At 37.4% G+C, this 576,716-nt stretch overlaps 4 protein-coding genes and 1 non-coding gene across 10 annotated transcripts in view; 4 read left to right on the top strand and 1 right to left on the bottom strand.

Moving 5' to 3' along the window:
* The window catches only part of ACSL6 (acyl-CoA synthetase long chain family member 6), a 62,411-nt gene extending 25,896 nt beyond the window's left edge, over positions 1-36,515 (top strand). Inside the window, exons 9-21 of the mRNA XM_061188139.1 lie at positions 758-809; positions 12,668-12,741; positions 14,451-14,528; positions 15,857-15,991; positions 16,392-16,526; positions 17,600-17,695; positions 18,864-18,936; positions 20,792-20,880; positions 21,610-21,726; positions 24,690-24,833; positions 25,858-25,959; positions 26,890-26,961; positions 36,070-36,515. Of these exons, the coding sequence (XP_061044122.1) occupies positions 758-809; positions 12,668-12,741; positions 14,451-14,528; positions 15,857-15,991; positions 16,392-16,526; positions 17,600-17,695; positions 18,864-18,936; positions 20,792-20,880; positions 21,610-21,726; positions 24,690-24,833; positions 25,858-25,959; positions 26,890-26,961; positions 36,070-36,207 (1,305 nt within the window). The 3' untranslated portion in view covers positions 36,208-36,515. The remainder of the gene's footprint in view (positions 1-757; positions 810-12,667; positions 12,742-14,450; positions 14,529-15,856; positions 15,992-16,391; positions 16,527-17,599; positions 17,696-18,863; positions 18,937-20,791; positions 20,881-21,609; positions 21,727-24,689; positions 24,834-25,857; positions 25,960-26,889; positions 26,962-36,069) is intronic.
* Positions 36,516-43,633: 7,118 nt separating this feature from the next.
* MEIKIN (meiotic kinetochore factor) lies at positions 43,634-177,121 on the top strand. The gene is made up of 13 exons (XM_061188965.1): positions 43,634-43,745; positions 43,893-43,986; positions 44,400-44,487; positions 46,172-46,232; positions 53,718-53,855; positions 61,046-61,165; positions 77,050-77,089; positions 84,832-84,896; positions 93,483-93,553; positions 107,630-107,710; positions 118,296-118,415; positions 167,497-167,620; positions 177,090-177,121. The coding sequence occupies exons 1-13, from the start codon at positions 43,634-43,636 to the stop codon at positions 177,119-177,121; spliced, it is 1,146 nt and encodes a 381-aa protein (XP_061044948.1).
* A 10,060-nt stretch (positions 177,122-187,181) lies between these two features.
* FNIP1 (folliculin interacting protein 1) lies at positions 187,182-309,043 on the top strand. 3 transcript variants are annotated; one of them, XM_061189564.1, is made up of 18 exons: positions 187,182-187,344; positions 234,648-234,774; positions 244,432-244,566; positions 247,958-248,058; positions 248,322-248,396; positions 249,510-249,601; positions 255,354-255,437; positions 256,660-256,731; positions 259,499-259,634; positions 262,273-262,474; positions 266,174-266,259; positions 283,526-283,672; positions 284,574-284,743; positions 287,571-288,987; positions 289,798-289,966; positions 294,771-294,968; positions 305,662-305,777; positions 308,521-309,043. In XM_061189564.1, exons 1-18 carry the CDS (start codon positions 187,253-187,255, stop codon positions 308,597-308,599), a joined length of 3,498 nt encoding a protein of 1,165 aa, XP_061045547.1. In that variant the 5' UTR covers positions 187,182-187,252; the 3' UTR covers positions 308,600-309,043. The 3 variants fall into 3 exon arrangements, with proteins under 3 accessions (XP_061045547.1, XP_061045548.1, XP_061045549.1); XM_061189565.1 differs by lacking the exon at positions 255,354-255,437; XM_061189566.1 differs by lacking the exon at positions 294,771-294,968.
* Positions 277,458-277,564, bottom strand: LOC133091560 (U6 spliceosomal RNA). The gene has a single exon (XR_009700904.1). It is a non-coding gene; the product is annotated as a U6 spliceosomal RNA (small nuclear RNA).
* Positions 309,044-317,521: 8,478 nt separating the features above from the next.
* RAPGEF6 (Rap guanine nucleotide exchange factor 6) lies at positions 317,522-549,321 on the top strand. Of its 4 annotated transcripts, XM_061189560.1 has the most exons (29): positions 317,522-317,774; positions 342,925-342,995; positions 343,975-344,031; positions 349,274-349,357; positions 384,042-384,111; positions 408,630-408,773; positions 447,991-448,122; positions 458,127-458,304; positions 460,357-460,493; positions 463,098-463,256; positions 463,838-463,990; positions 474,983-475,147; positions 478,086-478,193; positions 479,822-480,025; positions 483,022-483,130; positions 491,051-491,291; positions 498,812-498,969; positions 506,273-506,513; positions 508,498-508,881; positions 516,413-516,624; positions 522,071-522,194; positions 524,571-524,594; positions 527,904-528,124; positions 532,961-533,152; positions 535,693-535,827; positions 540,949-541,177; positions 542,756-543,258; positions 545,348-545,662; positions 546,294-549,321. In XM_061189560.1, exons 1-29 carry the CDS (start codon positions 317,706-317,708, stop codon positions 546,317-546,319), a joined length of 4,845 nt encoding a protein of 1,614 aa, XP_061045543.1. In that variant the 5' UTR covers positions 317,522-317,705; the 3' UTR covers positions 546,320-549,321. The 4 variants fall into 4 exon arrangements, with proteins under 4 accessions (XP_061045543.1, XP_061045544.1, XP_061045545.1 ...); XM_061189561.1 differs by lacking the exon at positions 524,571-524,594; XM_061189562.1 differs by lacking the exon at positions 545,348-545,662.
* The last annotated feature ends 27,395 nt before the right edge of the window (positions 549,322-576,716 follow it).

Below are 576,716 nucleotides of genomic sequence, written 5' to 3'. Positions count from 1 at the left end.
CAGGGCCCTTCGCCGTGAGTAGCCCCTGGTGTGTCCCCACCTCCACACACAGCCTTAGAGAGCTGCTCTCTGGCCCCGCAGCATGCCGCCTCTTGTGCCTCTGACAGTGCCCAGGCTGGTTCCTCTCCCAGAATGCCCACCGTCACTTCATCTGGAGAGCTCTTGCTTGTCCTTCAGTCTCAACTCATGTCACCTCCTCCGGGAAGCCATCCTCTACATGCAAGTGGTCATGGTGGGCTCCTCCTGGTGACCCCAGGACTATGTGCACAGTGCCAGGGCAAGGGCCTGATGCAGAGCAATCTTAGTGACAGAGTGGGCAGCTCAGTTCTTGGGTTACATTTTCTGTTCCCAAGCCTAAACCCAGACACGGGAGAAAGTGGGAAGGAAGGAGGAAGTGGGTCACATTCCCTAGAACGGTGAGATCTTTGATAGAGGCCTAGGTATGGCCACTGCAACCCAATCCCATTAGAATTCAGCTCAGACTCAAGTAGGCGAGGCAGCAGGAGCAGGTGTGAGGTTGGTGGGACAGATCGACGTCCATGTCCGGTTAGGTTTCCTTGGTTTTTCTTCCTCTTTCCTGGGGACTTGCCTGCTCACCTTTCCAATGACAGCATGCAGGGCCATGCACACGTGCCGACACATGCCGGCACCCTCACACAGTGCACACACGGGGGTGTGCACAGAGGGGCTGGCTGGGGAGGGGCCCAGGCTGGGCACACTGGGTCTCTTTAACACACTCCTCTTCTCACCTCTGCAGCCCCCGAAACCCAGTGACCTCTCCATTGTGTGTTTCACAAGCGGCACGACAGGTAAGCAGAGGCTCCTAGCCCACCAGCCAGGGCCGCCTGCACCCTTCCCTGGCAGCTTTGGCAGGGTGACTGAGACACCTCCGGCGCCCTCTGTGGGATGGGCTGAGCCTTGTCCTGTGCCTGGCTCCAGACGCTGGGTCCTTCCTGCTGCTCCCAGTGGCCAACGCGAGGCAGCATGGGGCGGCTGGACGTGAATGGACAGTGTGGACTGGGGGTGTCTGGGAGAGTGGGTGCTACAGACTTCCTGGAGCTGGGGCCAGAGGTGGGCTGGGCAGCTGGGTCACGTCATTACTCTGAGGAGGGGCTCTCGCTCCTCTGCTTTCCTGCCCCTGCCTGGACTTTGTGTCAGGGACTGGGGAGGGAGTGTGGAATTTGGTGTCTGAGAGCCTGGTTTTGAGTCCCACCTCCACCACTTGCTGGGGGGCCATGAGCCGGTCCCTTAACCTCCCTGCCACCACTGTCCCCAGTTTCTTTCTTTCTTTCTTTCTTTTTTTAATATTTATTTATTTGACTGTGCCGGATCTTAGTTGCAGCACAGGGGATCTTTAGTTGCAGCATGAGGGATCTAGTTCCCTGACCAGGGATAGAGCCTGGGCCCCCTGCATTGGGAGCACGGAGTCTTAACTGCTGGACCACCAGGGAAGTCCCTGTCCCCAATTTCTTACCTGGGTGGTTAAAGGTGCCAAGTTGGAGGTGGGAAAGTGTGTGAAAGGGCAGTGCAGATGATCTGGGGCAAGATCATCTGCACAGATGATCTATGCCGTGGGCAAGGCTGTCAGGGAGAGGAAATGACGCGGTCCATGCCCAGTGCTGACAGAGGAACACGTGCATCAGTGTCAGTGCGAACAGCCAAGGAAGGCTTCCTGGGGGAGGCAGAACGCACCTGAGGACCATGGTTACAGGCACAGTACTTTGCAGCCTGCAGTGGCCCGTTCACCCTATCACTGTGTCACTGGGGCCTCAGCACGACCTGTGAGGCAGGCGGGGTGGGGACTGTCCAAGGGGGCACCAGCAGCAATTGGAGGCAGAGGGCTTGTGCCCTGTTCTCCCATTTCACAGCCCAGTGCTCTCCCCACTGCTGCCTCTCCATCTCATCTTATGACTCGGGAAGTCACTTGCCCTTGGCCTGAAGGGGCAAGAAGGTTCCAGCCTCTTTTCCAGACCTAGGGCTGGACTACCTTGATGATAGATCTTGATGGGCAGTGACCTGGGGCTCCCCACGCCTTCCACAGATGGAGCCTCCAAAGCAGTTGGCAGATCCTTGACCAGCCCCGCAGGCAGGATAATCCTTGTGGGTAGATCACGATAAACATGACGTTATTGAATCAAAGTGGGTTTTTGCCATTAACTCAAGTGGGTCTGAGAATTATTTCCACCTGACTGCTAAACCCTGTCAGAAGAGAAATAACACAGCCTTTGCTCTCCAGGAGCTGACATCCAGAGCCAGCCCAGAATTCAAAAATGCCCTTCAGGTTTATGTTGCTTTTTGTCAGGAGTTTCACAATGTGAAATTTTGGTGACATGTCCCTCCACCCTGGGTTTGGGGGCAGGTCACTACTGTGGCCTTTCGCTTTGGACCCTTGCTGTTCAAGAGTGCCCCCTGGCTTTTAACTGAGTCAGTTAGTCACAGCTGCTGCCCCTGTATCTGGAAAAGAACTTGATGATGCAGAAATGTGTTGTTGCCTAGCTGCAGAGGGCAGGCCTCATGTCCAGTGCTTTTTCAGACCATGGAGTCACAATTGGAAGCTGAGCCATCCTGCCCAGGCTCTATATGGTGGAAGCAGAATGTAGGGAGGCTAGAAAACAGGTTGTGATTTGGTGCCCAAACCTCCCACTCCAGAGGTGTGGCTGGTGCCAGGGCAGAGCTGGTGGAGTGAGCAGGCCTCTTCCCTGATGTTACCCTGCCTGGCTACACATGTAGATTTCCTTGGCATTAGCCTAAGCCTGTGCTGTGCCTCTGGTAGCCATCCTCTTGTCCAGCACATCACAGCTGCGGATACAGCTTCCCTTCCATGATAAGTGTCCTGGCCTCAGCTTCGTCAAGAGCCACATCGTTCTTTCAATGAGGAAAGATGGAAAATATGATCTGAATCTGACATTTGAATCATGATTCTGGTGGAATCATTCTGGGAAGATTTTTCTCTTGATGTGTGATGGAAACATCTGTGGAAATTCCCAGAATAAGTCAGTGCTTTGGAGCCACTAGTCAGGCCAAGAAGGCCCTGGAGGAGGTGAGAGCTTGGGGTTTGTCTGTACTCAGGGATGGCTAATGGGTGGATGCGTGGTTGGTTGTTCGTTTCAGAATAACCATCAGCTGGACTGAAATTGAACTGCCCTCTGCAAATAAAAGATAATTTGTGGGTATAACGTAGCCCAGTTTGGGGACTTGGGCCCCATGAATGATAGTTCAGATGTATCTTTATGCATTCATGTGCTACGCTCCCTTCCCAGGGAAGAAAATACAGTGGTCTTTTATTTTATTATTTATTTATTTATTTACTTAATATATTTTTGGCTGCATTGGGTCTTAGTTGAGGCGTGCGGGATCTTTCGTTTTGGTGCGCAGTCTCCTCTTTAGTTGTGGCGTGCAGGTTTTCTCTTCTCTAGTTGTGGCGCGCAGGCTCCAGGGCACGTGGGCTCTGGAGTTTGCGGCACGCGGGCTCTAGTTGAGGCGCGCGAGCGAGCTCAGTAGTTGTGGCACGTGGGCTTAGTTGCCCCACGGCATGTGGGATTGAACCCACGTCCCCTGCATTGTAAGGCAGATTCTTTACCACTGGACCACCAGGGAAGTCCCTACAGTGGTCTTTTAAAACATATCCTTCTTAGTCTATGGGTTTTTAGCATTCTTTTTCTAATTTATGTAGATTCATTCATTCAGCTCATTTATTGAGCATCCACTATGCGTCAGACCTAGTGTTGGAGACTGAGGACACAGGGATGGACAAGGCACGGCCCTGCCCTCATGAGCACACAGCTCATGTCATGAGGCAGTTCACTGCCTCGAGGGTCTGCATCCCAGGGTGCATGGGGTGCTAGGCCACCAAGAGGTCAGGACAGCGGGACAGAAAGGATTCCAAATCTAAGCAGAGTCTTGAAGGATTGGCAGCTGGAGGAGAAGAGGAGGAAGGGCATTCTCAGCAGAGGGAACAGCACGTGCAGAGGGCCAGCAGCAAGAAAGAAAATGTTTCTTTGAGGGAGTCGACTGAGGAAAAGAGACCTCTGGTTGCAGGGCCTGGGAATCCTGACAGGAGAGGAATGATGGGGGTAGGAGTTCCAAATAAAGGCTGAGCAGGAGCAGCCAGAGAGGCTAGAGGAGAATAGAACCTGTCAGCATTGTCGATGGCTAAGCTGTACCCATAGGATGCTGCCACAAAAACACCTGCTGGTGCTCCTGGGACAGGGGAGGTTGGAAGCAGAAACTGATTATGGTGGACTGAGGAGTGGATGGGAGGTAAGGATGTCAACTCAGCAAGTGTGGACAATTCTTTCAAGAAGCTTGGCTCTGTCACCAAAAGGCATGCTCCATAATGTTCCCAGCAACGCGATTTGAAAAGTCAAAGTCTGGAAGCAACTCAAATGCCCCTTCAGCAATAGAATGGTATATCTACAAATAGAAAATTATATACCTTAATGCTGAGCGAAAGAAAAAAGGCACAAAATATTGTATGATTTCTTTTATATAAAATTACAAAACACGATAAAGGATTCTCTGGTTTTAGAAGTCAGGACCATGGTTGCCTTCCAGGATATTGGTGTCCTGGAATGCTGATGATGTTCTGTTTCTTGATCTGGGTACTAGTTGCCCAGGTAAGTTCACTTTGAAAAAAACTCTGCTGAGCTGTATACTTTTTTGGGCACTTTTCCATATGTATGTTATACTGTAAGAGAGAGTTTATTAAAAAAAAAATGATTAGCTGTGAAGGGATGACAGAGAGCAAGACTGGCAGCCGGTGGAGGCCGTGGGGTTGAGGGAGGGTGGGGATTTTGTTGTTTTCCTGGAAATACCTGAAAGTGTTTCTCAGAGTTTGAGAGAGAGCCACTGATGGAGAAAGGGAGGTGAAGCTCAATGGAGCAAAGCCCGCAAAGCTTTGGTTTGGGTTGGGGGAGAGAGGAGCCTTCCAAGTACCATGAAGAGATGCCTACCTGGGAGAAGAAGGGAGGAAGAAAGGATTCTGGGAGGCCAGGAGGATGGGGGACCTCCTCTGTGGAGATGGAGTCAGGGTCCTGGCCTGAGGGTGAGAGGCCTCATGAATGGACCAGAGTCTCAGGGGGCGCCGTGTGACAGTTTCTGTGAGGAGCGCCTCTCCTGGGCTGGAGACTGTGAGCCTCAGGGGTCACATTGTGAGGGGAGTGGAAAAGATGGGCAGCTGGATTGGCTTGGTGGGGTTATTAGAGTGGGGTGTTCCAGAGGAAGCCTGGGGGCTGAAGCACTCGGCAGGAGAGCGGCTGGGGTGAGGGACACGGGAGTCCAGCTTGGGAGGGAGGGATGAGAGGGAGGGGAGGTGAGGGAGGGTCAGGTGTCTGGAGTCATATGAAAGGGTCTCAGCATGAGGGAGCTGGCCGGGTCAGTTCTTAGTGGTGGCAGTGGGGCTGGGAGGCAGAGGAGGAGGTGGAGGCCACTGGAACCAGAGCATCTCTTCTGTTCCAGTTGAGGATGCCCAGGGAAGCCCAGTCATTTAGCTGAGTATGTAAATGCCCATCAGCCCTACAGCTGTGGCTGCTCAGGTGGGCTTTCTGGGAAAATGCTTACCGTGACCTATGCATTTTACACCATTCCGTTCAAGACTTGTGTGATCACATACATAAAACAACATCGTGACACTCCTGCTATGCAACTTTAGGAGAATTTCTTAACGTCTCTCAAGCCTCAGTTTCCTTGGATATTAAATGAATACATCTAATACCTATAGCATAGGGTTGTTCCAAGAAATAACTGAGCTGCCATGTATGAAATGCCTAGCACAGTGCCCACATTGGTGTTCAGTAATTGGCTGCTGTGATAGCTATTATTTGTATTCTTGCTAGTCCTCAAGTTTGATGTTTAAAAAAATGGTGGATATGGCATCGATGAAAGTAACACTCAATCCTAAAAAAGATTTGGGAACCCCTAGCAGGGACATGAACACTCTATCTGCATTATACAACTTCCAAAGCTTTTCTGTCACTCGTGTCTTTTATAACCCACCTTTGTGTGAAAGCGGAAACAAGCAGCCAGGGAGCCCTCAGCCAGAGGACCCAACACTGCTCCCAGCGCCCCTCCCACCCCCTCCTACAGGAGAGACCTTGAGCTCACTTCACCCCACATCTGCTCCTACTTGGAACCAACATCCATCCAGGGCAGATCTTCACCCAGTGAAATGCCCTCCTGCATATCAGCCATGGGTGCCCCACCCAGGAACACTGGCTGAAGCCAAAATGCTGTTTGCAGAATCTGAAACTAGGGGAGTTTTTTTCTTTCGGTAGCTGAAGAGAAAGTGAAGTGCAAGGATGGCGAGTTTATGAGTGGAAGTTGGGAAATGGACCATAGGTCTCATTCTGCTGAGACATCAGGGCCTGGCTAGCAGCACCTCTCACTGACGTTGCACCAGAATAGGAGAGAACCAGAGGACACGTCAGTTCTGCAACTTTGATGGCACGTAGGTCTAGCTAGGAATGCTTAGTCTGTTCTTCCACATGAGCAGCTTGGAAAAATTACCATATCATGTTTAAAACAAATGCTACCAGAGGTATGTTCTTGTCCTGAATCAGAGAAGTAGGTAGAGCCTTTCTGAAGGCTCATCTCTCACCTCCCAACTCAGACCTTGAAGTCTTCTCCCAGGATTTGTTGTCAACGTGCACCTCTCCTTTATCCTTTGGGACCACATCTAGAGATGACTTGAGGAAATGATTTGAACATTTCTGGGAATATTTAAAAATTCTGTAACTCACTAGAAGTTTATAGAATTTCATTTATATCCACAAGAAAACATTTGTTTCTAAAAGGTGTAAGCTTTTCTCATCATGTTGGAGAGGAAAAGCGCTTGTCTAACTAAGCAGAATTGAATAACTACTACCATTGTGTGTGTTCTGGCCTGAAATGAGTGGAGGCTTTAGAAATTTTTCATCAATGAAGACAAGTTTCTCTAGAAATTCTCAAACCATCCCCCCTGAGATTATATTAGGTGTAAGTCGGCCAACCTAGCAGATCTAAAGCTGTATAGCACAAGACCATATTTTGTGACAGTTCTGATTTCATACTTAGTATTTTGGGGGTGTTCCTTAGAAAATTCCAGAATTTGGGAATCCATGGGTGAAAATTTCTGGGTGATACTCTCAGAATAGTTTGTGGACCCAGGGACTCTGTGGGATTTGTACATAGGAGACAATTCAGGGATATTTCCTAGCATGGGCCTGGGTTTTAGGAAAGATGCTGGGATGAAAGAAGGACAAGCAGTGAAATAAAGTGCATGGATCTTCTTTTCAAAAGGAGGATATTTTAATAGCTACCTATTAGAAAATATAATTTTTAAAATCCTGTAACTTTCTGTGTCCCCAGAATCGCCTCTGCGATTTGCAATATGGGTGTAGGTGCCTGAGCACATGTTAAAGCCCTGCCTACCACACACCTCAGTCAGACAGAGATGGTGCCATTACTGATGCTCATTTCTGACAAATAGGTCACCAGTAGGTTGAGCATAAAGGCCTCACGGGGTATAATTATGAGAGCAACTTTATTTTTGTCTCCATCTTTTAAACTTATTCTTTTAAACTTGCTTGGTGGGGATAGCTCTTTGTCTGCCCCTGGATAAAACTTAGGCATCTCATGCCTTATCTGGTCCCTCTCAGGTGAGTCCCATGGGGAATGTAAGTCACAAACACAATCTTAATTCAGAATTCCAACTGTTGGTCCAAAATATGAGTCTGTCCACTTCACTGCGACTTCCCTCCTCAGCCAGGGCTGGCTGCAGGCTTGGTGGGGAAGGCATGAGATCATGCCTTCCTCTCTTCCCGTCTGGTGTTCCTCCTCCTCCTCCTCCAGCTTGCTAATGAAGGTTTCTGCCCTCTCCCACCAGATGGAAGTAGAGAGGGAGAATGATTTTGGGCAAGTTTACAATTCAATCTCCGTTTCATGGACACTTTGAGGAGTTCTTCTCCTGAGGCAGGCAGTGCCCTTCCTTTGGTTGTCTGCTCCCCACTTCACATCAGCTTCTGTCTCTGATATACACTGTATCGCTCCCCCCTGATTTTGGGGGGAAACCAGCCTGCAGATAAGATTCCTTTTTTTTTTTTTAAATGTCTTTATTGGAGTATAACTGCTTTACAATGGTGTGTTAGTTTCTGCTTTATAACAAAGTGTATCAGCTATACATATACATATATCCCCATATCTCTTTCCTCGTGCATCTCCCTCCCTCCCACCCTCCCTATCCCACCCCTCTAGGTGGTCACAAAGCACCTAGCTGATCTCCCTGTGCTATGTGGCTGCTTCCCACTAGCTATCGGTTTTACATTTGGTAGTGTATATATGTCCATGCCACTCTCTCACTTTGTCCCAGCTTACCCTTCTCCCTCCCCGTGTCTTTATTCCTGTGCTGCCACTAGGTTCTTCATGACTTTTTTTTTTTTTTTTAGATTCCATATATATGTGTTAGCATACGGTATTTGTTTTTCTCTTTTGAACTTACTTCACTCTGTATGACAGACTCTAGGTCCATCCACCTCACTCCAAATAACTCAATTTCATTTCTTTTTATGGCTGAGTAATATTCCATTGTATATATGTGCCACATCTTCTTTATCCATTCATCTGTTGATGGACACTTAGGTTGCTTCCATGTCCTGGTTATTGTAAATAGTGCTTCAATGAACATTGTGGTACATGACTCTTTTTGAATTATGATTTTCTCAGGGTATATGCCCAGTAGTGGGATCGCTGGGTCATATGGTAGTGCTATTTTTAGTTTTTTAAGGAACCTCCGTACTGTTCTCCATAGTGGCTGTATCAATTTACATTCCTACCAACAGTGCAGGAGGGTTCCCTTTTCTCCACACCCTCTCTAGCATTTATTGTTTGTAGATTTTTTGATGATGGCCATTCGGACCGGTGTGAGGTGATAGCTCATTGTAGTTTTGATTTGCATTTCTCTAATGATTAATGATGTTGAGCATTCTTTCATATGTTTGTTGGCATTCTGTATATCTTCTTTGGAAAAATGTCTGTTTAGGTCTTCTGCCCATTTTTGGATTGGGTTGTTTGTTTTTTTGATATTGAGCTGCGTGAGCTGCTTGTGAATTTTGGAGATTAATCTTTTGTCCATTGCTTCATTTGCAAATATTTTCTCCCATTCTGAGGGTTGTCTTTTTGTCTTGTTTATGGTGTCCTTGCTGTGAAAAAGCTTTTAAGTTTCATTAGGTCCCATTTGTTTATTTTTGTTTTTATTTGCATTTCTCTAGGAGGTGGGTCAAAAAGGATCTTGCTGTGATTTATGTCATAGAGTGTTCTGCCTATGTTTTCCTCTAAGAGTTTTATAGTGTCCGGTCTTACATTTGGGTCTCGAATCCATTTTGAGTTTATTTTTGTGTATGGTGTTAGGGAGTGTTCTAATTTCATTCTTTTACATGTAGCTGTCCAGTTTTCCCAGCACCACTTATTGAAGAGGCTGTCTTTTGTCCATTGTATACTCATGCCTCCTTTATCAAAGATAAGGTGATCGTATGTGTGTGGGTTTATCTCTGGGCTTTCTATCCTGTTCCATTGATCTATATTTCTGTTTTTGTGCCAGTACCATACTGTCTTGATTACTGTAGCTTTGTAGTATAGTCTGAAGTCTGGAAGCCTGATTCCTCCAGCTCTGTTTTTCTTTCTCAAGATTGCTTTGGCTATTCAGGGGCTTTTGTGTTTCCATACAAATTGTGAAATTTTTTGTTCTAGTTCTGTGAAAAATGCCATTGGTAGTTTGATAGGGATTGCACTGAATCTGTAGATTGCTTTGGGTAGTAGAGTCATTTTCACAGTGTTGATTCTTCCAATCCAAGAACATGGTATATCTCTCCATCTATTTGTATCATCTTTAATTTCTTTCCTCAGTGTCTTATAGTTTTCTGCATACAGGTCTTTTTTCTCCTTAGGTAGGTTTATTCCTAGGTATTTTATTCTTTTTGCTGCAATGGTAAATGGGAGTGTTCCGTAATTTCACTTTCAGATTTTTCGTTGTTAGTGTATAGAAATGCAAGAGATTTCTGTACATTAATTTTGTATCCTGCTACTTTACGAAATTCATTGATTAGCTCTAGTAGTTCTCTGGTATCATCTTTAGGATTCTCTATGTATAGTATCATGTCATCTGCAAACAGTGACAGCTTTACTTCTTCTTTTCCAATTTGGATTCCTTTTATTTCTTTTTCTTCTCTGATTGCTGTGGCTAAAACTTCCAAAACAATGTTGAATAATAGTGGTGAGAGTGGGCAGCCTTGTCTTGTTCCTGATCTTAGTGGAAATGGTTTCAGTTTTTAACCACTGTGGATGATGTCGACCGTGGGTTTGTCATATATGGCCTTTATTATGTTGAGGTAGGTTCCCTCTATGCCTACTTTCTATAGGGTTTTTATCATAAATGGGTGTTGAATTTTGTCGAAAGATTTTTCTGCATCTATTGAGAGGATCATATGGTTTTTATTCTTCAGTTTGTTAATATGGTGTATCACATTGATTGATTTGCATATATTGAAGAATCCTTGCATTCCTGGGATAAACCCCACTTGATCATGGTGTATGATCCTTTTAATGTGCTGTTGGATTCTGTTTGCTAGTATTTTGTTGAGGATTTTTGCATCTGTGTTCATCAGTGATACTGGCCTGTAGTTTTCTTTCTTTGTGACATCTTTGTCTGGTTTTGGTATCAGGGTGATGGTGGCCTCGTAGAATGAGTTTGGGAGTGTTCCTCCCTCTGCTATATTTTGGAAGAGTTTGAGAAGGATAGGTGTTAGCTCTTCTCTAAATGTTTGATAGAATTCGCCTATGAGGCCATCTGGTCCTGGGCTTTTGTTTGTTGGAAGATTTTTAATCACAGTTTCAATTTCCGTGCTTGTGATTGGTCTGTTCATATTTTCTGTTTCTTCCTGGTTCAGTCTTGGAAGGTTGTGCTTTTCTAAGAATTTGTCCCTTTCTTCCAGGTTGTCCATTTTATTGGCATATAGTTGCTTGTAGTAATCTCTCATGATCCTTTGTATTTCTGCAGTGTCAGTTGTTACTTCTCCTTTTTCATTTCTAATTCTATTGATTTGAGTCTTCTCCCTTTTTTTCTTGATGAGTCTGGCTAATGGTTTATCAATTTTGTTTATCTTCTTAAAGAACCAGCTTTTAGTTTTATTGATCTTTGCTATTGTTTCCTTCAAGATTCCTTTTTAACACACCATTCCCACCACCACCTAATGTTCCTTCTGCAGACTCCATATCCAGTTTCTGGGATTTTTTTATTATTTTTTATTATTATTATTTTTTTTGCAGCCACGGCCTTCTTCACCTTTCTTCTTGGGACCCCCCCCCAACCCCCCCCAGCCCAAGCTGTAGGGAACATGATTGGGGTTTTGAAGCAATCTCATTAGCGGCTGAGTTAGCTTGGGTTTCAGATTGGAGATGGGAGAGAGGACCCCTCATTTCTCCCCTTTTGATGGGCTATAGCACTCAGCATAGCTCTCTCTCCGAAGAAATCCTTCTCACAAATTCTTTCTCATTCATTCATGTTCTTATGGAGGTGAAATTCACATGGCATAAAATTAAACATTTTAAAGTGAAAAATTCAGTGGCATTTACTATAATACTCTCTTAACCTCAACTCAGCCCTTTTATTAACCTCTTTCTGGGTGAGGGTTGCAAAGTTAACATTTTGGTTTATTTGATATTTCTTGGGTAAATTCTGCACATGGTCTGGCCCCTTACTTTTGGAGTTTCACAGCTGTTGTATCTTCTGCCTCAGTGGAAACTTCTAATTTAATGTCTTTTGTACATGGCTGTGTCCTTAGACATTATAGAGCCCTATGAGGTGGGTGTCATTGTCCCTATTTTATAGGTTAGGAAACTGAGAGAGGAAAAACGACTTGCCAGTGTTACACTGGCAATGAGAGGCAAGGCCAGGATTTGAACCTGCTCAGATCTGTCCAGCAGCAGCAGCAGTGTTGTATCCACGTTGACATGAAATGATGGCCAACAGCCTCCCTCCACAGCCTGCTGTGCCTTCTGTCCCCACCTGGTCTCTGTCCTCTGAGCCATCCTAGCAGCCCCGGGCTTCCTCATGAGCAACAGTGAAAGGTCGTGTCAAGACAAAGCAAGAATATCCATGTCCCATCTCTGCCAGTGAGCAGGCAGGAGGGCTGCCCCAGCAGTCTGGACCTCCAGCCTGGCCTGAGCTGGGGCCTTTCCAGGTGCTGGATGCAGCAAGGAAGTCCTCTGCCAGCACAGTTGACTGCTGGATTCTGGACACTAGAACTGCTCAGGCCCAGAGAGTGGCATAGGTTACTGGGTATATGTATAAGGAGACTGGAGGCCAAGAGCCTGTGCTCCTTGAGGAAGGCAGAAGGGAAGGTGCAGGCCAACCCATCAGGCCTGAGGCACTCCTTGAGGCACTTGAGGTGACTCCAAGCTGTGTCACCTGCCTTCTGGTCTCAAGCACCTGGGAGCCTCAAGATGGGCTTCAAGTGTCTACAGAATGAAGGTCCCTGACACAGCATTCATCTGCCTGGGACTCTGAAGGCGGCTGTGGACGAAGGCCAGAGGTTTGCGTGGACAGCTCTGGGTGTCTGGGACTGGTGACTCCAGTGCTGTTCTCAAGGAGTGGCCCTTGAGCTTCCCACTAATTCTCCTTCTTGCTCTCTCCTTTCAGGGAACCCAAAAGGTGCGATGCTCACCCATGGGAACGTGGTGGCTGATTTCTCAGGCTTTCTGAAAGTGACAGAGGTGAATAAAGTAGACTCACCAATGCAGGTGTCTCTCAAGGACACCCTCAAGCCTCAGAGGTTTTTTGGGTTTTCTTTTTTTTCCCTGATACAATCTGGGCTGCCTTTCACAGGCAGGAGTTTCTGTTCTCATTAGAGCAACCTCACTTTCACAGACACTTCTAACCCCAAACACTGAAATGATCCATACCTGGTAAATATTCAGTTGATTTCTGAGAGTGCTCAGATCCCAGAAAGAAAAATGTGGAAACCTATTTTTCATTTTTAACTTCAAAAATTAAGATACCTGTGGTTTTATGTATACCTTTATTTAAAAGTAATCCTTAATAACTTGTTTTTCCAAGTAGGTCAGGGTTTAATTCAGTCATTTTGTGTTTAAGGACTACTAGAGTCTGAGAAACAATGGCAACTGCTAATTTTTAAGGCTGTACTTAAAAATGGTAAATCTAAAATCAAAAAAGCTTGATAACTTGGCCTGACAAAAGCACGTTAGCACTTTTTAACCGGCTAAGAAAGAAGGACCTTTTTCCACAAGTGGTGAGTATCTGAATGTCCTACACTTTCCTTAAGGAGAAAGGAATGTACCTTTTCCTATAAATTAAGCTTTGTCTCTACTGTGGAGAAAATCGCTATCCACATTTATGCCAGATGGTATTATGGAGCATATGCCCATTTGTTATATATTTTGGTGGAAAACTGTGAGACACTGTTGGTAGCTGAGCCCAGACCAGGAGCCATGAGCAAGGTTCCCTGGGCTTGTCCAAACTCGTCCAAAAGCCAGCCCAGGAGACTGAAGACCTCTGTAAAAGGGCGGAGAGCAGGGAAGTCAGCCAAGGAGAGCTCATCCCTGAATGGGGCCCCCTGGCCAGGGCAGCCCCTGTCCCTGAGGTCAGACCCATCCTGGAGAGTGGGGTCCCTCTTGGCCATCTGCTTTAAGGCCATGTTCCCAGGCTGTAGCTTATGAGGCCTGGTTCCTCCCACCACGCCTCTGTCCGGGGCACGTACCCCAGCCCCAGTAGGCATAGACCTAGGGTTCTCTTGGCCCCTTTCTCTCGAAGGAGGACCAGAAAGTGCCAACAGGCTGAGACCCTCTGAATCGCTGTCCGGGTGGCCCAGGAAAGCTGGTGAAGTGGGGCCTGAGGCAGATCCTGCAGCTGTGGGGAGGGAGAGGCATGCCGGTCTGGCGCGAAGACTGAACGAGGTGCAGGCCCTCCCAGCGGAGACTTCCCTGCGGAGCTCGACTCTGCTGGTTTATGTGTGCTTCAGTTGGCTCTTTGCTTCTGCAGATAACCTAGACCCACTGGCGCTTCTGCCTAACACTCCGCTTCCTACACTGCCCTGTCTCTCTGTCTCTCTCTCTTTTCTTTCTGCGCCTCCCATCTTCCTCTCTCTCCTCTCTCTCTCACTTTTCTCTCGCTGTCATCTCACCTCTCTCTCTGTCTCCCCTTCCCCACTGCCCTTCCCCTCTTCATGTTTGCCCCTCCAGGTCATTTTCTCTTTATTGTTTTATGACTCTCTTGTCGTCTTCCTGTCAGTGTTTCTTTCCTTTCTGTCTCCCATGCCCGGCACCTGCAGAAAGTGATCTTTCCGAGACAGGACGATGTGCTCATCTCCTTCCTGCCTCTGGCTCACATGTTTGAGAGAGTCATCCAGGTAAGACGCCCGCCTGACTGACCGGGCCTTGCCTGGGCTCCTTCTGTTTTCTTACAGAGTCAGTGGGCTCCCACTTGTGCGGATGTGCACATTTCCTATTTGCCTTTAGCACACATGTTTGAGCGAATGGTGCAGGTAAGGCCCTGGCTTCAGGGAGGCACAGTCTGAGCCCAGAACCCAGAACCCTAGCAGGGTGTCACGCTTGTCACTGGCAGCATGAAGTAGAAGTAAACTGGCCTGTCCTCAGAAGGTGCCACAGGGGTCAGAGGGGTCAGAGGACCTTGGACCCCCTGATCTGTCCCTCCTGTGAGCACTGCTCCAGGGAGGACCCAGGCCTGCTTGTCTTACCTGTGGACACACCTTGGCTGAGAAAGGCCCCAGCTGCTCAGAGAGCATTGCAGCTCTGCAGAAGTGCTTTACCATTCAAGCTCTGTACAGTATGGCTCCATTTATGGCCCAAACACCTATATTCTGTAACTTTCATCACTCACTAAACTCCTAAAAAAGAAAACAAGACAGTAAAGTTGAAAGGGGAGTCAAACTATCATGGCCCCTCAGGCTGTGGATGGGACTGGTGTTATGGTTGGACCTAGGACAGGCCTTGTGGGGACACAGAGAGAATGGAGGAGTCCTCATGAGGTTGTGGGGACAAAGAATTATCCGTGTGTGTCACTTAAGGGACCAGCCTGTGCATAAACTATCTCCTAAGCCTCTCCCGTTTTGCCTTGGGGGAGGTCTGGTATACTAGGGCGTGCTTTCAAGCTTTCTAGACCTGGATTCGAATGCCAGCAATTACTGTGAACTAGTTTTGGGACTCTAGGCAAATCCCTTTCTTTACCTCTGTGACCTTTGCATTCCTCATCTGTAAAACAGAGATTAGAAATTCTGTTTCCCGTATAGAATTGCTCTGAGCATGACAGAAAGGAGCCCCTGGCATAATCTTAGTCCCATTAGCAACCAGCCAGGCTCTGCCTTGGCCTCCCACCGCCAACATTAGCAGCACCTCCAGTACTTGTGGGCACTGCATACCCTTCCAGAGTTGCCGAGGTATCCCTGGGGAAGACCACAGGTGCTCTGAGGCCTGGAGCGGACACACCGATAGGGTGTTGTACAGCTCAGAGACTGAGTCCCCAGGGAGGCCCCTGTCCAGGCTTTGGGAGTAAGCATGAAGGGGCAGGCACCAGTGAGACTGGCTGCTCTGGCATCTCCCAAAGGCTCAGGATTCCACCCTGTTTCCTGCTTCTTCTCTCCATGTCTGAGTGGGACTTGGTGGGGAGGGTGTGTGTGTGTGGGGGGGGGGGTGTCACCTCTGATGGCTTTCTTCAGTGTCCCAAGGCAGCAGCCAGAGCTGGGTGAGGGCGTCACAGGCACCCTCGATGTGGGGCAGAGCTTTGGACAGCTCTGGATTACAGCCAGGAGTGACCGCCCTGAGGGACTCCTCCCTTCCTGTCCACTTCTTCCAGTCTGTCGTCTACTGCCACGGAGGGCGCGTCGGCTTCTTCCAGGGAGACATCCGCCTCCTCTCAGATGACATGAAGGCTCTGTGTCCCACCATCTTCCCTGTGGTCCCACGACTACTGAACCGCATGTACGACAAGGTGAGCCCCGCGGGGAGTCTCTGGCCAGGCTGAGCAGCTGCATATCTGCTTGTTTGGACAGAGGTTGGAGCCCCAGGCAGGCTTTCTACACCTCCAGCCCCAGGTCCTGGAAGTTGCCTCTTCTCTTGTATTCCCTGACTCTCACCCCTCCTTCTCCTGTTTTCTTCCTATTCTCCAAAACCCTGGTTGGGAGATTTTGGGGGGAGGGCTTCTTTCCCAGCAACGTGCCTGGGCCTTGGTAGCGTTAACCTTTAGCTGGATGTCACACATTCAGTGACCTTCTGCAGGGGCAGAAATAGAGTGTGGCTTCTCTGCTGGCCAATCTAGGCCTTCTTCCTGGGGGTGTGTCTAGAGGTGGGACCTGCAGTCTTTACAGCTGTTTCCAACTTCTGTTCCTCAGATCTTCAGCCAGGCAGACACATCATTAAAGCGCTGGCTCCTGGAATTTGCAGCAAAGCGTAAACAGGCTGAGGTCCGGAGTGGAATCATCAGGAATGATAGTATCTGGGATGAACTCTTCTTTCATAAGATTCAGGTAAGAAAATGAACAAGTGATGATAGAGTGGCACCCAAGTGTCCAATGGGTGACCTTACAGAAGAATTAGAGAAGTTCATCCCAGTGGTGTGTAATCTTATAAAATAGTAACTTTTTGCTAATGAAATCAAAGCTTAAGCTACCACTGAAATTTTAAAGGACCCAGTTTCGTTCATTGCAGATGTGTTATATTTGCCAAAGGCAACCAGCAAGAAGGACTCCTGGAAAGTAAGTTCCTTGACCTCTGTAGGCAGTAGGGCAGCTTTGCCCTTGGGTAGTCAGGTTCACCAAGGAGCTCTTGGGGCTCGAAGATTCTCTTGCCCCTCCCTGTAGCCTTGGCCACAGTGGCTTCCCAGTAGCACAAGCTTCTAGCCAGATGACCAAGAATCTTCCTTTCCCTCCGTGTTTCCCATCTCTTCAGCCTCTCCTAAACCAAGCTGTTTATGAATTACTCATTCCTGTCTCCTCACTAAAGTTTTAAAGCTCTGCATTACTCAAAGAATTTGTAGTTAATTTGTACCAGTACTCATTTTTCCTTACTACTCTATTTTTAGCTATGAAAATTAATATTTAAAATCTCTTGGCTCAACTTGCAGAAACAAAGTGTTTAAAAAATTCTTTGACCTCTGCAGTGCATAGTAAATAGCTCATGGCATTGATTTAGAAGTGAAAAAAGGCCATGCCATTAAGGTGGAAGTGGGAAGAAATTGTCCTCAGTAATTGTTTTGGATGCTTGCAAATGATGGGAGAGTGAGGGAACAGCTGTGTATTTTCAGAAAGGGAGAACCAAAATTACAGAATGCCACACAGATTAATGGCCCTTATCTCAAAACACATAAAAGAGTTGGCCATATTGTGGGTTGGATTGCAAAGCTGATTGGGCTGATTCATTTGGAAGGAGAAGGGGGCTTCCTCAGCTCATGTGTTGTACAGCCTCAGGCTGCCTCTCTGATCCCAACCCTAGGGTCCAGGTAGGGGACAGCTGTTGAACGTTGATGTTAGGTGAGGCCCAGGTGAGCTACACTCCACTTGCCACAGCACAGACTCTGGCAGGTTCTTCTCTCTTCCCACAGGCCGGTCTTGGTGGGTGTGTGCGGATGATTGTTACTGGAGCGGCCCCCGCATCACCAACGGTTCTGGGATTCCTCCGGGCGGCTCTGGGGTGCCAGGTATTTCCTTTATGTGGCCTTCCCTGGGGGCAGTGGGGTGAGTGTTAGGACAGGGCAGGAAACCCATTATACCCTGTACTGTACAGAGAAATATTCTGGGGGCAAGATGTTTGTGGGATAAAATCTCCCTTCTCTGAAGATGTAAAAAGCCCAGGGTCACTGAAAGCCAAGATAGCCTTGTGACATTGTGGAAAGCCCAGGTGTGTATCCACTCTGGGAGAAAACTGTATATGGATCATCAGTGTGCTGCAGAACCTGTCTCACACCTGTACCAGCATCTCTGCACTCTCCAGCCTGCAGACTATTTCCCAGCCCAGAGAAGGAGCACAAGGGAGGGGGATAAAAGTTCATTTGTGTGTTTTTATTTGATTCAGTAGGTTTTGTCATTGCTAAAATAATTTATTCCTTTATTTATCCATTCAATTAATGTTTTTCAGGTTCCTACTTATGCAGACTATAGTAACATAGTTGTGACTGGTGGGTTTTAAGTAAAGTAGGCACATCTATTTCATAAATGTGCATGCTTAAAATTTTATGCTTTAGAAGCCATGGGCTTCTTGGGAATTCCCTGGCGGTCCAGTGGTTAGGACTTAGTGCTTTCACTGCCATGGGCTCAATCCCTGGTTGGGGAACTAAGATCCTGCAAGCCGCCAAAAAAAAAAAAAACAAGGAAGGAAAAAAGAAGCCATGGGCTTCTTCTTACATTGACCTCCTGTTCTACACCAACATGAGCTGACCGCTCCTAAAGGCAGCTCTCCCACATGGTCTATTCATGCGAGCACATGGGGCTCTGAAGGGGAATATCTTACAGAGACAAAACCTTTATTGGATTTTAAAATGTTTGTCTTTAATACATATTATTCAAATTAGAAATAGAGTCAGTGGTTGAAAATAGGTTAGAAGTCTTTATCCTAAACCACATAACCTTATCTATTAAGTGTCTGTGGTTAAAAATAACATTTCTTCCAAGCAGAGTAGCTACACCTGTGTAGCTGTTGTCTGTGTTCAGTTTCTCCTGAAGGTACCTACTTCCAGAGCACCTCCCCTCCCACTGTCCCCAGCATGGAGCAGCCAGATGCTCCGTGAGAGGTTAGCTGGCTGAAAAGGGCAGCCAGCTATCTGCAGGCAGGTGTGCGCCTACAGTATGGTTTCTGTGTTTTGCTTGAAGGTTTATGAAGGTTATGGCCAAACTGAGTGCACAGCTGGATGTACCTTCACTACACCCGGGGACTGGACATCAGGTAGGATTGGCTGGAGATGTGGGAATGAGTTAGAACAGCAGGCTCTAAAACTTCCTCATGGAAAGTATATTTACATGGGCACTTAGGAAACAGCAGAAGAAACAGAAGAAAAACAATGATGGTGGTTTTGTCTGTGTTGTGGCATTATGGATCTGTTTTTTTTTTTGTTACATATTTTTGTATTTCCTACTATTTTTTGTATTTTCCTATTTCTTTTATAAATAAATAGAAGTCATGTTAAAAAAAAGTAATAGATCACAAAATACAGCTCCAGGTAGAAAAATGCCTATGATATCAATATATTGGATTTTATAGTTTCTAAATATCACAGAGTCTTGCTTACAATCATTTCAGAATGAAGGAAGCAGGCTGTGAATTGGATATGATTTAGGAAGGAGAGGCAAGTTTATAGCAGCCAGTGCGCTGTTCCTTGAAGAGCCATTTCAGAGGCTCTTTGGAACTTTGGTCTCCTGTGATAGCAACATCTAAAAGGCAGTGGCAGCCTCAGAAAGGAGCAGCTACTATCCACACCCTCATTCTGAAGGGACCTATCTTTCAGGGCAAGGAGGAAGCGGTAGGTAGCCCATGTATTGGCTGTCACTAAATTTAGACCAAATACAATCATCTGGAAAACTCTCAGCAAAAGAATTCTTCAGGATACCAACTTCCTCTGTGAGCCTGGAGCCACCCTTCACGCTTAAGTTTGCTCAACTACAAACTAGAAAACTTGCGATGATGTGCACAGAAAAGAAATATGCTTAGTAGTGCAATACTATTTTCAGAGCACCTTGAGGTAGTCAGCAGAAACATGATAGGTGGATTCTAAATTGAAATCACATTTGGCGAAGTCAGGTACAGAAGTTTTATCTCCTTAAACTCTAGCTGAATAAAGCCTAGCTTGTATGTGAAGTTTTTGATCTCCCTACCACTGGCAACTTTACTACACGGACCATTTTCTGAGGTCCTGGCTCATTAACTTTTTTCTTGTTACCGCGATCATATTTACTGATCATTTACATGTATACCCTTCCTTTGGACACTTTCTTCCCTCTTATGATGTCCTACATTTTCCTATGTGAGGCTTTTGAGGTTTTACCTTTTTTATGCATCCTTACCATAAAAACTTGCAAAGGTTATTGAGTATGAGAGGATCGGTATCTTTGTACAATATTGTAAAAGATTTGGCGGTCTCTCATTTAAAAGAGAAATGAAAGTGTCACAGCCTGCTTTTTGTTTACATGGCTCACTTTATTTCAGGACCTTGGCCAGCACCTGCTTAAAAATCCTGCGCCTTGGCCAGTGAATTGTGTAACAACCACAATTACTAGAAAATGACTTAGATGTAGTTTTGTGGTTGGAGTATATAAGACCAAGAAAATTTGAAGTCTTATTTGGGGGGGCGGGGTGGCGAGTTGCCTCATCCTTGTTTTCCATTTCAGCAGTCTGGTGACTGGAAGAAAAAGCAATAATGACTGTATTTTATGATCCCCAAACCAAAACATATGATCTAATGATGGGGAAAGTGTTTTAATATAAAAAATCCTGACTATGTGGTTGGTGTGGGTATGAGCCTCCCCAGAGACCCTGTAGAGGTTGACTCTGGGCCATGTAAGCCTGACCGGCTGTTTAAGAATCAGATGTAAAACAAAGGCCCAGCTGAGGTTGGCCTCTCCTTTCTCCAGAACTTTGTTTTATCATCAATGCTTGCTTGTGACAAACGCCCATGTAAAGGTGTATTGCTTTCCATCCACGATTCCCCACTTTGACCACTTGAGGGGTTTCACATGGCGTGGAGCATCTTCAGTGCTGAAATTGATCTGAACACTGACAAATGCACATTGTTCTGGTGTTCTAGGACACGTAGGAGCACCTCTGCCCTGCAATCATATCAAGCTCGTCGATGTCAAGGAACTGAACTATTGGACCAGCAAAGGAGAAGGAGAGGTAAACTTGAGCGTTTAGCCATTCATGTTTGTGGATGCTCTACATGTAGCGAGTAAAAGAAAAAAAAAATGGAAATGGAATTGTTCTCCTTTCACCCTATGTGTAAAGTCACTTTATATTATTGATTAATTTGACTCAACTGAATTGAGCATTTTCTCTCCTGTTTATGAAGTAACCAACCCTCAAGGCTGGGACTGGGCTGGTCCAAAACAAGATTTGGAATTCGCAGACTGTTTTAAAAATCCGTTTTTTTCTTAACTGGCACAGCTTGTTGCTGTGTATCTGTGCAGGCAGAAACACGACCATTTGCAAATAGGCCAGACGGGGTAGATGGAGCTGGCCTGTGCTTGTTCATTCCATGGGAGTAGATAGGAAAGCTGAGTGTCTGGTCATGAAGCAGGGGGCTCAAGCACCTCTGGTAGAATCAGCCAGCTTTCAGTATCTGATGAGACCCCATCCAGTGTCACAAAGCAGCGCATACCGAAGGCCGCAGTGTTCCTGAGGAAGAAGGGACGGCAGAGAGGTAGTTGGAGAGGGCACTGCTTGAGAGAAGGCAGGAGACAGTTGAGAACGCTGGCGGCTATTCCTGTCCTCTGTTTCCATCACTGTAGTTTCCACAGTGGATTTCCTGAGGGATAGTGTACATTTTTCTACACATGCCTCGTGACAGCCTCATATCAGGATTCCTTATGCTGTGGGCTGAGAGAAACTGGGTGTTTGTCCCTACAGATATGTGTGAGAGGACCAAATGTGTTCAAAGGTTACTTGAAAGATCCGGAGAGGACAAAGGAGGCCCTGGACGACGATGGCTGGCTTCACACTGGAGACATTGGGAAGTGGCTGCCAGTATGTATGTTTGGAACCGTAGGCCTCCACACATGTTGGTGGTGGGGGTGTGTATAATCTGATTCACTCTGAGGCAGGAGTCTTTATATCCACCCTGACAAGTAATCATTCCAGAATACCTCTGGGAAATGGGAGGTTCTTCCTTACCTCGCCTCCAGAGCCTCCTCCTGCATCCTCCTGATGAAGGTGACAGGGATCTTTTGGGAGCGTAGAACTGGAGTTTGAGGCCTACCCCCTACCCTTAAGAGGTTTCCAGGAAGAGATCTGACAGTGTTCTGGAATCCGATGGGTGAAGTACAAGGAGCACAGGGCTCGTAACTCTGGGAGATCTGAGAAAGGCAGGGCCTGGGAGCCCATGGACACTGGCCGCCAGCTGAGAGGTGGCACTGAGCAGTGTGAAGAGCTTGGAGCTGGGCAGGAGGATGCTGGCGTTCCTTTGTCTCTGCTAGAAGCTGCTCTTGGGACCTTGAGCAAAGCTTCATCCCTCTCTGGGGCTCCGTATTGACTCAGTTATAGAATAAGAAAGTAAGGCTACATGGCATTCTTTAGCGGTGGCCCCCAACTTTTAGCCAAAATCAGTAATGGTGCCTCATTCTGTCATTTGTAAAATAGAGGTAATAACATTGCTTACCTCTATGGTCGTTGTTGTAAGGAACAAATGAGATTATACCTGTAAAGCCCTTAGCACAATACCTGGCACACAGGAGATGCTTAGATGGAAACTATGACCAGAAAAAAACTATGTCACTGAAACCAAGAGCCTCCACCTGTAGCAGCCCACCCCAGGAAACCTTTCCTGTGTCTCTGGGAAATTGCTATGATTTTGGGTGGAGTTCTGAGATGTTGAATTTATCAGACAGGTGAATGATGTTGAGCCCTCCAGGGGTCCTCTGGGCCGGTGAGCTGACTTGCCCCTGCTTGGAACTGTGCGTTTCACTTTGAGAAACCCTCACTCTTGCAGCAGACATGGATGTATCCCTGGGCCAGGGACTATGCTCAGGGGAGAGACACATCTTTAGACAGTTCCCAGCCCAGTGTGATGGGCATGAGATGAGGGCCATGCTCACCTAGGGGAGAAGGACAAGCACCTACTGGCTCTGAGTCTCAGGATTTAAGTCGTGTTCCAAGAGGAGAGGGGAGAGTGGGAAGGACAGTCAGGGCAGGAGTAATAGCATGTGCTAAGTAGAGAGACCCTAGAGGTGTGAGGCAAGGAATTCTAACTGAGGACCCGCAGGTGTGGAGGAGGGAGGCTGGAGAAGCAGCAGGGCCCTGGACACTGGCAGAGGGTAGATTGTCCCATCAGCTAACGAAGCCTAGGCTTCAGCCTTCACTTGCATAGGCCCCTTTCAAGGCTCTGCACTTCATTTTATATTATTTTTCTTAAAGGTGGGGGTCTCAAAACTGGGAAAAACTTGAAGTCCCACAAAACTCTGGATCTGCCACTGATGCTCTGTAACTTGGATGAAACCACCCACCTTGCAGGGTGTTGTGAGAAGCAAGTAAATTGATTCATGTGAAGCACCTAGTGCTGTGCCTGAACTCAGAGCCCAAGGCAGTAGGCAGGCAGTCTGTGGGAGTCAGTTTTTTAAATTATTACTATTTTGAAATAGTATTAGATAGATCAAGGAAAAGGTCTAAGTTTCTGATCCAGAAAGACCTGATTTAAGTCCTGGTTCTCCCACCTCCTAGCTGTGTGGCCTTGGAGGAGTTAACTGACCTCTCTAATACTCACCTTCACCATTTATGAAATGGAGGTGATGACACCCAGCTCATGGGGTGCCACGAGGACCAAAGAAGCCAGTGTAGGGAAAGACCCTGATGTCCAGCCTGGATTTTGAGCAAAACAAGGCCTGCTTGTTTTTCTCTTCTGGCGGGACTACCCTAGTTCTGATGATTGAACAGATAGAGCAGGGCCAGAGTGTGTGCACACGTTCAGTAAGGAAGTGGTTTTGATGGAGGAGGAGGTGGCTGTGAGAAGGATTTATGAGTGAGGACAGATGAGCCTGACTGCTGCAAGTCCCAGGAGAGGCCAATGGCAAGGCCATCTCCAGGTTTGGGGCTTGGGGAATGGGACAGGCTTGAGGAGGAGAAGGATGAGCTTCCTTTAGGGCATGTTGCATCGTGCAGGGAAAAAGGCCTGGTTTTTGTAGCGTTTGGAGGATAGTGAGGTTTTGCGTCTGGGGCTCAGTGAAGAGCTCTGGCTGGAAGCTCAGACATATGCAGGAGTGGCCACTTAGGAGATAAATGGTGGTCACCTCAAGGAGCATCATCAGTGAAGGTGAGGAAGTTGCAACATTCAAGGAGAGAGCCAAAGGAGAGAGACCCGCCTATTCACCTTGGAAATTCAAAAAGATTGAAGGGAGTCAGGGAGGTGAGTGGGGGTCCTCGAGGCCAGGGGCACAAGCACTCACTGCCCAAGGGGTGCCCTGCCTGCTGCAGAGGTCCTGGAGGGAGAGGGCTCCTAATGCCACCTGGGGTCCTCTGCCAGAGCTGTGCTATGTGCTGAAGGATGGAGAGGCTGCTCTTTGGGAGTGGTGGCCTAAGCATGGTTCAAGGGGGAGAATCTGAAGATGCTGCTGAGAAAAGGGACAGCTGGAGCGAGGGCCTGGGTGAGAGGAGCACTGATGGGAAGGTGGGTGGCCTTCTGAGGAGGAGGGCACCTGTTGCTGGACACCAGGGTGGCAGGGGTGGGAGGGGGAGTAGGGCACATGGTGAGGGGACAGGACAGTGGGCACTCAGGGGGCCCAGCAGAGTTTGAGAGCCATCCACCCTTGTGCACGGCGTCCCTCTCCAGCCGCGTAGTGCCTCCATGAGAGCAGAGATGTCAGGTGCACGAGCAGATCCGGTGGGGCTTGCAGGGTGAGACCGGGGTTTGGGGAGGTGAGGGGCTATGGCACTAATGAGTGAGGGGCTCAGGCTTGGGAATGCCGCCATTTTACGAAGCCGCTTGTCCAATTCCACAGGCTGGAACTCTTAAAATTATTGATCGGAAGAAGCACATATTTAAACTTGCTCAGGGAGAATATATTGCACCCGAGATGATTGAGAACATCTACATCCGGAGCGAGCCTATTGCACAAGTGTATGTCCATGGGGACAGCTTAAAGGTGAGTCCCCTAGGCCTCAGCCCTCCCACACGTACTTTGGGCCTGATGAGTGCTTTGGGAATGATTTCCTAAGTAACTGGTATTTGATTAAAGTGATGAACATTAATTTCCAATCAGATACTGGTATTCTCCGGCGTATAGGATCATGAGAGAAAATGCCTTTCTAAGGGAGAAATCTTAATTGCTTATAGTCTGGTAAATTGCAGTTAGGTAAATAGGTTGCTTAAAGCAGTAGTAATAACATTCCCACTACTTTTAACTTATGCTCCGTCTACTTCCAAGAGGAATTTTGAGGTAATATGCTGAAGCAAGATTCAGGGTTTCTGCTGTTTTGATTTTGAAATACACATAAGAACCTTACAGATAAATAGGTATTGCAAATAATGATACTGATGATATATCTTAATATATTAAGCTAATGTGCTAATATAGTACAGGATTAAATTATTTGAAGAGGATTTATATTTATTCTGCTTTCTGGTATCATTTAGATCTGAAGTCAGAAAGATCACTGTGAATATATTCTGTGCTATCATTGGATTTATGTAATTAAAGACTATTAAATTATTTTTTAAGAAAGTGCTTTAAAAATTAAAGTGGTGTTCTTAAAGAATGAGGACCATACTAATGAATCAATTTCAAAATGGTCTGGAAATCCTTAGAAATGTATGTGTTTTGGATTATAGAGTTGGTTGATTAGTATCCTAAAGATGTACTCATTTAAGATTGGCATGAGAATCAAAGGTACATACAGGACTAACCTTACTGATTCCTAATCTTCTTAAGCTTATTTTTTATTAATTAATTTTTTACGAAGTTAGGGAAATATATCAGAAATATTCAAGAATATTTCTGTCAAGAATGTGTGATATGTTGGTGGAAATGTTTCATAACATAAACGTATACATATTTTTAGAAAAGAGTGGAGTCTGAGAACACCAAGAGATTAGTTTTAACGCTGGACCACAAATAACCACTTTAAAAGCTTTTGTCATAACTGTGTTTTCCTTTGGTGGGATCACAGGCCTTTTTGGTGGGCATTGTCGTGCCCGACCCGGAAGTCATGCCCTCTTGGGCCCAGAAGAGAGGAATAGAAGGGACGTATGCAGAGCTCTGCACAAATAAGGTCTGTACCTTGGGGCTGTTCCCCAAAAGACTGCTGGACCTTCTGTGATACTGCATAATGAGAGGACATACAAAAACAGTAGCCCAAGTGAAATTTGAACCTATAGGGAAATTTCTAACTTTATTTTATAAATGGTAGGAATCCTAAACCAGAGGTTTGTCTTTTGTCATTGTTGTAGAAGGAGCTCATATCTCTTCTTAGAACACTTGATAAACTATTGAATTTTCCAGCCAGGAGACATCAGAGAAAGCTTGTCCAGCCCTGTTGTTTTGCAGCTTGCAGGAGAGTCCAGAGAGGGAGGCGGCTTGCCCAAAGCCACACAGCTGGTTAACAGCAGTGTCAGATGTGAGAATAGGCCTTCTGACTCACTGGCCCTGCTCTCTCCTAATGTGAGGTAGCTTTTATATCTACTGGGTTTAGAGAGACAGTCATGGAATTGAAAAAGGAGCACAGTTCTCCCTGCTTAGAACATTTGCCGCTCACACCTTCCAGAAACCTTCTCCTGGCACATGTACAATCCTATGGAAGACGATCTCTGTGCCCTGACTCAGCATCGGCCCCTCAGTCACATGATCTGTTTCTTAGCAGCAACCATGAACCCTAGAGCTCCCACCAGGCCCTGGGCTCTTCTGGGGGTGACAGGGCCCCTGAGATCACTAGGCTGACCAGAGGTCTGCTTTAAAAAACAAAATTGAGTGGTCCCTTAGCCTGTTGTTGGACACTCCTTAGGCCATGCGGGCACTTACTTGCCAGATGATGGGTGGTGATTGGCTTGCTGCCAGGGAGCGTCAGCCCCAGTTGGGGGTTTGAAGGGTGGGGGGAGTGTTGGTATGATTGCCAGTTGTACTTTGCTCACAACTCATTGATTCTTCTATCTCCATTTTGAAATGTGTTTTTGCCTTGTAATTTTACCTATATGGTTCAATTCAGGAGCTGAAGAAAGCCATTTTGGAAGATATGGTGAGGTTAGGAAAAGAAAGTGGACTCCATTCTTTTGAACAGGTAACTGTTACCTTCTCCATACTTGTTACTGCCCTTTATGCAGGGATGAGAATTAAAGTAACCAACAGTGACCCTGACCTAGATTCCCTATCCTCCACGCTGTGGCCTGCAGGCAGGCTGTGTACCAGCGGACCCCTGAAGGCCTGTTCTAAGCTGACTTTGCAGCAGCCTGCATCCTGACTAAAATCGGTCGTAGGCTGAGTGAGACTGTGCTCATTGTCCTCAGAATCACAGATGTTCATAAAGCTGAAATATTACCCTAGCCGTAACTGGTAGAGCATGTCTACATGGTGTGTCTCCAAGCTGCGTGCAGTATTCAAGACCAGAGTCCTGTCTTATTTTTATTTTTATGGGGACTGTCTTCTTGGCTGCAGCAAGCAAGCTTACTTGCTAGGACATCAGAAAGATTGCACTCCTGGGGCCAGTGATCTGTCAGCCCAGCATGCCCTGCACAAAGAGGAGGAAACAAAGAGTGTGTTGGGAGTGGACACAGCAGACCTCTAAGACTTTCCGTCTTTGCAAGGTTGGGGTTCTTTTTTGTAACTGAGTTTATAAGCATACTTGGTCCTACTTACACATGCCATTTATAATCCTCTTTAGTCACAAATTCAGAAAGAAAAATTCTTCAAACAGAAAAATATTAATATGCTGATTTTTAAAAATTTCCTAGTATATATTTAATATAATTGTTTTCCATAAAATGGTTCTCCAACAGTGTCCCCAAATATAGTATTAAGGATCTGCAAGGTTTATGAGAATTTTAAATTTTATATGTTCTTTTTTTTTTTTTAATATAAATTTATTTATTTATTTATTTTTGGCTGTGTTGGGTCTTCATTGCTGCGCATGGGGTTTCTCTAGTTGTGGCGAGTGGGAGCTACTCTTTGTTGTGGTATGCGGGCTTCTCACTGCAGTGGCTTCTCTTGTTGCGGAGCACGGGCTCTAGGGCACTTGGGCTTCAGTAGTTGTGGCACACGGGCTCAGTAGTTGTGGCTTGCGGGCTTAGTTGCTCCGCGGCATGTGGGATCTTCCCAGACCAGGGCTTGAACCCGTGTCTCCTGCATTGGCAGGCAGATTCTCAACTACTGCGCCACTAGGGAAGCCCCTTTATATATGTTCATTTTGATGTTAACCTAAAAACATTTTTTAACCGGTTTTAAGTATAAACTCTTACAGCAGTTGTTTGACAATTAGAAAACATTTCCACAGATTAAGACTTTTAATTTATTAAGTTTCAAACTGAGGAAATCTAAATATAGTTTCAGGGTTTGAGGGAATTGTTTTTCTTTTGAAATGGATCTTTACGTTAATCTAGCTTGAGAGAAACTGCTTTACCCTCATCTGTCAGTGTGTTTTAGGGCAAATAAGGCCTGGATGAATAAATCCTTATTTTAAAAAATTATAAAATCTGAGGCATTCAGGCAAGTCATATTTATCTTTCTGAATGCAAGGTCAGTTCTGGCATGATAATTAAATTTCTAAATTTGCAAAAGCTGACTTCATTGCTCTTCCATTACGGGGAGCTGTGTGACTGTAGATGTGATCCTGTAGAGCAGGCGCCACAAATGAGTGGTTGGAGACCTGGTTGATCTGGGCTCCCTATTACCTGAATGGATGGCTGTAAGGGCGCTGGGGACGCCCTGGGGATCCTGCGGATACCCTTGTGATTCCCAAGGCTTGCATGCCCCCTGCTGGATGTGGGCTGCGTGACCTGCCTCCGAGCAGGTGGAGAATTGTAACAGATTCCTCTCCTTGGAAAAGACTACCACTCTTAAGCTCATGTTTAAAAGAAACCTTTGGTTAAGGTTCCAGTGTTAACCATTGCTCAAGTTAGAGCTTTTACTGAGAGGAGACGTATTCTTGACTTTCCATACGCCTTAAGCAAAGTTTCTGCTCTAATAATCGGCCCTCGCCATGGTAACCTCAAATACAGAGAAGTCACGTGGCATCCCAAAGGGCTGAGTTTTATTGCCAAGGCTGTTACCTCTTCATTTTCTCTGTTCTCATTCTCCTCTTTGTTGGTGTGTGCTCCTAGTTGTGTTCTAAAGCTCAACATAAATTACTTGAGTTAATCCATAATCTATTGTCAGCTAGTCCTTTTCCCTTTTCCTCAAAAAGGAATGATCAATTAAGGCTTAATGCTAATTTTTTACCCCCCCGCCCCCCCCAAATAGATATCCAAGCCCAAGGCTTAAATCATTCAACAGAAGCTTTAGGAGTTCAGACTTCCTGGGCAGCGTTGATCTGAATGAAACTTTGAATTCGATGAAAAATTAATGTAATTTAATTTCCAGAAACAGACAATTCCTAGAACTAGGCCAACCATTATCAATTTATGGAGATTTAATGAGTAGAAAAGAAGCATTTAAAATAACTGTTATCAATAATTAAAATATGTAGGTTCTTGGGAAGTATCTGAGCATACTTAACTGTGATTTAACCATTGTTTTGACATTTCTATGCCTTATTAGTTTGCATAGGCATATAAAATACAAACTGAACTTTGAAACCTGATAGTTTTCAAATTCTGACTGCAAAGCCCTTGCTAAATATATTTTACTGTATTTCTTGTCATTGAAATGAATACTTACCTAATCAATTTACCTTTAAATCAGAGATGAATTGAGCATTTCCCTAATTAATTTAAAATTTTAAAACTTCTCTTGTCCTAAATTATTCACTCTGTGTTTATTATCTGCAAGCAATATTGTGTGTTAAAGTGTTTCACAGAGTAATACCATTGAAAGATTTTAAATACTCTGGTTTTTTTTCAGAATGATGAAAATTTCTGTGCTTTAATGAGTTGGCATACATTGACACTTTTGAGGCATTATATTCTAATATAATATTTAAATGTTATAGTATCTTTAAATTAAAAAAAAACAAACAACTATAGAATCACTTTTCTGTGACAAGAGTGTAGTTTCAGAAAGGGAGGTAACATTAAGCATCTCCTTCCTGCTTTCCTCAACAAAAACTTTGCTTATTGCAAACTGGAAAACAAGTTTTATGTTGTGTTAGGCATAAAGGGAGACTAAAGACTCTCGTTCCTTTTTTCCCCCATAATTCAACAGTTTGGTTTTATTAGAAAATATGTAATTATTTATAAAAAATGAAAATTGGTTTTACCATTGGTTTACTTCTGAAAAAAAAACTAACTATAGGTTTGGGACCCACAGTTAAGGTCAGTTAAAGAGCTGTTTTGACTCATTTTTTTCCCACTTACTGATTAGACTTTTAGTCACTGGAGCAATTTGTATAGGTATTTTCATGGAAGAATTTAAATAGACCCAGGGCTGTAGGTCAGACTGGAGCAGGGACTGGCAGTAGTGCCGCTCTGATCTGCTCACTAAGTGGCTGAAAGGTGAGCTGAGTGCCATATTGCTTGGCTTCCCGCAAGGCTGTATTTAATTGTGTTTCCTCTCCTCAAGCAGAGACTATGTTGTAGAGAGCCACATTGAACTGCAGATGCCCCAGTCAGCACTTTAGGCTTGCTACAGGTTGCTGGTTTGACAGATACTCAGAATCTACCAGCTGATGCAGTTCTTTCTTCCTAAGATCATAGTGTTTTCTTTTACATTCTACTTACCATCTAAATAGTGTATGTAGCTCTCCCTATGAGAGTCATCTTCCCTGTACTGTATTGTTTGAAGCTTCTGCTTGTCACTGCTGGATTTTCAAAGGTGTTCTCCCAAGTCCCTGTACTGAACATAGACTCTTGTCTCAATTACACATGTTCTCCACATGCTGTTAGGAATGCAGATGAGCTGAAACCCAGGCTGCCAGGACACTTGTAGAAATTGTATCTTGGCATTAGCATCTCCTATAAAATTATATGATTAATTTCATTTACAGAAGAAGGTGGATAGATTGTTTACACTTGCCAGAAGTCTTTATGTGATACTGTTTTCTATCAGAAAGGAACTTTAAAAAAAAAAAAATTAAGGATATTAGCACTGCCAGTTTTTCAGTTTTTCATTTCATGGAGGTAAACATGAGTTACTAAGTTAAATCACTGTATCTAGGATTAAGTTTGATTTGGATTTTGTTCATATTTTCTTCAAGCTAGCTAGTTTTGTTATCAAATGGTGATTTCTGAACTTGAGTAGCAGAACTTAGATGTCATCTTATATGCACCTTATGAGCATGTACAAAACATAAGAGCAGTGCTGCTCTGGTAGGTTTGGGGCTTGAGCCAGAGCCTGTCTTCCACCTCCCACCCCTCAACCCAGCCCCCTCACTCATCCCTCCCCCACCCCGCCTCCAATGCACTTCTGCCTCTCCCCCACCTCATCCCACCTGTGTCTGTCTACACTCCACCTTCACACCCATCTCCACCTCCACACCCACCCCCAGCAGAGGCCACTGCAGAACCCCTAGCTCTCAGTGCACTGTGGTCTGAAAACGTCTCCCTTGGGACCTGTTTCCAGTGAATTTTGGATCCCCTAGGATGATTTATGTTTGATCAAAACAAATTAGGAAAAAAGTATATTCCAGAGGGTACAAAAACTGGCAGCCCTATTCCTTACCAAATCCTTGCTTCTTTGAGCATCAAAGACACTGAGATAATTTTCTTTTTTTTTTTTTTATTATTTTGCCATGAAAAAAATTCAGAAAAATTTTATTTTATATTGGAGTTGAGAGAATTTTCAAACAAAACACTTTTTACAAGAACCTTAACAAATTTTGAAACATTCGATAATGCCTCTTTTTAGCCAAAAGCCTCAGATTTCCAGTTATTTATACTGGATATCCAAGTAGAAATCCTTTCAGTATGTAAGGTAAAGTTGAGGCGGCTACCTATTATGCTAGCTTTAATTTTAGCCTAAAGTCCAGTCCTCCCCTTCCCACCACACACGAATCCCTTAAAATGCTATTCTTTTTATAGCAAAAGTGAATCCTTCATTTGAACAAATTTCTAAGAGACAAAGATGAATCTCATTTATTAATGCTGTGCTCATTTGAAAATTATCACATTTAAAAATTATAAGCATGGGTTTAAAAAATGCCAGAATTTGTTAGAATTTTTCTTAAAAACTTTTTAAGAAGTAGAAAGTGTAGCTGTTTTAGGGGTCTTCTTTGTATATTGAGTCTTTGATCTGAAAAATCAGTGAATGCAATGGAGAATTTTCTGAGGAAAGACTTCTTTGTTATATCACAATACCCACCTGCCAGGACACTAGACTGTTAGCATCAGAGATTTGGAAAACAATCACTGACATGTTGAATTTTTTGCAACTATTTGCATACATTGATTTTTTCCAATTTTTAAATTTTTGGTGGTTAAATACACATAACATAAAATTTACCATCTTAACCATTTTTTACGTGTGCAGTTCAGTGGCATTAATACATTCATAATGTTGTACAACCATCACCACCATCCATCTCTGTAACTCTTTTCATTTTGTAGAATGAAACTCTGTACCCCTTGAACAATAACTCCCAATTCCCTCCCTCCCCTCAGCCTCCAGAAACCACCATTTTACTTTCCGTCTCTATGACTTTGACTACTCTAAGTACTTGCGTTTTTGTGACTGGCTTATTTCACTTAGCCTAACGCCCTCAAAGTTCATCCATGTTGTAGCATGTGTCAGAATTTCCTTACTTTATATAAATAATATTCCATTGTATGTCTATGCCACATTTTGCCTATCCATTCATCTGCTGATGGACATTTGGGTTGCTTCCCTGTTTTAGCTATTGTGAATAATGCTGCTATGAACATGGATGTACAAATATCTCTTTGAGATCCTGCTTTCAATTCTTTTGGGTATATATTCCAGTTTCTCTATATCCTCACCAACACTTGTTATTTTCTGTTTCTTGGATATAGCCAGCCTAATGGGTGTGAGGTGGTACATAGACTGATTTTTGAAATAAGTCATTTCCTGATTGTATCCATTGATTTTAATTAACAATTCTCATATGACAGTAGCATATGACACAGTAACCTTTCACTCTTGTTCTCCTGGCTTCTGTAACCCACACCCCAGTTCCTTTCTACTCCTCAAGAAACTCCTTCTCTGTCTCAAGCCCAGGCTGAAGCTGTGTCCTACATACTAATACTAATATATCCAATGTCCAAAAACCACTTGGATGCCTCAGAAGCATTTCAAACTTGACATGAATACTTGATCTTCCTGCCTCCAAGGAACCTTTCTGCTCCTCCTATAGTTTTTCTGCTCAAGCAGAAATCTGGAGCCAGTCTTAAAATCTCTTTCTCTGCCAATTACCCAAACCAATTGTAAGTCCTGTCCTTTCTACTCCCCAAATCTATTTCCATCTCCACAGCCAACTTTATAGCCTAAATCACCATCAATCTTGCCTTTTGGCTGGTCTTCCAGCTTCCACTTTTACCTCATTTCAATCCTCTCTTAACAGGGTAATCTTTCCAAAGATGCATTCTAGTACTGTCTCTCACTGATTAAAAATTGTTTAAAGAATTATGTCCAAAATCCCTACCTTGGCATATTGATCCTTTGTAATTTGGCCCCAGCCTATCTCCCCAGCCCCATCTCTTTCTTCGTCTTTATTTGTATCACCTGCTGCAGCCTATACTTGTGATGTCCCAAGTGTGTTTTGGCACATGTTGCCTCTGGCTAGAGCCATATAACAGCCTCTCCCTTCCCCTTGCTATCTTCATCTGGCCAAAGCCTACTTATCCTCCAGAGTTCAACTCAAGCATCCCTTTTCAATGAATCCTGCTCCAGAGACTGGGTTAGGTGCTATATCAGAAAGGCATTCAGCTCTAAAAGAAAACCCTCAGGGTCTTAAACACATAGGGTGTGTTTTTGTGGTGTTCTCACATAAGAAGTCCAAAGATAAGCAGTCCAAGGCAGGTACAGGTCCTCAAAGACCTAGGCTCTGCCTGTCTTTCCACTCTCCCTTCTTAGTATGTTGGCTTATCACTTTATGTGGCTGCTACAGCTTTAGACATTGTCCATATTCAAGGAACGAAAAAAAGAGGGTAGAAATAGGTATGTCTGAACCTTTTATTAGGAAAGCAAAAACTTTCCCTTCTCACTAGCCACAGATGGATCTTATGACTACCACTTAGCCGCAAGGGAGCCTGGGAAATCAGGACATAGGATTGTCATAGTTCACATAGACCATTTTGGCCCCAAACAAAACCTGGGTTTTATTAGCATGGAAGATAGGGAGTGATATTGGGAAAGCAACTGACAACTGCTCGTCCCTATAGTAGTATTATCATACTGCAGCATCCCTCATTAGATTGTAAGCTCCATGTGTGCAGAGATTGTGTCTTGTTCTTTGTATCCCTGGTGCCTTACACTATACCTGACACATGGCAGTTGCTCAATAAATGCCAATTAAGCAAAACAACAAGTGAAAATATATATGTATTTAGCACATATATTTTGAGTTAATTTTTTTTTTTTGAATTTATTTATTTATTTATTTATTTTTGGCTGTGTTGGGTCTTCGTTTCTGTGCGAGGGCTTTCTCTAGTTGCGGCAAGCGGGGGCCACTCTTCATCGCGGTGCGCAGGCCTCTCACTATCGCGGCCTCTCTTGTTGCGGAGCATAGGCTCCAGACGCGCAGGCTCAGTAGTTGTGGCTCACGGGGCCCAGTTGCTCCGCGGCATGTGGGATCTTCCCAGACCAGGGCTCGAACCCGTGTCCCCTGCATTGGCAGGCGGATTCTCAACCACTGCACCACCAGGGAAGCCCTTGAGTTAATTTTTTAAAGTCTATATATAGCAATTCATTTGCTATTTAATAATATGGATCTGTTGTCTCAACAAAATAATCGAATGTAGACCCAGTTGTCAGTCAGGATACAATTTCTTAGAGACACTGTCACTCCAGGATTCAGCTCAAGCCCAGATCATAAAATTCTGGTTGAACTGACAGTCACCCTTTTCAGCTGGAATCCCACGTGGGAGGAGACTGCCCAGGCCCTCCCAGGTTAGTTCATCTATCTCTCTGGTCCCCCATTCAGCCTTGCAAAGAGACTTTGCATGAGGAGGCCTGGAATCTGCCTCATGGAAATAGGCAACACGAACACTAAGTCTGATCCCTCCATTCCTCCTTCCAATAATGTGATCACATTTTCTGGCAGAACTTTTTTTTTAACGCAGACTCGTCATGCCCCCTCCTAGACTTTATATTTCTCCTGTGAATGGCACCACTGTCCATGCAGCCCTCCAAGCCAGAAACCTGGAAGTCCTCAAGGCTGCCTCCTTCTTTATTACATCCTGCCCATTTATCTCTGAATCGCTCTTAGAACTGCTTACTTGTCTCTGTCTCTGCCACTTCTGTAGGTGCAGGCCCTTATCTTCTTCTCTCCTGTGAATTGGTCAGGTCCTTCTGATTGGTTTCCCTGCTTCTAGTCTTAACATTCTTAAAAGCCATCTTCACATTTCTCTTGGAGAGATCTTTATAAATTGTATATTCAGCCATGTCATTGCCCTGTATAAAAATCTCCTACTGTCTTCCTCTATAAACTGCCCCATCTACCACTTCAGCTTCATCTCTCACCCGCTTTGCCTCCTACTTTATGTAACTACAACAGAAATCACTTGGATTTCCTTTTTCATACTCTGCCATTTCTCACTCCCGTAGCTTTGTTCATAGGGTTGCCTCTGCCTGGAATGCCCTTCTCCACCCACCTCTCCTCCTTTGCTGGTTAACTCTTACTCGTTTTTTAACACTCACCTGATTTGAGAAGGCTTCCCTGACTGCTCCTCTCTCTTCCCTACCATAACTGAGTTAGGTGCCCTTCATCCTGTGTATACCGCATTGTCTAATAATTGCCCGGTGTGTCTGCTCTACTGGATGCCAGTGTGCACTCCCTGAGGGCAGGGGCACTCATGATCCCTCTTTGTGTCCTCAGTGCCTGGCACAGAGTAAGGAACTATCTCATTTCTGTTGACTGGCTAAATGGAGGAGTAAGAAGGAAAAAAGGTGGCTTTCAGACATATCAAATAGGCTGAAATGTTATTAGGATAACTCTGACTTTTAAATAGGCATAGTGTTTTTATATCAATATTTCTATTCCCATATGCCTGTCTACTTTTATCATGTATGCTATGAATGCTGTGTTATATTCCTGATAAAGATGTATTCTGCATTTGGTTTTTAGGTTAAAGCCATTCACATCCACTCTGATATGTTCTCAGTTCAAAATGGCTTGCTGACACCAACACTAAAGGCTAAGAGACCTGAGCTGAGAGAGTACTTCAGAAAACAAATAGAAGAGCTTTACTCAATCTCCATGTGAAGTTCAAGGGAAGTTCTTCTCAGTATAATGGACAATGTAGCAATATTATAGTTATTTTTTGAAAGTAACGTGTCAGAATGATGCAGCTGAAAATGAAAAGCACGTGACCTTATGACTGAGCCCCTTCCTGTCCCAAGAGGTCTTTAACAATATTTTCTCTCTCATCACCGAGTACACTTTATTTTTATTACAATGATATTGTAGTAAGCTGCTAAAAATACCACAAATGGCATTGTAAAAATGAAGACTTTTCTCAAGAACTGTGTACCACTAAAAGTAATATATTCTCAGTGTTCACAGAACTTCTATTAAACATAAAGGAAAAACATAACTGATATATTGTACTTAATTATTTGTGCAATAGTAACCAGGTACAGCAAATATCTAGGCAATGTGGACTACCTCATTCAATAACTGATGGTCAAAATCACAATTAAATCAGACTTAAAAAATTAAAACTAATACAGAATCATTCTGAAACAAAACATGATAGCTCACATTCTACATAACTTCAGATTCTTTAAACATAACAATCCTCATTGACGTGAAAAAATTCTCTCCAATTTTTACTTTTATTTATGAAGAATGCAAATTCAAGTATTCTTAAAACAAATGTATTTACATAACATTTTACAAAGATCTTTCAATACATTTTCGTATTTATTAAGCTCATTCAAATATTAAGGAGCTACCTAGAAAAAATGTAATGTACAACTACTTCAAGGATAGTATGTGTATATTCATGGATGTCTTACCACATGAATTATAAAAGATGTCTGTTTGACTCTGCAATGAATGGACCTTTAGGGAAGACTTGGGAGAAGAAACCCAGAATTATTTCTCAGGGTGGGCAGCAATTAATGTACTGATGTTCCTTGCTGGGTTCTTCCAGTCTTCCCATTCTCAATGTGTCCATGCCAGGCCTGGGAAACCCATATGGCAATAATTCTGAACAGCTTCACTTTCTTCCAGTAAGAGATTATCAAGGCAGAATGTAGGGAGGGGAGGATGTTATTTCCAAATGAAATAATTTTTCAACGACATAAGTTTGAAGAACCTCTTCAAAATACCCCTAGAAAACTATTTACGTCCATCATAGATAAATATCTCCTTGGGAAATAATTTCATGCATAGAATCTCTAAACCCTTCTAAGCTTACCCATGAAAACCTCCTTTCTTGGCATTATGTGTTTAAATACTTCTTGCACCTGGGTGCCAACAATGTCATATAATTAAAGCCCAGCATGGACAGCAATTAAGTTCCAAGCTACAGACTGCATCTACAGAAGAAACTGTCCCTAGGAAAGTGTTTTCTTCTGTAGAGACAGGACTCTGAAAGCAGAGATGGGGGCAGTATTCACAGTCCAGAAGCTCCTTTCCCCTGGAGCAAATCCAAACTGTCAATAAATGCTGTCGGTTAGAAACTGCATAATCACACAGGCTTACTAGATGAATCTGCACCAGTGGTTATACACTTATATTTCAGTCTTCACAAAAGTGGACGACCACAGCTTCATTTGATGTATTTATCCAATCTTTTACATATTCCTTTGCTGGATTCTCTCTGCAGTCCCACTACTTGCACTTATAGATTTGACTTTTAGTAGATGACCTAGTTCTGTGCACATTAATTTTTAAAGGCATTTCTAAATAAACAAATACTAAAAGTGTCCAAGGCCACATCTATTATACATAGCATTAATTTTTTTATATTTAATATATATTTGACTAATTAAAAGAGAAAATCATTACCTGAATTGGATATTCGTACTATTTTAAAGGCAAGTAGCTTCACATCTTGAGGAAAATGAACCTCTTTCCCATTGTCCTTCCGCTCAACTAAATTTCATATTTGTCTTTGCTTCCAAAGGATTTTAGACAATGAAATTATAAGCAAATAATTAAAAATTTTTGATTACATTTATACCTAATAATAGTTAGAGATAATTGATTATGGATAACTTAAGATTTCTTCTCTTTCTCACTTTAAAGATCTTATGTTTCTATTTGCCTTCCTGATCCGTGTGAAAATCATCACACTTGGGCATATAAATAGGTTCTGGCAGATGTGCTGAGAAAAGTAAACAGTGGGCCCTAAATATATTGCATGTACATTTATTTTTTCCTGTGTTTAACTCTACTGAATTTTTTAATAAAGGAGAAATGAAACAATATGTGTTAACGGAAAAAAATCCTTCTTGCTTCAGATTTTCCAACTTTATTTTGAGGGGGAAAAGTTTGTATTTCTCTTAAACCAATGTAGAAAAAGGCTATGTGCTTAAGACATTTACATTCATAGTGGACATCAGATCCGATTTAAGTCTAGAGGTATAACGGAGATCAATTACTTAACATAAACATGTCCTTAAATGTTTGGCCTTTTATCTCTTTCTCATTTAAATGTGTTAGTAATTCTTACATTTTACAAACTAATCTTGTTGTCTATAAAGATATAAAATAGAATATACACCAATTTTTTTTTCCTTTTGCCATAAAAGACATCTTTGTATTGTGATTCTCCTCCAGGTGAGAGAGGCAACTGACCAGGTATGTGCAGGCCTAGCTTCACATATTAGGAACTCACGAACTCAGGAGTCTAAGGAATAAACATACCTAGTCTCCCTCACATGAGCAAGTCAACCTTTCATTCTAAATTTAGGTAAAACTGTGCAGCATGAGAAAAAATAGGATTTTTCATTGCAATTTTTATAGTCAGGTAATGTTTTAGCAACTTGAAGTCAGCACTTAATTTGATTGTATTACCCATCAAAGAACCTCTGATCTTTTATTTTTCTGTGGTAAAGGGAATGAATTATTCTTTAGTTTCCAAATGTATAAAGCACAAATGTGATATAGTTACTTAGAATACAAAATACTATGAAATGAATGTAAAGAATGGAAAAATGTATTTTTGCATGAAAACAGACCACTTACAAACCTGCTTCATATCTCAGGAAAAAAAGAATGAAAAATCATATATAAAATTGATAAACTATATGAGCTAAGTTGCTGTATTTTCTTGCCTATTTCTATTTTAAGGAAGCATATACATGATCCTGGTAGTCTGAATTTTCTCTCAAGTATGCTACACAGTCCTTTCTGTGAATCTACAGTTAACTGCAGTAAGAATGGAATTAGCATTCAAGTGAGGACAAAGCCCTAATGAGAAACTCTTCAGTTAGAACACATGAATGGTTATAACCCAGAGGCAATAGATATATACTACCTGGAACACAAGCATTTCTAAACTTGGTCCCAAACAAAAGGTTTTCATGAGGTGACAGTGGCTTTTAAACATTCATTTGACTGATAATTTTTATTTTCCTTGTTAAGTCATTGCAAAAATTGCATGGAGGGCAATGGATATTTTTTCAAGAACTGCTTATTCTACTTTCAATTTTTAAAAATTGAGATTAAAAAATTACCTTTTAAATATGCATAAAAGTATTTTAACTGTAATTATATTTTTAGTTGCTTTGTTATAGTAGCATGCATATCAAATATAAAATGCATTTATGAAAACATTTGTAAAAAATAAAGATTTTTTGTTTCTCAAAGTTGCTTATAATTACTATTTTATAATATTTATTTAGCATAATCCCCTGATGTTAGTATATTTGGTGATCATAGATCATAGTGCTTATGGTAAACACTGTATCAAGCTATATCACTAGTCAGCATACTCTACGTCCTCTATAAGGGTCCCCAAACTCTAAAGACTTATGGCCCCCCCAGAGAAGCTATCCTTTTCCTTGCACATATGCTATTACCAAATGTGTCCTGGATTTGCTTCATTTTTATATTTTTAAAAGAACAAAAAATTGTATTCAAATTTTCCATCATGATGGTCCTTAAACAGTATTTCCATAATGTCTTTTACCCATACACAGCGGTACACTTTCTTAAAATTGTACATTCTGCCATGTCTAAATTATGCAGATTCTGCCATATATTTGCTACCATCTACTCCTCTCTATTTTCACAGCTTTTAGTGTAGTTGGGGCCACTCTCATCTCTTGTCTGGAATATTACACTGCTTTTAAAATTAGTCTTCCTGTTTCCACCCCAGCTTCCTCAAATTTCACCATCCACATTTCAGTCAGGGGGATCTTTCTAAATTGAAAATCTGGTCGTGCCACTCTCCTGCTTAATACTCCACAGTTTCCAGGATAAAGTTCAGACTCCCTGGTTCAGCACACAAGGCCCAGCATCTCTTCTCCGGCCCTTCCTCCATAGAGTCTTGGCTCTAATCATACCAACTACTTTTTGCAGTGCCCTAAAAGCATCATGCTTTTAGGTCCCCTTTTCATAGAATACCCTTTCCTTTAATCCCCCTAATTCCTATCATTCATATCTTAAAACTCAGTTCAACTATGCTTTTCTCTAAGAAGCTTCCCACATGGTTGCATGGTTGATTGTCCCTTTGCCCCACTCTCACTAAGACTGTGAGTTGCCTGGGGTTGCAGAAGGTCTGGCCCATAGTGGATGCTCAAGAAATGTCTATTGAATGAAAATCCCCTTGGCCCTTTTACATATGTTGCATAGCATTAAGACTGCAATACCTAAAGATACTTTTCATCTATCACTGTGATTTTTTTTCCAATCCTGTCAACTAAGCAAAAATAAGCCGATTTTCAGTTAGACCCTAAAGCCTATGGATGGTACCACAAATGAAGCCTCTTGGGGCTGGGGGGTGGGGGAGTCACTCGATAAGAAAACGGTATTCAGAAAGATTTCCTCTGGGCTCCAGGGAATCCTAAACCCATGAACTGGCTGTTTTCCCAAAAGCTTTCTTCAGAAATCTCTTAAAAATTTGGATTTTCTTTTCCCATGGAAGTTAGCATCTCCATGACTGTTCCAATCTAGTCAAAACCATCACACGACTGAACTGAAACATTGAAAGCAGAATTCTGAGTGTAGATATGGAAGCAATACAACACGGAAATGGAAGATGTTCAATTTAACACTCATGGCTGAATGCTTGCACTGGCATTTGTGTATTTGAGGACGGAGTGGAGGGAGACAGATGATTGAGTTGAGATATCTCTGCCCTACCTCACCCTTTTGTAGGGGACATATTTCATTCCCCTTTTATAGGCTGGGTATGTGAAACTTTAAATTGCAAGTCTGTATGTAGTCCCTTCCCCTCCCCTTGCTACTTAGGGCCTCGAGCTCTTTTCCTTGTTCCCCCCATCCCTTTCCCAGCCATGTGTTAGGAGGAATGGGAGCATGGCAAGCACACTAGCCAAATGTCAGGAGATCCATGCCACCTAGGTCAACCACCTGTCATAATGAGCCTCCTACGTTGTGGTTTGCTCAGCTTCGAATTGAGGGGACAGCAAGATCATCTCTAAGGACCCTTTTGGCTCAAGAAATCACACCAAAGGTTATTTCCAGTTTTGAAACCCTAGGCATTAACTCCCATAGACCTTTACTTGATGGCACTTCAGTGAATGTAATTCAGTATAGTGACAGTTCTAGAGAATAGGGCCACCAAAGGGCAGATCAACTTTTGCTTTAAGCTGTTTTCCTTTTTCAATGTTTCTTCCATTTCTAGGTCTAGGGCATCCCAGGATCTATACCTCCCAAAGGTCATTTAAGAACTCCAAGTTTTTTTTTCACAACATTCTCCAAAGGGCGAGAAGGGAGCCTGGAGACCTGGCTTGTAAACTAGAGACTGCCTGTCAGCATATTATGGATGTGACTAAAGAGACGATGTTGAAATATGATAATTGCTTTATACTGCAACAAAATTGTGAGATCCTTGATTGAAGAACCATTTCTAATTCACTTCTGTATCCCCAGGACCTACCACAATGCCTAACACAGAGTAAGGTGCTAAGTAAGTAGTGATTCAGTGACTCAAAGCACTATATCTAATCAGGTAAGAATGCCTACCCTCTGTTCTTTACAAAGTTAAGTTTAATGATTAATTAGTGATTAAGTTTTAATTATTAATAAGTGACTTTCTATGAGCAGATTTTGAATAAAAAATTCAGTGATTTTATTATGAAAATATTGTGGCTGTATGTGTGCTATATTTACACACAATATTGGAGCATCACAGAAAAAGTCTTTGTTTTTCTAATTTCATCTGTACAAACAGCATTTTTTTTTTATGTTATTTTATTTATTTATTTTTGGCTGCGTTGGGTCTTCGTGGCTGCGCGCGGGCTTTCTCTAGTTGCGGAGAGTGGGGGGCTACTCTTCGTTGCGGTGCGCGGGCTTCTCACTGCGGTGGCTTCTCTTGTTGTGGAGCACGGGCTCTAGGCGAGTGGGCTTCAGAAGCTGTGGCACACAGGCTTAGTTGCTCCGCAGCATGTGGGATCTTCCCGGACCAGAGTTCAAACCCGTGTCCCCTGCATTGGTAGGCGGATTCTTAACCACTGCGCCACCAGGGAAGTCCCCAAACAGCATTTTTTAATGTTGTGAAATGACATTTTTTAAAATAAGAAGATGGTTATGATATGCACAATATGTTTATCAGATGCAGCCAGATGGTTCAACCTGGGTGTATGGAGAGAATGAATGGTCATTCCTATGTTACTCCCTTTGGGCAGAGCATAAGGGCTGAGCCTCAGGGCACTAGGAGGGCATCCCTTGTGGAACTCACTACCTTAACCACAAGGCTGCCCAGAGATGTCCAGGAGGTAGCTTCTAGGCAGGGGCTAAGGGATTCTGCTTGTCCCTGAGAAGAAACCTCCTGGAACCTAAGCTCTTCTAATGCTTGGTTAGACTCTCAAGTACCATGCCCCCCACCCCCCGCCCTGAGTAAATTGGCGGCCCCACGGACTGAAGTTGATTGCTCAGGAGGACACTCCCCGTCACCATAACGTGCTTTCATTCCTCTCTGACCTTCCTGCACTGAGTCAGGCTGACCCCCAGCTAGACTCCATGTGCTTAGAGACTTCAAACTCCATTACCATGGCCTTCCTGGTAACGTTGCTAAGGAGAGCGGCCCACAGGCATCAGTACCAGGTGTTGGGCCCATCAGACTAATGAGAAAATGAAAAGCAAAAGAACCACCTCCTGGACGAGGAAAAGTCTTTTTCCATGAATTTTCCCTTCAGCAAGAGGCGAGGGCCTGCACCTAGAGTACAAGGTCCAGGCCCCCGGTCCACCACCAAGTTCCCTGGCGCTGCGCCTCCAGGAGGGCGGGGCGCCGCCACTTCACTGTGTCTTCCCAGAAGCCACCGCGCGACTCCTCGGAGATAAAAAGGCGGGAGTGAGGCGGCGTTTCCAGACCAGCGTGGGGGTCGGCGCTGTGGGCGTGTTGTTTTCTTCTCACCGCTTTCATTCCTCTCGGGCTGCCCCGCAGGCCAGGCCTGGACGCTGGTTCCCTCCGGCGTAGCTCGGCTCCTCAGGAAGAAGACGAGACAGGCCGTCGAGGGCCAAGAGCCCTCCGAGGCCTGGCGGTGGGGTGGCAATGTGGTCACTACGGGTCTATACCCGCAAAAAGCGGGCTGGCCATAGGCTCAACCTAACCCCAACGCCAGATCTAGGTGCACCGGCTAAGACGGAGGACCCGTCAGGGCCCGGCCGGAAGCTCTCTGCCCACTGTAAGCGCCGCGGGGCTGGCCTACGGAGTGGGACGCGGGGTGGGCTGGGCCTCAGCCCCAGGGAGCTCCGAGGCCCGCGGGCAGGCCTCCAAGGCTTTTGCCCTGAAGCGTGTCACCCTCTCTTAGGCCTGAAAAGAAGTGGCAAAACGCGTGGTTTGCAGAGAATCAGGGAGAAATCAGAGCGGAGTCGGCTGGGAGGTAGCAGCTGTGGGCCACGGAGGTGCGTATCCACAAGTAACAGCCCCATGCCTCTGGCCACCTCAAAATTTCAATCCTGATTTTCTCCTAATAGCCTCTCATTCTAAGAGTCAGTGAAGAAAATAGTGTGTTCTGATTTCACTGTTCTCCGAACACAGAGCCAGAAATTTGACTTAGGAAAGAGATACAGTGGGGAAAAAAAAAAAAAAAAAAAAGGAAGTTTTACCAAGTTGCCTAAAAGCAAGTGAGAGAAAACCTCCGGGAAAGCATTCGTGGCATCAATTGGTTATTGATACAATTCACCTACTGTGTTCCTTACTTCTTGTTAATTATGTCCCCACAGAGCTTTTCAGATTATAACAGTGTGAATAGTGATCAGGGACGTGGAGAGCCAAGTCCAGACGGTGCAAACTAATTGTGTTGTTTGTTTGTTAGCACTCAGTTAAGAGGTACAGGAGAGAAAAGCCTGCATGAAAATAGCACTAGTGAAGAAGCCCAGGATGAGAAGATTGCTCCATTGAGTGTATGTATGTTTCTCCTATGGTCCTTGGATAAGCTTAGGGTAGAGACCAGTGGTACCTGATGTACCTCCGGATGAAAGTATAATATGGTCTTTGTTCTATAGAGACTACATAGCTTTTTAGTGTTTTTATAAACGTTGATGCTGTATCTTCAGACAGGGCCTTGAATTAATGATTCTGGTAGACTCATAGCCATGCATTTTTGTTTTTTCTTTCCTTTGACAAAAATTTAAGAAATATTCATTACTGGCTAATTTTCTGTGTGACAGATATAAAGTGTTTCTTAGTAATTCTCTAATGTTTGGTAGCACTTAAACATTTCAAAGCCATTTTCATGTTTTCTCATTTGACTTTGCATTAACAGTTAGAAACAGAGGATTCATTATCATTAGAATATTATATAACTTCCTGATCTACTGTATTTAATGTGGATTCTGTACAGTATTTTAAAGATGTGTAGCAGTAGTTTGGAGAAACTCAGATTTTCAAAATTGCTTGTGACTCATCTGACATTAGCATTAAATTGGATAGTCATAATCCACCGTTTTGGCTTGCATATTTCTCTTTGACATGTTTTTTGGGGGAGGGCAGTTTTAACAAAAGGCATTTTTTTTAAAAGGCTTTTCCCCAGATTTAAACAGTGTTAAGTGTCCCTAATAGATTATTCAGACTATGCAAAAAAACGTTTAAGCAGTTTCTTTTAAGTTTTGTATTTTTCCTTCCATTCCTTTTTTTCTGTGCCTTTAAAAAATTTTTTTACAAATTATCTTATTGTGTAAATTCCTCTAACATTAAGTAATCTTCAAAAATGTGGTTTTTAGTGTCTGCATAGTGCTTTGTCTTATACATAAGTATACTATAATTTGTATAACTATTTTTCTGTGGTTGGGGGATTGAGATTGTTTCTAAGGTTTTGCTGTTTTAGATATCAGTAGATATCCTACCACAGAAATTTTTTGTGTGTACCTCAGATTGTTATCCTAAGACAAATACGTTGCAGTGGGTCAAGGGTTGGATTATATTTAAAGTTTTGATTCATGTTGGCCAGTTGGCACCATCTTATCTGAAACTTAAAATATCTATCTATCTACCTATCGATAGATATTTGATAGATGAAAAGTAGCATGTTGTTTTACTTTCCATTTCTTTGAATGCTAGTAAAGTTGATTTATTTCTCATTTTATTGGCCATTTGTGTGATTTTTTGGTGAAATACTTATTCATTATATATTGAAGATTGTTGTACTTTTACACACACGTTACAAATATTGCCACATTTGTTTGCCTTTAATTTTATTTTTGGTATTTTAGACTTATTTATCAATCATTTTCTTTTGATTTATTTTGCTTTCATATTTAGAGGGAAAAAATTCTTTCCTACTTAGGGTATCAGAAAAATATTCATCTTCATTTTCTAGTTGCTGGTTTATTCCACAATAGTTAGTTGACTAGTATATTGTTGACTCCCTAGATATGTCCATAATATTATATTTTAAGATTTAATATTAAATACCAAACTACATCTGTATCAATAAGCTGAAAGAATGTATTACATATGAAACTGATACACAAAGTTGATATTAGTTTTGCATTTTCGAAATAACCAAATCAATGTGTTATAATATTATAATATAAAAATATTCCATCTCATAATTTGTATTATATCTTTAATTCTTATTTCATATAGGAGTCAGTGACAGATGACCTCCAGGTTGATAGTAGTTTATCAAATAGTGAACGAGTATCAGGTAAGACTGGCAACGTGAACTTCTTCAACTTGCTTTCTTACAAGCATAAGCATCCATTTGTATCTCTGCCTTATCTTCCCATCTCAGTGGAAGAGATGTCTTTCTCCTCGTCCAAGTTGAATCCTTCGGCCTGTGCTGTAGACTTCATCCTCAAAGCCTTCAAGCACACACCAGTAAATTATAATTGAGATAAGTGCTACAAAAGTGAGGTTAACTTGAGTTAACTGAATTTAGTTGAAGAGATTAGGGAAGACTTCCATGAGGGAATGGCAATTTAATTGCGATTTGAAGAAAAGAGCTTAACTATAAAGAGAGGTGAATAAAGAGAAATCCAGGCAGAGGGAACAGCATGTGTAAAGACCCTAACGTGGGACTGAGCATTTTGTGTTCAGTGAGCTGAAAGAAGGCCAGTGTGGCTAAAGTAGAGAGGAGGAAGTGTGATAATAAGACAAGGTTGGACAGACTGAGGCTTTGCATAGCCTTATAGGCCATGCCAAAGATACTGATGTTTACCTTTGGAGCATCAGAAGCCGCTGAAGTTTTTTCAATAGGGAATGATATGATCATATTAGCTACAGTATGGAAAAAAGTAGGAGTAGATGTAAATAGACCAGTTGGGAGGCTATTGCAGTAGTTAAGGGGAGGAATGATGGCTCTTTGTACTATGGGATGACATTGGAAATGGAAGGAAGTGGGCATATCTTATGGCTGTTGTAGGAAATGAAATTGACAGAATTTGGCAAATGAAGAGTGAAGAAGATGGAGGTATCAAAGATGACACGTGTTTCTGGCTTGCATAACTGAGTATAAGGTGGTAGCAGTCACTGAAAAAACCTTGTTTGAGGGAAAGATCATAAATTCTCTTTTTAATATATTAAGTTATGGGTGTGTTTAAGATAGACATCTTAGAAGTAGTAATGTCAAATAGGCAGTTGAATATGGAGGGCTACTCATAGGAGTTTGGTGTAATTGAAGTTATTTTTGAAAACAAGAAAGGATGCCATTACCACACCAGAAATACTGAGGAATTCTTAAAAACAGATGAGATCCAGCTGATGAATATATGAAGAGCAGAGAAAAACCACTGCAGAGGTAAGAATAGCTCTGGAGATACACTTAACTCAAAACACTTGGTCAATAAATGCAAAACACTGTAATAGATGGGACCCTGAAGGAGTTGTCAAGGTGGTGGATTAAGCACTACATTCTGGCACTGTATGACCTGTCTCCCTTCTCATCCCCTTCTTACATTGGAAACACTGGCAGCTCCCAGTGCCTGCTGCCAGGTCAAAACCCTAGGAATTTCTGCCAAGCAAAGTGAACTAAGTCTTCACTTTGGCTCCTTAGGGTCAATGTTGGAGCTGGAGTGAGAAGCAGAAGGGAGTCTGAAGTAACCCCAGATTGCCACACAGAGAGCAGAGGGGCAAAAAAGTTAAAAATATAGATTATGCTTATGGTTGTTAAGCCCAGGAAAAAGAAACATTGTGGCTCTCTGAAGTGGGAATTCTGATATAAGAGACTTCCAATGTGGATACTAGCCAAATAGGGCAGTGTCCCCATGTAACCTACAATACCTGGAAAATACAGGAGGACATCCCCACCTAGACCGTAAGTTCCAAGAATGTCTCATCACTCTTCTAAAATCTCCAGAGGTAGGTTGTTGTTTCAGAATTTATACTCTGTGCCATACAAACAGATTCTCAAATAGAGATATGAACAGACAATCAGAAACAGTCAATTCTTTGAAGAAAATCAGTGCCATGGAAGAGAGGCCACAAATGCAACAAACAAAAGAATTAACACCTGAGGGAAATGGTAGAAAACTTTAAATATCTCTTTAGAGACAAGAGGCCATTGAATCCATAATATAACAGGCTGCTATAAAAAAAATTATAGTCCCTGGAAACTAAAAATATCATCAAATTTTAGAACAATAAATTAACCTAATATTGAGATGTAGTCAGCTGAAAATTAAATTAGCTAGCTAGAAAATAGAATAGAGGAATTTTCTTAAAATATAGCGCAAAAGAACATGGGAGGTGCTCAACAAATGCTTTTCCCTCCTTCTTCTCCCCTCTTTGCCTGGTTAACTTCTGCTAGTTCTTCAAAAATAGATTCGGGTGCTATCTGTACTGGGAAGCCTCTCCTGACTGCTGTTCTCTCTTTCTAGATGAGTTGTTCTATCGTGGTAATTCTATGGCACTGCCATAGGACTCAGAACAGCAGTATAATTGTTTTTGTTCCTCTAGGCCCTAAAGCTATTGAAAATAAGCACTACCTTTTATCTTCCTATTCCATTCTTGGGACATAAAATAGTTTGAAATGCTTGTTGAATGAGTTTTCTACTCTATTTAGAGGAAATAAACAATTTTACCATAATCAGTATTTTTTAAAATTGTAGTTTAAATATATGATAAATGTCCTTGGTTACTAGCTTTATCAAATTGATGTGTGAAAGGTCTGAGGAAACAGAAAATAGACTGTCTCTAATTAACAAACTGGTTGTATTCTGAGTTCATTTGTTGATTGATATTTGAGACCTAGAATACTTTATACTATAATAAAATATAAATGGTTAGGTTTTGAGCAGCCCACAGAATTCTATTTAACATATAATTAATTGTTTTAATTCTGTCTTGGAATCTAGTAATTTTGCAATATGATTAAAATTAACTCAGGATTTCATATTTAATATGGAGGATTGAACATATACGTTTACTTCTCCCTTCTGAAACCTCACTAAAATACCAATAAAGGCATTAAAAAAGGCATGAATCCACAACATAGAGAAAAAGAGACCTCAGCTGACAAGAGATAACCAGCAAAAGTTTGGAATCTGGAAGGTAGATGAATAAATTATAATAGGCCTAACAGACAGAAAAAAAAAAAAAAAGGCTGAAACCTAGATACCTAGAACAAACCAAGAAGCAAACTGAGGCAGGCTGAAGTTTCAGAAATTAGAGGCATCACATACTCCTGAAGGAATAGGTAGAGTTAATGTTGAAAATAGGATTTTTGGAAATCTTTAAAAGTAGCAATTAGATGCTGTGATCCCTTCCCCAACACTATGTAGCCAGGCAGCTACTCTTTTTCCCACCATGGCAGTCCAGAGACATTGAAGCAAAGGGTCTGGACACAGGGATGCTCAGTACTGCTGAGGGCAGAGGTGCTGTATTGAAAACTAGCAGTGGGAGGTGGTGGGAGGAGGAGGGAAGGGAATTAACTAAAGTCTGTTTACTTACCCCAGACTCCTTACCCCACTCAGGAAAATACACCCCAGTTAAGGGACTGGAGGATTCCTCTTTTGGAGAAGACCTGTTTTCTGGCAGTAATGACCTGGTCCCTGTCCAAATACCCTTCAGTAAAGCCCACTACTTTCCTAAACCCCACTTATGAATCCAGAGTTTCCAACTGCTATTTAGTTGCCTCATTCTTTTTTTTTTTTTTTTTTTTAGTATTTATTTATTTATTTATTTTTGGCTGCATTGGGTCTTCGTGGCTGTGCATGGGCTTTCTCTAGTTGGCGGCGAGCGGGGGCTACTCTTCGTTGCGGTGCGTGAGCTTCTCATTGCGGTAGCTTCTCGTTGCGGAACACTGGCTCTAGGCGTGCGGGCTTCAGTAGTTGTGGCTCGCAGGCTCTAGAGCGCAGGCTCAGTAGTTGTGGCGCACGGGCTTAATTACTACGCGGCATGTGGGACCTTCCCGGACCAGGGCTCAAACCCATGTCCCCTGCATTGGCAGGCAGATTCTTAACCACTGTGCCACCAGGGGAGTCCTAGTGCCTCATTCTTAAACATTCAAGAATTACCAGGCATTTAAAGAAAATATTTAAAATAAAAGTTAGATACCAAATAAAAAGAAACTTGAAGGACACAGACAATGCAAAGAATAAAACTTCTAAGCCATATTTTCATTATTATCCTCAGGATGATGAAAAAGTGTGTCCATGAAACAAGTGCAGGCTACTATAAAAAGGAGCATTCAGAGAACAAAAAGAATTCTTAAAAAATAGTAACATGGAATTAGGAAAACATTCTATGAAGGCTTGGGTGATGAATTTAAGGAAATATTCTAAAAGTTGAACAGACATTAAAGAGAAGATAAAAGATAGAAATAGTGGTGACCCAACTCTATGAGTATACTAAAAAAACACCGAATTGTATACCTTAAAAGATTGGGATTTATGGAATATGAATTGTATTTCAATAAAGCTGCTATTTTAAAAAGAAAAATAATTATAAGCTAAGTCTAGGCATTCTAACATCTGAAAAATAGTAGTTCCAGATATTATAAAGTAAACAGGGAATTATTAAACACATAAAACTAGAAATTTTTCTAGAATTAAAAATGGTTATGAGTGTACATATTGAAAGAGCGCACCAACTGCCCATCACAATGAATGAAAAAGACCCACACCAAGGCACAACGTTATGTAATTTAAAAATCCTCAGGATAAAGAGAGAAATCCTTCAGTTTTCCAGAGACAGGGTAGATTCCCACCCAAAATTTGTTTCCAATTTCAAGGTTAATGATGCCACTCATATACCAGGAGGGTATGGAAAGGTTTATTACTGATATAATGAAGCCTTCTAGAGAGGAGGGTGTCTCCTGAGCAGGACTGAAAATGACTTGAGAGAGCAGGGAAAGGAGACTGTGTTGGGGTTTTTTGGTGGTTAGAGGGTGGGGCTGGGGTGAGGTTTTAACTTGCTGGCATTGCCAGAAGGTGGAGCACCAGGGCTTATCAGCTTGTACAGATATGAGGCAGAAGGGGAACATGGAGCAGTGAGGTTTAAATCTGTCAAACACATTTTTGCAATCAGTTTTTTAAATATACTGGTCTAGAATTCTGTACTCAGCTAAACAATCACTCAAGTGTGAAGATAGTATAAAGAAATTTTTTAGACAGGTCTTCCATGCATCTTTTCTCAGGAAATGAAGAAGATACTCCAGCAAAACCAGAAAGTAAATCAATAAAGAAGAAATCATGAGATCCAGAAGTCAGAGGCTCTAATACATAAAATATGTGAAAGAATTTCTTAGGATCATGGTAAAGGGAAATCCTGGGAAGACATGTGTGCAGCATGTCTAGAGGATAACCAGTCCAAATTTGAGCAAGTGTATTGAGATCTCCAGTAGCAATATTTTTTTAAAAAAAGAGAAAAAAAAAGGAGGAAAGAAAGAGGAGGAGAGAGAGAGAGGCAGGGAAGGAGGAAGGAAGGAAAGCAAAGAAAAGAAAAAGAAAAGAACTGATAGATAACCTGGCATTTAAAAAAAATTGTTGAGAGGAAATTTACACTTTTGCAAAAAGTTGGGATGAAATGGGTACTTAGAAAACTAATTAAAAATTAGGTTATCAATAACTCAAAGGAAAAACAAAAACTTGTAGCAAAAAGGTGATATAAATAATATAGCTCATAGTACATGGCTCATCTCTAAATATATTTAAGCAGTCATAATGATAGAATCATTGAATACATTTAATTTAAAAATATAAAGGAAGATATTAAAAGAAACAATAGAGTTAATAGGGTTGAAAGCGGTTGTTTCATTATGATGGGGGTTATGAAACAAGAGGTTTTTGATAAAAGCCTTTAGAACTATTTGACTTTTTTAAATGTATGGTATAATTTGATATAAATGTAATTTTAAATGCATTTACATTTCTAACTTGTGACACCAGAAACAACCTTCTACTGTTATAATCAGGAACATTTGTTTATTCTTTTCTCTACCAAACTACCTAGATGGTGAGTACAGGGCTTTCCTAATTTCCAAGCCTGGCTTGAGTTCTGGGGTTTGGTGGAATGGTTAGCTCTCCTGAGAGTGGTATTCATGGAATTTTGAGAGGTGGAAGGCACGAGAGATGTAGCAACATGTCGGTGAGAAGGATGAAGACAGTGAGAAAAGTAAAAAGTAGCAAGGACAGGGAAGGACACTCTAGGGCAGCTGAAACAGGGGAAGCAAAAGATACTTAGAGGCATAACTTACCTCTGACGTCTGAAGAGGTGAAGAAGGATGGTAGCTTGAGTCAGTCAATTTAAGTGTTGCACTGGTGGCTGGAGGAGGTGGCCAGGTAGGAAACAATTGTCAACTTTAAGGAGGGGGTTGGAGTGGAAGAGAAGGGTGTGGTGAGGTCAAAATGGGAAGGATAAAGAGTTAGTTGTCTCAGGTAGGTAATGGATGAGCAGAGATAGGTATAGATAGGGCAGGGTAGAAGATAATGGGTTTTCAGAGTAATGCTCTCCTTTCATGCCTTACCCCACACCCCGCAAGTTTCTATTAGCGTTGACCTCTGTTTTATCATGTGGGAAGTGTTTGATAAATGCTGGCTGACTATAGCAGAGTATATTTTCCCTTTCCTTACTAAATCTTCTGGTTCTTCAAATAAATACTAAGTTCTATCCCTGTCATTTATTAGAAAGGTTTTCATTCTAGTCTACTCTCACAGGGATGACTTTAAGACCTCCGATTCTGGGAGATTTTCTGTTCAGATATTTACCCCAATTTCCTACTGAGATATTTGTTTTCTTATTACTGAGTTTTCGGAGTCCTTTATATTTTGGATTCCAGTCCATTTACAAATGTTTTCTCTTAATCTATGGCTTGTCTTCTCACCTTAACCATCTCTTTCAAATAAAAGGTTTAAAATTTGATGAAGTCCAGTTGTTTTATGAATCATCCTTTTAGTGTTATATCAAAGAAATCTTTGCCTAACTCATTGTCATGAAGATTTTCTCCTCTGCTTTTTCTAGAAGTTTTGTAGTTTTAGGATTTGCATTTAGAATCATGATGCATTTAGAGTTAATTTTTTATATGATGGAAGGTATGAATGCAAGTTGTTTTGTTTTGCTTTTGCATATGGATATCCAGTTCCAACATAATTTGTTTAAAAGAATATCCTTTCTCCACTGACTTGCCTTTGCATCTTGGTCAAAAATCAGTTCCTCTTATATGTGTGAGTCTATTTCTGGGCTCTCTGTTCAGTTCCTTTGGTCTATGTTCCTTTGAGTCTATGTTTATGCTCATTGTTTTTTATATGGAATAAGTAGAATCACCGTTTCTTCTTCTCAGCTAGTTAGCTTACAGTTATTGGGTTACTTATATATAAAACTTGCATTTAAAAAATTAGGTATACATTTTATTTATTTATATTTATTTTTTACTGAAGTATAGTTGATAAAACTTGCATTTTTGAGCCAAGAATTATAACTGAACCAAAGTAGGGAAGGAATAAGTTATAAAACTTTGAAAAACAATGGAAAAGGTTTATAGTACATTTTCTCCATATCAAAAACAGAATTATTTTCTCAGATTGAAGTACAATTTAAGATTGTGTACAATAATATGCCTTTTCAGTTGTATGTGTAATTTTACATTATTAGTATACAACTGCATGTACATTTCTACAACTTTGAATTCTTAGGATTTTGAATCTGTTTACTATTGAAACATTTTACCCTTTTTGTTTGTTTGTTTATTCTACAGGACTAAGTTTACAGCATGATATTTCTAGCTCTCTTCTAAGTTACTCAATCACAGACTCTTATACAGAATACAAGAGTTTTGAAGAGAGTTTAAGTAGCTTCCCATCGCCTGAACTCTTCAGAGGATCAGATTATTTAGGTGAGAAAATAATTTCAACCTTAATTTGCTCTACTATAGAAATTGCTCCTTTGTCCACAAATCCTGCAATGAATAACGTTCCTTTTGAGGAGGTATACTTATCTTCCACCAAAACCTTCTTCTGCCTACTATCCGTTGTGTTCCATGCTCAGTCACATAGGACTATAGATCAAAAGCCCTCAGATCAGGGAAAGATGAAGAGATTAGCATTTACATGTAATACATATCCAGTTAGTAAGCAGTTTTGCACATAACATATGTATACTTGTTCTCTTGAACTATGGGCTATCTTTTATTTCCTGTACTTCTCTTACTTTTCGATAACTAAAAGGTTGACTAGACCATCTCCCTGTCTGAATTTTTTCTACAAATTAACAGTTACATTTACTATATGTATAATTAAGAGCCTTTGGTTAATGATGCAGATTGAACACATGCCTTCCTCCACAACTTTGTGCAATGGCTTTTTAAAAAAGGCATAAGCACATAAGAGTAAAGAGAATGGGAAAGAATAAAGCATAAAGTTTGGAGAGCTAGAGACCAAATGGTCTGATAAAGCAGAATTGAAAAAACTGAGTCCTAAATCAACAATGGGAACACCCCAGAAACAAGTTAGTTTGTACAATACCATAGTATCCCAGAAAAGTTTTCAATGTGGCTTGTAAAATACTTGTAAAAAGCTGTGTCCGAAACACAGAAGATGTGGTGACTTCTCCTTTCCTACTCAAATGGAGTCTGGAGATTTATTCTTTGGAGTGTTTTGAAACAGAGGGACTCTGGACTGGAGGATACTAGGCACTGTTAATAGCAGGGATACCATGGTATTTTGAAATGTTAGTCCCAATTACTCATTCCCCTGTAGTAGTAGTATATAGCCATACCCTTGTCATAGCCTCATAGTGGGTGAAGTGTACTTTCTCACTCTTTTGCTTTGGAGTTGACCATATGACTTACTTTGGGCAATAGGATATCAGTGAGTGAAACATAAACAAACTTTTGATATGTGCATACGTGATTGGGCTTGTCCTCTTATCCTTTTGCCATCGTGAGACGAATACAGATCTTCTTCCACTTACGATGGAAGAAACTGTAAGTTGAACCATTGTAAGTCAGGGACCATATGTATATCCTAATTAGCTTTTACCTCTCCTGTGGGACTCCAGAATAAGAGATACAGAGCAGGATAGCCCCAGGCAGACTGCAGACTTCAGAGAGCTGCCCCAGCTGATCACCAGACCCATATAATCTAAAGCAGAGCTGCTTGAGCCAAACAGTAGACATGAATATAAGAAATAAATGCTTTCATTTTATGCTACTGGCATTTCAGTGTTATTTATTATACAGAAAAAGCCAACTGCTTCAGATACTGTAGTGACTGCAGAAAGGGGGAATTAAATGCAAGTGTACATTCCAAATTGTGGGACTTGCTCACCCAGTGCCTATTCTCATCCTAACCCAACAGCTCATTACTCTGTTCAGCTTCCAGAATGCTAGCACCCAGAATTGAAACTTTCAGGCAAGAGAATGGAAGGTTTTTTCCTGAGAAATCTGAGCAACCCTAAAGAAAGTATCTAAAGATACTGGCCTCAGTAGTCCTTCAATGAAACTGACAAGAACCCTACAGTGAAGCTGTGTATGTGACAAGCCCCAACTAAGCCACAGAGATCCCACTTAGCCATTTAGGGCCCCCTCTTAAATATGAGCAGAGAGCCAAGGACAACTAGACTTCTGAGAAAACCCTCTAACATAAAACAGAGAGATCAGAACAAAGCAAAATATGGTAGTGAGTCAGTAAGGTGTTGGAATAGGAAACCCTAGACCTGCCTTCCCCCAGGGACACACCAATTCAACAATACATGGACTAATTCCCTTTGTGAGAAATCTAAAAACTAGTTGAGGGGCTCCTGCACCCCAGGCAAGCTTGAGACCAGTCACATCAAAGGCAGTAGGAAGGACTTCCCTGGTGGCACGGTAGTTAAGAATCCACTTGCCAATGCAGGGGACACGGGTTTGATCCCTGGTCTGGGAAGATCCCACATGCCATGGAACAACTAAGCCCGTGTGCCACAAGTACTGAGCCTATGCTCTAGAGCCTGCAAGCCACAACTACTGAAGCCCGCACACCTAGAACCTATGCTCAGCAACAAGAGAAGCCACCACAATGAGAAGCCCGTGCACCACAACGAAGAAGAGTAGCCCCCACTCGATGCAACTGGAGAAACCTGCGCGCTGCAACAAAGACCCAACGCAGCCCTCCCCAACCCAGAGAAGCCAGTAGGAAAATTCAAGACACCCTTTCACCATAATTCACACCCCCAGCACAGGTTGGCAGGAAACCTTCAGCTCCCAGCTTCTCCCTAGGGAGGGAGGGAAGGGACTGAAGCATGTGTCAAAAGTTCTCAATTTTCTGGGAATGGTCAAAGAATTGCCTACTATCTTATCTGCCTCAGAGGGCTGATGGGACCTGACATACTCTAGAAGTCTGATGGGTGCTGAAGCAAAGATAGTATTTTGTCCCAGCATAAAAACATTCACTAGATCCCAGCTTCTCTCTAGGGTGGGAAAGAGTTGGACTGTGTCCAACATTTCCGGGGGCTGCTCAAAGTAATAGTTTTTGTCTCATCTGTCTTGGAGCACTGATGGGACTTGGTGTATTCTAGATTCCTCATGGGCACTAAGAACAAAGACTATGGTTTGAACTGGAAAGAAGGTTTGAGAGGATCCCAGAATCTCTGGTTGGGAAGATTGGTGAAGGTCTTCTGTACGAGGCCTATCTGTGAAGACTGGGAGAGGTGGCTGTTTTTTCTAATGTGCAGATACCAACACAAATCATTAAAGAAAAAGAAACAGGGAAACATGGTCCAAAAAATGGGAATAAGATAAAGCTCTAGAAACTGACCCTAATTAAATGGAAATATATGAACTACCTGACAGAGAATTCAAAATAATTGTCATAAAGATGTTCAACAAATGTTCATAAAGAGCTCAGGAGAACAATGCACGGAAAAAGTGAGAATTTTAAGAAAGAGATAGGAAAAAAAGTTAACCAAAAAGAAATCTTAGAGCTGAGAAAAACAGTAAATGAATTAAAAAAACCCAGTAAAAGAGATTGGACTAGATCAAGCGGAAGAAAGAATCGGCAAACTCAGAGATAAGTCGTTTGAAATTATCCAGTCAGAGGAGCAAAAAGGAAAAAATATAAAAGAATGAAGAAAATTTGAGATTTCTGTTAAGAAAACAGATCAGTATATGGATTGTGGGAGTCCCATAGGGAAAAGGGAGGTAGGAAGGGAGGGAAAGAGAAAGGGCCAGAAGGCTTTTTCACAGAAATGGTGGCTGTAAACTTCCTAAGTCTGGGGAAGGAAATGTACATCCAGACCTAGGAACCCCAACAAACCTCAAATAAGATGAACCAAAGAAATTCACATGGGTGCACATAATCAAATTGTCAAAAGTCAAAGACAAAAAGAGAATTTTGAAAGCAGCAACTAAAAAAGCGACTTGATATGTACAAGGGGACCCCATTAGACTATCAGTGGATTTCTCAGGAGAAACCTTGCAGGCAAGAAGGGAGTGGAATTTTATAGACAAAGTGCTGAAAGAAAAAAACTGTCAACCAACAATACTCTAACCAGCAAAGCTGTCCTTAAGAAATGAAGAGAAGATAAAGAATTTTCCAGACAAACAAAAGCTGAAGGAGTTAATCATCACTAGACCTGCCTTACAAGAAATGCTAGAGGGAGTTTTTCAAGTTGAAACAAAGGACTCTAAAACAGCAACATAAAAGCATATGAAAGTATAAAACTCACTGGTAAGTATATAGACAAATATACTAATACTATAACAGTGACATATAAATCACTTTTAATTCTAGTATAAAAGTTAAATGACAAAAGTATTAAATATAACTATAAAAATATGTTAATGGATATACCATATAAAAGGATGTAAATTGTAACATCAGTATTGCAAAGTGTGTTTGAGGGGTGAAGTAAAAGTGTAGAGTTTTTGTTAAATTGTTATCAGCTTAAAGTAGACCGTTTAAACTATGTTTTGTGTAAGCCCCATGGTAACTACACACACAAAAAATGCCTATAGAGGAGACACAAAAGAAAAATAGAAAGGAGTCAAAGCATATCAACATAAAAGAATCAGTGAAAGACAAAGGAACATGGCAAGAGAGGAAAGAGAGGCAAAAGAACTACAAAACAAAACAATTAACAAAATTGTAATAGTCCTTCTCTATCAGTAATTACTGTAACTATAAATGGATTAAACCCAATCAAAAGACAAAGAGTGGCTGAATAGATTGAAAAAAAATCCAACCATATGCTGTCTACAAAAGACTCATTTTAGATTTAAGGACACACATGGACTGAAAGTAAATGGGTGGGGAAAGATACTCCATGCAAATGGTGACCAGAAGAGAGCAGGTGGGGCTATACTTATATCAGATAAAAATAAACTTTAAGTCAATAACTATTATAAGAGACAAAGAAGGACATTATATAATTATATAAGGGTCAATTCATCAGGAACATGTAACAATTATGAATAAATATTCACCCAACATCAGAGCCCATAACATATGAGGCAAACACTGACGGAAATGAAGGTAGGAATAGGCATCAATACAATCATAGTAGGAGACTTCAGTACCCCCACTTGTAATAATGGATAGAACATTTGGACAGAAAATCAACACTTAACTGATTTCAAAGTATCAATATATTGCAAAGCTACAATAAATATAACATTATAGTACTGGCAATACAGACATATAGATCAGTAGGACGGAATAGAGGGCCCAGAACTAAATCCATAAATATATGGTCACCTGATCTTTGACAAGAGTGCCAAGGATACACAATGTGGGAGAAATAGTCTCTTCAACAAATGATGTTGGCAAAACTGGGTATCCACATACAAAAGAATGAAATTGGACCCTTACCTTATATCATACAGAAAAGTCAACTCAAAATGTAGTAAGGACTTAAATGTGAGAACAGCAACTGTAAAACTCCTAGAAGAAAACATAGGGGAAAATCTTCATGACAATTGGTCTTGGCAGTTATTTATGTGACACCAAAAGCACAGGCAACAAAAGCAAAATTAGACAAGTGGGCCTTGATAAAACTAAAAAGCTTCTGCACAGAAGAAGAAACAATCAACAGGGTGAAAAGGCAACCTATAAAAAGGGAGAAAATATTTGCAAACCACATATCTGATAAGGGATTAATATCCAAAATATATTGGAAACTCCCACAATTCAAAAGGAAAAAAAATCCAAATAACCTGATGAAAAAATGACAAAGAACTTGAATAGACATTTCCCCCAAAGAAGACATTCGCATTGCCAACAGGTATATGGAAAGATCACTAACCATTAGGGAAATGCAAATCAAGACCATAGTGAGATATCACCTCACAACTCTTAGTATGGTTATTATTAAAAAAAAAAAAAAGTGTTGGCAAGGATATGGAGAAATTGGACGCCCTTGTTTGTACACTGTTAATGGGAATGTAAAATAGTGAAGCTGCAATGGAACACCGTATGGCAGTTACTCAAAAAATTAGAAGTAGAACTACCATATATGATCCAGCAATCCCACTTCTGGGTATTTATTCAAACTAATTGCAGTCAGGATCTAGAAGATATATTTGCACTCCCGTGTTCATTGCAGCCTTTTTCACAATAACCCAATGTGGAAACAACCTAAGTGACCATTGAGGGATGAATGGAGAAAGAAAATAAAGGTATATGCATACAATGGAATATTATTCAGCCTTAAAAAAGAAGGAATATCGGGATATATGTATATGTATAGCTGATTCACTTTGTTATAAAGCAGAAACTAACACACCATTGTAAAGCAATTATACTCCAATAAAGATGTTAAAAAAAGAAAAAAGGATATCCTGCTATGTGCAACACTATAGAAGAACTTTGAGGACACTATGGTAAGTGAAATAAGCCAGTCACAGGAAGAAAAATACTATATGATTCCACCTGTATGAGATATCTAAAGAAGTCAAATTCATAGAAGTAGAGAGTAGAATGTTGGTTGCCAGGGCCCTGGAAGAAAGGAATGTGGGGAGTTGCTATTCAACAGGTATAGTTTCAGTTATGCAAGATGAATAAGTTCTAGAAATCTGCACAGCACTGTGCCTACAGTTAACAATACTCTATTGCACTCTTACAAATTTGAGGGTATGTCTCATGTTAAGTGTTCCCACCATAATAAAATTAAAAATAAGAGAAGAAACCAAGCAGAAATAGGAATACACGGAAGATACTGGGGAAAAAAAACTTCACTGAGATAAAAATGTGTATATTGCATCCATTGAATAGGAATAGGACGCTGTGAAAAAAAAAAGAGGGGGTGAATATTCAGAGAACAAATTAAATGCAGTAGCAGAATGGAAAACTCAATAGAAGGATTAGAAGATAAGTTGAGATTTCCCAGAAAAAAAAAAAAGGAGGAAAACACAAAAAATGGAGAAAAAAGGTAAGTTAGAGAAGCAATATATGAAATCTAATATCATATAATAAGAGTTCCAGAAAAAGATAATGAAATAAACAGAAGGAAGAAAATTATCAAAGATACAATTCCAGAACACTTTCTAGAGCTAAAGAATATGATTTCTGGGTTAAAAGGGCCATACTGTGCCTAGCACAATAGATGAAAAACACCAGGACAAAACATTATGAAATTTCAGAACATCTGAGGATGGAATAAACAGAATGGATTTATACAATTTGGTAGAGTTTAGGATTAAATAGATGAAAAATATGGAGAAAACTAAACAAACAAGACTTTTATTGACTCCAGGAAAAACAAAAGGTGGTCATGGTATACCACAAGAGTAAAAACTAGGATTTTTATGGCAATTTATCATCATAATGTCTACATTGAATATTGGCCTAACTAAATATGTGATATAATAATATGAGGACCATGGGAAAAGTGGGGAAAAGGAAATAAGAGTATTAGGGCACTGCGATAGCCCAAAGATTACTTAATATCCTGATGCCGTCAAGGCTTGTCTTTTTTTCTCTGTCTCACCCAAACTTTCTTCAATTACCATAGCTTGGTATGGGCTGGGGTCCTAAGTTGAGGAGAAAAAGGTAATCTGCCACTTGTGTGCTGTTGTTCAAAATTTTGTGCCATTTCTCCCTGCTTTTTTAGATTGGGAGTGTCCCATGTTGGAAGAAAACATGCTATGTAAGAATTCCACTCTTTTGGACACCAGTAAAGCAGTACCGATAGAGAAGGCACTACAGTTTTCAAACCTCTCTGCAATTTTAGGTAAGTTTCACATTCTTTTTCCTCATGTCACAAGGGGAAACCCTTGTCTCTATTGGAAAAGCAAAGTATTTTTTCTTTTGAATGATTTCTAAGCTAAATTCATTGATTAGGATTACCTTTGGCTACACATCATATCTGACTAATAGTAAGTAGCTTAAGTACATATGGGTTTACTTTTTAAAAACATTTATTTTGAATTTTAGACTTGCAGAAAAGTTGCAAAAGTAATACTAAGGGTTCCCATATACCTTCCATCCAGCTTTCTGAAATATTATCTTATACAACCGTAATACAATGGTGATAATCAGGAAATTAACGTTGGTATTAAACTGTTAACTAAACTACAGACCTTATTCACGTTTCACCAGTTTTTCCACTAACGTCTTTTCTTCTGTTTCAGGATCCTATCTAGGATACTACATTGCATTAGATTGTTATTTCTCCCTTAGTCTACTGAGGTCTGTGACAGATCCTCAGTGTTTGTCTTTCATAAGCTTGATACTTTTGAAGATTACTGATCAGTTATTTTGTAGAATGTCCCTCAGCTTGAATTTGTCTAGTGTTTTCTCATGATTGGAAAGAGATTATGCAATTTTTGATAAGAACACCACAGAAATGATGTTGTATTAAGGAATTCTTAATGTCAGTACATATATCTTATTACTGGTGATGTTAAACTTCACTTGATTAAGGTGGTATCTGCTGGTTTTCTCCACTGTAAAGTTACTAGTTTCCCTCTGTAGTTAATAAATACCTAGAAAAAGATAGTTTGAGACTCCATAAGTCCTGTTTCTCCTCAAACTTTCATTCACTGGTATTACCATTCATCAGAAGAACTTGATTGCCACAGTTCTTACTGTGGTGTTCATCTCATGGTGATTTTCTACTTCACTCTTTCCTGTTACATTTATTAATTGGAATTCTGTTGTAAAATAACTGCCTATTTTCTGCCATTTATTTATTCAATTATTTCTATCAGAATGGACTCATGCATATTTATTTTATTTTATGGGTTAAAATCCATTCCTCCCTCCCTCCCTCCCTTCTTTCTTCCTTCCTTTATTCTACTATACACACAAAGAAGCTTGAGAATTGTTAACCCAGATCCCTGTGAGAAATACATTTACTAAGTAGATTACTACAGCATTTATGTACAGTTCTGTTTGTCTTCAGCATTACAGCATCCAATCAACATACTCTTTTCCAAAGTTAGGTAGGTTAGTTCTTTTCCTCTCCCCTTTCAGTGAAATTGTTATTCACTTGTTATATAGTTAGATTCCTTTGGTAGTATTGGATTCAGTTTTTGATCCCCCTTTTCCTGTTTGATTTTGTTTATTTATTCAAGGAGGGGGGCTGTGTGAAGGTATGTGAAACATTACTATGGTTCTAAGAGTGATTGCTATACAAAAAAATATTCTCAGAAAAGTATTGCTTTCTCTTTCTTCTACTGCTACTGTGATCCCTTTCCCCTCTTCTTTCTACCCGGTTTCCACCCACCCCTTATAGGTAAGCAGTCTCTTTAGTTTATGCTTTATCTTTCTTGTGTTTCTTTTACACAAATGAACAAAGCCCTATGTATTTTCTTTCTTTTTTAAATTGAGGTGTAGTTGATTTACAGTATTGTGTTAGTTTCAGGTATACAGCAAGGTGATTCAGTTATATATATATATGTATTTTTCAGATTTTTTCCATTTTATATTACTGCAAGATATTGAATATAATTAATTTCCTGTGCTATACAGTAAATCCTTGTTATCGATACTTATCTATTTTATGTATAGTAGTTTGTATCTGTTAATCCCATACTCCTAATTTGTCCCTCCCCCCTTCCCTTTACCCTTTTGTAAACATGTTTGTTTTCTATGTCTGTGAGTCTGTTTCTGTTTTGTATATAGATTCATTTGTATTATTTTTTAGATACCACATGTAAGTGATATCATATATTTGTCTTTCTCTGTCTGATTTACTTCACTAAATATAATATTCTCTAGGTCCATCCATGTTGCTGCACATGGCAATATTCCATTCTTTTTATGGCTAATATTCTATTATATATATATGTGATATACATATCACATCTTCTTAAGCTAGTCCTGTATTGATGGGCACTTGGGTTGTTTCCATGTCTTGACTGTTGTAAATAGTTGCACTGTGAACATTGGGGTGCATGTATCTTTTTGAATTAGAGTTTTCATCTTTTCTGGATATATACCCAGGAGTGGGATTGCAGGATCATATGGTAGCTCAATTCTAAGTTTTTTGAGGAACCTCCATACTGTTTTCCCTAGTGGCTGTGCCAGTTTACATTCCCACCAGCAGTGTAGGAGGGTTCATTTTCTCCACAGCCTCTCCAGCATTTTTATTTTTTTTTTGGTATACTTTTTCATGACAGCCATTCTGACAGGTGTGAGGTAATACCTCATTTGGTTTTGATTTGCATTTCTCTAATAATTAGCAGTGTTGAGCATCTTTTCATTTGCCTGTTAGCCATCTGTATGTCTTCTTTGCAGAAATGTCTATTTAGGTCTTCTGCCCATTTTTTGATTGAGTTGTTTGCTTTTCAATATTGAGTTGCATGACCTGTTTGTCTATATTGGATATTAACCCCTTGTCAGTTGCATCATTTGCTAGTATTTTCTTCCATTCTGTAGGTTGTCTTTTCGTTTTGTTGATGGTTTCCTTTGCTGTGCAAAAGCTTTTAAGTTTAATTAGGTCCGATTTGTTTATTTTTGCTTTGATTTCTTTTGCTTTGGGAGACTGATCTTCGAAGATACTGCTATGATTTATGTCCAAGAATGTTTTTCCTGTGTTCTCTTCTAGGAGCTTTATGGTGTCATGTCTTATTTAGGTCTTAAACCATTTTGAGTTTATTTTTGTATATGGTGTGAGGGAGTGTTCTAATTTCACTGATTTACATGTAGCTATCCAGCTTTCCCAGCACCATTTGCTGAAGAGACTGCCTTTTCTCCATTGTATATATTCTTGCCTGCTTTATTGTAGATTAATTGACCATAGGTGCGTGGGTTTAGTTCTGGGCTCTCTGTTCTCTTCCATTGATCTATATGTCTGTCTTTGTGTCAATACCATGCTGTTTGGATTACTGTAGTATTGTCTGAAGTCTGGAAGGGTTATGCCTCCTGCTTTGTTCTTTTTTCTGAGGACTGCTTTGGCAGTCTGGGTCTTCTGTGGTTCCATATGAATTTTCAAATTATTCGTTCTTGTTCTGTGAAATATGTCAGATATTTCGATAGGGATTGCATTAAATCTATGGATTTCTTTGGGTCGTATGGCTATTTTAACAATATTAATTCTTCCAATCCAAAAGCATGGAATATCTTTCTATTTCTTTGAATCACCTTCAGTTTCCTTAATCAGTGTTTTATAGTTTTCAGCAAATAGGTCTTTCACCTCCTTGCTTAAGTTTATTCTTAGGTATTTTATTTTTGATGTGATTTTAAACAGGATTTTTTTTTACTTTCTCTTTCAGATATTTCATTGTTAGTGTAAAGAAATGCAACAGATTTGTGTATATTAATCTTGTATCCTGCTACCTTGCTGAATTCATTTATTAGTTCTGGTAGTTTTTGTGTGGAGACTTTAGGGTTCTTATATAGAGTATCATGTCATCTGCAAATAATGACAATTTTACCTCTTCCCTTCCATTTGGATATCTTTTTGAAGAATTCTTTTTTTATTGAAGTACAGCTGATTTACAGTGTTGTGCCAATCTCTGCTGTACAACCAAGTGACTCAGTTACACACATATATATTGATACATTCTTTTCCATTATGATTTATCCCAGGAGATTGGATATAGTTCCCTGTGCTACACAGTAGGACCTCGTTGTTTATCGATTCTAAGTGTAAGAGTTTGCATCTACCAACCCCAGATTCCCAGTCTATCTCTCTCCCTCTCCCCCTCCCCCTTGGCAACCACAAGTCTGAGTCTTTCTCTGTTTTGTAGATAGGTTCATTTGTGCCATATTTTAGATTCCACATATAAGTGCTATCATATGGTATTTGTCTTTCTCTTTCTGACTTACTTCACTTAGTATGATAATCTCTAGGTCCATCCACGTTGCTGCAAATGGCATTATTTTGTTCTTTTTTTTTTTTAATTTTAATTATTTATTTATTTATTTTTGTCTGTGTTGGGTCTTCGTTTCTGTGCGAGGGCTTTCTCTAGTTGCAGCGAGCGGGGGCCACTCTTCATCGCGGTGCGCGGGCCTCTCACTATCGCGGCCTCTCTTGTTGCAGAGCACAGGCTCCAGACGCGCAGGCTCAGTAGTTGTGGTGCACGGGCTTAGTTGCTCCGCGGCATGTGGGATCTTCCCAGACCACGGCTCAAACCCGTGTCCCCTGCATTGACAGGCAGATTCTCAACCACTGCGCCACCAGGGAAGCCCCTATTTTGTTCTTTTTTATGGCTGAGTAGTAGTCCATTGTATATATGTACCACATTTTCTTTATGCATTCATCTGTCTATGGACATTTAGGTTGTTTCCATGTTTTGGCTATTGGGAATAGTGCTGCTCTGAACATAGGGGTACATGTCTTTTTGAATTATGGTTTTGTCCAAGTATATGCCCAGGAGTGGGATTGGTAGATCATATGGTAATTCTGTTTTTAGTTTTCTGAGGAGCATCCATACTGTTTTCCATAATGGCTGCACCAACTTACGTTCCCACCAACAGTGTAGGAGGGTTCCCTTTTCCATTTGGATACCTTTTATTTCTTTTTCTTGTCTGATGGATGTGACTCAGACTTCCAGTGCTATGTTGAGTAGAAGTGCCAAGAGTAGGCATCCTTGTCTTATTCCTGAATTTAGTGGGAAGGCTTTCAGCTCTGCACCGTTGAGTATTATGTTGTCTGTGGGCTTGTCACAACTGGCTTTTATTATGTTGAGAAATGTTCCCTGTATACCCACTTTGGTGAAGGTTTTTATCATGAGTGGATGTTGAATTTTATCAAATGCTTTTTCTGCGTCTATTGAGATGATCACGTGGTTTTTGTCTTTCCTTTTGTTAACGTGATGTTACATTGATTGATATGCATATGTCAAACCATCCTTGCGACCCTGGATTGAATCCAGCTTAATCATAGTGTATGATCCTTTTTTTGTACTGTTGGTTTTGGCTTGCTCATATTTTATTGAGGATTTCTGCATCTATATTCATCAACGATATTGGCCCGTGATTTTCTTTTTTTGTAATATCTTTGTCTGGTTTTTTTTTTTTATCAGGGTGATGGTGGTCTCATAGAATGAATTTGGGAGTATTCCCTCCTCTTCAATTTTTTGGAATAGTTTGAGAAGGACTGGTATTAGTTATTTGTATGTTTGGTAGAACTCCCCAGGGAAGCCATCCAGTCCTGAACTTTAGTTTGCAAGGAATTTTTTAAATTACAGATTCTAGTTCATTTCTAGTGATTGATCTGTTCAAATGATCTGTTTCTCCTTAACTCAGTTTTAGCAGGCTGTTTGTTTCTAGAAACTTGTCCATTTCTTCTTGGTTGTGCAGTATGTTGGCTTATATCTGTTCATAGTATGCTTTTTTTAAAAAATTTCTGTGGCATCAGTTGTTATTTCTCCTCTTTCATTTCTTTTCTTGTTTATTTGGGTCCTCTCTTTTCTTCTTGGTAAGACTGGCTAGAGGTTTGTGGATTTTGTTTATGTTTTCAAAAAATAAGCTTTTGGTTTTATTGATCTTTTCTATTTTTTTTGATGTCTTATTTATTTCCTCTCTGATCCTTATAATTTCCTTTCTTCTCCTGACTTCGGGTTTTATTTGTTCTTCCTTTTCTTAATCTTTTAACTAGTAGGTTAGGTTGTTTGAGATTTTTCCTGTTTCTTGAGGAAAGCCTGTATTGCTGTGAACATCCTTAGAATTGCTTTTGCTGTGTCCCATAGATTTTGTATGGTTGTGTTTTCATTTTCTTTGTTTCAAGGTATTTTCTGATTTCTTCTTTGATTTCAACATTGACCCATTGTTTTTTTTAGTAGCATGTTGTTTAGTCTCCATGTATTTTTGTTCTTTTCCTGTTTTTCCTTCTGTGGTTGATTTCTAGTTTCATACCATTGTGGTCAGAAAAGATGCTTGAAATAATTTCTGTCCTCTTAAATTTGTTGCGGCTTGTTTTGTGACCTATTATGTGGTCTATTCTGGAGACCATTCCATGCACACTTGAGAAGAATGTATATTTTGGGTTTTTTTGGATGTGGTGTCCTATAGATATCAATTAAGTTCAATTGGTCTATTGTGTCATTTAGGACCTCTGTTGACTTTTTGATATTCTGTCTGGGTGATCTCTCCATTGATGTCACTGGGGTGTTAAAGTCTCCTACTATTACTGTATTATTATACATTTCTCCCTTTATGTCAGTTAGTATTTGCTTTATATATTTAGGTTCCCCTATATTGGATACATATATGTAAATGAGTATAATATCTTCTTCTTGTATTGATCCCTTTATCATTGTATAATGCCCTTCTTTGTCTTTCCTTATGTCTTTTGTTTTAAAGTCTTTTTTGTCTGAGTATTGCTACCCCCACTTTCTAGTCATTTGTGTTTGCATGAAATATCTTTTTCCATCTCCTCACTTTCAGTCTGTGTGTTTCTTTTGCCCCGAACTGAGACTCTTTTAGGCAGCATATTGTAGGTTCTTGTTTTTTATCCAATCTGCCACTCTGTGTCTTTTGATAGGAGCATTCAGTACATTGACCTTTTTTTTTTTTAGTTTTTTTTTGTTGTTGTTTTTTTATACAGCAGGTTCTTATTAGTCATCAATTTTATACACATCAGTGTATACATGTCAATTCCAATCTCCCAGTTCAGCACACCACAATCCCCACAACCCCCGTGGTTCTCCCCACTTGGTGTCCATACGTTTGTTCTCTACATCTGTGTCTCAACTTCTGCCATGCAAACCGGCTCGTCTGTACCATTTTTATAGGTTCCACATACATGTGTTAATATACAATATTTGTTTTTCTCTTTCTGACTTACTTCACTCTGTATGACAGTCTCTAGATCCATCCACGTCTCAACAAATGACTCAGTTTCGTTCCTTTTTATGGCTAAATAATATTCCATTGTATATATGTACCACATCTTCTTGATCCTTTCATCTGTCGATGGGCATTTAGGTTACTTCCATGACCTGGCTATTGTAAATAGTGCTGCAGTGAACATTGGGGTGCATGTGTCTTTGAATTATGGTTTTCTCTGGGTATATGCCCAGTAGTGGGATTGCTGGGTCATATGGTAGTGCTATTTTTAGTTTTTTAAGGAACCTCCATACTGTTCTCCATAGTGACTGTATCAATTTACATTCCCACCAACAGTGCAAGAGTGTTCCCTTTTCTCCACACCCTCTCCAGCATTTGTTGTTTGTAGATTTTCTGATGATGCCCGTTCTAACTGGTGTGAGGTGATACCTCATTGTAGTTTTGATTTGCATTTCTCTAATAATTAGTGATGTTGAGCAGCTTTTCATGTGCTTCTTGGCCATCTGTATGTCTTCTTTGGAGAAATGTCTATTTAGATCTTCTGCCCATTTTTGGATTGGGTTGTTTGTTTTTTTAATATTGAGCTGCATGAGCTGTTTATATATTTTGGAGATTAATCCTTTGTCCGTTGATTCGTTTGCAAATATTTTCTCCCATTCTGAGGGTTGTCTTTTCGTCTTGTTCATGGTTTCCTTTGCTGTGCAAAAGCTTTGAAGTTTCATTAGGTCCCATTTGTTTTTATTTCCATTACTCTAGGAGGTGGATCAAAAAAGATCTTGCTGTGATTTATGTCAAAGAGTGTTCTTCCTATGTTTTCCTCTAAGAGTTTTATAGTGTCTGGTCTTACATTTAGGTCTCGAATCCATTTTGAGTTTATTTTTGTGTATGGTGTTAGGGAGTGTTCTAATTTCATTCTCTTACATGTAGCTGTCCACTTTTTCCAGCACCACTTATTGAAGAGACTGTCTTTTCTCCATTGTATATCCTTGCCTCCTTTGTCATAGATTAGTTGACCATAGGTGCATGGGTTTATCTCTGGGCTTTCTATCTTGTTCCATTAATCTATATTTCTGTTTTTGTGCCAGTACCATATTGTCTTGATTACTGTAGCTTTGTAGTATAGTCTGAAGTCAGGGAGTCTGATTCCTCCAGCTCCGTTTTTTCCCTCAACACTGCTTTGGCTATTCGGGGTCTTTTTTGTCTCCATACAAATTTTAAGATTATTTGTTCTAGTTCCATAAGAAATGCCATTGGTAATTTGATAGGGGTTGCATTGAATCTGTAGATTGCTTTGGGTAGTATAGTCATTTTCACAATATTGATTCTTCCAATCCAAGAACATGGTATATCTCTCCATCTGTTGGTATCATCTTTAATTTCTTTCATCAGTGTCCTAAAGTTTTCTGCATACAGGTCTTTTGTCTCCCTAGGTAGGTTTATTCCTAGTTATTTTATTCTTTTTGTTGCAGTGGTAAATGGGAGTGTTTCCTTAATTTCCCTTTCAGATTTTTCATCATTAGTGTATAGGAATGCAAGAGATTTCTGTGCATTAATTTTGTATCCTGCAACCTTACCAAATTCACTGATTAGCTCTAGTAGTTTTCTGGTGGTATTTTTAGGATTCTCTATGTATAGTATCATGTCATCTGCAAACAGTGACAGTTTTACTTCTTCTTTTCTGATTTGTATTCCTTTTATTTCTTTTTCTTCTCTGATTGCCGTGGCTAGGACTTCCAAAACAATGTTGAATAATAGTGGTGAGAGTGGACATCCTTGTCTTGTTCCTGATCTCAGAGGAGATGCTTTCAGTTTTTCACCATTGAGAATGATGTTTGCTGTGGGTTTGTCGTATATGGCCTTTATTATGTTGAGGTAGGTTCCCTCTATGCCCACATTCTGGAGAGTTTTTATCATAAATGGGTGTTGAATTTTGTCAAAAGCTTTTTCTGCATCTATTGAGATGATCATATGGTTTTTCTTCTTCAATTTGTTAATATGGTGTATCACATTGATTGATTTGCATATATTGAAGAATCCTTGCATCCCTGGGATAAATCCCACTTGATCATGGTGTATGATCCTTTTAATGTGCTGTTGGATTCTGTTTGCTAGTATTTTGTTGAGGATTTTTGCAACTATATTCATCAGTGAGATTGGTCTGTAATTTTCTTTTTTTGTAGTATCTTTGTCTGGCTTTGGTATCAGGGTGATGGTGGCCTCATAGAATGAGTTTGGGAGTGTTCCTTCCTCTGCAATTTTTTGGAAGAGTTTGAGAAAGATGGGTGTTAGCTCTTCTCTAAATGTTTGATAGAATTCACCTGTGAAGACATCTGGTCCTGGACTTTTGTTTGTTGGAAGATTTTTAATCACAGTTTCAATTTCATTACTTGTGATTGGTCTGTTCATATTTTCTATTTCTTCCTGGTTCAGTCTTGGAAGGTTATACCTTTCTAAGAATTTGTCCATTTCTTCGAGGTTGTCCATTTTATTGGCATAGAGTTGCTTATAGTAGTCTCTTAGGATGCTTTGTATTTCTGTGGTGTCTGTTGTAACTTCTCCTTTTTCATTTCTAATTTTATTGATTTGAGTCCTCTCCTTCTTTTTCTTGATGAGTCTGGCTAATGGTTTATCAATATTGTTTATCTTCTCAAAGAACTCCCTTTTAGTTTTATTGATCTTTGCTATTGTTTTCTTTGTTTCTATTTCATTTATTTCTGCTCTGATCTTTATGATTTCTTTCCTTCTGCTAACTTTGGGTTTTGTTTTTTCTTCTTTCTCTAGTTCCTTTAGGTGTAACGTTAGATTATTTGAGATTTTTCTTGTTTCTTGATGTAGGCTGGTATAGATATAAACTTCCCTCTTAGAACTGCTTTTGCTGCATCCCATAGGTTTTGGATCGTCGTGTTTTCATTGTCATCTGTCTCTAGGTATTTTTTGATATCCTCTTTGATTTCTTCAGTGATCTCTTGGTTATTTAGTAACGTATTGTTTAGCCTCCATATGTTTGTGTTTTTTATGTTTTTTTCCCTGTAATTCATTTCTAATCTCATAGCGTTGTGGTCAGAAAAGATGCTTGATATGATTTCAATTTTCTTAAATTTACTGAGGCTTGATTTGTGACCTAAGATGTCATCTATCCTGGAGAATGTTCCGTGCGCACTTGAGAAGAAAGTGTAATCTGCTGTTTTTGGATGGAATGTCCTATAAATATCAATTAAATCTATCTGGTCTATTGTGTCATTTAAAGCTTGTGTTTCCTTATTACTTTTCTGTTTGGATGATCTGTCGATTGGTGTAAGTGAGGTGTTAAAGTCCCCCACTATTATTGTGTTACTGTCGATTTCCTCTTTTATAGCTGTTAGCAGTTGCCTTATGTATTGAAGTGCTCCTATGTTGGGTGCATATATATTTTTAATTGTTATATCTTCTTCTTGGATTGATCCCTTGATCATTATGTAGTGTCCTTCCTTGTCTCTTGTAACATTCTTTATTTTAAAGTCTATTTTATCTGATATGAGTATTGCTACTCCAGCTTTCTTTTGATTTCCATTTGCATGGAATATCTTTTTCCATCCCCGCACTTTCAGTCTGTATGTGTCCCTAGGTCTGAAGTGGGTCTGTTGTAGACAGCATATATATGGGTCTTGTTTTTGTATCCATTCAGCGAGCCTGTGTCTTTTGGTTGGAGCATTTAATCCATTCACGTTTAAGGTAATTATCGATATGTATGTTCCTATGACCATTTCCTAATTGTTTTGGGTTTGTTTTTGTAGGTCCTTTTCTTCTCTTGTGCTTCCCACTCAGAGAAGTTCCTTTAGCAGTTGTTGTAGAGCTGGTTTGGTGGTGCTGAATTCTCTTAGCTTTTGCTTGTCTGTGAAGCTTTTGATTTCTCCATCGAATCTGAATGAGATCCTTGTTGGGTAGAGTAATCTTGGTTGTAGGTTCTTCCCTTTCACCACTTTAAGTATATCATGCCATTCTCTTCTGGCTTGTAGAGTTTCTGCTGAGAAATCATCTGTTAACCCTATGGGAGTTCCCTTGTATGTTATTTGTCGTTTTTCCCTTGCTGCTTTTAATAATTTTTCTTTGTCTTTAATTTTTCCCGATTTCATTACTATGTGTCTCGGCCTGTTTCTCCTTGGGTTTATCCTGTATGGGACTCTCTGCACTTTCTGGACTTGGGTGGCTCTTTCCTTTCCCATGTTAGGGAAGTTTTCAACTATAATCTCTTCAAATATTTTCTCTGGTCCTTTCTCTCTCTCTTCTCCTTCTGGGACCCCTATAATGCGAATGTTGGTGCATTTAATGTTGTCCCAGACGTCTCTTAGGCTGTCTTCATTTCTCTTCATTCTTTTTTCTTTATTCTGTTCTGCAGCAGTGAATTCCACCATTCTGTCTTCCAGGTCACTTTTCCGTTCTTCTGCCTCAGTTATTCTACTATTGATTCCTTCTAGTGTAGTTTTCATTTCAGTTATTGTATGGTTCATCTCTATTTGTTTGTTCTTTAATTCTTCTAGGTCTTTGTTAAACATTTCTTGCATCTTCTCGATCTTTGCCTCCATTCTTTTTCCGAGGTCCTGGATCATCTTCACTATCATTATTCTGAATTCTTTTTCTGGAAGGTTGCCTATCTCCACTTTATTTAGTTGTTTTTCTGGGGTTTTATCTTGTTCCTTCATCTGGTACATAGCCCTCTGCCTTTTCATCTTGTCTATCTTTCTGTGAATGTGGTTTTTGTTCCACAGGCTGCAGGATTGTAGTTCTTCTTGCTTCTGCTCTCTGCCCTCTGGTGGTTGAGGCTATCTAAGAGGCTTGATGGGAGGGACTGGTGGTGGGTAGAGCTGACTGTTGTTCTGGTGGGCAGAGCTCAGTAAATCTGTAATCCACTTGACTGTTGATGAGTCGGGCTGGGTTCCCTCCCTGTTGGTTGTTTGGCCTGAGGCAACCCAACACTGGAGCCTACCTGGGCTCTTTGGTGGGGCTAATGTCAGACTCTGGGAGGGCTCACACCAAGGAGTACTTCCCAGAACTTCTGCTGCCAGTGTCCTTGTCCCCACAGTGAGCCACAGCCACCACCCTCTCTGCAGGAGACCCTCGAACACTAGCAGGTAGGTCTGGTTCAGTCTCCCCTGGGGTCACTGCTCCTTCCCCTGGGTCCCAGTGCACACACTACATTGTGTGTGCCCTCCAAGAGTGGAGTCTCTGTTTCCCCCAATCCTGTCGAAGTCCTGCAATCAAATCCCACTAGGCTTCAAAGTCTGATTCTCTAGGAATTCCTCATCCCGTTGCCCGACCCCCAGGTTGGGAAGCCCGATGTGGGGCTCAGAACCTTCACTCCAGTGGGTGGACTTCTGTGGTATAAGTGTTCTCCAGTCTGTGAATCACCCACCCAGCAGTTATGGGATTTGATTTTACTGTGATTGCGCCCCTCCTACCATCTCATTGTGGCTTCTCCTTTGTCTTTGGATGTGGGGTATCTTTTTTGGTGAGTTCCAGTGTCTTCCTGTCAATGCTTGTCCAGCAGCTAGTTGTGATTCTGGTGTTCTTGTAGGAGGGAGTGAAAGCACGTCCTTCTACTCCACCATCTTGGTTCCTCCCTTCCAAAAAAAATCTCATTGACCTTTAAAGTAAGTATTGATAGGTATGTACTTACTGCCATTTTAAGTTTTGTTTTCCAGTTGTGTTTGTAGTTCTTCTATGTTTATTTCTTCTTCTTTTTGTTTTTCCTTTTGTGGTTTGATGGTTTTCTTTTGCAGTATGCTTGAGTTCCTTTCTTTTTGGTTTTTGTGTATCTTTTGTGTGTTTTAGATTTGTGGTTACCCTGGATTACAAGTATGTTGACCGATAATGATATGTACTTGCTTTAGACTGATAGTCGTAGAAGTTCAAGCACATACTAAAAGCTCTACATTTTATACTACCCTCCCCCACATTTTGTGATTTTGATGTCCTATTTTACATCTTCATGCTTATCCTTTTGCTGTTAATTGTAGTTATAATCATTTTTACAATTTTTTTGATTGTTTACTCTATGTACTGGCTTATTTAAGTGATCATCAATCCTTTTATATATTTGCCTTTCCTATTGTGATTTTTCCCATTCCTATAGACCTTGCTTCTTCTCTATTTATTTTTATTTTATTTTTTAAGATAAATTTATTTATTTATTTATTTATTTTTGGCTGTGTTGGGTCTTCGTTGCTGTGTGCGGGCTTTCTCTAGTTGCGGCAAGTGGGGGCTATTCTTCATTATGGTGCACGGGCTTCTCATTGCAGTGGCTTCTCTTGTTCTGGAGTGTGGGCTCTAGGCACGCAGGCTTCAGGAGTTGTGGCTCGTGGGCTCTAGAGCGCAGGCTCAGTAGTTGTGGTGCATGGGCTTAGTTGCTCAGCGACATGTGGGATCTTCCCAGACCAGGGATCTAACCAGTGTCCCCTGCATTGGCAGACAGATTCTTAACCACTGCACCAACAGGGAAGTCCCACTTCTTCTCTATTTAGAAAAGACCTTTCAATATTTCTTTTAGGGTAAGTGTAGTACTGTTGAATACTTTTAGGTATTGCTTGTCTGAGAAATTCTTTATCTTTCCTTCTATTCTAAATGGTAATCTTGCTGATAGGGTATCCTAGGTTGCTGGTTTTTCTCTTTTGGGACTTTGAATATATCATGCCACTCCATTATGGCCTGCAAAGTTTCTGCAGATAAATCAGCTGATAGCTTTATGGGGGTTCCCTTGTAACTGACTCTGTTTTTCTCTTGCTGCCTTTAGAATCCTCTCTTTAACTTTTGCCATTTTAATTATGATATATCTTGGTGTAGCTCTGTCTGGGTTCATCTTGTTTGGCACCCTCTGTGCTTCCTGTACCTGGATATCTGTTTCCTTCTTTAGGTTTGGGAAGTTTTCAGCCATAATTTCTTCAAATACATTTTCCATCCATCTCTCTTTTTCTCCCTCTATAACCCATATTATGTGCAGGTTGGCATGTTTTATAATATCCCATACATCTCATATGTTGCTTTCATTTTTTTTTATTCATTTGTCTTTCTATCTGCTGTTCTGATTGGGTGATTTCTATTATTCTATCTTCCAGATCACTTATTTGTTCTACTGTGTCATTTAGCTTGCTATTCATTGCTTCTAGATTGGTTTTTATCTTGGTAATTGAATTGTCCATTTTTGATTGGTTCATTTTTATAATTTCTAGTTCCTTGTTACAGTGATCTGCATTTCTATCAATAATCTTTCTTAATTATGTTAGCCTTTTTATTACCACCTTTTTGAGTTCAAGGTCTAGTAGACTGGTGAGCTCTGTTTCATTGTTTTTTTCTTACAGAGGATCTTTGTTCTTTTAATTCGGAGTAGTTCCTCTGACTTTTCATTTACTTAACTTTGTCTCTGTTAATTTAAGAGAAACAGTTATCTACTATGGTCTTGAAAGGGTGGTTTTATGTGGGAGCATCCTGGTGCAGGCTGTGTGTGTCCAGTGTTTTGGTGCAAAGGCTGGTTTTGGTATAGACACCAGCCATGTCTTTCCTCAGGTTTTGCTGGCTGTTATCCCCTTGATAGGGGGTGTGGTTCATGCTAGAGTATCTAGAGCCTATGCAGAATGTGAGGCAGGGCTTCCTCTCTGCTCAGTGGCTGTCACCACTTTGTCAGAGGCAGGTCTGCTCCCCAGTTGTTGGATTAGAAGCTCTGAGGGTTGGGTCTGATCAGGCTCTGTTGCCCTTGAGTCTGTCCCCTGCCCCAAAGCCAGTGAGGCTTGTTCAGTCACAGAGGACCTGTGTGCCACCTGAGTAGGCATCTGTGATTCTGCTCAGAAGCTGCTTAGGTTCGCGTCCCTTTCTCTGTTGTATTTGTCCCAGATATGGTGCAAGGCTGTGGTGTGACATAGGCTGGGGCTGGCGGTCAGGGCATTGTGGATATAGGAACTGAGGTGGCTGTGCTTCCTCCTGAGATCTGGGCTGCCTCTGTGTCAGACCTCTCCCAAGACCTGCCTGCTCCAGATCTACCACTAAGGTGTGGTGTGGAATAGGTGGAGCCGGGGCACTCTCACTGGGAGCCAAACCACCACCTATTCCTGAGCGTGCTGACAATGGCCTCCATGGCTCCACCCAGATCACACTCCAGGCCCTCTGGGTGGTCTCTGCGTAGCTAGATGGAGCCCTCTCCCAGAGCCTATGTGCTCAAAGTTCAGGGCTTAACCACTGCACACTCTTTTGATGCCACCCTATGCGCACGCTGACAGTACCCACCACAGCTCCACCCGGATCACACCCCAGGCACCCTGGTCTGTCTCTGGGTAGCTAGATCAAGTCTTTGCCCAGAACCTATGCCAGGCTGCAGTGTGGAGTGAGTGGGGCTGGGGTACTTGCCCCTTTGGGTTGGGAAGTGCCATGAGGTTCTCTTTGCCCTGATTGTTAGCAAGCCAGAATGTGTGTACTCCTTAAGGTAGAGTCTAGGCTTTTCCAGCCCTTCTGTCTGTCTCAGCAGATTTCCCAGCAGGCCAGGGTGCTTGTCTCCTGTGCACAGGACCCAAGGACTGTGATGCCCAGGTTGGGCTTGACTTGCTTGCTCCCCAGGGTGAGGGTCCACCCATGTGGACCTTTTCTTCCTTACAGATCTCTCCCAGGGGCACAGGTCCTGACCCAATGCCTTTTTTTCCCATCTCACCTGGTTATGTGGAGATCTGTCTCACAGCTTTGGTTGTATAGGAGTTTTTCTGCCAGTTTCCAGTTAGTTTTCCATGAGAATTATTCTACATGTATATGTATTTTTGATGTGTTTGCTGTGGGAGGTGAGTTCCACATTCTCCTATTCTGCCATCTTGGTTACCCTCCCCTGAATTATATTTCTAATAGATTGTTTTTTTCCTTTCTTAGGTACCTCTTCAGAAGACTATCAGAAATGCCATAGAAAAGTGTAAGAACTAACATTTTAAAAGTTGTTGTGCTTTTAAAACTTTGTGTACTAATAGTTATATAGCAAGTATGATTGGTAACCCACAAATTCAGGTGTTTGTTTATTCAGTATTTGTTGAGGACTCACTGTATACCAGAACTGTTCTGATTGCTGGAGGTATATTTGCTATCTATCCATCTGTCTGTCTGTCTATCTATCTAATTGCTGTAGTGAACAAAATTGATTATAAACAAAATCTCTGCCTTCTTTGAGTCCACATTCTAGTTGGAGGAGATGGACAATAAATAAATAAGCAAGTAAATTTATACCATGCTATATGGTAATGAATGCTATGGAGAAAAATAAAAAAAAATAGGGGACTAGGGAGTATTGGGATAGAGATTTGCTCTTTTAAGTAGTGTGGTCTGAGACTCACCATTGAAAAGGCAGCATTTGAGCAGAGACCTAAAGAAGGAGACAGAGCAAGCTGTGTAACTCATTGGAGAAAAGAGCATTCCAGGTGGAGGGAATAGCTGGAGCCATGCCCTGAGGCAAGAAGGCCTGGGCTCCTGGTGTGAAGTGAGGGAGGAGGAGTGAGGTAAGAGAGAAAGTGAGAGAAGAAGCAAGAGGCCAGATCATATAAGGCATTTTAGTCAAATATAAGTGAATTGGAAGGCCTTTGAAGGGTTTAGAAGGATGATATGATACGACTTATGTTTTAAAAGAATCATGCTAGCTGCTGTGTTGAGAATAGACTATGATGAGGCAAGGAATTAGGGAAATTATAGTTAGGAAGCTACTGCCCTAATCTGGGCAAGAAATATTGGGAGTATGGACCAGAGTGGCAAGAGGGGAGATAGTGAGAGGTACGATTTTGGATATATTTTGAAAGCAGAACTAAGAGGATCCACTGAAGGACTGAGTGGTGAAGTATGAAAGCAGTCAAGGCTAACACCATGGTTTTGGCTTGAGCAACTGGAAGGATGGAGTTGCCATTTATTAAGATGGGGAAGACTGAGGAGAAACATATTACCAGGGGCAGATGAGTTAGGCTTAGGGCATGTAGACTGAAGGGTAAGGTATGTGAGAGAGATGTTCAAGGAGGTGGTCACATTCTGGATCATGAATACCTTAAGAGCTGGTATTTTTATTTTTTCCTGAATATGATGAGAGCCTATGAAAGATTTTCAGTAGGACTGTAAAATATAATGATTTTTAAAAAATTTTGTTTATTTATTTTTGGCTGCGTTGGGTCTTCATTGCGGCGCGCGGGCTTTCTCTAGTTGCGGCGAGTGGGGGCTACTCCTCCTTGCGGTGCACAGGCTTCTCATTGCAATGGCTTCTCTTGTTGCAGAGCACGGGCTCTAGGTGCGTGGGCTTCAGTAGTTGTGGCACCTGGGCTCAGTAGTTGTGGCTCATGGGCTCTAGAGCGCAGGCTCAGTAGTTATGGCACACGGGCTTAGTTGCTCTGTGGCATGTGGGATCTTCCCAGACCAGGGCTCGAACCCGTGTCCCCTGCATTGGCAGGCAGATTCCCAACCGGTGAGCCACCAGGAAAGCCCCATATAATGATTTTTTTAACACCTAATCTTCAAAGGTTGAAAGAACTTACACAAAATTCATACAAGTTTAAAAACAAAGTCAGGAGACACCATCAAGAAAGTGGAAAGACAGTATACACAATGGGAGAAAATATTTGCAAATCATATATCTAATAAGGGAATTGTATGCAGAGTATGTAAAGAACTCTTACAACTCAACAATAAAAGGACAAATAACCTGATTTAAAAATGGACAAAGCATCTGAACAGGTATTTCTCCATAGAAGATAAACAAATGGCCAATAAGCACATGAAAAGATACTAAATATCATTATCCATTCAGGAAATGCAAATCAACTTCATTGAGATACCACTTCACATGCCCTGGGATGGTTATAATCAAAGAGACAGATAACAAGTATTGTTTTGGATGTGGAGAAGTTGGAACTCTCATACATGGCTGATGAGAATTTTAAATAGTGAAGGTGCTTTGGAAAATAGTTTGGCAGTTCCTCCAAATGTTACATGTGACCCAGCAATTCAGTCCTAGTTTTGCATACCTAAGAGAAATGAAAACTATGTGTACACAAAAACTTGTACATGAATGTTCACAGCAAGTTTATTCATAACAGCCAAAAAGCCAAAAGAAACAATCCAAATATCCATCTACTGATGAATAGATAAATAAAATATGGTATACCCGTAATGGGATGTTATTCAACAACAAAAAGAAGTGAAATTCTGATATGCACTACAACATGGGTGAACCCTGTAAATATTATGCTAACTGAAAGAAGCCAGTCATATAAGACCACATATTTTATGGTTTCATTCATATAAGATAGCAAGAATAGACAAATCTATAGAGACAGAAAGCAGATTAATGATTGCCTAAGACTGGGAGGTTTGGGAAGAAATGAGAATTGACTGCTAGTGGGTACAGGGTTTCTTTTTGGGGTGATGAAAATGTTCTAAAATTGACTGTGATGGTGGTTGCACAACTCTCTGAATATACTAAAAACCATTGAATTACACACTCTAAATTGGTAAATTATATGGTATGTGAATTATATCAATAAATCTGTTAAAAAAGACAAAGTTAGGACCAAGGAAACCAAGGAGATATAATTTTTAATAGGCGATATAGATATAACCAGATTTTTTTTTTTTACCAGAATTAAATGGTAGACAGTACAATGTGGTCTTCTTTGATGAGGATCTATAGTATTGGTACTTTGTGTTGCTGAGTGTGTGGGGGCAAGGACTGATAAACTGCTGAGCGAAAATTTCTGTGGAATTTTTAATTACCCAACCAAAATTCTTGCCAATCATCCTACCTCTTCACAAACATATGCATCATATTTCTGTCTTGTGCAATCACTCTTGCAGCAAAGAAGAAGATGGATTAGGAGTGATTAGATTGAAGGGATGACTATCGTGGCATTCCAAGTGAGGCATGATTAGGACCTGAACTTTAGTGGCAAGGATTGCTTAGAAGGAAAACTTGAGAACAATTCAAGAGTGATAATCAACTGTTGTTAATGATTGGTTGGTTAAGAGAGGAAGATGGAGTCTGTGATGACCCTCAGCCCTCTGACTTAGGAAATAGGATGAATGAAGACTCATTCACTACGTGAAGGAACACAAATAGAAAAGAGTGAGTTGGAGTGACAGGTCTGGAAAACACTGAAATACCTACAGCACTTTGAAGTGGAGATATCTAGCAGGCATTTGTATATCCCAGCCTGGAAAGCAAGGGAAAGGTTCTGGGCTGAAAGCATAGTTGTTCCCTTGGGAAAGTGTGTAGAGTGAGAAAAGAATAGTTTTAGTGTGATGGGCTCCTTATAGTTATGCTTGCATCTAAATGATGAGAAATTTCTGAAGAAAAGAAAATCAATGACTATTATTCTTGGGTGAATTATTCTTCCTTGGTGAGCAACAGCGAAAATTCTAAGGCTAAATTATTAAGAAAATATAGCTTTATTGATTTATTTTTTTAAATAACTGATCTAAACTTCTCACGGGCTTTGATCACCTTTCTCCCCTGTTTAGCAGGGAAATGATGAGTTAAAGTTATTAATGCCATCCAGTTACTTCCAGGTAAAAGTCTCTTTTGGGTAGAAGCTGAGTCTTTCAGATTTTCTCCCACTCCGTATTCCTGAGGATGATCATACCTCTTGATTTGCCTGGGACAGTCCCAGTATGTGCCTGCTGTTCTCACATAATCTTTTATAGAGCTCCCTTTTACTCTCAGAAAGGTCCCAGTTTGGACAAATCGTCACCCTAAATATAGGTGTATAGGCCAGAGGTGGGGGAGGGGTGAAGCTGGGTCTTGAGGGTGTCTGGGATCCACAAGTTGTCTCTGAATTTTTACTAATTTGTGCTGCAGGTTTCAAGACTAGTTCATACCTGGGCTGGACTCTACTGATAAAGTCATTGATGAACGTACAGCCGTATTTTGGGCCTGAAGTCCTCCATTGCTGATTTTTCCTCACCTTAGCTTTTATTGCCGCCCCAAGCCCCTTAAGTCTCATTGAAGTCCTCCATCCAGACTTTGACTTAGTTGCCTTTCTACAACCTTCGTGGTAAACTCACCTAGACACGACAGCCCTATGCCAGGTATTTTGGTTCTAAATTTGACCACCTTCTCTGCATTGCCTTTGGGATGTGGAACCTTGAGAACTAGTTTACAGTATACAGGAACTAAGGGACTCTTTAGGAGGGCTGAGGCCTCCTCTCTGCCTGAGTATCCCAAGCTCTTATTTTTATGTTGAGTTTCCACCTTGTGTGGATGTTTTCTCCTAGAGTTCTAAACAGGGAGTTTGGCACATGCCCTCTACTTTGGGCTTTCTCTTCACCTCTTCTAATGTCATCATCACACCTATTACCCCCACCTCCAGATTTTGGGCTTGAAGGAGAGAAGTCAGTCCCCATTGTTTAACTGCTTGTTTCCTAAGCCTCTGTCCCCTTTATCTTTCCAATAAACCTTTCAGCTGGAAGGTGTAGAGGGGGGAATCTATCTTAGGTCACATGAGTTCTTATAGTAAAACTCTGTAGTTCATGTAAAACTCTGTGGTTCTGTCCACAAGCCTTAATCTATATATGTTAATAGGACCTTGAAGAATGTAGCAGGATGTTAAATGTGCTTTCATGTAGTCTTAGAGTTTGGACAGTGACCTTAATAGATGAGAACAAAATAAAAATGACAATTACCCCATCCCCTATTCTGTGTAGAACCATCTATGTAGAATTTGTAATAAGTGAGATCAAAACCTAATTCTTTCAACATTAGACCATCACCAATCTCTAAGCTATTTAAGAAAAGACGAAGAATGCACTGAGAGGATGAAATGATCAAGAATGTTTATTTCTTTGATAAGAGTTATTGGTGTCATATGCAAGGAAAGGGGGAAACTTCTCCCTCACCTCAACACAAGAGAGAAGCTCCCAGAGATCCATTTGGAAAGTTCAACATATGTTCCCTGGAATTTGGTTTCTGACTCACACCTGGTAAAGCTAAAAGCAAGAAGGTCTGTTAGATGCTTTGGAATGGCTGATAAAGAGGACACTAGAAATACTTTCAGAGTTTGGCACAGCAAAGATTTGTGCATATTGCCCAGACGTCAGACATTGATCCCACAGAAGGGATCATCTTGAAAGGGATCATGCCCAATACGACTTCCTGGAAAGGACAAAATAAACTTGACTGAAAGAGACTGGAAATTCTACCATCAAATGCAAAAGCTGAGGACATCATAAAGAGCAAGTGAGAGAGCCCCAGAGATAGGGAAATCTTATCACCGAACCCTTCAAAATACTTCAGGTTTGGGCTTCCCTGGTGGCGCAGTGGTTAAGAATCTGCCTGCCAATGCAGGGGACACAGGTTTGAGCCCTGGTCCAGGAAGATCCCCCATGCCGCGGAGCAACTAGGCCCGTGCGCCACAATTACTGAGCCCATGCTCTAGAGCCTGCAAGCCACAACTACTGAAGCCTGCACGCCTAGAGCCTGTGCTCCGCAACAAGAGAAGCCACCGCAGTGAGAGGCCCACGCACCACAACGAAGAGTAGCCCCCACTCGCTGCAACTAGAGAAAGCCCGCGCACAGCAACAAAGACCCAACGCAGCCAAAAATAAAATAAATAAATTTATTTAAAAAAAACTACTTCAGGTTTGAAAGAGTCAGCATTTGGTTATCTGTCATGCCCAAAGGGCACCAAGGACATATTATAATAGTATCAGTTAAGATCAGGAAAGACCTTTCCTACAGTTCCTTCCTGCTACTCCAATGTCAAAGGATCCTAAAGAGTAGTTAACGAATGGGGAAGGAAAAAGAGCAAGAAATAGAGAAAAAAAACAGCGATGGTTGCTTTCCTCACTGCAGGTTATGAGTCTAAATCAGACCTAAGTTGGGAAAAGGAAGAGGTTTAAGTTGGATAATAAGAGTTTAGTGTTGTGATATTATGCTGGGCTTTTTATTACCTAAAAATGACTATTTATTGGCCAGAGAATACCACAAAAGCAACAGAATAAACCTGAAAGGGGCAAGAAAGCACTATTTTGACAAGATGAATTTATTTTTTTGTATCTGATTCTTTTTTTCCAATATTTTTTATTGAAGTATAGTTGATTTACAATGTTGTGTTAATTTCTGCTGTGCAGCAAAGTGATTCTGTTATACATATATATACATTCTTTTTAAAATATTCTCTTCCATTATGGTTTATCATAGGATACTGAATATAGTTCTCTGTGCTATACAGTAGGACCTTGTTGTTTATACATTCTATATATAAAAGCTTACATCTGCTAACCCCAACCTCCCACTCCATCCCTCCCCCAATCCTCTCCCCCTTGGCAACCACCAGTCTGTTCTCTATGTCTGTCATTCTGTTTCTGTTTCATAGATAGGTTCATTTGTGTCATATTTTAGATTCCATGTATAAGTGATATAATATGGTATTTGTCTTTCTCTTTCTGACTTACTTCACTTAGTATGATAATCTCTAGTTGCATCCATGTTGCTGCAAATAGCATTATTTTGTTCTTTTTTATGACTGAGTAGTATTCCATTGTATATATGTACCACATCTTATTTATCTGTTCATCTACTGATGGACATTTAGATTGTTTCCATGTCTTGGCTATTGTGAATAGTGCTGCTATGAACATGGGGGTGCATGTGTCTTTCTGAATTATAGTTTTTAACAGGTTGAATTTAAAGGGGAAATATGAAGGAATAAAATACTTTTTTGCTTACTGAGTTCAACTTTTCACTAAAGCAGTAATAGGAATTTAAAAATCATCTCCTCACATTTAGTTTTCAACTCCACTCTCTTGCTGGGGACTCAGAAATTCCACTTTGGTGGTCAGAGGCTGAGCTTTGATTCTTTTGTATTCCTCTTGTAATAGCTAATCCTCTTTTACAAATTTGGATAGGATTGGGGGCAGTCTCATTTGTGAAAGTATAAAATAGAAAAGAATATTAATTTTTTTTAAGTATTATCTCTAATGTTACTTGAGATCCTTACCACAAGAATCCTGGAAAACAAGGGACTTCCCAGGTGGTCCAGTGGGTAAGACTCCACGCTCCCAGTACAGGGGGCCCAGGTTCGATACCTGGTTGGGGAACTAGATGCCACATGTATGCCACAACTAGGAGTCATGCTGCAACTAAGAGTCCGCATGCCTCAACTAAGAAGTCCACATGCTGCAACGAAAAAAAAAGATCCTGCATGCCGCAAAGAAGATCCTGCATGCCGCAACTAAAACCCAGCACAGCCAAAATAAATAAATAAATTTAAAAATATTTTCTTTAAAAAAGTAATGAGATATCATTTCTTAAAAAAAAAAAAAGAATCCTGGAAAACAAGATTGCTATTCCTTTTCCATAAATGAGATAATCAAGACTCAAGACAGGTAAAGTAACTTTCCCAAGGCCACTGAAGTGTAAGTAGCAGAACTGAGCTTTAAATCAAGGTCTGTCTGATTCTAAATACTATGCTTTGTCCTCTACACATATTGTCTCACACTGATGAATGTATAAGTATATTGCCCTTTATTATGAAACTATTTGTTCATATAGATATGTTAGCATTTTTTCTAACTAGCTTTATTTTTTCTATAGGATAATTGATTGCATAGAAATGTCTTTAAGTATTATTTGAGTATTCTCAAAAGTTACTGAAAGAGTAAAAGAATCCCATTAATTTGTTCTTATTCTAGTATGATGATGTTAGCAGACCAAAGTATTTCTCCAAAACCAAAGAGTACTTCAAATTCAGAATCAGGTAATTAGTAATGAAACTAATCATTTTTATAATCCTCTATTTATTTATTTTTAACATCTTTATTGGAGTATAATTGCTTTACAGTGTTGTGTTAGTTTCTGCTGTATAACAAAATGAATCAGCTATATGCATACATGTATTGCCACATCCCCTCCCTCTTGTGTCTCCCTCCCACCCTCCTTATCTGACCCCTCTAGGTGGTGGCAAAGCACCGAGCTGATCTCCCTGTGCCATGCAGCTGCTTCCCAGTAGCTATCTGTTTTACATTTGGTAGTGTATATATGTCAATGCTACTGTCTCACTTCGTCCCTGCTTACCCTTCCCCCTCCCCATTCCTCAAGTCCATTCTCTACATCTGTGTCTTTATGCCTGTCCTGCCCCTAGGTTCATCAGAACCATTTTTTTTTAGAATCCATATATATGTGTTAGCATAGGGTATTTGTTTTTCTCTTTCTGACTTATTTCACTCTGTATGACAGACTCTAGGTCCATCCACCTCACTACAAATAACTCAATTTCATTTCTTTTTATGGCTGAGTAATATTCCATTGTATATATGTGCCACATCTTCTTTATCCATTCATCTGTCGTTGGACACTTAGGTTGCTTCTATATCCTGGCTATTGTAAATACAGCTGCAATGAGCATTGTGGTACGTGACTCTTTCTGAATTATGGTTTTCTCAGGGTATATGCCCAGTAGTGGGATTGGTGGGTCATATGGTAGTTCTATTTTTAGTTTTTTAAGGAACCTCCATACTGTTCTCCATAGTGGCTGTATCAATTTACATTCCCACCAACAGTGCAAGGGGGTTCCCTTTTCTCCACACTCTCTGCAGCATTTATTGTTTGTAGATTTTTTGTTGATGGCCATTCTGACTGGTGTGAGGTGATACCTCATTGTAGTTTTGATTTGCATTTCTCTAATGATTAGTGATGTTGAGCATCTTTTCATATGTTTGTTGGCAATCTGTATATCTGCTTTGGAGAAATGTCTGTTTAGGTCTTCTGCCCATTTTTGGATTGGGTTCTTTGTTTTTTTGATATTGAGCTGCATGAGATGTTGTATATTTTGAGATTAATCCTTTGTCAGTTGCTTCATTTGCAAATATTTTCTCCCATCTGAGGGTTGTCTTTGAGTCATGTTTATGGTTTCCTTTACTGTGCAAACACTTTTAAGTTTCATTAGGTCCCATTTGTTTATTTTTGTTTTTATTTCCATTTCTCTAGGAGGTGGGTCAAAAAGGATCTTGCTGTGATTTATGTCATAGAGTGTTCTGCCTATGTTTTCCTCTAAGAGTTTTATAGTGTCCGGTCTTACATTTGGGTCTCGAATCCATTTTGAGTTTATTTTTGTGTATGGTGTTAGGGAGTGTTCTAATTTCATTCTTTTACATGTAGCTGTCCAGTTTTCCCAGCACCACTTATTGAAGAGGCTGTCTTTTGTCCATTGTATACTCATGCCTCCTTTATCAAAGATAAGGTGATCGTATGTGCGTGGGTTTATCTCTGGGCTTTCTATCTTGTTCCATTGATCTATATTTCTGTTTTTGTGCCTGTACCATATGGTCTTGATTACTGTAGCTTTGTAGTATAGTCTGAAGTCTGGGAGCCTGATTCCTCCAGCTCTGTTTTTCTTTCTCAAGATTGTTTTGGCTATTCGGGGTCTTTTGTGTTTCCATACAAATTGTGCAATTTTTTGTTCTAGTTCTGTGAAAAATGCCAGTGGTAGTTTGATAGGGATTGCACTGAATCTGTAGATTGCTTTGGGTAGTATAGTCATTTTCACAGTGTTGATTCTTCCAATCCAAGAACATGGTATATCTCTCCATCTGTTTGTATCATCTTTAATTTCTTTCCTCAGTGTCTTATAGTTTTCTGCATACAGGTCTTTTTTCTCCTTAGGTAGGTTTATTCCTAGGTATTTTATTCATTTTGTTGCAATGGTAAATGATCTTTGCTATTGTTTCCTTCATTTCTTTTTCATTTATTTCTGATCTGATCTTTATGATTTCTTTCCTTCTGCTAACTTTGGGGTTTTTTTGTTCTTCTTTCTCTAACTGCTTTAGGTGTTAGGTTAGGTTGTTTGAGATTTTTCTTGTTTTTTGAGGTAGGATTTTATTACTATAAACTTCCCTCTTAGAATTGCTTTTGCTGTATCCCATAGGTTTTGGGTCATCGTGTTTTCATTGTCATTTGTTTCTAGGTATTTTTTGATTTCCCCTTTGATTTCTTCAGTGATCTCTTGGTTATTTAGTAGTGTATTGTTTAGCCTCCATGTGTTTGTATTTTTTACAGGTTTTTTCCTGTAATAGATATGTAGTCTCATAGCATTGTGGTCGGAAAAGATACTTGATACGATTTCAATTTTCTTCAATTTACCAAGGCTTGATTTGTGACCCAAGATATGATCTATCCTGGAGAATATTCCATGAGCACTTGAGAAGAAAGTGTATTCTGTTGTTTTTGGATGGAATGTCCTATAAATATCAATTACGTCCATCTTGTTTAATGTATCATTTAAAGCTTGTGTTTCCTTATTTATTTTCATTTTGGATGATCTGTCCATTGGTGAAAGTGGGGTGTTAAAGTCCCCTACTATGATTGTGTTACTGTCAATTTCCCCTTTTATGGCTGTTAGCATTTGCCTTATGTATTGAGGTGCTCCTATGTTGGGTGCATAAATATTTACAATTGTTATATCTTCTTCTTGGATTGATCCGTTGATCATTATGTAGTGTCCTCCTTTGTCTCTTGTAATAGTCTTTATTTTAAGGTCTATTCTGTCTGATACGAGAATTGCTACTCCAGCTTTCTTGTAATTTCCATTTGCATGGAACATCTTTTTCCATCCCCTCACTTTCAGTCTGTATGTGTCCCTAGGTCTGAAGTGAGGGTCTTGTAGACAGCATATATACTGGTCTTGTTTCTGTATCCATTCAGCCAGTCTATGTCTTTTGTTTGGAGCATTTAATCCATTTGCATTTAAGGTGATTATCGAAATGTATGTTCCTATTACCATTTTGTTAATTGTTTTGGGTTTGTTTTTGTAGGTCTTTTCCTTCTCTTGTGTTTCCCGCCTAGAGAAGTTCCTTTAGCATTTGTTGTAAAGCTGGTTTGGTGGTGCTGAATTCTCTTAACTTTCGCTTATCTGTAAAGGTTTTAATTTCTCCATCAAATCTGAATGAGATCCTTGCTGGGTAGAGTAATCTTGGTTGTAGGTTTTTCCCTTTCATCACTTTAAATATGTCCTGCCACTCCCTTATGGCTTGCAGAGTTTCTGCTGAAAAATCAGCTGTTAACCTTATGGGGATTCCCTTGTATGTTATTTGTTCCTTTTCCCTTGCTGCTTTTAATATTTTTACTTTCTACTTAATTTTTGATAGTTTGATTAATATGTGTCTTGGCATGTTTCTCCTTGGATTTATCCTGTATGGGACTCTCTGCGCTTCCTGGAATTGATTAACTATTTCCTTTCTCATGTTAGGGAAGTTTTCGACTATAATCTCTTCAAATATTTTCTCAGGCCCCTTTTTTTCTCTTCTTCTTTGGGACCCCTATAATTCGAATGTTGGTGTGTTTAGTGTTGTCCCAGAGGTCTCTGAGTCTGTCCTCAATTGTTTTCATTCTTCTTTCTTTATTCTGCTCCCTGGCAGTTATTTCCACCATATTATCTTCCAGCTCACTTATCTGTTCTTCTCCCTCAGTTATTCTGTTATTGATTCCTTCTAGAGTATTTTTAATTTCTGTAATTGTGTTCTTTATCACTGTTTGTTTGCTCTTTAGTTCTTCTAGATCCTTGTTAAATGTTTCTTGTATTTTCTCCATTCTGTGTCCGAGATTTTGGATCATCTTTACTATCATTACTCTGAATTCTTTTTCAGGTAGGTTGCCTATTTCGCCTTCATTTATTTGGTCTTGTAGGTTTTTACCTTGCTCCTTTGTCTGTAACATTTTTTTGTTGCTTCATTTTTTTTTTTTTTTTTTTGATGTGTGGTGCTGTATTCCTGTCTTACTGGTTGTTTGGCCTGAGACGTCCAGAACTGGAGTTTGCAGGCAATTGGATAGAGCTGGGTCTTGGTGCTGAGATGAGGATCTCCGGGAGGCCTCACTCTGATTAATATTCCCTGGGATTTGAGGTTTCTCTGTTAGTCCAGTGGTTTCGACTTGGAACTCCCACCACAGGAGCTCGGGCCTGACCTCCAGCTTGGGAACCAAGATCCCACAAGCTTCGTGGCATGGTAAAAAAAAAATAATAAGAAGAAAAAGACAAAAAAAGGAGCAGTACAATATCAAAGAATAAAAAAACAAAGTAAAATTAGAAAGATGAAAAATATATTAGGAAAAATAAAACTATAATTGAAACATCTGCAACAAGGTAAAATAAAACCACAACAGAAAAAAGAAAAAAAAAAGGGGTGGGGTGGGGGAACAAGCCAGAAGGAGAGATCATGAGTCGCTGGGGGTTCCTCCGTCCCCTTAGGTGTCCATGGTCCCCCACTGGTGCCTGCTAGGTACCCTAGTTGTGAGGAGCTGCGAATTTTGTTTCCTCCTAGTACACCATCTTGACCCTGACTCCCTCTGTTTATTTTTGTCAGAGTGCTGCAGTATATGTTAAGAAAACTGGTAGCCCAGGAAATTGAGTGCTTTTTAGTGTGGTTGTATTTAAGAAATGAAGATATGTGAGGTTAGGTCTTAACTATTCCCACAACACCCATCATTAATTCATTTAATAAACATTTACTGAGTATGTATTCTGTACTAGGCATTACTATATATACCGATAGGGAGTGATGTATTTTCCCTGACCTTGTAAATTTCAGTCGTAAGAGAGGAAGATAATCAGTAAACAGATGCATTGGAGTTATGTGTGATGGTTGAAAAATAAAAGAATCAACAAAGTGCCTTGCATTTTGGGCCCTCTATTATTTAGTTTACTATTAGAATAAACTTAGCAAGACCTTTACAACCTTATTAACATCTATTGTATTTCAGATTTCTATTTTCTTTATTTCCTGCAACAAGTTTTATAGCATCTGTTTGGGGATTAATTTAAAGAATTGCTTGCTTTGCTCCTCATGGGTATAAATGTTTGTATGAACTGAAAAAAAAGAGTTTTTTGGTGTTGTCTTCACTTTAAGCGGTTGTCTTAATGAGCATTTAGAAAATGCCAGGTATTATGTTAGGAAGTGTGGGTATAAAAATGCTTAAGATGGTTTCTGTTGTAAGGGAAATGAATCTAGTGATAAAAACTAAACTTGTAAAAGGACACATCCTTGGAAAGAGTAGCACCTACTACCTTGGAGGGGGAGCATTAGAAGGAAGATTTGCTTTATAGATCACAATTAAGGAACTTGTGAACAAGGGAAGAAAGATATGAAAGGGAAAGTTGGTAAGGGTATCAAAAACAATCATGATTTTATCTAGTTCTTGCCAGATTTTGGCTGTGGAAAATATTATTTATAAAGCCTGATAGTAAGGCAGAATATTGATTCTGTAATTATGTATGCTTGTGTATTCTTACTTTTATGTGGTTGATTGAGTTAAAATTTCAAATTAAATAAATTACATCTTGCTCTAGAGTTATTTTTTACACATTCCTTAATTCAGCAAATCCAAGTTTGTTCCAGTTGTTTGTCAGGCTCTTTACTAACTGTTAGGAAACCAAGAAATGGCTATATTCCTGCCCTCAAGGGTTCATAGTCTAGTAATAGAAACAAACAAACAAGAAATTACTTCTCAGACATCTCCTGCTCAGTCTTCTTTGCAATCTTATCTACTGCTATTAGCTATTAAATGTGGGAGTTCTTAAAGGCTGATTCCTAGATTTTAATCTCTGTTCAGTCTACCCCCTGATATGTATAAGTGTCCTATAAAAGGCAGGGCTTCCAGATTTTCCATTCTAGACTCTCCTCTGAGGTAAAACTCTTATATGTAGCTGCCTTCTGGACATCTCCGCTTGGATGTTTCAGAGACACCTTATCTCATCATTTGTTAATTCCACTCATTCAACGAATATTTATTAAGCACCTACAGTGTAACACAAACTGTTTTAGTTGCTGGGGAACATGACAAATTTCTTGCCCTAACAGAGTTTATGTTATAGTGGAGAACGAAAGAAAATAAACAGATAAAAACAGATAAACAAATACATATATCACAATGCCAAAAATAAGAGTAATGAGGGAAAGTAAAGAAGGGTAAAAACAGAGTGTGTGACTAGGAATGCTGTTTTAGACAGGCTAATCAGGATAGGCCTCTCTGAGGAGTTCACATCTGGACAGAGCTTGAATGAAGTGAGAGAGTGGGCCATGTGAAAATCTGATGGCAGAGCATGCCAGGCATAAGGGAATCACAAGTGAAAAGGCCACGAGATGGGAATGTTTAGCATGTTGGAAGAAGAGAAAAGAGGTTAGTGTGACTGGAGCAAGATGAGGAAATAAAAATGAATGGTTGAAATTGTAGTCGGTGAGCAAGTGGTATAATGTAGTCTCATATGCCATCTCAAAGAGTAGGGATTTTTTTCTAAATGTGTTGATAAGTGCATCTTAGAGCAGAGGAATGAGATGATCAGGTACATATTTTAGAATTATCACTCTGGCTACTATGTGGAGAATAGACTAAGGGGTAAGAGTGGAAGCAAGGAAACCTTGTCAAATAAACTATTGCAATGGTCAGATAATGGTGTTTGAGACTAAAGTGATAACAGTGGTCTGATTTGGAATATATTTTAAAGGCGGATGGGCCAGGATTTTCTGATTAGGCTGGTTGTTGGGTAAGAGAGAAAAGTCAAGAATGACTCTTAAATTATTGGTTTGAGCAACTAGATGAATGGTGGTATCATTTCTTGAGATAGGAACATTGTAGGGCAGAGCAAGTTAGGAAAATAATTAAGAGTTTTGGTTTGCACATACTAAATTTGATCTGTCAGCTCATGTACATAATGTTACATGAAAGAATGCAAACACAAACAGGTATATACTCATTTATTTTATATATATATGTGCAGTTCAAGAACAGATAAGACTTATTCTGGCTGACAGAAGTCAGAATAGTGGTAATCTTTAAAAAGGGGGTGCTGACTGGGAAAAAACATATAGGAAATTTCTGGGGTGTTGGAAATATTTTATGTCTTGATCTGGGTGATAATTATATGGACGAATACATGTAAATATAAGATTTATTCCCATTACTGTACATATGGAGTACCTTAAGAAAATATTAAAACAGTAAGAGGCTTTTTAACCTTCAGCTGGAGATGTCGTGAAAGCAGTTTGTGACACAAGAGTCCGGAGTTCAGGGCAGAGACTGGGGCTGCAGATAAATATTTAGAGTCAAGTATAGATGTTTTGAAGCCGTTAGAGTATGAGTCACTTAGGAAGAGAAAAGAAATAGAAAAGAGACGTATAAAAAGAATGTAAATGGAACACTTCAACATTTAGAAACAGCTATAACAAAAGTTTCCAAGAGATCAAATAACAGAAGGGTTGATGACTGAGAATTGTTACAACCAAGACCTAACCTAGTCTTCCTCCTTCAGTGTCCTCCATCTCAACAAATGTAGCTTAATAAACCAAAGCATGGGATCATCCTCAACACCTTCCTGTTTGTCATTTCTCTCTCTAATCTATTACCAAATCTTAGTACTAATTTTATCTTTTAAAGAACTCTCAAACCTACAGCTTCTCTCTACATTGGGAGATGAAGATGAGAGGAATGATTAGCCTCAAAGTTTGCCAGATTTAGCAAATAAAGATACACAATGCCCAGTGAAATTAGAATTCAGAAAAGCAGCAAATAATTTTTTAATATAATTATGTCATAAACATTGCCTAGGCTGTACTATTACACAGAAAATACTAAATAAACTAAATAAAATAAACTAAAAAGAATTTGTAATTCATCTGAAATTCACATTTAAGTGGGCATCCTATGTTTAATCTCTGCAATGAGGCTGGAAATATGTAAGCGATACAGGGATTATAAAAATAGGATTTTGTATGCCAATTTAAGGAGCTTAAGTTTTAACTTGAGGGCAGTGGAAAGCCTTTAAAGAGTGTTAAGCAGATGATATTAGATTTGTATTTTAGGTATACAGTGTGGATAGTGGACTGCAGAGGGAGGTGATTTGAAAGGCTATTGGGATCTATGTAGCAGGAAAGGGTTTGGGGTACAGATAAAGTTTTTGGTAAGATGAAAGAGGTCTGAGTATGTTTTAAATGCTGGTAGAAAAGTTGGAGTAGAAAGGGATAGACTGAAAATACAGGATAGTAGAAATGGAAGGATAATTAATGAAGAATTCTAATCACATGCAACTTTCTCTACTAATTGAAAGGTAAATATTTTATATACAGTTTATTTACTCCTGTGAAACCTGGAGCTCTTGAGATAAAGGTATTTTTAAGAATTCTTTCTCCTATCTGTAGCAAGTCAGGTTGTTCAACATACATTAAGTTTTTCTTCTAAAACTATTACAAAATCATAGTCATTAAAATCCATTCTTTCCTCAAATTTGAGTTCTCTTTTCTGTACTTAGAGTTAATGACAGGTTAAATAATTAAAATACTAAAGTATATTTTTATTATAGATAATGCATCTTGTGGAGTTTTACTTGCTGAGAAAAATTACCCTTCAACCCCTCAAAAAACAAAGAAAAAAGCAAGTATTGAAGCAGAATAACCTTATAAACCATAAATTTCATTAATATGGGACATACTATTTTCTTTTAAACACTTTTATAGGAATTATTTTTCAGCTATTTAAGCCAATAATGGAAAACATTTTTGGAGCTTAGCAATTAGATTGCATTATTGTTGCATGAATATATACTCTATATAAAGTTAATGAAAGAGGACTAAAACTTAAAAATTTTCCAATTTCCTTAAATTGGATGTCTATTAATAATTAATTTAAAGTGAAAATATCACATTTGCTTTGTAGCCAGAACAGTGTTCTATGCTAAGGAACTGTAAATCAGTACATTAGACCTGGAATCTAGAGGTCTTTGGGGAGGAATTCAGACTTGATTTTGTATATAACAGGAGCTACTATCTGAGTGGCTACTCAGTGTAAAGTATTATTCTAAGCACTTTTCATTAATTATATATATGTTTTTTATAGCATTCCTCTCAGGTAAGTTTTTCATTTGTTTTATTTTTTAGCTATTTTATAGCTGAGAAAAATGAGGTTTATATATTAACCAATATGCTTGAGGAGCTTGTGACAAGTCTTTCTCAATCTAAAACCTGTACTTTTTCCACTATACCGTATGGTCACTATATACTTTGGGGAGCAAATTGAAAGAGGGCAAGAGTGTCAGCAAGAAGATTCATTAATAGAAAGTTGCACAGATTTTTTTGGGAGACTGTGGTGGCTTTAACTAGGATGTTTTGTAGGAGAGATGGAAAAATATGCGTGGATTGAAGATAATTTTGCCTATAGAGTTTATGGATTGGACATAGACGATGAAAGAGTGAGAGGTGTCAATAAAAGCTTGTAGGTTTGTGTCTTAAGCAGCTTTGATGGATAAAGGTGCTATATAATGTGATAGGAAAGGCAGGAGATCTGAAGGCACATAAAGATGAAAATGTTGGAAGGGCCATTGGCTGTAAGTTTCCAGGTCAGGAAAACAGAACAGGAGTATACAATATTATAGATATTTTAAAATTCATGGTAATGGGTGAAATCACCTGGGAAAGAGTATCTAGAGAGTAAGGAAGAAAAGGGGGTCCAGGATCAATTCTTGAAAAACTCTACAGTCACATGGAAAAGGAAAAGTGGGCAGAGAGAACAGGGAAAATAAACAGCATATGGTATCATAGAAGGTAAAGGAGGAGAGCTTTTGCTCCTAAGAGGGAGAGTGGCCAACTATGCTGAGTGCTGCTTGGAGGTCTAGTGTTATAAAGAATTTTGAAAAATTGGAGGACTTCCAGTTTCTGGTCCAACATGAAAGGAGCTTAGAAGTCACTACTCTGTCCTAACAACAAGTAGAAACCTGAACAAACTTAAAAATAAGCAACTCTTTATAGATCTGTCAAAGAAGTAAGGTCACATGGTAAACTGCTACACCAAAATATGGAAAGACAGACAGGTGGATACAGAGAATAATGACTTACCAGAGCAGAAACACATGAACAGAAACCTCCCTGTGAACCAGTGCTGGGGTGGGAAACCCAAAAGTGTGATTGATGAATTGCTGAAGGCTCAGTGTGGACAACTCTGAAAGTTAAAAACTCAAGAGGGACCCAGTCATCAGAGGAACCTCCACACTTTTGTGAGTTTTACCTGCAGAAACTCTACCAGATCCTCACCGTGAATATCAGAGAAGAATACCCTCATGCTTCTGGTAGTGGAAAGGGAAAAGGAACCATTTTGAAATACATCAAAATATTCTGTTCTTCTTAACAAAGCCTGCCCTCAACAGAAAGTGTTTTACAATAGCCTAACTTGCTGGGGTTTTATCAGAGCCTAACCTACCTGGGGAGGGGAAGTACCTGATTCCAGCCAGCTCTCCCCTTCCAAGTGGAGGAAGGAAATTATTCAATTCCAGCTCCCTCTAGCCTTCCACATGGGCGAATGGAAGTACCCGATTACTACAAGATGGTCCTTTCTAGCCATTCTGTCTCAACTCAAGGGGGGAAAAAACTGAGAAGAACCGGTGATGTTTGCAGTCCAGGGGCACAGGCTCAATAAAAGACTGAGACCTAATCATAGAACTGTAGAATGCTTCCCCATCCCTACAATTTATCAGTGCATTACTAAAGACATATTCACCACAGTTGCTATTACCCAGTACATCATGTCCACATTTTAGCAAAAAATTACAAGCCATACTAAAGGGCAAAAATTACTGTTTAAAGAGGCTGAATAAGCATCAGAGCTAGAGTCAGATGTGGTGGTAGTGTTAGAATGATCAGACCAGAAATGTAAAATAAATATGATTAATATGCTAAGGCAGTTATAGGAAAAAGTAGACAACATGCAATATAAGCAGAGAGATGGAAATTCTAAGAAATAATCAAAGAAGTGCTAGAGATCAAAAACACTATAGCAGGAATGAAGAATGCCTTTGATGGACTCAGTAGTAGAATAGACACAGCTGAGGAAAGAATATCTGAGTTTGAGGACATGACAATAGAAACTTCCCAAACTGAAAAGAAAAGAGAAAAAAGGACTAAAAAAAAAAAAAAAAGAACTGTGGGACAACTACAAAAGGTGTGACATATACATAGTTAGAATTCCAGATGGAAAGAAACAGAGAAGGGAACAGAAGCAACATTTGAAACAATAATGACTAAAAATTTTCCCAAATTAAAATGTCAGACATTAAACCACAGATCCAGGAAATTAAGAGAATACAAAGCAGGATAAATGCCCCCAAAACTACATATAGAAATATCATATTTGAACATCAGAAAATCAAACAAAGAAAATATCTTGAAAGAAGCCAGAAGGAAAAACACCTTACCTATAGAAGAGCAAAGATAAGATTTACAGACCTCTCCTCAGAAACCATTCAAGCAAGAAGAGAGTGAAGTGAAATATTTAAAGTATTGAGAGAAGACAACCACCAACTAGAATTCAGTACCCTGTGAAGTTATCCTTCAAAAGTGGAGGAGAAATACATACTTTCTCAGACAAACAAAAATTGAGGGAATTTGTTGCCAGTAGGCCTGCCTTGTAAGAACTATTTAAAGTTCTTCAGGGAGAAGGAAAATAACATGTCAGTATAGGTTTATCTAGCTTAACAAATGTACCACTGTGGTGTAGTGTGTCAATAGTAGGGGAGGTTGTGCATGATTGGGCACAAAGGGGTATATGGGAACTCTGTACATTCAGCTGAGTTTTGCTGTGAACCTCAAACTGCTGTAAAATATGAAGTTTGTTAATTTTTTAAAAGTCAATTGCATTTAGGATCAAGAAGGAAATTGATGACTTTGGCAAGAATAATTTTAGTGGACTAGTAAGGAAACTAGATTGGAATAGGTTAAAGAGTTATAGAAATTGAGGAAGTATAAAATATATGAAGAAGCAAATTGGGACATAAACAATATAAAATGTGTGTGTGGAAGGGAAAGTAAATGTGTAAAACTTTTTAATGCAATTGAAGTTAATTTGTTTTCAGCTTAAAGTAGACTATTATAAGATGTATTATGAATGCCTTAGGTAATCAAAAAGCAAAAATCTGTGAGAGATACACAGTGATAAAGAGAAAAGAATCAAAGCATACCACTAGAAAAAAAACATCAATTCACAAAGAAAGACAGCAATAGAGGAAGAAAGGAACAAAGGAACTGTAAGATAATCAGAAAGCAATTAACAAAATGGTGATAGTCCTTACTATCAATAAGTCTGCACCTCTCAGTAATTATTCTAAATGTAAATGTTTTAAATTCTTCATTTAAAAGATATAGAGCAGCTAAATGAAAAAAAAAATAACAATATGCTGTCTACTAGAGACCCACTTAAGCTTTAAGGACACTAAGGCTGAAAGTGAAGGGATGGACAAAGTTATTCCATACCAATAGAAACCCAAATAGAACAAAGGTAGCTATACTTATATGAGACAAAATAGATTTTTAAGTCAAAAGCTGTAATAAGAGACAAAGAATGCCATTATATAATGATAAAGGGGTCAGTTCATCAAGAGGATATAACAATTGTAAGTATATACTCACTGAATTTTGAAGCACCGAAGTATATTAAACAATTATTAACAGATCTAAAAGCAGAAATAGGCAGCAGTGCAATAAGAGTAAGGGACTTCAATACCTGACTTTCAAAAATGGATAAATTATCCAGACTGAAAATCAATGAGGAAATAATGGACTTGAACTACACTTCAGACTAAATGCACCTAACAGACATATATAGAACATTCCACCCAACAACGGTAGAATCCACATTCTTCTCAAGTGCACAGGAAACATGCTCCAGAATAGATCATATGTTAGGTCACAAAACAAGTCTTTAACAAACTTAATAAGATTGAAATTATATCAAGTATATTTTCTGGCTGCAATGGTATAAAACTAAAACTCAACAATAAGAGCAAAGCTGGAAAACTCAAATATTTGGAAATTAAACAACATACTTTTGAAAAACCGATGAGTCAAAGAATAAATCAAAAGAGCTATTAAAAATATCTTGAGACAAATGAAAATGGAAACACAACATACCAAAACTTATGGGATACATCAAAAGCATCCTTACAAGAGAAGTTTATAGTGATAAACACCTACATTAAGAAAAATTAAGACCTCAAGTAACAGCCTAATCTTATACTTAAGGGAACTAGAAAAAGAAGAACAAACTAAGTCCAAAGTTAGCAGCAGGAAGAAAATTAAAATATTAGAGCAGAAATAAATGAAATAGAAACTAGAGAGACAATAAAAATGATTAACTAAACTAAGAGTTGGTTTCATTAAAAGATAAACCATTGAGAAACTTCTATCTAGACTAAGAAAAAAAGAGAGGTGACTCAAATTAATAAATTATAAATGAAAGAGGAGACATTACAACTGATACCACAGAAATGCAGAGGGTCATAACAGACTTCTATGAATAATTATATATCAACAAATTTGATAACTTAGAAGATATGGATAAATTCCTAGAAATGTACAACTTACCAAGACCGAATCACAAAGTAAGAGGGAATCTGAACAGACCAATAATAGCCAAGGAGATTAAATCAGTAATTAAAAATTTCCCAGCAAATAAAAGGAACCAGCTAGCTTCACTGGTGCATTCTACCAAACGTTTAAAGAAGAATTAATATGAGTCTTTCTCAAACTCTTCCAAAAAGTTGAAGAGGAGCACTTCCAAACTCATTTCTGAGGCCAGCATTACCATGGTTACTAAATTCAGATCAGGGCATTGAAAGAAAATTACAGGCCAATATCTCCACTGAACATAGATGTAAAAATCCTCACCAAAATGCCATCAAACCAAATTTAAGGACACATTAAAAGGACCATATACCATTATCAAGTGAGATTTATCCCTGGGACTCAAGGATGGTTCAACATAGGGAAATCAATTCATGTGATACACCACATTAACAGAATGAAGGGTAAAAACCATATGATCATTTCAATAGATGTTGAAAAAGAATTTGACAAAATTCAACATCCTTTCATGATGAAAACTCTCATTAAATTAGGTATAGAAGGAATGTACCTCATCATAATAAAGGCCATATATGACAAACACATAGCTAACATCATAGTCAGTGGTGAAAAGTTCAAAGCCCTTCCTTTAAGATCAAGAATAAGAAAAGGATGCCCACTCTTGCCACTTCTATTCAACATAATATTGGAAGTCCTAGCCAGAGCAATTAGGCAAGAAAAAGAAATAAAAGGCATCCAATTAAGAAAGGAAGAAGTGAAATTGTCTCTGTTTACAGATGACTTGATCCAAATTGAAAACCATAAAGACTCCACCAAAAACCTTTAGAACTAATAAACAAATTCAATAAAATTGTAGGATACAAAATCAACATACAAAAATCTGTTTCATTTCTATACACTAACAAAAAACTATCTGAAAGAGAAATTAGAAGGCAATCCTGTGAGATAATAGAAAAAATATATATACTGGTCTCTGCCCCCAGTTTCTGGCACAGAACTCCTAAACCCTTGTAATTTCCTAAGTGTAAGAATGCTAGGAGCATCTCTTTGTTTTAATATTTGGTCTTTGACCTCATTCCTGACACAGGACTCCTACAACCTTGTAAATTCCTAAGTGATAAGAGTACTAGTGGATATTTTGTTTTAATGAAGCAACTCTGGATGGGCTTCTGGATGGCTCCGGTATAGGGACTGGTCACCAGAAAGACGAAGCCATGATTAGAAGCTTGGAATTTTCAGCCCACAGCCTCCCCTTCTCCAGAGAGGGGTGAGGGGCTGGAAATGAAGTTAATAATTGATCATGGCTATGTGAGGAAACTTCATAAAAGTCCCAATAGTAGAGGGTACGGAGAGCTTCCAGGTGGAGCACAGAAGCTCCTGTACTTGGAACTCTCCCAGACCTCACCTTATGTGTTTTTTTATCTGGCTGTTCATATATATCCTTTAATAAATTGGTAAATGTAAGTAAGTGTTTCCCTCAGTTCTGCGAGCTGCCCTAGCAAATTAATCAAACCTGAGGTGGGGGTGATGGGAACCTCTGATTTGTATCCAAATCAGACAGAAGTTGTGGGTAACCTACTACTCACGATTGTCATCTGAAGTAGGATGGGAGCAGTCTTGTGAGACTGAGCCCTTAACCTGTGGGATCTGACACTATCCCCAAGAAGATAGTGTTAGAATTGAGTTGAACTGTAGGCTGCCTAGCTAGCGTTGTAGAGAATTGCTTGGTGTGGGGAAACCCCCACACACATTTGGTGACCAGACTGTGCGGGTTTTGTGTGAGTAGTAAAGTAGACTCACAGGAGAAAGACTCATAAGAGGTAAAACAGGTTTTTCCTTTTAAAATCCCATTTACAGTAGCATCAAAAACAACAAAATACTTAGAGATAAATTTAACCAAGAAAGTAAAAGACCTGTACACTGAAAACTGTAAGACATTGATGAAAGTAATTGAAAAAGATAGAAATAAATGGAAAGATATCCCGTATTCTTGGATTGGAAGAATTTGTGTTGTGAAAATGTCCATACTATCCAAAGTGATCAACAGATTCAGTGCAATCCCTATCAAAATTCCAATGGCATTTTTCACAGAAATAGAAAAACTATTCTAAAATTTGTATCGAACCATAATAGAACCGAAATAGCTAAAGCAATCTTGAGAAAGAAAAAAGCTGGAGACATCACATTTCTTGTTTTCAATTTATATTACAAAACTATAGAAATGAAAACAGTATGGTACTGGCATAAAAAGAGGCACATAGACCAGTAGAGAGCACACACACAAACCTACACACATATAGCCAATTGATTTTTGACAAGGGTGCCAAGAACATAAAATGGGGAAAGGATAGTCTCTTCAATAAATGGTAATAGGGAAACTGGATATCCACATGCAAAGGAATGAAACTGGAACCCCATCTTACATTAGTCACAAAAATTAACTCGAAATGGATTCAAGACTTACATATAAGACCTGAAACCCTAAAACTCCAAGAAGAAAACGTAGGGAAAAAGCTTGACATGGGTCTTGGCAATGATTTCTTTGATAAGACACCAAAGGAACACACAACAAAAGCTAAAATAAACAAGTGGGACTACATCAAACTAAAGAAGTTCTGCATAGAAAGGGAACAGTCAGTAAATTTAAAAGGTAACCTACAGAACGAGTGAAAATATTTGCAAATCACATATCTTCTAAGGGGTTAATATCCAAAATATATAAAGAACCTATATAACTCAAGAGCAAAAAGCAAATAATTCAATTTTTAAATGGACAAAGTACCTGAATACACATTTTCCCAAAGAGCATATACAGGTGGTCGATAGGTACATGAAAATGTGCTCAGTATCACTAATCATAAGGGAAATGCAAATCAAAACCACAATGAGATATCACCTTGAACATGTTAGGATGGCTGTTATCAAAAAGCCAAAGCTAACAAATGTTGACAATGATGTGGAGAAAAGGGAACACTTATACACTGTTGGCGGGAATGTAAATTGGTACAACCATTATGGACAACCATATAACAGTTCCTCAAAAAATTAAAAATAGAACTACCATGTAATCCAGCAATCTCACTCCCAGGTATGTATCCAAAGGAAGTGAAATAAGTATCTCGAGGAGTTATCTGCACTCCCATGTTCATTGCAGCATTATTCACAATAACGAAGATATGGAAACAACCTAAATGTCCTTCACTGGATGAATGGATAAAGAAAATGTGATATAGATGTAGAAAATGGCATATTATTCAGCCATAAAAAGAAGGAAATCTTGCCATTTGCGACAATCTGTATGAACCTGTAGGGCATTATGCTAAGTGAAATAAACCAGAGAAAGATAAATACTGTATGGTATTGCTTATATGTGGGGAAAAAAAGCCAATTTCATTACAGAGAATAGAACAGTGGTTGCCAGGGTCTGGGGGATGAGGAAATGGTGAGATGTAGGTTAAACAGTACAGACTTTCAGTTATAAGAAAAATAAGTTCTGAGGGTCTGACATTAGCATGGTGACAATAGTTAATAATATGGTATTGTATATTTTAAAAGTTGCTGAAAATATATTTTAAGCTTTCTCACAATGCACACTCCACAAATGTTAACTATGTGAGGTGATGGATATGTTAATTATCTTGATCTTGGTAGTCATTCCACAATGTATATGTATATCAAATTATCACTTGTATGCTTTAAATATATATATTATTATATTTGTCAATTATTCCTCAATAAAGGTGGGAAAAAAAGAAAAAAATAAAGTAAGAAAGTAATGATTATCTATAGAGATTAACTCTGATGGGAAATAGGGGAAATGAACAGTAACTAGAGGGAGAGGCAGGGTCAGAGGAAATTTATTCTGTTTTGTTTTAAAGATGGGATATGTGGGGTCATTTCTGAGGCCTAATGGGAATAATAGAAGGAAAGAAGAGGGAATAGCTGAATGTAACTCAGTAGGCAACTGGAGCTCCCTGTGACCTAGAGATCTAGTTGAAGTTGACCTGAATTTCACTTTTTTAACCTAAAACAATGAAGAATCTTCCACATACTTCTATGTTTTCTTTTCCATGCTTCTTTGCTTCCTCCTGGTTACATTTCCCTTTCCTGTTTCCATGCATGCTGTCTCAGTTTCATACTCCATCATCTCTCTCTCTCTCTCTCTCTCTCTCACACACACACACACACACACATCTTTCTATACAAATCAAGCATCTTATAATTTGTGTGTCACATGTTACATTAAATGCCATTTCTTATGCTCTTGCATGTTCTGCCCCTTCTCAAAAGCTGTGTTCCTAAGTTTCTCTTCCTGACTATAGCTTTACCATTTCTGGGATGCTGGTCTATGAGAACTTCCTTATATTATTTTGAAGAAGATATACAGATGGCCAATAAGTACATGAAAAGATGCTCAATATCCTTAGTCATTAGGGAAATGCAAATCAAAACCACAATGAGGTATGACTTCATATCCACTAGGATGACTATAATCAAAAAGACAGATAAGGGAATTCCATGGTGGTCCAGTGGTCAGGACTCGGCACTTTCACTGCTGTGGCCCGGGTTCATTCCCTGGTCGGGGAGCTATAATTCTGCAAGCTGCACAGTACGGCCAAAAAAAAAAACAAGACAATAATAAATGTTGGTGATGATGTGGGAAAATGAGAACCTTCAAACATTGTGGTGTGAATGTAAAATAGTACAGCTGATTTGTAAAATAATTTGGCAGTTCTTCAAAATTTTAAATGTGGAGTTACCATAGGACTCAGCAATTCTACTGTTAGGTTTATACCCAGGAGAAATAAAAGCATACATCCTTACGAAAACTTATACATGAATGTTCTTGACAGCATTTATTCACAACAGGCAAAAAGTGGAAACAACACCAGTGTCCATCCTGGTGAATGGGTAAAGAAAATGTTGTATATCCATACAATAGAATATTATTTGGCAATAAGAACCAATGAAGCACTGATACATGCTACAACTTGGATGAACCTTGAAAAAACTATGCACTGTGAAATAAGCCAGTCACAAAAGGCTGCATATTATATGACTCCATTTATAAGAAGTGTCCAGGATAGGCAAATATATAAAGACAGCCATAGATTAGTAGTTACTTAGGGCTGATGGGGATGGAATGGAGATTGACTGCTAATGGTTATGGGGTTTCTTTTAGTGGGGACAAAAATGTTCTAAAATAGGCTGTGGTGATGATTGTACAACCCTGTGAATGTATTAAAAACCATTGAATTTTACTCTTTAAATGGGTGAATTTTATGGTGAGTTATATCTCAATAAAGCTATTTAAAAAAAAAAAAAACAGCTTCCCTATACTATTATATGGAGGAGAGAAGTCCTTGAAAAGATGAGGAAGGATGAGATACAGAATACCAGTGGAGGAACTGGCATTTAAAAGAGGAGGGAGATTTCTCTTGTGGTATACTTGTAGATATAGTGGTAGCAGGGCGGGTATTGTACTTAGAAGGACCCCATGCTTCATTTAATGCTCTGTTTTCACCATCTTGACATTTTAAATAGCTTTTAAACATTGGGGCCCCACAATTTTATTTTGCACTGGGCCCCCAAAATTATGAGTCTCGAGTGAGTAGTTGGATGCTGTTTGATGTCTTTTATTGTTGCAGGGAAGGGTGAGCCAAAGATGTCAGTTGCAGATGGTAGAAGGAAGGAGGCTAGAGGTTTAAGGAAAATTGGGTGATTTTGAAATAGTCATGAGAAACTAGAGAAGTGTAGAAGAGGTGCCAATCTGTGGCTACTCCTTTTGAGTTTGTGGTGCTGTTGGTATGCCACATTGTATAATTTTCTCCAACACTTAATTGCACTGGCGGTACAGTGGATATTGATGTTAGGGTTCATCAGGCTGGGGATTTGTCAGGCATCTGTGATAGGAGGAGAAAGCGATAAGAAAGTAGTTATAATGATGGTTGGTGGTAGATAAGGAAGGAATAAGACAGGAGAAAGATCATGGATGAGATAACATTGTAGGATCAGTAAATTGGAGATTTCAATGACAGGGAAGTTTATTTCCTGAAGATAATTGTGCAGGGGTTGGACAAATATAGGAAGCTATTTGAATTGATTGATTCTCTAGTTTCTATTGATGGCAAGGGCTAAGTTTGATCATAGAGTGAATGAAATGCCATGAGGGGAAAAGGTTATTGGAAATGCAGAGATCAAGCAACTTAGAGACCAGTTGGTTGGCTGGGTCATCCCCTTGGATGATGAAATTGCTGAGAATGATGACAGGAGTGAGAGAAAAGGCTGTATGCAAGGTGTGAAATCTTCAGTGAAAGAAAGGAGTTAATAGATGACAGTAAGTACCTCATTCTTTGCTCCATACCTTTGTTCTTTCTTTGCTTGGACTATATTAATACATTATACCTCTTCTACTTCCCTCCCCTCCCCTTTCTTTATCATCCTCTTTATCCCCTTACCCTCAACTCAAAATCTTGTCATTCTCAAATTGCATTCTCCTCAGTTATGTTGAATATATTTAAACTTTGAATATTATTATACTTTATTTATTTATTTTAATTAATTTATTTATTTATTTTTGGCCGTGTTGGGTCTTCGTTGCTGCGCACGGGCTTTCTTTAGTTGCAGTGAGCAGGGGCTACTCTTCGTTGCAGTGCGCAGGCTTCTCATTGCGGTGGCTTGTCTTTGTTGCGTAGCACGGGCTCTAGGCACGTGGGCTTCAGTAGTTGTGGCACACGGACTCAGTAGTTGTGGCTCGCGGGCTCTAGAGCACAGGCTCAGTAGTTGTAGCGCACGGGCTTAGCTGCTCCACGGCATGTGGGATCTTCCTGGACCAGGGCTCGAACCCATGTCCCCTGCATTGGCAGGTGGATTCTTAACCACCAGGGAAGTCACTGAATATTATTATAAACACATCTTGAAAGCATAAGACAAGTCACATAACTTAGGAGAAGCAGTCACTGAACAGTTTTCAGTGCAGGGACTAGTTGGTAAAGCAATACACTTTCTTGTAGTTGCAGCTTCCTGATGTCTTAGAAAGGACTTTTTGTTTCTTAAATGAAGATTATTGCATAATAAAGATTTTTATATAAATATATTTAATATTTTCTCTAAAATTTAGTTTTAAATAGTGACAAATAAATAGATCTTATTATCATTATTCTTTTCACAGAATACTGTTTGGGAGATGTTACCTTAAATGTGGTAGGACAATTTTTTGAGCTGAGTATATTTCAGACTATTTTGTCTTTCAACAGATTTTTTTTACTTAAATATATTAAAATCCATACTTTTTTTAAAAATTAATTTTGTAAGTGAAATAGGGAGCATTTTCTTTCCTTTTTTTAAAAAATTTTATTTATTTATTTTATTTATGGCTGTGTTGGGTCTTCGTTTCTGTGCGAGGGCTTTCTCTAGTTGTGGCAAGCGGGGGCCACTCTTCATCGCGGTGTGCGGGCCTCTCACTATCGCGGCCTCTCTTGTTGGGGAGCACAGGCTCCAGACGCGCAGGCTCAGTAATTGTGGCTCACGGGCCCAGTTGCTCCGCGGCATGTGGGATCTTCCCAGACCAGGGCTCGAACCCGTGTCCCCTGCATTGGCAGGCAGACTCTCAACCACTGCGCCACCAGGGAAGCCCCTAAAATCCTTACTTTTTTTAAAAAAAAACTTTTATCTTTAAGTTTAAAACTTTCTTTCAAGTTGAGGGGATTATAGATAGAAATATATATCCCATTTTAATTATAACAATTATAACACACATATATATAAAACAATAAAAATAGGACATTTGAGAGATGATACAAATGTTTTTATAGCAATGTGAAATGTGTTTTATGATTCTGAATTTGTTTCAGCTTGAAAAAGATCCTGAACCTAGAGATACAAATTTTCAAACAACATTAAGCTCTCATCACCTAAATATCAAGGTTCCATCATCTCACCAGAGGTCTGTTGTAGAGAGCAGTGCAGGTAGATCAGTTGCTAAAGTTCTGCTGCCTCAGCCCCTCAAGCCTGCGTTGGTAAGCACTGGCCTTTTATTAACTAATTCTTGAAAAGACTATAAAAAGAAAATGTACTTATTAGGAAAATTTAGGTATTCATTAATGTCTTAGCAAATCTAGGAAAAAATGCAGAGAATCTATATACTTACAGCTATATACAGGCAGATGTTTTTTAAATGGATTGACTGTTGACAATTGTGTCACTTGAGACCACTGGGAAGAGATTATTCCGGCAGAATTAAGAGTTCAAGTGGCATATTGGAGGGGGTAATACCTGAGAAAGGAAAGCAGGGAGGAAGGAAGATTGGGCTGGAATAGCCTCAGTCTTCAATGCAGATCTGACAAAGGCTCTCCCAGTGGAGAGGTCTGGAGCAAAGATTGTCCATTACAGGAATATTATGTTGGGCTGCTATGCTTAGATACTGGCTGAGGCTCGCCCAAGAAGATGATGGCCTCAACCTAAAAGCTGGAGCAGATTCTAAAGGTGTTGCAGCTGGGCACTATCAGCTAACTGCACTCCCTGCAGTGGAACAGCATGTATTATTTGTAACCTTTGCATGGCAATTCCTAGGGTAGAATAATCCCTATTGTTCAGATGAACAAATTAAAAGATTATATAGGTAATAAATTAGAGAACTAACATATTTAGTGTACTAGGTAAATATACCTATAATTTTTTTTGATAAAATCTTCCTAATAAATATTCCAGATTATGTCTTGAACAACTAGTTTAAGAGATTTTAAGCCAGAAAGAAAGAGTTCAAGAAAGAAAAGACGAAAGAAAGAAAAAAGAAACCTAACACAACTTCCCTGTGATGTTCAGGTTTTATGAGTTTGGGTTCCAGGCTTGGCAGCATATAATGACTCCTATTCAAAGAGATATATCATTTTTACCACATAGAGTTCTCTTGAAAGTTGTTTGACCTAGCTCAAGCCAAAAAATTCTTTAGTTTCCTGTCTAGTGTTTTAAAATTTAATTAGCATATTAAAATTTTATTACTATGACATATGATCTAGTATACTATTAAAATTTTGTTTGTACTGTATTAAGGTATTTTATTTCTTTCTGCTATTCAATTCCCTATTTCACAAAATACTGATAGAACACACCTTCCAGTACTTCTGATAAGAAAAGCAGAGGCCTGTTAACAAGTACTCCGTCTTCACAAACAGCTGGTTTAATGGTGAGTGTTATTAGCATTTCGCACTTGTAGTATCTATTTTCTGGCTCCCTGTTCTTCCCATTATTCTACTTCTCTTAGACCAGGGGAATATCGCACAAAGACAATAATGTCTGTAATTTCTGTTGCATAAACATACTTTTACTGGAAGTACTCTATATACTGCTATACATGAAAGAAAGATTTCTTTCTTCTTTAAAAAATTTTTTTTATTGTGGCAAAATATATATAACATAAAATTTACCATTTTAACCATTTTTAAATGTACAGTTCAAGTACATTCACATTATTGTGCAACCATCACCACCAACCATACTGAGAAATTTTTCATCTTGCAAAACTGAAATTTCATACCCATTAAACAATAACTCCCCATTCCTTCCTCCCCCAGTCCCTTGTTACCACCATTCTACTTTCTGTCTCTATGAATCTGACTGTTCTAGGTACTTCATATAAATGGAATCATACAGTATTTGTCTTTTTTGTGACTGACTTATTTCACTTAGCATGATGTCTTCAAGGATTATCCATGTTGTAGCATGTGTCAGAATTTACTTCCTTTCTAAAGGCTAAATAATATTACATTGTATGAATATACCACATTTTGTTTATCCATTCTTCTGTCTATGGGCATTTAGTTGCTTCCATCTTTTGGCTATTGTGAATAATGCTGCTATGAACATGGGTGTAAAAATATCTCTTTGTGACCCTGCTTTCAATTCTTTTGGGTATATTACTTGAAGTGGAATTGCTAGATTCTATAGTAATTCTCTTTTTACCTTTTTGAGGAGCCACCATACTGTTTTCCATGTCGGTTTCACTATTTTACATTCCCACCACAATTTACAAAGGTTACAATTTCTCTACATCCTTGCTAACACTTGTTATTTTCTGTGTTTTTTAAAAAATAATAGATGTGAGATGGTATCTCCTTGTGTTTTTTTTTTTAACATCTTTATTGGAGTATAATTGCTTTACAATGGTGTGCTAGCCTCTGCTCTACAACAAAGTGAATCAGCCATACATATACACACATCTCCATATCTCTTCCCTCTTGCATCTCCCTCCCTCCCACCCTCCCAATCCCACCCCTCTAGGTGGTCACAAAGCACCGAGCTGATCTCCCTGTGCTATGCAGCTGCTTCCCACTAGCTATCGGTTTTACATTTGGTAGTGTATATATGTCCATGCCACTCTCTCACTTTGGGCCAGCTTACGCTTCCCCCTCCCCGTATCCTCAAGTCCATTCTCTAGTAGGTCTGCATCTTTATTCCCGTCTTGCCCCTAGGTTCTTCATGACAAGTTTTTTTTTTTTTTTTAGATTCCATATATATGTGTTAGCATACGGTATTTGTTTTTCTCTTTCTGACTTACTTCACTCTGTATGGCAGACTCTAGGTCCATCCACCTCACTACAAATAACTCAATTTCGTTTCTTTTTATGGCTGAGTAATATTCCATTGTATATATGTGCCACATCTTCTTTATCCATTCATCTGTTGATGGACACTTAGGTTGCTTCCATGTCCTGGCTATTGTAAATAGAGCTGCAATGAACATTGTGGTACATGACTCTTTTTGAATTATGGTTTTCTCAGGGTATATGCCCAGTAGTGGGATTGCTGGGTCGTATGGTAGTTCTATTTTTAGTTTTTTAAGGAACCTCCATACTGTTCTCCATAGTGGCTGTATCAATTTACATTCCCACCAACAGTGCAAGAGTGTTCCCTTTTCTCCACACCCTCTCCAGCATTTATTGTTTCTAGATTTTTTGATGATGGCCATTCTGACTGGTGTGAGATGATATCTCATTGTAGTTTTGATTTGCATTTCTCTAATGATTAATGATGTTGAGCATCCTTTCATGTGTCTGTTGGCAATCTGTATATCTTCTTTGGAGAAATGTCTATTTAGGTCTTGTGCCCATTTTTGGATTGGGTTGTTTGTTTTTTTGTTATTGAGCTGCATGAGCTGCTTGTAAATCTTGGAGATTAATCCTTTGTCAGTTGCTTCATTTGCAAATATTTTCTCCCATTCTGAGGGTTGTCTTTTGGTCTTGTTTATGGTTTCCTTTGCTGTGCAAATGCTTTTAAGTTTCATTAGGTCCCATTTGTTTATTTATGTTTTTATTTCCATTTCTCTAGGAGGTGGGTCAAAAAGAATCTTGCTGTGATTTATGTCATAGAGTGTTCTGCCTATGTTTTCCTCTAAGAGTTTGATAGTGTCTGGCCTTACACTTAGGTCTTTAATCCATTTTGAGTTTATTTTTGTGTGTGGTGTTAGGGAGTGTTCTAGTTTCATTCTTTTACATGTAGCTGTCCAGTTTTCCCAGCACCACTTATTGAAGAGGCTATCTTTTCCCCACTGTATATTCTTGCCTCCTTTATCAAAGATAAGATGACCATATGTGCGTGGGTTTATCTCTGGGCTTTCCATCCTGTTCCATTGATCTATATTTCTGTTTTTGTGCCAGTACCATACTGTCTTGATTACTGTAGCTTTGTAGTATAGTCTGAAGTCAGGGAGCCTGATTCCTCCAGCTCCTGTTTTTCTTTCTCAAGATTGCTTTGGCTATTCGGAGTCTTTTGTGTTTCCATACAAATTGTGCAATTTTTTGTTCTAGTTCTGTGAAAAATGCCAGTGGTAGTTTGATAGGGATTGCACTGAATCTGTAGATTGCTTTGGGTAGTATAGTCATTTTCACAATGTTGATTCTTCCAATCCAAGAACATGGTATATCTCTCTGTCTGTTTGTATCATCTTTAATTTCCTTCATCAGTGTCTTATAATTTTCTGCATGCAGGTCTTTTTTCTCCTTAGGTAGGTTTATTCCTAGATATTTTATTTTTTTTGTTGCAATGGTAAATGGGAGTGTTTTCTTAATTTCACTTTCAGATTTTTCATCATGGGTGTATAGGAATGCAAGAGATTTCTGTGCATTAATTTTGTATCCTGCTACTTTACGAAATTCATTGATTAGCTCTAGTAGTTTTCTGGTAACATCTTTAGGATTCTCTATGTATAGAATCATGTCATCTGCAAACAGTGACAGCTTTACTTCTTCTTTTCCAATTTGGATTCCTTTTATTTCTTTTTCTTCTCTGATTGCTATGGCTAAAACTTCCAAAACTATGTTGAATGATAGTGGTGAGAGTGGGCAACCCTGTCTTGTTCCTGATCTTAGTGGAAATGGTTTCAGTTTTTCACCATTGAGGACGATGTTGGCTGTGGGTTTGTCATATATGGCCTTTATTATGTTGAGGTAAGTTCCCTCTATGCCTACTTTCTGCAGGGCTTTTATCATAAATGGGTTTTGAAGTTTGTCGAAAGCTTTCTCTGCATCTATTGAGATGATCATATGGTTTTTCTCCTTCAGTTTGTTAATATGTTGTATCACATTGATTGATTTGCATATATTGAAGAATCCTTGCATTCCTGGGATAAACCCACTTGATCATGGTGTATGATCCTTTTAATGTGCTGTTGGATTCTGTTTGCTAGTGTTTTTTTGTTTTTGTTTTTTAAAGTTTAATTTTTATTTATTTATTTATTTATTTATGGCTGTGTTGGGTCTTTGTTTCTGTGCGAGGGCTTTCTCTAGTTGTGGCAAGTGGGGGCCACTCTTCATCGCGGTGCACGGGCCTCTCATTTTCACGGCCTCTCTTGTTGCGGAGCACAGGCTCCAGACGCACAGGCTCAGTAATTGTGGCTCATGGGCCTAGTTGCTCTGCGGCATGTGGGATCTTCCCAGACCAGGACTCGAACCCGTGTCCCCTGCATTGGCAGGCAGATTCTCAACCACTGTGCCACCAGGGAAGCCCTGTTTGCTAGTATTTTGTTGAGGATTTTTGCATCTATGTTCATCAGTGATATTGGCCTGTAGTTTTCTTTCTTTGTGACATCTTTGTCTGGTTTTGGTATCAGGGTGATGGTGGCCTCATAGAATGAGTTGGGGAGTGTTCCTTCCTCTGCTATATTTTGGAAGAGTTTCAGAAGGACAGATGTTAGCTCTTCTCTAAATGTTTGATAGAATTCGCCTGTGAAGCCATCTGGTCCTGAGCTCTTTTTTGTTGGAAGATTTTTAATCACAGTTTCACTTTAAGTGCTTGTGATTGGTCTGTTCATATTTCCTGTTTCTTCCTGGTTCACTTTTGGAAGGTTGTGCATTTCTAAGAATTTGTCCATTTCTTCCAGGTTTTCCGTTTTATTGGCATATAGTTGCTTGTAGTAATCTCTCATGATCCTTTGTATTTCTGCAGTGTCAGTTGTTACTTCTCCTTTTTCATTTCTAATTCTGTTGATTTGAGTCTTCTCCCTTTTTTTCTTGATGAGTCTGGCTAATGGTTTATCAATTTTGTTTATCTTCTCAAAGAACAAGCTTTTAGTTTTATTGATCTTTGCTATTGATTCCTTCATTTCTTTTTCATTTATTTCTGATCTGATATTTATGATTTCTTTACTTCTGCTAACTTTGGGGTTTTTTTTGTTCTTCTTTCTCTTTTTGCTTTAGGTGTAAGGTTAGGTTGTTTATTTGAGATGTTTCTTGTTTCTTAAGGTAGGATTGTATTGCTATAAACTTCCCTCTTAGAACTGCTTTTGCGGCATCGCATATGTTTTGGGTCATCGTGTTTTCATTGTCATTTGTTTCTAGGTATTTTTTGATTTCCTCTTTGATTTCCTCAGTGATCTCTTGGTTATTAAGTAGTGTATTGTTTAGCTTCCATGTGTTTGTATTTTTTACAGATTTTTTCCTGTAATTGATATCTAGTCTCATAGCGTTGTGGTCGGAAAAGATACTTGATACGATTTCAATTTTCTTAAATTTACCAAGGCTTGATTTGTGACCCAAGGTATGATCTCTGCTGGAGAAGGTTCCATGAGCACTTGAGAAGAAAGTGTCTTCTGTTGTTTTTGGATGGAATGTCCTATAAATATGAATTAAGTCCATCTTGTTTAATGTATCATTTAAAGCTTGTGTTTCCTTATTTGTTTTCGTTTTGGATGATCTGTCCATTGGTGAAAGTGGGGTGTTAAAGTCCCCTACTATGATTGTGTTACTGTCGATTTCCCCTTTTATGGCTGTTAATATTTGCCTTATGTATTGAGGTGCTCCTATGTTGGGTGCATAAATATTTAAAATTGTTATATCTTCTTCTTGGATTGATCCCTTGATCGTTATGTAGTGTCCTTCTTTGTCTCTTGTAATAATCTTGATTTTAAAGTCTATTTTGTCTGATATGAGAATTGCTACTCCAGCTTTCTTTTGATTTCCATTTGCATGAAATATCTTTTTCCCTCCCCTCACTTTCACTCTGTATGTGTCCCTAGGTCTGAAGTGGGTCTGTTGTAGACAGCATATATACGGGTCTTGTTTCTGTATCCATTCAGCCAGTCTATGTCTTTTGGTTGGAGCCTTTAATCCATTTACATTTAAGGTAGTTATCGATATGTATATTCCTATTACCATTTTCTAAATTGTTTTGGGTTTGTTATTGTAGGTGTTTTTCTTCCCTTGTGTTTCCTGCCTAGAGAAGTTCCTTTAGCATTTGTTGTAAAGCTGGTTTGGTGGTGCTGAATTCTCTTAGCTTTTGCTTGTCTGTAAAGGTTTTGGTTTCTCCATCAAATCTAAATGAGATCCTTGCTGGGTAGAGTAATCTATTTTGTAGGTTTTTCCCTTTCATCACTTTAAATATGTCCTGCCACTCCCTTCTGGCTTGCAGAGTTTCTGCTGAAAGATCAGCTGTTAACCTTATGGGGATTCCCTTGTGCATTATTTTTTGTTTTTCCCTTGCTGCTTTTAATATTTTTTCTTTGTATTTAATTTTTGATAGTTTGATTAATATGTGTCTTGGCGTGTTTTTCCTTGGATTTATCCTGTATGGGACTCTCTGTGCTTCCTGGACTTGATTAACTATTTCCTTTCCCATATTAGGGAAGTTTTCAACTATAATCTCTTCACATATTTTCTCAGTCCCTTTCTTTTTCTCTTCGTCTTCTGGGACCCCTATAATTCGAATGCTGGTGTGTTTAATGTTGTCCCAGAGGTCTCTGAGACTGTCCTCAATTCTTTTCATTCTCTTTTCTTTATTCTGCTCTGCAGTAGTTATTTCCACTATTTTATTTTCCAGGTCACTTATCCGTTCTTCTCCCTCAGTTATTCTGCTATTGATCCCTTCTAGAGAATTTTTAATTTCATTTATTGTGCTGTTCATCACTGTTTGTTTGCTCTTTAGTTCTTCTAGGTCCTTGTTAAACATTTCTTGTATTTTCTCCATTCTATTTCCAAGATTTTGGATCATCTTTACTTTCATTATTCTGAATTCTTTTTCAGGTAGACTGCCTATTTCCTCTTCATTTGTTAGGTCTGGTGGGTTTTTACCTTGCTCCTTCATCTGCTGTGTGTTTCTCTCTCTTCTCATTTTGCTTAACTTACTGTGTTTGGGGTCTCGTTTTCGCAGGCTGCAGGCTCGTAGTTCCCGTTGTTTTTGGTGTCTGCCCCCAGTGGCCAAGGTTGGTTCAGTGGGTTGTGTAAGCTTCCTGGTTGAGGGGACTAGTGCCTGTGTTCTGGTGGATGAGGCTGGATCTTGTCTTTCTGGTGGGCAGGTACACGTCTGGTGGTGTGTTTTGGGGTGTCTGTGGCCTTATTATGATTTTAGGCAGCCTCTCTGCTAATGGATGGGGTTGTGTTCCTGTCTTGCTAGTTGTTTGGCATAGGGTGTCCAGCACTGTAGCTTGCTGGTCGTTGAGTGGAGCTGGGTCTTGCCGTTGAGATGGAGATCTCTGGGAGATTTTCACCGTTTGATATTACGTGGAGCTGGGAGGTCTCTTGTGGACCAGTGTCCTGAACTTGGCTCTCCCACCTCAGAGGCACAGCCCTGACGCCTGGCTGGAGCACCAAGAGCCTGTCATACACACGGCTCAGACCAGGTACGTGGGGAGTTTCTTGCCTTTTGGGAGGTCTGAGTTCTTCTGCCAGAGTTCAGTAGGTGTTCTGTAGGAGTTGTTCCACATGTAGATGTATTTCTGATGTATTTGTGGGGAGGAAGGTGATCTCCACGTCTTACTCCTCTGCCTTCTTGAAGCTCCTCTCTCTCCTTGTGGTTTTGATTTGTATTTCCCTAATGGCTTGTGATGTTGAGCATCTTTTCATATGCTTATTGGCCATTTTTATATCTTCTTTTGAGAAATGTCTTTTCAAGTTCTTTGCCCATTTAAAAAATCAGGTTGTTTATTTTTTTGTTGTTCAATTGTAGGAGTTCTTTATATATTCTAGATATTAACCCCTTATCAGATACATGATTTGCAAATATTTTCTCCCATTTTGTGGGTTACCTTTTCATTCTGTTGATAGTGTCCTTTGATGCAGAAAAATTTTTAATTTTTATGTAGTCCAGTTTATCTTTTGTTGTTGTTTTTGTTGCCTTTGCTTTTGTGTCATATCCAAGAATTCATTATTAAATGCAGTGTCATGAATGTTTCTCCCTGTGTTTTCTTCTAAGAATCTATAATTTAGCTCTTACCCAGCCAGGGTTCTTCTTAGGTTCAATTAAACAGCAGGTATACAGCTTGCAAGCAGAGCAGGATCAGATGTTCCTCTTTAGCAGGAGCAGTCCTCACAGAAGTCCATGTAGTAGCTTACGTAGCAGTCTGGGGACAGCTCAGATACAAGGAGATGAGATCCAGTATCTTTTGTAATAACACATAGGCGTAGCTTCCAGGGTCCCCACAAGGGATATGCCTAATTACAAGAGTCAGGGAAGACCAAAATATGGTGCCTTTTCTAGTATTTATTTACTTATAGTGCATGTATAGTTCCTCCCAGTCCAGATGCAATTTCTCAATCAGATACCATTTTTACCCTAAGCAATGTTACCTAGTAATACAGTTGACATTCTTACCTTTATTCTAGTGGAACAGAGCTGGAGAGTTAAACAAAGATCACTTTTTCAAGATGGGGAAAAGGTGTCTGTGAACACTCTGCTCATAATCTTTCCAGTGTTCTAAAGATTAATACTTTTTCCAGAAAATGACTTCCATTTTTTATTCATTTTTGTTTTATATTTTGGGTTAAAATGTATATATGAGAAATAAGTGTTTAAAAATGAGTTTTTCCCCCTACAAAACTAATCTATTGGCTATTTTGTAAATACCGACATCTTTTTAAAATTAAGCTATAATTCACATTTTATAAAATTCACCTTGCTAAAGTGTGAATTCAGTGACTTTTAGTATACTCAGAAGGTTTTGCAGCCATTACCCCCTAATTTAGGAACATTTTTAGGAACATTTTTTTATCACCCCCTTAGCAGTCACTTACCATTCCCCCCATCTCACCCTTCAGCTCCTGGAAATTACTAATCTACTTTCTGTGTCTTCAGGTTTGCTTATTAATAAGTGGCCATTTCATATAAATTGTATCATACAGTACGTGGCCTTTTGTGTCTAGCTGCTTTCACTTATATTTTCAAGATTCATCCATGTTACAGCATTTATCAGTACCTTGTTCCTTATTTATGGCTGAATAATATCCCATTATAAGGATATACCACATTTTATTTTCTAATTCATCAGTTTATGGGCATTTGGATGAATAATAGTGCTATGAGTGTTCGTGTACAAGTCTTTGTATGGATATATGTTTTCCTATAAGTGGAAGAAGAATTAATCGGTTACATGGTACCTGTATGTTTAATACTTTTTTTGTGGTGGACTTTTAAAAACAGCTTTATTGAGGTACAGTTCACCTATTTAGAGTATAAATTTCAGCATTTTTTAGTATATTCACAAATATGTGCCATTATCACCCCAGTCAATTTTAGAACATTTTTATCACCTCAAAAACAAACCCTGTACCCTTTAACCATTACTATTATCCCCTTAATCCTCCATCCCACTATCTGGCCCCAAGAAACCACTAATCCACTTTCCATCTCAGTAGATTTCCTGGACATTTTATATGAATAAAATCATATAATATGTAGTCTTTTGTGACTAACTTCTTTTACTTAGCATAATGTTTTCAGGGTATCAGTACTTCTTTCCTTTTCATGGCCAAACAATATTCTATTGTGTTCATGGCCATTTGGGTTATTTCTGCCTTTGGACTATTATGAATAAAGCTGCCATAAACATTCAGGTACAAGCTTTTGTGTGGATATATGTTTTCATTTCTCTTGAGTATATACCTAGAAGTAAAATTGAAGGGTTATATGGTAACTCTATGGTTGATCATTAGAGGAATTGATAGACTGTTTTCCAAAGTGGTTGAATAGTTTTACATTCCCAGCAGCAGTGTATGAGTGTTCTGATTTGTCTATATTCTTACCAACACTTACTATCATCCATCTTTTGGGGTGTGAAGTTGTATCTCATTGTGATTTTGTAATGGAGCTTATTGGCCCTTTGTATATCTTCTTTGGAGAAATGTCTACTCAGATCCTTTGCTCATTTAAAAGTTAGGTTATTTGTCTTTTTATTGTTGAGTTGTAAGTGTTCTTTATATGTTCTAGATACTAGACCCTTACCAGATAAATGATTTTCAAATATTTTCTCCCATTCTGTAGGTAAATACCAGTGTCTTTTAATAAATAAAAATACTTTTGAGAACACTTAATGGCTTAACACTTTAAGGTCTACATTTTGTTACCAAATGAGTCTGAGACTAATTGCCCTTTGGTTCTTCTACACCAAATGAGGCATATAGATTCCCCTCAATTCCAAGCTGTCATTCCTTGGCTGACTACACTGAAAGGAGGCCAGTTGACTCAAGGACTTCTGGAGATTTTCATTTTCTAGGGCCTCACTTTAATGTGACCTTCCTAACACTGTTTCAAGATACACATTGATAGGCCTGAAGTTGTTCTGTCCTCCTACAAGGAAGAGGAGCTAGGCAAGGGCAGACGCCCCCCACTCCCTACCCAGCACAGTTGATAATTCATTTTGGGCACACATACATGTGGTGTAGCCTAGGTTCAGGCCAGATCTAGTCTGATCTGGATAGTCAACACGGCAAAGCTTCTTGGAATCCCAAACTAAAGAGTATGGATCATGACTTTGGTTTTAAATATTTTGAATTTGATGTAGAAATATGTGGTGATTTAAGTAACCTGATAATGATATGGTTATGGTGCTCAGGAAAGAGATAGAGATTTAAAAATCTCTAGTGTACAATTGGTAGGCAAAAAGAAGGCAAGGGTAGAACACTGGGGAAGGCTGACAGTTAAGGGAAGAGCAGGAGAAATTATTCCATGAGGTGTAGTTGCTGGGTAGGTGAATTTCATTTAGTAGGCACTTAATATATATAAATTAAATTGTACTTTAGCAAATGAAAATTCCTATTTAAAAAATAATTTTAAAGCTAAAGAGCCTTGTATTCTTCTTTATAGATTCACTTGTTCCCAGTTAAATGTGCATCTTTTGAAGAAGTATTTGTAAATATCAGCAATTATATTAATTCAGATAAAATTATTCATATGTCAAGTTCACAAGAAAATCATTCTATTGAGAGAGTAGTTCTGCTTTCCTTTAATTAAAAATATTGTTTTTGCAACATTGAGCTTCTACAAAAGAGTAATATATTCTTTTATAGATTGATTTGTCCTCAGTGCAAAAAACATCTTTTGAAGAACTGTTTCCAAATGTCAGCAATTATGTTAATTCAAATGAAATTGTTCCTGTGTCAACTTTGCAAGAAAATTCTTCAAATGAGGTAGTATTTTCACATTTTCCTTCATTTACTAAAAGAAATAATTACTGTTATATTGGATACTTTGTATATGAGATACTTTAAGAGATCTGTAACTCAGTTGAGGCTAACATCATCTACATGTGGAGTCAGCTATCAGATATAATTCCAAATAAAGGATATTAGGCTGCCACAGCCAAAACACTTTGCATCATCAGAACCTAGGGATATTAAACAACTAGAGGAAATAGTATTATCCTACTTGAATCCAAAACTCAGTTTTTGTGTGTGCATATAAATTGTAGACATCAACCTAGTTGTGTTAGAATGAATATATGGAAGTACTATGATCCACTAATAAAACTCATAACTCTAAGGGCCATGGGGGGTGGGGTGGGAGTAAAGAAAGAGGATGATCAGAAAAAGAGAGAAGAACAGAAGAGAGAGAGGGAGAGAGAAAGAGACAGAAAGAAGGGGAGAGAGGGCAGACAAGAGAGAGATAAAGAATAAGACAAGAAAGAGGCAGAGAGAAAAAGAAATTAAAAGGCAGAACTTAGGGATGGGTAGTGGTTCATTGCAGCTAGACCTTTTCACTGTGACCCTGGAGTGAAGGTGGGGATGCAGGTGGTGAGGAGAAAGCTGGAGATGAGATTGTAGAGATCAACAGGGGCCAGTATCAAAGAGCATCTTACAATCCATGTTAAGGAATTTGGATTTTTTCTCGAGGGGGGGCTGGTAAGGAATTGTAAACAGGAGATATCAAATGTTCTTGTATAAAGTTTATTTTGGCTCCAGGAGTGGAGAACAGGTTGTAAAAGGCTGAGACTAGAGGCAACTTGAGGGATAATCTCCAGAGAAAGAGAGTAAGAGAAAGAAAGAATATAGGGTAAGAGGCTTAAGGATAGTAAAAATAGTTTGAAATAGGAGTTTGGGGGAATGAAAGAATTAGGGAAACCAAGATTATAGCCCATTGTTGAGATCCCAGTTGAAACTGAGAACTATTGCTTTTTAAAAAAACATTATTGAGGTATAATATAATTGACATGCAATAAACTGCACATATTTAATGTGTGCAATTTAAAAGTTTTCACGTATGTAAGCACCTTTGAAACAACCACCACAATCAAGATAGGGAATATATCCATCACCAAAATTTCCTCCTACCATTTTATAATTTCTTTCTTTCTGCCCCACCCTCTGCTCCCTAAGCAACTACTGATCTAGTACTGTCATTATAGATTGGATTTTGGAGTCACGAGAGGGGGGGGGAGGGGAAGAGGGGGAGGGGGGAGAGGGGGAGAGGGGGAGAGAGGGAGAGAGGGAGAGAGAGTTTTTTGATCTGGCTTCTTTTACTCAGCATAATTATTTTGAGATTCAGCCATGTTGTTGAGTGTATCAATAGTTTGTTCCTTTTTATTGCTAAGTAGTATTCCATTGCATGGTATACCATAATTTATTTAACCATTCACCTATTTATGGACATTCAGATTGTTTAACTGCTGGGAACATTTGTGTACAAGTATTTGTATTGACAAAGAATCTCTCCTTTATCAAACTTGAGTTAAGCTACTCTGAGCCCTCTTCTCAACTTGGCCTTGACCTTGGGCTTCCGTGTCCATCCTTGAATACAGTTTTAGCAAGAATTCTGCTATGTCAGTTTAGAGAGAGTCCCCCACCCCGATACCTGATCACCCTGGCTGCCTTTAGCAGCCTGGCCTATTAAGTCTAATTCGGTTCTTGGACCCAATTTCAACGAGTGTGTGATGGGGAAGGTTTTCCCACACCTCCAACAAGCGATGCTCCAGGCACCAGCTGGGTATCATAGATTTCAACCCAATTCTGACACTGTCTACCCAGAGATAGCATCAGATTCCGCAGGTAAAGGACTCCGTCCCACAGGAACACCTTCCACTTCAGACACCAATTGCAAGCCCAGGTTATTACCTGTGTTTCTGACAGACTGGCTACAAATTGGAGGTTCCTGTGACCCCGTTCTTGGACTTCAGACTCCAGTCACAAGTCCAGGTTGTTCCATTTACTTCTGACTTACTGGCTATAAATCAGAGGTTCTCACATCCCTCTCCTTGGGTTTGATTAATTTTCTAGAGCATCTCACAGAACTCAGAAAAACATTTTACTTACTAAATTACTGGTTTATTATAAAAGGATATAATTCAGGAACAGCCAGATAGAACACATGCATAGGGCAAGGTATGAGGAAAGGGTGCAGAGCTTCCATGCTTTTTCTTGGAGTGCCATTCTCCCCGAATCTCACCAACCCAGAAGCTGTTTGAACCCTGTACTTTTGGAGTTTTATGGAGGCTTCATTACACAGGCATGGTTGATTAAATCAATGGTCATTGGTGATTCATTCAACCTCTAGCTCCTCTCTCTTCCCTTATGAGGAGAGGTTATGGTGTGGGCCTGAAATTTCCAACCCTGTAATCACATAGCTGGTTTCCCTGGCAACGAGCCCCATCCTTTTTTTTCTTTTTAAATTAATTAACTTATTTATTTATTTTTTGGCTGCGTTGGGTCTTTGTTGCTGCACGCGGGCTTTCTCTAGTTGTGGTGAGCGGGGGCTACTCTGTGGCGGTGCACGGTCTTCTCATTGCGGTGGCTTCTCTTGCTGCGGAGCATGGGCTCTAGGCACGTGGGCTTCAGTAGTTGTGGCACGCGGGCTCAGTATTTGTGGCTCATGGGCTCTAGAGTGCAGGCTCAGTAGTTGTGGCGTACGGGCTTAGTTGCTCTGCAGCATGTGGGATCTTCCCGGACCAGGGCTCAAACCCGTGTCCCCTGCATTGGCAGGCGGATTCTTAACCACTGCACCACCAGGGAAGTCCCTCATCCTTAAGTGCAGTTCAAAAGTCACTTTATTAATGTAACAAAAGATACCTCATTGCTCTCATCACTTAGAAAATTCCAAGGGTTTTAGGAGCTCTATGCCAGAAATGGGGGCAAAGATCAAATATATATTTCCTATCATAAATCATAGTATCACAGATCAGTTTAGCAAGAATCCCCGTACCCTTGATATCTCCTCATAGCAGTTTTCCATCCTCTGATGCCTTCACTCCCTTCATTGGCTATAAATCCCCAGCTGTCTTTGCTGTATTTGGAGTTGGACCCAATCTCTCTCTGCTGTTTCAGTACCCCTATTACAATAGTTTTGAATAAATTCTTCTTTATTGTTTTAACAAGTATCAGAATATACTTTCGTTTACAGTATGGATGTATATTTTCTTTCCTCTTGGGTAGATATCTAAGAGTGGAAATTGCCAAGCTGTTTTCCAAAGTGGTTATACCATATCTTATATTTCCACTAGCAGTGTTTGAAACATGTAGTTGCTTGTGAAACGGTGTCATTTGAAGAACATAAATTTTTAACTTCAACGAAGTCCAACTTGTCAGTTTTTTAATAGGGTGTGCCTTTGTTGTCATATCTAAGAAATTTTTGCCTAACCCAAGGTCACAAAGATATTCTATGTTTTCTTTTTTTTAAAATAAATTTATTTATTTATTTATTTATTTTTGGCTATGTTGGGTCTTCATTGCTACACGCAGGCTTTCTCTAGTTGCGGCGAGTGGGAGCTACTCTTCGTTGCAGTGCACGGGCTTCTCACTGTGGTGGCTTCTCTTGTTGTGGAGTACGGGCTCTAGGCGCACGGGCTTCAGTAGTTGTGGCTTGCGGGCTCTAGAGCGCAGGCTCAGTAGTTGTGGTGCACAGGCCCAGGTGCTCTGCAGCATGTGGGATCTTCCCAGACCAGGGATCGAACCCATGTCCCCTGCATTGGCAGGCAGATTCTTAACCACTGCGCCACCAGGGAAGTCTGATCTATGTTTTCTTCTAGAAGTTTTATAGTTTAAAGTTTTACACTTATGCCTATGAATTAATTTTATTATATGATGTAAGGTATGGATTCAAGTTCATTTTTTTGCATATTGACATTCAGTTATTCTAGCACCATTTGTGGAAATGCTATCCTTTCTTCACTGTATTGCCTTTGCATCTTTGCTGAAAAACAGTTATCCCTATACATGTATGGGTTTGTGTCTGGATTCTCTATATTGTTCCATTCATCTACTTGTCTACCTTTATGCCAATACTATGCAGTATTGAATAATGTGGCACTATAGTAATTCTGGAAATCAGATAGTGTTACCCCTCTAACTTTGTTATTCTTTTTCAGTTGTTTTGGCTATTCTAGGTCCTTTGCATTTCTATATGCATTTTAGGATCAGCTTGTCAATTTCTACAAAAAAAAAAACCAAAACAAAACCCTGACAGGGTTTTGATTAAGATTGCATTGAATCTGTAGATTAATTTGAGGGTAATTGACATCATAACAAGATTGAGTTTCCCATCTTAAGAAAAAGGTGTATCTGTCCATTTTTTAGGTGTTCTTCAATATCTCTCCGAAATATTTTGTAATTTTTATTGTACAGGTCATTATTCCCACCTGATGTTATTATTTCTCACCTGATTTCAGTATTTCATATTTTTGATGCTATTAATTTCAATTTCTCCCTATTCATTGCTAGCATATAGAAATACACATTTTTTTTGTATTTGATTATTATATTAGTCTTCTTGGGCTGCCATAACAAAATACCATAGACTGGGGGGTATTAAACAACAGAAGTTTATTTTTTCCCAGTTCTGGAGGCCAGGAAGTCCAAGACCAAAGTGCTGGCCTATTCAGTTCCTGATAGGGCTCTTTTCCTCGCTTGTAGATGGCCACCATCTTGCTATGACTTCACATGGTCTTTTCTCTCTTTGCACAAAGAAAGAGAGGGCTCTGGTGTTTCTTCCTTTTCTTATGAGGGCACCAGACCTCTCAGATTTGGGCCTCACCCTTATGAACTCATATCACCCTCTCATAGACCCTATCTCCAAATACAGTCTCGTTGAGGGTTATGACTTCAACATATGAATTTTGTAGGGACACAAACACTCAGTTCATAACAAAGGCACTGTAACTTGCTGGTCTTAATTATTAGCTCTAGTAGTTTCTTCCCCTAAAGGTTCCATTAGACCATGAGCGATTATGTCATCTGTGAATAAAAAACAGTTTTACTTCTTCCTTTCCAATATGGATGCCTTTTTTTCCTTGCATAATTACATTGGCTCCATCCTCCTGTACAATGTTGAGAGAGAGCAGTAGGGAGAGCAGACATCCTTGCAGTAGTTCACTATTAAGTATGATATTATCTGTAGGTTTTTCTTAGGTTGAGGAAGTTTCCTTCTATTGCTAATATGCATGAAAGGGTTTATCAGGAATAGATGTTGGATTTTTGCCAAAGGTACTTCTTGTGTCTTTTAAGGTGATCATAGGGTTTTTCTTTTTCAGCTTGTTAATATGGTGAATTGATGATGATTGTGAATTGAATATAATATAATTGAATATAATATATTGATTGATGTTATGTTAAATCAACTCTGCATCCTAGGATAAACCCTACTTGGTTGTGGTGTATTTTTCTTTTTATATATTTTTGGATTTGATTTGCTTAAATTTTTGCATCATTGTTCATGAGGGTCTGTACTTTTATTTTCTTTTGATGTGTATGTCTGGTTTTGGTATCAGAGTAATGATAACCTCATAGAACAAGTCGGGAAGTATTCCTTCCTCTTCGATTTTCTGGAAAAGAGAGTATTATTTTTGCCTTAAATGTTGGGTGGAATTCACTATTGAAGCCATCTAGGCCTGGAATTTTCTTTGTTGGAAGGAAATAAACTATAGTTACAACCTCTTTAGGGCTATTCAACTTATCTCTTTCTTCTTGAGTGAACTTTGGTAGTTTGTGTATTTCAAGGAATTTGTCCATTTTCTGTAAACTTATTCATTTATTATCAAATATTTATAATATTTTCTTATTATTCTTTAATATATTGGCATCTGTAGTAATGTAATCTTTCTCATTCCTGATATTGATAATTTGTGTCTTCTCTCTTTTTTTTTCCCCCTGAACAATCTGGTTTCTGCTCTAATATTTTCTTTAGTCTGCTTACTTTGGGTTTAATTAGCTCTTCTTTTTTTACTTTCTTAAGATGGAAGCTGAGGTCATTGATATGAGACCTTTCTTCTTTTCTAATATAGGTTTTAATGCTACAGGTTTCCTTCAACTACTGCTTTAGCAGCAACCCACAAGTTTTGACATGCTGCGTTTTCATTTTCATGCACTTCTAATACTTTCCACTTTCCCTATTTATTTATTCTTTGATCCATGGGCTGTTTAGAAGTGTGCTATTACCCAAATATCTGAAAAATTTCCAGAGATATTTCTGTTACAGATTTCTAATTTCATTCCATTGTGGTCTGAGACCATACTTTATATGCCTAGAATCCTTTTAAATTTGTTGAGACATGTTTTATAACCAATATGGTTTATTTTGGTGAATGTTCTGTGTGTACTTTAGCATAATGTGTATTCTGCTTTTGTTGGGTAAAGTGGTCTATAAATGTCAATCAGGTCAGATTGATTGGTAATGATGTTCAAGTTGACTATATCCTTGCTAATTTTTTGCCTACTTGGTCTATTGATTATTAAGAGGTATTGAAATCTCGTACTATAATGGTAGATTTCTCTATTTCTCCTTTTAGTCCTATTCTTTTTTGTTTCACATATTTTGAAGCTCTGTTACTAGGTGTATAAACATTTACAGTGTTTAGGATTGTTATGTCTTCTTGATTAATTCACCCCTTTATCATGAAAGACCTTATTTATCCCTGGTAATATTCTTTGCATAGAAATCTCCCTTGTCTGATATTAATATAGCTACTCCAGCTTTCTTTTGACTGTTGTTAGCATGGTGTATATATTTGCATCTTTTTACTTTAAAAAAATTTGTAGAGAAGTCTTAGTTTTATAGCAAAATTGAGAGGAAGGTTCAGTGATCTCTCACATACTCACTACTCCCACACATGCATAGCCATAACCATTATCAACATCATTCACCAGAATGGTACATTTTTTTACCAAGAATAAGCCTACTTTGACATATCATAATCACTCAAATCCATAGTTTAAATTAGACTTCAATCTTGGTGTTGTACATTCTGTGGGTTTGGACAAAAGTATAATGATATTACAGGCATACCTCAGAGATATTGCAGGTTCAGTTCCAGACCACAGCAATAAAGTGAATATCACAATAAAGTGAGTTACACAAGTATTTTGGTTTCAAAAAACTTGCATATAAAATTATATGCATATAAAATTATATTTATACTATACTGTAGTTGTTTAAGTGTGTAGCAGCATTAAATCAAAAAAAATCTTAATTAAAAAATACTTTATTGCTAAAAAATGCCAAAACAATTATAATAGTAACATCAAAGTTCACTGATCGCTAATGACCATAACAAATATAATAATGAAAACATTTGAAATATGTGTGAATTACCCAAATGTGACACAGAAACATGAAGTGAGCAAATGCTGTTGGAAAAATGGCACCAGTAGACTTGCTGAACACAGGGTTGCCACAAAACTTCAATTTGTAAAAAAATACAGTATGTGCAAAGTGCAATAAAGCAGAGAGCAATAAAACAAGGTATGCCTAGACTTATAATATTGTATAGAGTATTTTCACTGCCCTAAATATCCTCTATGCTCTACCTATCCATCTCCCCTCACCTACCCCGGACAATCATTGATCTTTTAATTTAATTATCTCCATAGTTTTGCCTTTTCCAAAATGTCATATAGTTGGAAACATACAGTATGTAGCTTTTTCAGTTTGGCTCCTTTCACTTAGTAATGTGCATTTTAGGTTCCTCCATGTCTTTTCAAGACTTAATAGCTCATTTCTTTTTAACACTGAATGATATTCCATTGTCTGGATGTTTATTTATCCACTCACCTACAGAAAGACATCTTGTTGCTTCCAGGTTTTAGCAATTATGAATAAAAGCTGCTGTAAGTATCCATGTGCAGATTTGTGTGTAGACATAAGTTTTCAACTGATTTGGATAAATACCACGGAGTGAAATTGCTAGATCAAATGGTAAGAGTATGTTTAGTTTTGTAAGAAACCACCAAACTATCCTACAAAACGGCTATACCATTTTGCAGGCCCACCAGCAAAGAATGAGAGTTCATCTTGCTCCACATCTTCACCAACATTTACTGTTTTCAGTGTTTTGGGGTTTGGCCATTCTAGTAGGTGTGCAGTGGCATCTCATTGTTGTTTTAATTTGCATATCCCTGATGTGAAAATATGATATGGAGCATCCTTTCCTATGCTTACTTGCCAGCTGTGTATCTTCTTTGGTGAGGTGTCTGTTAAGCTGTTTGGCCCATTTTTTAATTGTGGTGTTTGTTTTCTTATTGTTGAGTTAACAGCTCTTTGTATATTTGGGGGATTTTTGTTTTGTTTTGTTTTTTATTTATTTATTTTATTTATTTATTTATTTATTTGGCTGTGTCTGGTCTTAGTTGAGGCATGTGAGCTCTTCGTTGTGGCGTGTGGGCTTCTCTCTAGTTGTGGTGCGTAGGCTCTAGAGCACACAGGCTCAGTAGTTGCAGCACACGGGCTCTCTAGTTGTGGTGCACGGGCTCCAGAGCGCGCAGGCTCAGTAGTTGCAGCGCATGGGCTCTAGAGCATGCAGGCTTAGTTGCCCCGCGGCATGTGGGATCTTAGTTCTCCAACCAGGGATCATTAGTCCCCTGCATTGGAAGGTGGATTCTTAACCACTGGACCATCAGGGAAGTCCCTCTTTGTATATTTTGAATAACAGTCCTTTATCAGATGTACCTTTTACAAATATTTTCTCCCAATTTGTGGCTTTTCTTCTAATTCTCTTGATACTCCCTTTTGCAAAGCAGAAGTTTTAAATTTTAAGTAAATCTGGCTTATCAATTATTTCTTTCATGGATCATGTCTTTGATGTCATATCTAAAAAAGCATCACCATACCCAAGTTCATCTAGGTTTTCTCCTATGTTAACTTTTAGGAGTTTCATAGTTTTGCATTTTACGTTTAGACCTGTGATCCATTTTGAGTTAATTTTGGTGAAGGTTGTAAGGTCTGTGTATAAATTCATTTTTTTTGTATGTGGATGTCCATTGTTCCAGCACCATTTGTTGAATAGAGTATTTTGCTTCATTGTATTTCCTTTGCTCCTTTGTCAAAGATCAGTTGAGTATATATGAGGGTCTATTTCTGGGTTCTCTCTTCTGTTCCGTTGATCTATTTGTCCACTTTTTTGCCAATATCACACTCTCTTGATTACTTTAACTTTATAATAAGTCTTAAAGTTGGATAGTGTCTGTCCTCTGACTTTGTTCTTCTCCTTCAATATTGTGTTCTCTAATCTGGGTCTTTTGCCTTTCCATATAAACTTTAGAATCAGTTTTTCAATATCCACAAAATTACTTGGTGAGATTTTTATTGGGATTGCACTGAATCTGTAGATTAATTTGGGATGAACTGCCATTTTGACAATATTGAGTTGTCTTATCTATGACCATGAAATATATCTCCATTTATTTCATCCTTTTTTGATGTCTTTAATCAGAGTTTTATAGTTTTTCTCATATAGATCTTGTGCATATTTTGTTAGATTTATACCTAAATAATTCATTTTGGGGGGTGCTAATATAAATGGTAATGTGTTTTTAATTTCAAATTCCAATTGTCCATTGTTGGTATATAGGAAAGCAATTGACTTTTGTATATTAACCTTGTATCCTGCAACCTTGCTATAATTGCTTACTAGCTCCAGGAGTTTTTTTGTTGTTGTTGTTGTTGACTCTTTTGGATTTTCTGCATAGACAATCATGTCATCTGCAAATAACAACAGCTTTATGCCTTCTTTACACTCTGAATATCTTTATTTCCTTTCTTGCCTTCTTGAATTAGCAAAGACTTCCAGTACAATGTTGAAAAACAGTGGTGAGAGGGGACATCCTTGTCTTATACCTGATCTTAGTGGGAAAGTTTCAAGTTTTTCACCATTAAATATGATGTTAGCTGTAGGTGTTTTTTAATAGATGTTCTTTAGCAAGTTGAAGAAGTTCCCCTCTATTCCTAGTTTACTGAGAGTTTTTAATCATAAATGAGTATTGTATTTTGTCAATGCTTTTTCTGCATCTATTGATATGATCATGTGGTTTTTATTCCTTAGCCTGTTAATGTGATAGATTGCATTAATTGATTTTTAAATGATGAGCCAACCTTGCATACCTGGGTTAAATCCCACTTGATCTTGGTGTATAATTCTTTTTCATACATTGTTGCATTTGATTTGTTAATATTTTGCTGAGGATTTTACATCTATGTTCATGAGAGATATTGGTCTATAGTTTTCTTACTTGTAATGTCTTTTTTTAGTGTTAGTATTAGGATTATGCTGGCCTTGGAGAATAAGTTAGGAAGTGTCCCCTCTGCTTCTGTCCTCTGATAAAGATTGTAGAGAATTGGTGTAATTCATTCCTTAAATGTTTGGTGGAATTCACCATTGAACTCATCTGGGCCTGGTGCTTTCTGTTTTGGAAGGTTATTCATTATTGATTCAATATCTTTAATAGATATAGGGCTATCCACGTTGTCTTTTTTTTGAGTGCAGTCTGGAAGATTGTGCCTTTCAAGGAACTGGTCCATTTCATGTAAGTTATCAAAGGTGTAGGCATAAAGTTGTTCATAGTATTCTTTTATCATCCTTTAAAATTTTGTGGGCTCTATTGTAGTATTGTCTTCTCTTTCATTTCTGATAGTAATAATTTGGGTCATTTCTCCTTTTTTTCCTAGTTAGCCTGTATAGAGGCTTGTCAATTTTATTGACCTCTTCAAAGAACCAGCTTTTGTTTTTGTTTGTTTTCTCTATTGGTTTTCTCTTTTGAATTTCATTGGTTTTTGCTCTAATTCTTATTATTTCTTTTCTTCTGCTTACTTTGGATTTAATTTGCTCTTTTTTTTTTCTGTTTTCCTAGGTGCAAACATAGATTCTTTATTTTAGGTCTTTCTTCTTTTCTGATATGAATATTCAATGCTATCAATTTCCCTCTAAGCACTGCTTTTGCTGTATCCCACAAAGTTTCATAGGTTGTGTTTTCATTTTCATTTAGTTCAAAATGGTTTAAAATATATCTTGAGATTTCTTCTTTGACCCATGTTATTGTTATTGTTATTTATCTCTAAGTATTAATCTCTAAGTATTTGGGGGTTTTCCAGCTGTCTTTCTGTTACTGATTTCTAGTTTCATTCCATTGTGGCCTGTTAGCACATACTGTATGATTTCTATTATTTTAGACTTGTTAGGATATCTTTTGTTGCCTAGAATGTGATTTTTCTTGGTGAACATTCCATGTGAGCTTGATAAAAATGTGTAATCTGCTGTTGTTGGATGAAATAGTCTGTAGATGCCCAATGTATCCAGTTGATTGATGGTGCTGTTGAGTTCGACTATGTCTCCACTTGTTTTCTGCCTGCTGGATCTATTTCAGAGACAGAGGGTTTTAAAGTCTCCAGGTACTATAGTGGATTTATCCATTTCTCCTTTCTGTTCTATCCATTTTTGCCTCATATAGATGCTCTGTTGTTAGGTACATACACATTAAGAATTTTTATGTCTTCATGAAGAATTGACTTACTTATCATTATGTAATGCCCTGCTCTACCCCTTATAACTTTCCTTACTTTGGAGTCTGCTCTATCTAATATTAATATAGCTACTCCCACTTTCTTTTGATTAGTGTTAGCATGTTATATCTTTCTCCATTTACTTTTTCTTTTAAATTTTTGCTGGAATATAGTTGATTTACAAGTTGTTATTCAATAGTTTCAGGTGTACAACAAAGTGAATCTGTTATACGTATACATATATCCACTCGTTTTTAGATTTTTTTCCTATATAGGCCATTACAGAATACTGAGTAGAGTTCCCTGGGCTATACAGTAGGTCCTTAATAGTTATCTATTTTATATATATTACTGTGTATATGTCAATCCCAATCTTCCAATTTATCCCTCCCCCGCATACCCTCTGGTAACCGTAAGTTTTTATTTTCTACATCTGTAACTATATTTCTGTTTTGTAGATAAGTTCATTTGTACCCTTTTTTTTAAGATTCCACATATAAGTAATATCATATGATATTTGTCTTTCTCTGACTTACTTCACTCAGTATGACAATCTCTAGGTTCATCTTGTTGCTGCAAATGGCATTACAGTATTTCATTCTTTTATGGCTAAGTAATATTCCATTGTATATATGTACCACAACTTCTTTATCCAATTCCGCTGCTGATGGACGTTTAGGTTGCTTCCATGTCCTGGCTATTGTAAGTAATGCTGCAATGAACACTGGGGTGCATGTATCTTTTCAAATGATGGTTTTCTCTGGATATATGTCCAGGAGTGGGATTGCTGAATCATATATTAGCACTATTTTCAGTTTTTTAAGGAACCTCCATACTGTTCTCCATAGTGGCTGTACCAGTTTACATTCCCACCAACAGTGTAGGAGGGTCCCCTTTTCTCCACAGCCTCTCCAGCATTTATGGTTTGTAGATTTTTTGATGATGGCCATTCTGACTGGTGTGAGGTGATACTTCATTGTAGTTTTGATTTGCATTTCTCTAATAATTAGTGATGAGCATCTTTTCATGTGATTTTTAACCGTCTGTATGTCTTCTTTGGAGAAATGTCTATTTAGATCTTCCACCCAGTTTTTGATTGGATTGTTTGATTTTTTTTGATACTGAGCTGCATGAGCTGTTTGTATATTTTGGAGATTAATCCCTTGTCGGTCGCTTCGTTTGCAAATATTTTCTTCCATTCTCAGGGTTGTCTTTTCGTTTTGTTGACGGTTTTTTTTTTGCTGTGCAAAAGCTTTTAAGTTTAATAAGATCCCATTTGTTTATTTTTGTTTTTATTTTCATTACTCTAGGAGGTGGATTGAAAAAGATCTTGCTGCAATTTATGTCAGAGAGTGTTCTGCCTAAGTTTTCCTCTAAGAGTTTTATAGTATTCAGCCTTAACATTTAGGTCTTTAATCCATTTTGAGTTTATTTTTGTGTATGGTGTTAGGGAGTGTTCTAATTTCATTCTTTTACATGTAGCTGTCCAGTTTTCCTAGCACCACTTATTGAAGAGACTGTCTCTTCTCCATTGTATATTCTTGCCTCCTTTGTCATAGATTAGGTAGCCATAGGTGCATGGGTTTATCTCTGGACTTTCTATCCTATTCTGTTGATATATATTTCTGTTTTTGTGCCAGTTCCATACTGTTTGGTTACTGTAGCTTTGTATTATGGTATAGTCTTAATTCAGGGACTTCCTCCAGCTCTGTTTTTCTTTCTCAGTATTGCTTTGGCTATTCGTGCCCTTTTGTGTTTCCATACAGATCATAAAAATTTTTTTCTAATTCTGTGAAAAATGCCATTAGTAATTTCATAGGGATTGCACTGAAATGTAGATTGCTTTGGATAGTATAGTCATTTTCACAATATTGATTCTTCCAATCCAAGAACATGTTACATCTCTTCATCTGTTTGTGTCATCTTTGATTTCTTTCATCAGTATCTTATAGTTTTTTGAGTACAGGTCTTTTGCCTCCTTAGGTAGGTTTATTCCTAGGTATTTTATTCTTTTTGATGCAATGGTAAATGGGATTGTTTCCTTGATTTCTCTTTCTGATCTTTCATTGTAGGTGTATAGGAATGCAAGAGATTTCTGTGTATTAATTTTGTATCCTGCAACTTTACCAAATTCATTGATGAGCTCTAGTAGTTTTATGGTAGCATCTTTAAGGTTTTCTATGTGTAGTATCATGTCATCTGCAAACAGTGACAGTTTTACTTCTTCTTTTCTGATTTGTATTCCTTTTATTTCTTTTTCTTCTCTGATTGCCGTGGCTAGGACTTCCAAAACTATGTTGAATAATAGTGGTGAGAGTGGACATCCTTGTCTTGTTCCTGATCTTAGAGGAAATTCTTTCAGCTTTTCACCACTGAGAATGATGTTTGCTGTGGGTTTGTCGTATATGGCCTTTATTATGTTGAAGTATCTATGCCCACTTTCTGGAGAATTTTTATCATAAATGGGTGTTGAATTTCGTCAAAAGCTTTTTCCACATCTATTGAAATGATCATATCATTTTTATTCTTCAGTTTGTTGATGTGGTGCATCACACTGATTGATTTGCAGATATTGAAAAATCCTTGCATCCCTGGGATAAATCCCACTTGATCATGGTGTATGATCCTTTTAATGTGTTGTTGGAATCTGTTTGCTAGTATTTTGTTGAGGATTTTTGCATCTATGTTCATCAGTGATATTGGCCTGTAATTTTCTTTTTTGTGATACCTTTGTCTGGTTTTGGTACCAGGGTGGTGGTGACCTCGTAGAATGAGCTTGGGAGTGTTCCTTCCTCTACAACTTTTTGGAAGAGTTTCAGAAGGGTAGGTGTTAACTCTTCTCTAAATGTTTGATAGAATTCACCTGTGAAGCCATCTGGTCCTGGACTTTTGTTTGTTGGAAGTTTTTTAGTCACAGTTTCAAATTCAGTACTTGTGATTGGTCTGTTCATATTTTCTATTTCTTCCTGGTTTAGTCTTGGAAGGTTGTATCTCTCTAAGAATTTGTCCATTTCTTCAAGGTTGTCCATTTTATTGGTGTATAGTTGCTTGTAGTAGTCTTTTATGATCCTTTGTATTTCTGTGGTGTCTGTTGTAACTTCTCCTTTTTCATTTCTAATTTTATTGATTTCCTCTCCCTTTTTTTCCTTGATGAGTCTAGCTAAAGGTTTATCAATTTTGTTTATCTTCTCAAAGAAGCAGCTTTTAGTTTCAGTGATCTTTGTTATTATTTTCTTTGCCTGTATTTTATTTATTTCTGCTCTGATCTTTATGATTTCTTTCCTTCTGCTAATCCGGGTTTTGTTTGCTCTTGTTTCTTTAGTTACTTTAGGTGTAAGGATAGGTTGCTTATTTGAGATTTTTCTTGTTTTTTGAGGTAAGATGTATTACTATAAAGTTCCCTCTTAGAACTGCTTTTGCTGCATCCCATAGGTTTTGGATTGTCATGTGCTCATTGTCATTTGTCTCTAGGTAGTTTTTGATTTCCTCTTTGATTTCTTCAGTGATCCATTGATTATTTAGTAACATACTTTTTAGCCTCCACATGTTTGTGTTTTTTACAGTTTTTTTCCTGTAATTGATTTCTAATCTCACAGCGTTGTGAGATGTGTTGATATGACTTCAGTTTTCGTAAATTTACCGAGGCTTGATTTGTGGCCCAAGGTTAGATCTATCCTGGAGAATGTTCTGTGTGCAATTGAGAAGAATGTATATTCTGCTGCTTTCGGATGGAATGTCCTATAAATATCAATTAGGTCTGTCTGGTCTAATCTGTCATTTAAGGCTTGTGTTTCCTTACTAATTTTCTGTCTGAATGATCTGTCCATTGGTGTAAGTGGGGTGTTAAATTCCCCCACTATTATTGTGTTACTATCGATTTCCCCTTTTATGGCTGTTAGCATGTCCCTTATATATTGAGCATGTCCCTTATATATTGAGGTGCTCCTATGTTGGGTACATATATATTTACAATTATTATATCTTCTTCTCAGATTGGTCCCTTGATCATTGTGTCGTGTCCTTCCTTGTCTCTTGTAATAGTCTTTAAAGTGTATTTTGTCTGATATGAGTATTGCTACTCCAGCTTTCTTTTGATTTCCACTTACATGGAATATCTTTTTCCACCCCCTCACTTTCAGTCTGTATGTGGGTCTCTTGTAAACAGTGGGTCTTATTTTTGTATCCATTTAGCCAGTTGTCTTTTGGTTGGAACATTTAATCCATTTACATTTAAGGTAACTATCCATATGTATGTTCCTATTGCCATTTTCTTAATTGTTTTGGGTTTGTTTCTGTAGGTCTTTTTTCTTCCGTTCCTCTTTTGTTGTCTTCTCTTGTGTTTCCTGCCTAGAGAAGGTCCTTTAGCATTTGTTGTACTGCTGGTTTGGTGATGCTGAATTCTCTTAACTTTTGCTTGTCTGTAAAGCTCTTAATTTCTCTGTTGAATCTGAATGAGAGTCTTGCTGGGTAGAGTATTCTTGTTGTAGGTTTTTCCCTTTTATCACTTTAAATATATCATGCCACTCCCTTTTGGCCTGCTGAGTTTCTGCTGGAAAATCAGCTGATAACCTTATGGGGATTCCCTAGTATGTTATTTGTTGCTTTTTTCTTGCTGCTTTTAATATTTTTTCCTTGTATTTAATTTTTGTTTAAGTTAGATTAATAAGCGTTTCTGTGTGTTTCTCCGTGGGTTTCTCCTGTATGGGACTCTCTGTGCTTCCTGGCCTTGGGTTACTATTTCCTTTCCCATGTTAGGGAAGTTTTCAATTATAATCTCTTCAAATATTTTCTCAGTCCCTTCTCTTTCTCTTCTTCTTCTGGGACCCCTATCATTTGAATGTTGATGCATTTAATGTTGTCCCAGAGGTCTCTGAGACTGTCCTCATTTCTTTTCATTCTTTTTTTCTTTATTCTGTTCTGCGGTAGTGATTTCACCATTCTATCTTCCAGCTCACTTATCTGTTCTTCTGCCTCAGTTATTCTGCTATTGCTATTGATTCCTTCTAGTGTATTTTTCATTTCAGTTATGATATTGTTCATCACTGTTTCTTTGTTCTTTAGTTCTTCTAGGTCCTTGTTAAACATTTCTTGTATCTTCTTGATCTGTGCCTCCTTTCCTTTTCCAAGATCTTGGATCATCTTTACTATTGTTACTGTGAATTCTTTTTGAGGTAGATTGCCTATCTCCTCTTCATTTAGTTCATCTTACAGGTTTTTACCTTGTTCCTTCATCTGCAGCATATTTCTCTGTCTCACTTTGTTTAACTTTCCGTGTCTGTGGTCTGCTTTTCGCAGGCTGCAGGGTAATAGTTCCTCTTGCTTCCGTTGCCTGCCCCCTGCTGGGTGAGGTTAGTCCAGGGGCTTTTGTAGGCTTCCTGGTGGGAGGGACTGGTGCCTGCCTTCTGGTGGGTGGAGCTGGCTCTTGTCCCTCTGGTGGGCAGGGCCATGTCAAAGGGTGTGTATTGGGGTGTCTGTGAGCTTAGTATGACTTTAGGCAGCCTGTCTGCTGATGGGATGGGTGGGGCTGTATTCCTCTCTTGCTGGTTGTTTGCCTGAGGCGTTCCAGCATTGGAGCTCACAGGCTGTTAGGCGGGGCTGAGTCTTGGTGCCGAGATGGGGACCTTCAGGAGCGCTCACACCAATTAATATTCCCTGGGGCTGGGAATTCCCTGGCAGTCTACAGCCAGGACTTGGTGCTCCCATCGCAGGGGCTCAGGTTCGACCCCCAGCCGGGAACCAAGACCCCAAGCTGTGCGGCATGGCCAAAAAAAAAAAAGAGAGACCACAAAACAAGACAGACAAACAAAACCCAAAACAAACCATAAAAACAAAACAAACAAAAAAACCCGAAGAAAACAAAAAACAAGAAAACAACCAACCAAACAAAAACCCAAAAACACAACTAAAAAAAACCAAAAATCAAAAAACAAAGAAAACAACAAACAAAAACAACCAAAAAAACAGAACCCCCCCCCAAAATCGAAACAAAAACATACAAGAAATAAAAAGAATAAAATAATAGAAAAATAAAAAATGCTTTTAAAAAATTTAAGAACAATAAAAATAAAAAATAAAACAACAACAAAATTTCCCTGGGGTCTCTGCTACCAGTGTTCTTGCCCCCATGGTGAGCTACAGCCAACTCCCGCCTCCCCAGGAGACCCTCCAAGACCTTGAGGAAGGTCTATGGACCTGCTGTGGGCACTGTGGGGGCAGCTCAAACTCTGACCTGCCCCAACTCCCATGTGTACTTGCCCGCGAAGTCCACAGCTGCTGAAGCTAGACCCGTCTCAGTTGTGGGAGCACTCATTGTTCATTCAGATGTTCTACAGGTACTGGGTTTACCAGCTGATTGCAGGGGTTTAATCCACAGCTTGTGCAGCTGCAAGGAGAGATTTCAGTTATTCATTAGTCACACAGTCCCTGGGGCTCAGCTTTGGTTTTGGCCCCACCTCTGCTTATGGGCCACCCTCAGGCATCTGCTCCCTGCCCAGGCAAGAGGGGGCGAAGGCAGCAACTGAGGGCGCTCTGGCCTATTTCAGTGGGAGGGGGTGGGGCAGCAACTGACTGGGGCATGCTCGCTCACTTAGGTGGGAGGGGCAGGAGGCGGTGGCCAACTGGGTCACCAGCAAGTGCGCTTGCTCCAGCGGGATCCGCTCCTAGTGCCTGTGGAGGCAGGGGCTGGTGTGTGAGGAGAGGCTGTGATGGCGGCTCCGCCCTTCACACATCACTGAAAATAGCACCTCGTTTCTATGGCAGTCCGAGCTTCTTCCAGGAGCATTCTTGGTTGCAGAGCTCCTCACTGCCATCCCCTCAGGCTGTCTCCATGCAGTCAACAGCAGTCCTCTCCCCAGGTCCACTCTCCAAACCCCACATTCCAGCACCCAACCCCTGTCAGCACTGGTGGACACCCATCTTAGGCTGGGGCATGCAGAGCTGTGGCACAGACCATTTGTGTAAGTCTTGCTCTGTTCTGCCTGCCACAGACAAGTTGCTGCACTTTCCTCCAGTAGCCCCTGAAGCTCCCCTTCTATCTCAGCTGATCTCCCTGCTGGTGAGGGGGCTTCTCCAGGTGTGGGAACTTCTCCTCTCCTTCAGCTCCCCCGCAGTGGTGTGGGTTCCATCCTGTTTCCTCTTTTCTTTTTCTTCCTTTACTCTCTTTTGTCCTACCTGGTTATTTGGGGATCTTTTCTTGTCCTTTTAGGTGTCCGAGGTCCTTTACTAGTGTTCAGCAGGTTCTCTATGCTAATTGTTCCATTTGTAGATGTATTCTTGATGTATTTGTGGGGAGAGGTGAGCTCCAGGTCCTTCTATTCTGCCATATTTACCTCATCACATCTCTCCGTTTACTTTTAATCTATGTGTGTCTTTATATTTAAAGTGTTTGTCTTGTAGCCAACATATAGTTGTGTTGTGGTTTTTGATGCATTCTGACCATCTCTGTCTTTAAATTGGTGCATTTAGGCCGTTGACATTCAAAGTGATTAGTGATATAATTGGATAAATATCTAGCATATTTGCTACTGTTTTTCTGTTTGTTGCCCTGTTCTTTGTTCCTATTTTTGTCTTCCTCATTTTTTCTGCCTTTTGCAGTTTTAATTGAGCATATTGCATGATTCTGTTTTCTCTTCTTTCTTAGCACATTAGTTATACTTCTTTTTTACTTTTTTTAGTGGTTACCCTGGTGTTTTCAGTATACATTTACAGCTGATCCAAGTTCACTTTTAAATAACACTATCCACTTCACAGGTAGTACAAGTACCTTATAATAACAAAATAATCCTAATTCATTTTCCCCATCCCTTATATCATTGTTGTCATTCATTTCATTATACATAAGCATTTGTACATTTACACCTAAGATATTTACATAAGTGTTCATAATTGAATATATTATTGCTATTATTATTTTGAACAAACTGTTATCTGTTAGATCAATTAATAATTGTTTTTTAATTAATTGTTTATTTTAATTGACAATTGATTTTTCAATTAAAAAGATAAAAGTTTTAATTTATCTTCACTTATTTATTCTCCATTGCTCTTTCTTTCTTTATGTAGATCCAAGTTTCTGATCTATATCATTTTCCTTCTTCCTGAGGAAATTGTATTAATATTTCTTTCAAAGCAGGCCTACTGGCAACAAATTCCCTCAATTTTTGTTTGTCTGAGAAAGTCTGTATTTCTCCTTCACTTTTGAAGGATAATTTCACAGAGTACTGAATTCTAGGTTTGTTTGTTTTTCTGTCAACACTTTAAATATTTCACTTCATTCTTCTCTTTCCTGAATGATTTCTGAGGAGAGGTCTGTAAATCTTATCTTAGCTCTTCTATAGGTAAGGTGTTTTCCCCTCTGGTTTCTTTCAAGATATTTTCTTTCTGTTTGATTTTCTCATGTTCACATCTGATATGCTTATATATAGTTTTTTGAGCATTTATCCTGCTTTGTATTCTCTTAGATTCCTGGATCTGTGATTTGATGTCTGACATTAATTTAGGAAAATTCTTAGTTATCATTGCTTCAAATGTTGTTTCTGTTCCTTCTCCTTCTGGAATTCCAATTATGTATATGTCACTCCTTTTGTAGTTGTCCCACAATTCTTAGCATTCTATTATGGTTTTTTCAGTCTTTTTTCTCTTAGCTTTTCAGTTTGGGAAGTTTCTATTGTACTATCTTCAGACTCAAATATTCTTTCCTCAGCTGTGTCTAGTCTAATAATGAGTCCATCAAAGGCATTCTTCGTTAGAAAATGCAGGCAGTCCAGTGGTTAAGACTTTGCCTTCCAGTGCAGGGGTTGCGGGTTCAATCCCTGGTCAGGGAGCTAAGAGCCCACATGCCTCGGGGCCAAAAAAACAAAACATAAAAAACCCCCCAAAAAACAGAAGCAGTATTGTAACAAATTCAATAAAGACTTTGAAAATATCCACGTCAAAAAAAATCTTAAAAAAAAAAAAGAAAATGCAGACAAGGTATCTTCCTTTCTGTCTGGTGGGGAAGAGAGACACAAGAGGAAAATTACAACTCTGACAAGTACTACAAAGGGAGCGGTACATGGTACTATGAGAACCTACGAGAGGGGCACTTGGCCTGGTTGAGAAGGTAATGGAAAGCTTTTCTAAGGAACTAAAAGTTGATGTTAGGTCTTAATGATAAATAAAAGTAGTCTAGGCAAGGAAGGTTAGGAAGGGTGTTTCAAGACCACTTGGTGTAAAGCCCTAAATCCTTATATCAAGACTATAAGGGCCTGAGGGAATGCTGTCATGACTGGAGTGGTGAAAACAAGTGGGAGGATGATACAAGATAAGGCTGAATGGTGAGAAGAAGCTGGTCAATTTAGAGTTTTGAACACCATTTTATTGATTTTGATCTTTATGATTTTGTTATAATTAAAATTTAGTAACTCAAAATTTCTTTTAAATTTGTCATTTAGAGTCAAATTTGATCTGCTAATAAATTGTCGGTATAGTTCAATAAAAATATATATCTCAAAATTCAAAAATTCAGTAACTTTGCTGTGTTTTTATTGTATTTGTGTTTTTTATAAATTTATTTATTCATTTATTATTTATTTTTGGCCGCATTGGGTCTTCTCACAGTGCTGCACGTGGCTTTCTCTAGTTGCGGCGAGCGGGGGCTACTCTTTGTTGCAGTCCGCAGGCTTCTCACTGCGGTGGCTTCTCTTGTTGTGGAGCTCAGGCTCTAGGCACGCGGGCTTCAGTAGTTGTGGCACGTGGGCTCAGTAGTGGTGGCGCATGAGCTTAGCTGCTCTGTGGCATGTGGGATCTTCCTGGACCAGGGCTCGAACCCATGTCCCCTGCATCGGCAAGCGGATTCTTAACCACTGCGCCACCAGGGAAGCCCTTTATTGTATTTGTTTTTAGGATTACCTTTTATTTATAACAAGTATTAATAATTGTCCATTCATGAAAATAATGCACATTTTCCTCTTGTTTGTTTGTTTATATTTATTTTAGTTTTATTGTGATAAGAACGCTTACATGAGATCTACCCTTTTAACAGATTTTTATAGATTATTGTCTATAGGCACAATATTATACAGCAGGTCTCTAGAACTTATTCATTTTGCATCACTGAAATTTTATATCCATTGATTAGCAACTCCTTCCCCCCCCACCCTGCCCCAGTTTCTGGCAAGCACAATTCTGTTCTTTGCTATTTTTTTTAAAAGGGCAACAAATGTTAACGAAGTTGCGGAGATATTGGAACCCTTGTACACTGTTGGTGGAAATGCAGAAATGGTGCAGTTGCTATGGAAAGCAGCGTGGAGGTTTCTTTAAAAATTAAAAATAGAACTACTGTATGATCCAGCAATCCCACTTATGGGTATTTATCCAAAGAATTGAAATCAGTATATCAAAGAACTGTTAGCACTCCAGGTTCATTGCAGCACTATTCACAATAGCCAAAATGTGGAAACAGCCTAAATCTCCCATTGACAGATGGATAGATTTTTTTTTTAAATGTGGTGTACAGTGGAACATTATTCAGCATTTAAAAAAGAAGGAAATCCTGAGATACAGGATAACATGAATAAACCTAGAGAACATTATGCTAAGAGAAATAAGCCATTCACAGAAGGACAAATACTTCTTATTTTTTAAATTTATTATTATTTATTTTCTTTAATTGTTTTTTTTGGCTGTGTCGGGTCTTAGTTGTGGCATGCAGGATCTTTCGTTGTGGGGCTCAGTCTCTTCATTGTGGCACGCAGGCTTCTCTCTGGTTGTGGCGTGCAGGTTTTCTCTCTCTAGTTGTGGTGCATGGGCTCCAGGGCACGTGAGCTCTGTAGTTGTGGTGCACGGGCTCCAGAGTGTGTGGACTCTGTAGTTTGTGGCATGCGGGCTCTCTCGTTGAGGTGTGTGAGCTCAGTAGCTGTGGTGCATGGGCTTAGTTGCCCTGCAGCATGTGGGATCTTAGTTCCCTGACCAGGGATTGAACCTGCCTTCCCCTGCATTGGAAGGCAGATTCTTTAACACTGGACCACCAGGGAAGTCACAAGGACAAATACTTCTTGATTCCACTTATATGAGGTATATAAAATAGTTTCCTTTTAAAATTAAATTAAAAGTTAGTTAATTTAAAGAAAATATTAATAGTAAAATTGCTGTGTAGATATGACAAAAGAAATAAGATCGTATGGAATAAACTTTGAGATCAGTGCTTTAGAGAGTAATTTGGAGGAAGTGGGGAGCTAGGAGACAAAACCTGCAGAAGTGCTGTTCATGATGAAATTCAACTGGTCTAGATGTTTTCATATAAATTTTAAAATTATCTTGGTGTGTATCCCATAGCCTACTGCTGCTCAATTTGTTCATGCCATTAATTCTAGGTTTAGAGTTTTCCTGGGGTGCTTTTGGGAAGAACAACACAAACTTACCTCTGATTTTTCTTTTTTGGTCTTGTTGAGATATAATTGACATAAAATATTGTGTAATTTAAGGGTACAATGTGATAATTTCATACATGTATATGCTGCTATTATGTGTGTGTGTGTATACATACCCCACAATAAGGTTAATTAACATATCCTTCCCCTCACACAGTTACCATTTAGTTTTTTGTTGTTGTTATGGTGAGAACATTAAAACTATGTTCTCATACCAACGTTCAAGTATACTATAGTTGTCATGCTGTACCTTACTTAGATCCCTGGGATTTATTCATCTTATAACTAAAAGTTTGGATCCCTTGACCATCATCTCCCCATTTCCTCCACCCCTCAGCTCCTGGCAACCATCATTCTACTCTGTTTCTGAGTTTGATGTTTTTAGATTCCACATATAGGTGAGTTCATACAGTTTTTGTCTTTCGCTGTCTTACTTCACTTAGCATTATGCTCTTGAGGCTTATGTATATTGTTACAAATGGCAGAATTTCCTTCTTTTTATGGCTGAATAGTATTCCATTGTGTGTGTGTGTGTGTGTGTGTGTGTGTATATATATATATATATATATATATATATATATATATATATATGTAGTTTCATTCTTTTTAATATATAATCAATAAACTATCTTGATCCAGAAGCTTCACCTTTAAACTTTTCAGAAGTCTACTTTAACATGTTATTCATTCTCAGGGTAAAACACTATCATTTGAGTCGCTGCATTTAAAATGATGATTTTAGTATACCTTTCCCTCCTAACTAAAATATTTGCATTCAGTTTTGTAGCTAAATTTACAGTTATTAACAGGTATCATGTTTCAGTATTTGGCACCCCTTGTCTTATATCAGGAGCCTCCCTTTTTTGAGTTCTTAAGTTTCATTTATTTCTTAGGTGAGGTGTGTCTAAAGACAAGACTTTCGTGAAGAATACAGTGACACATTTTTAGAGCTTTTATTATTTGAAAATCTCTTTATCCATATGAAGGAAGGATGAGTTAGGTATAAAAATCCTTTGCTATGCAAAAGCTTTTAAATTTAATTAGGTCCTGTTTGTTTATTTTTGCTTCTATTTCCTTTATTTTAGGAGACCGAGTCAAAAAAAAATTTCTAAGATTTATGTCAAAGAGTGTTCCACCTATGTTTTCTTCTAGGATTTTTATGGTTTCCAGTCTTACATTTAGGTCTTTAATCCATTTTGAGTTTATTTTGTGTATGGTGTTAGAGAATGTTCTAACCTTATTCTTTTACATGTAGCTGTCCAGTTTTCCCAGTTTACTATTTTTTGTTGAAGAGACTTTTTTCTTTATTGTATATTCTTGTGTCCTTTGTTGTAGATTAATTGACCATAAGTGCATGGGTTTATTTCTGGGCTCTCTATTCAGTTCCATTGATCTGTGTGTCTGTTTTTGTGCCAGTACTATGCTGTTTTGATTACTGTAGCTTTGTAGTACAGTCTGAAGTCAGGGGGGGTGGCTTCTCCAGCTCTGTTCTTCTCTCAAGATTATTTTGGCAGTTTGGGGTCTTTTATGTTTACATACAAAATTTTAAAATTATTTCTTCTAGTTCTGTGAAAAATGCCATTGGTACTTTGATAGGGATTGCATTGAATCTGTAGATTGCCCTGGGCAGCGTTGTCATTTTAACAATACTAATTCTTCTAGTTCACAAACATGGTATCTCTCTCCATCTGTTTCTGTTGTCTTCAGTTTCTTTCATCATATCTTATAGTTTTTTGGGTATAGGTTTTTTACCTCCTTAGGTAGGTTTATTCCTAGGTATTTTACTCTTTTTGATGCAATGGTAAATGTCCTCTTTCTGATAGTTTGTTGTTAGTATGTAGAAATGCAACAGATTTCTGTATTTTAATATTGTATCCTGCACCTTTACCAAATTCATTGATGAGCTCTAGTAGTTTTTTGGTGGCATCTTTAGGATTTTCTATGTATAGTATCATGTCATTTGCAAACAGTGGCAGTTTTATTTCTTCCTTTCCAATTTGGATCCCTTCTATTTCTTCTTCTTGTCTGAGTGCTGTGGCTAGGACTTCCAATACTATGTTAAATAAAATTGGCGAGAGTGGGCATCTTTGTCTTGTTCCTGATCTTAGAGGAAATGCTTTCAGGTTTTCACTGTTGAGTATGATGTTAGCTGTGTGTTTGTCATATATCTTAAGTTGAGGTGTGTTCTGTCTATGCTTACTTTCTGGAGAGTTTTTATCATAAATTGTCTTTGAATTTTGTCAAAATCTTTTTCTGCATCTATTGAGATGGTCGTATGTTTTTTATTCTTTAGGTTGTTAATGTGGTGTATCACATTGATTGATTTGTGGGTATTGAAAAATTCTTGCATTCCCTGGGATAAATTCCGCTTGATCATGGTGTATGGTCCTTTTATTGTATTGTTGGTATTCAATTTGCTAATATTTTGTTGAAGATATTTGCATCTATGCTCATCAGTGATATTGGCTTGTAATTGTTTGTGTGTGTGTGTGTGGTATCTTTGTCTCGTTTTAGTATCAGGGTGATGCTGGCCTTGAATGAGTTTGTCAGCATTCCTTCCTCTGCAATTTTTTGTAGTAGTTTGTGAAGGATAGGTGTTAATTCTTCTGTACATGTTTGGTAGAACTCACCTGTGAAGCCATCTGGTCTTGGACTTTTGTTTGTTGGGAGTTTTAAAAGTACTGATTCAACTTCATTACTGGCAATTGGTGTGTTCATATTTTCCATTTCTTCCTGGCTCAGTCTTGGGAGATTGTACATTTCTAAGAATTTGTCCATTTCTTCTATATTGTCCATTTTATTGGCATATAATTGTACTTAATTGTCTCTTAGGATCCTTTGTATTTCTGTGGTATCAGTTATAACTTCTCTTTCATTTCTGATTTTATTGATTTGGGCCCTCTCATTTTTTCTTGATGAGTCTGGCTAAAGGTTTATCAATTTTGTGTATATTTTCAAAGAACTAGCCATTAGTTTCATTGATCTTTTTTATTGTTTTCTTTTTCTCTATTTCATTTATTTCTGCTCTGATCTTTATGATTTATTTCCTTCTACTAACTTTGGGTTTTGTCTGTTCTTCTTTTTCTAGTTCCTTTAGGTTTAAGTTTAGGTTATTTATTTGAGATTTTTCTTGTTTCCTGAGATAAGCTTGTATTGCTATAAATTTCCCTCTTAGAACTGCTTTTGCTGCATCCCACAGATTTTGAATCATTGTGTTTTTTTTTTTTATTTGTTTCCAGGTATTGTTTTAATTTACTCTTTGATTTCTTCAGTGGTCCATTGGTTGTTTTATAGCATATTGTTATCCTCAATGTGTTTGTGTTTTTTGCAGTTTTCTTTTCTTGCAGTTGATTTCTAGTCTCATACCATTGTGCTCAGAAAAGATAATTTATATTGTTTCAATTTTCTTAAATTTCCAGAGGCTTGTTTTGTGGCCTAGCATGTGGTCTATCCTGAAGAGTGTTGCATGTGCTCTTCAAAAGACTGTATTGTGCTGCTTTTGGATGAAGTGTTCTATATATATATATATATATACATATATATATATATATATATATATATATATATATATATACACACACACACACACACACAAAGTCCCTCTGGTATAACTTGTCATTTAAGGCTGGTGTTTCTTCCTCATTGCCTGGATTGAAGAGGAGAGGTTTATTTCTCTGTGTATATGTATTTACCTCCTAGGTAAGGACTCTAGTTAGCTTTGCTTGGATCACATGCCTGCTTCATGGACCAATTGTCATTGCCAGGGAAATGTCAAATTATAATTGGCCAACCCTAGGTCACTTGCCCACATTTTTAGTCAGAAAGCAAGGTTATAACCCCAAAGAAGATGAGAAGCTTGCTGAGCAGACAAAACAATAGCTATCAGAGCCCACTATAATTATTTTTTGTTTCTTTAGTGTTGAGAAGACCAGCCTAGTTTATTTTCCTTTACAGACAACTTGTTTATTTTTCTACCTGGTAACTTGTTAGCAGAAAACATCTTTCTTTTCTTCTTTTTTTTCTTTTCATAGGTTTGTTTATTTATTTATTTATTTTTGGCTGTGTTGAGTCCTTGTTGCTGCGCATGGGCTTTCTCTAGTTGTGGCGAGCAGGGGCCACTCTTTATTGTGGTGCGCAGTCTTCTCACTGCGGTGGCTTCTTTTGTTGCAGAGCATGGGCTCTAGGCGCATGGGCTTCAGTAGTTGTGGCATGCAGGCTTCAGTAGTTGTGGTTCGCGGGCTCTAGAGCGCAGGCTCAGTAGTTGTGGCACACGGGCTTAGTTTCTCTGTGGCATGTGGGATCTTCCCGGCTCCAGGCTCGAACCCATGTCCCCTGCATTGGCAGGTGGATTCTTAACCACTGTGCCACCAGGCAAGCCCAGAAAACATCTTTCTTTGGAAGATATACTTTAATGTCATTCTTTTTGATTGGAGGAGGGAACAATTCTGTATGGTATATTTGAGAGTTGCTAAGAGAGTAGATTGTAAAAGATCTCATCCCAAGGGAAAAACAGCTCTTTTGCAAATACATGAGGTGATGGATAATAACTAAACTTACTGTGATAATCAATTCACAATATATACATATGTCAAGTCATTATGCTGTACACCTTAAACTCATACAGTGTTATATGGCAACTATATCTCATTAAAAGTGGAAGGAAAAAAGGGGGAGAGGGACTTTAGGAATATGTTGAACCCTTTCATTCCTCTCATATAATTTCTTTTTTAGCTCAAACATTTTCTAGTGTATCTCTGATTATGGCTTAATTTCATTTATTCTCTGTTCTAATACAAATAATCTTTATTTTAACTTTTTTGTTGTTTTCTGTATTGATCTATCTTTTCTCTTATTGTTTGCCTCTTTTGGTCCTTTTCCTCTATATTTTGATAGCACTTTCCAAGTTTTTCCTTCAAAATACTGGAAATCAGGGACTTCCCTGGTGGTCCAGTGGGTAAGACTCCGCGCTCCCAATGCAGGGGGCCCAGGTTTGATCCCTGGTCAAGGAACTAGATCCCGCATGCATGCCACAACTCAGAGTCTGCATGCCGCAACTAAGAGTCCACGTGCCGCAACTAAGAAGTCCACATGCCACAACTAAGAAGAAGTCTGCATGCTACAACTAAAACATCCAGCATGCTGCAACAAAGATCCCACGTGATGCAACTAAGACCTGGTGTAGCCAAAATAAATAAACAGATATTAAAAAAAAATACTGGAAATCAAAGCAACCTTAAATATCAGTTACATATATAGAAGATTTTCATTCTGGAAATGCACTGAGTCTTTGAGTTGGGAAAAGGTTTATCTTCAAAATACTTAATGGTTCAAGCAGCGGTACAGAGCACCAGTTTATCAAAATGGATGTTGGCCCAGTCAATCAACCTCGGACTATAAACAACTAATACAGATAGGAACCTCAGGTGAATGTCAGCCCTGGAGTCAGATGGTGGATGACAGAGGAAAGATTTTCCTTTTTTTCCCCCCAGGTACTCTGAAAATGGACGTTTTATGAGACTGAGACTTAATAAGTTTTTCTCCAATTCAGTTTCGTAAATCTTAAAATCAATGGAGGTTCTACCCTATTTATGGTATTTGGTAAACTATGACCACTTTTCCTTGTTTTTTCTGGAGTAAATACTTATCTTGTTTACTTGTTGTATTAGTTCCCTAGAGCTCCAGTAAAAAAGTACCATAAGCTAGGTGGCTTCTTGAAAGAACAGAAATTTATTCTTTCACAGTTCTGGAAGCTAGTCTCAAATCAAGGTGTTGGCAGGGCCATATTCCCTTTGAAGCCTCTAGGGGAGGATCCTTCCTTCCCTCTTCTGGCTTCTCTTAGCCCCAGGTATTTATTGGTTTGTGGCAGCATATCTCCAATCTCTGCCTCTATCTTTATATGGCTGTCTATGTGTTTCTGTGTCTTCTTGTGGCATTCTCCATGTGTGTTTTGTGTCCAAATTTTCCTCTTCTTTGAAGGATAGCAGTCATACTGGATTAAGGCCCACTTCTAATGACCTCATCTTGATTAAATCTGCAAAGACCCTATTTTCAAATTAGGTCACCTTCACAAGTATTGAGGGTTAGGACTTCAACATGTCTTTGTTTGGGAGGCCACAATTCAACCCATAACTTGTTTTCTTGTTTTTCTGTCTAATCAATCTTAAACTCTTTGCCAGTTATCCATGTGGCCCCTCAAGATTTTCAGTTTCATCAAGTTTTCTATGAATTTCAACTATGCCATGTTGCCATTATGCCTGGGGCATAGTTATCTTCCTAGGATCTCTCTATACAATGATCCTAAGAATTTACTTTGCCTCTCTCCTGTTTCTTCTATCCTGTGGCTTTCTCTTTCTGCCTTATTTTGGTGGAAGTGATCATCCATTAGCCTCCTGAGAAAGTGAACATGGTATAGAAATTGTTAGAGATTGAAAATCTTGTTATTCCATCCTCACATATGATTGGTAGTTTAAGCTGGTTGGGGAATTCTAGGTTGGAAATAATTTTCTTTTCTAGCATAATTCTATTATAGTTCTGGTTTCCAGTATTATTTTGAGAATAATTCTTGTTCCTAGCCTTTTATTAATGAACAGTTTTTCCTCTGTGGAGGTTAGAAGGATCTTCTCCTTATCCTCAGTGTCTTGAAATTTCATGATCATGTTCCTTAGTATAGGTTTTTGTCCATGTATTATGCTAGAACATGGTGGATTCTTTTAAACTGGAAGCATAAACACTTTGGTTTGGGGACTTTTTTTCATATTATCTCATTGATAATCTTCCCTCTGTTCTTTCTCTTTTTTCTGGAACATCTATTATTTGCATACTGGACTTCCTGTACCAGCCCTCTCAATTTCTTATCTTTAAAATAATCTCTTTATCCTTTTGTTCTACTTTCTGGGAGATTCCCTCAGTTTTATCTTACACATCTTATATTGAAGATTTTGCATTAATGCTATAATATTTGTAATGCACAAGAGCTCCTTTTTGTTCTCTGGATGTCACTTTATAATATCATACTTGTTTCATGGTGGCCATATCTTGTAATGTTAATTAGCAAATGTTGATGTTTTCTTTTACTACTGTAGTCTCTGTTTCCTCCAAGATGTATCCTTCCTTCTTTAATTTTCTTCTTTTGCCCTCTTTTCCCCTCTTCTTTCCTCCCCTCCCCTCTGTTCTTCTCTTCTCCCTCCCTCCCTCCTTCTCTCCCTCCTTTCCTCCCTCCCCTTCTTCCTTCCATCCTTCTTTCTCTCTCTCTCTCTTTCTATCTTTCTTTCTCTCTTTCTCTCTCTACTCATATTTAAGATTGTGGATCTAAAAAGCTGATTGGACACCCTAGTTCCTGGGTGGAGCTTGTCAACTGTGAAATTCATTGTAGGGTGATTTTGCTGAGCCTTTTACTTGTATCAGCAACATTAGCTCTTTCCTTTTGGACTGCAGAGAGCAAAGTCTTTCAATCTCTTGCCTGGAGGATAAAAGCCTCTTAGGGTTGGGAGTCTCAGCACCACTTTTGTGATGAATTGGGAGATTGGGATTGACACATATACACTAATATGTATAAAATGGATAACTAATAAGAACCTGCTGTCTAAAAAAATAAATAAAATAAAATTCAAAGAAAAAGACAGAAAAATAGAAGCAATCTGAAAGATTAGATTAAGCTGGTAATCTACTTTCCTTCTTGTCCCAAATTTCTTTTTTTTTAAATAAATAAATAAATACATTTATTTATTTTATATATATTTTTATTTTTGGCTGAGTTGGGTCTTTGTTGCTGTGTGTGGGTTTTTCTCTAGTTGTGGCAAGCAGGGGCTACTCTTTGTTGCAGTGCGTGGGCTTCTCATTGCGGTGGCTTCTCTTGTGGAGCATGGGCTCTAGGTGCGTGGGCTTCAGTAGTTGTGGCACACGGGCTCAGTAGTTGTGGCTCACGGGCTCTAGAGCACATGCTCAGTAGTTGTGGCTCATGGGCTCTAGAGCGCAGGCTCAGTAGTTGTGGCACACGGGGTTAGTTGCTCCGCGGCATGTGGGATCTTCCTGGACCAGGGCTCGAACCCACGCCCCATGCATTGGCAGGTGGATTTTTAACCACTGCACCACCAGGGAAGCCCAGCGCCTCTTATTTTTAGTACAGTACCTCCCACTTCAACTTCTGGAAATTCCTTAGAGAGGAAACCATCTGTTATACCTTTTTCATAGACAAATCCTACAGTCTTTTGATTGAGTTGGAGAAGAGCAGTTACAAGAAGTAGGAGAGTAGGTCTGGGAATTCGACTGCCTTCTCTTTATATAAATATAGCATTCATAAAAGAGTACGTGTATGAAAAAATAGATGAACACCCTTGTGCTCTCCTACCATGCGGACAATTAAATAGAACATTACAAATATCGCCCCCCCCCAAAACCCGAGGAGTCTCACTATGATTCCATTAACCCTCTCCCATAAGTAATGACTGTCCTGAGATTTGTGCCATTCATTCCTCTACTTTTATTTTTATTACTAACATCTTTACTAAATCTTTCATTCCATGAGCGTTATATATTTCCTGATTTATTTAAGTGTTCCTCAGTATTTTTCAATAAAGTTTTATTATTTTAACCAGAATGACCTTGTATTTTTTTTGTTAAACATATTCCTATGTACATTATAGTATTTGATGTTGTGGTAAATTATGTCTTTTTATAATTTCATTTTTAACTTTTTGTTTATAGAGTATAGAAATACAAATGACTTGTATATACTTAGCAGAACCAGAACCCTGTTAAATCTTATTAATGCTAATATATGTATATGGATTCTTTTGGATTTCTATGTAGACAATCATATCATCTGTGAATAATAACAGTTTTGTTTTTTCCTTGAGAATTGTCCCTTATTGTCCTGGATAAGACCTCCAGTATAACATATTTCTTATTTGAGATCTTAAGGGAAATTGTTTAAAAGGTTTCACTGTTGCAGCGGAGTCAAGATGGCATACTAGGAGGACGCGGAATTCGTGTCTCCTCACAACTAGGGTACCTACCAGGCACCCGTGGGGGACCACAGACACCTAAAGGGACAGGAGGAAACCCCAGTGACCGGGTAGGATGTGGGGCGTGGGGGGAGTGAAGGGGGAGGAGAAGTGGAGGTGGGGCAGGACTGGCACCCCTCAGGGGCGGCTGGGGGAGGGGAAGGGATCCCATGCCCGAAGGGGGAAATTTGGGAACCACTGGGAGGGCAGAGGATCAAAAGGGAGCGTGGCCAGGGTTCCACGTGGACCCCTAAGAACCTGCTGAAATCCCGGGCCTGATCCTCTGCCCACCTAGGCCCCCTCCAGCTGCGGGGGTCCTGAGGGAGTGGGAGGGAGGGAAGGCGGAGCAAAAGTAAAGGGCAGACCTCCAGGATGGCACCCCTGAGGGGTGGCTGGGGGAGGGAAGGAGTCCCTACACCCAGCAGTACCCACCCACTGTTGGGGTCCAGCAGCAATGGGGGAGACCCTGGGGAGACAGTGGGAGAGGGGTGCGAAGGAACGGAAGGGAACAGGGCCAGTGCTTTCCCTGTCTGAGAAGCCTGTTGGACTCCCAGGCCTAATCCTCTGCCCTCAGAGCCTCCCTCCTGCTGAGCAGAGACCAAGCCCCGCCCCTACACCCCCACCCAGAGCCCTACCTCCAAACTCTGGAACCCCACACTCCAGAAGCCGTCCTTTGGACTTGCTGCCTCTCCCCTTCCGCACAGCTCCTAAGCAGAGGACCGCCCCACACTTGAACGTCACCTGCCTAGGCCCCACCCCAGGCTCAAACGTCACCACCCTACCCACCTAGGTCCTTCCCCACACTAAACCCCGCCCCTGCCTAAGTTCCACCCCCTGTCTAAACTCTGCCCCCATAGCCAAGGCTCTTTTTTTCTTTTTCCTTTTCTTTTTTTCCTCTTTTAGTTTGGGGTGCTGTTTTACCTTGTTTTATTGTTTGGGGTGCTGTTTTACCTTGTTCTATTTTGGTGTTTTCTCGTTTTTTTTTTTTTAATAAATTTATTTATTTATTTATGGCTGCATTGGGTCTTCGTTGCTGTGAGTGGGCTTTCTCTAGTTGCGGCGAGTGGGGGCTACTCTTTGTTGTGGTGTGTGAGCTTCTCATTGCAGTGACTTCTCTTGTTGTGGAGCGTGGGCTCTAGGTACGTGGGCCTCAGTAGTTGCGGTGCACAGGCTCAGTAGTTGTGGCACATGGGCTTAGTTGCTCCGCGGCATGTGGAATCTTCCCAGACCAGGGATCGAACCCATGTCTCCTGCATTGGCAGGTGGATTCTTAACCACTGCACCACCATGGAAGCCCTATTTTACCTTGTTGATTCATTGTTGTTGATTCTTTATATTTTTATTTTTCCTAATAAATCTTTTATTTTTCTAATTTTATTTTATCTTTATACTTTGTTAGTGATCTCTCCTTTTGGCTTGTTGCCCCCCTCCCCTTTTTTTCTTTTTCTTGCTGTGGTTTTATTTTACCTTGTTGCAGTTGTTTCAATTACAGTTTTATTTTTCCTAATATATTCTTTATCGTTCTAATTTTATTTTGTTTTTTATTCTTTGATATTTTACTGCTCCATTTTTTCTTTCTTTCTTCCTTTTTTTTTTTTCTTTTTTTTTTAGTGTGCCACGAACCTTGCGGGATCTTGGTTCCCAGGGCGGAGGTTGGGCCCGAGCTCCTGTGGTGGGAGCTCTGAGTCCAAACTGCTGGACTAACAGGGAACCTCAGACTCCAGGGAGTATCAATCGGAGTGAGGCCTCCTGGAGGTCCTCATCTCAGCACCAAGACCCAGCTCTGTCTAACTGCCTGCAAACTCCAGTGCTGGATGTCACAGGCCAAACAACCAGTAAGACAGGCATACAGCACCACCCATTAAAAAAAAAAAATTGAAACGACAAAAAAATATGTTACAGTCGAAGGAGCAAGGTAAAAACCTACAAGACCAAATAAATGAAGGCGAAATAGGCAAACTACCTGAAAAAGAATTCAGAGTAATGATAGTAAAGATGATCCAAAATCTCGGAAACAGAATGGAGAAAATACAAGAAACATTTAACAAGGATCTAGAAGAACTAAAGAGCAAAAAAACAGTGATGAACAACAAAATTACTGAAATTAAAAATACTCTAGAAGGAATCAATAACAGAATAACTGAGGCAGAAGAACTGATAAGTGAGCTGGAAGATAAAATGGCGGAAATAACTGCCAGGGAGCAAAATAAAGAAAAAAGAATGAAAAGAATTGAGGACAGTCTCAGAGACCTCTGGGACAACATTAAGTGCACCAGCATTCGAATTATAGGGGCCCCAGAAGAGGAAGAGAAAAAGAAAGGGTCTGAGAAAATATTTGAAGAGATTATAGTAGAAAACGTCCCTAACATGGGAAAAGAAATAGTCAATCAAGTCCAGGAAGCACAGAGAGTACCATACAGGAGAAACCCAAAGAGAAACACGCCGAGACACATATTAATCAAACTATCAAAAATTAAATACAAAGAAAAAATATGAAAAGCAACAAGGGAAAAGGAACAAATAACATACAAAGGAATCCCCATAAGGTTAACAGCTGATTTTTCAGCAGAAACTCTGCAAGCCAGAAGGGAGTGGCAGGACATATTTAAAGTGATGAAAGGGAAAAACCTACAACCAAGATTACTCTACCCAGCAAGGATCTCATTCAGATTCGAGGGAGAAATTAAAACCTTTACAGATAAGCGAAAGATAAGAGAATTCAGCACCACCAAACCAGCTTTACAACAAATGCTAAAGGAACTTGTCTAGGCAGGAGACACAAGAGAAGGAAAAGACCTACAATAACAAACCAAAAACAATTAAGAAAATGGTAATAGGAACATATGTATCGATAATTACCTTACATGTAAATGGATTAAATGCTCCAACCAAAAGACATAGACTGGCTGAATGGATTCAAAAACAAGACCCGTATATATGCTGTCTATAAGAGACCCACTTCAGACCAAGGGACACATACAGACTGAAAGTGAGGGGATGGAAATAGATATTCCATACAAATGGAAATCAAAAGAAAGCTGGAGTAGCAATACTCAGACAGAATACACTTGAAAATAAAGACTATTACAAGAGACAAAGAATGACTACATAGTCATTCTGTAGTATGTAGTCATACTACATAGTGATCAAGGGATCAATCCCAGAAGAAGATATGACAATTGTAAATATTTATGCACCCAACATAGGAGCACCTCAATACATAAGGCAGATGCTAACAGCCATAAAAGGGGAAATCGACAGTAACACAATCATAGTAGGGGACTTTAACACGCCACTCTCACCAATGGACAGATCATCCAAAATGAAAATAAATAAGGAAACACAAGCTTTAAATGATACATTAAACAAGATGGACGTAATTGATATTTATAGGACATTCCATCCAAACACAACAGAATACACTTTCTTCTCAAGTGCTCATGGAACATTCTTCAGGATAGATCATATCTTGGGTCACAAATCAAGCCTTGGTAAATTGAAGAAAATTGAAATCGTATCAAGTATCTTTTCTGACCACAATGCTATGAGACTACATATCTATTACAGGAAAAAATCTGTAAAAAATACAAACACACAGAAGCTAAACAATACATTACTAAGTAACCAAGAGATCACTGAAGAAATCAAAGGGGAAATCAAAAAATACCTAGAAACAAATGACAATGAAAACACGATGACCCAAAACCTATGGGATGCAGCAGAAGCAATTCTAAGAGGAAAGTTTATAGCAATACAGTCCTATCTCAAGAAACAAGAAAAATCTCAAACAACCTAACCTTACACCTAAAGCAGTTAGAGAAAGAAGAACAAAAAAACCCCAAAGTTAGCAGAAGGAAAGAAATCATAAAGATCAGATCAGAAATAAATGAAAAAGAAATGAAGGTAACAGTAGCAAAGATCAATAAAACTAAAAGCTTGTTCTTTGAGAAGATAAACAAAATTGATTAACCATTAGCCAGACTCACCAAGAAAAAAAGGGGGAAGACTCAAATCAACAGAATTAGAAATGAAAAAGGAGAAGTAACAACTGACACTGCAGAAATACAAAGGATCATGAGAGAATACTACCAGCAACTATATGCCAATAAAATGGACAACCTGGAAGAAATGGACAAATTCTTAGAAAAGCACAACCTTCCAAGACTGAACCAGGAGGAAATAGAAAATATAAGCAGATCAATCACAAGCACTGAAATTGAAACTGTGATTAAAAATATTCCAACAAACAAAAGCCTAGGACCAGATGGCTTCACAGGCAAATTCTATCAAAGATTTAGAGAACACCTAACACCTATCCTTCTTAAACTCTTCCAAAATATATCCCAAACTCATTCTACGAGACCACCATCACCCTGACACCAAAACCAGACAAAGATGTCACAGAGATAGAAAACTACAGGCCAGTATCACTGATGAACATAGATGCAAAAATCCTCAACAAAATACTAGCAAACAATCCAACAGCACATTAAAAGGATCATACACCATGATCAAGTGGGATTTATCCCAGGAATGCAAAGATTCTTCAATATACGCAAATCAATTATTGTGATACACCATATTAACAAACAGAAGGATAAAAACCATATGATCATCGCAATAGATGCAGAAAAAGCTTTTGACAAAATTCAACGTCAATTTATGATAAAAACTCTCCAGAAAGTAGGCATAAAGGGAACCTACCTCAACGTAATAAAGGCCGTATATGACAACCGCACAGTCGACATTGTTCTCTGTGGTGAAAAACTGAAACCATTTCCTCGAAGATCAGGAACAAGACAAGGTTGCCCACTCTCACCACTATTATTCAACAGAGTTTTGGAAGTTTTACCCACAGCAGTCAGAGAAGAAAAAGAAATAAAAGGAATCCGAATTGGAAAAGAAGAAGTAAAACTGTCACTGTTTGCAATGACATGATACTATACATAGAAAATCCTAAAGATGCTACCAGAAAACTACTAGAGCTAATCAATCAATTTGGTAAAGTTGCAGGATACAAAATTAATACACAGAAATCTCTTGCATTCCTATACACTAATGATGAAATATCTGAAAGAGAAATTAAGGAAACACTCCCATTTACCATTGCAACAAAAAGAATAAAATACCTGGGAATAAACCTACCTAAGGAAAAAAAGACCTGTATGCAAAAAACTATAAGATACTGAGGAAAGAAATTAAAGATGATACAAACAGATGGAGTGATATACTATGTTCTCGGATTGGAAGAATCAACACTGTGAAAATGACTATACTACCCAAAGCATACAGATTCAGTGCAATCCCCGTCAAACTACCAATGGCATTTTTCACAGAACTAGAGCAAAAAATTTCACAATTTGTATGGAAACACAAAAGACCCCGAATAGCCAAAACAATCTTGAGAAAGAAAAACAGAGCTGGAGGAATCAGGCTCCCAGACTTCAGACTATACTACAAAGCTACAGTAATCAAGACAGTATGGTACTGGCACAAAAACAGAAATATAGAGCAATGGAACAGGATAGAAAGTCCAGAGATAAACCCACGCACGTATGATCACCTTATCTTTGATAAAGGAGGCAAGAGTATACAGTGGAGAAAGACAGCCTCTGCAATAAGTGGTGCTGGGAAAACTGGACAGCTACATGTAAAAGAATGAAATTAGAACACTTCCTAACACCATACACAAAAATAAACTCAAAATGGATTAAATACCTAAATGTAAGGCCAGACACTATCAAACTCTTAGAGGAAAACATAGGCAGAACACTCTATGACATAAAGCACAGCAAGATCCTTTTGACCCACCTCCTGGAGAAATGGAAATAAAAAGAAAAATAAACAAATGGGACCTAATGAAACTTAAATGCTTTTGCACAGTAAAGGAAACCATTAACAAGATGAAAAGGGAACCCTCAGAATGGGAGAAAATATTTGCAAACGAAGCAACTGACAAAGGATTAATTTCCAAAATATACAAGTAGCTCATGCAGCTCAATATCAAAAAAACAAACAACCCAATCCAAAAATGGGCCGAAGACCTAAATAGTCATTTCTCCAAAGCAGATATACAGATTTCCAACAAAGGTATGAAAAGATGCTCAACATCACTAATCATTAGAAAAATGCAAATCAAAACTATAATGAGGTATCACCTCACACCAGTCAGAATGGCCATCATCAAAATATCTACAAACAATAAATGCTGGAGAGGTTGTGGAGAAGAGGGAACCCTCCTGCAATGTTGGTGGGAATGTAAATTGATACAGCCACTATGGAGGTTCCTTAAAAAACTAAAAATAGAACTACCATATGACCCACCAATCCCACTACTGGGTATATACCCTGAGGAAACCATAATTCAGAAAGAGTCATGTACCACAATGTTCATTGCAGCACTATTTACAATAGCCAGGACATGGAAGCAACCTAAGTGTCCAACGACAGATGAATGAATAAAGAAGATGTGGCACATATATACAATGGAATATTACTCAGCCATAAAAAGAAATGAAATTGAGTTATTTGTAGTGAGGTAGATGGACCTAGGTTCTGTCATACAGAGTGAAGTTAGTCAGAAATAGAAAAACAAATACCATATGCTAAAACATATATATGGAATCTTAAAAAAAAATGGTTCTGATGGACCTAGGGGCAGGACAGGGATAAAGACACAGACATAGAGAATTGACTTGAGGACACAGGAGGGGATAAGTTAAGCTGGGATGAAGTGAGAGAGTAGCACTGACATATATACACTACCAAATGTAAAATAGCTAGTGGGAAGCAGCTGCATGGCACAGGGAGATCAGCTCGGTGCTTTGCCACCACCTAGAGGGGTCAGATAAGGAGGGTGGGAGGGAGACACAAGAGGGAGGGGATATGGTGATATATGTATGCATATAGCTGAACCAGTTTGTTATACAGCAGTAACTAACACAACACTGTAAAGCAATTATACTCCAATAAAGATGTAAAAAAAAAAGTTTCACTGTTAAGCTTAAAGCTTGTGCAACTTATTTTATAGATAACTTGTACTAAGCCGGATAACCTGTGGTAAGAAACAAGTAAAAACATTTTAGCAGCTGAAAGAATAAAGATTCATTTCTTGATCATGCTATACGTCCATTGGGTTGGCTTAGGGCCTTGCTCATAGAGCAGCCTGCATCTTGAATATTGCTAGAAATTATGCCAGTAAAAAAAAAAGAAAACTCTGGAATGTCTTCTTACATTGGCAATTAAATATTCTGGCCTGGAAATGACATTCATTACTTCTGCTCAAAACTCATTGGCCAGAAATACTCACGTGTCCTTACTGAATCAGAAGGGGAATAGGAGGTGCATCTTCTCCACGAAAAATAAAAAGTCTTTGAGAAACAATACTCAGGACTACCAACATCCTTTACTAGGTTGAGAACCTCCCCTTATTTCTAGTTTGCTATGATGTGAATATGATTTTTATTAAAATTTTTTTCTGCATCTATTGGGTACATACTTCTGTGTTGAGAGCGATTTTTCTCTCTGCTCTTTGATGCTATCATTCCACTGTCTTCTCTCTTACATACTGCTGTTGGGACTCTTCTATTAGCCTAATTGTCATTTCCTTATATATTATATGTATGCAGGAAAGGGTTAGATCATCAGGCCTGCACTTTCCCAAGGTCCTCAGGCCTATCCTGTGGTGAGGCTCCTGGGAGATGACCTCTGAGCCCTTGGAGTATCCTGATAACTGTTTTTGTATGTTCTGAGCCAGGCCAGATAGTTTATGCTAACAAGTTATTTATGGTAATCACCTGTTTTTGTTGCCTGAGGCTTTGGGCCACCTTGTATCAGTTTGACCTCTGGGGGACTGGGGTCTGAGTAGCTGAGGTCAGTCATGCAGGCACTGCATGCTTATGTGACTGACTCCAAATAGAAACCCTGATGCCAAGGCTCACTGAGCTTCCCTGGTTGGCAGTACTTTGCACATGGGAGAAATAAGTGTTCTCCATGTGACTTCAACTAGGAGTGGACAACTGGAGGCTTATCCTCCTGAATTCAGTTCTGTATGCCTTTTCTTCTGGACTCCACCCTATGTGCCTTCTCCTTTTGCTGATTTTATCTTATTTTAATTTTTAAAAGTAATTAATTGTTTGTATTGAAGTAGAGTTGATTTAAAATATTATACTATTTTCAGTTGTATAGATAGTGATTCAGTATTTTTGCAGACTGTACCCCATTATAAGTTATTGTAAAATAATGGCTATAATCCCTGTGCTCTACAATATATCCTTGTTGCTAATCTATTTTATACATAGTAGTTTTTATCTGTTACTCCAGTCCCCCTAATTTGTCCCTCTCCCCTGCCATCTCCACTTTGATAACCACAAGTTTGTTTTCTATATCTGTGAGTCTATTTCTGTTTTGTATATATATTTAATTGCATTATTATTTTTTTAGATTCCACATGTAAGAGATGTCATAAAGTATTTGTCTTTGTCTGACTTATTTCATGAAGTATAATATTCTCTAGGTCCATCCATATTGCTGCAAATGACAGAATTTCATTCTTTTTTATGGCTAATGGTTCATTTTATATATATATGTATATATATATATATTGCATCTTCTTTATCCATTTATCTGTCGATGGACACTTGGGGTGCTTACATGTCTTAGGTATTGTAAATAGTGCTGCTGTGAACATTGTGGTGCATGTATCTTTTCAAATTAGTGTTTTCATTTTTTCTGCACATATACCCAGGAATGGAATTGCTGGATCAAATGGTAGTTAATTTTTTTTTTTTTTGAGGAACCTCCATACTGTTTTCCATAATGGCCGCACCAATTTACATTCCCACCAACAGTGCACAAGGGTTCCCTTTTCTCCACATCCTCTCCAACATTTGTTTTTTGTAGACTTTCTGATGATAGCCATTCTGACAGATGTGAGGTGATATCTCGTTGTTGTTTCAATTTACATTTCTTTAATAATTAGCGAGGATGAGCATCTTTTCATATGCCTGTTAGCCATCTGTATGTCTTCTTTGGAAAAATGTCTATTTAGGTCTTCTAGCCATTTTTTGATTGGGTTGTTTGTTTTTATTGATATTGAGTTTTATGAGCTGTTTATATATTTTGGATATTAACCCCTTGTTGGTCATATCATTTGCAAATATTTTCTCCCATTCTGTAGGTTGTATTTTCATTTTGTTTATGGTTTCCTTTACTATGCAAAAGCTTTTAAGTTTACTTAGGCCCCATTAGTTTATTTTTGCTTCTATTTCTTTGCCTTAGGAGACAGATTCAAAAAATATTGCCACTATTTATGTAAAAGAGTGTTCTACCTTTGTTTTCTTCTAGGAGTTTTATGGTTTCTGGTCTTGTATTTAGGTCTTTAATCCATTTTGTAATTTTGTATTTTTGTAAACAGTGTTAGAAAATGTTCTAATTTCATTCTTTTACTTGTAGCTGTTCATTTTCCCCCAGAACCACTTGTTGAAGAGATTGTCTTTTCTCCACTGTATATTCTTGTGTCCTTTGTCATAGATTAATTGACCATAGTTGTGCAGGTTTATTTCTGGGCTTTTTATTCTGTTCCATTGATCTATGTGTCTGTTTTTGTGCCACTACTCTGCTGTTTTGATTACTGTAACTTTGTAGTATAGTCTGAAGTCTGGAAGGGTTATACCTCCAGCTTTGTTCTTTTTTCTCAAGATTATTTTGGCAACTCAGGGTCTTTTTGTTGTTCCATATGACTTTTAGGACTATTTGTTCTAGTTATGTGAAAAATGTCATGTTTATTTTGATAGGAATTGCATTAAATCTGTAGATTGATTTGGGTAGTATGGCCATTTTAAAAATATTAATTCTTCCAATCCAAGAGCACAGGATATCTTTTCATTTCTTTGTATCATCTTCAGTTTCTTTCATCAGTGTTTTATAGTTTTTATAGAGTATAGGTCTTTCATCTCCTTGGTTAATTTTGTTCCTAGTAATTTTATTCTCTTCTATGTGTGTTTAAACAGGATTGTTTTTGTTTTTTTTACTTTCTTTCCATTATTTCATTATTAGTGTATAGAAATGCAACAGATTTCTGTATATTAATCTCATGTCATGCAACTTTACTAAATTCATTTATTATTGCTAATAATTTTGGTGTGGAGACCTCAGGATTTTCTATACAAAGTATCGTATTACCTCTTCGCTTCCAATTTGGATACATTTTCTTTGTTTTTCTTACCTTATTGCTGTGGCTAGGCCTTCCATTACTATGTTAAATAGAATTGGTGGGAGTGGGCATCTTCATGTTATTTCTGATTTTAGAGGAAAGACTTTCAGCTTTTCACCATTGAGTATGATATTAGCTGTGGGCTTGTTGTAAATGGCTTTTATTAAGTTGAGATATGTTCCCTCTGTACCCACTTTGATGAAAGTTTTTATCACGAATGGATGTTGAATTTTGTCAAATGCTTTTCTGCGTCTATGAGATGATCGTGTGATTTTTATCTTTCCTTTTGTTATTGTGGTGTATCACACTGATTGATTTACGAATGTTGAACTGTCCTTGTGACCCTAGAATAAATCCAACTTGATCATGTATATGATCCTTTTTATATATTGCTGGATTTGGTTTGCTGATATTTTGTTGAGGATTTTTGCATCTATATTCATCAAAGATATTGGCCTATAATTTTCTTTTTTTTGTAGTGTCTTTGTCTGCTTTTGGTATCAGGGCAATGGTGGCCTTATAGAATGAATTGAGAGTGTTCTTTCCTCTTCAATTTTTGGAATAGTTTGAGAAGGATAGGTATTAATTCTTTTTTATATGTTTGGTAGAATTCCCTTGTGAAGCTCTCTGGTCCTGGACTTTTGTTTGCTGGGAGTTTTTTTTAAATTACAGATTCTATTTCACTTCTAGTGATTGGTCTGTTTAAATTATTTGTAGCTTTTTGGTTCAGTCTTGGCAGGTTGTATGCTTCTATAAATTTGTCAGTTTCTTCCAGGTTGTCCAATTTGTGGGCATGCTAACTGTTCATAGTATTATCTTATGATTTTGGGGGGATATTTCTTTGTTGTCAGTTGTTATTTCTCCTCTTTCATTAATTATTATTATTATTATTATTATTATTTTCATTCATTAATTATTTTGAGTCCTCTCTTTTTTCTTCTTGATGAACCTGGCTAAAAGTCTATCAATTTTTAAATCTTTTTAAAAAAAACAGTTCTTGGTTTTATTGATCTTTTCTATTGTTTTTTATCTCTATTTTACTTATTTCCTCTCTAATCTTTATCCTTCCTTCTGCTGACTTTGGACTTTGTTTGTTCTTCTTTGTCTAATTCTTTAGAGTGGAATGTTAGGTTGTTTATTTGAGATTTTTCTTGTTTCTTGAAGAAGGCTGTATTGCTATAAACTTCCCTCTTAGAAATGTTTTTGCTGCATCTCATAGATTTTGGGAACTTTTTTTTCCATTTCTTTTGTCTTGAGGTATTTTTTGGTTTACTCTTCAATTTCATCATAGACTCATTGGTTTTTTAGTATCATGTTGTTTAGTCTCCACACGTTTGTTCTTTTCCCATTTTTCCTTCTGTAGTTGATTTCTATTTACATACCATTGTGGTTGGAAAAAAATGCATGATATAATTCCTATCCCCTTAAATTTGTTGAGGCTTGTTTTGTGGCCCAGTATGTGATTTATCCTGGAGCACTTTCTATGTGCACTTGAAAAGAATGTGTATTCTGCTGTTTTTGGATTTAATGTCCTATAGATACGTATTAAGTACAACCAGTCCATTGGGTTCTTTAAGATGACTGTTTCTTTATTGATTTTCTGTCTGGATGATCTGTCTGTTGATGCCAGTGGGGTGTTAATGTACCCTACTATTATTGTATTATTGCTAATTTCTCTCTTTATGTCTGTTAGTATTTGCTCTGTATATGTAGTTGCTCCTGTATGGGTGCATATATGTTAATGAGTATAATATTCTCTTCTTGTATTGATTCCTTTATCATTGTGAATGATAATCTTCATCTTTGTTATAGCCTTTGTTTTAAAATCTATTTTGTTTGATATGAGTATTGCTACCCCCACATTCTTGTTGTTTTTGTTTACATGAAATATATTTTCTATCCCCTCACTTTCAGTTTGTGTGTGTCTTTAGCCCTGAAGTGAGCCTCATAGGCAGCATATTGAAGAGTCTTTTTTAATCCAGTCATCCACGCTATGTCTTTTGGTTGGAGCCTTTAGTCCATTGACACATAAAGTAATTATTGTAGATATGTACTTATGCCATTTTATTACTTTTTTCCAGTTGGTTTTTGTAGTTGTTCTCTGTTGATGTCTTCCTCTTTTTGTTTCTACCATTGTGGTTTGATGATTTTCTTTAGTAGTGTACTTGGGTACATTTCTTTTTGATTTTTCTTTATCTACTGTAGGTTTCTGATTTGTGGTTACCATAGAAATAATATTGACCCATGATTATATCTACTTGTTTTAAACTTGTATTCATTTAAGTTCAAACACATTCTAAAAGATCTCCATTTTTTACTCCCCTACCCAACATTTTGTGTTTTTGATGTCATATTTTACATCTTCATGCTTATCCTTTTGCTGGTAATTGTAGTTGTAGTTGCTCTTACAATATTTTGTCTTTTAATCTGCACAGTGGTTTACTTAAGTAATCTTCAATCCTTACTATATACCTGCCTTTCCTAGTGGAATTTTCTCTTTCCTCTAGATTCTTACTTCTTTTCCATTTAGAGACCTTTCAACATTTCTTTTAGGGTAGGTTTAATATTGATGAATTCTTATAGTTTTTCCTTGTTTGAGAAGCTCTTTATCTCTCCTTCTATTCTAAATGATAATCTTACTGCATAGAGTACCCTTGGTTGTAGGTTTTTCCCTTTTAGGACTTTGAAAATATAATGCTGCTCCCTTCTGGCCTGCAAAGTTTCTGCAGAAAAATCAGGGGATACTGAAAAGGGGATTCCCTTGTATATGACTCTTTGTTTTTCTCTTGCTGCCTTTGGAATTCTCTCTTTATCTTTAACTTTTGCCATTTTAAGTATGACGTGTCCTGCTATGGGTCTGTTTGGGTTCATCTTGTTTGGAACCCTCTGTGCTTCCTGTACCTGGATATATGTTTCCTTCTCTAGATTTGTGAAGTTTTCAGCCTTAATTTCTTCAAATACATTTTCAGTCCCCTTTTCTCTCACTTCTCCTTCTGGAAACCCTATAATGTGAATGTTGTCACACTTAATATTATCCTAAAGATTTCATAGATTGCTTTTTTTTTTTCATTTGTGTTTCTTTCTGCTGTTCTGATTGGATGATTTACATTATTTTATCTTCCAGGTCACTTATGCATTCTTCTGTATCACTTAGTCTGCTATTCATTCCTTCTAGTGTGTTTTTTTATTTCAACTATTGAATTTTTCATTTCTGATGAGGTCTTTTTTATATTTTCTCTTTCGTTGTTAAAATGATCAGTGTTTAGATCAATTATTTTTCCTAGTTCAGTTAACATTTTTATTACCAATGATTTGAATTCTTTATCTGGTAAATTGCTTATTTTTGTTTGTTTGTTTGTTTGTTTTTCAGGGTTTTTTCCCTTGCTCTTTCAATTGAGGGCAGTTTCTCTGCCTTTTTGTTTTACTTAACTTTCTCTGCCTCTTTGAATTTAAATCAAACAGTAGCCTGTTACGGTCTTGAAGGGGTGTTCTTACATGGGAGTTTCCCTTTGTAGACTGTATGTGCTCAATGCCTTTGGTGGGAGGGATGGATTTGATGTGGACACCAGTCACGCCTTTCTCCAGTGTTGCTGGCAGCTATCACCTTGGAGGAGGTGGGGCTGGAGATGGAGGGGCTAGAACTTGCACAGGCTGTGAGGCAGGATTTCCTCTCTGCTGCATGGCTGTCACAACCCAGTCACAGCGGGTTCTGATCCCAAGCTGCTGGAGTAGAAGCCCTGAGGGTTGGGCTCATTCTGGCTCTGTTTTTAATTGTTTTTCCTTCTCCCTGCACCAGGACCTTTGCCCCAAAGGAGGGCTTGTGTGCCTACAGAAGTCCAATGCTCTGCCTGTGTTCGTCACATTTTTTCCCAGGTCGTGGCTGCTCCAGATATAGACCTGTGGTGTGGCATGGAGTGAGCCACACTCAGCTTGGGCTGGGGTATACAGCGAGGTGGTCACGGGGAAACCCAGTGGCTGTGCTGTTGTCAGAAGTCTGGGCTGCTTCTGGGGCGCTGCTTGAGTAAACGCCAGCAGTCACCACGGCTGCTCTACCTTGGCTCTGCCCCAGAACCGGGTCACCTCTGCATCCCAAGGTCGAGTCTTTTCCCCTGAGGTGCTGCCCTAGATTCAGTGCCACGCTGTGGCATGGAGTGAGCTGTGCCGGGGCGTTCACTTCACTCATGTTGGGGAGTGCTGTGAGGTGGTTGCTGGAAACCCAGCAGCTGCTGGGGCAGACCTCTGTCTTCCCTGCCTGGGGGCAAGGCAGTACCTGTGCACTCCTCATGAGTGAAGTCCAGGTTTCTTCAACCTTTCTGTCTCTCCCAGTGGTTCTCCAACCAGCCAAAGGGCTGAATGAGTAGATTCTCCCAAGAAAACTCTGGTACTGTTCAGTATTAGAAGGATGGAAAATGAATGCTGGGCAGGAAAATTGCAGATGTCCACTTCAGAGGATGATATGAATTTTACATTTGAAGAGATTTCTATATAATCTTTATTTAAAATAGGAGCCCTTCATAAATATGTATCTCTACTTCTGAGTTCTAAGAGACAAGATATGTCATGTTTGAAAGATACGGTATTTCTTTATTCTAGAGATGGTCTGCTTGACGGGATATTGTCTAAATTAACTGACAATCCCTATCAAATTACCAGTAGCGTTTTTCACAGCCCCTTTGGTACTTACTTTCTTGTTGTTATAATGAAATTATATGAGGATGTGAAATGTATTTTGTCCATCATTTCTGCTTAAAACTATTCTGAGCTGAATCTTGAAGAACAACTCTGACACTGACCTTGACCCTGATCATTTATTTTGTTGCTCTTATTTGATGAGAATCCTATGGACCTAAATTGGGGATCTCATCCTCCTAAGATTTGTATCTGTTTCTACTACAAGTGTAGCTAGGGTTGAGTATCAATCTGGGACCATTTTGGCCCCCTTTAACAATTCTGGTTTTGTGTCACAATCTCAGGTTCAGCATTCCTTTCTTCCTGTTGGCCCATTTACGGTGTCCTGTTCTGAGCCAGTCACTGTGTCTAGTGGCATGGAATACATTGATTGGCTAGGCTGGGTCTTGTGACCTTGTTGGTGCTCAGAAGTGTTATCAGTGGTGCTGGGAAAACTGCACAGCTACATGTAAAAGAATGAAATTAGAACATTCTCTAACACCATGCACAAAAATAGACTCAAAATGGATTAAAGACCTAAATGTAAGACCAGATAGTATAAAATTCCTAGAGTAAAACATAAGCAGGATACTTTTTGACATAGTCGCAGTAATATCTTTTTGGATCCGTCTCCTAGAGTAATGGAAATAAGAACAAAAATAAACAAATGGTATCTAATTAAACTTAAAAGCTTTTGCACAGCAAAGGAAACCATAAACAAAACGAAGAGACACCCTACAGAATGGGAGAAAGTATTTGCAAACAATGCAACCGACAAGGGATTAATCTCCAAAATATACAAACAGCTCATGCAGCTTAGTATCAAAAAACCAAACAACCCAATCAAAAAATGGGCAGAATACCTAAATAAACATTTCTCCAAAGAAGACATACAGATGGCCAAAAACCACATGAAAAGATGCTCAACATTGCTAATTAGAGAAATGCAAATCTAAACTACAATGGAACCCTCCTACACTGTTGCTGGGAATGTAAATTGGTACAGCCACTATGGAGAACATTATGGAGTTTCCTTTAAAAACTAAAAATAGAGCTACCATATGATGCTACAATTCCACTCCTGGGCATATATCTAGAGAAAACTATAATTCGAAAAGGTACATGCACCCCAGTGCTCATTGCAGCACTATTTACAGTAGCCAAGACATGGAAGCAACTTAAATGTCCATCGACAGATGAATAAAGAAGATGTGGTATATTTATACAATGGAATATTACTCAGCCGTAAAAAAAGAATGAAATAATGCCATTTGCAGCAATATGGATGGACCTAGAGATTATCATACTAAGTGAAGTAAGCCAGACAAAGACAAATATATGATGTCGCTTATATGTGGAATCTAAAAAAACCAATATAAATGAACTTATTTACAAAACAGAAAGAGACTCACAGACGTAGAAAACAAACATATGGTTACCAAAGGGTAAAGGGGGGTGGGGGGAGGGATAAATTAGGAGGTTGGGATTAATATATGCACACTACTATATATAAAATAGATAACCAGCAAGGACCTACTGAATAGTACAGGGAACTATACTCAGTGTTTTATAATAACCTATAAGGGAAAAGAATCTGAAAAGATATATATAACTGAATCATCACTGCACTGTATACCTGAAACTAACACGATATTGTAAATCAGCTATACTTCAATGTAAAAAAAAGTTATAAAGGTAACCACTAGAAAGACTAAACGTTAGTGCTATGGGGGAAGGGATGTAAAGTGGTATAAAAAGGTGATTTAATCCATCAATTATAGAAGAAATAAATATTCCTCATAAAATTTCAAAAAAAATTAACTGAGTTGGGAAATCAAGGAAATCTAGTTTGACTTAAATTTATATATATGTTTTAACTCAGTAAATCCTCTAAACTTTCTCTCCCACTTTGGAGTGCTTGAATCTCAACTCATTACTTTCTCTCTGTTTTTAAATAAGTTATCCAACCTCTCTGAACATAAGTTTCCTTGTTTTACAAATGGGAGTAATATAATCTGCTTTGCTGGTTCTTGTGAATATTAAATAAGCAAATGTTTTAAAACCAATTACCTAGTGTCTGGAGTGAAATAAGCATTTTATAGATGCTTTCTATTGTTAATATCTATGAAATATATGGATATTGAGACTATTTGCCTTTGAAATAAAATAAAACAATCTATAGATATAGTACCTGGAAAAATTATACAATATCTGTTTTCTTTTGCAGTTTCCTTCAAATACATCAGAAATATGTTGTATTATTAAAGCATCACCAGGAACTAGACAAGTGGAAAGTAAAGCTGTTATTGTAAGGAAGAAGAAATATTCTCCTCCTAAAGATACTCCTCAAGGTACTGTAGTATGAATGCAGAACCTACTTTTTGGAAGACACCAAACATTTTTTAATTGTAAATTCCTTATGTATACAGGAAGTTCAATTATAGATTGTATTCTGAGAGTTCTGGCATAAAGTGGAAATGGTAAAATTATTAAAAACTTGGTCAGGTTTCAGAACCTGAGCAAAATAGTTTTTTGTAAGTCAGATACTTCATCTCTTGAAAAATTAGGTTATGCCATTGGTTTAAAGTGTGTTTATCTAGGATACTTCGTCTTACAACTATCTGAAATTTAGTGTTGTTGGGTTTCGTATTTAGTAGATATTTCATTTTTAAAGATATGGAGGTATTTTTGCATTCACTTAACATTGGTTGAGCACTTCCTCTGTGAAAGGCACCTTATTATAACTTCTTTATTTCTCACTATTACTTTATGATGACAGGATGTATACTCTGTCCTCATTTAATATATTAAGAATCTGAGGCTTAAAGTATTATAGTATGAAATTTGTCTAAGATCACACTGCTTCCAAGTGGTGGAGAGGAATTCAATCTTTAAAGGCTTCTAAATGCCAAGTTTAGGTTTTTCTGTACTTCTCTCACTGCATATCAGGCAGAATGTCTAATTACTCAATGGAGCTTGGGCACCTTTGAAAGGTAAGCAGGCAGTGAAGCAATTGAAACTTAATAGGTTATGTATAACTTGATCCTTGTCCCCATTTCCTCCACAGAATGTGCCCTGAGCACTCCTGAAGTCCACAGAGATCTTCTTATTTTTCTCTAAGTTCCTTGACTACTTAATTCAATGACACTCATTTGACACTTAATAATGTACTACTACCTGACATAATTTACAATGCTGACTTTTCATATTCTTTAGGTTATGAATTTTTAAAGGACAGAAACCACATACTAGACTTCTTTCTATGTCTATCTCTGATAGCTTTTTTAGCATAGTGGTAGGGAATAGTAGATGCCGTATCAGTCAGGATTCTACCGAAGAAACAGAACTAGTAGGACATATATAGCCACAATATATGTATATGTATACAAAGAGATTTATTTCGGAGAATTGACTTATGCAATTGGAGGGTCTGGCTGAAAACTCTAGGGCAGGCTGGAAACTCTTGGGCAGGAGCTAATGATACAATCAGTCCTCAGGAGGAATTTTTCTTCTTCAGAGAAACCTCAGTTTTGCTCTTAAGGTCTTTCAGTTGATTGGATGAGGCCTACCTACATTATCAAGGATAATTTCCTTTACTTAAAGTTAGTTATTACATATGTTAGCCGAACCTACAAAATACCTTCACAGCAACACCAAGATTAGTATTTAATTTAATTGGGTAATGTTGCCTAGCCAAGTTGACGCATACAACTAACCATCACAGTCCACTCCATGTCAATATGCATTCATACACATTTCCTTAAACCATATTTAATCTCCAAATAAAGACAATAACAAAGTCATACTTCTGCCTAACATAATACAACTGCTGTACACAAAACTGAAAATGTGCTAACTCCTTCCCCAGAAGAGGATGGGTGATGTTTGTTCTTCTCCTTGATATCATATAACTTATATACTATGATATAAAGTTAACTGATATTAATACAACTTATGTTATATGATATGGGCATGAGAGAGGGAAGAAAACAAAGATATTTGCTTGACTAGTCATGTGATCATAACGGGTATTTATAACTACCTTCCTCCACTACCCATTCCATATTCCCTCTCCCCTCAGTAAGCACCTCAGCTGGTTGTGGTTCTTTAACTGGTCAGGTGACACAACCCTCATTTCTGAAGGGCCCGTGCTGTTAGTAGTCCTGCTTAGATTGGGTTATTGTAGTTTTCCTTTGACCTTAATCACGGGGCATGTTAGTACTAAGAGATGCTCTAAATGATCTCCTGTGTTCCAGACATACTCTTCCTTACCTCCATCATGGAGTAGTAGTCCAGTTTCCCCTTGGTAGTCAGGATCAATCACCCCAGCCAGCACAGTAAGTTCCTTCTTTGCCTGTTGACTCAGAGGCATGAGAAGCTCAAAGTGGCCAGGTGGCTGTCTTAATTTCTAGTTCAGTGGAGTCATTGTTGTGACTCCTGCATTACTCCCTTTGGAACTAAGACCTCTAGACCTGCAGAGCATAAAGTCATGGCAAAAGGAGGCAAAAATTTTGCTAGTGGGTCACCAGGGGTAGTATTGAATAGTCTCACTTCCATTTCTACCACTTGACTCCTGGGCCTGTGAATCCTGGCTATGGGAGAAACGGTACCATGTATTGGATGCTGATTCAGAGCATACACAACCTTCTGCAGAACCTTGCCTCAGCCCTGCAAGGTATTGCCACCTAGTTGGTGCTGTAACTGAGTATTCCAAAGGCCTTTCCACCATTCTGTCAAGCCAGCTGTTTCAGAATGGTGGGGAACATGGTAAGACCAGTGAATTCCATGAGCTTGGGTCTATTGCCAAACTACTTTTGCTGTGAAGTGAGTTCCGTAATCAGAAACAATGTTGTGGGATACCATGATGGTGGATAGGGCATTCCATAAATCTTTGGTTGGTGATTTTTAGCAGAAGCATTATGTGCAGGGAAGGCAAATCCATATCCAGAGTAATTGTCTATTCCAGTAAGAATAAAATGCTGCCCTGATCATGATGGAAGCGGACCAATGTAATCAACCTCTTGCCACCAGGTAGCTGGCTGACCACTCCAGGGAATGGTGCCATATCAGAGACCAACTAGATGTTGGTCTCTGCTGCTGACATATTGGGTACTCAGCAGTGGCTGTAGCCAGGTTGACTTTGGTGAGTGGAAGTCTGTTTTGCTGAGACCATGCATAACCTCCATCCCTGCCACTATGGCCACTTTGTTCATTGGCTTATTGGGTGATGACAGGGGTGGCTGGGGAAAGAAGCTAACTGGTATCCACATAACAGGTCATCTTATCCACTTGATTATGAAAATTTTCCTCTGCTTAGATAACCCTTTGGTGAGCGTTCATGTGGGACACATATATCATCATGTTTTTTGCGCATTCAGAGAGTTCTATCCACATGCCTCTTCCCATATTTTCTTGTTACCAGTTTTCAAATCATGTGCCTTCTGAGTCCCTGACCATCTAGCCAGACTATTGGTCACAGCCCATGAATCAGTATATAATCACACATCTGGCCATTTCTCCTTCCACCAAAGTGAACAACCAAATGTACTGCTTGAAGTTCTGCCCACTTGAAGTATATCCCTTCACCAGTTTCCTTCAGGGATGTCCCAGAAAGAAGCTGTAGGTGCTATAGCTGTCCACTTTCAGGTGGTGTCTGCATATCTTGCAGAACCATCTGTAAACAAAGCCTTAGCTTTCTTTTCCTCAGTCACCTGACCGTAGAGAACTCCCCATGATGCCATTAAAGTAGGCAGGGAGAGAGAAGATAATGTACCAGGAGTAGGGGCCACGGGCATTTGGGCCACTTCCTCATATAACTTACTTGTGCCTTCAGGGCCTGCTTGAGCTCAGTCTCATATATACTGTTTCCATTTGCTAACAGAGTGCTGCTCTTCACAGCCAACTTTATGGCTTGGTGCATCAGACAACACACAATTCATGATGGGTATCTCAGCTCTCATTGTAACTTCGTGGCCCATGGTTAAATATTCAATCTCTACTAAGACCTAGTAGCAGAGCAAAAGCTATTTCTTAAAAAGAGAGTAATTACTCTCTTGGCAGCGCTTTGCTCCAAAATCCTCAGGGCCTATACTGTGATTATTCACCTACAAGCTCCAAACAGCATCTCTTTCTGCCACTGACATTTCAAGCACCATTGGATCTGCTGGATTATATGGTACAAGTGGCACGGTAGCCTGGACCTTTTGCAGAGCCTTCTCTTTGTTCTGAGACTCCCTCAAAACCAGCAACTTTTTAGGTCACTTCGTAAGTGGGCTGGAGTAGTACACACAAATGAGGAAATATGTTGACTCCAAAATCTAAAATGGCCCACTAGATGTTGTCTCCTTTTTGGTTGTAGGAGGGGCCAGATGCAACAACTTATCCTTTACCTTATAAGGCATATCTCTCATACCACTGGAACCCTAGAAGTTTCACTGAGATGGAAAGAGTCCCAGCAATTCCATTTCCCTGGACCCTAAAGACCCAGCAATTCCACTTCCAGTCTGTTTTGCTGAGACCATGCATAACCTCCATCCCTGCCATCATGGCCACTTTGTTCATTGGCTTATTGGGTGATGACAGGGGTGGCTGACATATATATGACACTGTATATATATATATATATATATATATATATATATATATATATATATACAGTATATCCACTATATTGGGTACATTTGTTGAACATAAGATATATACTAGCATGTTCATAGCAGCACTGTTGGTAATAGCTTCAAACTGGAAACTATCCAAATATGCCCATCAACAGTAGTAGAATGGACAAATAAACTGTGGTATATTCATTCATTAGGGTGCTATATAGCAGTGAGAATCAACAGTATATAGTTACTTGCAACAATATTGATGAGTCCCACATAAGAAGCCAAACACAATAGAGTACATTTAATATTACTTATATTTAGTACAAAACTAGGCAAACTAAACTATGATGGAAATCACCACAGTGGATGTCCTTGTTGGGGAGCGGGTATTAACTGGAAAGCGTTATAAGAGGGAATTCTAGGGTACTGGTAGTGTTCGGTTTCATTATCTGGATGCTGGTTACATGGGTGTGTTAAGTTTCTGAAGACCCAACAAGCTGTATAGTACACATATGTGTACTTTTCTGTGTGTATGTTATACTTCAGTAAAATGATAAAAATAAAAATAAACTTCTCTTAATTTGACCTTTTTGGCCTATCATATTAATTTATGACAGCAGGTAATGTCACAATTCTGGGTTTAATTATTCAACAAATCAAAACTAAGTTGTATCTAGGAAGTTCTTTTGAGTGTTCAGACCAAAATTATTATTATTATTATTATATTATTTTCTTATACAAAAAGATAAAACTTGAAACAGTTCTAGATTTTTCCTCCTATTCTGTTGGGGTGTGGCTGCTTCTTCACACAGGGGAAAATACTACATTCACATCAGTTTATTTGAGGACCCAGTGCAGAGTTCAAGCAGCAAAACCCCAACTTAGCAGATCTAATTTCAAACTTGACACTCATTTCTAAAATTACCACAGTAAAAAGGAACAAAGATCCACGGCAAATGAATGAACTGTGATACAATGTTCTCTCCAAAATGTCTTCATTTTGCAGCTGTAATTACATGGATGTCTGCTTTAGGCCATTTTAGATGTGTGCGGGTATATAATATATATATGTGTGTGTGTATTTCATATATATACACATATATATATGTGGATGTGTGTGTGTGTGTGTGTGTATGTATATATATATATATATATATATATATATATATATATATATATATATATATGTCAGCACACTTTTCAAATCCAGACAGGGTAACAGCAACAGCTTAACTCTGTGTGTGTGTGTATATATATATATATTTTTTTTAAACATGATACTTTAGTATAACTTTTGTTAATTCAGTAGTACAATCTATTTCTGTTCTACAGAATTTTTATTTTATAGCTACAAGGGTGAAAAGTGACCTATTACATTTACATCTCACATATCCTGGCATACAAACAGTACTTACTGAATTTGAGCCAAAAACTAGAAGTCTTTAGTTTTAGCACTTGAAGAGCTTCTTCACTTCTACAGTCTTAAATCATATCCTAGTCACATTTCCAGAGTTTTCAAATGATTCATCATTGTAAACCGCGAGAAACAGGTGAATCCAAACTTTTAATTACAGTTTTATATACAAGTTAGATAACGCAGCTCAAAAAGACTTTGCTATCCACCCTAAACCCAACACACACATTCTCCACTAAGTTATTAGACAAGTCTTAGGGTTTTCCTTCTTCCCTTACAAATAATACACACATTTAGAAGGAGCTGGTAAAACTGATACATAAGATGGCAAATGAGAGGTGACATCTGTTGGTTCCAAAATTGGTCCTGCAAATGTTGTACTCTGCTGTGTTCTTTAACTGTGTGTCTGTTACATGCAGAAGCTCTTCACAAGAACTGACATCAAACTCAATGTAAGTTAAATTTACAGTACTGTATGAAGTTCTTCAGATTCAAGGATAAATGTGAAAAAAATATTAACACGTGAAAAATTCAGCCTTTCATGCTACCGTTAAGACCATGTCAAATTCATAAGCAGATTCTTTGGTACAGTTGAAAAACGGCATTGTGTGGATTTGTGGCGTGGAACTGAAATATAGAAGTATGTTTCTCATCTGCGGTAATCCTCACCCCCAATTCTCAAGTACCACCCAATTTTCTTTGCATTTTTACACAATTCTGGGAAAAAAAAAAAAGGGAGGAAAAAGACGCTGGCATTGTAACAATTCCTCCCCTCACAGGAGGTCTTCACGCTCTCAGATGAGGTCTCCTGAGACTCTCTGTATGGTCACTGGCTCTCAGATGGCCTTTGACAATGACTTGGACACTTTCCAAATCAAATCCCAGATGTTGCCTAACTTTTCCTACTCTCATCTCTGTCATTGCTGGTAAAATTACGATGAGCGCGTTTTTCCCTTATGGAGAAATCAGATCAAAATTTTTAGTTTAATTCACAGAGAGCCCCCTGATGCCTGTTGAACTAGTTGTGCCACCTCCTGTCTTCTTCCTAGGCTCTCACCTCATATAGCAGCCTCCTTATTTAAGTAATTCCCTTTCAACCTCTGGGCACTTGTCTCTGTCTTTCCTTCAGTAAAAATAGCAAAGCCCCAAGCTAACTGCGAGCATGTTATTTTAAACATGTAGCAGGCTATTTTTAGTCCTGGCATTTAACAGTTTAGCTAGTTTGGCAGTAATCTAATCAGGACTACAGAGTGAAGCTCACTTTTGATGGTCTAGGACCCCTGTTCAGTATGCTGCTTGTTTATTAAAAACTGGCACTATGCTGATTAAAGAAAAAAATTGGTGAAAGTAAACCACTAGAGGAGTCCAAAAGAGATGTGGTAGAGGAGGTGATGTGGGTAAGTAGAGATCTGAGAATGGTGACAGACAGACAGATAGAAGAGGCCTTAGAAAACATCCAGTCCAAGGTTTCTCATTGTGTGGTTCTCTGACCACCTGTACCAGAATCACTGCAGACCTGGTAAATTACAATCTCTAGAGATATGGCACAAGAATCTACAATTTGATGAGCTTTCAGAGTGATCCCAGTAAGCACTAAAATTTGAGAACCATATAATAATCTAGTTTATTTTGCTCATTTTGCATATAACAAAAATGACCTGGCCATATTGATAAGTGACTTGCCCAAGTTCACATAGCTAATTACTGGTAGAATCAGAACTAGAACTTAGTTTTCCTGGTTCTAAGTTTGACTGGGTAGCTGTCAAATAGGGAATGTGGGGTAGAGTAGATAGGGCTCTGAGTTTCTCAGCTCATCCAGACAGAGCAGTTTTGATTCTCTTTGCTTTACACATTGGACTTCTATATTCTCTTTAAACAGAGACTTAATTTTTTTTTTTTGTGCCAAGAAGAGGGTTGGACAATCATTGCTTCTGTACCTCTTACAGTTACAGCAATGGATGTCTAATTTATTGGTACTTTAATTCAGCCAACAAGCATGCATTAGGCACTGCATTATTAGCTAGGGATAGGAGTAAAGCCTTTGCTCTCTGGGGCTCACAGATTAGTGATGAGGTAGACCTCACAGTCTTCTCTATAAGGTGATAAGTTAGAAGTGGAGCAAAGCACTCTAGATGCCCAGGAGAGGATGCTTTTAACTTTGAAGTGTCAGAGAAGACTTCCAAGCTAACAGTACATTTTGGAAAATCAGACAAAACCTGTAGCTATCCTTATAGTAAGATTTTTATTTTCATCTCCAGAAGAGATGATAAGTGGTGTGTTATAAATTCATATCTTAAGCTAGTAGAATAACAGCCTTTACCTGGGTACATATATATCTTTAGTGAGAGTTTGAGTTTTTAGATAATAATAGCAGGCAGAAGTATCACACAGAAATATGATAAAGTGTTGTGCTCATACCACATGGGGAATTTATAAATAATGCAAATTCCAGGGTCATTGCTTCAGCAGTCTGATTCAGGATTTCTGGGGATTGAGAACCAGTGTAACCTAAAAATGTTTATTGGTATAATTGCCAGGGTTTAGTGACTGCTTAGGTACTGGTACAGCGTAGTGAGAGAGAAGGACAGTTAGAGGATGACTCCTAGGTCTCTAGTATTGTAAAGTTTTAGAAATGATGTGCTCTAGGTGATGTCAGGGGAAAATATAGGGCATGGCCCTGGATGTATATATGAAGGCAGAGGAGGGATAGGGGAGACTACATAGTTGGGTGGGTTGACTGCCACTTGGAAAGTTACTCAAAAATTGGTATGGAGAAGATGACTGTGGCCCAGTTTCCAAAGTCTTTAATAAATGAGCAGATAGTATCTGAGGTCAGTGAAGACAACAATAAGGAGGAGTAGAGGGTAGAATAGCCAATACTTCCCAAACTTTAATTTACTTGTGAACTGATTGAGGATCTTGTTAAAAATGGAGATTTTGATTCAACAGGTCTGGAATGGAGCCCAAGATTCTACATTTCTAATCAATTCCTAGGTGACATTGAAGTTACTGGTCCATGGACCACACTTTGAATACCAAAGATATAGGTCTCTGGTGTTCCAACAGCTGCACATCAGACTTTCCTGGATATTTGAGTCCCTTGTCCAGAGGTTCTGTTCTAATTGGTATGGAGTATAGCCTGGATATCAGGATTTTTAAAAGCTCGGATAACTCTATGGTGCAGCAGAGTTTGAGAACCTATTGATATAGGCTGATTAGGCTAGCGGGTGAGGTATATCGTAGTATGAAAGTGGCAATGGGAATAGGTAAAGCTGACTCCACTCTGGATCTTGTGGTACAAGATATTGGGGGAGGGGGGAAGGCCCCAGAATCCTGTATTGGAAAGAACCTGGGTTCACCTACAACAAAGGGTAGGAGAATGAAAAGGAGAGATGGGTAGGAAAATGTGAGGAGGTTCTGACTAGGTGGTGGCTGAGGAGGACTGGGATGAGAAGCACAACTGGATCCATTCCACCAGGTTACAAGGCTGGAGTTAGTGACCTGTGATGGCCACTAACAGCTGTCTTTGCTGGGCTTTCCATTGGAATGTTATTGAGCAGGTCTCTTTGTGTCTCCAAAGAGAAGAGAAGCGTCTTCAGCATGTCCAGGAAGGAGTGAGGCAGCTACTCCATTTTTTTTTTTTTTTTAATGACCTCTGGATTTGTTTCCTAAGGCTCGATGGAGTGAAACTAGAGTTGCTTGGACATCAAGCGTTCTCTCCCCCAGGGACTAGTTATTAATAACTATTGAACACCTGCTTGTGATGCATATGAAATAATCTATTGTTATTTTTTTCTCCAGATATTATAATAAAAACAAGCGGCAGGATGTAGCAGCTGTGGCTGAATTTTCACTACTTTGAAGACTTGAATGTGAAGTCAAAGTCTGTGAAGCAGAATGTCTGCCTAAAATTACATGAAATTCAAAAATCAAAATTCTCTGATTATTTGTGATATATCCTGATGTTGAAATTCTGTTGAGTCTTATAAACTACTTTTAATGAGCTGAGAAAGAATCTTCTGCCTGCTTCTTAAATATATGTATTTGTATTATAAAATAACAAATAGCTTATATTAGAAGACTGTACACTAAATAGATGACTTCAGCTATTTATAAAGACCCAACACCAGGATACTAGGTAACTTCATTTGATGGTTTTTTCCCAAGTTTATCCTGTGTATGGATTAAAGGTAGTAAAATTGTTGTTGCTTATATTACGAGCTATTTTTAACAGAACTTAATTGAAACCACATGAGTGAGAGACCTAATTCCAGGTCTGACTGAAAGAAACTCTATACTTAAGGTTTGCTGAAGCAGGGAATGTATAATACGTACAATCAATCACACACTAAGTATTTAATATATTACCTCATCCCCAAACAACCTTCTTTAGCTAATACTACCTATCTGTAGGATTTTTTTTGGGCGGGGGGTAATACAGCTTATTGTGGCATCTTGGAAATGCCCTTCCTAAAAAGGAACAATCCTGTTGTCAGTGAACACAGTGTATAACGTTGAGATTTTAACTCTGTTGGTTTTACTAATGTTATTAGACATAAAAGTAAATGAAGCAAATTTTCAAAGCTCCTTTAATATGAAAGAAAATTGTAAAATTGAAGAATTAACTGAGGTTACATAACCCATATAGTACTCATTTCTAAATAGGAGTCCCATGAAAATATTCTTGTAAACGATTTGACAAGGTCTTAAGCCACTAACAAAACTATTTGTGATTTCAGTTCCACATTTTAATCTGGAGGTGAAATATGGGAAAGTTGTTAGGAAATGAAGAGATCATTAATGATGGATGTTAGAACCAAATTTAGACCTGAATTCTAAATCAGTACTCAGCTAAGTCAGCAACTCCTGTGGTAGTTTTAAAGCAGAAGTGTGATAAGCAGTGGGGGAAGAAGAAATGGAATAGAAGGCCTATTACCTGCCTTCAAGGAGTTTATAATCCAAGGGGGAGGAGTGAGAATGAGAACGAAGTATTTGATAGTTTCTAAACAGGTGGTAGGTTCTTGTGAGAAAAAATGATACCTGATTCTTAGACTGGGCCTAGTGGGGCTGGAGGAAATAACATTTGATAGTTCCATATTGCTGATAAGAAAAATATAGCTATCTTAGAAAGATAAATACTTGGCCAGGCTGATGTGATTTAGAAAGCGAGAGAGCCAGGATGTGAAAGTAGGACTATGTGAGTCCCATATTTTTATCAGCTGGAGCACAGGGAAAGGTGGGAGGGAGGAAGGAGTTGCAATTGGAGTTCAAGGCTTAGTGGTAGAGGACATAACTTCGATTATGATTAAGAGGAAGGAAAGTAGAATAAGCCTGCTTGCTGTCTGGTGGACGTTAGAAGTTCCAAGAGGATTCCTGTTGGCAAATCCTAGAAGAAGGTTATACTCTTAACTTTACATTGGTGGGTAGGCCTCAGACGTCTTTCAGTGAACCTGCCTGGAAGACCATCAGAAAGGACCATCTCTTTCTGGGGAGAGGGTCTCCATAGTTTTCATCATATTTTCAAAGTGGTCTGTGATTTTTAAAAAGTTAATGGGACTGGATCCCTTTACTTTAGCATATAACTAATTACATTTCATTTTTAAGCACTTAAAATTATATTTTCAAATTACACTTCGTGAAAAAAAATCTCAGGTCATAAGTGTGAAAATCCAGTTAAAAATTCATGAAAGGCCAGGCATGATGCCGTTTCCATTTAAAAAATTTTAACTGGAGTTTTTTTTTGCTTTTCCCAGGTGTAATTCATCATGGTTTGTTCAGTTATGAATAGCCTCTTTATCTCATATTGTGTATACAGCATATGTGTTTATATGAAGGGTGTGGTGCCCAGACTTTCCAGATAGATGTTATCTTCAACCTCTCCTGCTCTACTGTTGCTTTCTAACCTGCATTTTAAAATGTTGAATCATCTTATATCTTAAATACTCCCTTGATTCCATATGTTCTTCTACCTACCCAATAATTCTTTACCTGTTTACATCCACGCTTCCTAAAAAGAGTGCTTTCTGCTTTCTCACTGATTCCCTCACTACTCAGCCCTTTCTCCTCTTCCTTCCCCTGCCCCAACACACATAAAGTCTGGTTTCAGCTCTGATCCTTCACTGACACTGGTCCCCTCAAGGCTACAAGCAACTATTTTGATGCTAATCTAAGGAGTATTTTTCAGTTCTTGTCTTACCCAACCTTTCCCAGCTAATGATGTTGTCGACTATTACTCTCCTCTTGAAAGCATCCAGTAAGGAATGACCTCTCTGAAACATTATTCTCCAGTCTTTCATCTCATCTATAGCTCTTTCTCTTCCATTTCTCCTGAAGGCTCATTTTCCTCTGTCTAGTCTTTAAATTTTGTTGTTTCTTTGGGTTCTATTCTAGGGCTTCTTCTTATATTACACAGTCTCCCTGGGTGATGTCATCTACCACTGCCATCAGTTATCATCTCTGTTCAGTTGACCCCAAATCTTTGTCAGTAACTGCCATAGATATTGGTAGTGGAGATGTGTGGTGACTGGCCCTGTATCTGTCCCCTAAAAGGTTTGCTGTCTTTCCTTGTATTCCCACAGCATCCTGTACTTGCCCACGTCATAGCATTTATCACAATGTACTGTAATTGCCTTTCAAATTCTACTTTTTCTCCCTTAGATTGTAAGCTTCTTGAGTGCAGGAACTACATCTTGTTCATCACTGTATTTCTGTTCCCCTCTACCTCCATTGTAATTGGATTTTGAGTTTCCAGGTTACATGGTTTAGGTGGGATTGATCCCACCCTTAGTTCCAGGGGTGGGCCTTTAATGGTTTAAGTCAATTAACATGGCCCTCCTAACTCAGGCACAGTGATTGGTTCAGGAATGGGTGCAAGGCCTAAAATAATCTATTGGATTAAATCTCAGAGCTTTTTCTGGGAATGCTGGGATACAGACATTTTACTTTTCCTCTTGGATTTTTATCTGAAAGGATTTTACCTGAAAGGAGAGCTTCTGGCAGCCATCTTGTGTCCACAAATGGAGGCCCTGCCTGGGAATGGAGTTCATACAGAGAAATTAGAGCTGGGATAGAGAAACTGGGTTCTTGATGTCATTGTTGCAGTCTCTGGATGCAGCTGTACCTGAACTGCGCTCTACTTGAGCTCCACTTATGCGAGCCAATCAATTTTTTGTTTTTTTTGCTTAGGCTAGTTTAATTTGGGTTTTCTATCATGTGCAACACAGAACATCCTGATTGATGGACTCACACAAGACCTTTCTAGAGTTCTAAGTCTGTGTAGCCAAATGCTTACTTGTCATCACTGCAGGGATTCTCATGGTATCTCATATTCAACATATCCCAAACTCAACTTACCTCCCCCTTGAAGCAGTTCTTTCTCCTATCATCTGTTTCAGTGTTATATATCTTCATCTAGCCAAGTTACCTGAGCCAGAAATTTGCCGTCACCCATGACTCCTCTCTTTCTCTTACTTTCCCACAGGCAGTCAGTCATGAAGTCCTGTTGATTTTGAATCCTAAAAGCCCTCAGTATTTTCCATACCCCTCCATTCCCATGGCTATTCTCTGAGTTCATGTCAGTACTTTCTTGCCTGGCTTAGAATGAAAGCCTCTTCACTAGTTTCTCAATCATTATTCTTGTACCTTATAGTCAGCTTTCCACAATGTATCCAGAGAGCTTTCTAAAATGCTCATCTGATCATGTTTTCTGCTTAAAATCCCTCAATAGCTCCCCATATCCTCTGGATAAAGTCTTATCTTTTAAGTGATTTTTACAGTTTTCTCTTTTTTTTTTAAAGATTTATTTTATTATTTATTTATTTATTTAATTTATTTTTGGCTGCATTGGGTCTTAGTTGCAGCATGTGGGCTCTTCGTTGTGGTGCACAGGCTTCTCTCCAGTTGTGGCGTGGGGGTTTTCTCTCTGTAGTTGTGGCGTGCGGGCTCCAGAGCACGTGGGCTCTGTAGTTTGAGGCACGCAAGCTCTCTAGTTGAGGCGCGCGAGCTCAGTAGTTGTGGTGTGCAGGCTTGGTTGCCCCACAGCATGTGGAATCTTAGTTCCCTGACCAGGGATCAAACCCGCGTCCCCTGCATTGTAAGGCGGATTCTTTACCACTGGACCACCAGGGAAGTCCCTTACATAGTTTTCTTAATCCAGTTCAATTTTACCATTAGATTATATTGTAGGTCACTGAATTTTTATATTCTCTTTTGCCTCCATCAGGCAGATGGAATGTGCTGCTCCATCTGCCTGAAACACACTTTCCATGCCCACATCCTCTTTTCTTTAGCATATCCCATTTTAATTCCTATTTATTTCACCCTTCAGAAAACTCCCCGTAATTCCCCCAAAAGGTTAGTTGCTTTTCCTTGTTTTCCCCTAGCATCCTGTACTTGCCACATCATAGCATTTATCATAATGTAACACCATGTAATTGCCTGTCAAATTCTGTTTTTTCTCTCTAGGCTGTAAGGTCCTTGAGTGCAGGAACTACATCTTGTCCATCATTGTATTTCCAGGTTCTAGCACAGTTCCCAGACACATAGTAAACATATTAAGTGTTTGAAAAATATTTGTTGAAAGAATGTTTGTCATAGAAGTGTGCCATTATTCTTGCATACTTCTAATAGAATTCAAGATGAGGATTTCAAGCCAATTTTATATTGAAGATAAAAGTTTGATTCTTTAAAAGCACTTATCACAATCTGTAATAACTTGTTTACTTGTTGGTTTCTTAAGGGCGAAGGCTGTACCTGTCTTGTACATTATTGCATTCTGGAACATAGCAGGTATTTGATTTCAGCATCTCTATTAGATTATTTCTCTTAGCATATGAAATTCTCTAATATCTTCCATCTCAAAAAAAAAAAGGGGGGGGGAGGACAATTTTCCCTCCTCCCGTCTCCTCTCAATCCTCATTTTTCTGCTCCTTATCTCAGCAAAACAGAGTAGTTGTCTATACTTGCTTTACCACTCCCTCCCTACTCTTTCTTTTTTAGTCCACTCCATTCAGGCTTTTGCTCACCCTTCCATTGAAACTGTTCTTGTCAAGATGTCCATGTTGACAAATCTAATGGACACTTAGATTTTCAGTAACATTCAACACAGTTGACCCCTTCCTCCTTTTTGGGTTATTTTCTTCTCTTGTCTTGCTACTACTGCTCATGCTCATCCTTCTTTCCTGGATCCTTCTCTTCAAGACTTGTAAGTGTTGCCTTCTTTGAATATTAGTGCTGGACTCTCTTCTGTATTATACACATTCTTTCATTTAAAAAATTTTTTTAAAAAATTAATTATTTTTGGCTGCGTTGGGTCTTCGTTGCTGTGCGCGGGCTTTCTCTAGTTGCGGCGAGTGGGGGTACTCTTCGTTGCGGTGCGTGGGCTTCTCATTGCAGTGGCTTCTCTTGCTGCAGAGCATGGGCTCTAGGCACACGGGCTTCAGTAGTTGTGGCACATGGGCTCAGTAGTTGTGGCTTGCAGGCTCAGTAGTTGTGGCGCACGGGCTTAGTTGCTCCGCGGCATGTGGGATCTTCCCGGACCAGGGCTCAAACCCGTGTCCCCTGCAGTGGCAGGTGGATTCTTAACCACTACGCCACCAGGGAAGTCCCATACACATTCTTTCTAGGTAAACTCACTCATTCTATTATTTTATTTTATTTTATTTTATTTATTTATTTTTTTAAAATTTTTTATTTATTTTTTATTTTTTTTATTTTTTTAATGCTATCCTTGTCTGCTTACATTCTTTTTATGTATGTATGTATGTATGGCTGTGTTGGGTCTTCGTTTCTGTGCGAGGGCTTTCTTTAGTTGTGGCAAGCGGGGGCCACTCTTCATCGCGGTGAGCGGGCCTCTAACTATCGTGGCCTCTCGTTGCCGAGCACAGGCTCCAGACGCGCAGGCTCAGTAATTGTGGCTCACGGGCCGAGTTGCTCCGCGGCATGTGGGATCTTCCCAGACCAGGGCTCGAACCCGCGTGCCCTGCATTGGCAGGCAGATTCTCAACCACTGCGCCACCAGGGAAGCCCATTCTATTATTTTAAATTCTGTGTGTTAGCTGATGCCTACTGAATTTCTCTTCAATCCTGGCTTCTCCTCATATATTCTACTCAGAATCTCCACGTGGATATCTAATAGCCAATTCAAACTTAATATATCCAAACTTAATATGCTTGATTTTCCTCTTCAAACCTGTACTTTCCCTGGTCTTTCCATCAGGAAATGACTTCCATTTGGTTGCTCAAGGCAAAAATGTAGGAGTCAATCCTTAGTTTTCCCTTCTTTCACTCCTACTACAAATCGTGTTAGTTCTATCTTCAAAATAGTTAGCCAACATCAGCTCTTGCCTAAAATACATGGTAGACTCCTATATGGTTTCTCTCCTTCCATTCTTATTCTTTTATAATCCCTTCTCCACAGAGCAACCAATCTTCTAAAATCATAAATTCTATCATGTCCCTCTCCTGTTTTAAACTCCTACAATAGTTCCCATCACAATGTAACCTCCTTCCCATGATTTACAAGGTTCTACATAATCTGGCTCCTTGTACCTTTCTAGCCACATCTCAAACATCTTCCCCCTCCCACAGTGTGTTCAGCTGTTTTGGCCTCCTTTTTCTTCTTCAAACAGGAGAAACCCATTCCTGCCTCAGTCTTTGTACTTTTTCTTCTCTCTACTAGAATGTTCTTTACCATCATCTTCCCGTCACGGGTTCCTTTTCATTCTTTAGACCTCAGTTCAAATCCCGCATCTTTGGAGAGGACTTTCCTGACCACTCTATCTAAATTTGGCTCCACCAGTTGTACTATTAACTCTTTCTTTCCTAGCTTTTAGGACTACTTGCAAACATCTTGTTTACTTTGCCTCTTCCCACTAAGAACTAAGTTTCTGAGAGTAGGAATAGACTACCAGAACAGAGTCTGAGACCTTTGAGGGACTCAAGAAATATTTGTTGAATAAATGATTGTTTGTTTTCTGTTGCCTCAAACCACTGCCATTCCCTTATTATATAGCAGTAAATCATCGGTTGGCTTAAGAGTTTTTAAAACTGAGGTACCGTCATGAGTCCATCTAAGTGCCATTTAGGAAGTTTTACTTTATCATCTTGATTCTGACTATCTTGTTCTGAGATGTTATCAATGAAAATTTAATTTGTTTCAGGAAAATTTAGCACAATTGAGGTTGTGCTTATTAGCATGGTGGTTAAGGGAGCAAGATTCCAGTTTTATTGCCACCTTTTGCTATATTTGATAACTGGAAAATGGCTGTAGTGAGAAGTGCCCCTGTCTTCTATGTTATTGGAATCAGTTGGACAGAGCCCCAAAGGCTGTTGGGGTTTGTGGGGAGGCTTAATCTTCTACTCCTGAGTGAAAGTGTAGGCCTTATGTCTAATTTTCTAACCCAACAGTTCCACATTCATATAACATTAATGAATAATTATTTTCTTTCTCACATTTCCTCCTTGCTCCTAAACTTAAAGAGGCTACTTTAAGACACCTCAGCTTCTTTGTGGGAAGAGGTAGTGTTAAGTAAAAGGGGAAAAAAAGATAATATACACTGTATTGAACTTGAAAATATTTTCATTTTAATCTGCATAATTAGGTATAGTTATATGTCCTCTTTTATGACAAACTTGTATCATTTCAGTGCTGAGTCTATAATTTGAGTATTACACAACAACATAAAGGAAATGTGATGAATGATAGCAAGTAAATTTTGTTTTTTTGTGTACCTTTCAAGTATAAGATAAAATGAGACCACAGAAATGAAACCTTTACATGATTAGAGAAGACTAATACAAAGTATCTCTTATGCAAGTCCTAATGTTCTTTCCCTTACTATTAATATCTATAATTATCCATGAAGTAACTTTTTGCCAAGATGAAAGCACACAAGATTACTGTATTTAGAAACTTCATTCTGAGGGGACCTGGAACTACTCTTCTCTGTGCCAGCCATGGAGCGGCCATGATTCCTCCTTGTGTCTTTGGTCCAATATAGACAGGCTTGAGCCCGTTTCCACTTGCACTCATTTAGTGGTACTTGCTAGTGTCAAAACAAAACTTCCCCAAATGGTCGCTTCATTAATTGACTTATAGGATGTGCGTTTTCTCACTTTAAGAAATTTCAGACTTCATTTTTTGTTTACAAAATTCCATTCTGCATTCATATTTTGTGAGAAAAATATACATAGCTATTTTGCCTCATTAGAAATCTTTCAGCGTTTGGCGCCAGAGAATTATCTTAAGTTTATAGGCGATACAGTCTTGCTATTTTGACCTTGTATTGCTCAGTAATTCTGGAGCTTGGGCAATGTACGGAGCAACTCTGAATGACTCTTTAACCTGAGCACCTCAAATGTCACCTCCTCAGAGAGACCTCCCCCACTCATTTCATTGTTTCTCATTCACAACACTGGTAGTTTCAAACTACCTTTTTTTTACTTATTTACTGTTTCCTCATATAGAAAGTTAGCCCTTTTTTGTTTTGGATCCCCAGTGCCTAGACCAGGGACACTTAAACATTGTGGAAGGAATAAATTCTTAATCACCTATAAATAGTGCTTTAAAAATTCTTGTAACATTGAAACTCAACAACACGTTGTTACATGACCACTGAAATTCTCCGAGATATATACTCTGCCTATTACTTTTCTTTTTTCTATATAAGACCACTTATTTTATAGCATAAACTCTAGATGCAAATCAGTGGGAGCTGGTAGCCACTTAGAGACAATTTGATTTGTATGCCTTATTAAGTGAAATTCTCAAAAAAGTATTTTAATCTAACCTTCCAAACCACATACCAGTAATTTCCAGACATTCATATCTGTCAGAGAATTGCGTCCCATGGTACAAAATTCCTCCTGCTGGAGGGGCAGTAGGTGAATGAGTAGGGGAACTGAAGATCTGTAAGACCAATTTGATCCAAACCCTGATAAATTTTGGTTCCCTGGGTTTAAGTAGACTGTACGGTCATTTATGAGCAATGTTTTTCTTTGGAAAGGGTTTTCCGCCTATTAAACTCATTTGTTCACAATTCCACAGTTCCTCTCTCTCTCCATACCTAGACACTGAGTGTAAATCCTGAGCCTCCTATGGCTAGCTCTTCCAAGGGGCTAATTCCCGGTGTGTCAGGGTTCGAGGCGCAAGTGGGAAACACCGAGGGCCGCTGCCCGCAGTGCCTGGCCGAGGCCGTCTCTGCCGGGAGGCATGGCTGCGGGGAGTGTCTTGGCAGGTCCTCCACCAGACCCGTGAGCCAGCCCCGCTCAGTCAAGCTCTGAGCCCAAACCTCTCGCGGCCCAGCGTGGGCGGGCCTGTGGTCCGGGGCTTAAAGTCCAGCCCGTGCCGCGGCCCCACGGGTACGCTCGCGCACCTGGTCTGCTCCGGGGACCGCCGGACTCCGCCAAGCGCGGACGGAGGCGCGAAGCCACAGAGACTGAGGGGGGGACGGCGGAGGAGGGGCGATTGCTAGTGGGGCCCTGAACTTCTCTCTTTGTCGTGGGTGCGGGAAGCGGAAGGCTTCTACACTCCAAAGTCCCTGGCGTCGTCTCCGCGGCATCCTGCTGTAGCCTCAGGTAGCAACTAACAGCGTCACGGAGAAGGACCGGGACCGGAGCACGTTGCTCCTTCAGGTCCCCAGCCACCCCAGTTTCCCGCCCCTCCCCTCCGCTCATGCCCCGCCCCGTGAGCTGCCACGTGAGGACATCCTCTGGCCAGCCTATGGGCGCCAGCTCCGCCCCACGGCCCCGCCTTGCACCCTGCTCCGCGCGCCGCCACGTGATGCGGCTCACCGCCAGCCAATGGACGCCGGCCTTGCCTCGCGCCCCGCCCCGCGCGCCGTGGCCGTTTGAAGTGACTAATTTCTGTCATATGACTGAGGCGCCTATGGGGGTGGCGGGGCAGCTCTAGGCGCGGGGGCCTGGCGAGTACCTTGTGGAGCGACCCCGGCCTGGCCGTGGCCATCATGGCCCCTACGCTGTTCCAGAAGCTCTTCAGCAAGAGGAGCGGTCTGGGCGCGCCCGGTCGGGACGCGAGGGACCCGGATTGCGCGTTCAGGTAGGTCGCTGCAGGGCTAGGGGCGAGCGGCGAGGGGCGCGGAGCCGATGGCCTAGTGGGCTTCGGCTTCCAGAGGCGCTGGGGCTTTCGGTGCTTACGCTTGAGCGGCAGCGTCGCCCCGGGACCGGGATCAGGGCCGCGGTCGGGAGGGGCCGGGCAGCTGCAGACCTGCGCTGGAGGGTTCGAGCGAGGTCCTCTCTCGCCCACCCCTCTCTCCCACGGTTGCCCCTTCCCCCTAGTCCGGGTCTGTTTGTTTACGTCCTGCTCGGCAGCCACGCGCTGCTCTGCCCCTCCGGACCCAGCATCGCGGCCTGAGCTTAGGGTCCACACGCCTTCCTGGCGACGCGTAGAGTTGGGCGCGGGCTGGATTGGACCTCTACCGCCGTCCTCCGGGCCGAAAAGTTCTCCCCTCCTCCCCGCGGCCAGTCGTCCTCTGGGTGCTCCATTCCAACTTGGTTGCTGTTGTGGAGAGAGCCGCACGTTTTGGCCAACCTTCGGAGTAGAGAACGCTGGAGGAGCGTGTAGGCAAGCTGCTGTTCTTTCAGGTTTCTTGTAAACCTAAATTGGAGGTGTGCAGATACCGGACCCAGTGGCCTTAATGTTGGCGAAGGAGAAATGTGAAACCTAAGAGGTTGTGGTTATTACTGACCAGAATAAAGCTGCGCTGAATCAAATGAAGCATGGCCGTAGAATTGACCATCCCCTTGGAACTGTTACTAAAAACGCGTTTTTAAAAATTGAGAACGATAGCAACATATTTTGTGGTATTACAGGCTTTGTTAGTTTTTGGTTACAGTACCTGTTGCTGATAGAAAAACTTAAAAATTGTAAGACAATAGAATATAAACCTGAATTCTAGGTAAAATTTAGTTTCGAAGCTGCATTTGAAGAAGGGATTATGTCTTTCAAACAGCCTTCATACTTGTTGCCGTGTGGAAACTTGTAAATGTAACTAGGCTAAATGTCAAATATCACTCAAACCTGGTAGGATAGCGTAGAGCCCAGTTGTACAGTAGTAGTAGGAAGAGATGAGTATCTGTTAAATTTTGCAATAGCCAGAGTCTGAAATGAGTGTACCACACTGGTTGAAAAGGTTTTGATAATCTTAAAATTATTCACTCTGTCTCGCTAATGCAGGTCCCATTAGTAAACATTCAGTAACTTGTGGAATTGAAGTACTAAATGGAAAGAAATTTGACTTTTAGAGGAAGAAAAATCTCAGTGGTGAACATCTTGGAACAGTACTTAGTAAAAGTTATCTAGCTTTTGGTCTTTTCTACTGGGAAATAAATGTCTTGCCATGCTTATCTAATGACTTTAAAGATTTCTTTAGTGTTTTTCTTTTGAAAAATGAAAGTGCAGTGTAGATAGTACTACATTGAGCCATCCAGTAAATCAAGGGTTAGTAGAAAGCAAGTTCAGGAGGGAAATTAAAAAGGTGACATTTGAATAGGTTTTCTATTTCTGGGTAAAGATTTACTTTGGGGTACCCAAGTTTCCAAGCATCTCAAGTTATTCTTGTGAAAAAAAGTTTATTTTTTTAAAATGTAAACTCTACTATATGTTTATGTAATACTACTTTAGAGTTGCCAAAGCACTTTCTCATCAGTTATCTCATGTGATGTTTCACAACAACCGTGTGAGATAGGGCAAGTAGCAGTATAGATAACTACATGATTCTTTTTATGTGTAAGAATTATGTGTAAGCACAATAACTGCAGTACAAGATGGAAAAATGCGTAGAAGTGTACATGTGAGGAAATGAAAACTGGGTAGTGTCACACACTTAGTAACTTGCAAATTTAATCAACCCAATCTTTTTTTTTTAACACCTTCATTGAGCTATAATTTACAAACAATAAAATTGAGCCATTTGAAGTCTATAGTTATATGAATTTTGTTACATGTATACAGTTGTGTACCCACCACCCCAATGAAGTTTTAAAACACTCCATCATCCAAAAAATTCCCTCATGCCCCTTTGCTATCATTTCTTAATGCCTTCTCACCCAGGGCAATCACTGATTTGCTTTTGTCTAATGACAGAAGCATTGACTTTTCTAGAATTTCATATAAATGTAATCATACTGTTTCTAGTCTTTTGTGTCTGGCTGTTTTAACTCAGAGTGATGATTTTGAGATTCATCCATGTTGTTGCATTTATCTGTAGTTCGTTCCATTTTTTTGCTGAATAGTGTTCCATTGTATGGGTATACCACAGTTTATCCATTCACTGGTTGGCAGACTTTTGGGTTGTTTTCAGATTTGGGCTGTAATAACAATGCTGCTGTGAACATTTGTGAACAAATCTTTATGCGGAAATACATTTTCATTTCTCTTGGAGTGGGATTGCTGGGTCATATGCTAAGTGTATGCTTAACTTTTTAAAAAAATTGCCAAACTTTTCTAAAGTAGTTGTACCATTTGTATTCCCACTAGTAGTGTATGAAGTTACAGTTGCTCCAGATTCTCTCCAAATCCAGATATTGTTAGTCTGATTTTTTAAATTAAAAAATTTTTTTGTATTGTAAAAAACACCTAACATAAAATATACTATGTTAACCATATTGGAGTCTCTTTAAAAATTTATTTTTATTTTTATTTATTTATTTAAAAAATTTTTTATTGAAGTATAGTTGATTTACAATGTTGTGTTAGTTTCAGGTGTACAACAAAGTGAATCTGTTATACATATATTAATACATATATCCACTCTTTTTTAGATTCATTTCCCATACTAATGGGTATAGTGGTATCTTGTGTAGTTTTAATTTGCATTTCCCAAATAATAAACGGTGTTTAGCATCTTTTTATGTAACTCATGTTTTTGAGTAGACTAAAATTTAGTTTTTATTCCAGTATACCATGGTTTCCTTCCTAGAATACTTTTTTGGTTTTGTTTTGTTTTAGTCAGTGTAAGTTGTTAAATAAGGCTTGGACACAGCCATTGGCAACTAACTATAGCTCAGCCTGTAAGAGTCAGTTCCTAGAGTAAACAATATACGAGGCCCAATAGTCATAAGCCATAATAGGGCTCTTGGGTAGGAAAGACCTGAAATAGAGAAGCCTTAGGAGCTTTTCAATATTGTTTTTCATGGTTACTCCACTGAAAAAGATGGTCAGGGATTACCCTCTTCCATTCAGTCTGAAGTCCCTTACCTTATAGGTTTCTGTTGCTTCGTCCTATCTAAGCTTCTTGAGCTGGAGGTAAGTGTGTAGGGTATCACAGGGAGAATATTATTTTAATCATATATAGAACTAAAACAGTAATTTGTTTTAATCTTTTAAAGAATTTGGGAAAGACAGGGAAGATACTGCTTTATGTTTTCTCCATCAGGCCACTTTTCCAGGGGAAGTAAGAATTAAGTGTAAGTCTAATAACTGCAGTACATATACAATGATTGCTTTAAAAATAAAATTTTCTTCATCTAAAAATGATGTTAATAATGGCAACTGTGCAGGGTTGTCATGAGGTATATTAGTGAAGGTAACACTAAACTGCGTTGTGTTAATAAATAAAGTCTCAAAAAAAAAGTTCTTGAAAGAAGCCTAATTTGACGAAGAAGATTGTTTTAGAGTTATATATCTGTAGGACATAATTCATGTTTTGTTCAAAAAACAATTTCTGTCTTTTTATTTTATTCCTAATACATGAACGTTTGCTTTTTGTCTGTATCAGTTAACAACCTCTTAACTAGTCTTTCTGTCATCACTCTTGCCTTTCTCCAAACTATTCTCAACAGTTCATCCTTTAAAAAAATGCTAATTCTGATCATGATCAGCAGGCAAAATGGTATAGAATTTAAAATCTCCACAACACAGAGTTATTTTAAGGATTCAAAGAGATAAGTCATGTTGAGCAGTTAATGCAGTGCTTTATAGTGCATGGCTTTCACAACCAGAAGTTGTTGTTACTGTGATGATCTCATGCTTATGTATAAAACCATTCAGTTTAGGACCAAACTCCTTAACATAGCCTGTGGTGGTGTAGCTTCTGTGAAGTCTCTAGTCTTGACCTTTTAATTTTTTTTAATAAGGTCATTTTTTTAACGTAGCCATTAATCTATTATTATCTCTTATATTATCTACTAATATTATATATCTAGGGACTTCCCTGGTGGCGCAGTGGTTAAAAATCCGCCTGCCAATGCAGGGGACACGGGTTCGATCCCTGGTCCGGGAAGATCCCACGTGCCGCGGAGCAACTAAGCCCGTGTGCCACAACTACTGAGCCTGCGCTCTAGAACCCGCGAGTCACAACTACTGAGCCCGCGTACCACAACTACTGAAACCCACGTGCCTGGAGCCTGTGCTCTGCAACAAGAGAAGCCACTGCAATGAGAAGCCAGCGCACCACAACAAAGAGTAGCCCCCGCCTGCTGCAACTAGAGAAAGCCTGTGCGCAGCAACGAAGACCCAATGCAGCCAAAAAAAAAAAATATATATATATATATATATTATTAGTTTATATATCTATTATCTACTAGTCTATATTCAAATTTTCTCAGTTGTCTCAGGATGTCTTTTTACAGTAGGTTTGTTTGAATCAGTCTGCATATTGAATTTGCCGTTATGTGTCTTAAGTAATTTTTATTCTACAACGGCCTCTCCTGCTCCCTTTTAAAAATAGCATTTGTTGTTTTTAAACTGGGTCATTTTTCCTATGAAATTTCCCACATTGTCTATTTGCCTGTTTGCTCTCTAATGGTTTCCTTTAATTCACTGGTTCCCAGCAATCTCTGTTTTAACAAGACCCTCCAGGTGATTCTGAATGCTCAAGTTTGAGAACCACTGCTATAACTTATTCTCTCTTTCCTGAAAACTGGTGGTTAGATACTTTACTAGATTCAGGTTCAGTTTTTTTTTTAATTAAAATATTCCACAGATTTTGCAGTATACTTCGTATCCATACGTAATGTCTGGTTGTCCCATTTTTTAGTGCTGCTAAGATTGATTAGTGGTTTCAGGTGGTATCAGCTTTATTCTTCCATTATAAAGTTCACCCTTCACTAATGGTTTTAGCGTCTTTTGTTGATTATTGCCTGAATCCATTATCTTTTTAGGGGATGCAAATGGTAATATTCTGATTGTTTAATTCTTTCTGCATTTATTTTCTGGAAGAACTTTCTCTTACTACTTATTTGGTTATTTGCTACAGGAAAGTCAGCATCCAAGTTTATCACTTTTCAGAATAATTTATGATGAGTTCAATGAAGGTTTTCATTTTAATTATCATTTTTTAGTATTACCATCACCTCTTGGATTTTAATGTGTTTTAATCCATTACAGTCAAATTGTCCCATATTTAGCCAGTGGAAGACTTTTCAAGTTGACTTCTGTGCCCTTTGACATGATCTGATCTCATTAATCTTTGATAACTTGTTGCTTTCTTCTGGCCTTGTCTTAATCTAATCCCCTTCCTTTTCTATGATTTTATCACCTTGGATTTGTTTTAGGTTTTGGGATGTGCCATGCTGTGCTGTTCTTTGTTTTTGGCATAGTTTTATATACCTTTTTGTTCAGCTTTTTGTAGTGATCGTCTGGGCTTATCCTAATTATTCTTTCTCCAGGAAGCCATTTCTGATATCTCCCTGAGTTTGGTTTCACTGTAATTTTCTTCCATAGGTTTCTGTATTTCCTTCTGTGACATCTATCACAGCTGTCATTACTTGTCCACACCTCTATTCTTTGCTTGCTTGAGAGCCCTCTTCAACTTCAAGGTGTATTTTGGAGTTAGAACCTTGTAAGCCACATGATGGGTTGTTTGTGGGGAACAAATGCCTAGGTTTCTGTCTGGAGCAGCTAGGTAGACGCTGTTTTTGAAGGAGAGACTATGATACTGTGGAGGCCTATCTTGAACACCTCATCAAAAGTAGCAGCTCTCTCCCCTATTCTCTGTCAGAGCACACTGTTTATATCCTTCATAGGTCTTTTTGCAACTTATCATCTCTCTCCCTCAAGTTCACATTTTGAGTCAGTGTATACAGCACAGTGCCTGAGCCTGTGCTCAGTAAATATTTGTAGAATGAATATATTAAATAATTTTAAGGGCAGAAAGAGTCAGAGGTTCTGTTTTGGACATCTGGTCTAGTGTTAATTGCTAATGAGATATTTATTTGTCAGTTTAATAAAGTAAATCTGGAGTTCACAGTAGAGCTTGGGCCTGGAGATAATGAACTTGGGCTTATGGTCAATGGTCAATATTAAAACTAAGGGAATGGGTGAGATAATCTAGGAAAAGGATGTATATAGGTAGAGAATTGGAAAGAACAGGTTTTGTCCTGAGGAAATCTAAAATGTACAGATGTGGGGGAGGAAAGTCTACAAAGAAAGAATGGCCAGAGAGTTAGGGGGAAGGCCAGTGGTGTGTGGCGTTAGGAAAGCTCAGAAAGGGAAGTGTTTAAAAAATGATGGAGTGATAAATTGTTTTGTATGCTGGTTGCTGATAGGTCTTACGAGATCAAAAACAGAAAAGTATAGTTGGAGTTGTCAAGTTGGAGATAACTGGTGATCTTAATGGTTTTGTTTTTTTTTTTTTGGGGGGGGGAAAGAGTGAGATGTGTATTCAATGAAAAGGGAGGAAATGGCTTCACTGCTAAAGCTTTCTATTTCTGTAGGGGAAGCAATCTGTAGTGCTGCGTTATCTTTTCACTTTCAGTATTCTGATTTTATGTCACATTTTGAGCTTCTGAAGTTCTTAAAGGCTAGCTTCTCAATATTATCAATGTTTGTAAGAATCATACTTAAGAAGTTTTTTGTAATGTGATTTTTAAACATTTGTTCATTCACAAGTTTTTTTTAATTAAGAAAAAACACCCCTTCATAAATTGTACCTTTTAATCTTATATTAGAGATAGAAGTTATAATATTCTTTACAGAGAATCCTGTGAGAGCGTATCTTTCTTATTAAAGTGAGAAGCTGAGAATTTTAAGTTAATTTCATGTTAATGAAATCAATATTTGGTTCTAAGAGTCTAATTTTGCAATAAGAAATGCAAATATTTTGGTTTTTTTTAAAACATCTTTATTGGAGTATAATTGCTTTGCAATGGTGTGTTAGTTTCTGCTTTATAACAAAGTGAATCAGCTATACATATACGTGTATCCCCATATCTCCTCCCTCTTGCGTCTCCCTCCCACCCTCCCTCTCCCACCCCTCTAGGTGGTCACAAAGCACCGAGCTGATCTCCCTGTGCTATGTGGCTGCTTCCCACTAGCTAGCTGTTTTACATTTGGTAGTGTATATATGTCCATGCCACTCTCTCACTTCGTCCCAGCTTTTTATTGTTAATTTGATTTGCTTTTCCATTTCTAAGTAGTGGTATTAGATTTGTTTTTTGGAACCATGTTTATTGAAAGAAAATAGCTTACTAAAAAATGCAGCTTTAATATTCAACTTATAAAACTTGGACCTCATTTCTTACTAATATAATAACTATTGTCTTAAATCTTGATGAGTTTAAGTTATCTTTTAGGAGAGACTTGTTTAAAAAAAAAACTCCCCCATGTAAAACATAACAGTATCTTCTTTATTTTTTTTATTATATTTTTTAATTTTAATTTTTTATTTTAATTTTTATTTTTTTCACATTTTTATTGGAGTATAATTGCTTTACAATGGTGTGTTAGTTTCTGCTTTATAACAGAGTGAATCAGTTATACATATACATATATCCCCATATCTCTTCCCTCTTGCATCTCCCTCCCTCCCACCCTCCCTATCCCACCCTTTTAGCTGGTCACAAAGCACCGAGCTGATCTCCCTGTGCTATGCTATGTGACTGCTTTCCACTAGCTAGCCATTTTACATTTGGTAGTGTATATATGTCCATATATACACTACCACTCTTTCACTTTGTCCCAGCTTATCCTTCCCCCTCCCTGTGTAGAATCTTCTTTATTAAAAGGAGTCCTAAACTAGTCTTACACAATCTTATTTCTGTTCCTGGCACTACCATTCTCTTAGTCTACCAAGTTGAAAGTTAGAGAATCATCTTTTACTCTTTCCTCTAATTGCCTCATTTGGTCATTTGTTAAGTCCTATTGATTCAAATTCTGCAACATCTTAGTTCTTTTTCATTTTCCACTGCCATCATCTCATTTAGACCTTTAATGCTTTTCATAAAAATTTGCCATAACTTTCCCACTTCGTGTGTGTTCCCCTCTATACTATCCTGCTAAATTGACTTTCTTAAACCATAATTCTGATCAATTCACTCAGAAATCTCCTTTGACTCCCTGTTGCTTAATAGAGGATTGCTCTGTGCCAAGCACTGCTCTAAGTGCTCTACACATATTAATTCATTTAATTCTCACAATAGATTTATTATAAAGTAGGTCTGATTATCCCTATTTTATAGATGAGAGAATAGAGGCACAGAGAAGTTAAGGACCTTGTCCCAGGTCACACATTTAGTAAGTGATATGATTAAGATATAAATTCAGACATTTGAGTTCCAGAGCCTTTTTTTAAACGAAGTCCAAACTCCTCAGCTTGTCATGTCAGCCTCCTCTAGAGTTGTAGCTTACTGTAATGGACCTGGGTTCAGATCCCTGCCCCAGTGGTTCCTGTATATATAACCTTGGGAAGCAGTATCATGTCGTCATTAAAGCTGCTGTGGTGTATGCATGTCACAGTGGGGGAGTGGATGCTGAAGAGATTGTCCATTGTACCTACCATCTTAGAGTTGTTTTGAGGATTAAATGGCATGGTAGTCTCTCAAATGTTAAAATTCCTTCCCACACTCCCTCATCCCTCAGTTTATTCTTTCCAGTCTTCCTTCTAATTTTTCCTCTAGCTGTGGGCTCTGAATCAGACTACTTGGTGTTTCTTGAGAATATTCTGGTTCATGTTTGCGCACTGCTTGAAATTACATGGCTACAACACATCTTTCTTAAGGCTACAATAGAAACCATGTTTTCCCATCAAGGCAGTTATTTTCTTGGGTTGTAATTGCTTCTTTATGGACCTATATACTTCACTAGACTGTAGGTTCCATAGGGCACAACCACGGTCTAACTTGTTTAGTGCTGTATTCCTGGTGTTTGACTCACAGAAGGCATTCAGTAAATAGTTGAATGAGTGAATGAATAAAAATAGTCACTGATTGAAAAAATTTTAATTCCTTTAACCCAGGATGTTTCTGTTTTGGGTTATTTGTCTAAAGTAGTTATTCCTCTGTACTTTGAGCACATTTTTCTTTGACATTAATGTTTACCAATTTAAAGGAAAATTTCATTGTTATTTTGATCTTTTTAAGATAGCGAGAATGGTCTGATTTTCCAGAAATAGGTTAGATTCTCTATTTATATCTCTTGTAACACCTCGTACTTCCCCTTCCTACCATTTTTCACGTTCAGAATATGTGTGTGTGTATGTGTGTGTACACAGAGTCTTCTCTGACGTACTCAGTATATGCTGAATGGATAAAAGAATGAGTAAATGAACTCATTCTTTTATCCATTGAGTAATGTATTCTTTTTGGTAGTGGGAGTTTATTTCAAGAACACAAGAGGTTTTGAGGTACCATGGAATTTCTTTTCCATTTGAGCATACTAGGTCCTTAGACCTTCTGATTGTTAAGCAGACCTTATGGGGAAATGGAGCAACAATTTAACCTGGCTCTTTGGGGACACAGCCAGAGCTCTAGGGATCTGCTTCCTTGTACTCACATTGCCCAGTATATAGTATCCCTTGACACAACGGCATTTTATCCCAAGTCACCCCAGAGAGATTACTCTGTAGTGTAATCCTAATAGAGTGGCAGAGTTGGTTTCAAGGGCATGTGGGTTTCAGTTTATACTGTTATGATCCCATTTGTAGGATGCAGCTGTCAGGCTCTTTGCAGCTTTTTGGCCTGCTTTCCCACCCTGTTGTGGTCTTTTATATAATTTTTAAAGTTTTCCATTTATATCAAGAAACTACAGATTGTGACGTTAATGAGAAGGTGAATGAAATCGAGTAGTGATATGATTCCCACAAATAGGGATTTTGTATTAAGTTTTATATTAATTTCTATTAATTCCTAATTACTTTAGAATATAAAACATATATACTATACATTTATAGAATGCAGAAATGTAATAAATATTATTTGTGAATAATCAAAGAAATACCTGAACATAGTTTAAACATTAGACGATAAAACCCCACGTTAGTGCACCTGCTATGACATAAGTGGCTCCTGGACCCTTGGAACTTCTGACTGGCTAGCTAGACAAGCTTTTTACTTGTGAATCTGACTCTAAATTTATGTGTTGAATTTTTTGCCCCCAGCCCAACAACATTATGGCAGGAATTTACTTAGAGTAAGTTCCTCCAACCCAGTCCTGAACCTAGATGCAACTGCTTTTTTAATTGTTTGGTGTTTAAGTATTTGCTTTTATATTTATAAATAATATGAATAGACTGTTTTATAAAAAATGTATTCATCTTAGACATCAATTTCTTGTATTGGCAAAGATTTAGGTCGTAAACATGCACACATATACACACACTCATGCATACCCTTCCCTTTCTTCTTCATTCTTCCAATATTACAATTTTTGGTTAGTTTAGATAATCAAGGTTAACTATATTATTGTATTATAAATGTTTACTGCTGAGCTAAATATATTTTATGTTTTATTGTTCTTTTTTTTACTTATCTCTTGGAGTTAATTGCCTTTTTTTCTTTTTCTTATTTTGGTTTGCCCTGTTTTCTTTGAAATCTTTAGCTAAGTATTACAGCTCCATAAAATACCTCTCAAAACAACTTGTCTCTCTTAGTTAAACCTAGTCGATAATTGATTTTTTTTTTTTTAATATTTATTTATTTGACTGTGCCAGGTCTTAGTTGTGGTCTGTGGGGTCTTTGGGGATCTTCAGTTGTGGCATGCAGGATCCTAAGTTGTGGCATGTGGACTCTTAGTTGCGGCATGTGGGATCTAGTTCCCTGACCGGGGCGAACCTGGGCCCCCTGCATTGGGAGTGTGGAGTCTTAACCACTGGACCACAAGGGAAGTCCCTAGATAATTGATAATTAATATTTTTTCCTCCTGGATATGTCCATCTTGGAACCATCTGCCCTTCTCTGGCTCTAGTTTGGACTGCTTGCCCTGTAGGTCTGCTCCACAGCAACGTGATGAGCCTTCCTTTGCCTTCCTCCTGGAAATTCCTTTGATCTTTAAAAGTTAGAATCTCCTGTAGACTGGCTTCCATGACTTCTTCGTTTTTGGATTGTTCCCTTGTTTTGGTGCTGCCTATCCCTCTTGGAGCTTCCTGAGAATGATTGCTTGAGATAAATTTTTTGAGACTTAGCACGTGTGAAAAAGTGTTCATTCTATTTTTATGTTTGGTTGGCAATCTAGTAGATACAGAGTTCTATGTTGAGAATCATTTTAACTCAGAAATTTGAAGGTATTGCTCCCTTGTCTTCTGTCTTCCAATATTGCTACTGAAAAGGCTGGAGCTGTAACTCTCAGCCCCCAGGAAGCTTTTGGAATTTTCTGTTTTCTCTTTGTTCTGAAACTTCACAGTGATGTACCTGTACCTTTGTTTTTTAAAAAAATTCATTGGTTTATACTTGATGGGACTTTCAATCTGGAGACGCCCTGAGGCTGGTGCAACTCTGACAAGTTTCCCAAGAAAATAAATATTTGTTATGTATAAGGGGTGGGTTAAGAGAGAGGATGAAGGCCATTTTGACATCCTGTGGAGGATATGCTTTTTGTTCCTTTGTCTCTCCTTTACCTTCCAAAGGGCCTTACATTTCCAAGGCCTTTGCTTCTCAGGGGCTCTGAGGAGATGAATCCTTTGGTTGCTCCTAGACATATATTGACATTTAGGTTGTAGCTGCTTATGTTTTTGAAAAGTTAGTTGCCACTTTTCATCTTTCAAATGTTTATTGAGGTCTCTTTATGCTTGAAATTTTTCCTCTCATATTCTCTTTGTCTTAAATATATATGTATATATGTATATATTTGAGTGCGTGTGTGTATATATATGTATACACACACACACACATTTCACTTACGGTCATTTGAATGGGATTTGAATGTATCAGTGCACCAGTGCTTAACCTGGATTTCCTAAAAAAGTTTTAAACTTATGAAATATTTCAAACCAAAAAGTAAAGAGAATGTTATAACACTACCCATCTTTAACAGTTATCAACATTTTGTTTCTTTTTGTTTGTTTCATTCTCTCTTCCCCCAACTTATTTTAAATATTAATACTATTATTTGTTGTTGTTAGAATATTTTAAAGTAAACTCCAAAAATCCTGTCATTTCACTCATGAATACTTGAGTATGAATCTCTAAACGATTACTATTATCCCTGAAAATGAACAGTGATTCCTTAATTTTTAATACTCAGTCCGTGTTCAGTTTCCCCTGATTGTCTCAGAAATGTCTTTTTAGAGTTTGAAGTTGGATTCTAATTTGTCTGTAGAATATTGCATATTTGGATTTGGATCTAATTTCATCTTCACTGTGTCCTTTACCTTGTTCCTCTCTCCACCTTATTTTCTTTAAATTGGGAGTTAGATCTCAGACTTGATTGGATTTAGGTGCAAGGTTTTGTTTTGTTTCTGTTTCCTGTTTGTTTTGTATTGTTTCCTGAGACTACTTCGTAGGTACGCTGTGTACTTCTTACTGCATTTTATCAGGAAGCACATAACCTCTGGTTGTCCCACTTTAAGTGGTGCTAAGGTTGATCAGCAGGTTCAGGTGGTGTGAGCCTGATTCCTCCATTTTAAAGTTGCCCATCAACTGTTCACCTAATGGATTTAGCTTCTATTTATGCTGATTATTAGATTATTTCAGTGATTCTCAAAGTTTAGTATGCATCAGAATCTCTTGGAGAGCCAGTGAAATTTTTGTAAACAATAGATGGCCCTTGGAAATTTGAGGACTGATGTTGATGTTTGAGTGCCGAAGTGGTTCTTTGTACCACAACTGTAGCTGTGATCTTCAGTTTTAGAAGCTTCTAATAAAGCTAGTTAATATAGGCTGTATCACTCATTTCTTGTGCTTGTATCTAGCAAACGTGTCTGCTATTTTTTAAAAAATATATAACAGCTTCATTAGATATAATTTACACTTTATATAAATTATAAATTTATAATTCACCCGCTTAAAGTGTGTAATTCAGTTGTTTTTAGTTTATTCACAAAGTTATGCCACCATCACCACAATCAGTATTAGAATTTTTTTTTTTTTTTGGCCGTGCTGCATGGCTTGTGGGGTCTTAGTTCCCCGACCAGTGACCAAACTTAAAGTGTGTAATTCAGTTGTTTTTAGTTTATTCACAAAGTTATGCCACCATCACAATCAATATTAGGATTTTTTTTTTTTTTGACTATGCTGCATGGCTTGTGAGATCTTAGTTCCCTGACCAGTGATCAAACCCGGGCCTCCTGTAGTGGAAGAGCGGAGTCCCAACCACTGGACTGCCAGGGACTTCCCAATATTAGAACATTATCACTGGAAAAGAAACCCTGTACCCATTAGCAGTAATTCTCAATTACCCTACCCACTACAACCCACATTCCCCCAGCCTTAGACAACCACTAATCTGCTTTCTGTCTCTGTAGATTTGCCTGTTCTGGACATTTCATATAAATGAAAGTGTACAATATATGGTCTTTTGTGACTGGGTTCTTTTACTTAGCATGTGTTTTTAAAGTTCATTCATGTTATAGCATGTATCAGTACTTCAGTTCTTTATATTGATGAATAATATCTCATTGTATGGGTATATCATATTTGTCCGTTCATCAGTTAATAGACATTTGGGTTGTTTCCACTTTTTGGCTGGCTATTATGAATAATTCTGCTGTGAACTTTTGTGTACAAGTTTTCATGTGAACGTGTTTTCATTTCTCTTGGGCATGTATTAGGAATGGAATTGTTGGGTCATACAGTAACTCCATGTGTAAAATTTTGAAGAACTGCCATTCTGTTTTCCAAAGAATCCACTTACATAGCTTTGTGCTGCTGAGACAAAATATCAACCTAGAATTGATATCTAGTGAGACTTGTTTGAGAGTCTAACATATATATATATATATGTGACAAACAAAAGGTGAGGGAATACCACTAATAGAAAAATGTTTGCAATGCAAGAGTAAATGGCTAGGATGAACAACAAGGTTGTACTGTATAGCACAAGGAACTATATCCAGTCTACTGGGATAAACCATAATGGAAAAGAACATTAAAAAAAGAATGTATATATGTGTAAAGCTGAGTCACTTTGCTGTACAGCAGAGATTGGCACAACATTGTAAATCAACTGTACTTCAATTAAAAAAATAAATGGTAAGGAAAAAGAAACGGACAGTATAAAATGAGACACGTGGGTAAATCTACACAGATATTGGTAGTATAAAAACAACAGACATGTCAAACAGAGCTTAAATATTGGAAAATAGTACTATGCGAGAGGGTAGTTGAGATGGAGAAAATGAAGTAGAATTAAAACATTCTGTGATTCTAGGGGGCTTCCCTGGTGGCACAGTGGTTAGGAATCCACCTGCCAATGCAGGGAACATGGGTTTGAGCCCTGGTCCGGGAAGATCCCACATGCCACTGAGCACCTGGGCCTGTGCGCCATAACTGCTGAGCCTGCACTTTGGAGCCTGTGAGCCGCAACTGCTGAGCCTGTGTGCCACAGCTGCTGAAGCCCGCGTGCCTGGAGCCCGTGCTCTGCAGCAGGACAAGCCACCGCAATGAGAGGCCCGTGCACCGTGGCGAAGAGTAGCCCCCGCTCGCCTCAACTGAAGAGGGCCCGCGCGCAGCAACAAAGACCCAACGCAGCCAAAAATAAATTAATTAATTAAAAAAAATAAAACATTCTATGGTTCTTTTATCTTTTGAGGATGAAGATATTAAAGTATAAAGTATGCATGTTAAAATTTCAAGGTTACATGGTAAATTGAAGTATGTAACTTCCAAATTAATAGAAGAAATGGAACGTAGAAAAAAAATGTATGAAAGGATAGGAAAAGAAACAAGTCACAGAACAAGTGCAAAAAAAGAGAATAACGTACTAGTGGAAATAAATTCCAGCATGTTATAAGGATCGTATTAAGTGAAGGCAGACTAAATAATGCAGTTAAGACAAAGATTTGATAGGCTGGAAAAAAATTAAATTCAGCTGTATGCTACTGTTTAAGATATATACCCAAGTACACCAATACAGAAAGATTGAAATCAAAAAGATGGAAAAAGATGCCTAGAAAACCAGAAGAAAGCTGGCGTAGCTCCAGTCATACCAGATAAAATAGAGTTTAAGACACAGAAATTATTAGTGATAAATACAATAATAAAAGGTTAATTTACCAAGAAGTTTTGATATGCTTTGAAAATATGTAAAGCAGAAATTGTCAAGGAGAAATGCATACACTTACTATAGTAGGTGAGTTTTAACATACCTGTCCTAATTATTGAAGGCCAAGTAGAAAAAAAATTATTAAGAATAAAAAATTTTAAAAACACAGTCAACACTTACTTGATTTAATGGACATATAGAAATCTGCAATTGGAAGTTGGAGGTAACACATTCTTTTCTAACATTTATAGAACAGTTATGGAAACAACTTATGAATCAAAGGAGAAGAAATCCTAAATGGAATTTTAAAATAATTAGAAGTGAATTGTAATAAATGCCATATTACAAAACTTGGGAAGTAGCTAAAACCTCACTGACAGTAAATTTATAATTTTTACATAAGAGGGAAGGTTCAAAGTTTAATGAGTTGAATGTTCAACTGCCCCTTCTAGGGCTAGCTAATTCCTAGAGATAGCAAAGGACTCCTCCAGAAGTGTGCCTTTCATGTGCAAACCAACCAATCCTCCTTTGGTTGTACCCTCCAACTACCTCCTGTGTTGAGCTCTTACCCTCCTGGGCCACTACTTCCCTGCTCTAGTCACCCCAGGGCCAGGTACCAGCCAACTAGGGGCAGTTTCTGTACCATGGAGACCACTGAAATTATTCAAACTAGCCAATCCTAAACCTGCTTAGCTTGTTTACTTTGCCATTCCTTCCTGTGAAAACCACAATAAAGGTTCTTGCCCCATTTTCCTCCCATTCCTTCTGCCTCCTGATGTACCCTGGTGCTTCCCCATTTGGCCTGTTGTTGTCTGGCATTCTTCCTAATTCCAGGGAATTGTGAGTATAAATTTCTTCCTTCATGGCAGTTATTTCCATGTCTGTGTCTTACCATACCTGATTAAAACAAATCCTGGGTTCATTTTAAAATCAGTATAGTTTTATGAGTTTGGACAAATGTATACAGCTGTGTAACAGCCACTACAGTCAAGATGTAGAACTTTGTATAACCCTCAAAAGTTCCCTTGTACCCCTTTGTAGTCAGTAACCAATCCCTGCTCACCCTGCCCCCAGACAATTTCTGATCTGCTTTCTGTCACTACAGATTAATTTTGCATATCCTAAAATTTCATGTAAATGAAATCCTACACTATGTAGTCTTTTGTATCTGGTTTCTTTCACTAAGCAGAATGTTTTTGAGATTCATCCATGTTTCTGCTTATTTCAGTAGCTCATTGCTTTTTATTCCATTATAGTACTCCAGTATCCCATTATATCAATATACTAAAATTTGTTTATCCATGTACCAGTTGATGAATATTTGGATTACTTCTGGCTTGTGGGGTCTATTATGTATAAAGCTGCTATGAACATTCATGTATAAGTCTTTGTATGAACATGTTTTTGTTTCTCTTGGGTAGATACCTAGGAGTGGAATTGCTGGTTTGTAAGCAAGTGTATATTTAACCTAATAAGAAATCACCAAACTGTTTTCCAGAGTGCTTGCACCAGTTTACTTTCTCACTAAAAATGTGTATGATAATTCCAGTTATCATCAGCACTTGTGGGTGTGTAGTGGCATCTCACTGTAGTTTAATTTGCCTTTCCTTTATGCCTGGTGATGTTGAGCATATTTTTTGGTGTTTATTGGCTGTTCATATGTATTCTTTTGTAAAATGTCCAATTATTTTGTCCATTTAAAAATTGAAGTACTTCTTATTATGGGTTGTAAGACTTCTTTATGTATTCTGGATAAAAATTCTTTGTTAGCTTATTTTCTCCAATCTCTGGTTTGCATCTGTTTTTTAGTGGTATCTTTCAAAGATCAGAAGCCTTAAATTTGGTGAAGTTTCTAGTTTATTATATTTTAAAGATTTTATATATATGTTTTTGTGTGTGTGTTCTAAAGAATTTTTGCCCTACTCTAAGGTCAAGAAGATTTTCTCCTGTTTTCTTTTATAAATTTTATAGTTTTTGAGGTTTTATGTTTAGGTCTATGACTTAGAGTTAATTTTTACATATGGGGTGAGCTCAATATTTTCCATACGAGTATCTAGCTTATCCAGCACCATCTGTGGAGATGCTTTCTTTTGATTTTTGCTTAATTACCATGTGTTAACATGTCTTTCTCTTGTATTGATACATTCTGGTTCAGAAGAAATTTCCCAATAAACAATAATAAATGCTATCTATCATATACTTGAAATAGTGTAGTATAAGATTATGCATGTTTTTGAAATGTAGAAAGATAAATAAATTATTACAATAAAGAGATTTTATTGTAATAATCAGCCAAAGCACAATGCCCTTTTACATAATGTGCTTCGTAAATAAGAATGTTTACTTTGGGCCTTAGTCTTAGCTGTACATAAAAACTGAAAATATTTTTATTCAGCTATTCTAAGCAGTCTAGGGAGTGAAAAGTAGTAGAAGACTGCTTTTAGTAGAATTTCCAACTCCAAGAAATGTTGAATCCAGTGGCAGAGATTCTGTGTATATCTAAAAAGAGAACACATATTTGGTAACATGTCAGAAAAGGAATGACCTTTATTTTCTAATTTGCTGATGTGTACCTTAGAATCACCTGTGGATTGCTTTAAAAAGCCTTCAGGTTGCCCTACTTGGAATTAATTCTCAATCTTCTAGGATGTTGGGCAGGTGATTGTTTTGGTTTGTTTTGAAGCTCTCCAACATGATTTTGATGTACAGCCCAAGTTATCAATCCCTGATTATGCTCCATTTTCTCATTTGACCTCTCAGTCATCCTGTGAGACAAGTAGTGTTAGCTCAGTTTCGCACATGAGGAAGATGAAGCTTAATGTGGTTATATACCTTCCTCCACAAGGGATATAAACAAGAAAATTAACAGAAGACACTTAAAAAATGATCTTTAAACATTTTGAGTGATGCTTAACCTCAGTAATTAAAAAATACAAATCAAGATGTCATGTCTATAATTCACTAAGCTGTCAGTCTAACAAAGGTTAAAAAGAATGATACATTGTTATGGTAAAAGAGTGGTGAAGCAAGCCCTATTTTATGGTTGTGGAGTATATATGGGTACAACTATTTTGGAGAGCATCAGTTGTGTAAAAGTGATCATGTAAGCATATTCTGATGTTTATTAAAGCATTATTTGAAGTTGTTTCCAGTTTAAGTTGTTACTGTGACCATAATTAGGAGATTGATTAAATAAGTTATGGTATATACATTGGAACACTGGGTAGCTATGTAATAGAATATGATAATTCTGTATTCCCTGGCTGTTTGTACATACTTATAGGAAAAAGTCTAGATGGAAACAGAAAAGTGTTGAGAGTGGTTAGGTCTGAGAAGGATTGGTAGGATGGGTTTTTCATATTTTATACCTGTTTGTTGTTTGTATTCACCTGGCAATAAGGTCTGTTGCTTCTGTAATTTTAAAAAGATATAAATGTGAAAAATGTAACTTGGTCAAGATCAACACAACTGGCAAGTGGCATAGCTGGGACTTGGAGTTCTCAGACTCCAAAGGAGAAATTTTTCAGAGAAATATTAACCCATGTGATAATGAATTTTAACTGATTTGTAGTAGCAAAGCATTAAAATTTTTTTTGTTTTTAAAATTTACATACAATATAGTTCCCTTTTTGTAGTATAAAGTCCTATGAATTCTTTTTAAAACAAACTTTTTATGGAAGAATAGCATACTTAAGAAAAGTGTCCACATTTTAACCATTCAGCTCAATGAATTTACACATGTTGCCAGGTAACTGGTACCCAGTTCAAGAAACAGAACATTGCTTGTGTTTCTGAAGTCCTCCTCATGACCCTTTCAATCCCCACTCTCCTGACTTCAAACACCAGGGATTAATTTAACCTGATGTTGAGCTTTATATAAATGGAACCATACATATGCTCCTTTCTTTGTCTGGCTTCTTTTTTGCTCAACATTATGTTTGTGTTTATCCATATAGTGTATGTAGTCTAGTTTGTTTTCATTGCTGTAGGCCAGGATTTCTCAGATGTGGCCCTGTTAACATTCTTTGTTATGGGGGAGGCTCTTCTGTGCATCAAAGGATGTTTCCCAGCATCCCTGACCCCAACCACAAGATGTCAGTAGCACGCCCCCCCAGTTATGACAACCTAAAATGTCTCCAGATGTTGCTGAATGTCCCCTGGGGAGGCGGGCAGAGTCTGGTTGAGAACTACTGAAGTACAGTATTCCTTTGAGTATGCCACAATTTATTTACCCAGGCTACTGTGTTGATGGATATTTGGATCATTTCCAGTTTGAAGCTGTAAAGAATAATGTTGCTATGAACATTTTTGTACAGGTTTTTTTGGGAAGATATATCCACATTTTTGTTGAATATGTATGTTGGATTGAATTTATAGATTATAAGATACGTGTATGTTCAGCTTTGTTAGATTTTGCCACATTATTTTCCAAAGTGGTTGTACTAATTTTTACTTTACCAGTCATGTATGAGAATTCCATTTTTCCACATTCTCATGAGGCTTAAATTTGAACTATGATATTTTGAAGTTTAGGGCCTGAGTTTTCTTCTTTTTTGTGTACCCACTGGTTGGCACAGTAAGTGACACACAGAAGATGCCAGTTGCTGAGTGAATGAAAGCATGAGTTCTGGCCCTCTGCTCCAATGTCCTGTGATCTGGATGACATATAGCTCAGTTCTGGCATTTGGGAAGCAGTTACCCATCAGAGTTGCTCTTTCCTATGTTGATGACAAGGTCTCCCTCCCCACCATCACCAACAGCTTATGGTCTCCAGACAAGGCCATATTTTCACATTCTTGGTGAGTTTCATGAACTGACAACTGTCAAAGCCAAATGTCAGTAACTGTGATATCAAAGGTTTACTGAAATTGTTTTTAAGCTTTGTCATTTAAACAAGACTTTCTGGTCAAATGAGAATCTGTTTTTCCTTTTATACTGTGACTGTATTTTCAGAGGGATGGAACTCTTTTTTTTTTTTTTTTTTTTTTTAAGTGATTGTTTTTAATGGTTCCACGTGTTCTGCATATACCGTAAATGCTAAGTATGTTGAAGGCAGTTACTATGCCCTCCCAGCTTTTTGGAAGCACATGTCGCTACCACTGTATCATCATCATCATTTTCATTACCACCATCATTAGTGTCATCATGTTGCTTCTGTATGAAGCTTCATATATGTGTATATGTATATAGTTTACTGAGGTGAAATTCATATAACATAAAATTAACCATTTTAAAGTGAACAATTCAGTAGCATTTAGTGCATTCATAGTATTGTGCAATCATCACCTCTGTCTACTTTTAAGTAGTTCCAAACATTTCCACGACTCCAAAGCAAACCCTTTATCCATTAAACAGTTTCTGCTTCCCTTCCCCCTTAACCCCTGGCAACCACCAATCTGTTGTCTGTCTCTGTGGATTCATCTATGTTGGATATTTCATATCAGTAGCATCATATGATATGACCTTTAATGTCTGGCTTCTTTCACTTAGCATAATGTATTCAAGGTTCATCCATGCTATAACATGTTTCATTGCTTTTTTATGGCTGAATAATATTGCATTGTATGTACATACCACAGTTTGTTTATCCATTCACTTGTTGATGGACATTTAGGCTTTTTCCACTTCTTGGCGATTGTGAATAGTGCTGGTAAGAACATATACATGTATTTATTTTCATTCCTAACACACGACTAGATTATTGCAACCACCACCACTGATACTGAACAATTCCAGTGCCCCAAAGAATTCCCTTGTGCTGCTCCCCTGCAGTCAGACCCTCCCTCCCTTCTAACTGTTGGCAACCACTGATAGTGGATTTATAGCAGTAAGAAATCTAAGTAATATCTCAACTATGTAGTCTGGCTTTCCTTAAGTATATAATGGATATCTGAAAAGTTAAATTTTTAGAATTAGAGACAATGTTTTAGAAGCCGGAGATTAGAAATACTTTTTATGTGTTTACTAAATTCACTTTTTCCAACTTGTTAATTATGATGAGGAGTAAATAAAAATTACTAGCATAAAACTCTGCACTTACCTAGAGAGCAGAGCTAACTATAAAGAGTGCTATCTTAAAATGTTTTATAAATTCAATATGAAATTATTAGATTAGATAGGTTTTTGTGTTGTTTTAGTGAACTGTTTCTTATCCTTACCGTTTTGTTTTGTTTTGTTTGTGTACAAAAGATGTCTTGGGATTTTGTTTTCTTCCCATCAAATCTTCAGTTAAATATACACTGATATGTTTTACATGTTAATTTTAAAAGCTCAGAGGAAAGATTATTCAGCTTTCTGAAAACATAGCATGCACAATAAAATAACTGTTTGCCGGAGGAGGGGGAAAAAGCCCTGTTGTCTTCTAGTACCAGTTGGTATTACGTAGGTTTGTTTGGTGTCTCATGTCGTATTTATAGTAGTTCGGAGCTGGAACTAAGTACTAAACAAACACTAATGTTCCACTGTAGCTTAACTATGCATTAGAGTCTTTCTTTGATCATAATTATTTTTACTTGTGCATATACTTCTATGAAACTAGGAACTTCTGAGAAACTGACAACTTGCTTGAATCCAGTCCATTTCTGTGTACCTTAATACAGAAGCAATATGTAGCACATTTAAATTTACTTACTTGTTTAGATGATACTTATAAAAGCTTTATAATTTTATGAATAAGTTATGAATTAATAGAAGATACTTAATGATCTTCAGTAGTTAACTGAGAGAGATCATGAGGAAACATTTATCAGTACTGTTTGTCTGGCTGTAGAAGCTTCTCAGACTCCTCCTTCCTCTCAAGAAAAGAGCTTTTGTTGGATTCTGAAAATGACTATACTACCCAAAGCAATCTACAGATTCATTGCAATCCCTATCAAACTACCAATGGCATTTTTCACAGAACTAGAACAAAGAATTTCACAATTTGTATGGAAACACAAAAGATTCCAAACAGCCAAAGCAATCTTGAGAAAGAAAAATGGAGCAGGAGGAATCAGGCTCCCTGACTTCAGACTATACAACAAAGCTACAGTAATCAAGACAGTATGGTACTGGCACAAAAACAGAAATATAGATCAATGGAACAGGATAGAAAACCCATGCACATATGGTCACCTTATCTTTGATAAAAGAGGCAAGAATATACAGTGGAGAAAAGACAGCCTCTTCAATAAGTGGTGCTGGGAGAACTGGACAGCTACATGTAAAAGAATGAAATTAGAACACTCCCTAACACCACACACAAAAATAAACTCAAAATGGATTAAAGACCTAAATGTAAGGCCAGACACTATAAAACTCTTAGAGGAAAACATAGGCAGAACACTCTATGACATAAATCACAGCAAGATCCTTTTTGACCCACCTCCTAGAGGATGGAAATAAAAACAAAATACACAAATGGGACCTAATGAAACTTAAAAGATTTTGCACAGCAAAGGAAACCATAAAAAAGACTCAAAGACACCCCTCAGAATGGGAGGAGGTATTTGCAAATGAGGCAACTGACAAAGGATTAATCTCCAAAATATACAAGCAGCTCATGCAGCTCAATATCAAAAAAACAAACAACCCAATCCAAAAAATGGGCGGAAGACCTAAACAGACATTTCTCCAAAGAAGATATACAGATTGCCAACAAACACATGAAAGGATGCTCAACATCACTAATCATTAGAGAAATGCAAATCAAAACTACAATGAGGTATCACCTCACACCAGTCAGAATGGCCATTATCAAAAAATCTAGAAACAATAAATGCTGGAGAGGGTGTGGAGAAAAGGGAACCGTCTTGCACTGTTGGTGGGAATGTAAATTGATACAGCCACTATGGAGAACAGTATGGAGGTTCCTTAAAAAACTTAGAACTACCATATGACCCAGCAATCCCACCACTGGGCATATACCCTGAGAAAACCGTAATTCAAAAAGAGTCATGAACCACAGTGTTCGTTGCAGATCTATTTATAGTAGCCAGGACATGGAAGCAACCCCATCGACAGATAAATGGCTAAAGAAGATGTGGCACATATATACAATGGATATTACTCAGCCATAAGAAGAAATGAAATTGAGTTATTTGTAGTGAGGTAGATGGACCTAGGTTCTGTCATACAGAGTGAAGTAAGTCAGAGAAAAACAAATACCGTATGCTAACACATATATATGGAATCTAAAAAAAAAAAAAAAAAACGTTCTGAAGAACCTAGGAGCAGGACAGGAATAAAGACGCAGATGTAGAGAATGGACTTGAGGACACGGGGAGGGGGAGGGGTAAGCTGGGACAAAGTGATAGAATGACATGGACATATGTACACTACGAAATGTAAAATAGATAACTAGTGGGAAGCAGCCACATAGCACAGGGAGATCAGCTCGGTGCTTTGTGTCCACCTAGAGGGGTGGGATAAGGAGGGTGGGAGGGAGACGCAAGGGGAAGGAGATATGGGGATATATATATATGTATAGCTGATTCACTTTGTTATAAAGCAGAAACTAACACACCATTGTAAAGCAATTACACTCCAATAAAGATGTTTAAAAAAAAAAAGTGCTTTTGTTGGGAGGAATCACAAATCTGATGGCGGTATTTCTTAAAATTTTTCAAGTATATATTAAATTTTCTAGAGCTCTAAGAATTTGCAACTGTTTAAAAATCATATCACTAGATAATTTTAATTTTGCATTTATTCTTTTCTTGGTATTTGTTATCTGACTTTGCTTACCTCCTTCAACATGCAGACCTATGCTTTGGGATGCTTTCATTTTATACTGGGAAGTGACGTTTATTAGTTGGCTTCATTACTCCTTCACAGTAAAAAAGGAGTGTGAATGAATTTTACATAAAATTCTTATATAACATAATTTTACATAACAATGGAAAAGTATGAAATTAAAAAAAAGATATCAGGTGCATGGCTTTCAAAGTTGATATTGAAGTTAGAGCTCTTAAAAATCTATCACTTAAGACTTATTCAGTGTTACTTTTTTAGAGGAAACATGAGTTGTCTCTGATAAACTGCCTTTACACTATTTGTAAAATAAAGACTATCTTGACTTTGTTTTAAAAATGCAAAGGAGCTAAAAAATTGACTTCAAACATATATTGGGGCTTCCCTGGTGGTGCAGTGGTTAAGAATCTGCCTGCCAATGCAGGGGACACGGGTTCGAGCCCTGGTCCGGGAAGATCCCACATACCGCAGAGCAACTAAGCCCATGCGCCACAACTACTGAGCTTGTGCTCTAGAGCCCGCGAGCCACAACTGAGCCTGCATGCCACAACTACTGAAGCCCGTGCGCCTAGAGCCCGTGCTCCACAACAAGAGAAACCACTGCAATGAGAAGCCCGCACACCGCAACGAAGAGTAGCCCCCGCTCACCACAACTAGAGAAAGCCCTCGTGCAGCAACGAAGACCCAACACAGCCAAAAATAAATAAATAAATAAATAAAAACCAAAAACATATATTGGTTCATTCATTTGGTAAGCACATTTTGTGCACTTTTTTTTTTTGAAATGCCAGACATGGTGCTGGGCCTATGGAAAACAATGAGATTCTCTAGGACAGGGATTCTTAATCATTTTTCCTGCCAAGTATCCCTTTGGCAGCTTGGGAAGGCTTATAGATCTCTCCTTAGAAGGATGTTTATAAACACATAAAACAAAAAACATAGGATTATAAAGGAAACTCATATTGAAGTAGTTGTCAAAATGTTAAGTTTGTGAGATAGTAACATTCTGCATATTAACTCATTAAATATTGAGAGCTATTATCGGATCTAGTAAGTATGGTACTTTTGAAATAATGAGGGTAAACAATTTTTCTACGCTATCTGCATCAACTGTAGTGTGTTGGGACTATCTGTGATTCCTCTTGATGATCAAAGTTATAGGAACTACTAATACCATTGAGGTTTGTTGCCTACGTTTTAATGGAAGGTAATGCTAAATTGTGGTTAGAGTTAGTGAAAGTAAATATGCCATTTTTTCCTCTATCCAAGTTCCTTTTGCACACCGAACCACAGATCCCCTGTGGGTTAGTAAACTTGACTTTAAGACTCCTCCTTTAGGAGCTCTTAGTTTAGGCTGTGAAACTGATTCTTGAATAGGTAGTTAAAGCTGAAATCTGAGCAGGGATTTTGTCTCATCCATCTTTGTATTTTCATAATCCCACAATGACAAGTAAGTGTTAATTAAGCAGATGACTGTAATATGCTCTAATAGAGCTATGTAAATAATTCTGAACGTGCATAAGGGAACGTTACCTCTGTTTAGCGATTGCCTCTGATTTTGTTAGAGGAGGTGGCACTGAGCTGCATCCTAAATTTGGGATACCCTGAATTTTCAGGTTGAATGAAGTAAGGGAGGGGTGCTTATAGTTGAGGCATGCTCATAGGCATAGCCTAAGGAAAGACTATGGCAAATTTAGTGATTATTGAGTTTTGGGATATGCGTATAAGGGAATGGCAGGAAATGAGAAGTTGGGATCATGCTGGAGCTCACATTATAAGCAGAGTTTTGTGTATACTAGGCATCTGGGAACTAGTGGTGTGTATAATGTGATCAGCTTTGTGTTTTAGGATGTAATCTCAGATGGCATTGTGACAGACAGATGGGACAGAATGGAGAGAGACTGGAAGCAGATGCCAGTAAAGGCACTATTTTATTTGTTACAGGTTAGAGAAGGTAGGTCATAACAGTAGCAGAAGGATGGGAAAGGAGATGCTATATATCTGGGAGAAAAGGATTCAGTGTTTGGATATGGAATGTGAAGGAGAAGTTGTGGCTGAATCTACTCTGTTGGGAGACTGGGACATGGGTGATGGTAGTGCCATTAACCAAGGTAAGGAATACAAGAGGGAATAGTAGGCATGGTGGAGAAGATAAGGAAGTTTAGCTGTACTTAATAAGGTTGAGCTACCTTGAGATTCAGGTAGAGGTTTCTCAGGCAGATAGTTGGGGCTAGAGATAGAGATTTTGAAATCTTTAAATCAGTGCATTACAATCATCTGTTAATTTTTTTTAAGGTTTGTTTTATTGAGATACAATTTACACGTATTAAAATTCTGTTTTTTAGGTTTGTAGTTTTTTTTTAAAATTTATTAATTTATTTATTTATGGCTGTGCTGGGTCTTCGTTTCTATGCGAGGGCTTTCTCTAGTTGCGGCGAGCGGGGGCCACTCTTCATCGCGGTGCGCGGGCCTCTCACTGTCGCGGCCTCTCTTGTTGCGGAGCACAGGCTCCAGACACGCAGGCTCAGTAGTTGTGGCTCACGGGCCCAGTTGCTCTGCGGCATGTGGGATCTTCCCAGACCAGGGCTCGAACCCGTGTCCCCTGCATTGGCAGGCAGATTCTCAACCACTGCGCCACCAGGGAAGCCCCCTGTAGTTTTTTTTAGGTTTGACAAATGTATAGTCATATAATCACCACCACAATTGAGATATAGAACATTTCTGTCACATCAAAAAGTTCCCTTGTACCCCTTTTGTAGTTATTCTCCCCTCCTCCACATCCAGTTCCTGACAACCAACCATTCATCTGATTTTTGTCCCTGTAGTTTTGTTCTTTTCAGAATGTCATATAAATGAAGCCATATATTATGTAGCCTTTTGTATCAGGTCCTTTCACTTAATGTAAGTGCTCTTGTGATTCATTTGTGTTATTGCATGTAGTAGTAGTTTGTTTTCGTTGCTGAGTAGTATTGCACTATGTGTGTGAAGGTTTTTAAAAAACACGTATACCTGGGCTCCAAATACTGTATCTGAATTCAGAAAGATAGCTAGAAAATGGTAATGTGTTGGAAACTGGATGAGATGAGAGTATCGGGGAATAGAGTGCAAGGAGGTGACAGTGTCAAATGTGCACATTCAGAGGTTGAATAGGGCATTAAAGAGGCTGTGCTTAGGTAACTTTTTCAACATTGGTTTAGAAGGGAAGGAAATGTGGCAGTAACATAACATGGAGATTTTTAGAGATAAATGGGTGGAAGAAACAAACTAGAGTTATAAGAAAAAGGCAATATTGAACAAGAGACCAGAAGGGGTGGAATCAACTCTGTAGACTTGGAGAGGAAGAGGAACATCTTTCCTTTTAAGGTAAAAGGGAAGGTGATAGGATTGGGCTCTGTTACCATGATGGGGGAATGGTTATTTTTGAAAATTTGTGACCATTGATATGAAAGGAAATAAAGAGTCATTAATAGTTTTGTAGTAATGGAATGACCTGATGAATCATTATACTCCTGGAAGGTGAGTCTGGAATGAGTTGGAACAGGAGAGCCTACAGTTAAAAAAATGGCTATATCTACATATGACATCTTGAGGGCTTGGACTTTTAGGATTGTCGTGAGAAATGAAAGTGTAGATACTAGAGATATTTAATTTTGTGTGTGTGTGGTTTAGAGGGTATTTTGAGAATTGTTAGCAGTTTAAACTATTAGCTAAAAAATTATTTGAAGGAAGATTGAATGACCTAATGGAATTGGTGTCATTGAGATGATGCTTAATTTTCCAAGCATTTGCTTTTATTATATGTGCCTGTAGAATCACCACTGTGATTCTGAATTAACTTGTTTTAGTTCTTATTTGTGAATAATCCATAGCACAGTGACTCCTCTAAAACCTGTTTCTGTATTTTAGACAGCCTCTCAATTTTCAAGGATTAACTTTAGGCTGATAAGGAAAAATGAATACTTTTAATTTTTCCTTTTTGAGAATTCATAATACTTTAATATGATGATTGAGTGATGTTTGCTCTCTTTTAGATAACCTCTTGATTCTAAGTCCAGAAGCATTTTGCGAAATAGAAGACCATTCAGAACAATGGCCTTCAGGTTGATTATTAAATATATAAAATTCCAGCAGGCTGCTTTTAACACTTCTGTTTCTTCTATAACTTAGAAGTTAAACTTACTGACAAGCTACTAGCTAAAAAAAGGATGGTACGAGGTTTATCTGTGTATTTTGTTCAGTTCTTCATATCCTCAAAAATGCTGAGATTTTCTCAACCTAAAAATAGATAAAAACCTGTTAGTGTGGAGATCATTTTAGAAGTGGAGGGGATGACAGAGAAAGAAACAAAAAAAGACTTTACTGTTTTTTACTGACAGTAGAAGCTGTCAGTTCTCTGCTGCTGATTTTCAAAATCGTATCTCTGTCCCTGACTTTCTAGCGGAGATACATCCAGCCACACATTTTAGCTTCCTTTAGGACATCTTCATTTTGACATCCCGCCAGTGCCTTAGGATAATTACAAAATCAAATTGTTTAGGCTTCTTATTTCTACCACTTATTTGAGGAATAGTTAACACTGTCTTAGTACCACATTTAATTATTCACTGAATGTTTTTGATTTTTGCTCTCTCAAATCCTTTTTTGGCTATTGCCCTTACCATCATCCTTGGTCCAGTCCTGGTAATTTCAGGCTGGTTCTCTCTGTTACTATTATTATTTTTTAATTAATCAATTAATTTACTTTTGGCTGCGTTGGGTCTTCGTTGCTGCACGAGGGCTTTTTCTAGTTGTGGTGAGCGGGGGCTACTCTTTGTTGCGGTGCGCGGGCTTCTCATTGCCGTGGCTTCTCTTGTTGCGGAGCACGGGCTCTAGGAGCGTGGGCTTCAGTAGTTTCAGCACGCGGGCTCAGTAGTTGTGGCTCACAGGCTCTAGAGCGTAGGCTCAGTAGTTGTGGCGCACAGGCTTAGTTGCTCCTCGGCATGTGGGATCTTCCCGGACCAGGGCCGGAACCTGTGTCCCCTGCGTTGGCAGGCGGATTCTTAACCACTGCGCCACCAGGGAAGTCCTCTGTTATTTTTCAGTAGCACCTATACTGTGTTACTCCCTTGCTAAAGAATATGTGATGTTCATGGTTTTTGGGGTTTTGTTTTTTTGCGCATACCTGGACGTTTTAGAATTCTTGTATGTGAAAATTTCATTGGGTGAATTCTACCTCTCCATTCTTATTTTCCAAATCTGTATACAACCTTTGGGTTTAGTAAGCCAGTGAACCTGCTGCATATATATTACTCTTATCTTGCAAGGCCTAGTCAGTGCTGTGCCTGCCTCCTCATATCACAGTACCCCCTCAAGTGTAGAAATTTCTGAAGAATTTAGGATATATCATATATTGTAATACTTCATCATATAACAATTAATATTTTAGTACATACCCTATCTTCTTAGGTTATCTTCTTTTCCAGGGCTGGGATGGCCATTTTTACCTCTACAAAAGCCAGTTTTGGCTTTTATGTATAATAATAATAAACGTAGATACTTGCAATGCTAATATTTCTGGAAGCATAGAATAAAAATATGTATTTTTATATCTTAAACTTATTGTTGTACCTGGCACAAAATAGGTCCCTAGTTTAGGTGTGTTCAATGAGTAAAATGCAATTAATTAATCAGTTAATAGTCACTTTTTATTGTATATTTATAATATGCCATGCATTGTTCTGTATGCTTCATACATATTAAATTTCTCTAAATCCTTACAACAATTGCATGAAATAAGTATTGTTATTTACATTAATAGTTGTAGTATTTAACGATACAGCTAATAAATGACTGAACTTGGACTTGTACCTTGGTCTTTCTGTTTTAAAACCACTTAATTGCTATACTCCTTCCCATAAAATGTGTTAATGTGAATTTATGTTTCTAAGATTTCTAAATTTATGTTAGGCATCCTAAGACACTCTCATATTTAAGTGCATGGTCGTAAATATGAAGCTTACTCTGTAAATTTACAGTCCTGAAATATAGCATAGTGATCTGTCCTGTACATTGCACTCTTAATAAAAACTCTGAATTGACAAAAATTAGAGGGCAGTGTATACCCATCATAACTTCAAAATTGGAAGTGGTCTTCTAGGGATTCTGATCGTAGAAAGGGAAAACAACTTGCCTAAGAAGTGAGGCTCAAACCCAGACTATGTAACTGTGTATTGAGGTGTAAGCGAAGGTTTATAACAGAGACTGCAAGGTACAGTAAAGTAAGATAAAATGATCTCTCTCTCACATATTAATTAAAAAAAAACAAGAAGTAGGTAGGTAATTCTTGGCCTGTAGACAGTGCAGTTGCATGAAGTCATTTAATGATCCAAACTAGTAGGTGTGCTAGGTCAGCTCTGCCATGTTTATCATGTGGTTTCCCTTTCTGAGTCCAAGGGGGCTGCACTAATTGTTGCTGTTTCCCAGCTATCAGGAAGGGGCAAGGAGCGAAGAAGGAAAGCAGTTTGTATTTAGGGAGATGGCCTAGAAGTTGCACATGCTAGTTCCTCTTGTAGTCCATTAACTTGAATTTAGTAATGTGGTCATGCTGAGATGCAAGGGAAGCTGGAAAATGTAGTCTCTAGCTACGTAACCATGTGCCTCTGAAAACTCTAGTAGTTCTATTATTAAAAGGAAAGGAGGGGCTTCCCTGGTGGCGCAGTGGTTGAGAATCTGCCTGCCAATGCAGGGGACACGGGTTCGAGCCCTGGTCTGGGAAGATCCCACATGCCGCGGAGCAACTGGGCCCGTGAGCCACAACTACTGAGCCTGCACGTCTGGAGCCTGTGCTCCGCAGCAAGAGAGGCCGCGACAGTGAGAGGCCCCTGCACCGCGATGAAGAGTGGCCCCCACTCGCCGCAAGTAGAGAAAGCCCTTGCACAGAAACGAAGACCCAACACAGCCAAAAATAAATAGATAAATAAATTTAAAACAAAGAAAAAAGGAAAGGAGGACAAAACCCTAGGGAACAGTTGGTAGTCTTAACCTACAGTCTTAGTTTTCAATATGAATGACTGTAGAGATTTTAGGATATAATGGTGAAACCCTAATAGTGTCCAATAACAATGATAGGGCTAAATGTGGGGCATTCGCTAGATAATGAGTAAGAGGTAAATTAGAGGTGTGCCAGGCAACAGCAGTGGTTCATTAGGCCACTCTGTGATGTTTCAGTTTTCCAATACAAAGGCTTTTCAGTTGAAAAAGCAAGATTATGATGGGGAGATATGGTAGAAGTACGGATTCAAGATTGGAAAGCACAGCCAGGAGGTTGTCTTGAAGGTATAGGATCTAGGAAAATGTAGTTGTTAGTAAAGGGAACATTGACGTGTCAGGCTGCAGAAAGTCTGGTTTAGCCAGAAGGCTTCTGCACTGGAATGAATGAACTAGAGAGCTTGAGTAACTGGAGGGACAGGGTAGGATGGAAACAGTTATTTATTCTACAACTGAACAGAAAGATTTTTTGGGGGATTAATTAGTGTCTTTTTAAAAAAATTTTATTTCTTTTTGGCTGCATTGGGTCTTCATTGCTGCGCGCGGGCTTTCTCTAGTTGCAGCAAGCGGGGGCTACTCTTCATTGTGGTGTGCGGGCTTCTCATTGCGGTGGCTTCTCTTGTTGTGGAGCACAGGCTTTAGGTGCACAGGCTTCAGTAGTTGCAGCATATGGGCTCAGTAGTTGTGGTGCGTGGGCTCTAGGGTGTGCAGGCTTCAGTAGTTGTGGCTCGCAGGCTCAGTAGTTTTGGCTCGCAGGCTCTAGGGCGCTCAGGCTTCAGTAGTTGTGGCGTGAGGGCTCAGTAGTTTTGGCTCGCAGGCTCTAGGGCGCTCAGGCTTCAGTAGTTGTGGCGTGAGGGCTCAGTAGTTTTGACTCGCAGGCTCTAGGGCACTCAGGCTTCAGTAGTTGTGGCTTGCGGGCTCTAGAGCGCAGGCTCAGTAGTTGTGGTGCACAGGCTTAGTTGCTCCACAGCATGTGGGATCTTCCCGGACCAGGGATCAAACCCGTGTCCCCCGCCTGTGCAGGCGGATTCTTAACCACTGCACTACCAGGGAAGTCCCAGTGTCTTTTTTTTAATTGAAGTATAGTTGGTTCATGATATTTTAGTTTTTGGTATAGAACAGTGATTCAGTATTTTTTATAGATTATACTCCATTTAAAGTTAATACAAAATAATGGCTATATTTCCCTGTGCTGTACAATATATCCTTATTGCTTATTTATTTTATACATAGTAGTTTGTATCTCTTAATCCCTTATCCTTATCTTGCCCTTCATCCCTTCCCTCTCCCCACTGGTAACCACTAGTTTTTTCTCTATATCTGTGAGTGTGTTTCTATTTTGTTATTTTCATTGTTTGTTTTATTTTTTTATGTTCCACATATTAGTGGTAACAGAGTATTTGTCTTTCTCTGTCTGACTTATTTCACTATCCACATTGTTGCAAATGGCAGAAATCCATTATTTTTTATGGCTGAATAATATTCCTGTGTGTGTGTGTGTGTGTGTGTGTGTGTATGTATCACATCTTTATCCATTCATCTTTTTTGATGGACACTTAGGTTGCTTCCATATTTTGGCTATTGTAAATGTTGCTGCTATAAACATTGGGACACATGTATCTTTTTGAATTAGTGTTTTCATTTTCTTTGGATATATGCCCAGGAGTGGGATTGCTGGATCATATGGTAGTTTTCTTAAACATTTTTTTTTGAAGTTTTTTGGGGAACCGCCATACTGTTTTCCATAGTGGCTGCACCAATTTACATTACCCACTTTTTGCTTTTGTTTTTTAATGATACTGGACAAAAGAGGACTACTTCTGTCTTTGTATTGCAGGCTGTATCCCCATTGACAGATAGACATTGTACTTTGTGAATACATTTTCTTTATTGTGTTGGGGGTGCCCAAGACCACCCCAGGTTCATTGATTCACTGGAAGAACTCACAGGGCTCAGCATATAGTCAAACTCAGAGCTAAAGTTTATTACAGTGAAAGGATACAAAGCTTATACACATCAGCAAAGGAAAAGGCACACGGAGCAGGGTCCAGAGAGAACCAGGTGCAAACTTCCAAGTACCCCTTCCCAGTGGAGTCTCACAGGATGCATTTAAATTCTTCAGCAGTGATGTGCTATTTATTGGGGACTGATCAGATAGTGCCCAAAGTTTTTATTAGATACTGGTCATGTAGAAATCTCTGACCAGCATGTACCAAAATCCAGACTCCCAGAAGAAATGCAGGTATTCAGCATAAACCATATTTTGTACAGTTGTTCAGTTATAGTAAGCCACACTTATCACTTAGAGGAAGTTTCGTATCAGTGTAGAAAACTGTTTACCAGTCAAGTTCCCAGATGCCAGCTAAAGGCCAATCTTACAAGCAGGCCTTTCTCAGGATCGCAGACTTAGGCTTGCCATGTTAACTCCTTTCTGCACGCTCTTCTCTGGCTTTATTCATGCTGGTTTTCTAGGTTTCTTGTAGAATGAATGCCATGTCCCCAAGTAGGCAAAGCCAGAAGTAATAATTTATAAATTGCTTTCTTGTATATTATCTTATTTGATTCTTCCCACAACTCTTGATTGAGGTTGGTAGAGGAAAGAAATTTTATTAACCAATTTATGGGTAAGCACATAGGACCTTAAATAAGGAGCTTAAATGATGTCCAAAGCTGGTAAAAGTTGGAGGCCAGGTTATGTGAGTTCCAAATATTTTAAAAACTCTTTAAAAAAATATTTATGAATTTAAATTTGATCAACACTGAAAGGGAAAGTTAAAGGAAAAGAAGGGACATTTAAAGTTAAACGTTCTGTTAGCTTCACATAAAATCTCCCTAGTATTTATGTCTGGGACCCCTCTCCCCCAATTTTAGAAAAGGAAAAGAGGATTGTATAGTCAGTTTATATTATGTTTAGAATAATTATTCTCTCTTTTAAGGATAAAGAGTTGGGAGGGAATACTGAATGCATTATCCCCCTGAAATGACAAGTAGGTACTGAGATATTTTTTCATTCTCATTAAAAAAAAAATACTAAACTAAAATCCTATTTCATGTTTTGTTAACATTAAACTGATTTCAAGATAAAAAAAAATTCATGAGAGTTCATTCAAACATTAGTTTTTAGTTTTGATCTATTGACAGGCTACTAAATGTCAACCATAGAATACAGCTATGCACAAGAGAAGTATGGTCCCATCCTCACAGAGCTTATGGTCCAGTAGAAATGGAGACAATAAATAGGCAATTACGACAGTAGTCTCTTCAGTGCCAGAATGGAGGATGTACAGAGTGTCAGTTTAGAGCTCTATTGAGGTAGAGAGAGGAATGCTATGGAGGCACATGGGAAGGGAACCTATTCCAGATGTAGGGTGGAGGATTGGAATGACGAGGAAGGCTTCTTGTGGGAAGTAACATATGAGCTGAGACCTGAAAAATGAGCCAGGCTAATAGGGGAGGACAGAAAAAAGTGTGCTAGACCAAAGAAAAAGCACAATGAAGAAGCTTGAAGTGAAAACGTTGCATTTAAAGAACTGATTGAAGTGGATATGACAGGAGGTGGGAGGAGAGAATAGGTAAGAGCCAAATCTATTAAGAAGTTAGATCTTTATCCAGAGAGCAATGAGGTATTAACCAGGAATTTTTAAGTTAAGTGAGTGACATGTTAAGATTTTCCCACTTTAGGTACACTGTGGAGAATAAATTGGAGGAAAGCAGGAGAGACTGGGAGACTAATTTAAGCAGTGAGATAGTATGGTAGCTCACACTAGGATGGTGGCAGTGTGATAATGGTCGTGATCGGACTCAAGACATTTAGGAGATAGAATAAACAGGACTTGGTGACCTCTGGATTTTTGGTTGAGTATCTAGGTGAATGGAGACTTTTGTAGGTTGACGTTAGAGAAGTAAACTTTTAATTAATTCAGCTATTGGCTTTCCTCTTTTTTTTCCTGTTTTGGAACACGTCCTTTTTCTTCCATTGTTTCTTAGTGTTATGGTACTTTGCTAGTTTTTGAGCTAGTGGACATCAGACTTTTCTCTGGCTAGTTCTTTTCTATCCTGAAACTTTTCAGTGAAAAAACACATCATGTTCTGCCATAAGATTATGAAGGTTATCAAGTTATTTTGTATTTCTTGGAGCAGAGTCTGATGGTGTACATGTTCTTTTGAACCTTGTTTTCTTCATGTAATAATTACCTTGGAGATCTTTATATACAGCTCTGTCTTACACTTTTAAAGGCTTACACAGTGTTCCACTGAATGAAGGTACTGCAATTCCTGCAAGTCTCTTATTGATGGGCATTTTAGTTGTTTTTATTTTTTCCCCTTAATACATTTAGTGCTGCAGCAAATATGCTTATATCTGATTATATTAAACCCAGATTTGTATCACAAGTCTGTCATGAATGAGCCCTGAAATGTTGGATCTGTAAATTTATTCAATTTACTTTTATGTCTTTATGCAGCTTCTAACTTAAATAATCAAAGATGGATTTTTTTGGTTCTGAAGAACGTAGGGGCAGGACAGGAATAAAGACGCAGATGTAGAGAATGGACTTGAGGACACGGGGAGGGGGAAGGATAAGCTGGGATGAAGTGAGAGAGTGGCATGGACATATATACACTATCAAATGTAAAATAGATAGCTAGTGGGAAGCAGCCACATAGCACAGGGAGATCAACTCAGTGCTTTGTGACCACCTAGAGGGATGGGATAGGGAGGGTGGGAGGGAGACGCAAGAGGGAAGAGATATGGGGATATATGTATATGTATAGCTGATTCACTTTGTTATAAAGCAGAAACTAACACACCATTGTAAAGCAATTATACTCCAATAAAGATGTTAAAAAAAAAAGATAGATTTTTAAAAATAGACTTACGTTTTAAGTGAAATAAGTCAGACAGAAAAAGGCAAATACTGTATGATATCATTTCTGGGTGGAATCTAAAAAATAATACAAATGAATCTATTTACAAAACAGAAACAGACTCACAGACATAGAAGAACAAACTTATGGTTACCAAAGGGGAAGGGTGGGGAGGATAAATTAGGAGTATGGAATTAACAGATACACACTACTGTAAAATAGATAAGCAACAAGGATTTACTGTATAGCACAGGGAGCTATATTCAATATCTTATAATAACCTATAATGGAAAATAATTTGAAAAAATATATAAATATTACTGAAAAAAACAAACAAGTTTTTAGAGCAATTTTAGGTCCCAGCAAAATTGAATGGAAGGTACAGAAATTTCCCATATATCCCCTGCTCCCCACACATGAAAGATGGATTTTAAAAGTTTCTGCCTAATGAATTGTGGTGAAGCTCTAGAACCACTGTGGCAGATTTTATATATCTTTAACAAGTAGCAGGACTATTAGAATTAATTATAAAGTATTACAATTAAAATAAAGTTATAGTTTTTATAACTAGGACAAGAAGGCATTGTACTTGGAAGAGATACTTCTAGTAACAGTGTCAGTAATTCACCAAATGTTTATTGAAATCTTGATCTGTGTGACAGTGTTTTAAGTGTTGAGATAAAACACTCTCCCTATACTAATCACAGAGATAGTCCTGTCTTATAGATGAGAAATCTGAGGACTAGAGAAGTTAAGACACTTTTCTAAGATCACAGTCAGTATGTGGCAGAGTTGGGATTTAAATCCAAGTTTGGCTGATTGAGAGCCCATTCTGTTTATGTCCTGTTGGGTGTGGAGAATGATTCTTGGTTTTAGCATATTGTCTGTTAGGATTTGGTTTAATAGCCCATTATATTAAGGCAATTCTGTTACTTACTGCATTTGTCACATCAGCATAATAAACAGATGCACCCTCTGTTTTTTCTGGAAGAATATGCTGATATATGTTAAAATGCAAAAACCCAGAGAAAGACAGTGTTTTTAAAGCAAGCTGAAATGTTTCTATTTCATGAACCAACCAAGTAATGTAACTTGATAGATGTATTGAAGTTTATAAATTCAAAGGTAGTATTTTGTGTTAGACTTGTCTATGTGAATTCAACGTAGAGTTCAGATTTGTGAACCAATTTTCATATTGACCTTTCTGGGTCCTGTGATCATTAGGGCCTGCTTTTTAGTTGTGTGTCATCTGGGTAGAACACAAGCTTGTGGCTTTTAAGAATGTGTGTGTGTGTGTACTTGTTTGAAATGACAGAGTTGGGACACAGGGAAGTTGAGAAAGGCGCTATTCTGTTTTCTTGTTTATTAGATGAACCTGAGTTCCTCAAAGATGGGGGTTGTTGAAGAGTTGGGTTCTAGCTATGGTTGCCTGAGTACTGTGCCTAGGACCTGCCCTTGTTGAGTTAAAGAACCCTTAAAACAAGTTGGCATTCCTAGTCTGTACCACTTGCCAGGACGGCACTTGGTTTATAGAATACTCAGGTTGATTTTCTTTAATCATATATTTTTAGTAGAAGAGATAAAAGAATTGAAAAGTAGTCAGTCATAATTTGTTTCTGTAAAAATCCCAGATTCTTCGGTGAAACAAAAGCACAGGATGTCACTTATGAAATGGTAGGACTGGATAGATGGACCTCTTGCAAAAAATAGATTTTGTTATTGGCAGTAGATTTCTTAAAAGCTCCCAGTGTCCCATGGTCCTGTTGCTAGGATTAAGCCTTTTTGCATTGCAGCATGGAGAGGCTTTTATTTGAGTTAAATTCAGGCTTCTTGGCATGTCACCTGACAGTCTTGTGGTTTCAGATGAATATGGTTCATTGCTATTATTAACCTGGGTTGGCATTTGTACATAACTGGAGTTTTTAGGGATTTTGAAAAGCAGAATTGCTTAAGAGAAATAGAGATGCTACTAACATACAGCTTAAGATTTTATTTTCAAATGTTGTTAATGTCAAAATCAGCCCAAATCTAGTTATAAATTTAGTAATGTAACCATTTTAATGCTGCGATTTTAGATAGACTTATTTTATGAATAATTGATTAAAATTATGGTTATAAATTTAATTAGAAGGGCTTGAGAATGTTTTGAGCAGGTGGTACTCATTATTTTAAAGTCTCTAATTTATAAATACTACATTTTAGTCCTTGGCGTTATGTGTCTTACTCTCTGTCATTTACTGCTCTTCTTTCTCATGTTTACGTAGGAACGCTCACTACAGCTATTTGAAGAGCAGTGTACTTTTGTTTATCTCATATACATATTTATAAATAAAATTTAAATTGAAAACTTGACATTGTATTAGTCAGCTTATTGATCATAATCCAGTTATTTTATAGTTGATGTTATTCTTTAATTTTACTGATATAGACCTGAATTTATCTGGTAGTATTTTTGATGCTCTTGTAAACATCTTAATTGTGTGTCCCCACACATTTATGACTAGAATTAAATGATTTGAATTAGTAGTGAATTTAGACTAAGGTACATTGATTTTATATTTTAAATAAATCCTACTATGAAAGTAGGATTAAAAATATTTAAAAATACTTTTTCAATATGTGTAACCCAGTTGAACAACATGGATACTGGCTCTCAATTGTGTTAGCTCGTTTTAACATTCTTCCAGTGTTTCACTGCAGTTTAAGTTCTCAGGTATGTAGAATTAATGTCAGAAAGTTAAAAACCACATAGGTCAGGTGTACTTCAGTTGGGCCTAGGTGTTGCTGAAAAATACTAAGTAAAATATGATAGCAGATATGATACATGGTATCCTCTCATGGTATGGAAATTTGCTGTTGCTGAGGTTCCATTTCACAAAGAATTCATGTTATAGATTGTCACTTTTTCTTCTCTGAAATACGTTATGTAAATTTTACTTTGTGCATATTATTTTATACATGTTAGATTATGGGATAAGTATAAATGGATTTGGGGATTTTACCTAATGCTGGTAATAATTTATATTTTTATCTTACGGTATTTTTTCACATGTATTACCTAATTTGATTAAATGAAGATAGTAATCCTATAGCCAAGTAGCTGACTATACTTGTCATAGAAATGTAAATGACAGTCATTAGGATTTCATTAATATTCTGGGTATAATTGAACTTAGTATGACTGAAAATAAACATATTAAAGATTAACTAGTCTTGGGACTTCCCTGGTGGTCCAGTGGTTAAGACTCCACGTTCCCAATATAGGGGGCCTGGGTTCGATCTCTGGTTGGGGAACTAAGAATCCCACATGCCACAACTAGAGAGCCCACGCACCGCAACTGCTGAGCCCACATGCTCTAGAGCCTGGGTGCCACAACTAGAGAAGCCCGCATGCCACAACTAGAGAAGCCCGCGCACTGCAATGAAGACCCAGTGCAGCCTAAATAAATAAATAAATACAAATTTAAAAAATAAAGATTAACTAGTTTTATTATAATATTTAGTTTACTAAAATGTAGTTGGAGAAGAATCATTAGATGTTAGCAGCCTATATGAAAATCATGATTTTTCTGAGAAGAAAAAGACCTAAATTGATCCTTGAATTCTTTGGAACTGAGATTAACAAATAAATCATGGGATTATTTTTCAGTCAGGTTAGAGGATTATGATTCCTTAGATAGAGAAATAATTACTCTACATAAAGTCTATAATGTAGGCTTCCAGCATTAAAATGGTATCTCCTGAAATAGTCACTCATTCACTCATTTGTTCAGTGAATTAATTGAAGTTCTGTTATATTGCTATCTCTCTCAGCTTCTCACTATTGATAGTGAGAAGATATTGAAACATGATAAGCCAAAACAAAATATAAACTAAAATGATTAACAAGTTGTTAATCTGGGGGGAATTTCCACTGTTTACAAAATCAGTTAAATTATATTGAAAACAAAATTGGTGCAATAACAGCACCTTGTCACTGGTGATCCTATCTACCTAAGAAAATTAATTATTTTAAGCACTTCTTTAGTTGTGTGATTCCTAGCAGAAATGCAGTAATACTCTGAATAGTGATCAATATTTTCCATTCTTTAAAAACTTTCTATAATGTAACGTTTACTTGTATTTTATGTCCTATAATTTTCTATATATGGTTCCTCTAATTTTGTATATATTCTGACATTAGGTCTTTCAACCCTTGAGTTGGGGTAGAATTATCATATTGGGTACTTAACTCTACAAAAACATTGAGTACTGTCTATAAACTGAGTAAGCAGTTGTCTGATGCATATGTAATTCACGTGTATATATGTTCTTTTATTAATACTATATTGAATTTGTAGTAGCTTTCAGTCATATTTTCTCAGTTACTGGATGCTAAAATTTTTTTAACATTAAAAAGGTGTCCTTTTACTAGAATGATTGGGAATTGCTGATATAGACCATATGTTCACAATGATTGTTTTTTTAAATGCACAGTAAATATATCAAAAGGAAAATAAGAAGTTCTCTTATCTGATACAGTTGGGACTTAGAGTTTAGTGGAAAAGTCAGTTGAAGTGAGGAATTTATTGTATACATTGTAACATTTTATTTTCAGCTTAAAGCATGTAAATATGCATTCGTTTGCCAGTCCTTTGCTGGTCAGTGTGTTTTACAGAGGGAATAGTGAATGTTATTTCTCCATCATGGGACCAAAAAATTAAAATGTTATCTAAAGTAAAAAAGCATTGTAAGACTTATATACTTTGCTTTCAGGAGATGTATTTAAACATTGGCTAGTTAGCAGCAGATTTTTCTAAAGCAAAATCTGTCTGCAGGTTTTAAAAAACTCAGATCACTTTCCCCATGTACAGAAAATGTTTCTCCAGTTGGCTCTGGTACTTTTGGCTCTGGTGCTTTGAGGTTCTGATGGTGACCAGTTCTTGGCATGTCGGTGTTAGGTTGGGAAAGCTTTTTGCTTGTCACTTGTAGCCTAATTTAGCATTCTTCCTTCTCTATCTCCCTCCAACCATTGTTTCCTTCCTTCCCCAGTAATTTATCCTTTATCAAATTCAAAATGTTTTCCAGTACTGAGGCAATTAATCTATCAATACATGCATAGCTTTTGAAACTGGGCTGCTCTCTCCATTTCTCGCAAGAGGACAGGTTGTTAATGTTTTCTCAGAGTTGGTCTGCATCATCTTGCATGTTTCCATTTCACTGAGACACCAGTGATGGATAAGGCTCAGGAGAGAACAACTAACATAGTGCCAGGTACATAGTAGGCACTGTACAAATAATTATTGAATGAATGAAGTTAAAATCCATAGGTGTGCTGAATATACTGTTTAGTAAGATTATTCAAGTCGAAGTGAAAATGTCTTATTTAGGTAATGTGTTGAGATACAAACTAGTGTTTAGTCTGGTGTTTCTCAGTCTTTTTTTTTTTTTACATTATCCTGCTAGAGAGCATTTTTTAGACATTTTTTCCCTTAATTGCCACCCTCTCCCCTTGAACTTTTAATACCACAGATATATTGTGTATTTTCTTACATATTATGGCCTTTTGGAGGGCCACACCCATTGTAACACCCAAGTTTGGTTTTGGTCTTCTTTCCCCCTTCTCCCCCCATTAACCAAATTTGCTTCTTTGGAAGCCATCTTGCTCTCATTGAGAATGCATGATTTAGCTTTAATTTCATAGCCAGTAACATGTATTATAGAAATTCATATGGTCTTCTGAGTTGCTCTGTCATTGTGTAAAGGGAGATGTCTATTCCAGCATGTTTATTTTTCATTAACATTCTTTGAAGTTGTCAGATAAAAGACATACAGAGCAGATAAGCTGACATAAATTATAAATAACATCTGTGTAGAGTCTTAAAATAATTTGTGGTTCATCACTGAACAGTTTTCTTACTAATGTTTAAATTAATATTATGCTGAGTACAATAGCTTAATACTGAGGATAGCTTTGCTGTAGTATATAGACAGTTTTTGTGAATGGTTATAGTGTGCTTACCACTGTTAATGATTAGGCTTAATTATGTCTTCAGTTAAATTCTGATAAAAAGAGGAAATGTGGGCTTCCCTGGTGGTGCAGTGGTTGAGAATCCGCCTGCCAATGCAGGGGACATGGGTTCGAGCCCTGGTCTGGGAAGATCCCACATGCCGCGGAGCAACTGGGCCTGTGAGCCACAACTACTGAGCCTGCGCGTCTGGAGCCTGTGCTCCGCAACAAGAGAGGCTGCGATAGTGAGAGGCCCGCGCACCACGATGAAGAGTGGCCCCCGCTTGCCACAACTAGAGAAAGCCCTTGCACAGAAACGAAGACCCAACACAGCCAAAAACAAACAAACAAACAAACAAATAAATAAATAAATAAATTTATTTTAAAAAGAGGAAATGCAATGAAGTGGAAAATATGGTGAATTAGATGTCAGAGTTTGGCTTCTAGTTAATAAAGGATCATTCTAAAGTCTTTGATTTTCCATGTCTTAGTTGTTGTAAATAGTGCTGCTATGAATATTGGGGTGCATGTATCTTTTTGAATTAGAGTTTTTGGGTTTTTTTTCCAGATATATACCCAGGAGAGTGGGATTGTTGGATTATATGGTGGCTCTATTTTTAGGCTTTTAAGGAACCTCCATAAATGTTTTCCATAGTGGCTGTACCAGTTGACATTGCCACCAACAGGGTAGGAGGGTTCCCTTTTCTGCACACCCTCTCCAGTGTTTATTTTTTGTAGACTTTTTGATGGTAGCCATTCTAACCTGTGTGAGGTGATACCTCATTGTTGTTTGATTTACATTTCTCTAATAATTAGTGAAGGTGAGCATCTTTTCATCTGTATGTCTTCTTTTTTTACATTTTCCCTGTAAATTTATTTAATTTAATTTTTATTTTTTTATTTTATTGGAGTATAGTTGATTTACAATGTTATATTAGTTTCAGGTGTACAGCAAAGTGATTCAGTTGTACATATACATGTATTCATTATTTTTCAGATTCTTTTCTCATATAGGTTATCACAGAATATTGAGTAGAGTTCCCTGTGCTATACAGTAGGTCCTTGTTGCTTATCTGTCTTGTATATAGTAGTGTGTGTATGTTAATCCCAAGCTCCTGATATTTCCCTCCCCCCCATGTTTCCCCTTTGGTAACCATAAGTTTGTTTTTGATATCTGTAAATTTGCTTCTATTTTGTGAATAAGTTCACTTGTATCATTTTTAAAAATCAGATTCCAACATATGAGTGATATCATATGTTATTTGTCTTTCTTTGTCTGACTTAGATCACTTAGTATGGTAATCTCTAGGTCCATCCATGTTGCTGCAATGTATGTCTTCCTTGAAGAAATGTCTATTTAGGTCTTCTGCCCATTTATTATTTATTTATTTTTATTATTGTTTTTATTTTTGGCTGAGTTGGTCATTCGTTGCTGCGCGCGGGCTTTCTCTAGTTGCGGTGAGCGGGGGCTACTCTTCGTTGCGGTGTGTGGGCTTCTCATTGCAGTGGCTTCTCTTGTTGCGGAGCATGGGCTCTAGGCGCACGGGCTTCAGTAGTTGTGGCACATGGGCTTAGTTGCTCTGTGGCATGTGGGATCTTCCAGGACCAGGGCTTGAACTCGTGTCCCTTGCATTGGCAGGCAGATTCTTAACCACTGCGCCACCAGGGAAGCCCAAAAAGCACACATTTTTTAAGTGTATAATTTGATTAATTTTGAAAAATGTGTACCTTTGTTTAACTAAAACCCCAGTAAATATATAGAACATTTCAGTCACTCCATTAAGTTCCTTCATATACCTTTCTAGTCCATTCCCTTCATACCCTGCCCCTGCCCAAGCACTGCTTTGGTTTCTATCACCATAGATTAGTTTTACCTGGTCTAGAACTACATATAAATAGAATTACCAATATGTATGCTTTTGTGTCTGGATTTTTTTCACTCAACATTCTTTCAGAATTCACCTATGTTATGACTAGTAGTTCATTCCTTGTTATTTCTGCGTAGTATTTCGATGTAGAATGCATCATAGCTTGTTTATCCATTCTCCCATTGATGGTCATTTGGGTGTTCCCAGGTTTTTGCTATTAGGAATAAAGCTGCAAGAAGCATTTTTATGAAAGTCTTTGAACATATATTTTCATTTCTACTGGATAAGTATCTATGAAAAGAATTGCTGGGTCATAGCTGCCAAATAATTTTCTAAAATGGTTGTACCCTTTTATACTCCTACTAACGATGTATAAGATTCCACATGCTTCATATTCTTACCAACAACTAATGTTATTAGTCTTTTGTGGAAGGGTTTTAATTTGCATTTATCTGATGATTAATACTGTTAGCATCTTCTCCATGTGCTTTGTTCCTTCACCATTTATATATCTCCTTATGTGAAATGCCCAAGCCTTTCACCCATTTTAAAATTGGGCGAATGGTTTGTCTTATTGCTTTGTAGGAGTTCTTTGTATAGGCTGTTTACAAGTCCTTCGTCATTTATGTACATTGCAAATATTTTCTTCCAGTTTATGACTTGCCTTTTAAAAAAATTTTGCCTTTTGATGTGCAAGTTTTAAATTTTAATGAAGTCCAATTTATCAATTTTTCTTTTATGCTTAATAACTTTTGTGTCTTTTTTAAGAACTCTTTGTACTCCATGATTGTATAGATACTCTGTGTTTCTTTCTAGAAGCTTTATAATTTAAGCTTTTACATATAATCTTATTTTGAGTTAACAGAGAATACTTTACAAATGCTTAGATAAGTTCAGGAGCAAAGCATTCTAACTTTGTTATTATTGTTGAGATAAATTTCACATACTGTAAAATTCACCTGTGTATAGTATACAGTTCAGTGGTTTTTTAGTATAGTCACAGAGTTATGCAGCCGTAACTGCTATCTAATTCCAGAACATTTCATCATCCCACATGCTTATGAAGTAAGTCAGACAGAGAAGGACAAATATTGTATGATATCACTTATATGTGTAAATAAAACATACTAGTGAATATAACAAAAAGAAACAGACTCACAGATACAGAGAACAAACTAGTGGTTACCAGTGGGGAAAGGGGAGAATTTCCAAGAAATCTTACGTTTCCTAGTCAACATATTTTCTTTTGCCACAGAGACTGCTCACTTTTTACTCTCTACTGTCCCCTCATTTTACAACCTATCCTTTATTTTCCTTCACCTACTTCACAAAGAATATAGGACTCTTAGACATGAGTCCCCTCATCCTTACCTTCGTATCTATAAATCTTTCTGTATCCATGTCCATCTTTGCTTCCTTTCTGTCCTAGCAAAGGGGTTATCATTTCTTCTGAGGTTAACCCTTTCATCTGTACTCTGTATCCTATCCTCATCCACTTCCTTAGACGCCTTACTTTGTCAGCCACCATCTCCCTTCCACCTCACATTCTTTGTCATCAATATGTAAACATGTTCAGATGTGTCCTTTTTAATAGCAAAATAGCTGTCACTCTATTTCATGATTCCTTTTCTTTTTCTCTTTCCTTGACATTTGTCTTAAACTCACTATTTACTCTCATTTAGTCCTCAATTCTCTGCAGTTTGACCCCTGTACTCTATCCTTAGAACTGTCCTTGTCATGGTCACCAGTGACTTCTTTGTTTCTAAAGCTAGTGGATGCTTTTTAGTAGCAATTGTGGTATTTCTTCTTCCTCTCTAAAGTCCTCCTCTTTCTTGGTTTCTTTGAGACCAGCTTCCTGATTTTAATTCCATATCAGTCTGTCCTTTTATAGTTTCCTTTGCATAACATCAAAGCACAGTTTAGTAAAAGCTGTTCAGGGGGTTGCAAATCATTGTGGTCTAAGGATGAATCTCTGGTTTAGCTTGAATGTCTAGGATAAGTCTTTCATCAATTCATAGACATTTGCTAAGGATTAAATACAGGAAAACTAAAATTGTATTTGCTGTCAAGATTTGGGATGAAGATGTGTTATGTTGCCAGTTATGGATTTTTTAACATGCATCGATAGGGTTAGGGTTAACGTTCTCTTAAGGAAATGAAGGAACGCAATCAAAAGCTGTGACCGATGAATTGTGAGGAATTGACCATTCAGCCTAACAACAGACAGCTCCTGGAACGACAGTGCTCTTCTTTCTTGGCAACTGTCCTACATGTTGTAGTGCCTTCAGTTCACCAGATTAGTATCTCCATCATACAATTCATTGTTTTCTCTCTTTCCCTCTCCTCCTCATCTCACTCACTCCATTAGTCTTTTTAATTGTGAAATATAATGTACACAAAACAAATGCAGTGGACTTTCTTTTTTTTCCCTTTGGGTACTGTATCTGTGTAAACATTATCAAGTCAAAAAATAGAACATCCTCAGTGCCCCAGTCCTCCTGGTATAACCCCCACCACCCTCACCTAACTCCCAGATATAGCCACTCTCCAAACTTTTGAAGCCATCATTTCCTTTGTTTTGCTTATAGTTTTAAAAACTAAATATTCATCCCTTGATAAAACTTTACCTGATTTAAATCTTCCTATAAATGGCAAAATACAGTAACTATGTTTATGGGTGTCATTGTGTGTCATTGTCTAATTTCTTTTGTTCACAGTCCATTTATGTTTTTGCCTGTAGCTGAAGTTCATTCATTATGTTCGTTGTGTGGTGTTTCATAGTATGAATATTTACCCATTTGGTTGGTAAGTGTATGAATAGTGTCCAGTTTTCAGCTATTATGAACAGTGCTGCTGTGAACATTCTTGTATAATGGCATACTTTTCTGGAATGGAATTGCTGGGTCAACTTCATTTTTACTAGATTTGTCTAATTAGTGTACATATTTAAAAAACTATTCTCTAAAGAGATTATACCATTTTCACTCACACCAACTATATATGAGTATTTCTACCCCATTTTGTTGTTCATCACTTTTTTACTTGTTTTTGTTTTATAAGGAATTAGCTACTGTTATTTAAACTGAAAACTGTTTCTGTTTTTTCATTTTGATATTAAAGTAACAAAAGTATTTAAAAATCTGGGTTAGCCTTATGCCATCTGAGTCCATGCCAGGAAATTAATATGTATTTTCATTATATTAAATGTACTTACATATTTTTATTGTTAGCTATTTTTAGATTCATGTGAGATGACTATATTTCATATACACTGAGTGATACTTGCCACAGATTTTATTCTTTCTTTTTAATCTAAAATGTCATAGCTGTGTAAATTTTCAGCCCTAAACTAAATGGTGAAACTAAATGGTGGTATTTTATATAAAGTTCTTCTGTGTTATCTTGAGCAGTAGTACAACTTTGGGTTTCATTATATAGGTTTTATTTCTAAGAGTTTATGTGGAATATTTATTAAAGTAATTCTAATGAATCTTTATTTTTCTTTAAAGTTGGCCTTTGCCAGAGTTTGATCCAAGCCAAATTCGACTAATTGTATATCAAGACTGTGAAAGACGAGGGAGAAATGTCTTGTTTGACTCCAGTGTTAAGAGAAAAAATGAGGACATATCAGTATCGGTGAGCATCATTATTGATTTGGTTGAAATTTAATGTCAGATATTTTAATTCAAGAAGGAATGAGTAAGATTTCAGTTATGGTACTTTTATTTGTCAGTACAAAACATTTTTACCATGTTATTAAAATTTAAATCACTGATTTTGAGAATTTTTAAAGGAAAAAACATTTGCCTTATTTGCATTGGTCTAGTACCAGAGAAAATTTTAGTTTAACATGTATTTACTTATATACTTGTATTATGAGATGTGGCTAGAGCTACAGGGTTTGTTAAAGTGGATCTGGTACAAATCTCTCATCTTATGATTGTGGAAAGTGTGACCTAGAGAGGTGAAATTATTTGTCTGAAGGTACAAAGCAAGTTAAATCTGTAGCCCTTAGTTCATCGTATTTTCCCATACTATACAGCAGTAGCAAGAACATCTATTCTGTTGACTTTGAACATCATATTTTGAAATATTTTATGACTAGTTTAGCAGTAACAAATGGCCATTCACTTGGTCATCCAAGAAAACCCAAGTGATTGCTGTTGTTTTGCTGCTGCTGCTTCTATTAAACTTTCAGATGTAAAGACTCTCCATCGCCTGGATCTATAATCTGGAAATGGAAGCCTGGAATTGTGTTTTCTCTCCTTCCCTAAACTGACAGTTTTCACTAACATTTCAGTAAACAACTAGAATTGACTTTTAATAGACAAAAAGTTATTTTTTAATAGACAAACTATTTATTTTTCGAGACTTGGGAGTTTGTACTTGAGATTTTGTGTTCTTAGAAAAATTTGATACATTGGATGTGGTCTGTTGTCTTACTTATAATGGCATCCTCATCATCTACTTAGGTGGCATATAATAAGCACTTGCCTAATTTTTGAGTTATTTTGATTGTCAGGTTTTATGATGTTCTTCTGATTAGTAACACATTTCTTAATTTTCTGGAGATTGTGCTTTGTTTAGATTTCTTAGCCATTCTCTGGACACGTTTTTCAATCTGACAAGAAAAAAAAATTGCAAAATTTTCTTAAAGTATTGTTTGGTTGTGCAAATGACTAAGTATCTACAGAGCACTAGGCTCTTGGAGATTTAGCAGTCTCTACCCTCTTGGTGCTTGCAATTAGACATTCTTAGGGAGGTGAACATTGAACAAACAAATAAATAATTCCAAATTGTGATTGGGTACCGTGAAAGAAACACACAGAATTCTTATGAGATTCCACAGGAAGGAACCCATTTTTTATCAGTTTGGTTGTAGGGGTATTAGGAAAGTCTCACTGAGGAAGTGACATTCAACCTGAGATCTCAAGAAATTGAAGGCATGGTATAGGGGATGAGTATTCCTTTAAGCAGGACCAGCAAATGCAGTCTACAGGGTGACTTAGGAGCTTAGTGAATTAAAGGATCTAAAAGAAGGCCAGTTTGGCTGGAAGGATAGTAAAGTAGTATGTAAAGTAGCTAGAGATGAAATTGGAGAGAGATGGAACAGGAGCCAGAATATTCAGGGCCTCATAGGTCTCTGGGTTAGAAGTGTAGACTATATTCTAAATGTAGTGGGAAGCCATTGAAGGGATGTGGTTTATGTTTCAAAAAATCACTTGGGTAGAGAGTCCAGAAATAAACTCACACATACGTGGTCAGTTAACTTACAACAAAGGAGCCAAGGAATATGTAATGGGATAGGACAGTCTCTTCAATAAATGATGTTGGAAAAACTGGACAGCCACATGCAAAAGAATGAAACTAGACCGCTCTTTAACACCATACACAAAAACTGACTCAAAATGGATTAAAGACTTGAACATAAGACCTGAAACCATAAAGCTCCTAGAATAAAACATAGGCAGTAAACTACTTGACACTGGTCTTTGCAATGATTTTCTTGGATGTGAGACCAGAAGCAAAGGCAACAAAATAAAAAATTAACAAGTGAGACTACATCAAACTAAAACAGTTCTGCACAGCAAGGGAAACCATCAACAAAATGAAAAGGCAGCCTACCAAGTTGAGAAAATATTTGTAAATCATGTATTGGGTAAGGGGTTAATATCTGAAATATATGAAGAACTCATACAACTCAATAGCAAAAAACAAACAATCTAATTGAAAAGTGGGCAGAAGATCTGAATGGACAGTTTCCAAAGAAGACATACAGTTGGCCAACAGGTACATGAAGAGGTGCTCAGCATCACTAATCATCAGGGAAATGCAAATAAGAACTGCAATTATGTATCACCTTACAGTTGTTAGAATGGCTATTACCAAAAAGACAAGAAATGACGAATGTTGGTAAGGGTGTGGAGAAAAGAGAACCCTTGTGCACTATCTGTGGGAATGTAATTGATGTAGCCACAATGGAGAACAGTATGGAGAGTCCTCAAAAAATTGAAAATAGAATTGCGATATGATCCAGCAGCTCCACTACTGGGTATTTATCCGGAGAAAATAAAAACACTAACTTGAAAAGATCTATGCACTCCAGTGTTCACTGCAGCATTATTTATAATAGCCAAGACATGGATGCAACCTAAGTGCCCATTGATGAATGAATGGATAAAAAAAAAAATACATATAATTCAGCCATAAAAAAGGAGACCTTGCTGTTTTTGACAACATGGATAGACCTTGAGGGCATTATGCTAAGTGAAATGAGTCAGACACAGAAAGACAAATACTGTATGATCTCACTTATACGTGGAATCTAAAAAAAACTGAACTCGTAGATACAGAGAACAGATAGGTGGTTGCCAGAGGCAGGTGTGGGGAGTGGGGAAAATGGGTGAAGGGGGTAAAAAGTACAGGTTTCCATACAGGTTTCCAGTTATAAAATAAATAAGTCATGGGAATGTAATGTACATGTGGTCACTATAATTAATAATACTGTATTGTATATTTGAAAGTTGCTAAAAGAGTAGATCTTAAAAGATCTCATAACAAGGAAAAAGTTTTTTTGTAACTATGCATAGTGATGGATGTTAAGTAGACATTATGAAGATCATTTCATAATATATATTACAAATACTGCATCATTATGTCATATATCTGAAATGAATATAATGCTGTTGTCACTTATGTGTCAGTTTTTAAAAAATAGTGAAAAAATCACCTTGTTACTTAGAGAATGGTTGGATGTGGGGGGATGAGGGAGAAGGAAGCGTTTGGTGAATTCAATGTTTTGGTTTGAATAGCTGAGTGGTGAGATGCCTAAGAGTCATAGAATTGTAGATGGTCAAGCAGACAGTTGAAATCTAAGGCTAGCTGCAAATGTGATAAGCATGTTTTTTTTTGTATTTAGACTGCTAATAGCGCAGCAGAACTTGGCTAAGACTGACAGGTTGACAATCAATACTCTCTTGATTATTTCTTTAGCAAATATTTATTGAAGTTTTTTTGTGTGCTTGATGATGTTCCATTGAATTGCAGCATATAACTTCTCCTTTACTATTTCTCTTGATGCTATTCATTGTGTTTCTTTAGCATTCTTCCCTTTTGTCTTAAACAGCCTTGTGAGTCTCGTGTCATGCTGTTTCTTGAACCCTTTCTGCCCACCTTTTCTGAAATGATGCTTCATTAGTCTCATTAGTCTTCTCTCCATCTGATATCTCCTTCTTCCCTCTGTTAGCTTTTTTTCTTTGCCTGCAAATCTTCACAAAGCCTCTTTACCCAACACCAACAAAATAATTATCCTTTTACTTTCTCCTTTATTTATATGCCCTTCTGTCTTTTTCTGTCTCTGTCTTTTTTGTCCTTCTCAGTCTTCCTTCTCAGTGTTTGTTGGTGTCTCTTAGTCTCTCTGCCTCACTCTCTCTCCAGCTCTCCTCAGTGTCTCAGCTCAATCTCTCCTTTGTATCTCTTAGTCTCTTCTCTGTGTCTCTTAGCCTCTCAGTAGTAATCTGTCTACCAGCTCTAAGCTCATACCATCCACTCATTCCTCAGTCTTCTGAAATTTTCCTGTAAGCCTGCTTCTTCTTTTTCAAACTTTCCTCTAGACTCATCAGTGACTAGAAATCAAACAGCCTTGAATATTTCCAGGCTCAGTTGTTTTATATATAGTCATATTACGTGCTATCTTCCTAGATGAAGATTTATCTTCTTTCACGGTTTATTGTATCACAACTTTATGAATCCTTTCTGATTCCTCTTTTCTGCTACATCAGAATTCTCATAGTCCTTTGTTTATAGTCTTTCATAGACCTTCTATATCATAGCTGTATTTCTCATAGTCCTTTGTTTATAGTCTTTCATAGACTTCTATATTGGAGCTGTATTTGTGTGTTTATTTGTTATTAAATTGCAAAAAAAAGTAAAAAATTTGTCTGTTATTCACCTTTGTTTCCTAAACGGCACACTGCCTCACACATGGTAAATACTCCGGACATATTTTGATCAGCTTTAATTAAAAGTTAGGAAGTTTATTATCAAAATCCTGTAAATACTTTAATGAAGATTTTATGTGTTCCTTTTGAACACTACAGAACACATGGTTTTTTCCCAAATTGTGAGCTGTTGGAATCATTAAGTGATTTTTTTCATCTACTTTACTGTACTTATACCCTTGGAACATCAAATCATGTCAGTTCTATATAGGCAAAGAGGGACTGTGTGATGTAAATGATCATTTTAAACTTCCTACACAATATTTTGGGTCCATACATAATGATGAGATAGTTTAGGCATTAGCAGTTTCCTGAATATTGTCTTACAATGCTGAAATAAAATTATATTAATCAATGTATAGCTTTCTCAGAACATTTATTTTCCAACTCTGTTATACTCTGTGAAAAATGACTCTTGAACATTCAGTGATTTTAATCAAGAAACTTCTCTCTTTTGTAAAAGTTTATTTTTATTTTTTTACTTTTGATCCTCAGAGCTTATTCATCATCTAGTTGAAATGTAAAAATTATTGAGATGTGGTTTCTTTGAACACTGATATAGCCAAATGGATCAAGTGTGATTTGATCATATGATACTATCTTTATCTTGCACATTGTTTCTGTGTTAACAATAATCCATTAACAATAATCCAGCGCGTGTGTTCCGAGTGAAGTTACATCGTCACTCACATGTTTCAGCCTTCATTGGTTATATACAAGAATAAAGTTGTACATCAGCAGATTCAAATAACTTTGGAAAGGTGAATATAAATTTTAATGTGTTAGAGTTTTGTACTCTCAGAAGCATTGTACAAGTGCCAGTAGTTGATTCATAATTGTGATATCAGATTTGGAACATAGGATTTGGTTAGGTAATTGAATCTATATAAAAGTTAATATACAGAAATCAGTAAACTCAGTATATACAAATAACTTCCAATTGGAAGTATGAAGGAAGCTAAGGCTCCATTTAAAATAGCAATTTTGTGGGATAGGGAGGGTGGGAGAGAGACGCAAGAGGGAGGCGATATGGGGATATATGTATATGTATAGCTGATTCACTATGTTATAAAGCAGAAACTAACACACCATTGTAAAGCAATTATACTCCAATAAAGATGTTAAAAAAAAAAAAAAAGAAAGAGCATGGGGGCTTCTAAGTAAAAAAGGACAAGTGCTTTAAGCATTTGGGAACTCAATAAAATTAATTTTTTTTTAGCACCTTAAAAAAATAAATAAAATAGCAATTAAAAAAAATGCCTTTTCATAAACTTAACAAAATCTATATGTTTAGAACTTTAAAAATCTCCTGAGGTACATAAAAGCTTACTTGAGCAAATGAAAAGGCAAGATATATTTTTGGGTAATACTCAGTGTCATAAAGTTGTCCATTCTCTGTAAGTTGCTTTGTAAAATAATGCTATCTCCATAAAAATGCCAACCTTATTGTTATTATTATTATTATTATTTTTGGTGGGTGGTGGTATCTGGAATTAGATAGCAGATTCTAAAGTTCAAATGGAAAGAAATTAGCAATAATAGGTTGGAAAACTGAAAAAGAAAGAGTAGTGAGGTTGAGTAAGTTCTACCAGATTTGAAAAATATACTCTAAAGTCTCAATAATTAAAAGACTATATTATTGGAACATAAATAGATCAATAGACTAATGGAATGAAATAGAGGATCAGAAGTAGATCTAAATACATACAGGAATTTAATATATGATAAAGGCATCATCTTAAATCAGTAGGGTAAAGATTAATAAATGGTATTGAGATAATTAGCCAATTATAAGAAAGATAAACTTAGATTCATATCTCAAGTATATCAAACATTTAAATGTAAAAAAAATAAAACTATGACATTACAAAAAGATAACATGAGTTCCTATGTATATGTGGAGTGGAAAACACCTTTTAGCTATTGCTCAAAATGCAGAAGCCATAAAGTTAAACGACTTACACATTTGACAACCAAATAAAAAAAGAAACGGAAATAACTTGGATGGTGAGCAAAACAAAGCAAAAGCAAACAAACAAAAAAGAAAAAAACTGCCATGAAGAAAATTAGAAGATAAATGATACCCTGGGAAAACATTTTTATAGGATATAAAACCAGCTGGTAATCTTTCTATATAAAGAATTCCTAGAAATCAAGACAGGAGAACCATTCAGTAGAAAATTAGGTGAAGGATAAGACCAGGGAGTTCACATACGGATGGCCATTACACATTTAATAAGATTCTTCCTCTCATTCATAATAAGGAAATGAAAATTAAAACTATGTTGTGATTTTAGTTCTTTCCTTTTAGATTGGCAAAAACCCAAATGTTGCATGACAGTACTTTGCTGTTAAAGTGAGGGAGTGAAATGACATCCTTGGAGGGGTAGTCTGGCAGTATCTACCAAAATTATATGTATTTATGTTTTGACCCAGCAGTTCCACTGGCAGGGTTATTAACAGATGACTGGTTAAATAAGCTATAGTATATTCACACACTGGAATACTGTGTAGCTGTATTTTTTTTAAAAAAAGAATGAGGAAGATTTCTAAAGATAGATGAAAAGATTCTCTATGATACTAGTGGAAAATAAAGCAACGGCAGAACTGAATCGCTTTTTCTGTAAGAGAAAAGGAAAAGGAATATGCTTATATTTGAAAACAGAAATACTGGAAGGATAATAGTAAACCAATAAAAATGATTTTACTTATTGGCAATGTGTGGAGTGGGGAAAAGGGTAGTTAAAGAGTGGGATCTAGATTTCTTTGTGTCGATGAAAATTCAATTAACAATTAAGCTAAGAAGAAATAAAGATAATTTTATTTGAGCCAAATTGAGGATTGTAACGTGAGAGACAGATTTTCAGAAGCTCTGAGAATTATTCCACTGGTCAGGAGTTAGAGAGGCGTACGTTTTTGAGAGAAAGAATCATGTATCATATTGACAAGTTAAAATTATAAATAAAGTTCATCAGAGTTTTTTTAGTCAGGTATGCACATACAGAATGAGCCTTTAGTCAGTGTGACCCCCTGTACAGGATGGGAACGGAATATTAATTTTAAAAATTACAATGCTGGCATTAGAAGAAAGAGACTGTTTTTCTCAAAGTTGATTACATCCTCCTACCTTGAGGGGATCTGGTTAATGTATAATGCAGACGCACATTGAACATTGGGAAAGGCATGTTATGTGCATTTCAATTCTGACTTAGTTTGATTGTCCTGTTGTAGAGATTTTAGATCTATAAGACATTGTGCATAGAAGTGTACATAAAAGCTGTGAGACACACACACACACACACACACACACACACACACACACACACACACACACACACACACCTTTCTCTGTACAGTGTCTTTTCTCTTTCCCATTCTTAAGTTACGGCTGTTTTGAAACCAAGCAGCAACAACTTTGTTGGAAGATGGTCTAGTGAGGGGACATGGCACAGTAAACACTGGCCTTCTAGGAGCAGAAATTATGCTTCAGTCCTGGAATTGATACATGTTTGTCCCTTTCTTCCCTCTAGCAAATTGCTTCTTGTTTCAGAGATCGGACATATATAGTTACCTCAGCCTGGAATGTCTTTCTAGCCCTCCCATTCTTCTTCTTACAGTGAACTTAACTTCTATGCTTTTTTGTAGTCCCAGTTTAAATATCATTTCTGATCTGCCTAGACTAAGTTAAGTTCTTTCTTGGACAGTTCACATAAACATCATTGCTCCTTAATCTCTTCATCTGTAAAATGGGGATAATAATAGTACTTACTTCATAGAGTTGTTGTGAGGAATAAAAGAGTAAATATATGTAAAACAGAAGAGTACCTGACCAGATACTAGGTGCTATGTGAGTTAACTGTTGCTATCATTATTACTTTTATTAGACATATTTGAAATAATGTATGTAATTATACTAATTTGTCTATTTGTTAAATATCTCCTTCTCCTGTTAGATTGTTAGTTCCATGAGGAAAAGAACTGTTTTATTCACTTCTTTTCCCTAGTGCTTGGTACACATAGTACTCAGTTACTTTTGTTGACTGATAAATGGTGGTTTGCAATAGTAGATAAGTCAGGCCAGCTGGGTTTTAAAGAATGAACATACTGGTAACTGTGGTAAAGCATTGCAATGTTTTTAGGAGTATCAGAGAACTTGGTGGATTGCAACTTTGGTAGTTGTGAGCAGTGAAAGCTCTAGAACCTGTTTGGGAGAGAGAGGAGAACAAGAGGAATAAAGCAAAAAAATTTTTTTTATTAATTAATTTTTATTGGCATATAGTTGCTTTACAATGTTGTGTTAGCTTCTACTGCACAGCAAAATGAATCAGCCATGCATATACATATATCCCCTCCCTTTTGGTTTTCCCTCCCATTTAGGATACCACAGTGCATTAAGTAGAGTTCCCTGTGCTATACAGTATGTTCCCATCAGCTGTCTATTTTATACATAGTATCAATAGTGCAATAGTGTATATGTGTCAATCCCAGTCTCCCAATTCCTCCCACCCCACCCCTTTCCCCCTTGGTATCCATACATCCATACATTTGTTCTCTATGTCTGTGTCTCTATTTCTAAAGCAAAAAATTGAAATACATTCTTCTTCCGTGCTAGACAATACAGCCTTCTGGTCCTAAGCTCAGCTATTATTAAAAATGTAACTGTCCAATACATGGATGCATTCTCATTTCAAAAGATTAAACTTACATATATATGAACGTACATTGAAATATGTCTCATTTGCATTTCTCTTCCGATTCCTGCATCTCCCGTTTTTTTCCATTAAAATATGTTACTTACATTAGCTTGTAATGGGTATATTGTTATATTTAAATCAATTTATAAATATTTTAAAATTCCTCAATTTTAATTTCTAATATGGGAAAATATTGATACATATATCACACATAAACAAAATGCCTTTGGGATCCTAAATAATTTTTAAGAGCATGAATAGGTTTTTGAGATCAAATAATTTGAAAACTGCTGCAGTATATAATTAAGTCCTAACAATGAACATTGTGTAGACCATTGTAATATAGAAAAATTCCCATGATTTAATAATTTTGGTGAGAAAAGTACAGTTAAAAAATGCCACAAATATTATTATAGTTATGAGACAAAGAATAGAAAACAGTACTGGAGAAAATAAAGTAAAATGCAGATAGTCATTATATTAAGGTTATGTTATTTTGAATTATTTCATCCTTGGTTTTTCCAAAGGTTTTTATGCTATAATTTATATATGGTGGAAAATCTGTTAAAATATGAATGGGAATAATGTCTCCATTTCAGAAGCTCTGTAGTGATGCTCAAGTTAAAGTCTTTGGGAAATGCTGCCAACTGAAACCTGGAGGAGACAGTTCTTCCTCTTTAGATAGTTCCATGACTTCATCTTCTGATGTAAAAGACCAGTGTCCTAAGTACCAGGTAAGATCACTGATGTCTTTTATTCATTCACAAGTATTTTTGAGTACCTACAATGTGTTGTATACCATCCTAGGGACTGAGGATGTAACAGGGACTAGTGCTTACCCTCCTGGAGCTTACAGTATAGCTGGGGAGACAGATAATTAAATAGGTAAGTTTATGAACTTTGATAAATCTTAGGATAGGGGAAGCATAGAGAGCTTTGGGCACAGGTAGCAGGGGCATTTTCTCCTTTTTATTTCCATTTCATATTTTTTAGGCTACCAGAATAATTTCTTATTTTATATACTTTTTAATTATTGAAATATGAAGATAAATATAATACAGGTCAGCTGTAGTATGAAATTAAAATATGGCTGAAGTATATGTTATCAGAAATGTACATTTTCATGTTTCAAAATTAATGTGGCTGTTCTTTTAAAATACGGAATTAACCAATCATTTGACTAAATAGGAACTTCTCGATAAACTTGTTACATTGTTATATTTTACATAGGATCAGTACTTGGTTTCAAATAAGCAAATGTCATGTAATGTGAATTTATTTGTGTCATTCAAGCTTGCATGAATGAATCACAGGTATTTTACATTTAGCAGTACCAAAATAGAATCCTGGACCTTTAAATTATTTATAATTATGTAATTGTGTTTGGATAGAAACTAACCCTTATACCATATCAACATGACAGTATATGTGGAAGAGCTTCGAAGTTATAAAAGTCCAGATGTTAGGACTACCTACATAGTATGTAGTCCTAATATCTACATAGTTCTGCCTGCCCTCCTCTATTCCTCTTCCATCTTAAGCATGTTACCCTAACGAGTTCCTAATAGTGCTGTGCTATGTAGGATCATTATACTTATGCCAATTTACAAGTTTTCCAATTTGATCAACTGTACAAACTTGCCTTTCTTCCTAATGTTATGCAGTTAAATAGTATTAGCAAATGGATCCAGACTGTAGAAACCCTGAAGCAGTGAGTGATTATAATTCTCATTTTGCATCAAAAATCCCTAGAGTTTTTTTTAAGTACAGGTTCCCAGGTTATATGTCTAGATATTCTGGTAGTAGGTTCATTATGGTCTTGGAAATCTGCTTTTTTAGCAAGAAGACATTGAATTATTACAGCATATAGTTCACTACACTTGATAAAGTGTTATTTCAGGTAACTAGAACATTATTTTTGATTTACGGGATATTACAGATTATTGCTTTCAGCAATGAGTACTTACAAAGAATTGAACTTTTAAATAAGAGCCTTTTTAAAAAAGCATTAAAGATAATAGCATTTTCTTAATTATATTCTTCATTATAGATTATGTCACATTAAAATATATAACATGTCAATGACATTCATGATAACTATTTGGTATGTATTAGAGCAGGCAGAGAGAACCTTTAATAGCAAAGTATGTGGTTTCATAAAATTTATACACCAATTTATTTTTACTGTATTTTGCCTTCTGAGAATTCTTTTCTAATTATAATATTAAAATGTTTAAATGACTTGATATTTAAATTTGTGTAGCTTGTTTAATATAAGAAATATTATTTTTAGTCAAAATAAGAATGGAGTTAGATGCATTGTAACAAAAATGAGCTTGTAAGAGAAGGTTCTCATTTCTGTCATTATCCAGAAGCAGTTTAGGTTGCCAATTAAGATTGGTATTGTTGATCTTAAAAGAAAAATAAACTACTTTATCATTTAGAAAATTATTCTACTCTGTTTCTAAAATGTTCGTAATACCTAGACTTCTGGAAGTAAAAATTTTGTCTTAACTAAATCCCAAGAATAAATGAGTTGCTTCTTGTAGTAACCTAGGTATATCAGAAGTGATTTTTTCTTAAAAAATAACTTTGTGCCTTTATTAAAACAAAATTAAGACTATAGCACTGAGAAAGAAAAAACAATATGTCAATGTATTAAAAAACTAATATGAACATAGTATGTATAATGAAATGGATTGCTATTTGAAGATGTTCTTTTTAAGGAAGGTGACAAAATGTAAATATATAGATTTTTTTTAACCCAAGGCAGGTAGTAAACAAGCAAAGGAGTAAAAGAGAATCACATTATAAAAAGAAAAATAGTATGTAGATGTATTCCCTGGCTTTCACTTGTAAAATGGGGGTCCTCATCACTTTATTGTTATCTTCAGAAGAATCTTTTAAGTATTTTTGAAAACTCCTAATTCTTGATTTCCCATGGTAGAATGGCATAGTGAAATTTGCATAATCCTCATTTACTATCTTAGATAGTTTTTTGGTCATCTTTCTCATCAGTTTTATTATGTTAATTGTATTGGTTAGGAATTGCATTGGGATATCCTATGAAACAGTGGCTTAAACAAATTAGGGATTGGTTTCTTCACATGACAAGTCTGGAGAGAGGCCATCTAGGCACGATAATGTATGGGCTTCAAGATGGCCTCAGAGACCAAGGCTTCCTTATCTTTCTACTTAGCCAGAGTTACTGTGTACATACTTGTTGCCTTGTCGTCCTCTTATGGTGTCTTCATCTTCAGTGATTTCCATTTATATTCCATTGACCAGGACTGTGTTGAATGCATGTAAATGGATAGTTCTGAAAGCTACCACTCCAACCACTGGTTTAACTCTTTGAATATAGAGACCAACTCGAAATCCCCTATCTGCAAGGGAGGCTCTGAAATGCAGTTTTTTTCATTTGGGCACATTGCTTCCTTGAAACAAATTAGACTTCAAAAAATAAGGAATAAGATATTTGGTGGTTAACTAGTTATATTTGCCACAGTATATAAATAGTAACCAAATGGATGAGTCAACTTTTAGATTTTTTTGACTCCTATGAGGACAATTAAAGAATAATGGAAAAGAATAACTTTTTAAATCAGAATTCTTTAGAAACAAGACATTCTAATGCTTAAGTCTTTTTTAAAAAAATGCAAAATATGTCCAAGTTACCCCTTTTGCGAATGCTTCTTTTTGCACAATAGGAGTGGTAAAATCTGTTCAGCATGTTCAGTGAATTCTACTTCTTGTTATCTGTCCTGGAGAAGCATTGCATATGCATAAGATGTGGCTAAGAATGTTTATTTGAGTGTTATTTGTAATAGCAAAAAACAGGAAGTAACTTAAATGCCTGTCAGTAAGGGGAACAGGCTTGATAAACTGATATTTTCATATAGGAGAATACTATGCAGCTCTTAAAAGGAATCTATGTATAACAATATGCTTAGATCTATAAGGCATTGTGAAATGAAGAAAATCAAGCTGCAGAACAGTGTATACAATGTAAAATCATTTAAAAAAACATTATGTAGAATACAGCAAAGGAATTTTTAATAAAAATCAGTTTTTGAAATAGGTTTTAAATTCTGCAATTTTATTAATGTTGTGCTTACTGTTTAGGGTTCTCGATGCTCTTCTGATGCCAATATGCTTGGAGAGATGATGTTTGGCTCAGTAGCAATGAGCTACAAAGGCTCCACCTTAAAGATTCATCAGATCCGGTGAGGGATTTTCTGATTTTTCTTAATGAATCCATTTTAGAATGTTTAATTTTTTAAAGATGGGAGAATTTCATATAGTCTTCACTCAGATTGAGCATGTCAGATACTAAGTTTATGATGTTTTATGGGTTTAATGCTACATCGTGGCTGTTGTAACTATGCTGTGACATCTCTATGACTTAAACATTTTTATTTGTAATAAATTGGAAAGGTCCTTGTGTTTCAGTTTCGATCTCTCTCTGTCCCTCTCTTTTGCTTCCTAGTTCCCCTCCACAGCTTATGCTCAGCAAAGTTTTTACTGCACGGACTGGCAGCAGCATCTGTGGAAGTCTCAATACGTAAGTAGTTATGGATGAAGGGAGAAATTAATTCTTTAAGATTTGCAAAGGATGAAAACTAATAAGCTGCTTTCAGGATTGCAGCATAAATTCAGATTTTATTCCATCCCTTAAGTTTGAAAGTTTATGGAGGCCAGATTTTTTCCCCCAGCTTTGTTGAGATATGATTGACATACGCCATTATGTAAGTTTGAAGTATATGGCGTGTTGATTTGATACATTTATATATTGCAAAGTGATTACCACCATAGCCTTAGCTGCTACCATCCTGTCACATAATTACCATTTCTTTTTTGTGGTGAGAATATTTAAGATTTACTCTGTTAGCAACTTTCAAGATATAATGCAGTATTATTAGCTATAATTAGCTTGCTGTATATTAGACACCCAGAACTTGTTAATCTTATAACTAGAAGTTTGTACCCTTTGACCATTTTATCCCCATTTCCCCTACTCCCAGTCCCTGGTAACCATCACTCTGCTCTCTGCATCTCTGAGTTTGGCTTTTTAATTTTTTTTAAATTAAATTAAAAAAATTTTTTAATTTATTTATTTTTTGGCTGTGCTTCGCGGCTTGCAGGATCTTAGTTTGCCAATCAGGGATTGAACCCGTGCCCCCTGCGGTGGAAGCACAGAGTCCTAACCACTGGACCGCCAGGGAATTGGCTTTTTTAGATTCCACATATAAGTGATAGCGTACAGCATTTGCCTTTCTCGGTCTGACTTACTTCACTTAGAATAATGCCCTGAAGGACCAAAGTTGTTGCAAATGGCAGGACTTCCTCTTTTTTTCTTTTCATGGCTGAATAATATCCACTGTCTATATATATACATGACAGTCTTTTTTTATCCATTCATCTGTTGACAGACACTTGGGTGTGGCTGTATTCCAGTAAAACTTTATTTAGAGAAACAGGCAGCAGACTTAATTTCACCCTCAGGGTGTAGTTTGCCAACCCCTGATTTAAATGATTAGTTGGTTTATAGTACTAATAGGGAAACTTAAAACTTAAAAAAAAATAATGTTTTACACTTAAAATTTGAGGTATACAAAGAATTGCCATTAAGAGCATAAAACGAATTTGGAATTTATTTTTTTCTCCTCCCACTTAGGCTGCAAGACAGTCTTGAATTCATCAATCAGGACAACAGTACATTAAAGGCTGATAATAACACAGTTATTAATGGACTACTTGGAAATATAGGTAAAACGGTTTTATACGTTTTAAAAATGTTCTTAATAGTGTAGATAATAATGTTCTTAATAATGTTAGAAGAACAAAGAATTTTGAATACTAGAAGTGGAAAAGGGATTTAAATCGCAAGTATGTGTAATATTTGTATTATTTGAAAAATGTAGTTTTCATATATTTGAACATAATGTTTATTTTGTACCTGAAAAAAGAGAACTGCTGAAGAAATACCTAATTTGTTTTTTGGTTTTAATTTCGATGCATCTTTGAAAAGTACTTTTGTTGATGTAAAAAGCCCTTACTAGCTCTCTTGAATATTTCAGCTGAGGGAGACAGGTATTATACTTTCTCCCTTTTCTTTTCCCTAACCATAGAGTAATTTTAAAATGGTGCTTGTTTTTTTGACCTGTAATTCAGATGAGCAGATTTTCAAATTTGATGTTTCTTAAGAGATTTATTAAAATAGCAGCTTATTTAGTAATTTGGTTAGTTTATTGTTTGTTATTTAAGTTCAACATTTCAAAGTGACAAACTATTTCTAAAATTTCTGGTCCTTTGTTTTATCTTAGAAAGATCAAATAAATTACTGCTGACCATATTTCCAGTGCATAATGAACTGTAGTGTATTAGAGAGTGGACAGCAGTTAGAATAGGATGAATGTATGCTAACACATATATATGGAATCTTAAAAAAAAAAAAAAAAAAAGAATTTGGTTCTGAAGAACCTAGGGGCAGGACAGGAATAAAGACACAGATGTAGAGAATGGACTTGAGGATGCGGGGAGGGGGATGGGTAAACTGGGACGAAGTGAGAGAGTGGCATGGACATATATACATCACCAAATGTAAAATAGATAGCTAGTGGGAAGCAACCACATAGCACAGGGAGATCAGCTCGGTGCCTTGTGACCACCTAGAGGGGTGGGATAGGGAGGATGGGAGGGAGACACAAGAGGGAGGCGATATGGGGATATATGTATATGTATAGCTGATTCACTTTGTTATAAAGCAGAAACTAACACACCATTGTAAAGCAATTATACTCCAATAAAGATGTTTAAAAAAAAAAAAGAATAGGATGAATGTTTCACTCATTCCCTGTTTAGTGGAAATTTTTATTTGTAATTAATTTTTATAAATATCAGTTATACATATTAGTAGAAAACAGTTTTTTCTCCCACCTTTAACAGTATAGCATCCTATTATTTTTTATAATTCATGTTCATTCAGATAGCAGCTATTTATTAAGTACCTACTATGGGCTAGTTGCAGTGTCAGACATGTGTTTTAGAAAGCGTGCATTTTATAGAAAAATAGAAGTTCTACTTTTTCTTAACTTGATTAGTTCATTCATTTTAATAAAGTAAAAATGTGACAGAAATAAGTCTTTTTTTCTTTATAATTTGACACTTTTCAAAGCTAAAGGGGCTTATTAAAAGCTGTTTATTTTAATAATACAAATCCATTATCATGTATAAAGTACACTATAGTTGCTAGATATACTCAACTTCTCTGGTTTAACAGGGAATAGGAAATTAATGCATTTAACAAAGCACAGACTTTGTTATGAACGGCTTTTTCTTGCACATTCTTAATTGTGAATCAAGGATATTTGAGCACCATTTCTTATTTTCTTTAAACTTCCAATTAATCAACAAGTACTTATCGAGCACTTATTATATGCCAGGCACTCTGCTAGGCCCTGAGAATACAGTGGTGAACCAGACACAGTTCCTGCCTCAACAGATTTTTAGTTAGTGAAAGTCAGACAAGCAATACAATACAGTATACAATTACAGTATACTGTAGTTAATTTTTGGACAAGACTAAGAGCGTGATGTGATAGAAATGAGGAGGAACACCCAGTTCAGTCTTGGAGTATCACAAAAGGCTTTCTTAAAGAAGTGAGCCTAAACTTGAAGAATTAGCCTGACAGTTGGGAAGAGAAATGTTCTAGGAAAAAGCAGTAGCATGTGCACAGACCTAAGTGCAAGAGATCATTGAGTGTGGAAAGAATGTGAACAAATCAATGTGGGTGGAGCACAGTGTGGATATAAGTAAAGGAAGTGAAAGGAAATAAAGAAGTGAGCAAGAGCCAGATCATGAAGGGCATTGTGGGTTACACTGAGGAATTTGGACTTATGCTTTGGGTAAGCAGTTGGGTACCAGTGAGGGTGTGTTACTTTGGGTCTTCCTCCTGGTTTTTAACAGGTGCCAAGACAGGTTTAAACATGCAAGGATTTTATTATTACTAGGTGAGAGAAATGAAGAGGGAGCTGGGAAGGGTTCAGAAAGCCCTCAGATTGTGGTGCAAGTTTGACCTTGAGTGAAAGAGAGGAATAAAAGCTTGAGTGGACATCTTCCAGCCTGCCATATAGTCCAAGGAAGGTTTGATAAGGCTGTGGATGAGTCTTTGAGTCAGAGTTGATTGTCAGAAGTGACCCATGTCTTGCCAACATGGGCCTGCCTTACTATAGCTGCTGTGTTCAGTCATTGGCTAGGCACAGCCTGTGGGATATGTGGCCCTGCACAAACATGGCAGTGAATTTAAGAACACAGCAGCTGGGGTGCTTGGCCAATTGCAGTTCTTATAGCTGGAGAGTTTTGTGGTGCATTCTCAAGGCAACAACAGAAGAGTTTTCACAATATAGAAACATGATCAGATCAGATTTGTACCTGCAAAAGAATATTCTAATTGCTGTAGGAATAGATTCAGATGAGCCAGTGGGATTGAGAAAACACCCATATTAGAAGGCTGCTTATGATAGTCCAAGTGACAGATAATGGGGACATAGAGTAAAATTGTGTCCTTAAGGATAAAGAGTTGTTGAGAACTTTGTTGGGAGAAATAGAGTAGACAGGACTTGGTAATTAGGTAGAAGAGGTGAGGGGAGAGGGGGAGTCAGGGATGGCACTGAGCTATCGGGTTGTGTAATTGCATGGATATTGGTTCCATTCACTGGGAGGAACATGAGAAATTGGGAGTTGATGATTTTAGGTTTAGGCATGTCGAATTGGAAGTATTGGTAGGATATCCAAGTGAAGATATCCACTGTAGTTAGTTAGAGAGAGAGATGTATTCTGGTGGTAGCTGCTGTAAGATAATGAACGTATAATAATTTTAAAACAATAGAGGTTTTTTCTCAAAATTTTCCTCAAAGCAGTGTTTTAGAGGTCCAGTCTCCTTCCTTCTTGGAGATCTACCTTCTTTACAATATGGGCTCCAAGGTTGTGCTCACCTGCACAAAGCCAGTGGAAAGAGATTGAGTATGGAGAAGGCACATTCCCTTCAAAACCACCTCAACCTGACAGTGATATACATCACTTTTGCTCACATTCCATTGGTGGTAACTAATCATACAGCTTCACCTGTATATAAGGAGGTTTGAGAAATATGGTCCCTAGCTGGCCAGCTGCTTCCCACAGACTACTTGATGTTATGAAAGGGAGAACACAATCCTTTTTTAGATTGTTAGCTGTTTCTACCATGGATTTGAGAATTATTATCATATAAATGATAATTGAAAGCATAAGAATGAATGAGAAGGAAATATTGTTGAGGATAGAACCCTGGGGATGCTGGCTTTAAAGATGGAGTAGGGGAAGAGAATCACATAAAGGAGACTAAGAAAAAAAAACTTAGTGTGTGTTATCATGAGAACTGAGGGAAAAAAGTTCAAAGTGTAATGTAGTCAGCATCAAATATGATGTAAGGTAGTGTAAGATAGTATGGAGTGCATTAAGTAACAGGAAGGCTTTTGGTGGTGGCCTATGTGAGTAGTTTCAGTGGGGAGAATAGAAGCCAAAGTTGAGGAAAGACTCAGAGGTTAGTCTTCTTTTCTAAGATGTAAGCAGACATCCTCAAACTTCTTGGTTTCAGGACCCTTTTACACACATAGAAATTATTGAGGACCACAGAGAGCTTTTGTGTGTGTAGGTTACATTTATTGATATATACTGTATTAGAAATTAAAATTCAGAAAATTTTTAAAATATTTACTTAGTAACTCATTAAAAATAACACTAATAACCCTTTTTATGTTAATATAAATAACATATGTTTTGAAATAACTATATTTTCCAAGACAAGAAAACTTAGAGTGGCATTGTTTTACATTTTTGCAAAACTTTTTATTGTCTGGCTTAATAGAAACAGCTGGATTCTCATATCTTCTTCTGCATTCAGTCTTTTGTAATATGTTGTTTTGGTTGAAGTGTGTTAAGAAAATATAGTTTCACATAGATATGTAGCTAGAAAAAGGAATGTCCTCAAGAACCCCTTGAAAGGGTTGCAGGGTCCCCTTAGGGGGTCCTTGGACCACATTTTAAGAACTACTGAACTATAGGATTAGATATATGGGGAGAAGGTAGAAGAGTTCTGACTGTATTTAAATGTTGATGGAAAAGGAGGTTATAAGGAGGATGAGGTTGGAGATAGAGGTGATACTGGTAAAGTGGAAGGGCCTAGCTGACTTAGAAGAATTAGCTTTGGAAGGGAGGGAGGGAGGTACCTCTCAGGATTTTTCACAGATAGTCCCTGCACATAAAGGGGACTTGAATAATCTTACCTGTTATTACTGCTCAGGCAGGAAGGAGGCAGGATGAAAGTTGATTAAGTTTGGAGATTAAGTTTGGAGATTAAGTTTGGAGACAGCATGGTAGGAGAAGGAGAGTTCCCATATGGTGATTCTTCATGTGTACACACATATACATATGCATACTGTACGAGACAAAGTCATATGCTGAGAGTAAGAAGAGGTGATAGGGAAGGAGATTAAAGAGAGCAGGTAAGTTTTGAGGTAACTAGGAAAAAATGAAGAAAGAACTGAACAATGAAAATGGAAGGTTTGCTGCACATGCACTATAATTATAGAAACTCTTGTTATAGAAAAATACCTATTAGCAATTTGAAAAATACATTTGTCACTTTTTAAAACAGAAAAGTCCCCAGTTCTATCCTAGATAAACCTGCTAGATGGCTATTTAGGCCATCTTGATGAAGCATAACTAACAAGTAACTCAGCTGCTTGCTTCCAGGCTGGAATGTTACCCTCTCTGGGTCTTCAGACTCATCTTCTCTTGGTCAAGTGTGTGGCAGCTACTTATCTTGGGCAGCTGGGAGTCTGGTCCTGACAGGCTGCATTGGCTTTCCTGCTTCCATAGTGGCTGACCTCTGCTCTAGGAACTTTGGTTTCTTCTGTTACTTTATAATTTACCACTAGTTTAGAAAAACCAATTTCATACTTATTTGTCAGTAGACCCCTTTTCTTTATTTGCTCTTTGTTTTATTTTGTGTTCTGTTTTTTCAGCCAAGTGCTTAGGTGGTTTTCTTCTTAACTGTAGTTGCACAATATTGTAATCTTAAAACTGACTTTTTAAAAGATAAATTTATTTGGCAAATGTCAAATTATATAGATAACATTACTGTGCTTTTTTGAATCTTTAAAAACATTGTTTTAGATGAGAAAGGATTGAACATTTTACCTTGTATAGTGGAAGCTTATTTTTATTATTTATGTTTTATTTTTATTATTATATGTGGACTTATTAGTAAATTGTTATGTTGACATAAGCCATGACCAGAGGGAAACCATCCTGTTTCAAAAATAGGAAGCCAGCTTGAATTATTCTTACTTGTTTAAAGGTTTCCATCCATATCTGTTGGTCTGCTTTTGTACTTCCTTACCTCACCTTTTATTCCTGACGCATTGTGGCTTCTCTAACAGCCCTCTTTCATATGTATTTTACGTTTCTGCCATGTAGGTCTTTCACAGTTCTGCAGCCCCAGGCGGGCATTCTCTGAACAGGGTCCGCTCCGCCTGATCAGGAGCGCCTCTTTCTTTGCAGGTTTGCCATGTGCTGTGTGGGTAGACTAGTTGGTGTGCCCCAGCGTCTAGAATTCATAGTTAAGCTGTGGAAACAAGAGAGTAGAGAAATGCAGGTGGGGAAGGTGTAGTTGAGAAAACATTGCTTAGGAAGTTTAAGAACTTAATATCTTTCTACTGAATATGTTCTTAAAGTTTCCAGAAACTAAGTTATCAGTGGAATTGACATTTTCATGAAATTTCAGTTTGTCATTTCTTATTTTGTTATGTAATAATGATTTTAACTTTAGAATCCTAAACCAAAATATAGTATGAACATTATTTCTTATAATACCAGTGGAATTTCTAATGTGACACTATCTTGTTTCCATGGCTGAGTAGCTTCTGTATCATGGGTCATCAATCGCAGAAAATATCCTATCTTACTATTATTGTAAAATTTCAGATCTACACTATTCCATAAGAATGATTTCTCTTGGAGCTAAAATTTAGATGAACAAGCACCATTATATTCTGTAAAAGGCATATATGACTATGTTTGTTTACATCATTAAATAGATGATTATAGAGTATGTTCATGCTTCTGTATCCAGGAAGTTGTATCCAACTTCTTGTTTTAATTAATATTTATTTTTCTTACAAATGTAAGATACAAACAATGTATATATATTATAGAAAATTTGGAAAATATGAAAAATAGGCAAATATATTAGTCATCTTGTCAACTGGGAATCACCTTCTTAGTTTTTTTGTTTGTTTTAAAACAAAATTGGGGTTATACTGTTCAGCTTTCTTAAAATTTTTATTATGGAGAATTTTTAAACATACATTTTTATAGGCAGAATAGCAGACAACCATCATATACCAGTCACTTAGCCCCAGCAACCATCATTCTTACTGGTCAGTAGATTGCCTTTTTTTCATTTAGCAGTATATTGTGAATATATTCATATATCATTGAATATGCTTCTAAAATACTTATTTTAGTCATCCCTTGCTTCTTTAGGTATTACACCATAGATTATTTCATATTATATGTCAAATCTTCAGAGAGATCTCAAAGCTTGTTCAACTGAGTAATAGCTCTTGGTGTTGGGTTTGTGCCATGCTGTTGAAAAAAATAAAGGAATGCAATGAGATGAGCATGATTTAGTTTGCTACATAAAAGGAACAACATCAACCTGAATTTGATGTATTTTATAAGCACTGTATTTTATAAGTCACAGTTTTGTCTTGATTCGCAGTTCACAGCAACCCAATGGACATGCCTGGAAGAGAGCTGAATGAGGACAGAGACAGTGGCATAGCACGCTCTGGTAATGACAGGTTCATGTATTAATCCAATTTTTGATGAGATCACTGTTAGCTGACATTGATTTCCTTTTTTATCTTTGCTTTTATCATCCAGTTTTATGTGCACAGTTTGTTAGTATTGATATTAGCCTTACAAGAGGATGGTAGAAACAGCAGGGATAAATGTTTTAAATTAAAAATTTTTCATGTTTAATAGTAAATGTGCCTGGTGGAGCATGGCCTGGATGAATACACGCTGGCTTAGGCTTAGCCAGTATAAGAAAAATAATATTGCTCAAGAGACTGCTTAGATAGCATAGTAGAAAAAACACATTTGCTTATATCTGTTTTCTCCTAACTAGGGTTTAAAGTGTCAGACTGTCTCTTGCCCAGAGAAGCTTAGGCATTTTGAGCCAGTGTTATACATATTTCTTTGAAGTACGTACTCTTCCAAAATTTGACAAAGTTTTATTGAAACATTGTGAGGATTAAAAAGAAAAAAAAAAAAAAAACCCAGATTCTATCTTTAAAGAGCACAGCTTCTAATGAGAGAATAGCCAGGAAAATCATCTGTCATAGTTTATTGTTTGAGGTGTTCTGTGATAGTCCTGTACAGAGGTTCAGAAAAACGGCACCTAACTTAGTCTGGGCAAGGGGCAGGGTGTGAGTAAAGCTTTACAGAGTGTTGATACTTAAATAGGAGTTATCTGGCCAAAGGCATGAAAGAAGGATATTTCAGTTAAAAGGAAAAGTGTCAGGGCTCAGAGATCAGCATAAGAGAAAGATGGAGTACTCTTAGGTTTGAATTATCGTTAGGTATGAGAAACTTTATCCACTGTGATTATCTGTATGTGTTGTCACATTGCATGGCTCTGCTATCTAAATTGTTCACAAGTCAGTTTTGAGTCTAGATGGAGACTCCAAACTTCCCATATATTGTAATCCCTAGTTATGCGTGAGAAATTTCAAGAAAATTTTTCAGATACCTGGACTCTACTCTTGAAGATTCTTGATTTACCCTAGAGAAATGCTAGGCATCTGTATTTGAGGAACAAAAAATGAAAAACTCAACCACCGATTCTGATGGACAGCTAGAGTTAAGAACCACTACTCTAATAGGAGAAGTCTCATCTTTCAAATAATCTCACCCTTCTTTTCTAATTGAGTTATTTTTGTTCTTAGGGACTAATCTAGAGTGTATTTCTCTTAATACTGTTTGCATCTATGTAATCTAGAGATTTAGTTTTCTCTTCTGTGGCAGGAATTTAATTTTCATTATTTATCCAAGATTTCAGAAGTGATAAATTAATGTCTCTATACTTCATTTTCTTCATCTGTAAATTGAAGGGCCTGGCAAGACTGATATGTAAAGCTTCTTCAAGCCATTGAATTTATATATGCTGTTTAAGTTAATTGTGTATTTTCTTCCTTTTTCTGATTGGGTTACTTTTAATACCAGAATTTGATAAAACAAAGCTTTTCCAAATTTAGAGTAACATTTGATTTCTCACAGAAGCCGTACCCAGATTAGTTATACATGCCTAATCTTAGACTACAAAGTTTTATACTACTAATTGATAAAATGTGGTATTTTCAAGAAAGTAGTCCAGAATTAATTCATTGGCGGCCCAGATGTTTGCATGGCACATAGAGCTCTCCCCTTTACCGTTGAATTTGTCAAGAGAATTCAAATGAACATATTTTCATAATGATAATCTCTTAGTTTTCAGTCCCGGTGTCCAAAATAATATATCATCTGGCATGTATCTTTTTATAGATGATAATAATACTTCCCTTTTGATTACTTTACAAATTTTCAGTGTGTGTTTATAATGATGAAAATGGGAATCTAAAATATTTCTAAACAAAAGCAAGCCCTTGAGGTCTTTTTCTCTCTAGATTAAGTGGGGAGAAGGAGAGAATCCCCCCAAAAAAGAAAGGATTTTAGCTTTTGATACCCCAGGCAGGAAACAGAGCTTTTGGGTTGCAGAGAAGGGTTTTCAGAAGAGAATAATTTCCACAGTTAGGGGATTGCAGCACTTATAATCAGAGTGGACTCTATTGGGATGTGTTTGTTCCAGAGAGCAATGTTCCAGAGAGCAATCTATAGGATTTACTCTTTCTTGGAGCTTGATAGGTATAGTCATGACTCTTGGTAAAAGTACCCAAGCATTCAGAGGTGGCTACCTATGCACAAGTGATCCATGAGTACTTCTTTTTTTTTTTTTGGCTGCCACGCAGCACGTGGCATCTTGGTTCCCCGACCAGGGATCGAACCTGTGCCCCCTGCATTGGAATCGTGGAGTCTTAACCACTGGACCGCCCCGGAAGTCCCTCCATGAGTACTTTTAAATGACGTTTTAAATGGCATTCAAACACTTATTTTCAAATATAGCTTTTGTTCTTAAAATCCAGCTGCTGCATTGAAATTGAACCGCATCGTATTTAATTTAAGGACTAAGGATTCAGCTAAGCTAGGAGACAGTGTCATGGCCAAAGGAATAAAGCTTTATTTCAAAGTAGCATTTTCATCTGGGGTGGGGTGGGGAAGGTAAGGATGTCAAAAGGGGATTGTATCAGGGTCTCTTGCCAACTTACTTTTAATATGTGATTTTTTTCTGGGACCTTGCTCCAACAATGATGTATTTTTTTAAATGGAAATTTTAGAGCCTCATTCAGCAAAATGGAAAATTTGAGTCACCACTCTTAAATTTGTTAAAAAGAAATCTGTTCTTGTTTTTAGTAATTATTAACTTATACATTATACTTGTTCTTACTCTGACTTGACAGCATCTCTCAGCAGCTTGCTTATTACACCATTTCCCTCTCCAAACTCCTCACTTACCCGAAGTTGTGCCAGCAGCTACCAGCGACGCTGGCGACGTAGCCAAACAACAAGTTTGGAGAATGGGGTGTTTCCTAGATGGTACGTTGGGACTTTTAATTTACCACAAGATTGAATAGTTCCTTAAACACAATTGTGTATGTTAAGAGCCTGGACTTGTATTTTGTATTTTTAAAGTCTGGAACTGGAAACTTTTAAAGTGTACTACATTTTTAAAAATTGTGGTTAAGTTATGCATAACATACAGTTTACTATTTTAACCATTATTAGCTGTATAGTTCAGTGGCATTAAGTACCTTCACATTGTTGTGCAGCCATAGCCATTCACGTCTAGAACTTTTTTTTTTTTTAAATTAATTAATTTATTTATTTTGGGCTGTGTTGGGTCTTCGTTTCTGTGCAAGGGCTTTCTCTAGTTGTGGCAAGCGGGGGCCACTCTTCATCGTGGTGCACGGGCCTCTCACTATCGCGACCTCTCTTGTTGCGGAGCACAAGCTCCAGACGCGCAGGCTCAGTAGTTGTGGCTCACGGGCCTAGTTGCTCCGCGGCATGTGGGATCTTCCCAGACCAGGGCTCGAACCCGTGTCCCCTGCATTAGCAGGCAGATTCTCAACCACTGCGCCACCAGGGAAGCCCCAGAACTTTTTTATCTCCACAAAATGAACCTTTTTACACATTAAGCAATAATTCCCCATTCCTCCCTCCCCTTAGCTCCTGGGAACTACTATGCTATTTTTTTCTCTGTAAATTTGACTGCTCTACATACCTCATATAAGTCAAATCATAGAATATTTATCCTTTTATGTCTGCCTTATTCCACTTAGCATGCCTTCAGGGTTCATCCATGTTGTAACACGTATCAGAATTTCATTTTTTTTTTTATGACTAACATTCCATTGTATTCCATTGTATATACATATACATTCCATTGTATATACATTTTGTTTATCCACTCATCTGTCCTTGGACATTTGGATTGCTTCCACCTTTTGGCTGTGGTGAATATGCTGATATGAACGTGAGTCTACAAATACCTTTCAAGTCTCCGCTTTCAATTCTTTTGGTTATATGCCCAGAAGTGGAATTTCTGGATCATATCATAATTCTCTGTTGAAGTTTTTGAGGAACTGCCATACTCTTCACCACAGTGGCTGTACCATTTTACTTTCATTCCCACTAGAAATGGCCAGGGTGTTTTTTTTTTTTTTGGCCACGCTGCATATCTTAGTTCCCCGACCAGGGATTGAACACGTGTCCCCTGCACTGGAAGCGTGGAGTACTAACAACTGTACCACTAAGAAATTTCCCCCACTAGAACTGCACAAGAGTTCTAATTTCTCCACATCCTCACCAGTAGTTAATTTCCTTTTTTTTTTTTTTTTTAATAATAACCATCCTTATGGGTGTGAAGTGGTATCTCCTTGTAGTTTTGATTTGCATTTACCTGATGGCTAGTGATGTTGAGCATGTTTTTTTTTTTTTCAATTTTTTAAAATAAATAATTAATTAATTAATTTTTTTGGTTGTGTTGGGTCTTCGTTTCTGTGCGAGGGCTTTCTCTAGTCGCGGCAAGCGGAGGCCACTCTTTATCGCGGTGCGCGGGCCTCTCACTATCGCGGCCTCTCTTGTTGAGGAGCACAGGCTCCAGACGCGCAGGCTCAGTAGTTGTGGCTGATGGGCCCAGTTGCTCTGCGGCATGTGGGATCTTCCCAGACCAGGGCTCGAACCCGTGTCCCCTGCATTGGCAGGCGGATTCTCAACCAGTGCACCACCAGGGAAGCCCTGTTTTTATTTTCTTATTGGCCATACGTATGTTTTCTTTGGAGATAGTCTATTCAAGTGTTTTACCCATTTTTTAATCAGGTGTTTTTTTTGGTGGTTGTTGTTGAATTGTAGGAGTTCTTTATATATTTCTGGATATGCATCCCTTATCAGATATATGCTTTGCAAATATTTTGTCCCATTTGATTAGCTGCCCATTTATTCTGTTGATAGTTTCTTTTGATACACAGCAGTTTTTCATTTTTATGTAGCCCAATTTATCTATTTTTTTCTTTTGTTGCCTTTACCTTTGGTGTCATATCCAAGAAATCATTGCCATATCCAGTGTCATGAGGCTTTTACCCTATGTTTTCTTCTAAGGGTTTTATAGTTTTAACTCTTCTGTTTTGGTCTTTGATCCATTTACTGCATGTTTCGATATTTCATTTTTCATGTTTCTATTTTGGCAAGTTAATTCATTCTTGAAAGATTTTTTTTTAGTCTGTGTTAATTACAGCTAAAGATGATGAAGCTTCTTGTTTCCTTTTTTATTCACTCCCTTTATTCCTTCACCTTTGATTTTATTCCTGGAATCTAAAGGGGAGATAAGTAGATTCTAGAACAGTGAAGAGATTATATCAGACTCTGTCTATAAACCTTAAAATTCAGGCTCTTTTAGGTTGGTTATACATTGGGATTATCTACTTTTTTAGTGACTTCTAATTGAACAAAAATGTTTCCAATCTGACTCTCTATTAAAATTTCTTACAAAAATATGAGTATAAAGGAATAGCCAGTAGATTTCTCAAAGAGATACACAATTGGTATGAATTTTTAGATTTACGTGATAAAACACTGGAAGACCTTTAGCTTGCCTACATTTAATTAGCAAGGAGATTGAATTGTGAATTTAATTATTTTTATATATTTTTAAAATGAAAAACCATTTATTTTTAAGGTCTATAGAAGAAAGCTTTAATCTGTCAGAGGAGAGCTGTGGCCCTAACCCAGGGATTGTGAGGAAAAAGAAGATTGCAATTGGGGTAATCTTTTCATTATCCAAAGATGAAGATGAAAGTAACAAATTTAATGAATTCTTTTTTTCACATTTTCCTCTGTTTGAAAGCCACATGAACAAATTAAAGAGTGCAATAGAACAGGTAAGCATAGTCATGTTTATGGTTTGTTTATATTTTTTATTTTATTTTCCTTTGAATCTTATTCTCTTGCTTAAGCATTGTGTTTATTCATTTGGCAGAAAAATTAACAGAATCTGTGCAGGTACCCTACAAAGTGATCTGAGAGATGCAAAGTAGACTTCAGCTCCTTTTAAGAAGCCTACTACCTAAAAAAAAGATGTAAGGTCATTTATCCATTCAATAAATAAGTATTTGAGGGCCTAGAATGTGGCAGGCACTATTCTAGCAACTGAGGATAAGATGTGAAAAAAAGCAACACTCCTGACCTCATGGCATAGAAAATAAACAAATGAATATATAAGATTTTAGATGGTAATAAGTGCCGTGGAGAAAAATAAAACAGAAAGGTTTTTAAGGAATGCTGGATGGAAGGATTACAAATTTTTATAGGATAGTCAAGAAAGCTCCTGATAAAATGACATATGGTCCAGAGATACGGAGGAAGTCAGCTGTAACCATCTGAGAGAAGAATGCTCCAGGAGGGGCAAAGGAGTAAGCCTGATGCTTGAGCGTCAGTAAGGAGGAGTAAGGAGGCCAAAGTGGCTAAGTTAGAAATAGGACCAGATCATATAGGACCTTATAGGATACCATGGTATGAGCATTGGCATTTACTCTTAAGAAAGATGGGAAACCATTGGAGTGTTTTGAGCAGGGAAATGACATTCATGAGAATCACTCTTACTGCTGATGGAGAATAGATTTCTAGGGGCGAAGGTGGATGCTTTGGGATCAGTTACAAGGCTGTTGAAGTAATTCAGGTGAGAGATGGTGGATACTTAAAGCACTTTCGTGATGGAATTGGTGACAAGTGGTTGGATTCTGGATATTTTTGAAAATAGAGCTAAGGAGATTAGCTGATGGACCAAATTGGGGTTAAGAGAAAGAATAATAGAGATTCACTGGGGATTTTTCTTTTGAGCAGTAAGAAGGATGGAATTGCCAGTACTAAAATGGGAAAACTACAAATGGAACAGGTTTGGTGGAGGAAGATCAGCAGTTTGTTTGCAGTGCCTCCTGGACATCCAAGTTGTTGTGAGTCTAGAGTTTAGGGGAAAGGTCCAGGCTGGACAGTCACCAGTGTATAGATGGTATTTTAAGCCAAGAAACTGACTGAGGAGAGAAGAGAGGAGAGGAGATCCTAGGCCTGATTTGTAGAGCGTTTCAGTAGTTACAATTTGAGGAGTTGAGAACCAGCAGGGGAGACTGAGGATTGGCCATTCAAGTAGGAGGAAAAATAAGAGAGAGTGCTTTTTGGGGTGAGCCAGGTGAAGAAAGTAGTTTAAGAAGGTAGGAGTGATCAGTTGTGTCAAATGCTGCTGATAGTGCATGTAATAAATTGATGTAAAGTAAGAAAATTGTGAATATACGATAGAACATAAAGATAACTAAAAAAGAAGGAAAATCAAAGTTTTTTAGGAGTTCATAGGGAAGAAAAATGACTTCCTACTGGGAAGATGTTTCGTTTGAACTGCATCTTAAAGGATGTGTAGGATTTTTTAAACATAAAGTTTTGAAAAATGGATATTGCAGAATAACAAGAAAAATTGATATCCTTGTCGCCCAAAGGTAACTCATTAACATTTTGCTGAAAGTCTTACCCAGGCCTTTTCTGTGCGTATTGTACTTTTACTTGATTGGGACTGTGCTGTGTTCATGCTGTTTTAATTAGGTGCCCATTTTGAAAAATTCATCATTGTTAACATACACATTTCTCATTTTAAATGGTTCTTGAATATACTTTAGTGGCTTTCCTCCATTTAAGTAACTTTTTTATTAGGTCATTTCTGCTTTTTCACAGTTATAGCTACACTGCAGTTAACGTCTTGGTGAATTTTCCAGATTATATTTTATAAGAGATTCCTATAAGTTGAACTATCAGTGGGTGTAACTAAAGTTCTTAATCCCTGTGACAATATGCAGAAAGGAAAAGATACAAAGAGGAGTAGTGAGTGGTATGGCTGGCAGAGTTAATGGTGACCAGATCACAGAGAGTCTAGAATGCTTGCCAGAATTTTTGACTTTGTTAGGCTGTCTTCAAATTGTACTCTAGGAACGTTATTTTGGCAGTATGTTTAAAAGAGACTAGGAAAAGAGACTAGAGTTGCAAGACCAATTAGAATGTTCTAGAAAGCAGAGGATGCATTTCAGTAACTCATTAGTGTCTGAGGATCATCTGCCTCTAGAGAAGACACTATATTAGTTATTTACATTAAATCTGTTAAAAAGACAAATAGATCATTAGCAGTACCTTTTTACTGAGCAGATGAGTAAAGTCCATTTTCGTTTACTTTTTCAGAAGTTCAGCACTGGTGACATTTTCTACAGTTTGCTGCTGTCTCTTTTTGTAGTCTGTTGTTGCCAAAGTCAGTACGTGGAATATTAAGCTGTGGCTGAACTGACATTTCAGTTACTGGGAGAAGTGTTTAAACTTTGTATAAAACTTGAAATATTCAGGCACTATAGAACTCATTAAACATTACTTTTTAAATGTTTTGTTCATTCTACAACCTAAAATGCACATTGCAGTACTTAGAGTTGTGTGGATATTTGTTCAAGTTTAACATCTCATTTCTTAATAAAGCTGAAAGATAAAGCTGAGTGAATACTTTCATATAAATGAATAGAACTTAAGTTAGAACGTTCTGTAGTTGGTAAGTAATCATAGAATATAGTAAACACTGAACCATCCAAATAAGTTATGTTCTAGGGCCAGTTTTCAAACTATCACTTACTTATTTTTTTAATGAAAATCTATGGATTCTGTTTCTGAGCACTGCGGGAATTATTTCAAAGTCTGCGCTACCTTTTGAGATCTATAATGTAAAATTTTTTATTGTTAGTAAAATTAAGGAAGAATACTGCTCGATTCTAGCTAAAGAATATTTACTTCTTTATAGATTGGGAGTCTCTCAGCAGTTAGTGAAAACATAAAGTTAACTGTCACTTTTACCCTATTGAAGCTTTTGGATGAACATGAACGATTCTGGCCTGAAGTAGTCTAACATTTTCTTAAATATATGTTTAAACATTTTAAAAATAATGTGTAATTACATAAGTAATGCATAATTACATTCTTTTTGAAAAAGTTTAAAAAATTTCAAAGTTCTTTATGATATCCATATTCTAATCCTGATCCCCTTTTTGTCTACCTAAAGCAGGACTTCTCAACTTCGGCTAAATATGTTTTTAAGAAAGCAAATATTACTAATAACTTGATACATCTTTCAGTAGCATCTTTATATTTTAGATTTTAAAAAAGGATTTAGTTAACAGAACCATTATTTATGAAATATTAGTGAAACCCAGGAGCTGTTGTTACTGACGTATCATTTTATGATCTGTTTGGGAGAAAAAAGTTTTATGTAACCCAGAAACTGTCAATATCATCCTCGTTGTGTGTTGACATTCTGTGGTTTGACAGTTAAGTAAGAGGCTTGCCATTGGAAAAATTTGAATTTTATTATACTCATTAAGTGACCAAAGGTGCAAAAAGAAAAAAAAAAAGAAAGCCACTAGAAATATGTGTGCCTTCTTTATGTATATCTAGTTAAGAATGATGGGTAGAATGTTGTGGAAATATGTGACTTTGTCTTTTACTTTTTTTCCCCCCATATTTTGCCCATGATCAGTATAAGAATTAACTATTTGATTACTTTCAAGGCTATGAAAATGAGCCGGAGATCAGCTGATGCCAGTCAGAGGAGTTTGGCATATAATCGAATAGTTGATGCCCTAAATGAATTCAGGTACATATTCTCCAGCTTTTCATAATATAGCACTGTTTCGCAGTGTACACTGGAAAATTTATTTATTTTTTTAACTTATTCTAATAAACTTTAATTCTTTAAATTTCTCTGTCCCATAGTCAAATGAGGGTGTAATTCAGTGGGCCATTGACTCCTTTGTTATTAAATATAAAAGTGCTTGGAATTCAAGCACACTTGGGAGGATCAGTGGTATGGTTTCTAGCACTGGACCACTAGACAAGCAGATATGACCAGAAGAGACCCTTGTTTTAGCAGAAATGTGCTTGGTCTTTTGTTGGGCTCCTAGATGTAAGGGCTGGTTAAGTGTTATTTAACCAGTGATGGTAATCACATGTTCTTAGATACGTGGAATACAAAGATACATGGATATAGGGAATATGAACTTGATGTTCCATATAACTCTGTTGCTTAATCCTTTCTTTAGCAGTATTTTCTGACACAACAAAGCTTGGAGCCTGAAGCTCCAGCAAGTGCTGTAACTGCACTCTGATTATGGCAAGGAAACATACTACGTATGAACTTATGTTGGGAATCACGCTAAGTGACTGATGTGTTTCTGTCTCAAAGAGATTCATTTCAGTTTTACTTCATCCTCTCATCCTCTCAGTCTTTCCTCCTTTAGACTGGAGAAATAGTATAACACTTAGCACAAGAACTCAGACTTCAGTATCTGACAGACAGACCTGTGGGCTAACCCTGGCTCTGCCTTTTACTACCCCTAATGACCTTGGGCAGATTTGTTAGCATTTTTGACCCTTAGTTTTCTAATGTAATACCTGTGAATTCAATTTAGTAATAATCTAATAGATTGTTGTAAAGATAGAATGAGATAATGTATGTAAAGTGATTAGCAGAAGGCCCAACATTAGTGCGACCGCTGTTTTCTATGACAAATATAACCTACAGCAGTGCTTCTTAAAAGTCATTCACAGCTCTCCTTCACAGTATTGACAAATCTGCATATCATCTATGCCATTTTAATTTGATGTTTTCTCTTTAAATTGACCCTATTTTATACCTAAATAAGTATATTTCAGAATGTGTGCATCATTACCCTAAATGGGGAATCAACCTTCTTTGCTGTAATAAGCAAGTTGTAAAAATGAATGCATAATAATTAAAATCTAAAATATGTATCTGTGTACCACCTAAGGTTTATTATCACCAGTAGTCCATGTACCTCACTTTTGTTCATTGGCTCGTGTTGTATGGCCCCTTATTGGGTTAGGGGTCTTCTGGATTGTTTGTTTAAATATGAACTGTTACATTTTGAAGTGAAAGCCTATTTTAGCCTGTGATATTGCAGGATTGCTACTGTGAAACTGTAGGCATGTCATGTATATACTTTTTTTTTTTTAATGGAAATGACTAAGGAGTTGTGTATTTAGTAAATTTGATAATAAGAGAACTCATGTTTGTTTTCAACTTTGATCCTTTTTTATTCTTCATTTTTCTCTTTTTGTGTTAAACCACAGTGAAAGTAAATCTGGTTTTTTAAACCTCTCTCAAAAGGAGAGATTTCATTGCCTCAGCCATATTCTAGAATCTTTGAATTTATGATAAAATAACTTATTTTCCTAAATAAAAGGTATGTTTTATAGAAGTGTTCTGTATGATTTTTGAGATGGAATTATAGGTAACCATTAAATAGAAATTGTATGGTAAAAATAACCTAAATTAGTATGGAATATTTCATCATGTTTTTAATTTATTTCAATTGAAAAAGTTTACTTGGCAATTCCCTGATGGTCCAGTGGTTAGGACTCTAAGGTTTCACTGCCGAGGGTGCGGGTTCGATCCCTGGTTGGGGAACTAAGATCCTGCAAGTTGCACGACATGGCCAAAAAGTTTTTTTTTTAATTTAAAAAAAAGAAAAAGTTTACTTTATGACTGTTGCATAATATTCATTGGCTGGATTCAGTTATTGAGAAGGAGAAGATTTTCTAGTCATCTGTTATTCACCATAATTTTTAGGATAAAAGACATTAAATGTGAGTTTTTAAATCTTGTGCAGTAAACACAGTGGTTAGAGGAAATGTACAGAAAAACACATTAGAGAATTAAATTTCAGCCTCTATTATTTCTTTTTTTGTCTTGCAAATAATTTGTACTGGTGAAAATTATGTTAGAGCTAACATTTTCTGCCATATATTTTTGTTAACATATTCATTTTAGGCCTTTCTTAAGTTATCAAATGAAGCATGCTAACAAACAATACAGTATTTAAAAATTTTTTTTTATTGTGGTAAAAGTAAAACAACATTAAATTTAACATTTAACCATTTTTAAGTGTACAGTTCAGCAGTGTTAATACATTCACATTGTGTAACAAATCTCTATAACTTTTTCATCTTACAACATTAAAACTATAAACACTAAACACTAGTTTAGTAATATAGTATTTTTAATCAGTCTGTTTCTTTAGTTCATCAGCATCTTCAGTCTTTATATATGAATTATGTGTGAAGTTATTCATAATTTCATTTGTTCATACCTTAAGAATTCAGGTTATTACATTTCTGGTGCCATTCATGATTAAATCAAGTTTTATATACATAAATGTTTCTTATAGATGAAGTATAGAGGAAATGAAGTACATTCCCTCAATATTTCTAGAGGGAATTTCAAACAAATTTAATGAGCTGACTTTACTTGGCTGTCTATATTATCTTCATAACTTCTCAATTCATACAGACCTCTTTGTATGTTTCTAAAAGCTTTCATGTGAAAGCTCAAAATTTGATCATTTTATGAACATACGATTATATAAATAATTTTATGTCAGGATATTTGCTTAAAATGAGAATTTCTTTGAGGTGTTTTGTTTTTTGGCCGCACCCTGCGCATGTGGGATCTTAGTTCCCCGACCAGGAATCGAACCCGCGCCCCCTGCATTGGAAGCATGGAGTCTTAACCACTGGACTGCCAGGGACGTCCCAAGGTGTATTTTTAAAAATTAATTTTAAGATACTTTTTGTATGATTCAAGAGGTAAATTATACTGAGTTGCTTAAAGCAAATGTTAATGATTTAGGCTGCATTCGATACATTTTCTATCAATAGATTTGATATTTCAGTAAGTGTTCTACAGTTAAAGAAAAAGAGGGGCACATTAGGCTCAACATAAGTGCTTTTCTATTTTATCTATGTTGAATAAAGTTACTGAGACCAGGTTAATAGGTAGGTGAGAGAACTCCAGCCAGCACACATTTTACTTGGCCTCTTTTGTTTTTTACAAACATTTGAACATTTAGGCCTTTAAGCCAGACAAGCTCTCTCTAGTTTGCTATAAGCTCTATCTCTGCCAGTTGTATGAACCCATATATCATATAATTTTGTAGCTTCCTGGCCACTGAGCATTATTAAAATTTAAACTTCTGTTTTAGGGGTTGGTGATTTATATCCACTAATCTAGACCCAATTCTCTTTTAGTCTGTAAATTCAGTCTGATTCTCTTCCATTTTCTGAAATTATCCATGTTTGTGTCTTTGGAGCAAGCCCAATACAGGCTGAATAATGAACACTCTTCTGGAGTGTTGGGAACGGGAATGAAAAACAACAAAACAAACCATGAACAAAATGGTAGATTTGGAGACGTGGCTATCTGTTATATCCTCTATTTCTTGGCCACTCTGTATTATTAATTAAGAGTGTAAATAGCTTAATTTCACATATATGTGTATGTACATATACATATGTAGATATATATGTGTATACACACATTTAATTAATAGATTTAATTCTAACAGTGTCAGAGTTACAGAATAATTGAGCTAACAGTTCAGAAAGTTTTTGCATATAGCTCTCTCTCCACTGCCCATAGTTTCACTGATTATTACCATATTTCATTAGTGTGGTATATTTGTTACAATTAATGAACCAATATTGATACATTATTATTAACTAAAATCCGTAGTCTGCATTGAGTTCCATTCTTTGTATTGTACAGTTGAATGGGTTTTGAAAAATGCATAATGTCATGTTTCACCATTACTGTATCAGACAGAATAGTTTCACCACTCTGAAAGTTGCCTGTGCTTCACCTATCTATTCTTTCTCCCTTCCCACCAAACCCATTGGCTACTGATCTCTGTCTATAATTTTGCCTGTTTCAGAATGTTATATTCTGGGAATCATATGGTATGTAACCCTTTTAGACTGTTTCTTTGACTTAGCTATATGCAATTAAGATTCTTCTATGTCTTTTTTTGCAGCTTATGGCTCATTTATATAAAAAAATTCACTGTGTAATATTCCACTGTGTGGATGTACCGCAGTTTGTCCATTTACCTCAATTGAAGGACATCTTCTTGATTGCTAGTTTTTGGTGATTATGAATAATGCTTCTCTAAACATTCATGTGCGGGGTTTTTTATGGACTTAAGTTTTCAGTTCAACTGAGTCAATACCTAGGAGCATAATTGCTAGATGTTCACAGAAGACTGTGTTTGGATTTGTAAGAAACTGCCAACTGTCTTCTAAAGTGACTGTATGATTTTGCATTCCCACTAGCAGTTAGAGTTACTGTTGTTCCATATCCTTGTCAGCATTTGATATTGTCAGGTTTTGTTTTGGTTTTTTTTAGCCATACTAATAGATGGGTAACAGTATTTCATTGTTTTAATTTGCAGTTTCCTAATGACATATGAGGTTGAGCATCTTTTCAAATACTTATTTGCAATCTATATATCTTTTTGGGTGAGATATCTGTTCAATCTTTCATCCATTTTTAACTTGGTTTGTTGCTTTTCTTATTGTTCAGTTTTTAGTTTTTTTTTGTATATTTTGGATATCAATCCTTTATCAGATACGTGTTTTGCAATCACTTTCTCCTAGTCTGTAGCTTGTCTTTTCATTCTTGTAATATTTTCACAGAGCAGAGTTTTAAATTTTAATGAAGTCCAACTTAACAATTTTCTTTTTTTCCCTGAATAGTGCCTTTGGTGTTTTATCTAAAATCTCATTACCAAACACAAGATCATTAAGGTTTTTCGCATGTTATGCTCTAGAAGTTTTATGATTTTGCATTTACATTTAGGTCTGTTATCCATTTTGATTTTTTTTTTTTTTGGTGAAAGCTGTAAAGTCTTTGTCTAGGTGCATATTTTTGCATATGAATGTCCACTTGTTCCAGCATCATTTGTTGAAAAGACTATCTTTGCTCCATGTATTGCTTTTGCTCCTTTATCAAATATCAGTTGAGTGTATTTCTGGGGCTCTGTTTTTGAGCTCTCTGTTTTGTTTCATTGATCTAGTTGTCTATTCTTTCAGCAGTACCACACTGTCTTGATTACTGTATCTTTATAATAATTCTTTTTTTATATAAATTTATTTATTTTATTTATTTATTTTTGTCTGCACTGGGTCTTCATTGCTGCGTGTGGGCTTTCTCTAGTTGTGGCGAGTGGGGGCTACTCTTTGTTGCAGTGCACAGGCTTCTCATTGCAGTGGCTTCTCTTGTTGCGGAGCACAGGCTCTAGGTGCGTGGACTTCAGTAGTTGTGGCACACGGGCTCAGTAGTTGTGGCTTGCGGGCTCTAGAGCGCAGGCTCGGTAGTTGTGGCACACAGGCTTAGTTGTTCCATGGAATGTGGGATCTTCCCAGACCAGGGCTTGAACCTGTGTCCCCTGCATTGGCAGGCGGATTCTTAACCACTGCACCACCAGGGAAGCCCCCATCTTTATAATAATTCTTGAAGTCAGATAATGTGAGTCCTCCAAGTTTTTTCTTTTCCTTCAGTGTTGTGTTGACTGTTCTGGATCATTTGCCTCTCCAAACTTTAAAATCAGTTTGTTGATATCCACAAAATAACTTACGGGATTTTGATTGAGATTGCATTGAATCTGTAGATTAAACTGGGAAAAATTGACATCTTAGCAATAGCAAGACTTCCTGTCCATGAACATGGAATAGCTTGCTGTTTATTTATATCTTCTTTGATTTCTTTAATCAGAGTTTTGTAATTTTCCTCCTATAGATCTTGTACATTTTTAAAAGATTTATACCTAAATATTTCAGGTTTTTCTTTTTTTTTTTTTTTGGTTAATATTAATGATACTGTGTTTATAATTTCAAACTTGAACTGTTCATTGATGGTATATAAGAATGCAATTGACTTTTGTATATTAACCTTATGTCCTGCAACCTTATATAACTGCCTCTTTATTCCAGGAGTTTTATGGTCACTTCTTTCAGATTTTCTGAATAAAGCAATCATAAGCAAGCATGGCATCTGAGAATAGAGATAGATTTATGTCTTCCTTCCTAATCTGTATACCTTTTATTTCTTTTTCCTGCCTTGTTGCATTAGCAAGGGCTTCTAGTACGATGTAGGAAAGCAATGGTGAGAAGGTTCATCCTTGCCTTTTACCAGATCTGAGTGAGAAAGCTTCAAGTTTCTCACCATTAAGTATGAAGTTAGGTTTCTTATAGATACACTTTATCAAGTTAAAGAAGTTCCCTCTTTATTCCTGGTTTGCTGAGAGTTATTAATTATTGATTCAATTTTTAAAATAGGTATAGGACTATTCAGGTTATCTATTTCTTCTTGTGTGAGTTTTGGTAGTTTGTGTCCTTCAGGGAATTGGTCTGGTCCATCTAAGTCATCAAATTTGCAAGCATAGAGTTGTTCATATTACTTCTTAATTATCCTTTTAATGTCCATAGATCAGTAGTGATGGATCCCTCTTTTATTTCTAATATTAGTAATTTTTGTCATTTCTCTTTTTTGCTTGGTTATCTTGGATAGAAATTTATCAATTTTCAAAGAATCTTTGATCTTTTCAAAGAACCAGATTTTGTTTTATTTATTTTTTGTCTATTGATTTTGTCTTTAATTTCAATGATTTCTTTATCTAATTTTTATTTCTTTTCTCCTACTTGCTTTAGTTTTATGTTACTCATCTTTCTCTAGTTTCCTAAAGTTAAAGCTTAGATTATTGCTTTCAGATCTTTCTTTTTCCCTAATCTATGCATTCAGTGCTATGAATTTCCCTCTAAGCACTGCTTTTGCTGGATCCCACAAATTTTGTTAAGTTGAATGAAAATTTAATTCAAATTATTTTAAAATTTTTCTTGAGATTTCTTCTTTGACCCTTATGTTATGCAGAAATGTATTGTTAAAATCTCCAAGTATTTGGAGCTTTCCCATGTATCTTTCTTCTTTTTCTTTTTTACTTTTTATTTTATATTGGAGTAGAGTTGATTAACAATGTTGTGTTAGTTTCAGGTGAACAGCAAAGTGATTCAGTTATACATATAAATGTATCTGTTCTTTTTCAGGTTCTTTTTCCATTTAGTCTATTACAGAGTGTAGAGCAGAGTTCCCTGTGCTATAGAATAGGTCCTTGTAGGTTATCTGTTTTAAATATAGCACTGTGTACATGTCAATCCCAAACTTCCACTCTGTCCTTCCCCCACACCCTTACCCCATGGTAACAAGTTCATTCTCTAAGTCTGTGAGTCTGTTTCTGTTTTGTAAATAAGTTTTGTATCTCGTGTGTATATATATATATATATATAATTTTTTTTTTAGATTCCGCATATAAGCGATATCATATGATACTTGTCTTTCTCTGTCTGACTTACTTCACTTAGTATGATAATCTCCAGGTCCATCCATGTTGATGCAAATGGCATTATTTCATTCTTTTTTATGACTGAGTAATATTCCACTGTGTATATATACCTCATCTTCTTTATCCATTCCTCTGTCGATGGACATTTAAGTTGTTTCCATGTCTTGACTATTGTAAATAGTGCTGTAATGGGCATTGGGATGCATGTACCTTTCGAAGCATGTTTTTCTCCAGATATATGTCCAGGAGTGGGGTTGCTGGATCATATGATAGCTCTGTTTTTAGTTTCTTAAGGAACCTCCATAGCAGCTGCACCAATTTACATTTGCACCAACAGTGTAGGAGGGTTCCCTTTTCTCCACACCCTCTCCAGCATTTATTGTTTGTAGACTTTTTGATGATGGCCATTCTGACTGGTGTGAGGTTATACCTCATTGTACTTTTGATCTGCATTTCTCTAATAATTAGCGATGTTGAGCATCTTTTCATGTGCCTCTTGGCCATCGGTATGTCTTCTTTGGAGAAATGTCTGTTCAAGCCTTCTGCCCATTTTTTTATTGGGTTGTTTCTTTTTTGTGATATTGAGCTGCATGATCTGTTTGTAAATTTTGGAGATTAATCCTTTGTCAGTCACATCATTTGCAAATATTATCTCCCATTCTGTGGGTTGTCTTTGTGTTTTGTTTATGGCTTCCTTTGCTGTGTAAAAGCTTTTGAGTTTGATTAGGTTCCATTTGTTTATTTTTGTTTTTATTTCTCTTAGTAGGAGACAGATTGTAAAAGTTATTGCTGTGATTTATGTCAAAGAGTGTTCTGCCTATATTTTCCTCTAAGAGTTTTATAGTATCTGGTCTTACATCCATTTTGAGTTTATTTTTGTGTATAGTGTTAAATAATGTTCTAATTTCATGCTTTTACATGTAGTTGTCCAGTTTTCCTGGCACCATTTATTGAAGAGACTGTCTTTTCTCCATTGTACAGTTTTGCCTCCTTTGTCATAGATTAATTGACCATAGGTACATGGGTTTATTTCTGGGCTTTCTGTTCTGTTACATTGATCTATATTTCTGTTTTTGTGCCAGTACCATACTGTTTTGATTACTGTAGCTTTGTAGTATAGTCTGAAGTCAGGGAGCCTGATTCCTGCAGCTCTGTTTTTCTTTCTCAAATTTTCTTTGGCCTATTCAGCATCTTTCGTGTCTTCATACAGATTTTAAGATTTTTTTTCTAGTTATGTGAAAAATGTCACTGGTAATTTGATAGGGATTGCATTGAATCTGTAGATTGCCTTGGATAGTATAGTCATTTTGAAAATATTGATTCTTCCAATCCAAGAACATGGTATACCTTCCCATCTGTTTGTGTCATCTTCGATTTCTTTCATCAGTGTCTTATAGTTTTCACAGTACAGGTCTTTTGTCTTCTCCGGTAGGTTTATTCCTAGGTATTTTATTCTTTTTGATGCAATGGTAAATGGGATTGTTTCCTTAATTTCTCTTTCTGATCTTTCGTTGTTAGTGTATAGGAATGCAAAAGATTTCTGTGCATTAATTTTGTATCCTGCAGCTTTGCTAAATTCATTGATGAGCTCCGGTAGTTTTCTGGTAGCATCTTTAGGATTTTCTATGTATAATATCACATCATCTGCAGACAGTGACAGTTTTACTTCTTCTTTTCTAGTTTGGATTCCCTTTATTTCTTTTTCTTCTCTGATTGCCATGGCTAGGACTTCCAAAACTACGTTGAATAAAAGTGGCAACAGTCAGCATCCCTGTCTTGTTCCTGATCTTACAGGAAATGCTTTCAGCTTTTCACCCTTGAGTATGATGTTACCTGTAGGTTTGTCATATATGGCCTTTATTATGTTGAGGTATGCTCCCTCTGTGCCCACTTTCTGGAGAGTTTTTATCATAAATGGGTGTTGAGTTTTGTCAAAAGCTTTTTCTGTATCTATTGAGATGATTATATCGTTTTTATTCTTCAATTTGTTGATGCGGTGTATCACGCTGATTGATTTGTGGATATTGAAAAATCCTTGCATCCTTGGGATAAATCCCACTTGATCATAGTGTATGATCCTTTTAATGTGTTGTTGGATTTGGTTTGCTAGTATTTTGTTGAGGATTTTTCCGTCTATGTTCATTAGTGATATTGGCCTGTAATCTTCTTTCTTGGTGTTACCTTTGTCTGGTTTATGGCATCAGGGTGATGGTGGCCTCATGGAATGAGTTTGGGAGTGTTCCTTCCTCTGAGATTTTTTGGAATAGTTTCAGAAGGATAGGTGTTACCTCTTCTCTAAATGTTTGATAGAATTCGCCTGTGAAACCATCTGGTCCTGTATTGTATATTTGAAAGTTGCTAAGATTGTAGATCTTAAAAGTTTTCATCACGAGAAAAATTTTTTTTTGTTACTCTGTGAAGTGCTAAATGTAAAAACTAAACTTACTGTGGTAATCATTTCACAAAGTATACATATATCAAGTCATTGTGTTGTACATCTTAAAGTAATACCATATCAATGTCAATTATATCTCAGTAAAGTTGAAAAAAACTCAACTATATGTTAGTGATTTTCTTCCTGCTGGATATGTCATTTTCTGATAGAGAAAGCTGAAGTTTCTAAGTATAATAGTGTATTTGCCTGTCAGTATTTTTTTCTCCCAATTTTATTGAGATATAGTTGGCATAAAGCACACTGTATAAGTTTACGGTGTACAGCATAATTATTTGACTTATATACATCATGAAATGAGTATCACAGTAAGCTTAGTGAACAACATCTCCCGTAGATAACAAAATTACAGAAATTTAAAAAAATATTTTTCTTGCGATGAGAACTCAGGACTTACTCTCTTAACCACTTTAATGTATAACATACAGCAGTGTTAATTATATTTGTCTTGTATGTTATATCTTCAGTACTTATTTATCTTGTAACTGGAAGTTTGTAGTACCTTTTGACTGCCTTCATTCAAGTCCGTCTCCTCCCTGACACCTTACGTTATGTCATTGCTCTCTTCTTAAGTGCATTCGTGTTAAGGTTTGTTATCTTCAATTATTGTCAGGATGGATGTCAAGGAGCTCGCCCCTTTGTTTTGTTTTAGGAGCTTTATGGTTTCAGGTCTTGCGTTCAAGTCTTTAATCCATTTTGAGTTGATTTTTGTTTGTGGTGTAAGATAAGGGTCCAGTCGTTTTTTACATATGGTTGTCCAGTTTTCCTAGAACCATTTATTGAAGAGGCTATCCTATCTATATTGTATGTTTTTGGCTCCTCTGTCATAAATTAATTGACCATATGTATGCATGCGTTTATTTCTGGGCTCTCTATTCTGTTCCATTGATTTACGTGTCTGTTTTTATTCCAATACCATACAGTTTTGATTATTATAGCTTTGTAATATAGTTCGAAATCAGGAGGCATGATGCCTCTTCTTTCTCAAGATTGCTTTGACCATTCAGGGTTTTATGTGGTTCCATACAAGTTTTAGGATTGTTTGTTCTATTTTTGTGAAAAATGCCATTGGAATTTTGTTAGGGATTGCATTAAATCTGTAGATTGCTTTGGATAATATGAATGTGGTTTTTTTGTTGTTGTTTTTTTTAAAATATGGAATGCCTCATGAATTCATGTGTCATGCTTGAGCAGGGGCCATGCTAATATTCTCTGTATCATTCTAATTTTATTATATGTGCTGCCGAAGTGAGCATGAACATGGTTTAATTCAAGTTGTTCAGTTGACTTTGGACTGGAATTATTATAAATATATGTTTCAAACAATTCTTTTTGCTTATTTGCCTGAAAGAGTCCTGCAACATTTTTTTGAGTGTCGCATTTTGCAGTATTACAAGGCACTGAGTCTTTGCCCTTGCACTTTGAGCTGTGTCATACATTATTGGATTAGTTTCTTTTCTGCGGTCACAAGCTTTGTGGCAAAAGGCCAAGAGTCTGTATTTGAGCTCTGAGGAAACTCTGTCATCATAGATCCAGCTGAGGTTACCAGGATAGTAAACATTGTCATGAGACTCATTCCTGGTAGAATACTGATCTTGCTCTTAGGTATACCCAGCATTTTGATTTATGAATTTTTTGAGTTAAATACCTATGAGGTAATTGCTATGATATAAGGTAGTATGAATGGCCTAGCCTTAAAATTTTAATATTGCCTGGAATTTACAACATGTATGAGTTATAAAATCATTGTAGGGAATTCCCTGGTGGTCCAGTGGTTAAGAGTCTGTGCTCTCACTGACAAGGGCCCAGGTTGGAACCCTGGTCAGGGTAAAAAGATCCCGCATGCTGCGCCGCACAGCCAAAAAAAAACCAAAAAACATTGTAAAAGTATATTCTGATTGTATACCTTCCTTTTTGTATTAGTTTATTTTACTTCAGTCGCTGTGAAAATCTGAAAAACTATATAAATTAGTTAGGCATCCTTGCAATATTTTAAACGTACTTTATAAACTTTTATAGTTTTTATTTAAGAAGTCTATTTGTAGAAGTACTTTAACATGTACAGTTGATCCTCATTGTTTACAGATTCTGTATATGTGAAGTCACCTGCTTGTTAAAACTTATTTATAAACCTAAAATATACTTACAGTGATTTTATGATCGTTTGTGGACATATGCAGAGAAGTGAAAATTTTGAGTGCCCTGACACACGTTTCCAGATGAGGTCAAACAAGACAGTGCTCTGCCTTTTTGTTTCAGCTCTCATTCTGTAAACAAGTGTCCTTTTCATGATCTATGTAGTGCCACTTTTTTTTAGGTGTTTTTTGCTTTTTGTTAGTGATTTTGCAATGAAAATTGGCCCTTGAAGACATTTTTCCAATGAAGACATACAGATGGACAAGAGGCACATGAAAAGATGCTTAACACCACTAATTATTAGAGAAATTCAAATCGAAAGAGCATTGAGGTACTACCTCACACTGGTCAGAATGGCCATCATTAAAAAGTCTACAAATAACAAATGCTGGAGAGGATGTGGAGAAAAGGGAACCCTCCTACACTGTTGGTGGGAATGTAAATTGGTGCACCCACTATGGAAAACAGTATGAAGGTTCTTTGAAAAAGTCAAAATAGAATTGCCGTATGATCCAGGAATCCCAATCCTGGGCACATATCCAGAGAAAACTCTAATTTTGAAAAGATACATGTATCCCAATGTTCATAGCTGCACTATTCACAATAGCCAAGACGTGGAAACAACCTAAATGTCCATTGACAGATGAACGGATGAAGAAGATGTGGTACATATATACAATGGAATAGTACTCAGCCATAAAAAAGAATGAAATAATGTCATTTGCAGCAACATGGATGCAATAGAGATTATCATACTAAGTGAAGTAAGTCAGAAAGAGAAAGACAAATACCATGTGATAATCACTTATATGTGGAGTCTGAAATATGACACAGATGAATTTATTTACAAAACAGAAACACACTCACAGACATAGAAAACAAACTTATGGTTACCAAAGGGGAAAGGGGGAGGGGAGGGATAAAATTAGGAGTTTGGGATTAGTAGATACACACTACTATATAAAAAATAGGTAAACAACAAGGGCCTACTGTTATATCCCAGGAAACTGTATTCAATATTGTGTGCCAGAATGGAAAAGAATATATATATATTTAAAATGGAATCACTTTGCTGTATACTAGAAACTAGCACAACATTGTAAATCAAGTATACTTCAATTAAAAAAAAATTGTGCACAAGCATAGTGTTGAAATTCTGTCTGATGTTTCTAAGTGCAAGAAGGTTGTGATGTGCCTTACAGAGAAAAATACATGTGTTAGGTGAGCTTTGTTAAGGCATGAGTCATAGTGCTGTTGGATGTGAATTCATTATTAACAAATTAACAGAATATTAAATAAAGTGTCTTTAAACAAAAAGTCACATAAAACAAGATTATGTATTGATGGATTGACAAAAATGTTGTGACCAGAGACTCACAGGAACCTAACTCTGTATTTCCCTCAGGAACAGTGATTCACAGTTCACTAATTCAGTGTTCGTGTTGACTTTATAGAACATTACTGCAAATAATGAGAGGCTATCATACTTAATTTTTAAATTAAGTGTTTATTTATATCTAGCAGTTAGGTAATTTTTAAAGTATGTGATTATTTGAAACCAGATGATTAATGAATTTTGTGTAGTTGAGAAGAGGAAGGACATGTAGACGCAAGTCCTGAGACCTAGAGAAGTAAGAAGTATGTTTAGTTAGCATTGCTGCCTGGCAGAGGTGAAGTACTTGGATTTTTACTTAGGCTTCATGCATATCAGTGAAAACTAAATCATGTCAACAGTTTCCTTCCAACTGAAGGAGTCTTCCATTCTGTAGGGACAGACCAAGAAAAATAAAGGGTCAGATGACTGAAAATACTTGCCCTTCTTACCATTCATGGGTAGGGAATAACCATTAAAGGGGGAAGAGAGCAAGCATCATTACTTCTACGTTGTTAATGACAACACAGAGTTGTATATAGTGAGAAGCACTATTGCGTAATTAATTTTTTTGCCTTCTTTGCACTTGATACACTCCAAGGTCATGGTACATATTTTTAAACAGCAAAACACTATAAAGCTAATGTCCTCAGTGGCCCACTATACTAATGTTAGTGATATGACTCTGGCCCATGACACATAGACTTGCAGTAGACAATATTATACTGAAGAAACTCATGGAAAATGAATTGATCAGCTTGTTCATTTAATCAAAAAGTTTATTTTATTCAAAAGTACATTCACGTGGTTAAGAAGCAAAAAAAATATATACTGACAGTTCTAATAATGAAAAATAAATGAGCCCTGTCCTACCTCTCCCATCCCCATTCTTACTGCTGAAGAACATTCTCTTTTAACTCTTAAATATTCCTTTTGTTATTTACCTCCATATTATTAAATAATATACCTAGTGTAGCTATTTCTTGATTTATCAATTGTAGAACATATTTATCTCCTGCCATAAATTCATACCTGATCCTTGGTCCTTTTAGCCTTTTAGTATAGTTTTAGCACTATCTTGTCTTTCAACTTTGGTAAATTATCTGTATTCTCTGATAATTTATTTTCCTCTATTTTCTCTCTCTTCAATATATTTTGTTAGAAACTGACACTCCTGGATTGATCTTCTATGTCTCTTTTCTTTCATGTTTTTCTTCTCTTTTTCCGACTTTATTATTTTCTATTTCCTCTAGAGTCATTTTGTGTGTGTGTGTTTCTATCTTTCTGTTTGTGTCCCTCTTTCCTTGGAGGCTTTCTCTATATATCAATATTTTGGTTGCCCATTAAGAGTGAGAGTGAGGGCTTCCCTGGTGGCGCAGTGGTTGAGAATCTGCCTGCCAATTCAGGGGACACGGGTTCTAGCCGTGTTCTGGGAGGATCCCACATGCCGCGGAGCAGCTAGGCCCGTGAGCCACAACTACTGAGCCTGCACGACTGGAGCCTGTGCTCCACAACGAGAGGCCGCGATAGTGAGAGGCCCACGCACCGCGATGAAGAGTGGCCCCCGCTTGCCACAACTAGAGAAAGCCCTCGCACAGAAACGAAGACCCAACACAGCCAAAAATAAATAAATAAATAAATAAATATTTAAAATAATACAGACATTTAAAAAAAAAAAAAGAGAGTGAGGCACCAAAATACAGGTTGGGGTGCAGATTGGAGAACCTCACTTTAGAGCAGTGTTGCTCAACTTTTTTTCATTTTCACTGCCTGAAGGAGCATACTTAAACATTTTCCCCTATAATTGCTGCCGCTTCCATGGAATTTTAATACCACAAGATTTACTGTATATCTGTTTGTGTACTGTGAAAGATTCAAATATCAGGGAGGGTTTGGGCATGTCATTTCTCTGGCCTGGTCAGTTGCTACATCTGCTCTCCTATCTTTAGGTATTCTGCGGGAAAATGGGGTGGAGGGTAGGGGGTCACCAACCATTTATGGCCCTTGAATTAGTCTCTTAGTTTATAGTCTAACTGCTGCCCTCCTTTTTACCAGGCACTTTTGAGTCTTTAGACTCTTCTTGCTTCAGTGGGGTAAATTAGCTCCTCTCTGTACATTACCACCCCATGAGCACCATAACCCATTATCTTCCTCTACCCTAGTACTTCAGTTAACATTCTTCTCTGTGTTTTGTCTTCTAGAATTTTATTAAATCTGTAATTTTAATTTTCACTAAAGTTCCTCTTCAGTTCTATTTGTTGTAGTGATTCATTTGTTTTTAAATCATTAAGTAGTGTTCATTTGGGGCATCAGAACTGAAAGGGGATAAACATTTGTGCTCAGTTTTCCATCCTATCTGGACATCTTTAATAGTCTTTAAAAAATAAGCCTTTTCAATATCGCTAGTTTATATTCATCATACTTTTCTCTGTAAGATACCTGTAATTTTTTTCCATTCATTTATAAGTTCTCAGCAGTTATTTTATGCCCTACTAAAAATTCATTAATGTGACCTGTATTTGTCACTTTTATTTATGGTAATGTATCATGTTCATATTGGGTTGAGATTTAATAAAACTTGTACAAGCAACAGAATTCTTTTCCTTTTTTGAATTCTGGGTATTAGAAAATTTTACTGAGGTAGGTATCAGAGCTTTGTGGAGATCTCAGAGAACTTTCTAGAGCTGTACTCTCTAATACAGTAGCCATTAGCCACATGTGGTTATTTAAATTAATTTAATTACAACTAAATAAAATTTTAAATCCATTTCCCCTGGCCACATTTCAGGTATTCAGTAATCACATATGGCTAGTGGCTACCATGTTGGACAGCACAGATATAGAACATTCCTATCATTGCTAAAAGTTCTGTTAGACAGCACTATTCTAGAGAGTAGAAAGTAGGACACCATTCTGTAGCTTCTAAGAGATCGACTAGTTTCTTAAGCCCCAACTTTGCAGGAGTTGCTTAGTGTGGTGAGTGTATAGGACTTTGCTGAACAGATATTAATGTAAAAGGAAAAGAATTGACATCTTAAAGGTATCCTTTAAAGCTGTTAGTAAAGAGTGCAAGTCACAAGACTAGCTATTATCTAAATAAATGCAGGAGACGGCCAGAAAAGCACTGTGATAACTGCAATAATCCTCTTTTGTGTTGATTCAAGGGAAAACTTCAGAAAATTGAGAGAGAGTCATATAGCATGCATATATATTGTCCTCGTCATTCTTCAGAACTTTACTAAGGAGTCTCAGCATAGGCAATAAAATGATGCTGATAAACTATTGTTGTGAGTGGGTATTATCCATAAGCTATTAGCCCACTTAATATTTTTGTTTTCTATGTTGTTGATTATTTGCAATATATTTAGGTATAGCTTATAACCTTGGAAACGTAGAACTGGAAAGGGTCTAGAAATTACCTAGTCCTTTCCTTTCATTTTACAGGTAAGGGAAGCTGATGCTTAAAGTAGGGAAATAACTTACCCAAAGGCACACAGCCTTTGAGGGCAGAGCCAGCACCAGAACCAACACATTTTGAGGTCATGTATAAAACCTTTCCCTTGGTACTATGCTGATGACAAAGAAAGACTTGATTCATTGTCTTTCTCAAAAGCTTTAATAATCTAGATGTGAGACCCAAGCCAGCAACATTATTATTAAGAGTATGTCTGGGAACTATGAATTTTATAATGTGTTTTCGTCTTTTTAGAACAACAATTTGTAATCTTTACACAATGCCACGAATTGGAGAGCCTGTCTGGCTTACAATGATGTCGGGGACTCCAGAAAAGAACCAGCTTTGCCATCGTTTCATGAAGGAGTTCACTTTTCTAATGGAAAATGCTTCCAAAAATCAGTATGGCCCGCCCTCCCTCCCTCCCTTCCTTCCCTCCCTCCCTTCTTTCCCTTAACTATCTTAGCTATTGTTTACTATAACTAGATATCTAGATTGTGATCAAGTTCAAGTACAAAGGTGAAAGAATTAATCATTATCTTTGGAATTATTTCATATTATTAATGAGCAGGACAGAATTATAAAAGATAACTAAGATAATTACAAGACAGGGTATGGAAGAAGACCAAAGAACCTTATGAATGAGAAACAGTAAAAATGTCTTTAATTGTGTGTTAAATTAAAATTCCTGACATCTTACAGAACTCTCTGAGGCTTCCCATTTTTCGTGAATTGTATCCATGAATGCGGTTTCATTCTATAGAAAAGAAGTTTAAAAATATATAGGGAAGTGCCAGGATTCCAATAATACATTTTTAGTGTGGTACTTTATCATATTGTTTTCTTCTAATCATCAAATTCTTAGAATCCAGATGAGTAATTTGGGTGTTTTTATTCTCTTTGATGGTAAACAAAGTTTTCTTATACTTTCCTTCATTTTCCTTTTCAGTAATTTGGATATGTATAGACTTCTGGTTGATTCATTAATATATGTGTATTTTAAACACTGAAAAGAATCCATAGCTTCTCAAGTAAAATGGCATTTTTGTTTTTTTAATTATGAGTAGAAATAGCTCCTTGTGAATGCTGTATTTATTTTAAGGATTTTTCTTTTAACTCCTACCCAACCAAAAAAATTTATTAACTTTTGTTTTCATCCTGGTGATATACCTATCCTTCCTTCTATCCTCTCCTTTTTTATGATGTTTGGCCATATACCCTCTCTGCTTTATTCTGTCACTGCATTTTGCTTGAGGTTTTATGAAAGCAGATTAGAATCTGATAGGATGAATTTTGTTTTCAGATTCTTGCCAGCACTCATTACTGCAGTTCTGACCAATCATCTTGCCTGGGTTCCAACAGTCATGCCAAATGGACAACCACCTATAAAAATATTTTTAGAAAAACATTCCTCTCAGAGTGTGGACATGTTGGCAAAGACTCATCCGTATAACCCACTTTGGGCACAACTGGGTATGTATTCTGAAAACCCTTACATTTATGCATTATACTTAGACTTTTGTGTAACTGTCTGGAGTTATTTTATAGCAAAAATAAATAGAGAAAAATTAAGTGCTCTCTTTTCCCCCTTCCTTTCTAGAGCATTTCTTCCTTACTTGTCATTTCATAACTGCTAAATTGTCTTATCCCCATCTTATGTTTACTATCATTCCTTATAGATAGAGACCTGCAGCTGGAACAAAAGGAGCAGGATGATGGCTGGTTTATTAGTAACTTCAGGGTCTTCAGGGTGTTTTGTGTTAGGTACTTTGCCTAGAAAGAATGAATCAACAAAGTCACCTATGATCGCTAGAATAAATGTTTAACTGAGAAGCAGTCATTGAGGTTTCCATTGTTCCACCTTTGTTTGTTGAGTAATTTTTGAAAATCTTTCTCTTAGTGCTTGGTACCCCACTAAATAAATGGGTAACAGGAGAGAGGGGTTAGTTGATGAGTTGACAGTCATTAGGAAGTCAGTGTAGCATGGTGCTTAAATTTAAGCATAGGCTGTGGAGTCAGGCAGACCATGTTTGAATCACAGTTTCCCTATTTATAAAGTGGGGATAATAGTAAATAGTACAGGGAGTTCCCTGGTGGTTTAGTGGTTAGCATTGGGTGCTTTCACTGCCTTGGCCCGGGTTCAGTCCCTGGTTGGGGAACTGAGATCCCACAAGCTCTGCAGTGTGGCCGAAAAATAAAATAAAATAAATAGTAAATACTTCATAATGTGAAAAGTAAATGAGATACTGTGAGAACAGTGCTTAGGACAGTGGCTGGTAAATGTAGTTGCTGTTACTCCTACTCTTAGTCTATTGCTGTTTGGTGATGGGGGGAGGAGTATGGTGAGAACATTTTGGTGACCTGGTAGAAACTTAAACTTCCCTTAGGTGGTTATGGTGAGTGAGCTTGCCAGGCAGATTGTAATGTGGCTTATTAATTCATATAACCAACCAACCTCCCTCTCTCATTCCTACTCTTTCTATTTCTTCTCTCCCTCCCTCCTTTTCCTCCCTCCTTTTGCTTTCCATATATATTTTGATATATATGTCAAAATGTATATGCCTCTGAAACCATCACCAAAATCAAGATGGTGAACATATTCATCACTACAAAAGTTTCCTCATGCCCTTTGTAATCCCCCCCTCCTATTCCTCCCTACTCTGCCTGTTCACTGTTCCTTATACTCAGGTAGCCACTGGTCTGCTTTCTGTCACTGTAGATTAGTTTGTATTTTCTAGACCTTTATATAGATGGAATCATACACTAAGTGCTTTTGTTTCGTCTGAGTTCTTTCATTCAACATAATTATTTTGAGATTCACCTATGTTGTATGTATTAATAGTTCATTCCTTTTTAATGCTAAGTAGTATTTCATTGTATGAATATTAACTTACCTTTTTTCAAACCGAGTAATTCAGTAGTTTTTTTTTTAAATTTGAACATTTCAAATCTGTTTTCAATTCTACAGTCATTTATTGAATGCACAATATATCTAAGGCTCTGTGCAAAGAACCCTGGAGGGTATAAAGATGAATGATATCTAGTCCTTGCCTTTAAGAAGTGACAGTCTTATACTGTAGGTAAAGTATATGTGGACAGTAATGATAATTCAAATAGGAACTGTAAGAAATGAAAAGTTCAGTGGGAGTTCAATTAGGGAAGTTTACTTTTGTCCAAGGGAGGATGCTTGGGTGGGAAACTTTGGACTGGCAGAGATACAGAGGGAAGGGAAAGTACATAGCATGAGTAAAGGGGTCTAGGTGTTAAAAGTGCTGAGCACATTCACGGGTCCAGTTTAAGTGGGACTTTGGGTGAATAAAGATGAAATAGGGAAACTATCAGAAGATAACCTGGAAAAGTGAGGTGGAACCAGTCATGAAAGACTCATTTATCATACCAAAGCAATTTCAATTTGTTTGGTTGTTAGTGGAAACCTTGGGAGTAGTTTTGAACAGTGGCATGATGGTACTAGAGCCAGTTTCTTAGCCAGAGGAGAAAATTTATCATAGTACAGTCTGTAGTATATTATTTGAGACCTATTTATGTTTGTTCCTTTAAAAAGTGTGGGGTTCTTATAAAGTAAAAATAGAGATTCTTTAAATGTGTATACTGACAACTTGCAAAACTTGAATTAAATCCCCCTCCTCCTTTTTTAAATGTAATGGCTGTTCATGTGTCATATGGATAACAGAAGTGAAAATGAATCACAAGGCTAAATGTGTTGCCCTTTTGGGTCTATCCTGAGTACCCAACCCTCTAGGGAATAGAATGGAAAGGAAAATGGGCTTTTAAAAACACGGGAGCTAATGTGAGGTCCTTGGTAGGGCAGCAACAGGTGAAGTTCAGGAATATGATTTAAATCAAGGAAGGTTAAGTGTGTGATGTGACTACTTCAGCTCTGTTCCATTTCACTACTACTCCTTTCCTCTCCTTGGTCCCCAGCAGATGTGCTTTTGCACATAATACTTCAGTCAGTACTTCTCCACCCATATAAAGTGCTCTGCAAGGGGACTGGCACAGAGCATGTTCTTGGTGACTTTCACAACTGACTGTTTGCTTGTGGTTTCAGCACCTTATTAGCAGCTGCTTAAGGAGGAAGGTGGAAAGCCCATCCATTCACCTTTCTCTTTGGTTAAGACCATTCATCTCATCCTAGTCCTGAATAATCACTCACCTATTAAGGAACCAAGAGTAAAATCTGAACTACACCTCATAAAATAATAGTAGGTTTCTGATAATTGAAAATAGCCTGCTTAGTATGAGTAGAGGATGTGTCCATTAACTGATTTTTCCATTTCAGGAGACTTGTATGGCGCTATTGGCTCTCCTGTACGGTTAGCAAGGACTGTGGTAGTTGGTAAACGACAAGACATGGTCCAGAGGCTGCTTTATTTTCTTACTTACTTCATAAGATGCTCTGAACTTCAAGAAACCCATCTTTTAGAAAATGGAGACGATGAAGCCATTGTTATGCCAGGCACAGTAATTACTACCACTTTAGAGAAAGGTGAAATCGAAGAATCTGAGTATGTGCTTATCACAATGCATAGAAACAAAAACAGTTTGCTCTTTAAAGAGTCAGAAGAAACAAGGACTCCTAATTGTAACTGTAAATATTGCAGTCGTCCACTCCTTGGGCAAAATATAGAGAATGTTTTGCGACAAGAGAGAGAAGATATGCAAAACAGCTCTAAGGAGCTGCTAGGAAATTCAAACGAGTGCCGAATGATTTCTCCTTCTTCTGACTGCCAAGAAGAAAATGCTGTTGATGTTAAACAGTGCAGAGATAGATTAAGAACTTGCCTTGACACCAAGTTAGAAACAGTTGTTTGCACAGGATCTGCTCCAGTGGACAGATGTGCATTGTCAAAGTCAAGCTTAGAGCCTGCAGAGGAATCATGGCAGAGTGAGGAATTGCTAGATTCAGGTAATCACACAGGTAAAGTGTTCAGATCCACAGGAATGGTTGTGGAAAAAAAACCTCCAGATAAACTTGTGACAGCTGCATTTTCTTGTGAGGCAACCCAGACAAAGGTTACTTTCTTGATTGGGGATTCTATGTCACCCGACTCAGATACTGAACTCCGGAGTCAGGCAGTAGTGGATCAGATTACCAGGCATCACACCAAATCACCGAAGGAAGAAAGAGGGGCTGTTGATCAGCATCAAGAAACTGCACAAACAACTAAATCTGGAGAGCCTGATATACCGAACATGGTATCTGGAGAACCCTGTGAACTTCCCTGCTGGAATCATTCAGACCCCGAAAGCATGAGCTTATTTGATGAATATTTTAATGATGATTCAATTGAAACCAGGACTATTGATGATATTCCAGTTAAAACAAGTACAGACAGTAAAGAACACTGCTGTATGTTAGAGTTTTCAAAAAGATTTTATACAAAAAATAGCAAACAGAACAATGAATTTTGCAAATGTGTAGGAACAGTTCACCAAGATTCATGTAAAACCTGCTTTCCTCAGCAAGACCAAAGAGATACACTCTCCATTCTTGTCCCCCATGGGGATAAAGAGAGTTCAGAGAAAAAAGTTGCTGTGGGAGCTGAATGGGACATTCCAAGAAATGAAAGTTCAGATAGTGCCCTTGGGGATAGTGAAAGTGAAGATACAGGTCATGATGTGACTAGACAAGTAAGCAGTTATTATGGAGGAGAGCAAGAAGATTGGGCAGAAGAAGATGAGATACCTTTTCCTGGGTAAGTACGAAGTTTTAGCCTTTTATAGAACCTATAAAGATATGTACCATTCTTCTGTTTAGCTCATCTCTGAAAGTTGGTAGTAGCTAATATAAAAGAAGAGACCATTGTTCTGGACAAATACTCTTTTATTATCACGTGCTCCTACTTAAAAGAAAGATTAAAGGCTAAGCCCCACAGGTACCCCAGAAAAGCTTTGTGAAGGCATTAGAGAAAAGTTATGTTGGTGTGTGGGAGATTGCTTACTGCCTAGGAGTTTTCATTTAGCAGTGAGTTATGCTGCCCAGAAAGGACCTGTGCTGAGCCTGGCAACTAGGGAGAGGTAATCACTGAGAGAAGGTAGGAAATAGCTGTTAGAAATAAGTTTGGAAATAAGAGGAAAGTATAGAATGGATACTCTTGGTCAAGAATACAAGGAAAAGATTCATACATGAGAAGTGTTATATACCAAGCTTTGGGTTTGTGAGTTATTTATACTTTGTTTTGGATGGTGGTTTCCATAATTTGATTGTATTAAGAATGTGTTACATACACAAGGGACAGCATTCCTAAAGTCTGTTATGAAAGATTTATGTTCACCTCATTACAGAGTTGTCCATCAGACCCTTTTTTGGATAGGAAGGAGTATTTTGTGGTCTCATTGAGCCCTTAAGCCAGTTTTTATTTAAGAATGATTTTACTATTAGTATATTTTGTAAAGAATGGTGGTACTGGAAATGTGGACTAGTAGAGTCCAATTTTTTGTGTGTGTGTTGGTAAAATATATTTATTACTGATTAGGTATGCCTTCTTTCGGAACTTTTCTTGCAGGTCAAAGTTAATTGAAGTGAGTGCTGTTCAGCCCAATATTGCCAACTTTGGGAGGTCCTTGCTGGGTGGCTACTGCTCTTCTTATGTGCCTGACTTTGTTCTTCAAGGAATTGGGAATGATGAGAGGCTCCGTCAGTGTTTAGTGTCAGATTTGTCTCATGCTGTGCAGGTAAGTGACCTTCACTGCTCTTAAATTTATTTAGGACGAACTCTGTTAACCAGTAGAACCCAAAATTGCCTTATTTTTGGTCACACTTCAGTGTGTAATACAATTGTTGTTCTCTAAATCCTTTATGTGTAATAACCTGCATGTTTGTACCTGTCATTGTGAAAGCAAGTAGAGAGTTCCAGGAATCTATCAAATTGGAAATCAGAAAATACTGTATGTATTCATAGATGTTCATCACTAGGTTCTTTATAATATCAAAATATTGCAAATGCTTAAATGTGAATGGAATTAATTTTCATTGCTGGTATATAGTACAATTGATTTTTGTATATTGCTGTTGTATCCTGCCACTTTGATGAGCTCTTTTATTAGTTCTCATAGTTTTTTTGTGTGGATTCTTTAAGATTTTCTACATACAGGCTCATGTTACCTTCCTTTCCAGTCTGGGTGCCTCTTTTTCTTTTTCTTGCCTGATCGTACAGGCTAGAACCTTCAGTACAATGTTGCACTGAAGTGCTGATAGTGGACATCCTTGTCTTGTTCCTTTTCTTAGGGGGAAAACATTGAGCCTTTAATTATTAAGCATGATGTTAGCTGTTAGATTCTTATAAGATGCTCTTTATCAGGTGGATAAAGTTCCCTTCTATTCCTAGTATTTTGAGTTTTCTGTCCCCCACGCCCTTAAATCATGAATGAGTGTGGGGTTTTGTCAAATACTTTTTCTGTGTCTATTGAAATGATCATGTGAGTTTTTCTTCTTTAAACTGTTAATGTGATAGATTACATTGATCGATTTTTAGATGTTAATCCAATCCTTGTATTCCTAGGGGGGAAAAACCCACTTGGTCATGGTATATAGTACTCATATAGCATACGAGTTGACTTCTGTGTATGGTGTAAGATAGTGGTCCAGTTTCATTCTTTTGCAATGTGGCTGTTCAGTTTTGTTTTTTTTTAAATTTATTAATTAATTTATTTATTTTTGGCTGTGTTGGGTCTTCGTTGCTGCCCACGGGCTTTCTCTAGTTGTGGCGAGCGGAGGCTACTCTTTGTTGCAGTGCGCGGGCTCCTCATTGCAGTGGCTTCTCTTGTTGCGGAGCACGGGCTCTAGGCGCGCAGGCTTCAGTAGCTGCAGCACACAGGCTCAGTAGTTGTGGCTCACAGGCTCTAGAGTGCAGGCTCAGTAGTTGTGGTGCAAGGGCTTAGGTGCTCCACGGCATGTGGGATCTTCCCAGACCAGGGCTCAAACCCGTGTCCCCTGCATTGGCAGGCGGCTTCTTAACCACTGTGCCACAAGGGAAGTCCTTGTTCAGTTTTTTAAGCACCATTTATTGAAGAAACTGTCCTTCCTCCATTGTATATTCTTGGGTCCTTTGTCATAAGTTAATTGAGCATATATACATGGGTTTATTTCTGTGTTCTCTATTCTCTGTTGCTCAACTTTTAAAACAACTTTTCTTCGTTTTATTGTTATAAATAACACTGATACTCTTGCTGTGTTTTATGAATTTAAGATGATTTCTTTAGACTAGATTCCCAGAAATGAAGTTACTGGCCAGTTTTTAAGCTTAGAAGTATTTTCATGTTCTTGTTGCATGTTTTGTAGTTTCTTCTCCAAAAGACAATACTAGTTTGAACAGCAGTTTGTAATGTCCCTAAAACCTGTTCCCTTTACAACATTGGGGTTCGCTCTCTTCTTTTAAAAAAAAGATAACTGAAGAAAACTGGCTAGTTTTGAGGAAGGTACACTGAAGTTGATTTGGTGCATTTTGAATTTAAAAGTGCATTCTGCAAGGCCATGTTTGAATGCCTAGAAGGCAACTGAAAAAATCAGGTTTTGTAATGTGGTGGAGATCTAGGAGTATCTGCTAGAGAGGAGATACTTAAAGGTTTGGGAGTTTATGTATTGAGATTCTGGAAATGCCTGGGAGAGAAAAAGGGCTGGTAGGATTGTGGATACATTCGTATTGTAGAAGTTACGGAACTCAGAGAAAAAGGTTTAAAAAAAATTAAGCTTTAGATTCACTGAATTTAGATTCATATGAGTTCCCATTCATATACTTTAGATTCATATGAATTCCCATTCATATACTTCCTATTTTGTGACTCGGAAGTATTTGAGGCTGGATACAAACTTAGTATTGTGGAGGAGACTACTATAATATGTCAGTTGAGAATATGCCCCCATGGGGTGTAGGCTGTTTTTTCCAGAAGTTGATGATGAAGCAAAAGGACTGAAATTGGTTAAATTGAACTTTTATCCAGTTAGGACATTGCTTATAATAATCCATTGTGTGAAAACAAGCAATTTCAGAATGAATGACTGGCACTGCCCCCTTTTTTCTTTAACAACTCCTAAAATGAGTTTGATTTGGATTATTTCTAATCTCAGACTTGGGATTTAGACCCTTCTTTCTTGGGAAACTACTGATGTGGGCTCATTTTCCTTTTTCTTACCAAAAAAATAGCTTTTAAAATCTTAGCCACGTGACTTTTGATTGAGGAGCTATAAAGTTAATTTCTAAAGTGGTTTTTAACCCTTGAAAATAAAAGGGGTATTTCATAGCAGTTTCCCCATTATCGGTTTAGACATTTTCTTGTGAGGATAGTAGATGAACACCCATCATAATTCTGATCTCCTAAAGATGCCCACTGCTTTTGAAAGTAGTATCTTCCTTTAACTGTTTTCCACTTTAATTATTTGATCATATCTCCTGTATTATTTTTCTTCTATAACCACAGAGGTAGTTATGTTAAATATATATTCACTATTGTTTCTTAAAAAAGTAAGATATACCTTACATCTTTAGGTGTATATACCATTTCCAAAATTATGTTTCAGTAATGAAGTTGATGAATAGAAAAATGTTATATCCTTGCTAAGAGTTGAATAAGAAATATTTAAGTACGATTTTATAAAAACAAATATAAAGTTTAGAATTCCATGGAAAGTCTTCACAATGTATCTTTCCACGCTTCTTACTTGCCATTCTCTTCTTCCCCACTTCTCAGTATCATTTTTCACAAATTTGGTTACATCCATCTACTTCTATCTTCGAGTCTTCTCATGATATTTCCTCTTACAGAATTATCCATATTCCTCTCCCATTTTTTGCTAGGAATCCTATTCATCCTATTCAGTGTCATATCCCTATGTCCCTTCCACTGTGTAACTCCCGGTCACACAGAACCCACTCTTGCCCTCCTCTGGTACCGCAGCACTTGGTTACTATTTCGTCTATTACACAAGTATTTTCATAGCCACGTGTATTTCTTTTTATCTCCCTCATAAGACTGTGAGCTCCCTTCTCTTTGTTTCCTTAGCATTGAGCAAAAAGCTCTATTCAAAGTGGTTATTAACTGGGCAAAGGGATATCCTTTGGGGGTGCCAAACTTGGGTTTATACAGGAGTAAACTTAACATTCTTGCTATGAAATTTTAATAACAATAAAAGTTATAAAGGAAAAAGGCCACTGGGTTCAAGATTGTAGTTTATATTTCAGTCTTATTGCTGTTAATTCATTTGTCCAGTGGTGAAGAAATCCTTACCTTTCCAAATACAAAAAAAATTAAAGTATTGAGCATCTCTTTCTTATGGTGGTGCTGTGTACTTAATTGTCATTTTTGGTCTTTGTGTGTAAACCGTGGGAAACCAAGGGCACAGCCATATGCCTGTGGTCCTTTTATCTGTATATGTGAGTTAAAAATTTTTTTTTCACTATGTGTTAAATTTTCTAATTAGAAAAGTATCCTTTAGGTGAATGCTTCTGATAGAAATTTAAACAATATATACAAAGCAAAAGGTAAAAATCCTTCTTCATACTCTTAATATTCCATACTTCTTCACAAAGATCTTTATGATAGTTTGATTTGAGTATTTTCATTCTTTTTTCTATACATATGCATTTAGATATAGATCTGAATTTTTTTTAAAATTATTTTAAAAAATATATTTATTTATTTATTTTGGCTGTGGTGGGTCTTAGTTGTGGCATTCGGATTCTTAGCTGCAGCATGCATGCGACATCTAGTTCCCCGACCAGGGATCAAACCCAGGTCCCCTGCATTGGGAGCGCAGAGTCTTACCCACTGGACCACTAGGGAAGTCCCCTGTATTTTTAAAAACATAATTGGGGTATAATGGGTATGTGTGTGTGTGTGTGTGTAGTGACTTTTTTTTTTTTTTTTTCCCATTTAACCATGTATCCTGGAAAGACATGTTAGTACCTGTTGATTTGTCTCCGTTTTAACTGTTACATCCATACTCTGGATATACATCTGTAAAACAGAAAAAACCTGGCATACGTAGCCAGGAAGGGATAATCAAGGGATAGCCTCTGAGGTGCTCAAGGAAATTAATGCCTGACTGGATGGGGTAGTTAGCACAGAACCTTATCATTGACTTCTTCATGTGAATTTATTTCCTACCGATTTTTAAAATATTTAGCTCTTCCAAGGTAAAAACATTTTCTTTCAGTTGCCTGGCACATAGTTGGCACTCAGTAAATTTGTTGAATGAATGAATGATCAAAATACTGGTGACATTCAAGTTCTGGATTAAAGAATACAAAGTTCTGGTAATGAATCTCTACCTATGATGACTTCTGAAAGATATCTCAGGGTATTTGTTATTGAGTTACTTTACTATTTCACTCTTCACTATCAAGGATTCTTTGGCAGTAGCTCTCAGAATTTCATATTCTTTTATTCTGTTTTTGTCTAGTATCTCTTCCTTGCCCATCCCATTAACATTATCTTTGAAAACTTTATTTATCATAAGATGATGTCTTCTTTTTTTCCCCAGCATCCAGTATTGGATGAACCAATAGCAGAAGCTGTCTGTATTATAGCAGATATGGATAAATGGACTGTTCAAGTGGCCAGTAGCCAGAGACGAATGACAGATAATAAATTGGGAAAGGAAGTGTTGGTTTCCAGTCTTGTTTCCAATTTGCTTCATTCCACTCTTCAGCTTTATAAGCATAACTTGTCTCCAAATTTTGTAAGTATCTGTAAGGCTTGAATTACTGTGAGCACTGTGATAGCTAACTTAACCCTATTGTTATGTATGTGCCTACATTGAATACTACTGTTAGCTTCATCATTGTTTTCCTGAAAGAAGGTGTTATGGACTGAATGTTTGTGTTCCCCTAAAATCCATATGTTGAAGCAATAACTCCCCAGTGTGATGGCCTTTGGGAGTTAATTAGGGTTAGATTAGATCATTAGAGTGGGGCCTTCATGATGGGATTAGTGGCCTTATAAGAAGAGGAAGAGAGAGATTGTGCTCTCTCTACCATGTGAGGACGCAGGAAGAAGGTAGCCATCTACTAGCCAGGAAGAGAGTTCTCACTGACACTCAGCCATGCTGGCACCCTGATCTGATCTCAGACTTCCAGTCTCCAGAAAATAATTTTCTGTTATTTAAGCCATTGAGTCTCTGGTACTTTGTTGTTGCAGCCCAAGCTGACTAAGACAGAAAGGGATGTGTATGTGTCTATATAGTCTGTGATTTCAGCAGCCAGAATTTAGTGCCTTACTTAGTATCATGTGAGGTATGGCCATGCAACATCCCTAAGCTCTGTGCAGAATGCCAGTGAATTCTATATCCTCATTGTTGTGTTAGGACTTTGGATGATCGCTCTTTATAACACTGGTAACCTCTTACTGAAGACACCATTTCCAACTTTCAAGATTCTTTCCTTTTCTTGTTAGGAGAACTATAATATAGCATAGTTAAAAACCTTTGTAGATCAACATGACAAAGGCCATATATGACAAACCCACAGCTGACATTATACTTAGTGGTAAAAGACTAAAAGTTTTACCCCTAAGAACAGGGACAAGACATGGATGCTCACCTTTACCACTTTTATTCAACATAGTATTGGAAGTTCGTAGCGAGAGCAGTTAGGCAAGAAAAAGAAACAAAAAGCATCCAAATTGGAAAGGAAGAAGTGAAATTATCTCTGCTTGCAAATATGATCTTATATGTAGAAAACTTAAAGATTCCACCAAAAAAACCCTGATAGAGCTAATAGATGAATTCGGCAAAGATGCAAGATAAATCAGCATGCAAAGATAGTTGCATTCCCATAAGCTAGGAATGAACAATCTTGAAGAGGAAATTAAGAAAGCACTTACAATAGCATTAAAAGAATAAATTACTTAGGAATAAATTTAACCAAGGAGGCAAAAGATTTGTACACTGAAAACTACAAAGCATCTCTGAAAGAAATTAAAGACATAAATAAATGAAAGACATCTCATATTCACGGTTTGGAAGACTTAGTATTATTAAGATGATAGTACTGAGATGAAGTTGGAGGACTCACACCTCCTAATTTTAAAACTTACTACAAAGTGACAGTAATCAAAACAGTGTGGTACTAGCATAAGGACAGACATAAAGACGAATAGAATATAGTATCTCCAAAATAAACCCTCACATATATGGTCAATTGGTTTTTGACAAGGAAGCCAAGACTGTTCAAAGGGGAAAGGAGTCTTTTCAACAAATCATGCTGAGAAAACTGGATATATACATACAAAAGAATGAAGTTGAACCCTTACTTTCTGCCATATACGAAAATGAACTCAAGCTTAAATCTAAACTTAAACCTAAGCTTAAGTACTAAAACTATAAAACTCTTTAAAGAAATCGTAGGGGATAATTTTCATGATATTGGATTTAGCAGTGATTCCTTGGAAGTGGCATCAAAAGCACAGGCAATAAAGGGAAAAATAGATAAATTGGGACTTCACCAAACTTAAAAACTTCTGTGTATCAAAGGACACTATCAACAGAGTGAAAAGACAGTTGACAGAACAGGAGAAAATATTTGCTAATCATATATCTGAAAAGAGATTGATATCCAGAATACATAGAGAACTCCTACAATTCAACAACAGCAAAGAAACAACTCAAGAATAGCCAAAACCATCTTGAGAAAGAAAAACGGAGCTGGAGGAATCAGGCTCCCTGACTTCAGACTATGCTACAAAGCTACAGTAATCAAGACAGCATGGTACTGGCACAAAAACAGAAATATAGATCAATGGAACAGGATAGAAAGCCCAGAGATAAACCCATGCACATATGGTCACCTTATCTTTGATAAAGGAGGCAAGAATATACAATGGAGAAAAGACAGCCTCTTCAATAAGTGGTGCTGGGAAAACTGGACAGCTCCATGTAAAAGAATGAAATTAGAACACTCCCTAACACCATACACAAAAATAAACTCCAAATGGATTAAACTCAAAATGTAAGGCCAGACACTATAAAACTCTTAGAGAAAAACATAAGCAGAACACTCTATGACATAAATCACAGCAAGATCCTTTTTGACCCACCTCCTAGAAAAATGGAAATAAAAACAAAAATAAACAAATGGGACCTAATGAAACCTAAAAGCTTTTGCACAGCAAGGGAAACCATCAACAAGACAAAAAGACAACCCTCAGAATGGGCGAAAATATTTGCAAATGAAGCAACTGACAAAAGATTAATCTCCAAAATTTACAAGCAGCTCATGCAGCTCAATATCAAAGAAACAAACAACCCAATCCAAAAATGGGCAGAAGACCTAAGTAGACATTTCTCCAAAGAAGATATACAGATTGCCAACAAACATGAAAGAATGCTCAACATCACTAATCATTAGAGAAATGCAAATCAAAACTACAATGAGATATCATCTCACACCGGTCAGAATGGCCATCATCAAAAAATCTAGAAACAATAAATGCTGGAGAGGGTGTGGAGAAAAGGGAACGCTCTTGCACTGTTGGTGGGAATGTAAATTGATACAGCCACTATGGAGAACAGTATGGAGGTTCCTTATAAAACTACAAATAGAACTACCATACAACCCAGCAATCCCACTATTGGGCATATACCCTGAGAAAACCATAATTCAAAAAGAGTCATGTACCACAATGTTCATTGCAACTCTATTTACAATAGCCAGGACATGGAAGCAACCTAAGTGTCCATCAACAGATGAATGGATAAAGAAGATGTGGCACATATATACAATGGAATATTACTCAGCCATAAAAAGAAACGAAATTGAGTTCTTTGTAGTGAGGTGGATAGACCTAGAGTCTGTCATACAGAGTGAAGTAAGTCAGAAAGAGAAAAACAAATACCATATGCTAACACATATATATGGAATCTAAGAAAAAAAAAAAAAAGGTCATGAAGAACCTAGGGGTAAGACGGGAATAAAGACACAGACCTACTGGAGAATGGACTTGAGGATATGGAGAGGGGGAAGGGGAAGCTGTGACAAAGTGAGAGAGTGGCATGGACATATATACACTACCAAACGTAAAATAGATAGCTAGTGGGAAGCAGCTGCATAGCACAAGGAGATCAGCTCAGTGGTTTGTAACCACCTAGAGGGGTGGGATAGGGAGGGTGGGAGGGAGACGCAAGAGAGAGGAGATATGGGGATATATGTATATGTATAGCTGATTCACTTTGTTATAAAGCAGAAACTAACACACCATTGTGAAGCAATTATACTCCAATAAAGATGTTAAAAAAAAAAGAAACAACTCAAAAAATAGGCAGAGGACTTGAGTAGACATTTCTCTAAAGAAGATATACGAATAGTCAATAAGCACATGAGAGAGTGTTCAACATCCATTAGTCATTAGGAAAATGCAAATCAAAACCACAGTGGGATACCACTTCACACCAATAAGGATGGGTTTGATCAAACAAACCCTGAAAATAACAAGTATTGGATGTGGAGAAATTGGAACCCTTGTGCGTTGCTGGTGGGAATCTAAAATGCTGCAGCTGCTGTGGAAAACAGTTTGGCAGTTCCTCAAAAAGTTTAACATTGCATTGTCATGTGGTCCAGCAAGTCTTCTTCTAGGTTTATAATCAAAATAACTGAAAGCAGCAACTGGGACAATTGTATGGTAATGTTCACAGCAGTATTAACTTGCAGTAGACAAAATTGGAAACAACTCGTGTCCATCAACAAATGACGTGTAATACATAGAATGGAATACTTCAGCCATAAAGAGGAATGAAATTCTTTTTTTTTTTTTTTTTTTAATATACATATTACCAGGCCTGTCCCTGGCGGGTCTTAGTTTTATTTTATTTTATTTTTCTTCACATCTTTATTGGAGTATAAATGCTTTACAATGTTGTGTTAGTTTCTGTTGTACAACAAAGTGAATCAGCTATATGTATACGTATATCCCCATATCCCGTCAGAAAGAGAAAAACAAATACCGTATGCTAATGCATATATATGGAATTTTAAAAAGTGGTACCAATGAACCTAGTGGCAGGGCAGGAATAAAGATGCAGATATAGAGAACGGACTTGAGGGCACGGGGGCATGGGGGAAGGGGAAGCTGGGATGAAGTGAGAGAGTAGCACTGACATATATACACTACCAAATGTAAAATGGATGGCTAGTGGGAAGCTGCTGCATAGCACAGGGAGATCAGCTCGGTGCTTTGTGACGACCTAGAGGAATGAAATTCTGATACATGATACAACATGGATGGAACGTTACAGTAAGTGAAATAAGCAAAATACAAAAGGACAGATATTGTGTGGTCCCACTTACATTAGGTATCTAGAATAGGCACATTCATAGAAACAGAAAGTAGATAGAGGTTACCAGGGGTGGTGGGAAGGAGGGCATGAAGGGTTACTGTATACTGGGTACAGAGTTCCTATTTGTGATAATGAAAAGAAGTTCTGGACGTGGATAGTGATGATGGTGCACAGCATTGCGAATGTACTTAAATGCCATTGAATTGTATACCTAAAAATGGGTAGTGTGGTAAATTTTGTGTGTGTGTGTGTGTGTGTATATATATATGGATGAATTTTATTATAAACATATTTCATAGAATTTTTTTCACTTAAGGTATTTTCAGCCTACATGAGCATTATACCACAAAATATACACCACAAAACAATGTATGCCAAGAAATACATTCAATTGTTTTTTCTGAAGAAAAAGAAAATGTGTTTTTTTTAGAAGCTTTAACAGCAGCTGGTTTTCATTGGGAAGAAATACTGTGCAAGAATTTAGTGTTTTACAACCGGCACCTCTTGCTTTTTCCTCATACATATATGTCATCCAGTCACATGAAAAATCACCTATTTTAGTGAATTGACAAAGTCAATTGACAATAAACAAAATGTATATGTTTTAGTTTTTAATATTCCAGCTTAGAAACATTTCTAGTAAGACCTATAGAGCATTCTCTATGAGCTGTTGCAAAGTTTTTTTCCTTTGCTCTTCACAGGAGAATGCAGCCTTTCTAATTTAAATACATTTGTAATGTATTAATTTGAGTGTTTTATTTATCAAATTTGGAATAAAAACTTATTTTTTAAAGTTCTGGATATGGGTAGTGGTGATACTTGCACAACATTTTGAATGTACTTAATGCCTCTCAGTTGAACACTTAAGTGTTTAAAATGGTAACTTTTATATGTAAAATAGTAAATTTTATCCTATGTGTAATATACCACATTAAAAAAATAACTGTAGAATCTAAATCTTTGATATGAGCTAGAGAAAGTTTACACTCCTTTAGCTAAAATTGCATGCTTTAAAAATGTGCTCCAGAGGGCAGACAGCAGAAGCAAGAAGAACTACAATCCTGCAGCCTGTGGAACAAACACCACATTCACAGAAAGATAGACAAGATGAAAAGTCAGAGGGCTATGTACCAGATGAAGGAACAAGATAAAACCCCAGAAAAACAACTAAATGAAGTGGAGATAGACCACCTTTCAGAAAAAGAATTCAGAATAATGATAGTGAAGATGATCCAGGACCTCGGAAAAAGAATGGAGGCAGAGATCTAGAAGATGCAAGAAGTGTTTAACAAAGACCTAGAAGAATTAAAGAACAAACAAATAGAGATGAACCATACAATAACTGAAATGAAAAATACACTAGAAGGAATCAATAGCAGAATAACTGAGGCAGAAGAATGGATAAGTGACCTGGAAGACAGAATGGTGGAATTCACTGCTGCAGAACAGAATAAAGAAAAAAGAATGAAAAGAAATGAAGACAGCCTAAGAGACCTCTGGGACAACATTAGACACAACAACATTTGCATTATAGGGGTCCCAGAAGGAGAAGAGAGAGAGAAAGGACTCGAGAAAATAATTGAAGAGATTATAGTCGAAAACTTCCCTAAAATGGGAAAGGAAATAGCCACCCAAGTCCAGGAAGCACAGAGAGTTCCACACAGGATAAACCCAAGGAGAGACACGCTGAGACACATAGTAGTGAAATTGGGAAAAATTAAAGACAAAGAAAAATTATTAAAAGCAGCAAGGGAAAAACGACAAATAACATACAAGGGATCTCCCATAAGGTTAAGAGCTGATTTCTCAGCAGAAACTCTACAAGCCAGAAGGGAGTGGCATGACATGTTAAAAGTGATGAAAGGGAAGAACCTACAACCAAGATTACCCAGCAAGGATCTCATTCAGATTCGATGGAGAAATCAAAAGCTTTACAGACAAGCAAAAGCTAAGAGAATTCAGCACCACCAAACCAGCTCTACAACAAATGCTAAAGGAACTTCTCTAAGTGGGAAACACAAGAGAAGAAAAGGACCTACAAAAACAAACCCAAAACAATTAAGAAAATGGTAGTAGGAACATACATATCAATAATTACCTTAAATGTGAATGGATTAAATGCTCCAACCAAAAGACACAGGCTCGCTGAATGTATACAAAAACAAGACCCATATATATGCTGTCTATAAGGGACCCACTTCAGACCTAGGGACACATACAGACTGAAAGTGAGGGGATGGAAAAAGATATTCCATGCAAATGGAAATCAAAAGAAAGCTTGAGTAGCAATACTCATATGAGATAAAATAGACTTTAAAATAAAGAATGTTACAAGAGACAGGGAAGGACACTACATAATGATCAAGGGATCAATCCAAGAAGAAGATATAACAATTATAAATATATATGCACCCAACATAGGAGCACTTCAATACATAAGGCAACTGCTAACAGCTATAAAAGAGGTAATCGACAGTAACACAGTAATAGTGGGGGACTTTAACACCTCACTTACACCAATGGACAGATCATCCAAACAGAAAATTAATAAGAAAACACGAGCTTTAAATGACACAGTAGACCAGATACATTTAATTGATATTTATAGGACATTCCATCCAAAAACAACAGAATACACTTTCTTCTCAAGTGCGCCCGGAACATTCTCCAGGATAGATCACGTGTTGGGTCACAAATCAAGCCTTAGTAAATTTAAGAAAATTGAAATCATATCAAGCATCTTTTCTGACCACATTGCTATGAGATTAGAAATCAGTTACAGGGAAAAAAATGTAAAAAACACAAACACTTGAAGGCTAAACAATACCTTACTAAATAACCAAGAGATCACTGAAGAAATCAAAGAGGAAATCAAAAAATACCTAGAGACAAATGACAATGACAACACGACGATCCAAAACCTATGGGATGCAGCAAAAGCAGTTCTAAGAGGGAAGTTTATAGCTATACAAGCCTACCTCAAGAAACAAGAAAAATCTCAAACAATCTAACCTTACACCTAAAAGAACTAGAGAAAGAAGAACAAACAAAACCCAAAGTTAGTAGAAGGAAAGAAATCATAAAGATCAGAGCAGAAATAAATGAAATAGAAACAGAAAACAATAGCAAAGATCAATAAAACTAAAAGGTGGTTCTTTGAGAAGATAAACAAAATTGATAAACCATTAGCCAGACTCATCAAGAAAAAGAGGGAGAGGACTGAAATCAATAAAATTAGAAAGGAAAAAGAAGTTACAACAGACACCGCAGAAATACAAAGCATCCTAAGAGACTACTACAAGCAACTCTATGCCAATAAAATGGACAACCTCGAAGAAATGGACCAATTCTTAGAAAGGTATAACATCCCAAGACTGAGCCAAGAAGAAATAGAAAATATGAACAGACCAATCACAAGTAATGAAATTGAAACTGTGATTAAAAATCTTCTAACAAACAAAAGTCCAGTACCAGATGGCTTCACAGGTGAATTCTATCAAACATTTGGAGAAGAGCTAACACCCATCCTTCTCAAGTTCTTCCAAAAAATTGCAGAGGAAGGAACACTCCCAAACTCATTCTATGGGGCCACCATCACCCTGACAGCAAAACCAGACAAAGATACTACAAAATAAAATTACAGACCAATATCACTGATGAATATAGATGCAAAAATCCTCAACAAAATACTAGCAAACAGAATCCAACAACACATTAAAAGGATCATATAGGGCTTCCCTGGTGGCACAGTGGTTGAGAATCTGCCTGCTAATGCAGGGGACACGGGTTCGAGCCCTGGTCTGGGAAAATCCCACATGCCGTGGAGCAACTAGGCCCGTGAGCCACAATTACTGAGCCTGCACGTTTGGAGCCTGTGCTCTGCAACGAGAGGCCACGATAGTGAGAGGCCCGCACACTGCGATGAAGAGTGGCCCCTGCTTGCCGCAACTAGAGAAAGCCGTCGCACAGAAACGAAGACCCAACACAGCCAAAAATAAATAAACAAACAAACAAATGAATAAATTTTTAAAAAAATAAAAAGAAAACTTAAAAAAAAAAAAAGGATCATATACCATGAGGAAGTGGGATTTACCCCAGGAATGTAACGATTCTCCAATATACGCAAATCAATCAATGTGATACACCATATTAACAAATTGAAGAATATGATCAAACCATATGATCAAACCATATGATCATCTCAATAGATGCAGAAAAAGCTTTTGACAAAATTCAACACCCATTTATGACAAAAACTCTCCAGAAAGTTAGCATAGAGGGAACCTACCTCAACATAATAAAGGCCATATATGACAAACCCACAGCCAACATCATTCTCAATGGTGAAAAACTCAAAGCATTTCCTCTAAGATGAGGAACAAGACAAGGAAGTCCAATCTCACCACTGTTTTTCAACATAGTTTTGGAAGTCCTAGCCACGGCAATCAGAGAAGAAAAAGAAATAAAAGGAATACAAACTGGAAAAGAAGAAGTAAAACTGTCACTGCAGATGACATGATACTATACATAGAGAATCCTAAAGATGCCACCAGAAAACTACTAGAGCTAATCAATGAATTTGGTAAAGTTGCAGGATACAAAATTAATGCACAGAAGTCTCTTGCATTTCTGTACACTAGTGATGAAAAATCTGAAAGAGAAATTAAGGAAACACTCCCATTTACCATTGCAACAGAAAGAATAAAATACCTAGGAATAAACCTACCTAGGGAGACAAAAGACTTGTATGCAGAAAACTATAAGACACTGGTGAGAGAAATTAAAGATGATACAAACAGACGGAGATATATACCATGTCCTTTGACTGGAAGAATCAATATTGTGAAAATGACTGTACTACCCAAAGCAATCTATAGATTCAGTGCAATCCCTATCAAATTAGCAATGGCATTTTTTTATAGAACTAGAACAAAAAATCTTAAAATTTGTATGGAGACACAAAAGACCCTGAATAGCTGAAGCAGTCTTGAGGGAAAAAAACGGAGCTGGAGGAATCAGGCTTCCAGACTTCAGACTATACTACAAAGCTACAGTAATCAAGACAATATGGTACTGGCACAAAAACAGAAATATAGATCCAAGGAACAGGATAGAAAGCCCAGAGATAAACCCACGCACCTATGGTCAACTAATCTATGACAAAGGAGGCAAGGATATACAATGGAGAAAAGACAGTCTCTTCAGTAAGTGGTGCTGGGAGAACTGGACAGCTCCATGTAAAAGAATGAAATTAGAACACTCCCTAACACCATACACAAAAATACACTCAAAATGGATTTGAGACCTAAATGTAAGACTGGATACTATAAAACTCTTAGAGGAAAACATAGGAAGAACACTTTTTGACATAAACCACAGCAAGATATTTTTTGACCCACCTCCTAGAGTAAGAAATGAAAACAGAAATAAACAAATGGGACTTTATTAAGCTTAATAGGTTTTCCACAGCAAAGGAAACTACGAACGATGAAAAGACAACCCTCAGAACGGCAGAAAATATTTGCAGATGAATCAACGGACAAAGGATTAATCTCCAAAATATATAAACTGCTCATGCAGCTCAACGTTAATGAAACAACCCAATCCAAAAATGGGCAGAAGACCTAAATAGACATTTCTCCAAAGAAAGCCAAGAAGCACATGAAAAGCTGCTCAACATCACTAATTATTAGAGAAATGCAAATCAAAGCTACAATGAGGTATCACCTCACACCAGTTAGAATGGGCATCATCAGAAAATCTACAAACAAATGCTCGAGAGGGTGTGGAGAAAAGGGAACCCTCTGGCAGTGTTGGTGGGAATGTAAATTGATACAGTGGCGGGGGGTGGGGGGTGGGGGGTGGGGGTGGGATGAATTGGGAGACTGGGACTGACAGATATACACTAATATGTATAGAATGGATAACTAATAAGAACCTGCTGTATAAAAAATAAATAAAATAAAATTCTAAAAATGTGCTCCAAATTTTAGTTTATGTTGGAATACATAAATAGAATTGTCAAAACATGATGCTTTGGAATTTGCATTACTTAAGAGTTGTGCATTTTCTGACTTGATTCTTGTTTCCCTCCTAACTGCAGTGTGTAATGCATCTTGAAGACCGGTTACAGGAGCTATACTTCAAGAGCAAAATGCTGTCTGAGTACCTGAGGGGGCAGATGCGTGTTCATGTCAAGGAGCTGGGAGTGGTTTTAGGGTATGTTCCTGATTCCTTTTCCGGCTTTGCTCTCTTGTTGCACTGTGTTTATTTAGGCAAGGAATATTCCTCAGAATTGCCTTTTTTCTTTTTCAGTTTTTTGTTTTGTTAGAAGCTGTATACTGTTATCATCTGGATTGTTCTATACCAGCGGTCCCCAACCTTTTTGGCACCAGAGACCGGTTTCGTGGAAGACAATTTTTCCACCAACGGGGTGTGGGGAATGGCTTAGGCAGTAATGCGAGTGATGGGGAGCGGCTCATGAAGCTTCGCTCGCTTGCCCCGCCGCTCACCTCCTGCTGTGCGACCTGGTTCCTAACAGGCCACAGACTAGTACCAGTCCACGGCCCGGGGGTTGGGGACCCCTGTTGTATACAATATAAAAGCAGAACCCTGTCCTACACTGATCTGAAATGCACTGTCCCTTGTGCAATTACAGTAGGTTGAGAATGTAGTCGAATAAAAATGAATTAAAGTCTAAATTTTTGCATTAGAAAAAAATAAGTAAGTATTCGTTTTTATGTATTAAATATGTTGTAAACTCATCATTCCCAGCATCTGCCCGGCCATCCAAATGATCTGATTGAAGTAATGGCACTCTATGGATGATGGCATATTATCTACATATTTTTACTCCTTCCCCATTATCTATATATTATGTCTTTATACTCTGAAGTTATTCCTGTGAAGAAGCTAGTTATCTAAAATGCTAACTGAAGGACAAACAGGAAATTGGCGAGAGGCATAGTATAGCCCCTTTCATTATGTTCTGTGGTCACTTTCCCTATGTTCTATGTCCACTTTTTGTGTGTGTGTGTGAAAATTATTTCTTGAAATGCTAGTTGAATAAATTAAAACAAGCTAGAACTTATGTCTAATTCAGCTCTTATGAAGGGAGCAAGAGCCAACATCGAGTTGCTACTGTATGTCTGAAACCAAATTAAATTCTTTCATTAATGTTATTGCTTATTATCCAGATTGGAAATAGATGATTCTCTGCATGTAATGCCTTTATTTTTAGAAAATTTAAACTAATTTTTAAAGTAATGTCATATAATGAAAGTTTCAGTGCATTTTGGCATAAAGTGAAAAGTAAGTTGTATCGTCTTTTCCTCAACTTCCAGTCCTCAATCAAACACAGTTAATGGATTGTTTCTTCTTACAAAATTTTTAAATGTGTAGGGTTAAAAATATAAATTAGTTTGTACTCTATATATCTTTGTGCAGCTTGCCTTTTAATGTATCTTGAATGTTTGTTCATTTAAGCACATACCACACATACTGATCTATATCATTTTTTTTTTCATAAATTTATTTATTTATTTATTTTTGGCTGTGTTGGGTCTTCGTTTCTGTGCGAGGGCTTTCTCTAGTTGCGGCGAGTGGGGGCCACTCTTCATCGTGGTGCGCGGGCCTCTCACTGTCGTGGCCTCTCCCGTTGCGGAGCACAGGCTCCAGACATGCAGGCTCAGTAGTTGTGGCTCACGGGCCTAGTTGCTCCGTGGCATGTGGGATCTTCCCAGACCAGGGCTCGAACCCGTGTCCCCTGCATTAGCAGGCAGATTCTCAACCACTGCGCCACCAGGGAAGCCCTATATCATTTTTAATGGCTGTATTGCATTCCATTATATGGTGGAATTTATTTTCAGTTTTTTGCTGTTACAAATCAATGCTGGAATAAATATAAACCTTTGAGGTTTTAGGATAAATTCTTTGATGTAGAATTTTTGAATTAAAGGGCATATGTGTTTAAATTGTTGATATTTTGACAGGTAATAGTAAATGCTATCCAGAAAGTACCAGAATAAATTTTCACAAACAGTGGGAAGCACACTCTTCTTACTGCTATTTATTACCAAACTTTTTAATCTTTGCCGAGCTACTAGCTGAAAAATGAAATCTGATTTTATTCAGATTTATTCTCTAACCAGGAGTGTGTCTACATAACTTATTTTGATATTGGCCATTTTTCTTTTCCTATAAGTTATTTGTGGTAGGTTGTATTTTTAAGAGGCTTCCATTATGTCTTCCCAGTAAATCTTATTATAGAAACATTTGTATCCAAAACAATATGGCTGCACACTATTATTCTGTTATTATACTATATAATATTTCTTTTTTTAAAAATAAATTTCTTTATTTTATTTTTGGCTGCGTTGGGTCTTCGTTGCTGGGCGCGTGCTTTCTCTAGTTTCAGCAAGTGGGGGTACTCTTCATTGTGGTGAGCGGGCTTCTCATTACGGTGGCTTCTCTTTGTTGTGGAGCACGGGCTCTAGGCACGCAGGCTTCAGTAGTTGTGGCACGGGGGCTCAGTAGTTGTGGTGCACGGGCTTAGTTGCTCCGCAGTATGTGGGATCTTCCCGGACCACGGCTCGAACCTGTGTCCCCTGCATTGGCAGGTGGCTTCTTAACCACTGCGCCACCAGTGAAGTCCCTATATAGTATTTCTTAGACATTGTCCCTTGCCCTGATGCATGGTCCATCAGCAGATGAGTGAGATGGTTTCCTGCATTCGTGACTTTGTTACTGTTGGGTTTCAGAGACATTCTTTTTTAAAAATCTTTAGTTATGGTTTTTACTTACTGAAAAATTTCTAATTTTCATTGTCTTCAGTTCTCTTACCCTTTTCCTTTTGGCCAGGGTGGCCAAGCTCCTTGAGTGGAGATGTATAGTGACTTTAATAGATAGCAGTCATTGCTTGTAGGAGTAAACCTGAACTGAGATTTTTTTTTTTTTATTTCAGGATTGAATCCAGTGATCTTCCTCTTCTGGCTGCTGTAGCAAGCACTCACTCTCCATATGTTGCTCAGATACTACTTTAACAGAAAGGCTGTTGGAAATTAACTTTGGTGGAAAGTTAAGTAGAAACCAAGGAAGCAGTCACAACATGCATTTATGGCAATTTTTTTTCTCTGTCAGACCTTCATCTGAATGAGTCAGTCACCTGGGTGGGTATTCTGCATTGCAGTGCATATTGTGTCATCACTGGATGGCTTTTTCATTTTGATTGGACTTCTGGATGGTGGCAGATTTTTAACCAAGTGAAACTAAAAACAGCATTTGGGGGGAAAGCATTTGAAGAAGCCAAAGTGTAACTTCGACGTTTCTACAAAATGAATAACATCGAGGAATTTCATTATGATCACTACAGTGTTGCCACAACCCATAAGTAGGAGGAATGGATATCTCATGATTAAATGGCTCAGACAGAGTCATTTCATTAGTTTTAATTCTTTATTTCTAAGGTACAAAGATCTATGGAACTTTATTTGTGTTTTTTTGTTTTTCAATTCAAAATAGCTAATTTCTGGGTATTTCTCAAAGTATTTTAAACAGCTTGTTAATTAGAATAAACAGAATAAAGCATATAAATCTGTGTTATGTTATCAACCCAAGTGTACATATGTATCTATTTTTTAAAAAAGCAGAGGTAGAAATACAAGATTGGTAAACATGTCTTTTTAAAAAATATATTTTCAACTAGGATTAATTGTATATAATGTTGAAATATTACTTTCTGGTGATTTTTCTGTTTCACACACCCTAAAATATAAGTAAAGCCAATCTTTTTTTAAGGCTGAGGAATATAGATTCCCAAAATAAGAATACTACTTTATACCATTTGTTTTGTTTATAAGTATAAGCTAATTCTTATAAATGTTAATATTTACGTATTTGCATTTAATTTAATAAATTAAAATTAGGATTAAAAATTGCACCAAAGCATTGGCAGAAATAATACTATTTTCTTTAAAAGTGCTCAGGTAGCCGAGGCCCTTGGTTTCGGTATCAGCCCTTCTTGAACCCATAGGAACTGAATATTTGTTTCACTGCTTCATAATATTCAATTTACACTAAAAGAACTCATTAACTCTTAAGATTATTTTTTTTCTCTAATAGCTCCTCTCTTCCAAAAGCTAATTTTTTTTCAAAGATTTCAACTTTTCAGTTGTTATTGTTTTTGTATATATCGTAGAGTGTTGCTTGTGAGAAAGGCTAATATGGAACCAAACTCTTGTAAGTAATGTAAATAGAAAGATGGGTAGATAAAGTTTTCATTATGCTCTACTACCTCAGTTTACTTGAAATACTACATTATAGTTTATCCTTTACTTATCTGGTCTAAGATGCTTTTAATGCTAGAAGTGAAGCTGGTTTCTGCTTTCATGAACTATTTTCATCATAATTAGTTGATTAGCTTAAAACAGAAAACCACTTGCTCATTCTGTTTCTAGGTACATTTTGTCTATAATGCATCTGTTCTTGCTATTTAAGTTTTCAATAATTAAGAAAGATTTCTGTGGTTTATTTAGTCTTTGACCTTGAATTTATAGCATTGGGTCACATTTTGTCTTACTCTAATCTCCAGCTAGACTAAGAAGAAATGGTTATTTTAATGGAATGTAAACCTGAAATTGGTGTGCTTGCAATCGCTTTGGCCCCTGTGTCCTATCAGCTGGTCCCAGTTAGTACCAGAGTCTTCCATGGATGACTTGCTGTCAAAGAGTGTTTATGGATATATTTTCGTTAGCTTAATTTTTTTAGTCTATTCATTAATGAAGTTCTTCTCTCATCTGTTGTTTGGAATTTTATGAATCAATCTCTTTAGCAGAATTCAGAATATAGAAAAGATCATCTGTGGCCACTGTACATTTTTTTTTTTTAATTGTAGTTCAGGATATGTAGCAGGTAGACAGTGTCTTTTTTGTGTGTGTTATTGTTTAAATTAATCATTGAACTATTCACAGTCCTATCTATTTGAAATCTCTAATAAATTACCATTTAGGAAATCTACTCTTCAATAAATGGATGGCTCATGCTACTGTAATTCTTAAAACTAAGCTTTGCTTGAACGGAAAAGGCCTATAGTTTCTTATAGAATCATCAATCCTTATAGGATTCCTGAGCTTTATAATTTGCAATCCTTCTGTAATTTCTGCTCCTTCGTCATAGTCATTCTTGCATTACACAAAGCCCAAGGAATGAGCTGCTACTTCTTTAAAGTGTGATCATTATGATGAATGTGAAAAGAATTTTTGGCTTGTTCAAGATAATTTTTTTCAACTTCTTATGGTACAGATAGATATATGTTACACATTTTAAAAACCTGTTTGTTGCAACAGGAGATGAAAAAGGGATCTTTTACATTATAGATTTAAAACTAATTTTTCCTGTATATAAACTAATTGGTTTGATTTTAAATATTCCTGGCTTTTATTAATATGTCTTAATTTTGAGTTTGAAAATGTTAAGTGCAATAAACATACTAGCACAGATTTCATTTTGTTGCAATTGGCATACACTGGGGATGATCACTTTAAAAAAAAAACAGATTTTACACAATGCCTACTTCTGGTAGATGTCTTATGAGATTGCTATGCTTTAAGTTATTTAGATGGTGGGAGATGTAAAATGTAAATACTTGTTCCTTGTTCTGTATACATTTCTCAAATGTACGCCTGTATTATAATAACCTCCCAGTTCTAGGGGATATTTGTGCAATAAATACACATGTCAATTTGATGGATGATTTTGGTCTTTCTTTCACATTTAATAAGGTATATGTAACATGGATTCTGGTGCCGGCCCACCTGGATTGTTTTCCCAAATGTGACACTTCTAGACATGTGACCTTGTTCATAATGTCCTTCTCTAATCCTAAATTTCTGTATTGGTAATTTAGTAGAATCTACTTTATGAGGTTGTTGTGAGAGTCAAGTGAAATAAAGAATGTCAAGAATTTATCTCAATGCTTGGCACACTCCAAATGCTCAGTAATTTTGGGGTGCTATGTATGGTTGCTAGGTAATCTGTCCAGCCTTTGCTGTACAGCTCCCATCTATTTTATTTTGGGGGAAATTTAACATTTATTCTTTATTTTTTTTAGTTTTGGCTGTGTTGGGTCTTCGTTGCTGCGCGCGGGCTTTCTCTGGTTGCGGCGAGGGTGGCTACTCTTCGTTGCGGTGCACGGGCTTCTCATTGCGGTGGCTTCTCCTGTTGCGGAGCATGGGTTCTAGGCGTGGGCTTCAGTAGTTGCAGCACGCGGGCTCAGTAGTTGTGGCATGCAGGCCCTAGAGCACGCGGGCTTCAGTAGTTGCAGCACGTGGGCTCAGTAGTTGTGGCTTGCAGGCTCTAGAGTGCAGGCTCAGTAGTTGCGGCGCACGGGCTTAGTTGCTCCGCAGCATGTGGGGTATTCCCGGACCAGGGCTCAAACCCGTGTCCCCTGCATTGACAGGCGGATTCTTCACCATTGCGCCACCAGGGAAGTCCTAATATATATTCTTTTGAGTTAAAATGTAGTAACCAAAAAATATGGTATATTCTTACATTTGACCTAATCTTCACAATGACAAATTGAAATTTTCTTTAAATGCTTTTGTGAAAACAAACTGAATATCAATCATTTAAAACTAGAAGAAGCCATGTAAACTTGTCAAGAACACTGTATCTAATTAAAATTACTACTGACTTTATTATTTTATTTATTTATTTTTGGCTGCATTGGGTCTTTGTTGATGTGCATGGGCTATCTCTAGTTGCAACAAGTAGGGGCTACTATTCGTTGAGGTGCGCGGGCTTCTCATTGCCTTGAGAAGGCAATGAGAAGTGGCTTCTCTTGTGCGGAGCATGGGCTCTAGGCGTGCAGGCTTCAGTAGTTGTAGCACGTGGGCTCAGTAGTTGTAGCTCGTAGGCTCTAGAGTGCAGGCTCAGTAGTTGTGGCGCACGGGCTTAGTTGCTCCGCGGCATGTGGGATCTTCCCAGACCAGGACTTGAACCCGTGTCCCCTGCATTGGCAGGCAGATTCTTAACCACTGCGCCACTAGGGAAGCCCCTGACTTTAAAATTAAACAAAAAATTGGCCTGTTGGTTTGGGTTCTAATCCTGTTCTGTTCATGGATTTGCATGTCCCTCTGAGCAAGTCTGTCGTCTTCATCTGCATTGTAGGAAAGTCACCTCTTCTATCGGTCCTTAGCGCCTGCTCTGCAGCAGTGATTCAACCCTGAGTAGGCTGTTGGGAAGCTGCCTTACTCAGGTTGGGTTGATTTGGGCGGAGTTACGCCAGGAGGCAGGATTAGGCCAGGGGCTTTTTGCAGTGCCTGTTTTCATATTATTTTACATTTATCACTCTTACATTTGACTGAAGAGACTAAGTGCACTGTTTTAAAGCACAAAGGAAGTATCAAGTATTTGGGAAGCATTTATCAGATAGTTTAGAGGTTTATAATACCTGTGTTTATATGTGCTGTTCTCTGATAAAAATTTAAAGAAATCTTGCAACATTTCTGAGAAGCATAGATTCTGCTAATGAGAAACTGAAATACAGGGAATTTAATCTGAGGTCGTATAGTCTTTCCTGTCTCAGAATGTTTCCAACTAGGATGTGATGACAGATGTGTTGTAAAGATACCTGAGATTTCTTTGTTTGTCTTTGCCATTGTAGGAGGTGTAGGGGTGGGATGGCAAGTGGGACCAAACATGAGCTGAAGGTGCACTGGGGGCTGGGGAATTGTAACTCTGAGTGAGAAGGACTTAGGCAGATAGAAAAGGGGGAAGTTGGAGACTGTAATGCTTCCTGTCGTTGCTTTATAGTGCAGACTGTAGACTTGGCCATGTTTGCTGTAGATTTAAGATTTGAAACTTCCCTAAAGAAAAGAAAATACAGGCAATCCAAAAGAGAGTTTTAAAGAATTTTCTTTTAAATTTTTTAAAAGAAATTTTTAGAAAGATTTTTAAATGGATGAAATTTCCATCCATTATTTTTTCAGGAGAACTCTGGTCTTAAAGCATATGCTCGGGTCAGGGGCTTCTTTCTTGCCAACACCCCAGGATTTGGTCCCCTTATAACGTTTCCTTTAAAAGGGACTCTCCTTTTCATAAAAGTATGAGCCTAGACCTATCCCTTCATCAGGTTGCAGACAGCTCTCTGCCCAGGTTAGCACTATCTGATTAGACCTCCCCTAGGTATAACTGTATTTAAGGAGAGTATTAAGTTGAAGAGGCTGGAGACTCCTTCCTTTCCAAGTGGCCATTGTAACAAGGACAGTCCCAAAACATGTCTTTATATTCACCTCAACACTCAAAGTAAAATTATTGATAAAAGCAGTGTTACCTAAATTGTCTCAAAGGGAATAACATTGTTTACGTCTTGTGTAAATATAAAGAAGATATTATTTCCTCAAGAAACTTGTGATGCCACTTTTGTGTCGTACATTTGGTTCATCACTCACAAGTCAATACCCTTCACTGTGTTGGAATTAAGATGGGTCAGACTAGTCCAAAACCTGAGTTAGTTTAAAGTAGTTTTCAAACCTGGTTGCATATTAGGAACACCTAGATAGTGTTTGGAAAGTATTAATTCCTAGACCCCACCCTCAAAGATTCTTATTCAGTGATAGAAACCTTCTGGATTTGGGCCAGCAAGTGCTCTTAGTTTTCAACTAGTAGTGACTCAGTTTCCCAGCATACCCGAAATCTGAATTCCTTACTCCATTCCAGGTGCTATTAAAACCAGTGCTCTTAACTTCAGTCTTTTGATGGTTTGCTGTTGTTCTGCAAAGATGGCCATATGATTGTGTGTGCCTAATGAGTATTCAGTTTTGCATAATAGAATAGTTGTCTAGCCAGATATCTTTCTTTGCCATTGGAAAGCAATCAAGTGTCTATCTTCTTAACAGCAAAATCCCCTCTTAATCACTTAGTCCTAGATAGATCAATTTGTTCATTTAGCAAATATTGATTGAGCACCTGTTACGTGCTGGGCATGGGTCTGGGTGCCAGGGATAAGTCAGTAAACAACACAAACTTTCTCATGAAGTTTACATATTTCCTGCTGGTGGAGGAGATAGACCAAGATATTATGCTGTCAGGTTATGGTAAGTATAATGACAAAAATTAAGGTAGGGTAAGTAGTTAAGCTTTTTTTTTTAAAGACTTAACCATCTTTTTATTTTCCTATAATTTAGTAAATTACTTGCATTCAGAACCATTACTTTTTTGTTTCAGATATATGTTAATGTTGGTGAATCCTATCGTAGAGGTTGGCTTTTCTCTGAAAATAGCTATTAGAGCTCTCACTGTCTCCTCACTTTTTTCAGCATACCAAAGTACAATACAGGATAGCAAAGGACAAGATAGATTTTGGAAATATGCTTAAATTTAGGTGTGTATAGTTACTGTGGATATTAATATACTGTTTTTACTGTTGCTGTCTTATAAGGTCTATATTAATAAGTTACTTTTATAGACTTAATTTTTTCTTGTCAAGTATTATATAAAATTAATAAATGTACACTAATGTAACCATCACTTAGGTCAAGAGGTAAATCATTTTCAGTAATTCAGGATCTCCACCCCTCCTCCATGTGCCCTATCCTGATCATAATACTCTCCCTTCTCATTTTTGTAAATTCCAACCTGATTTTCGTGAACATTTCCTTGCTCTCTTTTAATAGTTTTACTTTTGTGTATGCATCCCTAAGTGATATACTTTAGTTTTGCTTGTTTGAACTTTGTGTAATTATACCCCATATTTTGTTTTGCTTTTTTTCTATCAACATGTTGGCGATTCATTCATGTGCTATGTAGGTGGTATTTCACTGAATGAATATACAGCAATTTACCCATTCTATAGTTGATGGACAATTGGGTTATTTCCAATTTTTGGCTAATATGAACAGTGACCATTTTTGGTCATCTTTTCTGGGTATTCTTTAGGACATATGTCAAGGAGTGGGCTTGCTGTCAAAAGGTATGTTAAGTTTCAGCTTTACTAGATACTTCTTTTTTTTCTAACTGGTTTCCCAATAGACACTTAACTGGCAGTTTGTGAGAGTTCCTGTTGCTCCACATCTTCATGAATACTTAAATGTGTTTCTTAATAGTTCTAATGAAAAAAAAAAAAAGCAGTAAAGGAAAAAAAACCTATCCAATTCTTCAAATTTGAATGTATGCTTTAGAGAAATCACTTCCTAGAGGTAAAGTAATAGAAATAATAAAGAGTGCCTGGATTGTGCAGGCAACATCCTAAATGCTTCACATAAATTATCTCATGTAATCTTAAGAAAATTCCAAAGCAATAGGTCTTTTACTATTCCAATTTTACGGTTAAGGAAACTTAAGTTCAGAAATATCAAATAACTAAGTCATTTAACTAGAAATGGCCTATTAAAGACACAAATACAGATGTTTGCCCCTAAAGTCCAAGCTCGTGGTCATCATGCTTTAATGCCTTTTCCCTCTTTTCAAAATGTTGATGTGGCTTTGGAAACATGCTTCAAAAATGGAAGGGATAACCTTTGTGATCTTACACAGACTTTTGAGAGGATATGTTTATACACAAAAAAATGACGAAAGTGCCAGTGTCACAATTGTGATCAACTGAAAATTTCTTTCCAGAGTGGCTGAGTCATAACTTCCCTGGTAAGGTTTTTGTCCTATACTTAAAAACGAAATGTGCTAATATTATGTTGTAAACTTCAAGTTTGGGCAAGGTGAATGACCAACGGAAAACAAAACCCTTATTAACATCAGCCATCATTACTAGGTCCCTGAAACGGTGAATGTTGCAGCCTGAACTCTCCTTTCCCTTTTGTTACTCTAAAATATAATTTTCTTATTACCATGTCATTAAAAATATGAATAACGTCATAATCTTAAATCGCTTCGAGTTATTTAGTGAACCATGCCAATTGCTGTAAGAAATACTAAGATGTATTCAGTGGAAAGGACATGCTTATGAGGCTCCAAAGTAAGGAACTGTGTAACCTGTACGGCTTATCTGTACGCTGACATAGGACTGTTTAGAACGATGGATTCTGGAATTCTGTCAGTGACCTTAAGGCAGAAACAGCCTCTGCAGGTGTGTGGCTGCCGCAGAGAGTAGTCGAGATGTTTTTCTTACCAAGGGACTAGTAAATAAACGTTAATTTGCCTTATTCGGCCTGTTGGGAAACAGACTAGTATGTAAAGTGTAGTGAGAGAGCGGTCACTCCTGAGCCAGGCAACCCTAAGGCCCGCTGCCTGAGAAGGGGTTGAGCGGAGGGAAGGCTGTCCTGGGCATTGGTTACGTGAACGTAGTCTAGACTGACTTCGCGAACCAGCAGTAACTCTTGAGCTGGCTGCAGGCACGGTGGCTGCCCACCCCTGCTCAAGGCCACGAATCTTCGGTTCCTCTGCCCTGATGTCAGGGCGTCCGTCTTGGACAAGGCAGGTACTTCTCGGCGGGCCCCTTCCACAAGAGATTCGTTTTATTAGAAGACAGGGAAGAGAAGGTATGAACTTCCTCGTTTGCCGAATGGCCGCTTCGACTTCCGCACGTTCTCCAAGGGAGCGGTGTCGGAGATGCAGAGCTGGAGCTCCGCCCCGGGCTTGGCCATGCCCTGAGCTTCCGTATTTTGGCACAATCAGAACTCTCCACCCAGAACACCTGCCGCACGGGTTCGATCCCCAACAAGCTATTCTCGTTCAGTCGGTCACAGCGCGTTTTCAGCCCCTCCACCGGAAGCTGGAGTGGCGGAAACCCCAACTCCGAGGCGGATCCCGTGACGGGCTTGGGTGAGGTCTCGCGACGTTTCTTCAAATCTCACGAAGAAGGGTTGGAGGAGGCTTCACTGCACCACCCCAGTTTTTACGTCATTGCAGAGTCACGCCCTTAGGCGCCCGTTTGCGCGCTTGCGCTTGCTGCGCACGCGCACTCGCCTTTCCTCCGCCCCCGCGCGGGCTTCCCTCTGGCCAGTCGCGCGTGGGCTGAGGCCCTGGGCGGGTGGTGCGAAGGCTTGTTTGCCAAAGCGCGGTCCCCGCCGCAGTGCGGAGCTCCCTTCTTCAGGGGAGGGGGAAAAGGGTGTAGCCCCCCCCCCTACCTAGGGTGAATGGGCTGTCGCGTGGGCTGCTAAGGGCAGGCTGGGGAGCACGGGGGCCGGGGCCGCGACCATGAACTCACCCGTGGACCCCGGAGCTAGGCAGGCGCTGAAGAAGAAGCCGCCCGAGCGGACGCCCGAGGTAAGGCCAGCCGGCCCGGCGCGCCTCCCGCTGTCCAACGGACAGCATCCCTCTGTCGGTCCGAAACTTGCGGCGACTGTCCCCTTGCCAGAGCGTCGCACCTGCTGCCAAGGTATCTGTTCTCTGAGTCCCCGGCCCTGACCCAGGCCCTTGTCGCTGGCGGGTGACGACCGTCTTTCCTGCTCGCTGTGCCGCCTTCCCCGCACACCCGTCCTTGCCGGTGATTTCCCAGTGTTTTCGATAAAAAAGCACCATTACTAAATCGTATTTTCTCAGGGTAAAATGTGGGTCTCGGACTGAGATTGTCCCGTAGGTAGGTAGACTATGAAAAATTGTAAGTGAACTATAACAGCCGTGTTATTAAGAAATAACTTCTCTTAAAGTTCTTTGAAATACTGTTCAGTTGCCTAAAGAAAAAGTTTTCAAGATCAGTTTAAAAGTTTGCATCCAGTCAGATGATGAATTCTGGTGGAGAATTATGCGTATCTGAAGATCAGTTCTGGGGAGGTCGTTTTTCAGACTGTGTCACTGGGAAATGTTACAGTATTTTGTGCTTGGATCCAAAACCTGCTGTATTGAGTTAAATGATTTTCACTTGAGCTGAAGGCTGGGGTTCGGGCAAATAACTAAAACCTGTTAACCTTGGCAGTCCCTATAGGCTTAAATTGGGGGTGGGGGGGAAGGTTTTCCTTGATTTGGAGAAGTTTCCATAATAAGTGGTATGTTTCCTAAACCAAAAAGCAAAAACTAACAACAATGTGAATGGATTGTTGGATTGTCTTGTGTGTAATTGCAATAAATACAATGAAGTGCTTTGGTTAGTTCTTCCTAAGTCACTTTTGTGTTTTTCAGATTTATAATGTTTTGCATAGTAAGTCTCAGTAATTTGGGCTGACCTTTTGTGACATGATATTAGTCAAGCTGTAATTGTAGCTACTGGGTCAAACTTTCTTATTGGAAATCCTGATCTTTGCATATAAACAAAGCAAATTCTACCACTTTCCACGGCCCTCTTTTTGAGACCTGCATTTGTAATCCCATGTGTCTTAATTTCCCTCTGATAATTCTTGAGGTCATTGTGAGTTAATTGAAAGCATTCACTTTGAACAGGTGAATCTACCATAGTTTTTATATCATTAGAAAGTATCATACAAGGCTTACAATGTATAATGTAGGTTTTACTTTTAAATATTACTTATGATAAAATCACATTTTAATGGGAAGATCCTAATTTTCTTTAATAACAGAATTACCTACTTTGAAATTGCTTATTTTTGAGCCTTAGGAAATTTTCTAAACTGTTCACAAAGTTATGTTGGCCAGTGTGTGCTGTGTAAGTACTTTATCTTGTTTTACTGGGACAGCAGCGTTGTTTAAGGAAATGCTAAACAACTGCCCACAGTACACAGACTGGAGCTCTGACATCTAGCAGCATAACTTGTTAACTGCTTGAATCACTGGCAGTGCTTTTTAAACTTTTATTGGTTGATTGATTGATTGATTGATTGCCACGCCACGCAGCTTGTGGGATCTTAGTTCCCCCACCAGGGATTGAACCCGGGCCCTTGGCAGTGAAAGCGTGGAGTCCTAACTCCTGGACCGCCAGGGATGTCCCATCATTGGCAGTGCTTTTGAATGAGTGTAGAATTTGTTCGGGGTACAGAAGTATCAATAAAGAAGTGATAAATTGAATCCTAGTGTTAAGCTATTTGTGATAAATAATTTGATGAAATTCTCACAGGGTCATGCCTGCTTTCGGAAGATCCTTATTCTTTTTAGTGGCTCTTAAGGGTCTATTATAAATATATTCACTCAACAATTATTTGTTGAAAGCTTACCAGTTCAGGGCGCTATTTTGTGCACTAGGATGTATCAGTGAACAAAACAGGCATGCCCTATTGGTGTTTACATTCTAACAGAAGGGGGAGGGGAGTAGGCAGATAAATATAATAAACAAGTATGTTACATAATATGTTAGCTGATAATTGCTAGTTAAAGAAAGAGCAGGATAAAGGAATTGGAAGTAAGGGACAAGGACTGGGTGCAATTTAAGGTAGTCGGTGTCCTGGTTGAGATGAATTTTGATTAAAGTCTTGATTCATGTGATAGAGTTAGCCATGGGGATATATGGGGAAATAGCTTTCCAAGTAGGATAGTCATTGCAAAAGTTCTAAGATGAGAATGTGTCTGGTGCATTCAAGGAATAGCAAGGAGCTCTGAGTGACTGGAGAAGAGTGGTAAGAGATGAAGTCAGAGAGGTGATAGTGGTGGTGTAGGATGGAGCTTATCATGCAGGACTTTCTAAATTGTAAATTCTTTGACTTTTACTTTGAGTGAAAGAGGGTTTTATTTTCCACCAAAATGTTTTGAAGCAGAGGAACGATGTTATCCTAGTTTTTAAAGCATCCCCTGGCTGCTTGCTGGATTGAGAATAAACTGTGTGGGAGCAGGGGTAGAAAGAAACAGGAACATCAGTTAGAGGTTATCACATTAAAGCAGGGAAGAGATCATAACTCAGACTAAAGTGATAGTAATGCTGGTGGTGAGTAGTAGTCAATTATGGAAACAGGATTTAGCCAACAGGATTTGCTAATGGATTAGATTGTGCTTTGAGGAAAAGAAAAGAATCGAACATGATTTCAAGGTTTTTGGCCTGAATAACTGGAGTGTTGGAGTTACCATTGAAGAGAGTTTGATCTGCCATCAAAGAGACTGGGAAAGCTGCAGGAGGAGTAGTTTTGGGGAGGGGAGTGGATCAGAAATTCAGTTTTGAACATGTCACATTTGAAATGTCTGTTAGAAATGTCAGGTAAGGAGTTGCATATACAATTTGTAATTATTTCTAAAGAGAAGGCTGGGTTGGAAATAGAAATTTTATAGTTATTAGCTTACAGATAATGTTGAAAGTCATGAGACTAGATGAAATTACCGAAGTAGTGAGTGTACATGGGAATAGAAGAGGACCAAAGACAGTGCCCTGGGGCACTTGATCACTACAAGGTCAGGGGAGAAGAGCAGAAACCAGCAAAGGAGAAGGCATGGGAGCAAACAGTGCAGGAGAAGAAAAACTAGGATAGAGTGGTGCTGTCCTGGAAGCTAAGCCAATAAAGTGTGTAATAGAAGGGGATAAAGCATTCATTCAGCTTATTTTTCCTTGAATATGTACTGGGCACAAAGCATTATGAAAAAATATACAAATAGATAAGAATCAGTGTCTTATAATTTTGTAATCAGATTTTTGCATCATATAATTAATGAATAAAGAACTCTTCTGTTTGTTTCTGGGACAAAATTAATGGTTCTTTTATTTTGACCCATGTGTTGTCCTTACATATCAACTCAAGCATAATCCTAGTGAGCCAGACACTGAGAATGGAAACTTTTGTAAAGTATGCCATTTAGAACTGTGTTCTAACACAGTTTTTACTTTTCTGGCCATTTCTCCTACTGTGTAGATTCACCTTCCACAGCACATTGTCTTTCCTGAGCTAGTTCTCTGATTTCCTTTCCCACCTTACAAAGATCTTTTTTTTTTTTTTAACGGAAAATTTTAGATTTAAATACTCTGTGGGAAGCTAAGTGCTCTAAAGCAACAAAAGCTGTTAAGGTACTTATTTTGAGTCATCATGCCAAAATTAAAGATGCCACAGTCAAAACTGAGACCTTGAATTTGGCTTTTTCTCAACTCAGTCCATATTCAATGCCATTCTTTCTCTGTAATCTTTCTTTTTTACCTCGGAGTGAACACCTTATTTCTCTTATATTTCTGTCTCTAAGTGCTTAATACCATGTTTTGTGCATGTTAAATGATCAATAAATATGTTAAACAGAACAAAATTTAGAATTAATTTTGTAAAGTCCTCAAGTTAAAAAGATAATACTTCTGTTCATTAGAATTGCTGATTTTGTACATCCTGGGTGGTCTCATTCTGCACCGTGACTTCAGTTAATTTTTATAGGCTGACACCTAGGTCTGTATAGCGCGTGTTACCCCCTTCCATGTGCTTCAGATTCATATATCTAACCACTAAATTGTCCTCCAGGTTCTTCAGTCATTAGTCTCAAATTGAAACCATCATCATTCCTCCTCTTTAATATTCTGCTGGTGACTGCCCCAGTTGCTCAATCCAGAAATTAGTGTTTTTACTCTTGATTCCGCCTGCTGTCTTCCTCTCTATATCTAACTGGTCACTAAACCTTGTTTGATTTTACATCTTGAATCTCTCTCTACCTCTTCCTATCCAGCTGTGCTACCCTAGTTCACACTTTTATCGTTTCACCCCTGAATTTTTGCTTGAGTCTTTTTATTTATTGTCATATTATTGCTAGAGTGATCTTTCTAATACTCGGATCTGATCATCTTCTATTCTTGCTCAGAATTTAATTATTTCCCACTGCCTAGATAGGTTAGCAATATAAGTTATCATCCAGATCATTTTTGAGAATTAAAAGAGGTGGATTAATATTTATACCAGGAAAACAGATTAAAGGACTGTCTCCAGCAAATTGAGATGTATGGTTACCTCATGCAGATGATAACATTAATTTATTCATTCAGTTAACAGATGATATGTTAGGCACAATACTAAAAGCCAAGGTTGTAGAGAGAAATTGGACATGGTCCCTATTCCTCAGTGACTTAGGAGACAGATGTGAAAACAGTAGAATGTTAAGGTTACTAGTGACGAAGGTATGGATAGGGCACTTTACAACTGCAAGTGGGGAAAGGACAGGCTTCTTGGAGGAGCCTTAAATTAAAGGTTAGATGTCGTGAATAGCTGTCTGGATGATATCCAGAAGGGAGGTCATTCCAGGCAGAGAGCAGCAGGAGCAAAGGCACTAATGGTTACAAGCCAGGTACATTTGTAGAACAAGAAGCCAGTCTGTAAGACTAGAGTATGCATTCCCAGTGGGGATGATGTCATCCCCAAAGGGACAAAAATTGGGTCTTTTGGGGGGAGTGAAAAAAAAATCTTAGATATTACTATGGTTTGTGTAGTAATATCTACACAAAACTCATCCCTACCTGACAAAGTCTTATTCCTTAATATTTAATTGGAGACGGGGTGGCAATTATGAGAAATACTCTTTGGAGGGATGTGATAATGAAAAAAGGTTGCAAAACACTGGGCTAGTGTATGGGGTGTTTGTGTGTGTAAGGGGATGGTACATGGTGGTGGATGTTAAATGTTGAAGCTGGGTATAATAGCAGGATTGGATCATTTCAGGGATTTGGACTGGATGTTGTAAATAAAGGAGAACTATTGGAGGGTTTAAAGCCCAGAAATAAGATCAGTTTTACAAAGATTACTCTGTCGGCATTGTTGAAGAGGTAGGGGGGGCAGGGGGTCGGTCGGGAAGAGCACAGGCCGGCTACCTTAGAGGCAGGGTGGTTTACAGTAGGATGAACAGATAACATTTTGTCCAAACCATGATATTTTTCTGTGTGAAAGCCAAGACTGTTAATGATTATATCAGGATAACCGGGAAATCAGGAGATACAGATCTGGTTATAGGAAACAAATGCAGTAGTTCAGGAGTGAGATAAGGTAGCAGAATATTTGATAGTGGAATAGTGAGGAAGTAAAATTGGCCCAACATGGTCACTGGTTGAAACGGGAATTTGTACATCCCACCAGAGTTTTGTTTTGTTTTGTTTTTTTAAACTTTGAAATTGACTGTAATACACATACAGTAAAGTCCGCATGCTTTTAAGTATAAGCTAGCTTAATTTTCACAAATATATTTAGCTACCATCCAAATCATGATATAGAATATTACCAGCACTCCAGAAACTCCCCCTTTGCCCCTCCCAATCAGTACCCTTTCCCAAAGGAAACTGTTCTGACATCTTTCACCATAAATTTGTTCTGCCTGTTTTTGAATTTCATTTGAGTGGAATCATACAGTGTGTATTCTTTACAGCAACCAAGAGGACTATGAAACTATCTTGGTTCTTTGCGTTTTATCTCTGGACTGGACTTTGAAGCTTCTCTCTTGGCTTTCCTTGATCTTCATGTACTTATCCTTTTTTATACCGTGACTCACCTACCCTTTTGGATTGGCCACCTCATTCTGTCCAAGCCTACTCTTGCGGTAACTGCCTCAAACCCCAGATGCTGCACTTGAGGCAAAGATATACTCTGTCCTTATATTCTTCTCAAGTGTCTGCAATAGCTCTGGGGCAAATCTGGCAAAACTTTTCTGTCTTTTGCTTGTTGGGACAGACTTGGGTTGGGTCTGTTCAGAGTAAAGCAGAAGTTCAGATAATTTATGAATTTCTCATTTGGGTAACTGTGTATAAGAGTACGTTATTAAAGAGCAGAATTAGGGTAGAAAGAGAATTCAGTTTTGGAAAGGGTTTGAGACTCTCTACAGGAGACACAGATAGAGATGTTCAGTAAGCATTTGGAGCTTCAGGTCAAACCAGGTTATGGGTCTGAGTTGGTCTGAGAGTCTACAGCATATGGGTCATAGGTGAAGTCATGGGATTGGTGGGAATACTCAGTGAGAAAACTAAGTGAGAATAGAAGGGCAGACCCTTTGGGTGCTCTAATATTAAAGGGATGGGGGAAGGAAAAGAAAACTGCCTAAGAGAATGAAAAGAAATTGTTTATAGAGGTAGAAGGAGAACAGAAGAGTGGTGTTACAGGAGGACATTTCAGAAAGAAATCCCTAATCATTAATATCAGGTACTATAGAGAGTTCAAGAAAGGTGAGGACTCATAAATTCTTCGGGTTGCGTCCATCAGAATGATTTCAGTGGACTGAATACAGAGCCTGACTGCAGTGGATTAAAGTGAGAATCAGACCCAAGAAAGTGAAGGCAGCAAGTGTACTGTTTGTGAGTTTGGCTCTGAGGGGAATGGGAAAGATGTAAAGTCCTCCATTATCTTCTGCCTAGCACTCTAGCCTTATCACCCCCCACCCCCAAACACATGCATTTTAAACTACTTATATAAATATCCTAACACAGTACTTTTTTAAAAAAAAATTTTTATTGGAGTAAAGTTGCTTTACAGTGTTGTGTTTCTGCTGTATAGCAAAGTGAATCAGTTATATGTATACATATATCCCCTCTGTTTTAGATTTCCTTCCCATTTAGGTGACCACAGAGTATTGGGTAGAGTTCCCAGTGCTATATAGTAGGTTCTCATTAGTTATCTATTTTATACATAGTAGTGTATGTATGCCAATCCCAATCTCCCAGTTCATCCTACCCTCCCCCTTCCCCCCCTTGGTATCCACAAGTTTGTTCTCTACATCCGTGTCTCTACTTCTGCTTTGCAAATAAGTTCATCTGTACCATTTTTCTAGATTCCACATATAAGCGATATTATACGATATTTGTTTTTCTCTTTCTGACTTACTCTGTATGACAGTCTCTAGGTCTATCCACGTCTCTGGAAATGGCACTATTTCGTTCCTTTTTATGGCTGAGTAATATTCCATTGTATATATGTACCACATCTTCTGTATCTTTTTGAATTATGGTTTTCTCTGGGTATATGCCCAGGAGTGGGATTGCTGGGTAATATGGTAGTTCTATTTTTAGTTTTTGAGGAGCCGCCATACTGTTCTCCATAGTGGCTGTACCAATTTACATTACCACCAACGGTGTAGAAGGGTTCCCTTTTCTCTACACCCTCTCCAGCATTTATTATTTGTAGATTTTTTGATGATGGCCATTCTGCCTGGTGTGAGGTGATACCTCATAGTAGTTTAGATCAATGGAACAGGATAGAAAGTCCAGAGATAAACCCACGCACCTATGGTCACCTAATTTATGACACAGGAGGCAAGAATATACAATGGAGAAAAGACAGTCTCTTCTATAAGTCGTGCTGGGAAAACTGGACAGCTACATGTAAAAGTATGAAATTAGAACACTCTCTAACACAAACTTAAAATGGATTAAAGACCCAAATGTAAGGCCGGACACTATAAAACTCTTAGAGGAAAACATAGGCAGAACATTCTTTGACATAAATCGCAGCAAGATCTTTTTGACCCACCTCCTAGAGTAATGAAAATTAAAAAAAAATAAATGGGACCTAATTAAACTTAAAAGCTTTTTCACAGCAAAGGAAACTATAAACAAAATGAAAAGACAATCCTCAGAATAGGAGAAAATATTCGCAAACGAAGAGACCGACAAGGGAATAATCTCCAAAATACACAAACAGCTCATGCAGCGCAATATCAAAAAACAACCCACTGAAAAAATGGGCGGAAGACCTAAATAGACATTTCTCCAAAGAAGACATAGAGATGGCCAACAAACACATGAAAAGATGCTCAATATCACTAATTATTAGAGAAATGTAAATATCCTAACACAGTACTTTTCAACCTGGGCTACATATGTTTTTCAACCTGGGGAATTTTTTTTAATGCCCAGGCCCACCCTTCATTTCTTGAATTAGAACCTTCTGGAATCGAGTGTCAAGCGTTGGTATTTATAGAAGGCTCCTTAAGTAATTCTGATATATAGACAGAGATTAGAAGCATTGTCCATTGTGCCATATTCTCCTTTCTGTGTGCTTTATATAGGGTGGGAAAGTGTTTAGGGCCCTGGAATTTGGATTTGGACAAGCCTACTTGAGATCTGGGCTCTAGCACTGAGAATTTGAGTGACCCTAGGAAAGTTACCTAACTTTAAGATTGAATATCTTTGGGGGATTGTTACGTGGACTGAATGAGATAATATATGTAAGTATTTATTTAGCAAAGTGCCAATCATAATGAGCACTCAATAAATGTAGCCATACATATTAGTTTGCTATTTCCTTTGTCTAGAACACCATCCTCTCACTTGACAAATCCAGACTCCTCACTGAAATCTCATCTCCCACTCCTTCTCTGTGTCCCTTCCTCTGCCATAGCAATTACTGTACTGTGTTATGATTACTAGCATGTTTGTCTCTCTGGCTGGACTGTAAGCTCCTTGAAGACAGTGACTATATCCTTATCTCCCAGTTTCCATCATGCAATACTTGTTACATAGTAGGTAGCCAAATATTTGTAGCGTAAATGACTTTAAAGAGAAAAGGAATCTGAAAAATACTGTTCCCCTGTTTTTCTAGTTGTGATTTTTGTTGGTCTGATACTTGAAGTGCTGGGGAAAAAAAGACTGATGAAGTTTGGCACAATGGCAAAATTTGCCATGAATATCCTCTTATTAAAATATGAATAATGTACAATTACCATAAAGAAACTATGTGTTTTACCTGGCAGTTCTTCAGAGACAATTCAGATAGAGGAACTTAAGTCATACCTTGAAACAGGAACTTCTTTTTTATATGGCTTTGAAACACATTTCCAGTTTTAACTGCAATGCCAGTTTTAACTTTTCATGTGTTTTTAACCAGGTGGCTTAAAACTTTTGCTGGGCAAATATTTCACGCTCAGCTAGATGTTACTGTAATTGCCTATTTACAATCCAGAAAAGGGTTTTGTTAAAAAACAAACAAACAAAAAAAAGTAGCTTATTTTTGTTACCAAAAGTTAAAGAGGGAACTTGGACTGAAAGAATGTAAACTTTAGTATTCTTATAATTATTTGTTACTCTATTTCAGAATTTAGAATAATGGTTTTTAAGTGTACACTTGTAGAGATTTTTTCTGAATTGGCGAAAGAGCACCATTGTACTTGGAGTCGTTTTTGAGTGAGTCACTGTGTGCATCCTTGAGGGTGGCAGAACAAAGATTCTGTTGTGCTTTTCTACAGCAGATGCACATTCAGAGGGTTCCTTGGAAAATAAGAGAACTTATTTATGCTTCTGGGCCCCTCTGACCTTCATTTGTAAGCTAAACTGTATAGAAAGGGAGTACTAGATCTGGATGGGGCCTTTATTAGACAGTTCTTTTGCATGACACCTCATTTTACATGTATTGGAGATTCCCAACTTGAGAAAAAAAACTGTGGCGATTCAGGAGTTTAGACACCATAAAATCTTGTTTTTGAGAGATGAGCTTCCCTGAGAGGGAATTTTGCAAAGAGGAGGAGCAGCCAGGCATGGTGAAATTGACTGACAAAGTCATGTTCTTTGAAAGGGATGTAGGATTGTGAGCTCTGTAACATTGTAGTTATCCTTTGGCTTTACCTTGAACTGGGCTGTTTAAACTGAGGTCTCACTGTAAATAAAAACTGAATGAGCCACTTCATTAAGAACTTGAGGTTATGGAGGCATAAGCAGCCCCCATTTGATGTTCACTACTACCAGACATTCTCCACTACTTTGCCCCAAACTGAAATTTTGGCAGCCCTAGGGCTTCTGGCTTTGACATGTGGCAGAGGCAGTGGGACTTGTTGGACAGGACACTTAGTACATAGCAGAAGTAGCACACCACCTAGCATGTATTTGTGAACGTATGTATATGTAGCTTTTCCAAAAATACTTTAGCTGATGGTTCAAGAGCTAGTGAAATGGGTTGCATACAGATAAAGGAACTGAACTTGAGAGAGGTAAAATGTCTTGCTCAAGGTCACATGATTCATCAGTCACTTCCTCAGTCCAGTAGTGCCCCACTGCTTTCTCTTTATCAGTGAACTTTAGGTTACATTTTAAGCTTTGAATTGTGTTTTTTTACTGACATCTATATAGAGGCCTAATATTTTCTTAAATAAATGCCTCTCATTTAATCGTGACTGTACTATATGAAGTATAATACCTTAAGGTGCCTGTGTCAGTTTAATGGAAGTTTATAATTCTCAAGTTTTATGTAGAATGAAAACAGGTGTGCTTGATATGTGATTTTTTTTTTTTTTTTTTATACCATTCTGTTTTATAACTTGTTTTCAGAGGATGGTAGCCTATTCTAGTTTGGTTTCTTAAAAGCATTCTTTTAATATGAGAAGGCTTCATCATAGTATATTTTTTAGAAAAGAGTTTATAAGTATCACAAGTGGCAACTGAAGTTTGGATTGCTTATGAGCTCCTTAAATGACTCTCTGAGGCAGAGTTGAATGCATACTTTTTTTGTGGAAGACTGCCTGATGAATGTTTGTGTGGTAAATATTTTTAAAGTCCTGTTTTTAAGTGCCAGGGATAAAAGATTAAAGTTCTTAGGGGAGGAGATGGGCAAGTACACAGACAAAATACAGCCTGGTTAAGTACTGTGATAGTTGCACATATCAGGTGCTCAGGAGTTTTGTAGGAGGGCTGTTGGGAGAGAGGAGTAAAGGGTAGGCAGGTGTCATTCAAATTGTTTTAGAAAAGGGAACCCTGACATGAGTATAGATTTGAATATATAAAAGTTAGGTGAAGAAGGAACAATGTGTTTGCTGAAAAGGGAACAGCATTTTCCAAGGCCACAAGATGAGCTTGGTATGAACATGCAAGTTGCCCGCGTAGCTGGAACATTGGGACAAGAATAAGTAGTAAAATAGGTGAGGCTGCAGGCATGGTCAGGATCCAGAACATGAAGGACTGTGTTCTCCTTGTTAAGGAGTTTGTATTTTCTTTTTAGAAAGATCACTCTGGCAGCACTCTGAAGAATGGATTACAGGGGGCCAGACTAGAGGCAAGAAGGCTGTTTTCTGTTACCCAGTAAGAAATAATCCCTAAATTGCTCCAGTTGAGATGGTGAGCAGAGATGTTTAGAAAGTAGGATTGATAGATTTCTTACCAGAGCCATTGAAGGTGAGTACTGTCACCTAAATCAGGGAACCGAGGAGCAAGACACAGCTAGGGGTACAGATAATCAGTTTAACTTTGGATATTTGCACTTGAGATGCTGAGGGGTCACGCAGGTGAAAGTGTTCAGTGTGCAGTAGAAAGTGTAGGTTGTTTATTACTTCTCCATTTATTAGCTGGTATTATGTACAGAAGAACTTTCCCCACTTGCCCCTCTCCTCCTTCTCTAAAAAAAAAAAAAAAAATCACTGAATTCAAGGATTATTTTTGTATTTTTAATATTGTCATTATTCTTTTTGATTCTTAGGTTGCCCCAAATTTAGCCACTAGGAGCCCTTTCTAAGTCAGCTCCTGTGTCCTTTTGGCATGACCCAGTCGTCTTTAAGTAATACCTTACTTTCTGGCCCCAAAAGGTGTTCCAGGCTTTTACTTTCCTTGCCCTACTACTGAAATCAGCCGTTTATGGGCTTGGCCAAAAAGTTCATTCGGTGTTTTCCGTAAGATGGCTCGCTTAGTTGTCTTTATTTTCATGTGAAACAATTTTGTTAGATTGTATTGTGATAGCTGTCATGTCAGTGTGCATTTTAAAAAAAACATCAAAATTGGTGAATTTTTGTGTAGCCATTTTAATATTGAAGATGGAAGAAAAAAGCGACTTTTTTGGCATATTATGCTTTATTATTTAAAGAAAGGTAAAAACGCAACTGAAACACAAAAAAAGATTTGTGCAGTGTATGGAGAAGGTGCTGTGGCTGATCGAACATGTCAAAAGTGGTTTGCGAAGTTTGGTGCTGGAGGTTTCTTGCTGGACGATGCTCCACGGTCAGGTAGACCAATTGAAGTTGATAGCGATCAAATCGAGACATTAATTGACAACAATCAACGTTATACCATGCTGGAGATAGCCGACATATTCAAGATATCCAAATCTTAAGCGTTGAAAATCATTTGCACCAGCTTGGTTATGTGAATCACTTTGATGTTCCACATATAAGTTAAGCGAAAAAAATCTTCTTGACTGTATTACCGCATGCGATTCTCTACTTAAACATAATGAAAACGTTCCGTTTTTAAAACAAATTGTGACGGGAGATGAAAAGCGGATACTGTACAATAATGTGGAGCAGAAGAGATCGTGGGGCAAGCTAAATGAACCACCACCAACCACACCAGAGGCCGATCTTCATCCAAAGAAGGTGATGTTGTGCATATGGTGGGGTTGGAAGGGAGTCCTCTCTTATGAGCTCCTTCCGGGAAACCAGATGATTAATTCCAACAAGTACTGCTCCCAGTTAGACCAACTGAAAGCGGCACTCGGCGAAAAGCGTCCAGAATTAGTCAACAGAAAACACATTATCTTCCATCAGGATACCGCGAGACTACATGATTTTTTTTATGACCAGGTAAGAACTGTTATAGCTTGGCTGGGAAGTTCTGATTCATCCGCCGTATTCACCAGACATGGCACCTTCAGATTTCCATTTATTTCGGTCTTTACAAAATTCTCTTAATGGAAAAAATTTCCATTCCCTGGAAGACTGTAAAAGGCACCTGGAACAGTTCTTTGCTCAAAAAGATAAAAAGTTTTGGGAAGATGGAATTATGAAGTTGCCTGAAAAATGGCAGAAGGCAGTGGAACAAAACAGTGAATACATAGTTCAACAAAGTTCTTGGTGAAAATGAAAAATGTGTATTTTATTTTTACTTAAAAGCCGAAGGAACTTTTGGCCAACCGAATATCTGAGGAACCTGGGTTCCTTTTAGTAGGAAATGGTATTTAGAATCCATGGTCTGGGCTCCAGGTGTGGTAAGTGTTATATAGCCCTTTATTGCCATTTTGCAGAATATATTTACACCTTCACGGATGATAAAACCAATGGAATGGAATTCTATGTTTAATGTATGGGCTTGTTAACTTGGAGATATTGTTGAAAATCTTTAAAATAGCTTTAATTGTCTGCTGAATATAATTTAACCTTTGTTTTGTAATTTTATAATACACATTTGTTACCATGTGACAGTGTCCATGCTACACATTTAATAGGTATTTTTTTTTATGTTTAAAAGGAAGCAGTTTATCATTCCTATTGTACAAAAAATAAATGTTAAGCAAATTATCCAATGTTACATGGTTAGTAACTGATAGAGGCAGAATTTGAAACCACAGCTGTCTCCACAGTCCAAGTTTTTAACCACATTGTTAGGCTGAAGGCAGCCTAACGATAATTTGGGGAAGATGCTTCAGCATAAGTTTTGATTATACAACTACAGCTGCAGAATATGTATATCTTGGGATTGAATCTGTACTAACCATAGAGATCCATCCTGAGAGTTTTTTTATTGTTAAAATTGCTGGGATAACGAGTAAAATATCTTGGTTAATGAGTGTTTGAGATACTTGATGTTGTATTGAAAGTTGTATGTGATGATTTAAGCATATCATAGATAAGAAATAAACTGGCTTTAGACTTTGAGAAACAAAAAATTCAGAATTGCTCTAAGCATTCCACTTTGAGTTTTCCAAGTTTTGGTTGGTTTTATAAGCATGTGTAGAGCAACAGTCAGCCGAATTGAGAGATGGAGTTGCTGAGAGAAGCGTACTGCTTGGTACAGTGTTGACGAAGGGGATAGAAATCCCAAAGTGCTTAATTAGAAGTGTATACTTAGCAGAATTATTAATTCCTCATACATACAGAGCTGCAAATATGAATTGAATATTTCATTTAACAGTGAAATTGAAAAGTCGTAGAACATGCCTACAGTGAATGCATTAGGTATGGATCATTTGAAGGGCAGTTTGTAGGATGGCAGTGGTCTCACCCACCTCAGCTTGCCCACCTTCACTCATGTAGCTGACTGGCTGAGAGGGTATGGCTGATATGTTTTAGGAAGCGCTGAGTCATCACCGCTTCCTCACCTTCTTTTTGCCCAAGTGGAACTTATTATTTTTATTCCCTAATCCTGAGTTGATATTTGTTCTTCTAATACCCCTGGATAATTTCTGCAGTATTTTGTAGTTACAGAACCAGTGGCTGATCTAGGTGTTACTGATCTGGACTGTCATAAATTCTGAGTTTTTTCATCTTCCTCATGATTTCCCTCTTTCACGTTGAGTAGAGCAGCTTTCAAGTGCACACTAAGTAATTAAAAACACTTTGAATATAGCATTTAAATTTTTTATTACCAAGAAATATCTGTAAGACTTCCAGTCTGCCTCTGTCAGCGTTGTTTGTTTGTTTGTTTGTTTTGGCTTTCTATAATAGCTTTTATTGATCTTGGACATACCAAAAGCCTAACAGATAGTGCAGTACCTTTAGCCTGTCTCAGAGATAATTGATACAGAAACCACAAGAAACCCCTTTCTTTTTTTTTTTCCAGGCAGGAATTAACACTTTATTTTTTTTTTTTAACATCTTTATTGGAGTATAATTGCTTTACGATGGTGTGTTAGTTTCTGCTGTATAACAGAGTGAATCAGCTGTACATATACATATATCCCCATATCCCCTCCCTCTTGCATCTCCCTCCCACCTTCCCTATCCCACCCCTCTAGGTGGTCACAAAGCACCGAGCTGATCTCCCTGTGCTATGTGGCTGCTTCCCATTAGCTATCTGTTTTACATTTGGTAGTGTATATATATCCATGCCACTCTCTCGCTTCGTCCCAGCTTACCCTTCCCCCTCCCCGTGTCCTGAAGTCCATTCTCTATGTCTGTGTCTTTATTCCTGTCCTGCCCATAGGTTCTTCAGAACCATTTTTTTTTTTTTTAAGATTCCATATATATGTGTTAGCATATGGTATTTGTTTTTCTTTTTCTGACTTACTTCACTCTGTATGACAGTCTCTAGGTCCATCCACCTCACTACAAATAACTCAGTTTCGAAGAAACCCCTTTCTAAGACCAGCATTACACAGTCAACAACTATCAATACTTGCTGTCCTGTGTAAACCAAAACCATAACCACTCACATCATATGAGAGAATTAATCAGTTTGCTACTACAACCATCCTTTGTTCTGGGAGATTATTTTCTGTCCTTCCATAAATGCTTAACATCTTGTGACCCTAAAACCAGGTGCACTGGAGGGACCAGGATTTACTAGACATCTCAGTGCTTGTGTTCCTCCTCATTAATAGGTTATCAGCCAGATAACCCAAGTGGCATAGATCCTACCAATAAGCCACTTGTTCTAAACTTTCTCTGCATCAGAACCATCTGTAGGGCTCATTAAACCACAGATAGCTAGGTCCTACTCCCAGCGATTCTAATTCACTAGGTCTGGGATGGAATCTGAGAATTTGCATTTTTGCCAAGTTCCCAAGTGATGCTGATGGTGCTACTATAAGGGTCTTTCGGGGTTGTTACTTACATGTAGCGGAACCCAATTCTGGTCAATTTAAAGAAAAGGAATTTATTAAAAGGATAGTGGGTAGCTACAGAATTGTTGGGAGTGCTGGAGAAATAGACTTGGGGCTAGACAACTATGATCCATACTCCTTATCACATATTTGGTAAAGATACTACTGCTGCTAGCACTGAACACAGTGGATACCACAACTTGCACTGCTGAACATCTATACTGTACACTGCATGTGTTCACAGACCCTTCAACCACTAGCTGCCAAAGTGGATTCCGGATAGTTCTTGCTTCTTGGTATCACTAGATGAACAGTTTATGATGAGTATATGTGATTGGTAGTGCCTGGATCATTTGCCTGTGCCATAGTTTTATGGAAGGTTGGAAAAGTGAAAATCTGATATACTCAGTTTCCACCAAAACTCATAAGTTGAGGTATTTGCTAAAGAGGTGTTTATTCATGGCTTGACTTCTTTGTTAGATATTTTTGACCATATGCATTAGGAGTTGACAGAGTATTGCCTGGGAACCAAATTAGCCTACCAACTATTTTGTAAATAAAGGTTTATTGGAATGTGCCCACACCATTCATTTACTTTTTTTTTTTTTTTTTTTGGTTGTTTTCATGCTACAAAGGCAAAGTGGATTAGTACTTGTGACAAAAACCATATGACCCAGAAAACCTAGAATATTTATTATCTGACCCTTTATAGAAAAAATTCGCCAACCCCGGATAGGAGTAATCCTAATACTTCTATTCAAATCCATGCGGTCACCATTTATAGATGCTGTTGGAGAACTGCGTGTAATATGGCCAAATTGTCAAAGATTGGAGACAAATAAAGGGCAAACTTTTAGCTAATTTGAAGGACTTTTAGAATCTAAAGTTCATCAACTTTGTCAGACTTTCTTCAGGCAGAGAACTGGAGAACCATGTGTATATTTCAAAACTTGTAAATTATGTTCTCACTTAGACTTTAAAATTGAAAAGTGAATTCCTAATTCTTTGTCAGCTATTGATGGCATCATCAGTGGTGTACCAGAGATGTCCTCTGACTTGAAAACAGAGGAAATGATATGACATAATTCAGTTGAGGATCTCAGGAAATTCTGGGACTCCTGGACTCTAGCCTACCCTCATTGGGCAGGTCAAGTTATGGACTTCTAATTCTGTTTGCCATGACATAACCTTTCCAGTTTTCAGACCTTGTTTGCCACTAAAACAAAATTGTCTTGACGTTAGAAAATAACAAGCACATTTCCATGGGATAGGCATTTTGTGGGTGTCTGACCAGGTTATGATGACTTTTAATTCAAAGGACGGGGCCCCAGCAGCTGTGTTTGTAGAATATGACTACACCTACCAACTACTGTTTTGGAAGTTCTAGCTCATGCATTAAAGCTAGGGGAAAAAAAAAAAAAACGTACATACATAGATTGGGGAGGAAATACTAGTGTTCTTGTTCACAGGAGATGTTATTGTATATGTAGAAAATCCAAAAGAATCTACAGACTATGAAATTTATTAAGGTTTATAGTATACATCTTAAACTTATCACAATCAACCTTCAAGTGATATTATACTATTTCTTATATAAGAACCTTACAATATTATACTTCCATTTTTACCTCCTGGCCTTTGTGCTGTTGTGATGCATTTTACTTGTACACATAAATAAACCTCATAATACATTGTTGTCATTGTTGCTGTTTCTTTAAATAGTCAATTGTCTTTTAAATAATTAGAAAAAAGATTTATATTTACCCATGTAGTTACCATTTCCAGTTTTCTTCATTCCTTTGTGTAGCTCCAGATTTCCATATTGTATCGTGTTCCTCTTTTATGAATGACTTTTAACATTTTTTTGTAGAGCAGGTGTGCTGGTGATTGACTGACTCAACCTTTGTATATATGAAAAATATTTTGCCTTCCTCTTTGAAAGTATTTTGACCGGGAATAGTATTCTAGATTGATAGTTTTTTTCTTTTGTGACTTTAAAGGTGTTACTACAGTGTTGTCTGGATTGCATTGTTTCTGACTAGAAGTGTTCTGTATTCTAATGATCCCGCTGTGTAATTTATCTTCTTTCTCTAGCTGCTTTTATAATTTTATCATTTTTTAAGCAATTTGATTATGATCTTTGCTGTTGTTTATTTTATATTTCTTGTGCTTGAGTTTTGTTGAGCTTCATGGATGTGCAAGTTTATAGTTTTTATCAAATATGGAAGATTTTCCACTATTCTCCAAATTGTTTTTTTGTTCTTTGTCTTCTTCACAGTGACTCCAGTTATACTTCTGTTAGGCCTGCTTGAAGTTGATGCCTATCTCACTGTTCACATTTTTGTGCTCTGTTCATATTTTTTTCCATCTTTTCTCCCTGTGTTTTATTTATTTATATTTTTAAATTGAAGTATAGTTGATTTACAATATTATACAGTGTTAGATCATACATACAACATAGCAATTCAGTATTTTTGTAGATTATACTCCATTTAAAGTTATTATAAAATATTGGCTGTATTCCCTGTGCTGTACATTGCATCTTTGTATCTTATTTATTTTATATTTACTAGTTTGTACCTTTTAATCTCCTACCCCTATCTTGCCTCTCTCCCCACTGGTAACAACTAGTTTGTTCTCTGTATCCATGAGTCTGTTTCTGTTTTGTTATATGTATTCATTTGTTTTACTTTTTAGATTCCACATGTGATAACATGCAGTATTTGTCTTTCTCTGTCTGATTTATTTCACTAAGAATAATACCCTCCAGGTCCATCCATGTTGTTACAAATGGCAAAATTTCATTCCTTTTCATGGCTGAGCAGTATTCCATTGTGTGTGTGCGAGCGCACACATACGTACACATACTACGTCTTCTTTATCCATTCATCTGTTGATGGACACTTAGTTGCTTCCGTATCTTGGCTGTTGTAAATAATGCTGCTGTGAACATTGGGTGCATGTACCTCTTTGAATTAGTGTTTTAATTTTCTTCAGATGTATACCTAGAAGTGGAATTGCTGGATCTTATGGTAGTTCTATTTTTAGTTTTTGAAGGAACCTCCATACTGTTTTCCATAGTGGCTGCACCAATTTATATTCCCTTTCCTTACTAGGGCTCCCTTTTCCCCACATCCTTGCCAAGATTTGTTATTTGTGATCTTTCTGCTGATAGCTGTTCTGACAGGAGCGAGGTGGTATATAATTATGGTTTTGATTTGCATTTCTCTGATGATTAGTGATGTTGAGCATCTTTTCATATGCCTCTTGGCCATCTGTATATCTTCTTTGGAAGAATGTGTTTCATGTCTTTTTCTTCTGCCCATTTTCTCATTGAGTTGTTTCTTTGATACTGAATTATATGAGCTGTTTATATATTTTGGATATTAATTCCTTGTTGGTCATATCATTTGTAGATATTTTCTCTCATTCAGCAGTCAATTGTCTTTTTGTTTTGTCGATGGTTTCCTTTGCTGTGCAAAAGCTCTTATGTCTAATTAGGTCCCATTTGTTTATTTTTGCTTTTGTTTCTGTTGCCTTAGGATACAAAAAAAAATATTGCTGTGATTTATGTCAGAGTGTTCTGCCTATGTCCTCTTCTAGGAGTTTATGGTTTCAGGTCTTACAGTTAGGTCTTTAATCCATTTTGAGTTTATTTTTGTATATGGTGTGAGGAGATGTCCTAATCTCATTCTTTTACATGTAGCTGTCCAGTTTTCCCAGCATGGCTTACTGAAGAGATTGTCTTTTCCCCATTGAATATTCTTGTCCCCTTTGACTTAGATTAATTGGCCATAGGTATGTGGGTTTATTTTTGGGCTCTCTATTCCATTTCATTGATCTATGTGTCCTTTTTTTGAGCCAGTATCATCCTGTTTTGATTACTGTTACTTTGTAGTATAGTCTGAAGTGAGGGAGCATGATACCTCAAGCTTTGTTCTTTTTTCTCAAGGTTGCTTTGGCTATTCAGGTTCTTTTGTGGTTCCATATAAGTTTTAGGATTATTTGTTCTAGTTCTGTGAAAAATGTCATGGGTATTTTGATAGGGATTGTATTAAATCTGTAGATTGCTTTGGGCAGTATGGACATTTTAACAATATTAATTCTTCCAGTCCATGAGCACAGGATATCTTTCCATTTCTTTGTATCATCTTCAGTTTCCTTTATCAGTGTTTTATAGTTTTCAGCATATGGGTCTTTCACCTCCTTGGTCAAGTTTATTCCTAGATTTTATTCTTTTCATGCAGTTTCAAATGCAGTTGTTTTCTTGCTTTCTCTTTCTGATAGTTCATTATTATTAGTGTATAGAAAAGCCACAGATTTCTGTATATTAATCTTATATTCTGCAACTTTATTGAATTCATTTATTTTAATAGTTTTTTTGGTGGAAATTTTATAGAGTTTTCTATGTAAAATATGACATCATCTGCAGATAGTGACAGTTTTTCTTCTCTTCCAATTTAGATGCCTTTTATGTCTTTTTTTCTTGTCTGATTGCTGTGACTAGGACTTCCAATACTATGTTAAATACAAGTGGCAGGAATCGGCATCCTTGTCCCAAGTTTCCAAGGTTCGAGAGCAGAAGTCCTGAAGGTTAGGTCTGAGCTGGTTCCATTTTCTCTAAGTGTGTGCTCCCCGCCAGCAACCTCGGCATTTTTGCCCCAGAGGGTAGCAGTACTGGACCATGAGAGGCTAGAGTGGGCAGTCGATGTGGGTCAAGGTGCACACTGGGGCAGTCCCAGCACACTGGAGTTGCAGACTGCTTTTGATCTGTTGTCCCCACGAATGCCAGTAATGGTTGCCCTCACCCCATTCAGATGCAGTGCTGGGTCTGAGCTGGCTCTGTCTGCCACAGCTGTCTACTCTACTTGGCTATGGCAGCCTTCACCCTAGTGGGGAGCTGTGCCATGGAGCAAGAGCGGCTGAAGCGGCCCTCAGCATGAGCCAGGGTGCACGTTTGGACAGATGCAGGAAGCCAGCTAGAGTACCTGGCATTTTCAGTTGCTTTCTCCACCCTGTTTTGAGAGAAACCAAGCACGTGGGTGCTCTTCACTAGCAACATCTAGATTTCTCACAGCCCCCCTGCTAGTCCCACTGGTCTTCAAGTCAGCCAAGAGGACTTATCTTTCTGATGTTGGACCCCAGGGCTGAGTTTCCTAATATGTGGTTCACACCCCTCACTGTTTGGGGAGGGTCCCTGAGCCCATGCAGTCCCCCTCCTTTGCTGTGTCCCCTCCTAGGGGCACAGGTCCTCACCTGATTGCTTCTCCTCTTTTCTTACCTGATTTCATGTGGATTTTTCATTACAGCCTTGGTTGTGTAAGAGCCTTTCTGCCAGTCTCCAGTTTGTTTTCAGTGAGAGTTGCTCCACATGTACAATAGATGTATTTTTGATGTGTTCATTGGGGGAAGTGAGCTCTGAATCCTCCTACTCCACCATCTTGATCTCCTTCCTCCATGTATTTTATTTTTTATTTCTATTTTTGTGTCTTTAAGTTTTTAAATCTTTTCTTCTACAATGTCTTAATGTGCCACTTATCCCATCCAGTGTATTTTACATCTGAGTGTTGTTTTCATCTCTGGAATTTTTTTTAGTGCCCCTTCTAATATAGTTAATCTTTTCTATATTTCCTTGAACATATGGAATATAGTTTTAATAAGTTTTTAAATGTCTTTTTGTACTAATTGTGTTATCTGGTAATTACTGAGTTGGTTTTGATTTTTTCTCTCCTCCTTATGAGTCATTTTTCCTGTTTTTTTTCATGCCTGGTGATTTTTAATGGAGTACCAGAGATGGTGAATTTTACTTTTTTATGTGCTGGGTATATTTTATTTCCTGTAAATATTCTTCTGGGACACAGGTAATTTGGAAATCATATGACCCTTTGGGGCTCTTTTTTGAGCTATGCTACGTAGCACCAGAGTAGCATTTAGTGCAGTGTTAATTTTGCCCAGTACTGAATCCAAAGGCTTTTGAGTACTCTACTAAATGCGTTCTGAATTATGAGATTTTTTCCACTCTCCCTGGTGGGAATAGTAACTCTTCTGGTCCCTGTGTGAGTTTTGGGTGTTGTTGCCTTTAATCCAAGAAGTTTAAACCTCAGAACTGTTGATGTTTTGGCCCAGAGAATGCTTTATTCTGGGGCCTTGTCTTGGGCATCATAGGATATTTAACAGCATCTCTGGCTTATAGTCACGTGATGCTGGTAGTGCCCCGCCTTCCCCTCTGAAAATTATGACAACCCCAAATGTCTCAAGATATCACTATGTCACCCAGGGGGCAAAATCAGTCTTGATTGAGGACCACTACTCTAATCCTTTCAGATGGTTCTTTCCCTGAGTTCAGGTATTTCTTCATGTACATGGAAAGATCAGTACTCAACCTAGACTCAAGTGAGACCCTCTGTAGGTTTTCAGAACATTCATTCTTTCTGTGTAGTATGCACTCTCTCTGTCCAGCTCTGCAAACTTGAGGTACCTTCTACTCTGCAGGTGGCCAGCTACTTCTTCTCAAGATACCACCAGGCAGTAAGGTATGATAATTATATGAATCACCTCATTCGTTTCCCGTCTCTCAAATGTCACTGTCTTTTTTTCGTAATGCCTTATCTCTTGAAAAATGTTGTTTCATTTATTTATTATGATTTTTTAGTTGTTTTAGATGGAAGGTAAGTCCAATCCCTCTTATTCCATCTTGAATGAAAGCTGAAGTCTCAAAAGTTTGTCTTTTACTTTGGAAGGTATGTTTTGTAATGCTCCTGACCACTGCACCCCCGAAAACATTAAAGTGGCAGGTCTTTGAGCCCTCATAGAGTTAATATCTCACTTCCAGGAGTTCAAGTGTGTTACCCAAGACTCCAGGGTACCAGCCACTCCTTGCTCATTCTCTTGTTCATTCTGTTCAGTCAGCAAAATACATATGTAATGTGTCAGGTGGTCTAGATGGTTTCAGGTTATATTATGGTAGAGACTGAGAAAGTTGAAATAGCCCTTAGGCAAAACTGTAAGTTAATATTGTCCTGCACGACTGCCAACTGTTTCTTGTACTTTTTACTTTAGTAACTGGAATGGAAAAGAATACATTCACCAAATCAATACCTGAAGCTTAATTAATCATTCCTTCAACAATATTACCTCTGGGACTTGCAGCTGTGCCCAGAGCTAAAATTTGGTTAAGTCTATGACAGTCTGTAGTCATTTTTTAGGATCTGTCTGATTTTTGCAGATGATGCATGAGAAGGACTGTCACCCCTGCATACTTTTAAGCCTTTACTGGCGGCCCTAGTCTTTGCTTCTTTGCCTCTTTGGAAAAGCAATATTGTCTTTTATTTACTATCTTGTTCTGGGGAATGGGGCAGTTTCAGAGGTTTCCACTTGGCTTTTTCCACTATGACAGCTTTTACCACATAGGTTCCTTTGTGGGAGTTATTCTAACTGCCAGATAAATAAATTCTAGTTATAAACTTGGGGAGTGGAGAGAGACAAGACTATTAGGTGGGTCTGCAGGCTCAGTGAGCTCACTATGAGCCAGACTTTTTCCAGGACTCTGTTTCTGACCTCAGCTCAGAAAGTTTTGGCTAGGAGGTTGTTTCTTTTGCCCCACAGAACCTCGACTTGGATCATTCTCTTAGTTCCATTCAGCTGGTAGCTGGTCTGGTCTAAGAAGGAATCACGTATCCGGTTCTTTGGTGCTGTTTCATGTGGCCTTTCTCTTTCAATGAGGCTATTTTGGGCTTCCTCACAACATTGGTGCTCTCAGGGTATTTGAATCTTAGAAGTTACACGACCTCACTTCTGGCACATTCTTTGGGTCAGAACAAATCACAGGACCAACCCAGATTCATGCGGAGGGCACCTAGATTCCTACTTTTGATGAGGGAGTGACAAGGTCTCATTGCAAAAGAGCATATGGGATAAGACATATCATTGTAGCCCTCTTTGGAAGTACAGTTTATCATATCACTGCTCCATCTGTTGTCTTATTGAATTTTATAGACCTTTTTTAGGTCTATAGACTCATTTGCTGTGGTTTCCTCTTTTAATCTATTCATCTTTTTTTTTTTTTTATATATATACTTAAAAATCTTTTTCCCTCTTATTTTGGTAAGGATTTAGCAGAGGTGTGTGTGGTCATTGAATCCATCATGGTTAATTGGCAGTTGTAAGCTTTGGAATCAGAGATTATTGCTTTTTTTCTTAGAGCTTCCTTGTTGTCTTAGTAGCATATTGGGGAAAACAGTTGTCTTTTCTTTTTTTCTCTCTGTCATTTGATAATTCTCTTGTCTAGTTATATATCAAAGAGAGTAGTGTTTGGGAGCAGTCTGCCCTGGTATAAAGGCATTACTCCTTGTAAGAGAATAAGGAGGTAAATGTTATGTAGAGAATTTATGCTTCTTTATAATCACTGTGCACCAACATTCTGTGGTAAAATACTCTTTTCTGTCAGGAATGTTCCCTGCTTCCACATTTTCCTTTTGCTATGCCATTGCTCTTAGCTGAGGTTATACTATACTACTATACTTTATTAACTTGGGTTTATTAATATCTAATTATCTGAATGAGGGCTAGAGAAATGTTCCCGAGTTCTTTCAGAGAGTGAACAATAGCATTGTCCCATTGGATGTCAGTTTTGTTTAGTGGTAGATTAATACCACCTTGAATCTGTTTAAAAAGAGGGTTTTTTTAGAAAATCATATTTTAAGAGGAATATTGACAAACAGAATCATCTCCAGAGGAGATCAGTTAGGATGCTTAAAGATCTGGAACCTGCAAATATTTAGACTTCGTTATCTGGAGGAAAAAAAAAAAGACTTAAAAGAAGATAGGATAACTGTTTTCAAATATTTGGAGGTCACTAAATAAGAAAGATTGCATCTGTTTAGAAATGAAATAGACTTTTATATGAAGTAATGAGTTCTTGATTTCTGCGTTGTTTGAGTAGAGGTTGTCAGCCATACTGAGGAGGGGTTCCTGTGTGAGTTGAGGGAACTCTTCTAAACCTTTTCAGATCTATTGTAATTCAGAGATTTTGTGACTCTTCTGTAGTTAACAGTTGTGTCATAAATGGTTGTTTGCTTAAAATCAGAATTGTGGGATATCGTATTTTAAAAAGTATATTTGAAAATTAATCTAAAATCTTTTCTGTTCTACAGGACTTAAATACTATTTATTCTTATCTTCATGGAATGGAAATATTATCAAATCTCAGGGAACATCAGCTTAGGTAAGTGTGATGCTGTGTTTAAGAGCATGTGCTAAGGGGTTATTCAAATGAGTTTGGATAGATAGTTGCAGGGACCAAATCATTTAGGGGCTTTTTATAGGATATGCAAAGAAATTGGCCTTTCTCATTCCAGTTTTTCTTAGCCCTGAGACTTTGAGCAAGTCTAAACATCTATGCTGCAGTTTTGTCTTCCATAAAATAGGGATAAAAAGATTACCTTTGTTACAGCATTTTGAAGATTAAATGAGAATATTTAAAGCAAAGTGCAGTGCTCAGTATGTGCTAGCTAGTGAAAACAGAACTTTCTCTTTGTAGTTTGTATTGATATTTATTGTATCAAATGCTTGAGATGGGCATGGTATGATGTAGTGTTATATTAAAGTGGAAGGAGCAAGACTATCGATTCGGCATAAGCTCCTATGGACAGTACCCGTAAACTTTCTGAACCTCATTTTTCTTTTTTTTTTGAACCTCATTTTTCTATTCTGTAAAATGAGTTTTCTCTCCTGCTACCTTGTATCATTGTGATTATATTTGTAAAAATACTTTTGAGTGCTATAAGCACTAACTATTATAACTTTGCATAATATTTTAATTAAACTGTGTTTTTCTTCCATGACCAGCTTACTCATCACTTTTTCTGGCTATTTAAGTTTCTGGCTGTGGACCAGATTCTAAATATAACTGTTTGGAATTTATTATTTTCTGTTTTCTGTGTAACATAATTTAGATATTAGTATATGTCAAATAAGTGTATCAAGAAGAAAGAAAAAACTAGGGCATTAGTAGAAAAGTATTTTTAAATGCAAGCAAATTTATATTTATTCAACAGATTTGTGTGTGTGTGTGATCATATATTTAAACTCTAGTGAAAAATTTAGTGATAGATCTGATCATTTTCTGTTGTAATTATAACAATTTTTGAAACAATTCAAATAAAATAATTTAAAAAATTTTTACTTTTTAAAAAATATGTTAGATTAATGTCTGCAAGAGCACGCTATGAGAGATACAGTGGCAATCAAGTTCTTTTTTGGTAAGTATTTCCATAATTAGCTTAAATTAATGTTTAAAATTTAGATTGTTAGCATTGAAATTCATTTGATTCTGGAACAGTTTCTGTAGAGGAGATTGAAACATATTCCTAAACTGTGAAATATAATATACATAGAGCTCACAGAAGGTGTACAGTGCAACGAAGTTTAATAAATATATACACCTGTGTAACTACTATGCAGTGAATATGTAGAACATATCAGCTCTTCAGAAGGCTCTAGTCAACTGTCTTGGAAAGGTAATCTAGTTCTGATGTCTGTCACCTTAAATTAGTTTTGTCTCTGTGAATTTCATATAGATAAAAATCTTTTGGTCAGGCTTTTTATACTTCACAGATGTTGGAGATTCTTCCATGTTTTTGCATTCATTCTTTTTCAGTTCTTTACAGTATACAGTTATGTGAAAATAACATAATTTGTTTATCCTTCCCACTATTAATAAATATTAGGGTTGTTTCCAGTTTTTCCCTATCATGAATAGTAAGTTTCTATGAATAGTTTATTCCTGTGTTTTTGTACCTCTATTTACTCATTCTTCTTGGGAATATTCTTAGGAATAAAAGCATTGGAAATGCACATGCTCAAATTTAGGAGATTCTTTTTTTTTTTATAAATTTGTTTATTTTATTTACTTAGTTTTGGCTGCGTTGGGTCTTCGTGTCTGAGTGCAGGCCCTCTCTAGTTGCAGCAAGCAGGGGCTACTCTTCGTTGCAAGGGTGTGTGGGCTTCTCATTGTGGTGGCCTCTCTTGTTGTGGAGCACGGGCTCTAGATGCGCGGGCTTCAGTAGTTGTGGCTCATTGTCTCTAGAGCGCAGGCCCAGTAGCTGTGGCGCACGGGCTTAGTTGCTCCGCAGCATGTGGGATCTTGCTGGACCAGGGATCGAATCCGTGTCGCCTTCATTGGCAGGCGGACTTTCAACCACTGTGCCACTAGGGAAGTCCCAGGAGATTGTAACATTAGAATCTAAAATATGTATTTCATTTTATCTATTGATTTTGTTTTTTGTTTTCCTGCTTACTAATGATGATGAATGATTTTCATGTTTTTATAGGCTATTTGGTTAGCTCTTTTATGAGCTCCTGATTCAAGTTTTTGACCATTTTTTAGTTGGGCTATCTTATTTCTATTGATTTGTAGAAAATTTTTATGAATTCTCTATCTAAGTCCTTTGTTGGGTACATAAGTTGTGAATATCTTCTCCCACTGTGTGGCTTGCTTTTTTTTACTCTATTAGTGGCATCTTTTGAAGAAAAGAAATTTCTTACTTTCTCAATTTTTCTGCTTGTGATTAGTGCTTCTCATGTCCTGTTTAAAAGAACAAAATCTTTCCCTTCCTCAAGATTATGAAGATATTCTTCTCTGTTTTTCTTCCAAAAATTTTGGCAACAGTGATCTCTCTTATTATTTATATGCAGCTAGTATAGAGAAATGGTATTAAGTTCAGTGTTTCATTGCACACTGTGTTTGTCATTATTTCTAAGTATTTACTGGATTCATATGGCTTTTAATAGCTTTATTTGTTCATTTGTTGATTCATTCACTTACTATTAAATGTTTGTCTGCTATACATTATGCTTAGCCTGGTGTAGAGTGGTGGGAAGACACAGGATTTGTCCTTATGAGTTTATTGTATAGTGGGGGAGAGAAAGTTAATTAAAATAGCTACACATATTTAAGTGCTATCAAGGAAAAGTATAGATTTATAGATAAGTGGAACAGAATTTAGAACCCAGAAATAAACCATTATATTTATAAACAGTTTCTGTGTGTTTTTTTTTTAATGGCCTTGTAGCTATGTAGCTAAGATGTGCACACAATGTGGGTCTAACACAACTGAGTATTAAAAAGGAACCACCAGTGAACAGTTTATTTTTGATGAAGGTACTAAAGCATTTCAATTGGGAAAGCATAGTTTTTTCAACAAATGGTGCTCGGTTGATTGAGTATTTATATGCAAAAACTTAATTTAGATTCTTATCTTACACCACACACAAAAATTAATGAGATATTCACTTTACACCCATTAGAATAGCTACAGTTGCAGGCGTGTGAAATGGGTAAAGGGGATCACTTGTATGGTAATGGATGGAAACTAAATTTTTGATAGTGAGCGTGCTATAGGGTATACAGAAGTAGAAATATAATGTTGTACATATGAAACATATGTTGTAAACCAGTGTTACTTCAATTAAAAATATATTTTAAAAAGTAGCTGCAGTCAAGGGTAAAAAAGATGTGGCACATATATACAATGGAATATTGCTCAGCCATAAAAAGAAACGAAATTGAGTTATTTGTAGTGAGGTGGATGGACCTAGAGTCTGTCGTACAGAGTGAAGTAAGTCAGAAAGAGAAAAACAAATACTGTATGCTAACACATATATATGGAATCTAAAAAAAAAAAAAAAAAGGTCCTGAAGAACCTAGAGGCAGGACAGGAATAAAGACACAGATGTAGAGAATGGACTTGAGGACATGGGGAGGGGGAAGGGTAAGCTGGGACGAAGTGAGAGAGTGGCATGGACATGTATACACTACCAAATGTAAAATAAATAGCTAGTGGGAAGCAGCCGCATAGCACAGGGAGATCAGCTCGGTGCTTTGTGTCCACCTAGAGTGGTGGATAGGGACGGTGAGAGATGCCAGAGGGAGGAGATATGGGGAAATATGTTAATTCACATTGTTATAAAGCGGAAACTAACACACCATTGTAAAGCAATTATACTCCAATAAAGATGTTGAAAAAAAGAAGTATCTGCAGTCTAAAAGCTAGACATAACAAGTGTTGGTGAGGATATGGTGACACCTGGAATCGTCATATATTTGTGGTGCAGATGTAAGTATAGCCACTTTAGGAAACGGTTTGGCAGTTTCGTAAAATTTTACCATATGACCCAGTAATTCCACTTTTATATATTTACCCAAGAGAAATGAAAACACGTGCAGAGACTGCACATAGATGTTCTTAGTAGCACTATTCATACTAGCCTAAAACTCGAAATAATTAAATTGTTCAGTGTATGGATAGATAAAATGCTCTGCATCTATATAGTGGAATACTATTTGGCAGTAAAAGGGAATAAAATGCTGCTACACACTACAACATGGACAAACCTCAAACATATTATGCTAAATGGAAGAAGCAAGATAGAAACATCACATATTACATGATTCCATTTATACGAACTGTCCAGGAAAGACAAATCTATAGAGACAGAGCAGGTTATTGATTACCTGGGGCAGGGATAGACTGCAAACAAGGCATAAGAGATCTCTTTGTGGTGATGTTTGCACAGTTCTTTTCAATATCATAAAAGTCATTGAATTGTGCACTTAAAATGAGTGAATTTGTGGTATATTGATTATACCTCAGTTAAGCTGTTTAAAAATTAATACAAAGAGTTACCCAAATCTATATTTGGCTAATCATAAACAAAGGAATTTCTAAAAAATGAATGTGGAAGTTAATTAAGTAAAGAGTTTAAATTCAAAGATTAGTGGAAGCAGAGAAAAGAATGTGTATAGTTGACCTTAACTGGGAAGCAGCATGATAGGAAGAGTGAAAATAAACCACTATGTTCAGTGCCACGAGCAGAGAGGAAGAAACAGGAAGAGAGGGGTGTGGAGAGCCAGGTGGAGGCCACCTTAATAGTTTTTGTTCTTTATTTTAGGAGCAGTGTGAAGCCTTTGAAAGGAGTAAGATCTGACAAGATTAAATTTGCCACTCTTCTCTAGGCTAGATTATTAGATTCATTTGCTTGCAAAGAGGAAGGAGATAGCATGGCCACATGTTAAAAGACTTTCACTTTCCTTGTGTTTACTCATCAGATGCATTGCCAAACTGTGCTCTGAGAGTGAAATTCTCTGCAAGGTTTGAACAGTTTCTGATTCGTGAGTTGGCATGGCTCTCTTGGTGGTAGGAGTGAATTTCAGGATTTTTCCTCTGTTTATAGTAGACTTTACTGACAACTTTGTGACTGTTTCAGCAAAGTGAGATAAAAATTAGAGGCTTATGGTAGCATCCAATCATAACTTTCTTCTGTCTTGATTTTGGGCAGAATTTTCTTTTACTGATTTTATTCCTTCTTGTACAAAAGTCATGTTTCAAAAGAATTAGAAAGTAGAATTTCCAAACAAAGAACCTTAAGTAGGAGATTTTCAGCCATTTGTATCTTCCTTCTGTGAAGATGGAAGGGATGGATATAAAGAACTTTAAAGTATCTTCTGGAAACTTGATGATACTTTTTTCTTATGGTAGGCAATAGGATTCACCCAGAAACCTCACCCTGGGTGCTATGTAGAGTGGTTTGGAGGCTTAGTTTTCTGAGTGGAGGATGGTACTATTCATGGAGAATGAAAAAAATGAAGCTTGAAAGAAATGATAGGTAGATTTTGAACATGTTGCGGTTGAGTTGTGTGTTAGATATACAAGCTAACATGTCAAGTTGATAGCCAGATAGATATACATTTCTCCAGCTCAGAGGAAATGTTTGTTTTATAAAATTAGAATTGTCTACATATTGGAATTAATTGAAGTTTTAGGTATGGTAAATTAAAAATACTTGAGAGAAAGAGAAAAAGATTAGATTATAAAGTAACATCTAACAAGGTTCTCGGTTTCCATTGGAGATTTAACTGAACTAAAAATGATGATGGACTTAAGTCATCTGGTATTATTTTATCCCTCAAACACACATAAAGTGAAAGATTGGGTAGGCATTTAATGTATTTCTGTCAGAATAAAATTTAAGAGAAAGAGGTAGATCCAAATTATAGTTGAACGTGAAGATGGAACATTGATAAACTTGTGAATTCCGAACAGTATTGTCTTTAATATACAATAAACTCGTAATATACATAAAAGTTATCAGAAATAGAATTTTTTAATATGCACATGTAGTACAATATTTAAGTTAATCTTCATCAAATGTGGTGATCCAGTACACAAAAATGAGGAATGGGAAGTTACTGATATAAATTAATAAGATAGAGCTAATAAACATACATTTCTGAAGCCTATATCTTAAGCTAGTGATTATGTAAGATATGAACATGATCTGTATGAAACCTTAGGCAACAGGCAAAATTTCCAAGGAGAGTTAATTTTTAATGATTTATGATATTATTAGAATATTTTTCATGTTTTGTATTTTGTACTGAATCCATATACATGTGAATGTGTGTATTTATTTACTCATCTATTTACTTGTTCGTTTAAACAGTTCAGAAACTATTGCCAGATGTTGGTATATCCTGCTTTCTGGATCTGTGCTTATGAAAGACTCCATGGTTTTGCCTCCTTGCAGGTATGTTTACATTTGCTGCTTAGTGTATGTGGTAGGCAAAGTTACATTACAACTAGTTATTTTATTTCTTATGTTAAACTATTTTTATGTAGATGTGTATTTTCTCTTAGTAGGTGATACATTTTAGAAATGTTCTTGCTTTTTGGTACTATTTGAAGTACTTGGCAGGAATCAACTGATATTTCATATTTCTTGGGGGTATAATCTATAGTTTACACCGTGGCATATTATACTGCTATTTGATCTTTAGTTGTATGTGAGATTTGATCTCATTTATCTGATGGTTTTGCATTCATTGCTGTTAGTTATAGGGAGGCAATATATCTTTATAGTTAAGAAATCGGTTTTTAGAGTAATGGGAACTAGGCTAGTATCCTGATTTTGTCACTTATTAGTTTTATGACTTTGGACAAATTATAGTTTTCTTGTATGTAAGAGGATAATAATAGAACCTATTTAAGTGCCTTATGAGGTTATAGCAAGCTACTACTCAAAATTCTCAATGGAACTCTGTAAAAGTTGACATTCTAGAGCCAGACTGCTTGAGTTCATGTCTTTGCTCTACTCTATAATACTTCTTGGGCAAATTACTTAATCCCCTTGTGCCTCGGTTTCCTCATTTGTAAAATAGGGACAATAATAGGATGTATTTCATAGGCCAGCTTTGAGTAATAAATGAGTTTATATATACAGAGGGAGAGAGTTCTTAGAACAGTGCCTGGCTGTTACAAGTAATTGTTAATTATCACCATCAGAATTATTAGGTAAAAGAAGAGTGGTTGGAAAGATGATCAGATATAGTATTCTTAGAGAATTTGGTCTGTTAGTAATTCTTAAGATTTTGGGGCCTCAAATTATAATTTGGTAAAAATGTAATTTTTTGGTGACTTTTTCCCAATAATATTGAGAAGAGATTTTTAGGCTTTTAAGGTAAGACTTCTAATTGCAGCTAAATTAATTTAGTTGCAAAACTATTAAATTTAAGTGTCAAGGTACATTCTACTTGACATCTCAGTTTTGATGCCATTTTTAAAGCCACGTCTTTATTCTCGAAACTTTATATCTTCAACTTTTGGTTAAATGAAATCTGTACTTCTTGATTAGTAGTATAAAACATATTGTTGACTGTTTTTACAAATAAAATACATAATAGTTCTTGGTTATTTAAGCCTTTTGGGTATTGTTCCTTTCCACTGTGTTTCTGAAAGTCACTTTAGTGATTTGTAATGAGTTAGCTACTGACACAGAATAAGCTGGGTTGATACTACAGTTATATTTTAAGATTATTAGTATTGTTCTTTTGAATATTTTATCACCCTTTTCTGCTATTAGGAATAGTCAAGGACTTTATGTAGCCATTAATCAACCACAATAATTCACCATGAGTTTGTGATCAAGACAATGAAGTTTATCTTTTAAATAATTGATAGTATGAGTTTTTTTTTTTGTTTTTTTGTTTTTTCTTTTTTTGAGCTGTACCACTCAGCTTGTGGGATCTTAGTTCCCCAACCAGGGATTGAACCTGGGCCCACGGCAGTGAAAGCACCAAGTCCTAACAACTGGACTGCCAGGGAACTCCTGATAGTATGAGATTTTAAAACAAAGTCATGGAATGCTTTAATGTAACCATCATGAACTTCACAGCAAACATGATTGTAGAAGTCTATTTAATCGTTATTTAGAGAGCAGTTCCTAGGTAGGAGATTTATATTTTGTGTTTGAGAGATACTTGTAATAGGTTATTGTTAGGATTAAATGAGTCAATACAAATAAAATACGTAGAATAATGCTTAGCATATATTAAGCATCAAATAATTTTTGGCTTCTGTTCATTATAATAGTGTTGGGATATGATCATTATGGTAATCAACAGATATGAGCACTACCTAGAATAAGAGAAGGAATAGTAGTAGTTTTCTAGGTTATAAAAATACAGCCTATTTCTCTAGATATTAAGGTATTTGTTACTCCCTTATCAGTGAGTAGACAGAAACCACACAGTAATTTGAACAGGGACAGTTTAAAGAATTATTAACTACTTTAAGAAGTTAGGTACTAAGAAGGATAAAGGAACTAAGGGAGAGTACCCAAGGAAGGAACAAACTTGAAAGGGGAGCCCTCTCCCCAAAACTGAAATTCAGAACTTGTTGGTGAATATGTTACTTGTAGCCCAATAGCTAATGGAGAAGTTCACTTGGTTGCCCTGGGCCAGAGCTGTCCACAGTTACTGAGTCAAGGCTGGCAGGAAGAGATCCTCTGACCAGGACCGGTAAGCAATAAAATCCTCCCTCACCCCCACCCGGCCCAGGGTGCAGGTGGGCCCTGAGGCTGGAGATAGGACCTCCCTTTGCTTTACACACACATACCCGGCAGAGCAAAGAATACTTTCCTACTGCGGTGTCCCTGTACTAGCACCCTTTACTGACAGAGCTTTAACATTTCCAGCTGGCCAAAGGAGAATCTTGACTAAATCCAGATGCTTTATTACAAAGTAAATTTGAAACTGAGAGCAAATACATTTGAACTTGAGAGGCAATAAATAAATGGTACAGTCCACTCTCTTGGTTACTCAGTTTTCATTCTGAACACATTTGAGCTTCCATCCAACTCTGTTTCCACCTAACAAGATGTAGCTATCGTTCATATAAGTAAAGAAGTTCCTACTCTCTCCCCAAAATAAGGAGATGCACAGTCCCAACAATCATTACTCGCTGTTAATTATATATTCCATCACAGTACTCTGAATATTCTATTAACTACAAACTACTTTGTAAAGTTCACCTCCAACAACTTATATATAAAATAAGTATGGGGAAGAGAGGGAAGAAGAAAATGGTTAACATTTACACAACTCCAGACATACACACAATATATAGTCCTTGTTTCTGTAACTGGTCACAAGCCTGTAGTTCGTATCTCTCGCTTCCTTTTTTTCACCACCCATTCAGTGCTTCCGCCCTCAGCCAGAATTTCAGCTGTTCTGCATTCTTTACCTGATGATGGGTACAAAACTTTCATTTCTGAAGGATCCTTAATTATCCTGCCCACCCCACCCCACGTCTTTTGGTTGCCGTAAGTTTTCCATTAACCTTTAACAGCGGACTTGAAAGTACTACAAGGAGCCTAAATGAACCCCCTGGGCTTCAGATGTAGTTCTCCTGGTCCCCATTGTATGCAGCAACTCAGTTTCTCCTTGGTGATTGGGATCAATCACTCAGGCCAGTAGAATGACCCCTTTTCCTGCCTTTTGGTTCAGCGGCCAGGTGGAAGTCTCTAATTCAGTGGAACCGTTGCTGTGTTTCCATAGCTAGACATAATCTAAGACTAAGAATCAAAACCAGCAGAGCTCACAGTTTTAGGGAGGGGAAGTAAAAATTCTGTGAATGAGTTATTAAGTATAACAGTGAGAAGAGCCACTTCTGTTTCCACGCCTTGAATATCAGACCCGTGTATTCTGGCTACTGGGGGAGACAAACCATTGCTGTACTTCTGCTGCTGCAAAATGAGTACCTTGATTGAAAATGATGCTGTCTAGAGTGCCGAGGCAATAGATAGGCATTTTGTGAGCCTGTGGATAGTGGTGCTGACAGAAGCATTATGGGCAGGAAAGGCAGATCATTTCCAGAATATGTTCCTGTTCCAGTGGGGACAAATATAGTCCTTCTCCATGATAGAAAAGGTCCAGTGTAAATAATCTGCGTCTGGGTGACTGAATAGTCCTCCTGAAGAATGCTTCCATATCAGAGACTCAGTATTGGTTTCTGCTGTTGACAGATTAGGTACCCAGCAGTAGCATTGGTAGTTGAGCTGCTGCATATTTTCCATCTCTGTCACAATAGCCACTTCATTTGTGGGCCCATTGAACAAGCACTGACTGGGGAGAAAGAGTTTGATTGACATCTGTAGAGCATGTTATTTTGTTTACCTCTACAGTGGATGCCCTTTGTGCATTCACAGGGGACACAGGTATCTTCAAAGTCTGTATCCATTTTGAAAGAAGTCCTTCCATATACCTCTTCCCAGACTTCCTTGTTACCAGTCTTCCAGTCCTTTTCCTTCCAAGTCTCTGACTATTCAACCAAACCATTAGTAACTGCCCCCATGAATGTTTAGATATTGATCTAATAATTCTGGCCTCTCTCAATCCAGATAAAATGGACAACCAAATGTACTGCTTGAAGTTCTATTCCCTAGAAGGATTTTCCTTCACTACCTTCCTTCAGGGTCACCTTTGAGTGGGGCTGTCCACTTTGGGGTAGTACTAGCATGTTGTGCAGACTCATCTGTGAAACAGGCTCAAGTTTTTTCTTCTTCAGTCACCTGGTCATAAGGGACTCCCCGGGTGGGCATAGGCACAGATTGAGGTGGAGGAGACAAGGCAACAGGAATTGGTGTTGAAGGAGTCTGAGCCACCTGCTCATGCAACTTATTCTGGACCTGGGTAAACTTGATCTCTTATATACCATATTTATTTGATAATAGATTGCTACTGCTCATGCCCAACCCTTATGGCTAGGAATGCAGTTCATGATAGGAAGTTCAGGCTGCATAGTCACCTGATGTCCCATGGTTAGGCATTCAGCCTCTACCAACGCCCAGTAGCAAGCCAGAAATTGTTTCTGGAAAGTAGAATGTTATTTGCAGAAGAGAGCATGGATATTTCAGAAATTCTAGAGACCTGCACTGTCATTCTCATATTAGTGCTTGTCGGACACTCCCTAGAATATCACTATTTGCTGTGAACACTAAATAATCCATCATTGGATATGCTGGATCATAAGGCCCAAGTAGTAGAGTGGCTTCTACTGTGTCCTGAACTTGCAGCAGCCTTATGGGCAACTCTGAAGATGGGTCAAAGTAGCACACTTTATGTGTTACCTCCAGAATCCAAGAAAACTAACCAAAAATTGTGCTTCTCCTTTTGTGCTAGATGGTATGAGGTGCAGCAACTTGTATTTCACCTTGTAGGTGATATGTTGTCATGCCCCAAATTATGGAACTCCCAGAAATTTGACTGAGGGGGCAGGTCCTTGAATTTTTATAGCATTTATCACCTAAACTCTAGTTTGCATATATTTTAATGATGCATCTAAAGTGCAGCCCCTTATCTTGTAATGAAGTTTTATATGTAATTTAAACCAATAAAATATATTTTACAGTTTACAATAAACAAAGGAGAAAAGGAATAAATCAAATCTGAAATATCATTGTCTTTCTTTTGAAGCGAATTTAGTTTTTTCTAGAATTGAGTCCATTTTCTATTTGTCACCGTAAATTTTCAGTGTAGCTCAAGAAAACAAGGACTTCATTACCGTGATTTTTATTTTTATTTATTTATTTTTTAAAATAAATTTATTTTTTTTATTTTTGGCTGCGTTGGGTCTTCGTTGCTGTGCGCGGACTTTCTCTAGTTGTGGTGAGCGGGGGCTACTCTTCGTTGTGGTGCGTGGGCTTCTCATTGCGATGGCTTCTTTTGTTGTGGAGCATGGGCTCTAGGCGCCCGGGCTTCAGTAGTTGTGGCATGCGGGCTCAGTAGTTGTGGCTCACGGGCCCTAGAGCGCAGGCTCAGTAGTTGTGGCGCACGGGCTTATTTGCTCCGTGTTATGTGGGATCTTCCCAGACCAGGGCTCGAACCCGTGTCCCCTGCATTGGCAGGCAGCTTCTTAACCATTGCGCCACCAGGGAAGTCCCATACTGTGATTTTTAAATAAAATTTAATGTGTGTACTCATTGAAACATTCATTTATGCAGCAAATAAGCATTGATCGTCATCTCCATGTAAGACACTGGCATTAAGAGAAAAAGACTGACTTAACTTGGCGGAATGGGATGACTGCTTTGTTTAAAAGGGCCCTTGTTGTGTGACACGAGAAGAAAACTATTGGGGAGGCAACTGTGGAAATGGATTCTACAGATAAGCAGGATTAGGTCGGCAAAGAAGGAGGGAACAGGTATTTCAGTCAGAATATCTCAAGCACTGAGAGATTAATTCATTTAGAAAATATTTATTGAGTGCCTGCATGTGTCAGGCACTCTCCTAGTCATTGAGGTTGGGAAGGGTTAATCACCTTTCACCAGCACTGTAAATAGCATTGTCCTTTTTCTAAAGACGTAATTTTTAGAATAATTTATTTTTGACAAAGTAATGAATTTGTACTGTTTGAAAGTCAAAACAGTATAGCAAGGGGAGGGGCAAGATGACGGAAGAGTAAGACGCGGAGATCACCTTCCTCCCCACAGATACATGAGAAATACATCTACACGTGGAACTGCTCCTACAGAACACCCACTGAACGCTGGCAGAAGACGTCAGACCTCCCAAAAGGCAAGAAAATCCCCACGTACTTGGGTAGGGCAAAAGAAAAAAGAAATAACAGAGACAAAAGAATAGGGACGGGACCTGCACCAGTGGGAGGGAGCTGTGAAGGAGGAAAGGTTTCCACACACTAGGAAGCCCCTTCGTGGGCAGAGACTGCGGGTAGCAGAGGGGGGAAGCTTCGGAGCCACGGAGGAGAGCGCAGCCACGTTGGTGCGGAGGGCAAAGCGGAGATTCCCGCACAGAGGAGCGGTGCCGACCAGCACTCACCAGCCCGAGAGGCTTGTCTGCTCAGCCGCCGGGGCGGGCGGGGCCTGGGAGCCGGGGCTCGGGCTTCGGTGCTAGCCGGGAGGCAGTCCGGGAAAAAGACTGCGGCTGCCAAAGAGGCAAGAGAATTTTTCTTGCCTCTTTGTTTCGCGGCGCGCAAGGAGAGGGGATTCAGAGCGCCGCCTAAACGAGCTCCAGAGACGGGCGCGAGCCGCGGCTATCAGCGCGGATCCCACAGCAACAGGGACGCAGAGGGAAAAACGGAGAGATTCCCGCACAGAGGCTCGGCGCCGAGCAGCACTCACCAGCCCGAGAGGCTTGTCTGCTCACCCGCCGGGGCGGGCGGGGGCTGGGAGCTGAGGCGCGGGCTTCGGTCGGATCCCAGGGAGAGGACTGGGGTTGGCTGCGTGAACACAGCCTGAAGGGTCTAGCGCACCACAACTAGCCGGGAGGGTGCACGAGAAAAAGTCTGCAGCTGCCGAAGAGGCAGGAGACTTTTTCTTGCCTCTTTGTTTCGCGGCGTGCAAGGAGAGGGGATTCAGAGCGCCACTTAAACGAACTCCAGAGACGGGCGCGAGCCGCGGCTATCAGCGCGGACCCCAGAGACGGGCATGAGACGCTAAGGCTGCTGCTGCCGCCACCAAACAGCCTGTGGGCGAGCACAGGTCATTCTCCACACCGCCCCTCCCGGGAGCCTGTGCAGCCCGCCACGGCCAGGCTCCCGTAATCCGGGGACAACTTCCCCGGGAGAGCGCACGGCGCGCCTCAGGCTGCTGCAACGTCACGCCGGCTTCTGCCGCCGCAGGCTCGCCCCGCCTCCTCCGTACCGCTCCCTCCCCCCGGCCTGACTGAGCCAGAGCCCCCGAATCAGCTGCTCCTTTAACCCCGTTCTGTCTGGGCGGGGAACAGACGCCCTCAGGGGACCTACATGCAGAGGCGGGTCCAAATCCAAAGCTGAACCCCGGGAGCTGTACGAACAAAGAAGAGAAAGGGAAATCTCTCCCAGCAGCCTCAGAAGCAGCGGATTAAAGCTCCACAAACAACTTGATGTGCCTGCATCTGTTGAATACCTGAATAGACAACGAATCATCCCAAATTTAGGAGATGGACTTTGGGAGCAGGATATATTAACTTTTCCCCTTTTCCTTTTTTTTGTGAGTGTAGATGTGTATGCTTCTGGGTGAGATTTTGTCTGTATAGCTTTGCTCTCACCGTTAGTCCTAGGGTTAGGTCTGTCCGTTTTTTTTTGTTTTTTTTTTTTTTTTTTTTTGGCTTAAAAATTTTTTTTTTCCCTAATAAATGTTTTCTTAATAATTTTTTCCTTATTTTCTATTTTTAAAAAAAATTTTTAATAAGTTTTTTCATATTTTTTATTTTAAAAAATTAAAAAATTTTTTTTCTTAATAAATTTTTTCTAAATAATTTTTTTCTTATTTTTAGTATAAAAAATTAATAAATCTATTTTTAAAAATTAAAAAAAATTTTTTTTTCTTAATAAATTTACTCTTAATAATTTTTTTCTTATTTTTTATTATAATTGCTTTATTTTATTTTATTTTATCCTCTTTTTTTCTTTCTTTCCATTTTTTCTCCCTTTTATTCTGAGCCGTGTGGATGAAAGGCTCTTGGTGCTCCAGCCAGGCATCAGGGCTGTGCCTCTGAGGTGGGAGAGCCAACTTCAGGACACTGGTCCACAAGAGACCTCCCAGCTCCACGTAATACCAAACGGCGAAAATCTCTCACAGATCTCCATCTCAACATCAAGACCCAGCTTCACTCAACGACCAGCAAGCTACAGTGCTGGACACCCTATGCCAAACAACTAGCAAGAGAGGAACACAGCCCCATCCATTAACAGAGAGGCTGCCTAAAATCATAATAAGGCCACAGACACCCCAAAACACACCACCAGACGTGGACGAACCCACCAGAAAGACAACATCCAGCCTCATCCACCAGAACACAGGCACTAGTTCCCTCCACCAGGAAACTTACACAACCCACTGAACCAACCTTAGCCACTGGGGACAGATACCAAAAACAACGGGAACTACGAACCTGCAGCCTGTGAAAAGGAGACCCCAAACACAGTAAGATAAGCAAAATGAGAAGACAGAAAAACACACAGCAGATGAAGGAGCAGGGTCAAAACACACCAGACCTAACAAATGAAGAGGAAATAGGTAGTCTACCTGAAAAAGAATTCAGAATAATGATAGTAAGGATGATCCAAAGTCTTGGAAATAGAATAGACAAAATGCAAGAAACATTTAACAAGGACGTAGAAGAACTAAAGAGGAACCAAGAAACGATGACAAGCACAATAAATGAAATTAAAAATACTCTAGATGGGATCAATAGCAGAATAACTGAGGCAGAAGAACGGATAAGTGACCTGGAAGATAAAATGGTGGAAATAACTACTGCAGACCAGAATAAAGAAAAAAGAATGAAAAGAACTGAGGACAGTCTCAGAGACCTCTGGGACAACATTAAACGCACCAACATTCGAATTATAGGGGTCCCAGAAGAAGAAGAGAAAAAGAAAGGGACTGAAAATATTTGAAGAGATTATAGTTGAAAACTTCCCTAATATGGGAAAGGAAATAGTTAATCAAGTCCTGGAAGCACAGAGAGTCCCATACAGGATAAATCCAAGGAGAAACACACCAAGACACATATTAATCAAACTATCAAAAATTAAATATAAAGAAAACATATTAAAAGCAGCAAGGGAAAAACAACAGATAACACACAAGGGCATCCCCATAAGGTTAACAGCTGATCTTTCAGCAGAAACGCTGCAAGCCAGAAGGGAGTGGCAGGATATACTTAAAGTGATGAAGGAGAAAAACCTACAACCAAGATTACTCTACCCAGCAAGGATCTCATTCAGATTTGATGGAGAAATTAAAACCTTTACAGACAAGCAAAAGCTGAGAGAGTTCAGCACCACCAAACCAGCTTTACAACAAATGCTAAAGGAACTTCTCTAGGCAAGAAACACAAGAGAAGGAAAACACCTACAATAACAAACCCAAAACATTTAAGAAAATGGGAATAGGAACATACATATCGATAATTACCTTAAATGTAAATGGATTAAATGCTCCCACCAAAAGACACAGAGTGGCTGAATGGATACAAAAACAAGACCCATATATATGCTGTCTACAAGAGACCCACTTCAGACCTAGAGACACATACAGACTGAAAGTGAGGGGATGGAAAAAGATATTCCATGCAAATGGAAATCAGAAGAAAGCTGGAGTAGCAATTCTCATATCAGACAAAATAGACTTTAAAATAAAGACAATTACAAGAGACAAAGACGGACACTATATAATGATCAAGGGATCGATCCAAGAGGAAGGTATAACAATTGTAAATATTTATGCACCCAACATAGGAGCACCTCAATACATAAGGCAAATACTAACAGCCATAAAAGGGGAAATCGACAGTAACACAATCATAGTAGGGGACTTTAACACCCCACTTTCACCAATGGACAGATCATCCAAAATGAAAATAAATAAGGAAACACAAGCTTTAAATGATACATTAAACAAGATGGACTTAATTGATATTTATAGGACATTCCACCCAAAAACAACAGAATACACATTTTTCTCAAGTGCTCATGGAACATTCTCCAGGATAGATCATATCTTGGGTCACAAATCAAGCCTTGGTAAATTTAAGAAAATTGAAATCGTATCAAGTATCTTTTCCGACCACAACGCTATGAGACTAGATATCAATTACAGGAAAAGATCTGTAAAAAATACAAACACATGGAGGCTACACAATACACTACTTAATAACGAAGTGATCACTGAAGAAATCAAAGGGGAAATCAAAAAATACCTAGAAACAAATGACAATGGAGACACGACGATCCAAAACCTATGGGATGCAGCAAAAGCAGTTCTAAGAGGGAAGTTTATAGCAATACAAGCCTACATCAAGAAACAGGAAACATCTCGAATAAACAACCTAACCTTGCACCTAAAGCAATTAGAGAAAGAAGAACAAAAAAACCCCAAAGCTAGCAGAAGGAAAGAAATCATAAAGATCAGATCAGAAATAAATGAAAAAGAAATGAAGGAAACAATAGCAAAAATCAATGAAACTAAAAGCTGGTTCTTTGAGAAGATAAACAAAATTGATAAACCATTAGCCAGACTCATCAAGAGAAAAAAGGAGAAGACTCAAATTAATAGAATTAGAAATGAAAAAGGAGAAGTAACCACTGACACTGCAGAAATACAAACGATCATAAGAGATTACTACAAGCAACTCTATGCTAATAAAATGGACAACCTGGAAGAAATGGACAGATTCTTAGAAATGCACAACCTGCCGAGACTGAACCAGGAAGAAATAGAAAATATGAACAGACCAATCACAAGCACTGAAATTGAAACTGTGATTAAAAATCTTCCAACACACAAAAGCCCAGGACCAGATGGCTTCACAGGCGAATTCTATCAAACATTTAGAGAAGAGCTAACACCTATCCTTCTCAAACTCTTCCAAAATATTGCAGAGGGAGGAACACTCCCCAACTCATTCTACGAGGCCACCATCACCCTGATACCAAAACCAGGCAAAGATGTCACAAAGAAAGAAAACTACAGGCCAATATCACTGATGAACATAGATGCAAAAATCCTCAACAAAATACTAGCAAACAGAATCCAACAGCACATTAAAAGGATCATACACCATGATCAAGTGGGGTTTATTCCAGGAATGCAAGGATTCTTCAATATACGCAAATCAATCAACGTGATACATCATATTAACAAATTGAAGGAGAAAAACCATATGATCATCTCAATAGATGCAGAGAAAGCTTTCGACAAAATTCAACACCCATTTATGATAAAAGTCCTGCAGAAAGTAGGCATAGAGGGAACTTTCCTCAACATAATAAAGGCCGTATATGACAAACCCACAGCCAACATTGTCCTCAGTGGTGAAAAACTGAAACCATTTCCACTAAGATCAGGAACAAGACAAGGTTGCCCACTCTCACCACTATTATTCAACATAGTTTTGGAAGTGTTAGCCACAGCAATCAGAGACGAAAAAGAAATAAAAGGAATCCAAATCGGAAAAGAAGAAGTAAAGCTGTCACTGTTTGCAGATGACATGATACTATACATAGAGAATCCAAAAGATGCTACCAGAAAACTACTAGAGCTAATCAATGAATTTGGTAAAGTAGCAGGATACAAAATTAATGCACAGAAATCTCTTGCATTCCTGTATACTAATGATGAAAAATCTGAAAGTGAAATTAAGAAAACACTCCCGTTTACCATTGCAACAAAAAGAATAAAATACCTAGGAATAAACCTACCTAAGGAGACAAAAGACCTGTATGCAGAAAATTATAGGACACTGATGAAAGAAATTAAAGATGATACAAATAGATGGAGAGATATACCATGTTCTTGGATTGGAAGAATCAACATTGTGAAAATGACTCTGCTACCCAAAGCAATCTACAGATTCAATGCAATCCCTATCAAACTACCACTGGCATTTTTCACAGAACTAGAACAAAAAATTTCACAATTTGTATGGAAACACAAAAGACCCCGAATAGCCAAAGCAATCTTGAGAACGAAAAATGGAGCTGGAGGAATCAGGCTCCCTGACTTCAGACTATATTACAAAGCTACAGTAATCAAGACAGTTTGGTACTGGCACAAAAACAGAAATATAGATCAATGGAACAGGATAGAAAGCCCAGAGATAAGCCCACGCACATATGGTCACCTTATCTTTGATAAAGGAGGCAAGCATATACAGTGGAGAAAAGACAGCCTCTTCAATAAGTGGTGCTGGGAAAATTGGACAGGTACATGTAAAAGTATGAAATTAGAACACTCCCTAACACCATACACAAAAATAAACTCAAAATGGATTAAAGACCTAAGTGTAAGGCCAGACACTATCAAACTCTTAGAGGAAAACATAGGCAGAACACTGTATGACATAAGTCACAGCAAGATCCTTTTTGACCCAGGTCCTAGAGAAATGGAAATAAAAACACAAATAAACAAATGGGACCTAATGAAACTTAAAAGCTTTTGCACAGCAAAGGAAACCATAAACAAGACCAAAAGACAACCCTCAGAATGGGAGAAAATATTTGCAAATGAAGCAACGGACAAAGGATTAATCTCCAAGATTTACAAGCAGCTCATGCAGCTCAATAACAAAAAAACAAACAACCCAATCCAAAAATGGGCAGAAGACCTAAATAGACATTTCTCCAAAGAAGAGATACAGATTGCCAACAGACACATGAAAGAATGCTCAACATCATTAATCATTAGAGAAATGCAAATCAAAACTACAATGAGGTATCATCTCACACCGGTCAGAATGGCCATCATCAAAAAATCTAGAAACAATAAATGCTGGAGAGGGTGTGGAGAAAAGGGAACACTCTTGCACTGTTGGTGGGAATGTAAATTGATACAGCCACTATGGAGAACAGTATGGAGGTTCCTTAAAAAACTAAAAATAGAACTACCATATGACCCAGCAATCCCACTACTGGGCATATACCCTGAGAAAACCATAATTCAGAAAGAGTCATGTACCAAAATATTCATTGCAGCTCTGTTTACAATAGCCAGGACATGGAAGCAACCTAGGTGTCCATCATTGGATGAATGGATAAAGAAGATGTGGCACATATATACAATGGAATATTACTCAGCCATAAAAAGAAATGAAATGGAGGTGTTTGTAATGAGGTGGATGGAGTTAGAGTCTGTCATACAGAGTGAAGTAAGTCAGAAAGAGAAAAACAAATACAGTATGCTAACACATATATATGGAATCTAAGGGAAAAAAAAAAAAAAAAAAAGAGGTCATGAAGAACCTAGTGGCAAGATGGGAATAAAGACACAGACCTACTAGAGAATGGACTTGAGGATATGGGGAGGGGGAGGGGTGAGATGTGACAGGGTGAGAGAGTGTCATGGACATATATACACTACCAAATGTAAAATAGATAACTAGTGGGAAGCAGCCGCATAGCACAGGGAGATCAGCTCGGTGCTTTGTGACCACCTAGAGGGGTGGGATAGGGAGGGTGGGAGGGAGGGAGATGCAAGAGGGAAGAGATATGGCAACATATGTATATGTGTAACTGATTCACTTTGTTGTAAAGCAGAAGCTAGCACACCATTGTAAAGCAATTATACTTCAATAAAGATGTTTAAAAAAAAAAAAAATCACACACACACAAAAAAAAAAACAGTATAGCAAGTTGTACTTTAAGAAGTATTATTCCCACTTTTATTATTATCCACGCCATTCAACCCACCTGTGTAGAAAGCTAACCACTTTTATTAATGTCTTACATATCTTTCTAGATTTTTTAAATATATGTGAACAAAAACAAATACATAATCTTATTTTTCCTATTTCTGACCCAAATAGGAACTTTTTTCAGTAGTTTTAACTCCTTTATTGTGAAATAAATGGGGAAAAGTGCAGATAACCTAAATGTACATGTTAATGAATTATTATAAGTTGAACATTTGCCTAATCACTACTCTCAGGTCAAGAAATTGAAATTTGTCAGCACCCTGGAAGGATCCTTGCTTGTCGTTTCTCAAATCAGCTCTCTTGCTTTCCCCCCAAAGATCATCATTTTCTATTTGCAAATGAAGCAACTGACAAAGGATTAATCTCCAAGATTTACAAGCAGCTCAATAACAAAAAAACGAGCAACCCAATCCAAAAATGGGCAGAAGACCTAAATAGACATTTCTCCAAAGAAGATATACAGATTGCCAACAAACACATGAAAGAATGCTCAACATCATTAATCATTAGAGAAATGCAGATCAAAACTACAATGAGATATCATCTCACACCAGTCAGAATGGCCATCATCAAAAAATCTAGAAACAATAAATGCTGGAGAGGGTGTGGAGAAAAGGGAACCCTCTTGCACTGTTGGTGGGAATGTAAATTGATACAGCCACTATGGAGAACAGTATGGAGGTTCCTTAAAAAACTAAAAATAGAACTACCATACGACCCAGCAATCCCACTACTGGGCATATATCCTAAGAAAACCGTAATTCAAAAAGAGTCATGTACCAAAATGTTCATTGCAGCTTTATTTACAATAGCCAGGACATGGAAGCAACCTAAATGTCCATCATCGGATGAATGGATAAAGAAGATGTGGCACATATATACAATGGAATATTACTCAGCCATAAAAAGAAACGAAATGGAGTTATTTGTAGTGAGGTGGATGGAGTTAGAGTCTGTCATACAGAGTGAAGTAAGTCAGAAAGAGAAAAACAAATACCGTATGCTAACACATATATATGGAATCTAAGGGAAAAAAAAAAAAGGTCATGAAGATCCTAGTGGCAAGACAGGAATAAAGACACAGACCTACTAGAGAATGGACTTGAGGATACGGGGAGGGGGAAGGGTAAGATGTGACAAAGTGAGAGTGTGGCATGGACATATATACACTACCAAACATAAAATAGATAGCTAGTGGGAACCAACCGCATAGCACAGGGAGATCAGCTCGGTGCTTTGTGACCACCTAGAGGGGTGGGATAGGGAGGGTGGGAGGGAGGGAGATGCAAGAGGGAAGAGAGATGGGAACATATGTATGTGTATAACTGATTCACTTTGTTATAAAGCAGAAGCTAACACACCATTGTAAAGCAATTATACTCCAATAAAGATGTTAAAAAAAAAAAAGGTCATCATTTTCCTAAATTTTAATCAATCTTGAATAGCTATAGAATTTTAGACTGAGGATATGTACTGTAGTTTAGTTTTGGTTACTTTTGAACTTAATAGGAATATACTCTTCCATTCTTTTTATATGCCTTCTTTAGCCTAATGTTATGTTTATGAGATTCATCTGTGTTATGCATGTAGTTAGTTCATTCTCATAGAAGAGTATTTCATTTTTTCCATAGTTGAGGGCTATTAAAAGTAAAGCAGCTGTGAACATTCTTGTACATTACATGCACATGTTACATTTCTGTAGGTATACCTATCAGAAAATTGTTGGCTTACAAGATGTGCCTGTTTTCAGCTTTAATTGTTCATTGCAGGTTGTATTCCAAAGTGGATGTACCAATGTATACACCCAGGAGCAGTGCATGAGAATTCCTATTGTTCCACATCCTCAACAACACTTAGTATTGTCATTCTTTTTATTTTTTTTGACTGCTTAATTTCAGTTATTCTGTTGAGTGTGTGTGTGTGTGTGTGTGCGTGTATGTGTGTATATCTTAGTTTTGCTTTGCATATTACTGCTTGTTGATGAATGAGTACATTTTCATTTAAATAACCTCTTTTGTAAAGTGCTTCTTCAAGTCTGTTCCTCATTTTTCTAATGCACTGTGTTTTTGTTATTGAGATGTGGACATTCTTTGTGTATTCTGAATAAAAATTCTTGCTTGGTTATTTTTATTGCACATATCTTTTCCCCACTCTGTGCCTTGTATTATTTATTCTTTTAGTAATGTCTTTGGATGAGCACAAGTTCTTAACTCTAAATAGAGCAATTCAGTCTTTTCCTTTTTGTCTTCTTTGCTTAAAAAATATTTCTGTAGCTGAGGTCATTAAGGTATTTTCCTTTTTTACTTTCTAGAATTTTTCTCGTTTTCCTTTCACATTTAGACCTGTAGTCTACTTAGAATTGGTTTTTGAGTATGGCATAGTGTTGCATGATTTTCCATGTGAATTCCTGTATGTTCTTCTCCCACTCTTACCCAGTGCCACCTTTTTCAAAAATCAAATATCCACATATTTGTGTGCCTATTTCTGTGCTCCTATTCCATTAGGTTTTGTTTATCCTGCTTGAATACCACACTGTTGTAATTATCATAGCTTTATAATGTGTCTTGAAGTTTAATAGAGAAACGGTTAGTGAGAAACTGCTGAACTGTGTTTCACAGTGGTTGTACCATTTTAGACTCCTACCAGCAATGGATAAGAGTTCTGTTCTATTTTTACGTAGTCATCAACATGTGGTGTCCTCAGTGTTAGTTTAGCTATTCTAGTCACTGTGAAGTAGTTTTAATTTTCATTTTCCTGCTGAATAATGATATTGAGCAATTTTCCTTGTGCTTATTGGCCATTGCTTCCCCTATATTCTTTTGTGAAGTATCTCTTTAAGTTTGTGTGTGTGTGTGTGCGCGCGCGCATGCGTGTGCCTGTTTTAAGGTTGAGATATTAGTCTTTATTATTATTTTGTAGAAATCTTGAATACATTCATGATGCAAGCTGACAGGTGTTGCATGCATTTTTATCTCATTTGATTTGCATTTTCAGTTTCTTAAGTCTGTCCTATTTAACAACTTTATTAAGGTATAATTGACATAAACTAAACTGCACATATTTAAAGTTATAATTTGATAAGTTTGACATATGTATACACCCATAAAACTACCAATAAAGAGAGTGAACATGTCCAGCCCCCTCACAATTTCCTCAGGCCTCTTTGTAAACCTTGCTCATCCTTCCTTGCTCTGTCCGTTCATCCCCAGAGATCACTGAATCACTGATATTTTTTGGGGGGTGGGGGGTCACTATAAATCAGTTTACATTTTTTAGAATTTTATATAAGGTGAAGCATATAATACGTACTCTTTTCTTCTCTGGTTTCTTACACTCAATAAAATCATGTTGATGTTTGTCCATGTTACGATATCAATATTTAACTTTTATTGCAGTATCCTTTTTTTTGGATATATCACTATCCGTTTAGCATTCAACTACTGGTGGACATTTAGGTTTTATCCTATTTTTAAGTAGTGTTGCTATGAACATTTGTGTCCAAGTCTTTATATGGACATATGCTTCCATTTCTCTTGAGTAAATTTTTAGGAATGGAATAGCTGGGTTAGAAGTCTTCATGTGGACACATACTTTGATTTATTTTGAGTATATACCTAGGAATAGGTAGTAATGTAGTGGATGTTTAACCTTTTAAGAAAGTTCCATACTCTTTTCCAAAGTTGTTGTGCCACTTTATACTCCCACCAGCAGTGCATGAGAGTTGCAGCTGTTCTGCATCATATCCTTACTAACACTGGGTAAGGTCAGTATTTTTAAATTAACATATCCTAATTTGTATGTGGTGATATCTGATTGTGATTTAAATTTTCATTTTCCTAAAGACTAATGATGGTGGGCATCTTTTCATGTGCTTATTTGTCAATCATATATCTTTTGTGAAGTGTCCTTTTGAATCTTGCCCTTTTGGGGAAGGGTGGCTTGCGTGGCGGGGGGGGTGTGTGTGGGGGGATTGGCAGAGTTGTTTAATTTCTTATTTTTGAGTTTCAGAAGTTCTTTATATATGCCGTATACAAGTCCTTTAACAGGTGTGTAACTTGCAAATATTTTCTGCCAATCTGTGGATTTTGTTTTTCAAAGTGCTGAAGAACTTAATTTTGATGAAGTGCGGTTTATCAAGTTTTTTTTTTTTTCTTTAATGAACTGTGCTTTTGTTGTATGTGAGAAATCTTTTATTAACCCAAGGTCACTAAGAATTATCTTCTACAATTTCTTCTGCAAGTTCTATAGTTTTAGATTTTACTATAATCTGTTTAGGTCTGTGATCTACTTAGAGCTAGTTTTTTTACATGGTGTGATATATGGGTCTAATTTCAGTTTTTTACCTATGCATATTCAATTAGTCCAGCAATATTTGTTGACAAAACTATCCTTTCTCTGAATTACCTTTGCATATTTGTTAAAAGTTTTTTTTTTTGGTGTGAACTCTTTTTTTTTTCTTTGAATTTTTGAATTTTATTTACTTTTTTATACAGCAGGTTCTTATTAGTTATCCATTTTATACATATTAGTGTATATATGTCAATCCCAATCTCCCAGTTCATCCCACCACCAACACCACCCCCACGCCACTTTCCCCCGTTGGTGTCCATACGTTTGTTCTCTACATCTGTGTCTCTATTTCTGCCCTGCAAACCGGTGAGCTCAACTTTTTATTTTATATTTGTTTAAATTTAGTTGATTTATTTTTCTACCTGGTGCCAGTACCACATTATCCTGACAACTGTAGCTTTATCATAAATCACAAAATAAGGTAGTATGGGTCCTCCAACTTCGCCAAGTTGTTTTGGTTACTGTAGGTTTTTTATAATTCCATATGAATTTTGGAATCAGTTTGTTAATTAAAAAAAAAAAGCCTGGGATTTTGTTTGGGAATGCATTGAATCTTTAGACCAGTTTGGGTAATGTTGACATTTTAACAGTCACCTCTTGAACCATGAACAATGTGCATCACTCTTATTAACTTAGGTCTTCTTAAATTTCTCACAGCAATGTTTTGTAGTATTCAGTGTTCAGGTGTTGCATATGTTGATCTTATATTTTGTATCCTTACTAAATTCACATATGAGTTCCAGTAGCTGTTTTATAGGTTTTTAGGATTTTCTAAATAAGTGATTTTGTCATCTGTGAATAGACAGTTTTGCTTCTTTTTTTTCCTGATGTGAATGCCTGCCCCCTCTCCCCCACCTGTTTTCCTGCCTTGTTGCACTGGGAAGAAACTACAGTACAATGTTGAAGAGACATAGTAAAAGTAGACATCTTTTACTTGTTCTCAGTCCAAAAGGGGAGTTGGTGATGGAAAGGTGGAAACATTGAGTTTTTCACCAAGTATAATCATAACTCTAAATTTTTCGTAGATGTCCTTTGTCTAGTTGCCTGTTTGTAATCTCTACTTTCCTGCACCCTCATCATTAGGCAACCACTGCTCTGCTTTCTGGCATATAGATCAGTTTACGTTTCCTACTATTTTATATAATTGGAATAATATGTTGTATAGTTTTTTATAGCTAAGATTTTTCACTTAGCATAATGTTTTGGGGATTCCTTCATGTTGCTCTGTATATCAGTAGCTCATTTTGTAAATTTGCTCTGTGTATTCCATTGTGTGGATATACCACAAGGTATTTATCCATTCATCTATTGAAAGACATGAAGTTTGTTTCCAATTTTTGGCTGTTACAAATAAAGCACCTGTGAACATTTATGTACAAATCTTTGTATGAAAAGGTGCTTTTGTTTTTCTTAAGTAAATACCTAGGAGTACAGTGGCTGAGTTGTATCGTAGATATGTTTAACTTTTTAAAAAAACTGCCAGAATGTTTTGTTGAGTGGTTTTATCATTTACGTTCCCACTACCAGTTTTTGAGAATTCCATTTGCTCAGCATCCTCTTCAACACTTGATATGATGGTCAGTCTTTTAATTTTAGCTATTCTGGTGTATATGTAATGGGATCTCATTTTGGTGTAAATTTTCATTTCCATGATAACTAATCATATTTAGCATTTTTGCATGTAGTTATTGACCATTCATGTATCTTTTGTGGAAAGTTGACTCAATTCTTTTGAGGTGGTCTTTTTATTTTTGAGTTATATTAGTTATTTATATATCATACATAAAAGTTCTTTGTGAGTTATGTGTATTGCAGATATTTTTCCCAGATTGTGTCTTGCCTTTTTATTTTTCAGTGGTAACTTCTTTAAGTGTGATAAAGTCCAGAGGATGATTTTTTTCCTTTTATTTGAAGTACTTATGTGTTTTAACTAATTTTTGCCTACTCCAAGTTTGTAAATATTCTCTTTTGTATATTCGTAGTTTTTTTTTTTTTTTTAAGAGTTTTATTTATTTATTTTTGGTTGCATTGGGTCTTTGTTGCTGAGTGTGGGCTTTCTCTAGTTGCATCAAGTGGGGGCTACTCTTCGTTGTGGTGCACGGGCTTCTCATTGCAGTGGCTTCTCTTGTTGCGGAGCACAGGCTCTAGGTGCGTGGGCTTCAGTAGTTGTGGCATGCAGGCTCAGTAGTTGTGGCTCATGGGCTCTAGAGCACAGGCTCAGTAGTTGTGGCGCACGGGCTTAGTTCCTCCACGGCATGTGGGATCTTCCCGGACCAGGGATCGAACCCGTCTGCATCTCCCTGCATTGGCAGGCGGATTCTTAACCGCTGCATCACGAGGGAAGTCCCAGACAATTTTCTTAAAATAGCTTTACTGGTGTATAATTTACATAACATAAAATTCACCCATCATAAGTTTACAGTTTAATACTTTATAATTAATGTATACATTGGTGCACCACAGTTTTAGAAGACTTCCATTACCTGAAAAAGTTCCTCATGCTCTTTTGCAGTTAATCTGATACACTTTCTGTCTCAATATCTACCTCCTGCAAATATTTAAAAGTGGTATTTTGTTTTGACTTTTTTCACTTAGCATAATGTTTTTGAGGTTCATCCCTGTTTTAGCCCATAACAGCTGTAGCTTTTCCTTTTTTAAAAATTGTTAAATTGTATTTTATTCTATAAAGTTTCACATTTTGTCTAGCCATTCATGAGAAGATGAAAATTTTGAAAATTTTTATTGTTTTATTTTAGGGGCTTTTATGAATAATGCTGCTATAAAGATTCACATACAAGTCTTTACATGGGCTGTGTATTTTTGTTTCTTTTGTAGATATCCAGGAGTGGAATTGCTGTGTCATATAAATATATATTTAAGTTTTGAGGAAAGGGGCATATTGCTTAAAAGATGACTATTATTTTACATACTGACGAGGAACATATCATGGATCTAGTTTTCTACATCCTCTCCATCACTTGATATTGACAGTCTTTTGATTATTACCATTCTAGTATGTGTTTAACAGTACCTCAGTGATTTTAACTTGCGTTTCAGTAGTGACTAGTACGGTTGAGGATATTTTCATGTGCTTATTAAGCATTCCTATACCTCTGTTGAAATGTCTGTTCAAAGTGTTTCTCCATTTTTCATTTATATTGTCTGTCTTATCAAGTTGTAGGAATTTATATGCTTTGGATACAAGTTTTTTATGAGATGTATGATTTTTAATTGTGTTTTTTTTGTCTTATCAAGTTTTAAGAACTTAGTTGTTTTGGATACAAGTTCTTTATCAGATATATGATTTGTGTATATTTTCTTTTTTCTGTGGCTTGTCTTTTCCTTTTCTTCATAGTATCTTTTGAAGCACAAATGTTTTACATTTTGATGAAATCCAATTTATTGTTTTTTCTTTTGAGGATTGAGGTTTTGGTGTCATATCTAAGAAATCTTTGTTTAACCTAATCTCACAATTATTTTTTCTTATGATTCTTTTCTAGAAGGTTTTCAGTTTCAGCTGTTATATTTTGGCCTGTGTCTATTATAACTTCATTTTTGGTTTTGTTTTTGTTTCTGTTTGTTTTTGTTTTTGCTTAAGGATAGCCAGTTGACCCAGTGCCATTTGATGAAAACGCATTGAATTGCCTCGGTACCTTTGTTTAAAATCAGTAGACCATATATATGTTTGTTTGTTTATTCTGAACTAATATTTACTCTGTTCCATTTAACTATTTTTCTATCTTGGTACCAATCTGCTGTCTTAATTATTGTGGCTTGTTGTAAGTTGTCAAATCAGTATTGTAAGTCTCACAACTTTGTTCATTTTTAGAATGGTTTTGATTATTTTAGATCCTTTGTTTTTCCATATAGATATAAGGATCTGCTTGTTGATTTATAAATCCTGATGGGATTTTCATAAAAAATGATTTATTGTTTATTTCAAAATAGGCTGTGTTTTTTACAGCAATTTTAGGTTTACAGCATGGAACAGAAGGTATGGAGATTTTTCACATACTCTGTCCCTACTCATGCATAGCCTACACCATTACGAACTTCTCTCACCAAAGTGGTATATTTGTTATGGTTGATGAACCTGCATTGCCATATCATTATCACCCAAAGTACATAGTTTATGTTAGGGTTCACTCTTGGTATTGTACATTCTGTGTGTTTGGACAAATATATTTCTGCCATTATATTGGGTTGGCCAAAAGTTTCATTCATTTTTTTCCCATAAGATGGCTCTAGTAGCACTTAGTTGTCTTAAACTTCATTCGAAGCAATTTTGTTAGATTCTGTGTGACAGCTGTCATATCAGTGTGCATTTTTAAAAAACTTATCAAAATGGTGAATTTTTGTGCAGCCATTTTAATATTGAAGATGGAAGAAAAAAGCAACATTTTTTGTCATATTATGCTTTATTATTTCAAGAAAGGTAAAAACACAACTGAAACACACAAAAAGATTTGTGCAGTGTTTGGAGGAAGTGCTGTGACTGATTGAACATGTCAAAAGTGGTTTGTGAAGTTTGATGCTGGAGATTCCTTGCTAGATGATGCTCCATGGTCAGGTAGACCAGTTGAAGTTGATAGTGATCAAATCGAGACATTAATTGAGAACAGTCAACATTATACCACACAGGAGATCGCCAACATATTCAAAATATCCAAATCAAGTGTTGAAAATCATTTGCACCAGCTTAGTTATGTTAATCGCTTTGATGTTTGGGTTCCACATAAGCAAAAAAAACCTTCTTGACTGTATTTCTGCATGTGATTCTCTACTTAAACGTAATGAAAACGTTCCATTTTTAAAACAAATTGTGATGGGAGATGAAAAGTGGATACTGTACAATAATGTGGAACAGAAGAGATCGTGAGGCAAACGAAATGAACCACCACCAACCACACCAAAGGCCAGTCTTCATCCAAAGAAGGTGATGTTGTGTATATGGTGGGATTGGAAAGGAGTCGTCCTCTATTACGAGCTCCTTCTGGAAAACCAAACGATTAATTCCAACTAGTACTGCTCCCAATTAGACCAACTGAAAGCAGCACTCGACGAAAAGTGTCCAGAATTAGTCAACAGAAAACGCATAATCTTCCATCAGGATACCACAAGACCACATGTTTTTTTTATGACCAGGCAAGAACTGTTACAGCTTGGCGGAGAAGTTCTGATTCATCCGCCGCATTCACCAGACATGGCACCTTCTGATTTCCATTTATTTCGGTCTTTACAAAATTCTCTTAATGGAAAAAATTTCCATTCCCTGGAAGACTGTAAAAGGCACCTGGAACAGTTCTTTGCTCAAAAAGATAAAAAATTTTGGGAAGATGGAATTATGAAGTTGCCTGAAAAATGTGAGAAGGTAGTGGAACAAAACAGTGAATACGTTGTTCAATAAAGTTTTTGGCGAGAATGAAAAATGTGTCTTTTATTTTTACTTAAAAGCTGAAGGCACTTTTTGACCAACCCAATAGTATCATACAGAGTAGTTTCCCAGCCCTAAAATTCCTCTGAGTTCTACCTGTTAATTCCTCCCTTCCGCCAACCCCTGGCAACCACTGCTTTTTATTGTATTCATAGTTTTGCATTTTCCACAGTGTCATATAGTTGAAATCATACCCGTATGTAGTGTTTTTAGATTGGGTTCTTTCACTTAGAAATATACCTATAAGTTTCCTCCATGTCTTTTCATAGCTTAACAGCTCATTTCTTTTAGCACTGAATAATAGTCTGTCATCTGACTGTACCATAGTTTATTTATCCATTCACATGCTGAAGGATATCTTGGTTACTTCCGAGTTTTTGCAGTTATGAATAAAGTTGCTGAAACATACAGGTGCAAGTGTTTCTGTGGACATAAATTTTCAACTCCTTTGGGTAAATACCCAGGGAACATACTTACTGAATCATGTGGTAAGAATATTTTTAGTTGTGTAAGAAATTGCCAAGCTGTCTTCCAAAGTGGCTGTACCATTTTGCATTGTTAGCAGCAGTGAATGAGAGTTCTTGTTGCTCCACATCCTTGCCAGCATTTGGTATTGTCAGTGTTCTGGATTTTGGCCATTCTCATAAGGCGTAGTGGTATCTTGTTGCTTTAATTTGCACTTCCCTAATGACATATGATAAGGAACATTATTTCATGTGCTTACTTGTCATTTGTATATCTTCTTTGGTGGAGTGTCTGTTAAGGTCTTTGGCCCATTTTTTAATTATGTTGTTTGTTTTCTTATTGTTGTTTTAAGAGTTATTTGTATATTTTATATAACAGTCCTTTACAGTAAGTCCCCTACATATGAATGAGTTCTGGTCCAAGAGTGCATTCGTAAGTCCAATTTGTTCTTAAGTCCAACAAAGTTAGCCTAGGTACCCAACTAACACAATCAGCTATATAGTACTGTACTGTAATAGGTTTATAATACTTTTCACACAAATAATACATACAAGTCAAACACAAAAAATAAACATTTTTAATCTTACAGTACAGTACCTTGAAAAGTACAGTAGTACAGTACAACAGCTGGTGCTTCTTAGCAGTACCAGCTACATCACTGCTGCTTTTACACTTGCTTCTGGGCATCCTGGGCTTGAAATAAAGATACTGTACTACTGTACTCTATACATACTGTACAGTAAAGTACACAAAAGCACAGCCACTTGTAGAGGATGCACGCACGTGAAAGTGTATGCCAGACAGGTGAACTAACTTACGTGATTGGACATGCAAACACACGTTCGCATCTTTGAAAGTTCACAACTTGACGGTCCATACGTAGGGAGACTTATTGTATCAGAATTACCTTTTCAAATATTTTCTCCCAGTCTGTGGCTTGTCTGATTCTTTTAACTATGTCTTTTGTAGAGCAGAAGTTTTTAATTTTAATGAAGTTCAGCTTCTCTATTACTACTTTATGTATCATGCCTTTAGTATTGTAGTTACAAAAGTCATTGCTATAGCCAGAGTCATCTAGGTTTTCTCCTGTGTTATCTTCTAGAATTTTATAGTTTTGCGTTTTCCATTTAGGTCTGTGGTCCATTTTGAGTTAATTTTTGTGAAGTGTGTGTCTAAATTATTTTTTTACATGTGGATATCCAGTTGTTTCAGCATCATTTGTTAAAAAAGACTAACTTTGCTCCAGTGTGCTGCCTTTGCTCCTTTGTCGAAGATCAGTTGACTATATTTATTGAGGTCTATTCCTGGGCTCCCTATTCTGTTCCATTTATGTATTTATTTTTTCACCATTACCACACTGTCTTGATTACTATAGCTTTGTGGTAAATCTAGAAGTCTGGTAACATCAGCCCTTTGATTTTGTTCTTCTCTTTCAATGTTGTGTTGACTATTTATCCACAAAATAACTTTCTGGAATTCTGACTGGGATTGTGTTAGGTCTATAAATCAAGTGGGAAGTACTGATGTGTTCACAACATTGAGTCTTCCTGTCCATGAACGTGGACTATCTCTTCATTTATTTAGTTCTTTGATATTTTTTATCAGAGGTTTGTAATTTTCGTCATACAGATTTTATGTAGATTTTGTTAGATTTTTACCATAGTACAGTTGACCCTTGGAGAACACTGGTTTGAACTACACAGGTCCACTTACACGTAGATACTTTTCACTAAATTCTACAGTACTACAGGATTCGAGGTTGGTTGCATTAGCAGATGTGGAACTGCCGATATGGAGGGCTGACTGTAAAATTATACTCAGATTTTTGACTGAGGAAGGTTTGGCACCCCTAACCCCTGCGTTGTTCAAGGGTCAACTATTTCATTTTTGGGGGATACTAATGCAGATGGCATTGTGTTTTTTTATTTCAAATTTTACATGTTCTTGCTGGTATATAGGAAAGCAGTTAACTTTTGTATATTAACCTTGTATCCTGCAACCTTGCTATAATGACTTATTAGTTTTATGAGTTTTCTTGGTCAGTTTTTTCATGTTTTCTCCATAGATGATCATGTCATCTGAGAACAAGGACAGTTTTATGTCTTCCTTCCCATCTGTATACCTTTTATTTCCTTATCTTATTATATTAGCTAGGACTTCCAATACCATCTTGAAAGCAGTGGTTGAGAGGGAACATCATTACTAAGTTCCTGTTCTTGGTAAAGCATTGAGTTTCTCACCATTAAGTGGGATACTAGCTGTTGGTGCTTTGTTGATAGTTGTTATCAAGTTGAGGAAGTTCCCCTCCATTCCTAGTTTATTGAGAGTTTTATCATGAATGGATGTTACTTATGGAATGGGAAGGAAGAAATAAAACTGCCTTTACCAGTTTCTGTATGTAGAAAACTTTAAGGACCTACAAACTTAACTACTAGAACTTAGAGTATATCAGGGTCACAGGATATAAGATCAATGTATAAAAACCAATTGTATTTCTTTATACTAGCAATGAATAAAATGAAATTAAGGAAACAGTGCCATTCAGAATAGCATCAAAAAGAAAAAATATTAAGTAATTTAACAATTAATTAAAATTTAATTAATTTTATAAAGTGTAAAACTTATACAGTAAGTCCCCTACATACGAACGAGTTCCATTCTGAGAGCATGTTTGTAAGTCCAATTTGTTTGTTAAGTCCAACAAAATTAGCCTAGGTACCCAACTAACACAGTCAGCTATATAGTACTGTACTGTAATAGGTTTATAATACTTTTCACACAAATAATACACAAACAACACAAAAAATAAAGAAAACATTTTTTAAAATTATTTATTTATTTATTTTATTTTTGGCTGTGTTGGGTCTTCGTTTCTGTGCGAGGGCTTTCTCTAGTTGCGGCAAGTGGGGGCCACTCTTCATCACGGTGCGCGGGCCTCTCACTATCGCGGCCTCTCTTGTTGCGGAGCACAGGCTCCAGATGCGCAGGCTCAGTAATTGTGGCTCACAGGCGTAGTTGCTCCGCAACATGTGGGATCTTCCCAGACCAGGGCTCGAACCCATGTCCCCTGCACTGGCAGGCAGATTCTCAACCACTGCGCCACCAGGGAAGCCCAGGAAAACATTTTTAATCTTACAGTACAGTACCTTGAAAAGTACAACAGTACAGTACCAGTTACATCACTGCTGCTTTTACGCCTACTTCCGGACATCCTAGGCTTGAAATAAAGATACTGTACTACTGTACTTTATACAGTACTATACAGTAAAGTACACAAAAGCACAACCACTTGTAGAGGATGCATGCACATGACAGTGTATGCCAGGCATGTAAACTAACTTATGTGATTGGACATGCAAACCCATGTTCCCATCTTTGAAATTTCACAACTTGAAGGTTTGTACATAGAGGACTTACTGTACAATGAAAAATGTAAAATATTACTAAGTGAAATTAAAGAAGATATAAATATATGTAGAAACAATCCATGTTCATACACTGGAAGATGAAATATTGTTAAGTGCAAGTCTCCCCAAATTAATCTGTAGATTCAAAATATTACTGGACTTCCAGTTTCCACTAGGCCATGTAAGAATCTTGGAAATTGCCACTCCGTCCTAATAACAAGTAAAAAGTTGAACTGAAAAATCAGTAACCTTTCTTAGATCCATAAGGGAAGTGAGGTAACAAGGGCAAACTGCTGTCCCCAAATTAGAATGACAGACAAATACAGAAAATCAAAATTTAAAGCAGCAGTCTCTGAGGGAGCTAGTGCCAGGGTAGGGAAAATTGAACTGTAATTGATGAACTGCTGGAAGCTCAGTATAGACTACTCAGAGTTAAAAAATCCAGGAAGACACAGTCATTGAAGGGATCTCCACACTTTGAGTTTTACCTCACGGATCTCTAGCAAGTTCTCATGGTGAATAACAGAGAAAAAGCCCATGTGCTCCTGGCAGGGGGAAGGAAAAAGGAACCATTTTGAAATATGCCACAGCATTCTTCTTAAGCATGTCTGCTGTTAGGAGAAACTATTCCATCAGAGCCTAACAGACCTGCAGAAAGGGAAATACCCAACTCATGTTGGCTCTAGCTTTTCGTATGGAGAAAGGGAAGTAACTCAGCGCTAGCCCACTCTAGCAATCCTGTCCCCCCTAAAAGAAGGAAAACAACTGAGAAACGTGTGAAGTTCACAATCCACAGGCAAAGGCTCACTAAAAGAATGAGATGTAATCATAGAACTGTAAAATGCTTCCCCTTCCCTCACACTTTACTGGCATATGACTAAAGGCCTAATTACAGCAGTTCTTTTTATCCAGTACATCATGTCTGACTAGCAAGAAAAAATTACAAGGACTTCTGAAGGGCAAAAAACACAGTTGGAAGAGACAGAGCAAACATAAGAACCAGATTGAGATATGGTAGAAATGAATAAAAAGGATTGCACACCGTAACCAAGTGGGATTTAACTCAGGTATACAAGGCTGGTTCAACAATCAAAAATCAGTTAATCCATCACATCAACGGACTAAAGAAAAATCACATAATCATATCAACAGTTATGGCTGAGATTTGAAAACTCTACTCTCAGTAAGTGATAGAATTGCTAGACTGAAAAATTAATAAAGATAAAACTTAAATATTATCAACCACTTTGATCTTATACGTAATTTTTTTTAGACTTAAGAGATCATTCTCCAATATAGAGCATATTCTAGGCCATAAAACAAGTCTCAGTAAATTAAAAAGGATTGAAGTCATACAGAGTTTGTCCTCTGAGTATGTTGCAGTTGAATTATAAATATCAGAGCAGAATGTGGGAATTGAAACAGTGCCTTTGTAAATGACCCATAGGTCGGGGAAGAGTTGACAACAGAAATTAGAAAATATTTCGAAATGAATGAAGATGAACATGCATCGTAATTGATGGAATTCAACTGAAGGACCTTAGAGGGAAATTTATAGCACTTTTATGAGAAATGTATGGTCTCAATTCAATCATCTTAAGTTTCCAGCTTAACAATAAGAATAACCAAGTAAACTCAAAGTGAACAGAAGTAAAGTTTGAGTGGAGATCAGTGAAATAAAAAACAGAAAAACAGTAGAGGGAAATCAATGAAATGAAAAGCTAGTTCTTTGAAAAGATCAACAAAATTGTTAAAACCTTGAGTTAGACTGATCTTTTAAAAAAGAAGACACAGATTATTAAAATCAGGCATTGAAAGGGGATATTACCATCCTACAGAAATTAAAAGTATTGTTAGGGGATTTTATGAGCCAGCGTATACCAACAAATTGGGCAAATCTTAAAAAGATTACTGTAAATGCACTCAAAAAGAATTAGAAACTTTGAATATACTTATAAAAAGTAAATAAATTAATAAATTAATAATTATATATATTCCCACAAAGAAATGCCTAGGCCCAGATGGCTTTACTGCTTGTGTTTTTCAAATATTTAATGAAGAAATAGGGGAAGAAGGAACATTCTCAATCTCTTTTATGAGTACAGTATTGTCCTGATGATGTAGTATCATAAGAAAACTGCAAATTGTTATTTCTCCTGAATATACATGCAGAAATCATTAACAGAATAACAGCAAATCAAATCCAGGAATATATTAAAAGTATTAGACATTGTGACCAACTTGGGTTTATCCTAGGAGTGCAAGGAATTTTAAAATCCATAAAACAATTAATGCAGTATTCTCCATTAGTAAAGAAAATAGACAAAAACTACATGATCTTTTCAGTAAACAGAAAAAAAGATTGATAAAACCCAAAACCCATTCATGATAAAATTTTTAAAATATTAGATATGTGGAAGGAAGCTTCCTAACGCTTGTCTAGGACATGTACAAAAAGTCTGTTGCGATGAGAATTTTATAATTTCCATTGTTTCATTTATATTCTCTGATCCATATCTAATTTTTGTTTATGGTGTTAAGATCTTCCTTTTTTTCTGTATTGATATCTGGTTGTTTTATCACCATTTATAGAAAATAATATCTTTTCCCCCATTGAATTCCCTTGGCACTTTTGTCAAAAAATCAGTTGAACTTGTATATATGGGTCTGATTTTGTTTTCTCTCCTGTTTTATTGATCTATAAGTTAATCTGATGCCATACTATCTTGAGTATTCTAGCTTTATAAAAGTATATCTTGAAATGTAAAATATTCCACCTTTGTTCTTGTTTTCCAGAATTGGTTTAGCTATTTTAGGTCTTTTACATTTTTATGTAAATAGAATCATGGTGTCAGTTTCTCTAAGGCAACTGGTTGATTATATTGAATTTGTGGAACATTTCAGTCCATAAACAGGATATATCTTATTTTATTTGGGACATCTTTAATTTTCTTGGCAATGTTTTATAGTGTTTTAGTTGGCAGTTTTGTACAGGTCTTGTGCATGTTTTGGTAAATTTATCTCAAGTTTTCTGTGTTTTTATTCTGCCTTTAATGGAATTAAAAGATATTTCAGATTGTTCATTGCTAACATACAGTAAAAGGGTTGACTTTTGGATATTAAGCTTGTATCCTTCAATCTTGGTAAATTCACTTATTTCTTTTCTTTTAATACTTTATTTTGTTTTATTTTGGCCACGCCATGCTGCTTGCAGGATCTTAGTTCCCTGACCAGGGATCAACGCAGGCCACAGCAGTGAAAGCACCAAGTCCTAACCACTGGACTGCCAGGGAATTCCCTAAAAGCAGAATGTATAGAATTTACTTAATATACAATCATGTCATCTCCATTGCAGCTTTTCTCATGCCTTTCTTGTGTAAATTATTGTACCAGGAACTCAAATAGTTGATGAGGGAGTGTGTTTCTTTCTTTTTTTTAAAAAAATATTTATTTATTTATTTGGCTGCTTCGGGTCTTAGTTGTGGCACACGGGTTTCTCCAGTTGAGGTGCAGGGGCTCAGTAGTTGTGGTGCGCAGGCTCTAGTTGTGGTGCGCAAGGGAGTGTTTCTTTATATCAGTACTCTAGCTGATAAATTCAGTAGGAATATGGTATTTGTTTTTCTCTTTCTGACTTCACTCTGTATGACAGGCTCTAGGTCCATCCATCTCACTGCAAATAACCCAATTTCATTTCTTTTTATGGCTGAGTAATATTCCATTGTATATATGTGCCACATCATCTTTATCCATTCATCTGTCGATGGACACTTAGGTTGCTTCCATGTCCTGGCTATTGTAAAAAGTGCTGCAGTGAACATTGTGGTACATGACTCTTTTTGAATTACGGTTTTCTCCAGGTATATATCCAGTAGTGGGATTGCTAGGTCATATGGTAGTTCTCTTTTTAGTTTTTTAAGGAACCTCCATACTGTATGCTAACACATATATATGGAGTCAAAAAAAAAATGGTTCTGAAGAACCTAGGGGCAGGACAGGAATAAAAACACAGATGTAGAGAATGGACTTGAGGACATGGGGAGGGGGAAGGGTAAGCTGGGACGAAGTGAGAGAGTGGCATGGACATATATACACTACCAAATGTATAATAGATAGCTAGTGGGAAGCAGCTGCATAGCACAGGGAGAGCAGCTCGGTGCTTTGGCCACTTAGAGAGGTGGGATAGGGAGGGTGGGAGGGAGACGCAAGAGGGAGGAGATATGGGGATATATGTATATGTATAGCTGATTCACTTTGTTGTACAGCAGAAACTAACATACCATTGTAAAGCAATTATACTCCAATAAAGACGTTAAGAAAAAATTCAGTAGGAATGATTAGAATTATAAAATTATAATTTTAGAATTATAAAATGCGTTTTTCAATAACCCCTAATAACACTTAGGTCTAGTCACTGATGAAAAATGGATGCTAAAACTAATAGGTGGAAAATTGAGAGGAAACTTTATAATGGGCATATCAAGTTGACACTGTCTGAAACCACTCACGATTTTTTTTTTATTTATTTATTTTTGACTGCGTTGGATTTTCGTTGCTGTGCGCAGGCTTTCTCTAGTTGTGGCCAGTGGGGGCTACTCTTTGTTGTGGTGCGCGGGCTTCTCATTGCGGTGGCTTCTCTTGTTATGGAGCATGGGCTCTAAGCGCCCGGGCTTCAGTAGTTGTGGCACGCGGGCTCAGTAGTTGTGGCTCGCAGGCTCTAGAGTGCAGGCTCAGTAGTTGTAGTGCACGGGCCTAGTTGCTCCGCAGCATGTGGGATTTTCCTGGACCAGGGCTCGAACCTGTGTCCCCTGCATTGGCAGGTGGATTCTTAACCACTGAGCCATCAGGGAAGCCCAACGATTTTTAACACTACTAAAAAATGGGACAACCAGACATTGTGTCTACATATGTGATGTGGTACAACATTCCATTAGGTCTTTTTTTTTTTTTTTTAAGCTTCTGTTTCTCTGTTGTATTCATGTTTATCTCTAGTTTCTTAAACATTTGGAGCATACTTAGAAATAGCTGTTCCAGTGTTCTTGTCTGTTGATTCCCTCACTGCTGACAGCTCTGGTTCTGTTTTTATTGATTGGTTTTTCTTTGGCTGTGGATCATATATTCCTATTTGCATGCCTGTTTTTTGTTTTGCTTTACTGGATGTTGGACTTTGCAACTTTTATGTTGCTGGGTTCCAGCTTTTGTTGTATTTCTTTAGTGTAGTATTAGGCTTTCTTCTGACATGTAGTTTAGCTAATTGGAATCCATTTTGAGTCTTAATACTTGTTTGAATGAGTCCAGCACTTCCTTAATGTAGGACTAATTTATCACAGTACAAAGGAAATGGATTTCTGAAGATTCCACCCAATGCTCCATGTATTATGTGGTCTTTCCACTGTGGCTAGTATTTGTATTTTTCTCACGTTTTCATATTATTCACCCAAAGATTCAATGGAACCTTTCTGAAGATCACCAGAGCACATATGTGCACTCATGCATGCACTCTCGTGCACATTCTTGTTCTTTCTGTCTCTCTTCCTCTCTCTCTCTGCTGCTCCCTCCTTTCCTTTATCCTGCCCTATAAATGTTAAAGATCTTTCCTCCATCACCCGCACCCCAAAACTGTCTCTGTCTCTTCAATTCAGTGAGATTGGCAGGCTCTGTCAGGTTTCTCCCTTCTTGCATTGTGGCCTAGAGATTGCCTGTACTTAGTAAAATTGGGATATTGTAGGGGTCATCTTAGTTTTTAAATTCCCTCTCTAAGGAATCACATCCCTGTCCTGCCTGCTTTCCAAAGTCTTGAAACTGTTGTTTAATATGTTTTGTCTGATTTTCCAGTTTTTTCACGTAGGCGAGTAAATCCAGTCCCTGTTATTCCATCTTGAATGAAAGCAAACTTTTGCAAATTTCCTTTTCATTGTTTTATGTATTAGATGAGGTAGGAATATTTTGGGGAAAATACAAAAATAATACAGGCTACTGCTTAAGAAAAAACGGCAGTGACTTTTTTGTTATGTTCAAAAGTAAGTTCATTTGGATTTTGATTAGAATTTGGCTATAAACTAGTATTTGTATGTAACCTTACACTTTGTGGAGAATTGACATTTTTATAATATTGAGTTTCTTTGTAAGTGTATGTTATATCACTTCTTTTATTAAGCCCTATTTTCAGTCCATCAATAAAATTGTGTAGTTGTTTTTTATAAATGACTTCTGTATTTCTTTATTAAGTTTATTCTTTATAGTTTTGCTTGTGTTATTGGAATTTTAAAATTATTTTTGTAATAATATTAATATATTTTATAATTAGCCATGGTACTTAATTTCCATTTTGTAATATTTTAGAGTGCTTTTATAATTTCTTTTATGTACTCTGCATATTAAGTATGTTAACCTTTTGTGTCTCTAGTATTTTTTTCATATCCCACCTTTTAAAAAATTCAGTTTGTCTTTTAAAATGAAAACATCAATTTTTTCCTTTATGAGTGCTTTCTTTTTTGATTTGCTTAGAAATCTTTCTCTCAGACAAATAACATAAAAATACTCAAATTTTCTTTTAGTACTACTGCAGTTTTAATTTTTTCCAAAGAGCTAGCCAGTGGCTCCAACACTGTTTTTTAAAAATAAACCACTTCTATATCTCACTACATTTTTTAGTATATTCAAGTGTAGATATTTTTAAAGTTTTTTTTATATCTGTTATCTAATATCACTCTCAAAAATTTACTTTTTAAAAATATTCCATAAAAATTGTGGCTTCACTCTTTAGTAGGTGTGGTTTTACCTGAATTCAACACATATTAATAGATGTTCAAAATTTGAGATTAGGCAGATATCTTTTATAATCAGTTTTAGAGACTAGTTAAAGGCAGAATTTTTAAAATAATTATCGCACAACTGTGTATTGAGACCACTTATATCTTGGCAAGTAAAAGGAAGTTTTTGTTTTTTTTTTTTAAAAATCTTATTAGTATACCTGATAGGATCAGAATTTCTTGGTTAACATGTAGGTTTTTTGGTTCATTTTTTCTATATTGATGCATTTTATTTATAACCTTTGCTAAAGAAATTATTTTTCTGTTTTTATAGTTTTGGTAAGCAGTTTGGAGGAAAAAGAGGATGTGATTGTCTTGTATTAGAGCCTTCAGAAATGATTGTGGTAAGAATTTTAAAGAATGCTGGAATTGTTTTTTGATATGCTTCATTTTCAACTTTAAATGTAGTAGACTTTTAAACACTCAAGGAGGTTCCATTACTGTGACTTTTTAAATATTTTACTAAGTAGCATCAAACTATATACCAAGTTTGATACATTTTCATCTACTTTAAAGTTTTTTCTGATCCTTGAAAGGGATGCAATTATATACAAAATGTTGCAAATTTGGTAATTTCTTTTACTACTTCTATCAGAAAATCTAAGTAAGAGCTCTGAAAGGGGACCCTGATTTTCCTATTCAATTTAGTTAATAATCTTTGAGCATCCATGTTCTGTACCCTGGACTTGAGGGAAAGAGGTAGAAAAAAAGAGATACAATTATATCCAAGTAAGAAATGGTTTAGATTTTAATAGTTTTACTTTAAGAGTGTATTTAAGGAATAATTCTTTACTTTTTCCTGAGAAAACTAGGTAGTTGATGTAACTATAGAAAATAAGACTTTTTTCCCTTACCATTTGAAGAATCCAGAACACAGCACCCTTTTGCCTTGTTCTGAGATGACCGTACTAGAAAATAGTTAATACTGAATGGACTCTTTGTCCTACTAGCATCTCATGTAAATGATCATGTCATCTGATTTGATTTAAACTTGAGAAACGAGGTTGAATTCTTAATGAAGTCTTTTAATATCAGGGCTCAAAACTAAACCACTTTTCCATTTCATGGTGTTACAGTCAGATTGACATCTTCAGGTAGATTCTGTTTTCTCTTCCCCAAACTGGGTCATCTACGTTATCGTGAGCTTAGTGTCCTAAATTTCATATAAACCACTGGATTTTAAGCTCCTAAAAGGCAAAGATTATTTCTTATTCTGTTTGTGTCTTCTATAGTATTGCAGAGTGCTATCTGCATAGTAAATATTCAGTTAATGTTATTTGTTTTCAAGTTTGTTCAAGGCTTAGACTATGTATTGTTTTACATTTATTTTCTTTAAGTGTTGGTATACATGGCGTATCTGTTAAGGTCTCAGAACCCTTTCCTCTAAATAAATGCATTGAGGGACATGGCAAGAAAACTGCCTCAGGCAGTACTGTTTTCTCAGTTATTTGTCAGTTGATGTATTTTATATTTCTCATACTTTATGGGAAAAAAATAGTGCTTTTGCCATAGTGTTCTCATATACAGTTGACCCTTAAACAACATGAATTTGAACTGCTCAGTACACTTACATTCAGGTATTTTTCAGTAGTAAATACTACAGTATACACAGTCTGTGGTTGGTTGAATCTATGAATACAGAGGGCGGACTATAAATTATGCGTGGATTAAGCTCCATCCGCCTTGTACATTGTTTTTTTGTCTTGTTTCATTGTGGTAAAATACACTTAACATGAAATTTACCATTTTAGCCATTTTTAAATGTACAGTTTAAGATATTAAGTTAATTACTAAATTTATTAACAATTAAATTAATTTTCCTTTTAGATTAAAGGGAGGAGTTGTACTTTTCTTGCCCCGAACCGGGAGTTAGCCTTTTCTGTCTCTAAAGCAGTATTTAGGAACCAAGATCTGGCAGCCAGCTGTTTTCATTGCTCCAGGTGCTTCATTGCTTGTAGGGCCTTTCACTGAACAGAGCTAGAAAATATACATGTGAGTGTATGTATACACGTACATACACACTTATATATACACCTCTGTATTTATTTCTTTATATCTGTGTACCTGTGTTTAAAATCTAGAGTTTATTCTGTTTTTCTCATTTTGCTTATTTGTACCTCCTTTTACTAACAGTGAGAAACTTGGTTTCCATCATCATCAAAGCATTTACTTACACCTAAGAGTTTTAAAATTGCTTGCTCATAACAATGTAGAAAGCACTACTAGCTAGAGTATTAACATACACATATACACATATTTTAAGTGTACAATTTATTGATATTACAAATGTATGCCACTTATAACCTACCTCTATCAAAATATGAAATATTTCCATCACCTACCTTATAAAGTAAGGAAATATTCAGAGAATTATAGGGACCTGGCAAAAGGACAGAGGAACCAGATTGAAGGGACTCCCATTGGCCAAATCTGGGACAGTTTGAGAATCCAAATAAAAATGTATAGTGATTGATGGTACCCTACTGTATAGTAAAGAATTTGTTAATTTCTAATGATATGAATGAATGAAAAGGAAGAGTTCTTCTTGATAGTTAAATGCCAACTAATAAGTCTAGAAGGAATGATTAAGTTAGAAAATCGTTGATGAATGCCAAAACTTGTGACTAATGTTTGTTGAGAAACAGGATACTTAACGTAGTCTCATTGTATCTCCCCACAAATCATTTATGAAAGGAAAAATTACCAAATTTCTGATGGGGAAACGTGGAGGAAACCACTATAACAAAAATTATTGCTACCACCATCAATATAGGCATAAAGTGATACACTACTCCTGATATGATGCACTGAGGAGGGCAGAACATCACCTCTGAGATATATTCCTACCAGAAATGCCTGCCTGGAGCTAATCGGTAGTAAATAGCAGACAAACCAAATGGAAGACATTCTAAAAATTGAGGTCCTATACTCTTTAAATATCCCAGTGTCAAGAAACATCACAAAAAGACTGAGGAACTGTTTCATATTAAAGGAGAAAAAAAAGAGATGTAACTAAATACAGTGCTTTTCATCATGCATTAAATCTTGGAGGCAGGAGAGGGGAGTAACTATAAATGATAATGTTGGCACAGTTGGTGAAATTTGAACATGGACTGTGGTTTAGATAATATTGAATTTACTGATTTTGATTATTGTACTGGGGTTATGTAAGACAAAATTCTTGTTCTTAGGAAATACATGTTGACATATTTTAGGGTCAAGAATCACTCTCCAATTTATACCCAAATGTTTTGGAAAAAAAAAGTATGTGTATATATAAAATTTTTTAAATCACCCCAAATAATCACATCAAGTGTATATATTTATGATTGGTAATTTTTAAATTCCAAAATAGTATTTTATTGATGATCAGCATAGTTAAAAATGCTTTATGAGTTATAGGAGAAAATAATCTAAAATAATTTTAAGATTTTTGTTCCTGAAGTTTCTGAGGATTTTGTTTTTATTCCACCATATTGATGAATCTTGATTTTTTTTTTCAGTTTTTCACTATTATTACATCCTTTGAAATGCAAAATTATACTGAACATTTTGTAACAGCATAAATCTTGGATACCAAAGTGTATTTTTTAGGTGAAATTATTTAGAACTCATAAAAATGCTTGGTCCAAGTATACATATGTTTATAAGTAATGTTTACTATTTTGATAAGTTCTATCAAATACTTTTATTACGTATGTCTACAAATTTGAGTAACCACTGGTGATTGGGAACGCCTGTTTCTAAACACCTTGCTCATCACCTGATAGGTTAGTCATCTTAATCTGACACATTATAATGAAATCTCATTTTAAATTACCTGTGCATGTTCTCATATGCTTTATGGAGGGTTTATTTTTCTTATTATTATCCGTGTCTCTTGCCCATTTTTCTACTTGGATTATTCCTTATTTGTTCATGAGAGCTTTTTATTACTAGGTAAATGACCCCTTTTGTTATAAGAAGCTGTTTATCATTTTTTAACTTTAGTCTGAAGTAAATTTTATGTCAGTTATAATTTTTTTTTAATCTGTTGAGTTTTTTTCCTCTTACAACTTTTTGAAGTCATGCTTATTAGAAAGACCTTCCCATGACAAGATTATTGAACTTTTAAAATCTGTATTGCTTTATAGAATTTTATTAGTTCATTGTTTTAATTAAACTTTTAAATCTTTCTTCTTCTGGGTAGCTGAAGACAGTGGTAACCACTTAACTACCTGTCTCCCAATATTTCCTCTAAAAACAGTGTAGAACTACAAGAAGGGTATAAGAAATCTATGCACAAACCATGCTCACAGCATAACTTGAAGACAGAGGATGCTCAAACTTGAAAATAATTGTAAATAAAAAGAGAGACATCACCATTTCCAAGCATGTTATATCTCACACTCCATCTCTACTCCCAGCCCTTATCAAGGGTTTGTGATGAGCAAAGGCCAACCAAGCAGATCTGTAGAAAACACAGAAAATGGAAGCTAGCAAATGGACCTAGGGTTGACCTGTACTGTTGGAAAGACTAATTCCACGCTAAGTTTAAAATTAAATATGTGTGTGTGTACGTATGCATATGATAGATCAGAACAGAGACTACAGTGAAGTTTTTTAATATTATGAATAATTTTCAGAGTAGTCATCTAAAATGCGTAGCTTCAGGGTTAAGACAAAAGGTAAAAAGGAAACAAGCTCTCTTTGGCAGTTAAGTGGTGAAGAAGCAGCACATGGGTAAGTTTTAGGTGCCTACAAGCCAAAGTGTACACAAAATCAAAGTCTTACAACCTCTCCTTCCACTGGCAAAACAAAAAGAAAAAAATATCTTAAAACATCTGGACTTGAAAGTATTTGCCAAAAGAGGTGCTGTTAAACTAGGAATTTTGTAAGCCATCCGAATACCACAAAAAGGTAAAAAGGGGAACTTGATAAATCCATATGTAGGTATTATAAAAATAAAAGAAAATGAAAATTATTGCATGTCAACTGAGAAAAAAATTCCTCCCCACCCGAGAAAAACCATCATGCAGATGAAGAGTGTGGCCACACGCCAGAGTTAAATATATTCAGTCAACCAATTGAGGACTTTGAAAAACAAAAACAAAAAATATGTAGAATCAGTAATTTAAAACCAGGAAAAGAAAATCCGTCCCCCCCCCCAAAAAAAAGGAGTAAAAAGAATATGAACTTAGTAAAGGAATGGAAAACAAAGAAAAAAAATATTTTAGTAATAAATAAATTATAAGGTCCCCCGGGGGGAATAGAGTCAAATGAAAATTTAATAAGGTGCATTGAAGAAAAGCAGGTAAAGAACCAAGTGAATGAAAATGACACAAGAATGAAGTAAAAGTGTCAGAATTACTGTGTTATATACTTGAAAGTCACTAAGAGAACAGATCTTAAACCATCTCACTGCAAAAATGGTAACTGTGACGTGATGGAGATGTTAGCTAAAGCTATGGTGGTAATCATCTTGTAATATGTAAATGTATCAACACTGTTGTACACTTTAAGCTTATACATTGTTCTATGCAGTCTTAAAGCTAGAAAACGTGTCAGAGAAAATAGTGGAAATTAAAGACAGGCAATGGAGGGATAACATTCATAATTTTAGAGTCCCAAGAAAGAAAAATCAGTGAAAAAGAACTAATATTTAAAGCTATATTCAAAGAAAATTCTCCAGAAATTGAAAAAGATTCACATCTATACATTGAAAGGGTCCACTGGATCCTGGGGAAAGATAAAAAATCCTTATGCTTCCAAGCAAAAACATTACATAACTTCTAAAGGCAAAAGAACTGCACTGGTTCAGACATTTTAAATTTCACTGAGGCAGCCAAAGCAAGGCAACAGTGGAGCAGCATTTAAAAAAAAACTCCAAGATAAAGTATGAACCAAAGTTTTTATATTCAGCCACATTCTTTTAGATATCAAGGTTGAGGAAAAACAGCTTTCAGTATGTAAGTTTTTAGGGAATTGGGTACTCTTGAGCTGTTTTTTAAGGAATCTACTGGAGGATATTTTATCCAGTTGAGAGATAACTGGGAATACCTCAGCAAAAGAAGTGAAGACGAGCATTTAAAATACATGGATGTACTGCTAAGACTAAAACAAAGGTAGGGATGTGAGGGGAAGACTACTGGACATACGTTATATGTTGTGACAAAGTAGAAATAATACAAATAAAAAAGGAAAAGGGAGAGTGAAATAGGAAAAAATAATCTTACTGATCATTGTCTGTTGCATAAACAAAAGGGAAGAGAGTTAAAATACCAATAAAAACTGCTAAATTAGATAATATCCAGTCTAACATTTGATTTTACTATATTTAAAAGCTAACAGTTTACTAGTTATTTCATGGATGTTGGCAGAAGACACGAGACCAAAACATGTCTTGGGTCAGAGACAGAGAATTTCATTACTCATGGTATAGTGAGCAGCATAATAATTAACATTTCTGTAGGTTCCCCTTGTTCCCTAGGTCTTGTGTAGGTTATGCTGGATGGCCCAGGTGGATGCCTCGCATATAGTAGGTTTGCACTGCAGCTAAGAAACACTGAACTTGGTGAATAAATATGGTGCTTTTATAGTAAGCAGGCTTTTTCTTTTTCCAGTAGGAAATGTTACTTCATCCTTCAAGATTGCTTGCTACAAACACAGCTCTGAGAAATGGCCCACATAATGAGTGGTTAGGATTTTCATTCTTGGCAAACCCAGCAAAATGTGTAGAAACACAAGAGGCCCAACGAAGATTCTTTGCCAACACATAGTAAAAGGGTAATGATAAGACAGGTGGGCAGTAACAGGTATTGGCAAGGGTGTATAGAAATCAGTCTTCATACATTGCTGGTAGAAATGTAAAATGGTGAAACCACTTTGGAGAATAGTTTGACAACTCCTCAAACAGTTAAAAATAGAATTACCATTGACCCATCAAGTATATACCCAAGAGAATTGAAAACATTCGTTCACATAAAATCTTGAACACTAATGTTCATAGCATTATTTATAATAGCTAGAAAAGTGGAAAAAAAACAAATATTCATCACCTTGATAAGTGAATAGACAAAATGTTATATGTGCACATGATGCAATATTATTCTGTGGTAAAAAGAAATCAAATATACATTCTTTTTCATACTCTTTTTCCATTATGGTTTATCACAGGATATTGAATATAGTTCCCTGCACTGTACAATAGGACCTTGTTGTTTATCCATTCTATATATACCAGTTTACATCTGCTAATCCCAAACACCCAATCCATCCCTCTCCCACCACCTCCCCCTTGGCAACCACCAGTCTATTCTCTACGTCTGCAATTCTGTTTCTGTTTCATAGATAAGTTCATTTGTGTCGTATTGTAGATTCCACATATAAATGATATATAGTAGTATTTGTCTTTCTATTTCTGACTTACTTCACTTAGTATGATAATCTCTATTTGCATCCATGTTGCTGCAAATGGCATTATTTTGTTCTTTTTTATGGCTGAGTAGTATTCCATTGTATATACGTACCACATCTTCTTTATCCATTCATCTGTCAGTGGACATTAGGTTGCTTTCATGTCTTAGCTATTGTGAATAGTGCTGCTATGAACACAGGGATGTCTGTGTCTTTTTGAATTATAGTTTTGTCTGGATAGATACCCAGGAGTGGGATTGCTGGATCATATGGTAATTCTGTATTTAATTTTCTGAGGAACATCCATGCTGTTTTCCACAGTGGCTACACCAACTTACATTCCCACCAACAGTGCAGGAGGGCTCCCCTTTCTCCACACCCTCTCCAGAATTTGTTATTTGTAGACTTTTTAATGATGGCCATTCTGACTGGTGTGAGGTGGTACCTCATTGTAGTTTTGATTTGCATTTCTCTAATAATTAGCAATGTTGAGCATCTTTTCATGTGCCTGTTGGCCATCTGTATGTCTTCTTTGGAGAAATATCTCTTTAGGTCTTCCTCCCATTTCTCTCTTTTTTTAATTTTTTATTTATTTATTTATTTTTTAACATCTTTATTGGAGTATAATTGCTTTACAATGGTGTGTTAGTTTCTGCTTTATAACAAAGTGTATCAGTTATACACATACATATGTTCCCATATCTCTTCCGTCTTGCATCTCCCTCCCTCCCACCCTCCCTATCCCACCCCTCTAGGTGGTCACAGAGCACAGAGCTGATCTCCCTGTGCTATGCGGTTGCTTCCCACTAGCTATCTATTTTACGTTTGGTAGTGTATATATGTCCATGCCACTCTCTCACTTTGTCACAGCTTACCCTTCCCCCTCCCCATATCCTCAAGTCCATTCTCGAGTAGGTCTGTGTCTTTATTCCCATCTTGCCCCTAGGTTCTTCATGACCTTTTTTTTTTTTTTTTTCTTACATTCCATATATATGTGTTAGCATACTGTATTTGTTTTTCTCTTTCTGACTTACTTCACTGTGTATGACAGACTCTGACTCCATCCACCTCACTACAAATAACTCCCATTTCATTTCTTTTTATGCCTGAGTAATATTCCATTGTATATATGTGCCACATCTTCTTTATCCATTCATCCGATAATGAACACTTAGGTTGCTTCCATGTCCTGGCTATTGTAAATAGAGCTGCAATGAACATTGTGGTACATGACTCTTTTTGAATTATGGTTTTCTCAGGGTATATGCCCAGTAGTGGGATTGCTGGGTCGTATGGTAGTTCTATTTTTAGTTTATTAAGGAACCTCCATACTGTTCTCCATAGTGGCTGTATCAATTTACATTCCCACCCACAGTGCAAGAGGGTTCCCTTTTCTCCACACCCTCTCCAACATTTATTGTCTGTAGATTTTTTTTTTAAACATCTTTATTGAAGTATAATTGCTTTACAATGGTGTGTTAGTTTCTGCTTTATAACAAAGTGAATCAGTTATACATATACATATGTTCCCATATCTCTTCCCTCTTGCATCTCCCTCCCTCCCACCCTCCCTATCCCACCCCCCCTATCCCACCCCTCTAGGTGGTTACAAAGCACCGAGCTGATCTCCCTGTGCTATGCGGCTGCTTCCCACTAGCTAGCTATTTTACATTTGGTAGTGTATATATGTCCATGACACTCTCTCACCCTGTCACATCTCACCCCTCCCCCTCCCCATATCCTCAAGTCCATTCTCTAGTAGGTCTGTGTCTTTATTCCCGTCTTGCCACTAGGTTCTTCATGACCTTTTTTTTTTTTTTCCTTAGATTCCATATATATGTGTTAGCATACTGTATTTGTTTTTCTCTTTCTGACTTACTTCACTGTATATGACAGACTCTAACTCCATCCACCTCATTACAAATACCTCCATTTCATTTTTTTTTATGGCTGAGTAATATTCCATTGTATATATGTGCCACATCTTCTTTATCCATTCATCCGATGATGGACACCTAGGTTGCTTCCATGTCCTGGCTATTGTAAACAGAGCTGCAATGAATATTTTGGTACATGACTCTTTCTGAATTATGGTTTTCTCAGGGTATATGCCCAGTAGTGGGATTGCTGGGTCGTATGGTAGTTCTATTTTTAGTTTTTTAAGGAACCTCCATACTGTTCTCCATAGTGGCTGTATCAATTTACATTCCCACCAACAGTGCAAGAGTGTTCCCTTTTCTCCACACCCTCTCCAGCATTTATTGTTTCTAGATTTTTTGATGATGGCCATTCTGACTGGTGTGAGGTGATACCTCATTGTAGTTTTGATTTGCATTTCTCTAATGATTAGTGATGTTGAGCATTCTTTCATGTATTTGTTGGCAATCTGTATATCTTCTTTGGAGAAATGTCTATTTAGATCTTCTGCCCATTTTTGGATTGGGTTGTTTGTTTTTTTGTTATTGAGCTGCATGAGCTGCTTGTAAATCTTGGAGATTAATCCTTTGTCCGTTGCTTCATTTGCAAATATTTTCTCCCATTCTGAGGGTTGTCTTTTGGTCTTGTTTATGGTTTCCTTTGCTGTGCAAAAGCTTTGAAGTTTCATTAGGTCCCATTTGTTTATTTTTGTTTTTATTTCCATTTTTCTAGGAGGTGGGTCAAAAAGGATCTTGCTGTGATTTATGTCATAGAGTGTTCTGCTTATGTTTTTCTCTAAGAGTTTTATAGTGTCTGGCCTTACATTTTGAGTTTAATCCATTTGGAGTTTATTTTTGTGTATGGTGTTAGGGAGTGTTCTAATTTCATTCTTTTACATGGAGCTGTCCAGTTTTCCCAGCACCACTTATTGAAGAGGCTGTCTTTTCTCCATTGTATATTCTTGCCTCCTTTATCAAAGATAAGGTGACCATATGTGCATGGGTTTATCTCTGGGCTTTCTATCCTGTTCCATTGATCTATGTTTCTGTTTTTGTGCCAGTACCATACTGTCTTGATTACTGTAGCTTTGTAGTATAGTCTGAAGTCAGGGAGCCTGATTCCTCCAGCTCCATTTTTTGTTCTCAAGGTTGCTTTGGCTATTCGGGGTCTTTTGTGTTTCCATACAAATTGTGAAATTTTTGGTTCTAGTTCTGTGAAAAATGCCAGTGGTAGTTTGATAGGGATTGCATTGAATCTGTAGATTGCTTTGGGTAGTAGAGTCATTTTCACAATGTTTATTCTTCCAATCCAAGAACATGGTATATCTCTCCATCTATTTATATCATCTTTAATTTCTTTCATCAGTGTCTTATAATTTTCTGCATGCAGGTCTTTTGTCTCCTTAGGTAGGTTTATTCCTAGATATTTTATTCTTTTTGTTGCAGTGGTAAATGGGAGTGTTTTCTTAATTTCACTTTCAGATTTTTCACCATTAGTGTATAGGAATGCAAGAGATTTCTGTGCATTAATTTTGTATCCTGCTACTTTACCAAATTCATTGATTAGCTCTAGTAGTTTTCTGGTAGCATCTTTAGGATTCTCTATGTATAGTATCATGTCATCTGCAAACAGTGACAGCTTTACTTCTTCTTTTCCAATTTGGATTCCTTTTATTTCTTTTTCTTCTCTGATTGCTGTGGCTAAAACTTCCAAAACTATGTTGAATAATAGTGGTGAGAGTGGGCAACCTTGTCTTGTTCCTGATCTTAGTGGAAATGGTTTCAGTTTTTCACCACTGAGGACAATGTTGGCTGTGGGTTTCTCATATAAGGCCATTATTATGTTGAGGAAAGTTCCCTCTATGCCTACTTTCTGCAGGGCTTTTATCATAAATGGGTGTTGAATTTTGTCGAAAGCTTTTTCTGCATCTATTGAGATGATCATATGGTATTTCTCCTTCAATTTGTTAATATGGTGTATCACGTTGATTGATTTGCATATATTGAAGAATCCTTGCATTCCTGGAATAAACCCCACTTGATCATGGTGTATGATCCTTTTAATGTGGTGTTGGATTCTGTTTGCTAGTATTTTGTTGAGGATTTTTGCATCTATGTTCATCAGTGATATTGGCCTCTAGTTTTCTTTCTTTGTGACATCTTTGTCTGGTTTTGGTATTAGGGTGATGGTGGCCTCGTAGAATGAGTTGGGGAGTGTTCCTCCCTCTGCAATATTTTGGAAGAGTTTGAGAAGGATAGGTGTTAGCTCTTCTCTAAATGTTTGATAGAATTCGCCTGTGAAGCCATCTGGTCCTGGGCTTTTGTGTGTTGGAAGATTTTTAATCACAGTTTCAATTTCATTACTTGTGATTGGTCTGTTCATATTTTCTATTTCTTCCTGGTTCAGTCTCGGCAGGTTGTGCATTCCTAAGAACTTGTCCATTTCTTCCAGGTTGTCCATTTTATTGGCATAGAGTTGCTTGTAGTAATCTCTCATGATCGTTTGTATTTCTGCAGTGTCAGTTGTTACTTCTCCTTTTTCATTTCTAATTCTATTGATTTGAGTCTTCTCCCGTTTTTTCTTGATGAGTCTGGCTAATGGTTTATCAATTTTGTTTATCTTCTCAAAGAACCAGCTTTTAGTTTTATTGATCTTTGCTATTGTTTCCTTCATTTCTTTTTCATTTATTTCTGATCTGATCTTTATGATTTGTTTCCTTCTGCTAACTTTGGGGTTTTTTTGTTCTTCTTTCTCTAATTGCTTTAGGTGCAACCGCCCATTTATCGATGGGGTGTTTTTTTTGTTGTCGAGTTGTATGAGCTGTTTGTATATTTTGGAAATTAATCCCCTGTCAGTCACATCACTTGCATATATTTTCTCCCATTCTGTATGTTGTCTTTTCGTTTTGTTTATGGTTTCCTTTGGTGTGCAAAAGCTTGTAAATTTGATTAGGTCCCAGTTGTTTATTTTCATTTTGATTTCTATTGCCTTGGGAGACTGAGAGTGAAAAGGTCTTATCTCTGTGTAATTGGAGTCACAGAAGGACAGGAGAGAATGACCGTATTATTAGAAGAGGTAAGAGAATTTTCCAGAAGTAAAAAGATGTCAACTCACAGATTTTATAGTTGGCCAAAAAGTTCATTCAGGTTTTTCCGTATGATGTTACAAACTCAAAGCAGGATAAACACAAAGAAACTTAATGCATAAGCACATCATAGTAAAAGTACTGAGAACCAAAAGTAATGGGAAAGTCATAAAACTAGTAAGACAGAAAAAAAACCATTACTTCTAAAGGAGCAACAGTAAAACACAGCGGCAATTTTACCTTCATTAGTTAAGGAATTTAAAGATTTTCACACAAAAGCTAAGAAAAATTTTCATCAGTAGACCAGTACTCAGTTTACTAAAAGAACTTTTCAGGCAGGAGAGGATCTCAGATGGAAGCACAGAGATGTGGAACAAAGGACAGTGGAAAGAATAAATATATGGGTTTATCTAAATACATGTTGACTACAGGCACACTTTGTTTTATTGCACCTTGCAAATACTTTTTTTTTTTTTTTTTAACAAATCAAAGGTTTGTAGCAACTCTTCATCAAGCAAGTCTGTTGGTGCCATTATTATTATATTTGTTACAGTGATCTTTGATGTTACTATTATAATTGTTTTGATGCATCATGAACCACACCCATTTAAGACGGTCGGTAAATGTTGTGTGTGTTTTGACTGCTCCACTGACTGGCTGCTCCCCCATCTCTCTTCCTATCCCCAGGCTTCCCTATTCCCTGAGACACAACAATATTGAAATTAGGCTAGTTAATAACTCTACAATGGCCTCTAAGTGCTCAAGTGAAAGGAAGAGTTGCACATCTCTCAATTTAAATCAAAAGCTAGAAATGATTAAGCTTAGTGAGGAAGGCATGTTGAAAGCTGAGATAGGCTGAAAGGTAGGCCTCTTGTGCCAAACACTTAACCAAGTTGTGATTGCAAAGGATATGTTTTCGAAGGAAATTAAAAGTGTTACGCCAGTGAACACATGAATGGTAAGGAAGTGAAACAGCTTTATTGCCCAAAGGGTGAAAGTTTTAGTGGTCTGGATTAGAATATAAAACCAGCCACGACATTCCCTTAAGCCAAAACCCAATCTAGTGCAAGGTCCTAACGGTGTTCAATTCTGTGAAGGCTGAAAGAAGTGAGAAAGCTGCAGAAGATAAGTTTGAAGCTAGCGGAGGTTGGTTCCTGAGGTTTAAGGAAACAGCACTCTGCCTAATAGACATATAGAGAACACTACATTCATCAATAGTAGAATACATCTGCTGTTCAAGTGCACATGGAATATTTTTAAAAGTTGACCATAGGCGGGACATAAAGCTCAAAAAAGAAAAGATTTTAAATTTTACAATTTATAGTTTTTAACCACCATGGAATTAATTTTAAAAAAACAATTACAAAAACACAACTGGGACAAAATACAGCTTTTGAAATTCAGGAGTATACGTTAAATCACTTGTCAAAGAAGAGTCACTATGAAAATGAGAAAATATTTTGAACTGAATGAAGATGGCATATCAAAACATGAAATTCATTTTAAGCCTTTCTTGCTGAGCAATTTAAGCCTTAATGCTGTTAGAATGAAAGGCTGACATTAGATGAGTTAAGTATCCACATCAGGAAATTAGAAAGCAGCAAACTATACCAACAGAAATTAGAAGCCAAGCAATAATAAAGATAAATATAAAAATCAGTGGCATGTCAAGCAAACTTAAGAAGAATCAGCAAAGGCAAAAGTTTGTTCTCAGAAAAGAATAATAAAATTGATAAATCCCTGCCAAAAATAATCAAGAACAAAACAGATACTACATAACCAATGTTAGGAGTGAGAAAGGATACAGTACTCTATGGATCTAATGAACTTTAAAAAAAGTAACAAAAGAAAGGATATTATGAAAATTTTAAACAAATAAGTTTGAGATTTTAGAGAGTCAAATTCCTTGAAATACACAGCTTACCAAAACTGGCACACACCCTCACACAAACAAAATCTGCATAATCCAATATATAGAAAGAAAGTGAACCTGTAATTACAGACCTTCCATTTAGAAATTCAGACCCACATGGTTTCACTGGTGAATTTTTCCAAACATTTGAAGAAGAAATACATAAAGTCTAACTGGAAACAGAGAAAAAAAAATTGAATATGTTCCCTTAATGAGCCCAGTTTAATTTTTTTTTATTGAGATACTAGTGACATATAACATTGTGTAAGAGCCCAGTTTAATTTTGAGAGCAAAGCGTAACAAGGATATTACCCAAAAGCAGTATTACAGGTCATTTTTTAAATGAAAATAGATTTTAAAATCTTCAAATATTAGGAAATCAAATCCAAGTGATATATAAAGAGGATAAAATATCATGACAAAGTTGAATTTATTTCCATAGTTGCAAGATTGTTTTAGTATTTGAAAATCAGTATGATTCATTATATATATATATTTTTATATAAATTTATTTATTTATTTTTGGCTGTGTTGGGTCTTTGCTGCTGCGCGCAGGCTTTCTCTAGTTGTGGCGAGCGGGGGGCTACTCTTCGTTGCAGTGCGCGGGCTTCTCATTGTGGTGGCCTCTCTCGCTGCAGAGCACGGGCTCTAGGCGTGCAGGCTTCAGCAGTTGTGGCACGTGGGCTCAGCAGCCGTGGCCTCCGGGCTCCAGAGCACAGGCTCAGCAGCTGTGGCACACGGGCTCAGTCGCTTCGCAGCATGTGGGATCCTCCCGGACCAAGGATCGAACCTGTATCGCCTGCATTGGCAGGCGGACTCTCAACCACTGCGCCACCAGGGAAGCCCTGATTCATTATATTAATATAATTAGAGAAAGAGGTCAGATGATCATCTCTATAGATACAAAAAAAAGCATTTGATAATACTCAAAACCCATTCATGAGGATTTTTAAAACTTTCAGCAAGCTAGGAAAAGAGGGAAACTTTCATAATCTTATTAAAGGTATCTGCACAAACCTTACAATAAACATTGAAAACCTTTTCCTGGCATTCGGGAATATGTCAAAGCTCACTCCAAACCCAATGTCTAAAAAGTCCTATATAGTGCATTTAGGCAAGGAGAAAAAGATAGATGAGAAATGAAAATATAAAACTGTCACAAATGATGTGATTTGCATATAGAAAATCCAAAAGTAACTACATGTGAACTTTTAGAATTAATAAGAAATCATTTCAGCAGGGTCACTCGGTACTTGTTCATATACAGAAATCAATTGTATTTATATTTATGAACAACAAAATGTTAGAAAAATAAAATTTAGTAAGCAAACCATTTATAAATGTCAAAAACATCCATATACATCAGAATAAATCTAACAAAAGTTATAGGAGACCCCTACACAGAAAACCATAAAACATTTTTGAACTCTTCCTCAGCTCTAGATCAGTTGAAAGAATCAATATTTTTAAGATATAAATTGTCTCCAAATTGATAAAAAAATTAAGTGTAATCCCCATGAAAATCCCAGCAGATTTTCTTATGGAGATCAAGAAATTGACCTGTGACATAAATAAATGTCATATAAGAGAATATATTTACAATAACTACGTAAAATACTTTAGCATAAACTTAACAAATTTGCAAAGACATTGTTTTTAAATGCTCTGCAAAAATATAAAATGCAGCTTGAACAAAAACTGAGATATGTTCTCACCTAAGGAGTTATCATCATAAAGGTATTCATTTTCCTTAGATTATCTTGTGAATTTAATGAGATTCCCATGAAAAATACCATCAGAATGGTTGTTGTTTTGTGCCTAATACATTTGGAACAGTAAAAGAGCAACAAGAGCCCGAAAAAACCTGAGAATGATGAGCTGCTTAGTGGAGCTAAGTAAAGTTTTTAAATACTTAAAATAATTCAAAAAGGAGAAAAATATAATCTCTTTTAAAAAAAGTGAATTTATTATATGTAAAATTGTTGGTTTAATTCCCAGGAGTTTTTATTTCTGGTGACTTTAAGAACAATTTTTTTAAAAATTTATTTATTTATTTATTTTTTGGCTGTGTTGGGTCTTCGTTGCAGTGCGGTGGCTTCTCTTGTTGCGGAACACAGGCTCTAGGTGTGCGGGCTTCAGTAGTTGTGGTTCATGGGCTCAGTAGTTGTGGCTCTCAGGCTCTAGAGTGCAGGCTCAGTAGCTGTGGCTCATGAGCTTAGTTGCTTTGCGGCATGTGGGATCTTCCCGGACCAGGGATCGAATCCATGTTCCCTGCATTGGCAGGCAGATTCTTAACCACTGCGCCACCAGGGGAGCCCTCTGGTGACTTTAAAAGACAATATTTTGTCTTTGCATTTTTAATGGGGTATCTCATGAGGACAGAAAGGGTCAGTAGTTTCATTTTTAGTAGTAATGACAGTATTTTAAAAGTTCTATGTAGATATGTGTGTGTGTGTGGAGACACATTACATATACTTACATGTATGTAACTTATGATAATTAATATATACTTACATATATAATCTTATATATCTAAATCATTAGGAACCGATTATGTAGTATCAGGATGTTGGTGGTAATGTTGATACTGTTAAAGCTATTATATATGTATATGTAACATACATGTGTATAGATAACCGAAGTGTATAAAGAGAAATTTTTTGTTATTAAGATACATTTAATTTAATTGGATGTAATTAAATTTAATTTACAATGATTATAATTAATATAATGTAGTTAATAATATATGTATATATTATTGTCATTAGGAATCATTTTTCCCCACTATAAAAGAAAAAGAGTTGTACAAAATAAAAGATATTAAGTAAAACTCTAGTCCAAAATTTGAATAGGATATGTCAGCATTTGTCTTAAAAATATTTCCCAAGTTGGTTCACTTTATGAAAAAAATGTATTTCTTAGGGCTATTCATTGTAAAAGCTTAGAAGCAGCAACAAAAAAGTAGTTTTAGTGATTACTAGTGTTTATAAGAGCCCAGATTATGGTGAGTAAATACTATTTCCCCACTAAAATGATATAAGCCTCCATAAAATAATAGCTTACATCACATGTGGAGCAGGACATGTATTAGACTAGGATTTCTTGTGTCAGAAAGCAAAGAAATATCAAAAAACTATTGGGAGTCTCTCAGAAGTTCATGACTGAAAACGGTATCTTGAGTATCAGAAAGTAATGTTAAAAATTTTTATCAACAAAGGTTACTGAAATTGATTAAAAACTTTTTTTCTGCCTTTGTTACAGAGATCTGTGCCCTTTTCTCCTTTGCTCTCTTAATATGATTTATATTAATAGATTTTTATAATATTAAACTACCCTTACATTCCCAGTAAATGCTCAGCCTGAGTTATTTGTTATATTTTTGAGTTCCTAGGGTTAATTTGATAATTGAGTTTAGGATTCTTGCATTCATTATTTCTTAGTGAGATGTTAGCTTGTAATTTAAGTTCTAGTACTCTTTTGTCATCTTTGTATCTGGATTCTGTGGGCCTCAGTACTTGGAGGCTGTTAACTAACTCTTTTTCTGCATTTGGTATAAGATTTTTTTTTTAACCTGAGAAGATTCTTCCGTTTACATTCTTTGTGATTTCTGACAGGTTTGGATTTACTTTTACTTTTTGGATTTACTTTTATGTGCTTTGTATATATTCTACTTTTTTTTCCTCTTGTTATTTTTACTTTCTATATATAAGATAGTAAGTTCTTTTTTTCCACTCTCAACTCCCTCCCCCAGTACTCCCTTAGATACTGTATTTGGTCTATTCTTTTCTTGCTAATTCCAGGTTACTTAAAAATAACCGAAGTTAATAAGTAGTAAAGTTGATAAAAGTTTAATGCTGACCACTACATCCAAATGTAATTGCTCTTGACCAGTATTTTAGTTCTACTTACTTATTCCACAAATTTTGTCTTACTTTATTGTTTTATGCAGTTGTTATTTGCTCAGATTTAACCATGTATTTAGCATTTCTTTGCTTTTAGTTATTTCTTGGATTTGAGACCTTACTTATGGGACCATTTGTGTTATATCTGAGGCACACTCTTTAAATTTTTCTTTAATAAAGGGGTTTTGTTGGTAAACATTTCAACTGGGTGTATTGTTCTTTTTCTTAATTTTCCCTGAAAATAGCTTTATTTTGTATTATTCTTAAGGATTGTTTTGCTATGAATGCAATTTTAGGAGAAAAATCCTTTTTTTTCTTAGCAGTCAGTACATTCTGTTTTGTGGCATCTGTTGTTTTTTGAGAAGTCAGTTATTAATTTAATGCCCTTCCTTTATAGCTGATCTGTCGTTTCCTTCTGGCTGCGTTGAAAGTCTTCTCTTTATCTTTTCTGTGTGGATTTGTAGTTGTAGTTTTTAAGTATCCTGATTTGGATTTGTTGGAGAGCTTTGGGCTGTCTTTTTTTTTTAAACTAAAAAAATCTCATTTTCTCTTTGGACATTGTCTTCATTTTTCTATTATCATTTTCTTGAACTTTGTTTAAATATATGTTAAATATTTTCAGCTTATTCTCTATATTTCTTTTTTCTTAATATATTTATTTATTTTATTTTTGAGGGCTGCGTTGGGTCTTCGTTGCTGCGCATGGACTTTCTCTAGTTGTGGTGAGCGGGGCTACTCTTCATTGTGGTACGTGGGCCTCTCATTGTGGTGGCTTCTCTTGTTGCGGAGCGTGGGCTGTAGGCACGCAGGCTTCAGTAGTTGTGGCTTGCGGGCTCTAGAGCGCAGTCTCAGTAGCTGGGGCGCATGGGCTTAGTTGCTCCAAGGCATGTGGAATCTTCCCAGACCAGGGCTCGAACCCATGTCCCCTGCATTGGCAGGCGGATTCTTAACCAATGCACCACCAGGGAATTCCTATTCTCTATATTTCTGAAGATTTTTTTCTTGTTTTTCATCTCATCCTGACTTTGTGGTACATACTCTTTTATTTTTTTTAGCTCTGTTTTCCCAATTCACTAATCCTCTTTTTAGTTATATCTTAATACACCATTTAATTCCTTCATTTTTCTTTTTTACTTTCTCTCTCTTCCTCTCTCCCTTCTCTCCTCTTTCACTTTGGGTAATTTCTGTTGACCTATGTTTAAGTTCATTGATTCTTAACTTGATTGTATCCGGTCTGCTGATGAGCTTATCAAAGGCATTCTTCATCTTTAGTACCATGTTTTTTGTTTCTGACATTTTCACTTTACTCTAATACTTTTCTTATGTCTGCTCCATCTGTCTAGTTATATTGTCCACCTTTTCTGCTGAACCATTACCGTATTATAGTTGTTTTAAATTCTGTCTGATATTCATCTGGGTCATCTTTTAATTTTCAGAGATTGCTCTGTTGATTGCTTTGTCTCTTGGCAGTGGATTGGGTTTTTTTTTTTTAATCCTTTTTATTTTTATGTGAGTCGTTATTTTGTATTTGATACTAGATATTGTATGTAGAGCAATAAAGACAGAGGGTAGACAGTGTTTAGGCCTGGAGATGAACACACCTCTTCTGCTAGAATTGAGTTAGGTTTGGATTTTTGTTGTTGTTATTGTTACCTTCAGCACACCATCAAATTCCTCTAGTGTTACTTTGTGCTTAGGGGTGGGACTGGTTTTTTGGAAGGTTTTTCTAAGTGTTCCTGTTCCACCCTCAGTTTTAGGCCTTCTCTGTGCTCTTGTGTTTCAGACAGGATATATTTCCATGTTCTCATCCCTCTTTCGAAGGTAGATGGCTCTTTCTTGTTACTCTCTATTTGCTAGCCTGGCAGTGGGGAGGGAGGGCACTTGGGGAGGAATTTTTTTTTTTTTTGTCCTGGTGAATCCTTACCTGTTTGGTTGCTATTTATAATCTCTGGCTCATTTTCAAGTTTCTTTTTGTTTAAAGTTTTTTTTTTATTATTATAGCTTTATATTTTCTGATACTTCCAATATTGGAATATTTGCAGGTGTGATTCTGCTACCTTTTTTCTGTCCATTATTGCTCATTATGTCTCTCGTGATTGGGTTTTGTTGTTGTTGGGGTTTTTGGTTTTTTGTTTTTGGGTTTTTGTTTTTTTTTTTTTTGGTATATTTGTACATGACTTCATATGTGTTGAACTTTGGGTGTGGGAATTCCTTGAGGTTTGGGTTAAAGTTGCATTCTTGCAAAGAGGTTTTAGATTTGTTTTTGCCAGTTGCATGTGTGTTTTTAGTCCTGAACTTCTTTAAATTTTTTTATGCGATTAAGGTATTATGAATTAAAACTACAGACCTGCATGAAGGATGGCTTCTGTTTTGAATTTCCTCCACCCCCAGCAGTCCTTTTCTCAGTGCTAAGCAAGTTTTCTTCCTCTCCCTTCTGCAGGATGGGCTTAAACCTTGCAGTGAGGGTGTAGCTCTTTGGAATGAGTAAGTCTCCTTTGGATTCCCTGCCTTTGCTGGATTCTCTATTTTATTTCCTATCTCTCTCGTTCCCTACAACCATCAAAGTGGAAGGTCTTGTCTCTAAAGTTGAGAAATCATCTGGTAGAGTGGGGCTTTGTTGCTATCCTACTTCCTGGCATTTTGCTTTCACTTCTTTCTTTGCATTTGGATTCCTTACTTTTCTGCCATTTCAGTATGTTTATGAGGTTTCATTTTTAAAATTTAACCTCACATTTCAGTTGTAATCAGCGGGAGCTTTACTAAGGGTGCTTAATCCTTTATCCATTGTTTGGTTTTTCCTTTCATTTGGTACTTTTCCCCACATTTTTTTTTTTTTTTAAACCCAGATTTATAGAATTGCCATTACATGATGCTATCTTTTCTTTTTTTTTTTTAATTTAATTTAATTTAATTTATTTATTTTTGTCTGTGTTGGGTCTTCGTTTCTGTGCGAGGGCTTTCTCTAGTTGCGGCAAGCGGGGGCCACTCTTCATCGCGGTGCGCAGGCCTTACACTATCGCGGCCTCTCTTGTTGCGGAGAACAGGCTCCAGACGCGCAGGCTCAGTAATTGTGGCTCACGGGCCCAGTTGCTCTGTGGCATGTGGGATCTTCCCAGACCAGGGCTCAAACCCGTGTCCCCTGCATTAGCAGGCAGATTCTCAACCACTACGCCACCAGGGAAGCCCTCCCCACATTTTTAAGGCTAGAAACTCCTTTCCTAAATTTAATTTACTACTGTTTCTATTTTGAAAAACCTTTATTGTTTAAATCTCTGCTTTTTCTCAATAAATGGTAGCTGTTGAAAGATCTAAGAATATGGATATGATACTGGAATTTTACCTAAAGTAAATAATCTAGTTCATCCTGTGGGATAGGGCAGTATGAAGGAGATGAACTTCTTAGTCACACTTGGTTTTTTTTTTTTAAATATTCATTCATTCATTCATTTATTTATTTTTGGCTGCACCGGGTCTTAGTTGTGGCAGGTGGGATCTTCGTTGCAGCATGTGGGATCTTTAGTTGCGGCTTGCATGCGGGATCTAGTTCCCCAACCAAGGATTGAACCTGGGCCCCCTGCATTGAGAGTGCAGAGTCTTAGCCACTGGACCACCAGGGAAGTCCCCACACTTGGTTTTTGAATTGTTACTCACCCACTTCTGTGAAATACTTAAGTTTTGTGAGGCTCTGCACCATCCGTTAACACAGAAAGAGTAGCTATGTTGTGAGCCTTAAAGGACATAAGTAATAGTTTCTGGTACTTGGCCTAGCGTAGTGATTTAGAAAATACAATGGTTCTCCCATCATTTTTTAGAAAACGAAATTGAATCTAAAGGAGGTGACATGTATTTGCTACCTATACAAAATTCTGTAGTTTTAAGTTGGAAATCAAGCCCCTGTCTCTTCTGGATTTTACTTTTCAGAAGAGTAATATTCAGTAACTTATTCTGCCTGCCTGTATATTTCTTGAGTATCTTATACATACTTCCAACGGCTTAAGATATTTGGGGAGAAAGAAAGAATTTAATGTAATGCCCATTTTGGCAAATGTTTTGAATAAGTGAACAAAGATGAATGTAAATACAATGCACTTGCTATACTAGGGAGCTTGTAGTGAGGTAAGCTTATCTAATAATTATGGCCAGTATGCTTAGTGCTATAGAAGGGGTAGCACCTACCTCTTGAGGCAGAAGTAGGGTTGTTTGAACTGGGTCATGAGGTATGTGTAGGATGCTGAGATGTTAGCAAAGGAGGAATGGGCTTTTAGGCAGAAATAACGCATATGTATGTAAAGGCCTGAAGGCAGTCCTGTTTATGAGAAGTCCAGGTTGTGTGCACACAGTAAAGCAGTCAAAAGGAATGTCTCTTGTGGTTATGGAAGAGATGGCAGTTGAGATGTGTCTTAAATGATTGGTAGTGTTTCAGCATATGAAGATAACATGGACAGGATAACAGAAATTGAGGAAATAAGTAGTTACTTAGCAGAATGTAAGTTATTTATGTATAGGGACCCATGAATAGTCACATTGACTTGGCTGCCACTTACTCTTGAACTCTCAAACCTACAGAACAGCTTAGACATCAACTCTTTCTGAGAAATCATCAGGAAGTTTTGCATATCTCATTAGAGCTTTTATGTGAGAGGATTTTTTGTGGGGAGGAGGATATGGGAGCAGTTTTTCCAGGCTTCCATGTATAAGATAAAGTGATAAAAATATTTTGGGAATGGAGCATGTATGACTTGGAATATCAAATATAATAGTTTAAAATTTATTTGGTAGCCATTAGAGGTCCATTGTAGCATTTTGAACAGGAGACCTGACATAATGATGATTTATCTGACCGTGCCGGATGGAATTGGAGAGGAACATGACAGAAGCAGCAAGTTCAGGACTGAAGTGATTAAGACTTGAATTAAAGAATGGTGGTAATGGGAATGAAAGAAAAGGCATTGTGAAAGGGATTTCTAAACAAAGATTTGACAGGTTCTAAGAAATGATTGAAGATAAGATATGGAAGACAAGCAGGGGAATTGGAAATGTTGGAATTTCATACTTGGGTGACTAGGAAATTTTTGGTATCAGCAAGAGATATGACATTAGCAGGAAAAGTAGTTGAGGGAGAAAGCTGAAATTACCATTTGTTATTTATTGGATGTGAGGTTAATTATAAAGTCTACTTTAGAGCATGTCAATATTCCTTTGTAAAAGTAATTTCTAAAAATTATGGTATACTCTGTCATTAGATAGGAAAGGTAGTCTTTTTTTTCTTCTAGTTTTATTGAGATATAATTTACATACAGCACTGTATCAGTTTAAGGCATAATGGTTTGACTTACATACATCATGAAGTGATAAATCACAGTAAGTTTAGTGACCAACAGTCATCTCATATAGATAGAAAATTAAAGAAATAGAAAAAAATTATTTTTCTTGTGATGAGAACGCTTAGGATTTGCTCTCTTAACAACTTTCATATATAACATATAACAGTGTTAATTATATTTATCATGTTGACATTACATCCCTAGTACTTATTTGTCTTATAACTGGAAGTTTGTACCTTCTGACTGCCTTCATCCAATTCCTGCTCCCCTCAGCCCCCGCCTCTGGGAACCATAAATCTGATCTCTTTTTCTATAAGTTTCTTTGTTTTTGAAGTGTAATGGACCCAGAACACTATGTTAGTTCCTTTTACCCAAAGTAGTGATTTGGTATTTCTATACATTTCAAAATGATCACCACAATAAGTCCAGTTACCATCTGTCATCATACAAAGATACTGATATTACATAACTATTGACTATATTCCTCACGCTGTATATTTCATATCCACGACTCATTTATTTTACAGCTGGAAGTTTGTACCTGTTAATCTCCCTCACCTATTTCTTTCCTCCCCCTACCCCCCTCCCCTGGCAATGTAGTCTTGTATCAGTAGCATAAGTTTTGGAAACAGGCCTGTATGCCAGGTCACCTTTAATAAATATCACTGTTGTGAGACTGAAAAGTCACTGATCTTTTTGGATTTTACTTTGTTCGTGTATAAACTAGTAATAGTAATACCTGATTACAGGGCTGTTGTGTAAACTAAATAGTATAATATATATCCATGCTGTCCTATTTTAAGCCCTCAATAAATGTTAGTTTTCCCTTCTTCCTTAGAAGATGCCAGCCTTATTTATTCTTGACTATTTTCACACATTAAGATGGACATCAAAGAATAATGCATAAAGCATTTTTGTTTCACTGTTTAGCAATTCACTGAAGTCATAACCATGATTGTTTGCTAAATAAAATATGTGTATAATCACGGAGTTTGTAATTAGACTAACTCAGAAGTTGTAATTATTGAATGTGTAGGTGTAGTTAGCAGCCTTCATTTCTGGTAAATGACTTTACTTAGAGGATGTATGTTTTATGTGAGCAAGAGAGACTATTTCCTGGAAGGAAACTGTGGTCTCCAGATCTTTATAATAACGTCACCTTTAGTCTTTTTGAAGTCATGAGCATTGTCCTATACAGACTGTTTTCTTGAGGCAGTTTCTTGCAAGTAGTAAATGAAGCCTCCTTATGTGCCTGTTAAAACTCCATAGACTGTCAGTAATATGGAAAAATTGGATGTTTAATCAGGAATGTGAACATGTGTTTCAGGTAGAGAATTCCAAAGATAATGAAGATAGTATTCTACAAAGAGAAATTCCTGCCAGACAGTCTCGACGAAGGTTTCGGAAAATTAACTGTAAAGGAGAACGCCAAACTATAACTGATGATGTGGACATTAACAGCTATCTTTCTGTGAGTATATTTAGGAACATTTCATGGGTATTTCTTAGTTCATATGCAGTATACTTAATTTACATATATATATATTTTTTAACATCTTTATTGGAGTATAATTGCTTTACAATGGTGTGTTAGTTTCTGCTTTATAACAAAGTGAATCAGCTATACATATACTTATATCCCCATATCTCCTCCCTCTTGCTTCTCCCTCCCATCCGCCTTATCCCATCTCTCTAGGTGGTCACAAAGCACTGAGCTGATCTCCCTGTGCTATGTGGCTACTTCCCACTAGCTATCTGTTTTACATTTGGTATTGTATATATGTCCATGCCACTCTCTCACTTCATCCCAGCATACCCTTCCCCCCTCCCCGTGTCCTCAAGTCCATTCTCTATGTCTGCTTCTTTATTCCTGTCCTACACCTAGGTTCTTCAGAACCTTTTTTTTTTTTTTAACATTCCATATATATGTGTTAGCATATGGTATTTGTTTTTCTCTTTCTGACTTACTTCACTCTGTATGACAGACTCTAACTCCATCCACCTCACTACAAATACCTCCATTTCGTTTCTTTTTATGGCTGAGTAATATTCCATTGTATATATGTGCCACATCTTCTTTATCCATTCATCCGATGATGGACACTTAGGTTACTTCCATGTCCTGGCTATTGTAAATAGAGCTGCAATGAACATTGTGGTACATGACCTTTTTGAATTATGGTTTTCTCAGGGTGTATGCCCAGTAGTGGGATTGCTGGGTCGTATGGTAGTTCTATTTTTAGTTTATTAAGGAACCTCCATACTGTTCTCCATAGTGGCTGTATCAATTTACATTCCCACCAACAGTGCAAGACGGTTCCCTTTTCTCCACACCCTCTCCAGCATTTATTGTTTCTAGATTTTTTGATGATGGCCATTCTGACCAGTGTGAGATGATATCTCATTGTAGTTTTGATTTGCATTTCTCTAATGATTAATGATGTTGAGCATTCTTTCATGTGTTTGTTGGCAATCTGTATATCTTCTTTGGAGAAATGTCTATTTAGATCTTCTGCCCATTTTTGGATTGGGTTGTTTGTTTTTTTGATATTGAGCTTCATGAGCTGCTTGTAAATTTTGGAGATTAATCCTTTGTCAGTTGCTTCATTTGCAAACATTTTCTCCCATTCTGAGGGTTGTCTTTTCATCTTGTTTATGTTTTCCTTTGCTGTGCAAAAGCTTTTAGGTTTCATTAGGTCCCATTAGTTTATTTTTGTTTTTATTTCCATTTCTCTAGGAGGTGGGTCAAAAAGGATCTTGCTGTGATTTATGTCATAGAGTGTTTTGCCTGTGTTTTCCTCTAAGAGTTTGATAGTGTCTGGCCTTACATTTAGGTCTTTAATCCATTTTGAGTTTATTTTTGTGTATGGTGTTAGGGAGTGTTCTGATTTCATTCTTTTACATGTACCTGTCCAGTTTTCCCAGCAGCACTTATTGAGGAGGCTGTCTTTTCTCCACTGTATGTTCATGCATCCTTTATCAAAGATAAGGCAATCATATGTGTGTGGGTTTATCTCTGGACTTTCTATCCTGTTCCATTGATCTATGTTTATGTTTTTGTGCCAGTGCCATACTGTCTTGATTACCGTAGCTTTGTAGTATATTCTGAAGTCTGGGAGCCTGATTCCTCCAGCTCCATTTTTCTTTCTCAAGATTGCTTTAGCTACTCGGGGTCTTTTGTGTTTCCATACAAACTGAAATTTTTTGTTCTAGTTCTGTGAAAAATGCCAGTGGTAGTTTGATAGGGATTGCATTGAATCTGTAGATTGCTTTGGGTAGTATAGTCCTTTTCACAATGTTGATTCCTCCAATCCAAGAACATGGTATATCTCTCCATCCGTTTGTATCATCTTTAATTTCTTTCATCAGTATCTTATAGTTTTCTGCATACAGGTCTTTTTTCTCCTTAGGTAGGTTTATTCCTAGATATTTTATTCTTTTTGTTGCAGTGTTAAATGGGAGTGTTTCCTTAATTTCTGTTACAGATTTTTCATCATTAGTGTATAGGAATGCAAGAGATTTCTGTGCATTAATTTTGTATCCTGCTACTTTACCAGATTCATTGATTAGCTGTAGTAGTTTTCTGGTAGCATCTTTAGGATTCTCTGTGTATAGTATCACGTCATCTGCAAACAGTGACAGCTTTACTTCTTCTTTTCCAATTTGGATTCCTTTTATTTCTTTTTCTTCTCTGATTGCTGTGCCTAAAACTTCCAAACGTATGTTTAATAATAGTGGTGAGAGTGGAAAACCTTGTGTTGTTCCTGATCTTAGAGGCAGTAGTTTCAGTTTTTCACCATTGAAAACGATGTTGGCTGTGGGTTTGTCATATATGGCCTTTATTATGTTGAGGTAAGTTCCCTCTATGCCTGCTTTCTGGATGGTTTTTATCATAAATTGGTGTTGAATTTTGTCAAAAGCTTTTTCTGCATCTATTGAGATGATCATATGGTTTTTCTCCTTCAATTTATTAATATGGTGTATCACATTGATTGATTTGCATATATTGAAGAATCCTTGCATTCTGGGATAAACCCCACTTGATCATGGTGTATGATTCTTTTAATGTGCTGTTGGATTCCGTTTGCTAGTATTTTGTTGAGGATTTTTACGTCTGTGTTCATCAGTGATATTGGCCTGTAGTTTTCTTTCTTTGTGACATCTTTGTCTGGTTTGGCTATCAGGGTGATGGTGGCCTCATAGAATGAGTTTGGGAGTGTTCCTCCCTCTGCTATATTTTGGAAGAGTTTGAGAAGGATAGCTGTTAACTCTTCTCTAAATGTTTGATAGAATTTGCCTGTGAAGTCATCTGGTTCTGGGCTTTTGTTTGTTGGAAGATTTTTAATTACAGTCTCAATTTCAGTGCTTGTGATTGGTCTGCTTATATTTTGTTTCTTCTTGGTTCAGTCTCAGAAGGTTGTGCATTTCTAAGAGTTTGTCCATTTCTTCCAGGTTGTCCATTTTATTGGCATAGAGTTGCTTGTAGTAATCTCATGATCTTTTGTATTTCTGCAGTGTCCGTTGTTACTTCTCCTTTTTCATTGCTAATTCTGTTGATTTGGGTCTTCTGCCTTTTTTTCTTGATGAGTCTGGCTAATGGTTTATCAATTTTTTTAATCTTCTCAAAGAACCAGCTTTTAGTTTTATTGATCTTTGCTATTTTTTCCTGCATTTCTTTTTCATTTATTTCTGATCTGATCTTTATGATTTCTCTCCTTCTGCTAACTTTGGGGTTTTTTGTTCTTCTTTCTCTAATTGCTTTAGGTGTAAGGTTAGGTTGTTTATTTGAGATATTTCTTGTTTCTTAAGGTAGGATTGTATTGCTATAAAGTTCCCTCTTAGAACTGCTTTTGCTGCATCCCATAGGTTTTGGGTTGTCGTGTTTTCATTGTCATTTGTTTCTAGGTATTTTTTAATTTCCTCCTTGATTCCTTCAGTGATCTCTTGGTTATTTAGTGTATTGTTTAGCCTCCATGTGTTTATAGTTTTTACAGGTTTTTTCCTGCAGTTGATATCTAGTCTCATAGCGTTGTGGTCGGAAAAGATACTTGATACGATTTCAATTTTCTTCAATTTACCAAGGCTTGATTTGTGACCCAAGATATGATCTATCCTGGAGAATGTTCCATGAGCACTTGAGAAGAAAGTGTATTCTGTTGTTTTTGGATGGAATGTCCTATAAATATCAATTAAGTCCATCTTGCTTAATGTATCATTTAAAGCTTGTGTTTCCTTATTTATTTTCCTTTTGCATGATCTGTCCATTGGTGAAAGTGGGGTGTTAAAGTCCCCTACTATGATTGTGTTACTGTCGATTTCCCCTTTTATGGCTGTTAGCATTTGCCTTATGTATTGAGGTGCTCCTATGTTGGGAGCATAAAAATTTACAATTGTTCTATCTTCTTCTTGGATTGATCATTATGTAGTGTCCTCCTTTTTTCTTGTAATAGTCGTGATTTTAAAGTCTATTTTGTCTGATATGAGAATTGCTACTCCAGCTTTCTTTTGATTTCCATTTGCATGGACTGTCTTTTTCCATCCCCTCACTTTTGGTCTGTACGTGTCCCTAGGTCTGAAGTGGGTCTCTTGTAGGCAGCATATATACGGGTCTTGTTTCTTTGTCCATTCAGCCAGTCTGTGTCTTTTGGTTGGAGCATTTAATCCATTTACATTTAAGGCAGTTATTGATCTGTATGTTCCTATTACCATTTTCTAAATTGTTTTGGGTTTGTTATTGTAGGTGTTTTTCTTCTCTTGTGTTTCCTGCCTAGAGAAGTTCCATTAGCATTTGTTGTAAAGCTGGTTTGGTGATGCTGAATTCTCTTAACTTTTGATTGTCTGTAAATGTTTTAATTTCTCCTTCAAACCTGAATGAGATCCTTGCTGGGTAGAGTCATCTTGGTTGTAGGTTTTTCCCTTTCATCACTTTAAATATGTCCTGCCACTCCCTTCTGGATTGCAGAATTTCTGCTGAAAGATCAGCTGTTAACCTTATGGGGATTCCCTTGTATGTTATTTGTTGTTTTTCCCTTGCTGCTTTTAATATTTTTGCTTTTCATTTAATTTTTGATAGTTTGATTAATATGTGTCTTGGCGTGTTTCTCCTTGGATTTATCCTGTGTGGGACTCTCTGTGCTTCCTGGACTTGATTGACTATTTCCTTTCCCATATTAGGGAAGTTTTCAAGTATAATATCTTCAAGTATTTTCTCAGTCCCTTTCTTTTTCTCTTCGTCTTCTGGGACCCCTATAATTCGAATGTTAGTGCGTTTAATGTTGTCCCAGAGGTCTCTGAGACTGTCCTCAATTCTTTTCATTCTTTTTTTTTTATTGTGCTCTGTGGTAGTTATTTCCACTGTTTTATCTTGCAGGTCACTTATCTGTTCTTCTGCCTCAGTTATTCTGCTATTAATCCCTTCTAGAGAATTTTTAATTTCATTTGTTGTGTTGTTCATCATTGTTTGTTTGCTCTTTAGTTCTTTTAGGTCCTTGTTAAATGTTTCTTGTATTTTCTCCATTCTAGTTCCAAGATTTTGGATCATCTTTACTTTCATTATTCTGAATTCTTTTTCAGGTAGACTGCCTATTTCCTCTTCATTTGTTTGGTCTGGGGGGTTTTTACCTTGCACCTTCGTCTGCCGTGTGTTTCTCTATCTTCTCATTTTGCTTAACTTACTGTGTTTGTGGTCTCCTTTTTGCATGTTGCAGGTTTGTAGTTCCCATTTTTTTTGGTGTCTGCTCCCAGTGGCTAAGGTTGGTTCAGTGGGTTGTGTAGGCTTCCTGGTGGAGGGGACTGGTGCCTGTTTTCTGGTGGTTGTGGCTGGATCTTGTCTTTCTGGTGTGCAGGACCACATCCGGTGCTGTGTTTTGGGGTGTCTTGACCTTATTATGATTTTAGACAGCCTCTCTGCTAATGGGTGGGGTTGTGTTCCTGTCTTGCTAGTTGTTTGGCATAGGCTGTCCAGCACTGTAGCTTGCTGGTGGTTGAGTGGAGCTGGGTGTTAACGTTGAGATGGAGTACTCTGGGAGACCTTTCACCATTTGACATTATGTGGAGCTGGGAGGTCTCTGGTGGACCAATGTCCTGAACTCGGCTCTCCCACCTCAGAGGCACAGTCCTGACACCTGGCTGGAGCACCAAGACCCTGTCAGCCACACGGCTCAGAAGAATAGGGAGAAAAATAGAAAGAAAGAATGAAAAAAATAAAATAAAGTTATTAAAATAAAAATTTAAAAGTAATTGAAAAAAAAAGAAGGGAACAAAGAAGAGAGCAACCAAACTGAAAAACAAATCCAACAATGATAGCAAGCGCTAAAAACTATACTAAAAAAAGGACGGATAGACAGAACCCTGGGAAAAATGGTAAAAGCAAAGCTATAGAGACAAAATCACACAAAGAAGCATGCACATACACACTCACAAAAAGAGAAAAAGGAAAAAAATATATATATCTTTTGGGAAGTCTGAGGTCTTCTGCCTGCGTTCAGTAGGTGTTCTGTAGGAGTTGTTCCACATGTAGATGTATTTCTCATGTATTTGTGGGGAGGGAGGTGATCTCCACGTCCTACTCCTCCGCTATCTTGACGGTCTCCTACATATATTCTTGATAATATCAGCACTTGGGGCTCTACATGTAAAATCTGGGGCAGGTAAATATATCTATATAATTTTTTAAAATGCTTCTGCTATGTTGAGTTGGGTAGAAATACTCTTACCAGTGCAGGATTTGTTTTTGTTTAAATGGTGTAAAAGAATTTTCTTAATGTATCTTTTTAGACATACTTGTGGATTTTCTTAGTTTTTTTGTTACTTGAATGGTATATGTATATATTTGAGTCCTGAGGACCCAGGAAATAGACTCATTGGGAGCTTTTCTTCTCTTATGCGGTAAGGCATACAAAAGAAATAAAAATATGTCAGTTCTTCCCTTGAGGTGTGGGACAGTGATACTTACTGTGTGCCAGTGCAGAAATATATCCAAGTGTTAAAGGTACGTTTTCACATGCAAATATTGAAAAAGAAGATGATGAAATAAATAACTTTCGTGATACCGGAAGAAACATGAGCTTTTTCTTCAGTAGTCTTTTTTTTTTTTTTTCACACACACACTTATTTTATTTTTACAAGGGATAAACTGACACAAAGCATTGTAAATGGATGACCACAACAAAAGCAACAATGATTGCAATTACCAAACACGAAACACACTCATACTATGTCATAATATTGACATTAAGTCCAGTAATCCTCCACTGTAACAGCTCCTTTACTTTGCAGTGAAAATTGATTTGTATATTTTTTGCCTCTGAGTCCTTGTGGGATTTTTTTTTTTTTATTCAAACAGAAAGTCACAAAAATTATAATCATCCTCATCAGTTCACTCAGTCCCATGTAATTAATTTTTTTTTTTCATCTTGATCTTTTGTTAGCACTTTTATGAATTCATCAGTTTTCCATTAGAGTTCTGAAAAAGCTTATTCATTCAGTTCAGCAGTATGGTCAGTTACCAGAAACCTGTACTTGTCAGAGTGTTTTCCATGAATTCCTTGAAGATGAAACCCTTTTATAGGAACATTTTTGCGAAAGCATCAGAGTACACCCAGAACTGTCTGTAAATGACAAAAGACTTAAAAATGACCACGGTTAAAGATTTGATTAAAGTTCATAATAATGCAGTTGACAAGGAAATTTATTTATTTCTGAGATATACATTTTAAAGTAATAACTAGAATTATGACTTATAACATTATACCAGAACATAGAAGATTTTTAGAAATTTCATGTAATGTCTGAAACATTTATATTAACATATTTCCATACAAATAACCCAAAGAAAGTTTAGTATTGTGTTTTTTGTTTGTTTTTTTATACTGCAGGTTCTTATTAGTCACCAATTTTATACACATCAGTGTATACATGTCAATCCCAATCGCCCAATTCAGCACACCACCATCCCCACCCCACTGTGGTTTTCCCCCTTGGTGTCCATACGTTTGTTCTCTACATCTGTGTCTCAACTTCTGCCCTGCAAACCGGTTCATCTGTACCATTTTTCTAGGTTCCACGTACATGCGTTAATATATGATATTTGTTTTTCTCTTTCTGACTTACCTCACTCTGTATGACAGTCTCTAGATCCATCCACGTCTCAACAAATGACTCAATTTCGTTCTTTTTTTATGGCTGAGTAATATTCCATTGTATATATGTACTACAACTTCTTTATCCATTCGTCTGTCGATGGGCATTTAGGTTGCTTCCATGACCTGGCTATTGTAAATAGTGCTGCAGTGAACATTGGGGTGCATGTGTCTTTTAGAATTATGGTTTTCTCTCGGTATATGCCCAGTAGTGGGATTGCTGGATCATATGGTAATTCTATTTTTAGTTTTTTAAGGAACCTCCATACTGTTCTCCATAGTGGCTGTATCAATTTACATTCCCACCAACAGTGCAAGAGGGTTCCCTTTTCTCCACACCCTCTCCAGCATTTGTTGTTTGTAGATTTTCTGATGACGCCCATTCTAACTAGTGTGAGGTGATACCTCATTGTAGTTTTGATTTGCATTTCTCTAATAATTAGTGATGTTGAGCATCTTTTCATGTGCTGCTTGGCCATCTGTATGTCTTCTTTGGAGAAATGTCTATTTAGGTCTTCTGCCTCTTCAGAAGTCTTTAATTTTGTAATTCAACTACTGAGAAGTAGTTGAATCAAGAAGTAAGGATTAAAAAAAAAAAAAAAAGAAGTAAGGATAGGCTAAGAAAGAATAAATCCAGGTGTATTTTATAAGTTTTCAAAGGAGTCATGATCCCCCAAAATATAAAAACAGTCTAGAGATTGATGGCAGCCAAATTCCCAAGGGTGTGTTTAGTTCTGTTGTTTGTCAGAAACAGAAATTCATTCATTCCATGTTAGGAATAAGGAGGATTATTTAGGGAGTTGTTTGTATTAGAATAAGTGTTAAAATTAAGCAGCTCTAAGGAGTTAGTTACATTTGCCTAATTTCATTGATTGAGCACATTCTGTGTCTGACATTAAACAATAACATATGATATGATCCTCAAATTTTTAATTACATAAAGTTCATTTCCTGTTTTTATTACTTAATGATTTCTTTTTTTATTTTTTGGCCATGCTACGAGGCTTGTGGGATCTTAGTTCCCCGGCCCCGGATTGAACCCAGGCCAATGGCAGTGAAAGTGCAGAGTCTTAACCACTGGAGTGTCAGGGAATTCCCACTTTTTCTTTTTAATATAGTAAATTTCCCTGTCACTAATTAATTTAAGCTAATTTAAGTTTTAATTTAAGTTTTGCCTTATTACACAAATGAGACTTGTCAATTTTTGAAAAACTAAAAGTTGGTTAGTTCCATCACTCAGGTATGTAACCACTGATGACATTTTGTATATTCTTGGATAAAACGGTTTTCAACATTTAGGTAGACGTGAGCTTTTTGGCTAACTTCATAAAGCTTAAATATATGATCTGATTTGTAACTTTTTTTTTTTTTTTTAATATTTATTTATTCATTTTTGGCTGCATTGGGTCTTAGTTGAGGCACCCGGGATCTTTCGTTGTGGCGCAATGGGCTCGTCATTGCATCGCACGGGCTTCTCTCTCTAGTTGTGGCACAGGCTCAGTAGTTGCTGCGCACAAGCTTAGTTGCCCCGCGGCATGTGGAATCTTAGTTCCCCAACCAGGGATAGAACCGGCATCCCCTGTGTTGCAGGGCAGATTCTTAACCACTGGACCACCAGGGAAGTCCCTGATTTGTAACTTTTAAAAACTTATGTATATAATGTGAACATCTTTGAATGTTACTTTTTTTTTAACAACATTATTCTCAATAGTGTTTTGGTATTCCATTGTAATAATTGCCATAATTTATTTACTCAGTTCCCAATATTTGGTCATGTAGATTTTCCTAGTTTTTTGTTATTTTTTTAAAATAAAGTGCTAAGTAATTTTGTGGTTATATATGCCCTTATCTTGGTTTCTTTAGAAAAAATTCTAAGTTGAATTGCTTAATTAAAGTATCTTTAATTGTACTATTTTGTTCTCCTTGTATGAGGCAGAATGCATAGTTTGTGTGTGTGTATTGATTACTTGCTTACTCTAGTCTCAACTGTAGTGTGTTCTTTTCTCAAATTTTTTTACCGTCACATCGTGAAGTCTAGACAGATTCCGTATTTTCGCTTGGTAGCTGTGGGTTGTCCTCTCTAGGATATACTGGTTTCCTGACTGGACCAGAAAGCAGTAGGCACACTGCTTGGTATTCTGTCCATTTGATGACTCTAAGTGTGGCATTTTCACATGTAAAGGCTTGTTTAGCTAGTTTTAAGTGGTTATCTTACTGAATACTGTCAGAGATTTGGCAGCTCATGGGAAGGGGAGAACTAAGTTGATTCCACTTAGACAAAACTGACTTTTTAACTATTAGACTGTGTTAGAGAATGATATTTGGTCATGTTACTTGCATATGCTATTTCTTAAAGTAATAGGGTTTTGTTTTTTTTTTTTCTAAAAGGGATATGTTTCAGGCAACTTAGAAAATGCAGCATTAAGACGTTTTACTTTACTTTTAAATGGAACCTATGCATCTGGCCAAATTTCTACATATTGATAGTTGATCTAGATAAGGTAGTATAGCAAAAATCTTTTTCCTTTTTTCATTTATTTTATACTATGTTAGTTTCAGGTGTACAGCAAAGTGATTCAGTTATTTTTTTCAGATTATATTCCATTATAGGTTATTACAAGATCGTGAGTATAATTCCCTGTGCTATACAGTAAATCCTTGTTGCTTATCTATTTTATGTAGAGTAGTTGTATCTGTTATTCATACTGCTAATTTGTTCCTCCCTTGACCCAGGGCCCCAGCCCCTTTGGTAACCTTAAATTTGTTTTCTATGTCTGTGAGTCTGTTTCTCTTTTGCCTATAGATTCATTTGTATTATTTTTAGATTCCACATATAAGTGATATCATTTAATATTTGTCTTTCTCTGACTTACTTCACTTAGTATAATATTCTTTAGGTCCATCCCTGTTGCTGCAAATAGCAATACTTCATTCCTTTTTATGACTGAGTAATATTTTCTTTTATATATATATATCTATCTATCTCACATCTTCTTAACCAGTCATCTGTGGATGGCTCCTTGGGTTGTTTCCATGTCTTGGCTATTGTAAGTAGTGCTGCTGTGAACATTAGGGTGCATATATCTTTTAAAATTAGAGTTTTTGTCCTTTCTAGATATATGCCCAGGAGTGGGATTTCAGGATCATATGGTAGCTCTATTTTTAGTTTTTTAAGGAACCTCCATATTGTTTTCCATAGTGGCTGCACCAATTTACATGCCCACCAACTGCGTACTAGGGTTCCCTTTTCTCTACACCCTCTCCAGCATTTATTATTTGTAGACTTTTTCAGGATAGCCATTCTGACTAGTGTGAGGTGATACTTCATTGTAGTTGGTTTTTTTTTTTCTTTTTCTATTTCTTTATCTATTTTATTTATTCTTTTTGGCTGTGTTGGGTCTTTGTTGCTGCATGTGGGCTTTCTCTAGTTGCAGCAAGTGGGGCCTACCCTTTGCTGTGGTGCACGGGCTTCTCATTGTGCTGGCTTCTCTAGTGGAGTACAGGCCCTAGGTGCTCGGGCTTCCGTAGTTGCAGCATGCGAGCTCAGTAGTTGTGGCTTGCAGGCTCTAGAGCATAGGCTCAGTAGTTGTGGCGCATGGGCTTAGTTGCTCTGCGGCATGTGGGATCTTCCCGGACCAGGGCACAAACCTGTGTCCCCTGCATTGACAGGCGGATTCTTAACCACTGCGCCACCAGGGAAGCCCTTCATTGTAGTTTTGATTTGCATTTCTCTAATAATCAGCAATGTTGAGCATCTTTTCATGTGCCTGTTGGCCATCTGTATGTCTTGTTTGGAGAAATATCTGTCCAGGTCTTCTGCCCATGTTTTGATTTTTTTTTTTTTCCCCTCATACTGAGTTATATGAGCTGTTTGTATATTTTGGACATTAACCCCTTGTTGGTCACATCATTTGCAGATATTTTTCTCCCATTCCGTAGGTTGTCTTTTTGTTTTGTTGATGGCTTCCTTTGCTGTGCAAAAGCTTTTGTGTTTAATTAGGTTTCATTTGTTTATTTTTGCTTTTATTTCTTTTGCCTTTGGAGTTTGATCTAAGTAAATACTGCTATGATTATGTCACAGAATGTTCTGCCTATATTCTCTTCTGGGAGTTTCATGGTGTCATGTCTTATATCAAGGTCTTTAAACCATTTTGAGTGTATTTTTGTGTATGATGTGAGGGAGTGTTCTGATTTCACTGATATACTTGTAGCTATCCAGCTTTTCTCTTCGCCTCTTGCTGAAGAGACTGTCTTTTCTCCATTGTATATTCTTGCCTCCTTTATTGTAGATTAATTGACCATAGGTGTGTGGGTTTATTTCCGGGCACTCAGTTCTGTTCCATTGATCTATATGTCTCTCTTTGTGCCAACACCATGCTGTTTTTATTACTGCAGCTTTGTAGGATAGTCTGAAGTCTGGAAGGATTATGCCTCCAGCTTTGTTCTTTTTCCTCAGGATTGCTTTGGCATTTTGGGTCTTCTTTGGTTCCATATAAATTTTAGGATTATTTGTTCTTGTTCTGTGAAAAATGTCATAGGTATTTTGATAGGGATTGCATTAAATCTGTAGATTGCCTTGGATAGTATGGCCATTTTAACAGTATTAGTTCTTCCAATCTAAGAGCATGGGATATCTTTCCATTTCTTTGTATCATCTTCAGTTTTCTTTGTCAGTGTTGTATAGTTTTCAGTGTATATGTCTTTCACCTCCTTGGTTAAGTCTTAGGTATTTTACTTTTTTTGACACGATTTTAAACAGGATTTTTTTTTTTAACTTTCTGATATTTCATTATTAGCATAAAGAAATGCAACAGATTTCTGTATGTTAATCTTGTATCCTGCTACCTTGCCGAATTCATTTATTAGTTCTAATAGGGTTTGTGTGTGGAGAGTTTAGGGTTCTTTATAGAGAGTATCATGTCATCGGCAAAGAGTGACAGTTTTACCTCTTTCCTTCCAATTTGGATACATTTTATTTCTTTTTCTTGTCTCATTGCTGTGGCTAGGACTTCCAGTAGTATGTTGACGAGAAGGGGTGAGTGGGCATCCTTGTCTTATTCTGAACTTAGTGGGAAGGCTTTCAGCTCTTCATCGTTGAGTATGATGTTGTCTGTGGGTTTGTTGTAAATGGCTTTTATTATGTTGATATATTCCATCTATACCCACTTCGGTGAGTTTTTTCATGAATGGATGTTGAATTTTGTCAAATGCTTTTTCTGCATCAATTGAGATGATCATGTGGTTTTTGTCTCTCCTTTTTTTAATGTGGTGTATCGCATTGATTGATTTGTGTGTGTTGAATCATCCTTGAAACCCTGGAATGAATCCAACTTGATCGTTGTGTATGATCCTTTTTATGTATTGTTGGATTTGGTTTGCTAATATTTTGTTGAGGATTCTTACATCTGTATTCATCAAAGATATTGGCCTGTAATTTTCTTTTTTTGTGGCGTCTGTATCTGGTTTTGAATCAGCATGATGGTGGCTTAATACAGTGAATTTGGGCATGTTCCTTCCTCTTCTGTTTTGGAATAGTTAGAGAAGGATGGGTATAAGTTCTAGTAGCAGAAATCTTAAGTAGTACTTGTGAAAGCATGCAGTAGATAATTGGTTTTATGACTACTATAAGGATCTTTCTTTCATTCTACTGTCTTGTTTTTGTTTTTGTTTTTTTCATTTTTGGCTGCATTGGGTCTTCATTGCTGTGCACGGGCTTCTCCTTGCGGTGGCTTCTCTTGTTGCAGAGCACGGGTTCTAGGCGTGCGGGCTTCAGTAGTTGTGGCTCATGGGCTCCTTAGTTGTGGCTTGTGGGCTCTAGAGTGCAGGGTCAGTAGTTGTGGCGCACGGGCTTAGTTGCTCCGTGGCATGTAAGATCTTCCCGGACCAGGGCTCGAACCTGTGTCTCCTGCATTGGCAGGTGGATTCTTAACCACTGCACCACCAGGGAAGTCCCTCATTCTACTGTCAGCAGTTCAGAGAGATCAGGAGAATCATTACTTTAGATAGCAGTGGAAATCTGACATTTTCTTTTGTCATTTGGAAACCATCATCAACTTTTTCTTGCTAGAATGCTGAAAGTCAAAAATTCTTAAAGATGTACAGAATATTTCGTTAATGTAGTTTTCTTTATCTAAATTATTATTAATCCAAACCTGTACATCAAGATTTTGTGAACAGTAAAATTTTTGCATGTGTTTCAGAGTTACTTTCTAAGTGAATGCCTAGAACGATTGAAAAAATGATTTATTCTTATGAAATATTTTCATAGTTTTGTCATATACATTGCTTTGTATAAAGATGAGAACCACTGTCTTAATGTGAAAGGTTTTTTTTTTTATTGTTAAAAAGAGCAGTTCTACTGTATAACAGTAATAACATTCTTGAAACTCCTTTGGGTATTGCTCTCAGAGTTGGCAACAGATTTAAATGTCTTTGAATATTCTCTGTGATTTCAGAGTTTTGATCTTTGGGGAGGATGTATTTGATATTTCAAAATAGCATAAAGGTGATTGGGAGCAATATTCAGTGAATAGGATGGGTAATTAAGCCAAGTAAAAATAGTCTAGTATTTAGATGAGCCATCTGTCTAAATCCTTCCTTCACTTACTCTGTGATTGGGACATTTCACCTTAACAATCAGTGCTTTGGTTGCTTTACCTCTAAAAATGAGGATGGTAATATTGCGTCTGCCTGCCTTCCATGATGGTTGCTGATAGAACATGTGTGCACACTCAGGGTCTAATCAGTTAATGATATCTATAGGCTCTTCCACTCAAATGTTTGTGCCCTCCTCTCAATTTCCCCATGTCATTTCCTTAGTGTTCACTGCCATTCTTTTTAGAAATGTTGTAGTAGCATCTCCCACACTCCCAGCCAGCTTTCATTGTAAAAGCAATATTTTTTCATTTTAAGAACTTTGGAGAATTTTTTTAAATTGAAAAGTGTTATATAATCTCTACATTTAAAAATATCTGCTTAATCATTTTATTTGATTTTAAGATTTGTGTTTCTCTTCTCTCTGATGTCTCTACTCCTAGCCTTATTCCTTACATCTTCCCCTATCCGCTGCCTCCAGCTAATTCATTCATTTTACTTCTATCAGTCCTAAAAGAATCTTTTAACAATGTTATTTCTTTTAAGCTCTTAAATCTTTTCATTGCCAAACACCACCTATCAGAAATTCTAATGATCTGGCATATTTATCTGGCATATAGTTTAAACCAGTTCTGTCCAATAGAACTTTCTACAATGATGGAAATGTTTTATATCTGTGGTTTCCAAATGATAGTAACCAGCCACACGTGGCTACTGGAATTCCACACGTGGAATTTTTAATATTGGTATATACATAAGGTTAAATGGTAAAAATAAGCCAGGACCAGTAAGGGGGAAGTGTTTTGGTTTCACAAAGGTCAGCACTTAAAATGTGGCTGGTATGACTAAGGATTTTAATTTAAAATTAAAAATTTTAATTTAAATAATTTACATCAACTCATGGGAGGAATCTATGATTTTTTCTTGCTAGGGTTAGGTACACATCTCTACATTCCTGTAATATCCCACGCATATACCTGTGACTATTCGTTATATTACATTGTAATTTTTTATTCAAATGTCTGTCTCTCTCATCAGAGTGTACATGCCTTGAAAATGTGAACCATCATCCATATATCCTCAGAGCATATCGCCTGTTAAAGAAGATAGAGTGCCTGTTTTTTAATAAGCTTGTTTAGGTTCTTGTATAACTTTGGGCAAGTTGTGTGACATTTCTAAGTTTGTTTTATATATATAAAAGGCTCTGCTCGGTGTTTGGTGCCTTGAAAAAACATCCAGTAATGTCAGCAGCTTCTATTCCTGTTGTTGTTATTGAAAATACTCAAAAAAACCTTTGTTCCTGTTGCTAACAAAATAATTTTATTATTTATCTATTTCTGGTTGTAAAACGTGTTTACCACAATATGTGTATATGTTAAGATAATTGAAAAATGTAAGCTAAACAATCAGACAAAGGGAGAATAAAGGTAGGAATGATAAAATCAAGCAGGCAACAATCAGGGAACTATGCCCTTCCCAATTTTCTTGTAGCCTATACTCAAAATGGCTCACTTTAAACAAAGCAGTTTCTTTGTTCAACCCTACAAGATAGAGTGGTTATAAAATGTATATGAAAGTCACTGAATGAGTTGCTTTACTATATATAATAATAAGTGACTAGAAACCAGTTAAATGATGACAGGAGATGTCTGCCAGAAACTGATGACTGGTTTTGGGATTATTGCCTTGAAGACCTTCTTTCTTTTAGTAATTAGCAAGGTCAGTACTTTAGCTCAGGTGTCTTAAAATGTAGTTTGCAAAACAGTCTACAGGGCATGGGTAGAAAATAGTAGAGGTTATATGTACTGTTATCCTTTTAAGTTTCTGTGGATTTTTGTGTGTATTTCATAATGAACACAAAATACTTTTGCTGGTAGTACATGTATTAATTTATAAATAAATTATGTATCTTAGAAATACAGCTCAGAAATATTTAGTTTTTAAAGTATTGAGATTATATGATATATAAATCCCTTTGTCATCTGGCCCCCGTCTACCTGTTCACCCTTCTGGCCCCATAATTTTGTTGGTTGTCCCTTCCTTTGGTTCTTCTCTGTCCCTGGAAGGTTCTTGCAGGCTTCTTTACCTAATATAATTCTGTCCTTTGATGATTCAATTTGAATCTTAACTTGCTATTTGCTCCTTTTATCCAGAATGGTCTCCTGCCATGTCCTCCTGACAAAGTCCTGCTCAGCTCCTAAGAGTCCATTCATCCATGAACTCTTTGGAGAAGCCTCCCCTAACATTTCCTGTTTGTAGAGTGCTCTTCTCATTGATCCCATAAGATGTTACACATACTTACATGCAGTGTGCTCATATAATCATACTCTGTTCTGAAGATAGCAGAAAACAAAATTAGCAATTTACTTAAGAATTTCTTAAATGTCTGTATTTTTTATAGAAAGTTGATTTGTGTTTTAAATAGCCTACAGTGGTGAACATTTTTCATATGTAGTGCGTTGAATTTTTAATATTGGTATATACATAAGGTTAAATGGTAAAAATAAGCCAGGACCAGTAAGGGGGAAGTGTTTTGGTTTCACAAAGGTCAGGCAACAAGTATGCCTTTATTTAACTTGAAATGCATCTCTAGATTATCAGATAACATTCATCCTTGGTCATTTTATAGAAACATTATTGATCCAAATATAAATCTGGGCATTCTTTAAAGGTTTAAAAAATATTGTTGGTGTTTAGGTACTTCAGTTATAAAGTTATAGTTCTTCTCATTGATTTCTTTCTTCTTCTGCTATATTTTTGAACAACAGACAGCCTGGGTGTTTGATGTGCTGTTATTGGCTCTTAATTAGATCCCACATTCCTCAGTAGACTAAATCTTAATTTTTTTTTCTTGTTCCTTATGTCACCTATGGTGCTTTTTTACATTCTCAAGCACAGGATAATCTACTACCCTTCTTCCTCTTTTTCTCCATCATAGCACCTGCACAGAAGTGGAGCCAGCCAACTCTTCCTAAGGGACACCTGGAAAGAGGGATTTCCATGGCAGCATCATGGGTCATGATTTTAAATTTGGAGGGCTTCCTTTTGCTCACCCTTCTTTACATGTATTCTTCCTACACAGTTCATTGTTCTGGCGTAGTATGGCAGGTGGTGAGCATGGTGTGACACTCTAGAATCTACTGTTTCATTTTAGGCTCACAAATTACTAATGCAACAAGCATCTCTTTCTCTTTGCTTCTTCTGTGATTGTGCCTTATGTTCCCTGCTCTCCTCCAGCGCTCCATGTTTTGTTTGGATTTAGAGCGTACAGAGAGAGATTAAGACGTTTGTCCGTACAGCTGAGTAAGAATTCAAGTGTGGTTGCCGAGATCACCTGATGGGTCGTGTCTTAGTCTGTTCAGGCTGCTGTAACAAAGTACCACAGACCAAGTGGCTTGTAAACAACAGAACTTTTATTTCTCACAGTTCTGGAGACTAGAAGGCCAAGATCATGGTACCAGCAGCCAGCATGCCTCAGGTTCTGGTAAAGGCCCTCTTCTGGATTGTAGACTGCTTACCTCTTGCTGTCTGCTCACATGGTGGAAAGGGCTAGGGAGCTCTGTGGAGCCTCTTTTATAAGGGCACTAATCCCAGTCATGAGAGCTCCTTCCTTATGACCTGATCACCTTCCATAGGCCCCACCTTCTAATACCATCACCTTGGGGATTAGAATTTCAACATATGAATTTTGCAGGAACACAGACCTTCATAGCAGCATCTCAACATTTGTCTCAGGACAACCCATTTGGACTTCCAAAGAAACTAGGTGCAAATAAGTTAAATCCTTGATATGGGCAGGTTTATAAGAGCCAGATTCCTCAGTTTGATGTGATAGAGTAGACATTAAACTAGGAATCAGATGATACATGTTCCTTTTCTATTTCAAGTGCTAATTTGCAATGTTAAGGAATATTTAAGACCCTCAGTCCCTGCATCATGTGGGGGAATTGAACTAGCTACCAAGTCCCTTTTAACTGTGGACTGCCAACCCCCTGCTGTGTCCACATGGTAGAACAGGGCTAGGAAGCTCTCTGGGGCATTTTTTATATGGGCATTAATCCCAGTTCCAGAGCCCTCATGACCTAATCACCTCCCAAAGGCCCCACCTCCTAATACCATCATTTTGCAGATTAGATGTTAACATAGGAATTTTGGGGGTGGGGGGGGACACAAACCTTCAGACCATAGCAGACCACCAGTGAGCAAATAATTTAAACATTTATTCAAGTCAAAATGGAGGAGGTGTATACACTTCTGTTGCATATATTATCAGAATTTCAAGTTTGGACTGCTAAAGTCATAGTCACTGATTGATACACCGTCAACAGTGTGAACTTTATTTGTGCACTTGATGGATCCTGATTATTTTTAATTATATTTTGTGTCTGATAAATACTTGTAGAATGAAAGGATGAGTGAGTAAACAATCTTCTATCACTTCTAAAGTAAAGAAGATTGTGTATCTGGAACCTTTGCCAATCTTATTTGTGTATAAGACAGTGAGTGTTGATCAGACTGCTACTGAGAAATTTGGAGCCCAGCCTCTGAGAATCTGCAGCTTTTCAGTATTGCTTGTCCTCTCACCCTATTTATAAGCCATAGTGCTCTGGACAGATATGTTCTTTATTGTGCTTTATTCCTTAAAAACAGAAGAAAACTTTTCTCCTTTTATTCATGTGTGTCTAGCGTCTCCTGGGAGAAATCTTCTCATTTGTCTTCTGGGAAATAATTTAGAATTCTTAATAGAAGGTTCTTGTACCTAGTTACAGGGTCATGAGTCTGCAAATGGACAGAGAAAAAGCAAAGGGGTATAATTGTAAACAATCTAAGTAGGACAAATGCCTGCCTAGAGCAGATTAAAAAAATTTTTGTGTGTGAAAAAAAACGTTCCTTATAGTAATGTAGAAAAATATAGAAGAATATTAAGAAGGAAATGCTGTAATCCTCAAAACCAGAGATAGCTAATGTGGCTAGTGATTTTTAAATGCATGTATCTCGATTAAATCATTGAGATCTTTTTTAATTTAGATAATGCTGAATATTTATTTATCCTGCCTTTCTACTTCTCATGCAATTAAATTTTCCCCTGAACGTTATTTTTAATATTAATATTATAACAAAGTATTCTCATGCAGTTTCCAGTTTATCTCCTATTACAACTTGTATGAATATATCTGTATGTGACTTTGATTTTTTTCCTTAAGATTGATCCCTAGGGTGTGAAAATTATTTTTCATAAGGGTATGAAAATTATTTTTAAGGCTCTACATAAGTACTGCTAACTTCTGAGTTGTCATCTTTAAAAATTGTTTTTATCATTCACTCTGTGTGAGCTTCAGCAGTGTTGGGAAGAGGGCAGGGGCATGCCCTCTGGTTGTCTGGGACGATTCTCCCTCGCTTAAAGGTGACACTGATTCATATTGGTCTGCCCAGAGAACCAGAATCGGAAAGATTTTTATCATACGTGAAACACTTTACAGAAAGCTCTTTTGAAGATCGTTTGAAACAACTCTGATACTAATGTATATACCAGTGGCCTAAGACAGTGATTTTTGAGAGCATTCCAGTTGGAAGGGGAATAACTACTCAAACATTTCAAACAGATTAATGCTGATTGTTATGCCTTTTGATTTGGTTTGTTATCTGTTCAGTAACTAGGCATTTAGCTTTTATAGTACTAGAAAATGCAGTATTTAAAATCAGAGAAGTGATACAAAGGTAATCTCTAATATAATCCAGGAATTTACAGATGGAGACAGTATTCTCAATAGTTTAATTTTTTTAGTGAGGTTTCTTTTTTCAGTCATGTTTATATATAGATGCAGGTATTTATTTTAATTATTGGGCAAATCTTGTTTTTTTGTAGAAAATAATACATTATATTAAAACTACATTAACTTTGCATATAGTATGTAGCATACTTGACTGCTTACTATATATGCAAAGTGTATTTTTTTGTTTGTGTGTGAGTGAAAAATGCTTGCTACAACTGCACTGTGTAGTGGAAAGTAGAAGCATGGTGGTGCCTTTTTATTGTTGCTTCGGTTTCACTGATTCTAATTATAGAAGCTTACATCACCTTAGTTGATGATGAAGGCTTCCCTCTTTCTCTTTGCTTTTTCTTCCTCCATCACTCCCTAAGGAAGGATCATATTTCATAGTGCATATGTGTCCCACTGGTGGCTCTGATAAGGTTTTCAACAGCGTGGTGCTGATCATTTAGTGGACATAGATGACAGTGTGCTGAAGCACACTGTTTCTTACAGAATAGGAGGAGAGTGTTGGTAGTCTGGCTTTCTTCAGAAAGGCTGAGAAATAGATAGGATGCAGTTTGAAAGCAGGAATTCCTGAGGGGCACCAGTAATTAGAGTTAACCATGTCTGGTAACTACAGAGATTCATTTCAGATGTTCAAGTTAAGCAAGGGGCAGGAGGGGGGCAGGGAGTAGGAAAGCTTACTGTGATCCTTTAAAAGGGCTTGTATGTTACCTCAGATATTATGGTAGTGTCATTTATTCATTCATTTTCCAAAAGGATTAAAGTGTTTTTACTATATAAATCAGTACATGTAACAGTTTATATTTTAAAGGCCAAATGCTTACAGCTAAAACACAGAAATGAGTGGCCTGTTTGTTTTATTTTGTAAAACTACATAATTTTTCTTTGGTCTTCACCTCCTTCTGAGTTTGGCTTCTCTACATTGTGATTATAGTATTTCACTGTGCAGATGGGGAATAAAGTGTATGACTGTGCCTGAGATTACTATAAACCTGGTTTTTGTTAATGTTGGTTTTTTGTTTTTCATAACGTCTAGAGTGTAAATTCTTTGATAACTTACCTTTATCCATGATTACCTTTTTTTCTCCTTTTCAGTGTTGTTACCTATTGACATAAAAGGTATATTTATAGGTTAGTAACTATTAGAGCCTCATATTTGGCTTTCTATACAATATGATTTCAAATGTTCTGCTTCGTATTTTTGTTTAGAAATAGTTTATATAGTTAATGTATTTTATATTAGTTTATACAGTTTATAATGTGTACATAAAATATGAATATATAAAATAATGTAATTATTAACTATATAGCATTTACATTTTTATAAGACTATTTTATAATGGTTTGAAGTTTTGTAAATGCATACCTTGATTGCTTTATTTGGTAGTAGTTTGAAAGACCTTTTTAAAGCTAAAGATTTCATCAGTGTGGCTTAGCATCATGGCATTTCATATGCAGGGGAAATGTATTCTTAAATGGTTATCCTGTGGTTACGATTCCTAGACAATGTGTAGATCAGGGCATTCTCCCTTTCTGCAGTTACTTCATTTGAATTGGTGAGGTAATGGAATGAGATCATGATAAAATTTTTAAAGTAATAGAAGTGAAAAATCATTTATTCACCTAATCATATATTTTAGTTATTTGATAAATTACTGACTTTTCAAAAGGTGTTTATAGTTTTATTCAGTAACTGAGAGTAAGTCATTCTTACTGAAGAAACAGTGTGATATAGTGTATCATCAGAGTGGTGGTGGGTTCACATGCTGAATATAGAATTTGGCCTGTTTGTTTCTTTCATGGTATTGTTGCACAGGGAGATTTTTCATGCCAGGCTCACCGTACAGTTCCTAGAATGGCAGATACTATGAGATGATTGGTAGAACAAGGAAAAGGATGATGTCATCTTCACTTCCAGGCCAAACTAAAGGAAAAGAGAGTTGTTCCTTTATTGAGCTGGTGTTTACTACAGTTGTTCTAACATATGGTATTAGTGGATTGCATTTCATACACAGGGCAGAGTGTTTTTTAAAGTAGTTAAGAGATGGCTGTCTCCCTTGCTCAGCTTGAAGTCCTTCTTTGTGTGCTATCAGCGTGATTTATAAAAAGGGGGAAAGGTGCCCTTTAGGGTTTTGCCTTTTGATTTGGTTGTAATTTATCCTGTTGGTTCTGTACATGAATATAATTACTGTCTTGCGTTGAAACTGAAATGTTTTTCAGTCACATTAATGTTTACATACAGGATATCTTTTAGAAATTTATCTTTAGGAAATGTTTGGCTTCATTTACATACAAGGTGCCTACTATCGTTTTTCTATTTTTAAAAATGAGTGTTAAAATTAGATTTTAGTTAATTTATTCTTAAATACTTAACATTTTGTTGAAATTCCAACTCATAGGTTATTTATATTAATTGAGTTGAAAAAATACATCGGTGCTTGAAAATCAACCTGTACATAATTTCCATGTTTTAGGGTTAGAAAACTGGAGTCATGTTTATTTGTTAAATTTAGTTTTATATTTAAATGTAAATTTTGTGTGTTCTTTTGAAATTTTTTTAGAAAACAAATAATTCTTAAGTTTTATGGAAACCCAGATTCATAAATGGTCACTTATTGTGAAAGTATGACTTGTCTTTATTCAGAATAACACCTAGTTTTACTAAAGTCAGTTCTAGTCTTATCAGTAGCAGCGTAGTTCAGATTGGCAGCATAGTGTTGTTCAGAAAGTGACTTACAGTTTGCTCAGGGGTATTGAAGAACTCTGTTTGTTTGCTTATTTGTTTGTTTTTGGCTAGTAACAAGGTGTTCATCTCTTTGACAGTAAAGTCCTTTGTAATAACACCTGTCTCTCAGGTAATAATTTCTCCTCTTATGTTGCACACCTCTTCCCTCAAAATGGTGGTAGGTAAATAAAGCAAGATAGTTCAGTTACTTTGATTTATTCATTGATGTTATTCTCATAATTTTGCTGCCTGGAGGGGTATTAACTGTATTTTACCATTGGAAACTGTGTCTTACTTTGGCCATTGGGAGGCACCATTGCAACCTTTAGTGCAAACTCTTTGTGGTAGTATCTGCACTAGATGCCTTGTGGCAGAATCTTGAAGAATAGGGTGGGTACTAGAGGAGTTGTGTTTTCAGATTGGAGAAGGTGTGGCAAGAATTAAATTTTTTCTATAATTTTTATAGAAAAATATTTCCTTTTAGTCCAAGCTCAGTTTGGAAGCAGGTTGAATGATTTTCTTTTCTGATTCCTTCTGAGTTTTACTTGCTTCTGGTCTCTTTCTAGGAATTTAGCATTGGGCTGTAGGAAAGTACCATATTGCATATTCTTCCTCAGAGGGGTTGGTGAATGCCGCACGTCAGCTCTTGTGCCTGTGATTTTTTTTTTTCAGCTTTTCCTTTGGAAAATGAAATTCTGTTCCATTTAAATGTACTATTTACATACAAATCTTAGTACCAATTTTGATATTTTTAATGTTAATTTAGAGTGGTCTTGAAGGTTATACCTTTCAGAACAGTTATTTGATAAATAGGAAGTTTTGCAAGCAGAATACATATGTGACATCTGAGAACTAGGCTGCCTTCTGTATTTGCAATGCAAGAGTATCTTACCAGAGCTAATTATTTTCCCTTGGGAGGACAATACTGTGTTAAATTTGAATAGTAATATGGCTTCCCAAATCTGCGTATCAATGCACAGAATTAAAAATCAAAATGGATTTTTAAGACTGAAACAGAGAGATGCTTTAGCCATTTTTTTCTTACAGAATTTAGCTTGCTGCAACGTTTCACGGAAGGGTGTGTGTGTGTTTTCAATAAATTGCTCTTTGGGCTACATCTGCAGATACAGTAGCCAATTGATCTAATGCAGTTTCTGAAGGCTTTCTATACAGGTGATGTCATCCTTTTAGCTCTATTCTCCTCCCACTCTCTTTCCTTCTTATTAGATATTTCATCTTACTGCAGAGCATAGAATCAATAGGAGCTTCTCCTTAGGGAGCTGCTGTGAAACAGGCAAGGACAGTAGGAATTAAAACACTAACATACAGTCTTGCTTTAGCAGAAGATGTAGTGTTTTTGTACCATATCATATATAAATTTTCAACCAGAAAGCCAGACTTAGATCCACAGTACTATCTACTGATGCATTAGAACAAGGAGCAATGCTGCAGAGCAGTAAATAGTGCATGTGAAAAGAGAAATTCTTCATTTTGGAGATTCTCAAGCATTCTACAGGACAAACCTGTTAGAGCATATATCTTCTAACTACCACTTGCTCAATGGTTGATTTTTTTTTTTTTTTTAAACCTCTGGTGGTTAACAATATAAAGAAGAAACTTTGATCTTAAGGATACAGTGTTCTGGTTTGCTTCTGATGCAGAAGAATTACTGCAGTGCTTACTCTACAGAATGAAATAAGTTGAAGAAGAGACAAAGCTGTCTTTGGAAAGGTTTCTCAGAATCAAGCAACACGGATTTGGTGCATGTTGCCTTATTTGCTTTGATTGATACAGTATTAACTGTTCAGTTACCACTGTGCATGTCTGTGCCAGGTGCCTGAGGAAGGATGTGTCTGTTATGTTTTGAGCCAGAAATCTAAACATCTTGATTTACTGTGATTTGCTTGTTAAAAGTGAACATTTTGATGAAAAGTATTCCAGTTATTTAGAAGCTAAATTCTAAGCTATTGAAAGCTCCTGATATCAGTTTGAAAGGGATTTGGAGAAGCTGTCTTTACACTGCAATTTACACTGCAAATGGTATATGATTTATAAGAAAGAAACTTAAAAGAATTTTGTCAACATACTCATCGGTGTGGCTCTGTTTTGAAAAGGAAACTATCCTTTGCAGCTCAGGAAATGGCTTTTCTTGTTCGCTGTTATGCCAATTGTCTTCAGCCATGGGCCTCCAAAGTAAGTAATTATTTTCTTTGAGATTGATATAATCCACCTGTTACATTTAAATTCTACCTATTGTGAATTGTAAATGAGCTGTATTGTACTATTATATTTTCCAAACTTTAAAAAAATAAGAACTACAAAGCAGTCTAAACTCATTCTCATGGCCATTTTGTTTTTCAACTTAAAGGAATCTCTAAAATATTCTAATATACCTCTAAGAGGATTTGAAAAATACTTTCTTAATTAATCTGTAGACTTAAAATGCAATGCATTTGAAGTATACTGTTTTCAGACTGAATCATCATTTGTTTATGCCTATTTCTGTACTTCTCTGTGATCATACTCTAACTTGAATGTATTGTATTTCCTCATTTCCTTAAAGGGTTGATGTATTTGGCTATGTTAGTCTAATTTATAGTCTGTGTTATACAACATTTTTCACGGATATGGTACTATCAAATTGTTGAATTGTATTATTTTACGAAGACTGGGTAAGAATTCTTAAGCAGTCAAATAATATGAAGAATACTCATTATGAAAAGTAATTACATGAAAATATTTTAATAATGATCTTAATTATTTTCAAAATAGTAGTAAGTGAACCATTAGTAGCTTGGGATTGTTTAAGATCATATATTATACTTGTCATTTTAAAGCAAACATATTAACTCACAAAAAAGTAAAATGCTACACAGCAGGATTTGCTAGGTTTTAGGAAAGTATACAGTGTAATTTAATAAATTATATTGTTCATAGTAGGTCTCTAAGTGTTTTAGTAAACACTTTAATTGTAACAATGACTGTTAAGATTGCTTTATGGTTCTGTTGAATTAGAGACAGGCACAATAGAAGCATCTCTTAGGATGATCTGAAATCATGTCTTTGTTTAAAGGTTGTCCTATTGATGGTGACTAAGGAAGAAATACTATGGTAGCATCATGGTGTAATGTTTTATCTGAAAGATAGCTCGTTGGATATCTCTCTTAAAGGCAGCTTCTGGAAGGACATTTAAATTCACTGTCCATTTGGCAAAGAGCTGATTGAAATGTAAAGAGATGGAAAGATGCCTAGGTACACAGTTCATTTGTACTATTATCTGGTAAGGCATGGATGGTCTCTTTAGTGCATATGCCACCTGTGGGGCCCATGCATTGCTGAGGCTTGGCACTGAGGTTTAAAATGACACAGAAGGGAAATGGATGAGACCAGGTGAAAAAGATTCAAACAAAAGAATGAGATATAGGGGTTATTCTTCAGAATACCTACAAAAAATAGCCTTTTGGGGTACTGGTAACCAACTTTCAATGTAAGATTTAAAAAGTATAGAAGAGGCAAAGAGGATTTTAAAGATTAGATTGTAAGGTTTCATTAAATGACACCAAATATTATCTGAACAGGATTTCGTGATAGGTACTTTACTATGTAAATTAAGTGTTTATGATAGAGTACATTTCTCCTATCGCCCCCCCCCCCACCCGCCCCAACTCTTATGTTATTATTGATGGAATATTAACTGGATTGTGATTAAACACATTAAACTTGTGGTTAAGTTTTCATACTTGCTACTTTGGGTTTTCTAATACATTTTACTCATTTTTATTAATTCATGTATTTTGCCCATTCTGCTACTCAGATTCAGTACTTCTGAGTTGATTTATTTTCTTGATCAAATAAATAGTTCTAGCAAAAATGTTCAAAATGCTTTCCTTTATATTTACCCTTCAAATATTTGCTTATTTGTATATAAAATAATAAATCTAAAGTCTTTTTCCCTTTAGCATTATTTGCTTTGTTTTGTTTTATTTTTTATCCTTGATACCATAAAGTTTTACCATGGATTATCTAATTTTTTGTTTTGTTTTCTTTCCCCTTTTTGGCACTTGAAAGTCTTTCTCAAGCTGAAGATTCCCGTTTGTCTTCAGTTGTGGGAAATTTATTATTTTTTGAAAACTGCAACTCTTTTTTTCTCTTGTCACTCCATATGTTGGAACTCTAGATCTATCCATAATGTCTCTCAACATTTGTTTTGTACTTTATTCTCACTCTTTGCATTCCCAGTTTGATATTCTAGCTCATTAACTAATTCTCCACTTGTGACTAATTTCTGTCCTGCTATTTACCTTTTAAATTTCTAAATTTAATTATTATGTTATTGATTTCTGAAATCTCTTAAGTGATGCTTTTTTACAACCACCCTTGTTTAATAACTTGTTTTCATTTTGTGGATGCTATTCTTTTTTCCTGATTGTCTTATCAGCTCTTTCTTCAAGTTCAAATTTTTCTTAGTTGAGTTTTTTTGTTGTTTTCTTTCAGGGGTTTGACTTTTCTTGATTGATTCTTATTTGAGAGCTCATCGTCTGGTCAGTTACAGTTGCTTGCCCCAAGTGACGGTCTACTAGATGGAGGAGGCATTACTACTGTGGCTTCCATCTTCCTTAGGTAGCTCCTACAGTCACTGGTCTAGGAAGTGCTTCCATTCTCACTTTTATACACAGCTAAATCTATAGGTTATTTCTTGACCCTTCCCTAGCTTTACCTATCTGCAACATTTGACACAGTTGATCACTTCCTCCTTATTGACATTCTTTCTTCAGAGTAAAAGTCAACCATGACTTGCCAGACAGTATGTGATCTCTCTTCCCCTCATCTTCCCCTATACTCCTCCTTGTTACACTACTCCAACTACTCTGGTTTCCTTGTGTGTCCTCAAACTTGTCAGGCACTCTTAAACTGATTTCCTATTTTCTCAAGAATTCTATTTGCACTTTTAACAAACCCACTGTTAAGTGCAAATATTGATTGAACACTGCTCTGTGGTTTTAAAAATGTTAAAAAGTGGGGAGAAATATGTGTCTTAGAGTTTAAAAAAAAACTCTAATATTTATTGAGTGATTTAACAGTGCTCCCCCCCGCCCCATCCTCATCTTTCAGTAAAAATAATGAGTTAGGAATGCAATTTCACATGCCTCAGGCACAGTGCTGCTGTATATATGCAAGGCTGCTATGATTAGTTATAGCTGTTTCCTTTAGGGCTTTTGGGAAATTTAGACTATTTCCATTAAACAGGCTCCAGACTGCTTTGGGAGCCTTAGGATCTATTTTTAACCCTCTCTCTCACTGTCAGCTGACACTTCTTTGATGTCACTCTGTCTAGCCCTAGAAAGTACTTTATAATTCTGGTGGCTTGCTTTTAATTTCATAAGGCCTCCATCTTCTTGTGCCTTGACGAATGTTTCCTGTCTCCCATATGTATGATTTTCTTGCATTTCATCTTCTATGCTTCCAGAGTAATATGTTCTAAAGGTATATTTCTTATAGTCATTTTCTTGCTTAAAACTCTTTAGTAGGTCTTTTCTAAGACAGGGAATCTAAGCATCCCAAAATGCTATGTCTGGCCCTTCATCTCTTGTGTCTTCCTATAGTTTACATCTCTACCTGAGCTACACTGGTTTGCTTACTGTTTCCTGAACGCATCATGCTCATTCAAGTCTCTGGCCGAATATTGTTCAACAGAAATACAATGTGAATTACATATGTAATTTTAAACCTTCTGGTAGCTTTATTTTTTTAAAAAACTTTATAAGGTGAAATTAATGTAATAATATATCCAGTAGAGTTTTTAAAATATGTAATAAAAATAGAGTAATTATTAGTGAGATACTTCCTTTTTTTGTTTGTTTTTACTGAATTCCAATTTGCATTGTATACTTACAGTATGCCTCAATTTGACTAGCCACACTTCAAGTGCTCAGTAGCCATGTGTGACTTAGGGCTACCACATTGGACATTGTGATTCTGGGTCTTTGTCAGGAGTCTTCAGTACATTTGGTCTGCTCTCTACCCCTAGTGAGAATGAGATCTTTCTCTCTAAGTTGCATTTGTTATTTTATTTGTTACTTATTCTAATTTTTTTTATATCTTTATTGGAGTATAATTGCTTTAAAATGTGGTGTTAGTTTCTGCTGTACAACAAAGTGAATCAGCTATATGTATACATATATCCCCATATCCCCTCCCTCTTGAGCATCCCTCCCACCCTCCCTATCCCACCCCTCTAGGTCTTCACAAAGCATCATGCTGATCTCCCTGTGCTATGCAGCAGCTTCCCACTAGCCATCCGTTTTACATTTGGTAGTGTACATATGTCACTGCTACACTCTCACTTCGTCCCAGCTTCCCCTTACCCCACCGCGTCCTCGAGTCCATTCTCTACGTCTGCGTCTTTATTCCTGCCCTGCCACTAGGTTCATGAGTACGGTTTCTTAGATTCCATATATGTGCGTTAGCATACGGTATTTGTTTTTCTCTTTCTGACTTACTTCACTCTGTATGACAGACTCTAGGTCCATCCACCTCACTACAAATAACTCAGTTTCGTTTCTTTTTCTGGCTGAGTAATATTCCATTGTATATATGTGCCACATCTTCTTTATCCATTCATCTGTTGATAGACATTTAGGTTGCTTCCATGTCCTGGTTACTGTAAGTAGTGCTGCAGTGAACATTGTGGTACATGTATCTTTTTGAATTATTTAATTGTTTTTTAAAATCTCCCAAAACCCATGATATCTATCACTATTATGACTAGCACCAGGTATACAGTAAGTGCTCTTTATTAAGTAACTGGGAAATTAGACCACCAAGCTTGTTAGAAATTTATTTATATATATAGTTAATGAGTATGTGTTTATGAAATGTCTTACTGTGAGTAGCATACAGGAACTTACAGACTTTGTAATGTGCCCAAGAATCATCTTTATTCTTTGATAGTTTTAAGGTTAATGGATAAGTGACTTCTGGATAGGCACAGTTCCTCTGTATCAGGTAGCTACGCTTTAAAAAGAAAGTTCTAACAATGCAGTTTGGAATTTAATAGTGAACTTTGAGGAATGCTGTTCTGTTGGGGAATTGTGTAGTTTTTAAACATTATTTTTAGGGTTAATAATAGATATTATTTCATACTTTAGAGCCCTTTGAATAACCTTCATTTAAATGAAATAATGCTTGGGTATGAATTATAAGGGGCAAAAAGTTTCAGATAGCAAACTTATTAAAGGGTACATTTCCCTACTATCATTCTTAGTTTTGGCAGGTTATTCTTGAAGACTAAGTTTTTAAATATGAATTAGAATCTTGAACATTTGTGTAATATTACACTTATGCTATACATGCCTGCATTCATGCCAATTTAGGTTGAAGGAGATCTCTGCCACTGCTCCCCCCCAAACTAATTGTCCTATAAATGTTTCTTGGATAGATGGATGGGATTGTCCCAAAGCATTATTTCTTGCATTGACAGGATGTTAATAGGAATATTGGAGGAAAAGAAGTTTTGAATATGCTGGGTGAAACAGATTTCTTTTTTGTGGGACTTCTTGGACCCTCCATAAATATGCTTATGCTTGTTGTAAAGAGTTAAGGGGGCATATGGTATAGCATTATTTGCTAATTTATTCAGCCATCAACCACCCCCCCCACCCCAATATATCCACGAGTTTTGTCTTCTGAAACAGTATTCTGGCATATACAGTTTAGGAAATGCTACTCACCCTGAAATACTGAATGTGTCTGTGCTAAGACTTCATCTGTTCAGATATCCATGGAAACCCTCTGAGCAACAGTGACAGTGTTCAGAAGTCAAATATTCACTCAGTTTTTCTCTTTTTTTTGAATAAATTTATTTTATTTATTTTTGGCTGCGTTGGGTCTTTGTTGCTGTGCATGGGCTTTCTCTAGTTGCGGCGAGCAGGGCTACTCTTCGTTGCGGTGTGCGGGCTTCTCATTGCGATGGCTTCTCTTGTTGCGGAGCACAGGATCTAGGCTCACGGGCTTCAGTAGTTGTGGCACACAGGCTCAGTAGATGTGGCTAGCGGGCTCTAGAGCTCAGGCTTAGTAGTTGTGGCGTGTGGGCTTAGTTGCTCCACAGCATGTGGGATCTTCCCGGACCAGGGCTGGAACCCGTGTCCCCTGCATTGGCAGGCGGATTCTTAACCACTGCGCCACCAGGGAAGTCCCCCACTCAGTTGTTCTTAATGAGCAGGTGTTGTATGTGGGGTAGGCATCACTATGGTAGGCTTTCATTAGGTAGTAAAAGTGAAATATAAATTACATAACAATATATTTATGTTTATATATATATAATATACAATGGGAATATAAAGAGTGTGAGTGCTGCATTCAAAGGAGTGAAGTGAAAACGCACTCCTTTTTCACTTCCCATTCATTTCTCAGCTTCCTTATGTTGGGAGTTTTTGTTGTTAATCTAATTTTATATCACTTTCTACTCTGTTTCCAATGCTTATAAGGTAAATGTTCATTGTTGGTTCTAGTTTAAATCAAGTGTATCAGTATTTGTCATGTTCTCACAAGGCATTCTAATAAAACTCATCTTTGGATCTTAATATTTTCAACATTATAAAAAGTCAGAATGTATACTGTGTGTATAGCAACCCCTAGTTGCTAAGGGGTACAGAATTTCAGCACATTCCAGTGTTTGTGGACACTTTTAAATGGGAAGGAAGAAAATTGCCCTCACATACATGTGTATATATTTGTTTTCAGTTCTGAAATTTTTCAAATAGTTTATTTTTAGAAGTAATAGGGGAATTCTTTCTCGATATGGAAGTATAACATCTCAGCTAGATATTGCAAATAAAGCTAAAATTCCGTTTGGACCACCAGCCCCGATCTTTCACCTTCACTATAGAGTGCTACTGTTGGTTATCTAGTGTATGTTCCTCCAAGTTTTTTCCCCCAAACCTAGATAAATATATACCCAGAAAATACGTGGTATTATTTTTATGTTTTTTTAAAAAATGAGTCACATCTTTCACATTTATCACGAAACTTGGTTTTTCAATTAGTAAATCTGAGAGAACTATCCAGGTTTGAACATACAGATCTGTTTTATACCTTGAACTGTTGCATTGTATTCCATAATGAGCTATATAACAATTTAGCTATTCTCCCTGCGATACTTGTTTATCTTTTAAACTATTACAAACATTATAATGAATGTCCCTGTACATTCCCCCTTATACACCTGTATGCTTCTTTAGGGTAGGTACCCAAAGAGGAGTTGTTGAGTCATAAGGTTTATATATTTTAAATGTAATAAATCTTACATTTGCTCCCTCAGAGTGGCTACTCCCCAAATCACTGTCCAGAGTAGCTGTATCAATTCATAACTCCCTTTAGCAATTTATAAAAGTATTGTTTTCCTCCATTGCCTTGCCCATATTTGTATTATGAAATTTTCTTTTTGCCAGTCTGATGGGGAAAAAAGTTATTTGTATTAATTTTTATTTCTGTGATTGCTGGCAATGTTTAGCAATCTCTTCCAGCCATTTTTTTCTCCTGCTGCTATTACTTAAGTGGCCCCATGTTAAGATGGCAGAGCCAAGAGACCAAAGCAGCCTGGATATCTGAGTCTCTGCATGTGAAACAGTTGCCCCAAAGAGTTGCCTGGACCTATAGGGTACTTCGAGTCGGCGAAATCCACACTTTGCTGGGTTAAGCCTGTGTGAGACATACAGTGTTGATCTTATGTCACTGCCCTTCCCAGAAACCTACAGTAGTTCTCTATTGCAGGAATCAATTTCAAAATACCTAGCTTAACATTTTTTATTACATTCTTCCTCTTCTTAATACATCTCTTTCCCTTTACATGTATACATAGTCTTCAAGAAACTATGTACTTTCATAATCTGTGTCTGTATTTAAGCCATTAGCCTTCCCAGCCTCCAAATAAAACTTTGACACTAGTTTTCATGGATAGGTGAACTCCAACAGAGCTCAGAAGTTCAGGTATAGGAAATGGGTTCGGAAAATAGGAAATTTTGCCAGACCTGGTAGGCTGGAAGATGATGGGGTAAGTGAATTGAGGTTGCTGATGAAAAGTCAGCTATTAAATCCTGGCTGGGGTCAGGAAAGGAAAAAGGGCAGATGAGCTGAAAGACAGTGGAGAAGTTTTAAGAAATCAAGAATTCCTATTGGAAGGAAATCTTTTCCTTTATGTTTTCTTTGTTTTAAAGAAAATAGTAAGTACTGGGTGTTACAAACTCCCAACTTAATATCAGGAAACAACTTCGTAGGAAAGAACAACAGATTTATAGTCAGGCAGCCTAGGTTTTAGATTTCAATACCCCTGCTTCCTAGCTATGTGACCATGGGCAACCTTTATAACTTCTCTGGGTGTTGGTTTCCTAATCTATAAATCGGGTAAAATAATAACATCTACCTATTAATTCATTTAATTGGAGGAGCAACCCTAGCCCTAATAAGCATTAGTCCTACTACAGCGTTCATTACTTTTATCATTCTTATTTTACTCACTATTCTTGAATTTGCAGTAGCCCTTACTCAAATTAGATAATCCATATAAAAAGCATGTAGAAGGATATATTTGCTGTAGTATACCTATTTGGTAAATATAGTGAGCACTCAGACGTTAGTTTCAATTATCATCATCATTATTCCCATCAGATAGCTAGGTTGAGGGGATTCCTATATGAAGATCTAAGTTTTCTTCATGACTTAGGAAGCAGATCTATATGCTTATAACTCTTTGTGTTCTCTCCACTATTAGACTGAGCTCCTTGATGGTAGGACCCATCTGTTTTCATCTTTGCTAGCAGAGTTCCTGGCATAAAGTAGAGTATAGCAGAGAGTACTGAAATCAGGTGAACCTGGGTTTGCATTTCAACTCCACTGCTTACGTGAGTGTGAGATGTAGGGCAAGTTGCTTAGTCTAATTGCCTCAGTTCCTCATCAGTAAGGTAGGGATGATAATAATAACGCTTGCCATTTAGGCTCTAGTAAGGATGACGATTACTCAGTACGTTGTAAGTATCATTACCAAGCCAGTTTATAGATATGCTCTTGTGCCTTTGGTTCACTGTGTTACTTTTATGGTTGACCTCCTTTTCCTTGGTCTTACCTCTGTAGGAATCTTGGAATATAAAATATCTTCCTCATCCCAACACCTATTTCATTACTAGATGAGATTTTTTTCTTTGTATCTAAACAGTAGACGCTGTAAGAGGAACATCTTTGAGCTGGAACATACTCCTCTATCTTCTGTATTATGGAAACCAGTTATTGGTAGCTCTTTGATTTTCTGCTTCCTTTTTTAGTACTCATAATAGAGCTATAAAATGGCCTCTAAGCATGGCTTTAGCTTATTCCACAGGTTTTGATATATAGCATTTTAATTTTTATTCTGTTTAAATATTTTCTAATTTCCAGTGTGACTTCATTGACCTGTGGGCTATTTAGAGGTTTCTTTTATAATTTCCCAAATACATAATAGTTTTCTAGTTATCTTTTTATTACTTATTTCTACCTTATTTGCACTGTAATCATAGGATATTCACTGTGTAATTTTAACCTTTTGAATTTTGTCGAGACCTGCCTTACTATCAGTGTTTATAAATGTTTATGTATATACCCTAAAATAATGTATTCTATAGTTTTTTTTAAAATAAATTTATTTATTTTATTTATTTATTTTTGGCTGTATTGGGTCTTCGTTGCTGCGCATGGGCTTTCTCTAGTTTTGGCGAGCGGGGGCTACTCTTTGTTGCACTGCACGTGCTTCTCATGCGGTGGCTTCTCGTTGTGGAGCACGGGCTCTAGGCGTGCGGACTCGGTAGTTGTGGCTCACGGGACCTAGAGCACAGGCTCAGTAGTTGTGACGCACGGACTTAGTTGCTCCACGGCATGTGGGATCTTCCCGGACCAGGGATTGAACCCATGTCCCCTGCATTGGCAGGCGGATTCTCAACCACTGTGCCACAAGAGAAGCCCAAGAATGTATTCTCTAGTTGTTGATTGCAGTGTTCTGTGTGTTGATATATACACTTCAGGTTATATTTGTTAATTATGTTCATATCTTCTGTATCTTTACTTTTTTTTATTTGCTTATTCTGTCCCTGAGAGATGGGTGGTAAAAGTTTCGTGGCATAATTGTAGATTCATCTAGTTCTTCTTTTATTGTTGTCATTTTTTTACCTAATACAGTTTGAGGCTGTGTTACTAGGTGCAAATCTATTTAGTGTTGAACTTTTTATCATTATGAAATGTCCCCTTTTGCGTCTATTAATGCTTTTACCTCAAAGTCTACTTCATCTGACATTAATATAACTACATAAGCTTTCTTTTGGTTTGTGTTACTATTTTATATAGTCAATATTCATGTTGATTTACTTACATATTTCTGATTTTCATTGGTTTTCCTTCTTTCCTTCATCTAGAAGCTTTCATTTGGAAATGAAATCATTTTCTGTCTCCCAGTGGATTTTCTTCACTGTAGATCTGCCATGGGAGTATTTCTCTTCATTTTTGTTTCTCTGAAAATGACTGTTTTGCCCATTTTGAGGACTGTTTTTACTGGGTGTAGAATTCTAGCTCTTAGAGATAACACTCCATTGTCTTCTGGCTTCCAGGTTGAGAAGTCAGCCATCAGTTTAATTTTGCTCTTGTCAAAGCAATCTCTTTTTTTCCAGACTGCTCTTAAGATTTTCTCTTTGTTTCTTTCTCCAACACTTCTACCCTGGTGTGCATAGGTATGGGTTGGCTTTTATTTATCTTGCTGGTAATTCTTAAAGCTACTTGGTCTGTGACTTTGTATTTTTTGTTAACTTTGAAAAATGCTTAGCCATCATTTCTATGCCTTAAGTACTCTTCTGTTTCTATGACTCCGGTTATTCAGATGTTACCTTCTCACTGTATATCCTTTGGCTCTTGGCCCTTCTCTCCTAGCTTCATTCTTTTTACTCTCCATGCTTCATTCTAGATATTTTTTCAGACCAATGTTTATTTTTCTGTTTTTTCTTAGCTCTGTCAAATTTGTTACTGAATCCATCTGTTGACTTTCTATTTTTTAAAATTTTTATTTATTTATTTTTAACACCTTTATTGGAGTATAACTGCTTTACAATGGTGTGTTAGTTTCTGCTTTATAACGAAGTGAATCAACTATACATATACATATATCCCTATATCTCCTCCCTGTTGCATCTCCCTCCCACCCTCCCTATCCCACCCCTCTAGGTGGTCACAAAGCACCTAGCTGATCTCCCTGTGCTATGCAGCTGCTTCCCACTAACTATCTGTTTTACAGTTGGTAGTGTATATGTGTCCATGCCACTCTCTCACTTCGTCCCAGCATACCCTTCCCCCTCCCCATGTCCTCAAGTCCATTCTCTACGTCTGCATCTTTATTCCTGTCCTGCCCCTAGGTTCTTCAGAACCATTTCCTTTTTTTAAAAAAATTCCATATATATGTGTTAGCATACGGTATTTGTTTTTCTCTTTCTGACTTACTTCACTCTATATGACAGACTCTAGGTCCATCCACCTCACTACAAATAACTCAATTTCGTTTCTTTTTATGGCTGAGTAATATTCCATTGTATATATGTGCCACATCTTCTTTATCCATTCATCTGTTGATGGACACTTAGGTTGCTTCCATGTCCTGGCTATTGTAAATAGAGCTGCAGTGAACATTGTGGTACATGACTCTTTTTGAATTATGGTTTTCTCAGGGTATATGCCCAATAGTGGGATTGCTGGGTCATAAGGTAGTTCTATTTTTAGTTTTTTAAGGAACCCTCCATACTGTTCTCCATAGTGACTGTATCAATTTACATTCCCACCAACAGTGCAGGAGGGTTCCCTTTTCTCCACACCCTCTGCAGCATTTATTGTTTGTAGATTTTTTGATGATAGCCATTCTGACTGGTGTGAGGTGATACCTCATTGTAGTTTTGATGTACATTTCTCTAATGATTAGTGATGTTGAGCATTCTTTCATGTGTTTGTTGGCAATCTGTATATCTTCTTTGGAGAAATGTCTATTTAGATCTTCTGCCCATTTTTGGGTTGGGTTGTTTGTTTTTTTTTATATTGAGCTGCATGAGCCGCTTGTATATTTTGGAGATTAATCCTTTGTCAGTTGTTTTGCTTGCAAATATTTTCTCCCATTCTGAGGGTTGTCTTTTGGTCTTGTTTATGGTTTCCTTTGCTGTGCAAAAGCTTTTAAGTTTCATTAGGTCCCATTTGTTTATTTTGCTTTTATTTCCATTTCTGTAGGAAGTGGGTCAAAAAAGATCTTGCTGTTATTTATGTCAAAGAGTGTTCTTCCTATGTTTTTTCCTCTAAGAGTTGTATAGTGTCTGGCCTTACATTTAGGTCTTTAATCCATTTTGAGTTTATTTTTGTGTATGGTGTTAGGGAGTGTTCTAACTTCATTCTTTTACATGTAGCTGTCCAGTGTTCCCAGCACCACTTATTGAAGAGGCTGTCTTTTCTCCATTGTATATTCTTGCCTCCTTTATCAAAGATGAGGTGACCATATGAGCATGAGTTTATCTCTGGGCTTTCTATCTTGTTTTTTTGCTAAAATTCTTAGTGTTGTCTTTCTCTGTGTATGTCATGATCGATAAACTGGACCAAATATGGCCAGTGAGCTGTATGACCTCTGAGCTAAGAATGATTTTTACATTTTTAAAAGGTTGTTTAAAAAAAGTTTCAAAGAAAAAAAAAGTAATACCACAGAGATTGTATGTGGCCTGCAAAAGCCTAAAGTGTATACTCTTTGGTCCTCTGAGGAAAATGTTTTCCAACCGCTGGTATGTATTAAATACAGTTATTTTAGAATCTGTATCTGATAACTCCATTTTTTGGAAGTTTTTCTTCACTGGTTTCTAGAGTTTATTATTTCCCTTAGTTTTCATGAATGCCATCTTGTCTCCTAATGTGCTTGGTTTTATTTGAGCAATGGATATTGTGTATGAAATTTTTCTTTAGTATTTTGAGGCCTAGGATGATTTGTTTTTTTTCTGTGGTGAAGTTTTGTGTTTGCTTTCAGTAGCTGACTGGAAGCATTAGTAATCCTGTATAACTTTAATCCACAATCAGGGATTGAGATGATTCTAAAATGAGCATCAGTTTACTTTTGGATCACACTTATTTACTAGGGTATAATGTACTTTCCAGGGTCCAAATCCAAAGCATGGCCCTTCCATGCTAGGCCTTGGAATATAACTTTTGTCTCTCTAACCAGGGGCTATCAGAAGTGCTTCTCAACCTGTTTGCCTCCTTTTTAGGAATCAGAAAATACTCTTAAGAGAAAAGCACCTTCAAGGATCAGATTGTGTGTGTTACTGTTTTTCTGTATATCTGAGTTACAGGATTCATCTGAATTACCTATTCCAGCAGGGGAAGTTTGTGATATAGTTTTTTTCGTGTAAATTTTTATAATTACCATGACTTCCTCTTGAGATAATATAATTCAGGCTTGGACGTTTTCTCCTTTAGAGTATATTTAGTTTCCACTGTTATGTATGTGTTTCTATAACATTTTCCTGTAATAAAGTAATGAGAAACCCTGCTCTAAAAAGTAAATAGATTTCTCTCAGTAGTCCTGAATAGTTGGTTGCAGAGAAATTATTTGGAAAATACATCATCATATTGCCTTTGTAAAATTTTCTCTCACCGCTTTGGAGCACAATGGTTTGTATCTTGTCTCAACTCCTGTAGCATTTATTTTGTAAAATTTTTTAAAGTTTTATGGTGTAAATTATATTGTACAACTTGTATCGCTGACCATATTAAAGATGAGGTGGTGGAATCATTTCCTTCTGTATCTCTTGTATCCCTATACCTACCATAGACATTCATTAAATAATTATGATTACTAACAAATTTTTTAGGGGCCAACTATAAGCTAATACAATATTAAATGAAAAGAGGCTTACTAAATTTTTGGAATGTTGAATGCAGTCAGCTGTTACTTTTCTTAAGTCTTGGTGCCAGATGCTGTACTTTAATCCAAGATTTTGCTGTTTTGTTCTGGAATTAGCAGCCATTTTGTGTTAGTGAGGTGTGTGTGTGTGAGAGAGAGAGAGAGAGGGAGGGAGGGAGGGAGGGAGGGAGGGAGCATTCCTACCTTTTACGGTAGCAACAGCTGATATTTTTATTTGAGGAAAGGCCAGTTTTTTCCTCTGAAATACCATTACTCATGGTAATGTCTTTTGAAAACTGCTAAGTGGGCTTCCACTGTAGGCTTGCCTAACAGTCAGAATGCTGATTTGGTTCTTATCACTTTCTAAGATTTTTCCCAAGAATGGAGAATTTAGATTAGAAATTAGGTTGCACAGAAATGTACATAAAACAAAATGTTGTTGCAGAAGTTACAGTGTGTCAAGAACTCTTTAGAGGTAATGCTTGATATTTAGATTATCTTAAATTATTTTTCTTTTTCAGCTTCCAGCCGATCTTACCAAGATGCACATTGCAGACAACCCTCATCCACAGGTGACTCATGTGTCTTCTAGTCAGTCTGGTTGTAGCATTGCCAGTGACTCTGGGAGCAGCAGTTTATCAGATATCTATCAGGTAATACGTTAGGAGTTTGTTTGCTGTGCATATGGCTTTTTTTATTCTGCCGAATACCTTGTGCTTGTGCCTTAGGTGTTCATGTATCTTTTAACTAGGGTGTGAAATTCAGACATAAGGTCTTTGAGAAAATATGCTTTGTTTACTGCGTCAAATTTACAAGCCTAATGAAAGAGGTGATCTGTCTTTTGAGAGTGATTAAATATGGTCCAGCAGTGCATGAATATAGTGTTCTTTTTAATTTCTTTTATCCAAGTGAATCTATATTAATATATAATATTTGCTTGCATTAGAAAATGTTTCTTGAAACAACTGAACTTAAATTTATAAAAAGGCAATTTTTATTATATTCAATAGTTGATTAGTTAAGTCTTCTATAAGTAAAGTCATGAAGAAGATTAGACTTGCCTTTGTATTGTAAAGACTTAAATTTTCCAGTGGCCACACTTAAAAATTAAAAGGAAACAGGTAAAATTAATTTTAATAATATATTTTATTTAGCACAGTATATTCAAATATTATTTCAACATGTAATCAGTGTTTAAAAATTATGAATGAGTTATTTTTTCATACTTAGTCTTCAAAAGGCAAAGTTTAATATTAACTTATGGCACATCTCAATTCAGACAAGACACATTTCAAGTACCACATGCGGCTAGTGGCTACCATAGAGTACTGATTTGTTGAAATAGAATCATTGTTGTCTGAGGAAAACAGTTTAGACTGTGGTTCTGTTGAGTTGCACGGATTTAGCTGTTTTATGAAAATCAGCATTCTTCTGTTAAGGGAAGTTTGCAGGCAGGTGCAAAATGGAAAAAAGCCTCCATTTTTGGTTTATGTGAGGCTTTTTTCTACCAAGATTGTTGCTGTGGACATGCCATCTAAATCCCCCTGTTTGGCATTTTATAGTAGAGAGAACAGGAATTCTCCCTCTTCACCATTTTATAGTAGATAGAACAGGGAATTTTTAAAAAGTAAAGTTAAAAACAGTGCAGTGGTTCTGGGGCCACTTACTGTGTTCATGGAGTTGTTGGGCTTCATGCATTCTACCCCTCCCCAAAAGAAGTATCTTGTGGATTAAGTTTGAGTTGTTGCATACCTAAAAGTCAAAGTACAGCTGTGCTTCTCTGGACTCTTGTGTTTTTCCTAGGGAAGAACACTAAGGAAGATTGACCCTGGATTAATGAAGTTCAGGGATGTGGCTTTAGATTTTTCTCAAGATAAGTGGGAATGTCTGGACCTTGCACAGAGAGACCATAAAGCAGAGATGTGATGTTGATGAACTATAGGTACCTGAACTCACTAGTATATCCATCTCTAAGCCAGATGTGATCACCTTTTTGGAGCAAGGAGCAGAGCCCCCGATGGTTGTAAGAAAAGGGACAAGAGGATAGTGCAGAGATTGAGGTTCAAGGTCACTTGGAAAGGCCGTGCTTTACACTGAACTAATAGATGGGCTGTACACAGTGGGGTCCTGTATCTTTGGCAAGATCCTGGAGGAGCTTCTGAAGAATTGCTTTTATATTAGCATCCACAGGATGTTCACCTACTGGATGACCCACCTGAAGCTGGGGCTCGAGCCTACCTGCTGGTATGGTTGGAGGTCTTCTCCTGTAGGACCATGACCATGTATGTGGCTGCCCTGCTCCAACCTTTTGTATGTTTTCCTTCCTCAGTAACACTTTCCACAGTTCATTCTACCTTTTAAGAGATTCATTTTAACATAGCATAACATGTGGACAGGTATCCTTGCCAGCTTTCCTGCACATCAAAAAAGTCCCTTCATTACAAAATAAACAAGATACCTTTTCATACCCCCAGAAACCTGAAGGTTACCATTGGCCCTCCTCCCCTGATCATCATAATTCACTGCTAAGTCATATCAGTTCTGCTTTCTATGTCATTGTGTTTGTGTGTTTGTATGTATATGTTTGATGCTGAGATGTAATTTACAAATAATAAAATTTACCCTCTTTAGTATAGCTTACATGAAGACATAGAATATTTCTATCACCTCAAAAAGGAGTTTGTATGCTCCTTTTCAGTCAGTTCCTTCTCCTTATCCCCAGCTGCTGGCAGCCACCGATCTGTTTTCTGCCCTTTTGGTTTTACGTTTTCCAGAAGGTCACATAAATGAAAACATATAGTTAAAAGATGATGCTGTGAAATGTGTCAGCTAACCAACAAGATAAAATAAGTTTTAATGAATTTAGGGAGAGTAAACAGATGAGCAAAAACAATGAAATTCAAGAACCAAAACAGAAATTCAGAAATTTAAAGGAGAAAACTATTATAATACTAAAGTCAAATATGCAAAAATGTAAGATAAACTCTTTTAAGTGCAGCCAAAGAAGGTAAAAGTCCCCAAACTCAGACTTTGGTTAAGCCTAGGACACTAGCCAAAGGATGTAAACAGCATAAAGGTTAAAACAAAACAAACATACAAAGATAAAAGCAGAAGGAAAAGAAATCAGAATCTTAAAGTAAATAAATACATACGTATTTGTCTTATACTATATACATGGAATGTATATATGAATTCAAGACATGTGTTACCAAATAGTAACAGTTTTTCTGCTGATGGTAGGCTTGTGGGTAGTTTTTATTATGTTCCTTCAGATTGTCTTATGTTTTTCTCAATGGACATTATTATTTCTACATTTAAAAAATTTTAAAGAGGACATAAATAGAGTGTATAGTTAAAAATAAAAGTTGAATAAAATTGTGGGAAAGGATTAAAGGAATTATTACTAGAAGGTAAAAGGAATATGAACAGAATAATAATAGACTGATAAACTATATCTCCTATAATGTAGAATTTCTACACCTACAATTTAAAAAATTAAAAAAACAAAAACTATGGATAAGGTAAATAATACCAGCTAAATTGTGTGTGTGTATCCAGTTGGGTCCTCAGGACTAAAGGAAAGAGAAGAAGAGAGCTTAGAGTTAAATATCAATACTGGACCTTCAGTCTCTCCCTTAACCTCAGGCCTCCTTTTAGTACTAGTGAAAGCTGTGAATATACTCTTTGGTTAACAGACATTTGGTCCACACCAAAAGGTCATTGGTGTTTGATCTTGTCCCAGACCATTTGGCATGGACCAAATATGCTCATGGACATTTTGGACAGGACCAAACATCCTTCAAGGCACCTTTTAGCTACAGATGTACGTTGCCAGTGTATATACCTTGGCCAGCAACATTTGAAGTAGTTTTCCTGGTTATCCAAATTTCAACATTTGAGAGGTTTTAAAAGTGAATACCTAACCCAGTCATGGCCTATAATAGTATAAGCAGAGCCTTACAAAATATGCGAGTACATTTAACCCTTGAACAAAATAGGTTTGAACTGAACGGGTCCACTTATATGTGGATTTTTTCCCCAATAAATACATACTACAGTACTACACGTACAGAACCGCACGTACAGAGGGCTGACTATAAAGTTATATGTGGATTTTCAACTGTGGGGGGGAAGGGGGTTGGTATCACTAACACCAATGGTTTTCAAGGGTGAACTGTATTTTTAATTTGGAGGATTGGAGGGGAAAGAGAAGAGAGACATCCTAACAGCAGTTTGTAACAGGAATATCGTTTACAGTACCATTTTATGTGGCCAAATGTATGACTATGCTCCTATGTATTTCCTTCTTGAGAGCTTTCATGTGTTCTGGTTTAAAAGTAAAAGTTCTTGGATCTCAAAGTTCAAAATAAAGCATTTATCACAGTTTAGAAAAAATGCAAGTAATTGTTTCAGTATGAATATGTTTCTAATCAGATTAGCTTAAAATTTAGCTAAGAGTATGCATTAAGATGTTAGAATGTTCTTGGATAGAATATTTTATGTATCTTCAAAGAATACTTAAGAGAAATAAGGAGTTTGCTTTCTGGATTCCTTTTCCAAGAGCTGGAGGATTGTAAAATGTAAAATGTTAATTATTGAACCTAAAGCACTTGTCTTTTCATTAACTTATTTTTAAATAACCTGAGGTACCCATTCATCCCCCACCTATCTTTTTTGGTTTCTATATAGGAAGTAAATGTGATCCTAAAAATCCCACCTCATGGCAGCATGATTCCTTAACTCAGAGCTCTACTGCCAATCTCTCCAAAACTCTGGTGCCATGTTTCCACCAGGATGTTCTTTTGATACTTCAACTAGCTTTGTCCTGCTACATGTTTTCTTCCACTTGTCTTTAACATTTCTGTTAAGAATATCATGTCTCCTAGTCAAAGTCTCAGTTATCTTTGCCTATTTCCATTTTTTAAACTTCTGCTTTCATTACAAGAAGAATGACTTTCCTTCCCTTTAAAAATCTTCAGTGCTTCACCATTATCTAATTTACACTTTTCATTTCAAATTTATATTCAAATTCCAAGCCTTTCATTTCTAACCATAATCTGCAAATCTGGTTTTATATTCCACTGTTTCCCACTTAACACATTCTAGATTCTGGTCCATGACAAATACATATGCTATTCCCTGAATGTGTTTGTCTTTTCCTAGCCCTGTTTTGGTAATGCTGTTCTTCCTGCAGCTCCACCTGGATGACATTTTTGTATTGCCTCTCACATGTGAGAACCTACAGCAGTTTTTCTGTGGCTCTTACCACTTTTTTTCAGTATGCTTTTTAGTGTGGTTACTTTCAAACTTGATCTTTTTCGTCATCATGGTAAATTTGTAGTGTGCAGAGTTTGTTTCTTCCTTTTGTTATCTCACGCTGAGTTAAGCACAGTGTTGGCACTTAGGAAGCAATCTAGAATTTTTTTTAGTTGCATTACATTTGAAAGTAGAAATCAATATTTCCAGGGAAAATGCAGAGGATCACTACTAACTAATTGATGATCCAGAGCAAGGGAGGCATTACTTTGACCACCTGCCCTGTTGTAGAGATAATGGAATGGGCCAGCCTGGACAGCATTATTGTGAAGGATTAATTTCACAGGGTTCTTGCCGTGACTCGAAAGACAGAGAGGAAGCATAAGGACTAAGTGATCCATGAAAAAGGTTGAATGAAATATTAAAAATGGGAATTCAGAAAAGATAAGCACTGAAAGTCTAAGATTCTGGCTTAATATTTGCTCTAAATTTGAGAATGTGGCTTCTATAAGCTTGTATAACTTCTCATTCTACCCTGTAGTTCCCCTCATCATACCTTCATGTTTATGTAGATGCAAACAGGAAAAGGAAATCCGCTGGTGGTTTATTTGGAGAAGGCCAAGTCAACAGAAAATCACCTCAGACTGTCTGCCTCACCAAATTATATTTACACATATACACAGAGACACATTCATACTGTGGGAAAAGAAAAATGCAAGAAGTTTAATACTTGTCTTGTTAGCCCTTTCACCAACATACTTTTTTTTTTTCTGGGCTTAATCCATTTTTCATAATCTTTCTGAGGGTCTGCTGTATTCCAACTGCTGTGATAAAATAGTTGAAAGGCCAGGGCTCCAATCTTTTTCGAACCCTACCTTAATGAATGTGGCATATCTTTCGACCTACTTTTTTCTAACAACTTTGATATTATGTGAGTCTCTGAGGCTCTGTTAAATTTTCTTTTTGGCTTTTTTCCTCTCTTCAGTTTGGGTAGTTTTTATTGCCCTTCTTCAAGTTTACTCTTCTTACAGTTTACATTTCTTTATTGGTATTTCCCATTTTACCCTTAATTATGTTTGTACTTTCTTTTGAATCTGCTTATAATAAATGTCAAAAATTCATGTCTCCTAATTTCATCATTCCTGCATCTCTTTATATTGATTGATTGGTTTATCTCCTGATTATGGGTCACATTTCCATGCTTCTTCATCTGTCTAGTAATTTTATATTGTATGCTGGACATTGTGGATACTACATTTAAAAAAAATCTTACCTAGTTATTAAAGAAACGTTTTTCCTAGGAACTGCATCCTCAGCAGCATCATATAGTGACTACCAGTCCTGGTGGTCCTCATATCTACCTTTACCTTAAAGACCTGGCTTGCCTTTGTTTAGTCAAGGATTTATATATATATTTTTTAATTTTATTTATTTATTTATTTATGGTTGCGTTGGGTCTTCGTTGCTGCTTGCAAGCTTTCTCTAGTTGCAACAAGTGGGGGTTACTCTTCGTTGCAGCGCAGGGCTCCCCATCGTGGTGGCTTCTCTTGTTGCGGAGTACGGGCTCTAGGCGTGTGGGCTTCAGTAGGTGTGGCACATGGGCTCAGTAGTTGTGGCTCTCGGGCTCTAGAGCACAGGCTCAGTAGTTGTGGTGCATGGGCTTAGTTGCTCCGCGGCATGTGGGATCTTCCCAGACCAGGGCTGGAACCCGTGTGCCCTGCATTGGCAGGCGGATTCTTAACCACTGCGCCACCAGGGAAGCCCTGGTCAAGGATTTAGACCTTGGACTCTATGTAGCACATTTTATTTACTTTTTTTAAAATTACAAAATCCTTTTTAATTTTTTAGCATGTTTCTGGCCACTCTTTCATATTTTTATTTATTTATTTTTTTAAAGCTGTACATATTTTAAATTTATTTATTTATTTATTTTAGGCTGCATTGGGTCTTCGTTGCTGTGCGCGGGCTTTCTCTAGTTGCAGTGAGTGGGGACTACTCTTTGTTGCAGTGTGCGGGCTTCTCATTGTGGTGGCGTCTCTTGTTGCGGAGCACAGGCTTTTGGTGCACGGGCTTCAGTAGTTGTGGCATGCGGTCTCAGTAGTTGTGGCTTGCGGGCTCTAGAGCGCAGGCTCAGTAGTTGTGGCGCACAGGCTTAGTTGTTCCATAGCATGTGGGATCTTCCCGGACCACGGCTCGAACCCGTGTCCCCTGCATTGGCAGGCAGATTCTTAACCACTGTGCCACCAGGGAAGTCCCCATATTTTTATTCTTAATTCTTATTTTACCACCTTACCCCGTTTGTAGACTCTTAACATTTTAGCAGTTGAGTATGTTCTCTTAACTAATTCTATTCATCCTTTTTCTTTTATCCTACTTTGAAAAAAGTACAGGTAAAAGAGGACAATGGTAAGAAGAGATTATATTCTTTCCTTTGCAGATAGCCTTAGAAAGTTCCTAAAAGGGTTCTTTTAATAGTCATCTCCCAGTCGCTACCCATGATTTTCATTCTACCTAGAGTTATTTTCTTAAAATATCTTCACTTTTCATGCAGATGACAGTAAGCCTTCCCCATTATCCACATAACTGAATTGCATCTTGCCTTTTTTTTTAAAATTTTTATTGCAGTATAGTTGCTTTACAATGTTGTGTTAGTTTCTACTGTACAGCAAAGTGAATCAGCTATACGTATACATATATCCCCTCTTTTTTGGATTTCCTTCCCATTTAGGTCACCGCAGAGCACTGAGTAGAGTTCCCTGTGCTATATACAGTAGGTTCTCATAGTTATCTATTTTATACATAGTATCAATAGTGTATATATGTCAGTCCCAGTCTCCCAATTCATCCCACCCCCACCCCCCTTTGCATCTTGCCTTTTTTTATGTTGTGAGTTATCCATCTTTTTATCAGACATAATCTAAAAGGTAAGAATGAGACTAGGTTGAAATAGTCTTGGTCAGGGAATGAAAACCTGAGATTGAGATGAGGACAGGGTAGTTTAAAAACTCAGATTTAAGGTAGATTGTCCTTAAAATTTGATAAAAGAGAAAAAGGCTGTTATTCCAGAGGTGAGCATCTATATTCTGAAAAATTAACTTGTGTAAAAAATATTGCTTCAATGTTTTTTAACACTCATTTCTTAGATTAAAATCAGCGTTTGTAGATCAGTTGGGTTTCGGAAAAGTCATTTTAGTATCTACACATTTAAATTAAAACTACTTATCTTCGAAAAGAGATTGTAACTTGTTAGCAAGTTTTTAGTTCCAAAGGTATATTATTCAGAAATGCACTCTGCTTACACCCTAAAGTTTCTTAACCAAAAAATAACTCGGGAGAGCATGCTAGTCATAAGATAGGATTGCCCCTATAAGATCCTTAAGAGCCAGCTTATCTAATCTTAAAGATTTCAAGTTGGGTGTTTAATCTAGTTTGTTAACTATTGATTAAAGCTGTTACTTAAAGCTGTGCAGAAGTCCAAAGGAAGTATAGAACATGGTCTTACAAAACAAATCAGAACTCTTTCAGTTGCAGGTATCAGAGCCTTAACTTGAATTAACTAAAGCCAGAACAGATACGTTATTGACCCCCAGAGAAAGCAGAGGCAGCTCTGGCCTCAAGGAACCTGGATGCTTGCAAGTGTGTCTGCCCCTGTTTGCCTGTCTCTCTAGTCCTTTGACTCCTTGTTGCTTGATTGCTCTTCCTCCCTCTCTCTCTGTGACACTTTCTGTCACAGGTCATCTTTGTTGCACATGCTGTGCTCTTTCCATCTCTGCCCTGCATGATATATTTTTGTTTTTTTGCTTTGTTGCTCTGCGTCTGTCTGTCTCGATCTCTTTCTGTGTCTGCTCTCTTGTTCAATGTCCTTCCTCCGCATTCCCCTGCCCCTTTCTCTGCCAGTTGATTCCATTTTCTCCCACCACAGAAAGGCATTCCCATGTGGCTGTAGGCTGTTCTGCGTCACATTCTTCCAATTCATCAACCAAAGGAGAAAGGATGCTCTGCCCTCCAGCTCCAGTTATAAAAATCCAGAGGAAAGGACTTTCTCCCTTAGCTTCCCTAGCCAGGAACAGGGCACTGTTTCCCTTTGAAACCTCTGCGTTAAGTTGGAGAGGAACATCAACTCCCTAAAAGAAGGAAGAGCCTCTTCTGGGCAGACAAAATAGTAAATGTTCAACACAAGAGATGAGACTTAAATATTGAATGAAGGTTCCATAGTTTTCAATAATCCTCATATATGAGTGCTTATTTATTATGAAATTTCTGTACGTTCTACTCATTTTTTTTCCGTATCTGCTTCAGTATTCATGCTTTTTCATTTATTATAATATGAATCAACTGAGTATGATATTTAGAAATATTGCCTAATAATCCACTTCAGGACAATTTTATTTTGTCCTGAAGTACAAAAAGTAAAAAATACAAAGTACAAAAAGTAAATAAATAATTTTATTTTATTTGTTGTTTTCTATGAGTAACATTTAAATTCACCGTTTTAAAAAAATCTGCTAGTTCTTTTACAAGTATCTGAGACTAGTATGTTTGCAGAGTTCAGGTTGTAAGTATAAGGTTATTTTTTTAAGATTGCTTAGAGCAGTGGTCCCCAACCTTTTTGGCACCAGGGACTGGTTTCTTGGAAGACAGTTTTTCCACAGTCGGGGGTGGGGGGGTTGGGGATGGATCAGGTGGAAATGCAAGCGATGGGGGGGGCGGCAGCTCACCTCCTGCTGTGCAGCCTGGTTCCTAACAGGCCAGGGACCAGAACCCGTCTGCGGCCCGGGGGTTGGGGACCCCTGGTAGAGTAACCTTGGCTCTTCTTTGCTTACTGTTAGATTCAACAATAAAGTATTGGAAAGAGATAAGTATTTGTTCAATCCTTCACAGTTGTTGAATTTTAGCACTTTTCAGTACTACTCTTTACCTGTTTTATACTTCTGTTCTTAATTTACATGACTGTCTACACTACTAGACTCTAAACCTAGTGCTGAAAGAATAATACCTTATTTATAACACCCAGCATATACTAACAAGGTACTCCTAAAATGATTGTTGGTAAACTGTCTTTCTCTTTCTTGCACTTAATATTTTAGGAAATGTACTTTTAAGGAATACAAGTGTTTGTTGGAAAGCAGGTATTAATACATTTAGTGATGTTTGAGTCTCTTGACCATTTTATACATACTGGCCCAGATTTGTCAATTTAGATGTCACACTGAAATGATGACTTGTATTTTGGGCAGAGAGAAACGTTATATAAATAAGTAGCATTTTGTTTTTGATACAGCATACAGTGTTGCCTAATTCTTGATAATATTTGGTGGGAAGGGTAGTTTTGCTTCATTCAGATTGTGACATATAATTTTTATAACATGAAATGGTAAGTGATCAAGATTTCTTTCTGTAGGCTACGGAAAGTGAGGTAGGAGATGTAGATTTAACACGTCTTCCAGAAGGACCTGTTGATTCTGAAGATGAAGAAGAGGAAGATGAAGAGATTGATCGAACAGATCCACTGCAGGGGCGAGATCTTGTTCGAGAATGTCTTGAAAAAGAACCTGCAGACAAAACTGATGATGACATTGGTAAGAAATACATCTGTTCACAATAGGAATTTTATAGTTCAATTTATATATAGTTACCTATTGGTGCATAACAAATTACCCCCAAGAAGGTTTTGTGGGTCAAGAATTCAGGAGCAGCCTACCTGAGTCGTTCTGGCTCATTGTCTCTCATGAGGTTGTAGTCAGAATGTGGCAGGGCTTACAGTCACTGGGCTAAGCTGGAGGATCTGCTTCCAAGGTGGCTGCTCACATGGCTTTTGGCATAGAACCTCAGTTCCTCTCCACACGGGCTTCTCCAGAGGTTGTTTAAGTGTCCTCACAACATGGCAGTTGGTTTCCCCCAAAGCCAGTAATTCAGGGGAGAATAAGGCAGATGCCATAGTATCTTTTATGATCTGGCCTCAGGAATGATACATCATTGCTTCTTCCCAATTCTGTTTGTCATACAGAGCAACCCTCATGCAGTATGGGAGGGGACTGCACGAGGACGTGAATATCAAGAGGCAAGAATTGTTTAGGGCCGTCTTTGAGGCTAGCTGCCCCAATATTAGAGCTTGTTTTGGAGGTTCTAGCAATGGAACGCAGCTGCTCATATATCCTTAAGCAAAGGACAGTACTCCTTTCTCAGGGAAGGTTCTCCTCTATCATATCAGGACAGGTTGTCCTCTTTGACTAAGTGTACAGCTTCAGGACGGATGCATGTGTGGAGTGGTGAAGGGAGGAAGGGGACACCTGCCTAGACAGCCAGATCACCTGAATCAACACTGGCCATCATTAGGGTGATGGATGTTGCAGCCAGATAGTCCTCACATTCTGGCTGCCCCAATTTATAAAACAATAGCTTTGATTGCAGTAAAGTGATTTCCCCCTCCATGTCCATAAGACATGTAAAGCACAGTGTGTCAGTGTTCAATGTCTATGAATTCAAAAAAATTTCAAATGTTATCAAAAATCATAGTTTTGCCTCTAGCTTGAAAAAATAATGTATGTGTATATTTTTTGGTTCAAATTTTATGAATTTTCCTTTAATTTCTTATAGAACTACTTACTGTACTTTGGAGTTTGAGTAGTACTAAAGATGCTAATGTTATCTTTAAGGACAAAGATTACTTAGTGGTGTTATATATTATGATTCAATTAAGATTTTATCCTAGATTTCCCTTTTATAAGAGTCATACTGCTGTGATTCAAGTCAGAAGATACTGCTACTAATAATTATAATCTATGGGAGTAAAGATCAATACGTTTGAACATTCCTTGCCATGCTAATAACATATAATATAGTTATGCATCCTACAGTTGAGACTCATGTTGTGAATGCTATCTGGACAGCAACTGTAAGTGCATTTATAGTGATAAAGAATTGTACACTATGCTGTTTTCACAAGGCTTTCTTAAAAATTGAAATATGGTTAACTTCCAGTTATCTGTGGATAGATAGCACCTTATAGTTTCTTCTATTTCAGCCTTAGCTGACTGCTTAAATGTTTTTTTCCTTTATCTTTATTGCTCATGTATCTATACCAGGGAATGGCCTGAGGCAGGTACTCAAACATTTGTTGGTTAAATTAAAGAGAGTTACCTTGTAGTTGCTTTGACAAATCTTAAACTAGTATTCACATTTGTTGTCCCTAATTTAATTACTTATTGACATTTATTAATAACTGTTTAAAAACTCTAGCCCAGAAAGAAACAGACAAAAGCCTTTTTCACTAATTATTAGATCAAAGGACATCACTAAAGGTAACCACCATGGAATAGCATCTCGTGCTAGGAAAATTAACTAAACTCTTCAGCCTCATCTGAATCTGTGTTGTTTCCTGGTTCTCTCTGGAGGTTGTGAATTCTGGTGTCTTCCATTATGCCTGTATTTTCATGTGAGTCTGAATATATCTGTTAACCAAATAACTGAATTTTTTTTAAGCAACAGTCATCTTGTATCTTGGTTTCTCTAGTTTAGCAGCATGAATTCCTAAATTGATTAGAAAATTGGGTATTGGATTCTAGATTTTATTGTATCTTTAAACTGTAGTCCTTGATGGTCACTAAACTAGAATTTCTGTTTTTTAACAGAACAATTACTGGAGTTTATGCACCAGCTTCCTGCTTTTGCAAACATGACCATGTCTGTAAGGAGAGAACTCTGCTCAGTGATGATTTTTGAAGTGGTGGAGCAGGCTGGAGCTATTATTCTTGAAGATGGGCAAGAGGTAGGTTAGCAAATAGATGTTACACATTACTTGGTTATAGCAGCTAATTTTTAGAATAATTTTCATAAACTTGTGTAGATCTTGACTTTTAAAATTTATACAATTTTTTAAATGACTGCTGAGTTTGGGGTAGTTATAATTTCTGAAAAGATAAGTTTTGTTTTGTTTTTGCTTTATTTTGTCTTAATTTTGATTTCCTGGCAATGGACCTTGCACAGAATAGATGTTCAGTAATTAATATTCATTGGACCAAATCTGTTTTTACTTCTCAAATTAAATTGTAAGACTTTTAAAAATTTTTCTTAATTATTGTTCTTTGTTTTGTTTATTAATTTATTTTTTTCTTATTAGTCATCCATTTTATACACATCAGTGTATACATGTCAGTAATTATTGTTATATTAGTATATTTATAACATTATTATTAAAATGTTTTTCAAGTATATAATCTCCTTATCCCTTTTTTACATTATACAGTTTTTTTAAAATGAAGGAAATGTATTGGTACCTGTGCCTCCTAGTAGACTGCTGTCAGTTGAGGCATTTATGTGGCAATTCTATTTTCAAAAATGCTTGGATGGCAACTTGCGGATGGGCGGAGGGAGGTTTCAGAGGAATTGAAAAGTGTTACTGCTGTTAGGTAGCACTTTTTTCTTATCGAACTGATAAAAATTAATGGTGAGATGTCAGTCAGTGCACATTGTCATATACTGCTAGTAGGAACATAAACAGTATTTCTGGAAAATCATTTAGAAATTTTTAACATGGGCTTCAAAGTATTAACAGCCTCTAACGCATTATTCCCCTTTTGAATGTCTCTCCTCCAGACACAGTATAAAACTCAAAGAGTTATGCCAAAAGATATTCATTGCAGGATATATATAATAGTAAAAATTGGAAATGACCAAAATATATCCCCCCAAAAAAACAGTGGTTAACTAAATTATTATATAGCCACAGGTTATAATATTATATAGGTTTTCAAGTTATTTTAAAATTTGATAGATATCTTTGAGGGCAGGGGCCTTAGCTCTAGCTTTGTCTACATGCTTTCTCCCTGTATCCTAGAAATCGTTTGGCACATAGGGTATACTAAAAAAAAGTTTGATGAACAAATGAATATAGTATTAAATTTTTTTAAAAGGACAGGATAGTCTAAATAGTTCAACAGTATGAAATAATATAAACATGGGAGAGAAATACTAAACTTTTGATGACAACTGTATAAATAGTGGGGTTTTGAATAACTTTACTTTTCCACAAATTTTGTCTTCTTTTAATATTCCACAGTTCTGTCAGCAAAAATTTGTTGTGTGCCTACTTTGTGCTAGGTACACAGTGAGGATAGTGGTGGAAAAACCCAACACAGCCCCTGTCCTCAAGTAATTTGTGTAATCCACAAATTCCACAATGAGTGTATTTTATATTTGAAATAACTAAAAAAAAGAAACACAGTTTTGAAAAAATATTTCTTGTTGCCAATGATTCTCCTTCAGAACTGATAATCCAGATTTCCCTTAAATCACATTAAAACTGATTCACATTAAAATTGAAAGTTTAGGCTAATAAAAGGGATACCACATGAGAACAAGTAGTCTTTCACTGATATACAATAGGCCTTAGAATATGTCTCCTTAGAGCATTAAATACTTTGGTATAAATTGAGAGCAGTATTTTCTTAACATTAGGAGAAATTTTCAATATTTTTTAAGATATGCCTTAAAATTCAGGCTTTTAATAGTTTTTCTGAATTAATCACTAGCTCCCTTTTTTTTTCTTTCTTTTGAATGTTTGCTATGTGCCAGACACTATTCTAATCACTTGGTTTGTATTAAACTCATTTTTAATGGACACAAAAGTCCTGTGATAGGTAATGTTGTTATGCCCATTTTAGCAGTAAAGAAACTGAAGCCTAGGGAGGTTAAATAACTTGCCCAGAGTCACTCAGCTAGTCAGTGGCAGATTCTGGAGTCAAATTCCAAGAGCTGGTGGTCTTTTTTTTTTTGTATTAATGGGACTGTGCCGTTTGTAGCCTTTTTTTTAATTATTATTTTATTTTATTTATTTTATTTTTGGCCGCGTTGGGTTTTCGTTGCTGCACGCGGGCTTTCTCTAGTTGCAGTGCGCGGGCTTCTTATTGCAGTGGCTTCTCTTGTTGTGGAGCACGGGCTCTAGGCGCATGGGCTTCAGTAGTGGTGGCTCGTGGGCTCTAAAGCGCAGGCTCAGTAGTTGTGGCTCACGGGCTTAGTTGCTCCGCGGCATGTGGGATCTTCCCGGACCAGGGCTCGAACCCATAGTCCCCTGCATTAGCAGGCGGATTCTTAGCCACTGCGCCACCAGGGAAGCCCAGAGCTGGTGGTCTTAACCGTAACAGTTACTGAGAGTCCCTGATTTCATTTGGTGACTAAAAGAAGAAAGAGTAAAATAAACTTTAGTGGGTGGCTTAACAGGAATAGGGTGTTACTGACAGAGTATTAAGTAATATAATCAGATCTTCTTTTTTCTTTTTTAAATTATACGAGTTCTATATATTGATTATTTTTCAAAGTTAACATGTAATCCTCTTTTCCCAAAGGTTCTTAAAACCTATCTTTTTCTCTATAGCTTGACTCATGGTATGTTATTTTAAACGGCACTGTAGAAATTAGTCATCCAGATGGAAAAGTTGAAAATCTCTTTATGGGAAATAGTTTTGGAATTACACCCACTCTGGATAAGCAGTACATGCATGGAGTTGTTAGGACTAAAGTAGACGATTGTCAGGTAAGCTTATCTCTGCTCGTGTACTTTTGTTTCTTGATTTTAAATGGCTGAGCTTTTTTTTCCTTCCCCAAAATAAAATAGCTTGATTTGAGAATTGGGAGTTTGAAAAGCTCACAGTTAATAAAGGAAACTAGATTTTATATCGGACTCAAATATTTGTGGAATGAACAAACTATACATATTTTAAAGAGAATACATCTAATAAATGTTGGTTTGTTAAATTTCTATCTGATATTAGCCAGCTCAGTCTCTTTTTTGTTTTTTTTAAATAGAGGGAGAAATAGGAACTTCTGAGTTGTTTGTTTCTAACTTACTCCTGCTTCATGTTTTCTTTGCATAGTGTCAGTTTTGAGAGAAGTAGATGCTCACTTCTCCTTTTAGAGCAGAATTCAAATGGATTTAATTTCTTTGGTCTCTTTGTGCATGAATTATTTATTTTATCTTGATTTTTGTTAAGGAATGAAGGGGTGAAGTAAAAACTTATGCCACTTGAGTTCTCACCTTTGTGCTCTGCCTTGGTGCATAGTGATATATTTATGTATTATAGGTTCATTAATTGTCCCCATGTTGTTCTCGGACAGTTTGTCTGCATAGCCCAGCAGGATTATTGGAGAATTTTAAATCATGTGGAAAAAAATACCCATAAAGTTGAGGAAGAGGGAGAAATTGTTATGGTACATGAGCACCGTGAACTAGATCGCAGTGGAACCAGGAAAGGACACATTGTAATCAAGGTGGGTATTTTTTACTTATTTTTCTTGTTATTGATAGAATAAAGCTTTCATCTTGCTTAAAAGATTTTGAACCACTTTTTGAGTAGTGCAAGATAATTCATTAACTTTGGGATCTAGTGTAAATAAATGTGTTAATTCTTTTGACTTTTTCTAAGTTGGCTTTTACACATTTTATTGAGGAAGGGTAACATTGCCATTTAATATCAGTATGGAAGGATATTATTTAGACTATACCAGTCAAAATTTTCCTTCTCAAATTTATTGTATGATCCATTGATAATGGGAGTTAATTTCATCAAAGACAGCAATATTTAGAAACAAAACAGAAATTGAAAGGACCAACCATAAATGCATAAAGAATCCTAGATGAGTGCTTACTAGATCTCTGTGGCATTGAAATAGACATTAACTTCTCTGAACCTCAATTTTCTTATCTGAAAATGGGGATGCTATGGCAGGGCTTTATTAGGGCTAAATGTGGCAAATCAAAAGCCTTAGCATGCTATAGAGTCTGAGTATTACTACCCATACTGTTTTCCCTTCTCTAATTCCCTCTCTCCCCTATTCCTTGCCCCTTTGCCTTCCACTCTCCCATCTCCCTGTCTCTTTAATGACATGTAGATGTAAAATAGAGCAATTCTAGTTGCAAGAGAGGAAGTAAATGCATGACCTTTTTTTCTTTTCAAGCAAGTCTTGGTTGCAAAATAAGTATATGTGTTGTTTTTCTTTATAAGTGCAGAAGCTTATTTAACAATAAGAGGGACTGGTGTCAGATAAGATATTCCTCAGGAGTCAGGCTATTCCTCAGCACTGTCTTTTTCTTTTCCTAATTTGATAAGCGTAAGCTTTCTATGCAGAAAAAAATGAGTATATATGTGGACTGCCATATACTATCTTTTTATGAAGGCTCATGGTGAGCCTTATATTTTTATAATTTCTTTTTTCTTTTTCTTTTTTTACAAACTTATTTATTTATTTTGGCTGCATTGGGTCTTTGTTGCTGCACGCGTGCTTTTCTCTAGTTGTGGCGAGCAGGGGCTACTCTTCGTTGTGGTGCGCAGACTTCTCATTGCGGTGGCTTCTCTTATTGTGGAGCACGGGCTCTAGGCGCATGGGCTTCAGTAGTTGTGGCACGCGGGCTCAGTAGTTGTGGCTTGCAGGCTGTAGAGCGCAGGCTCAGTAGTTGTGGCGCATGGGCTTAGTTGCTCCGCAGCATGTGGGATCTTCCTGGACCAGGGCTCAAACCTGTGTCCCCTACATTGGCAGGTGGATTCTTAACCACTGTGCCACCAGGGAAGCCCTGTAATTTCAAACTTACAGAGGAGTTGCAAGAACAGTACAGAGATTGACTGACTCAGATTCCCCAACTGTTAACATTTCACTGCATTTTCTCCATTATCATCAGTCTTTTTCAACCGTTTGAGAGCAATCTGCAAATGTGATGCCTCCTCACTCCTAAATGTTTCATTGTGTATTTCCTAAAAGCAAGAACAGTCTCCTGTATAAACACCATAGAAACCTTCAAGTTAGGAAATGTACATTGATAAAGTAAAACCATTCAATCCACAGACGATATTTAGATTTTCACCAACTATCCCAACAATGGCTCTTTTTTCCTTTTTGGTTCAGAATCTCATCCAGGCACACAGTTGCATTTAGTTGTCATGTCACTTAAGTCTCTGCCAGGAACAGTCTTTCCCTATTCATCTTCTCAGCAGTTTTTGTTTTTTGTTTTTTTTTCAGTCATCAGTTTTATACATATCAGTGTATACATGTCAATCCCAATCGCCCAATTCAGCACACCACCATCCCCACCCCACCGCGGTTTTCCCCCTTTGGTGTCCATATGTCTGTTCTCTACATCTGTGTTTCAGCTTCTGCCCTGCAAACCAGTTCATCTGTACCATTTTTCTAGGTTCCACATACATGCATTAATATACAATATTTGTTTTTCTCTTTCTGACTTACTTCACTCTGTATGACAGTCTCTAGATCCATCCACGTCTCAACAAATGACTCAATTTCGTTCCTTTTTATGGCTGAGTAATATTCCATTGTATATATGTACCACAACTTCTTTATCCATTCGTCTGTTGACGGGCATTTAGGTTGCTTCCATGACCTGGCTATTGTAAATAGTGCTGCAATGAACATTCGGGTGCATGTGTCTTTTTGAATTACGGTTTTCTCTGGGTATATGCCCAGTAGTGGGATTGCTGGGTCATATGGTAATTCTATTTTTAGTTTTTTAAGGAACCTCCATATTGTTCTCCATAGTGGCTGTATCAATTTACATTCCCACCAACAGTGCAAGAGGGTTCCCTTTTCTCCACACCCTCTCCAGCATTTGTTGTTTGTAGATTTTCTGATGATGCCCATTCTAACTGGTGTGAGGTGATACCTCATTGTAGTTTTGATTTGCATTTCTCTAATAATTAGTGATGTTACAGCAAAGGAAACCATAAACAAGACCAAAAGACAACCCTCAGAATGGGAGAAAATATTTGCAAATGAAGCAACGGACAAAGGATTAATCTCCAAAATTTACAAGCAGCTCATGCAGCTCAATAACAAAAAAACAAACAACCCAATCCAAAAATGGGCAGAAGACCTAGATAGACATTTCTCCAAAGAAGATATACAGATTGCCAACAAACACATGAAAGAATGCTCAACATCATTAATCATTAGAGAAATGCAAATCAAAACTACAATGATATATCACCTCACACCAGTCAGAATGGCCATCATCAAAAAATCTAGAAACAATAAATGCTGGAGAGGGTGTGGAGAAAAGGGAACACTCTTGCACTGTTGGTGGGAATGTAAATTGATACAGCCACTATGGAGAACAGTATGGAGGTTCCTTAAAAAACTAAAAACAGAACTACCACACGACCCAGCAATCCCACTACTGGGCATATACCCTGAGAAAACCATAATTCAAAAGGAGTTATGTACCAAAATGTTCATTGCAGCTCTATTTACAATAGCCAGGACATGGAAGCAACCTAAGTGTCCATCATCGGATGAATGGATAAAGAAGATGTGGCACATATATACAATGGAATATTACTCAGCCATAAAAAGAAACGAAATGGAGGTATTTGTAGTGAGGTGGATGGAGTTAGAGTCTGTCATACAGAGTGAAGTAAGTCAGAAAGAGAAAAACAAATACAGTATGCTAACACATATATATGGAATCTAAGGGAAAAAAAAAAAGGTCATGAAGAACCTAGTGGCAAGACGGGAATAAAGACACAGACCTACTAGAGAATGGACTTGAGGATATGGGGAGGGGGAAGGGTAAGATGTGACAGGGTGAGAGAGTGGCATGGACATATATACACTACCAAATGTAAAATAGATAGCTAGTGGGAAGCAGCCGCATAGCACAGGGAGATCAGCTTGGTGCTTTGTGACCACCTAGTGGGGTGGGATAGGGAGGGTGGGAGGGAGGGAGACGCAAGAGGGAAGAGATATGGGAACATATGTATATGTATAACTGATTCACTTTGTTATAAAGCAGAAACTAACACACCATTGTAAAGCAATTATACTCCAATAAAGATGTTAAAAATAAATAAATAAATAAATTCTCATCACCTATTTGGAAAAATATATATATATATACAGATATAGGTATCAAAAGAACAAAATAAATATCATCTACGATCCCAGAGGGGGGGGGAAATAATTAATGATGTTGAGCATCTTTTCATGTGCTTCTTGGCCATCTGTATGTCTTCTTTGGAGAAATGTCTATTTAGGTCTTCTGCCCATTTTTGGATTGGGTTGTTTGTTTCTTTAATATTGAGCTGAATGAGCTGTTTATATATTTTGGAGATTAATCCTTTGTCTGTTGATTCGTTTGCAAATATTTTCTCCCATTCTGAGGGTTGTCTTTTCGTCTTGTTTATGGTTTCCTTTGCTGTGCAAAAGCTTTTAGGTTTCATTAGGTCCCATTTGTTTATTTTTGTTTTTATTTCCATTACTCTAGGAGGTGGATCAAAAAAGATCTTGCTGTGATTTATGTCAAAGAGTGTTCTTCCTATGTTTTCCTCTAAGAGTTTTATAGTGTCCGGTCTTACATTTAGGTCTCGAATCCATTTTGATTTTATTTTTGTGTATGGTGTTAGGGAGTGTTCTATTTTCATTCTCTTACATGTAGCTGTCCACTTTTTCCAGCACCACTTATTGAAGAGACTGTCTTTTCTCCATTGTATATCCTTGCCTCCTTTGTCATAGATTAGTTGACCATAGGTGCGTGGATTTATCTCTGGGCTTTCTATCTTGTTCCATTGATCTATGTTTCTGTTTTTGTGCCAGTACCATATTGTCTTGATTACTGTAGCTTTGTAGTATAGTCTGAAGTCAGGGAGTCTTGATTCCTCCAGCTCTGTTTTTTTCCCTCAAGACTGCTTTGGCTATTCAGGGTCTTTTGTGTCTCCATACAAATTTTAAGATGATTTGTTCTAGTTCCGTAAAAAATGCCATTGGTAATTTGATAGGGATTGCATTGAATCTGTAGATTGCCTTGGGTAGTATAGTCATTTTCACAATATTGGTTCTTCCAATCCAAGAACGTGGTATATCTCTCCATCTGTTGGTATCATCTTTAATTTCTTTCATCAGTGTCTTATAGTTTTCTGCATACAGGTCTTTTGTCTCCCTAGGTAGGTTTATTCCTAGGTATTTTATGCTTTTTGTTGCAATGGTAAATGGGAGTGTTTCCCTAATTTCTCTTTCAGATTTTTCATCGTTAGTGTATAGGAATGCAAGAGATTTCTGTGCATTAATTTTGTATCCTGCAACTTTACCAAATTCATTGATTAGCTCTAGTAGTTTTCTGGTGGCATTTTTAGGATTCTCTATGTATAGTATCATGTCATGTGCAAACAGTGACAGTTTTACTTCTTCTTTTCCAATTTGGATTCCTTCTATTTCTTTTTCTTCTCTGATTGCCGTGGCTAGGACTTCCAAAACTATGTTAAATAATAGTGGTGAGAGTGGACATTCTTGTCTCGTTCCTGATCTTAGAGGAAATGCTTTCAGTTTTTCACCGTTGAGAATGATGTTTGCTGTGGGTTTGTCGTATATGGTGTTTATTATGTTGAGGTAGGTTCCCTCTATGCCCACTTTCTGGAGAGTTTTTATCATAAATGGGTGTTGAATTTTGTCAAAAGCTTTTTCTGCATCTATTGAGATGATCATATGGTCTTTATTCTTCAATTTGTTAATATGGTGTATCACATTGATTGATTTGCGTATATTGAAGAATCCTTGCATCCCTGGGATAAATCCCACTTGATCGTGGTGTATGATCCTTTTAATGTGTTGTTGGATTCTGTTTGCTAGTATTTTGTTGAGGATTTTTGCATCTATATTCATCAGTGATATTGGTCTGTAATTTTCTTTTTTTGTAGTATCTTTGTCTGGTTTTGGTATCAGGGTGATGGTGGCCTCATAGAATGAGTTTGGGAGTGTTCCTTCCTCTGCAATTTTTTGGAAGAGTTTGAGAAGGATGGGTGTTAGCTCTTCTCTAAATGTTTGATAGAATTCACCTGTGAAGCCATCTGGTCCTGGACTTTTGTTTGTTGGAAGATTTCTAATCACAGTTTCAATTTCATTACTTGTGATTGGTCTGTTCATATTTTCTATTTCTTCCTGGTTCAGTCTTGGAAGGTTATACCTTTCTAAAAATTTGCCCATTTCTTCGAGGTTGTCCATTTTATTGGCATAGAGTTGCTTGTAGTAGTCTCTTAGGATGCTTTGTATTTCTGCGGTGTCTGTTGTTAACTTCTCCTTTTTCATTTCTAATTTTATTGATTTGAGTCCTCTCCCTCTTTTTCTTGATGAGTCTGGCTAATGGCTTATCAATTTTGTTTATCTTCCCAAAGAACCAGCTTTTAGTTTTATTGATCTTTGCTATTGTTTTCTTTGTTTCTATTTCATTTATTTCTGCTCTGATCTTTATGATTTCTTTCCTTCTGCTAACTTTGGGTTTTGTTTGTTCTTCTTTCTCTAGTTCCTTTAGGTGTAAGGTTAGATTGTTTATTTGAGATTTTTCTTATTTCTTGAGGTAGGCTTGTATAGCTATAAACTTCCCTCTTAGAACTGCTTTTGCTGCATCCCATAGGTTTTGGATCGTCGTGTTTTCATTGTCATTTGTCTCTAGGTATTTTTTGATTTCCTCTTTGATTTCTTCAGTGATCTCTTGGTTATTTAGTAACGTATTGTTTAGCCTCCATGTGTTTGTGTTTTTTATGTTTTATTCCCTGTAAATCATTTCTAATCTCATAGCGTTGTGGTCAGAAAAGGTGCTTGATATGATTTCAATTTTTTTAAATTTACTGAGGCTTGATTTGTGACCCAAGATGTGATCTATCCTGGAGATGTTCCGTGCGCACTTGAGAAGAAAGTGTAATCTGCTGTTTTTGGATGGAATGTCCTATAAATATCAATTAAATCTATCTGGTCTGTTGTGTCATTTAAAGCTCCTGTTTCCTTATTTATTTTCATTTTGGATGATCTGTCCATTGGTGTAAGTGAGGTGTTAAAGTCCCCCACTATCATTGTGTTACTGTCGACTTCCTCTTTTACAGCTGTTAGCAGTTGCTTTATGTATTGAGGTGCTCCTATGTTGGGTGCATATATATTTATAATTGTTATCTCTTTTTCTTGGATTGATCCCTTGATCATTATGTAGTGTCCTTCCTTGTCTCTTGTAACATTCTTTATTTTAAAGTCTATTTTATCTGATACGAGTATAGCTACTCCAGCTTTCTTTTGATTTCCATTTGCATGGAATATCTTCTTCCATCCCCTCACTTTCAGTCTGTATGTGTCCCTAGGTCTGAAGTGGGTCTCTTGTAGACAGCATATATATGGGTCTTGTTTTTGTATCCATTCAGCAAGCCTGTGTCTTTTGGTTGGAGCATTTAATCCATTCATGTTTAAGGTAATTATCGATATGTATGTTCCTATGACCATTTCCTAATTGTTTTGGGTTTGTTTTTGTAGGTCCTTTTCTTCTCTTGTGTTTCCCACTTAGAGAAGTTCCTTTAGCATTTGTTGTAGAGCTGGTTTGGTGGTGCTGAATTCTCTTAGCTTTTGCTTGTCTGTGAAGCTTTTGATTTCTCCATCGAATCTGAATGAGATCCTTGCCAGGTAGAGTAATCTTGGTTGTAGGTTCTTCCCTTTCATCACTTTAAGTATATCTTGCCACTCCCTTCTGGCTTGTAGAGTTTCTGCTGAGAAATCAGCTGTTAACCTTATGGGAGTTCCCTTGTATTTTATTTGTCATTTTTCCCTTGCTGCTTTCAATAATTTTTCTTTGTCTTTAATTTTTGCCAATTTGATTAGTATGTGTCTCGGTGTGTTTCTCCTTGGGTTTATCCTGTATGGGACTCGCTGCGCTTCCTGGACTTGGGTGGCTATTTCCTTTCCCATGTTAGGGAAGTTTTCGACTATAATCTCTTCAGATATTTTCTCTGGTCCTTTCTCTCTCTCTTCTCCTTCTGGGACCCCTATAATGCGAATGTTGTTGTGTTTAACTTTGTCCCAGAGGTCTCTTAGGCTGTCTTCATTTCTTTTCATTCTTTTTTCTTTAGTCTGTTCCGCAGAAGTGAATTCCACCATTCTGTCTTCCAGGTCACTTATCCGTTCTTCTGCCTCAGTTATCCTGCTATTGATTCCTTCTAGTGTAGTTTTCATTTCAGTTATTGTATTGTTCATCTCTGTTTGTTCTTTAATTCTTTTAGGTCTTTGTTAAACATTCTTGCATCTTCTCGATCTTTGCCTCCTTTCTTATTCCGAGGTCCTGGATCATCTTCACTATTATTATTCTGAATTCTTTTTCTGGAAGGTTGCCTATCTCCACTTCATTTAGTTGTTTTTCTGGGGTTTTATCTTGTTCCTTCACCTGGTATATAGCCCTCTGCCTTTTCATCTTGTCTATCCTTCTGTGAATGTGGTTTTTGTTCCACAGGCTGCAGGACTGTAGTTTTTCTTGCTTCTGCTGTCTGCCCTCTGGTGGTTGAGGCTATCTAAGAGGCTTGATGGGAGGCCCTGGTGGTGGGTAGAGCTGACTGTTGCTGTCCATATGCCATCTTTTTTTCTTTTCCTCTGTGCTCAGTCTAGTTCCACTTGCTCATAGGGGGCCGCGTTCGGAGGCCTCGTGCCCTGCACTTTAGACCAGACTTTCTCGTAGGAAATGCCAACGCCGACACCTCAGCTCGAGGGGCGGTGCGCAGAAGCGCTGCCCACGGTACCCAATTCCTCTTAGCAGTTTTAAGGAATACAGCCCTTATAGTCTGTAGTATGACCCTCAGACGAGATCTATTCGGTGTTGCCTCACGCCCAGACTACAGTCATGCTTTCCAGGCAGGAATTCCACAGAAATAATGTTGTGCTCTTCTCAGTGCATTATTTCAGGGAGCATACAATGACAACCTATCTCACCACCAGTGAAGTTAACCTTAATCACCCGGTCCTCTTGGTGTCTGTCTGTCAAGTTACTTTACTTAAAGCCACCATTTTACCCTTTGTAATTGATGAGCATTTGGAGCATTGATGTTCTGGGATAGTGTCAGTATGTCTTACAAACCTCTATCCACCAGTCTTTACTTCGATTGACTACTCCTGCCTGTAATGGTGATTTTCTATTTCCATTATTTCTTCTACATTTATTGTCATTCTACTGTAAGAATGGCATTCTCCCCTCTTTAATTATATTGTTATGGTCTCATGTATTGTATTCCCTTACCATCAGTGTTGTTCTGATCGTCAGATTGTCCCAGATTTGGCCAGTGGAACTCTCTTAAGGCTGATTCCTGTATCCTTTTGACATGTCCCCATCATTTTTTGAGAGCTTCATTATTATCTGGCAAAACGAGATGTTCCAGGCTCATCTTTTACTGCCCCTGCTTTGGAATCAGAAATTTCTCCGGAGAGCCCTGGATCCTTCTAGTAGAGAACAACATTAAAAAACCAGGATCTGGGCACTCTGTTCACTGCTACTGTGGTGTCATTGCTTCTAGAACTTTTCCTCAGACAGAGGTAGGAAATATATGTATTTATTTACTATAAATTCATACATACCTATATCTTCTTATATCTATCTATCTATTGATAACAGTCAAGAGTTCATACCAGTACTCCCAGTTCCAGTACTATACCACAAAGTTTTTGGTAGCCTTTTCCTTCCCCTACTTGTAAATACTTTATCCAACAGTGGCTCTTGTTATGCTCTGTATATTTACTTATTTGCTCATCATAACCAACCTCTACCATGCCAGCCATCTCCTTCACCTGCCCACTCTGCGTACCCTGTCACCCAGCATCCACCGTATTGGATGCTAGTGAGCAGTTTGGTAACATGCCACTGCATGACAATGGGACTTGTCTTTTTTTTTTTTTTTAAGATTTATTTATTATTTATTTATTTTATTTATTTTTGGCTGCGTTGGGTCTTAATTGCGGCAAGTGGTATCTTCGTGTGGTGCACGGGCCTCTCTCTAGTTGTGGCGTGCGGGTTTTCTCTTCTCTAGTTGTGGCGCACAGGCTCCAGGGTGCGTGGGCTCTGTAGTTGTGGTGCACGGGTTCCAGAGTGCGTGGGCTCTGTCGTTTGTGGCACGCGGGCTCTCTAGCTGAGGTGTGCAAGCTCAGTAGTTGTGGTGCACAGGCTTAGTTGCCCCGCAGCATATGGGATCTTAATTCCCTAACCAGGGATCAAACCCGAGTCCCCTGCATTGTAAGGTGGATTCTTTACCACTGAACCACCAGGGAAGTCCCAGGGACTTGTCTTTAAATACAGTTTTGAATATATGGCCTAGTCTCCGCAGAGATCCTGCCTCAGTGATTTAGCTAATCAGAATAATGGCCTTTCTTTAACATGTTGATCATTTCCACCCCTTACTTAGCTATATATGATCTAAGAACCGCATTTAAGTGACCTCAGATTGTGATTTGCCTTAATGATAGACCCAATTTGGTATTCTTGGAGTGTTTTGGAGGGTGGGAGAAGAATAAGAATGACCTGTGGTTGTCTTGTCCCTTAAATAGGTAATTCGAAGAGCCTTTCCTCTGACTTCCTTCTAGAGAAATGATTTACATACCTTATTAGCAGTGGGGTACCCTTTTTTATTTTTTAATAAATTCTTAAATAAGAACATTGTTAGTATTAATCTGTGTTTGCTATGCAATAATTCTGGCCAGTGAAATTCTTTGGATGAATACAACAAATTGAAATTTGAGGTTATGGGCAACAGTTGGTTTTTATATTTGGCTTAACATCTGGTTTATTTCTGTATTTGTTTTGTGTACCCATTTTTGAAAATGCTGCTAAAGTAATAAAGTTTAACATTGATTCAGAAGCTCAAGAAGGAGCAGTAGGTAAATGTTGTTTGCATTCCTTTTTATAAATTGGGAAACAGGCAAGCAGTTAAACTCTGAGTTAATGTAAAAACTATTTATAGAACTTCTGGTTCCTCTGGTGAGCTAGAATGGAGAAACCATAGAAGAGGAAAACCTCTGTTCCAGGAAGTAACAACAATAAAACAAGCTATCTTGAGCTGCTATGTTGTTCCTATAGCCTGGGACAGAAGAGAATTTAAGGATGATTAAATTTGGAAGAAAACTTTATTTATTTACTTCTTTAATTTAACTCTTACCTCTTCCTTCTCTTTACTCGCGACAGTCATTACATTATCCCCGCGTTCCTATGATGAAATGCCAATAAAAACAGCTATGGCCGAGTAAATGCTGTTGTGCATGTTTATTCCTCTGCCTTTTCTCTCTCTAAACCTCTGGGTGATGGTGGACTGCAACCTAGAGAGACTACCTACTCCCAGTGCTGAGGGTTTTAAAGGTGAAACTTTACTTCAAGGACTTTGTAATAGAGTGGCTACAAAAGGAAGTAATCAATAGGAGTTCTTTGGTTCCTGAGCTACTTGTTTATTTTCTAATTCTTCCTATATTTTTCTTTTTTAGGCAACACCTGAGCGTCTCATCATGCATTTAATAGAAGAGCATTCCATTGTGGACCCAACTTATATAGAAGATTTCCTATTAACTTACAGAACATTTCTTGAAAGTCCTTTGGATGTTGGGACCAAACTATTGGAATGGTTTAAAATTGACAGCTTAAGGGATAAGGTTGGTTTTATAATTATAAAAGGCATGAAAGTGATTTTAACTTTTAAATTTTATTCCCCCAAAACCTTTTGCAATTGACAAGTTAAATGTTTATTTTGATAAGATTCAATTCGCCTAAAAAGTTAGTGAATCAGTATAGACATATCTCTGCTTGGTTACTTTTATGACAGAATAACATGTTAAAAGTGGATATTTTGCCTTTTAAAAGGCAAAAACTGAAAGCGGGCTGTGGTGTAGCTATAAATTCAGAAGATGGATGATAATATTTTTCCACTTTATCAAAATACTTGGTGGTTACTGAGGAGATCAATAAAACATTTAAAAGTCATTTAATAGTTTAGAAAGAATATTCACCAAGTAAATTTTTTCAAGAGGGCTTAGAAACAATCTAAATAGAACTAGAAATACATTGATTTTTGAGTTAAAGACTTTATAATCATTTTAAAACAGTTTATCTTTTTGACCTTAATTTATCACTGCTGTAACTTATTTTAATCTAGCTTTGAGTTTTGTTGGGGTTTTTTTTTGCATTAAACATTGTTTGCTGTTTTAAATAGATTATCTTACCTTATTTTATGGGGTGTTTGTACTTCTCATGGAAAGAATAGTGATACCTCAGCTACTGGTACATTACTACCAGTAAACTACCTCAGTAACAGGTAGGAAGTTAGTCATTTTAAGAAAAATAAAAGTAGGACCATAATAATTGCCTGGTGTATCTTTCTGAGTTATACTTTAAGGGAAATAAGTTAGATGTAGTTGGACTGTGGAATTCTATCGTCTAGGAAACTCAAGTGTCCAAAACTACAGGCTTGCCTTCCCCCTGATTTTTAAATTATATATAGTTACTTAGGTTGCTGAGGAAATAAAGGCATGCTAGAGAATAAACAAAAATATGATTTAGGGACAACTAAATATTCATGTGTAAAAGAATGAAGTTTGACCTTTATACCATATTCAGTATTAACTCAAAATGGATCAGAGACCTAATATTAGAGCTAAAATTATAATACTCTTCAAAGAAAAGAAGGGGTGAAAAAAAAATCATGACCTTGGATTAGGCAATGGTTTCTTAGGTATGATACCCAAAGCACAACCTTGAACAATGGAAAAAATAGATATATTGAACTTCATCAAAATTAAAACCTTTTCTACATTAAAGGTACTATCAGGAAAAACAGGACAACACATGGAATAGGAGAATATATTTGCAAATCATATGTCTGATAAGGGTCTAGTATCCAGAATGTATAAAGAACTCTTACAACTCAACACCAAAAAGACAATACAATTTAAAATGGACAAAGGACTTGAATAGACATTTCTCCCAAGAAGATATGTAAATGGCCAGCAATCACATGAAAAAGATGTTCAATGTCATTAGTCAGGGAAATTGCAAATCAAAACCACAGTGATGGTTTTGATCACTTCACACCCACTAAGATGACTTAAAAAAAGGAAAGGAAATAACAAGCATTTTAAGGGTGTTGATGTGGAGAAAATGGAATTCCCATACATTGCTTATAGTAATGTAAAATGGTGTAGCTGCTGTGGAAAACAGCTTAGCGGTTCTTCAAAAAGTTAAACATAGAATTACTGTGTAACCCAGTAGTTCTACTCCTGAAGGATATATCCAAAAGAGCTAATAGGTGTGCAAACAAAAGTTTGTAAGCAGTGTTCATAGCAGCATTATTGATGATGGCCAAAAAGTGGAAACAACCCAAATGTCCAACTGATGAATGGATAAACAAAATATGGTATACCATATAATGAAATATTATTCAGCCATTAAAAAAAAATGAAATACTGATACATGCTGCAACATGCATAAACCTTGAAAATATTATGGTAAGACAAAGAAGCCAGTCATAAAAGATCACATATTGTATGAGGTATCCAGGTAGACAAATCACAGAGACAGAAAAGCAAGTAAGTAGTGGATGTTAGGGGCTGGAAGGAGGGCAGAATGGGAGGTGACTGCTTATTGGGAATGGGGTTTTCTTTTGGGGTGATGAAAATGTTCTAGAACTAGTAGTGGGGATGGTTGTACACAATTGTGAATGTGCTAAATGCCACTGAATTGTACACTTTAAAGTGGTTAAAATGGTGGATTTTATGTGTATTTTACCACAATTTTCAAAGTATATGACTTAAATTACTTATATTGTTAGGCAATTTTTTTTTCCTTTTTTTTTTTTTTTTAGATTTTGGAAGATTCTCTGGCTTATTTCTTTTGATCTTATTTTGGCTCCTGTGTCTTTTCTTAATATTCAGAAGCTTTTTATTATTATTAATATTTATCGGAGTGTAGTTGCTTTACAGTGTTGTGTTTCTGCTGTACAGCAAAGTGAATCAGGTATACATATACATATACCCCCTCTTTTTTGGATTTCCTTTGCATTTAGGTCACCACAAAGCACTGAGTAGAGTTCCCTGTAGACACATTATTTAATTCAACCTCCATTTGTTAGTTTTTAACTTTTCTGTTAATCTGTGGCACAAAGTAATAAATCAGTTCACAACTTTGAAAATACACAGTATTTACGAAGGAAGTTTCAGATTTTTATTATAATTTTGGTGAAACATGTTCTCAGCTAAAGAAACACTTTTGACATTTGCCTGCTCTTGGAGGCTTGTGTTTTAAGATACTGTCCAAAATATACATCCCATGTACTTCTTACATGTTAGTATACAGCCTTGTTTTTTCAGTAAAGGCAGAGTGTTGGCTTTCTCTGTTACTTGTGTACGTAAGGAAGCAAAAGCTCAAACTAAAACATGCCTCTCTGTTAGAATGAGCCTTTTGTGTGTGAGCAGGTGGGCAAAGGGATTAGCCATAAAGCTCAATTCCCCCTCGGTTTAAGACATGCTTTTGGAACCTACTTTTGCAGAAAGAATGCCTCTCGTATAATCGTATGCTGCCTGTTCCATGTTTCCGCAGGTAACACGGATTGTATTATTATGGGTAAATAATCATTTTAATGATTTTGAAGGTGATCCTGCTATGACTCGATTTCTGGAGGAATTTGAAAAAAATCTGGAAGATACAGTAAGGCTCAGAAGAATTTTATCTTCTTCAGAGTTTAGGGATTCTTACCAACCTCCCACCCCACCCCCGAAGAATAGCAACTCACAACAGCTTTCATCTTCTCCTGTGTCTTGATTGCCTGTTCTGAGAACTTCCAAATCTGTATTCTAGACTTCTGTTCATCCTCTGCTACTTCCGCCCAAAGAAAAATCATGCTTCTTCCACAGTCTTCACTGATTTAGGCATACAAATACACATACTTTATCAGATCTACTTTAGACTTTGTCTCCCTTCTGCATGTGATTTCACTTGTTCTTAATATACAACACCTACGATTAATACCCTCAAGGTCTTCTTAACTTTCATGGTAGCTATTTATAAATCCATTTTGTTCTCCCTATTAGATATAAAACTTTGAACTGCAACTGGGTTGTCTGCTCCAAGAAACTTGAAATTTTAGGAAGTAAATAATAATGCAGCTCAGGAGTCAGATTGCCTGAATTAACATTCAGACTTCACCACTTGGTGGATATGTGAACTTGGACAAGTTGTCCAACCTTATATGCCTCAGTTGTCTTATTTTATAGACAGTAGCCTCTAGATTGTTGAGATTGTTGTGAGGATTTTAGTGAGTTAATAAACATAAGAATCTGCCAGCAAAACCTGGCACATAGCAAATTTTCAAGAACCATTGTTATTACTCATATAGTACAAGTGGATTAAGTTGAATAAAGAGGGGGAAATTGGCAGATTTTTTTGTCCCTTTCCTTACCTCTTGGTTCCTTGTAACCTTTTCAGCAGCACATCTGCTCTATGTGAAATGGGGGGAATGAACAGGGAACTTGATTAAGAGGCCCATAGAGGCTCTTCCAGTGCTGGCTATGTAAATATTCAAGGGGCTTATGGAAAATAGAAACTGCCTTACAATCATGGGATTTTTTTCCCCAGTAATCCAGTCAGTCATCAAGTATTTATTGAATTCTACTTTATACTCCAAGCTGTTATATAGGATCACAACAGGTGTAAGACTTGGTTCCTACCCTGAAAAAAATTTAGCTTCTTGTTATAGACATGAGATTTACTTAGTACACTATTTGAGAATAGTTAAATATTAAACTGATATTAGAACCTGAAAGTTAGAATATTACTAAGTTTAAGGAAGATCTAAAATAATATAAGAATAATATTTCTAGAGGAGATGGAGACTTGAATGTGTCTTTGAATGTTAGACAATGTTGGGAAGGTGGTTCAAGTCCTTTAAGGTTTTAAATAAGGGTTTAAAAAGACTCTGGTTTTATGTAACAGCCAGGAGATAAGCAAGATGGTAATAACAGATTATGTATTAGTAAGGTTCAGAAAATGAAGAAGAAATTTTTTTTGTCATCCCTCTCTAAATGAGACATCACTTTGAAATCTTTTCTAACCTTTTCTAGGAACTTTAAAAAAATCATATTAAGAGATCTTATTCTTGAGAGTGCTCTAGGGTGGAATGTTTCCCTACTTCAGTTTTATTTACCCTTATTTATATGTTCTTTATTTCCTCTATATTTTAAATATAGCTCTAATTCTAATAATTTTAGGTGATTGTTAAAAGCCTATAGGAATAAATATATATATTTATATATACCTTACCCCTTTCTACTTTCTAGAAAATGAATGGTCATCTCCGGTTATTGAATATTGCCTGTGCTGCAAAGGCTAAGTGGAGACAGGTTGTACTGCAAAAGGCTTCCCGGGAGTCCCCTCTGCATTTCAGCCTAAATGGAGGAAGTGAGAAGGCATTTGGTATTTTTGTTGAAGGTGTAGAACCTGGTAGCAAAGCTGCTGATGCAGGACTGAAACGTGGTGATCAGGTAAGTAAATAACAACCACTTAAAGCCTTTTTATAAGTAATAGGTGTGCTACTTTTTTCCTCATCTGATATTTCTTCAAGTAAGCATGGTAAATTTCAGGAAGTATTTTTTAAGCTTCTTTTTAGAGGTAGTATTTTTTAAATCGTTTATTTTAAAAATGTCTTTGTCATATATCCATTACTTTTAATGGTAAATTTGATATAGTACGTCCAGAAACAGCATGGTAGTCTGGCCATTATCGACCTGAATGGTCCTGCACATTCTCCAAGGATTAGGAAGCTCTATCAGTTGGCAACTTCACAGTATTCCAGAAAGATCCATATGAGAATTAGCACCCTACCCTTGCATGTTGTAAAGGAGTAAGCACTTCTATCCTTACTCTAAGTGGCCTAAGATTACCATAAATGATGGTTTTGGTTTAAATAATGTTCATATGGTAACAGAACTACATCCATAAGCAGAGTGAGCTGGCTGAAGGACTAGGAAAAGGAAGGAGACACTGGGAGTAAGTTGATAGGGATTTATTCTCTCCATGTAGGCATTAGTTAACTATAGAACAATATATTTCAAAAATGAGATTACGGACAGCCTTTTTACTAAAAAATAAAATTCCTAGACCCACCTCAGTCTTAGTAATCATATTAATCACATTCTGCAGAGATGAAGACTGGAAATCTGTATTTTGAACAAAGCTCTCTAGATAATTCTCATGCACACCAAAGAGTCTAGATAATTCTCATGTACACCAAAGAGTGGTTTCTCATCTAGCTGAATCACTTGGGAAGCTGAATTTGTTCCACTTAAAAATTTTGGTTTGTTCACACATTCATTTAGAATGTGACTTTATTTTACTTTTACCAAACCATACTGTCATTTTTTTAAATTAAGAGGGCATTCACAGGGACTTCCGTGGTGGTTCAGTGGGTAAGAGTCCGTGCTTCCACTGCAGCGGGCACAGGTTCGATCCCTGGTCAAGGAACTAAGATCCCGCATGCCACGAGGCCAAAAAAAAGAGGGCATTCACATTATGAAAAGGTCTACACTTCAGGACAGTGGCTCTCAACCAGCAGTAATTTTGTCACCCAGGAGACATTTGTTGATGTCTGGAGTTATTTTTGATTGTCATGACTTGGGAATTACTACTGGCATCTAGTGGATAGAGGCCAGGGATACTGCTAAAGAGCCTACAACACCCCGTGACAAAGCAGCCACCACAACAGAGTTATCCAGAACAAATATTAATAGTGCAAGGGGTTAAGAAACTCTCACATAATAAGTAAAACGTATATCGTAATAAAATATTTTAAAATTTAAAAAATGATGTAATTGTAGAAAAGAAACTCTGATATAAAGTTTTAACGATACCCTTCTTCCCCTAAGGGAGTTTTATAGAATAGAGATTTCTGGACCTTCCTCAGACTACTCATTAAGAATATCTAGTAGCAAGGAACCTGGAGTCATTATATTTATTGTTCTAGTATTTTTTGGTAAACATATTTAAGAATCTCGTTCTTCACAGGAAGAAAAAAAAAAAGAAAAATCCAGTGGTTTCATTCCTGACAGAGGAGAGAAATTTATCATGTTTTTACTTCTTCCCTCAGTCCTCCCAAGTATGGTTGAAATTATCTGAGATTTTAGATCTAGATTATAAGTCATTTTTTAACATTATGGATGTTCTCTTTTAAGAGTACTTTGACATTTGCATTAAGTTTCATAAGCTTATTATTAACAATCATTTAGATATTTGCACCTGCCTTACTGATTTCATTGATCACCTCCACTTCATCTATGCCAGTATGTCCCCATTATTTTATCTCACGATTGTCTTCTAGTACTTCTAGTACCTTGTCTAGTACTTTTTTCAAAAAGGGTAAATGAGTACTATAACTTGGTGTCCTTACATGTCTTGATGATACTTTTTTGTTCAGTGGAGTGTAAAAATCTTTTATCACAGTCATTCTTCCCTCAGAACATTGAAGTCACAGAAAAGTATCACATCACTTAGTGTGGCCCAAAAGAAGTCCAAACCATCCTTTATTTTTCTTTTCTAGGTACCTCTGGTTCTCCTCCTCCCCCCACCACCACCAACCCCCACGGTGATCCTTATAGAGTGTTTGTTCTAAGTCTTTGGAATTCAGAATTTTCATGGGATCTTTTTTTAAAAAAAAAATCTATTTATTTATTTATTTTTTTGCCTGGTACTAGATGATCCATTTCAGTATGTAGACTGAAGACTTTTTTGAACTCTGGGGATTTTACTTCTGTGATTTTTTTTTTTTCTTTTTCTTTTCCTAATATTTTGTTTCTCACTCTTTTTTATCCTTTTGAAATCTTTGTGTCAATCCTTGAGATCTGTCCTCTGTGCTGCCTTTTTTTCTCATTGTGTTTATCTCTTTATCCTTTTTCCTTGGAATTAGTACTTTTGAATAAGCTTCCTGATGATTCTGAGGTGCAGCCAAGTTTGTGAAGCCCTGATGTGAGTGATCAGCAGTGTCAAATGGAACAAGACCCCATCACAGTTGTGCTTGTTGCTTTTTGACTGCCTGATTCAGTCAGCGGCAGGAAATGATATTAGATGCATTTAAAGTACCACTTTTAAATGAATTTATCTCTCTTTCAAATGCAGTAAATTTGCATTTAGAATACTTCACTAAAATTTGTACATACACACACAGGTGATAATTTTTATGAGCTGATCTGACACAATTAAAAATTTTCCTTCATATATAAAACATTACGTTTTTAAAAAATTTTTTTCTAGTATGATCCCAGAGGGAATGAACTTTAAAAAAAACGTTTATAGTAGAGATTTAGGAAAATACCACAATACAGAGAAAAAAAATTAGATAGTAACTCCACTACTCACAGAGATAACCATTGTTCACACATAGGTGCATTTTATTTAAGTTTTATTTTTTCACCATTAAACTTAAGATTGCAGAAATAACTAATACTGTTTTTGTCTTAATTTGTATTTTTCAAACACTTTTCTCAAGATAATGGAAGTAAATGGACAAAACTTTGAGAATATAACGTTTGTGAAGGCCCTTGAAATTTTGAGGAATAATACTCATCTTGCACTTACTGTAAAGACCAACATTTTTGGTGAGTTTTGTTGTCAAAAACTATCTGAGCCCTTTTGCTTGTTGATACAAAAGAAAAAAATCACTACAGTGAAAGGGAGGAAAGTAAAAATACTTAAAACATGTTTCTATCTAAGCTTTTTGAACATTTTTAGTATCTTTAGTGCTGAGATAATAGTGTTCTGTACTCTAGAATTTTTATTTGTATTTAATTATTTTGAAATCTTAGTTTTAAAATAGGTGTACAACTACACTTAGTCATTTATGAAATGTCTACTGAGTATCTATTATGTACTGTAATTTGCCTGGGGATACTGAATGAAACTTAGATTGATCTGAATGAAACTGAGAAGTCATAGTCAGGCTTTTTTTCTCCCTGCTAATGTGCACATCAGTCTACTTCTAATGTTTTAGCTAGCTTTCTGAAATAATAATATGAATGCCAGATTAGCTGTTTCATGGAAATAAATTCAGTAAAACATCGAATTAATTAATCAGTGAATTGCCGATTTTTAATAACAGTATACCTTTCTTTGTAAAAATATTGATTACTGTTCCTATAGTATGTTTTGATCATGTTACTATTTGAATGAAGCAAGGACTAAGCTTGTACTTTCAACTTAATCTACTATTCGGGTTTTTTTTTTTTTTTAACTTTTGGAAGACTGTGACTTAGTTTGATTAGATTTCATAGGATTTTCTCTGAAATTCTGAGAAGGGCAACAGTAAAAAAAAAAGTGTAGCAATTAAAAACTATCAAAGAAAATTTAAGAGTCCTTATAAAGTAGGAAGGAAAAAAATTTCTCTACATCATTTAGGTTGAAATTTGAGGAATAAGAGTTGCATTTTAAAACTGTGCCTATGGAAAAGGAAGTGTGTGTGTGTGTGTGTGTGTGTGTGTGTTTTCCCCCCACTTTGGCTCCTCCTTATCCTGCACTTAGTCATAATGAAAAATGAAACATTTGGTGTTTTTCCTCTTTTCACTTGAGTCCCTTTCACTGAATTACATCATGCTAAATCTGGCATATAATAGTCTATTGGCAATTTCCAAATATTATATAAGTTTAGCATAGAATAAGTAAACCTTAACAGTTTTTGGATTTCCTAGACTTTGGACTAGTATCTAGAAATATCAACTTTTGAGTTAAAATAAAAGGATTCTGATTTTGAAAAATATGAAAGCAGAGGTTGCTCTGACACTTAAAGCATATTGTTTAGTCTCTCTATTCAGTTTCTCCAGCTCTGTTTCATAGGGTTCTTTTTTTTTTTATTATTTTTTGGCTGCGGTGGGTCTTCATTGCTGTGCATGGGCTTTCTCTAGTTGCGGCAAGCAGGGGCTACTCTTCGTTGCGGTGCACAGGCTTCTCATTGCAGTGGCTTCTCGTTGTGGAACACAGGCTCTAGGTGTGCAGGCTTCAGTAGTTGTGGCACGTGGGCTCAGAAGTTGTGGCTCGCGGCCTCTAGAGCGCAGGCTCAGTAGTTGTGGCACACGGGCTTAGTTGCTCTGCGGCATGTGTGATCTTCCCGAACCAGGGCTCGAACCTACATCCCCTGCATTGGCAGGCGGATTCTTAACCAGTGCGCCACCAGGGAAGTCCTCGTAGGGTACTTATAAGCATCAGTACCTTTAAACTTTTTTTGTTCCTGGCACATAATAATTACTAACTAGTATCAAATGTGGTTGTGTATAAAAACATAGAGGTAGTATAATGTAGTGGTTAACAACATGGACCCTGGGAGACAAAATTGATCTGAAGGCTGCAAGAAGAAGAGAAACCACAACCTCTGAACTCTTTGGATGGTGAGAAACAATTGCCCAACAGAACCCTAGATTGGATGTTGCAGAGTGTGGGAGTTACGTGGTGCTACAGAAGGGGGCCCGTACCCTCAAGACCTCCTTCCTTGCCCCAGCCAGAGTGTAATCAGCCAACATTCTCCTCATGCAAAAAACACCAAAGAGTATCTCAAAGACATATTAGTAGAAAATTTGTTGAAATGGAGCATTTTAGTCTGGATGTGGTGCCTGGAATAAAGTCCCAGTAACTCTGGCATTATCATGAAGCAAAGTTGAGCAGTTAGGTCATCCTGCATGGAATTCACAGTCAAAACACCTACAAAAAGGCAAGCTGTGACCAGAAAACAGATTTGTTTAGATGATACTAGGTACTTGGTCATTTTGTGTTAATTAGAACTGACAGCAAGGGATCACCAGTTATAAGAGAACCAGGATTATTGAGGGGTGATGGTAAAGAACCTAGTAAGTGAGCTTACAGATTTTGGAGAAAATAGTTAATTTGAGGAGGAGAAGAAAACCATTTCTAGAACTCTGCACAGAGAGATTTAAAAATTCATTCCTTAAAACAAGAACAGGATATTTGGAAAAAAGACAGTCACTGAGAAAAATACCTCTTGGGGTTATTTTAAATATGCAAAGACATATTTTAGTAGAAAAGACAGAAACATTCAGTAGAAGGAGTAGGTAACTTGAGAAAATCAACTTTATAGAGCAAAAAAAGACAAAATGCAATTGAGCACTATTCCAAGAGATCTAAAAGAAAATGTGAAGAAGAAAGTATTTAGGAAACAATGGCAGGGGCCATTCCAGAATGAAAGAAAGATGTGACTCCCAATTCAAAGCACCACCTATAATCTGAGCAAAATTAGTTTAAAAAACTTGTCTTCTATTTCTAGTATTGACTGAGAACAACTAAAGGAGCTGGCTAGTGAAGAGCTACCTGCCATTGAACAGAGAAGTTAGACCTTAAAGAGGTAAACTGGAGCCATATCTGCCCTGGAGCATTTACCAGTACAGAAAAAACAACTGAGAGACTGAGCTTTTTTTGGCAATAGGCTCCCAGGAAAAGTTGAAAGAGTTGGAATCCTGCACTTGTTAAAATCACAAACTCTGGATGTGTCAAATCCCTTACCACTCATCCTGAGACTGTACCCCCCAAAGGATGTTTTTTTCCCCAGGGCTATTTTCCCATCCATAGAGTGTAGCTGAGAGAAGGAGCTGCTGAGAGAAGGTTCGTAGCGTAGAGCCTACTAAAGGCCAGAACACTCTAGCATAACAACATTTGTTCCTGATTGAGAACTTGAGTATCTAACTCTGAAGAGAATGTGGACTGTACTCTAGGCAACTCAGAAGAACCTCAAGTTTTGACCTGGCCCTAGGTCTCCAGTACCTGGCAAAAGAAAATAGAAATCCTCTTTAGAAGATGCTAGCAGCAGCCTATTATTTGTAAAAGTAAGTTTCCAAATACGGAGTCAAACAATCAAACATTGTGAGGCCCTCTTAAAAATCATTTTAAGCCAGAACCAACAGAAACAGAACCGTAGGAGCTCCAGAATATCAAACACAGACTTTAAGGTGCTATTTGATATGTCCTTATGTCCCTGAAGATAAAAAGCAAATTAAGGATTCTAGTTCTGGTCAAGATGGAGTAAACAACATGCTACCCTTCATTTCCCACTGAACTCAACAATAAAACCTAAACAAAAATCATGATCCATCTATTTGAGAACTCAGAGAATTCAAAGTACCACCACCAGAAGTGAATTTACCATTTTTTTTCACTCCAGTATCCCCTGGACTGGACTCAAGGCAACATGAAACCTAGATGTGAATATTATGGTGCAGACCTAGAAGGACCCTGAAGCAGCCTGACTTAAGGAATGGGAAAGGAAACTCCTAAAGCTCAGACAGAGGGGGAATTCCCACAGATTTTTTTTTTTTTCACTCTTGTTTTCTCCATATTCTCAGGCCCCAGCCTCCAAGCAATCCAGTGGCATTGACTGAGAAAATGTTCCTCACCCTTTAGTGAAGCAGTGGCTCCAAGAAAACAAAGCCAATGTCACTGCTTTTTTCCCCCACTCTCTCTGTCCCCCTCTACTTGGCCCCTAAGGCACTGCAGTGGACAGTTTTCCTCTAGAGGTCCGAAAAAGGGGGCCTAAGGAACTAGAAAGTACCAGGTTGATAACTAAGATGGAGAAAACAACCCCATAAAGTTGTTTATGAAATCCTGGACTCACCCCCATCCTGTAGGTGCGTGAATCTGATCGTATTTAGCATATCATAGACTTTGAGAACTGGCCCAAGCAGACCTCTACTCAGGTCCCAGACTGACCACTAGGTGGTACAAAGTGGACAGATCTGTATAGCACTGCAGAGGCTTTGAAAATTGAACACTGGAACCACAATCTGCAGAAGGCTAAACAAAAATACCAGCATTTCCCATAGGATGCAAATACGACTCAGAGCAATTTTAACTGTAACAAGGATTCGTCACAGTTTTCTTTGTATTTATTTTGTATGGGGTTTGCTCAGCATTTGAATTTGTGCATTGTTGTTTGCTTATCAGTTTTCAAAATTTCATGGCCATTATTAATTACTACTGCCCCTTTTTCTTTCCCTCCCATGTGGGAAATCAGTTACTTATATGTTAGAAGATTTGCATCCCATCTATCTCTTACATTCTGTTCTATTCTTTCCAATTTTTTCTTTCTTTCAGTTTGGGTATTTTGTAATGACCTGTGTTTAAGAAAGTAATCCTATTTTCTGCTGTATCCAGTCTACTGATAAATGCATGCACTGAATTTAATTTTAGATATTTTTCAGTTCTGGAATATCCACTTGAATCTCCAGTCCTCTGTTGCACTTCTTCATCTTTTTCTTCATCTTTTCATCCATTATATCTCTTTTCCTCTATGTTCTTTAATATATTTGTAATGGTTGTTATAAAGTCCTTGTGTATTAACTCTAACATTTGGATTATCTTTTATTCTATTTTTCCCTCTGGCTATTTTCTTTCTTTGTGAGTCTTAAAATTTTTAGTGTATGCTGTACTTTGTATACAAAGGAACCTTAGTAGTGAAATTAGTATTTTCTCACAGATAGGATTTGCCATTTCCTCTGTTTAATCACATAGGGTAAGGGGAAGTGAGCTGGGTCAGGCTGGGTTACAGAATTACTTAGACTGTGTCCATTGGTTTCAAGTTGAGAGACTTGTCATGTGCTTAATGTAGGCCCCTCCTCTAATGGAACTTTGTCTCTAACAACTGAGAGATTGTGGGAAATTTGACTCTGCTTATTCAGCCTTGTCCTCCTACCTCCTCCCCCACCTCCAATCTCTTGATTCAGAATCTGGTACCTTTCTGTCTCCTTTTTTTTTAAGTTTTTCCCTTCAGAGATTTTGAGCTTAGCTCTTTAGCCTCCCACCCCGAGCAGATAAATCTGTTGTGTGTTTGTTGGAAGTCTCTCCCTGTTGTGTGACTTTGTCTCCTGAGTACCACGAGAGTCTAAGAAATTTCCAGCCTCATGCCTTGTCTTACTAATAGAGATATCTCATGAAGAAAAGTGACACTGCTTTGGTGCCTCTCTGTATTCCAGTTTTCTTGCCAGTACTCGCAGCCATCAAAACTTCTCTTTCCTCTAGTAGAGTCCTTCTACCTGAGCCTCACCTTTTGTTTATATTTAGATTCAGCAATGTCCCCAGAGAAGAAAACAGCTGGCAATCTCAGTTTACCCTCTTCCTGCTCGGGAGTTTTTATTCATCCATTCCTCTTACTTTTCACAACTTTCTAACATCTTTAAAAATCCCACCACTCAGATAATTTTATTATTAGCATTTTAATTGTTTAATAAAAGTAATACATGCATGTTTTGCAAATTACAGTACTAAAGAAAGACACCCAGTGGGACCATATTGTGTACAATATTCTATACTTTTCCACAGCAGTTCATACAGGTTTACTTCTTGTGTAATTGTTATTGCATCGAATTCCATCACACTATTATCATAATCTATTGATCTGATGTCATATTGATGGATGTTTTAGGTTGTTTATAGTTTTTGCTATTTACAATGATGTAATAATCCTTTGTACTTATCTTTTATGTTTATATAGATATAGCTATAAGATAAATTCCTCAGAGTGGAATTACTTTTATAGTTACTGTGGTTTTACTTTCTAAAAGTTTCCCCAGTCTATGTACACTTCATTCATCAATGTATAAGAATGCCTCTGCAGTGGGTATAATCAACTTCACAGTTCCTGATATACAGTCTTTAATAATGAAGGAAGTTGAGCACTTTTCTTATGTGCTAACATTTCTTCTTTATGAACAGTCTTCATTTGTCCATTTTTATGTTGAGTTATTCATCTTTTATTGATTTGTTTGAATGCCTTATAAATAAATAACAGTATCTCTTGGTCCTAAGGGTTGCAAATTTTTTCCCCAGTTGTCTTTTGACTTTCCTTGTTTGTTCATTTGTTTTGGGTTGTGTGTGTAAATACACATACACACATACATATATGTAGAGAGAGAAATCTTTAATCTTTGTGTAGTCAAATTTATTAAACATTTCTTTTATTAATTCTTGGACACCTTCATTTTTGGTTCATATATTATATCTGATATTGATGTTTAATGGTATTGTAATTACATTTGCTTACCGACATTAATTTTTGTCCCTCACTATTTTTTTTTAGTTTAACACAATCATTTCTTTATCTACAAATCACAAGCTCTGCAGATTTTTACTTATATACACAAGTCCAGTGAAGATATAAACTACTTTTTACACTCTTGAGTCACCTTACATACACACTGCAGCCAGGGATATCTGCTGCCCAGAGATTTCCTGTTGCTCTTAACAGAAAATTCAGACACCTTACCATAGCATTATCAAGCCCTTTCTCTACCTTGTTCTTCAGTCATCTTCATTTTCTTGAATTTTCCTTCTACCACAGGTACTTTAAACTTGAGATTTCCTCTACCTAGAATTAATCCTTCTTCTCCCTTTGCCTAGTTAAAATCAACTCACTGTACTGATCTCTTCTTAACACAGTGACTTAATGAAGGACAATTTTCCCTTTCTTGCTCTCTTAACTAGTTCCTCACGTTATGTTCTCTCTGTACCATGTATCTTTGACTGACTATGTTTCACAACAGGAGGAAACCGCAAACATCTAGCATAGTGCTTGACATGTTCATAGGTCAGTAAATATTTTTTGAATTGGTGAGTATCTTGATTTTAGCTCAAAAAAGCATTTTTATTTTTACCACGTGGCTTAAAATAAAGTGAAATTTTTTAAGACGACTGAAAAGAATTTACTGTATTTTAATCAAGCAAGGTATCTTTGAAAGGTGACTCCCAAAGATTTCTGTTATCTTGAAGACAGAAACTGTGCTTTTCATAAGCTTGCCTGGATCTAGGCAAAGAGATTGCTGGAAAGGCAAATGCCCCACTGTGCTTGTACTTTCCTTAAGGATGAAGTATAACTCAACCAGACTTAGGATTGATAGAAAGTTATCTATAAATGCTTGGTTTTTTACTTCAGACCGCTGTAGTGAATGCTTAGTGGCTTTCACTCTACTGAATTAAGTCTCACAGATGTTACCTTGAGGAAATTGTCATATATTACAAAATTTAGTACTATTTATTTCTGGTAAAAGCAGGTCCAGCAGAGCTCTTCCCATTTTGTTGATGGCTAAATTTTACAGAACAGGGCCTGACTTATAGTACTTATATCTCATCTCAAATGATGAGGGTTAACATATAAATAGTAGAATCTAATTATCTATTTCTATAAAATCTGGGTTGATTAGCAATTATACTGCTTATTACCTAAATAGGAACCTTGGGCTTTTGAAACATGCTGGCAATCTGCCTGCTTCATTTCTGTTTTCCCCAGTGAATTTCTTTTATCACTATTGGACAACATCATAAGTACAGTCAGGTATAAAAGCTGAAAAATGGATATAGCTGATTAATAAAGGGTGAGTATAAATTTCATAATGAAATGAGTTTTAATGAATGAGGCTGTGAAAGGCCCAGTGATAGAAAGCAACTATGTTTATTTTTAAAATTTGTTGTGGATATAAAAACTTTCTAATGAGAAGAAAAGAAATGACAGTTTTATTTATTTATTTCCACAGTGTTCAAAGAGTTACTTACTAGGACCGAACAAGAGAAATCTGGTGTTCCTCATATTCCCAAAATTGCTGAAAAGAAAAGTAATCGCCACTCAATCCAGGATGTACCAGGAGATATTGAACAGACATCACAGGAGAAAGGAAACAAGAAAATAAAAGCAAATACTGTTTCAGGTGGAAGAAACAAAATCAGGAAAATTTTGGATAAAACACGATTTAGTATATTGCCTCCAAAACTGTTTAGGTAGGTAACAGCAATCTTAGTCATGTAGGCATTTTCCTATTGACCGTAAAGATTTTTGTGGGCAAAGGGAAGTTTTGGGTCAGTTTTGTTTTTTATACAACTGTTGCATCATAAAATCTACAAGCAATCCATAAATAAGTAAGAGTAAATTCTAAATGTCTCCTCATCACTTCCAAGAAGTTACCATTGTTAGATTATGTATTCTTCCATTAGCCTTGTTTTGAATTTTAGAAAAGATTGCTCGTTTTATTTTATGAAATCTTTTTTTGTATATTTTTGGTCCAGTATCAGTCCCTTGATCTACAAATTTGGACACCTTAAAACTTGGGACATATTCACTGATACTATTTTTTTGCTTTCTTTAAAAAATTTATTTTTTTATTTTATTTATTTTTGGCTGCATTGGGTCTTTGTTGTTGCGTGTGGGCTTTCTCTAGTTGCGACGAGCGGGGGCTACTCTTTGTTGCAGTGCGCGGGCTTCTCATTGCGGTGGCTTCTCTTGTTGTGGAGCACGGGCTCTAGGCACGCAGGCTTCAGTAGTTGTGGCATGCGGGCTCAGTAGTTGTGGCTCGCGAGCTCTAGAGTGCACGCTCAGTAGTTGTGGTGCACGGGCTTTGTTGCTCCGTGGCATGTGGGATCTTCCCGGACCAGGGCTCGAACCCATGTTTCCTGCATTGGTTGGTGGATTCTTAACCACTGTGCCACCAGGGAAGCCCTATTTTTTTGCCTTTTAAATCATCTTTCTCTTATTGCACTATTTATTCCTTCTTGAATTCTAAAGCTGACCTTTTCAATCAAATTTATTTCTATTTTCAAAATGAAATATCACCAAAACTTAGTAAAACTTCAGGAACTTAAATGCAAATTAAAGCCTGTAAAATACTGATAAAATGAATACAGGGTCATGACTTGGAATTACTCTAGTATATATTATACCTGTGTATATTTTATATTATCTACTTTCTAAAGTAATCACAAACGTTCTAATCAAATACAGTACTTACCACATAGTAGTCACTCAGTATTTGTTGAATTAAGACAATGAATCAGTGGGGGAAAAAAAAAAAGAAAGCATATTCAAAGAAAATACTTAATTTGGGGCTCCTGAGAGTTTTTGGCACTGTTCCAGATGTTAATTATAGAGCTGGAAAGAGGTAGTCCCTGCCTTTAAGGAATTCATAGCAGGAACCCGTTATTCTTCACACATTTATTATAAAATAGGCACAATATCCAGAGACAGAAATATTGGAAGTAGAACAAGTTTCTTGCCCTGCAAGAGTTGATCATCTAAAAGGGAAAACTAGGCAAGTGGTCCATTACAGGGTGATAAATGTTTTGATGTGTACAAAGGCAGGAGCAAGCTTGGTAGGTTTGAGTAGACTGTGTTTCTCAGTGCACACCTAAAGATGAAGCATGATAGATAGGTAAGTGAAGGATTTTGAATATTATGCTAAAGATATGGATTTCACCATGTCATAATAGGGAGCCATCAAAGGCATATGATGTGGTAAGATTTGTGGTAAGATCTTTTAGGAAGATCTCTCTTTTAGCTGTGTTAGTGATTTGGGGTTGAAGGTGGAGCACAATGTAGCAGTAATAGCAAGGCAATTAATTAGAAGGCAACTTGGAACAAGGTGAATGTCAGCTCTCATCTTTTAATTAAAGATCTCAAGAATTTCCTGATGAGAAAATGCTCTTCTTCATGAGTTTTTATTTTCAATTCAGGGAAACACGTGTATTCTTCATTTAATTTGGGGCTCACAGGGGATTGAAACATCCTGAGCTGTATGCATAATGTCTCTCGTTTCTAGAAAGTTTATTACTCATTCCTTTTTGAGTGAACTGTTCTCCTTGAGGTTTATAAAATATCATAACTTTAAAATAGCAAGATTCTTTTAATATAGAGCATACTGTAGTACGACAGCAGCATGGCAAACACTGTAAGAATAAGCTTCTTCTCACAAATGAGAATTGAATAAGGAAAATATTAGAGGGACCAGCCCACACTGAAGAGATTGGGGACAGTTTTGGATGACAGGAAGGCTGCATGAAGGCACTGAGGAAAAGAGAAAGGAATGGAGGACCAGAAGGCAGAAGAGAGTTCACAGGGGGAGTTCCTCAGGAGGTAATGCTCTGAGTTCCATTTCCAGAAAACCTTGGGTGTTTGGTCTGGAATACATGTATCTCCTTTAACAGGGTCTCATTTTGAACACATTGTGGCACAGTTGTGACACGTGTGTCATGAAAAGCCAGAGAACACTGTGATTGCAACTAACTTTAGCTTGTTTGTGTCACATTTCACCCAGCTATATTCAAGTGTCAGGCACCTAAATCAACATCTCATCTCTATAATGTTTCCTTCAGGAAGTGGAAATTGGTTACTCCAGTTGGATTCTATCTTTGCTTACACCAGGAGCAATTAAATTTTCAAGCATTATTTCTTTATATTAGGACCTCCCAAAATGAAAGATCTAATAAAAATCGTTTTACTTAAACTCAGAGGGATTTTTTTGTTGTTGTTGTTGTTAGCAAGCATTTATTGTCTCCTTTGTGCCAGCAGGAGGCTGTTGGCTGTGAATACAAATATGAATAAAATGCTGCCCTTTGGGAGTTAATATTAAACTGGTTATCTCTTCTAAACATAATGCTAATAATTTTATAAATTATATTTTATATAAATAATTATATAAATATCCCCCAAAACAAATTATTTTACGGTTTTCTACTGGACCCTATTTTACAGAGAGAACGAATTTGTCATTTTACAATTCAGGCTGGCTACTTTGCATTTTTGAGAATGTGTGTTATTTCTTTGCACTAAATCATTACAAATTAATTCAGACAATCCCTTTTGCTACACACACACACACACACATATCACTAGAAGTTCAGTAGAAAAACAGGCAGAGAACATGAATCAGATGTTCTGAATCAGTAATAATCAAGGATAAGGAATTTCCTGGCCGTTCAGTGGTTAGGACTCAGCGCTTTCACTGCCATGGGCCCGGCTTCAATCCCTGGATGGGGAACTAAGATCCCGCAAGCTGTGCAGCAAGGCCAAAAATTAAAATAATAATAATAATCAAGGGTACACAGTTTTAAATGGAATATTGTTTGTTTCACCACAGGTTGTTAGAATAGTCAGTTTCTGAATTGATAACGCAAGAGAGATAATAAGCTCAGATTGCTGTGGGAACATAAAATGATGCAACCTTTCTATAAAGCATTTGGGCTTTTTTTTTTAGTAAGAGCTTTAAAAATGTTCATAGCTTTGATTCAGTAATTCAATATCTGATAATAATTAGATGAAGATTTATATACAGATGTTCTTAGTAATATTATTCATAATAAAACAAAATTGGAAAACCCTAAATGTCCAGTTGCAAAAGACTGGTTAAATAAATTGTGCTATTTACCACGAAATGACTAGAAGGAAGAAGGTTGATTGTGGTTTTCTCTAAGTAGCTTTATAGGTAAATTTTCCATTTCTTGCTTGCTTGCTCGTTTTTTGTATTTAAAAAATTTTTTGGTTTGAATATTTTTTAATTGAGAAAAATTTTTTATGAGTTTAATTCCACAATTTCTTGATGGCTCCTATGTGTCAGGACTCTTTGGAAGGGGCACTTGGCTCTGCCTTTTGCAGCACCCACTTTAAGAGTAGGGCATGAGTTGTCATAGAAATACTGTAAGAGAGAATGTCCACATCTGTGAGAGGAGTAAAGAAAATGAATGTAAGGAAGGAACAGATAGTTGAGATAAGAATAGGTAATTCCCCAAACCCCTAACCGTGACATAATTTTAAAATGAAAGAATACTCCTGAAAATTAGAAGTGAAAAAAAAAAAAAAAGCTAATTGATTTTGAATAACATCTGTAAATTAAGACATAGCAATGTGGATTTTCTTGACCTGGAAATATTTCACAATTCAGGAAATCTGAATCATACCTTTTGTTTTCTTTCATCATGGATTGTCTAAGTATATAATTCATTGTAACAGTCCCAGAAGTAGACTGCCTTGTTTGCTTATTAGGAATTAGTTTTTTCTTTCCATTTCTTGTCAGCATTCTTTCCTTGTTTGCTTTTAATATTGGGATTATTTTTTATTTGCATATTGATGATATTTATGTAGCCTTTTTAGTTTCATGTAATGAAACTAAAATATACTTTTATTCTAAGTAAATTCAGTATCAGGAATTATTGAGGAATTTTTTAAAACTATCTTGTTTCTGTTAGTGCATCACCTTGTTAGAAGACTGTTTTGGTAAGAAATGACATAATTATTTGCAAATAGGCTTTATAAATTCAGCTTCCAAGCAAGCATGGATATTTTGTCAGTTAGATTCTATTTCATTAATGTCATAGCAGGGGTTGTACATAACATTAGTATAGTTTTCATTTATATATGTTCTCACCTTAATTACCATGAATATGTAACCAGCTTTATATTATTTTAACTGTGCAGTGTCATAGCTATTGTTTATTAAAAAGCAGAGGTAATGCTAAATAACATCAGTAAGAGAAGTAAAGACTTTTAGTATTTCATGCACTTCTGAGTCTCTATAGTAAATTCCAGATTATTGCAAGTGACAGCCAATTCTCTTTAATAGAAAATTGTAACTTTTTAACATTGTTAAGGTTGTTTCGACTTTGGTTGTTAGTAGGACCAGATAATCTTTTTAACAGTTTGCTTCCTTGGATTTATTTACCTGACTCTCTGTGTCCAAAAACTAACTGGCAGGTTTGTTTTCAGAAATCAAAGAAAGACTTGTATTTTTAAAAATCTTTATTTTTTATGTAATATGAATTGTTGCCAAAATACTTACAAAGCTGTAAATAAAATATGTGTGAAAGCCCCCCCTCCTTTTTTTCTCTTACCTAATCTTAAAACATTTAGTGCTGATCTTTAGGAATACACACCTAATTATAAGGAACCGGGACTTCCCTAGCAGTCCAGTGGTTAAGACTTCGCCTTCCAATGCAGGGAGTGTGGGTTCGATCCCTGGTCGGGGAATTAAGATCCCCCATGCCTCTCGGCCAAAACACCAAAACATAAAACAGAAGCAATATTGTAACAAATTCAATAAAGACTTTAAAAATGGTCCACATCAAAAAAATCTTTAAAAAAATTATAAGGAACCAACTTAACATAAATAAAAATTTCTTGTCAAATAAAATATTCCCTTTGCTTTATCTGTAAGATTAGACTGCATTCTCTCCCCCAGGAAAGCGTTTCCTCTTTCTGTAGTGCCTTTACCTGTTGTACCCACCCTGCCCTCCTCTGTTTCTCAGTGTGAATTGTGTAAAATCCTTCCTAGGTATGTATTATTCTATTTGTTTTTTAATATATATAAATTTATTTTATTTTTGGCTGTGTTGGGTCTTCATTGCTGCACGCGGGCTTTCTCTAGTTGCGGCGAGCGGGGCTACTCTTCGTTGCAGTGTACAGGCTTCTCATTGCAGTGGCTTCTCTTGTTGTGGAGCACAGGCTGTAGGCACGCGGGCTTCAGTAGTTGTGGCTCGCGGGCTCTAGACTGCATGCTCAGTAGTTGTGGCGCATGGGCTTAGTTGCTCCACAGAATGTGGGATCTTCCCAGACCAGGGCTGGAGCCCGTGTCCCCTGCATTGGCAGGCGGATTCTTAACCACTGTGCCACCAGCGAAGTCCCTGTATTATTCTATTTTAATTTCAGTAAAAGTACTACTATCTTCTTAAAAGTAGGAATCCTGTTTTTCTCTGTGCCAAAATGCTCACCTACATTACCTAATTTAATGTTTGCCATAGTCCTGGGGGATCAATAGTATTATTCACAATTTTGGAGGTAACCAAGGTTCAGAAACAGAAAGAAATTTCCCTGAGGTCACACAGCTAATAACCCAGGTCTGTCTGACATAGCTTGCTCTTGACACACTTATCTTTGCTTTCTTCCATGTCTTCATGCTTCTCCCTGACTTCTCTCTCTCTGTCTTGTCCTGGCTCTCATCCTTGTCTGGCTCCTAACAGTCCTTTAGCTGTTTATTTAACAGTCCTCTAAACTCCATCTTACATAGTTTCCTAATCTGCTTGCATCCTATTTTTAACTCCTAACATATTCAGGAAGTATCCCATATCACTCAGACCTTATCAATCCATCGCAAGATAATAGGTAAGTATTCTGTGATAACTGTTTGTATATGTAGCAAATACTGGGTAGAATGCTACATTGAAAAAAATATAGATGGGAATTAATATTAACCCAAAGCATTGGTTTTAACCAGTTAAAACCAATGCTTAGAACTAAGTGGTATTTTGGTTGTTGATGCTGACGGAAGTCTTCATTGCTGTCCTTTGTTTGTATAGGACTGTTTTGCTTATCCTGTGTTTTATAGAACTTTTGGGGATATCTAAACCTTAAGTGACAGGGTTACATTTATTTGTTGTTATTTTTTCTCTTAAATGGTTTTAGAATTGCCTACTTAACACCTCTAAAATATTTTAAAGAAAATATTTGCTTAAATATGACCATTTAATTGATACTTGTTTTTGAAACCTTTACAGGCAGTTAACTTTCGATGACTTGCTTTCTGCTTTGGTTTTGATGTTCTTACCTAGGGAACAGCCAAATAACTAGACTTGAGAGATCACACAAGAAATAATATACCCTTAGAATAAACTAGCGACTGTAAAATTCTTTTTCTTCTATTTTCATTTTTGGTCCTCTTTTTCCTTCTCCTTTCTATTTGTCACAAATTGCTCTTGTTTGTTGCTGTTTTCTATGTTGTCTTCCTGTTTTCTTTTCTCTGTACTTGCTGGTTTGAGCAGTTCCCAGGTTACTCATATGTTTAAAGACCTGTCTTATTTTGTCACTTGAACCTGGCCCCATTGTTTTCTACAACCTGCCATATTTTTGGCTTGGGTTCACACCCAACTCCATCCTTTGCCTAGAAGGTTGCCAAGCTTTTCCGCCAAGAGGATGAACCTTGCTGTAGCCCTGTGCATTGTTGGGTATATATATTAGTGTCTAATGAAACTGGCAGACCTCAAGGACTCCCCACTCAGGTTCATTTTCTCTACCAAAACCAGCAGAAACTAAATATGAAATACAAACATTTCTCTATGATGTACATTCCACCCTTGAACAATGCAGGGGTTAATTCATGTAAAATTTATAGTTGGCCCTACATGTCTGTGGTTCCTCACATCTGCAGATTCAACCAACCACGGACCGTGTAGTACTGTAGTATTTACTCCTATTGAGAAATATTCGTGCATAAGTGGACCTGCTTAGTTCAACCTGCGTTGTTCAAGGGTCAACTGTAGTAGAATTACCTAGATGTGTAAGTTAAATTTTATTTGAGTGTAATTGTTAAAAAACATTTTATTGCCATTTTCATTATTACACTTGTCCTATTTTTTAAATTGCTGTACTATTTTAAAATCATTACTTTGAATTGGTCCTATATGCCTTAGTGCACAGGGAACAGAAATGTACACTATTAAGACCCCTCAAATACTTTAAAGTGATATATTACATTCTTTTGAAGTGATGTAGGCCTGAGCCAGTCACAGGACGACAGCATTGTGGGAACGAGACACTGTAGGCACAGTTTGGCCATAATGCCTATCCCTGGAACACTCTCATCCAGCAGCCCTGATCTCCTGCAGCCTACCACCAGCATGTTGGATTTTTCTAATCCCTCAGGTAATTTTTGTTTATTTTATTCAGCCATGTTGGTACCAGATAGATAAATAGGTGGTTGAGCCTTGTGCAACAAATACTGGATTTGCTTGCAGTCCTCTTTTCTCACCTCTATATTTTGACTTAAATGCAAAAAAGCTAAAGAGAACATTATGTCGTTTTGTCTAAACTGGAGTGGTGGTACTTCCGATATGAAAGAGAAGTACATTATCTGTTGGTAACCCTAATCAGAGCAATGGAATGAAAGCAGAGATACTTCTTCTCAGTCAAGAAACATGTTACCCAGAATATGGAAAGGAATAAGACAGATTATTTTAGTCTAAGTTGTCTCACTTACCTTCCTCTGTGATGTACAGAAATGTGTTAGTAGTTTTCTAGAAACACTGATTTTTCTCTCCACCACCTGAAGCTAAAGTTGTTTTTGTTATATACAGTATTGTTAATTAAAGTACTATATCATCTTTTTCATTGGTGTTCAGACTTTCATTGTGGGACATCGTTTATTTTTCTGCATCTGTTTACGCTCAGAGGCAGAAATTGTCATATAACTATGTAACTTCAAAGGAACACTTTGAAGAATTATTTATATATCCACCATTTGAATGGATTTGAGATGGCTTTAAGTAAAAGACACATACAGTTAAAAACTGAAATATATACTTGGGTCCAAGGAGAGGAGGGAAAAAAACACCTCTACAAAAATGTGTCCATTTGCTTAATCTTTTGTTAGGTTTTCTGTTACATGCAGCTAAGCCCATTTCTACTTGATAAAATTGTCAAAAGTTTGTAAGCCAAATTTCTTGCTGTGGTAAGTGAGAGCTTTCATAAACTCACCACTACTTATATCTCCAGTCTCAGGTTTCAACATTTTAACCAATCCATTCTCCAAATTTTATAACAATATAAAAGGTGCTCTTATAAAATTAAAAAAAAAAAAAAAAGCTCTACAAAGATGGGCATAGTTGTGATTCAGCTTCAGTTTTGATGCTAAATCTCTACAGCTAGTGGGAAAAGGGAAGAACTCAATTATTATTCTCAATATTAGGAGGAAGTATAAATGTAGTAGTAAAGTTTATGTTTTAATACAGCAACATAAATTTAAAATGTAAGGCATAACATAAAAACACAGTAGAAAGTTGTTCTGCACATTGTTTCTTCCTTTTTATTTCAGTTGCTTCTTCCCCTCTTTAGAGAGATTCCTAAACCCAATAAATCTGTCTTTGACACACCCTACCCTCTACGTGACTACCAGTGTTCTTTCTAGAGTGAAGGTTTCGATGAGTCGTTACTTGACTTAGAAATTTCTAGTGATTTCTATTAGTTCTGGGTTCAGTCATGAGATAGAAACCACTCCATGTGTTTAATATCAGAAATTGTTACCGAGTATAAAGTAAAGTGTTCTACGTAAAAAGGTAAAAAAGCAAGCACTAAGGCATCACAGGAAACTGCAAACTGGATTCAGCTTCTGGCACTTGAAAGAAATGCCACTACCAGGGTGAAGGAGTGTTGCTTGAGTGATACTAGAGCCAAATACCCGCAAGTAAGAACATAAAGCAGCAAGTCTCTTCTTCCTCTAACCTTGCAGTCTACCTCTGGTGCCCTTTTTTGGCAGAACCTAAGAGGGAGACAGTTGGCAAAGAAAAAATGTGGTTTGCAGAGTCTCAGCCCCATTGTGGCAGGGCAGCGTGGGTTTGGAGCCTAAAGATAATAACTTAATAACTGTTGGTATCCAATTTTCACAGCATAATTATCAACCCCTTTTCTAGCCTCCTGTTCTGCCATTCTCCCCACTGTTACCTCTTCTGTCTTTCCTGAGTATGGCATGTACCTTCAGAACTCTCTTTGCCCATATTGTCTGCCAGCTTTGGTGTTTTCTCCCTGCATATCCCATGAAATGTTTCTTATTCCTCAATGCTGAACTCAGTTGTCACCTCATCTGGGAATCCCAGGTCCCTCTGACGCAGAATCAGTATCTCTTTTTCCAGAAATCTCTAGCACATTTTCATTGTCTCTCTTACATTGCTTGTCATGTGGTAGCATGGGAATTTATTTCTGTGTCTGTGTGTGTGTGTGTTCCACAGCAGTACTTCTTACACTATGTTCACAAATAAAATATTTAAGCACTACAAAAGCACAAACTAAATATGCATCTGTACTTTAATAAGACAAGTATTTAGGGATATATGATTTATAGATTGATTGACTTATGATTATTGATTTACGGCTGTATTTTTGCCACTGGCATATTTAGAAGTGTGGCTGGGTTGCGGGGTGGGTAAGGGATGGGTAGAAGGGAGAGGAGAGAGAGAAGAAGTTGGGGATTTAGCTGGGGGAGCGAAAGGAAGAGAGAGGTTGGAATTACTAAAATTCAGAAACTGTAAGCCCCATGGCACTGAAATTCTTATCTCTGAAGAGGATGTACTACTCAACTTGATTTCAGATTGATTGCATAATTTCTCAACGAAAACATGTTGAAAGGGCTGAAGATGCCCTTTTAAAATCTATTCAGAGAAGGTCAGTCTGCAAAGCTCAGTATGCAGCCTTTGTCCATATCAGCAATATAAATGAACACATACAAGATAGGAATTTAACTTAAAATTATATTTTTAAACCCCCAAATGAGCAACTTTACGAAAGGTCTTCTGCCGTGCTATTTGTATTTATGTTGAATAAAATATTTATTACCAATTAATTCCAAATTCAGCTCCGTAAATCATATATGGCAGCACTGAATTTCAGATTAGCTGTGTACATCACATATGTATATTGTAGTACATGTGTGACATCAGCCAAGTTTGACTTTTATCAGTCTACATCTCAGTTATGTTTTTGCTGCATGTTTTAAATTGTTATTAGAAAGTAAGGACAAAGGTACAGAACTGTTTAATAGTTTGCTTTTTGATTGCTGACTTTTTTATGGTTTTGCTTTGTTTTTGCTGCCTACAGCTGTTGGTTTTTACTGTAAGTATCTTGAAGACTATGGTATTTTATTGCTTATGTTTGTGTGCAGTATTTTACTATATTTTTAAAAGTCAAATAATACAGAATTGAATGAAATAGAAAGCAGAACTTTTCTATACACTTACAAGGTTGCCAGTGTAAACTGGCATGTATTCTTTCAGTCATTTTCTTTGAATATATATGTTTTTATACTCATAGAATTAGAGTATACATGCTATTCTGTAACTTGTGAAAAGTGTTTTCAGAATTTTTGGACTTAATGTGAGATGAGGCCTAAAAGAAGAATTCAGAGTGTAGCTAAAAGGATTTTAAAACTGAATTTTTTTTTCTGAGTCTTCATATGGAACTTTTTGCTTACTCTTTTTTATTTAATAGCACAAACTTTTTATTTGACTTCGTTAATATTTAGTAAACTTCAAATTCTTTTTGCATTGCAAGTATTTTAACTAATTTTTAATTGTAAAAGGAACATATATTAAAGTTTTTATTTGCAGAGGGAGGATAAAATATAAAAGTCTCCGCTTTCCAGAATTAACAATTGTTCATTTACTCCTGTATCTTTCCAGAAATTTCAGAGCACATAAAATGTGTGTATCGTTTCCTTCACCCCAAATGATATAATTTTTTTCCACTTAGCCCATTTCACTTAGCAATGTACCGTAAATACCTTTCTGTATCAGAATGTATTCTACCACAATTTTCTGAACATCTGATAACGTTGTTTAACCAGTCCCCTTTTAGTGGATGTTTACAGTGTTGCCTAAACCTCTGTGTTTACATATCTTTACATGTTGTAGGTTTGCATTATTAATATATTTTTAATTTTGTCAAGAATTTTGTGGAAATTTGTTTTCTTTCTTGTTATATAAGTATCTACGAAATATTATCTGTTTTGCCTCTTGGCCTGCAGAACTTAAAATATTTGCTGTTTGACCCTTTGTAGAACAAGTTTGCCAATTCTTAATCCATACCATTATACCACTATCCTGTGTTTGCTTTGTGAACTTTTCACTATACAGATTGTCTTATTTACTTGATTATTGTGTGTCTTTCCTTGAACCACCGCTTACTCTCTTGAATATAAGCAAATCTCTGCAAGCAGAGACTTTGTCAATCTCATTTATTACTTCATCTTCATCACCTAGAACACTGATGATGTATAACTGGCACTCCATAAATATTTGTACAGTGATTAACAATTTAAAGCAGAATGAAGAGGCAGTCTTCTGCTTTTGTTAAATGATCATGTTAAATACCTAAAAAGTTCTTCTATTTTTAGTGTAATCTCAGGGTCAAAACATGTATCCTTCACTTATCTCATTTTTTAATTTTATTTATGAGAGATAGTTAACACTCTAGAAATTTTGCCCTTGGGTTGGAAGTCCAGGTATCTGAATTTCAGTTCTTGAATTCATTTACCTATTACGTAAGAATTTTATTATGGAATATGAATCATAAGACTGATAAATGCTATACTGCTTCAAGATTCTTTTTAAAATGTCTGTTTTGCTTACAGGATTATATTTTTATGTGCATTCTAGCTTTGTGCCTAAAATTTGAAATGTTTAGATCATTTTTTTCTTCTTGATTCAACTTTATTCTAACTTCATATTTACCATTCATCTAAGCAATTAACATTTGAGTGTCTGCCATGTGCCAAGTATTATGTTTGGCATGTATGATGTTCTCCTGCTAACACACATGTTTGTAAAGAAAATATATGGAAAAAGCAATTCTAAAATGGAAAAAGAGGTAGCAATTCTAAAATGGAAAAAGAGGTTTACATTGACACTGATATCTGCACGGAGAAATTTTTTCCTCCAGTGTCTCACAAATGGTTTTCCAATTTGGCATTTATTATCTTGGTGAATTCACCAGGTTTAGGTTATGGAGTACCGTTTGGATAATTCCATTTGCAGGTCTGATCTAGAGCTACCCATTTATGATGCCTGAATCCCACTTATATGACTATATGACAGTTTGTCCTTTGCATGTGAAACAAGTGGTTTTAACAGAGTATGAATTTAACAGAGTGTAACAGAGTACAGTGTTTAGCAGGATACACAAGATACAGACATCTGTTCCTTCCCAGATGTTATAGTATGTTAGCAGCAAGAGAAATGTATGCAAATTTCCAACCTGTCTTTGTGAATAAATTTCTCTGAAGAAATTAATAAAAGGGATCAGAACATCTCCCCATTCCTTCCAGGTCAGCCAGCTCTGCTGGCTGAGGCTCAGCCCCCAAAGACCTAGTAAACAAATCCAACTCTAGAGTCCTGGACTCTAGAGACCTATTTTTGTGAAGAGGGTAGGAACAATACAGATAATAATAGTAGTTGTTTGACACCTTTTATAGAGTTAAAAGGGATAATGAAACTATTCTGTCCAGTATCTTTCTTTTGGAAAACTGAAATTTCCAACTTCTTGCATTTTCTAGCCCAGAGTAGAGAAGCATCTCGTTCACATGGATTAAGACCCTACATTATGCCTTGTAGACTTAGAAACCTGATAATGTCAGCAACATGCCGAGGATTGACTCATTTGCAAAGAAATGGGAACAAGAGGTGTTTGGTGACTCAGATCTTTGCCTACCTTAAGAACAGGCAGTTTGGTGCGTGCATCTTACGAAGGGGACCTGAATAGATGAAGTATTCTGCTTCCAATTTGACAGTAGACCCAGAACATTCAAAATATCTGTTGGCTAAGAATCCTTCCTGGAATTGTATTCATGTATATTCAGTTGACTCTTCCAGTCCTGGGAGTCAGTCTCTGTCTTTTTGTGTCCTCAGCCTCACTGCATACTTTATTCTGTGAAATTATTTCCTCCCACATCTATTTCATTATTCTTCTCTTTCCTTTAGCTAGGATTATACCTCAGGTGGTTTTGAGACAAATTTGTAATTTTTCTTTTCCTCTTAATCTTATAATGTATACAATGCTAAGAAGGAGGTAATGCTAGGCAAAGAATATACCATTACTTGAGCCACCAAAATATCCCCAGCCCACCCCCACTACACACATGACAAAAATACCCACAATAATACATTTTTCCTGATTTAAAATGAAAGAAATTTTTGTAACGATTTATTATCATAAGGAAAAATTTAACAGTTTTTCATGTTGTTAAATCACTTTTCACTTAATTATTTTTAATTATGTAGTAAATTATATAATAAAAATGTAATTATGTTAAAAAATTAACCCACTGTTGTCATATTGATCATTGTTCAGGACGTTTTAGCCAATGCCATATAAGAAGAAAAAGAAATATGATAGAGTAAGAGGGAAAAATACCATTATTTACATGTACATAATATATGAACATTTATCTTAAAGTAGGACTTATTTACTGACAGCAGAAATCACAAAGGCAAAGACTGAGATTTAACCACATGAATATTTAAAATTTTCCTGTGTTAAAGTATATAAATATAAAATCTGGGAAGACATTTGCCACTTTATAGTAGTATGTAGTAGTAGTATGTATAGTATAGTATGTGTTGGTATTTAGTATAATTCAATAGGAAAAAGCATGAAGAATACCAAAAGGTATTTTTAAAAAGGAATAATAATGGTTCATTAAACCAGTGAGTCTCACCAGTAACCAAAGAAGTGAAATATAAAATAATGACACATTTTTGGAGGGCAGAAATGCAATAGGTCTTTCAAAATGGAAAAAAAAGTTTTAATAGTTTTGATAAGAGTGTGACTAAAATTGCTCTCTTTATACCCTAGGATGATAAAATATTATAACTGTCCTGGAGAACAGTTCAGAAGTATATTTCAAAAACCTTAACAATATGCATGCCCTCTAACTCAGCATTTCTCTTTTTTTGGATTTTCCCTGAGGAAATAATCAGCTTGCCTGCAAAGGTTTATCTACAGGGAGAGTTTGGGGTGGGGGCAATTATTTATCATAATGTTACTTATAATAAATGAAAGTGATATGCAAGGTAAATGTCTGTGATTAAGGGTTTGGATCATTTCAAATTATAAAATACATATTGTGAAGTCCTATGCCTCCATTAAAAAATGTTTTGTTGAAGAATATTTAATGGCATAAAAATGTTTATAATAAAGATTTCGTGGCTTCCAAATCGTATGCATAGTATGACTCTGATATTTCTCTTTTTCTTGGTGTTTTCCTGTGAACATATGTTAATATTTTGTCATCTGAAAAGATACATTTATTTATTAATAAATGCAGCAATGATTTCTCTTAACCTCCTGAAATAGAAATGTGTATATTACTGTTTAGAGAGATCATTGTCTTCCAAATTATTTTTTGAAGAGTTTAAAAGCCATTTTCTGGAAAATAACAGGACATATTTTTTTATTTATACAGATATTCCTGATCAAGTTATAAGAGTTTTCAAAGCAGATCAACAAAGTTGCTACATTATCATCTGTAAAGACACTACAGCTAAAGAAGTTGTTTGTCAAGCTATTCATGAATTTGGTTTGACTGGTGCATCTGACACATATTCTCTCTGTGAAGTTTCTGTTACTCCTGAGGGTGTCATAAAACAGCGAAGACTTCCGGACCAATTCTCCAAATTAGCTGATAGAATTCAGCTCAATGGAAGGTGAATGTGCTTATTAATGAATGTACTTATTTCTACATGTGTTTTTGAAGATTCCATGTTAAAAGAGGTACTTTAAGTAGGAACATCATGTTTTTAGGTCCACTGAGTTCTCTCTAAAATTAACATGTATTTCTCTTTTTTTAGCTTTCTGTTGTCTCCGTAATTATGTATAATAGAATCTTAGAGTGTTAGCACTCATAAGTGCTACCCAAAAGTGGGCGAAAGAAAGGGAGGATAGTGTTCTAAAATATTTTAGCCCTCCTGCTAAAATGAAGTCTTACAACCACTGGTATAGTCCAATCCCTGTTTTTTAGAGGGGGAAACTAGATGGTCCATATCTTTATATGTATCTGAGTGTATATATGTTAATTTATAAATTTGCTTTTTAAATGACCAGTATGTACTTTGGGCAGAAGAAGTCATAGTTTTCATAATTCTTTTTCTTAGTAGTTTTCCTTTTATGAATATACAGGAAAACTTTTAAAAAATGTTTTTAATGTGCTCTGAAAATTATTTGATCAACTAGAAGATAGTTTTAGTACTACATTTGTTCTTTACTCTGGTGATTTTCTATGACAATAATGCAATCTTTTTAGTGAGCCCAGATTCATATGTAGGATGAGATCCTTGGAAACCTTAACATGACTATCCATCATGGTTGCTGTTAAGAAAGAGTGGGTTAATGCTGCTTTGCTGGCTTTACATAGTGGTTAAGAGCATGGACCCTGGAGCCAGACTGCCCAAATTCAAATCTCTGGTCTGGCTATGTGACCTTGAGCAAGTTATTTAGTTTCTCTGTGCCTGAATTTTCTCTTCATACAGTGGGATGATAATAATGGAACCTACCTCAGGGGAATGTTAGGAGAATTAAATGAGTTAATAAGCATAACATACTTTAAATGTTAGATATAATTTTATTATCTATAGTATGAGTTTCAACACTTATTTATGGTAATCTCTTAGGCATGTGAACAGTTTAAAGGCAGAAGAAAAAGAAATATAGTTCCTTGACAAAACATAGATGGACACAAACTTAGGCTTAGATCAAGTTGTATGTTAGAAAAGAATGAAGTAAAAATTGCATGTGATACAATATGTAACCTCTTCTGCAGCAACAGCCCTGCATATTTCCCAATTGTGAATTCTTTACTTAACCCATCTCTTAGCTTTTAAGTGCCATAAAATTGTTCATCTAAAAAGGTGAAAGGCAAATGAAGATCTTTTTTATGGTTACTGGTCAGTGCCATTTGCTGGAATGAGGTTTTGGATTTATCAAGGGATAAATCAGTAGTGGAAGAGTTTCCCTCCTTTATGGGTTTTATTCTTCTTTGCTTCTCTCGGAAATTTAGAGTTAAGAAGGAAATGAGTGCAGCAACAACTTCTGAGTAGAGATGTGAATAGTCTTGATTCAGGAGATTATTCATGCTGTCCATGAACAAGTATTTGTATAGTACCTATTATGTGTCCTATATCCTTATAGAGCCCTCACAAAGCTTTTGTTCTCAAGAATATACACATGATTCTTCACACGTCATGTGAGTAGTTTCTTAAAATGATTAAGTTCACAGCATAATCAACATTATTTTTACACTTTAAAATAATAGATTTTAAATGGCGGAATAAGAGGAAAACTTCAAAGTCTTATTTAAAATATTAATTTTCCATTTTATCTTTTTTTAAAATATTTATTTATTTATTATTTAGTTGCACTGGGTCTTAGCTGCAGGAGGCAGCCTCCTTAGTTGCGGCATGTGGGATCTAGTTCCCTGACCAGGGATCGAACCCATGGCCCCTGCATTGGGAGCGCAGAGCCTTAGCCACTGTGCCACCAGGGAAGTCCCTCCGTCTTATCTTTAAATTAATATTCTGCTGACATTTCTGGCAAAAAGTTATTAACAGTATAATATTTTGACAACAGTGATAAAGAGGGAAAGTGTTCTTATAAATGTGAAATCACTTATAAAAACAATTTTTTTCCTTTTAGGTATTATTTAAAAAATAACATGGAAACAGAAACCCTGTGTTCGGATGAAGATGCTCAAGAACTAATTAAGGAAAGCCAACTATCCATGCTGCAGCTCAGTACTATTGAGGTGGCCACTCAGCTGTCAATGAGGGACTTTGATTTATTTCGTAATATTGAGCCTACTGAATATATTGATGACCTTTTTAAGTTAAATTCAAAAACAGGAAATACTCACTTGAAAGAATTTGAAGATATTGTAAACCAAGAGACATTCTGGGTGGCCTCAGAGATTTTAACTGAATCAAATCAGCTCAAACGAATGAAGATTATTAAACATTTTATTAAAATTGCACTTCATTGTCGAGAATGTAAGAACTTCAATTCCATGTTTGCAATAATAAGGTAAATTTGTACAAATATTTCTTTATGGTTTTGTCATGATACTGGACATGAAGCTGATTTTCTTCTTAGGTATTAAATGGCTAGGAGAAGAAAAGTTCAATTAATATGTGTTTATATAAATATTGTTAGATTTAATATATTTTCCATTCTGGTGAGACTGGTTTTTTTCTCTTTTTGTTTCTTCCATCTTTCAGTCACTTAAACATTTTTTTGGTAAGTATAGGTGATTGCCTTCCCAATTTTCTTCCTTTCTCCCCCTTTGAGGTATTATACCCTCTTGGATGTATGCCCAATAGCTGTCTTTATCATCAGACTTCTGTGCAACAGGCAGTACCTGCCTCACCATGATTTGACACTGAAAAATTAACGCACTAAAAATTAATGTTATTAATGCACTAACTCACAATTGCTATTTTGAAGTGACAACAGCAGCAACAGTAATAACAGCAGCCATTTGGTGACCTCTTCCTGTTTCCCACAGACTATACAAGGTATCAGTGAATGTGTTGCCACTCAGACAAAAGCTGGGCCATAAGAATTGTAAAAATCCTTCAAAGTTTATAAGCCCAGGAAGTGTGGATGGTTACATGAGCTCCTGGGAATCTTCTTCCTTCTCTTCACTTTTTATGAGAATCTAGGTCTAGGTAATTTATTTTCTGACCCTCATCCAGCACAATGCTGACCAACAGAGGGATTCCTCTTAAAGCAAGTCTGATTTTAATGGTGGAGGGTAGTGGTAGTTTGGTCTATTTATAAGGCCATGTGCTTGTATATGGCAGCATAATAGCTACCTTAACTAATCCCATCTATGCACACCCTCCAAAAAATTAATTATGATTTGTTCCTAATACATGAGATAAAATTAGAATCTTTATAGGAACTTTTTAACCATAAATCTGTCACGGTAATAGGAAACTCCTTTATGAAATTTACCAGTGGATGCAATTGAACTAGGCACTGTGGAGGAAGTATTGAATAGAGATTAATAGAGTGACCTTTAGAATCAACTGCACCTGTATTTGAATCTTGCCTCTCACGTGTCAAGGGAATACTGAAGACCAGTTTCTTATCTGTGAAATTCAGGAATTACACCACCTACCTCACAGGTTTTAACAGCTGGGTCTAAAACAAGAGAACAGAGATGCCATTGATAAACTCGTAGAAGGCTAGAAATTGAAACTATTTGTATAGGAAGCACGGAGTGAAGAATCTGAGAGTTATAGGCTCAGTTTCAGAGTATTCCATTAAAAAAAAAAAAAATTGATTGACACCAGAAGAGAGCTCTGTGTCCAAAGAAAATGGTAAAGGGCTAAAAACCATACCTTAGAGACCATCCTCAGGGTGGAGGTAAAGAAGAGAGTCCAGCCAAAGAAATAGAGGATCAATACAAGAAACAGTAGGAGAGCACAATTTTGATTGTGTCATTAAAGCCAAGGAAATAGAATGATTTGAGAGAGGGAGATAGACAGCAACCCCAAGCTGGGCATAAGAAAGGCCTGAGATTTGGTTAGGAGGCTTTGGTTTGGTTAGGAGGTTTGTTTTGTTATGAAGAACATTTTATTATATACATTTTTGATAGTTCATGTAAAGTTAATTGCTTTGTATTCTTACATTTTATATTAAAATACATTACAGAATATAAAGGATATATTGACTTTTCAGCAGAGATGACACAGGCAAATCAATCACTTATGGCTGGAATTAAATAGCATATTTTATTTATTTCTCTTTTTTTAAGTCTAGCCAAAGGTTTGTCAGTTTTGTTTATTATTTCAGAAAACCTGTTCTTAGTTTCATTGATCTTTTCTATTGTTTTTCTGGTCTCTTATTTATTTCTGCTTGGATTTTTGTTATTTCCCAAAGGGCTTAGTTTCTTCTTTTTCTAGTTCTGGTTACATATGTTAGGTAATTTATTTGAGGTCTTTCTTAATATAATTATTTATCATTATAAACTTCTGTCTTGGAACTGCTTTTGAAACATCCACCGAATTTTGGTATGTTGTATATCCATTTTCCTTTGTTTAGAGGCATTTTTTAATTTCCCCTCTGATTTCTTTGACCCATTGGTTGTTCAGGGGTGTGTTGCTTAATTTCCATATATTTTTAGATTTTCCATTTTTCCTCTTGCTGTTTCACACACTCTGGTCAGAAAAGATACTTGGTATGATTTGGGTCTTCTTAAATTTGCTAAGACTTGTTTTGTGGCTTACATGACCTGTCCTGGAAGATGTTCTGTGCATGCTTGAGAAGAACGTGTATTCTGCTGATGTTGGATGGAATGTCCTGTATATATGTGTTAGGTCCATTGATCTAAAGTATGGTTCAAGTCCAACATTTCCTTGTTGACTTTTTGTCTGGGTGATTGATCCATTGCTAAAAGTGGGGTATTGAAGTCCCCTGCTATTACTGTATTGGTTTTTTTTCTCCCTTCAGATCTGTTGGTGTTTGCTTAATATACTTAGGTGCTGTGCTGTTGGGTGCATACATATTTACAATTGTTATGTCTTCTTGCTGAGTTGACCCCTTTATCATTATATAATGACCTTCTTTGTCTCTTATTACCATTTTTGACTTAAAGTCTATTTTGTCTGACATAAATAACACTATTCTCTTTTGGTTTCCACTTGCATGGAATATCTTTTTCCATCCATTCACTTTGAGCCTGTCTGTATCCTTTAGGCTGAGTTGAGTAGGATCTGGGATATATAGTGGGATCTTGTTTTTTTTATTCACCAGTAACTGTGCCATTGGATTGGAAAATTCAGTCCATTTACCTTTAGAGTAATTATTGATATGTAAGGACTTAACCACTGCCATCTAATTGTTTTCTGGACGTTTTATAATTCCCTTGTTAACTTTCTGACTCTGTTGCTGTGTTCCTTTGTGAATTGGTGCTTTTCCATGGTGGTATGCTCTGATTCCCTTTTCATCTTTTGTGAGTCCACTATAGGTTTTTGCTTTGTGGTTACCATGAGACTTACATGAAGCATCTTATAGATATAACAGTCTATTTGACACTGATAAAATTTCAGTCACAAACAAAACTCTACCCCCTCTTTTATGTTTTTAATGTCACAGTTTACCTTTTATATTGTGTATTCATTCACAAATTGTAGTAGCTAGAGTTATTTTTGACACTCTTGTCCTTTAACCTTTATACTCTAGTTAACATGCCACCATATTTAAGTGTTGAGAGTTTTTTAAATTTAACTGTATACTTACCTTTATCAGAGTGTTGTATATTTTTATATGTTTTCATGTTACTAGTTAGCATCATTTCATTTCACTTGAAGAACTTCTTTTAGCATTTCTTATAAGGCAGATCTAGTGATGGTGAATTTCTCAGCTCTTGTTTTTCTGGGAAAGTCCTCCATTTCTCTAGGATAACTTTGCCAGATAGAGTACTCTTGACTGTTAGACCACTCTCTCCTGGCCTGTAAGGTTTCTGCTAAGAAATCTGCTGATAGCCTAATGGGGTTTCCTTTGTAAGTTACAATCTTTTTTTCTCTTGCTGCCTTTATTATAATGTGTCTTGGAGAAAGTTGTTTTAGATTGAAATAATGGGGTGACCAATTAGCTTCATGAGCTTGGGTGTCTAGATCTCTTGCCAGGCTTGGGAAGTTCTCAGCCATACTTCTTTAAATAGTCTTTTTGCCCCCTTTTCCCTCACTTCTCCCTCTGGAACTCCAGTGGTTTGTATATTGGGGTTTTTTTTTTGATGGTTTCCCAACTTTCTTCATTCTTTTTTCTCCTCAGACTGAGTTATTTCAAAGTTCCTGTCCTCTATCTCATTGATTTTTCCTTCTCTTTGGTCTGCTGGATGTTGATGCTCTCTACTGCATGTTTTCATTTCATTCACTGAATTCTTTGGCTCCAGAATATTCATTTGGTTCTTTCTTGTGATGTCTATATCTTTGTTAAGTTTCTCATTTGTATCATATATTGTTTTCCTGATTTTGTTGAATTGTCTTTGCTTTCTTATAGCTGATTGAGTTTTCCTAGAACACCTATTTTGAATTCTTTGTTAGGTAAATTATAGATCGCCATGTCTTTGGGTTTGATTACTGGAAGATTATTGTGAACTTTTGGTGATGTCGTGTTTCCTTCATTTTTCATGTTACTTGGAGTTTTGCATTGCTCTTTTTGCATTTGAAATAGCATTCACCTTCTCTGAGTTTTATGAGTTGCCTTCAGGATAAAAAACCTTTCATCATTCTTGATATATTGATAGATTCTGAGGCTTTCTCAGGCATTGTGTGGATACATCTGCTCCATGCTTCTTTTCCCTCTTGTGGCAGAATTCTGAAGCTTGTATGTCTTCTCTGTATCCTAGGATGTACTGTGTCAGCTGCTGATAGCGTCTCTTTTGTTTTCCTAAAGGTAGTGCTACAGCTCAGGTTTGTGGTTTCTTCTTTGCCCACAGACTCTGGCCTGTTTCCTGTGTGTGTTTCCTCTCTACCAGAGGTTTCTCTTGGGACCTTGCACAGGGAGCCAGTAGCAGAGTGGGGGGAGGTGTGGGTTTGTGCATGGTGAGCTGCAGGTGCTCTTGGGTACGTTGGGTTTACAAGTGAGGTTTTCCCTGTGGCTCCTGGATGGGCTTCCTGTTGGAATCCAGAAGCATTTAGCAGGAACCGCATCCCTTTAATACCTCTTGGAATCTTATATGCTGCTCTTCTGATCTGTTCCCTCCCCCCAGTCATGGAGCTCCCACTTTAGTGCTCTGGATGCTACAAGACAGAATGAGTGTCTTTGGCAGCATCCTACACTGCTAGGGCAGCCAAGCATTCACTCACTGGCTCTCCCTTTCCCCTGTGGGAGAAATCATGGGCCGTCTAGTTTAGGCTTAAGCTGTGGTTTCCTTGATGCCAGCAAAGTCAAGCTATTTCTATTCCAGTGCATCTGCACTCTTTTTTTCTGTTCTGTTATACTCCAACAGAGTGCTTGAACTTCTCCTCTGGAAACCTGGACTTCACAAAGGCTCTCATGTCTGTAACTGACCACCCAAGTCAGTGTTCTCCATGTGTTCCCAGACCACAGCTAAGAGGGGCCAGAACCATTTCATAGTCTCCTGTAGGTTCCACAGCCAGTACCCAAATCTGCCTGCTTGTTACCCAGTACACCAGTGGGTGAGGCTTCTCTCAGGTCCCTTGGTCTGTGATTCTGGGCCTCACAACTCCCACAGAGGCACTACTTACTGTTGGATAGATGCTGAATTTTTGTTGTTGGGGCAGGGGGTAAAATGAGGGTTGTCTTATGACAGTATAATGCAGACATCACTCTCTCCAGTCATCTCCTGGTTGAAGTTTGTTTTCTAGTCATTTCTTGCACAAGGGCTTATGGGAATTATATATCCTGAGCATATTCAGAGTGTTTTTCTGTTGCCTTTGAACTTCAGTGTCAGTTTATCTGCCTTTAAAATTCTTGTCTAACATGTAATTTCTTGGGAACCTCATAGATAATGGCTCTACAACTAGCATTTTATATAGCTGTTCAAGTTTCTGAGTTTACTCTCCATATTATTTCCTTATCTCTGAAGTCATTTACCTTTACATGGGTGTTTCCACATCTCATTTAGTTCTGTATCAAGTTCTCTGGAACTGTGGTACCTATTCTATAGATTCAGTTCTTTTGTTTCTGAATAGTTTTCTCAAAGTGTACTTTTGAATATTTTTTCAGTTCCATTATTTTCGTTTCCTTCTTCAGGGATACCAATTATATATATTTTAGATCTCCTTTGTCTTCCATATCCATTATTTTCTCTCTTGTTCTTTTCAACTCTGTCCATTTCCATTGATTGCTTTTGTTAATCCTTTCTTTTAAGTCACTTGCCCAAGGTTTTAGCAGTGTCTTTTTTTTCTTTATGTAGGTTCCAGTGTTGCCTTCATTTCTCTGTTGTTTGCATTTTTTTCTTCCATTCTTTTCTAAACTTTACTTAACTTTTTTATCAACTTATATATTTTTTCCCTAAACTCTTATATCACTGCATTACTCTTTGTTTACTTTATTAGTTCATTTGAAATCATGGCTAGAGTCATTAGTCCCAGTTTTTATTGTATTGTTGGAACATTTTCCTGCTTTATGATCTTTAAGTCTTTGCTTTTCCTTGTAGCAGCATGTTATAGCTCTGGCATTCATTCCTTCTTTTTGAATGACATGAGTTTTCCTATACCATCTATCTGCAGGAGATTCATGTGGGAGAAAAGCCAGGGCAGTGTCCCAGGCTAGCAGAAATAGAGCTTGTATGTGAATTGTTTTACCCTTTACTTCTCTCCAGCAAATGAAAATTGGCAGTTTTATGGCTGCTTAAACTCAGTTTCTCCCTTCTTTCTTGTGTCACTGTTAAATTCCTTCTTGCCAAGATGTTATATCACTGTGTGTACTGTGTTAATCTTACTTTCCCTGACACTCTCTGGTAAAGAACAGAGTCCAGCCCTCTCCTAATTCTGTCAGCCTATGGACTCTGTTGTGTTGTTCCAAATAGGGGATTCCTGGTTTGCCTTCTGGGTGAGTTCCCTGCTTCAGAGAGCTGTGCTTTACCAGCTTTCATTGACATCTTCAGCTGCAGGCATTCTTTTTCAGCATTTTGCATACTCAAAGTTGACCTTGACTATTTTTTGACAGCCTTTCTAATGTGTTTAGGAATTACAGATATCTCTTAGTTTTGGTGGAGATGAAATTTGCATTCCTGTTATTCATCCTTGTAGTTGTTTGGGATGATTTCTGAGAAGCAGAGGGAACAAAGATACCTTAACTCCACACTTTAAAATCAGAAGTCAAGAGAACATTTTAAATACCATAGTATTGGTAAAAGTCAGGTGGCTGAGAACAAAAGAGGGATTAACTGGTAAGAAAATTGCACTATTCATTCAGCAGCATACCTATGAGATGGTAGTATAGAGGTAAGGGATAGGGAGGAGGAGTTGTAGCCTAATTGGCATGCATTATTTTTAAAGTTAGGACTATCTGAGTTTGTTTAAAATCCTATAGAGAGGAGACATTGAATATATGAAGACCTGAGGGACAACAGGATTAGAATCTAGGGATATGGAAGTATTGGAATCAGGGACATGAGTGGCCAAAATCTCAAGGAAAGGTTTTCAGCCCCAGAACTTGCCTTGCTTCTTATATAACGCTTGTTATTACTTACACCACTTTCAAATAGATAATGTGTCCATAAAGTTATTTCTAAGCAAATAACAAAACATTGTGATACTTGAAGTTTATTTTTAAGTGAAATGCCTATTTTATGGAATTACTATATTTGTGATTTACATGCAGACTACAAAATAAAGGCTATTGGTATACAACCGTAGGCAAGTAATGTAGTTCCTTTGAAGGAAGTTTTCCTTAAGATCAAGGAGTCCCTTTTATTTATTTATTTTTCATGGTTCTCCTGTTTATTTCAACACGTTGAAATTTGTCCCTGCTTATTTTACCTTTATTAGAAAAGATTGGTTTATACACTTTCCTGACCTGAGTCCTTTCTCTCCCACAAGTCCCTTTCTAATGTTTTTATTCTCATCTTCGGCAGTGGCTTGAACCTGGCATCTGTAGCACGACTCAGAGGTACTTGGGAAAAGTTACCAAGCAAATATGAGAAACACCTCCAAGATCTACAAGACCTTTTTGATCCATCTAGAAACATGGCAAAATATAGAAATATTCTTAGTAGTCAAAGCATGCAGCCTCCAATTATTCCACTCTTCCCCGTTGTCAAGAAAGATATGACTTTTCTACATGAAGGTATTTAAAAGTTATTTGAAAATTAGCATATTTAGCTTCAGCTAATTCTCCATAATTGTGATGTATTTAATGTATTTTCCAGTCTATTGATTAAAAGTCACTAAAGCTTTACCCAGTTAAATGCAGCAAATCTTAGGAACCAAAACCCACATTATTGACAAGAACAAATGTAGGTGTTTACCCAATGCATTCAAATTTAAAGTTGACTTACAACCAAAATCAGACTTTTTGATCTTATTTATTGTTTTGTTTAGTAATATTTTTCCTTCCAACTTCGTTTTTTAATTACTAAACACATACAGAAAAGTACCCAGAACAAGTGAACAACTCAATGAATTATGACAAAGCAAACACCCATGCAACCAACATCCAGTCAAAGAAAGAAAATATTGCCTACCTCCCAGCACCCCCACTCACACCCTTTCCTAGTTACCACCTTCATCTTCCCCAAAGATAACTAGGGTCTTGACTTCTAATACTGTGGTTTAGTTTCACCTGTTCTTGAACTTTATATAATCACAGAGTATGTTTATTTTTTTAGTTTTGGTTTGGCTTCTGGATTATTTTGGTCAACATTAGACTTGTGAGATGAGATTCTTCCATGTTGGTTTGGCTTCTGGATTATTTTGGTCAACATTAGACTTGTGAGATGAGATTCTTCCGTGTTTTTGAGTGTAACTGTACTTCATTTTCAAAACTATTTAGCATTCATTCCATTACATAAATGCAATACAGTGGATTCATCCAATCCATTGATGAGCATTTGATAGTTTCCACTGTTTACGAATAATGCTGCTATGAATATTCTTTCACATATCTCGTAGTGCACGTGCATTTTTGTTCAGTATAATTCACAGTGAAATTTATGGGTCCTGATATTCATATAATCAACTTTGGAAAGTAGTTTGAGGTTAATCTACTAAAGTGGAACACTGGCAGTGTTGCTAGCGTTCTTGTTGTTCCTCATTCTCACCAACACCTGGTAAATTGATTCTTTTTATTTTTACCCATTCCAGTAGCTATGTAATTGTATCTTGATGTGGTTTAGTTTGCATTTCTCTGATTACTAATGAGGCTGAACACCCTTTTGTATATTTATTCGTCCTCTTTTGACAATTATCAGTTCAGTGTCTTGCTTATTTTTTATAAGGTTCTGTTTTTCTAGTATACTTTTTAAGAATTTTGTGTAAGTCCTGTATATAGTATGACTTGCCTTTTGACTCTCTTAAGGATGTCTTTTGATGAACAGCAAGTTCTTAGTTTTAAAAACCTAATTTATTAACCCTTTGCCATGTGGTTTATCTGCAATCCCCTTAATTGATTTTTGTGAGTGGTATTTTTCCTCCATTAACTTGCTAACTATACAGTGTTTTACTAATTTTCTAGTGTTACACTAGACATTATATTGGGTTGGCCAAAAAGTTTGTTCGGTTTTTTCTGTAAGATGGCTCTAGTAGCTCTTAGTTGTCTTTCACTTCATTCGAAACAATTTTGTTAGATTGTATCGTGACAGCTGTCATGTCAACGTGCATTTTTCAAAAACTTATCAAAATTGGTGGATTTTTGTGTAGCCATTTTAATATTGAAGATGGAAGAAAAACAACATTTTCGGCATATTATACTTTATTATTTAAAGAAACGTAAAAATGAAACTGAAACGCACAAAAGGATTTGTGCGGTGTATGGAGAAGGTGCTGTGACTGCTCGAACGTGTCAAAAGTGGTTTGCAAAGTTATGTGCTGGAGATTTCTCACTGGACATTGCTCCACGGTCGGGTAGACCAGTTGAAGTTGATAGCAATCAAGTTGAAACTTTAATTGACAACAATCAACGTTATACCACGCTGGAGATAGCCAACATACTCAAAATACGCAAATCAAGCATTGAAAATCATTTGCACCAGCTTGGTATGTTAATTGCTTTGATGTTTGGGTTCCACATAAGTTAAGCAAAAAAAACCTTCTTGACCATATTTCTGCATGTGATTCTATACTTAAACGTAACAAAAACGTTTCGTTTTTAAAACAAATTGTGACAGGTGATGAAAAGTGGATACTGCACAATAATGTGGAACAGAAGAGATCGTGGGGCAAGTGAAATGAACCACCACCAACCACACCAAAGGCCATTCTTCATCCTAAGAAAGTGATGGATGTTGTGTATATGGTGGGACTGGAAGGGAGTGAGTCTTCTATTATGAACTCCTTCCGGAAAACCAAATGATTAATTCCAACAAGTACTGCTCCCAGTTAGACCAACTGAAAGCGGCACTCGACCTAAAGTGTTCAGAATTAGTCAACAGAAAATGCATAATCTTCTATCAGGATAACGGAAGACCGCATGTTTCTTTTATGACCAGGCAAGAACTGTTACAGCTTGGCTGGGTAGTTCTGATTCATCCGCCATATTCACCAGAGATTGCACTTTCGGATTTCCATTTATTTCGGTCTTTACAAAATTCTCTTAATGGAAAAAATTTCCATTTCCTGGAAGACTGTAAAAGGCACCTGTAACAGTTCTTTTCTCAAAATGATAAAAAATTTTGGGAAGATGGAATTATGAAGTTACCTGGAAAATGGCAGAAGGTAGTGGAACAAAAAGGTGAATATGTTGTTCAATAAAGTTCTTGGTGAAGATGAAAAATGTCTTTTAGTTTTACTTAAAAACCAAAGGAACTTTTTGGCCAACCCAATATATTTATACTTGTTGATATTAATTCAGGTAATATTCATTAGTACTTTTCTGTGTGTCAGGCAGTGCAAGACGTTAGACCATTTAAATTCCCATTTACTCACCTCCCGACTTATATACAGTTGTTTCCATGCCTTTAAATGCCACACGATACTAGTGTTGTTTTTGTATTGTTTTGTTTGTTATTGTACTTTACTGTGTAAAGTCAGTATTTATTTAGCTTTACCTGCATGATGATATGGTTACTGTTCCTGCATTTCAAAGTTTTCATATGGTTGGGGTTTTTTTCTCCTGTAGAACACTGATTATTATTCCCTTATGCGCAAGTCTACTGGTGATGAAATCTCTTACTTTTTGTTTATTTGAAAAATGTCTTTAATATTCATTCTTAAGGCATAACTTTGGTTGGCACTTACCTTTCAACATTTTGAGGTAACAAAACTGTCTCCTGGCTTCCATTGTTATTGTTGAGAAATCAAGTGTCAGTCTTATTCGTTGTTCCTTTGACAATAATCTACCCTTTTTCTAATAGCTGCTTTATAATTTTCTCTTCTCTCTATCTCTGTTTTTCTCTAGTTTTGCTATGATGTGACTAGGTGCAGCATTTGGTTTTCTCTGACCTGGATATTTTTATTCATTCTGGAATTTTCTCCCAGCTTAGTGTCCTATTTTTTAATTATTTCTTCAACTATGTCTAATTTACTGTTAAATTCAGCAGCAAATTCCTTATTTCAGTTATTGGTTTTTTTTTCCCAGTTTTACAATTTAAATTCATTTTTTATCTTCATGTTCTCTGCCAAAGTTCTCAGTGTTGTTTTTTATAACCTTGCACATATTTACCAGTTACTATTATGTTTGTCTCCAATAACTCCATAATCTAGATCCTTTATGAGTCTGTTGTCTTTTTTTTTTTTTTTTTCCCTTGCATTTCAATCATGTTGAATTTTCTCCTGATGTACCTGGTTATTTTTGACCAAATGGATGTTGTGTATAAAGAAATTACAGAAATAATCTAGGGTTTCAGACAATATTACATTCCTCCAGAGAGAATTAAAGCTTGCTTCTACCAGGCAGCTAGGGGTGCTAGCAATCCAGAAATCACATAAACCATTTTCATATTTCGAGATAATTTAACACTGAACTTTTATCCCAGTCTACATTTAGTTTATCTTTAGTCTGAGGATATATATAGGCCTTCAAAATCCCAACCCAAAACACTGAAGATTTATCTAGACTTAAGTTTTTCTTCTCTAACTTCAAAGGTCATGGTGGCACTACTCAGTTTTTCAGCTCATCATCCCCTTTTCTGAAATCAGCAGATGCTGGGTCAAGCACTGGGAAATGCTAAACTTGCCACAGATCTTCATTATTGCTTCAGATCTTCACAGCCTTGATAGTTTTTTGATGACTTAAAACATTTTTTTTCTATTTTTGTCCAACTTTTCTAACTATTCTTAGCAGGTGTGTTGTGCCAATTAACTAGTTGTACTGCCCCCACTTTCATTATCACTCCTTTTTCATAAGAAAATATTATTATAGGCTTCAAGTATATTTTTCTGACATGCTCCCTCAAAACATGTTTATGTGACTTGAAAGTATTTTTGGTTATCATTTGTTTTCAACTCATGTTGAGACCCTGAACAATTTATATGTCCAGTGGATAGGTGCCATTAACTACAAAAAGGGAGCCCACCATGTGTTCCAGACCCATGTGGTTCTCAAACTTGGCTTCAGGGACTTGGAATTCCACAGACACATCAGGGGCTACGTGGAAAATAAATAGGGTCACACCAACTGTTAAAGACAGGTGTGAAAAAAACACAGTTAGATTACCCTTTGAACATATAATTTTTTGCCTTGTGGTTTGAACGGGGTAAGCCAACATATGGGCTAAGTCTGGTCTCATTCCTGTTCTCGTCAAAGAAAAGTAGACCATTTTGAGAGGTGTATGAGTTTTTTCCCTCAGAGAACTACTTAGTGAAACAGAAACAAAAACCATGGAACTTATGAACAAGCAAATTTGTGTTTAATGATTAAAGTCATGATTGTAAATTCAAATTCTGGGGAAGAGAAGATGCATGGCAGACTAGAAGATGTCTACTCCTCCGAGCCAGCCACCTCTTAATTTTAACTAGTTATTACCACTTGGAAAACAGACCTATCAATACTATTATTTAATCCCCCACCTACCCACCCTGCTTTTTTTCTTCGAGAGAAGTCAGAAATTCTTGTTTTCTTGGGATGTCTTCCACTTCTTAAGTGTTGACAGCTCATTTTACAATTTTTTTAAGTATCGTAAACCATAGGAACCTTACTGGATTAGTTAAGCCAAAGGTCACTCTTTGTGACCTCTGGCTAAAACCTAAGTTTTCAAGTGCTCTACTCTGCTGCCCAAAAAAAGATGCACGTACCTGCCTAAGAGTGGGCTGAGCATCTGCAGAATTAGATTTGAGGAGCTGTACTTTTTACTAGGTGTGCCTACAGCATAATGAAATGGCTTTTAGAAGCTATGCGCAGTTTCTCACTTTCCAATAATCATAATCATTACTTCCGTAGGAATAGAATTTCTCCCATTAGCTCATTCCCTGGGAGCAGGATTAAACCATCTATGGGTTTATCAGTTCTTGAAAACAAAAGTGACAGTTTGAAAAAGAAGGTTCTGATTTGTGCCTCCAACAATAATAACTTGACTTCTGCTACCTTTATATAGATATTTTAATTTTGGAAGTTAAAAAAAATTACTTTTATTCTATAGGAAATGATTCCAAAGTAGATGGTTTAGTAAATTTTGAGAAGCTCAGAATGATTGCCAAGGAAATTCGTCAGGTTGTTCGAATGACTTCTGCTAACATGGACCCAGCTATGATGTTCCGACAGAGGTATGTCATTGAAGTGTGTAAGTGTTACAGAGTGGCACTGAGCATGATATAATATTTTTCATTTATTGACCATCTGCCATTTGTTACGCAGTGTACTAAGTGCTTTACAGATGTCACTCTCAAGTAATCGTTTGTCACTATAACCTTTAAAGGTTGGTAGTAGTATTGGCCTGCCTTTTACATATGAAGAAACCGAAGCTCAGAGCAGTTAGGTAATGTGTCCAGGATTACATAAATTGCTGAGATTTGAACCCTAGTTCTCTATTACTTTTTTGAGTACATGGATAGTTCTGTATTGTTATTGTTAATTAAAATGTCATCTAACTTAAATGTAAGTAAGTTGCTGATCTTCACTGAAGTTATCACAGAGGACAGATGCTTTCATCTGGTTTCTAACCAAATGTATTAAGTATTAGTCTTTTATTTTTATTGAATATTTTTAAAGTTCTATTTCTACCTAAGTTCTACTTTATTCTTCTAAAATATATTCCTTGGTCTCAAGTCATGGTACTGCTGTTTATTTGTATGTAAATTCTTTAACGCAGTTTAGAAAGTGCAAATTTAAGGATGCTCCATCTTTAATAAAAATGAAAGTATTATTTGTATTCAATATTAACCTGATCTTCTAAGAATGCTTTTTAAATTCATTTTTAATGTAATAACAAATGCCTCCTCAAATTATATAAAACATAAAGGATGTTGTCAAGCTGTTCCCAGTAATTTTTGTAATTTTTAGGGTAAAAAGATATTAGGGTTTTAATTTTTGGTCTGATTTTCTTCTGGGCCTTTGTGTATAGCTTCAGTACCTAAGAGCTTTAAAAATGAAATGTTTACCCAGGCAGATACAATTCTTGTGGCTTGAAAGAAATATAGCCTACTAAGGAAACAAAAATACTTGGTTCTTTAAAAGTTAGAGATGGAGTTTTTGTAACCAAACAGAATCAATGTGTGTCAGGATTGGTTTTTTTATTTTTGTTTTGTTTTGTCTAAATCACTGTTCAGGAGTCTTTGTTTTTGTAAGTAGTTGACCTGATCGTTGCTCTAGTGTAGGAATTCTCAAAGTATGGAGGAAGGGGTATATCATATCTCCTCTTCCCAACCCATCCCACTTCTGTCCCTGAGAATCACTACATGTAATGAGGGGTGTCATTGCTCAGCAGTGTAGAAGCAGAAAACAGTAAAAACCAGGGACCAAAGCAGACCTGGAGGATTTGTTTGCTTCTTTGTTTTTAAGTTTTTGTTTTTGTTATATGTCCCTGTACAGTGGCCCCACCACTCCCTGTTGTCTTACACAGACATCCATCTACTCATGTATTTTAGCACCCTCGTTCCTCAAGACGATAATGACTTTGTGAGCCAGACCAGTTGATAATATTTTAAGTACCAACAATGCCTCGGAAATGAGCAAAGGAGGAAGAAACTGAGGATGAAATCAGTAAACATGGCTGTTTCCTTGGGAATGGCCTAGGCTAGAGTAGAATGCAGTATAGGAAAAAATAAAACATAATTAGATTAGACTGAAGTTTTCCTGAATCAATTGTATTTGTCAGCTAGTACTGAAATGTACTAGCTTTCTTTAAGCAAGTAATTGTCCAGTTTGGTGGTGTATAATATCTTGTGTAGACAAAGTAACCCCTTTTATTTTAACAGTCGTCAGTGTGCTAACTGAAAAACAGAATTTTGGGCTGGCCAGAGCTGGAGCTTATTGGATACAAGCCAGGGATATAATGAGACCAGTCGGGATTGGGGGGAAGGGGCAAAAAAATAAATGAGAATAAAAATTTTAAAAAGAATCTTGATTCAGCCCAATTGTAGTGTAAGGAGATACAAGATCATAAAGATTTTGATGATATATTTATACTTACATTTTAAGTTGGATTTGCTGGTCAAAATTTCTTGTTAATACACATTGTAAGAGAAATTTCTGCACTTAAAAAAGAAATTATAAATCTTTGTTTCTTGTAACTTCATCCTTGCTTAAATGTATGGCTCAAAAATCCTTTTTAAAAAAAATGTTCAAAAGATCATATTCCTTAATTTAAGGTTTCCCTGAAAACTTTGAATTCAAAATTCATAGTTAGTAAATGTTTTCCCTTAAGCTTCTTATTAACATAAACCTCTAAATGAATTAGGTATTAAAAATTGGTCTAAAAGCATACTTTTAAATATTGTGGAGTTTTTTGGCCTTCAGTACATATCATAATTCATTTTACCCCCTTGTATTCCATTAAAGTCATTTTACTGTTAAGCTACCATTTTTTTCTAGTAAAATTTTTCTGTTCTGTCTCCATAGTTTCTCTGACTCACGACTGTTGTCTTTTTTCTGTGCTTTCCTATTCAAACACATGCTTCAATGTTTGTGGCTCTTGCTTACAGGAAGAAGAGGTGGCGGAGTCTGGGGTAAGTGTAGAGATGAATGCAACTGGAATGAAGGTTGTGCAACTGTTAACATATACTGCATCCTTTTCATTAATGCACGCACGTAAAATAGCATGTGTTCTATTAACCCTGTCAACCTACATTCCTGACAAATGCCTTTTGCTAACAAGGTTAAAATAGTGTTAGAACTAGCTTTTTTTCCCTTTACTTTTCCATTGTTGACATCCCGTAAGTCCCTTTTAGATTTTATTTAGCAGGGTCAGTTAGATGATGATGACGATAGCATATATTTGTTGTGTGCTTCCTATGTGCCATATACTTCTCTGTGCACTTTATATGAATTATTTAATTCTCCAGCCACTCTGTGAAATAGATAATGTTTTTCCCATGGTACAGATGGGGAAGATAGAGTTGCCCAAATTCCTAGAGCTCACTAATGGTGGATTCTGATTCACTAATGGTGGTAGTCTGATTCCAGAGTCCACACTATTTTCTTTTATTCACATGCCATATTTTATAAAAATAAATGTTTAAGTGTATTAAAATGGGTAAAAGGGTTGTTTATAAAGGTTACATTTTTCTATCAGTTTTCCAAAAGGGTGTAGCCTTTATCCAAACTATACTGTAATATTGAGTTAGTAAATAATTGAAATAGAGGATGATTTTAATTGTTCAGATCCACTAATACCATGAGACATATAGCATTGAGTTTTAAATTCCTACCACTTTTAATTAAGGACTCCCTTATCTCTCTTAAAACTGAAATAGAATCAGAACTAACAACACCTTTTGTTGTTCAAGTAGGTTCAGATCTCTGCTTACAGATCTGTAATAGATAGCTAGGTATCCATGTAGAATCATAGAATGTTTGGGATCTTATAAATCATCTATCTGGTCCTTTCATTTTTAGTTGAAGAAAAAGATGGGTTTTGTGGATGAAGGGATTAAATAAGAAGAAATTTGCTCTTTTAAGATTATAGTGAATCATGAAGTTAGATGCTTTTATATTACATATAAGAAGGATTTTTTGTGAGCCACTTATTTTGAGTCTTGTCTTATTTGTGGTCTTTTGTTTTCTGTTGAAGCTTGGTGAACTTGAATTTCCTTCTGCTTTCTTCCTTCTCTGTGTTTCTCATGTGTTTTCTTCTATACTTTACATTTATGTCTTGATCTTTTCTGGTTCTTCTCATTGAAGATAGAAATTGATTGCTAACGTTACTGTTATGAAGAAGAATACTTGAACAGTATGTCTTAGTGGGGATTTTGGGCTGTTTGAATGACTTATGTAACACATTCACTGTTTATTCAGCTTTTGGGTTGCTTTGTATGATGTTTGCAGGCACTAGGTATTTTTGTTTTTACATCAAAGCATTTTGAAAGTAGCTTAGAAGACATTGTCATTTATCATGATATTTTCACTTATTAAAATTTTGTATGTATCCTAGATTTCTGGACACTTTTTTATATCAACTTACATAAAATTATTAAGTACTTGTATTCAACTTTGCTCCTAAATGTTGGGACTTGATTTTACTGCATTTCTTTGAATCTGAGACATCATCAGTTGTTGGGACCACTGTTGTTTTATGTACCACGAAGAAAAATCACTGCAGTACCTTCTTAACACTGAGAATTTTTTAACTTTATACTTGTTAAAAGAGCTCTTATATAAACTTAGGTATGTGTTTTTATCACATAACACCTTTTTGCATTCATAAAAAAGAAAATATGAAATATAAATTGGTTTAGGTCTTTCTAAAACTTCTTCGTATTTAGAATATGAATTTTCTGAATCACTTTTAGAGTTACTAGTTTCTGGGGTTTTTTTCCCTTACACAGTATTGCCTTTTGTGCCATCAAATATGTTGGTAATGCCACACTTCTTAAAACAAGCCATAAAAGAACAAAAAGCTGCTGGTGCTGGGCTCTTAGGTTGGCTTTGCAGATATTTAGGGCTAATATCCTTTTGACACCTGCTTTGGGAATGTTGTTGAACTTGTTAGATTCACTACATCCTTATAATCATTTGGTTCCTGGAGGTTAAGGGAGTAATTCACTAATGCCATTGGATTTTTTCCAAACCACTCTGCAAGTTTAGGAGTTTCTGCATATGTAAGTAGCAACAACCACATCACAGTTTCTGCCTGACCAGTAGCAATTGAAAGTTGCCATCAAATGTAAGACACACTCTTTTAAAGATCTTAAAATTGCAAAAGAAAAGTAACATTTTTTACAACTTTATTTCACTTAATTTACAATGAAAACATTAGGATTTTAGTTGTCTGTTTTAAACGGGGTATGTGAGCATGGAAAAAAACAAATTGTTGTATGGTTGTGGTCTGTGTATTTAGAATATCTTTGGGTAATTGGGAGGCTAACTTAGAAGATCCATAGATATCTTTATTATTTTAGAATGGCAACTGCCTTTAAAATAAAAATTGTCTAGAACCTTGTGTTTGCTATCCTTGTTACAAAGGACAAATAGCATTGCAGTTCCTGTTTTCCAGTGGTTCTAGATGTGGTTATTGTAGAAAGAAGTCTGCCGAAAAGAGTACAGTTGGATGTGAAGCTATAGCTTGTTTCAATTGTAGTCATTCCTACCCAGCTTGTAGTTTCATCACATTTAGAGGCATTGCAAAAGAAAGATCCCGTATCCCCAATCCAGAAGCCACATATTGCCTAACCATTTCATATGTGAGTGGAAGCATTGAGTAGCTTTTTATTGCATTTCTGATCTCTGACTATATTGAACTGAGTATAAATGGCGTTATTTTTCTTACCGGTTGTTCTATTTGAATTTTGGCCAAAATCTGGTTACTGGTAAAATCGGTGAGCATGCTCGGAGTGGGCCAGCTATATACAGGAATGGTGATGGCGATAGCATGTCCAAAGCATCACATAGAAGCAAAGCTGCTCTAGAAAACTCCCCTGCTGAAGAATCCTGGTGCAGAGATCTGGCTCAGGGTGGACTTGTCCTGAACTAGGCTCTTGCCATATCTTCAGAGTGTGGATGGCCATAGGGCCAAAGGAATGCTTATACTTGTCACAGTTGTGCCATGGGTTGCAAAGGCACCAAACACAGGTCTGATGGAATTTGTTGCTTTGCGGGGAATTGTTAACTTATTCTTTTGAATTCTGAACTTTGCTGAATCTGAAAACTCAGAACATTGCCATATGTGCCATATTACTTTGCATTAATGCTCTTCATCTTTTAACTCATTTGCATCAGCATGCAGTTGCATTAACAGAACAGAATTCTTTTAATCTTCAATCTGCCATACTTAATTCTCATCTTTACAGCCCCTTATTGTGATCTCCATCTTCTTACAGGTCACTGAGTCAAGGCAGCACAAATTCAAACATGCTGGATGTTCAGGGAGGTGCTCACAAAAAAAAGGCACGCCGTAGCTCTCTGCTTAATGCTAAGAAGCTGTACGAAGATGCCCAAATGGCAAGGAAAGTGAAGCAATATCTTTCCAGTCTGGATGTAGAAACAGATGAGGAGAAGTTCCAGATGATGTCATTGCAATGGGAGCCTGCATATGGTACCTGTAAGTATAAGTTTTCACTTACGTGACACTAAACAGCACAACAAAATAGAAATTTATTGCTCTAGTATTATCCTGAAGTCCCAAGAAAATTAACTTTCACTCACAAAAGTTTACTGACATACCTCAAGCATCATGTGATCATGTTAATCAGATACTGAATTCTCATCCATTCCTGATGATTACTCTGTGCAAGAAATGGAGTGATATAGTTCTTTAAAAAGCATTTTAAAGTCTTCTGATAAAAACTGAAACATTATAGAGGCACCCTTCTCTTTGAGAATGTTCTTATCTTCATCCCTAAATGAAGAGTAAAATAAGTGAAAAATTTCTCTTTCCTAAAAATTTTACAGATAATATCATTTACCAACTGAAAAAATACAATAAATTTAATTAATATACTGTTAGAGATAATAGGTGTATTATAGGCATCAGTAAATAAGGTAAAACAAGAAAAATTAGACATATTCTAATATTTATAAATAGAAAATACGATGAACAAAATAGAGCCTACTCTCAATACTGTTTTTTTTTAATTAAGTACAGACAATAGAATGTATGTGTCTCTGGGTCAAGGAAATCATGAGTTGTAAAAGCAGAGATCAAAGATGGTAAAATATATTGTGTTTGTTATAACAACAAAATAAGATGATTGTACTTCCATTATAAGTGAGTATTATCTATTTATATATATGATTAAATATTACACCAGTAAAAATCCCAATATGATGTATAGAACTTGATTAAATGTTGACAGAATATATGAGGGGAAGGTTCAGTTTTTCTATTTCTGTGTTCCTAATTGATAGGGGGAAATTGTAATTATCATGGGTTGACCCTGAAATTGATAAATGATATAGTATTTACATAGTAATCGAAAAAGTATGTCAATAGAGTAGAAAAGATGAAATGGAAATACAACCAAGTATTGATTTTAAAATTCAGATTCACAGTGAATTTTAAAATGTAGGGTAATGAGCCATTCAGTAAGTGTTGTTATAAAAACAGTATCTTGAACACTTTTACCAATAGGAAAATGAATGGGGTATGATGAAAAGAACACCTACTAAAGGATGGAGACAGAGTTTGGGTCTCATTTATTACCATTTGAACAAGTTTCTCTTCATCTTAGATCTCTTCTGTTTTCCTAAATGTAAAACTCAAGCAAGTATTGGTACTATGTTTTATCTCAGATTCTTTCTACATCAAACCTATTAAATTAAGAGAAAGAAATAAAATAGTGAAAGCTAACAATTACTGAGCGCTCTCTATATGCCAGCAACCGTGCTAAACACTTTTATAAACATTGCCATTTACTCCTCCTCACGCAGTCTGTGAGGTGTCCAGTATTGGGATTGTGCAGCATGTATTACAATGGAAAAAGAACTCAGATACCAAAACACTGGAGAATAGTTAAGTACACTGCTTCCTTATCAATACAAAGGATGATAGATATATGGTTGTTAAAAATAATAAATGTATATAGACTTGGAAAGTATCTGGAAAAATTTCTTACCACCTGGTGGGATATCAAGAAGTGTCTGCAATGAGAAAATGGTACATGTCAAAAGTAAAGACTGAAAAAGTATATAGAATCTTCAAATTTTATTCATGTTTTAAAGTTCAAAGCCATATACACATTTATTAAATATCTCTGACGCTGCTTTGAATGATCATCAAAATTATTTTTTCCCAAGTAATGCAATATAGACTTCATCATCTTATGGTTACTGAATGCAATTTATTATTCCTGCTTTTGTCTGATAAAAGGTTGTTCATTTTATCTTTTGTTTTCACTATCTGCTTTTCTTTGTTCCCTAAATATGATTTGGGATATTCAGAAGCATAGAAACCTTTTGTATGCTTTGCTCATTGTTAAAATTTTGAGGCCTAGGGACTTCCCTGATGGTCCAGTGGTTAAGACTCTGTGCTCCCAATGCCGGGGGCCTGGGTTCGATCCCTGGTTAGGGAAGTAGATTCCACATGCATGCCGCAACTAATGCCGCAATGAAGATCCTGCACACCGCAACAAAGATCCTACACGCAACAACGAAGATCCCGTATGCTGCAACTAAGACCCGGCACAGCCAAATAACTAATTACTTAATTAAAAAACTTTTTTGACTCCTAGAAAGATCCCACATACCAACCTCTGCGTTCTCTCTCTCCTCCCCACACCATGCATTCACACACACCTGCGATACCTTTCTCCTCTCACACCCACCCTAGACTTATCTACTTCTTTTTTCATAACACTAAATGGTGTCTCACTACCATTGATTTTAATACTGATTTAAAATGAGAAAACCTGTCTTTCTTAAACTAAAAGTTAAACTGTTTTGTGAAAATTTAATTCAATTCATGTTCCTTTATTTTAGTTTGAGAGTCTTTGATTTGTATTGCATGATTGATTTTTAAATGTTTAAATAAATTCCAAACCCAAACAATAGTTGATTGCCAAACATTATAGAATTTGGTTCTTCATAATAAGTATATATGTGTGAGTTTTGGCACTCACCTATGACCTTTTTTATATTCAAAGTAGTCTCTTGATTTTTTTCTTTGTACTATGGCAACTATTAAAATAAGATGTCAATACGGAATTGATTAGTGTTGGGGGGGAAAATGTTTCATGGCTCTAACCAAAAGTTGGTAACATCTTGGATTCAGTCAGTTGATGCGCTACTGCCTGTTACCCCCAGGAGCACTTTGCTTTGACTTTCTGAGATATTCCCTAATTCTTATCACCCAAAATATTCTCTAGGTTCTGATAATAAAAGCATAGTAGCTAACTATTGTAGCTGTGCTGGGACAGGTTAAACATTTTTATCTTGGTGTTTAAAACAAAAATATCATTGAGTATTGAGGTTGGACCTGCATCAAAACCACCCTGAATAACTGCCTGAAGAATTAAAAGTACTAAAAATACTACCTGAAGGAAGAAGTTTTTTTCTTTGGACTATGGTGTTGATTTTATACAGAGGAGGCAGCTTTTTGTTTCTTAAGTCAGAGTTCTTAGTTTTTAATTCTGATGTTCATCTTCAAGTATACTAACCATCTACTTATAAATATCTCTGGTATTCCTATGTATAGCTGTTGAAATAATTTCACTTATTCAACAACTACCTGTTAAGCCTCTGTTTTCTATCCATCACTGGACACACAGGGATATAGTAGTGAACAAAGTAAACAGTCCTTACAATCACGTTAGTTATAGCCTTGGGGGGGGAAGAGACATTAATTGATTAATCTCACAGACAGTTGTATCGTTACAGTTATCAGTGCTGTGAAGGAAGGATACAGGATGCCTTGAGAACATAAAACGGGATCTAATCTAGTAGCTGCAGAGTGTGGGTTATTAGGGAAGCTGGATCATGCAGGGTCTAATAGACCTTGTTTTAGGGATTTGTGTCTTTATCCTGAGAGCAGTGGCAAGTCATCTAAAAGTTTGTGTAGGGCATTTGGAGAAGGAAAGTGGCATGATAGGGCTTCCCTGGTGGCGCAGTGGTTAAGAATCCGCCTGTCAATGCAGGGGACACGGGTTCGAGCCCTGGTCCGGGAAGATCCCACATGCTGCGGAACAACTAAGCACACGCGCCACAACTACTGAGCCTGTGCTCTAGAGCCCTCAAGCCACAACTACTGAGCCCGCATGCCACAACCACTGAAGCCCACGTGCCTAGAGCCCATGCTCTGCAACAAGAGAAGCCACCGCAGTGAGAAGCCCACGCACCGCAACGAACAGTAGTCCCCCCAGCTCGCCGCAACTAGAGAAAGCCCGCATGCAGCAACGAAGACCCAACGCAGCCAAAAATAAGTAAAATAAATTTTAAAAAGAAAATGGCGTGATCAGATTTTCATGATGGAAGAGTCATTGCACTCTTGTATGGAGAATGACTTGAAGGCATGCTGGAATTGATACAGTGAGGGGAGTATTTCAGTAGTATAAATGAGAAGATGCTAGCTCTTTGGGTTCCAAGTGCTTCGGGGCTTTGGTGCGCACATGGCCAAGTTCAGGAACCACACCATGAACAGCAAATCCCATACGTGGCACAGAAATGGCATCAAGAAACCCTGATCACAAAGCTTTGAATCTCTGAAGGGGGTGGACTCCAAGTTCCTGAGGAACATTAGGTTTGCCAAGAGGCACGACAAGAAGTACCTGAGGAAGATGCTGGCCAAAAACACCAAGGCCATGAGTGTACCTGCCAAGGCTATATAGGCTCTTATAAAGCCCAAGGAGGTCAAGCCCAGATTCCAAAGGGCAGCAGCCACAAGCTCAGTTGACTTGACTACATCGCTCACCCCAAGCTCAGGGAAATGTGCTCATTCCCACATCACCAAGGGTCTCAGGCTCTGCTGGCCAGAGGCCAAGGCTCAAATCAGGGCACAGGATGCAGCTGCGACTCTGGCTCTGGCTCCCAAAGGTGGCCTAGGCACCCACAAAGGCTCTTCTGTCTGCCGATATGAAGACAGAAGGACTGATGTGACCCCTGGGGTGTTGTCTGCATGGGACGGGTGTCATCCTGTGTTATTTGTAGAAATAAACCTGAGGCAGGATCTGTCAAAAAAAATAATACAGATGAGAGGATGTTAACTTGGCCGTTAGGATGATGGTGCAGATGGAGCTAATTAAGTCTGTTATCTTAATTTAGGGAGTAAAAGTAACTTAATTCTACAAAATTTTTGAAATAACATAATACATGAAATTTTTGTTAGGAAAATTAATCTTTTTTGTGTTAAAAATAGGTGGTTTTAATGAGCCGTGTACTATTGTCAGTGGTAATAACCTTGCCTTAAAAAGTGCAGAATTATGTATTTCTTACTCTCTTCTATTAGTGACCAAGAATCTAAGTGAGAAAAGATCAGTCAAGTCATCAGAAATGTCTCCAGTGCCTGTGAGGTCAGCTGGCCAAGCAGCTAAAGCCCATTTGCATCAGCCCCACAGAGTGAGCCAGGTGCTTCAGGTGCCAGCTGTAAATTTGCACCCCATCAGGAAGAAGGGACAAGCAAAAGACCCTGCCACACTGAGTGAGTATTCACAGTCAATATTGCATTCATTTAATTGAAATTTTCAGGCGAGTTAGAATGGAAAATAATTACAAATGTAAATGCTTTGGAGATCAGCTATTGTAGTTTGTGTAATGTAATCAGCACTCATGAGTCAAAAAATGCTTCATTTTGCCTATAGGCGCCTAATGCTTCATTTTGCTGTATTCGATGACTGCATGCATATTTTAAATGCTGATGTTGGAATTCCTGTAATCATATCAGCCAGAAACGTATAGCAGTATATTTGGGTACCAAGGGCTTACTGCATTTAGTGGTGCATTTACTCAATTATCTAATGCAGATGCAGCCTATGAAATTGCTGCATCTAAAAATAATGAAATTGCTTCTTTCTAAAAAAGACGGTTTGTTGGTTTTTCATTAATGACCACTTCTGAAAACCTAGCTTGGGGACAAGAAGCAAGTGTAAAATGTGTAAGTATAGACCATGCTTTTTTTCCTCTTTTAGGCCATGTAGATGTTGTCCAAATTACTTTCATTTGTTGTTTTAACAGTATCACTATTTTAGCTTTCAAATGGGAAGCTAGATTAGATTTGATCCCTAACATTATTATTTAGTTCATACATTATACATAGGACATATTCAGTAGAACCTTGTGAATTTAATTTGATATTGTTTTGAAATCCAAAGTTGAATAAGAAATGCCCCTTCCTTTGCCAGATTTTCAGTCTGGTGTTACAGACATTCACACAAATAGATAACTTCAGTATATGTAATGTGTTCACTATTATGCCAGGAGCATGTACATAACATATAAAAGAACAAAAGAGGGAGGGCTTTTAGGGTAGACAGAGGTAAGATAGTGCTCCAGAGAAGGCCTTTTGGAGATAACACCTAAGCAGAGTCTTAAAGGTTGATTAGGAAGGAGGTAATTAGGCAAAAATTCCAGAGAAGTTGCTTCAGGCAGAGGAAGAATTTGATATCTAAAGGAGCTACAGGCGGTTTGCTGCCTCTGAGTACAAAGCTGTAGAGTGTTGAGAGACAATAATAATTAATGCTAACACTTATGGAGCACTTACTGAATGCCAGACACGGTTCTAAGTGTTTTACTAACTTTATATATTATGTTCATTTAATCTTCATAATAACCCTAAAGATAGATAATACTCTTATTCTACACAGGAACATAGAAGGTCTAAGTAACTTACACACCACGAGTAAGAGATGGAGCTGGGAGTTGAGCCCAGGTTAACTGGCTCAAAATCCTTACTTTTAACACAGTACTAAACAGTGTCCCACGATGAAGAGAAGTAAAGTCATAGACATGCCAAAATTATAACATGACATGCTAGAGGAAAGTTGTCAGTGGGTAGCTATTAAAGCAGTTTGAGCAAGGCAAGATTATGGTCCAGTTTATGTTGGAGGAGGTCTATAGTAGGAAGGGCTGTGAGATTGGAGATAGGGAGTCTTAGTGGAAGGCTGATGTAGCAACGGGAAGTTGCCCAGAGCCTGATCTAGTTTGGTGTCTGTGGAAATGAGTAGAGAATTGGATGCAAAATGGGTGAAGTTGATTTTGTGGTAGGAGTGAGACATGGGACAAGTCTAGCTCTGATTTCTTACTTGGATGTCATCACTTGAGAGGCAGTGTTATTTGTACCAGGTAGCCCTCTTCCCTCTTGCTCTAATATGACTATTATTTATGTGATAAATATATTTATATTAAAATGGCACTTAATTAAGAGTAGTGTTTGTATACTGTGTTTTAAATTTTTTCAGTATCAAAGGGCTGCTTGTTACTATGCTGAGTACTCATCAAAGTTGGGCTTACTTTACTGGTTAAAAACAGTGTCAATACCTCTTTGACATTTTTTTCGAGAGGATGTATATAAAAATACCAGTGTGTTTGAAAGCATTGCTGCGTTTGACCTATGCTAAAAAGGACCAGCCATTGGACAAGAGTGATGATAGAACTTTGCAGGAATGTTTCCAGTGGGCTTCATACTATTTTTCTATAAATTCATGATTCTTTCTGTTGTCTGCTTCTTTCCTGTAGTGTGAATTTAGTGCTCTTGAAAAGGGCTGGACTGGCAGCCCTGCAGCTTCTGTGTACCCACAGCACAGATGCACCACAGGTAGTGACAGTGCCAGCACCCCTGCACTGCCCCTGCCACGTGCCTCGCCCTGACTTGGAGAGGCCACCTCTAGAGGGGAGGGAAGAGTTTGAATCCATGCCTTCTCTATTAAGATTTCCAATAAGTGTGTCAGTTGTGCGGGGTGGGACACTGTACTCAGACTGTTAAATCAATATCCCTTATGCCACAAAACAAACCAAAAAAGCTATTATAATCTGATCTGCGCTGACTGGCTGAATTTGAACAAATAACCTAGAGGTGAGAATCTCTGTATGCCATTACCCAGTCATTTAGTCCCCGTTTGTCATTTATACATTTCAGTTAACTACACTAGCCATTGTGCATCATGGCTTTAGTTATGTAGTAATTTAGGCAACTGCATCACATTGTGAAGTGATACTTATTTGCTTCTTTGATTTTATTTTTAGGTACAAGTTTACCTCAGAAAGTTTTAGGAACAACTGAAGAAATAAGTGGTAAGAAACATACAGAAGACACTATTTCTGTGGCATCATCCTTACATTCTAGTCCTCCTGCGTCTCCTCAAGGTTCCCCTCGCAAAGGTAAGATAAAATTGTTCAAGCTAGTTCTTGTTACACCAAACAACACTACGTGGCACATATTTTGCTTTTGGTCTATGGTAATAATAGAAAGTGTGAAGAAAAGTGTAGCTGGTAATACTTCCTGAATTTTCATGTTTTGGATTGTGTTATTTATATGATTTCCAGGTGTTATGCATCATGGAGTTAGGACTCCTGCATTCAAAGTGTGGTCCTTCTTTGGTGGAGGACAAGTATAGATAAGAATGAAGGCAGAACTCACAGTTGTTTTGGTCTGTACAAATTCTTGATGTTATTCAAATTACCAATTAATTCAAACAATTCTATGAAGTATTTTAAAATAAGAATGTCTTCAAGAAATTGTTTTTAACCAACTACAAGATTTAGGAAATGAAACAAATATTTAGGATGGTACATTCCTTTCTTTAGTAATGGAGTGTTACTACCTTTTACTAATCAAGATTTATAATAACCTATACAGCACCCTTGTGGATTTTTACATTTATGCTAATGTAGAACCTTTTGAATTAAAAAATCTGAAATTGCTCTTCTTTATCTATGTTTTCGTAATTCAGACGGAAGCTTTTATTTTTTGACTAGCCTGGGTAGTATGCATGTAAGATGCCATTTCATGTCAGCTGCAAATGTAGCATTCTAAATAACGTGTGTGTTTCTTACATTGGCCCTCCACATTCTCCGTGTACCCTGGCAAAAACACTCCTTAGTCATGGCATTTCACAGATGTAAAAAAATTACATCCTTGAATAAACACAGTACAGAATGGTACATGGTCAGAGGGAAGACAAGTTAACGAATTCTAGCAGGAAGGAGAAGCTTCCAGAGCTTTCCTCAGCTCCTGTGTTCTAAGTTTCCCTCACTTCTGAGGGTTCTTTTTTATTTTTGCTGACTATGTGACAGCAGAGTGGTACGGTGATGCCAGACCTTAGTTTGAATCCTGACTCTGTCCCCGGTGACGGCTGTGTTATTACAAGCAGCTGATTTATAAGGTCAGGTCTCCTGTCTATAAGATGGGTTAGGGACCACCTATTTTAGGACCTTATTTAAGGATTAAATGAAATAATATCTGTAACGCTTGAGACGTGGTGAGTGTTTAGTAAATCGGAGTTTCTCTTCTTCTTCCCTGCTGCCACTCCAGGGCAGTATAACTTCATTACTGACCCTCTTCACTTAGCTGAGACTGGCTAGAATCTTCATTCAGGTTTTACTAAGAAAAGTTTAGTAAAAATCGGATAGGACATATAAAAGTATACCTAATAGATGTGTTTGTAAAACACAGGTTTCCGTTCCTGTTGTATACAGCTCGTATATGATTCAGGAAGGCACACAGATATCTTTCATCTCTTTACTATGTGTGTATCCTATCCAGAGTACCCTTTATCAGGTCCCAAGGATTGGGGCTGGGAACAGTGCCTGTTCACACAGATGGTCCAGATGAAGAATGTCCATATGCTCTTAATGCTCTTTTGGAACATCTTTACACCCTCCAGAGGTCTCATTATAGACAGTTCTCTAACCAGGAAACTAGTTGAATTGGATTTGGTGTTTTATGGGTCAGTGTAACCTGTGGGAAGAGGTGCTAGGAACAGGAATTTCCCCATTGCTCTTATTCCAAATAAATGCATTTTAACCACTGGAATAGAGAAGTCTTTTCTCTATTGTGTCTTTCAGTATGTGGCCAACAGTTGACCATGATGTTTATAGATTTGTGAGCCTGTCATAGTCATGATCTGAATCCTTAGAAATCTGAGAAAATTCTTTTCTTCAAAACTATTTCTGCTTGTTTATTTCCATAGACAGGTTTTTGCCAGTGGTCCGTGATTGAACAAAAATGTCATTAAACTAAGAGTATGTTATTAGAATCTGTTTCTAGTTCTTGCTATACTTTTGAATAGTTCTTTGTTTTCTAACAGTTAAGAAAATAAGCCTACGTTCGCGATTTTTAAAAGGAGAATTTAAACAAGAAAGAACTGAAAAAGTGAGACATCAAGAGGCCTTAACCTTTATCTTCCCCAGTGCTTCAGGCAGGCAACCTCTCTGCCTTGTAGAGAAAATAGGATCAGAAACTGTGCTTTATAAATACATCTATTGTATATACTATTTATATGTCCTATCTGATTTTTGCTAAGCTTTTTCTTAGTAGAATCTGCCTGAAAATTCTAGACATAGTTACTTTTGAGAAATAATTCTGGTTATTTGATACTCTTGTCATATTTTGGCTTATGATTTTACCAGCTTGGGTTACTTTCAGCAATTTTTTATTACCAGCTTATTCTGATCAAGGTAACCTTTCTCCTGTGTTCTGTCTTGTTTATGCTATATAGTAGAATCTCCATGCATTAAAAAATATGTTGCTAGATTTCAATTTTTCAGATATTGTCAAGATGTTAGAATTTTTTAATAGTGAAATGTTATAAAACCAGGCTAATTGTGATTAATTGGAAAGAATTAATTGACCATGACAGGGTTTTTGCATCTCTCCCTCCAGTTGGCAGTATCATATCTGATCACAGCATCCTGCTGCGCCTCTCAGGGTCTTCCTCATCCCCTCCCCGTGAGTCCAGCACCAAGATCAGTGGCCACAGCTGCCCCGGAATAGGTGGGGTTTACTTGCAAAAGAAAATCCAACAGATTACCAGGAGCACAGCCAAAAGAACAGACAGGACCGAGAAGGCCACTGAGGAGAATAGAGACAGGACAAGTTGTGAGAACACAGCCAGAAAAAGAATGACATCCCCGTTTAGAAGATTTAGGGAAAGAACTCTTTCAAGGGAGAGACTAGCCAACAGCAAAAAAGAGGACGCAGATCTCAATCAAGCTACAGAAAGCTGTGAGAAAGTGAAGGATGTTGGAAGCAACATCAAAGATGAGAAAGGGAATGACATCTTCAATTCAAATAGCCGAGGCAACAGTAACACTTTAAACTGCTTCTATACGCGATTCAAGTCTAAAAGGAGAAAGACACTCTGATGAAGTTCCTTACTTAATTTTAGTGTGAAATTTGTTTTCATTTATTAATGTAAATGTAGCTTAAATTAAGTCATTTGTCAAATAAGGCTCAGACAGACAACTTATTAAAATACTATTTATGAGCATTTTATGATTAGTGTTACAGGTCCTCCAACAACAAAATCGTATCCGTTTAAAGTGCCTTATTTGTACATATGTTATTTTGCTAATGTTAGTAAACTTAATACTCTTGTTTTCTGTAGTTGGCTTTATTTCCTGCTGGTAGCAGTTGGGTCTGTGAGTGCAATAAGTAGAGGAGGCTTTTTAGGAACCAGTATTTACTTCTACATCAAATCCCCCAGTAACAATCTGATCAGAACCTTTGCCTTAGATAATTATGTTGCTATCTTATTACTGCAACTACTTTACAACTAAAGTGAAGTGTTTGGAAGGCAAGAAACTGTATCTTGTCCACATAAACTTTTTTATATCATCCACTTTTCATATATACTCTGATCAGAGGAGGGAGGAGATAGTCTAACATAGCAGGTTCAAAAACATCTGGGGAACTTGTTAAAAACTTACTGTTTCCCACTGCAGACCTTGTAAATTTGAATTGCCAGAAATAGGCCCAAGAATGTGTATTTTAATAAGCCTTCCAGGTAATTCTTAAGAGTTAATTATATTTGACAAGTACTGATCTAACAGACATAAGAATGAAATTATTTTTAAAACAGTAAAGCAAGTCTGTCCCCCAGGATAAAAGAACAATGACTTTTTCTTTTGAGGAAGAATTTTTTTTAGTTTATTTACCACATCCATTTTCTTGGTCCTCTTGAAAATTGACCGATCACTTCATGAAAGGCACTGAGAAATAGCAGTGATCCCAAGATCAGAGAACTGGGGTAGGAGTCAAGAGACTGACTTGCCTTGGCTTGTCCTGTGCCTGGCACAAAAGCCAAATGCAGATCACACATTTTCTGAGTCTTAAGTTTTGTTTTTGAAATAGTTAATGACACTAATTAATAAAGTTATTATTCAACAATTTTTTTGTAATAACTTGAGCTATATGTGAGTCTAAAGCCTATAGTTCTTCTTGAGATTTCTAGGAATGGACCCAAAGGTCATGCACCTAATCAACCTCATTCTTCTCTCAGTGAACAAGAAGATAATTGTTTACTTCTTTGAGACCTACTCCTTGCTGGGATTACTACAGCATTTTCTTTATTTCTCAACAAAAGAAGTTTGGTTATTTTTCTAACAGTTAACCAAAACAGACGATTGTGTACATTAACTATCATGCTGCAGATTTGTTTTTGGAACCTTCCACCTTACTCCATCTCCACCCCTTCATTCCAGAGAATGCTAAAGAAAATCTCTCTAGCTATATCTGCTGTGCAGTAAGTCATAGAGCAATTTAAAACAGGTAGATGCTGGGGTTTTTCATGTTACATTCTTGTAAATCTGTCAGTTCAGCTGTTTAATGTAATATTCTGCTAAATTGGTGAAGAAAAAGGAAACTAGGTATAAGAGTGAGTCCAAATCTAAAACAATTTATTTAAAAATACTAAAACAATGGCTTTTAACTTGGGGCAAGACTTCTTAGGTGACAGAAGCAAAATATCTAGGGTATTTGCAGTTTGAAAAAACAAAAATAAAATTCTTTCCCTTGAGTCCTGACTCCCCTTACATACCCCTGCCTCGAGGTGGTGTTTTGGACACTCAGGTCAGGCCTTGAAATATTTATATTAATCAAAGGGGAGGGGACATAGGGTTAAAAAGAAGTTGAGAAGTTCAAGATGTCTACTTTTTAATGTTTTGTAATATATTTAATGCCTCTTGTTTTATTAAATGCTTGTAGCTATGTGAGAGTCTGGGGCAGATTTACCTTTGAACTAGTTTTCTCAGTAATACTGGGTGTTGAGTTTCTATTTCTTGAATTTGGAATTAGATTGGTGCCGTGTGGGTAGGTAGGTGAATGGATATGTAAAGGAACATGTACAGAAAATCGGCACCATTACATCTACATAGATGGAAATTGACATTGATACTCACTTTATGTTTTGTTCTTTTTATATTTTTCTTTGTCCTCTCCCTGACCCTCCCCACTCCCGTTCCCTTGTTTTGTAGTTTGATCAATTGTCTTCTCTCATTCAGGTTATACACTTATACCATCAGCTAAATCTGACAACTTGTCTGACTCCAGCCATAGTGAGATTTCTTCACGGTCCAGCATTGTGAGCAATTGCTCTGTTGACTCCATGTCTGCAGCTCTACAGGATGAACGGTGTTCCTCCCAGGCTGTGGCAGTCCCTGAATCCACTGGAGCATTTGAAAAGACAGAGCACTCCTCAGGGATAGGAGACCATAGTCAGCCTGGCCCTGGGTAAACATCCTTGCCTGGGTTCACATCACAAAACCCTAGCCGAGTGGCCACTGCAAGCAGTGCTCCCTAATTTGAACCTAAAACCACCCCCACCAAAGGGGTAGTTGAAAGAACAGGAGAACCAAGCATGTATTCTCTATACTGAATATGCAAATAAGTACTATTTTGAAAGATATATGGGTGCTCATTTTTTAAGTGTTACTGGATTCAGGTAACTTACATCATGTATCTTTTCGATCAGTAAGAACTCAAAGTGAAGATGCTGTTGGTAGGTGGGAAGTAGTTCTTGCATTCTGGCTATAAGGTTAGAGATTGCTCAAAAAGCATGTGTAATGGGAAGTACCCTCAGTGCTATAAACGTTGTAGACAGATTGGGAGAGTAGGACTAGTCCTTGATCCTTACTCTCTATTAAAGTATGATTTGGAGAGTAAGAATTATCAGCTAGCAAAAAGTCAATTTAAAAAAAAAAAGTTAACTCTAAATTTCTATTTAGAATCAAACAAAATGGAAATCTTCAGAAAGCACTGAGAAAGTTGATTCTAAACTGATACTGTTAAATCTGGTACACTTTAATATGAAAAATTTAAGATATAGTGAAGTATTATCATCATACTTGTAAAGGTTTCTAAACTATGGTTCTCTAGACCAGGAGTCAGCAAACTTTTTCTGTAAAAGTTAGATAGTAAATATTGTAGACGTAGCTGGCTGTAAGCTCTCTGTTGCAATTGCTCAACCCTGCTGTTGTTGCCTCAAAACAGCCTTAGACAATTTGTAAACAAATGGGCATGCTGTGTCCCAATAAAACTTTATTTACAAAAACAGGTAGAGGGCTGGATTTGCCCTTGGGCTCTAGTTTGCTGATCCCTGCTCTATGTGCTCTGTACTATAAATCAGGGAGTCACAAACCTTTTGGGGGGTGGGCAGGTAAAGGCCCATTTAAAGGAGTACATATTTTAGGCTTTGCAGGCTGCATATGGTCTCTGTCTCAAAATCTTTGGAGTATTTTGTTCCATTTTGTTTAAACCCTTTAAAACGTAAAAACCATGCTTTGCTCAAGACCATAAAAAAACAGGCTGTTGGCTTGATTTGGTCCATGAAACTAAGTTTGAGAACCCTTGCTATAAGTGATAGAATTCATTTAGTAGTAGGTAACTGGGGAAGTTGCTGTTTCCTTGGTACCTCAGAGACACTGAAAAATAAAACATGGTTCCTGTAATTGAGGATTCTTAATTCTGTGTGCATGGAGAGAATCTAGTGTTGCATTATGTTGACCAAGAATGAAAATGTATACTTAATTTTATTCATTTCAAACCTCATTTTTCATAATAATTAAAGAAAAATTCTGAGGAAACCTTGTTAAGTATTTGAGTTTCTTCAGTGTATGTTTCGAGCTAAGTATTAACATTAATGTTAATGATTGATTACAGTGTCATTTTTTTCCACAAGGTTATGTTGGCATTAAACACTTGTGATGCATGTTCTATAGTCTCTTGTAGGCAGTAATACTTGCAATGGACTGAAGAAAATTTTTCCATTAAGCCAGTAAATTACTTTTAATTGTGTATCTCCAATTTTAGGTGGACACTCTCAAAGCCATCACTAATCAAGAATTTAGCTGTCTCATCTTCTATGAGCAATGACGAGATTTCTCACGAGCATATCCTTATAGAAGCAGCTGATAGTGGTCGTGGAAGTTGGACTTCCTGTTCAAGCAGCTCCCATGACAACTTCCAAAGCCTTCCAAACCCAAAAGGCTGGGATTTTTTGAACTCTTATCGACATACCCATTTGGATGGTCCCATAGCTGAAGTTGAACCCACTGACTGTGAGCCCTGTACCTGTCCTAAAGGCTGCTCTCGAACTTGTGGTCAGTGTAAAGGAAGCCTAGAGACTAATCAGATGAGGCAGAGTTGGGCTTCTTCTAGTTCTCTGTCTGATACATACGAACCAAACTATGGGACAGTTAAACGGAGAGTGTTGGAGAGCACCCCAGCTGAGTCATCTGAAGGCTTGGACCACAAGGACGGCATCGACCCCGTTTATAAAACTGTTACTTCGAGTACAGAAAAGGGCTTGATTGGTAAGTTGTGTGTTCTTTGTCATATCTGTGGCATTTAGAATTTAAGTGGTAAAGTGACCTTGGCCCAGAATTTTATTCTTGGAAAATTCCCTTCTCTTACTCTAATCTCTCTTTCCTCCTTCCACATGCAAATTATTTTCAAAAAGTTCATGATTTCTCAAGGGCTTTAGGGCAGATACTCAAGCCATTTAAAATGAAAAAGGTGACATGCAGGAATTTAATAAGGGGGACAGGTTTATATGTCTTGTTTTGCTTTTGAGATCTTTTTGGTTTTATTAAGAAAATATTATTGCATTACTATGCAGTAGTAATAAAGGGATTATTCTCTTTGCCACCTCATAAATTGTTTGGACCCTACTTGCTTTGCATACATGGTAGAAACTTTGAATCTGATACTACTTTTAAGTAGTACAAGTGGTGGAAAAAGTGTGATAAAGAAGTCCAAAACAGGGACTTCCCTGCCAGTCCAGTGGTTAAGACTCTGCGCTTCCACTGCAGGGGGCACGGGTTTCATCCCTGGTCAGGGAACTAAGATCCCACATGCTACGCAATGCAGCCAAAAAAAAAAGAAGACCCAAACATTTTTCATTATACCCTCCTAGCACATATCATGGGTGTGCCAGCTTCTGTTTGTGGATTCCATTCTAACCATGCACAGCTTTCTTGGTGTATTCTTTTAGTATTTGGCTGTCAAATACATTTTTTTCCCTTATTCTTGAGTTTATATAAGTACTTAGATATAATAGCACCTGTGGTTTTTTTCTTATGTGGAGTGACTGTACTTTGAATCAATATTATCATAATCAACTCTTTATACTATATTCGTGATGTCAATTTAAACTACTAAAAATATGAAAGACACGTGCTTTTTTTAGCATATTTATTTTTTACTTGTCAAATTTCATTATAGGTTGGATTTTTTAGTTCATTCATTTTTTTCCAAGGATTTTTTATTAAAGCCTTTTAGGTAACTGTTATATGGATATACAAGCACGTGTGTGCAAGGATGTAAAATCTTTCTCTTCTTATCCATTTGGGAAAATAGATTTAAAAAATTTTTTTTTGTTCATTTCTAGCTGACTCTGGGCAAATCACTTACATTCTTCATTCTTGTCTTCTTTTCACAACCTCTCCACCCCCTCCCCACTCCATTCTCCTCAGATGGGAATGGAAATCCTTTCTGACCTTGATACTACATGCAGATTTTACTGGTAGAGTTGTAGAAATTTCAACATCGGCAAACTTGATTCTCTAAGGGGAGAATTTAATGATCCTTTTAAATTTATTCTTCTTGTATATAGATGGTGTTTGTATTTTAAAAGTTACTTACATGATCAAGATACTCAGAGCCATTTGTCCTGTGAGTCTTGTGGATTGGTCTTAATTTCATGGAACTTCCTTTTTAACTTATTTCTGATGCTTTTTGAAGCTTTGCCTTAGACCCAGGGTGTACAAACTTAGGGCAAAAGATTTTAAGTCACCATTATTTTTCATGTCCACTGAAAATCAGAGAAACTTAATTTAAGATGGATTTCCTAAAATTATGGCTTTTCTTCTCACTTAATCATAGAGCAGAGGTTAGGAATAAGGTCTTTGAAGGAATTAGTTCCTCTTTAAAGTTGTTTATATGCCAGCACTGACGTGAAATAGCCCTTAAGTAGAGGGCCTAAACGTCATTTCTGTGAAAATCCCCCCATTTAATAGAGTATAGATATTCAGGGTGAATTCTTAAATGTCTCTGACTCATTCACCTTTGGGGCTTGTATTCCTTGAGGAATTTGTCACATACTTCTGTGATTTGTGGTCTGACCTGTGAAAGGAGGAAGCTTGTCATCAATGTCATCTCCTTCAACTGTCTCATTCTATTTAATGTTTGTAAAACCCTGTAATTTATGTATTTTAAAAACAAGTTTAAATATCATGTTTATTAAGCTTATTAAAAGTGTTTTTAACCTGCTGCCATTGTGTTCAAATATATTCATTTTGTCAGTTTTAAAGTTCTATTTTGTCATTGTAATAAGTTTCAGTATGTTTTTTTTCATTTCTTATATTTTTCATTAACATTTCCATTGCTTATTTTTCATGCCAGTGTACTGTGTCACCTCACCCAAGAAGGAGGATAGGTATAGGGAGCCACCTCCCACTCCTCCAGGATACATGGGGATTTCTTTAGCAGACCTAAAGGAAGGACCCCACCTACACCTAAAACCTCCAGATTATAGTGTGGCAGTGCAGAGGTCAAAGATGATGCATAACAGCCTCTCTAGACTGCCACCAGCTTCTCTCAGTAGCAACCCTGTGGCCTGTGTTCCATCGAAGATCATAACTCAGCCTCAGAGGCATAATTTGCAGCCATCCCATCCTAAACTAGCAGATGTGACTGACGCAGATAGCGAAGCAGATGGTATGTTGACAAACTACCTTAATGGCTCTTAAATGAATTGCGAAACACATTGAATGGTCTTTACTCTGGTATTTCACATAATCAGAAATGTCTTCTTTAACTGCTTTAGAAATCTCTGTTAAAAAAAGAAATGCCTAAATACGATGGTGTGTTTTTTGTAAATGGAGAGGGCAAGCTGATTGTATTTAATAGATAGCAGCTCAGTGTAAAAGGATAATTTTAAGAGGAGGCACTTGACATTGGTAGAGTTGTGTTTTACACTAATGCATGGACACTTGAAACTCCAAGTATCAAAATGTCAAATTATCTGAAATCATGCTGTTTGATAGAGTTCCTCTTATTAGCAGAACTCTTGACCAACTTTGCAATTTTGGCAATAAATGAATTTTATCCTTTTAAACAATCTAGTAATAAAGTGGTTAAAAAGCAGTTCTGAAATTCCAGTTGATTGTCAGCCTTCAGTGTGATCAGAACTCAAAAATGTCATTATAATAAAATCTGGCCTTTGATGGGATATTTGAGAGGATTTCTTTATTGAAATTGACTAATTTTTTAAACAGATAACTGGATTGTTAGTTGATCTTCATTAATATGCTGACCTACCGCTTAACTGTGTTTCTGTTATTTTCAGAAAATGAACAGGTTTCAGCAGTGTAGCCTTTGGATTGACCTGATTGAAGTCTACTGAAAGTCACGGAGGAAGGAGTGGGCAGAACCAACTCACAATTCTGCAGGCCGTTGCCAACAAATAGCTCGCTGCTCCTGCTGCTAACCCAGAGGTTTTATTCCCTGTACTCTGAGCAATGAGATAGCCCTGAATCATGCTTCCTTTCATTTAATCCCTGCAGATGCATAGTTTCCTCAGCTATGGATGTTGTGCCTGGATACCAGTCTTCGCTTTGCACACCAGACCTGCCTTGGGACCACAGTTACTAGAACAAATTCAAACTCGAGTCCTCCCCATATATATCACTATAGATTTTCCTTTAACATGTTATTTTTAAGATAGTAGTAGTGGTAGTATTTTCAAGCCATAGCTTGGGTTAACAGACAAATTCAGAATGTCTGCCAATACCAAGGATATTTTTATGTATTTGAAAAGTAACTTATTATTTGAAGTTTTGTGGTTTTGTTTGTATTTGGGAGCTCTTGTTAATTGATGTTCATGTTTGAGGCCATAAAACTGTCTCTGATCTGACCAAACTGAAGCCATCTTTACAGGATGGTATGTTTGATCTATACAGAGATGTAACCGTCTATAGCACCAACGAAACGTAGGGTCTCGGTTTGAGTGGAACAGGAATCCCTTTGCTGTTGAGGTGTTAGGAAGGAGAATACTGCCATCTGCTGGTCAGGATTTGGAAAGCCAAATGAAGCTACCACAGGGTCTTAGCAGTCTCTTGGGAAAAGGAAGGGGTATGATGGGGTGTGTAGCAACCCTAATTTCCAAAGAATGAAATGTTTATCTTACATAACATGTATACCAATTCTTTCTGAAGTGAAAGTCATTCTCTGTCTAACTGTAGCTATAAGTATAAATCCAGTAAATAGAGAATGAGTTCTAGACAGTTCTACTCTGTAGAAACCCATACCTAAAATTTTTCACAACTCAAATATGGAGTTTTTTTAAAGGACATGTTATCTTTGGCGGTATAGTCATGAAGATCAATTTAGCTTTATGAGGTGTTCTGCAGCACCCACCACCCAACCCCCATCTCACAGCACAAGGCTGTTTTTAATCTTCATAAACCCTGCAGCTCCCAGTTGCCTGCAGGTAAAGCTCATTAGCACACCAAGGTCTATAATTGGTTGAAAATTTTGTGGGGGAAAGAGGAGCTAGAATTATGGAAATGATTATTTCTCGGTTTTCACTTTAGGCCTTGAGAGGAAGGAGGTATATATATTTAATAGCCTGTTGGGCGTGGCACTCTTAAGTATTTAGTTAAAATTTCAGTGACTGTTTACTGGATGAGGTAGACTTTCCGCATTTAAAAAAGATTAAGTATGATGTTTTCTACATCTTAAGTTTAAATTTTTTCATTTGTTTTTTAGTGTAAAGGCAAGTGAAAGGTTAATAAACTTCTGTGACTACCAAAAAAAAATAGCCAAAGCCATTAATGTGTACTACCCAGATCAACTTGGAGCCAAAAATAGGTTTACTTCTGAATGGTTATCCATATGTGAATTTATAGGATTTCGTTGGCTTATTACTTCCTTTTGAAAAGTTTGTTCTCATTTTTTCCTAGCTCTCTCTTCCTTCTCTCTATCATCCTCCTATTTCCTTCATTTTAAAATCATAAATCAGTTCCAACTGGTAAATGGCAGTAGTCCATCTTTTCTATCAAAATGATAATTTCTTCATTTTAGGAAAAATAGCATGTCTGAAAAATTCCCATGGGCAAAAAACTGTAAATACGAAACTTAAGCCTTAGAAATTAACCCCAGGTATGTTAGAATGAGGCTAGTTGGCTCCATAGCTTTCTTGGCCCATTGAAATGGAAAGTAACCTGGATCAAAAATCCTGGTTTGAAAGTCACATTGTAAAGGTTTGATCTATAAACAGTGGTCCTGTGATCATAAAGTTTTCTTTCACTGATTTACACAATATTATTTTCATGTCCAGAGCAAAACAAAGTGAAAGATATTTTTGCTACAACCATCTTTTTATCCAGTTTGGGTATTTATTCTCACCATTTTTTATCCACTCCCCAGAAAAATGTGCTGTTTGCACAGTATCTGTTTTTTTAGCAGGTCTTTCAAACCAGATGGGAGCCTTCTCCATCATTGTCCTCAATGTTGTGGATAATATCTTGCACAGAGAGTCAGAGGCTTGTGGTTTTGGACTTGCACCTTGTAGCTGCCTTTGTTTCCTGTAGCTTGAAATGTGAGTGTTTGGATCAGCTGATCACATTGATCAAGAACTAAAGCCAAATGCTTTCTAGTTTGATATGTATTTATCCCTTAAAATATCGTGGCGTTTTGATCTTTATATTCTAATTTACGGTACATTCCTGCCTTCTCTTAATTTGTCACGTGACTAGAACAAGAGACGCCTTAACCTATACTTGCTCCAATTCAAAATGCCCATTTGTTTTTATTTTATAAATTTATAAGTATACTGAAGAGGTATGTGCCCTCATTGTACCACAACTCTGAATCTGCCAGGGCTATTGAAGCAGTAAATCCTCACTGCAAACTTTTGCCAAATAATAAGTTTCAACAAAAAAATCTCTGCATAATGAAAGATTTGGAGAATTAGTAAATCCAATATATACTTCCATAAAGGTTTATTGTAATTTAATAGAGTCTTACTTTCTCCAAATGGTTACTTGCAGTATGATATTTGGGGAGAAAAAGCCTTTAAATGGTTTTTCTTGAGGGTGATGTCGCATTGTCATCATCTGCATAACCACCTTGAGAATCTCTCCTAGGCTTGAAATGTGACAGTAATCATGGAGATATCCAAGAACAATTCTAATTTTTATAAAGTGTTTTCTCCCCTTTAAAAAGAAGGGGAGAAAGAGTTTCCTTGTATATTTAAGACTCTGATTATTATTCTGATACATACATTTCTAAAAAATGTGATATTAAAGTAGATGTATCCCTTTAGTATTACCGTAAATGCGATATAGCAAAGGGATAAATCTTCAAAAAAGTGTCACAGTACATTTTCAAATTTAAACTTGAACCCCAGTTCATCTTTAATTTCTGTTGTACTTTTTTAAGGCTTCTTTACTTTTGATACACAGAATACAGTTGTACTTAACCTTTTAAAATTGAAACGTGAGCTGATCAGCAAAGGACAAAAACAAAACTGCACAGTCATAATAATCAAATAGCAATTATACTGCACAATTCAGTGATTGTAAAGTGTCCTGTAACAAGCAATGTTTGTCTCCTATTTTTTGATACCTCTTAAACTTATGTCTTTTAGAAAGACAGTGCCTCTGTATGCTTTTTGTATTTTTATTGAGTGTAAATATTTGTTATATTTTTGGTTAAGAGAATGTAAAAGTACCATTTATTATTATCATATCTACTAATACATTGGTGGAATCAATAAAGAATCTAATTAACCTTCTCTGCACTTTATGGCTAATGTGTGGGAGCAGGTTATACCCAGTCATTCAAGAGGACCAGTCTGGGACCTGCATTGGTGTGAAGGCATTTTTTGTTTTAAGTCTCCAGAGAAATTGGAATTGTCCAATAATTATGGTTGACATTATGGTATCTGTGAAACACCTAGCTATTGTTTTGTTTAGTTTTTTAAAAGTCTATTCGACTACAAACCAAGTTTAACAGTGGCTTAAACCCTATTGGAGTGTTTTTCTTTTATAACAGAAAAGTCTACTGGCAGACTGTTAAGGGCTGGTACGGGGATTCTACAGTTCTGTTGTGGTCTCAGGGATTCTGACGTTTACACCTGAGGGCATCACCGCAGTGCTTCAAGAAGGAAAGGTTTGCAGGAAAGGTGCAAATGTGTATCCCTTTTATTAGCAAAACAACAGCTTTTCTAGAACTCCACTTGCATAATTCTGCTTACCTCCCACTAGTCAAAACTGTCACATGACCAGTGGCTGCAAGGAAACCTGGGAAATGAACTTTTTTAGCTGAGCAGTGGATGGCTCCAAATAAAAGTGGTATCCTTTTCAGTGAAGAAGGAAAGAATGGATATTGAATGGGCAGCTAGCTCGGTCTACCACAGCATGCCTACTGCCCACTCCTTCAGGAAGTGCTTTTACATGTAAGTGCAGTAATTTATTTATTGGGATCAGATCCTAGGACCCTGGCAAAGAAGGGGGAAATTCTCCTTTAGTACTCTTTTGTAAAGTTTCCCAGTCGCTCCTCTGTACCCAGAGAATATTACTCCCCTGCTAGGTAAGGCTTCTTCTACCTCCTCCCAGTTTACCCCCTCCCAACACACACACACCAAGGTTTCCTCAGGGCCACTCCTTCCCCTGATCTTCTCTCCACAGTTACTAGTTTATTCCTTTATTTCGAAAATATTAAACACAAGTGTAGTAGGTTGAATAATAACTACTTAAATATATCAAGCTCTAATCCCTGGAATTTTAAAGGTTACTGAAAAGGGTCTTTTCAGATTTAATTAAGTTAAGCATTCTGAGATGAGGCAATTACTTTGGATTCTCTGGGTGGGCCCTAAATGCTATCACAAGTGTCCTTAGAGAGGCAAAGGAAGATAACACAGAGGAGAAGGCACTCTGAAGCCGGCAGAGAGTTGTAGCCGTGGGCAGCAGAATGCTAACAGCCACCAGGAACTAGAAGATACAAGGAAGAGGTCCTTCCTTAGAGCCTCCAGAGGAAGTGCCACCCTGCCAACATCTTGATTTTGGTCTTCTTGCCTGTTGTTTCAACCACCCCATTTTTGGTAATGTGTTAACAGCAGCCCTAGGAAACTTAATACATGCTACTGTTTTTGTCTGACTTTGAGGACCCAGAACCTGCAATTAAAGGATATAGTGGTCCATAAGTACACCACGGGAACTGTGAGCCCTGTCTCACTACCTTCAAGAAGCATTTGTTAAACCAAGATAAGAGAGGTCCAGAGGCCTCCTCTCCAGCAGCCTGGTCAGCCTGTTGTTTTTCCAAGTGTTCACAGAAGGGACATTCCTATCATCCTTGCCACACTTGATATTTCTCATTTTTCTCATTTCAGGCGTTCTGGTGAGTATGTACTGGTATCTTTATGTGGTTTTAATTTTAATTTCTATAATTACTAATAATGCTAAGCATCTTTTCAAATACTGGCCATTTGGATACTGTCTTTTATGAAGTGTCTTTTTAGGTCTTTTGTTTTTTATTTGTTGCTAGAGTATTGAAATACAATTGTTTTAGAATGACTTGTATATAACAACCTTGCTCAATTCATTTATTAATCCCAACAGGTTTTAGAATCTTCTGAATTTTCTATATTCTCCTGGAAATTTTCTCCAGGCAGTGAGCAGGGGCCATGGTGTAGGGCTCACCCTTTTTTTGTTTCTTATGCTCTCAAGGATTACTGTTCTTCAGTGCCTGGTGTCCAGGGTATTAAGTGGCATTGTTTTATACATTTTGTTTAGTTTTTCAATTGTTTCAGACAGGAGGGTAAAGTGGTAGCTTCTCCATCTTGACCAGAAGCAGAAATCCACATATAAAATTTTAATAGAACTCTCTCAGTAAATGAGAGCATACACCCACATTCTCCCTGCCCCACCCCCAAATCAGTAAGGATATAGAAGATTGGAACAACACAACTAGCACACTTAATCTAATGAACCTGTATAAAACACTGAATTAACAACTGCAAGATACACATTACTTCTAGGTAATCATGGAGCATTTATCAAAGTTAACATATATATTGGGCCATAAAGAAACTATTAACAAATTTCAAAGGGTTGGACTCACATAGGGCTGTCTGCAACAGAATTAAATGAGAAATTAGTAACAAAAATTACAAAATTTGGAAGTTAAAGAATGTACCTCCCAGTAACCTGTTGGAAGGTAGAAATTATTTTGAACTGAATGAAAATAGGAATATCAAAACCTTTTGGATTTGATTAAAACGAATTGTATAGCCTTAAGTGCGTATATTAGAAAAGTAGAAAGGCTAAAAATGAATTAGCTAAACATTCTTCTCGAGAAACCAGAATAATAGCAAATTAAATTCAAATAGATGGAAGAAAATAATAGCAGAAATATGTAACATGTAAAAAAAAAAAAGGATTAGCAAAGCAGTATATTCTTTTAAAAGACTAATGCTAAACTCTTGGTGAGGATGATCAAGGAAAAAGAAAAATGGCAAAACTAACCAATGTTAGAAACATAAAACAGTCATTATTATTATAGTCATTAAAGAGATAGACACTTCGAATAATTAAAATGTGGATGAAATAAACAGAAAAACAAAACTTACCAAAACTGTAATAAGAAGGAAAATTTAGTTGTTTTATAACTGTTAAAGAAGTTGAGTCTGTCATTTAAAAAACCTTTCCATAAAGAATATTTGTCCTGGATGGCCTTATCTGTGTTATACCAAAATTTTATAGAAGTAATAACACTAATACTATATAACAAAATCTCAGCAGTAGTAGGGATCTGTTAAATAAGATCCTCATAAGAAAACACTAAAAATAAAGGAAATGATTGGTATATTTGTCTTAAAATTAAAAATATGTTCATCCAAAAAACACCGTTTAAAAGAACAAAAGGCCATAGAGTAAAATATACATATGTATGTATGTATGTGTATATATATATATATGTAAAATATATTGTAATTTATATACCCTTCAAAGCACAGGTATCCAGAATATACAAAGTACTTCTTTCCATCAAAAGAAAAAGAGCATCCAGGGCTTCCCTGGTGGCGCAGTGGTTAAGAATCCGCCTGCCAATGCAGGTGACACGGGTTCGAGCCCCGGTCTGGGAAGATCCCACATGCCGTGGAGCAGCTAAGCCCATGCGTCACAACTACTGAACCTGCGCTCTAGAGCCAGCAAACCACAACTACGGAGTCTGCGTGCTACAACTACTGAAGCCCGTGCGCCTAGAGCCCATGCTCTGCAACAAGAGACGCCACTGCAGTGAGAAGCCTGTGCATCACCACGAAGCATAGCCCCCACTCGCTGCAACTAGAGAAAGCCCGCGCGCAGCAACAAAGACCCAACGCAGCCAAAAATAAATAAATAAAATAAATAAATTTAAAAAGAAAAAAAGGAAAAAGAGCACCCAATAGAAAAATGGGTAAAAGAATTAAAGAAGCACTTCATAAAAGAGGAGAAACTGTCTAATAAACAAGAAAAGGTGCCTAATCTCATTATTAAAAACCTCTACGTAAGTTTGGATTTGATGATGAGGGAGGTGTTAGCCATGCTGCCTTCTATTTGGAGTGTGGTGGCAGATGATCAAGGGTCAAAAGCTATCTTTTGGAAGAAACAAGAACAGGGCTAAATTTGGGGGAAGCTGTCATTTAAAAATGCACTGGAACCCCCAGATGGTGCCACGCTACAGTGTGATTCTTCTGGGATCTTTGTCTTTTTTTTTCTTTAATCTTTTTTGGAGTATAATTGCTTCCCAATACTGTGTTAGTTTCTGTTGCACAACAAAGCGAATCAGCCATATGCATACACATGTCTTCATATGCCCTCCTTCTTGAGCCTCCCTCCCATCCTCCCTACCCCACCCCTCTAGGTCATCACAAAGCACTGAGCCTATCTCCCTGTGCTATGCTGCTGCTACCCACCAGCCAACTATTTTACATTCAGTAGTGTATATATGTCAACGCTTCTCTCACTTCGCCCCAGCTTCCCCCTCCCACCCCATGTCCTGAAGTCCATTCTCTATGTCTGCCTCTTTATTCTTGCCCTGCACCTAGGTTCATCAGTACCTTTTTTTTTTTTTTAAGATTCCATATATATGCGTTAGCCTACGGATATGTTTTTGGCTTTCTGACTTCACTCTACAACAGACTCTAGGTCCATCCACCTCACTACAAATAACTCAATTTCGTTTCTTTTTATGGCTGAGTAATATTTCATTGTATATATGTGCCACATCTTTATCCATTCGTCTGTTGATGGACATTTAGGTTGGTTTTGTGTCCTGGCTATTGTAAATAGTGCTTCAGTGAACATTGTGGTACATGTCTCTTTTTGAATTATGGTTTTCTCAGGGTATATGCCCAGTAGTGGGATTGCTGGGTCATATGGTAGTTCTGTTTTTAGTTTTTTAAGGAACCTCCATACTGTTTTCCATAGTGGTTGTATCAATTTACATTCCCACTAACAGTGCAAGAGGGTTCCCTTTCCCACACCCTGTCCAGCATTTATTGTTTGTAGATTTTTTGATGATGGCCATTCTGACTGGTGTGAGGTGATACCTCATTGTAGTTTTGATTTGCATTTCTCTAATGATTAGTGATGTTGAGCATCTTTTCATGTGTTTGTTGGCAATCTGTATATCTTTTTTGGAGAAATGTCTATTTAGGTCTTCTGCCCGTTTTTGGATTGGTTGTTTTTTTGATATTGAGCTGCATGAGCTGCTTGTATATTTTGGAGATTAATCCTTTGTCAGTTGCTTTGTTTGCAGATATTTTCTCCCATTCTGAGGGTTGTCTTTTCGTCTTGTTTATGGTTTCCTTTGCTTTGCAGTTAGGTCCCATTTGTTTATTTTGGTTTTTATTTCTGTTATTCTAGGAGGTGGGTCAAAAAAGATCTTGCTGTGCTTTATGTCAAAAAGTGTTTTTCCTATGTTTTCCTCTAAAAGTTTTATAGTGTCTGGTCTTACATTTAAGTCTTTTATCCATTTGGAGTTTATTTTTGTGTATGGTGTTCGGTGGTGTTCTAATTTCACTCTTTTACATGTAGCTGTCCAGTTTTCCCAGCACCACTTATTGAAGAGGCTGTCTTTTCTCTGTTGTATGTTCTTGCCTCCTTTGTCGTAAATTAGGTGGCCATATATGCATGGGTTTATCTCTGGGCGTTCTATCCTGTACCATTGATCTATATTTCTGTTTTTGTGCCAGTACCATACTGTCTTGATTACTGTAGCTTTGTGGTACAGTTTGAAGTCGGGGAGCCTGATTCCTCCAACTCCGTTTTTCTTTCTCAAGGTTGCTTAGGCTATTCTGGGTCTTTTGTGTTTCCATATGAATTGTAAGATTTTTGTTTTTACTAATTCTGTGAAGAATGCCATGGGTAGTTTGATAGGGATTGCACTGAATCTGTAGATTGCTTTGGGTAGTGTAGTCATTTTCACAATATTGATTCCAATCCAAGAACATGGTATATTTCTCCATCTGTTTATGTCATCTTTGATTTCTTTCATCAGTGTTTTATAGTTTTCTGAGTACAAATCTTTCGCCTCCTTAGGCAGGTTTTTTCCTAGGTATTTTATTCTTTTTGTTACAGTGGTAAATGGGAGTGTTTCCTTAATTTCTCTTTCTGATTTTTCATTGTTGGTGTATAAGAATGGCAGAGATTTCTGTGCATTAATTTTGTATCCTGCAGCTTTACCAAATTCATTGATTAGCTCTAGTAGTTTTCTGGTGGCATCTTTAGGATTCTCTATGTATAGCATCATGTCATCTGCAAACAGTGACAGTTTTACTTCTTCTTTTCCCATTTGTATTCCTTTTATTTCTTTTTCTTCTCTGATTGCTGTGGCTAGGACTTCCAAAACTATGTTGAATAAGAGTGGCGAGAGTGGACATCCTTGTCTTGTTCCTGATCTTAGTGGAAATGCTTTCAGTTTATCACCATTGAGTATGACGCTTGCTGTGGGTTTGTCATATATGGCCTTTATTATGTTGAGGTAGGTTCCCTCTGTGTCCATTTTCTGGAGAGTTTTTATCATAAATGGGTGTTGAATTTTGTCAAAAGCTTTTTCTGCATCTATTGAGATGATCATATGGTCTTTATTCTTCAATTTGTTTGCTTAACAAAGCAAAATTGATTTGCGTATATTGAAGAATCCTTGCATCCCTGGGATAAATCCCACTTGATCATGGTGTATGATCCTTTTAATGTGCTGTTGGATTCTGTTTGCTAGTATTTTGTTCAGGATTTTTGCATCTATGTTCATCAGTGATATTGGTCTGTAATTTTCTTTTTTGATATCTTTTTCTGGTTTTGGTATCAGGGTGATGGTGGCTTCATAGAATGAATTTGGGAGTGTTTCTCCCTCTGCAATTTTTGGAGGACTTTGAGAAGGATCAGTGTTAGCTCTTCTCTAAATGTTTGATGGAATTCGCCTGTGAACTCATCTGGTCCTGGACTTTTGTTTGTTGGAAGATTTTTAATTATGGTTTCAATTTCATTACTTGTGATAGGTCTGTTTATATTTTCTAATTCTTCCTGGTTCAGTCTTGGAAAATTGTACCTTTCCAAGAATTTGTCCATTTTTTCATGGCTGTCCATTTTATTGGCATACAGTGTTTGTAGTAGGCTCTTATAATCCTTTGTATTTCTGCAGTGTCAGTTGTGATTTCTCCTTTTTCATTTCTAATTATATTGGTTTGCATCCTCTCCCTTTTTTTCTTGGTGAGTCTGGCTAAGGGTTTATCAATTTTGTTTATCTTCTCAAAGAAACAGCTTTTAGTTTTATTGATCTTTGCTATTGTTTTCTTCATTCCTATTTCATCTATTTCTGCTCTGATCTTTATGATTTCTTTCCTTCTACTGACTTTGGGTTTTCTTTGCTCTTCTTTCTCTAGTTGTTTTAAGTGTAAGGTTAGATTGTTTATTTGAGATTTTTCTTGTTTCTTGAGGTGACATTGAATTGCTATGAACTTCATTCTTAGAACTGCTTTTGCTGCATCCCATAGGTTTTGGGTCGTTGTGTTTGCATTGTCATTTGTTTCTATGTATTTTTTAATTTCTTCTTTGATTTCTTCAGTGATCTCTTGCTTATTTAGTAGCGCACTGTTTAGCCTCCATGTATTTGTGTTTTTTACAGTTTTTTTCCTGTAATTGATTTCCAATCTCATAGCTTTGTGCTCAGAAAAGATGCTTAATACGATTTAAATTTTCTTAAACTTTCCGAGGCTTGATTTGTAATCAATCGAGGCTTGATTTGTACATCTTGATTTGACCCAAGATGTAATCTATCCTGGAGAATGTTCCATGTGCACTTGACAAGAAAGTGTGTTCTGCCATTTTTGGATGGAATGTTCTATAAATATCAAATCTATCTGGTCTATTGTGTCAGTTAAAGCTTGTGTTTCCTTATTTATTTTCTGTTTGGATGATCTGTCTGTCGGTGTAAGTGGGGTGTTAAAATCCCCTATATAATTGTGTTACTGTCAGTTTCTCCTTTCATGGTTGTTAGCATTTGCCTTATGTTATTGAGGTGCTCCTGTGTTGGGTGCATAAACATTTATAATTGTTATATCTTTTTCTTGGATTGATCCTTTGATCATTATGTAGTATCCCTCCTTATCTCTTGTAACAGTCTTTATTTTAAAGTCTATTTTATCTGACACAAGTATTGCTACTCCAGCTTTCTTTTGATTTCCATTTGCATGGAATATCTTTTTCCATCCCTTCACTTTCAGTCTCTGTGTCCCTAGGTCTGAAGTGGGTCTCTTGTAGACAGCATATATATGGGTCTTGTTTTTGTTTCCGTTCAGCCAGTCTGTGTCTTTTGGTTGGGACATTTAATCCATTTACATTCAAGGTTATTATCGATATGTATGTTCCTATTACCATTTTCTTAATTGTTTTGGGTTTGTTATTGTAGGTGTTTTTCTTCTCTTGTGTTTCCTGCTTAGAGAAGTTTCTTTAGCAATTGTTGTAAAGCTGGTTTGGTGGTGCTGAATTCTCTTAGCTTTTGCTTGTTTGAAAAGCTTTTGATTTCTCCACTGAATCTGAATGAGATCCTTGCTGGATAGAGTAATCTTGGTTGTAGGTTTTTGTCTTTCATCACATTAAGTATATCCTGACACTCCCTTCTGGCCTGAAGAGTTTCCACTGAAAAATCAGCTGATAACTTTATGGGGATTCCTTTGTATGTTGTTTTTTGTTTTTCCCTTACTGCTTTTAATATTTTTTCTTTGACTTTAATTTTTGTTTGTTTGATTAGTATGCGTCTTGGTGTGTTTTTCGTAGGGTTTATCCTATATGGGACTCTCTGTGCTTCCTGGACTTGGGTGACTATTTCCTTTCCCATGTTAGGGAAGTTTTCTACTATAATCTCTTCAAATATCTTCTCAGACCCTTTCTTTTTTTCTTTTTCTTCTGAGACCCCTATAATTCGAATGTTGGTGCGTTCAGTGTTGTCCCAGAGGTCTCTGAGATTGTCTTCAATTCTTTTCATTCTTTTTTCTTTATTCTGCTCCTCAGCAATTCCACCATTTTGTCTTCCAGCTCACTTATTCATTCTTCTGCCACAGTTATTCTGTTATTGATTCCTTCTAGTGTATTTTTCATTTCAGTTATTGTGTTGTTCATCTCTGTTTGTACTTTAGTTCTTCTAGATCTTTGTTAAACATTTCTTGTATTTTTTCATTCCATGCCTCCAAGATTCTGGATCATCTTTACTATATCATTACTCTGAATTCTTTTTCAGGTAGATTGCCTATTTCCTTTTCATTTATTTGGTCTTGTAGGTTTTTACCTTGCTCCTTCATCTGTGACATATTTTTTTGCCATCTCTTTTTTTTTTTTCTTTATGAGTGGGATTGTGTTCCTGTCTTACTGATTGTTTGGCCTGAGGCTTCCAACACTGGAGTTTGTAGGTTATTCGGTAGAGCTAGGTCTTGGTGCTGAGATGAGGAACTCCATGAGTCTTCACTGTGATGAATATTCCCTGGGGTCTGAGGTTCTCTGTTAGTCCAGTGGTTCGGACTCAGAACTCCTACTGCAGGAGCTTCGGCCCAATCCCAGCTCGTGACCCAAGATCCTGCAAGCCGCACTGGGCAGCAAAAAAATAAATAAATAACAAAGCAAAAAATAAAACTAGACTAGGAAACTAACAGATATGTTAGAAAGAGTATAAAAATAAAAATATAGATGAATCAACAACTGGAAGGTACATCAGTACCACAATAGTAAAAAAAGAGGAGAGTAAAGAGAATAAAAAAAGCAGGGAGGAAAGGCCTTGGCTGTGGAGGGTGGGGCCTAAGTAAGGGTGAGGTTTGGGCAGTGGGTAGGGCCAGTGCTCAGGACCCACAGGGCTGGAAAAGGCCTTGGGGGCTCTGGGGGTGGGGCTTAGGGTCAAGGAACAGAAGGGGCCCAGGTGTGCCTCCCACTCCTGGTCTCAGAGGGCAGGGGACTTCACTTGGGAGCCCAGCAGGCTTCCTGGGCTCGAATGGGTGGGGCAAACGCCCTCCTCTCCTCTCCTGCTCCTCTGGTCTGGGAGGCCTCCTCCCGCCTGCTTCTCCTGATCTCCTGGCCTCCCTCCTATGCCCCCAGGACCAATGCAGCCGGTGGGGGAAGGGTGGCCTTGGAGGGCAGGGGACCAGCCTGGGAGCTCAGCAGGCTCCCGGGGCCCAAGTGGTCAGGGCAATTGCCCTCTGCTCCTCTCCTGCTCCTCTGGATGGCCCTTCCCACCTGCCTCACCTGATCTCCCCGGCCTCCGTCTTATGACCCCAGGACCCACACATCCTGGAGGGGGATTTGGAGTGGGGGTATCAGCCTGGTAGATCGGCAGGCTCCCTGGTCCAAGTGGGCTGGGCAACTGCCCTCCACTCCTCTCCCACTCTTCCCGGAATGTCCCACCCGCCTGCCTCTCCTGATTTCCCCAGCCTCAGGAGCACTGATCCTGTCTGGCCTCCACTTCTCCTCCTCTCTCAGTCTCCCCACATCCTACCAGTTCACTTTGGGGTTCCTCCCATCTCCTTGGGCTTCAGAGTCCCCTACCAGTGGCTGGCAGGTGCCCTAGTTGTGAGGAGACGCTAACTCCGCATCTTCCCACACTGCCATCTTGACTCCGCCTCAGCATCTTTGTCTTTAAAAAAGGTGAGAGCAAGACTTACTGTCATTATATATATATAAAAATAAAATAGAGTTATATATTTTTGGTCACGTTGGGTCTTCATTGCTGCACACGGGATTTCTCTAGTTGCAGCAAGCGGGGGCTACTCTTCGTTGCGGTGTGCGGGCGTCTCATTGCAGTGGCTTTTCTTGTTGCAGAGCACAGGCTCTAGGCATGCGGGCTCAGTAGTTGTGGCACGCAGGCTCAGTAGTGGCTCACGGGTTCTAGAGCACAGGCTCAGTAGTTGTGGCGCATGGGCTTAGTTGCTCCGTGACATGTGGGATCTTCCTGGACCAGGGGTCGAACCCGAGTCCCCTGCATTGGCAGGTGGATTCTTAACCACTCAGCCACCAGGGAAGTCCCTATTATTATTATTATTATTATTATTTTTAATTTGGGTTGTGCAATGTGAGTTGTTAAAGTTTATACTGTGGTAATTTTATATACATACACATTGTGAAATGATAACTACAGTCAATGCACTCATCATCTCATGTAGTTACCTTTTTTTGTAGTGAGAACACTTAAGATCTACTCTCTTAACACATTTCAGGTTTACAATTATGGAAAACAGTATGGAAGTTCCTCAAAAAATTAAAAATAGAACTGCCATATGACCCAGCAACCCCACCTCTGGGTATATGTCCAAAGGAAAAGAAATCATTTTTTCAAAGAGATACCTGCCTTCTCATGTTCATTGCAGCATTATTCACAGTAGGAAGATATGCAAACAAGCTAAGTGTCCATTGATGGGTGAATGGATAAAGAAAATGTGTGTGTGTGTATACATATACATATATTTTTTGTTTCTTTTGCAAGCTCACCTTCCTCAAATTTCTTGCTAAATGATGTAATTCCTCAAAAACAAAAACAAAAACAAAGTAGAACAAGGTAATTTCTTAAAGATCTTTCCAGATATGTCTGCAGCATAGTGAAATATTTCAGAAGACTCCTCCTTCACAGAGGTAATGAAATGGAAGCATTTCCAACCAGAAAATATGGAATTTTAGACAAATTCTATTTGGATAATCTTCAGATGATAATGGTCAGTGTGGATACAGCTATTTCCTAATACAGTGTTTGTACATCTGGGCGTAGGATTTGGAACACTTGATGAGTGGTGTTTTTTTCCAGGGCTCCCAAAGGAAATCTTCCAGAAAATACAAATGGCCCAACTCTGAACAGGAATGGAAAGCAGGTAATACATATAAGAGCCAATTAAACTTCTACAGTCTACACTGAACAACATACTCCAAAGACTCCTGGCAGCTGCTCATCCTTTCTGACTACTTGGTATTTTTGATCTTCCTAACTTTGACCATTTTGGTGGGTATGTAATGGTGTTTTTCTGTTGTTTTGGTTTTCATTTCCCTTATTGTTAATGGGGTTGAGCTTTTCAGATTTGTATGAGCCATGGAATTTGCACTGTTATGAAGTGTTTTTGAGTTTATTTTTTCTTATCAATTTGTAAATATTCTTTATATGTATATATTCTAGATATGACTCCTTCATCTGTTATATCTATGGCAGATATCCTCTCTCCCTCTGTGGCTTGCTTTGTCATAGCCTTAGTGGTGTCTCTTGATGAAGGGAAGTTCTTAATTTTGAACTAGAGAAATTTATTCTTTTCCTTTATGGTTAGTGCTTTGTTTGTGATCTATTTAAGAAGTCTTTCTGTACAACATATTTGTGTTATCTTTTAGATACGTGGATGTTTTGCCTTTTAAATTTAGCTCTGAAGTATATCTGGAATAGGTTTTTGTGTATAGTGTGAGGTAGACATCAGGTTTTATTCTCAGATCTACAGATTGTTCCTGCACCATTTATTGAAAAGATAAGTCCTTTTTCCACTGCACTTTAGTGATATCAACTGTCCGTATGTATATAAGTGTATCTGGGGTCTGTGTTCTCTTTTATCAGCCTATTTGTTCTTCCATTCCCCAATACCACATTGTCTTAATTACTCTCTTATTGTAATACATGCTAATATCTGGTAGAGAAAGTTTTTTGACACTGTTCTTTTTCAAGAACGTGTTAACTATTCTTGTATCATTGCATTTCCAAATGAGTTTTACAACCAGCTTATCAATTTATATGTACACATAACAAACACACACGCACACAGAAATAAGTGTGGTTTTGAATGGGATTTTCTTACCAACTTGAAGAAAATTAACACCTTCATAAAATTTAGTCTCCCTATCTGTGAACCCAGTATATGCCTCCATTTATTTCGATTTTCTGTTGCTCTCACTGTTTCATTGTTGTGTGTTTAAGGGCTTTCATATTTCTCATATAAGATTTATTTTTAAGTGTTTTAAGTATTTTTTGTTTATTTTTTTTCTCTTGCTTTATTTTTTTAATTAATTAATTAACTAATTAATTTGGCTGCATTGGGTCTTTGTTGCTGCACGCGGGCTTTCTCTAGTTGCGGCAAGCAGGGGCTACTCTTGGTTGCGGTGCATGGGCTTCTCATTGTGGTGGCTTCTCTTGTTGCAGAGCATGGTCTCTAGGCGCGCGGGCTTCAGTAGTTGTGGCACATGGGCTCAATAGATGTGGCTCACGGGCTCTAGAGCGCAGGCTCAGTAGTTGTGGCACGTAGGCTTAGTTGCTCTGCAGCATGTGGGATCTTCCTGGACCAGGGCTTGAACCCATGTCCCCTGCATTGGCAGGCAGATTCTTAACCACTGCGCCACCAGGTAAGTCCCTCTCTTGCTTTACTGAGTTATATACTTGGCAAATGAAAATTGTGTATGTTTTATTTATTTATCTATTTATTTATTTATTTAATCCCCTTTCTTTCTCAACCAGATGTGTACAGGGGTTATCTCTAGCAGTGACTACGTATAAAAAAAAAATTGGTTTATTTATTTGGCTGCATCAGGTCTTAGCTGCGGCATGCCGGCTCTTCATTGCGGTGCACGGCTTCTCTCTAGTTGTGGTGTGTGTGCTCCAAAGTGTGTGGGCTCAGTAGTTGCTGCACGCGGGCTCCAGAACGTGTGGGCTCAATAGTTGTGGCATGCGGGCTTCTCTTTAGTTGTGGGGCTCTCTAGTTGTGGTGCGCGGGCTCTAGAGCACGTGGGCTTAGTTGCCCCGTGGCATGTGGGATCTTAGTTCCCCGACCAGGGATTGAACCTGTGTCCCCTGCATTGGAAGGCAGAGTCTTAACCACTGGACCACCAGGGAAGTCCCTGTGTATATCTTAGATGTATGTCTTAGTCCATTTGGGCTGGTGTAACAAAATGCCATAGACTGGGTGGCTTATAAACAACAAATTTCTTTGTCACAGTTCTGAAGGCTGAGAAGTCCAAGATCAAGATGCCGGCAGGTTTGGCATCTGGTGAGAACTTTTTTCCTGGTTCATAAATGGTGTGTCCTCACAGAACAGAAGGGGCGAGGGATCTCTCTGGGGCCTCTTTTATAAGGGGACTAATCCCATTCATGAGGGCTTCACCCTCATGACCTAATCACCTCCAAAGGCCATACCTTTTAATATCACCTCCAGAGATTAGGATTTCAACATACAGAATTGGGGGCGGGGGTCATAAACATTTAGTGTATAGTGTACACTATACAATGTGATGATTTGATACATGTATACATTGTGAAATGATTACCACAATTAAGCTAATTAACATATCCATCACCTCACATAGTTACAATTTATGTGTGTGGTGAGAACACTTGAGATCAACTCTTTTAGCAAATTTCAAGTATACAATACAGTATTACTAACTATAGTCACCACGGTATACAGTACCACTCCAGAACTTACTCATCCCACATAACTGAATCTTTGTACCCTTTGACCAACATCTCTTCTCTTCCCCCTGCCCCCTCAAACCCTGGCAACCACCAGATCCCACATATAAGTGAGATCATGCAATATTTTTCTATGCTTGGCTTATTTCACTCAGCATAAGATTCATGCATGTTGTCACAAATAGCAGATTTTTTTCTTTTGTAAGGCTGAATAATATTACTCTGTGTGCGTGCAGGAAAAGTATGTGCATGTGCACGTGCCCCATGGTTTTTATGCGTTCATCTGTCGACGGACACTTAGGTTGTTTTCAGATCTTGGCAGTTTTGTCAGTAATGCTGCAATGAACATGGAGATGCAGATACCTCTTCAGCCAACAGTCAGCAAGAAGCTGGAGCCCTCAGTTCTACAAGTTAATGAATTCTGCCAACAACCTGAATGAGCTTAAGTGGTTTTTTCCCTAGTTAAGCCTCCAGATTCAAGCACAGCCCAGTTGAAACCTTGACTACCCAGCCAAGCTGACCCACTGAATTTCAGACTCCTGATGCACTGAAACTGTGCTAGTTTAAAAGCTGTTGAATTTGTGGTAATTTACTGTATAGCAAAAGGTAACTAATATATCGTTTGTTAGCTGTATGAACTTGGGGAGGCTGTGTATATTCCCTGTGCCTTATTAGTTCTTTCATCCTCAAATCAGGTTAACAACAATAACCTACCCCATAGGCTATGAGGATGAAATGAGTTAATGCAAGCACAGTCCTCTGGCAATGTCCAACCCCCTAGAAATTTTCTCAGTAATTATGAGCTGTATTATCACTGCCTTTCTCTCTTTCCCTCCCTCCCTCTTTTCCCTCTTCATACCTCAGTAGTTTTTTACCCTGATTCTTCATCTCATCTCCTTTTCTAGAATTTCATTTCTTTGCCTAATATAGTCTTGGCTGGCCAACGCCTCCTTTATCTAATTGTCATTTATCGTACAACCTCAACTATTCTAAATATAATCAAGATGCTCCAAAACCAAAATGATTCCATGTAGAAAATACATTAAAGTTGTATTCTTGACTTGTTAATGAGACACAGAGCTTTCTTGTTCCCTAAACTAAAGCACACTGGAAGTCAGAACTTAAAACTGTGAGTGGAAAACTTGAGGGAAGCATATTCATAGCGATAAGAATGTGATTAAGACAACCTGAGAGGGGAGGAACCTGAAAACTCTAAAAGGCAGAGAACTCACAGAGCAGTTGGAGGCAGCAACAGGCTGCAGCTCAGGGATCGCTGAGGGTTATCACTGAACAAATGCTGGACAAGACACTCATTCTCTCTAAATTTTGATTTCTAAATTTGTTTATAATGACAATATTGTCATTAAGAGAGCCTCAAAGTCCATTCTACACTAATGAGAACAGAGTGTGTATTTTATATTTTCATACTTGAAATATGTATGATATAATATTAGAAATATGTAATACTTCAAAAAGATTTATTTAAAGTTGTTAAATAAAAGATCTCTTGTTCAACAACAACAAAATGAAAACCCACAATATTAAAATGCGCAAAGCCCTCGAATAGAAATTTTTCAAAGAGAGAAAAATGGCCAATAAGCACATGAAAAGATGCTCAACATCACTGCTCAAGAAGGAAATGCAAAAAACTACAATATACCTCACAACCATTAAGATGGCTATGCTCCAAAAAAAAAAAAAAAAAGCAAAAAAAACTAGAAAATTACAAGTGTTGTAAAGGATGTGGAGAAACTGGAACCCTGTGCACTCTTGGTGGGAATGTAAAATGGTTCCATCCCCAATGGAAAACAATATGGAGGTTCCTGAAAAAGTTGATAATGATACAACCTCTAAAAGAATTGAGAGCAGAATCTCAAAGAAAGATTTGTACACTCATGCATTATTCACAATAGCCAAGAAGTGAAAGCAACCCAAATGTTCATCGATGGATAAATACATAAATAAAATGTGGTATATATGTAAATGGAATATTATTCAACTTTAAAAAGGAAGGAAATTCTAATACATGCTACAACATGGATGAACCTTGAAAACAGATGTTATGTTAAGTGAAATAAGCCAGTAACAAAAAGGCAAATACTGCTATGATTCTGCTTGTGTGAGATGTCTAGAGTAGTCACATACATAGACACAGAAAATAGAACTGTTATTGCCAAAGGCTGGGGAGAGAAAAATGGGGAGTTGTTCAGTGTTTTGCAAGATGAAAATGTTCTGGAAGTTGGTTGCACAATAATGTAAATGTATGTAACACTAATGAAATGTGCACTCAAAAATGGTTACAATGGTAAATTTATGTTTGTGTATTTTACCACAGTTTTTTTTAAATGCCCCGCAAAAATCGAACCCAAGAAAGATTAACAAATGAAATAGTTGTGGTGGCTGCAGCTAGAGAGGGAGAGGGAAACTCATAGGCAGTAATAGAAGGTTTCAACTCCTTTGAGACCAGAAGTATGTTGAGGGCAGTTGCACATACCTAATAAACCCAAACTCCAAATGCTCTCTCCTCCTGCATCTCACCCATAAAATCCCCTAGGGCACTAGAGATCAAGTGGCTAGTCAGCACTGAGATTTGCACCAAGGGCAAAAACTCACAGGGAAACTTACCCTTAGGTTTTAACTCCAGCTTGTCAAGCACTCATTTCACTACAACCCTGGGGCTTCATCATGCTGAGGAGCTAACAAACTTGAAAGCAGTTATTTTTCTGTCATCACCAAGGTTAGATATTTAAATCCTATTTGAGCTCATGGCTTCCTTTGAGAGGCAGAGAAATAAACAAGATGGACCGAAGAACTCTTTCTGTTCCAGGAAGCGCATGCAGGGGACAGGTGTTGGGTCGTGGTCTGGAGATCTGCTGGGGACCCAGGTGCTCAGGACGGCAGGAGGTTGGGAATCCTGTGTGGACTCACTGCTTGGAGCTGAACACTGAACCTCCTTTCTGGCTTCTGACCTCCCCAAAGCCCGCAAGCCCACTGCAGCCTGGACCTCAGGGTAGGTTCTGCTGCTAGGCTGTTCCTGGCATTCTGGGTTACTGCTTATTTTCTTTTCAGTATTTTTAATTTTCCAATTAAAAAAATATTTTGTGTTGGGTCATCCTGAACCCTGTCCTGCCGACACCTTTTGGCTTAAAGAGTATGGCGTCTTCCCAGGTCTCCAGGGTCTCGAATGCAGTGTTGGGTCTGGGCTTCTGAGGAGCGGAAGGTTTGAGGCTTCAGAGCCAGGTATTCTCTCTCCATTCAGGTGACAGCGAAGGAGAGCCCGAAGTCCAGCAGAGTGGCTTAGAATCCTCTCTTTTCTGCCCTTTGTCTTTCTTCTCATCTGTAAACCTCGTCTCCTTTGAGATAGGCACTGGCAAGCAGCTGAAGGATGCGGACTTAACCCCTGTTCTTAACCCCACTCCTGCATTTTGCCCTACAAGCCTTCCTGCCTTTCCTTGTCTTGCAACAACTCCTCATTCCCTTTTTATTTTTTATTTATTTTTTTAAATAAATTTATTTATTTATTTTATATTTTATTTTTGGCTGCGTTTGGTCTTCGTTGCTGTGCGCAGGCTTTCTCTAGTTCCGGCGAGCGGGGGCTACTCTTCGTCATTGCGGTGTACAGGCTTCTCATTGCGGTGGCTTCTCTTGTTGCGGAGCACAGGCTCTAGGCCCGTGGGCTTCAGTAATTGTGGCACGCAGGCTCAGTAGTTGTGGTTCACGGGCTTAGTTGCTCCGCGGCATGTGGGATCTTCCCGGACCAGGGCTCGAACCCGTGTCCCCTGCATTGGCAGGCGGATTCTTAACCACTGCGCCACCAGGGAATTCCCCCATTCCCTTTTTAAAGGCAACTATTCCTTTCCCAATCCATGGGGTTTGGGTGGGACTGCAAGTCGCCTCATACACATGTGTGTACGTGTGTACGTGACTGCATGCAGGCCAGTGTGAGGCATTCCTTGGAATTCCTAGCATGTAGGTCAAGGCCAGCTCCTGTATGACCCCATGACATTCATCATAAACTGTAAGACTACTATGTCCAGTTATTGGCTGTTTGACCTTGAGCAGGTTATTTACCCTCTCTAATCATCTGTCCCATCATCTATGACACTGGGAGAGTAAAAGCTCTTATTATTTTTTATTTATTTATTTATTTATTTATTTATTTTTGGCTGTGTTGGGTCTTCGTTTCTGTGCGAGGCCTTTCTCTAGTTGCAGCAAGCGGGGGCCACTCTTCATCGCGGTGCACGGGCCTTTCACTGTCGCGGCCTCTCTTGTTGCGGGGCACAGGCTCCAGATGCGCAGGCTCAGTTGTTGTGGCTCACGGGCCCAGCTCTTCCACGGCACGTGAGATCTTCCCAGACCAGGGCTGGAACCCGTGTCCCCTGCATTGTCAGGCAGATTCTCAACCACTGCGCCACCAGGGAAGCCCCAAAGCTCTTATTAAATAGGATGTTTTTGAGAATGAGCCAAGCCCACGCCTAGCAGGTGACTGGTGTTTACTAAATGTCTCCTCACCTTCTCCCTCTGGTGTCCCATCTTTTCACGTAGCCCCACAGCCAGGCCCTCCTCCCTCCCACGAGGCAAGGCCTGCAGTGTTTTGGCAATCTGGAACCAAAGTCTAATGAATAAGCCAATAATTGAACCTGTACTGGAAGTTCCACTTTCTGTGTTTCTTAAAATTGGAAAGAAAATAGAGATCATACTTTTGTTAGTACTTTTACCACCTATTTCACCAGAAGCCTATGCTGCTGATTTTCTCTGTACAGTCCTTGTAAGTACTTCATTTTATGAACCACCAAGGGTGTCATTGAGCTAGACTGACATACCTGCTGTTCTCTGGTTGTTCGTTGTACCTGAGAGCTGCAGAGACTGCGAGGCAGGAGAGAGCTCTCCACAGAGGTCCCCACTACCGAGCAGAGAAAGGAGGGTGCCAGAATCAGGGAAGAGAAAGCACAGCCTGCATTCTAAAATCCAAGTCAAGAAGGTCTGTCTAATCCTAGAACACATTGTGTTTGCCACTCACTGATTTCCTAGAGTAACTGGCTGGGCTGCACTGGGGTCTCCCCTTCCTTAGTGCCAGCACGCTAGGAAAGGCCCACGTCCACGTCACAGAGTTTTTTTTGCACATGGTGTTTTTCACATGGGACACTAGATCAACATCTATGTCCGATCCTGTGTGTGGTATGAGGCTTTAATGGAAAACATAAATGGTTTTTCCGTAGATATGCATGATGCGTTTATCCCTTAAGTCCCTGCTATGTGCCAGGCACAGTGAGGGTGCTCTGTATAAAGCATTAGGCATCACCTTATTAGTGGCATCTAGCAAACAAAGACCTCGTGTGTAATGGCTGTTACAGCCTGCGTGGAACTCCTGCTGCCTACAGGAACAAATGCACCTTAGTCCTGAGGTACTGGGCAGTTGCTGACATGGCCTCTTTTGGGGTCTTTGGTTCTTGTGATGGTCATGTTCCCATGAACCTTTTTAATAAGATGTCAATCCTGAAAGCATCATTTCTGGTGGCACAGCATGTTGGGCACAAGTGGTCTCAATTAGAGTTTATCCCAAGTTTGCACTTAGGAGGAATAGAGAAAAGGATGTCAGGTGGTTGATTTGCATTTCTCAGCTGTATGTCCAAGTCTACTTGGAGGCAGTTCTCAGTGGACACTTGATTAGAATGTAAATGTCATACTTTTCTTAATGTTTCCCTTCTCTTTATTTTCCCACTCTGCTGTTGCCTTTGATCAAGTTCACCTAATCTGTTCTTTGACTTTCTAAGAATTTGACCACCCGATACACCTCACAGAAGTGGAACTGTTAACTGACCCAGGCCCTTGGACTAATCAATAGAGATTCATAAGAGGCCAGAGAATTTCAGGCAAGGCATTACTGGGGCTCACGCTGCAGCACGAGGGAGTCAAAGCAAGAAACAGACATCCTTGCCCGCTCCCCAGGAGGAAATGTTTGGGTCCTTAAATGGGATAACAGGGGCAGGTCCATGGGTTGGGCAGGAGGCAGAGCTTAGGTGGTCTGTCCATCCCCTTGGTGGTGCCGTGTGCAGGGATCATGTGCAGTACCCTGCTTTTGCTCCCGGCACCCCCAAAATGGCGGACTTGCTCACTACTGCCTCCCCACAAAGCTCGTATAGTGGTCATGATGCCCCAACTGCTCATGCATGCAGTTATTTTTAGCCACTTAGAGTTTCTTTGTACCCTTCTGCTCAAGGAGATGTTTGTCCAGGTGCAGGCACTCCAGTAGAGGATCCCAGGTCCCAGCCTACCTCAGCATCACATCCTCAAAGTTCATTCACATTGTTGGATGTGTCAGAATTTCTTTTTTAAGGCTGAATAATATTCCATTGTTAAGTATATACTGCATTTTATTTTTCCATTCAGCTGTCGATGAACACTTGAGTTATCTCTACATCTTGGCTGTTGTGAATAATGTTGCTGTAATCATGAGTGTACAAATATCTCTTTGAAACTCTGCTCTCAATTCTTTTCGATATATACCCAAAAGTAAGATCATATGGTAGTATTTTCAATTTTTTGAGGACCCTCCATAGTTTTCCATGGCATTTGCACCATTTTACATTCCCACCAACATGCACAGGGTTCCAATTTCTCCATATCCTAACACATTATTTTGTTTCTTTTGTTTTTTGTTTTTACCAAAGCCATCTTATTATGAGATGCTATCTCATTATGGTTTTGATTTGCATTTCCCTCATGATTAGTGATGTTAAGCATCTTTTTATGTGCTTATTGGCCATTTGTCTATCTTCTTTGGAGAAATGTCTATTCAAGTCCTTTGCCCACTTTTTAATTGAGCTGTTTGTTCTCTGTAATTGAGTGGTAGGCGTTCTTTGTATATGCTGGATATAACCCTTTATCAGATATAGGATTTGTAAATAATGTTCTGCCATTCTATAGGTTTCCTTTTTATTCTGTTGATTGTATTTTTTTGATGCACACAAGTTTTTAATTTTGAAGTAGTCCAGTTTTTCTCTGTTTAGTTTTGTTGCCTGTGCTTTTGGTGTCTTATCCAAAAAAGTCATTGCCATATGCACTGTCATGAAGCTTTTCCCCTGTGTTTTCTTCTAAGAGTTTCATAGTTTTAGGTCTTATGTTTATGTCTTTGATCCAATTTTTGTATATCGTTTAAAGTAATGGTCTGCTAGTCTGAATGCCTGTGCCCCCCCAAAATTGATATGTTGAAATCCTAATGCCCTATGTGATGGTGTTAGTAGGTTAGCCTTTGGAAAGTGCTTAAGTCATGGAGGCTCTGCCCTGAATGGAATTGGTGCTCTTATAAATGAGGCTCCAGAGATATCCCTTGCCTCTTGCACCATGTGAGGACACAGCAAGGTGGCACTGGCTATGAGCTAGGAAGTAGGGCCCTCACCAGAAGGCAACCATGCTGGCACCTTGATCTTCTACTTCCCAGCCTCCAGAATTATAAGAAATAAATTTCTGTTGTTTATAAGATACCCAGTCTGTGGTATTTTGTTGTAGTAGCCTAAACATACTATGACATGGTTCATCTTTATTCTTTTGTATGTGGATATCCAATTTTCCCAGCACTGTTTGTTGAAAAGACTGGCTTTAATCCATTGAGTGGTCTTAGCATCCTTGTTGAAAGTCATTTGACCAGACATAGGAAAGTTTATTTCTGGGCTTCCTATTTTAGTGGTCTATATGTCTCTTTATGACAGTACTACCCTGTTGTAATTACTGTAGATTTATATTGCTTTAAAATCAAGTATGGTACCTGCAACTTTTTCTTTTTCAACATTATTTTGACTCTTCAGAGTCCCTTGAGATTCCATATGAATGTTAGGATGGATTTTTCTATTTCTGAAAAAAATGCCACTGGGATTTTGATAGAGTGCATTAAATCTGTAGATCATTTTGGATACTACTGATATCTTAACAGTATTAAGTCTTTCAATCCATAAACAGAGGATGTCTTTTATTTGTGTCTTCTTTAATTTCTTTCACTAATGTTCTGTAGTTTTCAGCACAGAAGTCTTTTGCCTCCTTGGTTAAATTTATTCCTAAGTGTTTTATTCTTCTTGATTCTATTATAAATGGAGTCATTTTCTTAATTTCCTTTTTGGATTGTTCATTGTTAGTGTACAGAAACATAACTGATTTTTGTGTGTTGATTTTGTATCTTGCCACTTTGTTAACTTATTTGTTCTAACAGGTGTGTGTGTGAGCTGTAATCTTAAGGGCTTTCTACATATCAGATCATGTTGTGTGTGAAGCAAGGTAACTGCCTTTTAATTCTTTTTCTTGTTTAACTGCTCTGGCTAGGACCTCCAGTTACTTTGTTTAGTCAAAGTGGTAAAAGCAGACATCTGTGTCTTGTTCCTGATCTTAAAGAAAAGCTTTCAGTCTTTCATCATTGAATATGAATACCACCTGTGGGCTTTTCATATATGGTCTTCATTTTGTTTCCTTCTATCCCTAGGTTGTTGAGTGTTTTTATTGTAAAAGGGTATTGAGTTTTGTCACATTGAGATGGGATCAAATGGGTTTTTATTCACTGTCACTCTGCAAATGTGGTATACTACATTGATTGACCTTATTATATTGACCCATTCTTGCACTCCTGGAATAAATCCCACTTGGTCATCATGTGTAATCCTTTTGTTATCATGTATAATTCTTTTAATGTGCTGTTGAATTGTTTCCTATTATTTTGTTGAGGATTTTTGTATTGCTTTCCTCTTGGTGCTTTTAAGATTGTTTTTGACTTTTGATGGTTTGATTAAATCTTGGTGTGGGCCTCTTTGGATATATCCCACTTTGAGTTGTTGAGCCCCTTGTGTTTATATTCCCATTTTTCCCCTCAAATTTAGGATGTCTACAGCCACTCGCTCCCTGTACCTTTTGTGCTATGTTCTGAACGGTAGTGTGCCCTGTGGAGTTCATGTTGAAATTCTAACTCCCAAAGGTGATGCTATTACAAGGTGCAGCCTTTGGGAAGTGCTTCAGTCACAAGGATGTAACTCAAGAATGGGATTAGTGCTGGATACAGGAGACTCCAGAGAGCTCCCCAGCCCTCCCACCAGGTGAAGATATGAAAAATCTGCATCTGGCAGAGGGCCCTCACCTAACTGTTGCTGGCACCCTGATCTCAGACTTTAAGCCTCCAGAACTGTGAGAAGTAACTTTCTGTTGTTTATAAGCCACCCAAATCTGGGGTATTTTGACATAACATCCCTAACAGACTAAGCTTCTTTTCACTATTTCTGAAAAGTAAAATATTTTGGGTGTTGTTTCTGGTTTTCTTTAAAAACAATGTTTCCTGACACTGCCTGAACATGCTGCAGTCAACAAGGTGGTCCATGCACCTCATCAGAGGTGGACAGGCCCTGGGGAGCTCAAAGCACAGAGCTAGGGTCCAGGGTAAAGGATTCAGTCAGCTCAGACATTTGAAAGGCACACAGATTTTTTTTTTTTAACCTCTTTATTGGAGTATAATTGCTTTACAATGGTGTGTTAGTTTCTGCTTTATAACAAAGTGAATCAGTTATACATATACATATGTTCCCATATCTCTTCCATCTTGCATCTCCCACCCTCCCTATCCCACCCCTCTAGGGGGACACAAAGCACCTAGCTGATCTCCCTGTGCTATGCGGCTGCTTCCCACTAGCTAGCTATTTTACGTTTGGTAGTGTATATATACGTCCATGCCACTCTCTCACTTTGTCACAGCTTACCCTTCCCCCTCCCCATATCCTCAAGTCCATTCTCTAGTAGGTCTGTGTCTTTATTCCTGTCTTGCCCCTAGGTTCTTCATGACCTTTTTTTTTTCTTAGATTCCATATATATGTGGTAGCATACGGTATTTTTCCCTTTCTGACTTACTTCACTCTGTATGACAGACTCTAACTCCATCCACCTCATTACAAACACCTCCATTTCATTTCTTTTTATGGCTGAGTAATATTCCATTGTATATATGTGCCACATCTTCTTTATCCATTCATCCGATGATGGACACCTAGGTTGCTTCCATGTCCTGGCTATTGTAAACAGAGCTGCAATGAATATTCTGGTACATGACTCTTTTTGAATTATGGTTTTCTCAGGGTATATGCCCAGTAGTGGGATTGCTGGGTTGTACAGTAGTTCTATTTTTAGTTTTTTAAGGAACCTCCATACTGTTCTCCACAGTGGCTGTATCAATTTACATTCCCACCAACAGTGCAAGAGGGATCCCTTTTCTCCACACCCTCTCCAGCATTTATTGTTTCTAGATTTTTTGATGATGGCCATTCTGACTGGTGTGAGATGATATCTCATTGTAGTTTTGATTTGCATTTCTCTAATGATTAATGATGTTGAGCATTCTTTCATGTGTTTGTTGGCAGTCTGTATATCTTCTTTGGAGAAATGTCTATTTAGGTCTTCTGCCCAGTTTTGGATTGGGTTGTTTGTTTTTTTTGATATTGAGCTGCATGAGCTGCTTGTAAATTTTGGAGATTAATCCTTTGTCAGTTGCTTCATTTGCAAATATTTTCTCCCATTCTGAGGGTTGTCTTTTGGTCTTGTTTATGGTTTCCTTTGCTGTGCAAAAGCTTTTAAGTTTCATTAGGTCCCATTTGTTTATTTTTATTTCCATTTCTCTAGGAGGTGGGTCAAAAAGGATCTTGCTGTGATTTATGTCATAGAGTGTTCTGCCTATGTTTTCCTCTAAGAGTTTGATAGTGTCTGGCCTTACATTTAGGTCCCTTACATTTAGATCTTTAATCCATTTTGAGTTTATTTTTGTGTATGGTGTTAGGGAGTGTTCTAATTTCATACTTTTACATGTACCTGTCCAGTTTTCCCAGCACCACTTATTGAAGAGGCTGTCTTTTCTCCACTGTATATTCTTGCCTCCTTTATCAAAGATAAGGTGACCATATCTGCGTGGGTTTATCTCTGGGCTTTCTATCCTGTTCCATTGATCTATATTTCTGTTTTTGTGCCAGTACCATACTGTCTTGATTACTGTAGCTTTGTAGTATAGTCTGAAGTCAGGGAGTCTGATTCCTCCTGCTCCCTTTGGCTATTCGGGGTCTTTTGTGTTTCCATACAAATTGTGAAATTTTTTGTTCTAGCTCTGTGAAAAATGCCAGTGGTAGTTTGATAGGGATTCCACTGAATCTGTAGATTGCTTTGGGTAGTAGAGTCATTTTCAGAGTGTTGATTCTTCCAATCCAAGAACATGGTATATCTCTCCACCTATTTGTATCATCTTTAATTTCTTTCATCAGTGTCTTATAATTTTCTGCATACAGGTCTTTTGTCTCCTTAGGTAGGTTTATTCCTAGATATTTTATTCTTTTTGTTGCAATGGTAAATGGGAGTGTTTTCTTAATTTCACTTCCAGATTTTTCATCATTAGTGTATAGGAATGCCAGAGATTTCTGGCACACAGATCTTTAAAAGATGGATGTGTTTAGATGGCTTCAATTAGGAACATTAAGAAAAAGGTAACTAGTGGCTTCCCTGGTGGTGCAGTGGTTAAGAATCCACCTGCCAATGCAGGGGACACAGGTTTGAGCCCTGGTCCAGGAAGATCCCACATGCTGCAGAGCAACTAAGCCTGTGCACCACAACTACTGAGCCTGTGCTCTGGAGCCTGTGAGCTACAACTACTGAGACTGCATGCTACAACTACTGAAGCCTGTGCACCTAAAGCCCATGCTCTGCGATAAGAGAAGCCACTGTGATAGAAGCCTGTGCACTGCAATGAAGAGTAGCCCCTGCTCACTGCAACTAGAGAAAGCCTGTGCCCAGCAATGAAGACCCAACACAGCCAAAAATAAATTTAAAAAGAAAAAGGTAACTAACTAGGTCAAGCTCTGGAGATTTTTAAAGAAGTATCTTACTTGCTGCTTCTGTAAAGGAGCAAAAACAAAAGTAAAAACCAGTGCCTAGGAATTCAGTGTATTCACCTATCTAAAGCTGGTGAACAGAGGAGGTTTAGTGAGGAGTAAATGCTCTAGTTGTTAACAACTCTGGAGCTTGGATTTACAGAGGAGAAAATTTGGGGTTAGAATTGACACTGTTTTTACTCTCTTGCCCTTATCTTTCAGTGAGACTAAAATCATCCTTTCTTTGGTACCAAAACCACCACTCTTGTAGTAATTGTGAAGTCCCAGATCAAACATTTGGATCTTCTTACTCTGGAAGTATTTTTTTTTTTTTCTTTTGGACATCAAAGGCAGATCAGCTAGAACACTATCAAGATGATGCAATTGAGAGGATAAGGGTAGGGTCAAAAGGAGCCCAGAGGCTGCTTGTATCTGGTAAAAGCATTTAAAAAACCCACAACAAAACCCTCATCTCAGAAACATCCTGAATACTCAAAGTTTAGGTGCTAAAATATTAAATGATTAACATGAGTCATTTAATGGTTTAAGTTCTCTTATTGGACCAGTCTAGATGGAAGACAGTAGTAAGCTGAAGGTAAAAATTTCAATTGCTTTCTTACTAGTCTGCTGAAAGTATCTTTTAAGCACAGGGTATACATGAATTTTGTAGATGTTTGCATTTTCACAATTTTAGCAAATTTCAGTCTATGTCTCTGACACTTTAAAATAGATTTGTCCTACTTTTTTGTGCCTTTTACACATATCCTTTAAAAACATATACTTGAAATAGAGCTCCTAATTAATATACAACATGAGTTTCTTCACATACTTTCATCTTAACCCAATTTCCCTTTAGAGCCCTTGGCCATGAGCTGAGGACAAAGGTTATTGAAACATTTTGAGATATTGTTTCCTGATACTTTTCTCATTAACTTTTCTATTTT

This window comes from Eubalaena glacialis, chromosome 4, assembly GCF_028564815.1.
Source record: "Eubalaena glacialis isolate mEubGla1 chromosome 4, mEubGla1.1.hap2.+ XY, whole genome shotgun sequence".
NCBI classification, from domain to species: domain Eukaryota; kingdom Metazoa; phylum Chordata; class Mammalia; order Artiodactyla; family Balaenidae; genus Eubalaena; species Eubalaena glacialis.
The sequence above is the reverse complement of the archived record's forward strand: the minus strand, read 5'-3'. Positions and strand labels throughout refer to the sequence as shown.

What these genes read in the sequence shown, in the direction of transcription:
- MEIKIN (XM_061188965.1), top strand. Translation starts at nt 43,634, where the DNA reads ATGTGGTCACTACGGGTCTATACCCGCAAAAAGCGGGCTGGCCATAGG. An exon ending in TACTTCAAATTCAGAATCAG is followed by an intron (nt 84,897 to 93,482) that starts GTAATTAGTAAT and finishes TTTTTATTATAG; the next exon opens with ATAATGCATCTTGTGGAGTT. An exon ending in CTCAAAAAACAAAGAAAAAA is followed by an intron (nt 93,554 to 107,629) that starts GCAAGTATTGAA and finishes AAATACTGATAG; the next exon opens with AACACACCTTCCAGTACTTC.
- RAPGEF6 (XM_061189560.1), top strand. Translation starts at nt 317,706, where the DNA reads ATGAACTCACCCGTGGACCCCGGAGCTAGGCAGGCGCTGAAGAAGAAG. An exon ending in AAAAAAATCTGGAAGATACA is followed by an intron (nt 478,194 to 479,821) that starts GTAAGGCTCAGA and finishes TCTACTTTCTAG; the next exon opens with AAAATGAATGGTCATCTCCG. An exon ending in TACAGAAAAGGGCTTGATTG is followed by an intron (nt 543,259 to 545,347) that starts GTAAGTTGTGTG and finishes TTTTCATGCCAG; the next exon opens with TGTACTGTGTCACCTCACCC.
- FNIP1 (XM_061189564.1), top strand. Translation starts at nt 187,253, where the DNA reads ATGGCCCCTACGCTGTTCCAGAAGCTCTTCAGCAAGAGGAGCGGTCTG. An exon ending in TGGACTACTTGGAAATATAG is followed by an intron (nt 249,602 to 255,353) that starts GTAAAACGGTTT and finishes TCTGCCATGTAG; the next exon opens with GTCTTTCACAGTTCTGCAGC. An exon ending in CAGTGGCATAGCACGCTCTG is followed by an intron (nt 256,732 to 259,498) that starts GTAATGACAGGT and finishes CTGACTTGACAG; the next exon opens with CATCTCTCAGCAGCTTGCTT.